This window comes from Chanodichthys erythropterus, chromosome 12 (genome assembly GCF_024489055.1).
Source record: "Chanodichthys erythropterus isolate Z2021 chromosome 12, ASM2448905v1, whole genome shotgun sequence".
Taxonomy (NCBI): domain Eukaryota; kingdom Metazoa; phylum Chordata; class Actinopteri; order Cypriniformes; family Xenocyprididae; genus Chanodichthys; species Chanodichthys erythropterus.
This window is the reverse complement of record NC_090232.1, coordinates 47,427,272-48,000,199: the sequence shown is the minus strand read 5'-3', so window position 1 is coordinate 48,000,199 and position 572,928 is coordinate 47,427,272. Positions and strand designations below refer to the sequence as shown.

The window sequence follows — 572,928 nt, the reverse complement described above, 5'->3', positions numbered from 1 at the left end:
AAAAAAATTATACTTGTGCCTAAAGAAACGTTGAAATGTCAGGTTTTAAATCGTGTAAGTCAAAATGAAAACAAACCTTCTGTGTTTATGTAATCTGTATGAAAAGAGAGCCATGTCAGAAGTCCGTGATTCAGCTCATTATCCACTAATGCGGCCATGCCCACGGAGGAAGTGCTATTCAGAGGCAAATTCAGTCAATAAATGCATACATCGTCTCAATCGTGTATTTATTGTCTTGAAAAGTGTTTTGAATAGCCATAGTTAGCGATCTCTGGCCTCTGTTAGTTCAGTTATTTCCTGGATTGCCTATTCTTCTTTAGCATTGGCATTTGTGGACTAAAAGTGTACAGAGCGCCCTCCGGCTGCAAGTATGAATTGTAAACACAGTATCCAGCGTTCATAGTGATGACAATAAATATTGAATAAATATTACTCCTCTGTATAGAAAATTGACAAACATATGAGAATCCATCAATATTTCTCCAAATGTGCATGCTTTTAAGCTAAAAGCCTATATGAAATGCCATAGAGGTAACATAATTGTTCAGACACTTTGTATCATATGCATTATATTTTAATAATAGAATACCATTATTTTAAATTGTGATAATATTTCACAGTATTGCTGTTTTTTCTGTATGTTTGATTTACATTATGATGTGCTTGAGACATGATCAACAGAGGGTTTTTTCACAGCCTACCTGTCTGAAAGAGCTCATTATTTATGCAGGTCATTTGTCTTCTCAGGTGAGAATCACACATTATTCATGATTATTCACGCCTCCACGCATACTGTGTTTCTTGACCAAAGATGTTTTAGAAAATTTAAATCTCTCTATTGTTTTATATGAAGGAGTAGGAATGATAATTTTTTTACATAATTTTAAAGCAAAAACTCTAGTCTACAACCTCCAATACCCAGAAGTCTTGTGAACACAGATTTAATATATATTTTTTGGCTTTATTTCAGTGACTTAAGTTTTTTGTTTTTTCAATAACCACGCATAAACGTTATTCCTTCAAAAATACAAACATGTACATACATGTTCCTTACATATTATTGTAGCCTAGTTTGTGCTGAATACAGTGTAATGACACTTTTTCCATTAATATGTTTATGAACAACTGAAAAAAGCACAAATGTCAGGGCATGTCAAAACTTCTTCAGGCCCCAAATCAGCCTCAGACCCCTGAGGGTTAATGTGCTTGGACACAGAGCTCTGTGAACAGCCAGCCTCTTTTGCAATGACCTTTTGCGTCTTGCCCTCCTTGTGCAAGGTGTCAATGGTCGTCTTTTGGACAACTGTCAAGTCAGCAGTCTTCCCCATGATTGTGTAGCCTACAGAACTAGACTGAGAGACCATTTAAAGACCTTTGCAGGTGTTTTGAGTTAATTAGCTGATTAGAGTGTGGCACCAGGTGTCTTCAATATTGAACCTTTTCACAATATTCTAATTTTCTGAGATACTGAATTTGGGATTTTCCTTAGTTGTCAGTTATAATCATCAAAATTAAAAGAAATAAACATTTGAAATATATCAGTCTGTGTGTAATGAATGAATATAATATACAAGTTTCACTTTTTGAATGGAATTATTGAAAAAAAATCAACTTTTTGATGATATTCTAATTATATGACCAGCACCTGTATACTTGCACTAGAATATTGTATATGACAATTTAGTTCAAACTTTGACCTGTAGAGGGCAGTAATACACTTAGCAGCATCTACAGTGCCGTAATTCAAATAGATAAGAAGAAAAGAGCTAGTTCAGATGAGCATTTATGGTTAAAATGTATAAAATTTTAATATTTTTTTAGAAAATGAGTGATGGTTTCTCTAGATAAGACCCTTATTCCTCGTCTGGTATCGTTTAAAGCCCTTTGAAGCTGCACTGAAACTGTAATTTTGACCTTCAACCGTCTGGAGTCCATTGAAGTCCACTATATGGAGAAAAATCCTGGAATGTTTTCATCAAAAACCTTAATTTCGTTTCGACTGAAGAGAAAAGGACATGGATATCTTGGATGACATTGAGGTGAGTAAATTATCAGGAAATTTTAATTTGAAAGTGGACTAATCCTTTAAGGAATTTAGAAACTGATTGTTCATAATAGTGTGTATAGAAATCTAAAAACAAATAATCTAAAACACATTTTGTCCCTTATCTCAAGAAGTATATAATAAATAATATTTATTTATTTATTTATTTATTTTGGTGTTAACCAGTGTCAAAATTCAACAGCAACAAATTTATTTATTTTTCATCTATAATTTTCATTCATTTATTTAGAATGTCCATCTCAAAGTCCGCCTCCACTTTACTAGGAAATCTGATGTTTTATGAAGCTTTGGCTATCTTCCATATAATCAGATACTTTACTCTTAAATGGTTCCATAAACTGTAACTAAATTGTCTTTATTATTTTATTTTAATACTAAAATATATTATTTTTTCACCACACAGAGTAACTGAGCATCAAATTTGGTTTCACATCAGATTTTTTTTTTTGACAGCGCTTCACAGAACCTTTAATGCATGGCGGTATATAAATGCAAGATGATATAAATGCACAGGAATTACAATCTTAGAAACAATTAATGTTTTTTTACTATAGAGCCCCTAAAGCAGTTGTCCGAGAGGGCCACCACTCTGCACAGTTTAGCTCCAACTCACACCTTCTTGGAAGTTTCTAATCCTGAAGACCTTGATTAGCTGGATCAGTTTGATTTGTTTGTTTAGGTTTGGAGTAAAACTGTGCAGAGCTGTGGTCCTCCAGGGCTGCGTTCCAGTTCATTTTTAATGCCATTCCCTTGCTAACTTCCTTCAGTCTTGTTGACTCGGATGTACATCATTGCTTATGTTGCATGAGTGCCCACTACTGGAGGAACCTTTGCAATGGGCTGAATTAGAACGTCCTTGATCACTTGGAATCCGCTATGGAGTTAATTTATTATTTCCTTTTTTCCCCTTAAAATTTTTTTAATGAAGCATTGTATATGCATATGTGCATATAGAATGAGTTGACTCATCGAGTTGTTTGTGGTGGGGTAAATTAAATGCGATATGTGGTGACATCACAATCATGTTGCATTGTGGTATATGGAGCTGCCTGATGTCTATAGACATCCCTTGGTCAAAATCGAGTCTGTCCATGTAAACTTCACAAATTGGAACACACTTCAAAATGGTGGCAGGGATTCCCCCGAGGGGAAGTTGGCAAGTGTGTGTCTAAAAGTGGAGTGAAACACAGCCTATGAAGTGAGTTTGAGACCATGGCAAAAAAAAAAAAAAAAAATGGTTTGTGTGATAATATCTAAATGATCTGGTTTAATGCAAGTAAAACATTTAATTTAATCTGACTATATCAACCTGAAAAAAGTTGGGTTAAAAATTTTTTTGGGGTTAAATAAATTAGAAATAGATCCTTAAAATAACACTTTTTTTCAGTGTTCACTCTAGTGTGACACCCTATAGGGTTTTTACTGTGCCCCATTTTCCACACTGTTCTTAACCCAATTCTGGTGATTTCAGCAGTCTTCTTTGGTTGTTTCTTTGATTAATACAGGCCAAGAATTTAGCCCTTCTGAAACAGTTTTTTCCACAACCTTGGGGTACATCATCCTACAAAGATGTTTAAGAAATGAGAAACTACACACTGCTTCTGTATTAAAAGAGTTGTTGCCAGCTTAATATCAATCACTGCAAAAAATGATCCAATTCATAGGCTCTTAAGTACTGGCTTGTTAAAATCAGGACTGTGACAGACAGTTTGTACGAGTACATGGAAGTTGGATTTTACTGCTTTTCCCATGTAGCAACTGTTGTGGCCAAGATTATTTGTTGGAATTTGATGAATTTCATTCATTTAAGTCATTATATTATAAAACATAATATTTGTCCTCTTTTTTTCATGGCAGGTGTACAGTCACGGATGACTACAATCACTTTAATCCTCTGTAAGTGTAGTGCTTGCTTCAAACACTGTCTGTTGACCCTGTGAACCACTACATTTTTATAAAAATGTTTACATTAATTTAATCATTATCAAAACTCTATGGAGTTGTCTATGTTAGCATGAAGATGAACAGACCAGTTAATCTCACTTCCTAAATGCATACATGCCTCACAGTGTTTTGGGCTGTGGGAGAAACTACAGAATTTGTGATTTTTTTTTTTTTTTTTTTTTTTTTGATGAATTTGGCTTTAGATTAGGGTCTCATAAATGTAGAAATTAAAAATGAATACAATGCATCTATCACAATATTATTGCAATATAGCTAGCACAAACTGAACCGTGTAGTCCAGAGATCCTGCTGTCTTGCTATAACAAGAGATGAAGTGCACTGAAGGCGAGTGTAGTAGAACCCAAGTGCAGTATTTAATGTGAATAATCCATTACATGAACAGGAACAAACAGACTTGACTTGACTTGACTTGACTTGACTTGACTTGACTTGACTTGACTTGAGAAACTGACACTCACCATAAGCAAGTTACATTCAACAAAGCTAGACAAGAATACAATGGAACATGAGGGCTATTTACAAGGAGACTAATGACAAAACAAGGAACAACTGTGAACAATGAAGACAAAGGACCAATGACAGGACAGAACTGAAATCACATGACAATGACAACCAATCAGAACATGACACATGAAACAGGGGAAGCACATGACATGATCACATGAGGGCAATGGGAAATCACATGACACAAAACATGGCAAAAACAAGGAAAACAAACAAGGCAATGAAACAAAGCAAAGCCATGAAAATAAACCATAAAAAGTGAACATGAAACAATACCAAGACAAGGCAAGACATGACATGACACTTGCTAATTGTTGAAAGAAAATAACATTTCTCAGTATTGTTAAACAGTATAAACGTGTGTGTTTTAAATTAAATATTCTAATGCTAGATAAATTCATCTGGGGCCTGTACCATGATGGTAGTTGAACAAACTCAGGGTTATAGGATTAGTTTTGAGTTGACAAAAGCAAACCACTCCAATCCGGCTTTGTTGGTACCATGATGCTGATCATCAACTTTCTCTGTCAACTCAGGCTTTGACCCTGAGTTTGTGGAGCACGCGCACATGAATGAGTGACATCAGTGGCGAACAGCCAATCACATGCCTTGCAACAGAGAGAAACTCTGATTCACTTCTTGCGAGAGAGCCAGCACGATTCAAAACTCTTTTGCTGAAGATTAAGAGATTGAAGAAAATGAAGAATTTAAACTCATTTACACTAAAGAAAATACTTGTCCATGAAAGAGGACAAATAAAAGAAATTATCTTCCTCTATCAGTGCAAGTGAAGCATGTGAAGTTAGTTTATATAGTTGATAATATACAGCAATAGAGACTCAAACATGTAAGGTAAAGTAGTCATTTTTAAAGAGTTATCTATTGATTCTACAGCTTATTTATATTACATATGGTCTGCATATATTAATATTCATTTAAACTAAATGCTTAACTGTTAAACTAAAATTGCTTGTGGTGTAATGGTGTAATGGATCATAATATAGATTATATACTAATTATATAAATCAAAAATAATTATCATTAAAGCCAGACAATTTCCTCTTTAAATATTTGTTATGACTATATAGTGACTTTTAATTTGGAGGAAGTGAAACTGGTGGCGTGACTTTACTGCGTTGGATGTGTCACTATCACTTTGCTCACATCTGATTGGTCTAATTTCGGTTTGAGATCTCTTATCCAGAACATAACCTGCCCTGGAGCAGGTTAGCTGTGGAGCATAAGTTACTATGCGATGAACACTGCTAAAAGCCAAGTCACTGTCATGGTACCTAAAACCCAGGATTGCCGCAAACTAATCTGAAACTTACCTGGATATCCAGCTAATCCGGCTTCATGGTACAGGCCCCTGGTTTGGTATTTGTGTTTACTTTAATTACATCTTTCTCATCCTCAGGTTTAATATCCACCACTGAATCAAGAGCAGCAGTTAGTCCAGTTTTGGGCTGTAAGCTTGATAACGACACGTACATCTGCACCGGTGCTCAATACCGCATGTACTGCAACACAACAATGCATCATTTCTCTTACCAGAGATACCAAAACCAATACCAGTGCTTGAGTAATGACTGTTTCTGTGTTGGTAATAGGGACACCTGTACATGCTACAGTAGCACTTTCTCTCCCTGCTTCTGTGAGAATGATGACAATAACAACACTATCCCTGCAGAAGTTAGTCCAGTCTATAACTGTGTGCTTTATAACGACACATACATCTGCACTGGTGCTCAATACCGCATGTACTGCAACACAAGAATGCATGATTTCAATTACCAGAGATATGGATATCAAAAACAATACCAGTACGAATGCATGAGCAATAACTGTGACTGCATTGGTAATAAGGACACCTGTACATGCTACAGTAGCACTTTGTCCTCCTGCTTCTGTGAGAGTTACAGGTATAACATCTCTATCCCTACATCAGTTAGTCTGATCTATAACTGTGTGCTTTATAACGACACATACATCTGCACTGGTGCTCAGTACTGCATGTACTGCAACACAAGAATGCATGATTTCAATTACCAGCGATATGTTTATCAAAACCAATACGAGTACCAATGCTGGAGTTATAACTGTGACTGCATTGGTAATGAGGACACCTGTACATGCTACAGTAGCACTTTGTCCTCCTGCTTCTGTGAGACTTACAGCAATAACATCACCATCCCTACAGCACATAGTCCAGCCACAGTCCCTGACTGTGTGCTTTATAACGACACATACATCTGCACTGGTGCTCAGTACTGCATGTACTGCAACACAAGAATGCATGATTTCAATTATCAGAGATATGGATATCAAAACCAATACCAGTACGAATGCATGAGCAATAATTGTTACTGCATTGGTAATAAGGACACCTGTACATGCTCTAGTAGCACTTTGTCCTCCTGCTTCTGTGAGACTTATGGCGATATCATTGATTTAACTACATCAGTTAGTCCGATCTATGACTGTGTGCTTTATAACGACACATACATCTGCACTGGTGCTCAGTACCGCATGTACTGCAACACGAGTGAACATTATTTCTATTACCAAGGAGATAGAGACCAAAACCAATACAAGTACGGATGCTGGAATAATAACTGTGACTGCTATGGTAATGAGGACACCTGTACATGCTACACTAGCATTTTGTCCTCCTGCTTTTGTGAGACTTACGGCAATAACATCACTATCCCTACATCAGTTAGTCCAGTCTATGATTGTGTGCTTTATAACGACACATACATCTGCACTGGTGCTCAGTACCGCATGTACTGCAACACAAGAATGCATGACTTGTATTCCAGTAGAAATAAGCACCACTGTATGAGTGATATCTGTGACTGCACTGGTAATAAGGACACCTGTACATGCTACAGTAGTACCATCTCCTCCTGCTTCTGCGAGTATAACATCTCCACCCCAACTACACACACTCCAACTACTACAGGTGAGCATATGTAGACTGGAATATGGTGTTTGATTTTACTGTTTTCATGTTGTAATGGTAAATTCTTTTATTACAGGTCTGGATAACATACTGGATCAGTGCAGGGTAAGCTGAATTTTACATTTACACAGAGAGCAGGTTTTTTTTTTTTCAGTTTTATTTATAAAGCTCAATTGTGATTTCAGAGTCAGATCTCTGGAGAATGTCTTCAAAATCTTCTCGACAATATAGAGAACATCACAGATCAAGTGCTTCCTTTGATTGTAAGTTTTTAAGAGAGAAATCATAAAATAATCTCACACCTGCCATTTACTGTAAAAAATTGCAAGGAATTTACAGGATTAAAGAGTATTATTTATTACTGTAGTCAGAAATTTACAGTGAAATTAATGCATTCTGGGTCATTTTCTATCAATCAATCAGGTTGTGACTACAGTTTTGGATGTGGCTCTTAACACCTCAAAGATTTCAGAGTCAGCTGACTCAAAGGAACTAGTGACATTAGGAAACAGTGTAATAAAAGCCAGTGAGAAGCTCATATCTTCACTAGTGACAATGTCAGTTTTACTCTAGACACTGCAGGTAAGTGAAGACGCAACTGTATCTAGAACTGCAAACAATTTTTACAATACAATTCAAACTACATTACAAACTAAATGTGCTCTAAAGAGTTTATGAATTAATCAAGAAATCAGTCACTTTAGCTGCAATATAAAATTGTATTTGTTAATAATAAGTTAATAAAAGGAGACACACAAGTTTAGATTCATTCACATTATTTTCTTTAGAGGTACAAGTCCCTATGATTGGACCAAAGTTTACTTCAGATCAAATTCATCAGCTGTACACAAAAAATGCTTCTATGGACATTGATCTTGTTGGACTTGCGAAGAGAAACAACAGAACAAGTATGTAAAATGTTTCTGAAATCAACTGCATGTCACTTGTATATTGCCCTTTTTCACATCACACACAATAGCAGTTTATAGTTATTTTATGACCCTGAGCAGGAGCACAGCACAAGTGTAGGCTGCTGTAGACACTGCAATTATAGTACATTTTGATTATGCAATATAATGGCATTTATGTATTTGCACATAGCCGTAACATGTCCCAACCACCTTTTTAATCATTTAGTGGCCTAATACAAATGAAACATCTTTAGTTGACTAGCAGAGTACTCATTTCATTATTATTGTTATTATTATTATTATTATTATTATTTTAAATAAGACTCGTTATGTCACCGGAATGTGGTGTTTTTGAAATCATGCTGAGCAACACTGTTATGTGGTAGTAGTCAACATTGTTCTCTTGGCGCTCATGCACAATCTTCACACAGTGAAGAATAAAATCAAATTGGTTAGTAATGAGTGAAGCTGGTAATGCTGGAGTTGTCCAGTGCCCACTAGGAAACATACTACTAAAAAAAAAAATATAAGAATGTTGACGGATAATGTTCTAACAATATTATTACTATACATTTTTTGAATGTTTGAACTTTTAGGAAAAAGCTTTGAAAAATACAAATAAAACATAATACTAGAAAAAAAAAAAATCTAGCTGGGTGTCACGTTAGAGTTTGCCTGTTCCCAACCTAGGATAAGATTTTATCACAGCGCTGCCCCCCTCTAATGGTAACACGTGCATTCTGGTAGTAGTTGATCAATTTTCAAAGTCACGCCTCTTACGTGATCTCCAGCGATTTCTCCAGCGACTATCTACAGCAATTCCCTTCCAGCGATCATTCTCCAGTGATGCATGCGTGTGATGCTGACGAAGGAGCCGGCCAATAATAAGTTGTTGACATTCTGACGTAGAACCATGAAGCGCTGGACATAAACAATGTATGGGAATGGCACAAAAAAGAAGATATTGTTGAATAAAATCCTTATTTTTGTTTCGTTTTTGCGCAAAAAAAAGTATTCTTATTACTTCATAAAATTAGGGATTATTGTTTACTTCCTATCTGGGGAGCCAAACCACATGATTTTTTGTCAAAGAGGCAGGTGTGGCTCACAAGCCATAAGTTCCTGACCGCTGATTTAGCAGAATTACTGCAGTTTCCAGTGTTGCAATACAACTGTGATAGTTTGGAGGCAGTGGAAAATGGCAGATATGTTTGGTATAAGTGCATTTGGTTTAAATGGTTGGACAGAATCATAGAAGCATGCAAACTACCACTAAATCAAATTATTTTTTCCTGTTTCTGTAACAGAATCAGCTGCTGTAGCATTTATGAGCTATACAACAATGGAGAATCTACTGAAACCTGAATTATTCAACACATCAAATGACACGATTAAAACCATGATGTCCACTGTGATCTCAGCTACTCTTCCTAAAACCACCAACACTAAACTCACCAAACCAGTCAACTTCACCCTCAAACACATCAGAGTGAGAGACTCAAATGTGTTTCTGTCCAACCTGAGAACTGATGAACATCTGAAAACATCTAATATTCAGTGCTGTAATATTTTCTGCATGTTCTTTCTTCTTCCTGCAGGAGTTCGACCCCAGCGGTTCTCTGTCCTGTGTGTACTGGAATATCAGCGAGTGGATTGTAGATGGTTGTTCTGTTTTAGAGACCAACAGCAGCTACACTGTGTGTTCCTGTGTCCATCTGTCGACATTCGCTCTCATCATGCAAACCAGCAGACCACCAGAGGTACGAGAACATGTCAGACAGGTGAGATACAGTATATGATGGTGTGTACCATAAGTTTGGTGGACTTATTATACCAACAGACTAGTTGATTAGTAAGGTATAGCTATTTGACTCGATGTTTTAATGCTATTTTTTTCTCGCTGATTTTTGCAACATCTAAACCTCTGTTAATCTCAATAAGAACAAAAATAAAGTCAATCTTGTTTGTTACTGAAGCTACTAATGCTGTTTTTGGAGTTGTTTAATGGCGATGGAGTTTGAGGTCAACACAATTTTCACTTTCAAGTCAAGTCAAGTCAAATTTATTTATATAGCGCTTTTTACAATTGGTAATTGTTTCAAAGCAGCTTTACATATTAGAAGCACAGAAAAAAGAGAAGTGGTTAAAAATAAGCTGTACAAGCAAGCGTGGTAATATGTAACATATACAAGATGGTGCTACATTAAGCCAATGTCGGCTGACTCCCAGGGGTGGAAAAAAACCCCTAGGAGAAAAACCCAGCGTGCCAACACTGGGAAAAAAAGTCCTAGGAGGGAAAAAACCCCTTGGAAGATATATATAATATATGTAAATGGATATGGAGATCAAAATCTGAATTATACTTTCAACCAAAATTTGACATCTGAACGATGTTGGACTGCTGGGAAACTTCCCGCTAAAACTTAATAAGAATGTTAGGGGAAAATGTTCTATCAATGTTATCACTAAGCATGTTTAGAATGTTTTAGATAATGTTATCCTACCATTTAGGAGAACATTCTGGTAACAAAAATAAAACTAGCTACTGAAAACATTACAAGAGCATGACATACTGTTCTCAGAACATTCTTAGAACGATAACATTTCTAGCTGGGGTAACACTTTCAGCTCACTGTGACCTTACAATGCTCACATTGTGACTACATAGTGAGATCACTTTGAGTTCAAATTGTTGACTGGGTAGAGATTCAAAACAAACCTATAAAGAGCTACAAACTCAAACCACTCAGAAGCGTGTAATCAACCAGAAGTTGGTCTGATAAATTGGGGTGTAATTGATAATTTTCATGATTGGTTTATTCGCTGCAGCTGTAATCTTAAACACAAATTTATGTCTGGTGGATTTTCAATCAGGCTACTTATATAAGGCTGTGATATAAAATTTTGGTTACACTGAAATCAAGATGCCTGTTTTCTCTTGGAGAATTAGGAGTTCAGGATTTACTCATCCCTAATAGTATTTACAAAGGAATACTAACTCCGTTTACATGGACAGCTTTTGTTCCAATCAGAATGAAATCATTCCGATTGATGAATCCAAATGTAGTGTTTAAACTAAACTAAATAAAGAGATCAGGTTGATGTGTGTGTTTATATTTCACAAGCTTCAAATGTGAATTTATCTTTTAACATGCACTCACTGCTTGGCGCATACTAACCATTGTCCTGTTATCACTTCTTTACTATTTATCTATTTGGGTCCAAATTAGTAGGCAATAAGCACTCAAAGCATTGTGCTGTGCTGCTTATATTTTCGAGCAGTGAAACCCCCCCTTTCGCACCCTAAAACAAGGCATCTGCAAATAAGTCTGAAGCAAGGACCGGTGGGACAACATTGTCTTGCAGCATTTCATAGACAATTTGAGGAAGGAGAATTTTAGAACGACACGACAGCTTGTTCAGTCCGTTATATGTCACTACACCATTTCTACATCAACAGTTTCAGTTTTCAATCTGATCAAGTGTTTACATGTAGTATCGAATCACAAAGTCCGATTACAAATGGATTATTTGGGTCAATTCAGTTAATTATGTGTTATTTTTGACCGTTGGAAATGTCACTTTCATATTCTTGTTTTGGAGTTTTTCAGAGCGACCCACTGCTGGAGAGGTTGAATTTGGTGTTTGTGTCTGTTGGGCTAGTGTTCTTCAGTTTGGCCCTGTTGACCTTTGCCCTTTGTCAGTGGAGTCCTGGAGTGAATAATGTGGCTCGAATCAACATCTGCATCAGTCTTCTGCTGGCTCACCTTCTGTTCCTGCTCACACAACAGTTCCTGAGCCTCATACGCCCTCATCAGGTGAGAATGATGAAGAAGCCCTACAGCTCAGCACAGCCTCACTGAGAATCATCATAAACGTCTCTCTTGGTCTCCAGGTGTCGTGTGCCGTGATATCAGGTGTGCTGCACTTCCTCTTTCTCTCCGGCTTTGTGTGGATGTTCATTGAAGCTGTGCTGCTCTTCATCTGTGTGAAGAACCTATCACAGATCAGCTCCAATAATAGGGTGCTTAGCAGTCGATACCTGTGTGTGATTGGATATACGGTTGCTCTGGTTGTGGTGGGCGTGTCTGCTGCGGTGGATCATAAAGCCTACGACAGCAAAGAGTGAGTTTAGTTTAGTTTGAATGGCTCAGTGATCAACATCTTCATCCATGCTTGTTCATTGATATATTTTGTCTGTATCTTCCTCCAAACAGATGCTGGATTAAAATGGATAAAGGTTTCATCTGGAGTTTTCTGGGACCTGTTGCTGTCATACTAGCAGTAAGCAGATTTCTCATGACTTTGTTTTAAAAGGAAAGCAGTGATTAAATATGAATTATGTTTTTTTTTTTTTATCTTACTGTGCAGTTAAACATGATTCTCTTCATCTGCATCATCATCAGTCTGAACTTAACTTTGAAAAATCTGAACGCTGAAGTTTCACAGATGAAACAAACCAAGTAACAAACATTGTGATTTAAAATAACATATAGTCAATAAAGACACAATAAAGGGTTAGTTCACCCAAAAATGAAATTTGTCATTAAATTACTCACCCTCATGTCGTTCCACACCCATCTTCAGAACACAAATTAAGATATTTTTGATCCAAGAATATATATATTTTTTTACCCTCAATAGAAAGCAATGTAATTATCATCATTCAAGGTCCAAACAAGTAGTAAAATCATCATTAAATTAGTTGATGTGTCTATAGTGGTTCAGCCTTAACCCTTTGAGCGGTACGGTCCCACATGTGGAATTTTTTTATTTCTGTGCCCCTGGGCGTACGGTCCCACATAGCCTATGGGATTTCGAACGTTCAGCGACATCACATAACTGCCAGATTCAAACTGTGCTTTCGCGCTCTGGCTGCGAGACGGACGCGCGCAGCTCTTGTCATATATCACAACTATGCAGTGTTTTCAGCCACATAACCTTTATTTTAAGGTTTCGGACGTTTAAATACACATAAGCACCCATTAAAACAATATATTTAGAGTTTATAAAATACACACTGATGTCAGACATCAGTGGAAGGAGCAATAACAATCCATTCAAATATAATTTGTCGACATTTATTCATATCAGACACACTAATGGGTCCAAGTAACTATAAAGTTTACTCTATTATTCTTCCAGTTCACCAGCAACTTGCATATATTTCGGGAGAAACGGATGAATTCACCTGCTGTAAATCCGACTGACAGGACTCTACAAGATGGACAACTAAGATGGCGGCGCCCATCTCGCATTATAGATCAACATAAAGATCAATTATAAAGGCTTTTAAACGACAAAACACACTCACTTACACATATTTGAGGATCGGGATATCATATAGTTGAAGACATGTAAGCAAGTTTGTGAATATTTTAAATAAACAAGGAAAAACAAAATAATAGCGATCCACCTGTCATACAATGTTATTGTGGCTGCGTTCAGCACTCGTGACACGCAAGACGCGTCGCTATGGAACGACGCGCTCCCTTTCATAGTCTAAACAGTGGACGCAAGCATCACGGGCGATGCGTGTATGCAATACACCGCTCACGCGACAGGGGGTAGTAGAGTCGGGTGATATTCAGATCAAAATGGCAACTGAAGAGGAATGTATTCTGTTGCTGATTTTACATCGGCGGCAACAAAGGCAACGCAGAGATAGACGGTGGTATGTTCGCCCTTTAAATCAAAAAAGAGATCAGGATGGGGAGTTTGTGTCTCTGGTGCTTCCCATGTGAAGCCTAGACGAGAAGAGACATTTCCAGTGTTTTAGGATGTCAAATTTATGAATACGTATAAGTTCGCATAATTTTTCCTCTCCGCCCGCCATTGTATTCAAACCTTCTTCTTCTGTAAACACAATATACTTGAATTAATGTACAATACTTGCAATGTCGCCCCCACCGACAACGCATAGTATTGCGTGCATCGGCGCGTCGCGTATCAAAAAGTAGGACGACACATTTGGCTACGCACCGAGTATAATGGCGGCCGAAGCGTAACGATGCGTAGCCTCGGGGACGCGTATGCGTACAGATGCGTTGACTATGAAACGGCCCTAAAGGCAAACGTTCTAAAATAACGGTCGCCTTAAAAAAACTCACTCTGGGGGGACAGGACAGTTAGAATATTTTAAACTCACGCTCGAAAGGGTTAAAGGATTAGTTCACTTAAAAATGATAATTACCCCAAGCTTTTTTCTTTCAGATGGACAAAATCAGAGTTATATTAATAAATATCCTGAACCTCTAAGCTTTATAATGACAGTGAATGGGACCAACGAGCATAAAGCTCAAGAAAGTGCACATACTCCACACAGCTCTGGGGTGTTAATAAAGGCCTTCTGAAATGGAATGATGCGTTTGTGTAAGAAAAATATCCATACTTAACAAGTTATAAAATAAGCTTCCGCCAGACTGAATATTGTTGAATAATATTGTTATTTTTGTTTGTTTTTTTTTGCGCACAAAAAGTATTCTTCTTGCTTCATAGTATTAAGGTTGAACCACTGTAGTCACATTCACTATTTTAACAATGTTTTACTACTTTTCTGGACCTTGAATGACAGTAATTACATTGTTTTCAATGTAAGATAGAAAAAAAAAAAAAAAAAACCTTCTGGATTTTATCAAAAACATCTTAATTTGTGTTCTGAAGATGAACAAAGGTATTTACAGGTGCGAAATGACATGAGGGTGAGAAATGATTGACATAAATTCCATTTTGGCTGAACTAACCCTTTAAATCTTTTTATTTTTGTTTTTCTGAAGGATAATGACATTTAAAGCGTTGGCTCAGTTTGTGGTTCTTGGTTGCTCCTGGATTCTGGGTTTCTTCACTAATGGCAGGAAGGAGCTGGAGATCCTCTTCCTGATCTTAAACTCCCAGCAGGGAACCTTTATCTTCATGATCTATTGTGTCCTCAATAATGAAGTCAGATATCACTCAATTTACCATCATATTCAAAGTCAAAACCAAATATGAAAGATTATTATAGTTGTTTTCACTGAGGTCGTGTTCTTATTCTAGCAATCTGTGTCTTTCAGAGGGAAATGTCAGAGGCAGTAGTTTAATCTGTTACTATTCCATTTACTTCATCTCGTTCCAATTCATAAATGCTTCGTTAACATTAGATTTGATACTTAAACATTTATGTTTGGGCCTGTTTACACCTGGTCACTTCATGCGTTTTTACTCATTGGATATCTATCTGATTTATCAAAATGATTTAATTTACACTTGGCCACATAAATGTCTCCACAAAATAGATATATCCGATCTTTAAAGAGAGTAAGCAGCAACACCACTGGTAAAATTAGTCTCTTTTAATTAATCTGCGGTTATGAGTGATGCAGTAGTCCTGTCATATCTGGCTATAACATGTTATTTAGCTTACAACACAATCCCGCACGTTTATTTTTTAGCCTTTTTTTTGGAGGAGTAAAATTTACATATTTGGTTTCAACAAACACATGCATTTACACTTGGCCTAGTAACGGGGATCTACTGTTGCTGTACAGGGAAACTACTGCATTACTTAGACTAGGGTTCCTCAAATCTTACCCTGGAGGGCCAATGCCCTGCAGACTTAAGCTCCAACCCTGATCAAACACGCCTGAGGCAAGCTAATCAAGGTCTTCAGGATCACTACAAAATCACAGGTAGGTGACTTTGATCAGGATTTGAACTAAACTTTGCAAGGCAGTGACCCTCCAGGACTGGATTTGAGGAACCCTGATTTAAACACACAAGTCACAACAAAATAAATCAAATGAAAGAATAAAGCTGTGGCTGAAGTCAGTTTTAGTTCTTGTGTTTCTGCTCATCTCTTTTTCTGTTCTTGTTGTTTCTCTTTTCTTCAGTGATTCTGCTTGTTAACAGCAGGTGTTCATCACTAACGTTCAACATTGAACGGTGTTAAATAACACATTTTGCTGTGCAGTATAAGAAATGAAAAACTGCAACTCTAGTCTACCTGTTTATAATGAAGAAATTCTATTATGTATGATGAGTTTCAGAAGTTAAATTGATGTCATGATGTCACTCAACTCCTCTCATCTCATTGTTGTCTAGGTCAGGAAGCAGTACAGGAAGTGGGTCAACAACATCAAAGGGGTCTAGGAAAAATGTTGGGGACTACAGCATCCATATTCAGGAAATTAATGAAGCACCATTATCATACAGTAAATTACCACTACAACAGAATCAATACTTTAAGATATTAACACCCATCTCAGCTTCTGCCTGTAAATGAGCAATTAGCCTAACATTATACAGGTCTTACTTTATATTTTATAGCTATTAATTTGGATGTAAATCTTTTAACTTTCTTTACTATTTGTTTCTTGGTGAAGGGTTTGCTTCATACTTTTAGACCCATATGTGATGTATTTTACTTGAGACCCTGTGTTTCATTTAGTGCACAACTGTCCTTTAGTTAACTTTAAGAATATTTAGAGTGATGAAGACAGTAAATGATTGTTTTTTTTTTTTTTTTTTTTTTTTGCTTATTGATATTAATCACTAAATAAATAATGTCTTGCAGCTAAGAGGGAACGTTCTCTTTACTTTGACTAAAAAGTAAAGTTTTGAACAAACATTCTTTCAGTAATGTTAGAGCATTTGTTCAATGTTATCTAGTCTTTAATAATGTTCTCAAATGGTTAGCATAAAACACTATTCATACATTGTTTGAAGAAGGTTTTTTAAATAAATAAATAGTTTTTCCTCATAATGTTGGGAGAAAACATTCTTAGAACTCTTAATTGTATGTGCAACATTGACAGAGTATTTTGAGTCTCTTTCACACTGGTAAGAAAAAAACCGAGGTGGTGTCGCCGGCGATACCTCAGACCTCAGAGTGTTAATAAAACCTCACATGTACAGTAAAATCCCCAGAGTTAAATCAACTTTGGTCAGAGTACATTTGGTCCCTCTCTAAATAGTGTTAAAGTAACACTAAAGCAGAGTTAAAGTTAATAGGGATAATTAAGCAATTCATTAAGTGATGGTTGAACATTAATGATGAACACCTGCTGTTAACAAGCAGAATAACTGAAGAAAAGAGAAACACAAGAACTACAGCTGACTTTAGCCACACCCTCAGATTAAATCTCTAAAGATCTAATTGATCTATTGGTCAAAACATTATGCCACCATCATGGTGGTCAGGGTTTGTTTTAGTTATGCTCTTGACCCTTTTGTATTTTCAAAATATTTTGTGTTTGAGCAATTGCAATAGTGTTTCACAAGAAACACTTGTACATTGCTGAATTGAAAGACTGAAGGAACAAATCAGCTTGAAATTTACTGAAAGCCATTTCAAATGAATATCACAAAGAGGTCTCTTTCTCTTTGGTTTCTCGACTGAGATTCAGCTATTACAAAATTGCAACAAAAACATGTTAATTCCATTAAACAAATTCCATTGTAACTCATCAATGCTAAAAATAAGCAACTATTACCGTTCAGGCTTATACATGAAAATATAGGATACAATCCTCAACAGTGGTGACAATAATTATTCATACTGCAGTGCATGATGGGAGATTTGTCATATGGTGATACCCAACATGCATTGCAGTGTGAAGCGTTTTTTTTTTTTTCACCATTGTTGAGATTCATATGCTGATTCTTGATGTTTGTGTGTGTCTAGGTCTTGCAGGTTTTCAATTTTTTTTATGGACTACACAGTGTTAAAATGATTCAATATGTCTGTTGGCTGCAACACCCGAACATCCGATGGCTCCGTGAGGCCTGCATAGGGAGCAATGACATTTCCTCTCTCAAGATCCATAAAGGTACTAAAAACATTTAAATCATTTTATGTGAGTACAGTGGCTCAATATTAAGGTGAACAACCTTTAAACCTTTAACTAATTCAATAATATCAAAAACAAAAAATTAATCAAAAAAAATTCAGAGAGAGAGAGAGAGAGAGAGATAGAGAGAGAGAGAGAGAAAAGAATGAATAAATGATAAAGGTGAAAAAGGAAAAACAGGTTGAGCAAAAAACAAACAAAAACAAACAAACAAAACAAAACAAAACAAAAAACGCATACGTTTTATGCACCACATAAACAAAACATGCAGCACACACAAACACACAAAAACAAAGCTAGCATCTACAAGGACAGATTCAAACTGCAATAAGGTATATTGGAAAATAAATAAATAAATAAATAAAAGAAAAGGGCCAAAGCATTCATATAATAAAAAAAAACAAACAAACAAAGGGTTAGTTTAAATGAAATACACAACTTTAAATATAAATAATAATAATAATAATAATAATTAAAACAAATATATATATATATATATATATATATATATATATATATATATATATATATATATATATATATATATATATACAACATCTTATTAAACATCTTATACAACCACAAAAGGTTAGCTCCATCACTGATCCATGCTTAGGAAGATTGTTTTTTTATCTTTTCTTTCTTCAAAAAAAAACAAACAAAAAAAAAACAGGAAATATCACTTACATGACTTAGAGTGGTACAACAATCATGGAGAAGTGACAAAGTCTAGCCTATGTAGTATGTATTTTTTGCGTTTTGCAAAAATGTTGACACAGGTACGTTTTATCTTCAAAAGCAAGTGTGTGTGAATGTTTTAAAGTTTACAGTTTTTCTGTGTTGAATGTCTTTGGTGGCACCAGGTGCACAGAAAGACTACCGATTTTAGCTAATTAATGATTCAGCTTATGTTGTATAATTGTGTCAACCAACTTCAAACATGCAAATGGTTGAGTCAATGATTAAATGATTTTTAATAAGAGGAAAGCAACAGACTTAACTTATTCTGTCATGTCAAAAGAGTGCTGGTCACATTCCCCCCAGTATTTCATTTCTGTTTAGTTAAACTGACACTCTCATTCCTAGCTCTGGCCAACACAGCTATTTTTTGTCTTGTTTCTAAATCTATTTCAGAAAATCAGCTCCTGAGCTGATTTTATTATTATTATTTTTATTTGAAAGCGTGCCATGGTCATCCTAAAGTTTTCTACCTGAGCTGGTTTGTTGAATTAATTCATAAACATTGGACGCCATCAGATTTCATAATGGTGTTCATTATTTTTAAAAGCAAGTATTCTTCTTTTCCTGTTTTGATATAGAACAAATGTATTGCATACTAACTGAGAATTAAATACACTATATTGCCAAAAGTATTGGGACACCCCTCTAAATCATTGAATTCAGGTGTTCCAATCACTTCCATGGTCACAGGTGTATAAATCAAGCACTAGGCATGCAGACTGCTTCTACAATCATTTGTTAAAGAATGGGTCCCTCTCAGGAGCTCAGTGAATTCAAGTGTGGTACCGTGATAGGTTGCCACCTTTGCAATAAGTCCGTTCGTTCCTCACTACTAAATTTTCCAGGGTCAACTGTTAGTGGTATCATAACAAAGTGGAATCAATTGGGAACAACAGCAACTCAGCCATGAAGTGGTAGGCCACTAAAATCACAGAGTGGGGTCAGCGCATACTGATACTCACAGTGCGCAGAAGTCAGCAACTTTCTACAGAGTCAATAGCTACAGACCTCCAAACTTTGTGTGGCCTTCAGTTTAGCTCAAGAACAGTGAGTAGAGAGCTTCATGGAATGGGTTTCCATGGCAGAGCAGCTGCATCCAAGCCTTTACCTCTTGCACCTTACATCACCATCGCAGCCACTGGACTCTAGAGCAGTGGAGACGTGTTCTCTGGAGTGACAAATCCCTGTCAGGCAATCCGATGGATGAGTCTGGGTTTTGTAGTTGCCAGGAGAACGGTACTTGCCTGACTGCATTGTGCCTAGTGTAAAGTTTGGTGGAGGGGGATTATGGTGTGGGGAGATATGTGATAAATGTAGCGGCAGTTTTTCTGGATGTTGTGATATTGTGGAGGTGTGTGTACAGTGTTTTTCAGACAGGTGAGTGGCTCTGTAATAAGCCTACAGGTTGCTTCCAACAATTTGGACCTTAATGTTTCTCCAAATTGTAAAAATTGAATCCATGTTTATTAATAAAACAAAAGTAAAATGTGTCCAAACAAGTTTAAGTTGAGACTAAGTGGTCCTTTTAGGCATTACTTTAAAGGCACAATATGTAAGATTTTTTTGGATTAAAATTTCCAAAAAAACACTAGAACAATATTATGTATTTTGTTGACTTTTGTACTTATTATCCCAATTGTTTCCAGATATCTAATCAATGTTATATATTACGTAACATTATAACAATTTTCAATACACTCAAATGTATTTTTAGTAGGATTGTTCTGACCAAGTAAAACAGTGCTGCGTTACCCCACAAATTTAATTCTTCAAATAAAGTGGCCTGTTTGAGTAATAATTTAGCACTTGTGGCTGTTTCATTAGAATTAAATAAAATAATGTAATCGAAATGATCAAACTTAACTTTAAAAAGTTCAAGTTCAGGGAAGGAAGCGTTGGGAACCGGCAAATGGCAACTTTAATCGTAAAATAAACACAAAGAACAAAACAAAAAGAGCAGCGGCTGACTGCGGCACATAAGCATAATAAAAACAGCTATGTAAAATGTCCCAGGCCTGGTCCTCTCTCGCTTTTATTGCCAACGTTCCTTCTTTTATCCTTCCAGAGCTCTTCCATGGGACTCGAGGCTCTCGGCCCCGCACTGCTTTATACCACAGTAACATTAATAAAACTTACACAAGCTCCTCCATGAAATGATTTCTGCCTGAGTCACGTCAGATTGCTTTCCATGGCCTGTGGAGGTGAAGACGACAACTCCCATGATTCCAAGCTCATTCACGACAAAATCAAGCTACGCCTTTATTGTTTTGAATAAGCGACCTCTAGCGGTGAAACATACATACAGTGCCTTTAAGTAACCTGCTTCTTGGCCTTCTCCTTTTTGCAAAGCAAAATTGTGTAAGATTATAACAATTAATAGAATATATCTTGAAAGAAGTTTATTCTTCTTTCATTTCCCCTTGGCAAATATTTTCTTTTCCTTAAGCATAAGGCCTGCTTAATTATATTCACTTAAACATAAGTAAATCTGAACATTCTTAAACATTTTTAAAGTTTATTGGAAAACAATATGACAAGTGTTATATATCTATAGTTATATACTTATATAGTTCATATTTTATTCTTTTTTGTCCAAAGTGTTTAACCAGTCCAGAGTAAAAGGATATCTGGAGATGATGGAGAGGTCAGGCGTGGATAACATGAAGCCAAACCATTTCTAAAATAAACATTAAGATGAATTTGGTGTAATTAATGTAATGATTGTTAAACTATTTACTGAGCTGATGGAAATCTGTTGTTGTCCATTTAGTCATTGTGAACCATGTCACTGTGTTTACATGCACTTTAAAAGTTAGATTTCAGTCAGACTTAAGCAATAATTTGTCAAATCGGCTGAAATCGTAATAGACCTATTTTTTGTGAAGCGAGACAAGTAGACCTAAATAATACAATTATGCCCCTTTTTGTCCATTGCAGTTTTTTTTTTGTTTTGTTTTGTTTTGTTTTTTAAATGTATACAACATGATTTTATTTGGAATACTTTAGTGAAGAACAAAGTGTTTGTATAAATGTGTTTGAACTTATCAAGATTAATGAAAGGTCTTTTGTTTTTTATATCCTATTTTAACAGGACAGCTGTTCTTAGCTGGTTAATACTCTTCACTCCCTGTTGTGATGTATATCCATAGTAAAATGTCTTGTTGAACAAGAAAAAATGTAGGGCGGGACATGGATTGTTATGGTTTTCTATTGGTCGATCTTATGTGAGCGACAGGTTTTGCCAGTAAACACCTCATCAGAGAAAGAGATGTCGCTGCAAGAGGGAGGGAAGTTATTTATGAGGCACATGAATTTAATAACAATAATGATGTGCACAAATAAACCATTTATAATAAATACTGCAACAGTCATTTAAAAAAAAAGAGTCAATTTTGATTTCATGTTGATGTTTTTTAACATGTTTTTCATTTTCCACACTTCTTTCTGAAATGTAATAGTTATTTCATTTTTATGTTGTTGAATGTGGTTTAAAAAAAAAAAAAAAACTATTTCAAAACCAGATCTCACATGAGTGATGTATATGTTGAAATTTTAATGTTCAAAAGAGAAAACAACTGAGTAACAACTTACTGAAATAGATTATTCAGGACAGTACTAAAAAAATAACATGCAATTTTTATGTATCTCTGTATTGTGGAGTTTGGCTTTCCTCTCTTGTGGGCCAGTATTCAACCCAGGTCCGCTCTCCAAAGATGTACTGCAGACTAAAACAACAGAAAACACTTTCAAAACATGGTGACATTAAATACACAAATGTGACACTAATGTGCACTTCTTGATATTTTACCCAAATTTTATTCCCTTTTCATCCGTCTAACAAATGATTTATAAAGCAATTCTGTGTGAATAAAAATCAGTCTTTCCTCGTATAGTGAGAGAAATGAGTGACAGAGCTCTAGATAATATCACACACTCGTCTGTATGATGTTTATGTGTTGCATCCTAAACCGGGTAGTCTGTCCTTCTGTGCAAAGCAGAATCCTGTAGGAAGTACAAACACTTACCTTCCTCCTAGCCATGACAGGTCAGAGGATTTGCCCATGATGAGGTACGACTTGCCTTGTTCCAATCCCAAACGCTCTCTGCAACTGGTACGAGCCCAAAATGGTCTCACTTTCCCCTCAACTTCCTCATCAGCCACAAAGCGGAAGGACGGCACCATGTCTTTGGTTACAGGTAGAGACAGAGTCACCAGAGATTGTCCTCTCCTCTTAAACCTGTCTGCTTGAACGATCTGACCTTTACTCAAGATCTGAAAATGAGGCAGACGAGTTAACAGTATTTATGACATTAATATGGTTTCAAACACAAGCTGTGCTACACTCAAAAAAATAACTTGTTGGTCTAACTTAATTCAATTATGACACCTATTTCCACACAGTTGAACTGATTCATTTGAACTTAAGCTAGGTTAATTGTACTAATGAGTGAAATTCATCCTAATTGAATGAGATCACACCAGTTTCATTTGACGTATTCTGTGTATGTTTCCTGAACATAATTCATTCTTGTTGATCCAACCAGTGCTTTTTTTTTTTTTTTTTTTTTGTTACCATCATGGTGAAGATGTGCGTTTGTGCTTAGGTTTTGAGTAGCTGTGGTACACAGACATACATGTTTCATGACCATTTAGAGGGGAAAAGCTGATGACCATATGTAGACTGTGTAAAATTTGTGCTGGCCCTCCAAGTACTTATTTATATTTCTATAAAAACTAAACTAAAATAACACTTATTCATATGCTAAGTAACATTTATAGCATGCAAGTAATGATCAGATAAAGAACTTCTCTTTACTGGCTTGAGCACAGTTAATGCTCGTTGAAAACAATATAAATTTGTTTTACATAGCCACCTAGAGCCTAACCACAAGGTCTACACTTCAGCATAATGGTAACCTCAAAAAATCGACATAACATAAACTCTTTTAAATGTCAAATATAACTGAACTTCAAACTTTAAAAGGTATTTCCCTTTACTAAAAAACACATTAAACAGCACTTAAGTTCAACATTTACTGTCCCAATCTTTCCCTATGCAAAGCATGCTGGGAACTAGAAATCCACTGCCCAGGTTCAATCAATGCAACATAAATGATTCATGTAGTCCCAACACAAATGGTTTAGGTTGACCTAACATTTTGCAAATTTAATTTTATTTAACATAATACAATTGAGTGCGAATGCCAATTAAGTAAAAAACTAAAGATTTGTGTTGGTTCAGCTTATTTTATTTAAATAAACTGAACAAGCAGCTAGAATCATTTTTTTGAGTGTAGTTAATATAATATTGGCATAATAACATAATACATGCGGTGCAGCTGAATAAGAAATAACCATAATCTTTACCATGTAGGTGAAATCTTGATCTTTGACTCCTGGACTATATCCCATATACAGATTGACTATCATTTGACCACCGATCTGAAGCTCTGCTGCATCAGTGCCGATGTGCAGGTAGTTCTTAGAGTTGTCTTTGGGAACATAAGCCTGAGCCGTCATCTTCTTCACTGCCTGCTGTCCATCTCTTAATTGTGGATCTTTAGTCTTTGCCTGAAAAGAATAAATGCAGTTTTCTACACTGTTAAAAAAATTCCCGTTAAAAAACGGTAATTTTCTGGCAGCAGGGGCGCCAGAAAATCTCCGTTTAAAAACAGAAAAATACTGTCAGAAAAAAAAAACATGGATAAACTGTAAAAAAAAAATCCAGTAAAAAGACGGTAATTTTCTGGCAGCGGGGGCGCCAGAAAAAATATGTAAAATAACCGTTATTTTAAGACATTTAATAATACATTTATTTTCCGTTATTTTACGGCATTTTTCGGGGGCGCCCCTGCTGCCAGAAAATGACAGTTTTTTTGCGGGATTTGTTTTATTATTATTTAAAGAACTCATGCTGAAGTAATGCAGAGTTCATAATGTAAATGTATCAATAGTACAACACAACTGTTAGATTCAAATGATGTCAGTCCATTTCATAAAGCCCACAAAACAATCAACAGATAATCATCATCACCTGATGTCATTTTGCTTTAGCTTTCTTTACTACTGCGAATGTGTTTTACAAACACACCATCACAGCAGCCAGAAAAACAATAATATAATAAGAGTTAAGAAACCAAATAATGGAACAACTATTCACCATTATGGTGACTTCAAATGAAACACATTAAAGTTAAACCTCTGTTAATTCTCAATAACAACCTTTGTTGATGTCTAACATAAATAAAGTCAATCTGGTTAATAAGTGAAGCTGGGGATGCTGTTTGCAGTGGCGTAAATTAATATGATAGTTTCTTCCTTACATCTGCTACAATGCAATATGCCATTAGTCCCGAGAGTATGTACATTACTTAATAAATACGAGGATCCGCTGATAATGCATCGTTGTTCTGATAGCCTCGTGGCAGCAATTTCGTTTATCATTCAGGTTCTGGGTTCTAACCCAATCATGTATGATTTTTTTTTTTTTTCATTAAAACCAATGATGTTCATCCTGTGATTGTATATCAAGAGCAAGGAAACGTTTATGTGTAGCTATTTTGTTTTGTGATTTCAACCTAACAAAGAGAGTCTCTCTGCAACAGAGCGATAGATTGAAGCGCTCGTCCGTGTGAACACTGCTCAGTGTGCACGAGCGCCAAGAGAACACTGGAGCGCCAGCAACGAGCTCTCAACATGATTTCAAAAACAACACATTCTAGCGCCAGATCGCCTATTATTAACTCAAATTGATAAACAATTAGAGGCGTTTCGTTTGTATTACATATCCGTGCCGCGAGAGGTTTCAAAAAGTGGTCGGGACAATATTGATCCTTTCAAAGATATGTCCCACCCGCGAATTAGGCTACGCCTATAGGTAATATAGATATTATGGCTGTTTGTGGAGTTGTTTAATCATCTTCTGTTCAGAAAATTACCTTTTTTTTTCTTTTTTTTTCTTTTTTTTTTTTTACGGGATATTTTTTATTAAAAAGTTAAAGAAAATACAGAATATTTTATGTAAAATTATGGTTATAAACTGTATTTTATATATAAAAAAAAAAAAAAAATAAATAAATAAATAAATCCCGTAAAAAGATGGTCATTTTCTGGCAGCAGGGTCGCCAGAAAAATACCTTAAATTAACGGAAAATAAATGTCTTAAAATAACCGTTATTTTCCGTTATTTTATGGTAATTTTTAATAAAATACAGTTTATAACCATACTTTTACATTAAAAAGCTAAAAAAATACAGAAGATTTTTATGTAAAATTATGGTTATAAACTGTATTTTATTAAAAATGTAAAAAAAAAAACTAAATTCCGTATAAAAACGGTAATTTTCTGGCAGCAGGGGCACCAGAAAAATACCTTAAATTAACGGAAAATACATGTCTTATTAAATGTCTTAAATTAACAGCTCACTGTAAAATCCAATAAGTAAACCTTACTTGAAAAAAAGCATGCAGACCGATTGCCTTGAAAAAAGCAAGTAAGGTGAAATAGGAATAGTATGTATAACTAACAAATGCCTGACTAGTATTGTACACTTACAAGAGAGTTCCAGTAACTTAAAACAAATTTGTACCCTTGTGATTTGTACCTTAAGAGACCAGTTTTGTACCTTTATTTAACAGTACAAAAATTGACCCTTCAAAAAGGGTACAAAATTGGCTTTGACAGCGTAAAATCATTGACTATAATGAGATATTATATATATATATATATATATATATATATATATATATATATATATATATATATATATATATATATATATATATATTACACTCACACACACATGGTGAATTAAAATCAGAATTTATTAAATCCTTTTCATTTTCACATTTTTAAACATTTCATATGAGTCCATCTTGCTGGGTGTTAAAAAGTAACACTGAAGCAGTGTTAAAGTTAATGAGATAATTGATTGATGATTGAGTGATGATTGACAATTAGTGGAGACACCTGATGATAATAAGCAGAATCACTGAAGGAAAGAGAGAAAAAAGGTGTTAATTAATATTTTATGAATGTTTCATTTCAAGTCACCATGAAAGAGGTCAGCGTTTGCTTTAGTTGGGCTCTTGACTCTTTACCTTTTATTATAAATTTTTATCTGGCTGCTCCAACTTTGTGTCTGTAAAGCTCATTTGTTGTGGTCAGAGAAAATATGATCTTGTCACAATATAATTTGATGATGATATAATCATCATGTGATGGCCTGATGTCATTTAGAGTCTAAATCTCTGACAGTGTGCTTGATGTGTAGCTTTAGTATTAATGATTGTAGTCCTGTGATTTTACAGCTTGAGATCCAACAATAATATGGCTTTATTTTGTTTAAGAATAATACATTACACACTGAAGCTTTAGTGTTTAAACACACACAGACATCAAGAATCAGCATCTGATTCTCAAGAACGGTGACGATAAATAAATACAAAATACTGACAAACAGATCAACTCTGAACATCACAAAACAAGCTACTGTCACAACAAAACAACAGAAAAATAAAAGCAAACATGAACAATCTATGAAAATTACAGGACAATTCAGCTGCATAATTTATTCATGCAGCAATGCATGATGGGAGCCATGGCTGAGTTTTGATTGGTGGCTCCCATCATGCACTGCAACATGAAGCACTTTGTTTGATTGTCACCATTGTTGAGGGTCGTATGCTGATTCTTGATGTCTGTGTGTGTTTTAAAAAAAACCCTTCAGATTATAAAAGCTCTGCTGGATCTCAAGCGGTAATAGAGATTTGCTATAAAGAAATAATATAACATCTATATTACCAGTTAATACTGGATGTCACTAATGAATCTGGCCATTTCACAATGAGAAAACAACCATTATGACTGTGATTCCCAAAGCATCGTAAACCTAAATTGATCAACTTTGGCTCACAGCACTTTTGGGAAACACAGATCAGATCACAGTTTCTCTGGCCATAACAAATGTGCTCTACAGACACAAAGTTGGAGCAGCCAGAGATAAATTCATGTCAATAAATAGAGTCAAGACCCCAACTAAAGGAAATGCTTTTCACCATCATGGTGACTCCAAACTAAACTTTCATTAAAACATTAACATCTAAACATCTGTTAATTCTCATTATGTATGACAGAAATCAAATCAAACTGGTTAATAATAAGTGTAATAATGTTTAATGGCTGGAAGTCAGTTGTAGTTGTTGTGTCTCTCTCTTTTTCTCTTGTTGTTTCTTCAATGATTCTGCTTATTATCATCAGGTGTCTCCACTAATTGTCAATCATCACTCAATCATCAATCAATTATCTCATTAACTTTAACACTGCTTCAGTGTTACTTTTTAACACCCGGCAAGATGGAGTCCTATGGAATGTTTAAAAATGTGTTTCAAATGAAATGTTGTAAAATGTGAAAATGAAAAGGATTTAATAAATTCTGATTTTAATTCAGCGTGTGTGTGTGTGTGTAAAATATATATATCTCATTATAGTCAACGATTGTACGCTGTCAAATCCAATTTTGTCCCCTTTTTGAAGGGTCAATTTTTGTACTGTTAAATAAAGGTACAAAATTGTCACCAAAGGTACAAAATTGGTCTCTTAAGGTACAAATCACAAGGGTACAAATTTGTACCTTTGTACCATTGTACCCCTAAAGGTATAATTATGTACTTTGTTTTCTGAGAGTGAAAGGCAATCCAGTTTACTTGTTAAAACCATACAAACTGATTGGCTTAAAAAATAACAAGTAAGTGTTACTCATTTGAGTAACGCTTACTTGTTTTTTTTAAGGCAATCGGTTTGCATGGTTTTAACAAGTAAACTGGATTGCCTTTGAAGTAAAGTAAACTCGGTAATTCCAAGTTGTAAGCAGAAAACATCAGCTTAGCACAACTTGCATAAATGAGTTAGGAATACTCACAAAGTGTATTTTACTTGAAATGATTTAGTTGTTTAAAATAGTAATTCTGAGTAGTCTATACTAAGACAAGTAGGCTACATCTAATCTTAATCATCTCTGATTAAGTATACAATATAAATTTGTTTTAAGTTACTGGAACTCTCTTGTAAGTGTACAATACTAGACAGGCACTTGTTAGTTCTACATACTATTCCTATTTCACCTTACTTGGTTTTTTCAAGGCAATCGGTTTGCATGCTTTTTTTAAGTAAGGTTTACTTATTGGATTTTACAGTGTGCTTTTTTTTTCAAGTAAGGTTTACTTATTGGATTTTACGGTGCTATTTTCCATTATTTTATGGTATTTTTCTGGCGCCCCTGCTGCCAGAAAATTACCGTTTTTTACGGGATTTTCTTACTTAATTTTTAATAAAATACAGTTTATAACCATAATTTTACATTAAAAAGTTAAAGAAAAAAAACAGAAGATTTTATATAAAATTATGGTTATAAACTGTATTTTATTAAAAATTAAATAGTTTATAACCATAATTTTACATTAAAAAGTTAAAGAAAATACAGAAGATTTTATATACAATTATGGTTATAAACTGTATTTTATTAAAAATTAAATAGTTTATAACCATAATTTTACATTAAAAAGTTAAAGAAAATACAGAAGATTTTACATAAAAACGACTGTATTTTCTTTAGCTTTTTAATGTTTAATGCAGGACATTTACTTAAGACAATAAAAACAATAAAATTCCCAATAAATAAGGTTAAATGCTACTATACAAATAATCAGTCTTAACTGCAAAACAATGTTTGTTATTAGTTTATTTTATAAAGAGCCAAAAACAGTTTTAAAACTAGTAATTTATAGTAGTTTGAACTACAGCAAAACTTAATATAAAGAAACAACAAAGAAAAAAAAGTTACAGTGGAATAATTAAACAGTCTGCCTTCAAAACCTGACCACTGGTCGACAGATGAACTACAAGGAGTCATTAAAAAACAAACAATTAAACAAAGCAGGAAAGAGTGAGTGTTCTTAAAGTCTGTGTGACACTGATGAAAATTTCTGTGCAAGTCAAGTCAAGTCAAATTTATTTATATAGCGCTTTTACAATTGGTAATTGTTTCAAAGCAGCTTTACATATTAGAAGCACAGAAAAAAAGGGAAGTGGTTAAAACTGTACAAGCAAGCGTGGTAATATGTAACATATACAAGATGGTGCTACATTAAGCCAATGTCGGCTGACTTCCAGGGGTGGAAAAAAACCCCTAGGAAAAAACCCCTTGGAAGATATATATATATGTAAATGTATATGGAGATCAAAATCTGAATTGTACATTTTTATTATAGAGATTAAAAATCGATTATATATAAATATATGTAAGCGGATACGGGGATTAAAAATCTGAATTATAGATGCAGCCAGAATTGGATCTTTAGGCCCATTGTCTCCTGGGCTACGTTGTAGTCAGGTCCAGACGCAGGTTCTCCATCTGATCTGGATACGGCCTGGATGCAGCACCCGGCAAACCTCAGGATAAGCAGAGAGACAGATATTAGCGTAGATGCCATTCTTATTCTGATGTACAGGTATATCTAGTGTTATAGGAAATGTTCTCGGTTCCGGCCGACCTAATTATTGCAGCGTAACAATCCTTTAACGGATTTGAAAAATGTTAATGTATTGATAATGTGTTATGTGTATGCAAGAGCAAAGAGATGTGTTTTTAGTCTAGATTTAAACTGACAGAGTGTGTCTGCTTCCCGAACAATGCTAGGAAGATTGTTCCAGAGTTTAGGTGCTAAATAGGAAAAGGATCTGCCGCCTTCAGTTGATTTTGATATTCTGGGTATTATCAACTGGCCTAAATTCTGAGATCGCAATAAACGTGAAGGACTATAATGCATTAAGAGCTCACTTAGGTACTGGGGAGCTAAACCATTTAGAGCTTTATAAGTAAGTAGCAAGATTTTAAAATCTATACGATGTTTAATAGGGAGCCAATGTAATGTTGACAGAACTGGGCTAATATGGTCATACTTTCTGGTTCTAGTAAGAACTCTAGCTGCCGCATTTTGGACCAACTGTAGTTTGTTTAAAAGCCGAGCAGAACAACCACCCAGTAGAGCGTTACAATAATCTAGTCTTGAGGTCATGAATGCATGAACCAACTGTTCCGCATTTGTCATTGAGAGCATATGTCGTAATTTAGATATATTTTTTAGATGGAAGAAGGCGGTTTTACAGATACTATAAACATGACTTTCAAATGAAAGATTGGTATCAAAGAGCACACCCAGGTTCCTAACTGAGGACGAAGGTTTAATGGAGCACCCGTCAAGTGTTAGAGAGTATTCAAGGTTTTTTCATGAGGAAGTTTTTGGTCCAAAGATTAGGATATCAGTTTTTTCTGAATTTAATAATAAGAAATTTCTTGTCATCCAGTTTTTAATGTCAGCTATGCATTCTGTTAGTTTTGTGAATTTGTAGGTTTCGTCAGGGCGCGAGGAAATATAGAGCTGAGTATCGTCAGCGTAGCAGTGAAAACTAACACCATGCTTCCTAATTATCTCTCCTAAGGGCAGCATGTACAGAGTGAAAAGCAACGGTCCTAATACTGAGCCTTGTGGTACCCCATATTTAACCTGTGATCGATACGACATCTCTTCATTAACTACCACAGACTGATAACGGTCAGATAAGTATGATTTGAACCATGCCAAAGCAATTCCACTAATGCCAATATAGTTTTCAAGTCTTTTTAAAAGAATGTTATGATCGATAGTGTCAAAAGCAGCACTGAGATCTAATAACACTAATAGAGAAATACAGCCACGAACGGATGATAGGAGTAGATCGTTTGTAACTCTAACGAGAGCAGTCTCAGTACTATGGTATGGTCTAAATCCTGACTGGAAATCCTCACAGATTCCGTTTCTTTCTAAAAAGGAACACAGTTGTGTTGAAACTGCCTTTTCTAGTACCTTTGACAGAAAAGGTAGTTTCGAGATTGGCCTGTAATTTACTAAATCTCTCGGATCTAGTTGAGGTTTTTTAATAAGAGGTTTGATAATAGCCTGCTTAAAGGTTTTTGGCACGTGTCCTAGTGTTAAAGATGAATTAATTATATCAAGAAGTGGACCTACGACCTCTGGAAGCATTTCTTTCAGTAGTTTAGTCGGCATTGGGTCTAACATACATGTCGTTGATTTTGATGATTTGATAAGTTTAGATAATTCTTCCTCTCCTATAGCGGCGAATGATTCTAGTTTTACCTCAGGGACACTACAGTGCACTGTCTGAAGCGAAACTGTAGACGGTTGCATGTTTATAATTTTCTCTCTAATATTATCAATCTTGCAAGTAAAGAAGTTCATAAAGTCATTACTGCTGTGCTCTATGCACTGTAAACCCTAATGCTCAAAATACTTAATTCGTTTGAGTAGGACAAACTTAAATTAAACAAATTAGTTCAGTTAAATTAACAGTTATGAGTATTTAAAACTTTCTTTTACTTTTGAGTTCACAGCACTGACATATTTCAAGTAAACTAAACTGTTTTAGTTGCAGCAGATTTCTAATTCCCAGCATGCTTTGCATCAGACTGTATAAATGCTGAAATTAAGTGTTATTTTGTGTGTTTTTGCATAAGATTGACATAGGGAGACATAAGTTAGTGTTTAATGTTGTGTTATGTTGGGATTGACAGGGGGTTCTGTTATGTTAGTTTTGTAAGGTTACCATTCTGGTGAAGAGTAGACCGTGTGGTTAGGTTGAGGATGGGCTGCAAAACTTTTAAGGCCATATACACTGTATGTTGTTTGATTATATACATGCAAGTATATATTGACAGTCTCTTTGATAATTATAATAGCATGTGTTTTTTGCTAACTAACATTTAACCAAGATTGGAATGTGATGTTTATGTAAATTAACTATATGTACTTGATTGGGGCGAGGCTGAGAACTGTGGGAGCGAAGGAATGCCAGTGATGTGATTGTTAATGAGAGACACCTGTGCACCACACTAGCATTGCTCCACTTCCATGGCTCTCGGCCCCGCCCCACTTGTCACAAAAAAATTAAGTTCTACTAACTTAAAAAAAATAAGTTAGTTAACTTAAATGTTTTGAGGTAATAAGTTTTCTCAAATGTTTTGAGTATTCTGAACTTATTGAGTTTTACAGTGTGGAAACGTCAGCAGTTGAATCTCTGTTTCTAGTTAATTTAGCCACTGTGTCAAATAAATACCTAGGATTATGTTTGTTTTCTATTAAGAGATTTGAAAAATAAGTAGATCTAGCATTTCTTATGGCTGTTCTGTAATCAATCATTTTTTCTTTCCACGAAAGGCGAAAAACTTCTAGTTTTGTTTTCTTCCAACTACGTTCAGCTTTTCTAACAGCTCGTTTTAGAGCCCGAGTGTGCTCATCATACCACGGCGTTGGATTCGTTTCCTTAATCTTCTTTAGACGTAAAGGAGCGACCGCATCTAATGTGCTGGAAAAGAGAGAGCCAATAGTTTCTGTTGCAGCATCGAGTTCTTCTAAGTTGTCAGGTATACTAAGGCGATGAAACTGCTCGGGGAGATTATTTTTAAAGCAATCTTTAGTGGCAGACGTGATTGTTCTACAATATTTATGGCTGGGTGGTGGTTTTGTAGCCTTGGCTAATTGTATTATACACGAGACTAAATAATGATCTGATATATCATCGCTCTGCTGTAGAATTTCAACAGCATCAATATCTATTCCATGCGACAGTATTAGATCTAGGGTATGATTACGACAATGAGTGGGTCCTGACACGTGTTGTCTAACTCCAATAGAGTTTAAAATATCTGCAAATGCCAATCCAAATGCGTCTTTATTATTATCTACATGGATATTAAAATCACCAACAACAAGGACTTTATCCGCAGCCAGTACTAACTCTGATAGAAACTCAGCAAATTCTTTGATAAAGTCAGTATGGTGCCCTGGTGGCCTGTATACAGTAGCCAGCACAAATGTCAACTTACATAATGTTACATAAAGCACCATCACTTCAAAGGAATTATATTTGAAATTCTTTTGAATGATTCTCGATAAATTACTATAAATTATAGCAACACCTACCCCTTTGCCTTTCTGTCGAGGATTGTGTCGATAATCATAACCTTGAGGACTAGATTCATTTAAAGTAATGTAATCGTCTGGTTTTAGCCAGGTTTCTGTCAAACACAGCAAGTCTAGTTTATTGTCTGTGATAATTTCATTTACAATAAGTGCTTTTGAAGAAATAGATCTAATATTCAGTAACCCAAGCTTTATCATTTGTTTATCTGATTTATCTGTGATTTTCATTTTTGAACATCAATTAAATTTTTACCCTTAAAAGGTTTCGGAAGTTTTTTGTATTTACTAGTTCGAGGTACAGACACAGTCTCTATGTGATAATATCTAGGTGAAAGTGTTTCTATGTGCTGTGAATTATCTGAGTTCTGTGACGTGAGGCGGCTAGCAGACGGTCGGTTTAGCCAGTTTGTCTGCGTCCTGATCTGGGCCCTGGTTTGTCATGTTTCAGCTCTAAGACTATTTGCCAAATTTCTAGAGAGAAGAGCAGCACCATCCCGGGAGGGATGAATACCATCTCTTTTCAACAGATCAGGTCTGCCCCAAAAGCTTTTCCAATTGTCTATGAAACCTATATTATTCTGCGCACACCACTTAGACAGCCAGCCATTGAGTGATGATAACCTGCTAACTATCTCATCACTCCGACGAACAGGAAGAGGGCCAGAACAAACTGGTGAAGTGAACATCATTTGTGCCGACGTGGATAATGATTTTAGAATATTTACGTTTAGCATTAGCCAGCACTTTTAAATTTGCTTTGATGTCAGGTGCTCTGGCCCCCGGCAAACATGTGACTATGGTGGCTGGTGTCTCTATTTTCACGTTCCGTGTAATAGAATCGCCAATTACTAGGGCACTTTCAACAGGATTCTCAGTGGGTGCGTCACTGAGTGGGGAGAACCTGTTTGATGTTCTAATCGGAACGGAAGAGTGGTGTTTGTTCTTGCCATTATGCCGCCTCACAGTCACCCAGTTAGCCTGCTGCGTGGCTTCTACAACCGGAACCGAATGTGTAGTGTTTACTAGGTTAGTCGCATCCAAAGCAGTATCTAAGGCCCTTTCATTCTCACTATCCTCAATTAAAGTTTGGATGCGTGTCTCTAATTCTGAGATTCTCTCTGTCAGCCTGACAATATCCCTGCATTTATCACATGTGTAAGTCTCACTGCTGACAGAAAGAGCTAAGCTGTACATGTTGCATTTACTACACATGATAATCGTCGGACATGACTGACCGTGTGTTTGATGAACGCCGTCCGAAAAACTGCAACGCACACGGGACTCGCTGGCTGGATGTCTCGGTCGCTTGCCGGTGCCTGGGGCGAGGGTGATGTGCGGGACGCTGTACCTCGCGGTGGATCGATGAATGCCGGGCAGCAACGTCTCCACAGCTTCCCGATCTGGCGAGGACAGATCAGAATAACATACATCGGATAAATCCGCCATTCAATCGACAAGGAAGGTTGGTTTAGAGGAAAAAAAGAAAGTAGACGGTAGCTAGCAGGCTATGGCTAACACTAGGTGATTATGCTGGTGGATTGCTAGTAGTAAATCGTTCCGTTTAGTAATACTATGCAATAGGTTAAGTAATCTAGTGAAAAATAAGAAAGTTATATTATGTGAATAGGAATAAAGAAAAGGATTTAGGATAAACTCCACGAAGCTCCGAGCGTAGATCAGACAGCTGGCAGGCAGCAGCGTTGAACCGGTGATGTAGGTTATACTATATAGGCTCCAAGAAAGCAGATACTGGCATCTGCTTGTGAATGAAGGGAGACTGAAGAATGTTCTCCATGTTTGTCTTCTAGTCATAGTCTGCAGTTTCAGTTCAGAGTGTAAGAACATTTTGAATAAGGATGTCAAACTCAGGGATGGAGCTAAACTCTGCAGGACAGCGGCTCTACAGAAACTAATTAAACACACCTGAACCAGCTAATCAATGTCTTCAGGATTGCTAGAAACTTCCAAGGCAGTGTTCTGGAGCGGGTTGGAGCACTTTGCATGACAGCAGCTCTACAGAAACTAAACACACCTGAACCAGCTAATCAGTGTCTTCAGGATTGCTAGGAACTTCTGGAGCGGGTTGGAGCACTTTGCAGGACCGTGTCCCTCCAGGAGCAGAGTTTGACACATGCTGTGGACTGACCGTCATCTGCTTTCGATCCCTTGGGGTTTATCTTGAAAAGGCATCTGTCAAACAAACAACATGAGTAATGAAACACACTCTACTATAGAAGTCTTTTAATAAATGAACAGTAAAAATATCAGAATAGAGGAAAAGGACACAAAGCGTGTTTGTGGAGGGAATTTGCAAGAGTGAATGCCAGAGGGTCTATATCTACATTAACACAGATACTTTTGCATATTTCTCTTTATGTTTTGGCCTTCCTGAGAAAACATGATCATTTCTTACGTTTAACAGCATGCGCAGGAAGATGATTTAAGAGTCTTCCGACATCTCAGTGTGAAAGAGAAACTTTTGGAAAATGCTGGAACAATAATGTAGTCTAAGAACATCTCAAAATTAAAACACAGTTTTCAAATGTGTCCGGATTAATGTAGATAGAGAGAGTAGATAGATAATGTAGAGAGAGAGTTTCATAACTGTTGATGTATGAAATTAACGGCTGGCTTCGTACCTCTGAAAGAGCTCCAGCGTTGCTCCTTGGCCTATATTTCAGTCTAAACTTAAGTTTATGTAATTGAATTACATTCAAATTTTCCATTCATTTGGATTACATTGTTTTTACATAAACAAACTAATAAACTTAACGTGATTCATATTTGTAAGTCATAAGTAAATTAAATAGGTACGATTTATCTAATAGTATGAAGAAAAATGCCACCATAGTGGAGATGAGGGTTTGCTTTAGTTGGGCTCCTGACCCTTATCTGTCTCATATTAGATTTTGTTTTGGCTGTTATAACAGCTGGTCAAGCAAAGAGAAAATATGATCAGGTGGTGTTGGTTATGTTTACACGTAATCATTATTTGACCTGAATCACTGAACTCATTTAGAGCCCAATCCCCGAGTTAGATTTACATTGATTACAGCAGCACTGTGATTCTACAGCAGAAGATTAGCTTTATCAAAATAATCTGAAAGATTTAAATAAAGTTGTTCTGATTAAAAAAAAAGAAGAAAGCTTCCCTCATTGAGAGACACAGACATCAAGAATCAGCCCGTGAATCTCAACAGTGGTGACCATCAAAAACCATGTTGCAGTGCATTCTGGGAGCCACCAATAAAAATTCATCCATGCTCCCATCATGCATTGCTGCATGAATAAATTGTAGGGACCCGTTCGACAGACGTTACCAAATGGCTTTATCAGCCAGAGGCATGATTGAACAAAGCTTCATTTGGTTCAAAAGATCCATTTCCTGACAGGAAAAACCTAGCTTTTACAGGAGTGATGACGTGACTTCTTTTAACAAAGGACTCTGTCTAAAGGACTTCTTTGCTCATCAGCAATAAACTAATCAGAACCTATCACGTGGATCTGATCACATTAAATCTATTGATTCTCTCACAAAACCCTCTTGTATTATCGGACGGAACAGGAAAACACCCATCAACGGATTTAAAGACGAATCTGTCCTATCAATACCTCCCTTGTTTGAGCAATCCATCCTGACCCGGTCACTCGTGACTCCGGTCAAAGTTTAAACTATGCTTAAGGACTCAATCTTGAATCTCAAAAGGGACAATTGTCGATTACTTAAAGTATTAACTATATCCAGAATAACACTTGATATGATGTGATTACTAACATGTTGGATTCAATGCATTGTATGTTTGTATTCCTGTATGCATCTCCTTTCTCTTATAATCATTGTTTTAATTAGGTCAGTCTAGTAATATGTGTGTAAGAAGTGTGTCGTGTTTGAGCTCTAAATGCAGAATTTATAATTCTCTGTAATTCTGTGTGAATGAAACATTGAAATTCAGTATCAGGAAAATATTAAGAAACTTTATAAAGTTGTTAATAAAACAGGAGAATGTTCTGCAGATATCACGCGATGTGATCAATAGACAATAGACGAGGCGTGTCTAATCTCCGTAGCAACGTCTCATTGGAGGATCGCATCTGAAGGATGGAGCCAGAATTGCTCCTTTAAAACTATGCTGTCCGAACAAACTAACGTCAGGAAATATGAAATAAGCTCAGAAGTCAGAAGCTGGAAGTCAGAAATCGGTCAGAAGTAGCCGAAGCACCGCTACTTTGACCACGGTGGAAAAGTCGCATGGGTCATTGAGAACTGATTGACCGGGGCTGATTTTCCATCTAACAGTCGCCGACTTCAACCACGAGCTGCGCCGCTGATCATTCAAGCCAGATGCTCAGAACAGTTGCACCAGCCAGCAGCATCCTTCAAAGCTTCCGCGCAACCCACAGGGCTTTCCCGAGAAGACGTCACCTGAAAGACAGCCAATCCAGAACGGGACTCCGCTGTACACGAGTCACGGAACAACCCGATTACCTCAGCTGTCAGAGCAAACGCAGGTACAAGCAAACTTCTCTCTCTTGCTGGAAACTGGTGAAACTCCTTTAAACCTAAAGAATCAAGCCAAAGCTCTGCTTTTGTGATCTTCCTCAGGTTATGAGTTAAGTTAGCACTGAACTTGGGACTTTTCATAACTCATCAACTCCGCGAATGTGTGTGCATGTGTGTGTGTTTAGCCTTAGTTTCCTGTAATCATTAGAAGTAGTCAATAAATCTTGTTTTGATTTTCACATATAGTGTTTCTTGTGCTGTGTGTCAAATTACTGCCTTAAACTTAAAGATCAAGTTACCTCTTGCTTATAATAATATAATAATTAAATAATAAGCATAATAAAATATTTTTACTGTTGGCCACAGAATAATATTTCATCCAGAATTGGTAAAATACTCTAACCTCAATTTTCGCTGGACGAATAATTGATGAAGTGTTAAATATTAATTCTGAATCATTTACAGTAAATCATTTACAGTTGATTCGATTCTTATTCCCTGTAACAATTAAATTGAGCTAATAAATGACCTAAGGTACATTACAAAATTATGAGCTGAATTTTCTTAGTAATTTGCTTTTATTGTCACTATTTTTTGCTGTTTTTAAGTGACTTTTTAGTAGCTTGTTTTCTAATGTTTAGAGTTGATCTGTTGATCAGAATATGTTGCTTGTCACCGTCATTGAGATTCACAGGCTCATACTTGATGTCTGTGTGTGCCTAAAAGAAGATTTTTTTTTTTTTTTTATTCAGAACAACTTTTTAAAAATCCTGTGGATTATTTTGATAAAGCTGATCTTCTACTGTTGAATCACAGTTCTGCTGTAATCATTAGTATAAATCTAACTCAGAAATTAAGCTCTACATGAGTTCAGTAATTCAGGTCAAATTATTATTATGTGTTAACACAACCAACACCATCTGATCATCTTTACTCTTTGCTTGACTAGCTGTTACAACAGCCCAAACATAATTTAATATAAAATAGTCAAGGGTCAAGAGCCCAACAAAAGCAAACCCTCATCTCCACGATGGTGTCTTAAATATTGTGATTTTCTCCTTTGGTGATTCTGCTTGTTATCATGAGGTGTCTTCAATAATGGTCAATCATCACTCAATTAATCACTTCATTATCTCATAAACTCTGACACTGCTTCAATAGTACTTTAACTCAGTATAGTGCGCAAACACATGACATACTATTAGATAAATCTTGCCTATTTCATTTGCATATGACTTACAAATATGAATCACGTTAAGTTTATTAGTTTGTTTATGTAAAAACTATGTGATCCAAATGGATGGAAAAATTGAATGTAATTCAATTACATAAAACTTAAGTTTAGACTGAAATATTTTTTGAGTGAACATATAATGATAGAGAGAAGTTTAGAAAATGTTTTTTTACCTGCTTATTTTCGCTTCACGTCCACGAACAGCAGCAATCCTAACGGTCGAGTGATTCCAGTCAGCTCCGCTGCTCCACCGTGTGCTTTGAAGAGACTGTATCCTTGCGCCGGGCAGGAATTCCTTCATTTCGATATTTAAACTCTACCTTGTTGAAATGTCCGTGTATTTCAACAAATAATGTATGATTATATTAGATTACGAGATGATATTAGGAAAAGAAATTTGTAACGAAATGAAACATTGAACGCAGCAGAACTACTTTGACAAGCGGAACAGTCAGAGTAGTGATTAAGTCCAATAAAAAAAAAAAACTGAAATTTTATGTTTTTTTTGTTTTCACAGTTACATGTTTTTCCACATTATTTTACAGCGGATATATAAATTAACATTATATTTCTGTAATTTTACAGAATATTCAAAATACTGAAAAAATCTGTAAAATATTAATCCACATTTTATGTAAAATTACACATTATTATGTAACATTTCTTTTAAAAAACAGAAATTTAATGTAATACTAAAATACATGCAATTCCCTGTAAATTTAATAGTGGAAATTAAATTACAGCAAATATCAGTAAAACAACAGGCATTTCAGTGTATAATGACAGAACGGGAAAAAATCTGTAAAAAAAATACACACCATTACCTGTAAATTTACATTTATTTTTTACAGTGTAATGTGCTGCGTACAATATACTTCACTGCTTATTCAACATGTGTTAACTTATCTATTTTCCAATAGTTCACCAGTGAAACTGACTGAACATTAGTTGAGTTGGTCCCACTTTATATTAAGTGGCCTTAACTACTATGTACTTACATTTAAATTAATGATTTGATACAATGCACTTATTGTGTACATACATGTTTTTACATTGTACTTATATTTGAAAAACACCTGCATGTAATTACATCTGTAATTAATTTCTGTAATTACATTTATAATTACACAGTTGACCCATCCCTTACACCTTAACCAACCCTTAAACCTACCCATACCAGCAAAGCTTTCCTTAACCTTACCAGTATCCCACCTCAATAGCTGCAAATGTGTTTTGCAATTCAATATGAACCCAATAAGTACATTGTACTTATTTTTGATGTAAGTAAATAGTAGTTAAGGCCAATTAATATAAAGTGGGACCGTTAAGTTTGCAGGTCTTACAGTGATCTCCAGTGTAGAAGATCATCCTGGAGTGTTGACAGTAAGCTTGCTAATACCATTGGCTCTTGTTAGACTTCTGACCGCTCCAGGATTGACCTCCACTTCCACATTTTCAGCAGGTGTCTGGTCAGGATTTGTTACATACACCTATTATAGAGACAAAAAAACAAAAAAACAAAAAATATTTACCTGCATATACACTCAAAAAAATGATTCTAGCTGCTTGTTCAGTTTATTTAAATAAAATAAGCTGAACCAACACAAATCTTTAGTTTTTTACTTAATTGGCATTCGCACTCAATTGTATTATGTTAAATGAAATTAAATTTGCAAAATGTTAGGTCAACCTAAACCATTTGTGTTGGGACTACATGAATCATTTATGTTGCATTGATTGAACCTGGGCAGTGGATTTCTAGTTCCCAGCATGCTTTGCGTAGGTAAAGATTGGGACAGTAAATGTTGAACTTAAGTGCTGTTTAATGTGTTTTTTAGTAAATGGAAATACCTTTTAAAGTTTGATGTTCAGTTATATTTGACATTTAAAAGAGTTTATGTTATGTCGATTTTTTGAGGTTACCATTATGCTGAAGTGTAGACCTTGTGGTTAGGCTCTAGGTGGCTACGTAAAACAAATTTATAATTTTCTCAACGAGCATTAACTGTGCTCAAGCCAGTAATGAGAAGTTCTTTATCTGATCATTTCTTGCATGCTATAAATGTTACTTAGCATATGAAAAGTGTTATTTTAGTTTAGTTTTTATAGAAATATAAATAAATTAGTTTGAGGGCCAGCACAAAATTTACACAGTCTACATATGGTCATCAGCTTTTCCCCTCTAAATGGTCATGAAACATGTATGTCTGTGTACAACAGCTACTCAAAACCTAAGCACAAGCGCACATCTTCGCCATGATGGTAACAAAAAAAAAAAAAAATGGTTGGATCAACAAGAATGAATTATGTTCAGGAAACATACACAGAATACGTCAAATGAAACTGGTGTGATCTCATTCAATTATTAACATTAGCTGAATAGATGGCTAAATACCTAATGTGAACTGCTGCTTTCCTAACTATAGCCTACAGAACATTTAGAAATAATTTTGAGTAATTTTGTGTGAATAAAATTTTCTCCATTAAATGCATACCAAAACTCTAAGTAGATAGCTGCTATATATTTAAACAATGACAGAGCCACAATTATGTTAGCTCAATGATGTTAGCTCAAATTATGTTACATCATACCTAAACAGTTAACAAAGAAATACATATAATTTAATAGTAAAAAAAAACAACAAAAAAACATTATTCACAAAAAATTTGCTGCATTTCAAAGAGTTGCTAGTTGATATCCAGCCCTATCACTTCACTGCTGTAATCCAGGCATCTTGTCTTTAATTTCCCAGTGTAGGTTAAGGTGCGTTCACGTGGCCTTGTAATTCCTGTAGTTACGAGATTATAGCTTGTAAAAAGCGTTCACGTCCTCGCAGAGCTTGTAATTACAGCTTGTAATTTGGGAGTTTTCTGAAAGCTCCCTCATGTACCACGTGGCCTCTGTACCACCTGACTGCTGTAGATTCATTTAGGTGTTGATAGTGGTGTCATGGAAATGCATAATTCCCAGTCCGAGGACCAAAAGGACGTGAACAGCTCTGAATATAACGTCACGTGTTGTCATCTCAAGATTCCGGTAAATACGAGGTGGCGTGAACGCAGCACAAGTTCCTGGCCTGGGGGAGCATCTAACCAGTGAGCAACATGGACCTCTTTTAATATTTGACATTTTTAATAGCAGAAATAAATTATCGCAATCCAACTGTGCATCAAGTGCCTCCCGCCAATGTTTTGAATGCGCTCAACAACTACACCGGAAGCGTCCAAGGAACAAAGATGTCACTTCCTTTGTTTGATAGTGTGTCAGCTTTGAAAGTGAGTGTAAAGCCGAGTTCAGACTGCACGATTTTCAAAGTAGTCGGGTCACTGTTCTTTTCACACTGCATGACTATCTTGGCCAGCATTCAGTCGCTGCTGTGTTCAAACTACACGATGGATCGGCGACAGAAGGTTTCACACTGCATGACTTTACAATAGGAAGAATCGCCGACAACTCTGTCTGGCACGCAAACTACGTTTCACAACCAAACACAAGCGACGTGACAAGGAAACAACGCGATATCACGCGTGCAAGACTGGAGTTATTATTATTATTAAAAACGGTAGCCCGCAAGAAGCTTGCAATTGCGTGTGTGCTGATTTGCAGCGAATATAAGAAAAAGAAAAGAAAAATATGGAGGAGGAAATGGTTGGGGGAGACTGTGGATTGTGTGTTCTGCAACGAGAATTCGAGGTAAATATATAACTTTTCAATTTGCTGCTGTTGCGGATGGTCAAGCAAATGTTTGTGCTTTGTTTCTGTTTGATAGAATTGTAATGTTTATCTGAAACAAAGCCATGCTTGCTGATATTGTGGTCTATAACTCCTCCCTGAACTCCCCGCTGATCTGTATCTTGCTCTCTCATTGGCTGTCGGTTATTGCTGATGTAGTTTTCAGTCAGAACACTTTTCACACAGCAGGATTTTGAATCGCCGACAGGTCCAGATATTTAGCATGCCAAATATCTCACGGGTGTCGGCGACTCGTCGGCGATTCTCTCAGAACGCGTCTTTGCTCATTCACACTGCGTGACTGTCACTCGTGTGAACGAGCTCAGATTTGCCTGTGATTTCGGGCATTTGTCTGCGATTTCTCAAAACCTGTTTTTAACCTTTTGTCTATACTCCAAAGTATGCTTGAATTACAACCATTTAAGTTTGGATAGTGCATTTTCTTGTCAAAAAAAAAAAAAGTGGGGGTGACAGTTAAGGGGTTATACTTATTATACTATCTCAAACTCTCACGAAAAGTTTTGGTTGCTCACTGTACATTATTTTGTAGTTTACACACAAATCTGTTTTAAATCAGTGTGTTCACACATTCATTTTCAATACAGTGAAGCAGAACATATGTTGTCTTACTTGGCTTCAGTGTCGACTGTCAGACTCTGATCATCCACATAGAAGAATGACTGACTGGGTTTTAATTTCACTTCCAATGTTGAAGGCACTAAAAACCAAACCAGAGAAAAGACACACAAATAAATAAATATATTCATACATCATAGCATTTACACAACATACAGTTTGTTGACACATCTTACCATATTCTTTGACCTCAAAGTCTGCAGTAAACGTCTTCTGAGGAGTGTTTGTGTACCGAGTGACCACCTTCCACATCCCAGGACTGAAACAAAACATTTGAACAAATTATGAATAAGCATCAATCAAACATTAAATCAATCTTAACACATATGACATCTATGAGTATTAGCTGTGTTGTGTGTAGATAGTTATTATCCTGAGGATGACATCATGAGTCATTAAATCCAGTTCACTCAGGTTGAGCGGGTTCAGTCGTCACAGTGTTTCACACACCTGCCAATCTCAGGAATGGCGTATCCTCCAGACTTCATCCCTTTCACTGTATCCATCTTCTCTGATGAAACTGTGATGCCTTGTGGATTCTTGAGAAACACAGAAATCAGCATTAACACTGTGTTTGCTGAGATCAACAGTCATGTGTGTTCTACATGGTTTATGAGGACACAGATGTGTATAATGACATGGTTGATCATGTGTAGATAGAGAGAGAGAGAGAAAGACAACACTGTGTCCAACACAACATGTGTTAACTATCATCCAATCACATTGCTGGTACGTCACTCCACAAGCCGTTAAGCAAGTTTGTGCCTCTTTCTTCATCGGTGGACTTCATTTCGACACATTCATTGTGTCACGATTTTAACACAGTAATTGTGTCAGGAAGGTGATCTGCTGTTCAAAGAATCAAAGGAGAAAATCACAATTTAAAGTTACCATCACAGAGGTCAGGGTTTGCTTTAGTTGGGCTCTTGACCCTTGATTTTTTAATATTAGTGTTTGTTTGGGCTGCTGTAACTAAGTCATATCAGCCAAACAAGCAAAGATGAAAAGATGATCAGGTGGTGTTTGTGATGTTTTCACATAATCATTATTTGACCGGAATCACTGAACTCATTTAGAGTCCAATCTCTGAGTTAGATTTACATTATTGATTATAGCAGAATATCAGCCTTTTCTATATAATTCAAAGGTATTTCTTAAAAAGTTTTTCTGATCAAAAAAGATCTTTCTTTCAGTCTCTTTTGTGAAATTCTTCAGATTATATTGAAAAAGCTGATCTTCTGCTGTAGAATCACAGTGCTGCTGTAATCAATAATGTAAATCTAACTCAGAGATTGGGCTCTAAATGAGTTCAGTGATTCAGGTAAAATAATGATTATGTGAATCATAACAAACACCACCTGATCATCTTTTCTCATTGCTTGACTAACAACAGCCAAAACAAAATCTAACAACATAAAGTCAAGGGTCAAGAGCCCAACTAAAGCAAACCCTCATCTCCATGATGGTGGCTTAAAAATTGTGTTTTTCTCCTTTGATTCTGCTTGTTAACAGCAGATCACCTTCCTGACACATTTACTGTGTTAAAATCATTGACTCAGTGAATGTGTCAGAATTAACACAAGTGTCGTCCCTAAACTCACACACTGATGTGTAAGAATTGAACACATTTTGAGTCAGTTTTAACACATCCTTTCTAAGAGTGTGTATTGCATTCATTTTAACTGGTCAAAAATAGCACATCTATGACACAAATTGTGTGATTTATGACACATTAGTGTGATAAATATTTTAACACTGCCTGTGTTAAGAAGAATAACACACTGGTTGAGTTAAAAAAGTAACACATGTGTTGTCCTTAACTAGACACACGGATGTGTTAAGATATAACACAGGTTGTGTTGTTTTTAACACCCGTGTGTTAAGTCATCCACTAATGAAGAAAGAGGCACAAACTTGCTTAACGGCTTGTGGAGTGACGTAGCAGCAATGTGATTGGATGATAGTTAACACATGTTGTGTTGGACACAGTGCTGTTTCTCTCTCTCTCTCTCTCACACAAATTAGTGTGTTAAATATTTTATGCCTGTATTAAAGGTGCTAAAGAGGATATTTTCGTCGACTGAGAAACCAAAGACTGCTACTGAGTTTTTGAAATGAGCGCAAGCGTAAGAACAACCCCCCCTCCTTTCGAGGGAACGCCTCCCAAAACTTGTGCACGAGTATCAGGACATGAGTGTTTTCCACCGGCATTCGCTGTGTCGTGTTAGTGGATTCATTATGTTAGACTCGCCGCAGGTAACTCATAATCTGCAGTTGTTATTCCTGTCTCCTGACAAAAACATTGCATGCGGCGCCTGTGGAGTGTAGAAAGTTACTGGAGCGCGCAGCCGCGCTCGTCTCTCACAAGGAACGTCACAGCAGTGATTGACAAGCCAGAGGGCCAATCGTTTACGCGATTGGCTGATGTTTTTAAGGCCCTACCTCGTGCACAGATGATGTATATTACAGTTTTTTCCAATTGCTAACACACAATTTTTCAAACTAGTCTGGTTTTATCAAAACACTTAACACAATTCACAAAACCACACACCCAAACTGCAAAATACCTCATATATCCTGCAAAATGAAGCACTGCAACCGAAACTACACATAACATTATCAAAATCAAACTTTTGCATGAAATGGCACACACTTCATTCATATTACCAGATTTTTGCCTAACCACCTACACACTGTTGGGCATAATGAAAAGCACCCCCATCTTTAGTATGCTTTGCCATAATACTAAAATATGTATCAGATTGTTCACATGCACAGAAATATTTGCAGATACACACACATGCTGTTGCAACATTTTTATTTTTTTTCCTTCACTACAGTAAACAAGTCAGTACAACATAAGCACAGCAGATATATTTACATGGGACTGAACAAAAATATTCTTACAAAAAAAAGTAAACTGAAAAAGAAAATTTCTGAAAAAAAATATATTACAGTAAAAAAAACAAACAAAAAAAAAAGGCAAGAAAAATAATTAGGCAGCATCTTGCCGCACAGCCGGGTCTGGCCACAACGCCTCGTCAACATCACAGGCAATATCTTCCCTTATCAGACATCGAGGGAAGAAGCGCCTTGAGTGCCTTATCCATCCCTGAATTGCACCCACATCAATCTCATCACATGCCTCTTCCATGGCCTGCACAAGAGGCATGCGCACAAAGGGCTGCCGGTCGTATACCTTCCACCGCCATGCCGAAAAGAATTCTTCTATGGGGTTCAGAAATGGTGAGTATGGTGGGAGGTATTGCACGAGAAATGTTGGGTGGTCAGCAAACCAGTTTTGGACTGGGGCTGCACGATGAAAGCTCACGTTGTCCCATACTACAACGTACCGGTTTCTTTGATGGTCTGCATCATTCATACGCTCTGGTGGTATGAGAATGTTGTGAAGTCTGTCCAGAAATGTGAGAATATGGGCTGTGTTGTATGGTCCAAGTTTGGCATGACGGTGGAGGACACCATGCATATTGGAGATGGCAGCGCACATTGTGATGTTCCCACCACGTTGGCCGGGAACATCTATAATGGCTCTGTGGCCAATGAGGTTTCTCCCCCTTCTTCTGGTCTTTGCTAGGTTGAACCCAGCCTCATCTATAAAGATGAACTCATGTGGGATTGCATGAGCATCCATTTCCAGTACTCCCTGAAAACAAAGAACAAAAATCACTCAATATGGTGTTATCCAGTACACTGGGAAACAATGTTGTGTGTAGTGTACTGCAGTCAATATAGTACTTACATCCACATATGCTCGTCTGAACTCTTTGTTTCTTTGAGAGTTTCTCTCAAACGGCACCTTATAAAGTGGTTTCATTCTGATTTGGTTTCGCTTGAGAATGCGAGCCAATGTGGACAGACTAACTCGTTGAATGTTGTTGAATAAGGTGTTGTCTTGGATGATGTGGCTTTGAATTTCTCGTAATCTGATTTCATTATTTTCCAAAACCAAGTTTACAATGGCAGCTTCCTGTACCCCGGTGAACATTTGGCCCCTTCCTCCACCATGGTGTCGTCTCTCAGTCCTTTAGAAAAAATAAAATAAAAATATAAATAGGGCTTGGACAATGCAGCCTAAATATTTTCCCCCACAGTAGAGTACATTGTACAGGAAACTTGTACAGTTCATGAATGGCTGATGTCATACACTAAGTAAACAGGTGTCACCCAACTGATACACTATGACATGGGGTATACTACATGTGTACTACATGAAATTTTGGTTACATACCTGTTCTCCAGTCTAAAGGTCCGGATGACAGAGGCGACAGTAAAACGGCTCAAGTTTGGCTGCACTCTCTGTCCAGCCTCACGCATTGTCAACCCATGGTTGATGACATGATCTACTAAGGTTGTTCTGATTTCATTTGAAAGTGTTTGTCTTCTTTGGCCATGAACTCCTCTACCTGCTCTACCCCTACCTCTCACTCTTCCTCCCCCTCTTATTCTCAACCTCAACCTCCCTCTTCCTCTTCCTCTTCCTCTTCCTCTCTCTGCAATGTCTTCCATTGTTGTTGTAAAAAAAAAGGTTCTCACCTGTGGTCTTTTCATAGTGCTTACATCCTGATTGAAGTGTTAACAATTAACCACTGAGGTGTTTGGCCAGGTGGCACATGTAATTGGCCAATTAGCTCATGTAGTGTCATTTTGAATGGCAGTGTTTTGAAATGGCAAACATGTGACTTTATGTCAGATTGTTGTGTCTTATGCAGAGAACTGTATTTAGTGAATTTAAAAAGTGCTATTTTGAAATGCAAAATGTGTGTAAAACAGAAAAGGTGTTTAGACTTTTGGAGACTTGAGAAGAAGTTTTGCTCTCTGTGTGTCAGTTTAAATAATTGTGCTGTGCATGTCATTTTAGTGTGTTAGCAATTGGAAAAAACTGTAATATTATTACTTTCAGTGCACCTAATAAATAGTCTTTTATCAGTTAGTAAAGTAATATTGCAAAAATGTATAAAACAAAACATCCTCTTTAGCACCTTTAAGAAAAAATAACACACTGGTTGAGTTAAAAGTAACATAAAATGTGTTGTCCTTAACTAGACACACAGGTGTGTTAAAATATAACATAGGTTGTGTTGTTTTTAACACATCTGTTTTAAGGAGTGAGTGTTAGTGGAGGAGAGAATATACAGTTTGTATAGTATAAAAACCATGACGTCTAAGGAGAGTCCCCGTAAACCACATGTAATAATGTGCTCTATTATAAATGTGTAGCATGATTTCCACCGTGATTCCAGTCTGACTGTGTGGTTTCATGCTGGGCATCAGAGAGAAAATCCTGTAATAAACTGCAAAAGAGTTCAAAGGGAAAACTGCTACATGAGTTCTGATGTTTTTCTCTTCAGATTCAAACCCTGATACATGCAGCACTGATAGCAGTTTAATAATAAACAGGATTATGTAATGCTGATAACATGTTTAAAATTCACATTGTGTGTTATATATTTTCATGTTTTCACTGAATCTTACCTGTGCTAGCAGGCGTGTAGATGGGCTTGTCTGTCTGTACAAATATATATCCAGACTGGAATGAGACCATGACCACTTTCTCCAGAGTGCTGGATAGAAATTGAGCTTGTAGATTCACATACTGCTTCTCCAGAGGATCATCAGAGAAGAAGTTCTTATCATCAGGGATCTGAATAACAGATAATCAGTCAATCTGAATGATAGCTGATAACAGAATAATGAGAATGAGACATAACTGTCTATGGAGCTCTCACCTTTATATCTGTAAGGATCTGGTAATTGTTGTCTGCAGTCAGTGTCACTGTTTTGGACAGTATCTCCTTGTCTTTTCTTGGGTGCTTCTTCACTATGATCTTTACATCAAAAGCTCCTCCAGAATAATCCTGAGCTTCCACAAACACGTTCTCTGAAGAACCCACTCCCAGCAAATTAGGAGCTGACAGAACAAACCTGAGGAGATCAAGTCAGATCAAAAACAGATCTGTTTGTAACTCTATGAGTAAATGATGTGTTGAATACTCACAGCGGGTCACACAGTGTGAGGAGGGGTGAGGAGAGAAGAACAACAGTCAGCCACAGCAGCTTCACGTCCATCCTGTCTGTCTGTGTGTCTCTTCCTGTGAGCGTCTGTGAACCTGCAGCAGCTCAGATTTATACCCCCCTCTGTGACCCTCAGAGTCCAAACTGCTATTTCTCTTTGTTTGCTTTGTTTTTTTGCATTTTGTTTTACTGGAAATCACACAAGTAATCACACTCTTTACTTAAGTTCACCCATGAAGAAATTAAGAGTATACCAATAGCTATGTTAAAACGGTTTTGAATTTTAATTTTTTTTACATGGAGACTTTGATTTCTCCAAGGAACTGAACTCATTTAACATAAACATTCAGAATAATAAAAAATAATAGTTCAGATTTGTCGACTATACTTTTTTTAGTGACTCCTCCTGTAAGCTTGTCATTGTTACTCCAGCAAATGGTGACCATTTCATGATCAGCAGGCTTGAAACCACATTTAGAAGTCTATCATGATTGTGGAAACTGTAAAGAACACTTTTGCTGTTGTCAGTCAAATAAAGTGCAGATTTCCTGTAAATGACCAGCAAAAAACAGTTAGTGTAACCTTTGGTAAATTGGCAGCTGCTCTGTTGATCTTTTAAGGGTCATGATTTTGTTTTTCTTTTTTTTCTTTTTTTTCAGTGAGCAGCAGTTCTAGCAGGCGGGCGTCATAATTCTCATGAGAACATAGATGGGGAGAATCCTAATTTTGAGACATCCTGCTCAGAATGAGATTCTTAGTGTTTTCTCTTCTGTTGTCTTTCAACCACAAGGAGGTGCATTACCTTTCAAAAACGTCAATTTATTATGGTCCCGCCCCCCACTTGAATGATAGGGTAAAGGTTTGGTGGTTCAGTGGGTTCTAGTCTCAGAAACCCTCATTAGATGAACTGCTTGTTAAAAGTTTGCTGCTTCAGTTGTGGTGTTGATCAGATGCATTTTACATACAGTATTTACAGTACATACAGTAAATGCTTCATTGGCAAAAAAAAAAAAAAGGACCTGTTTGAGGTAAAAAGTGATCATCTAGAATAATTTCACTAATCACATCAGCACGTGGGAAAGTGCAAACAAGTTTTAGTCAGGAGGAAGAAGTGCTTCCAGTCATTGTGTTCTTGCGTCTTCAATGGTTACCTCTAAAGAAAGACATGTACCCATCATCGCCATTTTGATGCAAAGCATCTGAAAGAACCATTTACAGGATCATCAAGAACTTCAAGTTGAGAAATTCAACTGCAATGAAGAAGTCAATGAAGAGTCAATCCTGAACCATGTGCAGAGCTCAATATTGGCAGCAGGTGTGCATCTGTAGGTACAGTGAGGTCAAAACTTTTGGACAGTGGCTTCGTGAAGAAGGGCAGCAAAGAAGCATCTTTTCTCCAAGAAAAACATCAAGGACAGACTAGATTTCTGCAAGTACAGCAAAGATTGGACAGCAGAAGACTGAAAGAAGTTATTTTTTCTGATGAAGCCCCCTTCCGACTGTTTGAGAAATCTGGAAAATGAATAGTCCAGGGAAATAAAAGGTGAAAGTTACCATGATGAGTCCTGTGTCATGCCAACAGTGAAGCATCCTGAGACCACCCATGAGTGGGGCGGTCCCAAGGGAGTGTCAAATTGACCCCAAACATACTGCTTGTTATTATTGTATTGTATTGTATTGTATTGTATTGTATTATATTGTATTGTATTATGTTAATTACTCATTCACGCATAATCAAGCTACGCCTTTATTGTTTTGAATAAGCGACCTCTAGTGGCGAAACATACATACAGTGCCATTAAATAACCTGCTTCTTGGCCTTCTTCTTTTTGCAAAGCAAAATTGTGTAAGATCATAACAATTACAGTTTTTTCCAATTGCTAACACACTAAAATGACATGCACAGCACAATTATTTAAACTGACACACAGAGAGCAAAACTTCTTCTCAAGTCTCCAAAAGTCTAAACACCTTTTCTGTTTTACACACATTTTGCATTTCAAAATAGCACTTTTTAAATTCACTAAATACAGTTCTCTGCATAAGACACAACAATCTGACATAAAGTCACATGTTTGCCATTTCAAAACACTGCCATTCAAAATGACACTACATGAGCTAATTGGCCAATTACATGTGCCACCTGGCCAAACACCTCAGTGGTTAATTGTTAACACTTCAATCAGGATGTAAGCACTATGAAAAGACCACAGGTGAGAACCTTTTTTTTTACAACAACAATGGAAGACATTGCAGAGAGAGGAAGAGGAAGAGGAAGAGGAAGAGGAAGAGGGAGGTTGAGAATAAGAGGGGGAGGAAGAGTGAGAGGTAGGGGTAGAGCAGGTAGAGGCGTTCATGGCCAAAGAAGACAAACACTTTCAAATGAAATCAGAGCAACCTTAGTAGATCATGTCATCAACCATGGGTTGACAATGCGTGAGGCTGGACAGAGAGTGCAGCCAAACTCGCCTCTGTCATCCGGACCTTTAGACTGGAGAACAGGTATGTAACCAAAATTTCATGTAGTACACATGTAGTATACCCCATGTCATAGTGTATCAGTTGGGTGACACCTGTTTACTTAGTGTATGACATCAGCCATTCATGAACTGTACAAGTTTCCTGTACAATGTACTCTACTGTGGGGGAAAATATTTAGGCTGCATTGTCCAAGCCCTATATATATTTTTATTTTATTTTTTCTAAAGGACTGAGAGACGACACCATGGTGGAGGAAGGGGCCAAATGTTCACCGGGGTACAGGAAGCTGCCATTGTAAACTTGGTTTTGGAAAATAATGAAATCAGATTACGAGAAATTCAAAGCCACATCATCCAAGACAACACCTTATTCAACAACATTCAACGAGTTAGTCTGTCCACATTGGCTCGCATTCTCAAGCGAAACCAAATCAGAATGAAACAACTTTATAAGGTGCCGTTTGAGAGAAACTCTCAAAGAAACAAAGAGTTCAGACGAGCATATGTGGATGTAAGTACTATATTGACTGCAGTACACTACACACAACATTGTTTCCCAGTGTACTGGATAACACCATATTGAGTGATTTTTGTTCTTTGTTTTCAGGGAGTACTGGAAATGGATGCTCATGCAATCCCACATGAGTTCATCTTTATAGATGAGGCTGGGTTCAACCTAGCAAAGACCAGAAGAAGAGGGAGAAACCTCATTGGCCACAGAGCCATTATAGATGTTCCTGGCCAACGTGGTGGGAACATCACAATGTGCGCTGCCATCTCCAATATGCATGGTGTCCTCCACCGTCATGCCAAACTTGGACCATACAACACAGCCCATATTCTCACATTTCTGGACAGACTTCACAACATTCTCATACCACCAGAGCGTATGAATGATGCAGACCATCAAAGAAACCGGTACGTTGTAGTATGGGACAACGTGAGCTTTCATCGTGCAGCCCCAGTCCAAAACTGGTTTGCTGACCACCCAACATTTCTCGTGCAATACCTCCCACCATACTCACCATTTCTGAACCCCATAGAAGAATTCTTTTCGGCATGGCGGTGGAAGGTATACGACCGGCAGCCCTTTGTGCGCATGCCTCTTGTGCAGGCCATGGAAGAGGCATGTGATGAGATTGATGTGGGTGCAATTCAGGGATGGATAAGGCACTCAAGGCGCTTCTTCCCTCGATGTCTGGCAAGGGAAGATATTGCCTGTGATGTTGACGAGGCGTTGTGGCCAGACCCGGCTGTGCGGCAAGATGCTGCCTAATTATTTTTCTTGCCTTTTTTTTTGTTTTTTGTTTTTTTTACTGTAATATATTTTTTTTCAGAAATTTTCTTTTTCAGTTTACTTTTTTTGTAAGAATATTTTTGTTCAGTCCCATGTAAATATATCTGCTGTGCTTATGTTGTACTGACTTGTTTACTGTAGTGAAGGAAAAAAAATAAAAATGTTGCAACAGCATGTGTGTGTATCTGCAAATATTTCTGTGCATGTGAACAATCTGATACATATTTTAGTATTATGGCAAAGCATACTAAAGATGGGGGTGCTTTTCATTATGCCCAACAGTGTGTAGGTGGTTAGGCAAAAATCTGGTAATATGAATGAAGTGTGTGCCATTTCATGCAAAAGTTTGATTTTGATAATGCTCTGTGTAGTTTCGGTTGCAGTGCTTCATTTTGCAGGATATATGAGGTATTTTGCAGTTTGGGTGTGTGGTTTTGTGAATTGTGTTAAGTGTTTTGATAAAACCAGACTAGTTTGAAAAATTGTGTGTTAGCAATTGGAAAAAACTGTAATAGAGTATATCTTGAAAGAAGTTTATTCTTCTTTCATTTCCCCTTGGCAAATATTTTCTTTTCCTTAAGCATAAGGCCTGCTTAATTATATTCACTTAAATCGGAACATTTTTAAACATTTTTAAAGTTTATTGGAAAACAATATGACTATATATATATACTCACCTAAAGGATTATTTGTATATAGCAACATTTAACCTTATTTATAGGGAATTTTATTGTTTTTATTGTGTTAAGTAAATGTCCTTCATTAAACATTAAAAAGCTAAAGAAAATACAGAAGATTTTATGTAAAATGTTCTGTATTTTCTTTAGCTTTTTAATGTAAAATTATGGTTATAAACTATTTAATTTTTAATAAAATACAGTTTATAACCATAATTTTACATAAAATCTTCTGTATTTACTTTAGCTTTTTAATGTAAAATTATGTTTGCAAACTGTATTTTATTAAAAATTAAATAAGAAAATCTCATAAAAAACTAATTTTCTGGCAGCAGGGGCGCCAGAAAAATATCATAAAATAACGGAAAATAGCCATTATTTTAAGACATTTAATAAGACATTTATTTTCCGTTAATTTAAGGTTTTTTTACTGGATTTTTTTATTTAATTTGTAATAAAATACAGTTTATAAACATAATTTTACATAAAATCTTCTGTATTCTTTAGCTTTTTAATGTAAAATTATGGTTATAAACTATTTTATTAAAAATTAATGATGGTTGTCTGTTGATTGTTTTGGGGGCATCATGAAATGGACTGATGTCATTTGAATCTAACAATTGTGTTGTGCTATTGATACATTTACATTATGAATCCTGCGTTACTTCAGCATGAGTTCTTTTAAATAAATAATCCTGTAAAAAACTGATTTTCTGGCAGCAGGGGCGCCAGAAAAATTACGGAAAATAAATGTCTTATTAAATGTTATAAAATAACGGTTATTTTAAGGTATTTTTTCTGACACCCCTGCTGCCAGAAAATTACAGTTTTTTTACATGATTTTTTTTTTTTTTTTTTTTTTTACAGTTTTTACAGTGCAGGGACAATAATTTAAAATGGTAATAATTTAAAATTCATTTGAAAATAACTGTTGTGTATGTTGTGTAGTCTATAACACTTTACACGGCTAGTTTTACTTATTGAAAGATTTATTGGATTGGATTGGATTGTATATATTTATTATCCACTGAGGTGGAAAATGATCTTTGGCTCACCAGAACATAGAATAACTATACAAGTAGTGTTAAAAACAGCAAAAACAGAACAAGAAAACAGACAAATTCACTTTTCATAAAGATTAGAATTCATGCCGCGTCATTTCATTTATCAAACACTTGCGGAATTAAGAATTTTAATAGCTTTTGGAATAAATGATCCCTTGAACACATTTTTATTCACAAGAGGTATTTTGTTGCACCTACCTGATCTCAAGGGCTAGAGAGAGAGAACTATCTGCGAGAATACCTCTCACCTTCTTCCTTGCCCTTTCAACATGAAGTTGTCCTAGGGGATATTTAAAATTCGGCTCAATCCTGGACTCACAGGTTTTTTTTCTTGTTTATAAATCTATTGTGGAGAGTGTTCTGCCTGCCTGGCATGAACATTTAAACTGTAGATCTAGGAAAAACCTCACCAGAATTGTGTCAATGGCAAGCAAAATTGTTGGCAGACCACAGAAGCCCCTAGAACAACTTTATGTTGAAAGGGCAAGGAAGAAGGCAAGAGGTATTCTGTTTGTGATGGAATAATTGCTTTACAATTGTATTGGAGTCTTACACTTGCTTGTAAAGTTATTCTGAGCCTTGCATTAGTTTGAATGGTGACAGCTATTATGGGATATTATTTTTTAATTAAAACTTGAATCAATGCTGCCACATAACAAATCTGCTTTAAAGATAAACTGAAATGAATTGTGAATCACAACATTGAAATAAAAATGTACGACTCTACAAATGCTTGTGAATCTAATGCTTGTAAATGAATCATGCAAAAACAACAAGAGCAACAACAACAAAAACTGCACATTTCATTTATCTTTTATAACATTTATGCCATAATGTCATGTTGTTCGCTTGGCTGTTTCTTATAAAGGTCCATAAATTCGTCAAGTTTTTTGTCAGGTGTCTTTTCTAAATATGATGTCATTAAGTTGCTGTCAGCAAATCGCTGCATTGCTGATCATGGTTTCGAGTATCGATACATCTGCCCTTTTCAAGGAACACGGAACGTGCAGTAATCTCAGACAACATAATCCTGATATTTTAATCCATTCCACAAATTTGTTTGAAGGACCAAATTAGCCAGAGATCAGTTCACACAATTAGAAGATCTAGCATCTGTCAAATCATCTCAGATGTATTTAGCGAGGTACGAAGAACGGACCCTTGGGGTTGATCTGCTTTACTGAAGGCTGAGATCTGATACCACTATTAAAACTGGTTCTGGTCCAGTTCAGGGCTGGTTATGGGTTTTTATTTGGCTGAGATTTGGGCCAGTTATGGCTCATGTCTGTAGTCCAGATCTGGGCCATTCAGGGGCCTTCATGCATTGCTATATATGGGTCAAGTGACTGATTGTGAAGCACATTGTCCAACTTAAATTTCTGAATGTATCTCTCTTTCCTTACCTGTGGATAACTGAGGGCAGTAATAAAAATCTCAGTAGCCTACTACGATACTATTCAGAAACCCAGAAATTCTCTTTAAAGTCTCTTATAATTATTAAAATGAGATGCAGATTAAAAATATCTCAAATCAAATTATAATGTTGGATTTGTGATTCAGAATGGAAAAAGTAATCAGAAAATTCTTGCAAGGCACTGTATATCACACCAATGATTAATTTGTCAGGAGACAGTTTAATTAATTAGTCAGTTTTATTCAGTCACCCTTTTATTATTCTTTTTTTTTCTTTTTTTTTTTTTACAAAATTGCAAATATTGTTATTTAATCTTACTATATCAACCTGAGAAATTACATCACCGGAAGAATTTTTTTTTTTTGTGGGTTAGATCAAGTAGAAATAGATCTTGAAATTACAATTTCAGGTTGCACTTTCTTCCAGTGTACATTTTACTGTGCCCCTCTGGCCACAAATTACAAATAAACAATATTATGTAAAATGTATTGAGTATGCAAGAGGTGATGTTTAATTTCCTGTTATCAACAAATGTTATTTATATCATTATGTAGCACATCCTTCGTTGAGGAGGGTATACTGTAACTCAGAGATGTTGATGTACTGATCTCTGTATTGTGGAGTTTGGCTTTCCTCTGTTGTGGGCCAGTATTCAACCCAGGTCTGCTCTCCAAAGATGTACTGATGTCTAAAACAACAGAAATGTGGTTTCAAAACAGACAAAATTACTGACATGCATCATTTCTAGTGTAAGGCTCAATGAACAATAGGGATGTCCAGAGTGATAAAAAGGAGAAATCTTTTAACAATCTTTGTATTCATGTTGGTTTTTAGACATTTTTGAAAAACATTTAATACACACTCAGTTTCACCTGAACAAAACATGTGTTTTAATAACAGGTCAAATATATGTTATAACTTGTGATATATGTGATATTTTTCCGTTTTATGGTTTTCTTGACTTAAATTGATTCCTGCATAATTCTTACATCATACTGACTTTTTGAGTTTTTCATATGCTAATATTTTAAAATGTAGTTTTTTTTTTGTTTTTTTTGTCTTTTAATAAATATTGACTTTAATAATAATTTACTTATGTTCTTATATTCAGCCTTTTTCCCCTTTAACTCTTTCCCTGCCAGCATTTTTGATCATTTTCACAAAACTTTCTTGGCCCCCAGAATATTTTGTTGTATGAATATTTGAACATACAATATATCCAAAGAAACTAGGCCTCAGATTTTAAACAACAACAACAACAACAACAACAAAAACATTTTATTCTAGCTCACACTTTTTTTTTTTAAGTTTCATAAAAAAACAGCATTATGAACAAAAAGCGTTTTGTCAAAGACTACATCCAGATAGAGTTCAGAATGATGATCAAAACATTGGAGTAAGCTTCACAAAGCTTCACAGTCCTAATCAATAATGTAATCAATAATGTAAATCTAACTCAGAGATTGGGCTCTAAATGAGTTCAGTGATTCAGATCAAATAATGATTATGTGAAAACATAACCAACACCACCTGATCATTTTTTCTCTTTGCTTGTCTGGCTGTTATAATTAAAATTTCAACAGCCCAAACAAAATCTAATATTAAAAAATCAAGGGTAACGAGCTCAACTAAAGCAAACAATTGTGATTTTCTTTGGTGATTCTGCTTGTTATCATCAGATCACCTTCCTGACACATTTACTGTGTTAAAATCATCCCACAATGAATGTGTCAAAATTAACACAAGGATTGTTGTCCCTAAACTCACACACTGATGTGTAAGAATTTAGCCAATTTGAGTTGTTTTTTTACAAATGCTTTTTGACACATTCTGAATGTATGTGTTTGACACAGTGAATGTGTCAAAATTAACACAAGTGTTGTCCTAAAACACAAGCACTGATGTGTAAGACTTTTTTTTGACTGGACTTGACAAAGAGACCATTGCAAATTTGGTCTTCATGTTCAGAAGTAGCACAGGTGTTTTATTTTGTTGTTGTTTTCCTCTTTCCTTCAATGATTCTGCTTGTTAACAGCAGGTGTTCATCAATGCTTGATTAATGACTTAATTATCTCATTAGCTTCCCTCTTGAATGGTCTCGGTCTTGGAGGGTCTGGTCTTGACTACACCTCTGGTTAACCTTCCTGACACATTCACTGTGTTAAAATCATTGACTCAATGAATGTGTCAGAATTAAAACAACAAGTGTTGTCCCTAAACTCACAGATTGATATGTAAGAATTTAACACATCCTTTCTAAGAGTGTAAGCAATGCTTTTATTGCTTGTTTCTGTGCTTCTTAACCTGTGGCTTAATGGCTTAAATAACCTTTGTATTCAAGCCATTTAGTATTAATTGTATTTATTAATTTATTCAAGTTTATTCAAGTCTTAATTTGTTCAAGTCTACTCTAGGTTATTTAACCTGTTAGCGTTCCACTGTCCCATCTGTGGTACATATACCTTTCAAAAGAGCCAAAACCATGCATATAATCCAAATGGTTCAAGAACAGAATGCAATTAACTTTTGGTATGCTTTTTTTTAGGTGTTTTACGCAAATTTTACAGCAATGCTAAGAGGTGTAGCGTCTGGACTGGATCAAGTGATCGAATCAGCTATTGACCTCAGCAAAGCTTTTAACTTTTGACTTCTTCATTCTTTGGAGATGCTGTGCAGAAGCACCTTCATAGTTCCTAAGTGCCTTCAAAGATCTCCTAGATCGACCTCATGCTGTGCACAAAGGACAATGTGGCCACAGACACATTGTGGAAACCCCCAATATACATATAACACACACAGGTGCAGATGCATACACACACGACGTTCTCTGCATTTAACTCATAATTAAACTATCCTACAGTGTTATATGATGTATTCCTGTGTGTATGCATGTCCCATGTTGTAATTATCCTAAAAAAACTAAAAACCATAACTAGGATAAGTTTAAATGCTTATAACCATATGTGAGACTATTTTAATGTCTTCACACCCTATCGTGTTTGGTCTTTAAATAATCCTAACATAATGCACACTATGTTATTGTAAAATTAATTGTTATTTTTACTACACTTTAGGGGAAAAATCTGACACTACCATAAAACATGCAAATTAGGTTTTAAAGGGAGACAATGAAACTCTCTCCCGCTCCAAATACACACTCGGGATTCGTCGGTTTACCCAAGGATAGGTGTGGACTGATTTGTCCTTAAAAGACACAGTCCCTCATCGACTCTCTTGGCACTCTTATCTTGGCTCATCCTCCATCATCTTCAACAAAACGTGCTTTCAAGTTACCTCCATTCAAACTTCCCGGCACGAAAGAAACCAACAAACTCCAGCTCACGAACGCACTGCATCCATCTTTAACTCAGAACCAAAAATCCATGCAAGTATTGTTCTTATCGATCTTTAGACGCGTTAACTTTATATGCCCCTATTAAGGTGATGTGATTCTTTGCTGGGTCTCAAGGCTAACTGTTTGTAAGTTTTGCCATTCTTTATCTTCCCTCTCTTTCTTTGTTATCCTGTATAGCTGTATTATTTGCTTAGATTTAGTTGTATGTATTTGGTTGTAATCAATTATCTATCTATATATATTCCTCATTTTTTTTTTTTTTTTTTTTTTTGTAATTGAATATAAAGCATTATGATTAATTATATATATTTTACCATTTGAGCTAATTTGCTAAAGAGGTTAAAATGCATTTGGACAAAAAACAAAAGTCACATCATTGAACCATGTACAACATTCTATAGACTTTAAATATATAAATCTCAAGCAAATTCTGTATTTACAGGCACACAGTGGACACTTACCTTCCTCCTAGCTTTGACAGGTCAGTGAATTTGCTCATGATGAGGTACGACTTGCCTTCTACCAATCCCAAATGATCTCTGCAAATGGGACGAGCCAAAAATGATCTGACTTTCCCCTCAACATCATCATCAGTGCCTACAGGACAGAACAGTGTTTAGGAAACACTTTCACTACAATGCAATGTATCCTCATGTTGAACATGTATTTGATTGGACAAACATCATTTAACTGGAATCAGACACATTTCAAATGCATTTTATGATCAGTGGAGAAACACAGAGAGAATATTGAACCGTACCTTCTTTCAGCACCTGGTCCACCTTCAAGTGATAGACGTCAGTGTCCAGTGCCAGATCCATCCCCATCACTGTGACTTTATAAACTGTCAATGATACGTGTTATATTGTTATTGGCATAATAACTGATTAGAATGATTTTCAGTGGCAGAAGTCAAATATTTGTATTGTATTTACACAAGGGATAAAGAAATAGTTCACTTAAATAGGGAAACTATCATCATTTACACCCCCATGTTGTTCCAGACTTCTGACTTTTTTCTGCACAACAAGAACTAAGATATTTCCAATAAAAAATGACATTTAAAAAAAAAAAAAATACTCCTTGTGATCAGACCACTCACTGACTGATTCGTCTCCAATGGTTCTTGAGCTCAAAAGGAGGGAATATTTACAGTCATTTAAAAGTGAAATTTGGGTCTGTTCCTCTCACAAAGCTTTCATTTGGATTCAGGAGACTTGGGATACATGCAGAAGTTAAATTATCTATTTTTGGTATGTCTGCCATTTTTGGAGATTAACAGACATGATCACTATGAAAAGTGAACACGTCAAATCTGTATTGGTGAACTGTTTTGTAAGCAACAGTGTGCCGAATTTTGAATTTTTTCTGAATTATAATTTTTGTTTGTGCACCTGATTTTTGTTAGTTTTTAGATGTGCAAGCTTCATGCAGTTATTCACTATGAATTTTTTTTTTTACTTTTGAGTTCCACTGAAGAATAACAGGTTCATGATAGTTTAGGACAACATTGGGTTTGTAAATAATGAATCTTGATTAATGAAAGTATGACAGTCATGACAATGAATTAACACACAGAACTGAATGTGTTTACCATAATCCATGCCACCTTCACATGCTTTCATAATACGTTCACTTTCGCTGACATTGTTTTTCTTCTGGTAAGTGCAGTTTTCTGTGTTCAGAAAAGTTAGTTTATATACACACATATACACAATCACACACACATATGCGCAAAAATGGCTTTCCTCATTCACACACAAGAATAAAAAAAAAAAAAACAAACAAAAAAATAACATAACTAAATGTATAAAATTGCAAGGAGAGTGAAGGGAACCAAATAAAATACTAGAACAGTACAGGATGTGGTCATTTTTAAACTATTATGTTTGTGTGATAATACCTTCTGCACAAAGGCACACATCTCCCTCACACAATCTGTATAGAGCGCCGTCTGATCTTTCAGGGTGGTAGAACTTTGTACAGCGAGCATCTGAAACACACACATGATTTAATTAGAATTAATTATAAATGCTACTGTACCTAATTTCAAGAAATACTGTATAACAGAAAAGCCCACAAACAAATATAATTTGAAGACATTATTGTGGAAGATGAGTAAATCAGGGGACCTATTATGCTGTATTTTCTTTTTTTCCTTTAATTTTTACCATTCCTTAATACACAGTAAATTTCAGGGTGTTGAATTAAAGGATTAGTTCACTTTCAAATAAAATTCCTGATAATTTACTCACCCCCATGTCATCCAAGATGTTCATGTCTTTCTTTCTTCAGTTGAAAAGAAATTATGAAAATGAATAAAATTAATGTTTTTGATGAAAACATTCCAGGATTTTTCTCTATATAGTGGACTTCACTGGAGCCCAAACGGTTGAAGGTCAAAATTACAGTTTCAGTGCAGATTCAAAGCGTTCTACTTGATCCTAGACGATATAACAATTAGTTCAAACTTTGACCTGTGGAGGGCAGTAATACACTTAGCAGCGTCTACACTGTCAGGATTCTAATGGAGAAGAAGAAGACGCAAACTAGTTTATGATGAGCATTTAAGGTTAAAATGTATAAGTTTTTTTTTTTTTTTTTTTTTTTTTTTATAAAATGAGCAATGGTTTCTCTAGATAAGACCCTTATTTCTCATCTGGGATCGCGTAGAACGCTTTGAAGCTGCAATGAAACTGTAATTTTGACCTTCAACCGTTTGGGCTCCATTGAAGTCCACTATAAGGATAATAATCCTTCATTTCTTTTTGACTGAAGAAAGAAAGATATGAACATCTTGGATGACATGGGGGTGAGTAAATTATCAAGAAATTTTAATTTGAAAGTGAACTAATCCTTTAACACAGTTTGGTGTTCATATGGGAACCACCAGCAAGTAACACTGAAACAGTGTTAAAGTTAATTAGATACTTAGGTGATTAATTGAGTGATAATTGTTTGATTATTGAAGACACCTGATGAGTAGTGAGCTGGCAGTGGAGACTGCAAGATCGCATAAGTGTTTTGTTTCGGGTCAGTTGCTTAATTTATAATTTTAAGGATTCATTTCGATTCTGTGCTTTTTCTCTATTTTCTACCTTCTCTATAATTTGTATTTTAATTGTACATATTGCTATTTAGAATAACAGCTGCGTTTGCAGTGTTTGTTGGTGTTATTGCCCGTTTTTCGCACTTAAGTGCTGGGTTGTTCCCACATTCGTTTCGATTTGATCCATTCACAGGCTACAGGCTTTAGCTGTGCTAATTTTAAAGTTGGGCACAGCTGTTTTCACTCAGGGGTTAATAAGTAGTATATTTATTGAGAGTGCGCGCTCTGCCGTGGAAGCGTCAGCAGAGGCGTTCAGCTTTTGTGCTCAGCCTCCTCGCGTGAAGACTGACTTGTGTGAAGACCTGTGACTCTACCTGCGCGACTCTACTGAGCAAGGACACCAGTAAGGCACTTAATATCTTTCTTTTCCACTTCTTTTCCTTCATACTCAGCTTGTGCTTTCAATACATTTCTATTGTTTCTTGGCAACGCTCCGCTATCACACATAGAAGGCAGCGCAATACTGCCAATCTGTTAAATACATAAATACAAAATACTGACAAACAGATCAACTCTGAACATCACAAAACAAGCTACTGTCACAACAAAACAACAGAAAAATAAAAGCAAACATGAACAATCTATGAAAATTACAGGACAATTCAGCTGCATAATTTATTCATGCAGCAATGCATGATGGGAGCCATGGATGAGTTTTGATTGGTGGCTCCCATCATGCACTGCAACATGAAGCACTTTGTTTGATTGTCACCATTGTTGAGGGTCATATGCTGATTCTTGATGTCTGTGTGTGTTTCAAAAAAACCCTTCAGCTTATAAAAGATCTGCTGGATCTCAAGAGGTAACAGAGATTTACTATAAAGAAATAATATAACATCTATATCACCAGTTAATACTGGATGCCACCAACGAATCTGGACATTCCACAATGAGAAAACACAACCACTATGACTGTGCTTCCCAAAGCATTGTAAACCTAAATTGCTCAACTTTGGCTCACAGCACTTTTGGGAAACACAGCTCAGATCATAGTTTCTCTGACCATATCAAATGTGCTCTACAAACACAAAGTTGGAGCAGCCAAAGGTAAATTAATGTTAATAAATAGAGTCAAGAGCCCAACTAAAGGAAATGCTTTTCACCATCATGGTGACTTCAAACTAAACTTTCATTAAAACTTTAACATCTACGCTAGCTGAGATCAGTGCTTTTCATGATAATCTCAGAGCATCTATCGCCGCGGACTTCAAAGCATCTTTCGAAAGTTTGGCAACGAAGCTAGATAACATTCAGTCCACAGTGGCAGATCATGATCTTCGCATCGGTAATCCTGAATCTGGCACTACGGAGATCAGTCAACAGTTTGAACGACTCGAAGCTACGTGTTCGGGGCTCCAGAAGGATAATGAGTGGCTTAAGGCTAAAGTCTCAGATCTCGAGAGCCGCAGCCGGCGCCAAAATATTCGAATATTGGGTTTACCTGAGTCAATTGAAGGGCCGTGCCCGATTACGTTTTTCTCTCAGCTTCTGGTCGATGTCATTGGATCTCAGGTGTTAACCTCGCCGCCTGAGCTAGACAGAGCTCATCGCAGCCTGGCACCTAAACCAGCGCCTGGGCAGAGACCGCGACCCGTCTTCTTGCGATTTCATCGCTTTCAAGTGAAAGACCTGGTCATCCGCGAATCTCGCAAAAAGGGTGAGTTGCTGTATGAAGGACACAAAATTTGTGTCTTTGAGGATTACTGCCCTGAGGTTTTGAAACTTTGCGCCGAGTATAAAGATGTGATGTCGTCATTGTAACAAACGTGGACTCAAGCCAGCGCTTCTGTTCCATGCTAGACTGCGAATAACACTTCCAGATAATGAGAAGAAATGGCTGGCTTCTGTTGTGGAAGCCAACAGCTTCATCCAGAGCTTGGACTCATAGTAAATTTGACGGACTGTTTATAAGCAGTCTTTATCATTTTTGGCGTTTTTTTCCCCCCCACATTATTTTAGGGAATACTTGGGTCGTCGGCCCCATGGATTTGAGTCTGGACACTTGGCTCTCCTATGCCTCCCATATACACTGTCCCCAATGAAATATTCAAATAATATAATTGTTAAGAACAGTCTTAAAATCTGGACACAATTTGTGCAGCATTTTCGTTTTCATAACCCTCCCGTTATCCCCAATTCTTTCTAACCGATTGTTTCACCCCTCCATTTTGGACAGTGCTTACGCCTCCTGGAGGGAACTTGGGTTGGTTTCTATTGCTGACCTTTACATTGATGGTGTTTTTGCCTCTTTTTAACAGTTGACTTCTCAGTTTAATATTTCCAGATATTTACAAATTAGTGATTTTGTAAGGAAAAAAATGGTTAACTTTCCAAATGCGCCTCCCCCTTCAGATTTGGACACCATTCTGGGTGTGGATCCTTGTACTAAAGGGTCAATTTGTAAATTAGTGAATATAATTTTTCATTTGCAATTTTCCTCTGATAATTTACGTTTTGTCTGGTCCCAGGACATCGGTACTGAGATTACCGAGGAGACATGAAGGGCAGTCCTAAACAGGGTTTACTCCTCATCTCTCTGTGCACGTCACAGGCTCATACAGTGCAAGGTGGTTCATAGAGCCCACTGGTCTAAGACCAGGTTAGCACGCATTAACCCGTCTATTGACTCGGAATGTGACAGGTGTCATTCTGGTTCAGCCACTTTAATTCACATGTTCAGGGCTGCGTTTCCCAAAAGCATCGTAAGCTTAAGTTGATCGTAGCTACGATCAACTTAAGCTTACGATGCTTTTGGGAAACGCAGCCCTGGTCTTGCCCTGCCCAGTCACAGCTTTATTTGGGGTTATCCTGCCTGGCCATTCTTTGCCTTCTCACTTTTCAGATTTTGTAGCCTTTCTGACTCTTTTAGCTAGGCATTTAATTCTATTAAATTGGAAAAGCCCTCTACCTCCATCTTACACTCGCTGGATAAGAGATGTTCTTTATTTTATGAAACTAGAGAAAATTAGGTATTCTCTTCACCGACCTAGCACCATTTTCATTAAGCTTTGGCAGCCCCTTCGTGAACATATTAAAACTCTCCAGCTTGACCCTGCACTTTGTGTGTGATCCCCTTTTCTCCCCCCCGCATCTATTACCAGTCTAGATGTTGATACTAAACTTATATTGCCTGGCCACTACACTGCTGTACTTACTGTATGCATGACTACGTTTTTTTTTTTTTTTTTTTTTTTTTTGTTGTTGTTGTTGTTTTTGGTTTTTTTTCGAGGGGAAAAGAATCCTTGGTGTATCTTCTTACTGTAATGTTTTATTGTGTATTATCCCCTGTTTTTGTTATTTTTCATTATTATTTTTTTTTGTAAGTTTCTGTAATGCTTAAAATGTATAAATAAATCATAAAAAAAACAAAAAACAAAAAAACATTAACATCTAAACATCTGTCATACATCAACAAAAGTTCTTATTGAGAATTAACAGAAATCAAATCAAACTGGTTAATAATAAGTCTAATAATGTTTAATGGCTGGAAGTCAGTTGTAGTTGTTGTCTCTCACTTTTTCTCTTGATGTTTCTTCAATGATTCTGCTTATCATCATCAGAAAAAAGTCTGCTTTTGCATGTAATGCTTAAGTAAAGAGACGTGTATTTAATGTGATCTCTATTAATGTATGTGACTACACAACAATCGTTTAAAATTGAAAGAGGAATCAATAATTTCTTTGTGATTTCCCTCCCCCAATGCTAATATTAGCAACATTCAAGCTTGAATTGAGCCATGGTACAAAAAATCACATTACATAACACATGTGCATGACTAAATGTGTTTATTTTTTTTGAATGCGTTGTTTTTAATATTACAGTTTTTTCCAATTGCTAACACACTAAAATGACATGCACAGCACAATTATTTAAACTGACACACAGAGAGCAAAACTTCTTCTCAAGTCTCCAAAAGTCTAAACACCTTTTCTGTTTTACACACATTTTGCATTTCAAAATAGCACTTTTTAAATTCACTAAATACAGTTCTCTGCATAAGACACAACAATCTGACATAAAGTCACATGTTTTCCATTTCAAAACACTGCCATTCAAAATGACACTACATGAGCTAATTGGCCAATTACATGTGCCACCTGGCCAAACACCTCAGTGGTTAATTGTTAACACTTCAATCAGGATGTAAGCACTATGAAAAGACCACAGGTGAGAACCTTTTTTTTTACAACAACAATGGAAGACGAAGAGGAAGAGGAAGAGGAAGAGGGAGGTTGAGAATAAGAGGGGGAGGAAGAGTGAGAGGTAGGGGTAGAGCAGGTAGAGGAGTTCATGGCCAAAGAAGACAAACACTTTCAAATGAAATCAGAGCAACCTTAGTAGATCATGTCATCAACCATGGGTTGACAATGCATGAGGCTGGACAGAGAGTGCAGCCAAACTTGAGCCGTTTTACTGTCGCCTCTGTCATCCGGACCTTTAGACTGGAGAACAGGTATGTAACCAAAATTTCATGTAGTACACATGTAGTATACCCCATGTCATAGTGTATCAGTTGGGTGACACCTGTTTACTTAGTGTATGACATCAGCCATTCATGAACTGTACAAGTTTCCTGTACAATGTACTCTACTGTGGGGGAAAATATTTAGGCTGCATTGTCCAAGCCCTATATATATTTTTATTTTATTTTTTCTAAAGGACTGAGAGACGACACCATGGTGGAGGAAGGGGCCAAATGTTCACCGGGGTACAGGAAGCTGCCATTGTAAACTTGGTTTTGGAAAATAATGAAATCAGATTACGAGAAATTCAAAGCCACATCATCCAAGACAACACCTTATTCAACAACATTCAACGAGTTAGTCTGTCCACATTGGCTCGCATTCTCAAGCGAAACCAAATCAGAATGAAACAACTTTATAAGGTGCCGTTTGAGAGAAACTCTCAAAGAAACAAAGAGTTCAGACGAGCATATGTGGATGTAAGTACTATATTGACTGCAGTACACTACACACAACATTGTTTCCCAGTGTACTGGATAACACCATATTGAGTGATTTTTGTTCTTTGTTTTCAGGGAGTACTGGAAATGGATGCTCATGCAATCCCACATGAGTTCATCTTTATAGATGAGGCTGGGTTCAACCTAGCAAAGACCAGAAGAAGAGGGAGAAACCTCATTGGCCACAGAGCCATTATAGATGTTCCTGGCCAACGTGGTGGGAACATCACAATGTGCGCTGCCATCTCCAATATGCATGGTGTCCTCCACCGTCATGCCAAACTTGGACCATACAACACAGCCCATATTCTCACATTTCTGGACAGACTTCACAACATTCTCATACCACCAGAGCGTATGAATGATGCAGACCATCAAAGAAACCGGTACGTTGTAGTATGGGACAACGTGAGCTTTCATCGTGCAGCCCCAGTCCAAAACTGGTTTGCTGACCACCCAACATTTCTCGTGCAATACCTCCCACCATACTCACCATTTCTGAACCCCACAGAAGAATTCTTTTCGGCATGGCGGTGGAAGGTATACGACCGGCAGCCCTTTGTGCGCATGCCTCTTGTGCAGGCCATGGAAGAGGCATGTGATGAGATTGATGTGGGTGCAATTCAGGGATGGATAAGGCACTCAAGGCGCTTCTTCCCTCGATGTCTGGCAAGGGAAGATATTGCCTGTGATGTTGACGAGGCGTTGTGGCCAGACCCGGCTGTGCGGCAAGATGCTGCCTAATTATTTTTCTTGCCTTTTTTTTTTTTTTTTTTTTTTTTTTTTTACTGTAATATATTTTTTTTCAGAAATTTTCTTTTTCAGTTTACTTTTTTTGTAAGAATATTTTTGTTCAGTCCCATGTAAATATATCTGCTGTGCTTATGTTGTACTGACTTGTTTACTGTAGTGAAGGAAAAAAAATAAAAAATGTTGCAACAGCATGTGTGTGTATCTGCAAATATTTCTGTGCATGTGAACAATCTGATACATATTTTAGTATTATGGCAAAGCATACTAAAGATGGGGGTGCTTTTCATTATGCCCAACAGTGTGTAGGTGGTTAGGCAAAAATCTGGTAATATGAATGAAGTGTGTGCCATTTCATGCAAAAGTTTGATTTTGATAATGCTCTGTGTAGTTTCGGTTGCAGTGCTTCATTTTGCAGGATATATGAGGTATTTTACAGTTTGGGTGTGTGGTTTTGTGAATTGTGTTAAGTGTTTTGATAAAACCAGACTAGTTTGAAAAATTGTGTGTTAGCAATTGGAAAAAACTGTAATGGTACTAAATTAACATGTTAATTTGAGAGCTTCAGTATAAATGTCTGTGTTCATGTTCATTTGTGAGGACACAAATTTGTATAATGACATCATGGGTATTACACTGGTATTACGACGTAAACATGAGGGCATTTCATGAGTCCTTATATATAAAATAGCTTTAAAAACATACTAAACAATGTTTTATTAAAAATGTAAAATGCAGAATGTTTTCTGTGATGGGTAGTTTTAGGGGTAGGGCTAGTGTAGGGGGAGATAATGTACAGTTTGTACAGTATAAAAACCATTACACCTATGGAATGTCCTCACTAAGATAAGCAAAACAAACCTGTGTGTGTGTGTGTGTGTGTGTGTGTGTGTGTGTGTGTGTGTGTGTGTGTGTGTGTGTGTGTGTGTGTGTGTGTGTGTGTGTGTGTGTGTGTGTGTGTGTGTCTACGTGTGATGATGGCTCACCTGGTGAGTAATATCCATATATTGTGACTGCAGCAGGTTGAAGCAGACCCACATTAAACTTCTTATTCATTGTGAAGGCAATTCTTTCTGTCTCTTTATTAGAAACCTAACGAGACAAAAAAAAAAAAAAAAAAATCAAAGTAAATTTATATGATATTAAATATCATATTTTACACTGCCCACATTAACATTTACAGTAACACTTAGTCAAACATTAACTTAGTTAAACAATCATTAGTTAAACATTAGTTAATGTATTAACTAACTAACTTGAACTAACCATGACCAATACATTTGTTACTGTATTTACTAATCTTTGTTAGTGTTAGTTAATGAAAATCCAGCTGTTCGTTTGTTCATGTTAGTTCACAGTTCAAAATATTAATTCAACAGTTCAACATATTAACTAATTTTAACAAAATTTTAAAAATGTATTAATAAATGGGTAGCACTTTATTTTACAGTACATGTATTTAAAACATAATTACTATATATGTACCAGGAAAGTACAAGTAAAAGAGTGGTAACACAAGGTACTTACCTGACATTTATGTACATGGAAACTAATAAGAAACACTGTTACTTTCCAATGGTACATACACGGACAAGTGTTGGGTAATAACAGGCACTTACTTATAGTGTCTGTATAATATGGCTACTACTGTACTTACTAATGGCATGTACATGGTAACTATGCAGAGGTGGAGATTCCAGGGGTCAGAAAGTAAAAGTCCTGCCATATTTTTTATTCCACCCACTGAAACAGTGTTAAAGTTAATGAGATAAATAAGTGATTAATTGAGTGATGATTGAGCATTATTGAAGACACCTGATGATAACAAGCAGAATCACCAAAGGAGAAAATCACAATTTTTAAGACACCATCATCGAGGTCAGGGTTTGTTTTAGTTGAGCTCTTGATCCTTGACTTTTTAATATTAGATTTTGTTTGGGCAGTTATAACTGCATTAAAACCAAACAGACAAGCAAAGTTAAAAGATAATCAGGTGTTGTTGGTTATGTTTTTACATAAACATTATTTGACCTGAGTCACTGAACTCATTTAGAGCCCAATCTCTGAGTTAGTTTTACATTATTGATTACAGCAGAACTGTGATTCTACAGCACAAGATCAGCTTTTACAATACATTTTTTTAAGAGTTCTGATTTAAAAAAAAAAAAAAGCAGAGCTCATTTAAACACACAGACATCAAGAATCATCCTGTGAATCTCAACAGTGGTGGCCATCATAAAGCATGTTGCAATGCATTCTGGGAGCCACCAATCAAAATTCATCCATGGCTCCCATCATGCATTGCTGTATGAATAAATTATAAGCTAAATTGTCTTAGTAATTTCCTTTATTCTCACTATTAAAATGTTGCTGTTTTTCTGTGACTTTTTAGTAGCTTGTTTTCTAATGTTCAGAGTTGATCTGTTGATCAGAATATGTTGCTTGTCACCGTTGTTGAGATTCACAGGCTGATACTTGATGTCTGTGTGTGCCTAAAAGAATTTTTTTTTTTTTTTTTTGTGATAAGGACAACTTTTTTTAAGAAAAATTCTGTATCGTATAAGCTGATCTTCTGCAGAATCACAGTGCTGCTGTAATCAATAATGTAAATCTAACTCAGAGATTGAGCTCTAAATGAGTTCAGTGATTCAGATCAAAATGTAAAAACTTAACCAACAACACCTGATTATCTTTTAACTTTGCTTGTCTGTTTGGTTTTAATGCAGTTAAAACTGCCCAAACAAAATCTAATATTAAAAAGTCAAGGGTCAAGAGCTCAACTAAAACAAACCCTGACCTCGATGATGGTAACTTAAAAATTGTGATTTTCTCCTTTGGTGATTCTGCTTGTTATCATCAGGTGTCTTCAATAATGCTCAATCATCTCTCAATTTATAACCTAATTATCTCATTAATGCTTCAGTGGGTGGAATAAAAATATGGCAGGACTTTTACTTTCTGACCCCTGGAATCTCCACCTCTGTAACTATGTTGTACTCACGGTCAAGTGTGGACGCATAACAGACACTACTGTGAAACAAATGTGCTTACCAAAATGATACACTGCAGTACACTGTTAGACCTTGCTTTATTTTTTTTTTATTTAAAATGTTTTTATGAAACACTAAAGAAATGAGTTCATAGTAATAATATGCTCATATTATTAGCATATAATAAAAATTAATTTGCAAATTTAAATGGAACTCTGATAATTTGAGGCAGTTGGTTTCTGCTAATAAAATGAGGTAATACAAGTTTTAATTTAGTGCATGGTATCTTTACAGTAACATACTGTAAATTACAGTAAATAACTGTACAATCAATAGTAAATTACTGGCAACAGTGTTGCCAGTATTTTACTGTAAAAGCCCGGCAAGGTCTAACAGTGTAACTATACAGCACTTCATAGTGTTAACACTTATCAAGTAGTCCTTTTAAGCAAGGCTTTTGATACATGACAACTGAGTATACCAAGTACAGTTGTAGTATTACTGATCTGCCAACATACACATAGGATGGCTTGAGGGTGAGTAAATCATGGGATAATTTTCATTTTTGGGTGAACTAACCCTTTAACAAAGATTAATAAATGTTCTTTAAGTGCAGTTCATTATTAGTTCATTTTAACTAATGTAGTTAACTATTGAAGTGTTGCCACATTTGCACAAGCAACAAATGTAAAAGTAAAACAATTTTGCGGTCAAAATTTTTAATCATTATGTTTGCATATGAATTACAATTGCTGTTTCTTTCTTGCTTTCATTTAACAATGTAAAGCTGTATTCCGACAGTATTACTGTCATGAGCTGGGTTTGATTTTCTCCTTATTTCCTCTTGTCCCTCTGTCTTCATTGCCACTTAGACTCAGCGCGAGCGCTGATTGTAATGACAAACAGCTGAGTTGCCTTCACACCTGTTTCTCTTGTACTCTGATTTTCTTTGCTATTTCTTCCTGCTGTTTTCTCGCTTCTTTGTCAGATGATTAATTACCGTATTGTAGCGTTATCTCTCTGCTCACATCCAGATTTCCTTGACGTTTGTTTGTATTTTTATCTCAGTCTTAGTCTCAGTAGCCATCTTGATACTGACCTTCTGAGCCCTCTGTACTTCAAGCCTGGTTTCTGCCAGCTGGCAGGCATTGAGCATACCATCTACAACCTGTGGCACTTCCAGGTTTGGGACCGAGCTACTGAGCACTGCGAGCCATCACCAGATTTGCTTCCCTTTGATTTCTGTCTGTGAACCAGCTGCAAGCGTCTAAGAGGATGACGCTTGGCAGTCTGCATGTGTTGAACTTTATCAGAACTGTGAATACATTCTGTTTAATCCGCTCTTTCACTTCTGGCTCATCTGCTTCACACAACAGAATCATCTGACCAAATGGACCCGGCAAATTTGGCATCCATTTGTTCTGCTGTCAAATGGCAGGAAATTACGAGCAAGCGCTCTCCTTGAATTGTTGCCTTCAGTATCTTCACCGAGATCAGCCTAATCCACCGACTTCCAGTGGAACCTCCGAACCGTTATTCAGGTGAGCCCACCCAATGCAGAGCATTTCTAACCCAGTGTGAGGTTGTTTTCTCCCTTCAGCCTTCTTCTTATGGTGCGGACTGTGCCAAGGTCGCTTTTGTCATCTCTCTACAGTCTGGAAGGACGCAGGACTGGGTTACGGCCGTCAGGGAATCGGAGGCTGCCTGTTGCCAGAGTTCAATTGCTTTCAAGGAAGAGATGATCAAGGTTTCCGATCAATCTGTTTTTAGATGCGAGCCTTCACGTCTGCTTGCTGTGCTGCATCTGGGGAGACATTCTGTTCCTGATTACGCCATCGAATTCCGCACAACTACACTGTAAAATCCAATAAGTAAACCTTACTTAAAAAAAGCATGCAGACCGATTGCCTTGAACAAACCAAGTAAGGTGAAATGGGAATAGTATGTAGAACTAACAAGTGTAATTTTGTACCTTTATTTAACAGTACAAAAATTGACTGTTCAAAAAGGGGACAAAATTGTTCTTTGACAGCATACAATCATTGACTATAATGAGATATATATATATAATATATTTTACACACAAACGCTGAATTATTTTTCACATTTTACAACATTTAATTTTAAACACATTTTTAAACATTCCATCTGTAGCAGTATGGGGCGTTTTCCTTTGTTCCCCTTAATTGGAGTACTGAGGGCAGGCGCCTTTAAATATGCGAGTAGGAAGCACTATACAGTTGTTGTCATGCCCACCTCCTTCCGGTTTTCAGCGTCGCAGTAGCTCAGGTAGGTGGCTGACGTTCTGCCTTTTTTAGCTCTTGATTTAGTGTTTATAGTTTTTCTTTTTTTTTCTTTTTTTCTTTGAAGCCGTGCTGTAGCGGTGCCTGTTTAATCCCCTGTGAGTTGCGTCGAGCACTCCACGAAAGCTCGTAGGTAGGACAACTATCGCATTGACTATGTTTGTGGATTGTTTTTTTTCTTTGTTCGAATGAATTCTTATTGATTCTATGTTTTGTTTTGCAGCCTCCCGCAGGTCATGTGGTGAATAGCTGGTCGTGCTGCTGTTTTTCTGAGCTTGGTTTATTTTATTTTATTTTATTATTTTTGTTATTTGTGTTGAGACCCGGGTTTGATAAGTTGGCATTGGGCCACTTATATGTTGTGTTGGTTTCGCGTCCTTTACCTCTGTGATGTTTATGTAATCTCGGGCGTATTCCCGGAGTGAGGTAGGACGCTGAATTCCATCGTCAACCCAGTATTTCTTGTATATTCTTTTTTTTCTCTTATGCTGAATGAATGATTAATTGGCATTGTACTGGACCCCCTAATTTTTCTTCTTTTTTTTTTTTAGATGAGCCAAGGCTGAGTGTGCTGAGGGGGAGGCTAGTCACCTGGGTGAAGTGCATGTTTGTGAGTTTGGAGCACCAGGTTGTGAGCACCTCTTCCTATTGTTTTGCTTTGTGCACATGTGGTTGAGAGCACGCTTTCTTTTTGCTAGTTTGCCACCCCTAAGGTAAGCTTCAGCCTTGTAGTTATTTTGGTAACTAATTTGTTTGTTGAATATATATTTTGGTGGGGAAGGTCCAATTTTGTTTTTTTCTTTTTCATTGTGAGCAGGCCCTCTGCATATGTTCAGAGAAATGTTCTTTTATCTCTGAATTTTAAGATTGTTATAATAAACGTATAATTTTATGATGGTTTTTGAAGTGTTTTTTTTTTTTTTTTTGAATTTATATGAATAAAAGTTTGAGTTAAATTGGACAACACGTCTCTCTTTTCATTGCAACACCAACCTTGTGTCCTTTTTTTCACTATTTCCCTTGGGTGTAAAGCCCAGGGTGGCGTAGTCACTATCTGAATTCCATCAGAAGATACTGTTCTGGCCACACATGAGTCCATCTTGTCGGGTGTTAAAAATGAACATTGAAGCAGTGTTAAAGTTAATGAGATAATTGATTGATGATTGAGTGATGATTTACAATTAGTGGAGACACCTGATGATAATAAGCAGAATCATTGAAGGAAAGAGAGAAAAAAGGTGTTAATTAATGTTTTATGAATGTTTCATTTCAAGTCACCATGAAAGAGGTCAGCGTTTGCTTTAGTTGGGCTCTTGACTCTTTACAAAGTTAGAAGAGCCAGAGAATAATTAAGGATAAAAGGTAAAGCACATTTGTTATGGTCAGAGAAAATAGGATCTGGTCACAATATAATTTGATGGTGATATAATCATCATGTGATGGCCTGATGGTGTTTAAAGTAGAGTTGTGAAGTTCGCGAATGAACCGATTCTTTTGAACGGCTCATAAACATGAACGATGGGAGCCGAGTCGCGGCTGGAGGGGAGCCGTTCTTTTTTCCTATGCGTGTTTCACACAGATGCACACAAATGAGCTCCTCCGCGAGACAGAACAGTTATAGGGGGAGGGGCACACCCAGCGCAGGCCAACCCTTTATAGCGTGATGATATTAGTTATTAGTTGTGCACGCATCCTTCACGTGAGTACTCTTCGTGAGTTCTTTTGTGATACTGTTCTTGTATTGAAATTTTTCACTAAAAGCTGTTTTGCACAGACATTCATTGCAGCCCACTTTGTTATTGTTCATTGACTTGAAGGGGCTGATGTCCTATTTGCAAAGTTTACAGTAGTAATAGTATGTAGTATGTAGACATTTCCATTTTATTTATTCTAATTTTATCTACTTTAAATATTTTTTGTTTCCTATCAAAATGGTCTTGTGTGATAACAATGTTCTTGTGTGGAAGTGTTTGTAGTAAAAGCTGTTTTGCACAGAAATTCATTGCAGCCGGCTTTGTTTTTGAAGTTGTTACGTCCCAGAGTGTTTTGGTGTGTAACTGTCATATCCCTGTGTGTGTGTCCTGTGCTGTGTTGTGCCCTGTTTCTCTCCCTCACTCTCGTACTCAGGTTAATTGCCACCAGCTGCAACTCGTTGTGAGCATGCCTGAGTCTGAGCAGAGCTGTATATATGGTGCATTCTGAAGATCCTGCGCTGAGGAACACTTCTCCCCAGCCTCAGAGTGGAAACTGAAATTGTTTGCCTGAGTGTACTGTGTGTGACTGAGGGTTAACAGTTTTGAGTTAGGTGTGGGCCTATACTTTTTCTGTGTGCTAGCATCATTCTTTAGCCTGCTTTCGGGTTAATCCATGTGTGGGTAACTAGAAGGTATTGTATCATTTAACTCAATCATTATTGGGTTATCTGGGAATCGTAGGGAGAGAGTGCCTTTTTTTTTGTGTACAATTGTTTTCTCCTGTTTATTGTTTAAAGAGGGAGCTCAGGGAAGTTTGTGTTGTTGTTTTTTCATCTTTGTTTTTGAGTAGGGTAAGTAGATTCTCTAAACCTTAGTTAGCTCCAGTTTTGTTTGTTGTTTTAGGTATACTCTCTCCTGAGAATTTATTCCCTCATGTTCTCCTTCTGGCAAGCTCTTTTTGGTATAAGGAAATAAACATTTAGACTTTCCCTTAAAGTGGTGTTGTGTTTTCCCTCTGAGACTGAGGGCTGAAGTGTGTCCTCCACGTTTTCTTTTTTTTTTCATCCTTGCGTTACCTTTTCTAATAAGTTATCTTATTTTCTTTTGTTGCCTTCCCTTCTAACTCCTAGACTAGAAGGGGAACGTAACAATTGGGGGCTCGTCCGTTCCCGTTACTAATAACGAGACACTCATATTCGCCGGTAAGTCTACTTTTTCTAAACTGTTTGGCAGTTTGTTTTTTTTTGTTGTGGTAGAGGGAACTGTGGTATTAAGATGGAGTTTGATTTAGTTGCATTCACTCTCTCTCCTACCACAGAGGTCTTTGAGCGTTGTAGGAAAAAGGATTTATTGTTGATTGCTAACTTTTTCAATATTACTGTTCCTGCAGACGCAGTAAAACATGTTATCAAGCAAGTGCTTCGTGAAAAACTTGAAGAGATGGGAATTTTGCCAGAATCCTCTGCCAGGGAGGAGGTTTCGCCTGACGTAGCAGAGCGAGCGGTGTCAGATGATGGCCCTCCTAGTGTCCCTGTGGTAGAGCCTTCTGGTGACCCATTGTTAGCGTTTAAGATGAAAGAGCTTGATTACATGATTAAGAAACAAGAACATCAGACAATGCTCGTTAAACTGCGTGTTATAGAGGCAGAAACTGATCGTGATATTCGATTGCGTCAGTTGGAACGTAAGGTGCCCGAACCGAAAGGTAAACCTGTACCTTTGCCTCGTTCACGAAGTATTTCTGCTAGCTCTCCGTCGTATACCCATTCTGCGACACCTCAAGATTCGCATGAGGCCGAAGCCAATGCAAATTTTGATTTTAGCAGGTATCTGAAACTTGTTCCACCATTTAGGGAAAGCGAAGTGGATGCTTATTTTGTTACATTCGAGCGCATAGCCTTGAAGTTGCGTTGGCCTAAAGATGTGTGGGCATTGTTATTACAGTGCAGCCTTTCTGGGAAAGCCCAGGAAGTTTCTTCCGCTTTGCCGCTAGAACAATCACTTGATTATGACATTGTGAAGGCTGCGGTACTTAGAGCGTATGAATTAGTACCGGAGGCGTACAGACAAAAGTTCCGCTCACATGCCAAAACTGCCAAACAGACTTACGTTGAGTTCGCCCGAGAAAAGCGCACTCTGTTTGAGAAGTGGTGTCTTTCTAATCGGATCACTACTTTTGAACAACTTCAGGAGCTGATTTTACTTGAGGAGTTCAAGAGTAGTGTACCTGAGAATGTGGTAATTCACTTAAACGAACAGAAGGTGACTTCTATCGTTGACGCGGCCGTTTTAGCGGATGAATTTACGTTAACGCACCGGAACGTATTCGTTACACCACGACGTAATGCAATGTTCTCGACTAGCATTAATACGGACCAGGATGTGAGATCTGTCTTGCCACACACTAAACCTAGCACACAACTAAATTCGCCCCATAAAAAGAATGTCAAGAGGGCTTGCTTTTTCTGCCTGGACCCAAATCACATAATTTCTGAGTGCCGGGCTTGGAAACAGAAAACTACTGCTTCACATCCTAAAAGTGCAGCGTTGGTGCACACTGGCGGTAATACTAATTGTGGTACAGAGACTGTTACGAGTGCGTATCAGCCGTTTTTACTGGATGGTGCAGTGTCTCATTCACCTGACGCAGTGGGTAAGCCGGTGAAGATTTTAAGAGACACTGGATCAGTCCAGTCGCTTATTTGTGAAAAATCGTTACCAGCTTCAAGCGTATACTCTGGCTCCAATATCCTAGTGCGAGGGATTGGCATGGGCTGTCTTAGTTTGCCATTACATGACTTGTATCTCACGTCAGATTTGGTCACAGGCCCTGCTACACTTGGAGTTTGCTCACATCTACCCGTTGATGGGGTAGATGTTATCCTAGGGAATGATCTTGCGGGTGGAGATGTTTTTCCTAGACCACTGGTAATTAGTGAACCGGCTCAAAATGATAATTCGTCGCTTGCGGAAAATTTTCCTGCTGTCTTTCCTTCATGCGCAGTCACGCGGGCCCAAAGTAGAAGGCTGGGAGATGTACTTGATCTCTCTGAGAGTTTCTTAGTTGACTCAAATAAGCATGACGTAACTCCAGAGAAGGCTGAAGTTACAGGAACCTGCGAAGTGGCTTTTGTACCTGAACTAAAGCCTATTTTAGAAGTGGGCAGGGAACAATTGGCTATTGCTCAGAGAACAGACCCCTCTTTAGCAACCCTTATTGGGACTGTTGCAAATTTCAAAAGAGAACCTCATGATAAAGTAAGGTATTTTTGGGAAGGGGAAGTTTTAATGCGGAGGTGGAGACCCCTTGCTCGTTCTTCCCTTAATGAAATTCAGCAAATCGTTCTGCCTCAACAGTATAGGGAGCCTGTACTGAAAATCGCTCATGAACATGTACTTTCAGGACACTTGGGAGTTACCAAGACGTTCAAACGAGTGTCCCGCTACTTTTTCTGGCCAGGGCTGAAGTCTGCTGTGTCTAAGTTCTGCCGCTTGTGTGCTGCTTGTCAAATAGCTGGAAAACCGAACCAAAAACTTCCTATTGCTCCGTTGCGGCCTATCCCTGTTATGCACGAACCCTTTGAGCGCCTGTTGTTGGACTGCGTGGGCCCTTTGCCTAAATCAAAATCTGGTCACGAATACATTCTGTCCATAATGTGTACTTCTACACGTTTCCCGGAAGCGATTCCTCTGCGCTCTATAAAAGCCCACATCATTGTCCGTGAACTGATCAAGTTTTGTACTGTTTTTGGATTGCCAAAGGTCATACAAACTGACCAGGGTACAAATTTTACTTCAAAACTGTTCACACAGACTCTAACTCAGTTTGGAATTAGACATGAACTGTCGAGTGCATACCACGCACAATCGCAAGGTGCTGTGGAAAGGTTCCATCAAACACTCAAGATGATGTTACGTACTTACTGTCTTGCTAGTGGTAAAGACTGGGCAGAGAGTTTACCATTCTTGATGTTTGCCGTCAGGGAAGCAGAGCAAGAATCCCTTGGGTTCAGTCCCGCAGATCTTGTCTTTGGTCACACGGTGCGGGGCCCGCTTAAAGTGTTGAGTGAACAACTGCTAGCTAAAAATGCAATGCCTATAACTGTCCTTGATTATGTAAGTTCATTTCGAGAACGGTTGCACAGAGCTCGTGATCTGGCTAGGGAACATTTGGTTACAACCCAGTCTAAAATGAAAAAACGCTACGACAAAAGAAGCGTTTCTCGTAGTTTTCAGCCGAACGACGAAGTTCTTGTACTTCTTCCGGAACCTGGTTCAGCCCTCCATGCTAGGTTTACAGGTCCCTACTCTGTGAGGGAGAAACTCAGTGAAACAGACTATGTTGTCAGCACCCCAGATAGGCGGCGTAAAACTAGAGTGTGCCACATTAACATGCTTAAAAGGTTTATGCGTGACTCTCAGTCTGAACCCCCATGTAACCCTGTGACTGTGCCTTTACCAGTTGCTGTAGCCTTGCAAGTTACTGAACAAGATGGTAAGAGACTACAAAATTCTGCTGTGTTGAAAGATCTGCCTTCTTTTCTCTCACATCTAGAACCTGTTGAGTCTGATCAGATTATCCAGCTAATGCATCGGTACTCACCCCTATTTTCTGATGTGCCAGGGAGAACCACTGTTCTTGAGCATGACATCAATGTAGGCTCCGCTAAACCAATCAAGCAGCACTCCTACAGAGTTAACCCAAGTAAGCGTCACATAATGAAAACCGAAGTCGAATACATGTTACAGCACGGCCTGGCTCAGCATAGTCAGAGCCCATGGAGCTCACCGTGTCTATTGGTTCCAAAAGCAGATGGCACATACCGGTTTTGTACTGACTTTCGTAAAGTGAACGCAGTAACGAAGCCTGACTCTTTTCCACTCCCCCGTATGGAGGATTGCGTAGATCGGGTGGGATCAGCCAAGTTTGTTACAAAACTTGACTTATTAAAGGGTTACTGGCAGGTGCCTCTCACTTCCCGTGCTGCAGAAGTTTCTGCATTCGTTACGCCAGATTACTTCCTGGAATACTCTGTCCTCGCCTTCGGAATGAGAAATGCACCAGCCACTTTTCAGAGGCTGATGCATATTGTGTTGGGTGATGTACCTAATTGTGACGCTTACCTTGACGATATCATAGTCTATACTGAGTCATGGGAAGACCACATTAAAACCTTGGAGAGAGTCTTTGAAAGGTTAAAACTTGCATCGCTAACCCTAAACCTGTCTAAGTGTGAGATAGGTAAGGCTACGGTAACCTACCTAGGGAAAAAGGTAGGCCATGGCTGGGTGAAGCCTGTGGAAGCTAAGGTGGAAGCTATTCTTAAGTTTCCTAAACCTAATAACAAGCGTGAGCTTCGCCGGTTTCTGGGAATGTCAGGCTACTATAGAGGTTTTTGCAGAAACTTCTCTGCTGTAGTTGCTCCTCTCACAGACCTCCTTAGCACAACGAGAGTGTTTAGTTGGAGCCGTGGCTGTGATCGAGCATTTGAAGCTGCTAAAGACCTGCTGAGCAATGCCCCTGTGTTAGCTGCACCTAACTTCAATTTGTTGTTCAAGCTACAGGTAGATGCAAGCCACTTCGGTGCGGGAGCTGTCCTTATTCAAGAGGATGCTCAAGGCATTGAACACCCTGTGTCGTATTTCTCCCGCAAGTTCTCAAAGAGCCAGTTATCATATAGCACAATTGAAAAGGAAGCATTGGCTTTATTGTGGGCTGTACAACATTTTGAGGTGTACCTTGGGAGTAGTGCTCTACCTGTGATTGTGTATACAGACCATAATCCTTTAACTTTTCTGTCCAACATGTCTTCCTCTAACCAGCGTTTGCTGCGCTGGGCTCTCAAGCTTCAGGATTTCAATCTCCAGATCCAGCACATCAAAGGCAAAGACAACATTGTGGCGGATGCTCTGTCCAGATCTGTTGAGATGAAAACCTAGGTGCTGTGCATGTTGGGGTGGTGATACAGAAACCTTATTGAACCCTGGTCTGTAATCTTAGTGGTGGGGGTGTTACGTCCCAGAGTGTTTTGGTGTGTAACTGTCATATCCCTGTGTGTGTGTCCTGTGCTGTGTTGTGCCCTGTTTCTCTCCCTCACTCTCGTACTCAGGTTAATTGCCACCAGCTGCAACTCGTTGTGAGCATGCCTGAGTCTGAGCAGAGCTGTATATATGGTGCATTCTGAAGATCCTGCGCTGAGGAACACTTCTCCCCAGCCTCAGAGTGGAAACTGAAATTGTTTGCCTGAGTGTACTGTGTGTGACTGAGGGTTAACAGTTTTGAGTTAGGTGTGGGCCTATACTTTTTCTGTGTGCTAGCATCATTCTTTAGCCTGCTTTCGGGTTAATCCATGTGTGGGTAACTAGAAGGTATTGTATCATTTAACTCAATCATTATTGGGTTATCTGGGAATCGTAGGGAGAGAGTGCCTTTTTTTTTGTGTACAATTGTTTTCTCCTGTTTATTGTTTAAAGAGGGAGCTCAGGGAAGTTTGTGTTGTTGTTTTTTCATCTTTGTTTTTGAGTAGGGTAAGTAGATTCTCTAAACCTTAGTTAGCTCCAGTTTTGTTTGTTGTTTTAGGTATACTCTCTCCTGAGAATTTATTCCCTCATGTTCTCCTTCTGGCAAGCTCTTTTTGGTATAAGGAAATAAACATTTAGACTTTCCCTTAAAGTGGTGTTGTGTTTTCCCTCTGAGACTGAGGGCTGAAGTGTGTCCTCCACGTTTTCTTTTTTTTTTCATCCTTGCGTTACCTTTTCTAATAAGTTATCTTATTTTCTTTTGTTGCCTTCCCTTCTAACTCCTAGACTAGAAGGGGAACGTAACAAGTTCATTTGTGAGTAGGTATTGTATGAATAACATAAGTCAACGTAGCTTTACACACACACACACACACACACACACACACACACACACACACACACACACACACACACACACACACACACACACACACACACACACACACACACACACACACACACACACACACACACACACACACACACACACACACACACACTTTGTACTAAAGGTAAATCCAAAATAGTGATGTCACTGTCTAAGCAGAGGCATTTGTGCAACCCTATGGAATATAGTCCACACATGACAAATGAGGTAATAATCAATATTTCAGAATAATTCAAACTCAGATATTGGTGTGTGATATCCGAGTTTTAATTATTTGACTACAAATCTCACCTCATCATTCCTCCCAGTGATTATTTCCAGGATAAACTGAGATGCCCCCAAGCTGGCTTCTTAAAACTGACTAAAATATAAAAAGAGCCAAAAGAGCCGTTCTTACCTCTTACGGTCTTTTGACAGCTCTTTGAAAGGAACGGATTGCGAAGATCCGGATCCCCTCAAAGAGCCATAAATCCCATCACTAGTTTAAAGTCTAAATCTCTGACAGTGTGTTTGATGTGTAGCTTTAGTATTAATTATTGTAGTCCTGTGATTTTACAGCTTGAGATTGAACAATAGCATGACTTTTTTTTTTTTTATTTTAAAGAATAACACATTATGCACCGAAGTTTCAGTGTTTAAACACACAGACATCAAGAATCAGCATCTGATTCTCAAGAACGGTGACGATAAATAAATACAAAATACTGACAAACAGATCAACTCTGAACATCACAAAACAAGCTACTGTCACAACAAAACAACAGAAAAATAAAAGCAAACATGAACAATCTACAAAAATTACAGGACAATTCAGCTGCATCATTTATTCATGCAGCAATGCATGATGGGAGCCATGGATGAGTTTTGATTGGTGGCTCCCATCATGCACTGCAACATGAAGCACTTTGATTGTCACCATTGTTGAGGGTCATATGCTGATTCTTGATGTCTGTGTGTGTTTCAAAAAAAAACACTTCAGATTATAAAAGCTCTGCTGGATCTCAAGCAGTAACAGATTTACTATAAAGAAATAATATAACATCTATATCACCAGTTAATACTGGATGTCACCAATGAATCTGGCCATTTCACAATGAGAAAACACAACCATTATGACTGTGCTTCCCAAAGCATTGTAAATCTAAATTGATCAACTTTGCCTCACAACACTTTTGGAAAACACAGCTCAGATCATAGTTTCTCTGGCCATAACAAATGTGCTCTACAAAAACAAAGTTGGAGCAGCCTGAGATAAATTAACGTAAATAAATAGAGTCAAGAGCCCAACTAAAGGAAATGCTTTTCACCATCATGGTGACTTCAAACTAAACTTTCATTAAAACATTAACATCTAAACATCTGTTAATTCTCAATAAGAACTTTTGTTGATGTGTGACAGAAATCAAATCAAACTGGTTAATAATAAGTGTAATAATGTTTAATGGCTGGAAGTCAGTTGTAGTTGTTGTGTCTCTCTCTTTTTCTCTTGTTGTTTCTTCAGTGATTCTGCTTATTATCATCAGGTGTCTCCACTAATTGTCAATCATCACTCAATCATCAATCAATTATCTCATTAACTTTAACACTGCTTCAGTGTTACTTTTTAACACCCGGCAAGATGGACTCATATGGAATGTTTAAAAATGTGTTTAAAATGAAATGTTGTAAAATGAGAAAATGAAAAGGATTTAATAAATTCAGATTTTAATTCAGTGTGTGTAAAATATATCTCATTATAGTCAACGATTGTATGCTGTCAAAGCCAATTTTGTCCCCTTTTTGAAGGGTCAATTTTTGTACTGTTAAATAAAAGTACAAAATTGTCACCAAAGGTACAAAACCGGTCTCTTAAGGTACAAATCACAAGGGTACAAATGTGTACCTTTGTACCATTGTACCCCTAAAGGTATAATTATGTACTTTGTTTTCTGAGAGTGAAAGGCAATCCAGTTTACTTGTTAAAACCATGCAAACCAATTGCCTTAAAAAAACAAGTAAGCATTACTCAAATGAGTAACGCTTACTTGTTTGTTTTTTTTAATGCAATCGGTTTGCATGGTTTTCTTGTATGCAGAAAACTTCATCTTAGCATAACTTGCATGAATGAGTTAGGAATACTCACAAAGTGTATAGACAGGCACTTGTTAGTTCTACATACTATTCCTATTTCACCTTACTTAATTTATTCAAGGCAATCGGTTTGCATGCTTTTTTTAAGTAAGGTTTACTTATTGGATTTTACAATGTAGTGAGTGGAGTGAATCTGCTTTGACTGCTCGTTTTCTGGAAACGTGTTAAGGATTTCTGGAAACGAGTGGAAAGGATTGAACCCCGATCTCAAGGATGAGATTTATGCGCGTGAAGTCCCCGCTGGATTTGATCAGCTGGTGGAATTGGCTGTCAGGCTGGACAAGCGATCTGATCTACAGCACGTGTGCACTGTGATTCTGCAGAAGATCAGCTTATACGATACAAAATTTTTTTTAAAAAAAAGTTGTCATTATCACAAAAAAAAAATAAAATAAAATAAAATAAAAATTATTTTAGGCACACACAGACATCAAGTATCAGCCTGTGAATCTCAACAACGGTGACAAGCAACATATTCTGATCAACTCTGAACATTAGAAAACAAGCTACTAAAAAGTCACAGAAAAACAGCAAAATTTTAATAGTGAGAATAAATGAAATTACTAAGACAATTAAGCTCATAATTTATTCATGCAGCAATGCATGATGGGAGCCATGGATGAATTTTGATTGGTGGCTCCCAGAATGCACTGCAACATGCTTTATGATGGCCACCACTGTTGAGATTCACAGGATGATTCTTGATGTCTGTGTGTTTAAATGAGCTCTGCTTTTTTTTTTTTTTTTTTTAAATCAGAACTCTTAAAAAAATGTATTGTAAAAGCTGATCTTGTGCTGTAGAATCACAGTTCTGCTGTAATCAATAATGTAAATCTAACTCAGAGACAACACCTGATCATCTTTTAACTTTGCTTGTCTGTTTGTTTTTAATGCAGTTTAAACTGCCCAAACAAAATGTAATATTAAAAAGTCAAGGATCAAGAGCTCAACTAAAACAAACCCTGACCTCGATGATGGTAACTTAAAAATTGTGATTTTCTCCTTTGGTGATTCTGCTTTTTATCATCAGGTGTCTTCAATAATGCTCAATCATCACTCAATTTATCACTTAATTATCTCATTAATGCTTCAGTGGGTGGAATAAAAATATGGCAGGACTTTTACTTTCTGACCCCTGGAATCTCCACCTCTGGCCGAAGGCATAAGTATGGACCCTGCCAAGGTACGTGAGATCATCGAATGGCCCATTCCTGACTCTCGAACTGCACTCCACTGATTTTTGGGGTTTGAAAATTTTTACCGTCGGTTCATCTCTAATTTCAGTCTAGTCGCAGCTCCCTTGACTGCTCTCACCTCGTCTAAGACTCATTTCGATTGGACCAAATCCGCTCAACACACGTTCGATAAGCTCAAGGAGCTGTTCACCACAGCTCCCATACTAATAACGCCTGACCCCGAGAGACAATTCGGCCAGTTTTTCGTCAGGGTTCCATCCTCAAACTAATGGTCAAGCCAAACGCACCAATCAGATTCTGGGTCGTTTGCTCTGCACTTTGGCCTTTGGCAATTGCCTTGGGTCGAGTACACCCATAATTCGCTTCCCTCGTCAGCCACAGGGTTATAACCTTTTCAATCTTGTCTCAGGTACCAGCGACCTCTGTTCTCCTCCCAAGAGACAGAGGCATCCGTTCCCTCAGTCCAAGCGTTTATACAACATTGCCAGTGCGCCTGGAGGACAACAATTCCTTTTGCATAGCTGATAGACTAAATCTATAAGTTCAATTTACACATCTTCTTCTGCCTAAATTATCATGTGAAATAGGATTCGGATATGCAGTCTGTAATGTACAAACAGGTGAATATGCAGTTATGTGGAACTATATGGCCTTACAGTCAATGAGAATTTTGGAACATCTGTCAGCCAATCAGAATCGAAAATTCAACAGAGTGCATTAGCACCTACCCACTTTTTTTCATTTCTCCCATAGGAATTAAAAAAAAAGTCTTTGTTAAAGCGTTATAAGCCATGATCTTTTGGTGCACTTTGGTTGTTTTGACTCTCTGATTGGTGTTTTTTTTTTTTATTTCCGGAACTCGATGGTTGCACTCTATATACTGTGATAAGCAAAACACATGGTTTCCTGATCAAAAGAAAACAAATCTCTTTTTGACATCATCGAGCAACTCAGTCTGTTGAAATACCTTATCTAAGTAGAGGATGAGGGATCCTCGCTCTGACAGCACTTTGTCCATCTCAGATTTCTGAATATATCTCTCCTTCCTTGAAGACAACTGAGGATAAGAGAAAAAATCTTAATACATGTTTTATGGTCTTTCTGCAGATGTGTGTTAGATTCCTCTTCTATCAAGTTCAAGTTCACGTTTATTTATAAAGCACATTTAAAAACAACATGTGTTGTACCAAAGTACTATACAATTTTACACAAAAAATAAAAGATAATAAAACAAATACATAAGATAAAATATAAAACATGCAAGATAGTTCATAAACCACTCAAAACGCCCTATATGATTCAGGCGACATCATAAGCTAAAGAAAATAAATCAGTCTTTAGGCTAGATTTAAAAGTGTCCAATGTGGGGAAAGATCTCACGCCAACTAATATACACTAATGTAGACATTGCTGCATCAGTTTATCATCACATTACCTTTTTAAGATAATTTTCATCAACATCAAATCCTGTCGGTATGCCAATGTCCAGAATAGTCATAGTGGCATCGGTTTTATTGCTTTTGTAGCTGTAAAGATGGAGATAAAAAGCAGATTTTATTAACAGGTTTTGTACGTCTACTCAGGCTGTATTTATGGCTGCTTTCAACAGAACCCAAATGTCCTACATCATCAGAAATGCAGTGAAACTGAAGTCATTATCTAGTCATGTTGGTAACCTGCTGTCACTAGTAGGCTACTCACATTCATGAAGCAAACACAGTAAATTCCCTTGTGTTAAATTAACACCGATGTTTATATGGGAACCACCAGCAGGGTGTTAAAAGTAACAATGAAGCAGTGTTAAGGTGATGATACTCGTGGCAACATTTTGAGCAACATTGCTTGAGCACTTTCCCACTGAGAATGAGCACCAAATTTATATCTGGATACATTATAAAAATTTATATCTGGATACAATCAGAATGTTAGCAGCCGATCACATGACCGGTTCGGAGAGTTCAGAAAAAAATCAAACAAGATGGTGGCAGTGGAGTGGAGAAAAGGAGTGTGAACTTACATCTTTTTACGCTAGTAATTTGTCATGCGTCAAATCAAAACAAGGAATTTAACTCCTATATTGATTAAAATACCAACAACTGTCCAAGTAATGGGTGCAAGCTGTAATTAAGTCTTTGAATGTTTTCAGTTAAATATTAAAAAGACAGGGTCTGTTAAATGTCTGTAGTAGCGTAGGCTGTAGGGCGTATGGCACATGTAGCTTTTGATGCGATCGACGCAGGTTCGAATCCGCCTTTTGCGAACTCGCTCTTCTCCTCCCTTTTCCTATCACAACTCAGATCAAAAAGGCATTTGTTTTTAATAAAAATGTAGAAAATATTTGAAAAGTTGAAATAAATTGCCTAACAAGTGTTTATAAAAAAGTATGTATTGGGTTGGCAATAGATTTGCTCCTCTCTGATTAGTTGCTATCAACTGTCTGTTGCTCTAATTAGTTGCCCTGAGAGACAGGTTGCCCGTTGACGGCAACATTGCTCAAAAAGTTGCAATGTGTATCATCACCTTTAGAGTTAATTAGGTACTTAAGTGGTTAATTAAGTGATGATTGTTTGATTATTGAAGATAGCTGATGATAACAAGCAGGATCACTGAAGGAAAGAGAAACACAAGAACTACAACTGACTTCAGCCACAGCCTTAGATGAAATCAACTGAAAAGACATTAAGGCTACGTCCACACAAAGCCAGAGCTTACCCTAAACCAATCTTTTTTTTCCTCATCTCAAAAAATATCTTTGTCCACACGAAACCACTGAAACGACTCAAAATGATGTAGTATACATGTCAGACCATTATGTGGTGCTGTAATTCTGCCACAGAAATGCACTTAAAGCAGCGAAGAAGACTTGGAGCATGCGCATAAACCTTGCGCGCTGAATACAAACTTTAGCAAAGCTTAGAAATAATACTTTATTTTGGTTCAGTAGCTTCTGCAGCACAAACGCAAGCATGTAGAGTCTGCTATTGCTGTTGTTGGTGCTGTTTTGTGGTGTTAGCGCGTCTGACTAGGGTCCACACGTGGGGTGATGACATCATCGTTTCAGAAAATATACGGGCTGCGTCCGAAAACCGAGGTAGCTGTCTTGCTGCCTCGCTGTCTTATAAGAGAATGACTTGTACGGCAGCGTTTGTGCATGAAGGTACCTCACGAAATTGATTTCGGACAGACTTCTGAGGCAGTTTAATGATCTACAGCAATATAGCGTGAGCTTTGGTGAGAACTAAACAAATATTTAATTATTGCAGCAGTAATTTCTCGATAGAAATGATATCAAAATTGAAATTTGTTGGTCAAAATCATACATTTATACACAAACTGAGCAGCAAACGCAACTTTCGGACGCCATCTTTATTTTTCTAGCTCAACTGTCACAGAATGGAAAGCACAGGATTGTGGGATATCAAAGGCAGCTAAGGATACATCTATGCTTCCTTCAAAAATCGATCTGAGGAAGGTATCTCATGAGAGAGGAAGTGAAGCTAACATTGGATTCGGACGTGCCTTGATGCCTTACTACCTTGAAATGTGTCCTCAGAAGGCAGCATTTTCCAGCCACGGATTGCCCCGTTCACATGACAATGCCAAGATGGCGTTTTCAAATTTTTCCACTCTGGGACCCGGTTTCAAAAAATACTGGTTTCACCTTTCGAAAACGCCGGATCTGCGTGGACGAAATGCCTATCCGATAAAACATTTGTGCGGTTTCACTGAAACGCGTCTCCGTGTGGACGGGGCCTTATTATAAACCAGACTGACTTTATTTCTGTCATTTGTCTACTGTTCTTTTTGAGAATTAACAGGTTTAGATGTTGATATTTATGGAAAATGTTTGATTGATGTTTCATTTAGTTGAGTTCAGTTTTACTCTTGCTTTTTATGTTAAGTTTGTGGTCTTTGTAACAGTGTTTATAAAAACACATAATTTGTTACAAAGGAAACCATAAACAAAAGCATTCAGGTGATATGGTGTATACCATCAAAAAGAAAACTGATAGTCTTGTTCCTTCACTGACCGAAACCTGCTGTTCATTGTTAAGTTATTTTTACCAACAGAACCTTCAGGCCACAGATCAGACAATTTAAATTTTTAAGCATTGTGGGGAAAAAAGTTTAGACCGGGAAAAAAGTTTAGACGTGTGTCTCACATGTCCTGAAAAGTGAAGCTGCGGGCTCTTTGATCGCCCCCTGGAGGCTGGATGCAGTACAGGTCATAAACCCCGCCCTCTCAATGCAGTCGAATGAGACTTCAGTGAAAACTTAAAAATAAATTCTGCTTCAAATAAAACTTTCTGAAAGACGGTTTTGGTCATTTAAGGTAGTTGTTATCACGCTGATATATACAGAGGTGGGTAATCCAGGGATCAAAGAGTAAAAGTCCTGCCATATTTTTATTATACCCAATGAAGCATTAATGAGATAATTAAGTGATTATTGAGTGATGATTGACCATTATTGAAGACACCTGATGATAACAAGCAGAATCACCAAAGGAGAAAATCACAATTTTTAAGTTACCATCATCGAGATCAGGGTTTGTTTTATTTGAGCTCTTGACCCTTGACTTAATAATGTTAGATTTTATTTGGGCAGTTTTAACTGTATTAAAACCAACCAGACAAGCAAAATTAAAAGATGATCAGGTGTTGTTGGTTATGTTTTTACATAAACATTATTTGAACTGAATCACTGAACTCATTAGGAGCCCAATTCTCTGATTTACACTATTGACAGCAGCACTGTGATTATACAGTACAAGATCAGCTTTTACAGTACAGGTGTTTTTTTTTTTTGTTGTTTTTTTTTTTGTCCTTATCAACAAAGCTGTAGGCACACACAGATATCAACTATCAGTCTGTGAATCTCAACAACGGTGACAAGAAACATATTCTGATCAACAGATCAACTCTGAACATTAGAAAACAAGCTACTAAAAAAACAGCAACATTTTAATAGTGAGAATAAAGAAAATTACTAAGACAATTCAACTCATAATTTATTCATACAGCAATGCATGATGGGAGGCATGGATGTATTTTGATTGGTTTCACCCAGAATGCATTGCAACATGCTTTATGATGGCCACCACTGTTGAGATTCACAGGATGATTCTTGATGTCTGCGTGTTTGAAAAAACCTTTTTTTTTTTTTTACGTATTGATAAAGTTGATTTTGTGCTGTAATTAATAATGTAAATCTAACTCAGATATTGGGCTCTGAATGAGTTCAGATCAAATAATGATCATGTAATAACATAACCAACACCTGATCATCTTTTAACCTCTTAACTGTCACGATCCCGTTGGCAGGACGCCTCCCAGCCAGCACACCCATGTAGGGCCACATGGTTTAGCCCAGATGAAATGAACATTGTTCAGAGTGCACACTACAGGCTGTTAAATGTAACACTGAATCAGTGTTGGAGTTAATGAGATAATTAATTAATTAATTAATTAAGTGATGATTGAGAATTATTGAAGATAGCTGCTGTTAACAAGCAGAATGAACGAAGGAAAGAGAAACACAAGAACAGAAAAACAAAAATATTAGAACTACAACTGACTTCAGCTGCAGCCTTAGATAAAAGAAGACATTAAATCTCTCCAGATCTCAGCAGAGGATTAAACAACTCCATATACAGAAGCTCTTATTGAGAATGAAGAGATAGTTTTTTTGTTGTTGATGTTTTATTGAAATTTGTTTGAGGGTTTTTATGTTACCATCATAGTGATCAGTGTTTTCTTTAGTTGGGTAGTTTGACTTGTCTTTGTAATGTTAGAGTTTCTCTGGTTGCTGTAACTGAATTAGTTATAGCAAGAAAATCAAGAGAAAACACAATCAGATGCTGTGGCTGCGTCACGATATGAATATAATCATTGTGTAGTGGCTTAATTCACTGATCTTATGACTGAATTTAATATGAGCAATATCTTATAAACTTTGTTTTATTATTTACTTTTAATCAGAAAAACTTAATGAGTTTTGAAACACATTATACAGTAAACACTTTAAAACTCCAGCAGAACTTCCTCTCACACAGACATCAAGAATCAGCGTATGAATCTCAACAACGGTGACATGCTTCATGCTACAATGCTGCTTTTTTTTTCATTATGCACCCAGAATGCATTGCGGCATGAATCATATCACCATTGTTGAGATTCATACGCTGATTGTAGATGTCTGTGTGTGAAAAAGTTCTGCTGGAGTTTTAAAGTATTTAGTGTTCAATGTGTTTTAAAACTCATTCAGCTTTTCTGATTAAAACCGTTTTATCATTGTGTTTCTAGAACAGATCTAATACAAACTTAACATTTTAGTCATATATTAGATCCGTGAATTAAGCCATTATATGACAATCATATTCTTATCATAAAGCAGCTGACCCCATTTTGTTTTGTACGGTGGCCGAGAGAGCTCAATGCTCTGCAAATAAAGAAAACATCATCAGTTTGACAACACATGCTTGCAAACTCCACAACACTTACAAATAGTGAAACGTGCTGCAAATAAAGAAAATGTGGAGTTTGCAGCGCGTGTGTTGTCAAACTGATGAAGATGTTTTCTTAATTTGTAGCACGTTGAGCTCTCTCAGCCACCGTAATTTTGTCATTATTGGCATAACAAACAGCTACAACAGCCATAGATAAACTAACACTAAAAAAGTCAAGAGTAAAACTGACTAACTAAAGCAAAGACTGACCTCGATCATGGTGACATCAAACCAAACTATTATTTTCAACAAATCATCAAGATCTAAACCTCTGGTAATTATCAATAACAACTTTTGTAGATGTGTGACAGAAATAAAGTCATTCTGGTTAGTAATAAGTGAAGCTGGTAATGCTGTTTGTGGAGTTGTTTAATCAGATCTTCAGAGATTTAATGTCTTTTATCTTCAGTTGATTTCATCGAAGGCCCTGGCTCAAGTTGTAGTTCTTTTTGTTTCTCTGTCCTTCAGTGATTCTGCTCGTTATCACCTAATTATCTCATTAACTTCAAGACCAATTCAGTGTTACATTTAATAGCCTGTAGTGTGCACACTGAGTAGTGTTCATTTCATCTGGGCTAAACCATGTGCTAAACAAGGGTGTGCTGGTCGGGAGGCGTCTGGCCAGCGGGACTGTGACAGTTAAGGGGCTAACTTCGCTTGTCTGGTTGGTTTTAATGCAGTTAAAACTGCCCAGACAAATTCTAATATTAAAAAGTCAAGAGTCAAGAGCTCAACTAAAACAAACCCTAACCTCGATGATGGTAACTTAAAAATTGTGATTTTCTCCTTTGGTGATTCTGCTTGTTATCATCAGGTGTCTTCAATAATGGTCAATCATCACTCAATTTATCACTTAATTATCTCATTAATGCTTCAGTGGGTAGAATAAAAATATGGCAGGACTTTTACTCTTTGACCCCTGGATTACCCACCTTTGGATATATATATTCAATTGTTCGTTTTTGTGATGATTTATATTTTAGCAATTTGATGCTATAAAAACGGGGCGTGTCGTCATGAGCAGTTGATTGACAGGTTGTCTGAGGACTGTCGGAGATTCGAGGGGAGATTGAAGATGTACTAACTGTTAATTTTTTTTTATTTCTTTGTTATTTAACACCAACAAAATGAGTTGTTCAGCAGTAAACTGTACTAATCGACCTACAGGATCTGACGGATCACTGAACTTTTTTTCTGTAACATTAAATGTGAGCTTCATGAGCTAATTAATAAATGTTATTAGTTAAGATAACGCACCTAATGTTAACCATGTCGGGAAAAAGCAGGTGATCGTTATCTGGCAGTTACTTATTATTTTTATGGGGATAAAATAATAATTAGCAGGACAAAACTAATGATAGCTTACTCTAATTACAGCAATCGATCTCCTGTAACGTTAGTTGAACTTGATTTAAAATGGCAGGACCGTTTCTGACAATTTAGAGTTGTTTCTAGTGGCATATTATATTGATTTTATCTACTGAATTTGCTGTTTCAAAAATATTATTGCTCTAGAAACAGAATAGCCTATAATTTTATAGGTAGAATTTTAAATTGTGTATAATTTTTATAGTCTTTTTAAAATACATGAATGATGACGCAGTCGTCAGGGCGGAAGTTTGATACCGCGACTCCGCCTCCGGGCTCCACTGACGATTCCTTCTGCGCATGCCCAGGATCCAAACTTTTGCGTAACATGTCAGCGCCCATTCATCGGCCCATTTTGGCTTCAGTTCAATACAATGGAAGGAAGCGGCGTCGCGTCGTCCATCTTTTTTTACAGTCTATGGTTTAGACACACCCAAAGACATTAAAGGGGTGGTTCAGTGTTTTTTTCTAGGCTTGGTTGTGTTTTTAGGGCACAGTTTAACATGTCTTATTCTACACCTCTGTTTCCACTCTCATATGAACGGCTCGTTTGACTTCCTGCTTCTATGAAACCACTCCCTCCGAAATACGCAATGTGCTCAGATTGGTTAATTGGCCCAGTGTATCATGATTCGCTGAAGCGTCCGGAAACTCCACACCCCTTACCATCTGTTTATGGAGATAGAATTGTAGCAAAATACCAAATAAATAGATTATGATCCACAAATAAATGTAAAGATATTCACAAAAAAATAATCATATACACAAATGAATAGAATGAGATCCACAAATATATGTTAGGACTTTCACAAAAATGAATTAAATTCACAAATAAATAAAATGAGATTTGCTAATAAAAAAACATATTCACAAATATGTTTTTATGTCACAAGCACAACGCTGCCTGCATTTATTTGTGAATCACCACCTGTGCATTTGTGGATTCTGACACAATTCTAGCGTCAAGACCTCAGACAAATCCACAAATAGGTCGACTCCACCCACCGACTACTCAAGCCAATCAGATAACGGCCACATGGCGCTGACCAATCGCAGCACACTCTCGCTACAACCAATCACGTTTTGCTTTACAATCGGGACGGTCTTGTCCTGCATTAGCTTACAAAGGAAGTAGATGGTTAAACAATGGTACAGTAAAACGAGGTTAAAAATCTATATCTCGTTAGACCATTAGACTGTGTGTCAAGCCAAGCCAAACTATTATATTTTATGCGCCATTTAAAAATTCCAGAGAAAAAGTGCTCTCTGTTATGGGAACAGTAACAGTTATATACCGGATACAGATGCTGTATGGAAGCATCACGTTATTCAAGATTGAACAGAAAGCCTCAATAATTAGAATTATAATAACTCAATTATAATTAGGTGAATAGCTCTATTAACTTATCTAACTGGATTTAATCTTGTGATAAACATGGGAGTTTGAAAAATAGATTTCGTCACATAACAGCATTTCCCAGTTTATCAATCAAACATCGACGAGCAGCAAACCAGCTATTAAACATTAACAGGCCCTTAAATAATATTTTAAACATTAATTAAATGTTTTAACGTTACCATTGTTTGTAGAGAAGACTTTTTATATGTGACAGGTTATTGAATGACATAGCCTACACTGTAAAAAAAATCCCAGTAAAATTTACGGTAAAAAACCAGCAGCTGTGGTTGCCAGAACTTTACTGTAAAAAATACAGTAGCAACGTAAAAAAAATAAAGCCTGTTAAATTTACGGTAAAATAACATATTTCATTAACTGATATAATGTTAACTTATCAACCTAATGAAGTACACTAACCGTCACCAAACACAGTGGTGATGAGAGTCACATGATGAATCAAACTTCATCACAAGCAGCTTTTCCACAAGTTGAGAAGAACAACACTAACGTATAGAAGGCGCACACAGTGTCATTCACACACACACTAAACACCATCATGGTAACATGCAAGAAATTTTAAAAATGCAATAAACATTAATTTAACAACATTAGATGTAACATAAAACCCTAATGTACATAACTGATTAGAAAAAAAATGAGAAAAACTAAGAAGAAACAGAGTTATTTCAACGAAAATATGTCAAATGTGAAGTGGTACGCGGGGAACTGTGGGAATGTCAGTTTACGGTTTTTCACTGTAAATTTTACAATGAATTGTTATTTTTCACTTCCAAAAACTGTGAATTTAACGGTATTTTCCGCAAAATTACATTAAATGTACCATTAGATCTATTACAGTTATTCACCGTATATATTGTACAATGTAAAATCCAATAAGTAAACCTTACTTAAAAAAAGCACACTGTAAAATCCAATAAGTAAACCTTACTTTAAAAAAGAATGCAAACCAATTGCCTTGAACAAACCAAGTAAGGTGAAATAGGAATAGTATGTATAACTAACAAGTGCCTGTCTAGTATTGTACACTTACAAGAGAGTTCCAGTAACTTAAAACAAATTTATATCGTATACTTAATCAGAGATTATTAAGATTAGATGTAGCCTACTTGTCTTAGTATAGACTACTCAGAATTACTATTTTAAACAACTAAATCATTTCAAGTAAAATACCCTTTGTGAGTATTCCTAACTCATTTATGCAAGTTGTGCTAAGCTGATGTTTTCTGCTTACAACTTGGAATTACCGAGTTTACTTTACTTCAAAGGCAATCCAGTTTACTTGTTAAAACCATGCAAACCGATTGCCTTAAAAAAACCAAGTAAGCGTTACTCAAATGAGTAACACTTACTTGTTATTTTTTAAGCCAATCGGTTTGTATGGTTTAAACAAGTAAACTGGATTGCCTTTCACTCTCAGAAAACAAAGTACATAATTATACCTTTAGGGGTACAATGGTACAAAGGTACAAATTTGTCACCTTGTTATTTGTACCTTAAGAGATCAGTTTTGTACCTTTGGTGACAATTTTGTACTTTTATTTAACAGTACAAAAATTGACCCTTCAAAAAGGGTACAAAATTGGCTTTGACAGCGTACAATCGTTGACTATAATGAGATATATATATATTTTACACACACACACACACACACACACACACACACTGAATTAAAATCAGAATTTATTAAATCCTTTTCATTTTCACATTTTACAACATTTCATTTTTAACACATTTTTAAACATTCCATATGAGTCCATCTTGCCGGGTGTTAAAAAGTAACACTCAAGCAGTGTTAAAGTTAATGAGATAATTGATTGATGATTGAGTGATGATTGACAATTAGTGGAGACACCTGATGATAATAAACAGAATCACTGAAGAAACAACAAGAGAAAAAGAGAGAGACACAACAACTACAACTGACTTCCAGCCATTAAACATTATTACACTTATTATTAACCAGTTTGATTTGATTTCTGTCATACATCAACAAAAGTTCTTACTGAGAATAAACAGATGTTTAGATGTTAATGTTTTAATGAAAGTTTAGTTTGAAGTCACCATGATGGTGAAAAGCATTTCCTTTAGTTGGGCTCTTGACTCTATTTATTAACATTAATTTAGCTCTGGCTGCTCCAACTTTGTGTTTGTAGAGCACATTTGTTATGGCCAGAGAAACTATGATCTGAGCTTTGTTTCCCAAAAGTGCTGTGAGCCAAAGTTGATCAATTTAGGTTTACAATGCTTTGGGAAGCACAGTCATGATGGTTTTGTTTTCTCATTGTGAAAAGGCCAGATTCATTGGTGACATCCAGTACTAACTGGTGATATAGATGTTATATTATTTCTTTATAGTAAATCTCTGTTACCGCTTGAGATCCAGCAGAGCTTTTATAATCTGAAGGGTTTTTTTGAAACACACACAGACATCAAGAATCAGCACATGACCCTCAACAATGGTGACAATCAAAGTGCTTCATGTTGCAGTGCATGATGGGAGCCACCAATCAAAACTCATCCATGGCTCCCATCATGCATTGCTGCATGAATAAATTATGCAGCTGAATTGTCCTGTAATTTCCGTAGATTGTTCATGTTTGCTTTTATTTTTCTGTTGTTTTGTTGTGACAGTAGCTTGTTTTGTGATGTTCAGAGTTGATCTGTTTGTCAGTATTTTGTATTTATTTATCGTCACCGTTCTTGAAAATCAGATGCTGATTCTTGATGTCTGTGTGTGTTTAAACACTGAAGCTTCAGTGCATAATGTGTTATTCTTTAAAAAAAAAAAAGGTCATACTATTGTTGGATCTCAAGCTGTAAAATCACAGTACTATAATCATTAATACTAAAGCTACACATCAAACACACTGTCAGAGATTTAGACTCTAAATGACATCAGGCCATCACATGATGATTATATCATCATCAAATTATATTGTGACCAGATCATATTTTCACTGACCATAACAAAAGTTGGAGCAGCCAGAGAACACTTAATAATAAAAGGAAAAGAGTCAAGAGCCCAACTAAAGCAAACGCTGACCTCTTTCATGGTGACTTGAAATGAAACATTCATAAATCATTAATTAACACCTTTTTTCTCTCTTTCCTTCAGTGATTCTGCTTATTAACATCAGGTGTCTCCACTAATTGTCAATCATCACTCAATCATCAATCAATTATCTCATTAACTTTAACACTGCTTCAGTGTTACTTTTTAACACCTGGCAAGATGGACTCATATGAAATGTTTAAAAATGTGTTTAAAATGAAATGTTGTAAAATGTGAAAATGAAAAGGATTTAATAAATTCTGATTTTAATTCAGTGTGTGTGTGTGTGTGTGTGTGTGTGTGTAATATATATATATTATCATTATAGTCAACGATTGTACGCTGTCAAAGCCAATTTTGTCCCCTTTTTGAAGAGTCAATTTTTGTTACTGTTAAATAAAGGTACAAAACTGGTCTCTTAAGGTACAAATCACAAGGGTACAAATTTGTTTTAAGTTACTGGAACTCTCTTATACTAGACAGGCACTTGTTAGTTCTACATATTATTCCTATTTCACCTTACTTGGTTTGTTCAAGGCAATCGGTCTGCATGCTTTTTTTTAAGTAAGGTTTACTTATTGGATTTTACAGTGTAGAGCTCTCTAATTGTAATTGTTACTAGTAAAAACTGAATTAGAGAGCTCTTTAATTCAATTCTAATTACAGAGCTCTATAATTGTATTATTACTAGTAAAAACTCCTATTCATGAGATGCAAAACAGATTGCAGATTTCCCGCCTACAAAAGTGCGTTTCAAAATAAAAGCCCTGTAGCGTGGTTCTAAAGTATCCTGAAATATTTTACAGACTTAGGTAACATATTAATCATGTTCACATTAAAGCAAAATTAAAATGATGCCTGAGATGATTTTTCTTTGTTTTAAAAAGTGGGTGGGACAAGAGTGTGTATGGGGGGGGGGGGGGTAATTGTATTATTACAATAATAATAATAATATGATATTAAAATTATGAATGTGTTAAAATATGATAGTGTCCCTACATCTGCTATAATTTAATACGTTGTGTGTCTCGAGAGTATGTATATTAGTTAATAAATACGAATATCCGCCTTTGATTATCGAGTGTCTTGATGGACCAGTGGCAGTATAGACCTTATTTTCCAGAGAAACATGCGTGCCGCCATCTTTAGAATATTGTCTTTGAACTTCCGTTTTCGCGGTAGCCCTGTACATTTCTATGGCATTGCTGTTGAAGAATAATTAGCTGGTGAAGTGGATTTACATGTTGTAGAGTTAACAAAAGTTATCATGAGCATTGTAATGTTTAAAGCGGGTGTCTTAACAAATGTCAGTAGAACGGGAGGATTTTAAAATGAGCAGTTCATTCATAAATACATAAGATCGCTGTGGAAATACAAGCCGGAAGTCAAAAGACAACGAGCGCAGCGCTGAAAAGGGGCGGGGCTACATAAGGTCTATAACCGCTTGGGATTCAAGAGGTTCTCGGTTCTAATCTTTTTTTTTTTTTTTTCATTAAAACCAAAGATGTTCATCAGTGATTGTATATCAAGAGCAGGGACACGTTTATGTGTGTTTTGTTTTGTGATTTCGAAGTAACGAATAGAGAGTCCCCGCAACAGCGATAGATTGAAGCGCTCATCCGTGTGAAGACTGCGCAGTGTGCACGATCGCCGAGAACCCTGTTGCACGCGCGCCTCTGATAACAGCGGCAACGAGCACTCATTTCAAAAACAACACAATTGTTTTTGCACAATTGTAATTGTTACTAGTACAAATTAAATTATAGAGCTCTTTAATTTAATTGTTACTAGTAAAAATATAATTACGACGAGTAACGCTGGAACGTTTTTATGCTGAAACGGCCTTCCATATATCCGTTGCTTATGTGAAAATGTAAATAATAGCGTCTATATTGCTGTATCAAATTGAGCCCGAATCAGACCCAGATGAAGAGGGTCAAGCTGCAATTGCGGCTTTTAAAGGACATTTATGAATGGTATTATTTTTTTATTAAGTGTTTAGATGCTGTCACTGCTGTTTGTTAGCTTTCAATATACAGTTTTATCCTGATTAAAGCTTTCCTGTAGCCGAATACATGACTGAGTAGTCACATGTTTGTAAAGGTATCGTTTAATTTATAGCATGAACTGTTTGTCTATGAACATAGAAGTTTGTTGGTGTTTGTAGAATTGAGCTAACTGGCTTGGCGAAGCAAAAATGAGTTGCTCTTTGTTTATGTCCTTGATGCAACTAAAAATAGCAACAGAACCATACCTTTAAAAGACATGTACAAACAATAAAACATACTTTCACGTTTGAAGCCAATAAACGGCAGCTTCTGCTTTTAAAGTGGGAACTGCTTCATCTTTCAGTAAAAGCCTTTGTGCAAATCCAGCATTAAACTCGTGTAGATTCAGGAAGCTGTCTTCAGCGCCGCATCCAGTGTAGAAAATACCACAGATTATAATGGGTTCTACTTTTGATGCGACGCATTGCGCCACTCGCATTTGAGCGACATGGCCTCGTCCACTTTGTTGCGTGTTCCTGGGGGTGTGTTTTGCAGGGTTTATGATGTCACCAACCCGGGAAGAAGCTGTTGTAGTCCAAACTGGTCGTTTTCGTAGGCAATAAACTGCCATAACTTTAAAAGACAATATCTCCATTTGCATTGAACTTTCAACGCTGTAACTTTGCAGATACTGTTTATGCTCAAGCAGCAACATTACACACTAACTAAAGTTAAAAAAGTGAAATCGCATTGAACCACCCCTTTAAGAATCAGCATATGTTTCTCATCAATGATGACATGTTTCATGCCGCAATGCATGCTGGGAGTCATTAGTTTTATACTATAGTGGCTCCCAGCATGCATTGCAGCATGAAACATGCCACCTTTTTTAAGATTCATGTGCTGAATTATCATGTCTGTGTTTTCTTAAAAAAAAAAAAAAGAAAAGAAAAAAAAAGGGGTGCAACATTCAAAAGCGCAGATATCAGAAAGCAGCATCTGTTTCATCTGTCTCATAAATGTGACATGCATCATGCTGCAATGCATGCTGGGAGCTGCTAGAGTATAAAACTCATGACTCCCAGCATACATTGCAGCATGAAGCATGTCCCCATTGATGAGAAACATATGCTGATTCTTTATGTCTGTGGGTGTGTCTAATTCAGTTTTCCCACACTGTATTTAAAAATTCAAATTCAAAATGTCTGATCTGAGGTACTGTTGATGAAAATAACTTAACAATGAACAACCACTCAATCAGTCAGTGATGGGACTACAAGATCAGTTTTCTATGATGGTGTAAACTATATCACCCAACAGCTCTTGTGTTTCTGTAAACACTGTTACAAAAACCACAAACTCACATTAAAAAAAAAAAAAAAAGTGTCAAACTGAAGAAAACATCAATCTCCACAATGGTGACCAAATATTTTCAATAAAACAACATCTAAACCTGTTAATTCTCAAAAAAGAGAGAGATTTAATGCATTTTCAGTTAATTTAAATGGGCTATGTGTAAGGTTTTTAATTTAATAAAGCATAAAAATACCCCAATATGTTTGCAGATATCTAGGAAACATGCTAAGTTCATCTACTAGTTTCTCAGAAAAACAATGCTACAGCCAGATATTCTACTTTGAAATGTGTGTTCCGTCTCGGAATGTCTGTCTTTGTTTTGGTCTGTGCGAAACCTTGTGCTTCCAGTTGATCCAATAGTATTTGGACATCACAGGTTGGCAGTTGGACTGCAGTACCTATTTTGAACACTGGGTGTCATTCCTACGTAGAGCCCCTTTAATCTAAGGCTGTGGCTGGAAGTCAGTTGTTGTTTTTGTGTTTGTCTTTCCTTAAGTGAATCAGCTCATTATTATAATCGGACAATCGTCACTCAGTTAATTATTTAAGTATCCAATTAACTCTAACACTGCTTCAGTGTTACTTTAACACCCTGCTGGTGGTTCCCATATGAACACAGAGTGGTGTTAATTTAATACCAAGGTACTTACTGTGAACATACAGCAAATATGGAAAAGTGGGGCGGGATCGAACTCAAGTAAACAAAACAAGTGTGAAAACAGCCTAAATGAGCACATGTTGATTAATTACAAATAAAATGGCTTCTTGACATAAAAATAAATTAGTATATTCACATACATGAAATCCATAATGAAGTTGTAACTTGCAATGGCTCCTGGTTTTGCTAAAGGGAAACAAAAGCATTTGGTGGTTTTAGTGCAGGTCAGGTCAGGTCAGGTCTTCCCCTTCTAACAGGAATATAAAAATAAAATTATATTAATTAAAATTACTATATCCTGGGTTATCTTGTTTGATGTTTCACAGTGCTCATAATTTTAACACTGCAAAAGCAGAGAGGTTTCATAACCTGTGTAAAAAAACTTCTAATGTCAAAATAGTTCTAGTTACAAGTGTCAAACGAGCCTCTACTTGAGGTTAAAAACACGTTTTACAGTGACGATAACCCAGGGTTAAGCACAGTGTGAAAAGCCTTAATGTATAGAACAGGGGTGTCCAAACTATGGCCCACAGGCCAAATACAGCCCAGGGATGAATTTCAAATGGCCCACAGCTTGACTATTAAAATCTATTATATGTGGCCTGTGAAACGTTTTAGGCCAGTGAAACATGAACGCGCCAAAAGCGAAGCGAGACATCACTGCGCGACTCACAAGCTCACAAAAATGTGTTTACTTGCAGAGTGTCTTGATCACACAACCAGTAAACAGCCAGGGAGAAGTGTTCGAGTTCGGTGTAGAGGTCTCAGGTACAAGCTGCAAATCTCTCTGTGATTTAATTCAGTCTAAAGCCAGGTGAAACAACGCTGACTTAAAGGTGCCCTAGAGTTTAAAATTGAATTTACCTTAGCATAGTTGAATAAAAAGAGTTCTGTACATGGAAATGACATACAGTGAGTCTCGACTACATTTTCTCAATGCACTCTCAAAAAGGATGTGTTAATTAATAACACATTTTTTGTGTTATGGCTATTTTAACACATTTTTGTGTCAATTTAAGTTGATCATGTAGAGAGAGAGAGAGAGAGAGAGAAACAACACTGTGTCCAACACAACATGTGTTAAACTATCATCCAATCACATTGCTGCTACGTCTCTCCACAAGCCGTTAAGCAAGTTTGTGCCTCTTTCTTCATCGGTGGATTACTTGTGTTCATTTTAACACATTCAGTAGCTATGTTTACATGATCCCAAATAATCCATTTGTAATCGGACTGACGGCTCAATCGGATTGAAAAACGTTAATGTAAACACCTTAATCAATCCGATTTAGCTCGATCCGAATGAAATTTAGATCAGATTGGAAGGAGTGGTTTATTCCTTTTCTTATCCGATCCAACAGCAAAAAATTACCACGTCAACGCTTGTATCCGACTACTTTCTCAATAGTATTCACAAGTCTCTGGAGCACATGCGCAGGGCAGTGTTGACACGCAGTGTGCAAGTTCGCGTTCACGTCTTTAGTTGTAAAGATGCATGCCAACAGGTGTAGCTGTATCCCTTCGTCATAATATTGGAAATCTTTCTGTTTTAAAACAAGAAGGGGAACCAATGGATATCACACAAAAAGTAACGTGTAAACTTTGTTATGAGTTATTATGTCAAGAGTTATGCTGGTTAAAAAGTCTCAACCTCGGTCAGTATTCACTACAGAAATTGAAAGTAAAAGTGACGGAGATGTCTGACACTGCATTAACAGAGAATTTTCTCTCAGAGACGAATTTCAACATAGTATGCTGATAACGGTATAAAACTGTCTAAATTTATTCTATTATTTCTCTTGTGGCCGTACATATAGGCTAGTGAAACAAATGAGAATAATAGTATTTCGTGTTAAACAGGTTTTTTTTTTTTTTTTTTAAGTCGGTGCTTGAAGTAAAACTGCGCTTAATTTTCATTGATGACTGCAGTGTTAGGAATATTATACACTCTTAATTTGAACTATATGCCAATAATTCATTGTATAATAGACAAAAAAAAAAAAAAAAGGTTTAAAACATTTTAAAAGATAGCAAATAGTCTAATCTTTTATTATCCTCACAGCATGTATAATAATTATTTAATAATAAAAGAAGCATAACCTAATAGAATAGAATAATGTAACATGCCTACATTAACTGGAAATACCAAATCCTCTTAATATTGCCAAGATTTGATGCTTTTGACAATATATCTGGCTATCGTCAATACATGATTATCGTCTGTTGACACAACCCGGGTTACCGCAAGTGTGATTGATATGACGTCACACACGCAGAGCCCGTGCGCAAAAATTTTAATCGGAATGCATATAAAACATATATAAATGGATTTTTGAATCAGATTACAATGTTTAGAGTACATGTAAACAGATCTGCAATCGGATTCAATTAATTCAGATTGACGAAAATTGGTGCATGGAAACGTAGCCATTGTGTCAGGAAGGTGATCTGCTGTTAACAAGCAGAATCAAAGGAGAAATTCACAATTTTAAGTTACCATCATGGAGATGAGTGTTTGCTTTAGTTGGGTCCTTGACCCTTGACTTTTTAATATTATATTTTATTTGGGCTACTATAACTGAGTTATAACAGCCAGGTATGCAAAGAGAAAAGATGATCAGATGTTGTTGGTTATGTTTTCACATGATCATTAGCTGACCTGAACTCATTTAGAGCCCAATCTCTGAGCTAGATTTACATTATTGATTATAGCAGAAGATCTGCTTTTTCTATGTAATTCAAATGTATTTCTTAAAAAGTTGTTCTGATCCAAAAAAAACCTTTGTTTTAGGCACACACAGACATCAAGAATCAGCCTGTGAATCTCAACAACGGTGACAAGCAACATATTCTCATAAACAGATAAACTCTGAACATTAGAAAACAAGCTACTAAAAAGTCACATAAAACAGAAAAAAATAAAATAGTGAGAATAAAGGAAATTACTTAGACAACTCAGTTCAGAATTTATTGATGCAGCAATGTATGATGGGAGCCATAGATTAATTTTGATTGGTGGCTCCCAGAATGCACTGCAACAAGCTTTATTATCCTCACCACTGTTGAGATTCAAAGACTGATTCTTAATGTCTGTCTCTAAATGCAAGAGCTTCTTTTTTTTTTTTTTTTTTTTTGATCAGAGCACCTTTTAAGAAATCCTTCAGATTATATTGATAAAGCTGATCTTGTGCTGTAGAATCACAGTTCTGCTGTAATTAATAATGTAAATCTAACTCAGAGATTGGGCTCTAAATGAGTTCAGTGATTCAGGTCAAATAATGATTATGTTAAAACATAACCAACACCACCTGATCATCTTTTCTGTTTGCTTGTCTGGTTGTTATAACTCAGTTACAACAACTTAAACAAAATCTAATATTAAAAAGTCAAGGATCAAGAGCTCAACTAAAACAAACCCTGACCTCGATGATGGTAACTTAAAAACTGTGATTTTCTCCTTTGATTATGCTTGTTAACCTCTTAACTGTCCCAATCCCGTTGGCGGGACGCCTCCCAGCCAGCACACCCATGTAGAGCCCACATGGTTTAGCCCAGATGAAATGAACATTGTTCAGAGTGAACACTACAGGCTGTTAAATGTAACATTGAATCAGTGTTGGAGTTAATGAGATAATTAAGTAATTAATTAAGTGATGATTGAGAATTATTGAAGATAGCTGCTGTTAACAAGAAGAATGAATGAAAGAAAGAGAAACACAAGAACAGAAAAACAAAAACACTAGAGCTACAACTGACTTCAGCTGCAGCCTTAGATAAAAGAAGACATTAAATCTCTCCAGATCTCAGCAGAGGATTAAACAACTCCATATACAGAAGCTCTTATTGAGAATGAAGAGATAGTTTTTTTTTGTTGTTGTTGATGTTTTATTGAAATTTGTTTGAGGGTTTTTATGTTACCATCATAGTGATCAGTGATTTCTTTAGTTGTGTAGTTTGACTTGTCTTTGTAATGTTAGAGTTTCTCTGGCTGCTGTAACTGAATTAGTTACAACAAGAAAAACAAGAGAAAAACACAATCTGATGATGTGGGTGATTCATGATAGTGTGTAGTGGCTTAATTCAATGATCTTATGAATTAATTTAATATGAGCAATATCTTATGAACTTTGTTTTATTGTTATTTACTTTTAATCAGAAAAGCTGAATGAGTTTTAAAACACATTGAACACTAAACACTTTAAAACTCCAGCAGAATATCCTCACACAGAGACATCAAGAATCAGCGTATGAATCTCAACAACGGTGACATGCTTCATGCCACAGTGCTGCTTTTTTTTCCCCATTATGCACCCAGAATGCATTGCAGCATGAACGTTTTATTCATATATTAGATCCGTGAATTAAGCCATTATATGACAATTATATTCTTATCATAAAAAAGCTGACACCATTTTGTCTTGTCATTATTACAAACAGCTACAACAACCATAGATAAACTAACACTAAAAAAGTCAAGAGTAAAACTGACTAACTAAAGCAAAGACTGACCTCGATCATGGTGACATCAAACAAAACTATTATTTTCAACAAATCATCAACATCTAAACCTCTGGTAATTCTCAATAACAACTTTTGTAGATGTTTGTCAGAAATAAAGTCAGTCTGGTTAGTAATAAGTGAAGCTGGTAATGCTGTTTGTGGAGTTGTTTAATCAGATCTTCAGAGATTTAATGTCTTATCTTCAGCTGATTTCATCGAAGGCTGTGGCTGAAGTTGTAGTTCTTGTTGTTTCTCTTTTCTTCAGTGATTCTGCTCGTTATCACCTAATTATCTCATTAACTCCAACACAGATTCAGTGTTACATTTAATAACCTGTAGTGTGCACACTGAGTAGTGTTCATTTCATCTGGGCTAAACCATTTGCTAAACAAGGGTGTGCTGGCTGGGAGGCGTCCGGCCAGCGGGACCGTGACAGTTAAGGGGTTAACAGCAAATCACCTTCCTGGTCAAAGATAGCACATCTATGACACAAATTGTGTGATTTATGACACATTAGTGTGTTAAATATTTTAACACATTGCCTGTGTTCAGAAGAATAACACACTGGTTGAGTTAAAGGTCCCGTTTTTCGTGTTTTTTTTAAGCTTTGATTGTGTTTATAGTGTGCAATATAACATGTTCATGTTTCGCGTGTAAAAAAATACAGTATTTTTCACATAATTTACTTATCTGTATACCGCTGTTTCCACTGTCATAAAAACGGGCTGATGACTTCCTTGTTCTATGAAGTCCCTCCTTCAGAAATACGTAACGAGTTCTGATTGTGCCAGCGGTTCCTGTGTTGTGATTCGACAGCAGCTTAGCGAACCTTGCCCGGAAAGGTCACGCCTCTTACCATAACGTGGAGATGCATGCGCTCAGTGTTATTGTAAACATGTCTTTAACTTTACCCTATCAATTTGAGCTGGAATCAGACCCGGTGATTGGACTGCGGGATGAAAATAACAGCGTTTCAACGACATGGCGACAAACACACTCTACAAACGCAACTCTTGTGTATTCCTGTGGGCGGAGGTTAGTCAAAAAACTGTTTTAGTGACGTCATTAAAGAAGGAAGTAGAGGGATGTAGTCCAAACTGGCCGTTCGATGTAGGCGACTTCTGTTAAATAAAATATCTCGCTTGGCATTGAACTTTGAGCTTTAAAATTTTACAGATTTTATTTATACTCTAACAACAACATTACACACTAACTAAAGTTTGAAACATGGGATCACGAAGAACGGGACCTTTAAAAAAAGTAACACAACATGTGTTGTCCTTAACTAGACACACGGATGTGTTAAGATATAACACAGGTTGTGTTGTTTTTAACACATCTGTTTTAAGATTGTGTGTTCCACATCGTCGGCTGAAGTTGGTCCTCGTCTGCCTTTTTTCCGGCCGTTGAATCGGCGTCGGAGCTTGTCAGTAATCGGGACATCTGATCATTCTGATTGGCTGTTCTGCTACTGCCACCTGCTGGTTCGGAAAGGCATTTCATCTTACACAGGCGCAAAACAGATGTGCTACTTGACCATCGGCTGTCGAGCATCGGTTTGGTGTGTCAGAGCAACTTTGGAAGCAGACGCTGCCGAAATACTTACATGATCTGATATGCTGTATCACAAACAGTTTGTAAAGATCCATTTTGAGAGTTATATTGTGAACTTTAGTTTTATTTATGCAATGTTTAATGCAGCCGCGAGCTTGGGGGCGGGGAGCACGAGCATTTAAGGGTGTCTAGAACCCTTTTTCACAAGATGTAATATAAGTCTAAGTTGTCCCCTGAATGTGTCTTTGAAGTGTCAGCTCAGAATACCGCATAGATTTTTTTATTATTCAATTTTTCAAATGCCTATTTTTGGGCATAATTATAAATGCTCCGTTTTCTGCGCACGTCCCCTTTAAATGCTCGCACTCCCCGCCCCCCCCAGCTCGCGCTCTATAATACACTGCATAAACAAAGTTCACACAGCTAATATAACCCTCAAAATGAATCTTTACAAAGTGTTCGTCATACAGAATATCAGATCATGTAAGTATAGTATTTATTTGGATGTTTACATTTGATTCTGAATGAGATTGATAAAAGCTAATGTTACACACTGTTGGAGAGATTTATAAAGAAAGAAGTTGTGTTTATGAATTATACAGACTGCAAGTGTTTAAAAATGAAAATAGCGACTGCTCTTGTCTCTGAGAATACAGTAAGAAATGATGGTAACTTTAACCACATTTAACAGTACATTAGCAACATGTTAACGAAACATTTAGAAAGACAATTTACAAATATCACTAAAAATATCATGATATCATGGATCATGTCAGTTATTATTGTTCTATCTGCCATTTTTCGCTATTGTCCTTGCTTGCTTACCTAGTCTGATGATTCAGCTGTGCACAGATCCAGATGTTATTACTGGCTTGTCTAATGCCTTGAACATGGGCTGGCATATGCAAATATTGGGGGCGTACACCCCGACTGTTACGTAACAGTCAGTGTTATGTTGAGATTCGCCTGTTCTTCAGAGGTATTTTGCACAAATCAAATTTACATAAGAAGGAGGAAACAATGGTGTTTGAGACTCACTGTATGTCATTTCCATGAACTGAACTCTAATTATTTAACCCCTTAACTGTCACGGTCCCGCTGGCCAGACACCTCCCAGCCAGCACACCCTTGTTTAGCACATGATTTAGCCCAGATGAAATGAACACTACTCAGTGTGCACACTACAGGCTATTAAATGTAACACTGAACCAGTGTTGGAGTTAATGAGATAATTAGGTGATAACGAGCAGAATCACTGAAGGACAGAGGAACAACAAGAACTACGACTTCAGCCACAGCCATAGATGAAAACAACTGAAGATAAAAGACATTAAATCTCTGAAGATCTGATCAAACAACTCCACAAACAGCATTACCAGCTTCACTTATTACTAACCAGATTGACTTTATTTCTGACATACATCTACAAAAGTTGTTATTGAGAATTACCAGAGGTTTAGATGTTGATGATTTGTTGAAAATAATAGTTTTGTTTGATGTCACCATGATTGAGGTCAGTCTTTGCTTTAGTTAGGCAGTTTTACTCTTGACTTTTTTAGTGTTAGTTTTTCTGTGGTTGTAGTAACTGTTTGTTATGGCAATAATGACGAGAGAAAATGTGATCAGCTGCTTTATGATAAAAATACAATTGTCATGTAGTGGCCTAATTCATGGATTTAATGATTGAGCTTTTATCACTATGATGGTAACATAAAAAAACCCTCAAACCAATTTCAATAAAACATCAACAACAAAAAAGCTATCTCTTAATTCTCAATAAGAGCTTCTGTATATGGAGTTGTTTAATCCTCTGCTGAGATCTGGAGAGATTTAATGTCTTCTTTCATCTAAGGCTGCAGCTGAAGTCAGTTGTATTCCTAGTGTTTTCAATTTTTTCTGTTCTTGTGTTTGTTTTTCCTTCGTTCATTCTGCTTGTTAACAGCAGCTATCTTCATTAATTCTCAATCATCACTTAATTAATTACTTAATTATCTTATTCTCCAACACTGATTCAGTGTTACATTTAACAGCCTGTAGTGTGCACTCTGAACAATGTTCATTTCATCTGGGCTAAACCATGTGCATCCTACATGGGTGTGCTGGCTAGGAGGCGTCCTGCCAATGGGACCGTGACAGTTAAGGAGTTAACTATGCTGAGGTAAATTCAATTTTCAATTCTAGGGCACATTTAAATCCCACCCTAAAATAGGCAGTTAAAAAATGGAATAATAAAAAAATCTATGGGGTATTTTGAGCTCAAACTTCACAGACACATTCTGGGGACACCTTAGACTTATATTATGTCTTGTGAAATAGTGTTTTAGGGCACCTTTAATCAACAACACTAAATCAGGAGAAACATTGAGCCGATCCAGTTAGAATACTTTTCAACCAACAATTCAAAACATTTATCATGGATTTACTGTAGTAAGACTAACTGTAACCGTGGTATTTTGTCAGAAATGTAGGTTAATATCGTATGTTATTTAATTTTTAATGTAGATATGTAATAAATGAGTAATAAAGGCCAAATTACAGACTATTTTTGTCATGAACTTGCAGTTTTGTGCATTCGTATTTACATTAAATGTGTTTATAGAGTAAACACCATAAAGCCATTCTAGAAACAACATTTTTACTTTTTACCATGTAGTGAAGTGCCATGTGTGGTTTTACCTGCTGTGATCTACTTAGAGTAATTTTTAATTTAAATAAGAATAGAGTTCTTACTCTAATATTCAAATTTCACCCTTTAAAAACAAGATTGTTGAAAGTTTTACAGATTTTGTTTGTGTATTAAATTTACATCTGTATCTCAAGTTACTTTACTCTCAGCTCAAACTTTTGTCAAATCTGTCATGTTTTAAAGAAACCAAAAATGTAATGTTTATATATATATATATATATATATATATATATATATATATATATATATATATATATATATATATATATATATATATATATATAAAATTGAAAAGGAACCAGCCCCCAGATGTGTCCACAACATTGAATCTGGAATCTTTAAAAAAGTTTGAACACCCCTGGTACAGAAAGTGATACAGAAAGGCCTTGAACTCAGTCTTACTTTCAGGGTCTTTTTCCATTTTAACAGTCAGATCAAAGAATGTACAGTCAGACTTCTTCTCAACAGGTCTGGCGTAGTACAGCGTCAAAACCTGAAAACAGCGGCATGTTTCAGACTAGATGTTTAAATGCTTTAATCTTGCTCTTGATCATATAAACTCTCATGAACACTCACAGAGAGATAGGCTGTTCCAGTTCCTCTAGCCGTCACACTGAAATCTGTGTTTATGTTCACCTGTTGAGTGAATATCATCAGAATAATGAAATCCATGATATAGTATGAGATACCTGAATGGGAACCCCTGGTGTTAAGAATTGTTTTAAAGCATCTGCCAAACACCCATTTGTCAGATCAAATGCATTTTGCTTATAAAACACATAGAGGCACTGAGGATGCTACTTTAACTCTACTCCATGTGATTAGCAAGCATGTTCATGTCCCATTTTCCAGAAATGTATTTATTGATTTAGCTCTGCTTTTAATACTGTTAGGACTGACATTTTATTAGATTGATTATTAAAACTTGATACCAATGAACACCTTGTGTTATGGATCAAGGATTTCTTAACTGACCGTCCTCAAAGAGTTTCTGTACAAGGTACCATGTTCTGATGAGGTTATTTTGAATACTGGCATCCCTCAAGGTTGTGTGTTATCACCTGCATTATTTGTATATAAGTAATTTTATGTTACTTAAGTATGCTGATGACATGGCTATGGTTGGTCTTATGGTCAGAGGAAAGGGGGATTTAGAGAGGGCCTACTTTGAGCATACAGACTGCCTGGTAACATGGTGCGAGGATAGTGCTTTGTCACACTGTTAGACCTTGCCGGGCTTGTTTACAGTATAATACTGGCAACACTGTTGCCAGTAATTTACTATTGATTGTACAGTTATTTACTGTAATCTACAGTATGTTACTGTAAAGATACCATTCACTAAATTAAAACTCGTTTTACCTAATTTCATTTGCAGAAACCAACTGCCCCAGACTGCCATTTAAATTTACTAACTAACTTTAATTATATGTTAATAACATATGCATATTATTACTATGAACTTATTTCTTTAGAGTTCAATAAAAAAACATTTTAAATAAAAAGATTTTCACTGCCTCAGCAACTACACAGTCACCATCTGTTAAAGGGTTAGTTCACCCAAAAATTAAAATTATGTCATTTATTACTCACCCTCATGTCGTTCCACACCCGTAAGACCTTCATTAATCTTCGGAATACAAATTAAGATATTTTAGTTGAAATCCGATGGCTCCGTTTCTTCTGTCAAGATCCATAAAGGTACTAAAAACATATTTAAATCAGTTCATGTGAGCACAGTGGCTCAATATTAATATTATAAAGCGACGAGAATATTTTTGGTGCGGCAAAAAAACAAAATAACAACTTATTTAGTGATGGCCGATTTCAAAACACTGATTCAGGAAGCATCGGAGCATTGTGAATCAGTGTATCGAATCTGCAGTTCGGAGCTCCAAAGTCACGTGATTTCAGCAGTTTGGCGGTTTGACACGCGATCCGATTCTTGATTCGATACACTGATTGACTTATGCTCCAATGCTTTCTGAAGCAGTGTTTTGAAATCGGTCATCACTAAATAAGTCGTTATTTGCTTTTTTGCCGCACCAAAAGTATTCTCGTCGCTTTATAATATTAATATTGAGCCACTGTACTCACAGAGCCATCGGATTTTAACTAAAATATCTTAATTTGCGTTCTAAAGATTAACGAAGGTCTTACGGGTGTGAAACAACATGAAGGCAAATAATAAATGACAACATTTTCATTTTTGGGTGAACTAACCCTTTAAATAAAACAACATGCAGCATATGACCAATGTTTTTTGATCTCCTCCTGAACTTAAGCACAGGCTCTACTCTTCAGCACAATGGTGACCCACAAAACTCAATTTTACAGTAAACTACTGGCAACAGTATTGCCAGTAAATAGCTGTTTTTTAACTTTAACAGTTTGTAACTGTTAAAATACATTTTTTGGGTGTGTCTTTTTATCTTACACCTTTAACCCTTTCAACCCCACAGGAACATCCTCTAGTGTCCACACTACAGAGTAAAAGTAACATTGATGCTGTTGCGGACGCCTCCCAACGAGCACACCCTTGTTTAGCACATGGTTTAGCCCAGATGAAATGAACACTACTCAGTGTGCACACTACAGGCTATTAAATGTAACACTGAATTGGTCTTGAAGTTAATGAGATAATTAGGTCATAACGAGGAGAATCACTGAAGAACAGAGAAACAACAAGAACTACAACTTCAGCCACAGCCTTCGATGAAATCAACTGAAGATAAAAGACATTAAATCTCTGAAGATCTGATCAAACATCTCCACAAACAGCATTACCAGCTTCACTTATTACTAACCAGACTGACTTTATTTCTGACACACATCTACAAAAGTTGTTATTGAGAATTAACAGAGGTTTAGATGTTGAAGATTTGTTGAAAATAATAGTTTTGTTTGATGTCACCATGATCGAGGTCAGTCCTTGTTTTAGTCAGGCAGTTTTACTCTTGACTTTTTTAGTGTTAGTTTTACTGTGTCTGTTGTAGCTTTTATGGCAACAATGACAAGAGAAAATATGAACAGCTGCTTTATGATAAGAACTTAACTGTCATGTAGTGGCTTATTTCACTGATCTAATGATTGAGCTTTATATGAATAAAATGTTAAGTTTGTGTTGACTTTTCTAGAAATAAAATGATAAAACGGTTTTAATCAGAAAAGCTGAATGAGTTTTAAAACACATTGTACACTAAACACTTTAAAGCTCCAGCAAAACTTCCTCACACACAGACATCTACAATCAGCGTATGAATCTCAACAATGGTGACATGCTTCATGCCACAATGCATTCTGGGTGCATCATGCAAAACTCATCCATGGACCCCAGAATGCATTGCAGCATTAAGCATGTCACCATTGTTGAGATTCATGCGCTGATTCTTGATGTATGTGAGTAAATCTCACCGTAGATCAAAGTGTTTAATGTACCATCTGTTTTAAAACTCATTCAGATTTTCTGATTAAAACTGTGCTGGATCTTTACATCAATCACAATAAAACACAGTTAGTAAGATATTGCTCATATTAAACTCAGTTATAAGATCAGTGAATTAAGCCACTGCGCAGTGATTATATTCTTATCATGAAGCAGACACAGCATCAGATTGAGTTTTTCTTGCCATAACTAATTCAGTTTCAGCAGCCAGAGAAACCCTGACATTATTAAAAACAAGTCAAACTACTCAACTAAAGTAAACTCTTATCACCATGATGGTAACATAAAAAAACAATTCAATAAAACATCAACAACAGTCTCTTAATTCTCAATAAGAGCTTCTGTATATGGAGTTGTTTAATCCTCTGCTGAGATCTGGAGAGATTTAATGTCTTCTTTCATCTAAGGCTGCAGCTGAAGTCAGTTGTATTCCTAGTGTTTTCAATTTTTTCTGTTCTTGTGTTTGAACGGAATAAATACGAGCAGAAACTACAACTGTCTTCCAGCCATTACACATTATTACACTTATTACTGACCAAGTTATTACTAAATGTATTTATACAGAAGATCTTATTGAGAATGAACAAAAGTTTAAATGTCGATATTTTGTTGAAAATGTTTAGTTTGATGTTACCATTGAGGTGATCAGCATTTGCATTAGTTGTGCTCTTTACCCATGACTTTTTATACACCAGTTTTTGTTGTTTGCTTTGGCTGCTTAAGCTGTTTTTGCAAGTCACAATTGTTACAGCATAAACAAATGTGTAAATAAAATCTTTGAGTGTTGATAGTGATGTGTTGGTAAAGACTTGACCATCACATAGTTTCTTTATTCACTGAATTTATTCCATGTTTTTTTTCTATTGTTAACAAACTAATATTTTACATTATCACCACTGTGAAACTACAGCAAGAGTTCCAACAAACAATCAGCTAAAGAGTTTATTTTTAAACACCATGCACCAAAAAACAGCTGCAATATTTTTTTCGACACACACAGATATCAAAAATCAGCACATCAATCTCAACAATGGTGGCAATAAATCTGCATAATTTATTCATGCTGCAGTGCATGCTGGGAATTTTGTACTATGCTGGCACCCAGCATGCATTGCAATATTAAACTTTTGGATGTCACCGTTGTTGAGATTCATATTCTGATTGTTGATGTCTCTGCTGTCCAAGTTATGCAGAAGCTCAAAATATTTTATGCATTATTAGACTTATGTGTTCTCCAAAATAAATGATTACTTGAAGGGTTGTTAGTTCTTTTGCTGTTGAATCACAGATATAGTATAATCAATAAAGATAAAACACCCATTAAAGACTAAACACTGAAAAAGATCAGTTAACCAAACAAGTCATAATGATTAATAGTGTCATCACAACAGCCAAAAAACCTAATCAACTTTATGCTGGCTTTTTCTTGCCATAACAAATGTGTTTTATAAACACTCAGTTACAGCAGTCAGAAAGCGAACACAAAAGAGTGAAGACCCCAACTAAAGCAGACACTGGTCACTATGACGGTGACTGCAAACTTCAATACATTTTTATTTTCAATTTATTTTCAACATCCATATCTGTTAATTCTCAACAAGAACTTCTGTACATATATGAAAAAATAATGTCAAACAGGTTTGTGAACTGGTTTGACACTCAGTGTGGCTGAAGTCAGTTGTAGTTCTTGTGTTTCTGCTCGTCTCTTCTTTTTTCTGGTCATGTTTCTCTGTCCTTCAGTGATTCTGCTTATCAGGTGTTTATAAAGTGTCTGAATTCACTCACTTTTTTTCATTCACTCTGTCAAGTGGACTATATTAGTGAACTAATGTAGGGAATAGTGAATGAGGGTATAGGGTGTGATTTAGAACACAGCCTCGACTTTGAGCGATGTTAACTCACAGTATATTCCTGTAGGCTATTTTCTCAAAAATGACAAATATTACCCAGAATGCATTGTTTTCTACAGTATATTACTGTTTTAATGGAAAATGGTTTGTTACTGTCAGAATTTGGCCGTTTTTCTACAGCAAGGTCTAACAGTGTACTAAATGCTTTTAAAACTAAGGGACTCATTGTTAGTACTTGGGAAGGGCCATCTATATGTCAGCCGGTTATAACTGGGGCAGAGGTGGAGATTCCAGGGGTCAGAAAGTAAAAGTCCTGCCATATTTTTATTCCACCCACTGAAGCATTAATGAGATAATTAGGTGATAAATTGAGAGATGATTGAGCATTATTGAAGACACCTGATGATAACAAGCAGAATCACCAAAGGAGAAAATCACAATTTTTAAGTTACCATCATCGAGGTCAGGGTTTGTTTTAGTTGAGCTCTTGACCCTTGACTTTTTAATGTTAGATTTTGTTTGGGCAGTTTTAACTGCATTAAAACCAAACAGACAAGCAAAGTTAAAAGATAATCAGGTGTTGTTGGTTATGTTTTCACATAATCAATATTTGATCTGAATCACTGAACTCATTTAGAATCCAATCTCTGAGTTAGATTTACATTATTGATTACATCAGCACTGTGATTCTGCAGCACAAGATCAGCTTTTACAATACATTTTTTTAAGAGTTCTGATTTAAAAAAAAAAAAAAAAAGCAGAGCTCATTTAAGCACACAGACATCAAGAATCAGCCTGTGAATCTCAACAGTGGTGGCCATCATGAAGCATGTTGCAGTGCATTCTGGGAGCCACCAATCAAAATTCATCCATGGCTCCCATCATGCATTGCTGCATGAATAAATTATGAGCTTAATTGTCTTAGTAATTTCATTTATTCTCACTATTAAAATGTTGCTGTTTTTCTGTGACTTTTTAGTAGCTTGTTTTCTAATGTTCAGAGTTGATCTGTTGATCAGAATATGTTGCTTGTCACCGTTGTTGAGATTCACAGGCTGATACTTGATGTCTTGTGTGTGCCTAAAATAATTTCTTTTTTTTTTTTTTGTGATAAGGACAACTTTAAAAAAAAAAAAAAAAAATCTGTATCGTATAAGCTGATCTTCTGCAGAATCACAGTGCTGCTGTAATCAATAAAGTAAAACTAAGAGATTGGGCTCTAAATGAGTTCAGTGATTCAGATCAAATAATGTTTATGTAAAAACATAACCAACAACACCTGATCATCTTTTAATTTTGCTTGTCTGTTTGGTTTTAATGGAGTTAAAACTGCCCAAACAAAATCTAATATTAAAAAGTCAAGGATCAAGAGCTCAACTAAAACAAACCCTGACCTCGATGATGGTAACTTAAATATTGTGATTTTCTCCTTTGGTGATTCTGCTTGTTATCATCAGGTGTCTTCAATAATGCTCAATCCTCTCTCAATTTATCACCTAATTATCTCATTAATGCTTCAGTGGGTGGAATAAAAATATGGCAGGACTTTTACTTTCTGACCCCTGGAATCTCCACCTCTGAACTGGGGGCCAACATGTTGAGATTGTAAATATTTTTAAACATCTTGGGATTGTAGCCTCAATTTTATTGAAGACACAGATTACATCTATAAGAAAGCAATCCAAAGATTGTTTCTTTTAAGGAAATTAAATAGTTTTAATGTAAGGAAATCCTGGGGTTGGTCTACACTAGTTTGCTCGAAAGAATGTTTTCGTATAACATTACCTGCTGGTATGGGAATCTGGGGGCTAGAAGTAAAAGCAAGCTCACAAAGATAATTAATACAGCCAGTAAGATCATCTTGGACCCCCAGAGGCAGCTGGGGGAACTGTATATTAATCAGACCAGGAGGAAAGCTTTACAAATAACACAGGATTCTATTCACCCTCTTCAACGTGAATTTGAAAAAAAAAAACTTCCTTCAGGCAGAAGATACCCACAGCAACAAAAAATATTTTTAAGAAATCTTTTATACCATCTGCTATTACTTAATAAAATAAATGATCTATGACTAGGCCTATGTATACTATGCAATTAATGGTTGTTAAGCTATATATTTAAGATTACTTAGTTATCTTATTTATGGTTTTAATGTTATTAGTTTGTTTATCTATTTTATGTTTTTGTGTTTTTTGTTATCCATGGGAAAGTTAGTTCTTGCAAGTTTTTATGTTTTTGTGTATTTGTTGTATTCACTTGTGAAGTTAATGTATTTGTGGTAAGTTTTTGTGAGGCTGAAGATGAATTTCCACAGTGTGGACAATAAAGAAATCTAATCTAATATATGATGCCACGTTGTGCAGCTTTTGGTTGTAATTTTCAGTCGACGAACTACAATAGAAGCGATGCGAGTCTTTACTGCTTTAGTAGCGATGAGGAGAAAAGAATGGGAAGTTGTGAAGAATGTGAACGAATAAAACTTCCTTAAGAACCTAAAAAAACGTCCTAAAAAGTCTTTGGTTATAGGTTAACTAATGTTATAGCCAGATATGACAGCGCTACTGCAGCACGCATCGCTGCAGATGAGCAGCTGATTTTCTATTTAGCAAGACAATGCGCAAACTGCCGCAAATCGAAATGAAAGTAAGTCGCAGGTGCTCAAAACACAATAATCTTCATTAAAGGTGCAATATGTAATTTATTTGCAGTAAAATATCCAAAAACCACGAGGCCAGTGTTATATATTTTGTTCACTTAAAATAATCCAAATGTTTCCAACTATTTGTAAATCGCGAGAAAATTGCAATTTTAATGAAGGCTCCGGGACGTGTGAGGAGTCGCCTGTCAATGGCGTCATACCCGCGTTACCCTCGGTTTCCGCTTTTATTTTGTAGAAACCATGGAAACACCAAAGACGCTTTTGCACGTTTTAATAGACAAGAGAACAACTGTTATGATACATGTATAGACAGAAAACTAATTATTGTTCTATAGCTCAACACATTTAGTCTTATTGTTTAAATCTTAATATTAATAATTAATAATAAAACAATTTTTTGTGAGTACCATGCTATACCATGCCTCAGAGAAAAACACTATTTTGTCAAGTAGCTTTATTTTTAGCAACAGTAATACATAATTTTCTCCATCATGCAATACGTTTTAATATGATATTGTAAAATCGATCAATCTTACTGCAGTGTGTAACAGTGTCTCACAGCAGCCGCCGAGTGAACGCACAGAGTAACGTCATAACATCATTTTCGACACTCTCAAATGTATCTAATATGATAAACAGAGCTGTGTTACCTCATACTCATGACTGGAAAAGCGGAAGCAGCGTCGGCGACTGTGTCATAATAAAAGTCCTGCTGCTTGTGAGGTGTGTGTTGCGCAGTCTCTCCAGCTCCTCGTTCAGCTCCCACAACACTCGGTACTGCTCTGCTTCATACTACAGTAACATTAATAATCACATCCATGAACATGATTTCTTCCCGAGTCCAATCCCTATTCTTTTGTACCGTCCATTGAGGTGACCACATGTCCCAAGATTCCTCACTCAAACTTGGCGTCATCAAGCTACGCCTTTGTTTTGAATAGGCCTTTAGTGACCTCTAGCAGACAGAATTCTTACATACTGCACCTTTAAAAGTAACGAGACTGAATGATGTTACCAGTGCTGTTGCCACTCTGTCCGAATGCGGTCTTGATTTAGAAAATTAGCTAATTTTGATAAAATGCAGCTCATGTTGCTTTCGGTGATATGAACTCCATAAAATCTGCATATAGCACGGGAACTGAAGATCGGATATATTTTGCAGAGATACATTTATGTGGCCAAGTGTAAATACAATCGTTTTTTTGTAAATCAGATAGCTATCCGATCAGAGAAAACGCATGAAGTGACCAAGTGTTAACAGGCCCAAAGACACGGTTCTTTAGGAAGTTTTATTCGTCCACATTCTTCACAACTTCCCATTCTTTTTTCCACTTCTTATCGCTAGGTGTTATGATACAGATGGCACGGAGGCAGAGGTAAAAGCAAGTATGGTGGTTTATTTGAGAAACAGCAATGAGCAGGTGAGTAAATGGAAAATGGAGAGTTCAAATGAGATGATAGAGGTTTTGATACTGTCCTTGTGATTGCAGATGGAGGTAGAAGTCGAAGAGATGGAGAAGGGCTGATGAGGAACACACACACACAGAAGGAGGAACACAGGAGGGGAACTGGAGACGACGGGGCGATGGGGATCGCTGGTAGCAGGTAAGTAGCAGGTAGAGTCCTTGAGGTTCGCATACATGAGTCTGTACTACAAACGAGACCAGACAACTGGTGTGTGTGTGAGTGTGGGTTAAATAGTGCTGGTGATAAAGTGGCTGATGAAGTGCAGGTGGCGATGATTAGAATTCCGGTGATTGAGTGTGTGGGTATTGACGGGAGGTGGAGCCTGACGTGTCTGTGACACTAGGAAAGCAGTAAAGACTTACATCGCTTCTCTTGTGGCTCATCAACTGAAAATTACAACCAAAAGCTGCACAATGTGGCATTGTATATTATTATCCGAGTTGTGTTGTGTTAAAAACAGCAATATGACACTGTCAGTAGAGCAGTGAGTGCAACCATTTGACGTCATCGTCACCCATTGTCCAAATATGTTACAGATTTTTAAATAACGTAAATTTTTCTTGGCTTTTCTACTACATATTTCAGTAAGAGACATCATTTACGTTATATTAAGCCATACAAGTCTTAACACAAGGGGTTCCCTTAAAGGTTTTATTGACCAAACAAGACTTGACTATTGCAAATAATTAAATATGATGAATAACAAACAACAAATTGCCCATAATACAACACAAATCAACTGAAACATTAAGCAGGAACCATTTAAAAAAAAAAAAAAAATTGATGAGCTACTCTTTACCTTGTCTGATCGTTTAAGATGCATATTTTCTCTTCTAATAGTATATCTGTGATGTCTGCTTCTTCCTGTCACTGACAGCTCCACATCCAGATTGAAGTCTTGTAGGTCCTTCACCTGTGTGCGATACTCTGCCACAGCCTGGAACACCACAAGGGTCGCCTAGAAAGCACAGAAAAGCATTCAAAGACAAGACTCCAGACTGTGACTAAATTGTAATGATGGGAGAAACAAAGCTTTTCGAAACTTTAATCAATTCACAGTGCATTCCAAACGGGATATATCGCCTCCAAAGGGCACTTCAGAGTGAAAACAATCATGGCCGCCCTATTGAAGGGTCGTTCCAAACCTAAGTGCTCAAAACTGGCCACTTCAAAGGGCCCTTCGGAATGAAGGATTTCGAAGGGTACAACTGATGGACCTTTCAGGCTCCCATGATCCTTTGCACATGGAAGTTGTTTGGCGTCACAGAATGCAATTTTACCTATAAATGTGTATATAGTATTTTTTTGCATACTACTGTAATATTTATATGAGTTAGATTTTGTATATTATTATGGTCAAAATGACATTGACAAATCATTATCCACGTCGGCACAAATGATGTTCGACTTCGCCAGTCGGAGATCACTAAAATTAACATTAAAGAGGTGTGTGAACTCGCAAATTCAATGTCAGCAAAAGTAATTTGTTCTGGCCCTCTTCCTGTTCGTCGGAGTGATGAGATAGTTAGCAGGTTATCATCACTCAATGGCTGGCTGTCTAAGTGGTGTGCGCAGAATAATATAGGTTTCATAGACAATTGGAAAAGCTTTTGGGGCAGACCTGATCTGTTGAAAAGAGATGGTATTCATCCCTCCCGGGATGGTGCTGCTCTTCTCTCTAGAAATTTGGCAAATAGTCTTAGAGCTGAAACATGACAAACCAGGGCCCAGATCAGGACGCAGACAAACTGGCTAAACCGACCGTCTGCTAGCCGCCTCACGTCACAGAACTCAGATAATTCACAGCACATAGAAACACTTTCACCTAGATATTATCACATAGAGACTGTGTCTGTACCTCGAACTAGTAAATACAAAAAACTTCCAAAACCTTTTAAGGGTAAAAATTTAATTGATGTTCAAAAAATGAAAATCACAGATAAATCAGATAAACAAATGATAAAGCTTGGGTTACTGAATATTAGATCTATTTCTTCAAAAGCACTTATTGTAAATGAAATTATCACAGACAATAAACTAGACTTGCTGTGTTTGACAGAAACCTGGCTAAAACCAGACGATTACATTACTTTAAATGAATCTAGTCCTCAAGGTTATGATTATCGACACAATCCTCGACAGAAAGGCAAAGGGGGAGGTGTTGCTGTAATTTATAGTAATATATTCAGAGTCATTCAAAAGAATTTCAAATATAATTCCTTTGAAGTGATGGTGCTTTATGTAACATTATGTAAGTTGACATTTGTGCTGGCTACTGTATACAGGCCACCAGGGCACCATACTGACTTTATCAAAGAATTTGCTGAGTTTCTATCAGAGTTAGTACTGGCTGCGGATAAAGTCCTTGTTGTTGGTGATTTTAATATCCATGTAGATAATAATAAAGACGCATTTGGATTGGCATTTGCAGATATTTTAAACTCTATTGGAGTTAAACAACACGTGTCAGGACCCACTCATTGTCGTAATCATACCCTAGATCTAATACTGTCGCATGGAATAGATATTGATGCTGTTGAAATTCTACAGCAGAGCGATGATATATCAGATCATTATTTAGTCTCGTGTATAATACAATTAGCCAAGGCTACAAAACCACCACCCAGCCATAAATATTGTAGAAAAATCACGTCTGCCACTAAAGATTGCTTTATAAATAATCTCCCCGAGCAGTTTCATCGCCTTGGTATACCTGACAACATAGAAGAACTCGATGCTGCAACAGAAACTATTGGCTCTCTCTTTTCCAGCACATTAGATGCGGTCGCTCCTTTACGTCTAAAGAAGATTAAGGAAACTAATCCAACGCCGTGGTATGATGAGCACACTCGGGCTCTAAAACGAGCTGTTAGAAAAGCTGAACGTAGTTGGAAGAAAACAAAACTAGAAGTTTTTCGCCTTTCGTGGAAAGAAAAAATGATTGAGTACAGAACAGCCATAAGAAATGCTAGATCTACTTATTTTTCAAATCTCTTAATAGAAAACAAACATAATCCTAGGTATTTATTTGACACAGTGGCTAAATTAACTAGAAACAGAGATTCAACTGCTGACGTTTCCATAGAGCACAGCAGTAATGACTTTATGAACTTCTTTACTTGCAAGATTGATAATATTAGAGAGAAAATTATAAACATGCAACCGTCTACAGTTTCTCTTCAGACAGTGCACTGTAGTGTCCCTGAGGTAAAACTAGAATCATTCGCCGCTATAGGAGAGGAAGAATTATCTAAACTTATCAAATCATCAAAATCAACGACATGTATGTTAGACCCAATGCCGACTAAACTACTGAAAGAAATGCTTCCAGAGGTCGTAGGTCCACTTCTTGATATAATTAATTCATCTTTAACACTAGGACACGTGCCAAAAACCTTTAAGCAGGCTATTATCAAACCTCTTATTAAAAAACCTCAACTAGATCCGAGAGATTTAGTAAATTACAGGCCAATCTCGAATCTACCTTTTCTGTCAAAGATACTAGAAAAGGCAGTTTCAACACAACTGTGTTCCTTTTTAGAAAGAAATGGAATCTGTGAGGATTTCCAGTCAGGATTTAGACCATACCATAGTACTGAGACTGCTCTCGTTAGAGTTACAAACGATCTACTCCTATCATCCGATCGTGGCTGTATTTCTCTATTAGTGTTATTAGATCTCAGTGCTGCTTTTGACACTATCGATCATAACATTCTTTTAAAAAGACTTGAAAACTATATTGGCATTAGTGGAATTGCTTTGGCATGGTTCAAATCATACTTATCTGACCGTTATCAGTCTGTGGTAGTTAATGAAGAGATGTCGTATCGATCACAGGTTAAATATGGGGTACCACAAGGCTCAGTATTAGGATCGTTGCTTTTCACTCTGTACATGCTGCCCTTAGGAGAGATAATTAGGAAGCATGGTGTTAGTTTTCACTGCTACGCTGACGATACTCAGCTCTATATTTCCTCGCGCCCTGACGAAACCTACAAATTCACAAAACTAACAGAATGCATAGCTGACATTAAAAACTGGATGACAAGAAATTTCTTATTATTAAATTCAGAAAAAACTGATTTCCTAATCTTTGGACCAAAAACTTCCTCACGAAAAAACCTTGAATACTCTCTAACACTTGACGGGTGCTCCATTAAACCTTCGTCCTCAGTTAGGAACCTGGGTGTGCTCTTTGATACCAATCTTTCATTTGAAAGTCATGTTTCTAGTATCTGTAAAACCGCCTTCTTCCATCTAAAAAATATATCTAAATTACGACATATGCTCTCAATGACAAATGCGGAACAGTTGGTTCATGCATTCATGACCTCAAGACTAGATTACTGTAACGCTCTACTGGGTGATTGTTCTGCTTGGCTTTTAAACAAACTACAGTTGGTTCAAAATGCGGCAGCTAGAGTTCTTACTAGAACCAGAAAGTATGACCATATTAGCCCAGTTCTGTCAACATTACATTGGCTCCCTATTAAACATCGTATAGATTTTAAAATCTTGCTACTTACTTATAAAGCTCTAAATGGTTTAGCTCCCCAGTACCTAAGTGAGCTCTTAATGCATTATAGTCCTTCACGTTTATTGCGATCTCAGAATTTAGGCCAGTTGATAATACCCAGAATATCAAAATCAACTGAAGGCGGCAGATCATTTTCCTATTTAGCACCTAAACTCTGGAACAATCTTCCTAGCATTGTTCGGGAAGCAGACACACTCTGTCAGTTTAAATCTAGACTAAAAACACATCTCTTTGCTCTTGCATACACATAACACATTATCAATACATTAACATTTTTCAAATCCGTTAAAGGATTGTTACGCTGCAATAATTAGGTCGGCCGGAACCGAGAACATTTCCTATAACACTAGATATACCTGTACATCAGAACAAGAATGGCATCTACGCTAATATCTGTCTCTCTGCTTATCCTGAGGTTTGCCGGGTGCTGGATCCAGGCCGTATCCAGGTCAGATGGAGAACCTGCGTCTGGACCTGACTACAACGTAGCCCAGGATCCCCGTATCCGCTTACATATATTTATATATAATCGATTTTTAATCTCTATAATAAAAATGTACAATTCAGATTTTGATCTCCATATACATTTACATATATATATCTTCCAAGGGGTTTTTTCCCTCCTAGGACTTTTTTCCCAGTGCTAGCACGCTGGGTTTTTCTCCTAGGGGGTTTTTTCCACCCCTGGAAGTCAGCCGACATTGGCTTAATGTAGCACCATCTTGTATATGTTACATATTACCACGCTTGTTTGTACAGTTTTAACCACTTCCCTTTTTTTCTGTGCTTCTAATATGTAAAGCTGCTTTGAAACAATTACCAATTGTAAAAGCGCTATATAAATAAATTTGACTTGACTTGACATTGTACAAAAATACTTAACAGCTACCTTTATCAGTCCACTCAGATGTTTCAAATACACAATAAAAAATATGATGCCATAAACCAGAAATACGTAAATATTGGGTGCAGTAGGCGCAATGATAGTACATAGTGTCTCTCACAAATGTCTCCAAGGTTGCAAGGCGCGCTCCCTGTCCTATAGGGGGCACATTGCGCCTGCTGCACCCATGGTACGGCAGCAAAGTTCCTTGATCATTACACTGGAATGAGAGTATAGTTCCTAGCCCTATCGGCCTAGATAATTGCAATTTTTCTTTTTCCGTCGGTCTTAGTACACAATGTAACTACAGAAGTGTCAAGTTTTAAAGAGGAAAAATATTGAAACTCTTTGGTAATTTTTGAGCAAGATGCTAACGGTCTAGTCAGATTCAATGAAGTATGCTAAGCTATGCTAAAAGTGGTACCGCCAGACCCGGAGATCGGCTGAATGGATTCAAAAACGGTAAAACTCAACTATTTAACTCTAAGGGAGCTAGAAAATTAGCATATTTTCAAAAAAAAGTGGAGTGTTCCTTTAATTTTTTTTAAGAAAATGAGTGATGGTTTCTCTAGATAAGACCCTTACTCCTTGTCTGGGATCATGTAGAACGCTTTGAAGCTGCACTGAAACTGTAATTTTGACCTTCAACCATTTGGAGGCCATTGAAGTCCACTGTATGGAGAAAAATCCTGGAATGTTTTCATCAAAAACCTTAATTTCTTTTCGACTGAAGAGAAAAGGACATGGACATCTTGAATGACATGGGGGTGAGTAAAATTATCAGGAAATTTTAATTTGAAAGTGAACTAATCCTTTAATTTAGAACCTAAATTTAAAAAGATGAAAATCTGGAGATGCCTAAAATCAGAATTTCACTTTCGCCTTCATTCAAATGCAAAAAATTATTAGCCATCCAACACTTGATCTTCACAAAACGAGTCCAAAGGATAACTACTGTCAGTTTTAGCTGGTAGATAAAATTGCATATTGTCAGCATTGCTGTGGTATAGATCTTATATTTCTTAAAAATGCACCCAAGTGGAGCATATAAAGTAAAACGAGAAGAGGGCCAAAAATGGACTTTTGGGGCACACCACATAAAAGTTGAATCAACAAAGAAGAAAACTTCCCACATGCTTTCCACATTCTCACTGAGAATGTTTTTGAGATAAGGTACACCACTGCAGGGCAACACCCTGAATACCCACCACATTTTCCAACCCATGTAACAAGATACTATGATTGATTGTATCAAATGCAGGAGAAAAAACGCAAAAGATTAGATAAAAAAAAAAAATAATAAAAAAAAAAATCAGTCAATTAGACAAAGGTCAGATAAAAACTGCTATTACACCTGACATTTCTGTCCCCTTCAATTCTGAAATGATGGCTACACCCCTGCATGCATGGTTTTACCTGTGGCTATCATGATATACGAAGTATGATACTAAGACCCATGGTTAATTTTAATGAGCAGAGTCTCAAACTAGAAGTTTTTACAGATGTTACTGTTTTTATTAACACTCTGAGGTCTGAGGTATCGCCAGCGATACCACCTCATTTTTTTTTTCTTACCAGTGTGACAGAGACTCAAAATACTCCGTCAATGTTGCACATACAATTAAGTTATATACCATTTTAATCCGTTGAATATCTTTTATTTGTGTACACTCAGAGTAAAAACAAAATGTTGTGCTTTTTGCAAAATAAAGAAAACTAACATGATGCGTGATCTCTCGTCTCCCTCTGAACGAAGTCCAATCTGAAAGTTCTCTGAAAATTAACTAACTTAGTGAATACTAATCACAAAAAAATGAGACTTATGTCTAAAAAACGTTGAAATGACAGGTTTTAAATCATGTAAGTCAAATCGAAAACAAATATTCTCTGTTTATGTAATCTGAAGGAAGAGAGCCATGTCAGAAGTCCGTGATTCAGCTCATTATCCGCTAATGCGGCCACGCCCACAGAGCGAGCGCTATTCAGAGGCAAATTCTGAGCAATACATGCATACATCGCCTCAATCGGGTATTTATTGTCTTGGTTAGTTGCTGGATTGTCACATGACCTGTTATTCTTTAGATTAATTTGTGGACTAAAGGTGCACAGAGCGCCCTTCGGCTGCAAGTATGAATTGCAAACACAGTATCCAGCGTTCATAGTGATGACAATAAATATTGAATAAATATTACTCCTCTGTATAGAAAATTGACAAACATATGAGAATCCATCAATATTTCTCCAATTGTGCATGCTTTTAAGCTAAAAGTCTATATGAAATGCCATAGAGGTAACATAATTGTTCAGACACTTTGCATCACAGAAATACATTATATTTTAAAGTATATAATAAGAATACCATTATTTTAAATTGTAATAATATTTCACAGTATTGCTGTTTTTCTGTATGTTTGATATACACCATGATGAGCTTCAGACATGATCACAGAGGGTTTTTTCACAGCCTACCTGTCTGAAAGGCCTCATTAATATGCAGGTCATTACAACTCATTATGCTATTCTTTTGACTTCTCAGGTGAGAATCACACATTATTCATGAAGATTTACGCTTCCACACATACTGTGTTTCTTGACAGAAAGTGTCTTACAAAATTTAATAATTTTGAAGCAAAAACTGTAGTCTACAACCTTCAATACCCAGATTTTTTTTGTTTTTTTCAATAACCACGCATAAACATTATTCCTTCAAAAATACAAACATGTACATACATGTTCCTCACATATTATTGTAGCCTAGTTTGTGCTGAATACAGTGTAATGACACTTTTTCCATTAATATGTTTATGAACAACTGAAAAAAGCACAAATATCAGGGCATGTCAAAACTTCTCCAGGCCCCAAATCAGCCTCAGACTCCAGAGGGTTAAGCGCAAGCTACTGTTATTGTCAACTCAAGCTACATTCAAATGACAAGATGTTAGTTAGATGTCCCTGTAAAGCTGCTATGACACAATCTGCATTGTAAAAAGCGCTATATAAATAAAGGTGACTTGACTTAACTTAGTGTACCTGCGTGGTGCCATAGCCACCATAATGAGACTGTTGTTTGCCCAGCCAGCGCACTGCCTCTCCTGCTTTATCGAAGTCTTTGGCCTTCACAAGCGCCAGCACAGCATAGGCCGTCGCCTCTAGTGAGTGATGACGCTGTCCAGTGACATTCCAAAACCTACCGGCTGATTCAAACACAAATCAGGAATAGAAACAGGAGTGTGTTGCTGTTGCCTCTCTATTCGTTCCATTACTGTTATTGACACCAACAGGCAGCTATCATTACACCACAAAACTTTGATAATTCTTCCATTATTTACACTTGGGTTTGGGTTAGAATTAAAGTACAACACTTTTTGATGATTTGTCACTGACCTTCTTCTTGGGTGGAATATTTCATCAAGATGTCTTTATTGAGTTTTTCAGCATTGGCCAGGGCGTAGGACGTCATCGCAACAGCGTAAGGATTGGTCAGGTGTGGAAGTCGACCTTCTAAGAAGACAACAGCCTTCCTGATACTTTCATCCAGACTCTATAAAAGTGTGGGTATGATGTTTCAATCAAGAAAAAGAGTGGGGAAAAACAACTGTTCATTTTTAATACTTTTTGAATTATTATTGTTGTAAACAGAACAGTTAAAGAGATGTACTTACTGTAACTGATGCAATACAGATTCCTCTGCCCTCTTGCATGGCAATCACAACAAAGGCCACCAGAGAGGCATCGGCATCTATACCCTGGAATAAAGCACAAAATTAAAACACAGAATATCACCAAAAAATAAAAAAAATAAAAAAATAAATCTGTTTTCATAATAAATCAGCAAATGTAGCCATTTTTACTACACTCTCAGAAATAAAGTACATAATTGTACCTTTAGGGGTACAATGGCTTGTCACTGGGGCTGTACCCTCAAGGGTACAGTTTTTGTACCCTTGGCATAGGGTACAAATTTGTACCCTTGTGATTTGTACCTTAAGAGACCAGTTTTGTACCTTTGGTGACAATTGTGTAGCTTTATTTAACAGTACAAAAATTGACCCTTCAAAAAGGGTACAAAATTGGCAAAATTTTTCTTTTCTCCCAGTGTGTTTAAGATTTTAATTCAAAATGCCTGATCTGTTGCATGAAAGTGCTGTTGTTAAAATAACTTAATAATGAATGGATATCAAACCTCTGTCAATCCTCAAAAAGAACTTAACTGTTAATTATTATAATAATTAGGGATGTCCAGATCCGATCACGTGATCGGAAATCGGGCCCGATCATGTGGTTTCAGACTCGATCGAAATCGGACGTTACCTCCCGATCAGGACTCGGATATGTATTAGGGGTGCAATGTATTAGGTTCGGTACGCACTTGCACCGCGGTCCATCTCGAATGATGATCGCATCTATTGTTTAATATGGTTTGTTTAAAATAGCAACGTGGAAAACAGACAGAGTTCAGATAATGTATGTTTCAGTCGATGGATGCACAAAACGTTACAACAACGATAATCAGAAAGCGTGGACAAAACAGTCACTCTTTGTAAACTGTTAACTGCGAGTGCCGTCTGCTGTAATGTCCAGTCATTTACGCTGTCATCAGCCGGGTGTTGATACAGGTGAGACCTGAACAGCACACGTTGCTATCTGTGTTTAAACTAACTCATTTTAGCCTTGCTGATTTAAACCTTCAAGAACAAGACGCGAAAGAAAACTCGCACGCGCTGTGAGAAGATTTGTGTGCGCTCATCCGTAGCGCGCACGCTTATTCCAGTCAGCGCGCAAATAGTTCTCTTTCAAGCAGGGGCGGAGCCAGACATTGTAAACATTCGGGGCTTAGCCCAAATCTATGTTTGTCCAAAGACATTTTAATTTTCAATTAACAGCTTTACTGATATGAAAGGAGCTTTTCTTGTCGTATTCTTGTTCAGAAAATGTACATTTGACACTGTAATATGTAAAAGTTTATTGAACGTACCAGCTCTAGGGGGGTGCTTCCCCCGGAGAAAATTTTGTACATTTTAAGGTTAAATGCATCAATTGATGCACTCTGGAAACTCAAAATTAAGAGCTTCAACACATGTACAATGTACAAATTGAACAAAGAAACAGCATTGACTTGTACCTGGACATTAAAAAGGGTTCACTTCAAACATCTTTTTTTACAATACTTTTGTACTCATTTCTTTTTAAAAGATAAATCCTTGAGCTTTTATTTTGATCATCACCAGCTGATCGTGTGCGCAAATGTGCGAGAGAGAGAAAGCACGGCCGGTGTATGGTCGGATACTGTAGAAAAGCGGTATTGAACTGCTTAACGTATTTTAATAGAGAGATGTGTTAAGAAAAATTATATTTTGAGAGCACTGTTAAGAAACCTCTAACCTGAAATTCCTGCTTGCTGACTGTCTCGCACTCTTGCGGTTGACTGTGCTAGCTCCTCCCCTACCTGCTGCATATTCAACAGAGAGGAAGAAACGGTGTAGCCCATAGGCTACCGACAGCAAAGAAATGTATTCTATAGGCTAGATTATTTTTAAGGTCTATTTTTACAGGCTGTATGCAGAAGCGCAATGAAATAAAGCAACTTATGATTTCGGGGGTTTACATAGGCTATTGTCCAGTTTCATATTTTCTCAGTGACAGTCATTACATTCGTGGCTTGACTCAAAACATTCGGGGCTGAAGCCCCGGCAAAATCGGCTGGCGCCGCCCCTTGCGCTTTGGCGGCCAAATTCATTCAAAAATTGTCAACATGCCCGTCCTAGCTAGTAGCCTAGCGAACATAGTCGGTTATGTCTTAAGTGAACGTATATTAGTCGAGAAAGACAGCGCATGTGGAACAGTATATGTACTGGATCGTGCATGTCTTAAAGGGAAAAAAAAACTATTCCTGCTGCCTGTATTTAATGTTAAATCAAACAACAAATAACAAAGAAATCACTCACTGCTCTTGACTGAATAGTTTTTGTAACTTCAATAATAATTAATCTTTATTTATTTTATACAGTAAAGATAATATGCAGTGATATTTTATATTTGATTACTATTTGATTACTGTTAGATACCTGAAAAACCTGAAAAGCACTGTTCCTGGATCTGTTTTTTCGCTCTTCTTTATTCTTTTTTATGTAGGCTATTATAGAAGTATCGGATCGGGACTCGGTATCGGCAGATACTCAAAATCAAATGACTCGGACTCGGACTCGAGGGCAAAAAAACGTGATCGGGACATCCCTAATAATAATATCAAAATCTGTAGAAATACATTAGGGGTCAATCACTTTCAGAGTCAGTCACATGCTCTGTTTAATCTACTTAACGTTTGTCTACTTGTTTTAGACTTTATCATGCATGCAGTTTTTATTTTAATTAACACTCTCAGAAAATAAAGTACATAATTGTACCTTTAGGGGTACAATGGCTTGTCACTGGGGCTGTACCCTCAATTGTACACATTTGTACCCTTGTGATTTGTACCTTAAGAGACCAGTTTTGTACCTTTGGTGACAATTTTGTACCTTTATTTAACACTATAAAAATTGACCCTTCAAAAAGGGTACAAAATTGGCTTTGACAGCGTATAATCGTTGATTATAATACACACACTGAATTAAAATCAGAATTTATTAAATCCTTTTCATTTTCACATTTTACAACATTTCATTTTAAACACATTTTTAAACATTCCATATGAAACCCAATTTAGGTTTACAGTGCTTTGGAAAGCACAATCATAATGGTTGTGTTTACTCATTGTGAAATGGCCAGATTCATTGGTGACATCCAGTATTAACTGGTGGTATAGATGTTATATTATTTCTTTATCGCGTCAGATCCAGCAGAGCTTTTATAATCTGAAAAGGGTTTTTTGAAACACACACAGACATCAAGAATCAGCATATGACCCTCAACAATGGTGACAATCAAACAAAGCGCTTCATGTTGCAGTGCATGATGGGAGCCACCAATCAAAACTCATCCATGGCTCCCATCATGCATTGCAACATGAATAAATTATGCAGCAGAATTGTCCTGTAATTTTCGTAGATTGTTCATGTTTGCTTTTATTTTTCTGTTGTTTTGTTGTGACAGTAGCTTGTTTTGTGATGTTCAGAGTTGATCTGTTTGTCAGTATTTTGTATTTATTTATCGTCACCGTTCTTGAGAATCAGATGCTGATTCTTGATGTCTGTGTGTGTTTAAACACTGAAGCCTCAGTATGTAATACTCTTTAAAAAAAAACAGTAAAAAAAGTTAAAAAGTAACACTGAAGCAGTGTTAAAGTTAATGAGATAATTGATTGAAGATTGATTGATGATTGACAATTAGTGGAAACACCTGATGTTAATAAGCAGAATCACTGAAGGAAAGAGAGAAAAAAGGTGTTAATTAATGTTTTATGAATGTTTCATTTCAAGTCACCATGAAAGAGGTCAGTGTTTGCTTTAGTTGGGCTCTTGACTCTTTACCTTTTATTATTAATTATTCTCTGGCTGCTCCAACTTTGTGTTTGTAAAGCACGTTTATTATGGTCAGAGAAAATATGATCCAATCAAAATATAATATGATGATATAATCATCATGTGATGGCCTGATGTTGTTTAGAGTCTAAATCTCTGACTGTGTGCTTGATGTGTAGCTTTATCGTTAATGATTGTATCAATGATCCATTCAGAGCGACTCTCCAGTGAATGAATTTACAAGTCTGACTGAAAATTAGACAAGAACTTGAGTGTGTGCATGATTGATAGCGAAAAGTAAGTCTGCCTTCTAATGTTGAATTTTAGGATGAATTATTGTAACTGAAAATCATATTTAGGTCAGTTGGTTTTGAACTAAATCTGCTGTACAGGGCAATCTGTTTAAGCCCACTGAAATGCTTTAATGCGGACACATCCACAACAATGAGTCTACAGATCGCAATCTCGTTGCAATCAGAACAAAACATATTTTAAAAATAACTTGCCGCTTCAAATAACGATTGTATCGATCACATCATTACGGCACTAGGAGGCGAAAAGTGACTGTTAAGATGTATTTGACATTGAATGATTCATTCAAAAGATTTGTTCAAAAACATTGATTCATCCAGTAATGAAACAAGTGAAATAGTTATGAGTGAGTCATTAAATCATTCATTCAAACTCATTAATTAATTGAATATTTTTAAATAGACTGCAGGAATTAATATTTTGTCCTCTAGTAAATAATTATATGTTTTAATTATACTTTCACTCAAGTAAAATTGAAAAGGAGCACTAAATACTTTCACTTGAATAATATGTTATGATACATATCTGTACTTTTTTAAGGACCGAGTACGAGTAGTGATCCTTTTTTTTTTCCAGTACTCGACGAAACCAGTGCCTATATATTTATTAATTGCTCTCGCTCTTTTTTTTGTTTTTGTTTTTTTTTTTGGTGATGTTGCACTTTTCCAAGCACAACACAGTTTCTTTATTATTACTCTAATGATGTCAATCACTGCCATGACGTTTCTTGTGAGAGACGAGCGCTCCAGTAACTTTCCACACTCCACAGGCACCGCATGCAATGTTTTTGTCCGGAGACAGGAGTAACAACTGCAGATTATGAGTTACCTGCGGTGAGTCCAACATAATGAATCCACTAACACGACACAGCGAATGCCGGTGGTAAACACTTGTGTTCCAATATTCGTGCACGAGTTTTGGGAGGCGTTCCCTCAAAATGAGCTGTGAAGGAGGGGGGTTGTTCTCACGCATGAGCTCATTTCAAAAACTCACTAACAGTATTTGGTTTCTCAGTCGACGAAAAGATCCTCTTTAGCACCTTTAATGAATACAATGTAATAAGAATAAACATGAATTTAAGTAAAAAAAAAAAAAAAAACACAAGTAGCATTTGTTTAAATATTTATTTAAATTTGAAGAGTTTGGTACAAAAACACGATATATTTAAAAAAAAAAAAAAAAGAGTTTCCACCAAAATCAGTATTGTACCTGGTCAGTATTGAAAAGTAATTTTGCGCAAAATGCAATATCCGTCATGTTATTCTGTCAGGTTTTCTCTCTTTCTTTCCAAAACGTGACAAACACCAGTCTCCTTTTTCTGCAGAACGCGATATATCCGCTCAACCAATCACAGCGCACCATTCCACGCACTAGTTTTCATTATCTGCTTTGTACTTTGAGATCAACAAAAAAAGAAAAATTAATAATTTTGACGGCATTGATGAACCTGTGGTGGTTTCTGCAGTGGGGAAGAAATGCAGGTCATCGAAATGTAATCATTTACGTGAGGAGATTAAGAAGATGAGATCATCCAATATAAATAAGAAGCAAATATAGCAGACAAAATAAGCCTAATCATGACATGGAGGCGCCGGCGCGATCACCTTTGTTGCACATGAAATGGAGCACGCCTCATAAATGAACCGAAACTGTGGAACTGTGTGAGTGAGTCCAAGAAGAATTGCACAGGTTTTAGCAATATTGCAAACATAACTTGCTGGCCCTCCAAAACAATACTGATCCTCCTCATTGCAGACAAAAATGTTCAGGGCTATGTGCTGCAGGAGATATTGCTGCACATCTCCATTCTCACACTATAAAACAAACATGTATTTTATCTTGAAAATTCCAGCATTGTAATGTTGATTTGTTTAAGGTTTTAACAAATGTAGGTACAAAATGCATCCAGGGGTGCATTTCTCAAAAGCATCGTAAATAGCATATTCGCTGTCATTTTAGCAATCATAGCACCAATTAGAAACAATGGTCTCCACGATAAACTCACAATGCTTTTAAGAAACGCAGCCCAGAACAGTAACTGTTCTTGATACTTATTTTATTTTATACCCAGCAACTGACCAAGTGAAGGATGACCGTCTCCCCAGCCAGAGGTGGAGATTCCAGGGGTCAGAAAGTAAAAGTCCTGCCATATTTTTATCTCATCCACTGAAGCATTAATGAGATAATTAAGTGATAAATTGAGAGATGATTGAGCATTATTGAAGACACCTGATGATAACAAGCAGAATCACTAAAGGAGAAAATCACAATTTTTAAGTTACCATCATCGAGGTCAGGGTTTGTTTTAGTTGAGCTCTTGACCCTTGACTTTTTAATATTAGATTTTGTTTGGGCAGTTTTAACTGCATTAAAACCAAACAGACGAGCAAAATTAAAAGATGATCAGGTGTTGGTTATGTTTTTACATAAACATTATTTGATCTGAATCACTAAACTCATTTAGAGCCCAATCTCTGAGTTAGTTTTACATTATTGGTTACAGCAGAACTGTGATGCTACAGCAGAAGATCAACTTATACAATACAGAATTTTTTTTTTTTTTTAAAGTTGCCCTTATCACAAAAAAAAACAAAAATTCTTTTAGGCAAACACAGACATCAAGTATCAGCCTGTGAATCTCAACAACGGTGACAAGCAACATATTCTGATCAACAGATCAACTCTGAACATTAGAAAACAAGCTACTAAAAAGTCACAGAAAAACAGCAAAATTTTAATAGTGAGAATAAATGAAATTACTAAGACAATTAAGCTCATAATTTATTTATGCAGCAATGCATGATGGGAGCCATGGATGAATTTTGATTGGTGGCTCCCAGAATGCACTGCAACATGCTTTATGATGGCCACCACTGTTGAGATTCACAGGATGATTCTTGATGTCTGTTTGTTTAAATGAGCTCTGCTTTTTTTTTTTTTTAAATCAGGGGCCGTATTCACAAAACATCTTAAGGCTAAAAGTAGCTCCTAACTTGCCAATTTAGGAGAAACTCTTAAAAATAATGGGTGTGTCAGTCCTAATTTTAGGACTCCTAAATGTTTGCTCTAAGAGTATTTCACAAAGCATTTTAGCGCTAAAACTAGCTCCTAAGTCTGTGAAATGTTAGGAGTAGTCAAGAGGACTCCTAAGTCTACCCCGCTAGAAATTTTACGTTCCCAGAACATTCTCAGAACGTCCCCACTGGTGTTGAGTAACGTTCCCATTATGTTCACAGACGGTCACGATGTGGAGTTCTTTTAAGTTTTGGTGGACATTATTTGGTGGACCTTCAGGGAACATTCACGACATTCTCTGAACGTTTAGGGAACCATACTTTATTTGGAAATGTTCTCAGAACGTCCCCGCTGCCCTTGTCAAAAACTTGACTAATAAAAGTGGCTGTTCAAACAAAAACTATTTTCACTTAAAGCTCTATACAGGTATTTTCATAATTAATATTTTGAAACCTTTTCTTTAAATTGCAAATCTCTTGCATTAAATCATTAGCTGACAAAAACACACACATGAGCTAATGTAACTGCTGTATCACTGCATCAGTAACTACACAGATACTGTCTTTAAATAAAGCAACATGCAGCAAAACATCAGTGTTTCTGGATCATCACTGACTGAAGCACAGGAGCTACCCTTCAGCACAATGGTGACACATAAAACTCAGATAACACAAACAACATTAAACAATAACAGGGGCCGTATTCACAAAACATTTTATCTTACCACTAAGAGTTCTCCTAAAAGTTCTTAGCTAAGAGTTTTCTCTTAAAACCTATTCACAAAGCTGCTGAGACAAACTTTTACTAAGGAATAGACTGAAGTCTTAAGCTAAGAGTAAGGGCGGGGTTGACCTCGTTGCTATGGAGTAAACACACAGTGATTGGCTGATGGGGAGGAGTCAGTGATTTAATCACAGAAATATTGTAGAATGAGGTGTCATGTTTCCATATTAAAATAAAGGTTTAAAAATACAAATGTTGCCCTATTCAAATAAATGTTTTTTTTTAATAAAAATGTTCCCACAGTCAAAATAAAATGTTGACATATTTTTGCCATAAAGGTTTTAAAATGTAGGCTAAGTGTCACTAATTAAACTATCCAGTTAATTGTCCACCTCTTGGATGTCTGCATCTCAAGAGAATGCATAATTCAAACGGTCTTTCTAATCAGCACGAGAAGAGGAATAAATACACAGATGAGATTATATATATATATATATATATATATATATATATATATATATATATATATATATATATATATATATATATATATATATATATTTTTTTTTACTCTATTCAATTATTTGTAAGTGTGAACCCATGTAAACCACTGCCACAGGTAATCAGACAATATTTATTTATTTATTTATTTATTTATTTGTTAAAGATTAATTTTTGGCATTGATTCAAATCTATAAATTACATTTTTTTTTTTTTTATTGCATTGCATTTTATTGCATTTATGAAGAAAATGTTCAGCACCTAAGGCTCTATCCTCTATTCCCTCAATGGTTTTCAGTGTCTTTGGGTGGATTAGGACTGATTGTGATTTGGTCTTAGTGACTTAGGAGTCCTCTTGACTACTCCTAACGTTTCACAGATTTAGGAGCTAGTTTTAGCGCTAAAATGCTTTGTGAAATACTCTTAGAGCAAAAATGTAGGACTCCTAAAATTAGGACTGACACGCCCATTATTTTTAAGAGTTTCTCCTAAATCGGCAATTTAGGAGCTACTTTTAGCCTTAAGATGTTTTGTGAATACGGCCCCAGATCTCTCTAGATATCTGCATCTTCACTTATTACAAACCAAATTTTACAGAACATTTGGGACATAAAACGTCCTCTTTTGGTTATGAAAGAGCTGCAGTTCAAGGTTCATTATATGATTTTAGGGGGACGTTCCAATTTGGTTTATTTTATGGTCACATAAGAACGTTACAATGAGGATATTTAGGACATTAAACTGAACATTACTGAACTGAACATAGACAATGTTCTTAATACCAGTGGACGTTCTGAGAATGTTCTGGGAACGTAAAATTTTTAGCAGGACAACCTCCCACATAGAAGGCAACATTCTCAGGACCTTGCGCAACGTTCCCTAAAAGTTCTCAAAAGGTGATGAAAATTCTGAACCTTTACAGAACATTCGGGACGTTCCTTAAACGTCCTCTTTTGGTAATGAAAGTGCTGCAGTTCAAGGTTCCTTATATAACTTTAGGGGGGCGTTCTCTTTTGGTTATTCTATGGTCAAAAAAAAGGTTACACTGTAAAATGTAATTAGTTGAGTTTACTTAGAAAGCTTAATTAAACTGTTGGGTTTACATAAAAAACTTAAGGAAACCGATTGCCTTAAATTTAGCAAGTAAGTTAACTCATCATTTTGAATTGATAAAACTAGCTACCACACAGTACAGAGTACTTAGAAATCTTGAGTATTCACTGTAAAATGTAATTAGTTGAGTTTACTTAGAAAGCTTAATTAAACTGTTGGGTTTACATAAATACTTAAGGAAACCGATTGCCTTAAATTTAGCAAGTAAGTTAACTCATCATTTTGAATTGATAAAACTAGCTACCACACAGTACAGAGTACTTAGAAATCTTGAGTATTCACTGTAAAATGTAATTAGTTGAGTTTACTTAGAAAGCTTAATTAAACTGTTGGGTTTAGCTACCACACAGTACAGAGTACTTAGAAATCTTGAGGATTGGTAATTCAATTTTGCAAATTGAGTACTTAGTTCAGTCATGTTAAAAATCTTGTTCACATTATGTAGAAACTGCCTTAAATTTCTCAAGCATTTTTTACTCAGTTGCAACAATGGACCATACATTTATTTGTGTTTATTAAACTGGAGATACTGTTGAAAATAATAAAGTTTGATGTCACCATCATGGTGGAAAGTGTTTGCTTTAGTTGGGCTCTTGACCTTGACTTTTAACATTAGTGTTTCTCTGGCTGTCGTAACTCAGTGTTTGTGAGACACAGCTGTTATGGTGTAAAAAGCCAAGAGAAATACTGGGATTGATCTATTGCGTCTTTCCTGATGATATCATTGAATACCCAAAGATTTAATCCTGAGGTTTATTCTTAATCAAAAGTGTGAAAAGTGTGGTTTGTCATTAAAAACAAATAAGTATTTTTTTTTTAATAACCAATGAAACTAGCAAGAGACGGCGCACTGTTGAAATCATATTTTTAATATGTTAGTCAAAAAACATTTTGGACTATATAGACACACGGAGACATCAAGAATCAGTGGTACAGATCCAACAGATCAATCCCAGTATTTCTTTTGACTTTTTTCACCATAACAGCTGTGTCTTACAAACACTGAGTTACGACAGCCAGAGAAACACTAATGTTAAAAGTCAAGGTCAAGAGCCCAACTAAAGCAAACACTTTCCACCATGATGGTGACATCAAACTTTATTATTTTCAACAGTATCTCCAGTTTAATAAACACAAATAAATGTATGGTCCATTGTTGCAACTGAGTAAAAAATGCTTGAGAAATTTAAGGCAGTTTCTACATAATGTGAACAAGATTTTTAACATGACTGAACTAAGTACTCAATTTGTAAAATTGAATTACCAATCCTCAAGATTTCTAAGTACTCTGTACTGTGTGGAAGCTAGTTTTATCAATTCAAAATGATGAGTTAACTTACTTGCTAAATTTAAGGCAATCGGTTTCCGTAAGTTTTTTTTATGTAAACCCAACAGTTTAATTAAGCTTTATAAGTAAACTACACTAATTACAAAAAAATTACATTTTACAGTGTACAAATAGGAGATTTGGGACATTAACAGAATGTTCCCACATGGTCCTCTGTTGGTCATTTAATTACGTTCCCGATATGACTTCAGGGGGACATTCTATTTTGGTTATTTTATGGTCATGCAAGAACGATGTGGAGTTCTTTTAAGGTTTGGGGAACGTTATTTGGTGGACCTTTAAGGAACATTCAGGACGTGTTTAGGGGACTATCACTATAGGACGTTCTGTTAACTTCCCAAATGTCCTCTTTGTAACGTTCTTGCATGACCATAAAATAACCAAAATAAAACGTTCCCCTAAACTCATATCGGGAACGTTATTAAATGACCAACAAAAAAAACATGTAGCAACGTTCAGTTAATGTCCTAAATATCCTCATTGTAACGTTCTTGTGTGAGCATAAAATTAACCAAATTGGAACGTCCCCCTAAAATCATATAAGGAAACTTAAACTGCCGCACTTTCATTACCAAAAGAGGACGTTTTATGTCCCAAATGTTCTGTAAAGTTTTAGAATTTTTGTCACTTTTAGAGAACTTTTAGACAAAGTTGCACAAGGTCACGAGAATGTCGCCGGCTGTGTGGGTGTTTAATACAAAATAATAAAGTTTGAAGTCACCGTTATAGAGGAGAGCGTTTGCTTTAGATGTGCTCTTGATTCTTGACAATTTTAACATTTGATTTTCTCTGGCTGCTTTAACTGTGTTCTCAAAACACATTAGTTATAGCAAAAGAAAACAGGAGAAAGTCTGATCAGATGAATTTGGTTGTTTTGTGCTGGTGATGCAATCATCATGGAGTGTCCTGATTCATTGATCATCACCAAAATGTAAACTTAGTGTATTAAATTGCATTTTTGCATTAATTAAAGGTGTTTTTACCCCCTTTTTTATTAGTTTTTTAATACATTATGCAGAGTTTTGAGCAGTGTCTTTAGGACTCACACAGACATCATGAATCAGCGTATGATCCTCAGCGATGGTGTCACTAAAATATCTTTTTTGTAGCTTGTTTTGTGATGTTCAGTGTTTATCTGAAAATTTTGTCACCATTGTTGAGGATCATATGCAGAATCTTGATGTCTGTGTGAATCTACGTGATACTGTCTGAATAATTTCTGCATAAGGATAAAAACTTTCATAATCCTGCATTATGTCTAGATGAAAGATAACACAATTTTCAGAGATTTGTGAATAAGACCACTGTATGAGTTTATATCATCATCAATAAACAAGCATCCAAAACCAATTTGAGCAGACTTTAATTTTCTCACAATTTTTTATTGTACCAAATGCTTTAGAAAAACACAGTTACAACAATTGGAGAAAACCTAAAGTCAAATTGTCAAGGGTCAGGAGTCCAGCTAAAACAAGCGCTTACCTCCATAACGGTGACATTTATACATTTTGATAAAACATCAACACCTCATTAAGAAGATGTGTATGAAAGAAACAAAGAAACAAAAACTTTTATTAGTCAATTTAGCTCTAATTTTCAATTCATGTTTTTTAAAAAAGGGCAGCAGGGACGTTCTGAGAACATTTCTAAATAAAGTATGGTTCCCTAAACGTTCAGAGAATGTCTTGAATGTTCCCTGAAGGTCCACCAAATAACGTCCCCCAAACCTTAAAACAACTCCACATCGTGACCGTCTCTGAACATAATGGGAACGTTACTCAACACCAGTGGGGACGTTCTGAGAATGTTCTGGGAACGTAAAATTTCTAGCGGGGTAACCTGTCACCTAGTAACGTTCCCAGAACATTCACAGACGGTCACGATGTGGAGTTCTTTTAAGGTTTGGGGAACGTTATTTGGTGGACCTTCAGGGAACATTCAGGACGTTCTAGGAATGTTGAGGGGACTATCACTATAGGACATTCTGTTAACTTCCCAAATGTCCTCTTTGTAACATTCATGCATGACCATAAAATAACCAAAATGGAACGTTATTAAACGATCAACAGAGGACCGTGTGGGAACGTTCTGTTAATGTCCCAAATATTCTCTTTGTAACGTTCTTTTTTTGACCATAAAATAACCAAAATGGAACGTCCCCCTAAAGTCATATAAGGAACCTTGAACTGCAGCACTTTCATTATATTCATTATATATATACTAGTTTAATTAGTGACACTTAGCCTATATTTTAAAAACTTTATGGCAACAATATGGCAACATTTTATTTTGAATAGGGCAATATTTGTATTTTTAAACCTTTATTTTAATATGGAAACATGACACCTCATTCTACAATGAGAGTTTCTATGATTAAATCGCTGACTCCTCCCCATCAGCCAATCACTGTGTGTTTACTCCATAGCAACGAGGTCAACCCCGCCCTTACTCTTAGCTTAAGACTTCAGTCTGTTCCTTAGTAAAAGTTGGTCTCAGCAGCTTTGTGAACAGGTTTTAAGAGAAAACTCTTAGCTAAGAACTTTTACTGCTATTTAGGAGAACTCTTAGTGGTAAGATAAAATGTTTTGTGAATACGGCCCCAGAACTCTTAAAAAATGTATTGTAAAAGTTGATCTTCTGCTGTAGCATCACAGTTCTGCTGTAATCAATAATGTAAATCTAACTCAGAGATTGGGCTCTAAATGAGTTCAGTGATTCAGATCAAATAATGTTTATGTAAAATCATAACCAACAACACCTGATTATCTTTTAACTTTGCTTGTCTGTTTGGTTTTAATGCAGTTAAAACTGCCCAAACAAAGTCTAATATTAAAAAGTCAAGGATCAAGAGCTCAACTAAAACAAACCCTGACCTCGATGATGGTAACTTAAAAATTGTGATTTTCTCCTTTGGTGATTCTGCTTGTTATCATCAGGTGTCTTCAATAATGCTCAATCATCTCTCAATTTATCACTTAATTATCTCATTAATGCTTCAGTGGGTGGAATGAAAATATGGCAGGACTTTTACTTTCTGACCCCTGGAATCTCCACCTCTGTCCCCAGCTAACAATTTATAGTTGCCAGAATGTTCCCTGAACATTTTTTGGTTCCCAGAATGCTAGCTTTTGGTTCCCAAAATGTTCTTTTTTAAATTTTGTTTTTGGTTAGCTAGGAAAGTTTTCTTAATGGAAATATATAACATTATTTTTTTGTTGTTGTTGTTGTTGTTGTTTTTATATAAAATTATGTTGGGATTGCATTTTTCAAATGAGTTCTAATGGATATTATAGCTCAATCAGCGGGATGTTCTCTTTCGATGGCTTTGTTTATGACATAAAAAAATAATTACTACTGCGTTCTATTTTCTAATATTGGCAATGTAACTGAAACACCAAATTCTACAATATTTTAATAGATAAAACAAAACAAAACAAGGATATCCTAAAAATCAGCTCGCAAAAAAAGATTAGGATGTTTTTTTGTTTCTTTATAGCAAATACAATCTTTCTATTGCCCTATTCATATTGACCTATTGCCAAGGTCAGGCCACAAACCAGCGATCGATGCAGAACAAGCAGACTATCAACTGCTACCACATGATCAGAGGTGGACATTCCAGGGGTCAGAAAGTAAAAGTCCTGCCATATTTTTATCTCATCCACTGAAGCATTAATGAGATAATTAAGTGATTAATTGAGTGATGTTTGATCATTATTGAAGACACCTGATGATAACAAGCAGAATCACCAAAGGAGAAAATCACAATTTTTAAGTTACCATCATTGAGGTCAGGGTTTGTTTTAGTTGAGCTCTTGACCCTTGCCTTTTTAGTTTTAGATTTTGTTTAGGCAGTTTTAACTGCATTAAAATCAAACAGACAAGCAAAGTTAAAAGATGATCAGGTGTTGGTTATGTTTTTACATAAACATTATTTGATCTGAATCACTGAACTCATTTAGAGCTCAATCTGAGTTAGATTTACATTTTCATAACAATAAAACAGAATTAATAACATACTACCCGTATAAACCTCCCACATAATATCAATGAGTTAAGCCAATATATGATGATTATATTCTTATCATCAATCAGCTTACAGCATTTGATTATATTTTCTCTTGCTGTTCTCGCCATAACAAACAGACACAGCTGTCAAGAGAAAAACTAATGTTAAAAAGTCAAGAGCCTGACTAAAGCACACACTGATCGCCACAATGGTAACATCAAATCAAACTATTACTTTCAAATAAGTAATCAACATCTAAGCCTCTTTTTTATTCTTAATACGAACTTCTGTAGATGTCTGACAGAAATAAAGTCAGTCTGGTTAGTAATAAGTGAAGCTAATGTTGTTTGTGGAGTTGTTTAATCAGATCTTGAGAGATGTAATGTATTTTATCTTCAGTTGATTTCATCCAAGGCTGTGGCTGGAAGTAGTTCTTGTGTTTCTCTTTCCTTCAGTGATTATGCTTGTTAACAGCAGGTGTTCTTCACTAATACAAAATCATTATTCAATCACTTAATTATCTCATTACCTCCAACACTGATTAATTGTTACATTAAACAGCCTGTAGTGTGCACACTAAGCAGTGTTCATTTCATCTGGGCAAATCCATGTGGGGCCTACATGGAAACTGGGTGCAAAACTGGCTGGGTCCCAGTTAGATAGCCCAGGTCAAACCCATTTGGGCCCCACATGGCTCTGCTGGCTGGGATACTGTGAAGTAACTTTTTAATTTACATTATATTGTTTTGCATTCACTTTGCATGGCTGTATTAATGAAACATTCAGTTTCTAATAGATCAAGAGCCTCATTTATAAAATGTTGCACAGAAACCGTCCTAAATCTGATCTTACGATCATTTCTCAGATGTGCGTATGTGAGATTCTTAGAATGAACGTACACCCAGAAAACGAGCGTATGTCTCTCTTTCAGATGTGAAAAATATAAATTGCAAATCTTGAACGTGCGCAGCTGAATGGTTTCAGATCTTGGCATTGCAAACAACACCTAATTAATGTAATTTGCACATAAAAGATCACCAGTCATCATCCAAATCGTTTAATTTAGAATGGCGAGCTGTAAGAATAGCTTAGATATCCAAAAAGAACTGCAGTAATCTGACAAGGAAAAGTGTGTACTGTACATCTGTTCAGACCCTGATGTGGCGCTAAGCACTTTTTATAAATATGAGCGTTGGCATGGATTTAAGCGTACACACACTCTAAGATCAAATCTGTGCACATGCACGCTTTAGAAATGTTTTAAGGCTACTGTAATTAGACCCATGCGTCCATACGTTTTGTCTGTGTCAGTGTGTCTCCTCACAGAACTTAAAATATACACTGCTCTGCCAAAAAAAAAAAAAGTTGTTGCTTGGATTTTAATGGGTAAATACTTTAGAACCTATGAATGGATCATTATTACAGTGATTATTATGTTTCTAGCATGTTATATGTTTTGCAATGATTCTTTTAACCCTAAGAGATGTAGTGTGTAGCTTTTCTTAAATGTTTTGAAAGATGTATCATAGCCATATTCAGACTCAGACTAAGAAGTGTCCAGACCAGTCCAGTCCAGACTCAGAAGTGCCCATTCATGTGTGAAAATGATTCTTTGTGCTCTGTGAACCATTCTTTAAACCTGATGAATTGTTGTGTGATGATGAATTTTGTGATGATTGTGATGGCATCTTGGAATATGGCCATGATACATATTCCAACATGGTTGTTTAAGAAATGAAAAGCTATGCACTCAATCTGTTAGGGTTAAAATATATTATATATTAAGTTTATATAATACATTTAAATAGTTAATACTTGAAGTACAAGATTTTTTTTTTTTTTTTCACAGATAAATGTTAAATACAGTTGTGGATAAGGTGATTGTCATCCCTGTTACCCGCATGTCAAGACCTGTTACTCTGAAAAGTAACAGGGTTGACGTTAACAGGTTTGACAATTTAAAGCTAATTTGCTATTTGCTAGCTAACAGACCAGGGGCCGTATTCATAAAACATTTTATCTTACCACTAAGAGTTCTCCTAAATAGCAGTAAAAGTTCTTAGCTAAGAGTTTTCTCTTAAAACCTATTCACAAACCTGCTGAGACAAACTTTTACTAAGGAATAGACTGAAGTCTTAAGCTAAGAGTAAGGGCGGGGTTGACCTCGTTGCTATGGACTATACACACAGTGATTGGCTGATGGGGAGGAGTCAGTGATTTAATCATAGAAATATTGTAGAATGAGGTGTCATGTTTCCATATTAAAATAAAAGTTTAAAAATACAAATGTTGCCCTATTCAAAATAAAATGTTGCCATATTGTTGCCATAAAGGTTTTTAAAATATAGGCTAAGTGTCACTAATTAAACTAGTATATACAGTTAATATATATATGTATTATTATATATATATATATATATATATATATATATATATATATATATATATATATATATATATAATTTTTTTTGTTTTGTTTTTTTTACTCTATTCGATCATTTGTAAGTGTGAACTAATGAAAACCACTGGCACACACTCTAAACAAAAATGGTGCTATATAGCACCAAAAATGGCTCTTTGGCTCCTAATCATAGGGGAACCTTTTTAAGTGCTATATAGCACCTTTGTCAGATGGTGCTATGTAGAACCACAAGAGGTTCCATATAGCACCAGCAGTGGTTCTCATTTAAAGAACTATACAGAGGCTTAACGGGTTCTTTGTATGGCAGTGGTGCTATCTCCGCTAGAAATTTTACATTCCCAGAACATTCTCAGAACGTCCCCACTGGTGTTAAGGACGTTGTCAAGTAATGTTCCCAGTACGTTCAGAGACGGTCACGATGTGGAGTTCTTTTAAGGTTCGGGGGACATTATTTGGTGGACCTTCACAGAACATTCAAGACGTTCTCTGAATGTTTAGGGAACCATACTTTATTTGGAAATGTTCTCAGAATGTCCCTGCTGCCCTTGTCAAAAAATTGAATTGAAAGTTAGAGCTAAATTGACTAACAAAAGTGGCTGTTCAAACAAAAACTGTTTTTTTCTTCAAAGTCTTTTAACTGAGAACAGCATATGCATGAACTAATGTAACTGCTGTATCACTGCACCAGCAACTACACAGTTACCGTCTTTACATAAAGCAACATGCAGCAAAACATCAGTGCTTCTTGATCATCACTGACTGAAGCACGGGCGCTACTCTTCAGCGCAATGGTGACCTCACAAAACTCAATCTTATTACAAACCACTCTGACTTTGTTTCTTCATTACAAATCTTCTTAAAGAGGTGTTTATGTTTTATCAAAATGTATAAATGTCACCATTACGGAGGTAAGCGCTTGCTTTAGTTGGGCTCCTGACCCTTGACATTTTGACTTTATTCTTTCTCCAATTGTTGTAACTGTGTGTTTCTAATGCACTTTTGTTACAATAAAATAATTGCTTACAATAAAAAAATTGGTCATGTTGATTTGTTTACTCATTAAGTATATCATCATACGTTGGTCTTTCTCACTGAACAGTGAATGTGGTATTTTTTTTTTTTTTGTGCTGTTGTGTATCTATGATAATGCATATTATTGACATTTTGAAAGTTTTTATTATGTAGGAATTATTCAGACAGCATCAGGAAGATTCATACAGGCATATGATCCTCAACAATGGTGACAAAATTTTCGGAATAACATTAACTCTGAGTATCACAAAACAAGCTACTAAAGTCACAAAAAAAGATTTTGGTTTATTGGCACCATTGTTGAGGATCATACGCTGATTCGTGATGTCTGTATGAATCTATTAGACACTGCTCAAAACTCTGTATGATGAACTTTAAAAAAAAAACATAAAAAAAAAAATTAGTTAATGCAAAACTAACATATAACACACTTATAGATTAGACTCAGATAATGATCGGTGAATCAGGACACTTCATTATGATTGTATCACCGTCATTTAACTCAACTGATCAGACTTTCACTTGCTTTTTTTTTTTTTGCTATAACAAGCATATTTTGAAAACATAGTTAAAGCAGCCAGAGAAAATCTGAGGTTAAAATAGCAAGAATCTAAAGAGCCCATCTAAAGCAAACGCTCACCTCTATAACGGTGACTTCAAACTTTATTATTTTCTATAAAACACACAAGTAGAAGGCGATGTTATCATGACCTTGCGCAACTTTAAAGTCTAAAAGTTCCTAAAAGTGATGAAAATTCTGAAATTTTACAGAACATTTGGGACATAAAACGTTGTCTTTTGGTAGTGAAAGTGCTGCAGTTCAAGGTTCCTTATATGACTTTAGGGGGACGTTCCAATTTGGTTATTTTATGGTCACATAAGAACATTACAATGAGGATATTTAGGACATTAAACTGAACGTTGCTACATGGTCTTCTGTTGGTCATCTAATAACGTTCCTGATATGAGTTTAGGGGAACTTTCCATTTTGGTTATTTTATGGTCATGCAAGAACGTTACAAAGAGGACATTTGGCAAGTTAACAGAACGTCCTATAGTGATAGTCCCCTAAACATTCCCAGAACATCCTGAATGTTCCATGAAGATCCACCAAATAACGTTCCCCAAACCTTAAAAGAACTCTACATAGTGACCGTCTCTGAACGTTCTGGGAACGTTACTAGGTGACAGGTTGTCCTGCTAAAAATGTTACGTTCCCAGAACATTCTCAGAATGTCCACTGGTATTAAGAACGTTGTCTAGTAACGTTCCCAGAACGTTTAGAGATGGTCACGATGTGGAGTTCTTTTAAGGTTTGGGGAATGTTATTTGGTGGATCTTCAGGGAACATTCAGGACGTTCTGAGAATGTTTAGGGGACTATCACTATAGGACGTTCTGATAACTTCCCAAACGTCCTCTTTGTAACGTTCTTGCGCGACCATAAAATAACCAAAATAGAACGTTCCCCTAAACTCATATCGGGAACGTTATTAGATGACCAACAAAAGACCATGTAGCAATGTTCAGTTTAATGTCCTAAATATCCTCATTGTAACGTTCTTGTGTGACCATAAAATAAACCAAATTGGAACGTCCCCCTAAAATCATGTAATGAACCTTGAACTGCAACACTTTCATAACCAAAAGAGGACGTTTTATGTCCCAAATGTTCTGTAAAATTTCAGAATTTGTGTCACTTTTAGACAAAGTTGCACAAGAACTTCGCCTTCTGTGTGTGTGTTTTATAGAAAATAATAAAGTTTATAGAGGAGAGCGTTTGCTTTAGATGGGCTCTTGATTTTTGCTATTTAGTTATTAGATTTTCTTTGGCTGCTTTAACTTTTCAAAACACGTTTGTTGTAGCAAAAGATGCAGGAGAAAGTCTGATCAGATGAATTTGGTTGTTTAGTGCTGATGATTCACTGGTCTTCTCCAGAGTCTAAACTATGGGTGTGTTAAATGTCAGTTTTGCATCAACTTTCTTTCCCTCCTTTTTTATTAGTTTTTTTTTTTTATACAGAGTTTTGAGCAGTGTCTTTTCTGTATGAGGATCAAATCAACAACAACGACTATAAGCATCCAAACCTAATTGGTCATATTTATTTTCTCAAAATATTTTATAGTAACAAATGCTTTAGAAAAACACAGTTACAACAATTGGAGGAAAAATAAAGTCAAATCGTCAAGGGTCAGGAGCCCAACTAAAGCAAGCGCTTACCTCCATAACGGTGATATCTATAAATTTTGATAAAACATCAACACCTCATTAAGAAGATTTGTATGAAAGAAACAAAGTCAGAGTGGTTTGTAATAAGTGAAGATGCAGATATCTAGAGAGATCTGGGGCCATATTCACAAAACATCTTAAGGCTAAAAGTAGCTCTTAAATTGCCGATTTAGGAGAAACTCTTAAAAATAATGGCCGTGTCAGTCCTAATTTTAGGAGTCCTAAATTTTTGCTCTAAGAGTATTTCACAAAGCATTTTAGCACTAAAACTAGCTCCTAAATCTGTGAAACGTTAGGAGTAGTCAAGAGGACTCCTAAATCACTAAGATCAAATCACAAACAGTCCTAATCCACCCAAAGACACTGAACACCATTGAGGGAATAGCGACAGAGCTGAACCTTTTCTTCATAAATGCAATAAAATGCAATGCAATAAAAAACATTTGATTTATAGATGTGAATCTATGATGAGATGCCAAAAATTAATCTTTAACAAATAAATAAATATTGTCTGATTACCTGTGGCAGTGGTTTTCATGGGTTCACACTTACAAATAATTTAATAGAGTAAAAAAAAACAAAAAAACAATATATCGTCTGTGTATTTATTCCTCTTCTCGTGCTGATTAGAAAGACCGTTTGAATGTGTTTCTAGCAAACTTTGTTTATAAAACATAATTTGTCGGTTGAATTCTGCATTTTCTTGAGATGCAGACAACCAAGAGGTGGACAATTAACTGTATAGTTTAATTAGTGACACTTAGCCTACATTTTAAAACCTTTATGGCAAAAATATGTCAACATTTTATTTTGACTATGGCAACATTTTTATTAAAAAAAACATTTATTTGAATAGGGCAACATTTGTATTTTTAAACCTTTATTTTAATATGTAAACATGACACCTCATTCTACAATATTTCTATGATTAAATCACTGACTCCTCCCCCATCAGCCAATCACTGTGTGTTTACTCCATAGCAACGAGGTCAGCCCCGCCCTTACTCTTAGCTTAAGACTTCAGTCTATTCCTTAGTAAAAGTTTGTCTCAGCAGCTTTGTGAATAGGTTTTAAGAAAAAACTCTTAGCCAAGAACTTTTACTGCTATTTAGGAGAACTCTTAGTGGTAAGATAAAATGTTTTGTGAATACAGCCCCTGTTATTGTTTAATGTTGTTTGTGTTATCTGAGTTTTATCTGTCACCATTGTGCTGAAGGGTAGCTCCTGTGATTTCAGTCAGTGATGATCCAGAAACTCTGATGTTCTGCTGCGTGTTGCTTTATTTAAAGACAGTAACTGTGTAGTTACTGATGCAGTGATACAGCAGTTACATTAGCTCGTGTGTGTTTTTGTCAGCTAATGACTTAATACAAGAGATTTGCAATTTAAAGAAAAGGTTTCATAATATTAATCCAGGAAATACCTGTAAAGAGCTTTAAGTGAAAATAGTTTTTGTTTGAATAGCCACTTTTATTAGTCAAGTTTTTGACAAGGGCAGCGGGGACGTTCTGAGAACATTTCCAAATAAAGTATGGTTCCCTAAACGTTCAGAGAATGTCTTGAATGTTCCCTGAAGGTCCACCAAATAATGTCCCCCAAACCTTAAAAGAACTCCACATCGTGACCGTCTGTGAACATAATGGGAACGTTACTCAACACCAGTGGGGACGTTCTGAGAATGTTCTGGGAACGTAAAATTTCTAGCGGGGTAGTGACTTAGGAGTCCTCTTGACTACTCCTAATGTTTCACAGATTTAAGAGCTAGTTTTAGCACTAAAATGCTTTGTGAAATACTCTTAGAGCAAAAATGTAGGAGTTCTAAAATTAGGACTGACACGCCCATTATTTTTAAGAGTTTCTCCTAAATCGGCAAGTTAGGAGCTACTTTTAGCCTTAAGATGTTTTGTGAATACGGCCCCAGATCACAAAAGCACATTTTGTACACTTTAAAGGGATATTACTTGTAGATAATGATTATGTTACATTAAACAAATACGTGTTTAAATGTATACTTCAAAAATGGTAACAGGTTTAACATTGCATATCCTCCCTCAGTCAAACCTCATAAATCATCAAAAATAGAAAATTATAGAAGAGAGAGAGAAACTTATTTTTATTTTAACTGTTGGCATCCTGGTTTAGAGATGATGTAACTTCCTGGAAGTGATGTCACTGGAATGTACCATTATTTATACAGGGTTCTTTGGAGAGGGTAACAGGGCTGACATGAAATAGGGTACACCGATAAAATGATTTATAATTTATAAACAATAAAATATACATACTAATAATGTATACTTATGCTAAAACATTGCTTGATAGTAAGACTATACTTAGAACAATAAGCAAAAGTGATTTTTATATAATTTTGCATTCAATTTGCAAATTAAAAGTCCGTGTTATAGTACTTCTATGTCTGGTTATTTCTTAGGGACGCAAAAGGCACCGATTTCGTGGAATGACCCGCCTATGAATCTACAGCGGTCAGGTGGTACAGCAGCCATGTGGTACTTCATGTATAGTGAGTGAGACAGCAGACACTGAAATCAACGCGAGCGTCACGCGTGCTTCAGTAACTTATGTGTAGTAGTAGACGAAAATGCGTCTACTACTATAACGCATTTCTATTTGTGACTGGATTCTGTGATTTCATCTGTTTTCTGCACCGCGGAATTCATATGGCTCTGCATGGTATGCACAGTATTAAAGAGAGTTAGTTTTGTGAGTTATTTATTGTTGTGTAATAAAGTTGTTTCCAATAGTGTAAGAAGGGTATGTAGTTAATAGAAGTCTGCTCTCTATACACTCTACATAGCACTTCATGGCCACTGAATTGCATCTTACACGTTAATTGTAGGTCACTGCACATTTTCCTCCATAGATGAGTTCAGTCAACATTCAACTTACCACCATCTCTCCATGAAATACAGCTTTATCCTCGTTAAAGGAGACATCTGGCAGATGTTTGTGGAGAACCAGCCACTTGAGGGCGCTGCAGATCACATCCTCCTTTATAGCAACAAAGTTATTGGCCATGGCGAAGATTCTAGCTACATATGCTGTCAGCCTATGACAAACAGAAACAACCCACTGAGCAAATTACGTCCAGAAGACGTCTTTTTGAGGTCTTGTCTCAGGTTGAAAAGACGTCCACTGAGGGGCCAGAATGAAAGTTTTTATGACGTCTTTTTTTTTTTGTTTGGGCAGTTAACTGAGTCATAACCCAGCCAACACAGCATGGTGGGGCCCAGATGGGTGTCACCTGGGCAGCCTAACTGGGGCCCAGACATTTTTGTCCACGGTTTCCATGGAGGCCCCACATGGTTTAGCCCAGATGAAATGAACACTACTCAGTGTGCACACTACAGGCTGTTAAATTTAACACTGAATCAATGTTGGAGTTAATGAGATAATTAGGTGATAATGAGCAGAATCACTGAAGGACAGAGGAACAACAAGAACTACAACTTCAGCCACAGCCTTCGATGAAATCAACTGAAGATAGAAGACATTAAATCACTGAAGATCTGATTAAACAACTCCACAAACAGCATTACCAGCTTCACTTATTACTAACCAGACTGACTTTATTTCTGACATACATCTACAAAAGTTGTTACTGAGAATTACCAGAGGTTTAGCTGTTGATGATTTGTTGGAAATAAGTTTGGTTTGATGTCACTGTGATCGAGGTCAGCGCTTACTTCAGTTAGGCAGTTTGACTCTTGACTGTTTTAGTAATAATATTTCTTTGGCTGCTTTTGCTGTTTGTTATGGCAAGAGACAATATATTTAGCTATTGTCAGCTGTTCAGTGATATGAATCTAATTGTCATCATGTTGTGGCTTTGTTCATTGATCTAATGACTGAGCTTTATATGAAAAAAATGTTATTAATTTTGTGCTGGATCTTCTCCATAACAACTAAAAAAAAAACATTACAAAAAACAGAGCAGAAGAATAAATCTGAAAAATACAATGTACATTAAATCCTTTAAAACACCTGCAAAAGTTACTCGCACACAAACATCAAGAATCAGCGTATGATTCTCAACAATGGTGACATGCTTCATGCTGCAATGCATTCTGGGTGCCTCATACAAAACTCATCCATGGCTCCCAGATTGCATTACAGAATGAAGCATGTCACCTTTGTTGAGAATCATACGCTGATTGAGTTCAGTGATTCAGGTCAAATACTGATTATGTGAAAACATAACCAACACCTGATCATTTCTCTTTATTTGTCTGGCTGTTATGACTCAGTTAACTGCCCAAACAAACTCTAATATTAATAAGGCAAGGGTCAAGAGCCCAACTAAAGCAAACACTCATCTCCACGATGGTGGCTTAAAAATGGTGATTTTTCTCCTTTGGTGATTCTGCGTGTTCATCTATATCGGATATCCAGAAGATGTCAAAAAAAAGACGTCATAAAAACTTTCATTCTGGCCCCTCAGTGGACGTCTTTTCAACCTGAGACAAGACCTCAAAAAGACGTCTTCTGGACGTAATTTGCTCAGTGGGAAAAGCTAATAACAATAATAATGTGCTACTATTAATCATAATATTATTAAATAATAACATGACAGGAGAAACTGGGCATGAAAATAAAAAAAATTAATTGATTGAAATGAAAATACCATGTGCTGCTTGTCTCGCCTACCCAGACAGAGTAGGATCCATCTGATTTACGATAGCTCAGCTGTTGTTGATAACCTTAATACAAAAAAAAGATAAAGAAAAAATATGTATTTGTTTTTCTATTTTTTTTTTTCCTTTTATTTCAAATCAAAGTTAAATTCTTTAAATCTGTTGTATCCTGCTGACCTGTGTTGATATGTTTAATGGCTTCATTACGGCGGTCCACACCTACAGCCTCCCACTGATTGGTGCTGTCCAGATAATGAGTGGCAATGAGAGGTAGAGTCATATTGATCATGTTCCCCTCTCCATTACCAGTGGGCTGGACAATAAGACGACCCATGAAGTTTCCACTGATAGCCTGCTCGACTGTCTGGGAGATCTCTTCACCTGGAAAAAGGAAATGCAGGTTGACAATTATCTTTACAATGAGCTGTCATTTATGTAACACTTTGATGTGATTGGTAGGTTTTTAACTGACAGCTCAAATAGTAATCTTTTCAGACTTTAAAGGGATAGTTCACCCAAAAATGAAAATTATTCCATGTTTTACTCACCCTCAAGCCATCCTAGGTGTATATGACTTTCTTCTTCCAGTTGAACACAATCAGAGATATATTTAAAAATGTCCTTAGTCCTCCAAGGTTTATAGTGGTTGTGAAATTCTGAAGCTAGAAAAAATGCATCCATCCATAAAAAAATGAATCCATACGACTCTGGAGGGTTAATAAAGGCCTTTTGAAATGAAGGGATGCGTTTTTTGTAAGAAAAATATCCATATTTAAAACTTTATATATTCAAACAACTAGCTTCTGACGAACGACCGTACACAGAATGCGCAAGTTGATTTGCGCCAAATGAGTAATCCTCTGACACGATGTTTGACGCAGGATGTAGGAGTAATGTAAGCTTAGACGCCTCTCATGGTTCAAACAAATATGGCTGGGCAACAAACTCAAGCTCCTCCAACATTTCTCTTTAAAATTTCTCATTTTAAAATTTTTATTTTTACAAAGTTTTAAATATGGATATTTTTCTTACAAAAACGCATCCCTTCGCTTCAAAAGGCCTTTATTTACCCATTTGGAGTCATATGGATTTTTTTATTTTTTTTATGGATGGATGCATTTTTTCGGTCTTCAGAATTTGGTCCACCATTCACAACCGTTTTAACCTTGGAGGACTAAGAATATTTCTTTAAAATATCTCTGATTGTGTTCGTCTGAAAGAAGATAGGCTAGTCATATAAACCTAGGATGCTTGAGGGTGAGTAAATCATGGGATAATTTTCATTTTTGGGTGAACTAACCTTTTAACATTCCCTGTAAATAGTGGATCTAGATATTATAGTGTGATCCATAATAAAATATAATTTTAGTGACCTATTTTCTTGTCTGGGAAAATAACACTTAATAACACTTATAAAATGTTTCTAGGTTTTCTGTCACACAAAACCGATGTCAATAAAGTAATCAAAATGTTCAGTTGCATTTGTCCCATTTGCAAATAAAGAAAAAACAAAACAAAATTACAAATTCAACCATGATTTAAAACTGCAAATAAACAGTCAAGTTTCCACGCATCAAAAGTACTAGTGGTCACACAGTTGCAGTTTCAGTCCTGCTATTGTGAGAGGGCTGTTCATATTACAAGGTGGCTTTCTCCCGTGGTAGAAATCGCATAATGGGGGAAGAAATGGCTACACGAGGGCACCGCGATGTGACTGCAAATGCGACCTGAAGGGAAACCGATGCTAGATGGTCTCGCACCACCTGAAAGGGAGGCTGATGGAGCTTTTTAGGGTGGAGGTGGAAATCCAGTAATTGCATTGTTTAATGGGTAATTGATGAGCTTGAGTAGCCAATGTGTGACGGATTTGAATTGGAGTCTGCTTGAAAAGTGTTTTGGAACAAAGTTTCAAAAGTGTTGGGAGTATTATTGTCACTGACAATACTTACATAGTTCAACGATTTGGTGTTTCCCGAAACCACTATTCAAACGAACGTTCACAAACTGCATTGCAAACTTGTGTGGTTGGAACGACAACTCTCGAGCTGTGGTTAGAAGCATAGTTTCCTGTTTTTATGACATGTGGACTTAATAAATCATTAAATGTCCTTTATTATTACCTTAAATTAGAGATTTAAAGGTCGTTTTTGAAGAGTGCACATGTGCATACGTGCTCTAGTATGTCAGAGCAAGCATTTGATTTAATCTGGAAATAAATGAAAATAATAATAACGGAGGAAAAATGAGAATTAGTCCTCTAATGCCATGTCCATAATTTATAGCAGAAATTCTAGCATTAATTCAATCTCAAACAGATTCGTTTAAAGAAGTTATTACTCCACCACTTGCGTGACGTCATTTACCAATGTGGTTGAACGACAAGTTTGCGAGAATACGGTTTCGGGAAACAGTCGTGACTAGCTAGTTGATTTGTTCGACGACGAATCGTACTATGGTAGTGAAGCAGTGAGTTACATCGTTGTTCGGGAGCCGCACCCCAAGTTATCTCAGGTGGAGGAGTATGATTAACAATGAAAATTGAATGGCTGCTCCCCTGATAGCACACGTACATCTCGGAGACGTTTATTTGATGTCTGTGTTTACATCTAGAAGATGTATTTTTTTTAGAGTGTTTGCTCATCTGCAATAGTTGAGCCTTTGGATTAAATTTGGGTTAGATCTTCTGCTGTAGAATCACAGTGCTGTTGTAATCAATAATGTAAATCTAACTCAGAAATTGGGCTCTAAATGAGTTCAGTGATTCAGGACAAATAATGATTGTGAAAACATAACCAACACCACCTGACCATCTTTTCTCTTTGTGTGTCTAGCTGCTATAATTAAAACGACAACAACCCAAACAAAATCTAATATTAAAAAATCAAGGGTCAAGAGCTCAACTAAAGTGAACACTGATATCCATGATGGTGACTTCAAAATTGTGATTTTCTTTGGCGATTCTGCTTGTTACCTTCAGATCACCTTCCTGACACATGTACTGTGTTTAAATCATCACACAATGAATTTGTCAAAATTAACCTTTTGATTAACCCTCAGAGCGGTACTGTGACATCCCTGTTGGTCAGGGGTCAGAAAGTAAAAGTAAAAGTCCTGCCATATTTTTATTCCACCCACTGAAGCATTAATGAGATAATTAAGTGATTAATTGAGTGATGATTGACCATTATTGAAGACACCTGATGATAACAAGCAGAATCACCAAATGAGAAAATCACAATTTTTAAGACACCATCACAGTGGTCAGGGTTTGCTTTAGTTGGGCTCTTGACCCTTCACTCTTTAATTTTAGAATTTCTTTGGGCTGCTGTAATTGAGTTATAACAACCAGACAAGCAAAGAGGAAAGATGATCAGGTGGTGTTGGTTATGTTTTCACATAATCATTATTGGATCTGAATCACTGAACTCATTTAGAGTCCAATCTCTGTGTTAGATTTACATTATTGAGTAGCCTACAGCAGAAGATCAGCTTTATCAATATAATCTGAAGGATATCTTAAAAGTTGTTCTGATCAAAAAAAAAAAAAAATTCTTCATTTAGGCACACACAGACATCAAGTATCAGTGTATGAATCTCAACAACAGTGACAAGCAACATATTCTGATCAACAGATCAACTCTGAACATTAGAAAACAAGCTTCTGAAAAGTCACAGAAAAACAGAAAAAAGAAAATAAAATAGTGAGAATAAAGAAAATTACTAAGACAATTCAGCTCATAATTTATTCATGCAGCAATGCATGATGGGAGCCATGGATGAATTTTGATTGGTGGCTCCCAGAATGCACTGCAACATGCTTTATTATCCTCACCACTGTTGAGATTCACAGGATGATTCTTGATCTATGTGTGTCTAAATAAGCCTTTTTATTTTGAACAAATTTTGATAAACCTTTGAATTATTTTGAAAAAAACTGGAACTTCTGCTGTAGAATCACAGTGCTGCTGTAATCAATAATGTAAAACTAACTCAGAGATTGAGCTCTAAATGAGTTCAGTGATTCAGATCAAATAATGATTATGTGAAAACATAACCAACATCACCTGATCATCTCTTAACTTTGCTCGTCTGGTTGATTTTAATGCAGTTACAACAGCTCAAACAAACTGTAATATTAAAAATTCAAGGGTCAAGAGATCAACTAAAACAAACCCTGACCTCGATGATGGTAACTTAAAATCTGTGATTTTCTCCTTTGGTGATTCTGCTTGTTATCATCAGGTGTCTTCAATAATGGTCAATCATCACTCAATTAATCACTTATTTATCTCTTTAATGCTTCAGTGGGTGGAATAAAAATATGACAGGACTTTTACTTTCTGACCCCTGGACTTTCCACCTCTGATTACTTGGTGTGCATCTGTGTATTGTCTCTGTTTTGCAGGTGACTGGCTGATTGTTATGTAAGTGCGTTTCCGCCACTAAATAAAAAAATAAAAAGAGTAATTGCAACTTTTTATCTCAGAATTCTGACTTTATAACTCGCAATTGCGAGATAAAAAGTCAGAATTCTGAGATAAAAAGTTGCAATTACTCTTTTTATTTTTTTATTTATTTTTTTATTTAGACGGACTTGTGCAGCTCTTGTCATATATCATAACTATGCAGTGTTTTCAGACACATAATGTTTCTTTTAAGGTTTCAGACATTTAAATATGCATAAGCATAAACAATACATTCAGAGTTTGTAAAATAAACACTGATGTCAGGCATCAGTGGAAGCAGCAATAACAATCCATTCAAATATAATTTTCTGACATTTATTCATATTAGACACACATAAAGGGCCTAAGTAACTATAAAGTTTACTCTATTATTATTATTCCAGCTCACCAGCTGTTACAGTTCCCTTGTTTCCCGGACTCCATTTCCCATGATCCTCCTGTTTCCACACCTGCACTCACTTCCTCGTCATCTCCCCATCATCACGGATTACCTGCACCTGTTCCTGATCCTCTGCACTCCCTATATAATTGAATCACTCCCTTCACTCCTTGTCTGTTCTTATTGTTAGTTAAACGTGTTTGTGCTGTACCTTACTCCTTTGTTGAATAAATATCCTTTGATTGTGGAAATCCATTAATGCCTCATCTCTACAACAGCCAATCATAACAGAAGAACAGACCGCACCGTTGGAGATCCACAAGACAATATGGGTATCTTCCTCGTTTCCATTCCCCCCAAAAAACGTGGAAGCAAACTCTCTGTGGAGGACCGCCTCCTGACTTGCAGACAGGACAGTCGCTCGCTGGAGAAGTACGTGGAGAAATGGGCCGAGCTGTCTTATAAGGTGAGCTGGCCGGATGCAATTTTGAACACTTGTTTTCTGAGGGGTCTGGACGAGGAGACGATTCGCTATATTGAACCTGAATGCCTCTTTTCCCTAATCGAGTTAATTAATCTGATTCTCTTCCTCAATGGTTCCGAGTTCGAAATAGAAGAGGTTCACGTGAAATCGTATTCTCCTTCTCCGGCGGTCTGGCCAGTTTACCAGCTGCCGGTTTTCTCCACCTACCGCTCCAGTGGGCATTCCCCTATGGCCATGCCTAACCCTCAGCCCAAGCCACCCAAAAAGTGGAGGTCCAGACGGCCCAAGAAGCCCGCCTTCCACGAGCCCGCTCCAGTCTTCCACGAGCAGAGGTGGAAAGTCCAGGGGTCAGAAAGTAAAAGTCCCGCCATATTTTTTTTCCACCCACTGAAGCATTAATCAAGATCCAGTTTTCTTCAAAATAATTCAAAGGTTTCATCAAAAGTTGTTCTTAGAGAAAAAAGCTCTTATTTAGACACACAGAGATCAAGAATCATCCTGTGAATCTCAACAATGGTGCGAATAATCAAGCATGTTGCAGTGCATTCTGGGCGCCACCAATCAAAACTCATCCACAGCTCCCATCATACATTGCTGCATGAATAAATTATGAGATGAATTGTCTTCTTTATTCTCACTATTTAAATTTTGCTGTTTTAATGTGACCTTTTAGTAGCTTGTTTTTTAATGTTCACAGTTGATCTGTTGATCAGAATATGTGTGATTCTGGTCAAATGATGATTATGTGAAACCACAACCAACGTTATCTGATCATCTTTTCTCTTTACTCGTCTGGCTGTTATAACTCAATTACAGCAACCCAAAAAAGTTCTAATATTAAAGAGTCAAGGGTCAAGAGCCCAACTAAAGCAAACCCTCATCTCCACGATGGTGTCTTAAAAATTGTGATTTTGTCCTTTGGTGATTCTGCTTGTTATCATCAGGTGTCTTCAATAATGGTCAATCATCACTCAATGAATCACTTATTTATCTCATTAACTTTAACACTGCTTCAGTGGGTGGAAAAAAATATGGCAGGACTTTTACTTTCTGACCCCTGGACTTTCCACCTCTGTCCACGAGCCACCAAAGGAGACTGAGTGGTTGATAGACTTTTGGGAGGAACCAGCATCACCAGCCTTCCTCGAGCCAGCTCCAGTCTTTCACAAGCCCGCTTCAGACTTCCATGAACCACCTATGGAGGCAGAATGGCTAATAGACTTTTGGGCTGAACCAGCAGTCCCAGCCTTCCCCGAGCCTGCTCCAGCCTTCCACAAGCCCGCTCCAGGCTTCCACGAGCCCGCTCCAGCCTTCCACGAGCCCGCTCCAGCCTTCCACGTGCCCGCTCCAGGCTTCCACGAGCCCGCAACAGCCTTCCACGAGCCCGCAACAGCCTTCCACGAGCCCGCTCCAGCCTTCCACGTGCCCGCAACAGCCTTCCACGAGCCCGCAACAGCCTTCCACGAGCCCGCTCCAGCCTTCCACGAGCCCGTAACAGCCTTCCATGAGCCCGCTCCCGTCTTCGTCGAGCCCGCTCCAACTGCTCACGAGTCCGCTCCAGCAGCCGACGAGTCCGCTCCAATGTTCCTGAGCCCGCTCCAGCAGCCCACATGTCCTTTCATGCCACCAGGGACTTCCCAAAGAAAATTTTGAGGGGGGACATATACCTGTGGGTTGGGAACTCCTGGGTGGGGTCTTGATGTCGCCAGGGCCTGCTAAGGCTCCACACAGCAAAAACTGCAGTGTTAAATTAACTCTCCTGGGAGTATATGTGAGACCATACTCAAGAGTGTTAAATGAACACTGAAGCGGTGTTAAAGTTAATGAGTTAATTAAGTGATTAACAGTGATGATTGACCATTATTGAAGATACCTGATGATAACAAAATTTACATTATTGATTACAGCAGCAATGAGATTCTACAGCAGAAAATCAGCTTTATCAATATAATCTGAAGGATTTCTCAAAAGTTGCTCTGATTTATAAAAAAACAAAAAACAAAAAAAAGCTCTTTTAGTCACACACAGACATCAAGAATCAGCCTGTGAATCTCAACAACGGTGACAAGCAACATGTTCTGATCAACAGATCAACTCTGAACATTAAAAAACAAGCTACTAAAAAGTCGCATAAACAGAACAAAATAAAATATGAGAATAAAAGAAATTACTAAGACAATTCAGCTCATAATTTATTCATGCAGCAATGCATGATGGGAGCCATGGATGAATTTTGATTGGTGGCTCCCAGAATGCACTGCAACATGCTTTATTATTCTCACCACTGTTGAGATTCACAGGCTGATTCTTGATGTCTGTGTGTGCCTAAAAGAGCTTTTCTTTTTTTTAAAAATCAGAACAACTTTTGAGAAATCCAACTTTTGAGAGATCCAGGCCAAGCAAAATTTTATTTTAAAGAGTCAAGGGTCTAGTGATGGGATTTATGGCTCTTTGAGGGGATCCGAATCTTTGCGATCCGTTCCTTTCAAAGAACCGTTCAAAAGCACGGCTCTTTAGGCTCTTTTTAAATATTTAGTCAGTTTTAAGAAGCCAGCTTGGGGTAGAGCCCAAAGCCATTTCTTTTGAGAATAATGGCTGGCTGATGAAGTTATTGGCTGGCTAGCCGGCTCAGCCAAAACCTAAATGGCTGCTGCAGCCGCCAAACTTTTCATAGCTGCAAATGGCTGAAGCTGCCACTCCATGTCTACAGATGTCATACTGATTATCTTTCCACTAATGCATGGCTTACACTATATTTCTACAAAATGCAATACAATGTAATAAAGAAAACAATAGATTTTACTTTCACAACGTATGGTTGCTGATAAAAAGGAAACTACCATATTTGGATCCAACAGGATTGTACAGAAGAGAGATTCCTAACGGTGCATGCGATGAGAGGGTGACGGCAGAGATCGCGTATGTTGATTAAGAACGCAAACTTTTGTTGAATTTATGAGAAATATACAGACGCAAACAGACGAAGTGTAGTAAAATAAAGACCTAAATGTGTATTTCTGACTTTTTTTCACCACAAGTCTGAAAGAAGACATGTTATTGAAGACAAATATCCCAAAATCTAAAACTTGACCAGGAAAAAAAAAAAAAACGATGTTTTTGCCTGCCGTGTCTCGCCTTAATATAAACACACACCGTTATCAGTGTTATTTTGGACAAAGTTTTGCACATTTCACTTCAATGTACAGTGTACAATGACGCATGCGTCGTGAATTAGCAATGTGGAAACGGTGGTTTGTTACTGCAGCAATATCACGTTCAGTGCTATAAATCTCTCCGTTCCAGAATATTTGGTTCATAACATCTTTGATTCAGGTGTTTGTGCAACCGTGCCCTGAAGATTTAACAAAAGTCTGGGTAGGCCTAAGTTTAAAAAAAAAAAAAGTAAGTAGGAATTAGGAAAGTATGTGAGAAGATCAAAATAACCTTGCTTGCTTCTTTCCGCTTTTTCACATCAGTGCGAGAAAAAAAAAATGCATCGCTTCTTCGAGCCATTTTAATCGGTACGAGCACAAGACTGTGCTGTTATGAAACCAGTGGGAAAATAGATCTCGTGTATTGTTTATATATTTTGTGTGTATGTGTCTCTATGTGATAGAATTATTATTTGATATTTACCAGATGGTGGCTCAATTTGGCTTAGAAAATTATTGGCTGGCGGCGGCTGAAATTCTAAATGGCGCAAATGGCGGCGCATGGCGGCGGCTTCGGGGTCTAGCTTGGGGGCATCTCAGTTTATCCTGGAAATAATCACTGGGAGGAATGATGAGGTGAGATTTGTAGTCCAATAATTAAAACTCGGATATCACACACCGATATCTGAGTTTGAATTATTCTGAAATATTGATTATTACCTCATTTGTCATGTGTGGACTATATTCCATAGGGTTGCACAAATCCCTCTGCTTAGACAGTGACATCACTATTTTGAATTTACCTTTAGTACAAAGTGTGTGTGTGTGTGTGTGTGTGTGTGTGTGTGTGTGTGTGTGTGTGTGTGTGTGTGTGTGTGTGTGTGTGTGTGTGTGTGTGTGTGTGTGTGTGTACTCACAAATAAACATCAAAAACAAAGCCGGCTGCAATGAATTTCTGTGCAAAACAGCTTTTACTACAAACACTTCCACACAAGAACATTGTTATCACACAAGACCATTTTGATAGGAAACAAAAAATATTTAAAGTAGATAAAATTAGAATAAATAAAATGGAAATGTCTAAATACTACATACTATTACTACTGTAAACTTTGCAAATAGGACATCAGCCCCTTCAAGTCAATGAACAATAACAAAGTGGGCTGCAATGAATGTCTGTGCAAAACAGCTTTTAGTGAAAAATTTCAAAACAATAACAGTATCACAAAAGAACATTTTTAATGTTTTTAAAAGAAGTTTTAAATGAACACAAAATGCAATGTAAATAAATACAAAGCAGAGGACAGAGGAACGCAGGTTTTTTTTCCACTGTAGTACTCACGTGAAGGATGCGTGCACAACTAATATCATCACGCTATAAAGGGTTGGCCTGCGCTGGGTGCGCCCCTCCCCCTATAACTGTTCTGTCTCGCGGAGGAGCTCATTTGTGTGCATCTGTGTGAAGCACGCATAGGAAAAAAGAACGACAGAAAGAATGGCTCCCCTCCAGCCGCGACTCGGCTCCCATCGTTCATGTTTATGAGCCGTTCAAAAGAATCGGTTCGTTCGCGAGCGTCACAACTCTACAAGGGTCAAGAGCACAACTGAAGCAAACGCCGATCTCCATGATGGTGGCTTAAAAATTGTGATTTTCTCCTTTGGTGATTCTGCTTGTTATCATCAGGTATCTTCAATAATGGTCAATCATCACTGTTAATCACTTAATTAACTCATTAATTTTAACACCACTTCAGTGTTCATTTAACACTCTTATTTTAACACTCTTGAGTATGGTCTCACATATACTATACATTTATAGTTAATTTAACACTGTAGTTTTTGCTGTGAAATACTTCAGTCATTACTAGTGTGTTACCAAGACCTTTACTTTAGAATTAATTATACATTATGCATCATTCATGTTAATTATGAACCTGTATATAGTAGTTCTTAGTAGTTCCCTAGGAGGTATGAAAAAACAGTAGTTACTTATTAGCTAATAGTGAACTACTACTTTCAACTGAGCACTCTTACTTACTAATTCATTAATCAGAGTTTATTGTTAGTTAATAGTAGTTACTATAGTATTAACAATGCATGATTCATTTGTTCCTGTGTAGTTATTCATTACCTAAGGACAAGTATTCTAAGGTGTTACCACATTGTTTTTGTGTCATTTATACACTCACAGACATCAACATTCAGCATATGAAACACAACAATGGTGACATGCTTCATGCCAGCATACAGAACACATTCATGGTTCCCAGCATGCATTGCGACATGAATAAATTATGCAGCTGAATTTTTTTTTATTGTCACCATTGTTGAGGTTTGTATGATGAGTGCTGATGTCCAAGTTGCTTTAAACTTCTAAAGAGTTTTGGATAATCCAACATAAACAATTTCTGTCAGCTGGTAATGCTGTATGTGGAGTTGTTTAATCAGATCTTCAGAGATTTAATGTCTTTTATCTTCAGGTCATCTAAGGCTGTGGATGAAGAAAGTTGTAGTTTTTGTTCTTATTTCTCTTTCTTTCAGTGTTTGTTCACAGCAGGTGTTTGAATGATTGAAAGAGTGTTTCAGGAACATCATACTAACCTTTAAATAGTATTCTACTAACATTAAGGAAACTGGACATTTTCATGTTCTTGGAATGTTATAAATCAACGTTCCTACAATGTTGAATTTTAGATCAAAATTAAGTTGAAATAACGTTTGAGGAACGTTATACCTTATAATGTTAAATGTTCCTATAATGTCAAGAGAACTGGATTTTTTTTTTTTTTTTTTTTTTTTTTGGTTCCCATGAACCAACACTGAATATTTAGAGAACGTTCTTATAACAAAATTCTGTTAGCTGGGGCAGTTCCTTGTTGCGGAGTCAGCCTCACGCTCAGGACCACTCCAGAGATGGCTGTTCACAATTCATTTGTATTGATTTGAATATTTTGTTGTCCTGTGTACTGTTTATTTAAATCTATTTTATAATGTGTTCATGTGCTAGTATCTGATGACCTGCTCACTGAGAAAAATTGGTGAATAAAAGTGGCTGCAATTATTACAAACAACCCACAACATTAAGTACTACTAAATTTGTTGTGGACATATAGGAATAGACAGATGTATTCAGATGATTGTAGACATAGGTTTCAGCTTTCTTTAAAAAAAAAAAAAAAACTATACATGACAGAAATAACCACTACATATTCTTGAAAACCTCTTTTTCCTTACCAGTAATTGTGATGTAGGTGTTAGCAGGTGTGTCTGGAATCCGATCATCTGGTATTTCAGCTTTAACAACTATAGGTTTTTCCCCTGTTCCATTTGGGATGAGAAACAGAAAAGAACAGGAAGAAGAAGAAAGAGTCATGAGTCATGTGATGATCAGATGTTGTACAGTTTTGGTGAGTTTTGAGCAAGAAATCTCACCATTCTTAGTTGGATTGAGTTCCACCTTCTCTCTCTGTAATTGTTTCAGCACACCCTCAGACTGAAAAAGAGAGAGAGTAAGTTAAATACCTGTGGTGCTCTAGTTTATCTATTAAAAAACATAGCTATTAATCATTATATAAAAAAACGACCAAATCAAATGAAAAAGTATTCCCATCAGACGTACCACCACCTTCAGGCTCTTTTTCACTCCATCACTGTGGACAGAATCATATGCTGAAGCTTTCACCTCAATCATGTGATCTCCCAGTGTCATGGGAATAATCACAAATGAAACCGCTATGCTGGAGCCTTTGTTAACATTTACTATTGTTCTGTATTTGCCTTTCTTACTGGCAAAGCTGCAAACATCTGGTGCCTCCATAAACTCCACTCGCACCTGGAGAAAACAGGAGACAGAGACACAAATCGCTTCAATATCTTTTCTAGAGAAAACTTCCTCCAAAATAAATGCATTTGAATATAAAATTAAATGTGTTATGATGAAGGACATTTCTGTTTTAGCACAGTTCAGTGTTCTACACTTTTCTTCAGTTTGAGTCACAAGCAGCTGAAAAAACCTCCATCAGGATCCATGTATGCTGTCATTGGTATATTATGTGACTCAAGCCGAAATGGTTATTACGTTGCACATGGTTTTAATGTACACCATAAATTCTGAATGCATTTTTAATACCAAATCAGATCTACTCTGTTAAAAATAAATGTAAATTTACAGGTAATGGTCTGTATTTTTTATTTTTTTTACAGATTTTTCCCGTTTTTGTTTTTAGTGTACAATGTGTTTTAAAACTCATTCAGCTTTTTCTGATTAAAACTGTTTTGTCATAGTATTTCTAGAAGAGATTCAAAACAAACTTAACAACTTAACAGCTCAATCATTAGATCCATGAATTAATGCACTACACGACAATTATATTCTTATCCTAAAGCAGCTGATCACATTTTCTCTTGTCATTATTGCCATTACAAACAGCTACAACAACCACAGAAAAACTAACACTAAAAAAGTCAAGAGTAAAACTGCCTAACTAAAGCAACGACTGACCTCGATCATGGTGACATCAAACAATATTATTTTCAACAAATCATCAACATCTAAACCTCTGGTAATTCTCAATAACAACTTTTGTAGATGTTTGTCAGAAATAAAGTCAATCTGGTTAGTAATAAGTGAAGCTGGTAATGCTGTTTGTGGAGATGTTTGATCAGATCTTCAGAGATTTAATGTCTTTTATCTTCAGTTGATTTCATCGAAGGCTGTGGCTGAAGTTGTAGTTCTTGTTGTTTCTCTGTCCTTCAGTGATTCTGCTCGTTATCACCTAATTATCTCATTAACTCCAAGACCAATTCAGTGTTACATTTAATAGCCTGTAGTGTGCACACTGAGTAGTGTTCATTTCATCTGGGCTAAACCATGTGCTAAACAAGGGTGTGCTGGCTGGGAGGCGTCCAGCCAGCGGGACTGTGACAGTTAAGGGGTTAAAGTATTGAAGCAGAGTTAATGAGTTAATTAAGTGATAAATTGAGTGATGATTGACCATTATTGAAGACATCTGATGATAACAAGCAGAATCACCAAAGGAGAAAATCACAATTTCTAAGACACCATTGTGGAGATGAGGGTTTGTGGCATTTTTATCTTAATGAACATCTTTGGTTTTAATGAGAAAAAAAAAAAATCATACATTGTTGGTTTCGAACCCAGAACCTCTTGCACTTATTACTAACCAGATTGACTTTATTTATGTTAGACATCAACAAAGGTTGTTATTGAGAATTAACAGAGGTTTAACTCTAATGTGTTTCATTTGAAGTCACCATAATGGTGAATAGTTGTTCCATTAGTTGGGCTCTTCACTCTTGTTATAAGTTTGATTTTTTGGCTGTTGTGACAGTGTGTTTGTTCAACACATTTGCAGTAGTAAAGAAAGCTAAAGCAAAATAACATCAGGTGATGATGGTTGTCTGTTGATTGTTTTGTGGGTGTTATGAAATGGTCTGATGCCATTTGAACAATTGTGTTGTGCTATTGATATATTTACATTATAAACCCTGCGTTACTTCAGCATGAGTTCTTTTAAATAAAAAAATCCATTAAAAAACGGAAATTTTCTGGTGCTCCTGCTGCCAGAAAATTACCGTCTTTTTACAGGATTTTTTTACAGTTTATCTTTTTTTTCTGACAGTATTTTTCTGTTTTTAAACGGACATTTTCTGGCGCCCCTGCTGCCAGAAAATAACATTTTTTTACGGGATTTTTTTTTACAGTGTAGCCTACCTTCTGCTTGTCTGGTGTATAGTTGTGAATAATGGCCTTGATTTCCAGTTGTTCTCCGCGCACAGCTGAATAAGGCATCTTGAGGTCAATGAAAAGTTGTCTAAAAACGACAATCTCCTCAGGTTCTGCCACACAGATGCCTTTGAGGAGAAACACAGGATATAAAGTAGCAGCTCCTGGATGATCATAATGATGATGATGTTTTTCAGACCATGTATTCTCTGTTTACAGCTTCATCTTACCAAGTGTTGGTGACAGACTGACAGCCAAGATCTGCCATGTAGTAATAGACTCTTTCAGGTAGAGCTTTTTTTCTGTGACTGGTGCTGAACTGGAATATGAGGACAATACAAGAAAAACTGTTGAAGCTAACAGAATTTTGTTATAAGAACTTTCTCTAAATATTCAATGTTGGATCTGGGAACGTAAAAAACGTTTTCTTGACGTTACACTGTTAGACCTTGCAGTAGAAAAACCAAACCATTTTCCATTAAAACAGTAATATACTGTAGAAAATAATGCATTCTGGGTAATATTTGTTATTTTTGAGAAAATAGCCTACAGGAATATACTGTGAGTTAACATCGCTCAAAGTCGACAATCAGAGGCTGTGTTCTAAATCACACCCTATACCCTCATTCACTATTCCCTACATTAGTTCACTAATATAGTCCACTTGACAGAGTGAATGAAAAGAAGAGAGTGAATTCAGACACTGATGAACACCTGATAAGCAGAATCACTGAAGGACAGAGAAACAAGACCAGAAAAATGAGACGAGCAGAAACACAAGAACTACAACTGACTTCAGCCACACTGAGTGTGAAACCAGTTCACAAACCTGTTTGACATTATTTGTTTCATACATGTACAGAAGTTCTTGTTGAGAATTAACAGATATGGATGTTGATGTTTTATTGAAAATAAAAATTTATTGAAGTTTGTAGTCACCATCGTGGTGCCCAGTGTCTGCTTTAGTTGAGCTCTTGACTCTTTGACTTTAGTTTTCTCTGGCTGCTGTGTTTGTAAAACACATTTGTTATGGTTGGGAAAAGCCAACATAAAGTTGATCATGTTTTTTGGCTCTTGTGCTGATGCTTTGATGCTGTATTCATTTTGGTCTTTATTTAATTCACTGATCTCTTTCTGTTTAGTCTTTATTTTAATGGATTTTTATTAAATTTGTACTATATCTGTGATTCAACAGTATAAGAACCAACAACATTTTAGTTAGTTAAGAAAATATATAAGCCTTATAATTCATAAGATCTTTTAAGCTCCTGCATAACTTGCACAGCAGAGACATCAACAATCAGAATATGAATCTCAACAATAGAGACATCCAAAAGTTTACTGTTGCAATGCATGCTGGATGCCAGCATAGTACAAAACTCCCAGCATGCACTGCAGCATGAATAAATTATGCAGATTTATTGGCACCATTGTTGAGATTGATGTGATGATTTTTGATATCTGTGTGTGTCTAAGTAATTCTGCAGCTGTTTTTTTTTGTGTGTGTGTGTGTGTTTGTGTGTGTGTGCGTGCGTGCGTGCATGTTGTTTAAAAATAAACTATTTTTTAGCTGATTGTTGTTGGAATTCTTGCTGTAGTTTCACAGTGGCAGTAATGAAAAACATTAGACTGCTTATAATGTAACAATGGATAAAATGCAACAATGGATAAAATGAAGTATGAATTCAGTGAAGAAAACACTTTGTGATGGTTGTGTCTTCCCCAACACATAACTATCAGCACTCAATAACATCTTTCTTCCATAACAAATGTGACTTGCAAAAATAGTATAAGCAGCCTGAGAAAAAAAAAAAACAAACGCAAAAAAAGTTATGGGTAAAGTGCTCAACTAAAGCAAACGCTGATCTCCTCAATGGTAACATCAAACCAAACATTTTTACCAAAACATTGACATCTAAACTTCTGTTAATTCTCAATAAGATCTTCTGTAGAAATAAAGTTAATCTGGTCAGTAATAAGTGTAATAATGTGTAATGGCTGGAAGACAGTTGTAGTTTCTGCTCATATTTTTTTCGTAAGAGGAAGCAGTTCCCACTTTAAAAACAGAAGCTGCTGTTTATTGGCTTCAAACTGTAATACATTTTATTGTTTGTACATGTCTTTTAAACGTAATGTTATAGTTCTGTTGCTATTTTTAATGCATTAAGGACATATACAAAGAGAAACTTGTTTTTGCTAGCCAGTTAGCTAAGTTCTAGTGCAGCAAACACCAACAAACGTCTCTGTTCATAGGCAAACAGTTGTTCATGCTATAAATTAAACGATACCTTTACAAAAATGCGACTACTCAGTCATGTATTCGGCTACAGTAAAGCTTTAATCTGGCAAGCGCGTGACTACGAATGGTATGGGGCGTGGCGTTTCCGGACGCTTCAGCGAATCATGATACACTGGGCCAGTAACCAACCTGCCAACCAATCTGAGCACATTGCGTATTTCTGAGGGAGTGGCTTAATAGAAGCAGGAAGTCAAACGAGCCGTTCATATGACAGTGGAAACAGAGGTGTAGAATAAACGTAAAATTTATGAAAAATACAGCGTTTTTAAAAAAACAAATCATTAAGACATGTTAAACTATGCCCCCAAAACACAATCAAGCCTAGATAAAAACCACTGAACCACCCCTTTAAAAAAACAGTTTTATACTTTACTGTAAAACTGAGTTTCGTGGGTCACCATTGTGCTGAAGAGTAGAAGCCTGTGCTTAAGTTCAGGAGAAGATCAAGAGACAGGTCATGGTGATATGCTGCATGTTGTTTTATTTAACAGATGGTGATTGTGTAGTTGCTGGTGCAGTGAAAACAAGCAGAATCACAAAAGGACAGAGGAACAACAAGAGCCAGCAGCCTGAAACCAACTGAAGATAAAAGACATTAAATCTCTGAAGATCTGATTAAACAACTTCACAAACAGCATTACCAGCTTCACTTATTACTAACCAGACTGACCTTATTTCTGTCACACGTCTACAGAAGCTCTTATTGAGAATTACCAGAAGTTTAGATGTTTCGTTTGAGGTCACCATCATGGAGGTTGGTGGTTGCTTTAGTTGAGCTCTTGAGCCCTGACTGTTATAGAGTTGCTTCTTTATCTGTAATTGCAGGTGTTTTAAGAAAACATTTCTGCACTGATAAAACAGTCTGTTTTAATAACAGACAAATAGCATCATTAAAGTAAATTTAATAAACTGCTTTATTGTAGGTTTTTTTTTTTTTTACTTTTGTTACTGTAGTGTTATGTGAATTAATAAACTCAAGTTATAGAAATTGTTATTAACACTATACTGATTTATGTTGGATTGTGTAAAACTATTTAGAAGTAAAAATCAACACACTTAAACATCAGCACATCATATAAACCTCAACAATGGTGACAATAATAAAAAAAAAAATAAAAAAAAATCAGCTGCACAATTTATGTTGTGTTTTATTTGCCGAATGTTGATGTCTGTGAGTGCATGAATGACACAAAACAATGTTTTAAACAAAAAGTTAACAATGACAGCATTGCAAATTATATTTTTCACGATGGTTTAGTTTGATACAGCATTTCAGTTTCTTAAAAATTACAGAAAAAAGCAGTTGCTTAAACCACTTATTTGTCTGTTATTAAAACACACATATCAATTTTCTTTATCAATGCAGAAATGTTTTTTAAAAACATTGCTGATAAAAAAAGCAACTTTACAACAGCCAAGGCTCAAGAGCTCAACTAAAGCAACAACCAACCTCCATGATGGTGACCTCAAACCAAACATCTAAACTTCTGTTAATTTTCAGTAAGAGCTTCTGTAGACGTGTGACAGAAATAAAGTCAGTCTGGTTAGTAATAAGTGAAGCTGGTAATGCTGTTTGTGGAGTTTTTTAATCAGATCTTCAGAGATTTAATGTCTTTTATCTTCAGTTCATCTAAGGCTGTGGCTGAAGAAAGTTGTAGTTTGTGTTCTTATTTCTCTTTCTTTCAGTGTTTGTTCACAGCAGGTGTTTGAATGATTGAAAGAATGTTTCGGGAACATCATACTAACCTTTAAATAACATTCTACTAACATTAAGGAAACTGGACAATTTATGTTCTTGGAGTGTTGCAAATCAACGTTCCTACAATGTTGAATTTTAGATCCAAATTATGTTGAAAGAACGTTTGAGGAACATTATACCTCATAAAAACGTTCCTGTAACGTCAAGAAAACTGGACGTTTTTAATGTTCCCAGAACCAACACTGAATATTTAGAGAACATTCTTATAACAAATATCTGTTAGCTGGGCATCTAATGGTTGTTAACCCTCAGACTCACACACACACACACACACAGAGTGTTACAAACAGCTCACGATGAACAAGATCATGTCATTTATTTACTAAAAGTCACTAGGGGTGTGAACGGGGCTCAAGTTACAGCTTTTGTCCAAAAGTCTCATGATACTCACCAATTCTCACATAGATCAATCTCATCCCAAAGCCAACTCTCAGGGAACTGAGTACGTGAAACAATCTCATCAGAGTCTGTATAATAATCGTCATCTTCAACACCTGTTGTAACAGATGAAAATTTGACAGAATATACCTTTTAAAGCAAAAGGACACATCAAATATTCAAGTCAAGTAAACTTTTGTTCTCACTAGTTCCTTGGGACCTTATGTATTTTTGGGGGCATTATGTAAATTATTTTAACAAATTAGATTATGGCATAGAATAGCTCCTGGCATGAAAGGTGCATTTGAGCTACAATTAGCATCAAGCTACATAGCATAGTTTAAAAGATTAATATTACACTTTTACTCAAAACTCACTTTAAGCCACCGAGTGTTTTTATTAACCTCCGGATCATGGTTTAATGTGGATTTTAGTCATATAATGATGCTGAAATATGTTGTATTTAGCATTTTATATGGAGCTAATTGCTACACCTGCTTAGCATGTCCCTTACACAAATAAAGTATTTCCATATGAATGATTTATATATCAGCTTCAGCACCAGTTTCAGTTTGGATCCAGCCTCTTAAGAAGACCTCAAATGACCAACACCTTTGAAGAGACGACGCTAACTTCAGATGACGCAATATCTGGATCATCATGGACATTCCTAAATTTCTATATATCGTAATTATTGTTAATATGTAATTGATTATTTCCATGAGTTCTTTGCTTCTACTTTTATCATGGTGGAAAGTGTTTGCTTTAGTTGGGCTCTTGACCTTGACTTTTAACATTAGTGTTTCTCTGGCTGTCGTAACTCAGTGTTTCTAAGACACAGCTGTTATGGTGAAAAAAGCCAAAAGAAACGCTGGGATTGATCTGTTGCATCTTTCCTGATGATATCATTGAATACCCACAGATTTAATCCTGAGGTTTATACTTGATCAAAAGTGTGTTTTGTCATTAAAAACAAATAAGTTTTGTTTTAATAATCAATGAAACTATAGCACGGAGTATAGACGGAGCACTGTTGAAATCATATTTTGAATATGTTAGTCAAAAAACATTTTGGACTATATAGACACACAGAGACACCAATAATCAATGTATGCATCTCAACAACGGGGACATGCTTCAATGCATGCTGGGAACCATGGATAAGTTTTATACTATGATGGCTCCCAGCATGCATTGAAGCATGTCCCCGTTGTTGAGATTTACACACTGATTGTTGATGTATCTATGTGTCTATATAGTCCAAAATGTTTTTTGACTAATATAATATTAAAAATATATGATCTCAACCATGCTCAGTCTCTTGATCTAGTTTCAGCAATAAAATTACAGTATAGTACCAAAGAACTCTTTTGATCAAGTACAAACCTCAGGATTAAATCTGTAAGTATTCAATGATATCATCAAGAAACATGCAACAGATCAATCCCAGCGTTTCTCTTGGCTTTTTTCACCATAACAGCTGTGTTTTACAAACACTGAGTTACAGAATCACCAAATGAGAAAATCACAATTTTTAAGTTACCATCATCGAGGTCAGGGTTTGTTTTAGTTGAGCTCTTGACCCTTGCCTTTTTAGTATTAGATTTTGTTTGGGCAGTTTTAATTGCATTAAAACCAAACAGACAAGCAAAGTTAAAAGACAATCAGGTGTTGGTTATGTTTTTACATAAACATTATTTGATCTGAATTACTGAACTCTTTTAGAGCCCAATCTCTGAGTTAGATTTACATTATTGATTACAGCAGCACTGTGATTCTACAGCACAAGATCAGCTTTTACAATACACTTTTTTTTTTTTTTTAAACCACTCATTTAAACACACAAACATCAAGAATCATCCTGTGAATCTCAACAGTGGTGGCCATCATAAAGCATGTTGCAGTGCATTCTGGGAGCCACCAATCAAAATTCATCCATGGCTCCCATCATGCATTGCTGTATGAATAAATTATGAGCTAAATTGTCTTAGTAATTTCATTTATTCTCACTATTAAAAATTTTGCTGTTTTTCTGTGACTTTTTAGTAGCTTGTTTTCTAATGTTCAGAGTTGATCTGTTGATCAGAATATGTTGCTTGTCACTGTTGTTGAGATTCACAGGCTGATACTTGATGTCTGTGTGTGCCTAAAATAATTGTTTTTTTGGTTTTTTTTTTGTGATAAGGACAACTTTAAAAAAAAAAAAATAAAAAATAAAAATTCTGTATCGTATAAGCTGATCTTGTGCTGCAGAATCACAGTGCTGCTGTAATCAATAATGTAAATCTAACTCAGAGATTGGGTTCTAAATGAGTTCAGTGATTCAGATCAAATAATAATTTTGAGAAAACACAACCAACAACACCTGATCATCTTTTAACTTTGTTTGTCTGGTTGGTTTTAATGCAGTTAAAACTGCCCAAACAAAACCTAATACCAAAAAGGCAAGGGTCAAGAGCTCAACTAAAACAAACCCTGACCTCGATGATGGTAACTTAAAATTGTGATTTTCTCCTTTGGTGATTCTGCTTGTTATCATCAGGTGTCTTCAATAATGCTCAATCATCACTCAATTTATCACTTAATTATCTCATTAATGCTTCAGTGGATGAGATAAAAATATGGCAGGACTTTTACTTTCTGACCCCTGGAATGTCCACCTCTGAATACAAATAAATGTATGGTCCATTGTTGCAACTGAGTAAAAAATGCTTGAGAAATTTAAGGCAGTTTCTACATAATGTGAACAAGATTTTTAACATGACTGAACTAAGTACTCAATTTGTAAAATTGAATTACCAATCCTCAAGATTTCTAAGTACTCTGTACTGTGTGGTAGCTAAACCCAACAGTTTAATTAAGCTTTCTAAGTAAACTCAACTAATCACATTTTACAGTGAATACTCAAGATTTCTAAGTACTCTGTACTGTGTGGTAGCTAGTTTTATCAATTCAAAATGATGAGTTAACTTACTTGCTAAATTTAAGGCAATCAGTTTCCTTAAGTTTTTTTAAGTAAACCCAACAGTTTAATTAAGCTTTCTAAGTAAACTCAACTAATTACATTTTACAGTGTATTTAATAAACTGAGCGTATTCATCTGTCAATATGAAACGCGACTTGGCCATTCTAATTAATGATCGGAAGAACGCGTATTGACCACTGTTACTGTAAAATATGCACGTATGTCCATTTAAACTCAATTTTGGTCAAATGTGGATTATATCATTACACTGGCAAGAATATGGTTACATGTAAAGATGCCGTATCAAGTATGACAACGCTACATTCAACTGCTTTTGAAATACGGTGTTTTTTCACTTCCTGAAAAGTAACCGTTTTGGACATACGTGAGTTTCATCGGGCAGCAACGACATGTAACCAAATACACGGTTGCTATTCATTACAAATTCTGCTCTCACGCAGTCCTTACTGTCATGGAAAAACTTTGTCAAATAGACATAGCCGTGTGGTTTTCTCTGAGCCAATGTCAGGCTTTCTGTCATCTCTTCTTCATTCCATTCTGTTTCCGGGGTTTTAGGTGAGTTTAAACTATCCATGTTTCATGCTTCTTTTCTGCAGAATACAGAGCTGTCTTTTTATATTATAGCCTAAATATGCCAGAATGCGGATGTCTGTTCAACACATGCATGACCCTCAACCTTTAAAATTACCCCCCAGGAATTCCAATATGGCATCAAAGTTCAAAAATCATCCATCATCCATTTGTTCCACCCTACAAATGACCCACAGGTCAATACCATAGATATTTCAAAATGCAGAGAATCAATGGACATATTCATAACCCATGTCAAAGGTCAACTGCCATTTAAATTCCATAACCCCAAGGTCATGGAGTTCATACAGCGGTCAACTATGGGGGGATGGGGTAATATTTGGGTGGTCCTCTTGGGGAGGGGTCACGGTCATATGTCAGAGGTCAAAGGTCAAAGTAATTAATCATTTTTTGTCATATGTCCCAGTATATTTTCTACTGGTGCAAAAAGCACAGATGCCACATATGCAACAAAAGAATATATAAGAATGCAGAAGCATCTCCCCTGAAGGTCTGGTTATCGTGATACTGATATTCTACTATGTGACAATCGATATTGGAACAGTTGTCTTAATCAGTTAATACTTACTGCGAGCTAGAATCAGCTCCTCCTCTTCTGTCTTCTTGTTTTTGCGGGTTTTCATCTCATTGCAGCAGTGCAGGAAAACCTTGACACACTCAGGCCCATCTACGATATAGGTGGCTCTTCGTTCACAGGTGTAGCCGAGTTTATTATCTCTCATCCCATCAATGCAGCACTGCTTCATTTCATCAGAGTATTTACCTGCTGTAGAACAAAGAGGGGAGTAGGAGAACATGGTGAGAACTACTGGGGGAAAGACAAAGTTTCCCAAAACATGAACAGTGAAGAGAAATGTTTAGAATTTGTAACAGTAATAAAAAGCCAAGAAGATCCTATCTGATATGAATTGTAAGAGCACAATCTTAGTAAAGTCTAGTTCCTTACCCAGTGTACCAGTGATCTGCAGGAGACTCTCAGCCCTTCGTTTTCTCTTTGAACGGACAGGACACTTAAGCTCTAGAGGACAATTCACTTGAATTAATTTGTATTTCATGAGTTCTCATGTACATATAATTTAATAGAATAAAAGTTGCATGTTTGGTGTGCTGTCTAGAGGGAGGGCTCCGAGCTCAGAATATTGGCCCGGACCCAGTGTACTCCCCCCGGTGTGGTAAATATAGATAGAACTATAAGTGAGGAGGAGGGATGCTGATAAACTCTCAAATGAACAAAGGTAAGTCTGCTGTATTTATACCTCTAGTCATTGGTTGAGTTGATTAACTGAAGGCTCTCCACCTGTGCTAATTATGTTAATTATCTGAACCTGCTCCTCCCAAACTTTGTTAATAAAACATCATATTGTAAAAATCACTTCAGCTTAAAAAACCCAAGAGCAGCAACATTTATTTTGTAAACCTACTCAGATATATTCCCTCTTCTCTTATCTTGAGGTCAATGAAGCAACTGATATTCTATGTTCAGCCTCAACATCCTGCTTTGATAATATCTGTCCTCTCATCTCCAGGCCAGCTTCTGTAAAACGCTTCAGCTACAGATCTCCTCCCAACTATTGCTACCCACTCTGACTCACGTCATCAACACACATCTCACTACTGGCAATTTTCCCAACACATTTAAGCAGGCTCGGGTAACCACACTGCTTAAAAAACAACACTTGATAAAATAAAATAAAATAAATTGTATTTGATATTTAATTTTCATTATCAATTCAATATAAACATGTCATAATTAAATCTAAAATTAATCATATACCGGTATAGATGATAATCTTGATATTTAAAGAATGAAAAATCGATATTGTGTTAATTTAGGGTGTGACAATATACATGGTATACGTGGGGCATTAAAAAGCATTAAAAGTCATTAAATGGATTTTGCGAAAATTAAGGCCTTAAATGGCATTAAAAAGTATTACATTTTATTCCTACAGGCATTACATTTTTTAGATAATTTTGAAGAAAAATAATATTACCAGTTTATATTGAATTTAGCCTTCATAATTAATAACTTTGATTTGCTGTCGTAAAATATGTACATTGGTGTGATACACACACAGTAATCGTAATTGCTTCCTGCCGCTGCCGCAGGCGCACATTTCTGCGTCTGCTGTTCAATGGCTGAGAGGAGCAGCACATTCAGTTGAGGATATGTGCACTGTAAAAAAAGTCAGTAAAATATACAGCAAAACACCGTCAAATTCCAACGGTAATTGAGCGTAAAACCAAAAACTTCCTTTTACTGTATTAAATAGATTGAATAACCGTTAATTGTGAGACTGGATAAAACTTTGTTTTTTACTGTAATAAAATGTTGAAATTATAAATAGTTTCTGTGAAAACAAATAAATATGCATACATTTTACAATTAAATATTGTAATGTTGAAAATGTCTAAAAACCTTAGATTTTATGGTATTATTTGAGTAAAACTACATCTTATGGGGTTGTGCACATTGGAATTCACAGTATAAATCTGTAGATTTTTAAGCAAACAAAAACATTCATTTTTACAGAAGCAAGATGTTAAAAAATCCCACTAAACACTGGACGTCGGATAGACGTGCAGATCATGTCTATATTAGGTCCGTCGGTCCATGACCATTTCTGAACATCTATTCGACGTCCAAACTACACAGTTAAAAAAAAACTGTCAAATTTATGGTAAAATACCGGCAGCTGTGGTTGCCAGGAATATACCATGAAAAAAATGTGGAATCTGTAAAAGACAATACGGTATACTGGTTTTGTAACCCTAAATTTTACAGCAGACAACGTATTTTTTTTACCAAAATCATGGTAGAAAAAAACAAATATATTTGTCAATTATACAGGTCCACTATTTGGACGTCCAACCATGACCCAACTTGGATGTCATCTTGACGTTCAACATTTGACCTTTGAACGGGGTAATTTTTTTGGACGTCATTTGGACGTCAATAACAGATGCAGGAAATTGACATGATTAATATGTAATATTTGTTTTATAGGGCCTATCAACATGATTAATACATGAAGAGCTCAGATGCAAAAGCCTCTAAGTGCCATCTGAAATTTTCTTCTAGAATTATCATTTTTATCAAGCTTGTATATTTAAGTTCAATAATTTCACTTAAATGGCAATGAAAATTACCTATTAATTGTCATTTAAGCGAAAGCACTTAACTATACCACAGCAATATCCCCAGTGTTAAATTAACTCCCAAAGTGAACATATGAGTCCATCTTACCGGGTGTTAAAATAGGCTTGTTTGAGATGCGGTGCAGGCAAGATGAACAGTTCTCTGTTCTCGTAGTGGATCAGAACCGACGAGATCAAAGGCGGATATCGCGTGATTCACACTCGTGCGCTGTGTTGCTGATAAACTGGATGTAATTTAAGTTTTGTTGCTTTTATATGAAAATAAACATAATGAACAATACACCCAAAGTACTTGTTATTTATTTCCATTCGAAAGATGTGCGTATCAGTCATTTTTACTTTAATTATAGACATGTTTTTATATATTTTTTTTAATAAATGGCAACGTTCGCATAACCCATAGAGAGATCACTGTTTCAGAGAGTTTGGGAATATTCACACATTATTTTTACATGTAAAAACATGATATTAGAGTTTTAAAATTAAACATTTTAAATCAGATCAATACATCATGGTTGTTTAAAACAATAAGCTTTAAGCTGTGTCGTCATCAAGTCTTTTCCCATCGTGCTTTTGGTCAGCGCAGTCGGTGGAGAGCAACTGCGCTCGACTGCAGAATCCGACACGTCCGCCTCGCACTCGCGAGAGGTTTTTGACACACGTCGGCATGACATCAGATCAAGGCGGCCCACCCTCGGACACATTTCTAACCGGCATGCATCTCACGGTGATCACCGGTGATCAGTTCTGTGCAGAATTTGCTCATCTCAAACAAGCCTAATGTAACACTGAAGCAGTGTTAAAGTTAATGAGATAATTGATTGATGATTGAGTGATGATTGACAATTAGTGGAGACACCTGATGATAATAAGCAGAATCACTGAAGAAACAACAAGAGAAAAAGAGAGAGACACAACAACTACAACTGACTTCCAGCCATTAAACATTATTACACTTATTATTAACCAGTTTGATTTGATTTCTGTCATACATCAACAAAAGTTCTTACTGAGAATGAACAGATGTTTAGATGTTAATGTTTGAATGAAAGTTTAGTTTGAAGTCACCATGATGGTGAAAAGCATTTCCTTTAGCTGGGCTCTTGACTCTATTGATATTAATTTATCTCTGGCTGCTCAAACTTTGTGTTTGTAGAGCACTTTTGCTATGGCCAGAAAAACTATGACCTGAGCTGTGTTTCCCAATCATAATGTAAACCAAAGGTTATCAATTTAGGTTTACAATGCTTTGGGAATTACAGTTATGATGGTTTTGTTTAGATTATGACATTATTTTTGTGAAATGGTCAGATTCATTGGTGATGTCCCATATTGTCAGTCATATAGATGTTATATTATTTCTTTCTAGTAAGTCTGTTACCACTTGAAATCTAGAAGAGCTTTTATAATCTGAAGAACAGGGGCCGTATTCACAAAACATTTTATCTTACCACTAAGAGTTCTCCTAAATAGCAGTAAAAGTTCTTAGCTAAGAGTTTTCTCTTAAAACCTATTCACAAACCTGCTGAGACAAACTTTTACTAAGGAATAGACTGAAGTCTTAAGCTAAGAGTAAGGGCGGGGTTGACCTCGTTGCTATGGACTATACACACAGTGATTGGCTGATGGGGAGGAGTCAGTGATTTAATCATAGAAATATTGTAGAATGAGGTGTCATGTTTCCATATTAAAATAAAAGTTTAAAAATACAAATGTTGCCCTATTCAAAATAAAATGTTGCCATATTGTTGCCATAAAGGTTTTAAAATATAGGCTAAGTGTCACTAATTAAACTAGTGTATACAGTTAATATATATATATATATATATATTATATATATATATATATATATATATATATATATATATATATATATATATATATATAAGAAAATATATATATATATATAATTTTTTTTTTTTTTTTTTTTTACTCTATTCGATCATTTGTAAGTGTGAACTAATGAAAACCACTGGCACACACTCTAAACAAAAATGGTGCTATATAGCACCAAAAATGGCTCTTTGGCTCCTAATCATAGGGGAACCTTTTTAAGTGCTATATAGCACCTTTGTCAGATGGTGCTATGTAGAACCACAAGAGGTGCCATATAGCACCAGCAGTGGTTCTCATTTAAAGAACTATACAGAGGCTTAACGGGTTCTTTGTATGGCAGTGGTGCTATCTCCGCTAGAAATTTTACATTCCCAGAACATTCTCAGAACGTCCCCACTGGTGTTAAGGACGTTGTCAAGTAATGTTCCCAGTACGTTCAGAGACGGTCACGATGTGGAGTTCTTTTAAGGTTTGGGGGACATTATTTGGTGGACCTTCACAGAACATTCAAGACGTTCTCTGAATGTTTAGGGAACCATACTTTATTTGGAAATGTTCTCAGAATGTCCCTGCTGCCCTTGTCAAAAAGTTGAATTGAAAGCAAAAATAATTGCTTACAATAAAAAAATTGGTCATATTGATTTGTTTGCTCGTTGTTAAGTATATCATCATACGTTGGTCTTTCTCACTGAACAGTAAATGTGTTTTTTTTTTTTTTTTTGTGCTGTTGTGTACCTATGATAATGCATATTATTGACATTTTGAAAGTTTTTATTATGTAGGAATTATTCAGACAGCATCAGGAAGATTCATACAGGCATATGATCCTCAACAATGGTGACAAAATTTTCGGAATAACATTAACTCTGAGTATCACAAAACAAGCTACTAAAGTCACAAAAAAAGATTTTGGTTTATTGTCACCATTGTTGAGGATCATACGCTGATTCGTGATGTCTGTATGAATCTATTAGACACTGCTCAAAACTCTGTATGATGAACTTTAAAAAAAAAAACATTAAAAAAAATTAGTTAATGCAAAACTAACATATAACACACTTATAGATTAGACTCAGATAATGATCGGCGATTTTTTTTTGCTATAACAAGCATATTTTGAAAACATAGTTAAAGCAGCCAGAGAAAATCTGAGGTTAAAATAGCAAGAATCTAAAGAGCCCATCTAAAGCAAACGCTCACCTCTATAACGGTGACTTCAAACTTTATTATTTTCTATAAAACACACAAGTAGAAGGCGATGTTATCATGACCTTGCGCAACTTTAAAATCTAAAAGTTCCTAAAAGTGATGAAAATTCTGAAATTTTACAGAACATTTGGGACATAAAACGTTGTCTTTTGGTAGTGAAAGTGCTGCAGTTCAAGGTTCCTTATATGACTTTAGGGGGACGTTCCAATTTGGTTATTTTATGGTCACATAAGAACATTACAATGAGGATATTTAGGACATTAAACTGAACGTTGCTACATGGTCTTCTGTTGGTCATCTAATAACGTTCCTGATATGAGTTTAGGGGAACTTTCCATTTTGGTTATTTTATGGTCATGCAAGAACGTTACAAAGAGGACATTTGGCAAGTTAACAGAACGTCCTATAGTGATAGTCCCCTAAACATTCCCAGAACATCCTGAATGTTCCATGAAGATCCACCAAATAACGTTCCCCAAACCTTAAAAGAACTCCACATCGTGACCGTCTCTGAACGTTCTGGGAACTTCATGTAGCAGTGCATGATGGGAGCCATGGATGAGTTTTGATTGGTGGCTCCCATCATGCACTGCTACATGAAGCACTTTGTTTGATTGTGACCATTGTTGAGGGTCATATGCTGATTCTTGATGTCTGTTTTTTTTTTTTTTTTTTATATTTCTGTTCTGAATTGTTCTGTAATTTTTGTAGATTGTTCATGTTTGCTTTATTTTTCCCAAAAGTTGTCTGTATTTATTTATCGTCACCGTTCTTGAGAATCATATGCTGATTCTTGATGTCTGTGTGTGTGTTTTTTTTTTTTGTTTTTCTTTAATTCTTCAGCTTGTAAAAGTTCTTCTGAATTTCAAGTGGTAACACATTTACCTAGAATAAGTGATATAACATTTGTTATATCAGCATCTAAACAAAACCACCATGACTGTGATTCCCAAAGCATTGTAAACCCAAATTGCTCAACTTTGGCTGACATCACTATTGGGAAACACAGCTCAGATCATAGTTTCTCTGGCCATAACAAATGTATTCTACAAACACAAAGTTGGAGCTGCCAGAGATAAATTAATTTTAATAGAGTCAAGAGCCCAACTAAAGGAAATGATTTTCACCATCATGGTGACTTCAAACTAACCTTTCATTAAAACATTAACATGTTTAACACTAAACATCTGTTCATTCTCAGTAAGAACTTTTGTTGATGTATGACAGAAATCAAATCAAACTGGTTAATAATAAGTGTAATAATGTTTAATGGCTGGAAGTCAGTTGTAGTTGTTGTGTCTCTCTCTTTTTCTCTTGTTGTTTCTTCAGTAATTCTGCTTATTATCATCAGGTGTCTCCACTAATTGTCAATCATCACTCAATCATCAATCAATTATCTCATTAACTTTAACACTGCCTCAGTGTTACTTTTTAACACCTGGTAAGATGGACTCTTATGTTCACTTTGGGTGTTAATTTGACACTGGGGATTTTGCTGTGGTATAGTTAAGTACTTTCACTTAAATGACAATTAATAGGTAATTTGCATTGCCATTTAAGTGAAATTATTGAACTTAAATATACAAGCTTGATAAAAATGATAATTCTAGAAGAAAATTTCAGATGGCACTTAGAGGCTTTTGCATCTGAGCTTTTCATGTATTAATCATGTTGATAGGCCCTATAAAACAAATATAACATATTAATTATGTCAATTTCCTGCATCTGTTATTGACGTCCAAATGACGTCCAAAAAAATTACCCCGTTCAAAGGTCAAATGTTGAACGTCAAGATGACATCCAAGTTGGGTCATGGTTGGACGTCCAAATAGTGGACCTGTATAATTGACAAATATATTTGTTTTTTTCTACCATGATTTTGGTAAAAAAAAATACATTGTCTACTGTAAAATTTAGGGTTACAAAACCAGTATACCATATTGTCTTTTACAGATTCCACAGTTTTTTCACGGTATATTCCTGGCAACCACAGCTGCCGGTATTTTACCGTAAATTTGACAGGTTTTTTTTTTAACTGTGTAGTTTGGACGTCGAATAGATGTTCAGAAATGGTCATGGACCGACGGACCTAATATAGACATGATCTGCACGTCTATCCGACGTCCAGTGTTTAGTGGGATTTTTTAACATCTTGCTTCTGTAAAAATGAATGTTTTTGTTTGCTTAAAAATCTACAGATTTATACTGTGAATTCCAATGTGCACAACCCCAAAAGATGTAGTTTTACTCAAATAATACCATAAAATCTAAGGTTTTTAGACATTTTCAACATTACAATATTTAATTGTAAAATGTATGCATATTTATTTGTTTTCACAGAAAATATTTATAATTTTAATTTTATTACAGTAAAAAACAAAGTTTTATCCAGTCTCACAATTAACGGTTATTCAATCTATTTAATACAGTAAAAGGAAGTTTTTGGTTTTACGCTCCATTACCGTTGGAATTTGACGGTGTTTTGTTGTATATTTTACTGACTTTTTTTACAGTGTGGGAAAGTACCGGTAGCTGACCATTAGCAGAGCTGGCTATGGGGTAAATAAGCTTGGGCAATATATAATAATAATAATAACACTAATACTAATACTAATAATAATAGCCTAATAATAATAATAATCATAATGTCTCAGCAAAGACTGAAAATTTTTCCCCTTTTTGTAATTTAGCACTAGCCTATTTTCTATGATCTTCTGCTTTCATTTTTGGGCTTCAGTTGGATGCTTTATTTTCATCTTTAGTCAATAGGTTGCTTCTTATGTCCCCTTTCTTCTTCTTGGGTGGCAGCTACAAAGTACAAAAAGGGGCAAAAAACCCGGAATATTAAAATGTTTTTACTCTGGCCTTTGTATGTGTCAGAGAGACAGCCCTGGTAACTTACCGTTGGCATCGTCAACATGCGCGCACGCACACACACGAACCGCTCGCTGCTAGTGCAAGCACAAAAGTAGTCCCGGCCCGCGCGTGTAGCCTGTCAGATACCCCGCTGCCAATCAAATTATGGCATTTCTTGTACTGTCGTCGTCCTGGCCGTTAGAATCGATCCAAAAACCAGTGCAAATATCCAAATAGCAGTTCAAAGGAGCTTGCTAAATATTGGTGGGGACAAATTTGTCATCTCAAAATATTGATAGGGACTAGTACCTAGCGTCCCCCCCTAAACCTACGCCCATGGATATTTGTAAACTGTCTTTCTAAATGTTTCGTTAGCATGTTGCTAATGTACTGTTAAATGTGGTTAAAGTTACCATTGTTTCTTACTGTATTCACGGAGATCAGAGCCGTCGCTATTTTCATTATTAAACACTTGCAGTCTGTATAATTCATAAACACAACTTCATTCTTTATAAATCTCTCCAGTAGTGTAGCATTATTCCGTAAGCCACGGATCACAGCCTCAAATTCATTCTGAATCAAATGTAAGCAATATAACAGTATACAATACTCACATAATTCAACGCATGCATGCTGCATGCATGACGAACACTTTGTAAAGATCCATTTGAGGGTTATATTAGCTGTGTGAACTTTGTTTATGCACTGTTCAAGGCAAGTGCGAGCTCCGTGAGCGTGGAGAACGAGAATTAAAGGGCCAGTAGCCCTGAATCGGCTCATTTATAATGATGCCCCAAAATAGGCAGTTAAAAAAATGAATTAAAAAAAATCTATGGGGTATTTTGAGCTGAAACTTCACAGACACATTCAGGGGACACCTTAGACTTATATTACATCTTTTAAAAAAAAGTTCTAGGGCACATTTAAAAGATGTAATATAAGTCTAAGGTGTCCCCTGAATGTGTCTGTGAAGTTTCAGCTCAAAATACCCCATAGATTTTTTTTTGTAATTCATTTTTTTAACTGCCAATTTTGGGACATCATTAAATATGAGCCGATTTAGGCTGCGGCCCCTTTAAATGCTCACGCTTCCCGCCCATTGAGCTTGTGTTTGCCTTAAACAGTGCATAAACCATGTGCTAAACATGGGTGTGCTGGTTGGGAGGCATCCGGCTAGCGGGACCTTGACAGTTAAGGGGTTAACCACTTAACTGTCATGGTCCTGCTGGCCAGACGCCTCTCAATCAGCACACCCTTGTTTAGCACATGGTTTAGCCCAGATTAAATGAACACTACTCAGTGTGCACACTACAGGCTGTTAAATGTAACACTAAATCGGTGTTGGAGTTAATGAGATAATTAGGTGATATTGAGCAGAATCACTGAAGGACAGAGAAACAACAAGAACTACAACTTCAGCCACAGCCTTCGATGAAATCATCTGAAGATAAAAAACATTAAATCTCTGAAGATCTGATCAAACAACTCCACAAACAGCATTACCAGCTTCACTTATTACTAACCAGATTGACTTAATTTCTGACATCTACAAAAGCTGTTATTGAGAATTAACAGAGGTTTAGATGTTGAAATGTTGATTTGTTGAAAATAATAGTTTGGTTTGATGTCACCGTGATCGAGGTCAGTCTTTGCTTTAGTTAGGCAGTTTGACTATTAACTTTTTTAGTGTTAGTTTTTCTGTGGCTGTTGTAGCTGTTTGTTACAGCAATAATGACAAGAGAAAATGTGATCAGCTGCTTTATGATAAGAATATAATTGTCATGAAGTAGCTTAATTCACTGATCTAATGACTGAGATTTGTAAGAATAAAATGTTAAGTTTGTGTTGGTTCTCTTTTAGAAATACAATGATAAAACTCAGCAAAACGTCCTCACAGCTCACACACAGACATCAAGAATCAGCGTATGAATCTCAACAATGGTAACAAAAAAAAAAAGCATGTCACCATTGTGGAGATTCATAGGCTGATTCTTGATGTATGTTTGTGAGTGAATCTCAATGTATGGAAAGCAAAATAATGCAAAATTTGTAAGATATTGCATATGTTAAATCAGTCATAAGATCAGTGAATTAGGCCATTCATATTATGAAACATCAGATTGTGTTTTCTCTTTTTATTTTTATGCTACAACAAACTCAATCACAGCAACCAGAAAAATTCTAACATTACAAAGACAAGTCAAACTGCCCAACTAAGGTAAACACTAATCACCATGATGGTAACATAAAAAAAACCCTCTTAATTCTCAATAAGAGCTTCTGTATATGGAGTTGTTTAATTCTCTGCTGAGATCTGGAGAGATTTAATGTCTTCTTTCATCTAAGGCTGCGGCTGAAGTCAGTTGTAGTTCTAATGTTTTTGATTTTTTCTGTTCTTCTTGTTTTTCTTTCCTTCGTTCATTCTGCTTGTTAACAGCAGCTATCTTCAATAATGCTCAATAATGCTCAATAATCACTTAATTAATTACTTAATTATCTCATTAAATCCAACACTGATTCAGTGTTACATTTAACAGCCTGTAGTGTGCACTCTGAACAATGTTCATTTCATCTGGGCTAAACCATGTGGCCCTACATGGGCAGAGGTGTAAAGTCCAGGGGTCAGAAAGTAAAAGTCCTGCCATATTTTTTATTCCACCCACTGAAGCAGTGTTAAAGTTAATGAGATAATTAAGTGATTAATTGAGTGATGATTGACCATTATTGAAGACACCTGATGATAACAAGCAGAATCACCAAAGGAGAAAATCACCATCGTGGAAATGACTGTTTGCTTTAGTTGAGCTCTCGACCCTTGACTTTTTAATATTTTATTTTGTTTGGGCTGTTGAAAAAGATGATCAGGTGATGTTGGTTAATATAATTCAAAGGATTTCCACAAAAAGTTACCAAATCCAAAAAATATCACTCATTAAACACACAGACGTCAAGAATCAGCCTGTGAATCTCAACAGTGGTGAGAATAATAAAGCATGTTGCAATGAATTCTGGGAGCCACCAATCAAAATTCATCCATGGCTCCCATCACTGCATGAATAAATTATTAGCTGAATTGTCTTAGTAATTTCCTTTATTCTCACTATTTTTATTTTATTATTTTTTCTGTTTTCATGTGACTTTTTAGCAGCTTGTTTTCTAATGATCTGTTGATCAGAATATGTTTCTTGTCACGGTCGTTGAGATTCACAGGCTGATTCTTGATGTCTGTGTGCCTAAAAGAATGATTTTTTTTTTTTTATTTATTTATTCAGAACAACTTTTGTGAAATATTTTGGATTATATTGAAAAAGCTGATCTTCTTTTCAGAGGATTTCATTTAATCATTATTAGACTTGAATCACTGAACTCATTTAGAGCCGAATCTCTGAGTTAGATTTACATTATTGATTACAGCAGCACTGTGATTCTACAGCAGAAGATCAGCTTTTTCAATGTAATCTGAAGGATTTTCAAAAGTTGTTTCCCAAAACATCCTGAATGTTCATTGAAGGTCCACCGAATAACGTCCCCCAAACTCTCTGAACGTTCTGGTAATGTAACTAGACAACGTCCTTAATACCAGTCGAAGTTCTGAGAATGTTCTGGGAGTGCAAAATTTCTACCAGGGTAACCTGTCACCTAGTAACGTTCCCAGAACGTTGAGAGACCGTCACAATGTGAAGTTCTTTTAACTCCATTCGGAGGACCTGCAGAAAACATTCATATTTTTAGGGGCCAAGCACCGGAGGTGCGGAGGCACGATTGTATCCGTTGGCGTTCCTATTATTATTATTAGGGGCCAAGCACTGAAGGTTCGGAGGCACGTATTGTATCTGTTGGCGTTCTTTTTATTTTTATTTTCGATTCTTCTTCTTCTTCTTCTTCTTCTTCTTCTTCTTCTTCTTCCGCTCTGTAAGTCTATGGCAGCCCATAGAACCGTATGGTAAAAAGTTGTGAAATTTGGCACACAGTTAGAGGACACTCTGACCTTTGTCCATAGCAAATTTGGAGTCTCTAACTCAATCCCTCTACCGCCACCAGCTGTCCAAAGTTGCGCTCATGTTTATGTTAATAACTTTTGAACCGTAAGGGATAGAAATTTTTTTTTTCCCCTCTGATTCCTTGGCTCAAGACGAATCGGTTGCACCCTATGACGTCATTTTCCGTCATGAAAATTTTTCCGCCATTTTGAATTTTCTGAAAAACCTACTTTTTTGAACTCCTCCTAGGCCTTTCCTCTGATTTTCACGAAAATTGAACCAGATCATCTTCAGACCATGCCGACAAAAAGTTATGGAATTCAAGTTGATTCCTTAAACCATTTTTGAAAAAGACACAAACTGGACATCTGGACATAAGGCTGTATCTCCGCAACGCTTTATCATATTTAAACCAAATTTGATACATGTCATCACAAGCATGACCTGAGGTATCATGCAGTGTATTTTTGCTTATAACTTCTGATAGCTTTTTCCAAAAATCATACATTTGGTCTCGTTAGATTCGGGGCATCATGCCGAGTCGAATGACATCCAATTTTCCCATATCGGACATTTTTACCGTCTGCCATTTTGAATTTTGTGCTAAAATGCTGTATTTTACGAACACATTAGCATATCGTTACGAAACTTGGTATGGGTCTTTGGCACCATGCCCTTACAATACTCAAAAAATTTTGTCGCAGCACCACCTTGTGGTTAAAAGTTATAACAAAATTTATGAAAATGCTAATAACTTTTGACTATATTAACCAATTGTAATGGAACTGGTCTCAGTAGATTCCTTGGGTCATGCTGAGAACACCACAAGCATGACCTGAGGCATCATGCAGTGTTTCGAAGCAGTGCCACCTACTGGTGCGGAGATATGAAAAATGGCTATTTTTGCTTATAACTTCTGATGGTTTTGTCCAAAAATCATAAATTCAGGGCATCATGTTGAGTTGTATGATATCAATTTTTTCCATATTGGACATTTTGGCTGTCGACCATTTTGAATTTTGTGCTAAAATGCTGTATTTTACATGCTCTTTTGCCTAAAATTATCTTAATAGGTCTTTAATTGCTCCCTGTTGCAGTTGGTCTGATGCTCACAGCCATGTTGGCTGGCTTATTGTGCCGTTTTTGTGCTTGGCCTCGCAATTGCTGCTTGCAGCTATATTTCAAATTGGTTGTGTTTGACAGCATTTTAATTTCATAAAGTAGCAAATACAGAAAAAAAAAAATATATCAGGCTGTGGCTGAAGAAAGTTGTAGTTTGTGTTCTTATTTCTCTTTCTTTTAGTGTTTGTTCACAGCAGGTGTTTGAATGATTGAAAGAATGTTTCAGAAACATCATACTAACCTTTAAATAACATTCTACTAACATTAGAATGGATATTTCCAATGTTGGATATTTTCATGTTCTTGGAATGTTACAAATCAACGTTCCTACAATGTTGAATTAAAAATAAATAAATAAATAAATAAATAAGTTGAAAGAACATTTGAGGAACATTATACCTTTTAAAAATGTTCCTCTAACGTTAAGAAAACTGGACCTTTTTTTACATTCCCAGAACCAACACTGAATATTTAGAGAATGTTCTTATAACAAAATTCTGTTAGTTGGGACTGAGCTAGGCTAACTGAAGAAGGTGTTCCTTCACAATGAGGAACAAAGTCACTTTCTAAAACCTTCTAAATGGATGTATATTGTAGACACTTACCTGGTCACAACTTGACCCTATTTACACAATTCCTGATGAATTATGACAATGTGTTGTAATGAACATAAACATTTATAAACATTCAGAATGCTAGTTTTACGTCAAAATGTGTTTTCTATATATCACCATTCATCACCCAACACTCAGTGTGTGGTAACCTGGCTTATAAGATCAGAGATGCACCCCTGAAAATAACCCTCAGAAATCTCTGTGTTCAGTGAATAAAGCTATATTTCCATGAGCTGAAATAAATGAAGAAGAAGAAGAAAAAAAAGAAACCTGTTCTGGTGTTTGTTCCTCCTGCGGTGTGTGACTCAAACATCAGACCTGCATCACTGAAAACCCCCATACTGTCCCTTCCACCTCCTGCTGTACAGCCGGTGTCATGTTGTTCTATGACATCCCAGATCTGGAGAAGCAAAAAAGACACCAGTAACATATGTTTTATGCTAGAAACAGTGAGATGAGATGTTTTCACAATGACGTTTGAAGAAGGTCCTTCACCTGAGTCTGAGTGAGTCTGTTCTTGTTAAGGACATGCACAGCCTTGTCAACCACCACCAGCCCAACTCGAGCTCCTGGATCTCCAGTTATCTGCAGCTGAACCTCATCTCCTGTGCCATAAGTATTCATCTTGGTCTTCACCTGAAGCTTGAGCTGTTAAAACGAGAGACATTTAATCAGACCTAGTTGCTATAGGCACATAAGTAAGTTCTTGTCATAGTTGACCCACCGTTCCCATGCACGTGTCCTTCATGTCGACCCAGACTGAATCAGACACCACCTCAGATGAGCCCACATGGTAATAAGCCACGAAGCGGAAGGACGGCACCATGTCTTTGGTTACAGGTAGAGACAGAACCACTAGAGGTTGTCCTCTCCACTTAAACCTGTCTGCTTGAACAATCTGACCTTTACTCAAGATCTGAAAATGAGACAAACAAGTAAAAAAGACTTTAGCACTTTGTACGATTTCAAACACAAGCTGTGGTATAAATATTGACATAATAAATGAATACATATGTGCTGCAGCTGAATAAGAAATAACCATAATCTTTACCATGTATGTGAAATCTTGATCTTTGACTCCTTGACTTTGTCCAGTGTTCAGATTGACTGTCATTTGATCACCGATCTGAAACTCTGCTGCATCAATGCCGATGTGCAGGTAGTTCTTAGAGTTGTCTTTGGGAACATAAGCCTGAGCCGTCATCTTCTTCACTGCCTGCTGTTCATCTCTTAATTGTGGATCTTTAGTCTTTGCCTGAAAAGAACAAATTAGTTTTCTAATGTGTTGTGTACAATATACTCCATTGATTGTTCAACAAACAGTATGTTAACTGACGTATGTTAACATATATGTTACTTTTTCACTAGTACACAAGTGAAACTGACTGAACATTAGTTGAGTTTGCAGGTCTTACAGTGATCTCCAGTGTAGAAGATCCTTCCACAGAGATGATGTTAAACTTCACAATGCCATTGGCTTTTGTATGACCTCTGCGCACTTCAGGATTGACCTCTACTTCAACATTTTCAGCAGGTGTCTGGTCAGGATTTGTTACATAGACCTGTTATAGAATCCAGAGCAAAAGTTAATGTAATTATTATATATATCTACAACCTTTCAGGTTCTTAAGTACATACCCAGCTAACAGAATTTTGTTATAAGAACGTTCTCTAAATATTCAGTGTTGGTTCTGGGAACATTAAAAACGTCCAGTTTTCTTGACGTTACAGGAAGGTTTTTATAAGGTATAATGTTCCTCAAACGATCTTTCAACTTAATTTTGATCTAAAATTCAACATTGTAGGAACATTGATTTTTAACATTCCAAGAACATGAAAATGTCTAGTTTCCTTAATGTTAGTAGAATGTTATTTACAGAGGTGTAAAGTCCAGGGGTCAGAAAGTAAAAGTCCTGCCATATTTTTTATTCCACCCACTGAAGCAGTGTTAAAGTTAATGAGATAATTAAGTGATTAATTGAGTGATGATTGAGCATTATTGAAGACACCTGATGATAACAAGCAGAATCACCAAAGGAGAAAAATAATTTTTTTAAGCCACCATCGTGGAGATGAGTGTTTGCTTTAGTTGAGCTCTCGACCCTTGACTTTTTAGATTTTGTTTGGGCTACTCTGAACATTAGAAAACATAAAAACAGAAAAGAAATAAATAAAATAATAATAGTGACAATAAAGGAAATTACTAAGACAATTAAGCTCATTATGTATTCATGCATTGGAGTAACTGTTGGAGTAACTGAATAACTCCATATGTATTCATTGCAAAATTCTTTGGATTGTGTTGAAAAAGCTGATCTTCTGCTATAGAATCAATAATATAATTCTAAACATAACTAACACCACACAATAATCTTTTCTCTTTGCTTGTCTGGCTGTTATAACTCAGTTAACAGCCAAACAAAACCTAATAACAAAAAGTCAAGGGTCAAGAGCCCAACTAAAGCAAACACTGATCTCCATGATGGTGGCTTAAAAATAGTGATTTTCTCCTTTGGTGATTCTGCTTGTTATCATCAGGTGTCTTCAATAATACTGTACATAATAAACTACATGCCAACATGAACACAATATTTTGTACACAGATCAAACTAATGTTCAGAAATAGTTCTACAAATTTATTTTTCTATATTAATGTTATTTTAAAAAGCAATATAGTGAAAGTTGTGCAGTTGTGCTTTCAAGTTAATTTTTTTTTAAAGATTGGAAACATTTATTTCATAAATAATCCATGGACAGTTTATTTAATTTCTAAACAAGGTGATATCAAGATAACTACAGCAAGAGCAAACAAGCGACTCCTTTTGAATCGCTCTCGCGGTTCTCGAATCTCAATCTCGTTCTCGGGTAGAATCGGTTGCAATGGTTTTTGGATCATCAGTACACAACCGAGAACCGTTTCTTTCGGACGTGTCCGATTTGAGAACCGATGAGCTGATGATACTGCGCATGCGTGATTCAGCGTGTGATCTGAAGCTACCGAACAGTAACATCACAGCACCGGCTAACTAGGACAACTGATGCTATAAGAGGACTAGAATGAGGGGCCAATCTGGCGAAACGTAAGTTTATTTAATTACAAATAAATCGTACTGTAAGAGGATCATGGTTTCTGCTCTGATGAAGACAAATTTATTCACTTTATAACTGTAAAACTTTGTTTGCACATCACTGCCTGTATATGTCATGTGTTTGGATGCTTTTGATGCAAAACTAAATTGTAAGAAATGCCTCAGATTATAATGTTTTAGTTGACTGATGTTATGATTATTGACTTTATATATTTGAATGTGTTACGTTTTTTCATCCCAGCCCACGATAGACAACGTCATTACGCCAGAGCGTAAAAGAACCGGTGAACCGCTTTTTTCAATCTGTTTATTGAACCGAACTGTCGGAAAAAACTGGTTCGCAGAAAATAACCAACTAAAAGGCTGCGTCAAACTCAATCAATGTGGAAAAGATCATTTGTAAGACTATCATTATTAACTTTTTGTTTAAATTATGTTTTGTGTCAAGTATACACTCACAGACATCAACATTCAGCATATGAAACACAACAATGGTGACACGCTTCAACGCCAGCATTCATGGTTCCCAGCATGCACTACAACATGAATAAACTATGCAGCTGATTTTTTTTGTCACCATTGTTGAGGTTTGTATGATGAGTGCTGATGTCTAAGTGTGTTGATTTTAAACGACTTCTATCACATTTGAAACATCTGCAAATGCAAATAAAGAAGCAACTCTATAAAAGTCAGGGGTAGTGATATGAAGTTCGTTTCTTTTCCGCGAACCGGTTCTTTCGGACGGTTTGATTCAATAAACCGGTTGAAAAAAATGGTTCACCGGTTCTTTTACGCTCTGACGTAATGACATCATCAGCGATACTGGAGATGTGAAGTGTTTGGAATGATTCAGACCGATTTGGTAAACCGGTTAAAAAAAAAGATTCGCTTGCGAACCAGACATCACTAGTCAGGGGTCAAGAGCTCAACTAAAAGCAACCAGCAACCTCCATGATGGTGACCTCAAATGAAACATCTAAACTTCTTTTAATTTTCAATAAGAGCTTTTGTACATGTCACAGAAATAAAGTCATTCTGGTTAGTAATAAGTGAAGCTGGTAATGCTGTTTGTGGAGTTGTTTAATCAGATCTTCAGTGATTTAATGTCTTTTATCTTCCGTTCATCTAAGGTGATTCTTGTGTTCTTATTTCTCTTTCTTTCAGTGTTTGTTCACAGCAGGTGTTTGAATGATTGAAAAAAAATGTTTCAGGAACATCATCCTAACCTTTAAATAACATTCTACTAACATTAAGGAACATTTTCATGTTCTTGGAATGTTACAAATCAATGTTCCTACAATGTTGAATTTTAGATCAAATTTGAGTTGAAAGAACATTTGAGGAACGTTATACCTTATAAAAAGGTTCATCTTACATCAAGAAAAATGGGCGTTTTTAATGTTCCCAGAACCAACTTTGACTATTTAGAAAACGTTCTTATAACAAAATTCTGTTAGCTAAGTTAACAGTATCTTAATGGTATCTTAAATAGTATTGTAAAAGCAATTGCTTGTGTAAACAGTAGATATGGTGTGTTTTACCAGAATGCCAATTTTATTAATTTTTATTAATTTTTAGTAATTTATGGAGTTGAATGTGTAAAATCAGCTACTGTTTTATACCAAGATGCCAAAGGGCATTCCAGGTTTGAAGAATTGTGGTGTTTTTTTGAAGTGGATGGTGTACGGTGACGTCACAATCTGAATGCCTCTCCTTTCTGCTTCCACCATTTCACTGCCTGAAACACACACACACACACATGATCAACCTCTCATATACACTCACACATATGCACGTAAATGTGTATATAGATTGAGTCTTACCACTCTCTGTTAAAACACTGACTGAAACATAGATTGATTGTCCAACCAGCTCGATAATGTTTGGAAAGGTCTTAGTGATCATCTCCCTGGTCAGTTCTGCAGTACCTTCACCTTTCATTATCTATTCATATATGAGAAAAACATTAACATCAGTCTACAAGACGCAGTAAAAACGTTTTTTTTTTTTTTTTTTTTTTTTTTATGTTTTATTTACTTCATCTTCTAGGTGAAGAGAAATTAGATAGATCCCAACTTGTTTCATTTCTCACCTGAACTCTTTGAAGAGATGCATGAATACTTGTTTTCTTCTCACCGTCCATCACACCAAACATCACAAATGCATTTCCTTCTACCTCCTGTCCAAACAGGTACCTATAAAAACACATACAAACTGAATGGTGATGACGATTGTCCCTGACCCACATCTGCTTTCATTCAGAGGTGTCAGGGGTCAGAAAGTAAAAGTCCTGCCATATTTTTTATTCCACCCACTGAAGCGGTGTTAAAGTTAATGAGATAATTAAGTGATAAATTGAGTGATAATTGACCATTATTGAAGACACCAGATGATAACAAGCAAAAATCACAATTTTTAAACCACCATCGTGGAGATGAGTGTTTGCTTTAGTTGAGCTCTTGACCCATGACATTTTAATGTTAGACTTTGTTTTGGCCTGTTGTAACTAAGTTGTAGCAGCCAGGCAAACAAGGAAAAAGATGGTTTGGTGATGTCGGTTATGTTTTCATATAATCATCATTTGTCCTGTACTCATTTAGAGTCCAATCTCTGAGTTAGATTTACATTATTGATTACAGCAGCACTGTGATTCTACAGAAGAAGATCACCTTTATCAATATAATCCAAAGGGTTTCGCAAATTTTTTTTTTCTGAAACAAAACAAAACTTTCTTTTAATCACACACGGACATTAAGAATCAGCCTATGAATCTCAACGACGGTGACAAGCAAGGCTCACACATGAAATAATCTAGCCGTTTTACATCAGGATGTTTGCCGCGAATGGAAGATTGAAGAGAAGAGCCCTGCGTTAGGCACGGATAACGCCAGAAACATGATCCTGGCTGGTGCTGGTGCCAAGATGGACCCACATGTGAGATGCATTACCCACACATAGAACTTGGTATCTCAAAAAGCCTTTAAGGTGGACAGTGTCTCTGAGCTGGTGGTGAAACTTAGGAAGCTTGTCTCCTTTTTCCACAAAAGCCCCAAGGCAACTGAAGTGAAATACAGACCCAGTTACACCTGCCCAACCACAAGCTCATCCATGACGTTTCCACCAGATGGAACAGTACCCTCGACATGTTGGAGCGTTTCTGGGAGCAGCAGCCTGCTGTGCTGAACACCCTGCTGAACAGAAGATGACATGACACTGATCCCAGAGATCATCAAATTAATGTCACCTCTGAAAGTGGCAACCACACTCCTCAGTGAGGAAAAAAATCCCACCATCTCTATTATATCTCCAATCCAAGCCAAATTGCAGAGACAATTCCAATGAGATGAGAGTGATCTAGAGGTTATTTCCCATATGAAAGACAGATTCAGACAGGACTTTGATGGCCGTTATACATATCTTGAAGGCACTCTCCACTGTGCCTCAGCACTTGACCCGCGTTTTAAAGACCTGGCTTTTCTGGATGACAGTGATGCCAAGGATATGGTATTCATGAAGATAACAACAGAGGTGGTACAGATGAATGGAGAGGTAAGAACATTTAAAGTAAGATCGTTATTGCAGTTTAGAACTAATAATATATGAATATGCATTATTTTACGTTTATGCATTTTTAAGGAAGAGGCCAGTGACACAGCAATGCCAAATGAAGACCAGGCAACAGGAACATTGGAAGAGGACCAGACAGCTGAAACAGATGGGTGTCACCTGGGCAGCCTAAATGGGGCCCAGACATTTTTTTCCACGGTTTCCATGGAGGCCCCACATGGGTTAGCCCAGATGAACTGAACACTGCTCAGTGTGCACACTACATGCTGTTAAATGAAACACAGAAACATGCTGGAGTTACTGAGATAATTAGGTGATAATGAGCAGAAACAACAAGAACTACAACTTCAGCCACAGCCTTCGATGAAATAAACTGAAGATAAAAGACATTAAATCACTGAAGATCTGATTAAACATCTCCACAAACAGCATTACCAGCTTCACTTATTACTAACCAGACTGACTTTATTTCTGACATTCAGCTACAAAAGCTCTTATTGAGAATTACCAGAGGTTTAGATGTTGATTTGTTGAAAATACGTTTGGTTTGATGTCACCATGATCGAGGTCAGCGCTTACTTCAGTCGGGCAGTTTGAGTAGTGTTTTAGTAATAACATTTATTTGGCTGTTCTTGCTGTTTGTTATGGCAAGAAAAACTGTTCAATGATATGAATATAATTGTTATCATGTTATGGCTTTGTTCACTGATCTAATTACTGAGCTTTATATGAAAAACATGTTATTAGTTTGGTGCTGGATCTTTTCCAGAACAACTGAAAGAAAAGTTACAAAAAACAGATCAGAATAATAAATCTGAAAAATACAATGTACATTAAATCCTTTAAAACACCTACAAGATTTATTCACATACAGACATCAAGAATCAGCGTATGAATCTCAACAATGGTGACATGCTTCATGCTGCAATGCATTCTGGGTGCCTCATACAAAACTCATCCATGGCTCCCAGAATGCATTGCAGCATGAAGCATGTCACCATTGTTGAGAATCATACGCTGATTCTTGATGTCTGTGTAAGTGAATCTTGCAGATTTGAAGTGTTTAGTGAACAATGTGTTTTTCAAATTTTCAGATTAAAACATTTTTGTTGGTGTAATTCTAGAGGAGATCCAGCACAAAGTTAATCAAATTTTGCTCATAAAAAGCTCAATCATTAGATCAGTGAATTAAGCCACTAAATGATAACTATATTTTTATTATTTAGAAGCTGACCCCATTATCTCTTGTTTTTCTTGACATAACAAACAATAAAAAAAAAAAAAAAGAGTTACAGTTAAGAGTCAAACTGCCTAACTGAAGTAAGCGCTGCCCTCGATCACGGTGACATCAAACCAAACATTTTCAACAAATCATCAACATCTAAACCTCTGATAATTCTCAATAAGAGCTTCTGTAGATGTATGTCAGAAATAAAGTCAGTCTGGTTAGTAATAAGTGAAGCTGGTAATGCTGTTTGTGGAGATTGATCAGATCTTGAATGATTTAATGTCTTTTATCTTCAGTTGATTTCATCGAAGGCTGTGGCTGAAGTTGTAGTTCTTGTTGTTTCTCTGTCCTTCAGTGATTCTGCTCGTTATCACCTAATTATCTCATTAACTCCAGCATGTTTCTGTGTTTCATTTAACAGCCTGTAGTGTGCACACTGAGCAGTGTTCAGTTCATCTGGGTTAAACCATGTGGGGCCTCCATGGAAACCGTGGACAAAAATGTCTGGGCCCAAGTTAGGCTGCCCAGGTGACACCCATCTGGGCCCCACCATGCTGTGTTGGCTGGGTCCCAGCGACGAGCGTACCAGCTGAAAGAGTTTTCAGCACATCGTAGCTTGCTTCACCCTGATCATGTTGATCAGTTGATATTTCTGAAGAAAAACCTTTAACTGAAGGTGACTGACCAATGTGCACTATTCTAAAAGGCCACAAGGTGTCCTCCTGTTTGCTTTAAGGAATTTTATATAATTTTTATTGAATTTTATTTTATTAGCCTGTTGTTTACTGTGACATTGATGTTTCAAAGTAAAAGCAGCATAACACTGCTAGTTCATGACGTTAAAGGTGCTAAAGAGGATGTTTTGTTTTATACATTTTTGCAATATTACTTGAAATTGTCTTTACTAACTGATGAAAGACTATTTATTAGGTGCACTGAAAGGAATAATATTAATATACATCATCTGTGCATGAGGTAGGGCCTTAAAAACATCAAGCCAATCGTTTACGCGATCATCGCATAAACGATTGGCCCTCTGGCTTGTCAATCACTGCCATGACAATCCATGTGAGAGACGAGTGCGGCTTTGCGCTCCAGTAACTTTCCACACTCCACAGGCGCCGCATGCAAGGGCGTAATTTCCACTGGGGACAGGGGCATGTCCCCCCCACTTTTCAAAATCCTGTTTGTGTCCCCCCCCACTTTCAAACTAGTTTATTATGATTTTTAACCGCACGCCGTCATCGCCCCACGGAGGATTAAACACAGCTTGTCTGTGTATATGCGCGCGTCCGTGTCCAGGAACGTCACGATCACGTACACACTCTAAAAGCAGCTCATTGAAATATGAGGAGGTATTGCAGTTGCGACACAGTCAGCGATGAAACGCCAGAAACAGCAACATATGACTTTAACCTCTTAACTGTCACGATCCCGTTGGCGGGACGCCTCCCAGCCAGCACACCCATGTAGGGCCCACATGGTTTAGCCCAGATTAAATGAACATTGTTCAGAGTGCACACTACAGGCTGTTAAATGTAACACTGAATCAGTGTTGGAGTTAATGAGATAATTAAGTAATTGATTGAGTGATGATTGAAAATTAATGAAGATAATTGCTGTTAACAAGAAGAATGAATGAAAGAAAGAAACAACAAGAACAGAAAAAATCGAAACACTAGAACTACAACTGACTTCAGCCGCAGCCTTAGATAAAAGAAGACATTAAATCTCTCCAGATCTCAGCAGAGGATTAAACAACTCCATATACAGAAGCTCTTATCGAGAATTAAGAGAGAGTTTTTTTGTTGATGATGTTTTATTGATTTTTTTTTTTTTTTATCTTACCATCATGGTGATCAGAGTTTACTTTAGTTGAGTAGTTTGACTTGTTTTTAATAATGTCAGGTTTTCTCTGGCTGCTGTAACTTAATTAGTTATGGCAAGAAAAACAAGAGAAAACTCAATCTGATGCTGTGACTGCTTCATGATAAGAATATAATCACTGCGCAGTGGCTTAATTCACCGATCTTATAACTAAGTTTAATATGAGCAATATCTTACTAACTGTGTTTTAATGTGATTCATGTAAAGATCCAGCACAGTTTTAATCAGAAAATCTGAATGAGTTTTAAAATAGATTGTACACTAAACACTTTGATCTACGGCAATATTTACTCACAAACATACATCAAGAATCAGCGCATGAATCTCAACAATGGTGACATGCTTCATGCCGCAATGCATTCTGGGGTCCATGGATGAGTTTTGCATGATGCACCCAGAATGCATTGTGGCATGAAGCATGTCACCATTGTTGAGATTCATACGCTGATTGTAGATGTCTGTGTGTGAGGAAGATCTGCTGGAGTTTTAAAGTGTTTAGTGTACAATGTGTTTTAAAATTCATTCAGCTTTTCTGACTAAAGCCGTTTTATCATTGTATTTCTAGAAAAGTCAACACAAACTTAACATTTTATTCATATAATGCTCAGCCATTAGATGAGTTAAAAAAGCCACTACATGACAGTTATGTTCTTATCATAAAGCAGCTGATCATGTTTTCATAACAAAAAGTTAACAGTCAAACTGCCTAACTAAAGCAACACTGACCTCGATCACGGTGACATCAAACCAAACTATTATTTTCAACAAATCATCAACATCTAAATCTCTGGTAATTCTCAATAATAACTTTTGTAGATGTGTGTCAGAAATAAAGTCAGTCTGGTTAGTAATAAGTGAAGCTGGTAATGCTGTTTGTGGAGTTGTTTGATCAGATCTTCAGAGATTTAATGTCTTTTATCTTCAGTTGATTTCAACAAAGGCTGTGGCTGAAGTCGTAGTTCTTGTTGTTTCTCTGTCCTTCAGTGATTCTGCTCGTTCTCACCTAATTATCTCATTAACTCCAACACTGATTCAGTGTTACATTTAACAGCCTGTAGTGTGCACACTGAGTAGTGTTCATTTCATCTGGGCTAAACCATGTGCTAAACAAGGGTGTGCTGGTTGGGAGGCACCCGACCAGTGGGACTGTGACAGTTAAGGGGTTAATGTCGTCATAGATGAAATGAAAGAAGTTGGTTGATTCAGTAAATTAGCTCAGGTAAGGATAATCATATTTTCTTCCGACACCTGTTGATGTTAGCCTTGACTGAGCTCACGTTAACATACACTGTTGCTAGGTAACTTCTTATTTAGACTGTTAGCTAAATATTTAATGTAGCCTAAGAACATTGTGTGTAGCATGAAAACGAGTCCACTTTTAGGGTGACCCAGACGTCCCCGTTTTCCGGGGACAGTCCCGTTTTTTTGTGCTCCGGAAATGTCCCCGTTTTATAGCTCGTTCAAAATAACCTGCAAATACATTGCAAAAATGTCCGACCAGCATACAGCAGCCTGCTGGTTATCGGAGCAATTGTGTAGTGATCATGTTCACCAACAGAGAGAGCCGTCCAGTCACACTGGTCGCGCGCGCGCCACTACTTCATGAAGAACGTGAGAGAAGAACCAGAAGAACCCATTCAGTGTTGCTAAGTCCGCTGATTTCCCAGCGGAATTGGGGTACATACAGTTCCCGTGGGTCGTTTTTCATGTCCGCGGGTTGAAGCGACCCAAATAACATGATATTTAGCCTCTGGAATGCGACTTTTACCTGGGGAGCCCCGCCAAAAACGCAGATTTTACCCCACGGAACGCGATTTTTACTGTGGGACCACATAGTTTTGAGTATAGCGGGTTTTGTTGTGAAAACCTGGCGCCATTATCATCATTTATCAAACATCATTATTTTCAGCTTTCAGGTAGTAACATACTAACTGATAATGTTAAATTAAAGTAATACTGTTATGTGTTTTATAACAGGGCCTCAACATGATGCGGGATTGTTTTGGACAATTTTAAATGTCTTAACTATATCACGTGGTGAAGGTACACTCAAATACGAATAAAAAAAATAAAAATTAATAACAATACTCTTGCAACTCACTTAGTGCTTAAAATGAGTCTAAAATGCAAAATGATAGTTAAAAATAGTTAAAAGCTTAAAGAGTTCATTTCTGTAGGCAAAACAGCTTGTGAAAATGGAAAATATTAAATTCAATAATAAATGTTAAAAATATTTGCTGTTTTATTCATCTCATATTTGTTGTTTTATTTTGTAATGTGATTTTTCAAAATAGTGTAGTAGTTTAATAGTTTTTTGCAGCTTGGCATACTGGTTTTTTTTTTTTTTTTGTTTTTTTTTTGAGAATTGTATTAAAACCAGACCCAAAATCCTTATAATAAAATTAAATCATAATAACTATTAATGTAAAATTAATGTGGAACCCACAATAAACATTTTAAATAAAAGTTCTTTTATAAGCAACCTACTTCAGTGTGATATGTTACAATATTATCATGCTTAACACAGAGAATGTGAATAATTGTAATGGGATGATCAGGTTCAGATATCTAAATCAGAGAATATCAGTGGATCCAGGTACAAGTCAATGCACAGATTTTTTCTTTGTTCAATTTGCACACTGAACATGGGTTGGAGCTCTTTATTTTGAACTCTTAAAGTGCACCAGATTAATGAATTTATCTTTAACATGTACAAAATTTTCTTCCGGGGGAGCATTCACCCAGACCCCCCTAGAGGGTGTGTGTCCCCCCCCACTTTTCAAACCAAAGTTCCACCCTTGGACGCATGCAATGTTTTTGTCAGGAGACAGGAGTAACAACTGCAGATTAAGAGTTACCTACGGTGAGTCCAACATAATGAATCCACTAAGTGTGTGCGCGGCTTTAAGTGTAAGGCCGATTATGAATGTAAATTGATACTAGACTGATCGCACTCAAACGCCTCCAGTCAGAGCCAGTTGTGTTCAGTCTGTGATTACAGTCGGTGTTCAAATTCCATGTGAAAGTATATAAATCTGCTTCAGGAGCAGGAAACAATCGCTGTATGTTGAGCATAGTCAGAATGTTTTAGCCAGAGGTGGAGATTCCAGGGGTCAGAAAGTAAAAGTCCTGCCATATTTTTATTCCACCCACTGAAGCATTAATGAGATAATTAAGTGATAAATTGAGAGATGATTGAGCATTATTGAAGACACCTGATGATAACAAGCAGAATCACTAAAGGAGAAAATCACAATTTTTAAGTTACCATCATCGAGGTCAGGGTTTGTTTTAGTTGAGCTCTTGATCCTTGACTTTTTAATATTAGATTTTTTTTGGCAGTTTTAACTGCATTAAAACCAAACAGACAAGCAAAATTAAAAGATGATCAGGTGTTGGTTATGTTTTTACATAAACATAATTTGATCTGAATCACTGCACTCATTTAGAGCCCAATCTCTGAGTTAGTTTTACATTATTGATTACAGCAGAACTGTGATGCTACAGCAGAAGATCAACTTATACGATACAGAATTTTTTTTAAAAAAAGTTGCCCTTATCACAAAAAAAAAAAAAAAAAAATTATTTTAGGCACACACAGACATCAAGTATCAGCCTGTGAATCTCAACAACGGCGACAAGCAACATATTCTGATCAACAGATCAACTCTGAACATTAGAAAACAAGCTACTAAAAAGTCACAGAAAAACAGCAAAATTTTAATAGTGAGAATAAATGAAATTACTAAGACAATTAAGCTCATAATTTATTCATGCAGCAATGCATGATTGGAGCCATGGATGAATTTTGATTGGTGGCTCCCAGAATGCACTGCAACATGCTTTATTATCCTCACCACTGTTGAGATTCACAGGATGATTCTTGATGTCTGTGTGTTTAAATGAGCTCTGCTTTTTTTTTTTTTTTTTTTAAATCAGAACTCTTAAAAAAATGTATTGTAAAAGTGTATCTTCTGCTGTAGCATCACAGTTCTGCTGTAATCAATAATGTAAAACTAACTCAGAGATTGGGCTTTAAATGAGTTCAGTGATTCAGATCAAATAATGTTTATGTAAAAACATAACCAACACCTGATCATCTTTTAACTTTGCTTGTCTGTTTGGTTTTAATGCAGTTAAAACTGCCCAAACAAAATCTAATATTAAAAAGTCAAGGATCAAGAGCTCAACTAAAACAAACCCTGACCTCGATGATGGTAACTTAAAAATTGTGATTTTCTCCTTTGGTGATTCTGCTTGTTATCATCAGGTGTCTTCAATAATGCTCAATCATCTCTCAATTTATCACTTAATTATCTCATTAATGCTTCAGTGGGTGGAATGAAAATATGGCAGGACTTTTACTTTCTGACCCCTGGAATCTCCACCTCTTGTTTTAGCTAGTCATTAAATGTGTGCCCGGCTTAATAACACAGCGAATGCCGGTGATAAACACTCGTGTTCCGATACTCGTGCACGAGTTTTGGGAGGCGTTCCCTCTAAAGTTTCAAAAACTCAGTCGACAAAAAGAACCTCTTTAGCACCTTTAAGTTTTGAATATTCAATGGCAAAATATATCTTTATAAAACTTATTTTCATAGTTGAAAAGTGAAATCACAATTCTTGTTGTGCAATGGTAAGCCTACTTTCTGTTGGAAGAGTGCAAAGATTTTTTTTTTAGTATATATTGCACTTATACGTTCTGTTTATCTTGGAAATATTTAAATAATATGTGCCATGTGTTCTAAAATGGCCCTCTACTGTAAACCGACACTCAGGCTCTGAGAGAAAAGCCAGTTTGTAAAAAAGTATTGGTTTTACTTGGTTAATAAATAATCAAACTAATTCAATGGCACTGCATCCTCTTTCACATCACCACATAAACTTGATCTAATTAGCTAGTGCTGAATTATTGAATTGTATCGTATCGGAAAATGCCACACATGTATCGATATATCGGATCAGATACTTTGTATCGAGATGCGTATCGGATCAGCATTATACCTTAGATGCCCAACCCTAATGAAAACATAACCAACACCACTTGATCAACTTTTCTATTTGCTTGTCTGGCTGTTACAACTCTGTTACAACAGCCCAAACAAAAACTAACATTAAAAAGTCAAGGGTCAAGAGCCCAACTAAAGCAAACACTCATCTTCATGATGGTGGCTTAAAATTGTGATTTTCTCCTTTGGTGATTCTGCTTGTTATCATCAGGTGTCTTCAATAATGGTCAGTCATCACAAAATAAATCACTTAATTATCTCATTATTAACACCGCTTCAGTGGGTGGAATAAAAATATGGCAGGACTTTACACCTCTGACTATTCATCAAATTATAATATGTTTATTTGTGATAATCTTAGCACTTTATTATTTTTGCCTAATAAACCTGGCATTGTGTGTTATGACTGACTTTTAATTTATTTTTTCCTCTTTTCTTCTTCTAAATGCATGTAGCCTAAATGCAACAATAGGCTAATAATAATAACAACAAAAATTATTATTATTATTATTATTTATTGTATTTATTTTTTAAATGTATTTATTTATCAATTATTTTTAATTTATGACTATAAATGAGTGCACTTAAGACAGTATGTTTATCATAAAATAATAAATGAATGCTTTATTTATTTATTTATTTATTAAACTTTTTACAGTTTTAGAAATGTTTGTGGACTATCCATTCTTTTCATGTAGACTTGTTTTGGTGATTTTATTATACTAAGCTTTTTGCCCAAAATGGACTTTAAAAGATAAAAATAATTCTCAAATGAATTCTGAATGGAAGTCCAGGAAATTCTCCATTTTGTAAAATAAAGTTAATTTATTTACAAAAGCCTCTGCATCACGCACCTAAATAGGTAGCCTGGTTGAATCTGCCGGCAAAGATTGGAGGCGGGCCACAAATCCGTGAATACAGTTTATACCAAGGCTGGGCAAACTCAATCCTGGAGGGCCACTGTCCTGCAGAGTTTAGCTGCCACCCTGATAAAACTCACCTGTGTGTAATCCTGAAGACCTTGATTAGCTGGTTCAGGTGTGTTTGATTAGGGTTGGAGCAAAACTCTGCAGGGACAGTTTTTGAGTTTTCCCAGCCCTGGTTTATACAAACCTGTGGGAACGGATTGTGAAAAGGTGTGCATGGATTATGAATTTGTGGGAACGGATTTAAAAAACCGAGGGTACGGTTTGCAAAATATGAGCTGTTTGTCGAGTAGACAGCTTTTAGCTGTTGCAGTGCGTTGCGCCACGAAAAAAGGCGCGTCTGGTCTGCCAGCACCATGAGAGGAAAATTTATTTCAGAACCAGCCACTAGTTTTGACGGAAGTGGTCCTGACAGAATAACATACAAATCTGTTTTAAATCAGTGTGTTCACACATTATATATTTATTTTCAATAAAGTGAAGCAGAACATATGTTGTCTTACTTGGCGTCAATGTCGACTGTCAGACTCTGATCATCCACATAGAAGAATGACTTACTGGATTTTAATTTCACTTCAAATGTTGGGAGCACTATAAACCAAACCAGACAAAAGACAAAAATAAATAAATATATTTGAAACAACAAAAACTCCAAGGCACTCGCGTGGTTAAGCGCAAAAGGAATGTAATAAATCATTGAAATTTTTAAAATGTTTGGAATATTTTGTTGTCTTATTCTCTCATATCCAAAGAGAACCAATGGCTACACATGAATTATTCCCCTGTAGCACACCCAGTTGTCTTGTTTTGAAATAAAACATTTCAGTTGTTATTCATACACAACGTACAGTTTGCTCACATGCATCTTACCATATTCTTTGACCTCAAAGTCAGCAGTAAACATCTTCTGAGGAGTGTTTGTGTACCGGGTAACCACCTTCCAGATCCCAGTACTGAAAAATACAGAACACAACCATGAACATGTTTGAATATAGGCAATGAAAAGTTTTGTCAGTTCACTCAGGTTGAACAGCTTTAGTCCTGTCAGTGTTTCACACACCTGGCAACCTCAGGAATGGTGTATCCACCAGACTGCATCCCTTTCACTGGATATATCTTGTCTGATGAAACTGTGATGCCTTGTGGATTCTTAAGAAAGACAGAAATCAGCATTAATACTGTGTTTGCTGAGATCAACAGTGCAATGATGCTCATTACAGCTGGAATGTCATATGTGTGTGTACTGTAAAAAAAAAAAAAAAAAATCAAAATTTTTCAGAAAATATCAGATTTTTTACTGTCAATACTCTGTAAAATTATAAACTATGTATTTATATGAACAACTCAGCTGTAATTTTAAGTATTTTGAAATTAATGAAAAATTACTGTAATTCACATATTTTTATGCAGTATTTTTCTGTTCTCTTACATTACATACAAATGTAAAATTTAAAAAAAAGTAATCAGTAATTTATTTATTTTTTTAACACAGAGACATCAGTAATCAATATATAAGCCTCAACAACGATGACAATCAACAAAGCTTTTTTCTGACATTCAGAGCTCATCTTTGTCTTGTTTATTTATTTATTTATTTATTTATTTATTGCTATAACAAATATGCATCAGAAACACCTAATTAAAGCAACCAGCAAAACATTAATGTTAAAGATTCAAGGGTCAAGAGCTCAAATAAAGCAATCACCGCCAGAATGGTGACTTCAAACTTATTATTTTATTCAATTAGACTTCAATATCTACACCTGTGTTAATTCTTAATAAGAACTTTAGTATAAGTATAAGTATAAGTATAAGTATAAGTATAAGTGAAGATGCTGAGAACTTGAGAGATCTGTTAGTGTATCACGTTCTGTTGGGATTTAAATTGTTTCTGTGTCGTCTGTTTTGTGAGTCACCATTGCGCTGAAGAGTAGAGCCTGTGCTTCAGTCCAGAATGGGCCAGAAAATGTTGGTGTTTTGCTGCATGTTGATTTATTGCTGCATGTTTGTTTTTTATTTTTTCTGTAAGAGTATTTTGCACTTTATTTAAATTCGGATATTACAACTGCCTTTGTTTGGCAGTTGTAGCTGACAGTCATTGACCTTTTTTTTTTTTTTTTTTTTTTAAATAATTTATGTTTTACAGTGTGTGTAATAACAGTGTTCATATATAAAAAGGTATACCATGATTTCCACCGTGACTCCAGTCTGACTGTGTGGTTTCATGTTGGGCGTCAGAGAGAAAATCCTGTAATTAACTACAAAAGAGTTCAAAGCAAAAACTGAAATATGAGTTCTGATTGTGTGATTTTATACAGATTCAAACCCTGATACATGCAGCAGTCAGTTTAACAAACAGAATGATGTCATGCTGATGTAACATGTTTAAAGTTCACAATCTGCATTAATTCACTCTACACTCTCAGAAAAAAAAAGTACAAAATTGTACCTTTAGGGGTACAATGGTACAAAGGTACAAATTTGTACCCTTGTGATTTGTACCTTAAGAGACCAGTTTTGTACCTTTGGTGACAATTTTGTACCTTTATTTAACAGTACAAAAATTGACCCTTCAAAAAGGGAACAAAATTGCCTTTGACAGCGTACAATCGTTGACTGTAATGAGATATATATAAATATTTTACACACACACTGAATTAAAATCAGAATTTATTCAATCCTTTCATTTTCACATTTTACAACATTTCATTTTAAACGCATTTTTAAACATTCCATATGACTCCATCTTGCCAGGTGTTAAAGTTAATGAGATAATTGATTGATGATTGAGTGATTATTGACAATTAGTGGAGACACCTGAAGTTAATAAGCAGAATCATTGAAGGAAAGAGAGAAAAAAGGTGTTAATTAATGTTTTATGAATGTTTCATTTCAAGTCACCATGAAAGAGGTCAGCGTCATGTGATGGCCTGATGTCATTTAGAGTCTAAATCTCTGACAGTGTGTTTGATGTGTAGCTTTAGTGTTAATGATTGTAGTCCTGTGATTTTACAGCTTAAGATCCAACAGCAGTGTGACTTTATTTTTTCTTTTTAAGAATAAAACATCATGCACTGAAGCTTCAGTGTTTAAACACACACAGACATCAAGAATCAGCATCTGATTCTCAAGAACGGTGACGATAAATAAATACAAAATACTGACAAACAGATCAACTCTGAACATCACAAAACAAGCTACTCTCACAACAAAACAACAGAAAAATAAAAGCAAACATGAACAATCTACAAAAATTACAGGACAATTCAGCTGCATAATTTATTCATGCAGCAATGCATGATGGGAGCCATGGATGAGTTTTGATTGGTGGCTCCCATCATGCACTGCAACATGAAGCACTTTGTTTGATTGTCACCATTGTTGAGGGTCATATGCTGATTCTTGATGTCTGTGTGTGTTTAAAAAAAAAACCATTCAGATTATAAAAGCTCTGCTGGATCTCAAGCGCTAACAGAGATTTGCTATAAAGAAATAATATAACATCTATATCACCAGTTAATTCTGGATGTCACCAATGAATCTGGCCATTTCACAATGAGAAAACAACCATTATGACTGTGATTCCCAAAGCATTGTAAACCTAAATTGATCAACTTTGGCTCACAGCACATTTGGGAAACAAAGCTCAGATCATAGTTTCTCTGGCCATAACAAATGTGCTCTACAAAGCAAAGTTGGAGCAGCCAGAGATAAATTAATGTTAATAGAGTCAAGAGCCCAACTAAAGGAAATGCTTTTCACCATCATGGTGACTTCAAACTAAACTTTCATTTAAACATTTACATCTAAACATCTGTTAATTCTCATTAAGAACTTTTGTTGATGTGTGACAGAAATCAAATCAAACTGGTTAATAATAAGTGTAATAATGTTTAATGGCTGGAAGTCAGTTGTAGTTGTTGTGTCTCTCTCTTTTTCTCTTGTTGTTTCTTCAGTGATTCTGCTTATTATCATCAGGTGTCTCCACTAATTGTCAATCATCACTCAATCATCAATCAATTATCTCATTAACTTTAACACTGCTTCAGTGTTACTTTTTAACACCCGGCAAGATGGACTCATATGGAATGTTTAAAAATGTGAAAATGAAAAGGATTTAATAAATTCTGATTTTAATTCACCGTGTGTGTGTGTAATATATATATATATATATATATCATTATAGTCAACGATTGTGCGCTGTCAAAAAGCCAATTTTGTACTCTTTCGAAGGGTCGATTTTTGTACTGTTAAATAAAGGTACAAAATTGTCACCAAAGGTACAAAACTGTTCTCTTAAGGTACAAAACTGATCTCTTAAGGTACAAATCACAAGGGTACAAATTTGTACCTTTGTACCATTGTACCCCTAAAGGTACAATTTTGTACTTTTTTTTTTCTGAGATTGTATATTTGTCATGTACCTGTGCTAGCAGGCGTGTAGATGGGCTTGTCTGTCTGTACAAATATATATCCAGACTGGAATGAGACCATGACCACTTTCTCCAGAGTGCTGGATGGAAATTGAGCTTGTAGATACACATACTGCTTCTCCAGAGGATCATCAGAGAAGAAGTTCTGATCATCTGGGATCTGAATAACAGAAAATGAATTAGACCTTTGCAAATTTTGAATAAAATAAAAAGCATTTTTCAATTTACAAATGAAAATTACATAAGGTGGCCTCACCTTTATATCTGTAAGAATCTGGTAATTGTTGTCTGCAGTCAGTGTCACTGATTTAAACAGCATCTCTGTGTCTTTTTGGGGAAAGTTCTGTACAGAGATCCTCACGGGCAGGTTTTCTCCAGAGTAATCCTGAGCTTCCACAAACACGTTCTCTGAGGAACCCACTCTCAGCAAATTAGGAGCTGACAGAACAAACCTGAGGAGAACAAATCAGATTGTTTGAAGTCTCAAAAACAGATCGGTTAGCTACACTGTTAGACCTTGCCAGGCTTTTTTTTTACAGTAAAATACTGGCAACACTGTTGCCAGTTATTTACTGTAATCTACAGTATGTTACTGTAAAGCTACCATGCACTAAATTAAAACTTGTGTTACCTCATTTCATTTGCAGAAACCAACTGCCTCAAATACACTACCATTTAAATTTACAAACTAATTTTTATTATATGTTAACATTATGAACATATTATTACTCTGAACTTATTTCTTTAGAGTTCAATAAAAACATTTTAATTAAAAAGATTTTCACTGCATCAGCAACTACACAGTCACCATCTGTTAAATAAAACAATAGGGGTGGGCGGATCGATCTAAATATAGATAGTATCGATGCCAACACTGGTATTGGTATCAGATCGATACAATTGTAATTGAATCGATATTTTAATAAAAATATCTCTCCTCCACGTTCATTATACTTTGCTCGTGTCTCCTACCTCTACAATCCTGAGCAAACGCTGCTTTCACAACCTGGCCCACTTTGCTCCTCCCCCTCCTGCTGCTCTGCTGTGATTCGTTGTTGTGTTGTCACGTGACTCACTGACACGACGCGCCGAGGAGCAGTGAACTGAGTGAGCAAAGCAGCTGATAGCAGTAGCACATTGAATTTAGACCTGGGCTATATTCACTTATCCCACCCGCCCCCTTTAACATTAGATTACACTTGTGCAAATGTGTAAAGTTGTAAAACAACACTTAAAATTATTAATTTTAATTAATTAAAAATGTAATTGATTTAAATTTAAATAATTAATTATAATAATTAAAAGGCTGTAAAGAATTAATTCTACAGTGCCTAATAACTAATAATTTTGTGGACTTCAATACATTAATAAAAAAATATTGCCTAAAGAATTGATCATTCATTCACCTTATAAATAATGACATACTGCTCTCCCCTACACAAAAGTATTTTTTTTAAGTAAAAAGTATCGTATTGGTATCGGTATCGGCAAAGAGGACAACTAGCTGAAAACTAGCTGACAGCAGGCCAAAGGGTCTTACAACTGCCACAGAGAGAAAAGAAGAGCTCTCAGATCACCTGAATCTGAGGAAAATCAAGAGGACATAATCAAAGGACAACCCTCTGCAGAAAGGATATTCATGTTTGAAAGGATAACTTCAAGCAACAAACAACGAACAACAACAACAACTAAGAAGAAAACTTTCAGAAAAAGAGAGGTAAAGCCATTTGAAGAGACAGTGATATGTTTCTCTCATTGGATATTTGCTTGAAAGAACAGCACAGAAAGAAATTTTGGACAACAGGAATTTTGGAGAAAGGATTTTTTTTCCCCATCTTAACAATCAAAGAAAAGTCATATTTTAGCTTATCTATAATTTTTATTATTATTATTATCTTCACTGAGAGAAAATAAACAAATAACTGGCAGTTATTTCAGTTGATTCTGTTTACATTCTAAATCACCCAGCCAGCAGAGCCATGTGGGGCCCAAATGTGTTTGACCTGGGCTATCTAACTGGGACCCACCCAGTTTTGCACCCAGTTTCCATGTAGGCCCCACATGGATTTGCCCAGATGAAATGAACACTGCTTAGTGTGCACACTACAGGCTGTTTAATGTAACACTTAATCAGTGTTGGAGGTAATGAGATAATCAAGTGATTGAATAATGATTTTGTATTAGTGAAGAACAACTGCTGTTAACAAGCATAATCACTGAAGGAAAGAGAAACACAAGAACTACTTCCAGCTAAAGCCTTGGATGAAATCAACTGAAGATAAAATACATTACATCTCTCAAGATCTGATTAAACAACTCCACAAACAACATTAGCTTCACTTATTACTAACCAGACTGACTTTATTTCTGTCAGACATCTACAGAAGTTCGTATTAAGAATAAAGAAGAGGCTTAGATGTTGATTACTTATATGAAAGTAATAGTTTGATTTGATGTTACCATTGTGGTGATCAGTGTGTGCTTTAGTCAGGCTCTTGACTTTTTAACATTAGCTTTTTTTTTGACAGCTGTGTCTGTTTGTTATGGTGAGAACAGCAAGAGAAAATATAATCAGATGCTGTAAGCTGATTGATGATAAGAATATAATCATCATATATTAACTCATTGATATTATGTGGGAGGTTTCTCAACAATCTCAACAATGGTGACATGCTTCAATTGTGCAATGCATTCTGGGAGCCATGGATAAGTTTCGTATGATGCACTCAGAATGCATTGCACCATTGAAGCATGTCACCATTGTTGAGATTCATATGCTGATTCTTGATGTCTGTGTGCGAGTAAAACTCACAATATCCCAAAATATGTAAATGGTGTGTTATAAATTGTTGGATGTTCTGATTAAATTATCTTGCTGTAGAATCATAACAATAAAACAGAATTAATAACATACTACCCGTATAAACCTCCCACATAATATCAATGAGTTAAGCCAATATATGATGATTATATTCTTATCATCAATCAGCTTACAGCATCTGATTATATTTTTTCTTGCTGCCATTAAATTCCATGCCCACCTAAAAAATAGTGATAAACAGACCCTCCATCACAAAGCCCTGAACTACCAAGAGCTGACACCAGGAAGAAACGTCCTCGGACAATTGGTCTTGGAGTTGACTACACAAACCACAACATGTCTGACTGAAAATAAAAACTTAGCCAGACCAAACCAAATAATTAAAACACAAAAAGAAAAATACCTAAAACATTGGACAGATGCAACAGCCCTACAAAGTAAATTGGAATGCTATTTGGCCCTAAACAGAGAATATGAATTGGCAGGATACCTGAGTACAGTGAGTGACCCTAAACTGAGAAAAGTCCTGAGCATGTACAGACTCAGTGAACACAATCTCACCATAGAGACAGGCAGACACAGACAGACCTGGCTACCACAGGAAGAGCGGCTATGTCCCCACTGCACAGAGAATGAAGTGGAAACAGAACTCAGAGGTGGAAAGTCTAGGGGTTAGAAAGTAAAAGTCCTGCCATATTTTTATTCCACCCACTGAAGCATTAATGAGATAATTAAGTGATTAATTGAGTGATGATTGACCATTATTGAAGACATCTGATGATAACAAGCAGAATCACCAAAGGAGAAAATCACAATTTTTAAGCCACCATCACAGAGGTCAGGGTTTGCTTTAGTTGGGCTCTTGACCCTTCACTCTTTAATATTAGAAATTGTTTGGCTGCTGTAATTGAGTTATAACAGCCAGACAAGCAAAGAGGAAAGATGATCAGGTGGTGTTGGTTATGTTTTCACATAATCATTATTGGATCTGAATCACTGAACTCATTTAGAGCCCAATCTCTGTGTTAGATTTACATTATTGAGTAGCCTACAGCAGAAGATCAGCTTTATCAATATAATCTGAAGGATATCTTAAAAGTTGTTCTGATCAAAAAAAAAAAAAAACCTTCTTTTAGGCACACACAGACATCAAGTATTAGTGTATGAATCTCAACAACGGTGACAAGCAACATATTCTGATCAACAGATCAACTCTGAACATTAGAAAACAAGCTACTAAAAAGTCACAGAAAAACAGAAAAAATAAAATATGAGAATAAAGGAAATTACTAAGACAATTCAGCTCATAATTTATTCATGCAGCAATGCATGATGGGAGCCATGGATGAATTTTGATTGGTGGCTCCCAGAATGCACTGCAACATGCTTTATTATTCTCACCACTGTTGAGATTCAGGCTGATTCTTGATCTATGTGTGTCTAAATAAGTCTTTTTTCTTTAGAACAAATTTTGATAAACCTTTGGATTATTTTGAAAAAACTGGAACTTCTGCTGTAGAATCACAGTGCTGCTGTAATCAATAATGTAAAACTAACTCAGAGATTGAGCTCTAAATGAGTTCAGTGATTCAGATCAAATAATGATTATGTGAAAACACAACCAACACCACCTGATCATCTTTTAACTTTGCTTGTCTGTTTGGTTTTAATGCAGTTACAACAGCTCAAACAAACTCTAATATTAAATAGTGAAGGGTCAAGAGCCCAACTAAAGCAAACCCTGACCTCGATGATGGTAACTTAAAAACTGTGATTTTCTCTTTTGGTGATTCTGCTTGTTATCATCAGGTGTCTTCAATAATGGTCAATCATCACTCAATTTATCACTTAATTATCTCATTAATGCTTCAGTGGGTGGAATAAAAATATGGCAGGACTTTTACTTTCTGACCCCTGGACTTTCCACCTCTGACAGAACTGCACTTTCTAACATCCTGCCCTAAATATGCACAAATTAGGGACACTTTCTATCCCCATTTCACAACTCACCACAAAGACTTCCAACAGAAACCAAATGTGGACAAACTCCCATACCTGCTAGGAGAAATCCCAGCAAGCTCAAACCTGGCCTCCAGGTATATGAGGTCCTGTCACCAGGAAAGAACCTCCAGCGGGACAGAACTACCAACACACTCACTAAATGCCTAGAGACACTTCTATAAATATTGTAAGATTGAACATTTTTTATTGCAATTTTATTATTATTATTATTATTATTATTATTGCTGTTTTATTGCAAGATTTTTTTTTTTTTACATCACTCTGCAAGCCGTTAAACAAGTTTGTGCCTCTTTCTTCATTGGTGGATGACTTGTGTTCATTTTGACACATTAAATGTGTCAGGAAGGTGATCTGCTGTTAACAAGCAGAATCAAAGGAGAAATTCATAATTTTAAGTTACCATCATGGAGATGAGTGTTTACTTTAGTTGGGCTCTTGACCCTTGACTTCTTATTGTTAGATTTTGTTTGGGCTGTATAACACCATAAAAGAGCCATACAAGCAAAGATGATCAGGTGGTGTTGGTTATGATTTCACATAATCATTATTTGAACTGAACTCATTTACATCTCAAAATGCTTTATTATTCTCACTGTTGAGATTCACAGGCTGATTCTTGATGTCTGTATCTCGAAATGAATTTTTTATATATATATATATATATATATTTTTTTATTTCCTAAATAACTAATTACTGAAATATTGCTGGTTCAAAAACTAACCACAGAAAGAGATCAGTGAATTAAACCAGTCCAAGATGATAACAGCATTAGGGATGGGCGATACCAATCATGTTCTTTCCGATCCGATACCAAGTACTTTCAAGACAAGTATCGACGATGTTGATACCAATACCGATACTCAAATTAAATGTTTTCATGTGAGTGATTTTATATTGTTTTTTTGATAGCCATCATTATTAATATTAAATAAACTGCAATTGACATGATTCTTTTTTACAATTATTAAAAATACTGAACATTACTAATGAAATGAACAAAGATATCACTGTAAGCTAACAACAAAATATATCAAATATAACAAAAAAGTAACGTCTCACAAACTTTTTCTCAATAATTGTCACGTTTCTACATTTCTTCCCTTTATATGTTTTTGAGATGAAACAAAGTGAATGTTGACATTCTCCCCTTCAGCCTTTTTTTCTTTGACTGATCAAAATCTCTTGCTTTAAAAAAAAAAAAAAAAATGTGGATTATTGTTTTTTGACAAACATCACACGAAGCTTCATCGCTGTTAACTGGAGTGTAATAACTCCAGATTATGTTTCTTTTTCTTTCAGTCATGACCGCAGCCACACACTCGTCTCCCTTTAAAATCCTGCGCTGTGCGTGTTTGCTTGTCTTTGACAGAGTGAGGGAACACTGTCTCGACAAGTGGAGATACAGCAGAAGATGATATAGTTCCCATTGCCGTTCCTATTTAAGTAAATTGTAAAAAATATACGGCGTACTACTATTATTAAAATATACCAAGATCACAAAAAAAAAAAAAAAAAAGATAGGATTGATACTTTCATTTGAGAATCAATCTTTTTGATACAACGCCAGTATCGAAAGTATCAATACTTTAGGATCAATCCGCCAATCCTGCCATATCAAACAAGTTTTATAAACACTCAGTTACAGCAGCCAGAACAAGTTAATGTAAAAGAGTCAAGAGCCCAGCTAAAGCAGATACTGGTCACTATGATGGTGACTGTAAACTTCAATACATTTTTATTTTCAATAAAACATCAACATCCATATATGTTAATTCTCAACAAGAACTTCTGTACATGTATGAAAGAAATAATGTCAAAATGGTTTGTAAACTGGTTTGACACTCAGTGTGGCTGAAGTCAGTTGTAGTTCTTGTGTTTCTGCTCGTCTCCTCTTTTTTCTGGTCATGTTTCTCTGTCCTTCAGTGATTCTGCTTATCAGGTGTTCATCAGTGTCTGAATTCACTCTCTTCTTTTCATTCACTCTGTCAAGTGGACTATATTAGTGAACTAATGTAGGGAATAGTGAATGAGGGTATAGGGTGTGATTTAGATTTAGATTTAGTGTCGACTTTGAGCGATGTTAACTCACAGTATATTCCTATAGGCTATTTTCTCGAAAATGACAAATATTACCCAGAATGCATTGTTTTCTACAGTATATTACTGTTTTAATGAAACATGGTTTGTTACTGTCAGAATTTGTCTGTTTTCTACAGCAAGGTCTAACAGTGTAACTCTATGAGCAAACGGTGTGTTTAATACTCACAGCGGGTCACACAGTGTGAGGAGGGGTGAGGAGAGAAGAACAACAGTCAGCCACAGCAGCTTCACGTCCATCCTGTCTGTCTGTGTGTCTCTTCCTGTGAGCGTCTGTGAACCTGCAGCAGCTCACATTTATACCCGCCTCTGTGACCCTCAGAGTCCAAACTGCTATTTCTCTTTGTTTGCTTTTTTTTGTTTGCATTTAGTTTTACTGGAAATCACACAAGTAATGACACACCCATGTGGTTCACTCATGTAGAATTTAAAAGTATATCAAGTAATATCTATGTTTAAAATTACTATTTTGATTTTTTATTTCTACACGGATATATTGATTTATCCCTGAATTCATCTAACATAAATGTTCAAAAATAAAGAAAAAATAATCTCAGCCAGCAGGGCCATGTGGGGCCCAAATGGGTTTGACCTGGGCTATCTAACTGGGACCCAGACAGTTTTGCACCCAGTTTCCATGTAGGCCCCACATGGATTTGCCCAGATGAAATGAACACTGCTTAGTGTGCACACTACAGGCTGTTTAATGTAACACTTAATCAGTGTTGGAGGTAATGAGATAATTAAGTGATTGAATAATGATTTTGTATTAGTGAAGAACACCTGCTGTTAACAAGCAGAATCACTGAAGGAAAGAGAAACACAAGAACTACTTCTAGCCAAAGCCTTGGATGAAATCAACTGAATATAAAATACATTACATCTCTCAAGATCTGATTAAACAACTCCACAAACAACATTAGCTTCACTTATTACTAACCAGACTGACTTTATTTCTGTCAGACATCTACAGAAGTTCGTATTAAGAATAAAAAAGAGGCTTAGATGTTGATTACTTATTTGAAAGTAATAGTTTGATTTGATGTTACCATTGTGGCGATCAGTGTGTGCTTTAGTCAGGCTCTTGACTTTTTAACATTAGTTTTTCTCTTGACAGCTGTGTCTGTTTGTTATGGTGAGAACAGCAAGAGAAAATATAATCAGATGTTGTATGCTGATTAATGATAAGAATATAATTATCACATATTGGCTTAACTCATTGATATTATGTGGGAGGTTTTATTGTTTTTGTTGGTTTTATCTGTTTTATTGTTATGATTCTACAGCAAAAGAATAATAGAATTTAATCAGAACATCAAACGATTTATAACGATGGTCACATGCTTCATGGTGCAATGCATTCTGGATGCATTGCACCATTGAAGCATGTCACCATTGTTGAGATTCATACGCTGATTCTTGATGTCTGTGTGCGAGTAAAACTCACAATATCCCAAAATATGTAAATGGTGTGTTATAAATTGTTGGATGTTCTGATTAAATTATCTTGCTGTAGAATCATAACAATAAAACAGAATTAATAACATACTACCCGTATAATCCTCCTACATAATATCAATGAGTTAAGCCAATATATGATGATTATATTCTTATCATCAATCAGCTTACAGCATCTGATTATATTTTCTCTTGCTGTTCTCGCCATAACAAACAGACACAGCTGTCAAGAGAAAAACTAATGTTAAAAAGTCAAGAGCCTGACTAAAGCACACACTGATCGCCACAATGGTAACATCAAATCAAACTATTACTTTCAAATAAGTAATCAACATCTAAGCCTCTTCTTAATTCTTAATACGAACTTCTGTAGATGTCTGACAGAAATAAAGTCAGTCTGGTTAGTAATAAGTGAAGCTAATGTTGTTTGTGGAGTTGTTTAATCAGATCTTGAGAGATGTAATGTATTTTATCTTCAGTTGATTTCATCCAAGGCTGTGGCTGGAAGTAGTTCTTGTGTTTCTCTTTCCTTCAGTGATTCTGCTTGTTAACAGCAGTTGTTCTTCACTAATACAAAATCATTATTCAATCACTTGATTATCTCATTACCTCCAACACTGATTAAGTGTTACATTAAACAGCCTGTAGTGTGCACACTAAGCAGTGTTCATTTCATCTGGGCAAATCTATGTGGGGCCTACATGGAAACTGGGTGAAAAACTGTCTGGGTCCCAGTTAGATAGTCCAGGTCAAACACATTTGGGCCCCACATGGCTCTGCTGGCTGGGTAAGCTTGTCATTGTTACTCCAGCAAATGGTGTCCATTTCATGTTCAGCAGGCTTGAAACCACATTTAGAAGTCTATCATGACTGTGGAAACTGTAAAGAACACTTTTGTTGTTGTCAGTCAAATTGAGTGCAGATTTCCTGTAAATGACCAGCAAAAAACAGTTAGTGCAACCTTTGGTAAATTGGCAGCTGCTCTGTTGATCTTTGAAGGGTCAAGAAACATGTAAACTTGTTATATATATTTATTTATTTTCAGAGAGGAAAAACATCCAATGAGCAGCAGTGCTAATGCCACATGAATATTTTTAGGTTTCGCAAAGATCTGTTTTATTATTTATTTACAAAATCATTGATGCACTGGTGATGTGAAGAACCCCCTCAGGTAGCAAACAATGATTGAAATAATGTTAAATCAATGTTTGTAATGTGTCAACGTAAACCGCATTGAATCAACATCAATTTTGCACCATCAATTAATGTTGAAAAATTTTTGAAATTTAAACAAAAATTGGTAATGGCAATGTTACAATGTGATGTTGGTTCAACACCATCACTCTCAGAAAATGAAACACAACAACTACAACTGACTTAAAACCACACAGCCTGAAATCAACTGAAGATAAAAGACGACATTAAATCTCTCAAGATCTCAGCAGAAGTTCTTTTTGAGAATTAACAGGTTTAGATGTTGATGTTTTTTTGAAAATGTTTGGTCACCGTTTTGCAGATTTGATGAAATTGTTGCGAAACATACTGCTTAACAGAGTGGACAAGTGGTAAAGATTTGATGGACGGATGATTTCCTATGCCTCACATACAAAGTTACAATATTCTGTTTGAACTGGATTTTGATAGGAAACAATATGAAAAACACTTCCAAAGAACTTTAAATACACTACTACTTCAACTTTAAACATAAATTACTTACGCAATCACTGTGTACACTATCAGAGTCCACTCTGTTAGGGCATCTCATTTAATAGAGTGAACATTCTGACCTAAAATCAGCTGTCTGAGCAAAATAATCTAACATACACTGTTAGACCTTGCTTTTTTGTGTTATGGCTATTTTAACACATTTTTGTGTCAATTTAAGTTGATCATGTGCAGAGAGAGAGAGAGAGAGAGAGAGAGAAAGAGAGAAACAACAATGTGTCCAACACAACATGTGCTAACTATCATCAAATCACATTGTTGCTACGTCACTCCACAAGCTGTTAAGCAAGTTTGTGCCTCTTTCTTCATCGGTGGATGACTTGTGTTCATTTTGACACATTCATTGTGTCAGGAAGATGATCTGCTGTTAAAAAGCAGAATCAAAGGAGAAATTCACAATTTTAAGTCACCATCATGGATATGAGGGTTTGCTTTAGTTGGGCTCTTGACCCTTGATTTTTTCACATTAGATTTTGTTCAGGTGGTGTTGGTTATGTTTTCACATAATCATTATTTAACCTGAATCATTGAGCTCATTTACATTATTGATTATAGCAGAAGATCAGCCTTTTCTATATAATTCAAAGGTATTTCTTAAAGGTCCCGTTCTTCGTGATCCCATGTTTCAAACTTTAGTTAGTGTGTAATGTTGTTGTTAGAGTATAAGTAAAATCTGTAAAATTTTAAAGCTCAAAGTTCAATGCCAAGCGAGATATTTTATTTAACAGAAGTCGCCTACATCGAACGGCCAGTTTTGACTACATCCCTCTACTTCCTTCTTTAATGACGTCACTAAAACAGTTTTTTGAGTAACCTCCGCCCACAGGAATACACAAGAGTTGAGTTTGTAGAGTGTGTTTGTCACCATGTCGTCGAAACGCTGTTATTTTCATCCCGCAGTCCAATCACCGGGTCTGATTCTGGTTCAAATTGATAGGGTAAAGTTAAAGACATGTTTACAATAACACTGAGCGCATGCATCTCCACGTTATGGTAAGAGGCGTGACCTTTCCGGGCAAGGTTCGCTAAGCTGCTGTCGAATCACAACACAGGAACCGCTGGCACAATCAGAACTTGTTACTTATTTCTGAAGGAGGGACTTCATAGAACAAGGAAGTCATCAGCCCGTTTTTATGACAGTGGAAACAGCGGTATACAGATAAGTAAATTATGTGAAAAATACTGTTTTTTTTTACATGCGAAACATGAACACATGTTATATTGCACACTATAAACACAATCAAAGCTTCAAAAAACCATGAAAAACAGGACCTTTAAAAAGTTGTTCTGATTAAAAAAAAAAAAAAAAAACTTTCTTATAGGCACACACAGACATCAAGAATCAGCCTGAACAGCCTCAACAACGGTGACAAGCAACATATTCTGATCAACAGATTACATTAGAAAACAAGCTACTAAAAGTCACATAAAATATAGAATCACAGTGCTGCTGTAATCAATAATGTAAATCTAACTCAGAGTTTGTACTCTAAATGAGTTGTTCAGTGATTCAGGTTGAATAATTGTTGTGTGTAAATATAACTAACACCACCTGGTCATCTTTTCTCTTTGTTTGTCTGGCTGTTATAACAGTTACAACAGCCCACACAAAATCTAACATCATAAAGTCAAGGGTCAAGAGCCCAACTAAAGCAAACCCTCATCTCCACGATGGTGGCTTAAAAATTGTGAATTTCTCCTTTGATTCTGCTTGTTAACAGCAGATCACCTTCCTGACACATTTACTGTGTTAAAATCATTGACTCAGTGAATGTGTCAGAATTAACACACAAGTGTCGTCCCTAAACTCACACTCTGATGTGTAAGAATTTAACACATTTTGAGTCAGTTTTAACACATCCTTTCTAAGAGTGTGTATTGCATTCATTTTAACTGATCGAAAATAGCACAAATTATGTGATTCTGAGGACATAACCTGTATAACTCACACACACTTATACATATGTATACACACACACACATACACACATTACAGAAAAATCTATCCATGAAATCATTTAAAATCAGTTGTTGGAATATACAGGGTCTGCACTCTTCTACTTTTGGTAACAAGACTGCAGACCAAGACGTACTCAACAGTATAACAGATATTGATATCTGTATCTTTCATGAGACGTGGTGTCGTAGTAATGAGACTTTACATTGTCCAATAGGATACAAGGAAATTGTTGTTCCTTCATCAAAAAATTCAAATAAAATGCGGCCAAGACTCAGGTGGAATACTTATATGGCACAAAGACAATCTGAAACATTTGATTAAAATTGTTAAAATTGTTAAAATTGAAAAATCTACTATTTGGCTTGAAGTGAATTCTGTCATATCACAGTCTAATCTTTACCTCTGTGCAGTCTATATTCCACCTCATGACTCTCCCTTTTACGAAGAGCAAAGCTTTTCCAAACTACAGACTGACATCTTACACTTTCAGTCCAGAGGAAATATCCTCATATGTGGAGATTTAAATGCCAGAACAGGGAAAGAAATTGATTATGTAAATATTGTAGATTTAGTTTCATTCCTCAAGTATCACACCAAGAAACAGCTATGATAGTTTAGTTAACATGAATGGAAAGCAAATATTAAAACTCTGTAAAGGTATAGGAATATACATAATTAATGGCAGAACTAGAGGAGATACATTAGGAAGATTCACCTATTGCTCCAGATTAGGAACCAGTGTGGTTGATTATTCAATAACAGATATTGATCCAAATTTTATTAATGCCTTCACAGTCAGACCTCAGCTCCCGATTTCCGATCACTGCCAAACAGTGTTTTACCTGAAACCTCCATGTTAAAGGAGCAACACTTATCCAATAGAATCTGAAAAAATGTTTCCTTTGAAACCCAAACTAAAGTGGAACCAATCCACCTCTGAACAATTTAAAGAACACATAAACAATCCTACAATATTAAAAATGCTGGATGACTTTATATCCACTAATTTCACCTTAGATGTTAATGGGATAAATTTAGCAACAAAAACCTAATTATATATTTAAAACATTGGCAACTCTATCTAACATGAAATGACAACGCAAACATAAAACAAACCAACTGACATTAAGAAAGGATGTTTGGTTTGATGGTGAATGTGTAAGTCTCAGAAAAGAACTAAGGAGACTTTCTAACAAAAAGCACAAAGATCCATCCAGCCAGACATTACGGCTTACTTATGCTGACTGTCTGAAAAATTACAAGAGACTAATGTGGAACAAAAGAGAAAATTATTTTAAAACCAAAATTGAGGAAATTGGTGAATCAGTTGATCTAAATTCTTTCTGGAATCTAAATAAAAAACTTGAAAAACACAAATCAGAAATATCATTACAGAGTGGCACAATTTGGAAAACTTATTTCGAAAATCTTTATCAAGAAATTGAACATACTGACCTTAACCAGCCTCAGTGTAAAATAAAGAAAACACAAGTAGACTTGGAGAAAACAATTAAAATGATCAAAATACATTAGACAAATTAATAACAATATCTGAAATGACAGAGCATATTAAAAGACTTAAATTAAAGAGCATGTGGCCAAGATGACATTAGAAATGAAATGCTTAAACTCAACAGTCCCAGTATGAATAAAGCTCTAGCTAAATTATTTAATCTGGTTTTATGGTCCGGTAACTTCCCTGAGATCTGGTCTGAGGGACTGATTACCCCCATATTTAAAAAAGGTGATCGATTTGACCCCAATAATTATCGAGGCATCTGTGTGGGCAGTGCGTTAGGAAAACTGTTCTGCAGCATCATAAACAGCCGGATTGTCACACACATCTCCACACACAACATTTTAAATAAAGCACAAATTGGATTTTTACCAAAACAACGCACATCCGTACGCAGATGATCTGGTCCTGCTGTCCCGCACACCTGAGGGTCTCCAGCAAAGCCTGTCCCTGCTGGAACAGTACTGTCATGAGTGGGCCCTGACAGTCAATCTGGACAAAACCAGAGTAATGGTGTTCCAGAAAAAGGCCAGATCTCAGGCAAACAAACACCAGTTCACTTATAAAGGCCAGGTACTACACTGTAAAATCCAATAAGTAAACCTTACTTGAATAAAAAGCACACTGTAAAATCCAATAAGTAAACCTTACTTAAAGAAAGCATGCAAACCGATTGCCTTGAACAAACCAAGTAAGGTGAAATAGGAATGGTATGTAGAACTAACAAGTGCCTGTCTAGTATTGTACACTTACAAGAGAGTTCCAGTAACTTAAAACAAATTTGTATCGTATACTTAATCAGAGATGATTAAGATTAGATGTAGCCTACTTGTCTTAGTATAGACTACTCAGAATTACTATTTTAAACAACTAAATCATTTCAAGTAAAATACACTTTGTGAGTATTCCTAACTCATTTACGCAAGTTGTGCTAAGCTGATGTTTTCTGCTTACAACTTGGAATTACAGAGTTTACTTTACTTCAAAGGCAATCCAGTTTACTTGTTAAAACCATGCAAACCTCAAATGAGTAACACTTACTTGTTATTTTTTAAGCCAATCAGTTTGTATGGTTTTAACAAGTAAACTGGATTGCCTTTCACTCTCAGAAAACAAAGTACATAATTATACCTTTAGGGGTACAATGGTACAAAGGTACAAATTTGTACCCTTGTGATTTGTACCTTAAGAGACCAATTTTGTACCTTTGGTGACAATTTTGTACCTTTATTTAACAGCACACAAATTGACCCTTCAAAAAGGGGACAAAATTGGATTTGACAGCGTACAATCATTGACTATAATGATATATATATATTTTACACACACACACACGCTGAATTAAAATCAGAATTTATTAAATCCTTTTCATTTTCACATTTTACAACATTTCATTTTTAACACATTTTTAAACATTCCATATGACTCCATCTTGCCGGGTGTTAAAAAGTAACACTGAAGCAGTGTTAAAGTTAATGAGATAATTGATTGATGATTGAGTGATGATTGACAATTAGTGGAGACACCTGATGATAATAAGCAGAATCATTGAAGAAACAACAAGAGAAAAAGAGAGAGACACAACAACTACAACTGACTTCCAGCCATTAAACATTATTACACTTATTATTAACCAGTTTGATTTGATTTCTGTCATACATCAACAAAAGTTCTTAATGAGAATTAACAGATGTTTAGATGTTAATGTTTTAATGAAAGGTTAGTTTGAAGTCACCATGATGGTGAAAAGCATTTCCTTTAGTTGGGGTCTTGACTCTATTTATTCACATTAATTTATCTATGGCTGCTCCAACTTTGTGTTTGTAGAGCACATTTGTTATGGTCAGAGAAACTATGATCTGAGCTGTGTTTCCCAAAAGTGCTGTGAGCCGAAGTTGATCAATTTAGGTTTACGATGCTTTGGGAAGCACAGTTATAATGGTTGTTTTCTCATTGTGAAATGGCCAGATTCATTGGTGACATCCAGTATTAACTGGTGATATAGAGATTATATTATTTCTTTATAGTAAATCTGTTACTGCTTGAGATCCAGCAGAGCTTTTATAATCTGAAGGGTTTTTTTTAAACACACACAGACATCAAGAATCAGCATATGACCCTCAACAATGGTGACAATCAAAGTGCTTCATGTTGCAGTGCATGATGGGAGCCACCAATCAAAACTCAGCCATGGCTCCCATCATGCATTGCTGCATGAATAAATTATGCAGCTGAATTGTCCTGTAATTTTCGTAGATTGTTAATGTTTGCTTTTATTTTTCTGTTGTTTTGTTGTGACAGTAGCTTGTTTTGTGATGTTCAGAGTTGATCTGTTTGTCAGTATTTTGTATTTATTTATCGTCACCGTTCTTGAGAATCAGATGCTGATTCTTGATGTCTGTGTGTGTTTAAACACTGAAACTTCAGTGCGTAATGTATTATTCTTAAACAAAATAAAGCCATATTATTGTTGGATCTCAAGCTGTAAAATCACAGGACTACAATCATTAATACTAGAGCTACACATCAAGCACACAGTCAGAGATTTAGACTCTAAATGACATCAGGCCATCACATGATGATTACATCATCATCAAATTATATTGTGACCAGATCCTATTTTCTCTGACCACAACAAATGTGCTTTACAGACACAAAGTTCGAGCAACCAGATAAAAATTAATAATAAAAGGTAAAGAGTCAAGAGCCCAACTAAAGCAAACGCTGACCTCTTTCATGGTGACTTGAAATGAAACATTCATAAAACATTAATTAACACCTTTTTTCTCTCTTTCCTTCAGTGATTCTACTTATTATCATCAGGTGTCTCCACTAATTGTCAATCATCACTCAATCATCAATCAATTATCTCATTAACTTTAACACTGCTTCAGTGTTACTTTTTAACACCCGGCAAGATGGACTCATATGAAATGTTTAAAAATGTGAAAATGAAAAGGATTTAATAAATTCTGATTTTAATTCAGCATGTGTGTGTGAGTGTAATATATATATATATATATATATATATATATATATATATATATATATATAATATCTCATTATAGTCAATGATTTTACGCTGTCAAAGCCAATTTTGTACCCTTTTTGAAGGGTCAATTTTTGTACTGTTAAATAAAGGTACAAAACTGGTCTCTTAAGGTACAAATCACAAGGGTACAAATTTGTTTTAAGTTACTGGAACTCTCTTGTAAGTGTACAATACTAGTCAGGCACTTGTTAGTTATACATACTATTCCTAATTCACCTTACTTGCTTTTTTCAAGGCAATCGGTCTGCATGCTTTTTTCAAGTAAGGTTTACTTATTGGATTTTACAGTGTACAGCATAGCACCAGCTACAGTTATCTGGGCATCGACATCAGCGCTTCGGGAAGCTTTGGTCTGGCTGTCAAAACACTGAGTGAAAAGGCTCGGAGGGCTTTTTATGCTATAAAGTCACGATGTGGTCACTTAAAATTACCCATTAAAACTTGGATAAAATTATACAATTCAATAATTCAACCAATTCTTTTATATGGATGTGAAATTTGGGGACCAGTACAAAATTTTAGAAATTGGGATAAAACTTCAGTAGAAAAACTACAATTGGAAATTAGCAAAAACATTTTAGGGGTTCACAGAAGCACATCCAACGATGCCTGTAAGGCTGAATTAGGTTTGTACCCACTGAACATTGAGATCCAGAAGAGATGTGTTCAGTTCTGGCATCACCTCCATCAGTCTGATCCTGATTCAGTCCAATATAAAGCCCTCCTCACCAATGAAATCTCAACAGAATCTCATCCTCTAAACACACTCGCTCTTCAACTTGTCCATGAAACTCAATTCCCAATTGACCACAGCTACAACCCCAAAACTAGTATTAAAGAAATTGACAAAAATCTAAAAGATACTCATGATGAATCACTAAAAGCACATTTTGAGATCCAAAATAAACTCCAATGTTACTCGACCCTAAATAGAACCACTAAATTGGCAAATTATTTATTAATCAAACAATTTAAAAAAAGACAAATCCTCTCCAAATACAGATTAAGTGACCATGATCTAGAAATAGAGAGAGGAAGACATAGACAAACATGGACAGCAAGAGAGCAGAGGATCTGTAGACACTGTGATCTACAGCAAATAGAGGATGAGAAACATTTCCTACTCATCTGTCCTAAATATCACAATGCAAGAGAAACATTTCTCTCCATACTTGGAACACTATTTCCATCATTCATTGAACTGAGTGATACTGAGAAAATGCCCTTCATGTTGGTGAAGATGATAACACAGCTACACTAGCTGCTAAATATGTGTTAGCCATTCACAAAATTAGAGATGGATAACTCTCTAGAGACCTGCTTTATTTATTAATTTACTAAGATGGATTTGTATGCATTGCTGCTTATAGCATGATGTATACATATGTTTTTTTTGTTTGTTTATTTTATTATTTATGTATAATATGTTAATGCTTTGGCAACACTGTGATTCACAGTCATGCTAATAAAGCTCATTTGAAATTGAATGTGATTCACATAAAAGTAAAGTACAAAAGTAACACAACGTGTTGTCCTTAACTAGACACACGGATGTAAGATATAACACAGGTTGTGTTGTTTTTAACACCTGTGTGTTAAGTCATCCGCCAATGAAGAAAGAGGCACAAACTTGCTTAACGGCTTGCAGAGTAACGTAGCAGCAATGTGATTGGATGATAGTTAACACATGTTGTGTTGGACACAGTGTTGTTTCTCTCTCTCTCTCTCAAAGATTTTTCAAAGATTCAAAAATAGCTTTATTGGCATGGAGAAAGGAATCCTTACATTGCCAAAGCATTAATAACAGTCAATAAAAATAAATAAATAAATAAATAAATAATAATAATGAAGAAAGAAAAAATCAGCAATAAAATAGCAATAATAATAATAAAATTGCAATAAAAAATGTTCAATCTTACAATATTTATAGAAGTGTCTCTAGGCATTTAGTGAGTGTGTTGGTAGTTCTGTCCCGCTGGAGGCTCTTTCGTCGTGACAGGACCTCACGTACCTGGCAGCCAGGTTTGAGCTTGCTGGGATTTCTCCTAGAAGGTGTGGGAGTTTTTCCATATTTGATCTCTGATGAAAGTATTTGTGGTGAGTTGTGAAATGGGGATAGAAAGCGTCCCTAATTTGTGCATATTTAGGACAGGATGTCAGAAAGTGCAGTTCTGTTTCCACTTCATTCTCTGTGCAGTGGGGACATAGCCGCTCTTCCTGTGGTAGCCAGGTCTGTCTGTGTCTGCCTGTCTCTATGGTGAGATTGTGTTCACTGAGTCTGTACATGCTCAGGACTTTTCTCAGTTTAGGGTCACTCACTGTTCTCAGGTATCCTGCCAATTCATATTCTCTGTTTAGGGCCAAATAGCATTCCAATTTACTTTGTAGGGCTGTTGCATCTGTCCAATGATTTAGGTATTTTTCTTTTTGTGTTTTAATTATTTGGTTTGGTCTGGCTAAGTTTTTATTTTCAGTCAGACATGTTGTTGTTTGTGTAGTCAACTCTAAGACCAATTGGCCGAGGGCGTTTCTTCCTAGTGTCAGCTCTTGGTAGTTCAGGGCTTTGTGATGGAGGGTCTGTTTATCACTATTTTTTAGGTGGGCATGGAATTTTATGGCCCTTTTTTGAATTGTGATTATAAGTGGGTATAATCCTAATTCTGCTCTGCAGGCATTATTTGGGGTTTTGCGCTGTACTCTGAGCAAAACTTTGCATAGTTAGTTTGTAGAGTCTCTATTGGGTGTTTGTCCCATTTAGTGAACTCTTGGTTTGTGAGTGGGCCCCAGACTTCACATCCATAGAGCGCGATGGGCTCTATTACTGATTTGATTATTTTTATCCAGATTCTGATTGGGATGTCAATTTTAATATTTCTCTTAATAGCGTAAAAAGCTCTCCGTGCCTTGTCTTTCAGGTCGTTAACAGCTTTATTAAAGTTCCCTGTGTTACTAATATTCATGCCAAGGTAAGTGTAGTTCTGCGTGTGCTCAAGGAGCATTTTGTCTAATTTAAAACTATGATGTTGGTCTTGGCAGCTGGGTCTTTTTCGGAAAATCATTATTTTTGTCTTTTTGGGGTTAACTGATAGGGCTCATGACTGACAGAAGCTGTGCAGGAGGTCTAGATGCTGCTGTAGACCCTCTTTAGTGGGAGACAGCAGCACCAGATCATCAGCAAACAGGAGACATTTGACTTCAGTGTCTAGTAGAGTAAGACCAGGTGCTGCAGACTGATCCAGAGCCCTCGTTAACTCATTTATGTATATATTGAACAGTGCAGGACTTAAGCTACAGCCCTGTCTCACTCCACGACACTGAGGGAGGAATTCTGTGTGTTTTTTACCAATTTTAACAGCAAATTTGTTGTTTGTGTACATTGATTTGATGATGTCATATGTTTTTCCTCCGATACCGCACTGGATTAATTGAAGAAAAAGACCTTCATGCCAAATGGAGTCAAAAGCTTTTTTGAAGTCAACAAAGCATGAGAAAATTTTGCTTTTGTTTTGGTTTATTTGCTTATCAATTAAGGTATGGAGAGTGTATATATGGTCTGATGTACGATATTTTGGTTGGAAGCCAATTTGACACTTGCTTAGGACATTTCTGTCTCTGAGAAAATGAGTTAGTCTGCTGTTTAGGATGTTACAGAGTTTACCTAGGTTGCTGTTTACACATATGCCACGGTAGTTATTAGGGTCAAATCTGTCTCCGTTTTTATGGATTGGGGTAATTAGGCCTTTGTTCCAAATGTTGGGGAATATACCTGAACTAAGGATGATATTGAATAGCTTGAGGATGGCTAATTTGAATTTGTGGTCTGTATATTTTATCATTTCATTTAGGATGCCATCGACTCCACAGGCTTTTTGGGTTTTCAGGGTTTGTATTTTGTCTAATAGTTCAGCTAGTGTAATTGGATAGTCTAAGGGATTCTGGTAGTCTTTGATGGTCTTCTCTAAAACCTTTAGTTTTTCATACATTGCATTTTGTTCCCGATTGTTGTCTATATTACTAAAAAGGTTGGAGAAGTGGTTTATCCAAACATCTCCATTCTGGATGGCTAGTTCTTGATTGTGCAATTTGTTTAGTGTGTTCCAATGTTTCCAGAAGTGGTTGGATTCTAAGGATTCTTCAATTTCTCTGAGTTGACTTTTTGTGTTTTGTTCTTTTTTCTTTCTTAAAGTATTCCTATATTGTTTAAGTTTTTCATGATAGAGATGACGGATGTTCTCATTGTCAGCATCTCTGTGTTTCTGGTTTGATAGAATTCTTACTTCTTTCCTAAGTCTTTTGCAGTCATTGTCAAACCATTTCTCAGTGACATGTGGTCTTTTTGCTTTTCTTTTTGTGTTTAAGTTTGATAATGTTGCTGAGATCTCAAATATTCTGTTCAGCTTGTCTACTGCTAGGTCTGTACCTTCACTGTTATGCAGGAAAGGAATGGCAAGGAATTGGTCTAACAGAACTTGAATTTTTGGTTGACTAATTGTACTTGTATATGTGTCTTTACTGTTTTGTTTCCATCTATACGTGTTTCTAAGTGAGTGAAGCTTGGTTTGTTTAGATGCTTCTTGGTTGGGCATTGCTCTGGTTAAGTAGAGGGTTATTTTACTGTGGTCTGATAGTGGGTTTAGTCGGCTGACTGTGAATGCTCTTAGGGAGTTTGGGTTAAGGTCTGTAAGAAAATAGTCGACTGTACTGCTACCAAAAGGTGAGCTGTAGGTGTATCTACCGTAGGAATCTCCTCTTAGTCTGCCATTGACTATGTACAAACCTAGTGTGCGACACAGATGAAGAAGTTGTGTTCCGCTTTTGTTTGTTATTTTATCATAGTTGTGTCTTCGTGTGTGTATAGGTGGGGGGAGGACGTCACCTCCAGGCAGGTGTTTGTCCCCCTGAGAGTTAAGTGTGTCCATTTCTTCTCCTGTTCTGGCATTTAGGTCTCCACAAATCAGTACACTTCCCTGTGACTGGAAGTAATTAATGTCTTCTTCAAGAATGGAGAAACTGTCTTCATTAAAATAGGGAGACTCTGCTGGAGGGATATAAGTGGCACATAGGAAGATATTTTTCTCTCTTGCAGTGACTGTCCGATTAATTTCTAACCATGTATAGAATTGTCCTGTTTTAGCTACTTTGATGTCATGGACAAGATTTGATCTGTACCAAATAAGCATGCCTCCTGAGTCTCTTCCTTGTGTCACTCCAGGCAGTTTAATGGATGGGATGATGAGTTCTCTGTAGTCTTTGGGGCAGCCGGTGGGTCCATCTCTGCTCCATGTCTCCTGCAGGATGATGATGTCTGAATTTCTTATTTCTGAGTTGAAATCTGTATTTTTGCTTTTGAGGCCAAAGGTAGAGGATCTCAGGCCTTGAATGTTCCAACAGGATATTATAAATGCTTTGCTGTCCATAGGGTCTTAGTTTTGTTGATATGTTTTGAACTATGACAGTAGGTGTGAGCAGATGAGGTTGAGCATCTGACAGATGTCTCTGAGCTCTGATGTTGTGGCTTGTACTGGTCCTGTTGTTGGTTTTCTGCTCACTATCTGAGCATAGCTGTGGCTGCCGGGGGTCCGCTGTATATGAGGGGGGTAGGGGGTAGGCAGGAGTGGCTTTGGTCTGGCCTGATGCACTGAAAGTGTGGATGTGAGGGCTGGGAGAAGATGCTCAGGTGTTGGCTGGGGTGGTCTCAGCATGTGAGAGTGCTGTTGTCGTGATGGAAGTCTTCTGGATGTTCTCTCTGGATGTACACTGTACTTTCCTACAGGTCTGGGTAGATGTTGTTGGACTCTGTTGCTCCTGGGGGTGCTGTTGCGGTTCCGATTCAGGGCCACATCTTTTAGGGTCCTGGCGAAGACAGGAACAGCTGTTTTGTACAGATGGACATGGTCATAGAGGCATGTGAAGTCCAGGGTGGGGTGGTGTGCTAGGTGCACATTGGGTTTAAGTGCACAGGTACGGGAGAGGTTGGCATTCACCCGTTGGATAGTGTCAGGGTGGAAGTCTTTTTGGGGCAGCATGGAGATGGTAATTTTAGCGTGTGGGAAGGTGGTTGAGGCCTTTTCAATCACTGTTTGTATTGATGTAGCCACCCTCTCCCCCTCTCTCTCTCTCTCTCTCTCTCTCTCTCTCTCTCATTAGTGTGTTAAATATTTTATGCCTGTATTAACCCCTTAACTGTCACAGTCCCGTTGGCCGGACGCCTCCCAACCAGCACACCCTTGTTTAGCACATGGTTTAGCCCAGATGAAATGAACACTACTCAGTGTGAACACTACAGGCTATTAAATGTAACACTGAATCTGTGTTGGAGTTAATGAGATAATTAGGTGATAACGAGCAGAATCACAGAAGGACAGAGAAACAACAAGAACTACGATTTCAGCCACAGCCTTCGATGAAAACAACTGAAGATAAAAGACATTAAATCTCTGAAGATCTGATCAAACATCTCCACAAACAGCATTACCATCTTCACTTATTACTAACCAGACTGACTTTATTTCTGACATACATCTACAAAAGTTGGTATTGAGAATTACCAGAGGTTTAGATGTGGATGATTTGTTGAAAATAATAGTTTTGTTTGATGTCACCATGATCAAGATCAGTCTTTGCTTTAGTTAGGTCAGCTGCTTTATGATAAAAATATAATTGTCATGTAGTGGCTTTATTCACTGATCTAATGACTGATTTTTATACAAATGTAATATTACGTTTGTGTTGGCTCTCTTCTAGAAATAAAATGATAAAACTATTTTAGTCAGAAAAGCTGAATGAGTTTTAAAACACATTGTACACTAAACACTTTAAAAATCCAGCAGAACTTCCTCACACACAGACATCAAGAATCAGCGTATGAATCTCAACAACGGTGACATGCTTCACACCACAATGCATTCTGGGTGCATCATGCAAAAATGAATACATTGCGACATTAAGCATGTCACCATTGTTGAGATTCATAGGTTGATTCTTGATGTATGTTTGTGAGTAAATCTTGCCGTGATTTAAAGTGCTTAGTGTACCATCTCTTTAAAAACTCATTCAGATTTTCTAATTAAAACTGTGCTGGATCTTTACATAAATCACAATAAAACAAAGTTAGTAAGATATTGCTCATAGTAATTTCAGTCATAAGATCAATGAATTAAACCACTACACAATGATTATATTCTTATCATGAATCAGCCACATTATCAGATTGTGTTTTTTTCTTGTTTTTCTTGCTCTAACAAACGCAATTACAACAGCCAGAGAAAATCTAACATTACAAAGACAAGTCAAACTACTCAACTAAAGTAAATACTGATCACTATGATGGTGACATAAAAACCCTCAAACAAATTTCAATAAAAAAAAATCAACACCAAAAAAACTATCTCCTAATTCTCAATAAGAGCTTCTGTATATGGAGTTGTTTAATCCTCCTCTGCTGAGATCTTGAGAGATTTAATGTCTTCTTTCATCTAAGGCTGCGGCTGAAGTCAGTTCTAGTTCTAGTGTTTTGATTTTTTCTGTTCTTGTTGTTTCTCTTTCCTTCATTCATTCTGCTTGTTAACAGCAGCTATGTTCAATAATTCTCAATAATCACTTAATTAATTACTTAATTATCTCATTAACTCCAACACTGATTCAGTGTTACATTTAACAGCCTGTAGTGTGCACTCTGAACAATGTTCATTTCATCTGGGCTAAACCATGTGGCCCTACATGGGTGTGCTGGCTGGGAGGAGTCCCGCCAACGGGATCGTGACAGTTAAAGGTGATAGAGAGGATTTTTTCGTCGACTGAGAATCCAAAGACTGTTACTGAGTTTTTGAAATGAGCGTATGCGTAAGAACAACCCCCCTCCTTCGAAGGAACGCCTCCCAAAACTTGTAAACACTCGTATTGGAACACGAGTGTTTACCACCGGCATTCGCTGTGTTGTGTTAGTGGATTCATTATGTCGGACTCACCGCAGGTAACTCATAATCTGCAGTTGTTACTCCTGTCTCCGGACAAAAACATTGCTTGCGGCGCCTGTGGAGTGTGGAAAGTTACTGGAGCGTGCAGTCGCGCACGTCTCTCACAAGGAACGTCACAGCAGTGATTGACAAGCCAGAGGGCCAATCGTTTACGCGATGATCGCATAAACGATTGGCTGATGTTTTTAAGGCCCTAACTCGTGCTCAGATGATGTATATTAATATTATTCCTTTCAGTGCACCTAATAAATAGTCTTTTATCAGTTAGTAAAGACAGTTTCAAGTAATATTGCAAAAATGTATAAAACAAAACATCCTCTTTAGCACCTTTAAGAGGTTAAGAAAAAACAACACACTGGTTGAGTTAAAAGTAACACAACATGTGTTGTCCTTAACTAGACACACAGGTGTGTTAAAATATAACACAGGTTGTGTTGTTTTTAACACATCTGTTTTAAGAGTGTAGAAAAATGGCCCAATTCTGACAGTAACAAACCAAAAATGGTTTTAAAACAGTAATATACGGTAGAAAACAATGCATTCTGGTTAATATTTGTCATTTTTGAGAAAATAGCCTATAGGAATATACTGTGAGTTAACATTGCTTATAGTCGACACTCAAAGGCTGTGTTCTAAATCACACCCTATACCCTCATTCACTATTCCCTACATTAGTTCACTAATATAGTCCACTTGACAGAGTGAATTAAAAGAAGACAGTGAATTCAGACATTGATGAACACCTGATAAGCAGAATCACTGAAGGACAAAGAAGACCAGAAAAAAAAGAGAAGAGACGAGCAGAAACACAAGAACTACAACTGACTTCAGCCACACTGAGTGTCAAACCAGTTTACAAACCAGTTTGACATTATTTCGTTCATACATGTACAGAAGTTCTTGTTGAGAATTAACAGATATGGATGATGATGTTTCATTGAAAAAAAAAAAAAAAAAAGAAGTTTGCAGTCACCGTCGTGGTGACCAGTGTCTGCTTAAGTTGGGGTCTTGACTCTAATGTTAGCTTTGCTCTGGCTGCTGTAACTGAGTGTTTATAAAACACATTTGATATGGTAGGAAAAAGGCAACCTTAACCATTAGGGGACTAAGCCCTTCTTGGTCCGTTTTCTCAATTTTTACATTTCGGCTTATAAACCATATGTAATGATGATGGACTACCATGTTTTTGGTATCAATGGATTCAGAAGACCCTAAGCTACAATAAGCACGCATGCAATATGTTTATAAAGGAAGTATGAGTGAAAAATTGTACAATAAACTAGAGAATTTCAAAAAAACGAAAATTATATTTTTCTCATTTATTACTGAAAATCCTACCTCACACAACAATAGTGAAAAGTTTTTGACCCAAAAATATATTTTTCTAACCCTTTTCTTGACAGAAATGGGTTAATGTTCAATCAAATGTGTAAAGAACAGTTAAATAATTAACTTTATTTACAAACAGTCCTAGGCATTTTTTTATTTTTGGGACTAAGCCCTTTTTGGTCTGTTTTCTCTATTTTTATATTTGGGCTTATAAATCATATGTAAAGGAGATGGAACACCCTGTGTTTGGTATCTATGGATTCAGAAGACCCTAAGCTACCATAAGCATGCATGTAATGTGTTTAGAAAGGAAGTATGAGTGAACGAAAATGTACAGTAAGAGAATTTCAAAAACGAAAATTAGATTTTTGTCATTTATTACTGAAAATCACACATCACAGAATATAGAACAAAAAAAATATATTTTTTTCAAACTCTTTGCTTGACAGAAATGTGTTATTGTTTAATAAAATGTGTAGAGAACAATTAAATAATTAACTTTTTTTTCCAAACAGCCTAGGCATGCAATTTTTACATTGGTTGTTGCGTGTTGAATCTGCCTAACATAATCGTTTTCATTGGCCTGTTTACGCAGTGGTATTGCGCAATAACGCTGTTTTCAGTAGAATCTGAGGAAGACGGCAAAAAAGACCGCATCTCTCTAGCATTAATAGTTTTTGAGATAACTACACATTTGTAAAAGTATGCCATTTTGGGCGGTACCGCCCAATCCGTCCCTCAAGGGTTAAAGGGTTAGTTCACCCATAAATGAAAATTATGTCATAAATGACTCACTCTCATGTCGTTCCACACCTGTAAGACCTCCGTTCAAACACAATATTTTAGATTTAGTCCGAGAGCTTTCTGTCCCTCCATTGAAAGTGTATGTACGGTGCACTGTCCATGTCCAGAAAGGTAATAAAAACATCATCAAAGTAGTCCATGTGACATCAGTGGGTTAGTTAGAAGTTTTTGAAGCATCGAAAATACATTTACGCTGCTGATATGTTATCCGGTGCGCCCGAGCTTCGTTTACAGTCTGAGGGAGACGCACGCTGTATTCAAGCTATTCTACATTGTTTGTATTTGGGTATTGCTATATTTTTTTAAATGGTGCGTAGGTGTGCATGTCGGATGTACTAATCGCCAAAAACAACCATGGCGCCGTAAAAGTGAACAGAAAAGTGAACGCCGACAGATGAAAGGATTCAATGGAAAGGATTCCGGAAGAGAATACAATGCTGAATAAAGTTTTTCGTAGTTTTTGTTATTTTTGGACCAAAATGTTTTTTCGATGCTTCAAAAACTTCTAACTAACCCACTGATGTCACATGGACTACATTGATGATGTTTTTATTACCTTTCTGGAGATGGACAGTATACCGTACTTACATTTTCAATGGAGGGACAGAAAACTCTCAGACTAAATCTAAAATATCTTAAACTGTGTTCCGAAGATGAACGGAGGTCTTACGGGTTTGGAACGACATGAGGGTGAGTCATTAATAACATAAATTTCATTTTTGGTCGAACTATCCCTTTAAGTTGATCAGGTGTTTTGGCTGTTGTGATGATGCTGTAATCATCTTGAATTTGTTTAATTCACTGATCTTTTTCTGTGTTTATTCTTTGTATTTTGTATTTATTGACTATACTATATTTGTGATTCAACAGCGTAAGAATCAGCGACATTTCAGATATTTAAGAGGATACATAAGTCCTATAATGCATAAGCTATTTTGAGCTCTTACTAGAGGTGGGCAGATCGATACTAATATCGATAATATCGATACCAACGTTGGTATCGGTATTGATCGATACCAACGTGAAAATATCGATCCTTAAGTTTCAGTTTCTCTCGTTATGCGACCTGGCCGTGTTTGTCAAAATGCTGCTGCTGTCACAGAGCAGAGAAAGCTCTCAAGAGTGCTGCTCGTGCTCGACTGCTTTTTTTAAATCCTGAAAAGAAGTGCACTAAAGAGGAGAAACGTTATTTTGTACTCATTATATCGTATTACAAGGAGAATTTGTTTTACATTTTTTATATTTATTGTGAAGTAAAACTTTGTGACTTTGTTTATTCAAGAAAAAAATCCTGAAAAGAAGTGATACATGATATTTTTAGTGATATTTGTAAATTGTCTTTCTAAATGTTTCGTTAGCATGTTGATAATGTACTGTTAAATGCTGTTAAAGTTACCATCGTTTCTTACTGTATTCACGGAGATAAGACTGTCGTTATTTTCATTTTTTAAACACTTGCAGTCTGTATAATGTATAAACACAACTTCATTCTTTATAAATCTCTCCAACAGTGTAGCATTAGCCGTTAGCCACGGAGGACAACCTCAAATTCACTCAGAATAAAACTTTTAACATCCAAATAAATACTTCACTCACATAATTCGAAGCATGCATACAGTATGCATGACGAGCATCTTGTAAAGATCCATTTGAGGGTTATATTAGCTGTGTGAACTTTGTAAATGCGCTGTAATATAGTTTACAGCTCGTTTGGCAGGAAGCACGCGTCTTAAAGGGGCGGCGTAGAGTGAAATCGGTGCATAGTTAATGGTGCCCCAAAATAGGCAGCTAAAAAAAAAATAATTAAAAAAAATCTATGGGGTATTTTGAGCTGAAACTTCACAGACACATTCAGGAGACACTTTAGACTTATATTACATCTTGTAAAAAAACGTTCGTGGGCACCTTTAATGTTTGAATGAAAGTTTAGTTTGAAGTCACCATGATGGTGAAAAGCATTTCCTTTAGTTGGGCTCTTGACTCTATTAACATTAATTTATCTCTGGCTCCTCCAATTTTGTGTTTGTAGAGCACATGTGTTATGGCCAGAGAATCTATGATCTGGACTGTGTTTCCCAATAGTGATGTAAGCTAAAGTTGATCAATTTATGTTTACAATGCTTTGGGAATCACAGTCATGATGGTTGTGTTTAGATGCTGACATTCTCACAACCTAAAATAACAAAAGATCAATGTCTAATGATGTTAGAGTTTGACGTTGAATAGACATTACCACTTTGAAGTTGGGTTTTGGTTGCCATACCTGACGACTAAATGTCAGTATTTGACGTCATTTTGACGTTGGTTTAAGACGTTGATTCGATGTTGGATTTTGGTTAGTTAAAACCACAACCTAAAACCAACAAAATATCAATGTCAAATGACGTCGGTATTGGACGTCAAATTAATGTTGTTATTAGACGTTGGTTTGACATTGAATTTTGGTTACCAGACGTCGCGACTAAAATTTAACCAAATACTAACTACATCTACAGAAGATCGTATTAAGAATTTACATATTTTGGGCTCCTGTGAGTTTTACTCGCACACAGACATCAAGAATCAGCATATGAATCTCAACAATGGTGACATGCTTCAATGGTGCAATGCATTCTGAGTGCATCATACGAAACTTATCCATGGCTCCCAGAATGCATTGCACCATGAAGCATGTAAAACTCACAGGAGCCCAAAATATGTAAATGGTGTGTTATAAATAGTTTGATTCTATTATTATCTTGCTGTAGAATCATAACAATAAAACAGAATTAATAACATACTACCCGTATAATCCTCCTACATAATATCAATGAGTTAAGCCAATATATGATGATTATATTATCATCACCAATCAGCTTACAGCATCTGATTATATTTTCTCTTGCTGTTCTCGCCATAACAAACAGACACAGCTGTCAAAAGAAAAGCTAATGTTAAAAAGTCAAGAGCCTGACTAAAGCACACACTGATCGCCACAATGGTAACATCAAATCAAACTATTACTTCCATATAAGTAATCAACATCTAAGCCTCTTCTTAATTCTTAATACGAACTTCTGTAGATGTCTGACAGAAATAAAGTCAGTCTGGTTAGTAATAAGTGAAGCTAATGTTGTTTGTGGAGTTGTTTAATCAGATCTTGAGAGATGTAATGTATTTTATATTCAGTTGATTTCATCCAAGGCTTTGGCTGGAAGTAGTTCTTGTGTTTCTCTTTCCTTCAGTGATTCTGCTTGTTAACAGCAGTTGTTCTTCACTAATACAAAATCATTATTCAATCACTTAATTATCTCATTACCTCCAACACTGATTAAGTGTTACATTAAACAGCCTGTAGTGTGCACACTAAGCAGTGTTCATTTCATCTGGGCAAATCCATGTGGGGCCTACATGGAAACTGGGTGCAAACCTGTCTGGGTCCCAGTTAGATAGCCCAGGTCAAACACATTTGGGCCCCACATGGCTCTGCTGGCTGGGTAAGCTTGTCATTGTTACTCTAGCAAATGGTGTCCATTTCATGTTCAGCAGGCTTGAAACCACATTTAGAAGTCTATCATGACTGTGGAAACTGTAAAGAACACTTTTGCTGCTGTCAGTCAAATTGAGTGCAGATTTCCTGTAAATGACCAGCAAAAAACAGTTAGTGCAACCTTTGGTAAATTGGCAGCTGCTCTGTTGATCTTTGAAGGGTCATGATTTTTTTTTTTTTTCCCCCAGTGAGCAGTAGTTCTACTGTCACTGGAGAACATTTTTAGGTTTCACTAAGATCTGTTTTATTAGTTATTTACAAAACCATCGATGCACTGGTGCACTGTTAAAAATAAATGTAAATTTACAGGTAATGGTCTGTATTTTTTTTTTTTTTTTTTTTTACAGATTTTTCCCGTTTTGTCATTAGACACTGAAATGCCTGTTGTTTTACTGATATTTGCCAGGGCCGCGTTATCCTAATGGGCAACATGGGCTGCAGCCCAGGGCCCCGAACACTAGGGGGCCCCCGAGAAAAATTTATTTTGCATTTTAAAACAAGATATGATCGAGGTTATTATGCCTACGTAGAGCATCGTTGCCACACACAAATCAAGATTTACAGCACACACGCAGTAAATACAGGACATCATCACCATGTCGAACGAAAATGTAGGCCTAAGAAAATATTCAGAAGAACCCATAGCTGACACTGCCGACAGAGGTAAAGACAATGAGACTAATTCCCTATCAGATTCAGCTACAACATCAGCCGCGGAGCTATGCGAATCTGGCGAGACATCGGCGGCATCGGCCATCTACCCCCTACTTCTGCCAGTACTTCTGAATCAGGTGACGATGATGATGCAACTGATACAGGCCAGCATTTTTCTCCTATTAAAGAACACATTACATCCACTGATGTTACTTGTTGGGGCCTTGCTGTCACCGAGGAATTGCGTTCTTACTGGGTTAGTAAGGGCATAAAAGCATCCCTGTTGTGTCAAAATAAAGACACACCATTCCATGCATCAGAGAGAATTTACAAAAACCAGGAAGAGGTGTTTAAGCAAAACCTTGTTTACTCGCTCTATGCGTAATGGCGAAACTGTGCAAAGAGAATGGCTTGTTTATTCTCCTTCGACTGGAAACGTGTATTGCTTCTTTTGTCGGTTATTTGGGCAGTCTGCAAGTTCTTTTTCTCACTCCGGGTTTTGTGATTGGAAAAAACATGAAACGTGCGGAGGAACATGAATCAGGTCAGCCTCATAGAAATGCCATGCTTACATGGTTGGCATGGACACAGGCTCATGGAATAGATGCAGAACTGAAAGAGCAATGTGAAGACGAGCAGAAATATTGGCAAGAAGTTCTAAAACGGGTGGTTGCGGTCATACAGTTCCTTTCAGAACACGGCCTTGCATTCCGGGGAGACGTTGAGACGATCGGGTCTCCAAACAATGGCAATTATTTAGGGATACTTGAACTTCTTAGCAAGTTTGACCCTTTTCTTGCAGAACACATGAGAACATATGGAAATAAGGGCAGGGGAACTGCATCTTATCTATCTAACACAGTATGCGAGGAACTTATTGCACTGATGGGACCGAGAGTTCAAGCTGAAATAATTCTTCAAATACAGAGCTCTAAATATTTTTCCCTAATAGTCGAGTCCACCCCCGACTTGGCACACGTGGACCAGCTCACCTTTGTGGTATGTTATGTTTCTACATAAGGGGAAATATTCAAACGCTTTCTAAAATCTCTACCCATATTTAGTAACACTGGAGATTCACTTTTCAAGCCTGTATCAGGAATTCTAAATTAGATGAATCTTGATATTAAAAATATTGATATTGTTGGAATGAACAGTGTTGCTTGCTGCAGTGAGACAGTTTCATTTTTTTGGATTTATACAGTCATGTTTATGTTTTAATTTTTTTTTCGGCATCCCCTAGGCGATGGAAAGTTTTTATGGATGGACTTGAATTAAACGAAAACTGTCGCCTGCCTTTGTTTGGGCAGGTTTTAACTGCATTAAAACCAAACAGACAAGCAAAGTTAAAAGATGATCAGGTGTTGTTGGTTATGTTTTTACATAAACATTATTTGACCTGAATCACTGAACTCATTTAGAGCCCAATCTCTGAGTTAGATTTACATTATTGATTACAGCAGAACTGTGATTCTACAGCACAAGATCAGCTTTTACAATACATTTTTTTAAAAGTTCTGATTTAAAAAAAAAAAAGAAAAAAAAAAGCAGAGCTCATTTAAACACACAAACATCAAGAATCATCCTGTGAATCTCAACAGTGGTGGCCATCATAAAGCATGTTGCAATGCATTCTGGGAGCCACCAATCAAAATTCATCCATGGCTCCCATCATGCATTGCTGCATGAATAAATTATGAGCTTAATTGTCTTAGTAATTTCCTTTATTCTCACTATTAAAATGTTGCTGTTTTTCTGTGACTTTTTAGTAGCTTGTTTTCTAATGTTCAGAGTTGATCTGTTGATCAGAATATGTTGCTTGTCACCGTTGTTGAGATTCACAGGCTGATACTTGATGTCTGTGTGTGCCTAAAATAATTTATTTATTTTTTTTTTGTGATAAGGACAACTTTTTTTTTAAAAAAGTCTGTATTGTATAAGCTGATCTTCTGCAGAATCACAGTTCTGCTGTAATTAATAATGTAAAACTAACACAGAGATTGAGCTCTAAATGAGTTCAGTGATTCAGATCAAATAATGTTTATGTAAAAACTTAACCAACACCTGATCATCTTTTAATTTTGCTTGTCTGGTTGGTTTTAATGCAGTTAAAACTGCCCAAACAAAATCTAATATTAAAAAGTCAAGGGTCAAGAGCTCAACTAAAACAAACCCTGACCTCGATGATGGTAACTTAAAAATTGTGATTTTCTCCTTTGGTGATTCTGCTTGTTATCATCAGGTGTCTTCAATAATGCTCAATCATCACTCAATTTATCACTTAATTATCTCATTAATGCTTCAGTGGGTGGAATAAAAATATGGCAGGACTTTTACTTTCTGACCCCTGGAATCTCCACCTCTGAAAATGGGCCATCTTGAGACTGCATTTTTATGCATATTATGGAACAAGATCCTGCAAAACTTTCAGAAAACTAGCTCAATTCTTCAAAAAGTGGACCTGGACCTGGATCCTGACAGCTGTAGAAATGCTTCAGTCACTTGCAACTTTCATTGAAAATTTACACGAGCAGTTTGAAGAGTTTGAGATAATGGCTAATAAAATGTCTGTCACCCAAGAATACAGAACCGCAATCAGTCGCAAAATAAAAAGGAAAACAAGAGCAGATGAATCCACTACTCCCGATCATATTCTCACGGACAGTGAAAAGTTCTGTGTTGATGTGTTTCTTGTCATTGTTGACAACCTGATCAGTATGTTAAAGAGAAGGTGTAATTCATATGAAGAAACCTGCCGCTACTGGGGCTTTTTAACCCGTTTAAAAGGCATGCCAACTGAAGAGATGCGCGCAGCCTGTCAGAATCTCGTACAGAAATACTGTGTAGATCTACAGGAGCATTTAGATGATGAACTTGTGCAGTTTATTGCGTTTTGCTGGTCCTTGACTAACGACCTCTCGCCTAGAAATTGAATGCTTATCCTCAAAGAAAAGCAGCTCCAGTGTGCGTTTCTGAATGTTGAAATTGTGTTAAGGATCTTTCTCACCCTCCCTGTGTCAAATGCTTCAGTAGAGAGGTCATTTTCAAAATTGGGACTTATAAAAAATAAACTGAGGACATCGATGCATGAACAAAGGCTGAACTGTTTGACAGTAATGTCAAGTGAGTACGACATTCTGCGTCAACTTGATTTTAAGGATTTAATTGAGGAACAACAGGAAGAAGCCTTTTTAGTGGTGAGTGATACTGAATTAATTTTCTTCTGATTAGAATATTTATATTATAGTTTAATGTATATAATTTTCAGTCTACTATGGAATTATGACGTGTGCTTTGTATTTATTTATTATTTCACGAGTGTAACATACGCGTCTTAATACTGTGTTGCTTTGATTGGTGTTGTGGTGTTGGTATTGATATTTTGATATATTGATACACTGATATTTGCTGTAATTTATTTTACACTATTAAATTTACAGGGAATTGCATGTATTTTAGTATTACATTAAATTTCTATTTTTGTTCTGTATTTTTACAGAATAATGTGTAATTTTACATAAAATGTTGATTAATATTTTACAGATTTTTCTGTATTTTCAATATTCTGTACACTCTCAGAAAATACATACTTGTACCTTTAGGGTTACAATGGCTTGTCACTGGGGCTGTACCCTCAAGGGTACAAATTTATACCCTTGTGATTTGTACCTTAAGAAACCAGTTTTGTACCTTTGGTGACAATTTTTATTGTCTTTATTTAACAGTACAAAAATTGACCCTTCAAAAAGGGTACAAAATTGACAACATTTTTCTTTTCTCCCAGTGTGTTTAAGATTTTAATTCAAAATGCCTGATCTGTTGCATGAAAGTGCTGTTGTTAAAATAACTTAATAATGAATGAACAACCAATGAACTTTCAGTCAGTGATGGGATTAGATTTTATTATTTATGGTGCAAACGCTATCACCAGACTGCTCTTATCTGATGTCTTATTTGTATAAATGTATATGTTTTTGTAAAAACAGTTACAAAGTGTTTAACAGAATCCTGTCAGAATCTCGTACAGAAATACTGTGTAGATCTACAGGAGCATTTAGATGATGAACTTGTGCAGTTTATTGCGTTTTGCTGGTCCTTGACTAACAACCTCTCGCCTAGAAATTGAATGCTTATCCTCAAAGAAAAGCAGCTCCAGTGTGCGTTTCTGAATGTTGAAATTGTGTTAAGGATCTTTCTCACCCTCCCTGTGTCAAATGCTTCAGTAGAGAGGTCATTTTCAAAATTGGGACTTATAAAAAATAAACTGAGGACATCGATGCATGAACAAAGGCTGAACTGTTTGACAGTAATGTCAAGTGAGTACGACATTCTGCGTCAACTTGATTTTAAGGATTTAATTGAGGAACAACAGGAAGAAGCCTTTTTAGTGGTGAGTGATACTGAATTAATTTTCTTCTGATTAGAATATTTATATTATAGTTTAATGTATATAATTTTCAGTCTACTATGGAATTATGACGTGTGCTTTGTATTTATTTATTATTTCACGAGTGTAACATACGCGTCTTAATACTGTGTTGCTTTGATTGGTGTTGTGGTGTTGGTATTGATATTTTGATATATTGATACACTGATATTTGCTGTAATTTATTTTACACTATTAAATTTACAGGGAATTGCATGTATTTTAGTATTACATTAAATTTCTATTTTTGTTCTGTATTTTTACAGAATAATGTGTAATTTTACATAAAATGTTGATTAATATTTTTTTCTGTATTTTCAATATTCTGTACACTCTCAGAAAATACATATTTGTACCTTTAGGGTTACAATGGCTTGTCACTGGGGCTGTACCCTCAAGGGTACAAATTTATACCCTTGTGATTTGTACCTTAAGAAACCAGTTTTGTACCTTTGGTGACAATTTTGTACCTTTATTTAACAGTACAAAAATTGACCCTTCAAAAAGGGAACAAAATTGGCTTTGACAGCGTACAATTGTTGACTATAATGAGATATTATATATATATATATATATATATATATATATATATATATATATATATATATATATATATATATATATATATATATATATTTCTTTCTTTTTTTTTTTTTTACACACACACACACACGCTGAATTAAAATCAGAATTTATTAAATCCTTTTCATTTTCACATTTTACAACATTTCATTTTAAACACATTTTTAAACATTCCATATGAGTCCATCTTGCCGGGTGTTAAAAAGTAACACTGAAGCAGTGTTAAAGTTAATGAGATAATTGATTGATGATTGAGTGATGATTGACAATTAGTGGAGACACCTGATGATAATAAGCAGAATCACTGAAGAAACAACAAGAGAAAAAGAGAGAGACACAACAACTACAACTGACTTCCAGCCATTAAACATTATTACACTTATTATTAACCAGTTTGATTTGATTTCTGTCACACATCAACAAAAGTTCTTACTGAGAATTAACAGATGTTTAGATGTTAATGTTTTAATGAAAGTTTAGTTTGAAGTCACCATGATGGTGAAAAGCATTTCCTTTATAGTTGGGCTCTTGACTTTATTTATTCACATTAATTTATCTATGGCTGCTCCAACTTTGTGTTTGTAGAGCACATTTGTTATGGCCAGAGAAACTATGATCTGAGCTTTGTTTCCCAAATGTGCTGTGAGCCAAAGTTGATCAATTTAGGTTTACAGTGCTTTGGGAAGCACAGTCATAATGGTTTTGTTTTCTCATTGTGAAAAGGCCAGATTCATTGGTGACATCCAGAATTAACTGGTGATATAGATGTTATATTATTTCTTTATAGTAAATCTGTTACTGCTTGAGATCCAGCAGAGCTTTTATAATATGAAGGGTTTTTTTTGAAACACACACAGACATCAAGAATCAGCATATGACCCTCAACAATGGTGACAATCAAACAAAGTGCTTCATGTTGCAGTGCATGATGGGAGCCACCAATCAAACCTCATCCATGGCTCCCATCATGCATTGCTGCATGAATAAATTATGCAGCTGAATTGTCCTGTAATTTTTGTAGATTGGTCATGTTTGCTTTTATTTTTCTGTTGTTTTGTTGTGACAGTAGCTTGTTTTGTGATGTTCAGAGTTGATCTGTTTGTCAGTATTTTGTATTTATTTATCGTCACCGTTCTTGAGAATCAGATGCTGATTCTTGATGTCTGTGTGTGTTTAAACACTGAAGCTTCAGTGCATAATGTATTTTTTTTAAAAAAAAAGTCATACTGCTGTTGGATCTCAAGCTGTAAAATCACAGGACTACAATCATTAATACTAAAGCTACACATCAAGCACACAGTCAGAGATTTAGGCTCTAAAAGACATCAGGCCATCACATGATGATTAGATCATATTTTTTCCGACCATAACAAACGTGCTTTACAAACACAAAGTTGGAGCAGCCAGAGAATAATTCATAATAAAAGGTAAAAAGTCAAGAGCCCAACTAAAGCAAACGCTGACCTCTTTCATGGTGACTTGAAACGAAACATTAACACCTTTTTTCTCTCTTTCCTTCAGTGATTCTGCTTATTATCATCAGGTGTCTCCACTAATTGTCAATCATCACTCAATCATCAATCAATTATCTCATTAACTTTAGCACTGCTTCAGTGTTACTTTAAACAACAACTTTTACAAAAAAAAAATAAAAATAAATAAAAAGGCTTAGCAGAGGTTGTCTCTTGATATTGTACCTTAACCTTTAAAAGAAACAGTACATATATGTACCTTTTAATGCTTGGGAACACATATGTACCTTTTTGACCCTCAAAAATGTATGTACCTCATGTATGTACCTTGAGGTCCAATAATAAGCCCTATGGGGTACGTTAGTGTAGATTGTACCTTGGGGGACAGAAATCGACTCCTACTGTACCCCTATTTCTGATAGTGTACCCCTAAAGGTACAATAATGTACTTTATTTTCTGAGAGTGTATGATGTTCCTGAAACATTATTTCAATCATTCAAACACCAAATCCACATTTAAATGTTGAGGTAATTGAAGATTTGTTTTAACTCACTTTTTATCCAACACAAATGTCCCTTGTTTTATTAACAGTACTAACAGACAAATAAAATAGATAACTTATGTCTGTCTAGTTAAGTGTACATTTATTTACATTACTTGCATTCATGTGATGAAAACAGTGTTGCCAACAGGGAATTTTACATAATACCACATAATCCATCACTCAAAACTCATAATACTTAAAAAATATTTTCCTGTCAGAGGTTAAATAAACATTTAGTAAGCATCTTTAAGATTTATCCTCTCCGGAGAATTAAGTTATAGGTGTTTACTAGAGCTCCCTGTTATCTATACATAATAAATCGTGTTTTTACAGTAAAGTCACTTACACATTCAGCAGTTTACTCTACAGTAGTTCAACAAATGTGACTTTAACACAAGATACCCTGTTTTTGGTTTTCAATACTCACATTTGACAGCATCCACGTCGCTTTTCTCCTCCATATTTGATTATGACATATCCTCTCCTGTGGCCTCCTGGGATAGAAAAGTATCCAGCGAGGAACACTTCAGAATCTAGGTGGAAGCAGTAGTTCATCCGGGAACTCCTCGACTACTCATTTATGATTACTGAGGTTTCTGACATACTTAATTGCTCCCCTGTATACTGCTTTTCCCCTATTATATAGTAGGTAAGTAGACGCACTTTAAATAGGTGCATGGCCAAATCTTGTGAGAATTAGTACGTCTCCCAGGTAATTTTCGCCTACTCTTTTTGCTTTGGACATACTTATTCGCTCACCTACTACTTTTCCCCTACTAAATAGTAGAGAAGTAGGCGGTTTTGGATGCAGCCATTGTCTTTTAAAGAAAGATGGAGCAGTTTCCACTTTAAAAGCAGAAGCTGCTGTTTATTGGCTTCAAACTGTAAGTATATTTTATTGTTTGTATGTCTTTTAAATGTATAGTTCTGTTGCTATTTTTGGTGTAATCAAGGACACATACAAAGAGCAACTCGTTTTTGAATGCTAGCCAGTTAGCTAAATTCTAGTGCATACTTCTCCAACAAACATCTATCCCAGCTAACACACGACGTAACAGTTACATAATGTATTCGTACTTTTTGGTAATTTCATGCCTTGCTAACTGACAACGTAACTACGACGTCGCATGCCAGTAATTTCATTACCTTCAGATTACCATCTCACAACGTTGTCAGTACATTCTCCTAACATTATAAGATTACCAAGGACATTCCAGATATGTACTCTACTCGTAATATGACTTACATATAACGTAACAGCAACGTCATGTGCTAGTAATTTCATTACCATCATTTACAGAGGTGGGAAGTCCAGGGGTCAGAAAGTAAAAGTCCTGCCATATTTTTATTCCACCCACTGAAGCATTAATGAGATAATTAAGTGTTTAATTGAGTGATGATTGACCATTACTGAAGACAAAGTTAAGGTTAGGGTTTGTTTACTTGAGCTCTTGACCCTTGACAAAACAATATTAGAATATTGTTTGGGCAGTTTTAGCTTTTACGACATCAAGAATCATCCTGTGAATCTCAACAGAGGTGAGAATAACAAAGCATGTTGCAGTGCATTCTGGGTGCCACCAATCAAAATTCATCCAGGCATGTTGCCTGTCACCGTTGTTGAGATTCATACACCAATTCTTGATGTCTGTGTGTACCTAAAATAACTCCTTTTGTGTGTTAAGGACAACTTTCAAAAGAAAAATTGTATTGTTAAATTTTATCATCTGTAGAGTCACAATGCTGCTGTAATCAATAATGTATAGTCAAGGGTCAAGAGCTCAACTAAAACAAACCCTGACCTCGATGATGGTAACTTAAAAACTGTGATTTTCTCCTTTAGTGATTTTGCTTGTTATCATCAGGTGTCTTCAATAATGTTCAATCATCATTCAATTTATCACTTAATTATCTCATTAATGCTTCAGTGGGTAGAATAAAAATATGACAGGACTTTTACTTTCTGACCCCTGGACTTCCCACCTCTGCGTAACAGTCATGTATTTTGGTTAGCTGGGATGTTCCTAGACAAACAGTTGTTCATGCTATGAATTAAACACTACCTTTACAAAAATGCTACTATTCAGTCATGTATTCGGCTACAGTAAAGCTTTAATCAGGATAAAACTGTATAGCCTATTGAAAGCTAACAAATAGCAGCAGCATCCAACAGTGCCTGACCCTCTTCATCTGGGTCTGATTCGGCTCAATTTGATACAGCAATATAGACGCCATTATTTACATTTCACTGAAACAACAAATGGTTAAGGGGCGTGTCGTTTCCAGGTGCTTCAGCGAATCATGGTGGCTCTGGATACACTGGGCCAGCTAACCAATCTGACCACATTGCGTATTTCAGAGGGAGTGGCTTCATAGAAGCAGGAAGTCAAACAAGCTGTTCATATGACAGTGCAAACAGAGGTGTAGAATAAAGCTAAAATATATGAAAAATACAGCGTTTTCAGCCTAGGAAAAAAACACTGAACCACTCTGTTAAAATCAATTCTGAACATGATTTGTGACAATAAAGTATTATTGGTGAATATAATATTTTAATAACAAATAGTCAATAGAATAAACTCTTTTTTTTTTTTTCAAACTTTTGACCTCACTGCAGACAACTCAATGGTATCATTCCAGAGATTTGTTCCATATCCTGACAATCTCTTCTTTCATATCTTAAATCACCTGCAAGTGCATCCAGAAGGGTTATTTCTCAATAGATCTTCTCAACATTCATTCTAAAACAAGGTTGGAATTGCTGAACCCACAAACACATGTGTTCAGGGTGCCATCTTGGACCGCCTTCCATCACTGTTTTCTCATAGATTAATGAACTAAATTAATAACTAATGATTTTTATAACTTACTCGATCTGGACAAGACACAATTTTCTTCAAGAGCTGCTTTACAGCAAAATTTATTTTCCCTCTGTCACCATAAAAGCAGCTTTGAAGCAATCTGCAGTGTAAATAAAAGTGTCTCGACTTGATTTACGTCAATATTTAGACATGTAAAATTATGTAACTGTTCCATTGTCTTCCACTTTTGTTTTTCCTCTACTTTTATATAAATCTGGACCCATTTATTTAATTTCAGTTTCTGTTTTATTCATTTAGAATAATGTTTAGCCTTTATTTATACAAATTCAGATTTCAGATTCACAACCTGAATTATGGGGGGTTTATTCAGAAATTCTCCTGCAAAGTCTCTTATGATTTTTAAACTGAGACACAGATTCAAAATATTATACAAAACGAATTATGATGTTGAATTTGTAATTCAGAGCAAAAAAGAGAAAGAAATCAGAATATTATTGCCAGACACTGTATATCACACCATGATTAATTAGTAAAGATTCCAATTAGTCAACTTTTTTTTTTTTTTTTTGCAACAAAGTATTTTGGCTAAAACAATATTTTTAAGAGTTATTGAGAGTATTCAAGAGATAATGTTTAATTTTCTATAATCGACAAATAGGTGTTATGTAATTATGTGGTACATCCTTGATTGTTGCTGAACTTATTCTCGACTTCTCTGATGCCGATGTACTGCTTCCTGTATTCTTTAGTTTGGCTTTCCTCTCTTGTCGGCCAGTATTCCATCCAGGTCTCCTCTCCCAAAATGTACCGTGCACTAAAACAACAGAGAAGTGAAGACAAAACAGACAAAATGACTGATTTAGCTGCACTGTATGCATCTACGAAGCACAAGGATGTCCAAAGTAATAAAAAAATAAGCATTTTAAAAATATTTGTATTAATGTTGGTTTCATACATTTTTATTTATTAATATTTATTTTCCCAAGAAATATAGCCTTTAAATAACACCTTTTTCTCATTAATTTCTATAAAATTCATGTTTACTCACTTCCCACACTGTTAGACCTTGCTGTAGAAAAATGGGCAAATTCTGACAGCTAAACTAATATACTGTAGAAAATAATGCATTCTGGGTAATATTTGACATTGTTGAAAAAATAGCCTACAGGAACATACTGTGAGTTAACATCGCTCAAAGTCGACACTCAGAGGCTGTGTTCTAAATCACACCCTATACCCTCATTCACTATTCCCTACATTAGTTCACTAATATAGTCCACTGGACAGAGTGAATGAAAAGAAGTGAGTGAATTCAGACACTGATGAACACCTGATAAGCAGAATCACTGAAGAACAGAGAAACAAGAACAGAAAAAAGAGACGAGCAGAAACACAAGAACTACAACTGACTTCAGCCACACTGAGTGTCAAACCAGTTTACAAACCAGTTTGAGATTATTTCTTTCATACCTGTACAGAAGTTCGTAGTCACCATCGTGGTGCCCAGTGTCTGCTTTAGTTGGGCTCTTGACTCTTTAACATGAACTTTCTCTTGCTGCTGTACTGAAGTTGGTCAGGGGTTTTTGGCTGATGATGTTGTAATCATCATGGACTTGGCTAATTTACTCATCTGTCTAATTTTGATTTCATGGGCACTTTATATTTATTGATTATTCAATGTCTCTTTAAAAGAATGAGATGCAACAATGTCTTGGTACTCTGTAGTTATTTAGAAGAATACTGAAGTCACACAGACATCAACAGTCGTGACATTTAAAAGTTTAACCCTCTGGCCCTCTTCGTTTAGGTGTCACACTTACCTTCTTTACGGTCAAAAGTGACCGAAGCCTTGGAAAGTAACTTTTTTGTTCCTCAGGAAAACCAATGTAATATATTCTTGTTCTATAATATTTTTTGATTATTATATAAAATTTTGAGGGTATTTTATGATACTATGCAATATTTATACAATTTTTATTAACTATTTTTCCCCATTGAAAATAATAGATTTTTTTTTAACATATTTTTAAATTATTTTTCAATTAAAGCAGTATTCCATGTTAAAATAGAGACAAGGCATTTAAAATAATTTTTTTGAAGGTAGATTAGTGCCATTTGGTGAGAGTAAAAAAAGAAAAACTTATGCAATGCCATGTCGTAACCACTAGATTCCCATAGAGCTCTATATAAAATTCTCTAGTGGTTTTTGGACACAAACACTTATTTTTATTAAGTTTTGGATATGGATTTAAACTTAGACATTCTCAAAGACTACTTTTTGTCAAGGTTTAGATTTTTATTTATTTTTTTATGTTGATTTGAAGCATCGGTTTTTGTATTAATTTTACTACAGTCAAACCTGAACATAGAGGGCGCCATTTTGTTACACGTAACATCAAAATTCAATAAAAAATAACAAAAATGAACAGGTGTGTTTTATAACAGCTTAAAAAATCTGTGTTTGATCTGATTTCATCCTCTTATTTGAGTTTTGGCTCAATTTTACCATACTATTACAGCCACACTGGTTCATTTGTATGTGTATAATGGTGTGTTGTGTGTGTGTTTGTCTGTGAATGTGTGTAAGTGAGTGGGTGTTTCTATTTTGTACTCTTGGTGTTTTAGAGTGTAACCCCTTTCTTGCAGTTCATTTTTTACTGCTTTGTGGCTGAATTTTTGCTTTTATTTCACACATTTGCATAAACTTGCTCTGTCTTATAGTCGTGCTGATTCATATATATGTGTGTGGGGGGAGGGGGGTGGGGTGGTGGTTGTGTCTATTTTGCACTCTTGGCATTTCAGAGTGTCCCCCCTTCAGTGCTGCACACTTTGTTTCTGCACAGTGTCTGATTTGTAGTTTGTACCAACAAAAGATTCTCTGAGTTGTTGTATTTTTTCGTATTTCCCATTCATTTCCTATGTCGGTCATTTTTGACCGAAAAGAAGGTAAGTGTGACTTTTTTTTACAATGCCTTAACATGTCCGAATCATGTCCTTGATTTTTTTGTGTGTTCATATTGGTAATGCTACAAAAGTCACCAAGTGTCATCTCATTCCGACAAAGCTACGATTTTTAACAATTCAAAATATAAAATCTTTCGGTCAGAAATGACCGAAGAAGGCCAGAGGGTTTAATGTTGCAATGCATCCTGGGTGCCAGCATAGTACAAAACTATTAAAAATATAAAACTATAAAAAATTATGCAGCTGAATGGTATTTTTTATTGCCACCATTGTGGAGATTGACATGCTGATTTTTTATATCTGTGTGTATCTATATGGTAATGCAGCTGTTTTTTTGTTTGTTTGATTTTTGCATTGTGTTCAAAAAATTTTCTTCAATGCCATTTTTTTTTAACTCGTTGTGGTAAGGCCAAACTTTAGCTTCTTAATAATGTAACACAAGGGATTAAATATTGTCAGATCAGTGAATCCAGAAACTGTCACAGTTACATCATTATCAGCACTCAATTATCATCTCTTTTTTTTTCCTTCCTCATACCAAACATGGCTTGGAAAAATAGTTAAAACAACCAGAGTGAATAAAAGAAAAAATACTGATGTTAAAAACTCAAGGTTCAAGAGTTCAACTAAAGAAAACGCTGATCTCCTTAATGGTGACATCAAACCAAAAATTTTCAAAAAAATATCAACATCTAAACTTCTGTTAGTTCTCAATAATATCTTCGGTAGAAATAAGAAAGTTAAACTGGTCAGTAATAAGTGTAATAATGTATAATGGCTGGAAGACAGTTCTGCTTTTTTTTTCCATTCTTGTTCCTCTTTTCAGTGGGTCTGCTTGTTAACAGCAGGTGTTTATTATTAATGCTCAATCATCACTTAAAGTCCCTGTAAAGTCAATTCTGAGAATTCTTTCTAAACACTTTATAAATGTTACAAATGTATTGCTGAAACACATTACAAAGTCTGTGAATTGATTAATGCTTAATTATGAAGTTAGAGCATTACACAGTTTTTCACCAAGTCTCTGCTCAGGATTTTTTGGAGCGGAGCTAAAACAGGGGTCTAATGACGCACATCGTCCCCCGAGCATAGCCCCGCCCCTGACTCTATACAACTGTCGATGACGCACCGAGCGTGGCGCCGCCTCTAACTCTACAGCGGTTCACTCGCTGTGTCTCGAGTGTCATTACAGTTATACAGCCCTTTGTACATTTATTAATGCCTTACATGGTTGTTAAAATATAAAATATCGGTCTCCTTATTTAAATTTCCTAAAACGATATGAAGGATTCTAAAGTGATCGTTGTAAACCGGATATTTTACAAACTTTCATCAGACAGCTGGGATTCACAGATAATCCGCTGTTTTTGGTGAATGTGACTGAACAGACCTCGTCCACCCCTCCCGCCTCGGCCTTCTTACCGTCCCGATGATAACCAATGATATATGTGACCGGACAGAGTCTCTCCCGTCCCGGCCTTCATCCTCCCGTCTCGCGGCACCGTCATTTGTCGACTCGACAACAGTCCGGCAGTACGTGCCCAATGAGTGTAAGTTGTCGTGTGTGCTTATGTTATAATAGGTACTCCACAGTAACTCTACTAAAATGTGCAACCCTCTAACGTGGTTCTTTTGTTTGTATACATCAGTTTGACTCATTAGAAAAGTAAAGTGAAACGGCAGCTCTCGCGAGTGGGCGTGGTTTCAACGCCGACAGCGGACACGCCCCCAGCGTTTGAGAGCAGAGAGCGCTGCCTATTTTTTCGAGATTTTGATAACTTATTTCATTTACTTGCAGATTTTTTTAATAATTCAAATTTGGCTGGGTGGTTAATAACACATTTTTCTGTGGTGTGACAAGCTCAAAACACATACTTTAAAATGACTTTACAGGGACTTTAAATATTAACTTAATTATCTCAATGCAACACAGCCTCAATGTTACTTTTACTCTGTAGTGTGGACACTAGAGGATGTTCCTGTGGAGTTGAAAGGGTTAAAGGTGCAAGATAAAAAGACACACCCACAAAATGTATTTTAACAAACTGTACGTAAAAAAAAAAAAAAAGTAATAAACTGGCAACACTGTTGCCAGTAGTTTACTGTAAAATTGAGTTTTGTGGGTCACCATTGTGCTGAAGAGTAGAGCCTGTGCTTAAGTTCAGGAGGAGATCAAAAGGCATTGGTCATATGCTGCATGTTGTTTTATTTAAAGGTGCCCTAGAACATTTTTTTTTTTTTTAAAGATGTAATATAAGTCTAAGGTGTCCCCTGAATGTGTCTATGAAGTTTCAGCTCAAAATACCCCATAGATTTTTTTTTTATTCATTTTTTTTAACTGCCTATTTTAAGGCATATTTGGAAATGAGCCGATTTCAGGTTGCGGCCTCCCGAGCTCTCGACTCTATCACAGCATAAACAAAGTTCACACAGCTAATATAACCCTCAAATGGATCTTTACAAAGTGTTCGTCATGCATACTGCATGCATGCGTCAGATCATGTAAGTATAGTATTTATCTGGGTGTTTACATTTGATATTGAATGAGTTTGAGGCTATGCTTTGTGGCTAACTGGCTAACACTACACTTTTGGAGAGATTTATAAAGAATGAAGTTGTGTTTATGAATTATACAGATAATGAAAATAGCGATGGCTCTTGAATACAGTAAGAAACTATGGTAAATTTAACCACATTTAACAGTACATTAGCAACATGTAAACAAAACATTTAGAAAGACAGTTTACAAATATCTCTAAAAATATCATGTTTTCATGGATCATGTCAGTTTTTGTTGCTCCATCTGCCATTTTTCGCTGTTTTCTTTGCTTGCTTACCTAGTCTGATGATTCAGCTGTGCACAGATCCAGACGTTCTGCCCTTGTGTAATACCTCAATCATGAGCTGGTATATGCAAATATTGGGGTCATACATATAAATGATCGCGACTGTTACGTAACAGTCGGTGTTATGTTGAGATTTGCCTGTTTTCCGGAGGTCTTTTAAACAAATGAGATTTATATAAGAAGGAGGAAACAATGGAGTTTGAGACTCACTGTATGTCTTTTCCATGTACTGAACTCTTGTTATTTAACTATGCCGAGGTACATTCAATTTTTAATTCTAGGGCACCTTTATTTAACAGATGGTGACTGTGTATTTGATGGTGCATTGAAAATCTCTATCTAAAATGTTTTTAAATAAATTCAAAATAATAATATGCTCACATTACTAGCATGTAATAAATATTAGTTTGTAAATGGCAGTCTGACAATTTTAGGCAGTTGGTTTCTGCAAATTAAATGACGTAACACGAGTTTTAATTTAGTGCATGGTATGTTTACAGTAAAATACTGTAGATTACAGTAAATAACTATACAATCAACAGTAAATTACTGGCAACAGTGTTGCAAGTATTTTACTGTAAAAACGCCTGACAAGGTCTAATAGCCCAGCTAACAGAATTTTCTTATAAGAACGTTCTCTAAATATTCAGTGTTGGTTCTGGGAATGTAAAAAACTTCCAGTTTTCTTGACGTTACAGGAAGTTCGCACGTTCCATCATTACCAATAGAGTTAAATGGGACTTACGACCATGGATCACCAACTATGCTTTTGGGAAAAGCACCCCTGGTTAGTAATACGTGAAGCTGGTAATGCTGTTTGTGGAGTTGTTTGATCAGATCTTCAGAGATTTAATGTCTTTTATCTTCGGTTTATCTCAGGCTGTGGCTGAAGAAAGTTGTAGTTTGTGTTCTTATTTCTCTTTCTTTGGTGTTTGTTCACAGCAGGTGTTTGAATGATTGAAAGAATGTTTCAGGAACATCATACTAACCTTTAAATAACATTCTACTAACATTAAGGAAACTGGACATTTTCATGTTCTTGGAATGTTACAAATCAACGTTCCTACAATGTTGAATTTTAGATCAAAATTAAGTTGAAAGAACATTTAGCAGGAACGCTTAGAACGTTATACCTTATAAAAACGTTCCTATAACGTCAAGAAAACTGGACGTTTTTAATGTTCCCAGAACCAATACTGAATATTTAGAGAAAGTTCTTATAACAAAATTCTGTTAGCTGGTTTATCAGATATATTGGCATATTGGTAGTGGCACCAGTGCGACCTCTAACAAAAGCTGAATGAAACAGCACCTTTATGAACCGTGCCACATAGAATATTTATCAGCTCAGACCAAAACACATTTTAGCGTGAGCTTAGAGCCAATGTGTTTACGCTCCAGAGGTGGACATTCCAGGGGTCAGAAAGTAAAAGTCCTGCCATATTTTTATCTCATCCACTGAAGCATTAATGAGATAATTAAGTGATTAATTGAGTGATGATTGAGCATTATTGAAGACACCTGATGATAAAAAGCAAAATCACCAAAGGAGAAAATCACAATTTTTAAATTACCATCATCGAGGTCAGGGTTTGCTTTAGTTAAGCTCATGACCCTTGCCTCTTTAGTATTAGATTTTGTTTGGGCAGTTTTAACTGCATTAAAACAGACATCAAGAATCAGCCTGTGAATCTCAACAACGGTGACAAGCAACATATTCTGATCAACAGATCAACTCTGAACATTAGAAAACAAGCTACTAAAAAGTCACAGAAAAACAGCAAAATTTTAATAGTGAGAATAAATGAAATTACTAAGAAAATTTAGCTCATAATTTATTCATAGAGTAATGCATGATGGGAGCCATGGATGAATTTTGATTGGTGGCTCCCAGAATGCATTGCAACATGCTTTATGATGGCCACCACTGTTGAGATTCACAGGATGATTCTTGATGTTTGTGTGTTTAAATGAGTGTTTTTAAAAAAATTAGAACTCTTAAAAAAAAAAAAATTGTATTGTAAAAGCTGATTGTGCTGTAGAATCACAGTGCTGCTGTAATCAATAATGTAAAACTAACTCAGAGATTGGGCTTTAAATGAGTTCAGTGATTCATATCAAATAATGTTTATGCAAAAACATAACCAACACCACCTGATCATCTTTTAACTTTGCTTGTTTGGTTGGTTTTAATGCAGTTAAAACTGCCCAAACAAATTCTAAGACTAAAAAGTCAAGGGTTAAGAGCTCAACTAAAATAAACCCTGACCTCGATGATGGTAACTTAAAAATTGTGATTTTTCTCCTTTGGTGATTCTGCTTGTTATCATCAGGTGTCTTCAATAATGCTCAATCATCACTCAATTTATCACTTAATTATCTCATTAATGCTTCAGTGGATGAGATAAAAATATGGCAGGACTTTTATTTTCTGACCCCTGGAATGTCCACCTCTGTTACGCTCTGACCATCTTGATCACGTGACCAGTGCTGCAAGATCCAGTGAGAAGCGTTCCAGTTCGGCCTAGAGCTCTCGCACACAAACCACAAATGTCTCTGTGATTTAAACCCCATAAAATGATTGAAATTACTTCAGAAAATATGTTCTTTGTAGAGGATTTGTATTTAAGTCATATTAGTATCATTTGTATTTTTTTATTTATTCAAGTTTCTTTTCTAGATTATTAAAAATGCATTATGAAAGAAAAGAACCATGAATAACATTCTACATAATTTAAACACATAAATCATAAATCTCAGGTAAATGCTGTTATTTACAGACACACAGTGAACACTTACCTTCCTCCTAGCTTTGACAGGACAGATGATTTACCCATGATGAGGTACGACTTGTCTTTAACCAATCCCAAATGATCTCTGCAACTGGGACGAGCCAAAAATGGTCTGACTTTCCCCTCAACATTCTCATCATTTCCTACAAGACAGAACAGTGTTTAAGAAGCACTTTCACTACAATGCAATGTAGCCTCATGCTAAACATGTGTTTGAGAGGAGAAACATCATTTAACTGGAATCAGACACATTTCAAATGCATTTCATGATCAGTGGAGAAACATGGAGAAAGTATTGAACCGTACCTTCTTTCAGCACCTTGTCCACCTTCAAGTGATAGATGTCAGAGTCCAGTGCCAGATCCATCCCCACCACTGTGACCTTATAAACTGTCAAATATACATGTTATATTGTTATCTACATTTAACATCAAAGGATCAGGTCAAACTTTTTAAACTTGCATTTACACAAGGGTTAAAGGAAGTCCACACACACACACACGCACACACACACACACCAACACATTTACATCATGTTGATCCAGACCTGTATGGCTTACTTTCTTCAGCAAAACACCAAAAAATATTTTTTCCCACAAAAATATGACATTTAAATAATAATAAAAAACACTCCATTCATCACTCACAGACTCACTGATTAAACTGCAGTAGTTCTTGAGTTAACAGTTCACTTGAGGAGATCATATTCAGTGAATAACTTAAATTTGGGTCTGATCCTCACACAAAGCTATTGTTTAATTTCAGGAGACTTGGAATACAGTGCACAAGCCAAATGTTCTACTCTTATTGTGTGTTTGCCAATTATGAAGCTTAACCGACATGGTCATTATGAAAAGAGCAACACATAACGTCATATCTGATTTGGCGAACTGTTTTTTATTGGCAGCAGTGTGCTCACTTGTTTGCATTCTGTCCATGATTTATAATAAAAAAATAAATAAAAAATAATTCCACAGAAAAACAACAGGATCCTGCATGTTTAGAACAACATGAGAGTGTGTAAATAATGAAACTTCTTGAAGTATGACAGTCATGAACATGAATTAACAAAATAATTTACCATAATCCATGCCAACTTTACAGGCTTCAACCAAACGATCCTCTTCTTTTACGTTTTCTTTCTTCTGGTAAGTGCATTTTTCTGTGTTCAGAGAAGTTTATGTTCATGCACACGTGTACACACTTGCAATCACACACAAATATCCATAAAATTGTCATAAACAAGAAAAACATAGAATGTATTAGAACTTTTTCCATGTAAAGAAGCCATTATTATGGAGCTGCCCAGCTAACAGAATTTCTGGAAACATTAAAAACGTCCAGTTTTCTTGACGTTACAGGAACGTTTTTATAAGGTATAATGTTCCTCAAACGTTCTTTCAACTTAATTTTGATCTAAAATTCAACATTGTAGGAACGTTGATTTGTAACATTCCAAGAAGGTTAGTATGATGGTTATTCACCTGCTGTGAACAAGCACTGAAAGAAAGAGAAATAAGAACACAAACTACAACTTTCTTCAGCCACAGCCTTAGATGAACTGAAGATCAAAGACATTAAATCTCTGAAGATCTGATGAAACAACTCCACAAACAGCATTACCAGCTTCACTTATTACTAACCAGACTGACTTTATTTCTGTCACACGTCTACGAAGTTCTTACTGAGAATTAACAGTTTAGATGTTTAGTTTGAGGTCACCATCATGGAGGTTGGTGGTTGCTTTAGTTGAGCTCTTGACCCCTGAATGCTATATAGGCAATTCTTTATGAGTACTTGCATGTTTTCAGAAAACATTTCTGCACTGACAAAAGAGATCAGCATGTCTGTTTTAATTACAGATAAATAACTGCATTAAAGTGGTGTAAGCAACTGCTTTTTTTTTCCTTGTAAATGTTAGTAATGTCCAGATCGCAAACGAAACGTTCTTTTTAACCGGTTCTTTTCAGTGAACCGGTTGAACCAGTTCACCAAATCGGTCTGAATCGTTCCAAACAGTTCGCATCTCCAGTTAGCAAACACGAATCCACAAATTACTAAAGTTATTCACTTTTTGACGTGCCTGACACTACCTCTCGAAATAAACCACCATCCCAGAGTTATTTAGTTATACAGTGCAACGGTTTTCGGATCACCAGTACACAACCGAGAACCGCTTCTTTTGGACGTGTCCGATTTGAGAACCGGTGAGCTGATGATACTGCGCATGCGTGATTCAGCGTGTGATCTGAAGCTACCAGAGGTGGAAAGTCCAGGGGTCAGAAAGTAAAAGTCCTGCCATATTTTTTTTCCACCCACTGAAGCAGTGCTAAAGTTAATGAGATAAATAAGTGATTAATTAAGTGATGATTGGCCATTATTGAAGACACCTGATGATAACAAGCAGAATCACCAAAGGAGAAAATCACAATTTTTAAGACACCATCGTGGAGATGAGGGTTTGCTTTAGTTGAGCTCTTGACCCTTGACTATTTAATATTAGTTCTTGTTTGGGCTGTTTTAACTGAGTTATAACAGCCAGACAAGCAAAGAGAAAAGATGGTCAGGTAACGTTGGTTATGTTTTTCTGAGTTAGATTCACATTGTTGATTACAGCAGCACTGTGATTCTACAGCACAAGATCCAGTTTTCTTCAAAATAATTCAAAGGTTTCATCAAAAGTTGTTCTTAGTTGTTCTTAAAAATTGTGATTTTCTCCTTTGGTGATTCTGCTTGTTATCATCAGGTGTCTTCAATAATGGTCAATCATCACTCAATGAATCACTTATTTATCTCATTAACTTTAACACCACTTCAGTGGGTGGAAAAAAAATATGGCAGGACTTTTACTTTCTGACCCCTGGACTTTCCACCTCTGGAAGCTACAGAACAGTAACGTCACAGCACCGGTTAACTAGGACAACTGATGCTATGAGAGGACTCGAATGAGGGGCCAATCTGGTGTTTATTTAATTACAAATAAATCGTAATGTAAGAGGATCATGGTTTCTACTCTGATGAAGACTAATGTATTCACTTTATAACTGTAAAACTTTGTTTGCCCATCACTGCCTGTATATGTCATGTGTTTGGATGCTTTAGATGCAAAACTAAATTGTAAGAAATGCTTCAGATTATGTTTTAGTTGACTGATGTTATGATTATTGACTTTATATATTTGAATGTGTTAAGTTTTTTCATCCCTGCCTGCGATAGACGACGTCATCGCTGATGACGTCATTACGTCGGAGCGTAAAAGAACCGGTGAACCATTTTTTTTCAACCGGTTTATTGAATCGAACTGTCCAAAAGAACCAGTTCACAGAAAAGAACCGAACTTCAATTTTTTTTCTATTGTCACCATTGTTGAGGTTTGTATGATGAGTGCTGATGTCTAGGTGTGTCAAGATTTTAATGAGTTTTGAACAATCTAATATAAAACAGTTCAGTGTTAAATAAAACATTCTAATCAGATTTTTGAGTTGTTTACTTTTCACATAATACTTCAATATCAAAATAAAAAAATACAATAAAGCAGTTGACTAAACCCTTTTATTGCAGTTGTTTGCCTGTTATTAAAACAGAAATGCTCATCTTCTTTATCAATGCAGAAATGTTTTCTGAAAACACATGCAGTGGCTGATAAAGAAAGCAGCTCTATAATAGTGATGTGTCATTCTTGAACGATTTGTTCATTTTGAACAAATCTTTAATGTGACTCGGGAAGAACGAGTCGTCTCGGGGGGTGATTCGTACAGTCATGCATGTGTAATATTCTACAGGTTCTGTACTGCTAGTAGTTCACCTGATGATTCAATTGATTAGCTCATTTCATGAGTCTTTCGGGTTTTGAGTCGTTCCTTAATCACGTGACAGACCCATACGCTACCAATGCATTCTGAGCCGGAAAGAGAATTGATTAGTTATTTTTATGAGTCTTTCGGGTTTTGAGTCATTACTTAATCATGTGACAGACCCATACGCTAAACCAATGCATTCTGATTAATCAAAATTTTATTCATAACAGGCCTTTATTTATTTATAAAATAATAACACACCACAGATCTTTAGGAAACAGTATCAAAAACATAGTGACAGAAATGTCAGAAATAGCGTATGGGTCTGTCACGTTATTAAGGAACGACTCAAAACCCGAAAGACTCATAAAAAGAACTAATCAATTCTCTTTCCGGCTCAGAATGCATTGGTTTGCGTATGGGTCTGTCACGTTATTAAGGAATGACTCAAAACCCGAAGGACTCATGAAGAGAACTAAACAATTCTATTTCTGGCTCAGAATGCATTGGTTTAGCATGGGACTGCCTGTCATGTCATTAAGGAATGACTTAACCCCAAAGACTTGTCAGACAAGAGGTGAGGTGAGCTTAATCAGCTTGTCATAAACTGAAGACCCAGATAAAGAATGAATTAATCATTTCTGAATCTTATAGCATTGTAGTTTTGTATTGTTTGTAGTGTGATCAAAGTTTGCATAATTAGTAGATGTGTTGGGGAAGTAACACGTAACCTTTTAATTACATTTTGCTAAAATGAATGAAATGACTTTAAAAAAGATTCATTCATTTTGTTGAACGAGACTCAAAAGTCAGAGTCGATAAAATGATCTATAACAGTCAGGGGTCAAGAGCTCAACTAAAGCAACCACCAACCTCCATGATGGTGACCTCAAACAAAACCTAAAAACTTCTATTAACCCTCAATAAGAGCTTCTGTATTCTGTAGAGCCTCTTTAATTTGTCATTTATACTTTTTGGTTTTGCATTATCAGAACCCGTGAAACTACAGCATGAGGAGAGAAATAAAAAGCATTGCAGCAAATATTGATTCGGCAATGTACAAGCGTTTCTTGTAAAACACTATTGTAACTGCTCAAACACAAAATATTTTAAAAACATAAGAGGTGTCGAGAGCCCAATTAAAACAAACCCTGACCATCATGATGGTGGCATATTTTTTTTCTCTGTTAATTCTCAGTAAGAACTTATTTATACATGTGACAGAAATAAAGTCAGTCTGGTAAGTGATAAGTGAATCAGATCTTTTAATCAGATCTTGAGAGATTTAATGTCTTTTATGTTCAGTTGATTTCATCTAAGGCTGTGGCTGAAGTCAGTTGCAGTTCTTGTGTTTCTCTTTTCTTCAGTTATTCTGTTTGTTAACAGCAGGTGTTCATCATTAATGTTCAATAATCCCCAAATTAATTGCTTAATTATCTCATTAAATTTAACTCTGCTTTAGTGTTACTTTAACAATATTTTTAAACATTCCATATGAGTCCCATCTTACCGGGTGTTAAAGTTAATGAGATAATTGATTGATGATTGAGTGATGACTGACAATTAGTGGAGACACCTGATGATAATAAGCAGAATCACTGAAGAAACAAGAGAAAAAGAGAGAGACACAACACAAAAACTGGAGCAGCCAAAGATAAATTAATGTTAATAAATAGAGTCAGGAGCCCAACTAAAGGAAATGCTTTTCACCATCATGGTGACTTCAAACTAAACTTTCATTCCAACATTAACATCTAAACATCTGTTAATTCTCAGTAAGAACTTTTGTTGATGTGTGACAGAAATCAAATCTGGTTAATAATAAGTGTATAATGTTTAACCCCTTAACTGTCACAGTCCCACTGGCCAGACGCCTCCCAGCCAGCACACCCTTGTTTAGCACATGGTTTAGCCCAGATGAAATGAACACTACTCAGTGTGCACACTACAGGCTATTAAATGTAACACTGTATTGGTCTTGGAGTTAATGAGATAATTAGTTGATAACGAGCAGAATCACAGAAGGACAGAGAAACAACAAGAACTACAACTTCAGCCACAGCCTTCGATGAAATCAACTGAAGATAAAAGACATTAAATCTCTGAAGATCTGATTAAACATCTCCATAAACAGCATTACCAGCTTCACTTATTACTAACCAGACTGACTTTATTTCTTACATACATCTACAGAAGCTTTTATTAAGAATTACCAGAGGTTTAGATGTTGATGATTTGTTGAAAATAATAGTTTTGTTTGATGTCACTGTGATCGAGGTCAGTCGTTGCTTTAGTTAGGCAGTTTGACTCTTAACTCTTTTAGTGTTAGTTTTCCTGTGTCTGTTATAGCTGTTTCTTATAGCAACATTGACAAGAGAAAATATGATCAGCTGCTTTATGATAAGAACATAACTGTCATGTAGTGGCTTTTTTCACTCATCTAATGGCTGAGCTTTATATGAATAAAATGTTAAGTTTGTGTTGACTCTTCTAGAAATACAATGATAAAACGGTTTAACCCCTTAACTGTCACGATCCCGTTGGCGGGACGCCTCCTAGCCAGGGCCACATGGTTTAGCCCAGATGAAATGAACATTGTTCAGAGTGCACACTACAGGCTGTTAAATGTAACATTGAATCAGTGTTGGAGTTAATGAGATAATCAAGTAATTGATTGAGTGATGATTGAGAATTAATGCAGATAGCTGCTGTTAACAAGAAGAATGAATGAAAGAAATAAACAAGAACAGAAAATCAAATCGAATGCATTCGATTCTGGGTGCATCATGCAAAACTCATCCATGGACCCCAGAATGCATTGCAGCATTAAGCATGTCACCATTGTTGAGATTCATACGCTGATTCTTGATGTATGTTTGTGAGTAAATCTCACCGTAGATCAAAGTGTTTAATGTACAATCTCTTTTAAAATCATTCAGATTTTCTGATTAAAACTGTGCTGGATCTTTACATGAATCACATTAAAACACAGTTAGTAAGACATTGCTCATATTAAACTCAGTTATAAGATCAGTGAATTAAGCCACTGCGCAGTGATTATATTCATATCATGAAGCAGTTACAGCATCAGATTGTGTTTTCTCTTGTTTTTCTTGCTCTAACAAATTCAGTTACAGCAGCCAGAGAAACCCTGACATTATTAAAAACAAGTCAAACTACTCAACTAAAGTAAACTCTGATCACCATGATGGTAAGATAAAAAAAATCAATAAAACATCATCAACAACAACAACAACAAAAAAAACTCTCTCTTCATTCTCAATAAGAGCTTCTGTATATGGAGTTGTTTAACCTCTTAACTGTCACGATCCCGTTGGCGAGACGCCTCTCAGCCAGCACACCCATGTAGAGCCACATGGTTTTGCCCAGATGAAATGAACATTGTTCAGAGTTAACACTACAGGCTGTTAAATGTAACACTGAATCAGTGTTGGAGTTAATGAGATAATTAAGTAATTGATTGAGTGATGATTGAGAATTAATGAAGATAGCTGTTGTTAACAAGAAGAATGAATGAAAGAAAGAAACAAGAACAGAAAAAATCGAAACACTAGAACTACAACTTACTTCAGCCGCAGCCTTAGATGAAATCAACTGAAGATAAAAGAAGACATTAAATCTCTCCAGATCTCAGCAGATGATTAAACAACTCCATATACAGAAGCTCTTATTGAGAATTAAGAGAGAGTTTTTTTGTTGTTGATGTTTTATTGAATTTTTTTTTATGTTACCATCATGGTGATCAGAGTTTACTTTAGTTGAGTAGTTTGACTTGTGTTTAATAATATCAGGGTTTCTCTGGCTGCTGTAACTGAATTAGTTATGGCAAGAAAAACAAGAGAAAACTCAATCTGATGCTGTAACTGCTTCATGATAAGAATATAATCTCTGCGCAGTGGCTTAATTCACTGATCTTATAACTGCGATTAATATGAGCAATATCTTACTAACTGTGTTTTAATGTGATTCATGTAAAGATCCAGCACAGTTTTAATCAGAAAATCTGAATGATTTTAAAACAGATGGTACACTAAACACTTTGATCTACGGTGAGATTTACTCACAAACATACATCAAGAATCAGCGCATGAATCTCAACAATGGTGACATGCTTAATGCTGCAATGCATTCTGGGGTCCATGGATGAGTTTTGCATGATGCACCCAGAATGCATTGTGGCATGAAGCATGTCACCATTGTTGAGATTCATACGCTGATTGTAGATGTCTGTGTGTGAGGAAGATATGATGGAGTTTTAAAGTGTTTAGTGTACAATGTGTTCTAAAATTCATTCAGCTTTTCTGACTAAAACCGTTTTATCATTTTATTTCTAGAAGAGTCAACACAAACTTAACATTTTATTCATATAAAGCTCAGTCATTAGATGAGTGAAAAAAGCCACTACATGACAGTTATGTTCTTATCATAAAGGAGCTGATCATATTTTCTCTTGTCAATATTGCCATAACAAACAGCTATAACAGACACAGGAAAACTAACATTAATAAAGTTGATAGTCAAACTGCCTAACTAAAGCAAAGACTGACCTCGATCACGGTGACATCAAACAAAACTATTATTTTCAACAAATCATCAACATCTAAACCTCTGGTAATTCTCAATAATAACTTTTGTAGATGTATGTCAGAAATAAAGTCAGTCTGGTTAGTAATAAGTGAAGCTGGTAATGCTGTTTGTGGAGTTGTTGAATCAGATCTTCAGAGATTTAATGTCTTTTATCTTCAGTTGATTTCATCGAAGGCTGTGGCTGAAGTCGTAGTTCTTATTGTTCCTCTGTCCTTCGGTGATTCTGCTCGTTATCACCTAATTATCTCATTAACTCCAAGACCAATTCAGTGTTACATTTAACAGCCTGTAGTGCGCACACTGAGTAGTGTTCATTTCATCTGGGCTAAACCATGAGCTAAACAAGGGTGTGCTGGTTGGGAGGCGCCCAACCAGTGGGACTGTGACAGTTAAGTGGTTAATCCTCTGCTGAGATCTGGAGAGATTTAATGTCTTCTTTTATCTAAGGCTGCAGCTGAAGTCAGTTGTAGTTCTAGTGTTTCGATTTTTTCTGTTCTTGTTGTTTCTTTCTTTCATTCATTCTGCTTGTTAACAGCAGCTATCTTCATTAATTCTCAACCATCACTCAATCAATTACTTGATTATCTCATTAACTCCAACACTGATTCAGTGTTACATTTAACAGCCTGTAGTGTTCACTCTGAACAATGTTCATTTCATCTGGGCTAAACCATGTGGGCCCTACATGGGTGTGCTGGCTGGGAGGCGTCCCGCCAACGGGATCGTGACAGTTAAGAGGTTAATGGCTGGAAGTCAGTTGTAGTTGTTGCGTCTCTCTCTTTTTCTCTTGTTGTTTCTTCAGTGATTCTGCTTATTATCATCAGGTGTCTCCACTAATTGTCAATCATCACTTAATCATCAATCAATTATCTCATTAACTTTAACACTGCTTCAGTGTTACTTTTTAACACCCGGCAAGATGGACTCATATGGAATGTTTAAAAATGTGTTTAAAATGAAATGTTGTAAAATGTGAAAATGAAAAGCATTTAATAAATTCTGATTTTAATTCAGTGTGTGTGTGTGTATAATATATATTTATATATATATATATATATATATATATATATATATATATATATATATATATATATATATATATATATATATATATATATATATATATATATCAATCTAGATCTAATATATCAAAATAGATCAAAATTAAGTTGAAAGAACGTTTGAGGAACATCATACTAACCTTGTAATAACATTTTTAATGTTCCCAGAACCAAAACTGAATATTTAGAGAACGTTCTTATAACAAAATTCTGTTAGCTGGGTTGTTTTATCTGACACTTTGGTTCCCTGCTGTCCACTTGTAATGTTCATCAAATAAAATATTTCAGTAGTTCAGGATACAGTACATGATAATATCTATTTTAACTATTGCATTTGTTGTTTCTGATAATACCTTCTGCACACTGGCACAGGTCTCCCTTACACAGTCTGTATATAGCACCATCTCCCCTATCAGGGCCGTAGAACTTTGTACAACGTGCATCTGGAAAAGAAAAACACACACATGGGTTTAATGCAGGAAGGTCAATTGATTAAATATGTAAATAGATTCAAGATATGCAATTTAATTAATCTCAATAAATTTTATATAACAATATCTGATGAGAAAAGCCCACAAGTAAACATAATTTGAATTAATACTTATTCTTTTTAGTGATTCAAAGACACAGCCCACAAATGTTTATGTTGTACTTGAGACTCATGATACTTAAATCATGTGATCATTTCTGACTGGTTTCTCATTTGACAGCATGCAGTTGAAGATGTCACCAACATTGTTTCAGTACTATTATTTTATATATAGTTTGTGAAAAGTCCTTTTGTAAGAATCATCAAAACAATATCATCATTTGGCACTGGAATTGCTTATTTTATGTATTTGTTTGGGAGCGATACCAGCATCTGTACAGTGTTTGTGTCCAGAAAAAAAAAAAAAACAAACACTGACAACAGAGCAAGCAGAGAGCATATGGAGACATCAGAGAAGGATGTCTACACTCTTAAAACAGATGTGTTAAAAACAACACAACCTGTGTTATATCTTAACACCTGTGTCTAGTTAAGGACAACACATTTTGTGTAACTTTTAACTCAATAAGTGTGTTATTTTTTCTTAATACAGGCATAAAATATTTAACACACTAATGTGAGAGAGAGAGAGAGAGAGAGAGAGAGAGAGAGAGAGAGAGAAAGAGAGAGAGAAACAACACTGTGTCCAACACAACATGTGTTAACTATCATCCAATCGCATGCCATTAAGCAAGTTTGTGCCTCTTTCTTCATTGGTGGATGACTTAACACACGGGTGTTAAAAACAACACAACCTGTGTTATATCTTAACACATCCGTGTGTCTAGTTAAGGACAACACATTTTGTGTAACTTTTATTATTTATTTATTATATTATTTGTTATTCTTCTTATCACAGGCAGCGTTAAAATATTTAACACACGAATGTATCATAAATCACACAATTCTTACACATTCAAATTCTTACACATCAGTGTGTGAGTTTAGGGACAACGCTTGTTGTGTTAATTCTGACACATTCACTGAGTCAATGATTTTAACACAATAAATGTGTCAGGAAGGTGATCTGCTGTTAGCAAGCAGAATCAAAGGAGAAAATCAAAAATTTTAAGTCACCATCACGGAGATGAGTAATTGCTTTAGTTGTAACAGCTAGTCAAGCAAAGAGAAAAAAGGATCAGGTGTTGGTTATGTTTTTGCATAATCATTATTTGGCCTGAATCGCTGAACTCATTTAGAGCCAAATCTATGAGTTGGATTTACATTATTGATTACAGCAGCACTGTGATTCTACAGCACAAGATCAGCTTTATCAATATAATCTGATGGATTTATCAAAGTTGTTCTGATTAAAAAAAAAGAAGTTATTTTAGGCACACACAGACATCAAGAATCAGCGTGTGAATCTCAACAGTGGTGAGAATAATAAAGCATGTTGCAGTGCATTCCGGAAGCCACCAATCAAAATTCATCCATGGCTCCCATCATGCATTGCTGCATGAATAAATTATGAGCTGAATTGTCTTAGTAATTTCCTTTATTCTCACTATTTTTTTTTCTTTCTGTTTTTATGTTACTTTTTAGTAGCTTCTTTTCTAATGTGATCTGTTGATCAGGATATGTTGCTTGTCACTGTTGTTGAGATTCACAGGCTGATTTTTGATGTCTGTGTGTGCCTAAAAGATTTTTTTTTTTTGATCAGATCAACTTTTTAAGAAATACCTTTGAATTATGTAGAAAAAGCAGATCTTCTGCTATAATCAATGATGTAAATGGTGTCTCCACTAATTGTCAATCATCACTCAATCATCAATCAATTATCTCATTAACTTTAACACTGCTTCAGTGTTAATTTTTAACACCCGGCAAGATGGACTCATATGGAATGTTTAAAAATGTGTTTAAAATGAGAACATGAAAAGGATTTAATAAATTCTGATTTTAATTCAGCATGTGTGTGTGTGTGTGTGTGTGTGTGTGTGTAAAATATATTATTGACAGGCATAATTAGGTGTGAAAATAACTGAAGGAAATAAATCAATTTACTAAACAAATTAAGCCAGCTTATTTGATTCATGTTCTTTTGGTTTCTCTATCCAATATTTTTAAAAATTACAAATGCAATGAATATACAGCTATCAGTACTCAGTGCTGGCATGTTCCAAAAATGAATTTACTGGTATCAGACTCATTCTAAAAAAAAATGGTATTGGTGCATCCCTACATTCTACCACAAAAGTGATCGTTAACAGTAACTGGAACAGGAATCATTCGATTCCTTATGATTCCCCTCCCCAATTGCCTGCAGCTGCTGAGGCTGTGCTGACTCACAAAAACATTCAAGCTTGAACTGATCTGACGGTAGAAAAATCAAATATTACAATATATGTACATTAATAAATGCATCCAAAATACTATTTTAATAATTAATGGAACCAGATGACTGTGTAAGTTTGAGATCTCCAGTTTAATTAAATGGAAGTATGTGTTTATGCACATGGACCAAAATCTTACTGGGTGAGTAATATTCATATATTTTGACTGGAGCAGGTTGAAGCAGACCCACGTCAAACATCTTGTGCATTCTGAAGGAAATTCTTTCTGTCTGTTTATGAGAAACCTATTGAAAGAGAGAAATCAATTAAAATGTATAATATGAAATTAATTGTCATATTGTACACTGAACAGGAAACTGTTAACCTTTGAACAAAGCAACAAATAAGTCATTGCAATGAGTTGACCATGTCACCTGCAAATGACAACAGTTCAAATTGTTAAATAAAGTAATAATTATTTTTGTGCAAAAACAAAACAAAAATACTTTTCATTTAATAACATTAAGGTTGAACCACTGTAGTCACGTGGACTATTTTAACTGTCTTAAGTACCTTTCTGGACCAAAAAAGGTGCAATGAGGTTGTGTGTTGTTCAGAAACCCTAAGATTTCATCAAAAATATCTTAATTTGTGTTCTTAAGACAAACAAGGGTCTTATGGGTTTGGGACAAAGTGAGGTATTAACCATGGTTTTGCTAACTATGTTTTAATCATGGTATGTGTAGTAAAACTGTGGTAATACAAATTATAATCAATCTGGGAAAAAAACAAAAAAAAACAAAAAAAAAAACATGGTTACTACACTTTTACTTTAATAAAACCATGGTTAATTTCCATAAGGGTGATTATCAGTCAAAATCATTTATAAATGTATACTATGATGCAAGTAGCCAGGAAGTATGACCATGTTAGTCAACACTGCATTGGCACCCTATTAAACATCATATAGATTTTAAAATCTTGCTAATTACTAAAAGCTCTAAATGGTTTAGCTCCCCAGTACCTGAGTGAGCTCTTAACACATTATAGTCCTTTAAATTTATTGCGATCTCAGAATTCTGGCCAGTTGATAGAACATTAAAATCAACAAATTTGTAACCTTGTGATTTGTACCTTTGGTGACAATTTTGTACCTTCACAGCAAAATCCCCAGTGTTAAATGAACACCCAAAGTGAACATATGAGTCCATCTTGCCGGGTGTTAAAAAGTAACACTGAAGCAGTGTTAAAGTTAATGAGATAATTGATTGATGATTGAGTGATGATTGACAATTGGTGGAGACACCTGATGATAATAAGCAGAATCACTGAAGAAACAACAAGAGAAACAGAGAGAGACACAACAACTACAACTGACTTCCAGCCATTAAACATTACTACACTTATTATTAACCAGTATGATTTGATTTCTGTCATACATCAACAAAAGTTCTTATTGAGAATTAACAGATGTTTAGATGTTAATGTTTTAATGAAAGTTTAGTTTGAAGTCACCATGATGGGGAAAAGCATTTCCTTTAGTTGGGCTCTTGACTATATTTGCTAACATTAGTTTTTTTTTTTTTTGTCTTGTCAAAATTGGCTGCTCTAACTTTGTGTTTGTAGAGCACATTTGTTATGGTCAGAGAAACTATGATCTGAGCTGTGTTTCCCAAAAGTGCTGTGAGCCAAAGTTGATCAATTTAGGTTTACAATGCTTCAGGAAGCACAGTCATAATGGTTGTGTTTTCTCATTGTGAACTGGCCAGATTAATTGGTGACATCCAGTTTTAAAACACTTTGTACATTAAACGCTTCAAATCTCAGACAAAACTTCCTCACACACAGACATCTAGAATCAGCCTAAAGTCCCTGTAAAGTCAATTCTGAGAATTCTTTCTAAACGTTATAAATGTTACAAATGTATTGCTGAAACACATTACAAAAACTGTGAATTGTGTAATAATTAAATGTTAAGTTAGAGCGTTAAACAGTTTTTCACCAAGTCTCTGCTCAGGATATTTTGGTTCCCACCAATAACTGATGATATATGGGGCTGGACAGAGTCTCTCCCGTCCAGCCTTCATCCTCCTGTCTCGTGGCACAGTCATTTATTATTTTTCTTCCATAATTAAAAAGGCTCATTTTGAGTTTGGAGCAGCCCATGCACATGTGCAGTACTTAGCATGCATCTGAAGCCGGGGACACACCTAACGATTAGCTGAAACATTCTAAGACTGAACTGAACACACATACCGATTGTTTCCTTCGACTGGAGCCGATTTTAATCGTTGACTTTTGGAGAAGAACACAAACGTTTACGATTGAGATCGCTGCTAAGCAACACACTGTGTGCGGGATCTTGAAAATAGATGTAAACAAACAGCTGGCGCTCTTCATCTGCAGCTATATTTGTGCGGAAAATAACAAAAAAAGAGGAAAAACGCGCAGGATATGGGTGAGGTCCTGGCTGGAGAGGCAACATGGACTTTGTTCTCTACAGAGAGAATTTGAGGTGAATTTTTAACTTTGTTAAATTAATCTATTTTTAGAGCTTGCACTCTGGTGGTGTCGGGCGTTGTTAAGCAACGATAAGCTGCGATCCTCAATGAAGCTTGATCGACTTGAAACGGCACTGTACAGACCATTAAATTACCACAGAAGTAAGTTATACTACTACAATGCGACCTCAAAGGGCACTTTCACTTTCATGATCAAAGGGACAGGTCTCTTTATATTCTCTCTGTATATATTGTATCATTAACTGTTAATTCTGTATCCGTATCTTTCCAGATAAATAATATATATACAAAACATGCAAAAAAAGTTTTTTTTTAAAAAAAGTCTAGTCATTATCTTTATCATCTGTTGCCCCCCTATTGGCTGGTGCCCCAGGACACTCGCCCAATCCCGTCTATGGACAATCCGGTCCAGTATGTCCAGTACCTGACATGTTCAAAGCTTCTGCAATAGTAGCCCAGCTTCTTTCCTTATCGCTTCTATTATGGTATTCCTTCGAAGATATGTTGTATAGACATTAGTACTCTTACCAGAGTTCAACCAGTTTTTCTTCCATACCGGTTGTCCAATGTGTTTTTATGATGCAAACTTTTTTGACGCCATTTCGCCGCTTGTTTACAATCGCCTGACACAGTCTCCAAGGAAACAGAGACGTCATCGGTCACAAATATTATGCTGCCTTCATGTGCTCTCAGTGCTACTGTAAAGATGACTTTCCTTGAAAAAAATTGAAGGCCCCCCAGTTCGAAACCTGAATGCGATTTGCTCATAATCACAACTTCAGAAGTGGGAATTATCAAATTTGAGAAGAATCTTTGTGAGGAGGACTGGCAATGACTGTTTCTAAAATTCTAAGACTAGAATCGTTAGACGCAGCACACTGCACGATTTCAAGCACCAACTGTAAACACCGACTGAACGCAACTGGCTCTGACTCGGCGTGATTGGACATGAACAGTCATAAGTTTCAAATTACATTCATAATCGGCCTTACAATCATTAAATGTGTGCCCGGCTTTAGAAGACGGACTGTTTCTATAGCAACCGGAGCTTCTAACGACAGCTACAATGACACGATGACTTTACCAATCAGCTCTTTTATTTAAGAGGCAGGACTTATTCCATCATATTGCCTGTTGTTCTTTCTCCCAATCATAGTAATATGAGTTCACTGTCTTTCTAAAAATGAAGTATTTGATATTAATGAGCACTTTGGAACATATATCAGCCAATCAGAAACAATACCATGGTATAAAGCAAAACAAATCAAAAGAAAACAAATGTTTTTGACATCATCGGGCAACACAGTTTGCAGAAATACCTTATCTAAGTAGAGGATGAGGGATCCTCGCTCTGACAGCTCACTGTCCATCTCGAATTTCTGAATATATCTCTCATTCCCTGAAGACAACTGAAGGAAATAATCAATACATGGTATGATCAAAATGTTTTATGTCCTGTCTGCAGCTGTGTGTTACATTCATCTTCTACATATGTGAGATATCTCTGCATCAGTTTATCATCATAATACCTCTTTAAGATCCTTTTCGTCAACATTAAATCCAGTTGGAATGCCAATGTCCAGAATAGTCATGGTGGCATCGGTTTCATTTTTGTAGCTGTGAAGATGGACAGATCAAGAGCAAATTTTATTGATTGGTTTCATAGGTCTTCAGTTTTACTCATGCAGCTTTCACACTACAGCTTTTGTTGAAGACCGAGTCTGTTTGACCACTGAATTATTATATTGTAGTATAACGTAGAGCTGCTCGTCTCTGAATAAACTTTAAAGCTGTTGCATCCACAACACAGTCTCCCCTGGAGTCATTATAGTCACAGGTGTTCATCAGCTGTTCCTAGTACTCGGTTTCATGATGCAAATTTACCGCGGTCATGAAAAAAAAAAAAAAAAACCTCGAGCTCCTACCAAGTAAACCAAGTGTGGAAAACAGCCTAAATGAGCACATGCTAATTAATTACAAATAAAAATATTTTTTTTGACACAAGAATAAATGTATTAGGACATTTGTTCACATACATGAAATCCATTGTGAAATTGTAACTTTCAATGGCTCCTTCTTTTGCTAAAGGGGAAAAAAAAAGTATTTGGTGATTTTAGTTCAGGTCAGGTCTTCCCTTGCTAAAGGGAATATAAAAATAAAATAGTAATAATTACAATTAAAAGCAATACACAGAGGTTTTATTTTAGCTCTGAATGTATGGAAAGTGCATAAACTCTTTGTCAATCTTACTTTCGGAGTATTTTTCAATGTTTACAGTCAGATCAAAGAATGTACAGTCAGACTTCTTCTCAACAGGTCTGGCGTAGTACAGCGTCAGAACCTGAAAAGAGAAGTAAATCCCAGATTAAATGTTCAAACGTTTTAATCTCATTTTTGATCAAATAAACGCCCATGAACACTCACTGAGAGAGTGGCTGTTCCAGTTCCTCTAGCAATCACACTGAAATTCTTGTTCTCCACCTGTTGGGTGAATGCAGATGTATTTAAATCAGCAGAACTATTAAATACATGATGTAACCAAACACTATTGACACTGACAATTAAAAATGGTGAGTGACAAATAACAAAACTCCCAAAATTCCTCACTTACTATGATACAACAAAAACATAAATTGACATGAGCAGCACGCAATTTAAAACGGGAGAGAGAGTTACTACTTACCTTGTCTGACCGCGTAAGATGCGCATTATTTCTGACAATGGTCCATCTGACAGGTTTGTTTCTTCCTGCCACTGCCAGCTCCACATCCAGATTGAAGTTTTGTTGGTCCTTCACCTGCGTACGATACTCTGCCACGGCCTGGAACACCATGATGGTCGCCTAGAAAGCACAGAAAAGCTTTCAAAGACAAGCGATTTTGTACTGATCTGATAAATGTTCTGCATTACACGGTTCATGATAGTAGCGCTGCTTTGTTCCCATTTTAGCACAATTGCTGTTTAATGTTTCTTATTCGAAACAAAAGTGGCATCGCTTATCAGATACACTGTTAGACCTTGCCAGGCTTTTTTACAGTATAATACTGGCAACACTGTTTTCAGTAATTTGCTATTGATTGTACAGTTATTTACTGTAATCTACAGTATGTTACTGTAAAGATACCATGCACTAAATTAAAACTCGTGTTACCTCATTTCATTTGCAGAAACCAACTGCCTCAAATTGTCAGACTACTATTTAAATTTTCAAATGAATATTTATTATATGCTAATAATGTTAGCATATTATTACTATGAGCTATTTTATTAATGCACAAAAAACTTTACAAATAAAAAGGTTTACACCGCATCATCAACTACATAGTCACCATCTGTTAAATAAAACAACATGCAGCATATCACCAGTGCCTTTAGATCTTCTCCTGAACTTAAGCACAGGCTCTACTCTTCAGCACAATGGTGACTTTTAATTTTACAGTAAACTACTGGCAACTACAACCCCACAGGAACATCCTCTAGTGTCCACACTACAGAGTAAGAGTAAAAGTTGATGCTGTGTTGCAAGTGAGATAATTAAGTTAATATTTAAGTGATGATTGAGCATTAATGATGAACACCTGCTGTTAACAAGCAGAACAACTGAAAAGAGGAACAAGAAACGAATAAATATGGGCAGAACTACAACTGTCTTCCAGCCATTACACATTATTACACTTATTACTGACCAGATTAACTTTATTTCTACAGAACTTTAGATGCTTATGTTTTGTTGAAAATGTTTGGTGTGATGTTTCCATTGAGGAGATCAGTGTTTGCTTTAGTTTAGCCTTTGACCCTTGAATTTGTATATATCAGTTTTTGTTTTTTCATTGTCTGCTTAAACTATTTTTGAAAAACACATTTATTATGACAGATACAAAAGTTGACCAAAAAAAAAAAAAAAAAATCATTGAGTACTGATGTGTTACATTTAACTGATTGTTTATGGGATTATTGTTATAAGTACTTTTTTAAACCACATGCACGCACGTACACGCACAAAAAATCATTATTTAGACACAAAGATATCAAAAATCAGCACATCAATCTCAACAATGGTGGCAATAAAGCTGCATAATTTATTCATGCTGCAGTGCATGCTGGGAGTTTTAGTCAGTGCTGGCATCCAGCATGCATTGCAATATCAAAATTTTGGATGTCACCATTGTTGAGATTCATATTCTGATTGTTGATGTCTCTGCTGTGCAAATTATTATTACAAAAATATTTTATGTGTTATACAACTTCAAAATTCTTCTAAATAACTGATTACTGAAACATTGCTGTTGAATCACAGATACAGTGTAATCAATAAACATAAAACAATGATTAAAACAAAGACTAGACACAAAAAGAAGTCAGTGAATTAAACAACTCCAAGATGATTACAGCATCATCACAACAGCCGTTATCAACTTCCTGTTGGCTTTTCCCTGCCACAACAAACATGTTTTACAAACACTCAGTTACAGTCAAGAGCCCAACTAAAGAAGACACTTGTCACCATGATGGTGACTGCAAAATTCAATACATTATTATTTTCAATAAAACAACATCCAAATCTGTTAATTCTTAACAAGAACTTCTGTACATGTATGAAAGAAATAACGTCAAACTGGTTTGTAAACTGGATTCACACTCTGTGTGGCTGAAGTCAGTTGTAGTTCTGGTCAGGTGTTCATCAGCGTCTGAATTGACCTTTCGCTAATAATGTCTCTTCTGTATTAGAATAATAAATACCTAAAAAAATACCTCTGCTATATTAGCAATCCAAATTTAACAAAAATAGCTCTCACAAACTTACAAAAACCAACAAAAAAAATCATTAGTTTCCTTCATCCTTGTTTTCCTCTTCATCCTGTTTTTCTTCTTCATCCTCCTTGCTTGCCCATTTATATTTTGCTGTAGAGCTGATCTGACAAATAAGCATGAAAGTTAGGAATCTGAAGCAAAGTACGGTCTAGAATTTAACGGGTGCGTCCATCATGGTCACGAATGCCGCTTTGAACCCCACGATACACATCCCTTGTCACACGTCCCCTACGGCGATCTCAGAATTAAATTCGATGACAAAATTGAAATCCTGCAGAACGCATACGGTTTGAAAATGGAAGTTGTTTGGGAGTGCGAATGGGAAAAAATGAAAAAAACTGACCCCTCTGTGATAGAATTTATGAGTACTTATTCGGCGCCAGAGAGGTTGAAACCTAGAGAAGCACTCTTTGGCGGTCGAACCAACGCTTATAAACTCTACCACAAAACCGCGGGTGATGAAAAAATAAGCTACGTGGATTTTACGAGCTTATATCCTTTTTGTCAGTCGAGGAAGAGCTATCCGATCGGTTACCCCGAAATTATTTTCCATGACTTTGAACCGATCGAAAATTATTACGGTCTTATTAAAGCTACCGTGTTTCCTCCTCGCAAATTACTACACCCGGTTCTCCCTTTCAGATGCTCTGGAAAACTCATGTTTCCCCTATGTGGAACATGTGCTCGGTCTGAAAACCAAACAACAAGCTGTAACCACACTGATGAAGAGAGGTCACTCACAGGTTGTTGGGTCAATATTGAGCTTTTAAAAGCCATCGAGAAGGGTTACGTGGTAGATAGGATCTATGAAGTTTGGCATTTTCCGTAACAATCGGATACATTGTTCTGTGATTATGTAAAGACTTTTTTACAATTGAAACAGCAGGCTTCCGGTTACCCGTCACACGTTGTCACGGATGGTGACAAAGCGACTTACATTCATGAATATTTTGAAAAAGAGGGGATTCATCTTGACCCCGAAAAGATCAAACACAACCCGGCTCAGAGGTCAATAAACAAGTTAATCTTGAACAGTCTTTGGGGTCGGTTCTCGATGAGGTCGAATTTACCCCAGACTAATCTGGTGAGAGACCCTGAAGAATTTACTGGAGTTGTTTTTGGTAAAACCGAGGGTCTAAAATTTTTCACATTCGTCTCAGACGATGTTGCGCTTGTCCAGTATAATACCGCAGAAGGTGATGAGCGCGAGACCCGTGACATTAATGTGTTTGTTGGTGCATTTACAACAGCACTTCAACATCCATTCACTGCTGTGATAAGCGGTCCTTCTAATTCGGGGAAGAGTTATTTTGTAAAAAGTCTGTTAGAAAATGGGTTAAATATGATTTCTAAAAAAATTGAAAACATAGTTTTTTGTATGATTGTTGGCAACCTCTGTATGATGAATTACTTAAATTGTATGACATTAAATTTGTGGAAGGAATACCCGAGAGTCTGAATAGTGATGATTTACTACCTGTGAACAGAGCTAATCTTCTAATTATTGATGATATGATGCAAGAAGCTAGTGGTAACAAAGAAATCGAACGGGTCTTTACACAGTATGTGCATCATCGTAATCTCAGCGCTATATATATTGTCCAAAACTTATTTGTTCAAGGTAAATCCAGCAGAACCATTAGTTTAAACACCAATTACTTGATTCTGTTTAAAAACCCCCGGGATGCCAATCAAGTCTCGGTGCTAGGGCGCCAAATGTATCCTGGAAATGCTAAATACTTTTTGGAGTGTTATCAAGACGCTACCAGCCGCCCTTTTGGATATTTAATGATAGACTATAAAGCAAAAACTCCTGAAAAATTCCGCCTCAGAACCGGTTTGCTTTCCGACCGCCAAGTGGTTTATCTCCCGAAAAAAAGAAGAACGTGATCAGTTCGCCATGTCTGCCAGACTTTGTAAGCATCTACCATTGTTAAAACTGATACATAAAGCTACGCCTAAACAACAACGGCTTATTTTACAATCAGCATCTGACGAACTCATTTTAACATTGTGTGAAGTAGCCCTTAACATCCTGTATGGTACGATCCCTATCAACAGACAGCAGTACCAGAAACTTAAAAGAAGAAAAAAGGAAATTTCATTTGTCACCAATAAAAAAATTGGTATATCTGCCAAGAAGCGAGTCTTCAATCAGACTGGTATGGAGTCAAATTAATGCCTTAAAGTTTTGCACAAAAATAAAGTTTTGTAAAACACAAAAAAGAATTGAGCTATAAAAAAATGTTTTGCAAACAAAAATAAAGAATTGCAAAGGAAAATAAAATATTGAGTGGAAAAAAAATAAGTTTTGCAAACAAAAATAATAAATTGCAAAATAAAATAAAGTAGTGCAAAAATAAAAATATAATCAATTACAAAAATCAATGACAGCTGTAATCCTATTTTATCTTTGCCACATATTTTTCATGCTCAAACCTACTAAATCATTTGCAACGCTCATTTTATTCTGCGTTTCAGTCAAGCGTGCGCTCACGATACCGGTTTTCTTTTGCGCTGCACTGTTCTGTGCGGATCTCTTTATGGCACTGGTTTGACGTGGGGGTGGAGTCAAGAAACGGGGGCACGCCCCCGCGAAACACGTCATCGGCAGGAGACGCAGATCGCAACAGAACAGGGCAGCGTTTCCCAAAAGCATCATAAGCTTTTGGAAACCAATGGAGCTACGATCAACTTAGGCTTACGATGCTTTTGGGAAACGCTACCCAGATCAGATCAAGCATAGAGACAGAGCGCATTTATTATAATCTGAAAACCACGCCCACCGGGGGAAAAACAATCCAACAGTCTCCATTGACTTTGTATTACGTGAGGCTGCCTTCTTGTCTTTTCTGACTCATTACAATAAACAGAACAATGCCTAAAAGCTGCTACGTGACAAGGTGTACAGCTAACAAGCTAAAAAAAAACAGAAATACGTTTTTATAAGCAGTCGACCCCAAAAAACGAATGTTTAAGGACACAAAAGTGGATACAGGCAGTGAGACAGAGCGCAACGGGTCATATTACTATAAGAAATGCATTGGAGGGGGTCGTAATCGGTGACAACATATGCTAAACAAACCAACAAAAACAAACCATGCATTATTTTTCACCATGTCAAAGAATTATTTCACCTGTCGCCGATTACATTACATAGCATTACAGCTGTCATTGATTTTTGTAATTGATTATATTTTTATTTTTGCACTACTTTATTTTATTTTGCAATTTATTATTTTTGTTTGCAAAACTTATTTTTTTCCGCTCAATATTTTATTTTCCTTTGCAATTCTTTATTTTTGTTTGCAAAACATTTTTTTATAGCTCAATTCTTTTTTGTGTTTTGCAAAACTTTATTTTTGTGCAAAACTTTAAGGCATTAATTTGACTCCATAGACTGGAGGATTTCTTTTACCACTCCTAAACGTTGCAGTACCCTTTATTTCCAGCTTAATAGCTTCTAGACGGGGTTGAGGATGGAGTATGCGGAGAAAATGTATTTAGTACCCCAACACCAGCTGGAAAAGCTGAAAAATGAAAACGTTCACGAGAATATTCAACAGGTCGTAGAGAACGATCTGGATGCATCCATAAGAAATATCTTACTCAGGTCTGATTTGAGTCAGTACGAAAAAGCCAAACTCTACTCAAACATCCTGAACAGGTTTTTGACAATCGTTAAACAAGGTGATTGGGAGAGTAATGTTTTAACGCTATCGCTACCGTATTCTGAACAAGATCATAAAGACGAACAACCAACAAGAATGCCTGAAGACAACGGCGGTGTGGATGACGTTGTGAGTGAAGTTCTGAAGAATTTACCATCAAGAAGTGTGAAAAACAGTAGATACATATTAGACAAAATGTCTAAAGCTAAAGGTCTGAGTGCATGGAACAAGTCGGGGGAGTTTGTGTTCAGGGGGAAAGCTATACCTGGTTCACACATGCTCGACTTGTTAAAGAATGTCACAGCACCGCAAAAGGTTCGGGATGACAGAAGACCGCTAGGATGGTCAGAGTTTCTACACTCATTTGCCGAGTTAAACATTCCTTTTTCTACTGTGCCGAATCATAATGTTAGACGGGCAATTAATTCTTTAAAAAGACCTGATACTGCTACACCGGAATACGAAAGTCCTTCTAAAAAAGTAAAAAGACCTGATACTGCTACACAGGAATATGAAAGACCTTCTAAAAAAGTAAAACGTTCTGATATTGTTACAGCAGAGCGTAAATCGCTTTCTAAAAAAACAAAAAGAAAAAAAGTACGTCGGTCGGCTGGTTTATAAGGTTTTGTGTTTAAATCACCGACTACCGGTCAAAGTCAATGGATAGAATTTTAACATGATTGTAAATATTTTGTCTCATGATGTGTATATGTATTGATCAAAATTGAAATAAACACAATAATAAAGATATCAGTTTCAAGAGTCTTTATTTATAATAATAAAAAATACAATGTAAATTGATTACTCAATTATGGTTCGTATAAGTATTACACGTTTGCACACACTGAATACATGAAAATTTTTCAATACAAACATTTGGTTTTAATGTTTTCACAAAGCACGATACCATTTTATCATTTTTAATGTAATCATCGCTATACAGTTTCCTCACGTCGTTATAGTCATGACCCCAGGCCAAACGATACAGAAAAAACACACAGTGCTGGCCGTAAGTGTCCGATTCAAAATCCTGGACGCGTCTGTCAGAATATATAGTCTCATCAGCATTGGTTAGCAAAAAGTTTTTGATGCTGGGTGGAAAGCGGTCGCTGTCAGGGGGATTGCCAAAACTGTCGAAAAAATACCCGGTACCATCACTTTGTAAATAAACAGCCAACCAATGTTCCCCCGATAACTCGGCTGGATGGGTATTCATTATCAGCATGGATGGTACGTTTCTTAATGATCTTTCAGGCAGTTGATCGCTCGGGAGAACCCCAAGAAAATGAACATTGCATGAAATTTTGTCCATGATGGCCGTGAGCTGTACGGTGTTCATTTCGATAGTAATCGACCAGAACCTGTCTGCGGTTAGAAATTTCAATCAGACTGTCAAAAACAGCATAAACAATTAAGTTAATAGTACGCGGTAACGATTGTCTGAAGCGGGCCTCGAGTCTGATGTTACCGGACTTGATGAGTGATATGTGCTGACCACAGTCTTCGTCAGGTATAAGATTAAAGGCATAAAGGGTGTAACCGTTCAGAAAATAATTTCTGTCGATAGCGAGCGGTTGATTTTTAAGATGTCTTCCAGACGCCAATGCCAACTGATAAAATTCTCGTACCGCCGACCCTGATTCAAAATTTGGTTGTAGTGGTTTGGCGGGGAATTGCTGACCGTCGACGTAGACTGCAAGGTACTCTAAATTGTAATGTTTGAATGCAAATGGGTTTTTCTCGTAGGTGCCTGTGAAGGCGTCATTATCGACCATACCCAGGATGATAGATTTTGGTAGTGTTCCTAAAAACAAATTTTCTTGATTTGAAACACGAGACCCAGCCGGTATGGAGAAATTTTTCAAGCAAACCCGATCTATCGGATACTTGGCTGTGCTCGAGAGTAATGCCTGGGCATGTCCCAGTCTCACAGGCGGTGATACACTGACTTTCTTGACGAATAGGCTCGCTGACTGAATATTTAATTTGTACGCCACATCACCGTCTCTCATCAGGCAGAATTCGTCTTTGGCTCTGATCATACGTATTTTAATGTCCACTCCATTAAACATTAACTTTTTCCTGAAAGAATATATCGCTGTGTATAGGCGCCAACAGTTCCACCACTCGACTGTTAGCTGTGTAAGAAGCCCTCTTTGTCAATCCCTGGTTATCACTGCCAGGGTCGGTCTCATCCATATGACCGGCTGTGTCTTTGTAAAACAGCCCTGCGGAGAAAAGCGATTCCAGCGCATCTTTACTGTAGTTGATGAGACTCTCGATGATACATCGATAAGCATATGTGCTTGAACTCTGAGATATCAATCGATCACCGAGACTCACATCGACTTGTGAAAATATAGTAACCCCTGGGTAATTTATCAGTCCGACCTTTGCATCATTTGCTAAATCTGCACCATTAGGTCTTGTGATTTTAAGACGTAGGTACAACAATGTGTTATTTAGATCGATGTAATCTTCTCCGGTTCCAGCTATAAAAAACTCCAAAGGTGAAGAATCAGATATAGCCGATAAAGGGGGTACTTCTAAATACCGGTTTTTCTCAATAACTGTTTGCGTCAGAGGAACCGAGAGGGTCCAACTCGGACTTGATACATTCTGCTGACATGCAGTGAAGTAAGGCCATGTTAGAATATGGTTCTCTTAATTAATACATTTCGCTTTACGCTTCTTACGCTTTCTGTGCACGACTGAGTGCTTCATAGGTCTACGCTTTGTTTTCTTTATTGAATGACCACGCCTCCTTATACCCGGCGGTTTAGACATTCTATTACGGGTCATGACCATTAGACCCGAGCCGTCTTGAGGTTTGGTGTTATCGTTATATGATCTTGACAACGCGTTTGAGACGACATCAGTTACTATATTTTTAGCGGACGATTTTAGGTGGGGTTTAGCAATACTGAACCCCCTTTTCAACAAAGGTATGGCCATCCTAAACAATCCTCTGAAAAGTCCACCGAGCCCCGCCCCATACATAACACCCCCTCCTGCATATCCGGGTAGCCCCGCTCCGGCCTGATTTTGGTAATAGTTAACATATTCCATAGCATCCATCCCGCGTGGGTTATAATACGACATTTTGTTAAAAAATAGATTGTTTCACCGGTTTAAAGGGAAGTTTTACGATGGCTTTCCCGTAAGAAAATGGTATTTCACGGTTTTGGTCGTCCTTCAGTTCTATGGTAATGTCTGTGATGAACTCCTTGTTGATCGATGCATAATGGGGTTTGTCGTATCTAACACTGACAATATCGTTGTTTTCACCCGTTATATGTATGCATCTCAAAAGGGGGACATACGAATCACCGACCGATTGATATTGGATAATTTCGGTGTATACGTACATCGTATAGAAACCCGCTCTGATATCGGTTGAATGAGGAGCGTATGTAATTGTACTCCTTGTAAAATCAGCATATTTATGGTAGGCCGAACGTCCAAAAGGATCATCCGGTTCCACACCTAAAATAGTGGCCAGTTTCCCAAAGAAGGATAAAGCGATGTTAGGTTTCGCAAGCAGATACACTTTGTTTTTTAAAGCGCCGTGAGTCAATACACCCGATGATCCGAGAGCATTATTTATTGTATGGGTCACCTCACAAAGGTTATTGTAGTACCCGCCATCTATTTGTATATTCCTTGATACAGTAAACTCTGATATCTCTTTAAATACCTTTTCACCGGATTTGTTTGTGTGTGGTAAGGGGGCCGCGTGTAGGATAAAAAGTCCATCATTGTCGTTAAAGGTGTACCAACTTCTAGGATATTCAATTTCAACGAGAGCGACTTCCCATTTACCTTTCAAGTTGATAGGGCTCGCTAACCTTGTTTTGTAACTAGATATACGGTTTTCAGGATAAACTGACAAAGAAGCGTTGCACCGTAGCGTAACGTAGAAACCATTGTCGTCCATGGTAACCCCTTTTACTAAAATGATCTTATTGTGTGTGGTTGATGTGTTTTAAGGCGTTTGCAAGTCGAGCAGAGATTTTTTGTCTATATAGCTATTAAATTTTGAAGGCCATCCTAACCATTTCACTAATACAAGCGTGGATCGCCCCTGTTTTTTCTCCCCTAAAATCTTTTCTACCTTGAACGCTTTTTCACTCACAATTATTTTTTGTAATTCTTTTTCATAAAAAACTCTGTCGATTACCTCCCCGTCATAATCAGACAGTCTGTATACGGGCAGATGACGGGGCATACATGAGGCAATAGTGAAAAATTCTTCTGTGTAGTTCTGTTCATATCCTTTGGCAAATGGACCTCGCACTTTAGAAATTCGAACAACGTCTCCAACTTTATATTTAAATACAGGTTTTTAATTTTTCTTTACATCTCCGTACAGATTTTGAAACACCAGAGCCTCATTTTCTTTGTTGACGTCCACCGGTCTCATCCTAATACTTCGATGATAACTGGTGTTGTATCCCTGCATAATATCTTGTAAAACATCTATATATCGCCGAGAATTTGTAGCTGTTAAAAATCTCCACATTCGACTTTTTAGCGTTCTATTAAAACGTTCCACAACGCTGGCTTTCAAATCCGTAGCAGTTGCGAAATGATTAATGTCATGCTTTTTCATTACATCTTGAAAATGTGTGTTGAAAAATTCCTTCCCCTGATCCGTCTGCAATTTCTGCGGTACGCGACCCTCTTCGAGTATAGACTTAAACGCTTTAGTAACCTCGAGTCCGCTTTTATTTTTTAGCACACGAGCCCAGGCGTACTTGCTAAAAACATTGATACATGTTAACATATATTTATTATCATCATTTTCCTTGGAATATGCCGACATGTCAACGAGATCCGCTTGGAACTGGGTATCCACTCCGTACAGTACAACTCTATTACGTATGTATTTTATAGGAGCGGTTCTGTGTAATGTGTAAGCATCCTCCCCGGCCAACCAATCTGAAACCTGCTTATCGCTTAGACGCACTCCGAATTCCTTTAAGACGGCATCTTTTAATCGTTTTTTACCTCCTAAAGAACCTGGGTTGGAAGGCGTGTAATAAACTTTTTTCATAAGCTCCGACATGTTGTTGTTTCAACCTATGCAAAGAATAAGACATACAACTAGAATGAATCAATCATTTATTAAAATTCAATGTAATGACGTTACAAATGATAAAAGATAATATTTAAAACAAGATACATGATGACCGAATGATCTAAATATGAATAAATTTAAATGGGGGTTACATAATGATCGTATGATCTAAATAATCAGGAATACAAGAATAAATTGAAATGCGATTACATAAGGACTGCATGCACTAAATAAGAATAGAATAGAATGGAACTACATACTAAGTAAGTAAAGTGTTATAATGACATTACATGTAGTTTAGCCAGAAAAGAAAATCTTGGCATGCCTTCAAATCGGTCTAGGACATAGTTGACCGTTGTTTCAATAATATCACGCATGGTGAAAGCATCAACACCACATTTTCTAGTCACTTCAACACAAACATCTGTTACATAGGTAAAGATACAGAGGATGTCACTGTGGCGAAACTCTTCGCTACATTGAGTCATCACATCCAGAACATTTCGTATCATCTCACAATGTGGTTGGGTTCCTTTAACACATATGTTTGTCAAATCTTCCCATGAATCTGCCAGTCCTCTTATATGACACATGTATTTCTTGAGATTTGATTCACGGGGGGTATCCTCATCATCATCATCAATATCATCTTCATCTTCATCCAAATCGGGTGCGTCTTGGATAATCTTTTCCAGTAATGCAATCATTTGTCTTTTGTAATGACTTTTAAACAGAAATTCTATGATGCGCCTTTGGCTACATACAGTACCCATGGTGGCGGTGGTGGAGTCTGGCTCACTCTCCATTCACAAGTGACAAACCTTTCCAGAGATCGACGGTGTCGTGCACCACTTTCTCACAGGATTTGTCCAGAAGTTTCTCTCTGATTTCTTGTAGCTTTACAGCTATGAATGGTTCGTCTTTTAATTCGTGCAGAATAGCTCCGGCTGCTCTTTGAATTCTCTGAGGATGAGACTTTAAACCAGACCGGTGTAGGGCATAGGCTATGATGGTTCGGAGATCAGGTTTAAACAGTTTGCGGGTCAGCTCGTCAAAGTGAGAGTCGAAAAAGTAGGTGGGTGGTTCAAACAGGCATGAATGTTGCAGTTGGCTGGGATGATTTATCGCACAGCCTTCACAGTCCTCCTTCAGCTTTTCATCGATGAGATGTTGCAGGAGTACAGCAATCAGAGCTTTGATGATTTTGAATCCGAGGTCGGTGAAGCATCCGTCTGGGGCATCGATCCCCTTGTGGGTTGAGGTAGAGGGTGTGTCAGACAGACCAGATAGGTAACTCAGGTTGTGATGTCCGAGTTCTTTGCAGAATTTATCTAACCATTTTTTACTGGCAGCAGATGTTCCGGGTTCGTCTGGCTGAATATTATCACCATCGTTGTCATCAGGTGGGTCAGGACCGCAGTCGAAAGAAGGACTGTAGCTGCAGCCTGGAGCATCATGTTGAGACATGGCTTATAAAGCTGTTGTGCGGGGTGGGACTGGCTTGCAGCACTTCTTATGGGTGTAGTGAATGGGCGGGGACGACAGAGAGTATGTGCCACTGCACGCGCATCTCTCAGGGTGGAACAGCTGCACTTTAACTTTACTGTAACCATCACGCATGTCACACCATTTGAACATTTTGTTTATGATTGAAAAAAGACAACTCAGCAGATCCCGATCGCACCACTTGAACAAAAATTGCATTTCGTACATGTCGAGATGATCATTTTGTACGATTACTCCTGAGACATCGCTGAGCTTCGTCTTGTCTTTACAGCAGAATATGTAAATGCACTCATCCGGATTCTTATTAGAGTGATCACCCACCACTCGGTACCGGAAATTCAGTGTTACTCCGTCCCACTCCGCGATGTACAAAGGCCTTTCTCCATAGTCATCCAGATCTTTCCACACACGTGTGTAGAATAAAGTCCAGTCCTTTTCAGGAAATACCAGACAGGGGTCTCTTTCCGGTGTAAATTCACCGCCGCTGTCAGCGGTGTAGAGTGTGACAACTCGTGACGGTTTATGGAATATGTAACTGAATAGACGTTTACTATTCAACCTAAATTCGTCTCTCACATACTCCTTATTCTCTTGGAGAAAATTTGTCAAATAGACATGCCAGCGCTCTTTTTTTTTCGGAGCCAGAGTCAGACTTTTCATCATCTCTTCATCCCATTCCATCTCGGGGGTTTTAGGTGAGTATGAACTAGCCATGTTTCACAACTCTTTTTCTGTTTCCACAGGACACCACGCTCACTATTTATACAAACATGAAATGGAATGCGGATACTGACACATCTGCTACACCCATTACCCACCCAAGACTTCAAATACCAGCTGTCAAGTTTATAAACGACCCATCTACAATTTATACACCCAGAAGACAACCAAAACTCCACAGGACAACATCGTTATTCAAATATACCCTGTCAGTTATATTGCCTGAGGATATCTCCAGTGTCAAAGGTCAAGGGTGATTGAACGGTCAACGTGAAGGGAGGGGTAACATCATGGGTGGTCCCCCATGGGAATATTCATACCGGACACAATAAAAATGATTTATTATGACAGGTGCCATCAATCATTTTGACACAGTAGCCTCCCTATATCTCTCTGACATATTTTAAAAAACATTTTCGCATTTTGTTAATGGACGGCCTACTCCTGAGTACCCCAATCTGATCACGACTCTCCCGGGGTTAGTTCTAGGGAGGGAACATGAGGGGCTTGCTTCCTCTCCAAGGAAAAGGTTGGTATGTAAACGTAATCAGTTCATTAACAGTAGTCACTTATGTGCTGTCATATCTGTTTGCTACCGTGTAGACTTTATTTTGGCAGTGAGATTTACAGAACACTTTAGCTTAAATTTTGATTAAATGCTGTTAATCTTGTTGTTTAACCCTCATCTGCTGAGATCTTGAGAGATCAGATAATGTTTAATGTTTTTCACTGCATCCAAAACAGTAGCCACCTTTTACAGTTCCTTCTGAACCAAAGCAATGAGTTTATGCTGCGTTTACACCATAACTACTGTAATATGGAAGAGATGGAAACCCGTCACGTTATACTCAAATTGGTTCATGACTTGAATTTATGCATTTCAATGGCAAAGCTATCAACTGAATCTGAATTAAATTAATGCCATTTTTGAGGACCTAAACATGCTTGAAAACTTTGCACATGCACCAGAAGTGGTGAAAATGTACGTCTGATATGGGTTTCTGAATTAGGTTTGTCAAATGGCTTGATAGTGCCACATTTAGTGACACATTTAACAGCCCAATACCTACAAAAAAGTCCCCTGGGTGCAAAAATCTGAAAACCCAACAGAAAGTAAGATATTTAGAATTTTCTCCGCAAAATTTGTGCCATTTCCAGATGTTGTTTCCAGATGTTGTACTTTAACAAACTCCTCCTAGAGCTATAATCATCGTTGAAGGGCGTGTCCGTGGCGGACTGACAAATTCAATGTTTTGCCATGAAAGAGGAAGCTGTTGTAATGGCATACAATGTCCGATCTGCTCCAAACTTCACATGTGTGATAAGAGTCCTGGCCTGAAGACATTGGTATGCAAATATTTAGTTAGTCATAGCGCCACCTGCTGGCAACAGGAAATGGCATGCTTTACACTGCAAATCACTTCCAGAAATACATTTAAACATGTCATGAAGTATCAAACATGTTAGAAACACGTTAGATCATGCAACACCTGGTGCTAATGTATGTGATTAATGTATGTGCTAATGTATGTGCTAATGTATGTGATTAACACCAAAAAAACAGGAAGTTGTTGTAAGTCCAATCTGCCCCAAACTTCATATTTAATAATAGTCCTGCCCTGAACACATCTACATGACAATATTCAGTTATAGTAATAGTGCCTCCCACTGGCAACAGGAAGTGACGTGTTTAACACTGTGATGCACTACTAGCAACATACTAAAATATGAAATTGAGTAATAAACATGCTAGAAACACCTAGCTGAGTGTTAAAGCATGCTATTATAATCATAAAACAGGAAGTTGTTGTAACTTGAGCATGCAATGTCCAATCTGCCTCAAACTTCACATTTTGATAAGTTCCCTGGCCTGAAGACATCTACACTCCAAAATGTAGTTATAGTCATAGTGCCACTTGCTGGTAGCAGGAAGGACTGACGTTGTCCTCCTATATTTATATACTTAAATGCATATTGACCACCATGCTCTTTTTCCTAAAGCCACCAGGTGGCGCTGACACAGGTGCAAGGGCCCTTTCATCGCTGCTTGCAGCTTTAATTATTATTGTAATGTTATGTGCTTTGAGACATGAGGTATTTGTAAAGTATCCCAACACTCTTTTGTATGTCTTAGTATTAACAACTTACAACTTTAAAGCCCTGGGTATACTTCAGCCGTCTGCATGACGTAATTTTCATCATGCGGAGGGCTCGCAGCCGGCCGCACACCTCGTCCGCATACAGCCAAAATTTTGAGACCGCGCGGACGGTGCACATGTTACAGCGCATGCACAAGCAGGACAGAAGAGTCCACTATTTGGCAATACGCACAGTACTGAGCACAATGTGCAGTCGTCGAAGAATAGTGTGTATAGAGCGATTCAAAAACAAGAGGAGTAAACTCAGAAGCATGCCTTCTCCATTGTTTTTGATTCCTGTTCTCTTGGTGTATTTTCTGAACTATGTTGTGATGGTGGATGCACTATTTTTATTCTCCGATCCTGCCCAGAAAATGTGCAATTCCTATGTATTATTCTATATATTGTCATATATTAATGCAATATATTATTTTACATTTTTCAATATATTTAAACCAATTAATGTTTTCTTCCTGTAAGGGATGAACCGCGCCACACAGAATATTTATCAGCACAGCCCAAAAGACAGCTCAGTCTAAGCATAGAGAGAATGAGTTTACTCTCTGACCATCTCAATTATGCACCCAGACCAAATGTATGATATTATGGAAGGCTAATGGCTAATTTTAATATGACCTAATTCAAATAGTCATAATTCTAAATTTTACTAGGGATGCTCCGATCTGCCTTTTTTGCCTCCGATATCGATTCCGATACCTGGGATTCAGTATTGGCCGATATTGACTACAGGGTAGTTTATTGAGCCTTTTCTTTTAAAACTTTTAAATTTCAGTTACATATAGCAATTGTAACTGAAATTGAATAGCAATTCATAACGCTCTCTACTCCAGTGTTGTGATCTAACAGACACCCGGTCGAAAGTAAAATGATTTCGAAACTGCGATAAACTTTAACAAGAAAGTCATTTTATGCAAAACCACAGACCCTTGTCTACAGATCAAGTATAATAATAGAAACATTGAATCATCTTGGAAATAGTTTATTTGTGTTGACTGTCGTAACGAACGTGACAAACCTTTTGAATGCTGAAGAAGAATCCCAGCTAACAGAATTTTGTTATAAGAACGTTCTCTAAATATTCAGTGTTGGTTCTGGGAACATAAAAAACAGCTTTCCAGTTTTCTTGATATTAGAGAAAAGTTTGTATAAGGTATAATGTTCCTCAAACATTCCTTCAACTTAATTTTGATTTAAAATTCAACATTCCATGAACATGAAAATGTTTTGTTTCCTTAATATTATTTAAAGGTTAGTTTGACGTTCCTAAAACATTCCTTCAATCATTCAAACACCTGCTATGAACAAGCACTGAAAGAAAGTTTCTGTTTTATGAAAACATACAATTGCTCATAAAGAAGTGTAACAGGGTTAATAATGTTGCTGTAAAATGTTATGACTTTCACCAAAATTTCTGTGTTTTTGTTCATTTATTAAATGTTTGGAGACCCCTTGTGGCGACATTAGTGGGTCATTTGTCTTATTTGTGAAACCACGCCCCCACCCCCAGCAGAGAAGTTTATCCGATGCTGAGAGGTGGTAGGTAAATGTGCTCCGGTAAAATGAGATTTCTTGGCAACTTAGTATTTGTTAATTTCACAAATAATATTAAGATTGAAGTTCAGTGATATTGTGAAACAATATGTTAAGTGATTGTGATTGTATTTGATGAACTTTGTAGTTTAGATGCAATTTGTTCACCATGTGCGTTGCATGACTGACTCCATCTTGTTGAATCAAACGCAAGTGAATCTCTCATTTCTTTTGCTGTTTTAGATGCATGAGTGTAAATGCCCACTGTCGAAAAAGGATATATGTTTCTCCTTGTTGTGTTACAGTAAACATCGCATGAAACGCAGTTCTCTTTGTCCGCCTGTGATTCACGTGCTGTCGGATGAGAAGCGTTACAGAAGCAACACTGAAATAGTCAGGGATCAAGAGCTCAACTAAAGCAACCACCAATGGCGTAGGTATCACCGGCGATACCACTTCAGTTTTTTTCTTACCAGTGTGAAAGAGACTCAAAATACTCCGTCAATATTGCACATTAAGAGTTATACACCATTTTAACCTGTGAAATATATTCTTTTATTTGTGTACACTAAGAGTAAAAACAAAATGTTGTGCTTTTTGCAAAACAAAGAAAACTAACATGATGCATGATCTCTCGTCTCCCTCTGAACGAAGTCCAATCTGATAGTTCTCAGAAAATGAACTGTAACTTAATGAATACTAATCACAAAAAATTACACGTATGTCTAAAAAAATGTTGAAATGTCAGGTTTTAAATTGTCTAAGTCAAATTGAAAACAAAAATTCTGAATGAAATTTGAATGAAAATAGACATGTCAGATGCCCTTGATTCAGCTCATTATCCGCTAATGCGGCCACGCCCACAGAGCGAGCGCTATTCAGGTGCAAATTCTGAGGCAAAACATGCATACATCGTCACAATAGTGTCTTTATTATCTTGAAAAGTGTTTACCTGCATGTTATAGCCATGGTTAGCAATCTCTGGAAGCCTCTGTTAGTTCCAGGAATGTCACATGGTATGTCTATTCTTCACTGAGATATTTAAGGACTTAAGGTGCACAGAGCACCCTCTGGCTGCAAGTATGAATTGAAAACACAGTATCCAGCGCTCATAGTGATGACAATAAATATAGAATAAATATTACTCATCTGTATAGAAAATTGACACAAACATAAGAGAATCCATCAATATTTCTCCAAATGTGCATGCTTTTAGGCATATTAAGAAATTACAGTCAATATATGAGTGTGAAGCTTGAGTCTTAGATATTTTTAATGATGTATAGTTTGTCAACTGCACATTAACATTTAAAACATATAGTAGCGTATATGAAATGCCATAGAGGTAGGAATGTTCAGAAGCTTTGCATCACAGAAATATATTATATTTTAAAGTATATTAAAATAGAAAACCATTATTTGGTTAGAGACTTGAGACTTCTATTAAAAACATTAGTGATGCGTCCAATGTTTTGACTGGTACTGGAATGTAAAATAGGTTTATACAAAATTTTCTTCTCATGATGTGCAATAATATGTCCATGCATGAGATCAAAAATCATGTTTTGTTTTTGTTTTTTATTTTTTTCAAGAGTGGACATTAATCCTGTGATCAGCATGATCACAGAGGGGTTTTTTTTTCACTTAGCCTACCTGACTGAAAAAGCTCATTATGTGGCTCATTATGCAGGTCATTATGCGGATCCGGGATGTGTGAGGAGTCGCCTGTCAATGGCGTCATACCTGCGTTACCCTCGGTTTCTGGTTTTATTTTGTAGAAACCATGGAAACAGCAAATACGCTTTAATATATTACACGTTTTAATAGACAAGGGAACAACTATTTTGATATATGTATAGACAGAAAACAAATTGTTGTTATATAGCTCAACACATTTAAACGTATTGTTTAAATCTAATTTTCTACATTTTTTTGCGAGTACCATGCTTTAACAGGCCTCAGAGAAAAACAATGTTTTGTCAAGTAGCTAACATAGCATAATCAGATAATCATAGCTTTATTTTTATTAACAGCGAAAGCGGCGCCGGCGACTGTGTCATAATAAAAATTCCCCTGCTCGTGAGGTGTGTGTTGCACAATCGCTCCAGCGGCCTCATTAAGCTCCCACAACACTCGGTCCTGCTCTGCTTCATACTAAATAACCTCATCCATGAACATGATTTGTTCCCGAGTCCTATCCCTATTCTTTTGCACCGTCCATTGAGATGGAGACCACATATCCCAACATTCCGCGCTAAAACTTGGCGTTATCAAGCTACGCCTTTGTTAGGCTTCTAGCGACCTCTAGCGGCCAAAAGTTTTTGTTTTGTCAATAACCATGCATAAACGTTATTCCTTCAAAAAGACAAACATGTACATACATGTTCCTCACATATTATGGTAGCCTAGTTCATGCTGAATACAGTGTAATGACACTTTTTCAGTTAATATGTTTATGAACAACTGAAAAATGCACAAATGTCAGGGGATTTCAAAAGTTCTCCAGGGCCCCAAAACAGCCTCAGACCCCTGAGGGTTAATTCTGACACATTCACTGAGTCAATGATTTTAACACAGTGAATGTGTCAGGAAGGTTAACCAGAGGTGTAATCAAAACCAGAACCTCCAAGACCGAGACCAAGACCATTCAAGAGGGAAGTTAATGAGATAATTAAGTCATTAATCAAGCACTAGTGATGAACACCTGCTGTTAAGAAGCAGAATCACTAAAGGAAAGAGGAGAACAACAACAAAATAAAACACCTGTGATACTTCTGAACATGAAGATCAAATTTGCAATGATCTCTTTGTCAAGTCAAGTCAAAAAAAGTCTTACACATCAATGCTTGTATTTTGGGACAACACTTATGTAATTTTTACACATTCACTGTGTCAAACACAGACATTCAGAATGTGTCAAAAAGCATTTGTTAACGATTTAAATTGGCTAAATTCTTATACATCAGTGTGTGAGTTTAGGGGGCACCACCCGTTGTGTTAATTTTAACTTTCAGAGTTGATATGTTTATCAGAATAAGTTGCTTATCACCATTGTTGAGATTCACAGGCTGATTCTTGATGTCTGTGTGTGCCTTAAAAAAATTTTTTTTTGATCTGAACAACTTTTAAGAAAACATTTGGATTATATTCATAAAGCTGATCTTCTGCTGTAGAATCACAGTGCTGCTGTAATCTATAATGTAAATCTAACTCAGAGATTGGGCTCTAAATGAGTTCAGTGATTCAGGTCAAATAATGATTATGTAAAAACATAACCAACATCTGATCATTGTTTCCCTTTGTTTGTCTGTCTGTTACAACTCAGTTAAAACAGCCCATAAAAACATAATATTAAAAAGTCAAGAGTCAAGAGATCAACTAAAGCAAACCCTGATCTCCATGATGGTAACTTAACTTGAGATTTTCTCCTTTAGTGATTCTGCTTGTTGACAGCAGGTGCTCATCGTTAATGTTCAATAGTCCCAGGTTAAATGAATTATGGTTGAATGGTCTGGTTTTTGTCTTGGAAGGTCTTGTCTCGACCACACCTCTGGTCTTCAATGGTCTTGGTTTTGGAGGTCTGATCTTCACCTCTGAATTGAACACAAAGTTGTGTAAATGTGCAATATTAACACATTACAGGTGTTCTTGGCTGCACAGATTGTGTTGATGCTGTGAATAAATACACAGGTTGTGTTCATTTTAAAACTACACATAATGTGTAAAACAGTTGAATTCTTCCAACACATTTTTATGCAATATTGACACAAAATGTGTAAACTAGAGTGCTGAACATAATATGTGTCATTTTTCTACATATTTCTTCTTAGAGTGTAGATTTGCCGTCAGTTCATACTGCTCTTAACACTTTCTCTGACAAGCAGATGCAATGAGACCAGTTTTCATTTTTGGTCATGTGAAGTTCGACATACATCCTATTGCTGTTAGATTGATTGCTGTAGCGCGCAACTCCTGGAGGTAATCTAGTATAGGCTGGAATCCATGACATAGTGCGTGTGTGTGTGCGGGGAGGGAGAGACACATTTCAACAATCACCAGTCAGCGACAGCTCTGAACTAAGATTAAACAACCAATATTTACTTAATTCATATCACATTTCCCCTAAACTCAGGGACCCGTTCCAGGCCAAAAACGATCTAGATTTAAATCATTCGGGGCTCAAGCCCTGAATGATTAGTGTTAGCGATGCCCCTTGTTTAACCCCCATTACAACTCAACCTACTGCTACAGTCAAATAATAATAGATATTAGTGTACCTGTGTGGTGCCATAACCACCATAATGAGACTGTTGTCTGCCCAGCCAGTGCACTGCCTCTCCTGCTTTATCGAAGTCTTTGGCCTTCACAAGCGCCAGCACAGCATAGGCCGTCGCCTCTAGTGAGTGATGATGCTGTCCAGCGACATTCCAAAACCTACCGGCTGATTCAAACACAAATCAGGAATAGAAACAGAACTATGTTGCTGTTTCCTCAATTTTCTTCAGTACGGTTATTGACGCCAACAGGCAGCTATCATTATACACCACAAAACTTCTTCTTACATTATTTACACTTGGGTTAGGGTTAGAATTAAAGCACAACACTTTTTGATAACTTGTAACTGACCTTCTCCTTGGGTGGAATGATTCATCAAGATTTCTGTATTGAGTTTGTCAGCATTGGCCAGGGCGTAGGACGTCATCGCAACAGCGTAAGGATTGGTCAGTTTTGGAAATCGACCTTCTAAGAAGACAACAGCCTTCCTGATACTTTCATGCAGACTCTAAAAAAAAAAAGTGTGTGTGAGAGGTTAAACCCAAGAGACAAAAAACAAAACAAAAAAAAAAAACACTTTCAAGTTTTTTGATAAACAAAACAGTGGAAGAGATGTACTTACACCAACTGATGTATTACAGATCTCTCTGCCCTCTTGCATGGCAATCACAACAAAGGCCGTCAGAGAGGCTTCTGCATCTTTGCCTTGTACATCACCCTGTGTAGTAAACAGTACACTGTTAAACCTTGCTGTAAAAATATGACCAAATTCTTACAGAAACAAACCATTTTCCATTAAAACAGTAATATACTGTAGAAAACAATGCATTCTGGGTAATATTGTGCATGCTTTTAGGCATATTAAGAAATTACAGTCAATATATGAGTGTGAAGCTTGAGTCTTAGATATTTTTAATGATGTATAGTTTGTCAACTGCACATTAACATTTAAAACATATAGTAGCGTATATGAAATGCCATAGAGGTAGGAATGTTCAGAAGCTTTGCATCACAGAAATATATTATATTTTAAAGTATATTAAAATAGAAAACCATTATTTGGTTAGAGACTTGAGACTTCTATTAAAAACATTAGTGATGCGTCCAATGTTTTGACTGGTACTGGAATGTAAAATAGGTTTATACAAAATTTTCTTCTCATGATGTGCAATAATATGTCCATGCATGAGATCAAAAATCATGTTTTGTTTTTGTTTTTTATTTTTTTCAAGAGTGGACATTAATCCTGTGATCAGCATGATCACAGAGGGGTTTTTTTTTCACTTAGCCTACCTGACTGAAAAAGCTCATTATGTGGCTCATTATGCAGGTCATTATGCGGATCCGGGATGTGTGAGGAGTCGTCTGTCAATGGCGTCATACCTGCGTTACCCTCGGTTTCTGGTTTTATTTTGTAGAAACCATGGAAACAGCAAATACGCTTTAATATATTACACGTTTTAATAGACAAGGGAACAACTATTTTGATATATTTATAGACAGAAAACGAATTGGCCGTCAGAGAGGCTTCTGCATCTTTGCCTTGTACATCACCCTGTGTAGTAAACAGTACACTGTTAAACCTTGCTGTAAAAATATGACCAAATTAAAACAGTAATATACTGTAGAAAACAATGCATTCTGGGTAATATTTGTCATTTTCCAGAAAATAGCCTACAGGAATATACTGTGAGTTTACTCAGAAAGTAGAAGTCCTGCCATATTTTTTATTCCACACACTGAAGCAGTGTTAAAGTTAATGAGATAATGAAGTGATAAATGTTACTTTTATTCTTTGCTGTTTGGACACAAGAGGATGTACTTAAAGGTGTAAGATAAAAAGACACATCCAGAAAATGTATTTTTATAGTAACAAACTGTAAGTAATGTCTTAAGTCCCTGATATACTTCAAATGAAATTGAAGAATGAACAGATGTGATGTCATTTTGAACAAAATCAAGCCAAAACAAAGTTCGTTTTGTGTTCTTTTTAGAAGTTTTAAACAGCTTGCCAAAGCAGGCTTTCGCAAAAAAGTTTGCTTCAGCTGCAAAACACCTTCATGCCACAATTGGTCTGTGACAATAACGTAATAGGAGGTATGCGCTGTACTCAAAAAATCAAATATTTCAGTCTAAACTTAAGTTTTATGTAATTGAATTACATTCAAATTTTCCATCAATTTGGATTACATAGTTTTTACATAAACTAATAAACTTAATGTGATTCATATTTGTAAGTCATATGTAAATTAAATAGGTAAGATTTCTCTAATAGTATGCAGAAAAATGCCCAGGTTATATAACACTGTTTAGTGTTCATGTGTTTGCGCATTACTGAGTTTAAAGTTCCACTGAAGCAGTGTTAGAGTTAATGAGATGATGAACACCTGCTGTTAACAAGAAGAATCACTGAAGAAAAGAGAAACAGCTGACATCAGTTACAGCCTTCAATGAAATCAACTAAAGAGAAAACACATTTAATCTCTCAAGATCTGATTAAACAAGTCTACAAAACATTAGAGTTTACAGAATTATTACAGATTTAACAGAGGTGCAGATGTTGATGAATTATTGAGATTCATTTGACATTACCATCTTTGAGGTCAGTGCTGGCTTTAATTGGGCTCTTGGTTTCATTGTATCAAGGGTTTTCTGGCTGCTGTAACTGAGTGTTTATGAAAGAAGATGAAACCCCTTTGTTATGGCATAAATGTCAAGAGAACGTGTGATCCGGTGCTGATGGTTAGATGTTGTTGATGCAAGTATTTGTTTAGTAGAAGTGTAAAGTCCAGGAGTCAGAAAGTAAAAGTCCTGCCATATTTGTTGTTCCACTCACTGAAGCGGTGTTAAAGTTAATGAGATAATGAAGTGATTAATTGAGTGATGATTGGCCATTACTGAAGACATCTGATGATGGTAACAAGCAGAATCACCAGAATCGCTGTTGTAAATTAGTTGTAACAGCCAGACAAGCAAAGAAAAAAAGATGATCAAGTGTTGTTGGTTATGTTTTCAAATTATCATAATTAAATCTGAATCACTGAACTCATTTAGAGCCCAGTCTCTGAGTTAGATTTACATTATTGATTACAGCAGCACTGTGATTCTACATTCCTGCAGTGGCTGATAAAGAAAGCAGCTCTATAATAGTGATGTGTCGTTCTTGAACGATTTGTTCATCTCACACATCAGTGTGTGAGTTTAGGGACGACACTTGTTGTGTTAATTCTGACACATTCATTGTGTGATGATTTTAACACATTAAATTTGTCTGGAAGGTGATCTGATGTTAACAAGCAGAATCAAAGGAGAAAATCACAATTTTTAAGACACCATCATGGACATGAGTGTTTGCTTTAGTTGGGCTCTTGACCCTTGCCTTTTTAATATTAGATTTTGTTTGGACTGCTGTAACGGAGGTAAAACTGCCATACAAACAAAGATGATCAGGTGGTGTTTATGTTTTCACAGAATCATTTATTTGACCTGAACTCATTTAGAGCCTAATCTCTGAGCTAGATTTGCATTATTGATTATAGTAGAAGATTTAGTAGAAGATCAGCTTTTTTGATATAATTCAAAGGTATTTTTTTTTTTTTTTTACAAAGTTGTTCTTATCTATATATATATATATATATATATATATATATATATATATATATATATATATAGATATATAGATATATAGATATATATATATATATAGATATATAGATATATATATATATAGATATATAGATATATAGATATATAGATAGATATATATATATATAGATATATAGATAGATATATATATATATATATATATATATATATATATACCTTTAAGCACACACAGACATCAAGAATCAGCCTGTGAATCTCAACAACAGTGACAAGCAACATATTCTGATCAACAGATCACATTAGAAAACAAGCTACTAAAAAGTCACATAAAAACAGAAAAAAATAAAATAGTGTGAATAAAGGAAATTACTAAGACAATTCAGCTCATAATTTATTTATGAATCTGTGTTTATGTAATCTGTATGAAAAGAGAGCCATGTCAGAAATCCGTGATTCAGCTCATTATCCGCTAATGCGGCCACGCCCACGGAGCCAGCACTATTCAGACGCAAATTCTGAGTCAATGCATGCATTCATCGTCTCAATCGTGTATTTATTGTCTTGAAAAGTGTTTTGAATAGCCATAGTTAACGATCTCTGTCATCTGTTAGTTCGGTTAGTTCCTGGATTGCCTATTCTTCTTTAGTGCTCAGGCATTTGTGGACTAAAGGTGTACAGAGCGCCCTCCGGCTGCAAGTATGAATTGAAAACACAGTATCCAGCACTCACAGTGATGACAATAAATCCTGAATAAATATTACTCTTCTGTATAGAAAATTGACAAACATATGAGAATCCATCAATATTTCTCCAAATGTGCATGCTTTTAAGCTAAAAGCCTATATGAAATGCCATAGAGGTAACATAATTGTTCAGACACTTTGCATCACAGAAATAAATATAATATATAGTGACTGTGTAGTTGCTGTTTCATTGATAATCTCTTTATTTAAGATGTTTTTGGTGTACTCTAATGACATTACTTTACAATAATAATATGCTCACATTATTAGCATTATATAAATATTATTCATTTAAATGACAGTCAGACAATTAAAAACAGTCAATTTCTGCAAATGAAATGAGGCAATTCGAGTTTTAATGTAGTGTTATCTTTTCAGTAACATACTTTAGTTTACAGTAAATAACTGTACAATCAACAGTAAATTGTTGCCAGTATCTTACTGTAAAAAAAAGAAAAAAAGAAAAAAAGAAGCCTGGTAAGGTCTAACAGTGTATCATGAAAGTGTGTGTGTGTGTTTGTGTGTGTGTTACAACAACTAAATCTATGTAGGACTTTAAAATATTGTAAGATAGTCAGTTCAGGCATTACTTATGTAGCTTGCTACAGTGCATAATTTGGTAACACTTTATTGTACAGTGACGTAGTTACATGCTACTACATGTACTTACTATAGTCATAACAGTAAATTATGCATAATTACAAGTAACTAACCCTAAACCAAACCCTAACTGTAACTCTATAGTAAATACATGTAGTTAATCAACAGTACTCAGTACTTATTTGAGTAATTATAATGTAACTACGACACTGTAAAATAAAGTGTAACCTATTCTTTTATCTAAAAATGATAAACATGCAGATGAAAACATATTAATTGCACCTTACACATTATGTGTAGGTCAATTTCTCCTTCCCATACAAGTTTAAATACAGTAAGTCACAACCACATTCAACTTACCACCATCTCTCCGTGAATTACAATTTTATCCTCTTTAAAAGAGCCGTCTGGAAGTTGTTTGTGGAGAACCAGCCACTTGAGGGCGCTGCAGAGCACATTGTCCTGTATAGTAATTAAGTTACTAGCCATGGCGAAGACTTTAGCTACGTATGCAGTCAGCCTTTAACAAACAGAAACAATTAAATTATAACTTATATAACAAACAAATGACAATTTACCACAAATAACAATAAAAGTATTAAATATGACAGGAGAAACTGGGCATGGAAATAAAAACATATAGTTCTTGAATGGCTAGATGGCTGTTACGTGTACTGGTATAGAGAGACGAGGCAGATACGGATTTCCACGATACATATACTTCTTTACTTAAACAAGGCAGGAGGCACCAAACATACATATAACATAAACAGAGAACCGACAAGGAGTGAATGGAGTGAGTGCAATATAAAGGGTGTGTTAATGAGAGAGTCCAGGTGCAGGTGATCCGTGATGATAGGGAGATGACGAGGGAAGTGAGTGCAGGTGTGGAGAACAGGAGGATGATGGGAAATGGAGTCCAGGGGAACAAGGGATCTGTAACAGTACCTCCCCCTCCCGGTAGGAGGGGAGCGGGCGCCCTGGAGACCTCAAACTGGAGCAGGGGGAGGAGTAGACTGGAGTGGAGGTCTCCAGGGCAGGTCCAAAAACCATGGCGGGTCAGGAGCCGAAGGCGGCCATGGAGGGTCAGGGGTCGAAGGCAGCCATGGCGAGTCAGGGGCCGAAGGCAGCCATGACGGGTCAGGGGCCGAAGGCAGCCATGGAGGGTCAGGAGCCGAAAGCGGCCATGAAGTGTCAGGAGCCGAAGGCAGCCATGGAGGGTCAGGGGCCGAAGCCTTCGAGGCGTTGAGCCCAGGCGACGCTGAAGGACCGGCGGGAGATGGCGAATCCACGGCTCCGCCGACCGAAACGCAGCCGGGGCTCCAGAAGGCCGCAGTGGAAGCAGGAAGACATACAACAAAACGAACACCGGGGGGAGTGAGGAGGCCAACTGAATCCGAGGGACGGAGTGACGGAGCGGAGACGGAGGAGTGAAGTCCAGAGGGGACGGCAGGCTGACAAGTGCACAAGGTGTGAGTGGAGGCAGGATGGATACTGGTGAAGCTGGTGGACTGATGGGCAACGGTGGAGCAGAGGGAGGTTGGAGCGGGGGTGAAGGTAATCGCCCAGAGGTCCGAGGTGGAGATCTGGGCGAGGGGGCTTGAGGTGGAGGTTCAATGTAAACATAAATGGGAGGAGGCGGGAGAGGGAGGCAGGGAGGGAAAACAGTCTTTGGGCTGGATATTACAATAACACAGTTCATAATAGGAGTGGGCTCGGCGGCGGCGGCTGGAGCGGCAGGCTCGGCGGCGGCGGCTGGAGCTGAGGGCCAGTTCATTCCCTCAAATACAATTAAGATCCCCACAGGCACTGGGGCTGGCTCTGTGGGGACTGGAGCGGGCTCTGGAGATACTGGAGCGGGCTCTGGAGATACTGGAGCGGGCCCAGTGAAGGCTGGAGAAGGCTCTGCGGCAGGTTTTTTCCTCCTCCTCCACTTTCCGGACCCAGCAGGAGAGTGTGGGCCCAGCGTGGGGCAGGAAGGAAGTTCGCTAGACAGGTATGCAGAGGAAGCCGGAGATTGACTGACTGGCCTGGCCAACCGTGTTTCTGGATGGACTGGACGACAACACTTATCCCAAACCTTATCCACGCAGAATTTGGAGCCATTTAACCACAAAATTAAATTGATAGTTTCGCTTACCGAGAAACAAAAAACAGGTTCATCAAAACGGATAGTGTCGTCATCCAATCCATCCAAAAACAGGGAGATCAAAACTGCTTCAGGTCAGTCAGAAAAATAAGCGAGCTCAACAAACTCCTCCACATACCTCTCCAGCGAACGACCCACCTGAAGGAGCCCGATAAGCAGCTCGCCAGCTGACAGGGTTGTAGTGTGAGGCATGGGAGAAGTTGGAGCCTGGGAGACCGAGAATCCCTCCATGTTGTGGAAATCCAGTCGGTTTAAGGTCGGTTCTTCTGTTACGTGTACTGGTGTAGAGAGACGAGGCAGATACGGATTTCCACAATACATATATTTCTTTACTTAAACAAGGCAGGAGGCACCAAACATACATATATCATAAACAGAGAACCGACAAGGAGTGAATGGAGTGAGTGCAATATAAAGGGTGTGTTAATGAGAGAGTCCAGGTGCAGGTGATCCCTGATGATAGGGAGATGACGAGGGAAGTGAGTGCAGGTGTGGAGAACAGGAGGATGATGGGAAATGGAGTCCAGGGGAACAAGGGATCTGTAACATTGGCACATGCCGGCAGGTCCTTAACTCATTTGACAACACACTGACATAGATATTTGTGAAAACACAATCTGATGTTAAGGCTACTGATGTTAAGGCTACAATCTCAATTACCATGCTAAATCTCTCCAAGAGTTGTCATGACAGAAATATAACTGATCGAAATGAAAATACCATGTGCTGCTTGGCCTGTCTGTCCAGGCTGCGTAGGATCCATCCTTTTTACGGTAACCCTGCTGCTGTTTATAACCTTAATACAAAAAAAAAAGAAAGAAAAAAAGAGAGAGAGAGATAAAGAAAGAATATTTATTATATGTATTTTTTTTTCTTTTATGTCAAATCATAATTAAATTAATTTTTTCTGTTGTGTCCTGCTGACCTGTGTTGATATGGTTAAGGGCATCATTACGACGGTCTATGCCAACAGCCCCCCACTGATTAGTGCTGTCCAGATAATGAGTGGCAATGACAGGTAGAGTCATACTGATCATTATCTGCTCTCCACATCCACTGGGCTGGACAATAAGACGACCCATGAAGTCTCCACTGATGGCCTGCTCAACTGTCTGAGAGATCTCTTCACCTGGAGGATGAAAGAGTAAATGCAGGCTGATTTTTTTTTTTTTTTTTTTTTTTTTTTATAGCTATATTTGTTACAATGAGCTGTCATTTATGCAACATTTTCAACATGTGGCTGGTAGGTTTTTAACTGACAGCTCAAACAGTCATTAATCTTTTCAGACTTTGACATTCCCAGTAAATGGAATCAGCTTATGGAATTGGTTGCCACTGGATATTCGCCTTGCACCTTCTTTATTATTATTTTTAAGAAGAGGCTGTAAACGTATCTTTTCTCCCAGGTGTTTTAATCTAATCTTAGTACTGTGTTATTGTATTATATTTTCTTCCATGTTGTTTTATTCTGATTTTATTTTATTTTATTTTAATTTTTTTTTTTTTTTTTTTTTTTTTTTTTTCTGTAACATCTGCACAGGATCAGGAGCAGCAACACTACTGTAAATTAAAGAATGCTTTTAACATTTGACCTCCTCTGTATAACTCACAGACCACGCCTCCGGCAGGTCTAGGAGGAGATTGTACCCTTGGCATCTTTGTTGCCCCACTGAAACTAAACAGGAGATCCTCTCACCAGCTCCAGGGACTTCAAAAGAGTCACCCCATGTGGGTTAATGGCCAGACACCGGCCAAAACCCCAATACACATCACACACACACACACACACACACACACACGAGCATGGAGACTTTATGTACACTGTTAGACCTTGCTGTAGAAAAACGGCCAAATTATGACAGTAACAAACCATTTTCCATTAAAACATTAAACAAGATATTCTGGGTAATATTTGTCATTTTCGAGAAAATAGCCTATAGGAATATACCGTGAGTTAACATCGCTCAAAGTCGACACTCAGAGGCTGTGTTCTAAATCACACCCTATACCCTTATTCACTATTCCCTACATTAGTTCACTAATATAGTCCACCTGACAGAGTGAATGAAAAGAAGTGAGTGAATTCAGACACTGATGAACACCTGATAAGCAGAATCACTGAAGAACAGAGAAACGAGAACAGAAAAAAGAGACAAACAGGAACACAAAAACTACAACTGACTTCAGCCACACTGTCAAACCAGTTTACAAACCAGTTTGACATTATTTCTTTCATACATGTACAGAAGTTCTTGTTGAGAATTAACAGATATGGATGTCGATGTTTTATTGAAAAAAAAAAATAAAATATTGAAGTTTGCAGTCACCATCATGGTGACCAGTGTCTGCTTTAGTTTTCTCTGGCTGTTGTAACTGAGTGTTTATAAAACACATTTGTTATGTCAGGAAAATGTCAACATGAAGTTGATCAGGTTTTTTGGCTGTTGTGATGATGCTGTAATCATATTTGACTTGTTTAATTCACTGATCTCTTTCTGTGGTTAGTCTTTGATTTAATGTGTATTTTATATTTATTGATTGTACTATATCTGTGATTCAACAGCATAAGAAGCAGCAACACTTCAATAATCAGTTATTTAGAAAAATATATAAGCCTTATAATGCATAATTTTGAGCTCCTGCGTGACTTGCACAGCAGAGACATCAACAATCAGAATATGAATCTCAACAATGGTGACATCCAAAAGTTTAATGTTGCAATGCATGCTGGGTGCCAGCATTGTACAAAACTCCCAGCATGCAATGCAGCATAAATAAATTATGCAAGCTCAATCATCACTTAAATATTAACTTAATTATCTCACTGCAACACAGCCAAAGCCACTGGAAGGCAAGCCTGCAACTTTTAGCCAAAAAAGTGTAACGGCTAATGACCAGAGGCTGTTTTTTGAATGGAAATCAATGGATGAAAGGCTTTCACTATGCTGATTAAACAGCTTTTGTGGGGAAAACTAATCATTTAATTAATGGACAGCCTGTTTGCAGACAGACTGATTCTTGATGTCTGTGTGTGCCTAAAATATATATATATATATATATATATATATATATATATATATATATATATATATATATATATATATATATATATATTTTTTTTTTTTTTTTTTTATTTTTTCTTTTTTCTTCTTTTAATCAGAACAACTTTTAAAAAATCCTTCAGATTATATTGATAAAGCTGATCTTCTGCTGCAGAATCACAGTGCTGCTGTAATCAATAATGTAAATCTAACTCAGAGATTGGACTCTAAATAAGTTCAGTGATTCAGATCAAATAATAATTAAATGAAAACATAACCAACACCACCTGATTATCTTTTCCATTTGTTTGTCTGGATGTTATAACTCCGTTAAAACAGCCGGAACAACATTTTAGTTTGAAAAGTCAAGGGTCAAGAGCCCAACTAAAGCAAACACTCATCTCCACGATGGTGGCTTAAATATTGTGATTTTCTCCTTTGGTGATTCTGCTTGTTATCATCAGGTATCTTCAATAATGTAATTACAGAAATTATTTACAGATGTAACATGCTGGTATTGTTTAAAATATAAAACATGTATATACACAATAATTGCATAATGATAAATGTAAGTACATAGTTGTTAAGGCCACCTAATATAAAGTGCAACCGCATTTACTCCTCTTATGAATGAAAGAATTCATCCCTGACCACCTCTGAATGTGGTTTTTGTGATCAAAATGTTTCCTGTGTTATTTTAAATCTGTTCAGGTGTTTGTGTGATTGTGACTGCACTTGATGAACAGATTTAAAAGAACAAATTTTTATTTTAAAAGACAAACAAACAAACAAACAAACAAAACAATGCAATTATTACAAACTAGCCCCAACAATAAGTATTGTTGTATAATCTTTGTACAAGAACTACAGAATTTGTAGTGGACATGAAGGAATAGACAGATGTCATCAGATAATTGCAGATCAAGGCTTGAGGTCTCCTTAATCAAAACATGCAGACAACCTTTAAGAAATAATCACTACACATTCATGAAAACATCCTTTTACTTACCAGTAATTGCGATGTAGGTGTTGACAGTTGTGCCTGAAACCTGATCACTTGGTATTTCAGATTGAACAAATATAGGTTTTTCTCCTGTTTAAATTTGGGACAAAAACAGGATGATGGAGAACAGTGATAGGTCATGTACTAATCATATTTTTATGGAGCCCCTAAGGGACATGATGGTGGAAAAAGTTTGGGATGGGAGGAAAAAATATTTTTCAAAGCTTTTACATTCTCTCGCAAAGATATTTAAGTTCTCTCACAAAGATATTTGCATGCGCTTGCAAACTTTTGGGTTCTCTCGCAAAACCTGTTGTGAGTTCAGACACTTCCTGTTTAATATCCCTCTGGCAGAAGTTCAGACAGCTCTGGGCAGCGTTTCCCAAAAGCATCGTAAGCCTAAGTTGATCGTAGCTCCATTGGTTTCAATGGAGCTATGATCAACTTAAGCTTACGATGCTTTTGGGAAATGCAGCCCTGTACATTAACAATGGAGTGGTTAATAGTTTTATTTTGAACTTAGACTTAAGTATAAAGAATCCATTGCTTAGCTTAAGGCATGGTTTTGACGTAAGTGAAAGACACCTGAACTGAATAAGTTCAGTAAAGTTGGCAACATATTCACAGATTTGAATTTCCCAGATCAATTATTTATGAGCTAAACATTGTTAAAACACAAACAACACCTCTTTTCAATTGCAGTATCATAGAAAATAAGCTACAACCTAATTTTTCTAAAAACAAGCCCTCCACTATGTTGAACCTCAACAATGGTGACAATCAAAAAAATATTCAGATTAACTCTGCACATCACAAAACAAGCTACTAAAGTCACAAAAAAAGCTTTTTCTATGATTGTCACCATTGTTGAGGGTCATACATTGACTTTTGATGTTTGTGAGTCTAAAATGCACAGCTGAAAACACTTTCTGTATAATGAATAAAAAAAAAAAAAAAACTCACATATTTCATAATATCACAAGCCTACTAAACAATGCAAAAATAATAGTTTTATATCCTTAAAGATCAGACTCTGAAGGAGATCAATAAATCAAGCCACTATATGACATCTGAACCATCGTCAATAAGTAACCATCTTCTTCTTGAAACACAGACAAATCCAAATGATACCCTGCGGCTTGTGATGACAAATTGATGTCCTAAGATACGAAACGATCGGTTTGTGCGAGAAACCGAACAGCATTTATATATATTTTTTTTTACCTCTAAAACACTACTATGTCCACTGCGTTCAGCATCCGGCCCTTGTATCACAAATGAACGATCCGGTTGAATTGGCAGCTCTAAGCAATTCTGATGAGATCTCTTCTCGAGAAAGGGCGGGGTGAGTAGTACCTCTGCATCTTTATGAGCAGGGTTTTAACTCTCATTGTCTAATTCCCATTATGATGGTCTCAGTGTTGAACAAATATTTGAGGAAACAATTTCAGAATGTTAACCCACTGTGTTCTCTTTCATTCAGTAAAACAGAATGATTGGTTCACATCGATTGCTCTGAAAGATGCTTTTTTTCCACATAAGCATTTATCCACCACACAGAAAGTTTCTTCGTTTTGCCTATCAAGGCACATGTTACGAATTCACAGTTCTTCCTCTCGGGTTCTCACTCGGCCCCCAGACTTGTTTGTGTGTGGAGGCGGGCTTAGCTTCCCTGAGAATGTCAGGTCTGCAGATTTTGACATACATGTGCCTGATAATTCCCACACTGACCAGGGTGGACCTGGATGCCCATGATCTTTGGGCCCTTAGACGGCACTGCATCACATACAGGAATGCTACTGTAATGGAAATCACAACATGGGCTCAGGAATACTTCCAGAAAACTGTGTTTTCTGTCGGTGAACACAGTCCACCGTGCCATTCGGATAAAACTCAATAGGTCAAAAAAGAAGCCATATCTAAACATGATCCAGAAGCGCAGGCATTTTCGCTGGGCCAAGGCTCATTTAAAATTCACTGTGGCAAAGTGGAAAACTGTGGTCAGACGAATCAAAATTTGAAGTTCTTTTTGGAAAACTGTGACGCCATGTCATCCAGACTAAAGAGGACAAGGACAACCCAAGTTGTTATCAGCACTCAGTTCAGAAGCCTGCATCTCTGATAGTATGGGGTTGCATGAGTGCGTGTGGCATGGGCAGCTTACACATCTGGAAAGGCACCATCAATGCACAGGTTCCTGCGATCCTCAAAGGTGCTGAGACCATCGAAGCTGTGCTGCACGCGGGGGTGAACGACACCAGGCTGCGGCAGACGGAGGTGCTGAAGAAGGACTTCAGGAGCCTGATCGAGACGGTACGAGCCACATCGCCCGCGACGAGGATCATCGTGTCCGGACCGCTTCTGACGTACCGACGAGGACATGAAAGGTTCAGTAGATTATTTGCTTTAAATGAATGGTTGATGTCTTGGTGTAATGAACAGAAGCTGCTCTTTATAAATAATTGGAATGATTATTTCGGTCTTAATGAATCTTGTCCACCTGGCTACTGTTATAAAAATAAATGCCGTCTGAATGGCCGTGGCGGTGGTGTAGCAACAATCTATAGAGGTAATCTTAATGTTACTCAGAGAACAAACTATAGGTTTAATTCATTTGAAATTCTTATGCTAAATATTACACTCTCAGATAGTAAAAAGTCGCTACTATCTCTTGCTTTGGCTACCGTTTACAGACCTCCAGGGCCTTATGCTGATTTCTTAAAAGAGTTTTCAGACTTTCTCTCAGACCTATTGGTCAACGTCGATAAAGCGCTGATTATTGGAGATTTTAACATTCATGTAAACAATACAAATGATGTGTTAGGGGCTGCGTTTACTGATTTTCTAAACTCATTTGGGGTCAAACAAAACATCACTGGACCCACTCACCGTTTTAATCATACACTAGATTTAATTATATCACATGGAATCAATCCAACCGATATAGAAATTCTACTGCAAAGTGATGACGTCTCTGACCACTACCTTGTGAGTACTGCATACTGATGATATTTGTCAAATTGCTCCGCAATATCGACTAGGCAGAACAATTCCCCCGACAACTATAGATAAATATACAAATAACCTGCCTGATCTGTCTCAGCTGCTCATCGTACCTAAACACACAAATTATCTCGAGAAAATGACTAGCAGCATGTGCACCATTTTCACTAGTACGTTAGATACTGTTGCACCGATGAGATTAAAAAAGGTTAGAGAGAAAAATACTATACCATGGTACAACAGTATTACTTGCGCTATCAAAAGAGAAACTCGTAATCTAGAACGCAAATGGAGACAAAATCGTTTAGAGGTCTTCAGTATCGTGTGGAAAGACAGCTCGTCCCGTTATAGAAAGACTCTAAAAGCAGCCAGAGCCGAGCATCTCCGCAAACTGTGGCCAGATTAACAAATAAACAGACATCACCAGAACAAAACATGTCATTACAGTTCAGTAGGGATGACTTTATGAATTTCTTTACTGAGAAAATCAAAAGTATCAGAAATACAATTGTAAATGTACAACCTTTAACAGAGTTTTATGATTCAGCCTCAATTATCGGCCCTCAAGAACAGTTGCAGTGCTTTACAACTATAGGACAGGAAGAGCTAAATAAACTTATCACTGCGTCTAAAACAACACTGATCCTTGCGGCACTCCATAGTTTACTATTGTGATCTTAGATTTTTCCCCGTTTATATAACAACATTTTATTTAACAAACAACACCTCTTTTCAATTGCAGTATCATAGAAAATAAGCTACAACCTCATTTTTCTAAAAACAAGCCCTCCACTATGTTGAACCTCAACAATGGTGACAATCAAAAAAATATTCAGATTAAGTCTGAACATCACAAAACAAGCTACTAAAGTCACAAAAAAGCTTTTTCTATGATTGTCACCATTGTTGAGGGTCACACATTGACTTTTGATGTTTGTGAGTCTAAAATGCACAGCTGAAAACACTTTCTGTATAATGAATAAAAAAAAAAACTCACATATTTCATAATATCACAAGCCTATTAAACAATGCAAAAATAATAGTTTTATATGCTTAAAGATCAGACTCTGAAGGAGATCAATAAATCAAGCCACTATATGACATCTGAACCATCGTCAGAAACACACAGACAAATCCAAATGATACCCTGCGGCTTGTGATAAAACAACAACATGTTTACTAGATCCAATACCCACTAAACTACTGAAAGAATTGTTACCTGTAGCAGAAGAGCCTCTTCTCAATATTATCAACTCGTCTATCTCTAGGTCACGTCCCACGACCGTACAAGCTTGCAGTTATTAAGCCTCTCATTAAGAAACCACAATTAGATCCAAATGTATTAGCAAATTACAGACCAATCTCAAATCTTCCATTTATGTCTAAAATACTAGAAAAAGTAGTGTTGGTCCAATTATGCTCCTTCTTGCAAAAAAACGCTATCTATGATAAATTTCAGTCAGGATTCAGATCTCATCATAGCACAGAAACTGCGCTCTTAAAATTAAAAACGTCTTAATTCTAGCTTCTGACCAGGGCTGTGTCTCAATACTAGTGTTACTTGATCTCAGTGCTGCGTTCGACACTATAGATCATAAAATACTCCTAGTTCGACTACAAAATTACACTGGTATTCAGGGCCAGGCATTCCGGTGGTTTAGATCGTACCTATCAGACCGTCACAATTTTGTTTATATAAACGGGGAAAAATCTAAGATAATGATAGTAAACTATGGAGTGCCGCAAGGATCAGTGTTAGGCCCTCTGCTATTTTCAATATACATGCTGCCACTCGGCAATATTATAAGAAAACATGGAATTAGTTTCCACTGCTATGCCGATGATACTCAGTTATATATTTCAACACAACCAGATGAAATCTCTAAATTATCCAATCTGACAGAATGTATTAAATAAGTAAAACATTGGATGACTAGTAATTTTCTTCTATTAAATTCAGATAAGACTGAAGTATTACTTATTGGGCCAAAAACCTGTACACAGAATCTCTCAGACTACAATCTGCATTTAGAAGGATGTACTGTTACTCCATCCTCGACAGTTAAAGACCTGGGTGTCATATTAGACAGCAACTTGTCCTTTGAAAATCATATTTCATATGTTACAAAAACAGCCTTCTTCCACCTCAGAAACATTGCTAAGATTTGGAATATGTTATCTATTTCTGATGCAGAAAAGTTAGTTCATGCTTTCATCAGAGGTGGAGATTCCAGGGGTCAGAAAGTAAAAGTCCTGCCATATTTTTTTTCCACCCACTGAAACAGTGTTAAAGTTAATGAGATAATTAAGTGATTAATTGAGTGATGATTGAGCATTATTGAAGACACCTGATGATAACAAGCAGAATCACCAAAGGAGAAAATCACAATTTTTAAGTTACCATCATCGAGGTCAGGGTTTGTTTTAGTTGAGCTCTTGATCCTTGACTTTTTAATGTTAGATTTTGTTTGGGCAGTTGTAACTGCATTAAAACCAAACAGACAAGCAAAGTTAAAAGATAATCAGGTGTTGTTGGTTATGTTTTTACATAAACATTATTTGATCTGAATCACTGAACTCATTTAGAGCCCAATCTCTGAGTTAGATTTACATTATTGATTACAGCAGAACTGTGATTCTACAGCACAAGATCAGCTTTTACAATATATTTTTTTAAGAGTTCTGATTTAAAAAAAAAGCAGAGCTCATTTAAACACACAGACATCAAGAATCATCCTGTGAATCTCAACAGTGGTGGCTTTCATAAAGCATGTTGCAATGCATTCTGGGAGCCACCAATCAAAATTCATCCATGGCTCCCATCATGCATTGCTGTATGAATAAATTATGAGCTAAATTGTCTTAGTAATTTCCTTTATTCTCACTATTAAAATGTTGCTGTTTTTCTGTGACTTTTTAGTAGCTTGTTTTCTAATGTTCAGAGTTGATCTGTTGATCAGAATATGTTGCTTGTCACCGTTGTTGAGATTCACAGGCTGATACTTGATGTCTGTGTGTGCCTAAAAGATTTTTTTTTTTTTTTTTGTGATAAGGACAACTTTTTTTAAAAAAAATTCTGTATCATATAAGCTGATCTTCTGCAGAATCACAGTGCTGCTGTAATCAATAATGTAAATCTAACTCAGAGATTGGGCTCTAAATGAGCTCAGTGATTCAGATCAAATAATGATTATGTAAAAACTTAACCAACACCACCTGATCATCTTTTAACTTTGCTTGTCTGTTTGGTTTTAATGGAGTTAAAACTGCCTTAACAAAATCTAATATTAAAAAGTCAAGGGTCAAGAGCTCAACTAAAACAAACCCTGACCTCGATGATGGTAACTTAAAAATTGTGATTTTCTCCTTTGGTGATTCTGCTTGTTATCATCAGGTGTCTTCAATAATGCTCAATCATCTCTCAATTTATCACCTAATTATCTCATTAATGCTTCAGTGGGTGGAATAAAAATATGGCAGGACTTTTACTTTCTGACCCCTGGAATCTCCACCTCTGGCTTTCATGATGTCTCGACTAGATTACTGTAATGCATTATTAACTGGTTGTCCTGCTTCAGCAATAAATAAGCTACAATTAGTACAAAATGCAGCTGCTAGAGGTCAAGAAAATATGATCATATATCACCAATCTTATCATCTCTACACTGGTTACCTATTAAGTTCCGTATTGATTATAAAGTATTGCTAATGACCTTTAAGGCTCTAAATGGTTTAGCTCCTGTGTACTTAACCGATCTTCTATTGCCCTACAATCCTTCAAGCTCTTTAGATCACAAAACTCTGGACTTCTGGTTGTACCTAGGGTAGCTAAGTCCACTAAAGGAGGGAGAGCATTTTCACATTTGGCTCCAGAACTCTGGAATAGCCATCCTGATAATGTTCGGGGCTCAGACTCGCTCACCCAGTTTGAATCTAGATTAAAGACGCATCTCTTTAGCCAAGCATTCACATAATGCATCTCATACCAGATCAATTGCACATGACTATCTTTGCTTAATGTTATGAACAGCAGCTACGCTAATTATTATCCATTTGCTTTTCTGTTTTGCCTCGGGACACCCGTCCCGAGGTGACTAGAGAGGTCTTCAGCTTCAGTTTGGATCCAGCCTCTTAAGAAGACCTCAGATGACCAACACCTGTGAAGAGACTGCGCCAACTCCTGCGAGGACTTCAGAAGACGCATCATCTGGATCAACATGCACATTGCACAATTTCTATATCCTAATTATTGTTAATGTAATTCATTTTTCAGGAGCTCATTGCTTCTACGTTCAGTTAAACTGCTTACAGTGATTGTAAATTAATTGCCTAAATTATTACATTATTTGCTAACTGCATTCTTTAAATTGTGGTGTTGACATGCATTCTCTGTAAAGCTGCTGTGAAATGATATGTATCGTGAAAAGCGCTATACAAATAAATGTGAATTGAATTGAATTGAAAAGGTATATCCAAGATCTAGAACAACATATGCTCCCATCCTGACATCTCTTTTCCAACATGACAATGCCAGACCACATACTGCTTCAATTACAACATCATGGCTCTGTAGAAGAAGGATCCGGGTACTGAAATGGCCAGCCTGCAGTCCAGATCTTTCACCAACAGAAAACATTTGGCGCATCATAAAGAGGAAGATGCGACAAAGAAAACATATGACAGTTGAGCAACTAGAAGCCTGTATTGGACAAGAATGGGACAACATTCCTATTCCTAAACTTGAGCAACTTGTCTCCTCAGTCCCCAGATGTTTGCATACTGTTATAAAAAGAAGATGGGATGCCACACAGTGGTAAACATGGCCTTGTCCCAACTTTTATGAGATGTGTTAATGCCATGAAATTTAAAATCAACTTATTTTTCCCTTAAAATGATACATTTTCTCAGTTTAAACATTTGATATGTCATCTATGTTGTATTCTCAATATAATATATTGACATTTGAAACTTTCCACATCCTTGCATTCTGTTTTTAGTCACAATTTGTACAGTGTCCCAACTTTTTTGGAATTGGGTTTGTAGTAACAGTTCAGGTTTTGCACTTTTCAGACAATCGCTTTAGTCGCCTGCGCATAGAGATCAACGTGTTTTGTCTAGTGCGGAGGAAGGAAAATTAGGTTGTAGCTCATTTTCTACATTACTACGATTGAAAAGAGGTGTTATTTGTGTTTTAACATAAATCTGTGCATATGTTGCCAACTTTACCAAACTTAGGTGTCTTTCACTTACATCAAAACCGTGCCTTGTACTAAGCTCTGGACACATTTCTTTATACTTCAGTCTAAGTTTAAAGTAAAACTCTATTAACCATTCCATTGTTAACATACAGAGCTGTCTGAACCTCTGCCAGAGGGATATTAAACAGGAAGTGTTTGTCCAAAATCACAAGTGTAAAGAGTAAAATAATAATAATAATAATAATAATAATAATAATAATAATAATAATGATAATAATAATAATAAAAATGTATCCCATCCCAATTTTTTTCCACAACCATGTCCTTTTTGGGGCTCCGTAGATTTTATTATTTTTTTGTGAGTAAGAGTAGGAGTAGCAAACAAAAAAAAAAAAAAAAAAAAAAGAATAAAAAGCATAAAGTATAGGAGTTAATTCTGATTTTTCGATTAACTGAAACTATAATTATATTCATATGTTTTTGTTTTTGTTTTCATTAATGGCTTTAAGTGTAATGTGTGTAATGTTGTAGAACTTAAGTAAAACACAGTATATATTATAGTGTTGTTAACAGTAAATCTCACCATTCTTAACAGGATTGAGCTCCACGTTTTCTCTATGTAATTGAACCAGTACACCCTCCGACTGTGTGAGAGAGAGAGAGAGAGAGAGAGAGAGAGAGAGAGAAAGAGTTAAAGGTGCAGTAGGTGATCTGGGAGATGCTAACGTTAGCACTGAAAGCACCCTCCCTGCAAATCGCAGTCCAAAGCCACGCCTCCTCAAAAACACAGGAATGCACACACAGCTGTTCTCGGCAAAGTGTCACAAGATTTAAACTACTTCATGTCAAGCACATCATTACAATAATAATGAATGTAAACTCATTGGTTCTCTGTGACTGACTTCTGTGCACATGAACTCACCATAGCATGATATGCACTGATGACGTATGATGTCTGCACAAACAGGGTGCACGAGTGAATGTAAAAACCTACGCTGGCAGGCAGGTAGGACACTGTATTATTTAATTTGGATGGAATATAATGGTTGGATTTATGTTTTATGGGCCAACACTGTTAGACCTTGCCGGGCTTTTATACAGTATAATACTGGCAACACTGTCACCATCTGTTAAATAAAACAACATGCAGCACATCACCAATGTCTCTTGATCTTCTCCTGAACTTAAGCACAGGCTCTACTCTTCAGCACAATGGTTTACAGTAAACTACTGGCAACAGTGTACAGAGTAAAAGTAACATTGATGCTGCTGGATAATTGCAGTGAGTTAATTAAGTTAATATTTAAGTGATGATTGAGCATTAATGATGAACACCTGCTGTTAACAAGCAGAACAACTGAAAAGAGCAACAAGAACGGAATACATACAAGCAGAAACTAAAACTGTCTTCCAGCCATTACACATTATTACACTTATTACTGACCAGTTTAGCTTTATTTCTACAGAAGATCTTATTGAATATTAAGAAAAGTTTAGATGTTGATGTTTTGTTGAAAATGTTTGGTTTGATGTTTCCATTGAGGAGATCAGAAGATCGTTTTTTTATTTAGTTGAGCTCTTTACCCATGACTTTTTATACGTCAGTTTTTGTTTTTTCCCGCTGGTTGCTTAACCCCTTAACTGTCACAGTCCCACTGGTCGGGCGCCTCCCAACCAGCACACCCTTGTTTAGCACATGGTTTAGCCCAGATGAAATGAACACTATTCAGTGTGAACACTACAGGCTGTTTAATGTAACACTGAATCAGTGTTGGAGTTAATGAGATAATTAGGTGATAACGAGCAGAATCACTGAAGGACAGAGAAACAACAAGAACTACGACTTCAGCCACAGCCTTCGATGAAATCAACTGAAGATAAAAGACATTAAATCTCTGAAGATCTGATCAAACAACTCCACAAACAGCATTACCAGCTTCACTTATTACTAACCAGATTGACTTTATTTCTGACACACATCTACAAAAGTTATTATTGAGAATTACCAGAGGTTTAGATGTTGATGATTTGTTGAAAATAATAGTTTGGTTTGATGTCACTGTGATCGAGGTCAGTCTTTGCTTTAGTTAGGCAGTTTGACTGTTAACTTTTTGTTATGAAAACATGATCAGCTGCTTTATGATAAGAACATAACTGTCATGTAGTGGCTTTTTTAACTCATCTAATGGCTGAGCATTATATGAATAAAATGTTAAGTTAGTGTTGACTCTTCTAGAAATAAAATGATAAAACTGTTTTAGTCAGAAAAGCTGAATGAATTTTAAAACACATTGTACACTAAACACTTTAAAACTCCAGCAGATCTTCCTCACACACAGACATCTACAATCAGCGTATGAATCTCAACAATGGTGACATGCTTCATGCCACAATGCATTCTGGGTGCATCATGCAAAACTCATCCATGGACCCCAGAATGCATTGCGGCATGAAGCATGTCACCATTGTTGAGATTCATGCGCTGATTCTTGATGTATGTTTGTGAGTAAATCTCGCCGTAATTCAAAGTGTTTAGTATACAATCTATTTTAAAACTCATTCAGGTTTTCTGATTAAAACTGTGCTGGATCTTTACATGAATCACATTAAAACACAGTTAGTAAGATATTGCTCATATTAAACTCAGTTATAAGATCGGTGAATTAAGCCACTGCGCAGTGATTATATTCTTATCATGAAGCAGACACAGCATCAGATTGTGTTTTCTCTTGTTTTTCTTGGCATAACTAATTCAGTTAGAGATCTGGAGAGATTTAATGTCTTGTTTTATCTAAGGCTGCGGCTGAAGTAAGTTGTAGTTCTAGTGTTTCGATTTTTTCTGTTCTTGTTTCTTTCTTTCATTCATTCTTCTTGTTAACAGCAATTATCTTCATTAATTTTCAATCATCACTCAATCAATTACTTAATTATCTCATTAACTCCAACACTGATTCAGTGTTACATTTAACAGCCTGTAGTGTGCACTCTGAACAATGTTCATTTCATCTGGGCTAAACCATGTGGCCCTACATGGGTGTGCTGTCTGAGAGGCGTCCCGCCAACGGGATCGTGACAGTTAAGAGGTTAAACTGTTTTTGCAAGTCACGTTTGTTGTGGCAGAAACAAATGTGGAGAAAAAAAATTGTTGAGTGCTGATAGTTATGTGTTGGTGAAGACATAACCATCACATAGTCTCTTGATTCACTGAATTCAATTCATGTTTTATCCATTGTTAAATTATCACCACTGTGAAACTACAGCAAAAGTTCCAACAACAATCAGCTAAAAGGAGTTTATTTTCAAACACCATGAACAAAAAACAGCTGTAACATTATTTAAACACACACAAATATAAAAAATCAGCACATCAATCTCAACAATGGTGGCATTAAAGCTGCATTATTCATGCTGCAGTGCATGCTGGGAGTTTTGTACTATGCTGGCATCCAGCATGCATTGCAACGTTACATTTTTGGATGTCACCATTGTTGAGATTCATATTCTGACTGTTGATGTCTCTGCTGTCCAAGCTCAAAATTTTTTGTGCACTATAAGACATATATATTTTTTAAAATGACTGATTACTGAAGTGTTGCTGGTTGTTATGCTGTTTAATCACAGATATAGTATAATCGATAAAGATAAAATACTCATTGAAATACTAAACACTGAAAAAGATCAGTGAATTAAATAAGTTCAAGATGATTGCAGCATCAACACAACAGCCAAAAAACTAGCGATGTGTCATTCTTGAACGATTGATTAGTTCATTTCATGATTTCATGGGTCTGTCACGTGTTTAAGAAACGACTCAAAAACCCGAAAGACTCATGAAAAGAACTAAACAATTCTATTTCCGGCTCAGAATGCATTGGTTTAGCATGTGACTGCCTGTCACGTCATTAAGGAATGACTTAAACCTGAAGACTTGCCAGACATAAGATGAGGTGAGCTTAATCAGCTTGTCATAAACTGAAGACCCAGGTAATGAATTAATCATTTCTGAATCTTATAGCATTGTAGTTTTGTATTGTTTGTAGTGTGATCAACATTTGCATAAGTAGTAGATGTGTTGGGGAAGTAACGTGTAACATTTTAATTACATTTTGCTAAAATGAACAAAATGACAAAAAAAAAAAGATTTGTTAATTTTGTTGAACGAGACTCAAAAGTCTGAGTCGGTAAAATGATCCGAACACCCCATCACTACGAAAAACCTGATCAACTTCATGTTTGGCTTTTTCTTGCCATAACATGTGCTTTATAAACACTCAGTTACAGCTGCCAGAAATAGTTCATGTTAAAGAATCAAGAGCTCAACTAAAGCAGACACTGGACACCACAATGGTGACTGCAAACTTCAATAAATTTTTATTTTCAATAAAAACATCAACATCCATATCTGTTAATTCTCAACAAGAACTTCTGTACATGTATGAAAGAAATAATGTCAAACTGGTTTGTAAACTGGTTTCAAACTCAGTGTGGCTGAAGTCAGTTGTAGTTCTTGTGTTTCTGCTCATCTCTTATTTCTGTTCTTGTTTCTCTGTTCTTCAGTGATTCTGCTTATCAGGTGTTCATCAGTGTCTGAATTCACTCACTTAATTCTTTCACTCTGTCAAGTGGACTATATTAGTGAACTAATGTAGGGAATAGTGAATGAGGGTATAGGGTGTGATTTAGAACACAGCCTCTGAGTGTCGACTTTGAGCAATGTTAACTCACAGTATATTCCTGTAGGCTATTTTCTCAAAAATGACAAATATTACCCAGAATGCATTGTTTTCTACAGTATATTACTGTTTTAATGGAAAATGGTTTGTTACTGTCAGAATTTGGCCGTTTTTCTACAGAAAATCTACTACAAAAGTTATTGAAGTTTGTAGTCACCATTGTGGTGACAAAGTGTCTGCTTTAGGTGGGCTCTTGACTCTTTAACATTAGTTTTATTTTGCTGTTGTAACTGAGTGTTTATAGAGCACCTTTGCTTATGGCAGGTAAAAGCCAACATAAAGTTGATCAGGTGTTTTTGGTTGTTGTGATGATGCTATAATCATCTTTAATTCTGGTTTCATTCTGTGTTTGCTCTTTGATTTAATGGGTTCTTTATTGGTTGTACTACATCTGTGATTCAACATTGTAAGAACCAGCAATCAGTTGTTTAGGAGAATATACAAGTCTTATAATGCATAAAATATTTAGCTTCTGCATAACTTGCACAGCAGAGACATCAACAATCAGAATATGAATCTCAACAATAGAGACATCCAAAAGTTTAATGTTGCAATGCATGCTGGGTGCCAACATACTACAAAACTCCCAGCATGCACTGCAGCATAAATAAATTATGCAGCTTTAATGCCACCATTGTTGGGATTGATGTGCCGATTTTTGATATCTGTGTGTCTAACTAATGCTTCAGCTATTTATTTATTTATTTTTTGAGAATGTGTTTAAAAATAAACTTTTTAAGCTGATTGCTGTTGGATCTCTTGCTGTAGTTACACAATGATGTAACAATGGATAAAACATGGTATGAATTCAGTGAATCAAGAGACTATGTGACAGTCTCCACCAAAACATAACTATCAGCATTCACTGATTTTTTTTTTCTCCACATTTGATTCTACCATAACAAATATGATGTGCAAAAAGCAGTGATAAAACTGATGTATAAAAAGTCATGGGTCAAGGGCTCAACTAAAGCAAACGCTGATCTCCTCAATGATGACAAACTATATATTTTCAATAAAACATCAACATCTAAACTCCTGTTAAGGCTCAATAAGATCTTCTGTAGAAGTAAAGTTAATCTGGTCAGTAATAAGTGTAATAATGTGTAATGGCTGGAAGACTGTTGTTGTTCTGCTTGTATTTATTCTGTTCTTTTTCCTCTTTTCAGTGGGTCTGCTTGTTAACAGCAGGTGTTCATCATTAATGCTCAATCATCACTTAAATATTAACTTAATTATCTCATTGCAACACAGCATCAATGTTACTTTTACTCTGTAGTGTGGACACTAGAGGATGTTACTGTGGGGTTGAAAGGGTTAAAGGTGTAAGATAAAAAGACACACCCACAAAATGTATTTTAACAGTTACAAACTGTAAGTTAAAAACAGTTATATACTGGCAACACTGTTGCCAGTAGTTTAACCCCTTAACTGTCACGGTCCCGCTGGCCGGACGCCTCCCAGATAGCAACACTGTGTCTGCCCAAATCCGGCCCACATCTGGCACATGCGGAATGATGATCTGGCCCACATGTGGCACTTGGGCGGACCGCTCCTGTTTGCCAGATCTGGACCACAAGCAGGCCATAGAAATGCCAAATGTCAGCCAAGAGCAAAGAACTGGACCTTATCTGATCCACAAAATATTTATATATTATTTATAGAGTCATCACAGCATTAACAATCCTGTTATCAAGCATAATCACTGAAGGAAAGAAGGAAACAGAAAAAAGAGACAAGCAGAAACACAAGAACTACAACTGACTTCCAGAGGTGGAGATTCCAGGGGTCAGAAAGTAAAAGTCCTGCCATATTTTTATTCCACCCACTGAAGCATTAATGAGATAATTAGGTGATAAATTGAGAGATGATTGAGCATTATTGAAGACACCTGATGATAACAAGCAGAATCACCAAAGGAGAAAATCACAATTTTTAAGTTACCATTATCGAGGTCAGGGTTTGTTTTAGTTGAGCTCTTGACCCTTGAATTTTTAATATTAGATTTTGTTTGGGCAGTTTTAACTGCATTAAAACCAAACAGACAAGCACAGTTAAAAGATAATCAGGTGTTGTTGGTTAAGTTTTTACATAAACATTATTTGATCTGAATCACTGAACTCATTTAGAGCCCAATCTCTGAGTTAGTTTTACATTATTGATTACAGCAGCACTGTGATTCTGCAGAAGATCAGCTTATACGATACAGAATTTTTTTAAAAAAAAAGTTGTCCTTATCACAAAAAAAAAAAAAAAAAAACTTCTTTTAGGCACACACAGACATCAAGTATCAGCCTGTGAATCTCAACAACGGTGACAAGCAACATATTCTGATCAACAGATCAACTCTGAACATTAGAAAACAAGCTACTAAAAAGTCACAGAAAAACAGCAACATTTTAATAGTGAGAATAAATGAAATTACTAAGACAATTAAGCTCATAATTTATTCATGCAGCAATGCATGATGGGAGCCATGGATGAATTTTGATTGGTGGCTCCCAGAATGCACTGCAACATGCTTTATGATGGTCACCACTGTTGAGATTCACAGACTGATTCTTGATGTCTGTGTGTTTAAATGAGCTCTGCTTTTTTTTTTTTTTTTTTTAAATCAGAACTCTTAAAAAAATGTATTGTAAAAGCTGATCTTGTGCAGTCGAATCACAGTTCTGTTGTAATCAATAACGTAAATCTAACTCAGAGATTGGGCTCTAAATGAGTTCAGTGATTCAGGTCAAATAATGTTTATGTAAAAACATAACCAACAACACCTGAGTATCTTTTAACTTTGCTTGTCTGCTTGGTTTTAATGCAGTTATAACTGCCCAAACAAAATCTAATATTAAAAAGTCAAGGATCAAGAGCTCAACTAAAACAAACCCTGACCTCGATGATGGTAACTTAAAAATTGTGATTTTCTCCTTTGGTGATTCTGCTTGTTATCATCAGGTGTCTTCAATAATGGTCAATCATCACTCAATTAATCACTTATTTATCTCATTAACTCTAACACTGTTTCAGTGGGTGGAATAAAAAATATGGCAGGACTTTTACTTTCTGACCCCTGGAATCTCCACCTCTGCTGACTTCAGTCACAGCCTTAGAGGAAATCAACTGAAGATAAAATACATTAAATCTCTGAAGATCTGATTAAACAACTCCACAAACAGCATTACCAGCTTCACTTATTACTAACCAGACTGACTTTATTTCTGTCACATGTCTACAGAAGTTCCTGCTGAGAATTAACAGAAGTTTAACTCTCATGTTTGTTTCATTTCAGGTTACCATGATGGTGATTGATGTTTCCATTAGTTGGCCTCTTAACTTTTAACATATATGTTTGTCACATAATAAACAAACAGTCAATAAAAAAAATATTTAGACAATCAAATCAACTGCATAATGCTCTGATGCATTCTGGGAGTTTTGTACTATAGTATAGTACTATATTGTGGCTACATGATGCTTTTGATTGTCACCATAGTTGAAATTCATGTGCTGATTCTTTATGTCTTAGTGTGTCATCTCAAAGTACCTTGTTTTTTTTTTTTTTTAAATAATAATTATTTCTGCAATACAGCTCAAGCTCATGTCACAGAAACATGGGGTTTGTAATGTTAGTGTATTAATGGCGCAAAACTTTTTTTTTTTTTCATCTAAACAACATCATTGATTAGTAAAATCATCAACGGCTAACAGCCAACACCTGGTCTCATTTCAATTTTTATTGCTGCTGCTAATGTGTTTGGTAAACACACTATCACAGCAGTCAGATAAGACAGTTATATATGTGTAAAGTTAAGAGGCCAACTAATGGAAATATCAATCACCATCATGGTAACCTCAAATGTAACAAACGAGTTAAACCTGTTAACTCTCAATAAGAGCTTCTGTAGACGTGTGACAGAAATAAAGTCAATCTGGATAGTAATAAGTGAAGCTGGTAATGCTGTTTGTGGAGTTGTTGAATCAGATCTTCAGAGATTTAATGTCTTTTATCTTTAGTTGATTTCCTCTAAGGCTGTGATTGAAGTCAGTTGTAGTTCTTGTGTTTCTGCTCATCTCTTTTTCTCTTCTTTCCCTCAGTGATTCTGCTTGAAAACAGGCTTGTTAATTTTGAAATTACTCTATAAATAATACATAATATTTTGTGGATCAGATAAAGTCCAGTTCTTTGCTCTTGGCTGACATTTGGCATTTTTGTGGCCTGCTTGTGCTCCAGATCTGGCAAACAGGAGCGGTCCACCCAAGTGCCATCATTCCTGCCACATGTGGGCCAGATCACTATTCTGCATGTGCCAAATGTGGGCCGGATTTGGGCCGACATAGTGTTGCTATCTGGGCTCCCAACCAGCACACCCTTGTTTAGCACATGGTTTAGCCCAGATGAAATGAACACTACTCAGTGTGAACACTACAGGTTATTAAATGTATCTGTAATACTGAATCTGTGTTGGAGTTAATGAGATAATAAGGTGATAACGAGCAGAAACACTGAAGGACAGAGAAACAACAAGAACTACGACTTCAGCCACAGCCTTCGATGAAATCAGCTGAAGATAAAAGACATTAAATCACTGAAGATCTGATTAAACAACTCCACAAACAGCATTACCATCTTCACTTATTACTAACCAGACTGACTTTATTTCTGTCACACATCTACAAAGTTGTTATTGAGAATTACCAGAGGTTTAGATGTTGATGATTTGTTGAAAATAATAGTTTTGTTTGATGTCACCATGATCGAGGTCAGTCGTTGCTTTAGTTAGGCAGTTTTACGCTTGACTTTTTTAGTGTTAGTTTTTCTGTGTTTGTTGTAGCTGTTTGTTATGGCAATAGTGACAAAACAAAATGGGGTAAGCTGCTTTATGATAAGAATGTAATTGTCATATAATGGCTTAATTCACGGATCTAATATATGAATAAAATGTTAAGTTTGTATTAGATCTCTTCTAGAAATACAATGATAAAACGGCTTTAATCAGAAAAGCAGAATGAGTTTTAAAACGCATTCATACGCTGATTATTGATGTCTGTGTGTGAGGAAGTTCTGCTGGAGTTTTAAAGTGTTTACTGTATAATGTGTTTTAAAACCCATTCAGCTTTTCTAATTAAAAGTCAATAACAACAAAACAAAGTTTATAAGATATTGCTCATACTAAATTCGCTCATAAAATCAGTGAATTAAACCACTACACAATGATTATATTCATATTGTGATGCAGCCACAGCATCTCATTGTGTTTGCTCTTGTTTTTCTTGCTATAACTAATTCAGTTACAACAACCAGAGAAACTCTAACATTACAAAGACAAGTCAAACTACCCAACTAAAGAAAACACTGATCACTATGATGGTAACATAAAAACCTTCAAACAAATTTCAATAAAACATCAACAACAAAAAAACTCTCTCTCTTAATTCTCAATAAGAGCTTCTGTATCTGGAGTTGTTTAATCATCTGCTGAGATCTGGAGAGATTTAATGTCTTCTTTTATCTAAGGCTGTTGCTGAAGTCAGTTGTATTTCTAATGTTTTCAATTTTTTTCTGTTCTTGTGTTTATTTTTCCTTACTTCATTCTTCTTGTTAACAGCAGCTATCTTCAATAATTCTCAATCATAACTTAATTAATTACTTAATTATCTCATTAACTCCAACACTGATTCAGTGTTACATTTAACAGCCTGTAGTGTGCACTCTGAACAATGTTCATTTCATCTGGGCTAAACCATGTGGCCCTACATGGGTGTGCTGGCTGGGAGGCGTCCTGCCAACGGGATCGTGACAGTTAAGAGGTCAATGTAAAATTGAGTTTTGTGTGTCACCATTGTGTTGAAGAGTAGAGCCTGTGCTTAAGTTCAGGAGAAGATCAAGAGGCATTGATGATATGCTGCATGTTGTTTTATGTGTTAGATTAAAGTGTTTTTATTGAGCTCTAAACAAAATAAGTTCTTAGTAATAATATGTTCATATTATTAGCATATAATAAAAATTTGTTTGAACATTTAAATGTCAGTTGGATAATTTGAGGCAGTTGGTTTCTGCAAATGAAATAAAGTAACATGAGTTTTAATGTAGTGCATGGTATCTTTACAGTAACATAATGTAGATTACAGTAAATAACTGGCAACAGTGTTGCCAGTATTATACTGTAAAAAAAAAGCCTGGCAAGGTCTAACAGTGTAGTTTGCGAGTTTAGTTTTACAACAGGTCCACTGACTATCCAAAGCCTTTTGAAGCCTGTTTTTGTTTTTTGACATTGAATCAGTTTGAAGTTCAGCAAGCTCATCTTAACAGCTAAGGTATTCCACATCTTCAAGTCTGGATGTGAAGGGATTCATAACGCACAACTCCTTGGATAATGCGTGCAAAAATGCAGTCACTGTACCGCCAGAGTGTTTAAGCAACAGTGGGAAGTTCTGTAAATGCCCCTGTGACATTTTCTGACCCTGTACTCCAGCTTGCACATAAAAGCATTGATTGCTTCTTTGCACTCTAAGATTGTTGACTTCTACTCTCTTGCTGGTCTCATAATAAAGAGTGAATATGTCAGCAAGGTATGCAGTTTTAATCCAGAACACATCCTTTCCTTCGCCTCTGATAAAGAATCACCGCATTTTTTTGCCGTTACACTAATAAGCATATTGCACGATCGATAGAGCAAAACTGAAATAACTGTTATATAAGATGTTTTTTTTTACTGTAATATATTAGCATGGTAAGCATAAAAAAAACATTTTAGAAATATATATATTATATATAAATTAGTGGAACATTTTATTCATTTTTTTTTTTTTTTTACCTCAACACATATCCGCTCCCGCTAGGCTAGAGCAAAAGGACAGTGTTTCCAGGTTGGAAACCACTGTCCTACACTCTCAAAAAGGATGTGTTAATTAATAATCATGTGTAGAGATAGAGAGAGAGAAACAACACTGTGTCCAACACAACATGTGTTAAACTATCATCCAATCACATTGTTGCTACGTCACTCCGCAAGCCGTTAAGCAAGTTTGTGCCTCTTTCTTCATTGGTGGATGACATGTGTTCATTTTGACACATTCATTGTGTCAGGAAGGTGATCTGCTGTTAGCAAGCAGAATCAAAGGAGAAAATCACAATTTTAAGTTACCAACGTGGAGATCAGGATTTGTTTTAGTTTGGCTCTTGACAACGTTTTAATATTAGATTTTGTTTGGGCTGCTGTGACTGAGTTATAACAGCCAGACAAGCAAAGATAATCAGATGTTGTTTGTTATGTTTTCACATAATCATTATTTGACCTGAGCTCATTTAGAGGCTAATTTCTGAGCTATATTTACATCATTGACTATAGCAGAAGATCTGCTTTTTCTATATAACACAAAGGTATTTCTTAAAAAGTTGTTCTGATCAATATATATATATATATATATATATATATATATATATATATATATATATATATATACACACAGAGGTGGAGATTCCAGGGGTCAGAAAGTAAAAGTCCTGCCATATTTTTATTCCACCCACTGAAGCATTAATAAGATAATTAAGTGATTAATTGAGTGATGATTGAGCATTATTGAAGACACCTGATGATAACAAGCAGAATCACCAAAGGAGAAAATCACAATTTTTAAGTTACCATCATCGAGGTCAGGGTTTGTTTTAGTTGAGCTCTTGATCCTTGACTTTTTAATGTTAGATTTTGTTTGGGCAGTTTTAACTGCATTAAAACCAAACAGACAAGCAAAGTTAAAAGATAATCAGGTGTTGTTGGTTATGATTTCACATAAACATTATTTGATCTGAATCACTGAACTCATTTAGAGCCCAATCTCTGAGTTAGATTTACATTATTGATTACAGCAGAACTGTGATTCTACTGCACAAGATCAGCTTTTACATAAATTTTTTTAAGAGTTCTGATTAAAAAAAAAAAAAAACAGAGCTCATTTAAACACACAGACATCAAGAATCAGTCTGTGAATCTCAACAGTGGTGACCATCATAAAGCATGTTGCAATGCATTCTGGGAGCCACCAATCAAAATTCATCTATGGCTCCCATCATGCATTGCTGTATGAATAAATTATGAGCTAAATTGTCTTAGTAATTTCCTTTATTCTCACTATTAAAATGTTGCTGTTTTTCTGTGACTTTTTAGTAGCTTGTTTTCTAATGTTCAGAGTTGATCTGTTGATCAGAATATGTTGCTTGTCACCGTTGTTGAGATTCACAGGCTGATACTTGATGTCTGTGTGTGCCTAAAATAATTTTTTTTTTGTGATAAGGACAACTTTTTTTTAAAAAAATTTTGTATCGTATAAGCTGATCTTCTGCAGAATCACAGTGCTGCTGTAATCAATAACGTAAATCTAACTCAGAGATTGGGCTCTAAATGAGTTCAGTGATTCAGAACAAATAATGATTATGTAAAAACTTAACCAACACCACCTGATCATCTTTTAACTTTGCTTGTCTGTTTGGTTTTAATGGAGTTAAAACTGCCCAAAAATAATCTAATATTAAAAAGGCAAGGGTCAAGAGCTCAACTAAAACAAACCCTGACCTCGATGATGGTAACTTAAAAATTGTGATTTTCTCCTTTGGTGATTCTGCTTGTTATCATCAGGTGTCTTCAATAATGCTCAATCATCTCTCAATTTATCACCTAATTATCTCATTAATGCTTCAGTGGGTGGAATAAAAATATGGCAGGACTTTTACTTTCTGACCCCTGGAATCTCCACCTCTGTATATTTATGTTTTCTAATCTGTTGATCAGAATATGTTGCTTGTCACCATTGTTGAGATTCACAAGCTGATTCTTGATGTCTGTGTGTGCCTAAAAGAAATATCAATGTTAAAATCATTGACTCAGTGAATGTATTAGAATTAACGCAACAAGTGTCGTTCCTAAACTCACACACTGATGTGTAAGAGTTAACACATTTTGAGTCTGTTTTAACATATCCTTTCTAAGAGTGTGAGTTGTATTAATTTTAAGTGGTCAAAGATAGCACATCTATGACACAAATTGTGTGATTTATGATACATTAGTGTGTTAAATATTTTAACACTGCCTGTGTTAGGAAAAATAACACAACATGTGTTGTCCTTAACTAGACACATGGATGTGTTAAGATATAACACAGGTTTTGTTGTTAATAACACAACCTGTGTTATATCTTATCTTAACACACCCGTGTGTTAAGTCATCCACCAATGAAGAAAGAGGCACAAACTTGCTTAACAGCTTGCGGAGTGACGTAGCAGCAATGTGATTGTCCAACACAACATGTGTTAACTATCATCCACAGTGTTGTTTCTTTCTCTCTCTCTCTCTCTCTCTCTCTCTCTCTCTCTCTCTCTCTCTCTCACACATTAGTGTGTTAAATATTTTATGCCTGTATTAAGAAAAAATAACACTCTGGTTGAGTTGAAAGTAACACAAAATGTTGTCCTTAACTAGACACACAGGTGTGTTAAAATATAACACAGGTTGTGTTGTTTTTAACACATTTGTTTTAAGAGTGTAGAATAAAATATTAATGAATGACCAAATCAAATGAAACAGAAGTCTCATCAGACGTACCACCACCTTCAGGGTCTTTCTCACTCCATCAGTGTGGACAGAATCATATGCTGATGCTTTCATCTCAATATGATGATCCCCCAGTGTCATGGGAATAATCACATAATGAAATGCTTTGCTGGAGCCTTGGTCAATGTTCACTGTTGTTCTGTGTTTGCCTTTCTTACTGGCAGAGCTGCAAACATCTTTTGTCTCCAAAAACTCCACTCGCACCTGGAGAAAACAGAAGATCGAGACACAAATCACTTCAAAATCTAGAGTAAATAAAATATTAAAAGTGCAATGATGGACATTTCTGTTTTAGCACAGGGCAGTATCCAACACTTTTTTTCAGTTTGAGACACAAGCAGCTTAAAAAACGAAATGACTCTCAGAATCCATGTATGCTGTCAAATTATTTGACTTCAGCAGAAAATGTTACTATGATGCAGATAGTTTTAATGTACACCATAAATCTGACTATATTTTGAATATATATATATATATATATATATATAATTAATATTTTTTTTTCATCTACCTTCTGCTTGTCTGGTGTATAGTTGTGAATAATGGCCTTAATTTCCAGTTGTTCTCCGCGCACAGCTGAATAAGGCATCTTGAGGTCAATGAAAAAACTCTTAGAAACGACAATCTCCTCAGGTTCTGCCACACAGATGCCTTTGAGGAGGAACACACACAGACACACAGAAGTATTTAAAGCAACAGCTCCAGGATAATGATGTTTTTCAGACCATGTATTCTGCGTTTACAGCAGAGGCGGACATTCCAGGGGTCAGAAAGTAAAAGTCCTGCCATATTTTTATCTCATCCACTGAAGCATTAATGAGATAATTAAGTGATTAATTGAGTGATGATTGAGCATTATTGAAGACACCTGATGATAACAAGCAGAATCACCAAAGGAGAAAATCACAATTTTTAAGTTACCATCATCGAGGTCAGGGTTTGTTTTAGTTGAGCTCTTGACCCTTGCCTTTTTAGTATTTGATTTTGGTTGGGCAGTTTTAACTGGATTAAAACCAACCAGACAAGCAATGTTTAAAGTTAATCAGGTGTTGTTGGTTATGTTTTCTCAAAATAGTTGTTTGACATGAATCACTGAACTCATTTAGAGCTTAATCTCTGAGTTAGATTTACATTATTAATTACAGCAGTGCTGTGATTCTACAGAAGATCAGCTTATACAATACAGAATTTAAAAAAAACAAACAATTTTCTTAGGCACACACAGACATCAAGTATCAGCCTGTGAATCTCAACGACGGTGACAAGCAACATATTCTGATCAACAGATCAACTCTGAACATTAGAAAACAAGCTACTAAAGAGTCACAGAAAAACAGCAAAATTTTAATAGTGAGAATAAATGAAATTACTAAGACAATTTAGCTCATAATTTATTCATACAGCAATGCATGATGGGACCCATGGATGAATTTTGATTGGTGGCTCCCAGAATGCACTGCAACATGCTTTATGATGGCCACCACTGTTGAGATTCACAGGCTGATTCTTGATGTCTGTGTTTAAATGAGCACTTTTTTTTTTTTTAAATCAGAACTCTTAAAAAATAAAAAAATAAAAATTGTAGTAGCTGATCTTGTGCTGAAGAATCACAGTGCTGCTGTAATTAATAATGTAAATTTAACTCAGAGATTGGGCTCTAAATGAGTTCAATGATTCAAGTCAAATAATGATTATGTAAAAACATAACCAACACCACCTGATCATCTTTTAACTTTGATTGTCTGGTTTTAATGCAGTTAAAATTTCCTAAGCAAAATCTAATATTAAAAATTCAAGGCTCAAGAGCTCAACTAAAACAAACCCTGACCTCGATGATGGTAACTTAAAAATTGTGATTTTCTCCTTTAGTGATTCTGCTTGTTATCATCAGGTGTCTTCAATAATGGTCATCACTCAATTTATCACTTAATTATCTCATTAATGCTTCAGTGTATGGAAAAAATATGGCAGGACTTTTACTTTCTGACCCCTGGAATGTCCACCTCTGATTTACAGCTTCATCTTACCAAGTGTTGGTGACAGACTGACAGCCAAGATCTGCCATGTAGTGATAGAGTCTTTCAGGTAGATCACTTTATCTGTGACTGGTGCTGGACTGGAATATGAGGAAAATACAAGAAAAACTGTTGTACTCTTCTAATGGCTGTTTACAATCAGACTCACACACACACACTGCATCACCAACCGCTCACCATGAATAAAATGATGTCAGTTATTTGCTAAGTGTCACTAGGGATGTGAACGAGGCTCAAGTTACAGCTTTTGGCTAAAAGTCTCCTACTCACCATTTCTCACATAGTTCAATATCCTCCCAAAGCCAACTTTCAGGGAACTGAGTACGTGTCACAATATCATCAGAGTCTGTATAATAATCGTCATCATCCTCACCTGTTGTATCAACCACAAAAAACTATGAGAGAACAGACCAGTTAGAGCACACTGTAAAACAAAGGTAGTTTCTTTAACTTAACTTTTTAAATAGTTCTTATGTCAGTAAAAATAATTATTTTGTTTCAAATGTTGAGAACCTTTTTATTTAAATTAATTTCTACTGCAAATAATCTGATTTCAGCCACTGAAACATGAACTTTAAATAAAATCAATTACATCTCTCAATCTGAGTAGAGGATGATTAAACAACTCTAAAAACCAGAGGTGTATAGTGCAGGAGTCAGAAAGTAAAAGTCCTGCCATATTTTTTATTCCACCCACTGAAGCAGTATTAAAGTTAATGAGATAATTGATTGATGATTGAGTGATGATTGACAATAAGTGGAGACACCTGATGATAATAAGCAGAATCACTGAAGGAAAGAGAGAAAAAAGGTGTTAATTAATGTTTTATGAATGTTTCATTTCAAGTCACCATGAAAGAGGTCAGTGTTTGCTTTAGTTGGGCTCTTGGGCTCCTCCAACTTTTTGTTTGTGAAGCACATTTGTTATGATCAGAGAAAATATGATTTGATCACAATATAATTTGATGATGATTTTGTCAAATAGTCTAAATCTCTGACTGTGTGCTTGATGTGTAGCTTTATTGTTAATGATTGTAGTCCTGTGATTTTATAGCTTGAGATCCAACGATAGTATGACTTTCTTTTTTTTTTTTTACTTTTTTTAAGAATAATACATTATGCATTGAAGCTACAGTGTTTAAACACACACAGACATCAAGAATCAGCATATGATTCTCAAGAACGGTGATGATAAATACAAAATTCTGATGGATCTCAAGCGGTAACAGAGATTTACTATAACGAAAAAATATAACATCTATATCACCAGTTAATACTGGATGTCACCAAAGAATCTGGCCATTTCACAATGAGAAAACACAACCATTATGACTGTGCTTCCCAAAGCATTGTAAACCTAAATTGATCAACTTTGGCTCACAGCACTTTCAGGAAACACAGCTCAGATCATAGTTTCTCTGACCATAACAAATGTGCTCTACAAACACAAAGTTGGAGCAGCCAGAGATAAATTAATGTTAATAAATAGAGTCAAGAGCCCAACTAAAGGAAATGCTTTTCACCATCATGGTGACTTCAAACTAAACTTTCATTAAAACATTAACATCTAAACATCTGTTAATTCTCAGTAAGAACTTTTGTTGATGTGTGACAGAAATCAAATCAAACTGGTTAATAATAAGTGTAATAATGTTTAATGGCTGGAAGTCAGTTGTAGTTGTTGTGTCTCTCTCTTTTTCTCTTGTTGTTTCTTCAGTGATTCTGCTTATTATCATCAGGTGTCTCCACTAATTGTCAATCATCACTCAATCATCAATCAATTATCTCATTAACTTTAACACTGCTTCAGTGGGTGGAATAAACAATATGGCAGGACTTTTACTTTTTGACCCCTGGACAGTGTGTGTGTGTGTGTGTGTGTGTGTGTATGTGTGAGTGTGTAATATATATATATATATATATATATATATATATATATATATATATTTATATATATATATATATATATATATATATATATATATATATATATATATGAAGACTTCAGATGCAAAAGCCTCTAAGTGCCGTCTGAAATTTTCTTCTAAAATAAGCATTTTTATCAAGCTTGTATGTTTAGGTTCAGTAATTCCACTTTAATGGCAATTAATAGGTCCTTTTCATTGACATTAAAGTGAAATAACTGAACATAAACATACAAGCTATATATATATATAATCATTATGGTCAATGATTGTACGCTGTCAAAGCCAATTTTGTAAAACTTTGGTTAAATAAAGGTACAAAATTGTCACCAAATGTACAAAAATGGTCTCTTAAGGTACAAATCACAAGGGTACACATTTGTACCCTTGAGGGTACAGCCCCAGAGACAAGCCATTGTACCCCTAAAGGTACAATTATGTACTTTATTTGCTGTGATTAATCCATTCAGATACTTACTACGTGCCAGAATCAGCTCCTCCTCTTCGGTCTTCGTGTTTTTGCGGGTTTTCATCTCATTGCAGCAGTGCAGGAATACTTCGACGCACTTTTCATCATCTACAATGTATGTGGCTCTTCGTTCACAGGTGTAGCCAAGTTTATTCTCTCTCATCCCATCAATGCAGCATTGCTTCAGTTCACCAGAATATTTACCGGCTGAGAAGACAATGTTAGTGTAGAACAATGAGGGGAAAAATGAAGTTTCCTAAAATATAAACTGTGAACTAAATGAGAAGGGCTCTGAATCTTTAACACAGTAAAAAAGCGCAGAAGATACTTTCTGCTTTGAAAGGCAAGAGTAAAATCTGAGTAAAATCCAGCTCCTCACCCAGTGTACCAGTGATCTGCAGGAGACTCTCAGCCCTTCGTTTTCTCTTTGCAGGAATGGGACACTCAGGAACTAGAGGACAATTAATTTGAATAAATAGCATATTACCAGAAGTGGAGATTCCAGGGGTCAGAAAGTAAAAGTCCTGCCATATTTTTATTCCACCCACTGAAGCATTAATGAGATAATTAGGTGATAAATTGAGAGATGATTGAGCATTATTGAAGACACCTGATGATAACAAGCAGAATCACCAAAGGAGAAAATCACAATTTTTAAGTTACCATCATCGAGGTCAGGGTTTGTTTTAGTTGAGCTCTTGACCCTTGACTTTTTTTATATTAGATTTTGTTTGGGCAGTTTTAACTGCATTAAAACCAAACAGACAAGCAAAGTTAAAAGATAATCAGGTGTTGTTGGTTATGTTTTTACATAAACATTATTTGATCTGAATCACTGAACTCATTTAGAGCTCAATCTCTGAGTTAGTTTTACATTATTGATTACAGCAGCACTGTGATTCTGCAGAAGATCAGCTTATACGATACAGAATTTTTTTTTTAAAAAAGTTGTCCTTATCACAAAAAAAAAAAAAATTATTATTTTAGGCACACACAGACATCAAGTATCAGCCTGTGAATCTCAACAACGGTGACAAGCAACATATTCTGATCAACAGATCAACTCTGAACATTAGAAAACAAGCTACTAAAAAGTCACAGAAAAACAGCAACATTTTAATAGTGAGAATAAAGGAAATTACTAAGACAATTTAGCTCATAATTTATTCATACAGCAATGCATGATGGGAGCCATGGATGAATTTTGATTGGTGGCTCCCAGAATGCATTGCAACATGCTTTATGATGGTCACCACTGTTGAGATTCACAGACTGATTCTTGATGTCTGTGTGTTTAAATGAGCTCTGCTTTTTTTTTTTTTTTTAAATCAGAACTCTTAAAAAAAAGTATTGTAAAAGCTGATCTTGTGCAGTAGAATCACAGTTCTGCTGTAATCAATAATGTAAATCTAACTCAGAGATTGAGCTCTAAATGAGTTCAGTGATTCAGATCAAATAATGTTTATGTAAAAACATAACCAACAACACCTGATTATCTTTTAACTTTGCTTGTCTGCTTGGTTTTAATGCAGTTATAACTGCCCAAACAAAATCTAATATTAAAAAGTCAAGGATCAAGAGCTCAACTAAAACAAACCCTGACCTCGATGATGGTAACTTAAAAATTGTGATTTTCTCCTTTGGTGATTCTGCTTGTTATCATCAGGTGTCTTCAATAATGCTCAATCATCACTCAATTAATCACTTATTTATCTCATTAACTTTAACACTGTTTCAGTGGGTGGAATAAAAAATATGGCAGGACTTTTACTTTCTGACCCCTGGAATCTCCACCTCTGTGCCTAATACAACTTGTTTGTGAATATCTGCTTAGGTGTAATATGCTGTGATTTAGTGCAAATATATTTTAGTCTACGGTGAAATAATGTGATAGTGTCTAAACACTATTTATTATATCAGTTTGGGTTAGTTATCTTGCTAAAATACAGCCTAATGCCTAAAATACAGATGTTTGTGAATACAGGTGTAAATGTCTGAAATGCACTGAAAACGTGCGGTCTATGGCCCATCAACAGATAGTACTCGCGGCCTACGGCCAATCAATAGATATTTGTCTGTCTTATGGCCCATTGTCAGCAGATATATATACATATATTGTGCACCCATAATCGCTAATTGCCCATCAGTTTACTTTGGAGAATGTATGCTAATAGTTTTTTTGCTTTGTTTAGGAATGTGGCTGCTTCACGATCGCCGTCACCAGCACCACGCACAGGGGCACGCAGATCTCGATCAGTTCTCAGTGCGATCGAAAATCATACAGAGTAAGTATATTTTACAGACATAACTGTAAACATTATCTCAATTCAAAACGTATATATGTACCTGTATGTCTTTGTTGTGCGTGGTGATAATATAAAACTCATATGAGTTTTCAGACTATATTTTAGCTAGTTTTGGCTAGCTTTTGACAGCTTACAGAAAATATTGCCATACAATGTCACTTACAAATGTTTGTATATATACTCAAGTGTAAACACTTGTAATGTGATATTTTGTAAACATATTTGTAATATATTTCACCCAGTTTTAGTTAGTTTATCATACACATGGTCTACAGAACATCAATAGATAAAGTTTGTCTGTCCTATGGCCCATCATCAACATGTAAACATACATTGTGCACCCATACTCGCTAATTGCCCATCAGTTTACTTTAGGCAATGTATGGTAACAGTTTTTTATTTTGTTTAGGAATCTGAAACTGCTGTCTTTGTTATGCATGGCTATAGTTATTGTGTTATCAGCATGCTCACGTTTTTTTTTTTTTTTTTCTCTACAGATGTGACAATGAAAATATCCAAGCACCTGTTCCACAGAGAGCTAAGGCAAACAACAGGCAATCCACTCTGTCATGGAAAACACAGATGGATGTTGATATGGTTCCACATACGCTGCGATTCCTGCCCGCCCGTGAAACTGGACCACAACTGAGCTCTGCTGAGTCACATTCTCCAATGAGCCTGTTCAAACTCTTTTTTTCAGAAAGTGCTGTGTCAACTCTGTGCCATAACACCAATGCACAGGCTGCCAAAGCAACTGCAAAGGGCTGCAAATATAAATGTTCACTTATGTCTTGAACAGGAACTGTTTTCAAGAGTGGCACAAAGATGAGTGACTGTGTTCAGATGTGTGCGCTCTGTTGACCACCGCACCACTGACCATTGAGCTGGCAAAGAACATTACTGTCCCTGTCCCCTCCATCCTGGACATTTTTCTTGCAAAAGCAGCTCTTACACTATGTGAGTAAGTAGGTTATGCAGAGATGGGTGAATGGACCAAACCACCCATCCTAGACTGTAGATTGTCTTCCACTAAATGTTAGTTTATGGTAAAAATATACCTTGTGTGTTACATACACTCTAAAAACTGCTGGGTTAAATATGGACAAAACTAAGAATTGGGTTGTTTTTACCCAGCCATTTTTTTCAACCAATTTTGGATTTATTTTTTTAGCCAGCAATATAGTAATATAGTAAAAGGCATGTTTTTGCTCACCCCCAAATAGGGGCAAATTTGTGGGGTATTTTAAGCTGAAACTTGAGCATACCAGAGACTTATATTACATCATGTGAAAGAGGGCATAATAGGTGCCCTTTAACCCAACCTGCTGGGTTTGTCCATTTTTTACCCAGCTTGGATTTTTTTTTTTTTTAACCCAGCAATTTTTAGAGTGTAGGTATAAGTAGAATTATATTGCTTCTATATTTCTTCGTTTCATGCACTACCAGTCATGCACTTCCAGTCATGCACTACCAGTCAAAAGTTTTAATTTTTTGAAAGTCTCTTATGCTTATCATGCTCAATAAAGCTGAATTTTCTTCAGCATCATTACTTCAGTCTCCAATGACACATTATTTGTTCAGGCTGCCTCACAGCATTCGACTTTGATGGGCCGTTAGCCACTGGGGGGAGTGTCCTTTGTCTCCCCTGGTGTGAATCACATAAATATTCATGGCCATCACCACTCCCGCGCATACAGCAGTGCTGACACAAAAACTGACTTAGAAAATTCAAATCATTATATTGTTGTTTGTGTTAAAGTGTTCAGAATAATCTTTACATAATTGCGTAGTAAAAATTCTAGCCTACAAGCTTGATAACACAAAAGTCTTATAAACAACTATTCAGAATATGTTTTTTTCCCCAAAACTTACTACCCATGCATAATCTTTATTTAAAAAAAAAATGCAAACATGTATGTCTATATTGCTCCCATATTATTGTAGCAAAATTACATGTTGGCCAATAGTATGATATAAGTAGCTGAAATAAGGGCATGGCGTGTCAAAACATCTCAAGGACCCCAGAATCACTCAGACCTCTGGGGGTTAAATGAAACATTTGTATTCTGACAGAACATCAATATGAACTTTTAACGTTCATTTTAAATAAATGTAATTGCACAAACTATGTAGGCTATTTCATTTAGTTTATTGTGAAATAACTAATAATAATATTAAATTTTTCTGTGTTCTGTTAAGCATTGTTCTGGGCTGCGTTTCCCAAAAGCATCAATGGTTTCTTACGATACTAAACGCAGCCCTACAGCTGTTTGAATGTAGTGTCGGCAGTGAGCGAACATTCTGTGATCGATTGGTTCTTACTTGCATCATTTGTGTGTTCAGATGAGTAGGAAAATACTTTTACTACAAATTATTCACTTACATAGGTTATTTGTTCAATCCAATGCATATTGTTAGCATGAAATTTATTTTTAAATAAACAAAATCACTGGTAAAAAAACACACCTTAGTATCGATATTTTAATTTGAGTATCGATACTTTCAATACTCAACATCAGTATCGATATATCGATACTTCATATCGATCTGCCCATCCCTAGTGGGAGCGCCTCTCTGTGATTGCGTTGTGAAACATGTATGAAAACAGTCCAACAGGGTGACAGAATGTCATAGGCAGGTGACGTCACTGACCAGGAACTATAAAGCCTACCCGAAAACACACTCATCCAGCTTTTGTGTCTTCCGCAAGTGTTACGTGTGAAATCGTTTTGTCCTATTTTATTGTTGTCTGTCTACCAACTATGTTATGGCGAGCTAACAGTATTTCAGAAAGTGTGTTTATCCCTGCATTTCGGGCAAAGACACACACCAGATGTGTGTTGTTTGTTTGGGAGTGCATCATGCCCAGGCAGCTTTTGAGGAAGCTGCTTGTGAGCATTGTGATCTTCTTAATGAGGCTGCGCTCCCACCGAGGCCTCTTTGAGGAGGGCGGCTCGGCTCACGTTCCTCGCGGCTTGGGTTTGGCTTCTGCTGCAGCAGACCAGCGCCTGATGTCGTGGGGTTCGCAAATTAATCTAACAGAGGGTTTAGAGACGGGCACTGCCCTATCTCAGCCCTCACCTGTTGGATTTAATGTCTCTATTCGGAGTCAGGAAGCACGCGCTGCAGTTTCTTCCACTCCAGTTGAGGCAGATGCACTGATGTCATCCAGTTCTGAGGAGTTGGATATTGTTAGTGTGGAAACAGGTGAAGCGGAAGACTCGCCACTTCAGTTTTCCTGTTAGTGAGGGCTTTGTGGAGGTGTTGACTCATGCTTGGATTTAAAAATTGTATGGCCAACCGAGAAACAAGAGCTGCAAGACAAAAGACAAATTAGATGTACTTTTTTTTTTCCATTTAGATCAGCTCAACCTCCACGTCGTGGCATACCGTTTTTTTCCCGACCTCCACACTGAGGTGTCTGGGTGTGAGGTTCTGCCAACCCCGCCACAATGCCGGGTTACAGTATTTCCTCCGCAAGTCACCCAAGGGAGGCAGCCAAGCCAGTTGTTCCCTTCCGGTGTACCGATTCAGGGCATTGTGCTGGCTGCCCAAAAAACACACCAGAGGCCAGCCTTGAGAGGCTGGTTACCTGAGTAATTTTTCCTCTCCGAAGCCAGACAGCATTCACCTAATTATATGGTGCCCGTCTGCCTTTTTGGTGCCCTAAGGGGGGTGCTCTGTCAACCCCCATGCAATGCCACGGCACAGTATATCCCCTGCGAGTCACACCTAGCACACTCTGCGGTAGCCAAGCCAATTGTTCCCTGCCAGTATGCCACTTCAGGGCATTATGCTGGCTTCCCAAAATACACCAGAGGCCAGCCCAGAGAGGCTGGTTCCCTGAGTAGATTTTCTGACAGAAGGGAGTGTCTGTCAAATGTATCTCAGTGGGTCCTGCACATGATAAAAAGAGAATGCTGTTCAATTCAGAACATGGCCACCCTGATTCAGTGGGGTTCTACCCACCGTGGTGGGCCCCCAGCAGACTCTGGTGTTGACACAAGAAGTAGAGACTCTGATATGAAAGGAGGCTATAGAAGGGTCCCTCCTCCCAGCAGGGAGTCAAGTTTTTACAGCCGCTACTTCATTGTACCGAAAAAAGATGGGGGGTGCATTCGATCTTTGATCTACATCAGCTATTCGAACAGTAGCTAAGCTCAAGTTCGAGATGCAAAGCACATTGTGTCACAAATCAGGTCTGAGGACTGGTTTGTCACGATAGATCTAAATGCCTTTGTGCCCTAGTCATATGGAAAAAACCTTGTTTTCTGTCCCAGGGACCTGTGTTGGGAGATCTCGGTCGTCGTGTCATGCTAACAACAGATGCATCCCTCAAGGGCTGGGGGGCGATCATGAGTGGTCGCTCTGCTCGGGGTCTATGGCAGGACCATCATCTTCCTTTGGCGTATGATCACCTGGAGGTGTTGGCATCATGTGCTGGTCCATTTAAACAACACATTGGTGGTCTTGTGCATAAATCAGAGGGGTCTGAGATCACGCCTGTTTTACATACTGGCTCATCAGATCCTTCTGTATACCCTAGGGAAACTGCTCTCATCAGGCATTTTACATTCCAGGGTACCCCAGTTTGGGAGCAGACATCCTGTCGAGGTGGGGGCCGAGGCCCAGGGAATGGAGACTTCAGCCCTAGGTGGTGAAGCTCTTATGGGAGAATTTCGGTAGTGCCAAAGTGGATCTGTTTGCATCTCGAGAGACAACTCACTGTCTATTATGGTTCTCCATGACAAACCCAGCACCTTTTGGGCTGGTTGTTATGGTACAGCAGTGGCTGAGGCTACGCATGTATGTTTTTCCCCAATTGCACTGCTCCTGGGAATTCTGGAGAGACCAGGATGGGGTCCTGCTGTTGCAGTAACCCTGTTCTGACTGGCCCGAGTTTGTTCAGACCTGATGGCCTTGCTAGACAGCTCTCCTATGGAGATTCCAATCAGGAAGGACCTTCTCTCTCAGGCCAGCGGGTGGATTCTTCACCCCCGCTTGGAGTTATGGGAATTGTGGGCTTGGCTTCTGAGGGGGCCCAGCTCATAAGTTCAAGTCTCTCAACCAAGGTTGTTGAGACCATCCTCCACGAGAAACTCTACCTTTTGAAGTGAAAAAGTTTCACTTCTTGGTGTGAAAATCACCAGAGGGACCCAGTTATTGCCCCGTTGGCGTGGTGCTGGAGTTCCTACAGGAAAGATTTTCCACAGGGCTATCCCCTCCACAATAAAGGACGTTCGTGGCGGCCTTAGCTGCTTACCATGCCTTTAAGTGGTGTATCTCTGGGGAGACACCCACTTATCACACGTTTACTTCGTGGCACTTTGAGCGTCGGACCAGGAAAAGCTTAATCTGCTGTGCCCGGTCAGGGATTTGCATGCTTATGTCCACAGATCTAATAACCATGTGGAGAAAATCTGAGCAATTATTTGTTTGTTTCGGGTCACCTAAGAAGGTCTCCCTGCATCCAAGCATTGAATGAGCAAGTGGGTGGTCATGGCCGTCTCACTTGCTTACGAGTCGGCTGGTCAGCCTTCACGTTTGGATGTTCGAGCTCACTCAACTAGGAGTATGGCTGCCTCTAAGGCAGTGGTTCCCAAACTTTTTAGCTTAGAGTACCCCCTGAAGGGACTACCATCCTCCTTCTTATATAAATCTCATTTGTTTAAAAGACTTCCGGAAAACATGCGGATCTCAACATAACACCGACTGTTACGTAACAGTTGGGATCATTAATATGTATGACCCCAATATTTGCATATATGCCAGCCCATGTTCAAGGCATTAGACAAGGAAAGGCAGTTTTAACGTCTGGATCTGTGCACAGACAAGGTAAGCCAGCAAGAACAACAGCGAAAAATGGCAGATGGAGCAACAATAACTGACATGATCCATGATAGCATGATATTTTTAGTGATATTTGTAAATTGTCTTTCTAAATGTTTAGTTAGCATGTTGCTAATGTGCTGTTAAATGTGATTAAAGTTACCATCGTTTCTTACTGTATTCACGGAGACAAGAGAGCTGTCGCTATTTTCATTTTTAAACATGTGCAGTCTGTATAATGCATAAACTCATCTTGATTCTTTATAAATCTCTCCAACAGTGTAGAATTAGCCGTTAGCCACAGAGCATAGCCTCAAACTCTTACAGAATCAAACGTAAACATCAAAATAAATACTTTACTCACATAATTCGAAGCATGCATACAGCATGCATGATGAACATCTTGTAAAGATCCATTTGAGGGTTATATTAGCTGTGTGAACTTTGTAAATGCACTGTAATATAGTCGAGAGCTCGTGTGGCAGGGAGCACATGATTTAAAGGGGCAGCGCTGCCAAAATCAGTGTATAGTTAATAATGCCCGAAAATAGGCAGTTAAAAAAATTAATAAAAAAAAAAAATCTATGGGGTATTTTGAGCTGAAACTTCACAGACACATTCAGGGGACACCTTAGACTTATATTACATCTTGTGAAAAAGAATTCTTGGGCACCTTTAAGGGACAATATTTGCCCCCTAAATTGATTTTCCAGTGCACTTTTTTTTAGCTTTATGAATAACTTTATAAAATAAATGTTTTAAATAAAAAAATGTCCAATAGAGAAATATGCAATGATGGTAAATCTAAGTAAAACTACCGCCAGTAGGTGGCAGCAAGTTAGGTGGCTGTAAATGAATCAGTGAATCATTGACTCTCACAATTCATTCAAAGCCGCAGAATTGTTCGCAAAAAACACACGTGTGTTGTAGTTCTGCTGTGGTTTTCGTTAGAACTATTATTTAATTACAAAATAGAGTAAATACTGACAGTACTGTGTTTAAAATTTACGTTTTATTTTTTGAACTGTTGTATAATAATGCCACGTTTACAGTCATGGGGATATTTGGAATTAAGTGCATTCTTGCTCATTATCATCATTAAATACAAGAACTCACACAAGGTATGTTTTTGTATCGGAGAAAGTTTGAGTCTTAAATCGAAATTAATCCATTATCTGTGTCTATATTTGTTCTTCATGTAAGTAAGTGCTAAATCCCCACTTTTACAAAGGTGCATTGTTGAGAACGACAATAAGTTAGCACGATTTAAGGCAGCAGACTCTCCACACAATCTATCATTTTCATGCTGCTTGTTTTACAGTCTATGGTGGATACAGTAATTTTTGACTGCAAATGATGAGGTAATTTGATTAAAAGTACTGTATTTATGACATTTTGGAAGTTAAAAATACATGCTCGATTTTAATATTATTTTAAGGTAAAATTAAATGAACTACTCAGCATTTTGTTCGTGTACCCCCTTTTGTCACTTCACGTACCCCCAGGGGAATGAAGTCCAATCTAATTGTTCTCAGAAAATGAACTGTAACTTAGTGAATACCAATCACAAAAAAATGAGACTTCTGTCTAAAAACTTTGAAATGTCAGGTTTTAAATCGTGTAAGTCAAAAAACAAAAACAAAACAAAAATTCTGTGTTTATGCAATCTGTATGAAAAGAGAGCCATGTCAGAAGTCCGTGATTCAGCTCATTATCTGCTAATGCAGCCCACGGAGCCAGCGCTATTCAGAGGCAAATTCTGAGGCAATGCATGCATTCATCATCTCAATCGTGTATTTATTGTCTTGAAAATTGTTTATCTGGATGATAAAGCCATGGTTAGCGACCTCTAGAAGACACGCCGTTAGTTCCTGGTTCCTGTTCTTCTTTAGATGAATTTGTGGACTAAAGGTATACAGAGCGCCCTCTGACTGCAAGTATGCATTGAAAACAGTATCCAGCGCTCATGATGACAATAAATATTGAATAAATATTACTCCTCTGTATAGAAAATTGACATAAACATATGAGAATCCATCAAAATTTCTCCAAATGTGCATGCTTTTAAGCTAAAAGCCTATATGAAATGCCATACACTCTTAGCCCGGATTTTATATTTACTTAAAAATATAATTACAATATACTTAAAATATTTAAGTTTGGTTGCATTACTTATAAAATATAAGTAAATTCTACTAATTTGTGGGTGTATTTGAATGTGTTAATAAATGTAAGTTAAATGCACTTAAATTATGAAGTTTTTCTCCTGACCACGCCTCCTTCAAACTGGTTTGCGGCGGGTAATGACGCCATTTTGTTCTGGTGTGTGTGAATTCAAGGAGCTGTTGATGAGCAGTTGGAACATTTGTTTTGGCTGTTCTACAGACATTTTTCCTAACATTTACCTTTTTATAGTTTTTCACCAAAGGAGAAAATCACAATTTTTAAGTTACCATCATCGAGGTCAGGGTTTGTTTTAGTTGAGCTCTTGACCCTTAACTTTTTAATATTAGATTTTGTTTGGGCAGTTTTAACTGCAATAAAACCAACCAGACAAGCCAAGTTAAAAGATGATCAGGTGATGTTGGTTATGTTTTCACATAATCATTATTTGATCTTAATCACTGAACTCATTTAGAGTCCAATCTCTGAGTTAGATTCACATTATTGATTACAGAAGCACTGTGATTGTACAGCAGAGGATCATCTTCTATAATACAATTTTTTTTTAAAGTTGTCCTTATCACAAAAAAAAAATATATATATATATTTTAGACACATACAGACATCAAGAATCAGCCTGTGGATCTCAACGACGGTGACAAGCAACATGTTCTGATAAACAGATCAACTCTGAACATTAGAAAACAAGCTGCTAAAAAGTCACAGAAAAACAGCAAAATTTAAATAGTGAGAATAAAGAAAATTACTAAAACAATTCAGCTCATAATTTATTCATGCAGCAATGCATGATGGGAGGCATGGATGAATTTTGATTGGTGGCAAGTTAAATTGCTTAGTACATTGAACTTAAATATACTAGTTGTAATAACTACAAAGTAATTAATATTACAAAACATTTTAAGTTAAATGAACTTGAATTATTAAGTTCACATTACTTAATCATTACTTAATTTTTTTAGGGCAACCAGTTTCCTCAAATTTTTAAAGTAAATTCAACTTATCCGGGCTAACAGTGTAGAGGTAACATAACTGTTCAGAAACTTTGCATCACAGAAATGCATTCTATTTTAAAGAATATAATAGAATGACATTATTTTAAATTGTAATAATATTTCACAGTATTGCTGTTTTTTCTGTATGTTTGATTTACACCATGATGAGCTTGAGACATGACAGAGAGTTTTTTCACAGCCTACCTGACTGAAAGAGCTCATTATTTATGCAGGTCATTAGAGCTCTTTATGCGATTATTTTGTCTTATCAGGTGTAAATGACCCATTATTCATTATGAATATTCATGACGCCTCCACGCATACTGTGTTTCTTGACCAAAGATGTTTTAGAAAATTTAAATACCTCTATTGTTTTATATGAACAAGCAGGCAGCATAATTTTTACCTCATTTTGACAAAAATTTTCGCATAACATTGTATCTAAAAACAATTAATGCCTGTAGGAATAAAAATGTAATGCTTTCTATTGCCATTTAAGGCCTTAATATTCGCAAAATCCATTTAATGACTTGTAATGCTTTTGAATGCCCTGCGGTAAAGGTTTTTAAACAACAAAACACATTCACATTCACAATTTGATAATCGGAATATCAGGTTGTCCATGATATAGTTACCAAGTTTGTGAATATTTTGAATAAAAAGCGAAAAACTTAATAAAATGTCACATCTGTCTTGTTATTGTGGCTGCGGTGTGTCGCCTGACAAGCATGATCATCGCCATGGAAATAATAAGTTGATACTTCTAAAACACTGGGGGCTCAGATAGAATATTTTAAATAAAAGGGCTAAATTTAATGGGATTATTAAGTGATTAATTGAGTGATGATTGAAAATTGTTATCAAGCAGAATCACTGAAGGAAAGAGGAACAACAATAAAAGAAAAAAAAAAGAGAAACACAAGAACTAAGGCTACGTCCACACGAAGCCGGAGCTTACCCTAAGCCGATCTTTTTTTTTCCTCGTCTCAAAAAATATCTGTGTCCACACGAAACCACTGAAACGACTCAAAACGATGTAGTATACATGCCAGACCATTATGTGGTGCTGTAATTCTGCCGCAGAAATGCACTTAAAGTAGCGAAGAAGACTTGGAGCATGCGCATAAGCCTTGCGTGCTGATTACAAACTTTAGCAAAGCTTAGAAATAACACTTTATTTTGGTTCAGTAGCTTCTGCAGCACGAACACAAGCATGTAGAGTCTGCTATTGCTGTTGTTGGTGGTGTTTTGTGGTGTTAGCACGTCTGACTAGGGTCCACACGTGGAGTGATGACATCATCGTTTCAGAAAATATACGGATTGCCCCGTCCACACGACAACGCCAAGCCGGCGTTTTCAAATTTTTCCACTCTGGGACCCGGTTTCAAAAAATACCGGTTTCACCTTTCGAAAACACCGGATCTGTGTGGACGAAACTCCTATCCGATAAAAAATTTGTGCGGTTTCACTGAAACGCGTCTCCGTGTGGACGGGGCCTAAAACTGACTTCCAGCCACAGCCTTAAAACCAGCCCATATGCAAACAAAATACATTCCCTAATATATGAATAATCAATATATTATTTTTTTTTTTTAACTATATATTGAAAATATACAGTATAATATATTACAATATATTAAATAATACATTAGGAATTGCCACTTTCATATGCTGAAAAAAATGTGACAATATATTTACTTAATTAAATAAATGTAGCCTTGGTGAGCAGACAAAACTTCTTTTAAAAACATTAAAAATCTTAGTGGTTCCAAACTTTTGGAACGTACTGTATATATATATATATATATATATATATATATATATATATATATATATATATATATATATATATATTCTTTTTTCAAAATAACATTTTGAATATCAGTCACGCTGATCACTTTCTTAATTCAAAGTCGGCTCATGTTATTAAAATATTTTCTCAGGGAAATATAGATAATACAATAATATTTCATTAATAATAAAAAATAATAATAACAACAACAAAACCTGTTCTGGTGTTTGTTCCTCCTGCGGTGTGTGACTCAAACATCAGACCTGCATCACTGAAAACTCCCATACTGTCCCTTCCACCTCCTGCTGTACAGCCAGTGTCATGCTTCTCTATAATGTTCCAAATCTAGAGGCACAAGAAGACACCAGTTACATATGTTTTAAATCACTGATTGTGCCATTATGTCTGCGGAACATACTTCACCTGAGTCTGAGTGAGTCTGTTCTTGTTAAGGACATGTACAGCCTTGTCAACCGCCACCAACCCAACTTGAGCTCCTGGATCTCCAGTTATCGTCAGCTTGACCCCATCTCCCGGGCTATAGGTTTTGTCGCTTTTCTTCACCTGAAGCGTAAGCTGTCATTAAAACAAGAGATGATGTGTCAGTAAAACAGATCCAGTTGATCAGCACATAAGCCATTTCTTGTGATAGTTGACCTACCGTTCCCATGCACGTGTCCTTCACGTCGACCCAGACTGAATCAGACACCACCTCAGACGAGCCCACATGGTAATAAGCCACGAAGCGGAAGGATGGCACCATGTCTTTGATTACAGGTAGAGACAGAGCCACTAGAGATTGTCCTCTGCTCTTAAATCTGACTGCTTGAACGATCTGACCTTTACTCAAGATCTAAAAATGAGGCAGACGAGTTAACAGTATTTATGACATTCAAATGGTTTCAAACACAAGCTGTGGTAGTCTGCTGGAGTGGCAGAATTAAGGAGAGGGATAAGAAAATGCTCAATAAAATGATCAGGAGGGCCAGCTCAATTGTGGGCTGTCCTCTGGATTCAGTGGAGAAGGTGGGTGAGAGGAGGATGTTGGCTAAGTTATCAAACATCTGGAACAACACCTCCCACCCTCTGTATAAGACAGTTGGGACCTTGGGTAGCTCCTTTAGTCAGAGACCTTTGCAGTGTAAGAAGGAGCGCTTTTGGAGGTCCTTTGTTCCAACAGTGGTTAGACTTTTTAATGTTAGCTTATCTTAATACTGAGGTTGGGACTTGGATAATTGTGCAATAAATTAAATTATATTACATTTGCCAAAATATTTATTTATATTAGGATATATTTATTATTATTATTTACTTTTTTTAAATTGTATATTTTTTTTTTTTTTACATTTTACGATATATGTTATAATTATTATCATTTTTGTATTAGTATTTGTTTGTAGTAGTGTTACTACTTATATTGTGTTGTTTATGCTGCTGTAACATTTAAATTTCCCTTTGGGGGTAAAAAATAAATAAAGAGCAAAGTTTAAATATTGACAATAAATTCATATATGTGTGGTGCAGCTGAATAACAAATAATCATAATCTTTACCATGTATGTATAATCTTGATCTTTAACTTCTTGACTTTGTCCCATATACAGATTGACTGTCATTTGATCACCGATCTGAAGCTCTGCTGCATCAATGCCGATGTGCAGGTAGTTCTTAGAGTTGCCTTTGGGAACATAAGCCTGAGCCGTCATCTTCTTCTCTGCCTGCTGTTCATCGGTTAATTGTGGATCTTTGGTTTTAGCCTGCCAATAATAAATATATTGTTTTTTGATGTGCTGTGTACAATATGCTCCATTTTTTGTTTTGTTTTTTTGTTTAACTTCTGTGAACCGATCTATTTTCACTAGTTGACCAGTGAATCTGACTGAACATCAGTTGAGATGGCAGGTCTTACAGTGATCTCCAGTGTAGAAGATCCCTCTGCAGTGTTGACGGTAACCTTCACAATACCATTGGCTCTTGTTTGACCTCTGACCGCTCCAGGATTGACCTCCACTTCCACATTTTTAGCAGGTGTTTGGTCAGGATTTGTTACATAGACCTGTTATAGAACCCAGAGCAAAAATTAATTAAATTGTTTCATAGTTTCTACAACCTGAGTGACGTTGAGTGTCATACATTTGAGAAATGCTCAGCTTTATGCAAATGACAGTTGAGAAATGCTGCAGCAGCCAATTGTTACAGGTAGTAAGTCTGTCATGAGTGTTTCAAAGTTATCTTATATGCTTATCCAGCTAACAAAAATAAGTTATCAGAACGTTTTGTTAACATTCTCTTGAAGTTATAAAAATTTTATTTCTGGACGTTTTTTAACTGAACTGCCAGGGGTTGCTGTATACCTAAAACCGCCATGCGGATAAATTTTACCCACGCATATTACACCTGTTTTTATATGGCTAAAGAACATATTATTTCACTGTCTTCACAAAGAAGTGTAGAGTCATGAAAAGATTATGTCTTGTCATCAACTATATTTGTGTGCTGTTGTTTTATGTTCAAGGCTTTTTTTATGCAGGCTACACTAATCACTTTTCATAATGGTCAATCTAATTAGCACCCAAAATTAACACCCAAAGTGTAACAGGTGTTAAATTAACACTGAAGCAGAGTTAAAGTTAATGAGATAATTGATTGATGATTGAGTGATGATTGACAATTAGTGGAGACACCTGATGATAATAAGCAGAATCATAACAGTTGTGTTTCGGTGACATCCAGTATTAACTGGTGATATAGATTATATATTATTTCGTTATAGTAAATATCTATTACCGCTTGAGATCCAGCAGAGCTTTTATAAATTGAATTTTTTTTTTTAAACACACACAGACATCAAGAATCAGCATATGACCCTCAACAATGGTGACAATCAAACAAAGTGCTTCATGTTGCAGTGCATGATGCGAGTCACCAATCAAAACTCATCCATGGCTCCCATCATGCATTGCTGCATGAATAATTTATGCAGCTGAATTGTCCTGTAATTTTCATAGATTGTTCATGTTTGCTTTTATTTTTCTGTTGTTTTGTTGTGACAGTAGCTTGTTTTGTGATGTTCAGAGTTGATCTGTTTGTCAGTATTTTGTATTTATTTATCGTCACCGTTCTTGAGAATCAGATGCTGATTCTTGATGTCTGACAAAGCCAAAGGACGAGAGAGATGCCAGATGGTGCAGAGAGAGATTCGTGCTGAGGTGGAGGAGGAGCGCCTAAGTAGGACTGTGGCAATGCACCAACAAGGAGCCTGGGCCAATTGGAATCATGCAGCTGCCAGGAAGATCACCTGGACAGAACTATGGAAGTCTGAACCCACAAGACTTAAGTTCCTGATTCAGTCGGTGTATGATGTCCTCCCAAGTCCATCTAACCTTTACACCTGGGGCCTAGTAGAAACGTCAACATGCCCTCTGTGCCCGGCTCATGGTTCCCTGGAGCATATCCTGAGCTGCTGCCCTAAAGTACTAGGAGAGGGGAGGTACACGTGGTGCCATAACCAGGTGTTGAAGGCAGTAGCGGATACCATCTGCACCGCAATCCGGGAGTCTAAACATCAAGTCCCAGCGAGGTACAACATCTCCTTTGTTAGGGCAGGAGAGAAACCCCAGGGAGAACGTAAGGCCTCAACTGGACTGCTAGCCACGGCCCGAGATTGGAAGTTGCACGTGGACCTTGGGAGGCAGTTAAAGTTCCCAGAGCACATAGCAAGGACGTGACTGAGGCCAGATCTGGTCTTAATATCTGACTCAACAAAGCAAGTTGTGCTAGTGGAGCTTACTGTCCCCTGGGAGGACAGGATGGAGGAGGCTTTCGAAAGGAAGAAGGCCAAATATCTGGAGTTGGTTGAGGCATGCAGAGGGAGTGGATGGAAGGCCCGCTGTGAACCAATAGAAGTGGGCTGCAGGGGCTTTCTAAGTCAATCTGTGCATCGGGCATTCAGGCTCCTTGGCATCAGAGGGTTGCGTGAAAGAAGAGCCACTAAAAACATCAGTGAGGCCGCTGAAAAAGCCTCAAGGTGGTTATGGATCAAAAGGGGAGAAGTATGGAGTAGCTCGCTGCTTGGATACAAACCGGGGCCTGATCAACCCCGGTTGGGTCGCCTAGGTGAGGGTGTCTGAAGATCAAACACCCGAAACACCCTATGACCCTGGGTCCTTCACTGAAGATGTGTCCAAGCTGCACCTTTAAGGTGTTTCAAAATCTAAGATTCAGAAATGATTAATTCATTCTACCTGGGTCTTCAGTTTATGACAAGCTGATTAAGCTCATCTCACCTCTTGTCTGACAAGTCTTCGGGTTTAAGTCATTCCTTAATGACGTGACAGGCAGTCACATGCTAAACCAATGCAGTCTGAGCCAGAAAGAGAATTGATTAGTTCATTTCATGAGTCTTTCGGGTTTTTGAGTCGTTCCTTAAACACGTGACAGACCCATTGTTAGGGTTGTGTTGGTTGGTGTTTTGTTTTTTTCTTTGTTGCAGGTCGTGACTTTTGGGGCGTGACTTTGGTACACCTGTTCCTCATCATGGGTCTTATTTAAGCGTGCTGTAGGAGTTCATCGGGGCGGCTGCTCAGCTCTTGTTGGGAGCAGTTTGCCTGGACCACGCTCTAATGTTGTTATTTTGTATTTTGTTTTACATCCATACATTTGCGCTGACAACGTTTCAATTGATGCATACATTCACTTGCAGTTCATACTGATTAACTAACTTCACTACTGATACTGACCTCTTGATTATGTTTTTTTTTTTGGTTAATAAATATTATGATTGAAGTTATTCCGCCGTGTCGTCTCCCTTAATGTTACACCTTCGAGCCAGGTGTAACACATACACTAAACCAATGCATTCTGAGCCGGAAAGAGAATTGATTAGTTCTCTTCATGAGTCTTTCGGGTTTTGAGTCGTTCCTTAATCACGTGACAGACCCATACGCTATTTCTGACATTTCTGTCACTGTTTTTGTTACTGTTTCTTGAGGATCTGTGGTGTGTTATTATAAATAAATAAAGCCCTGTTATAAATAAAGTATTAATTAATTTATCTTTTTGACTGTCTATCTGTAAATAAACACTAGGCTATATAAAAATATAATAATCCAAGCCTACAATACAAAGTATTTATAGCCTAGTTTGTTCATTTTTACTCCAATTTTGAGTTTGCTGTTATAATAATTGCTTTTCCTAGGCAGACTTGACATATTAGTCTAATATATGTATAAGAAGATTGCTCAAAAAGGACATAATGACATAAATTAAAAGCAAATAACATTCTGAATTTGAATTATTAATGTTAGTTTAAAACATCAAGGTTATGATAAATTCAGCTTTAACAGTTGTAACACAAACTCAAACAAAACTGGAGAGTTAACGTTATTTACTAATAAATATAATGTGCTTGGGTCACACAGCATAGCGTATGGGTCTGTCACGTGATTAAGGAAGGACTCAAAACCCGAAAGACTCATAAAAAGAACTAATCAATTGAATCAACAGGTGAACTACTACTAGCAGTACAGAACCTGTAGAATATTGCACATGCGCGACTGAACGAATCACCCCCCGAGACGACTCGTTCTTCCCGAGTCACATTAAAGATTCGTTCAAAATGAACGAATCGTTCAAAATGAACGAATCATTCAAGAACGACACATCACTAGTGTTTAAACACTGAAGCTTCAGTGCATAATGTATTACTTTTTTTTTTTTAAATGGTCATACTGCTGTTGGATCTCAAACTGTAAAATCACAGGACTATAGTCATTAGTACTAAAGCGACACATCAAACACACAGTCAGAGATTTAGACTCTAAATGACATCAGGCCATCACATGATGATAATATCACCATCAAATTATATTGTGACCAGATCATATTTTCTCTGACCATAACAAATGTGCTTTACAAACACAAAGTTGGAGCAGCCAGAGATAAAATAACAAAAGGTAAAGAGTCAAGATCCCAAATAAAGCAAACGCTGACCTCTTTCATGGTGACTTGAAATGAAACATTCATAAAACATTAATTAACACCTTTTTTCTCTCTTTCCTTCAATGATTCTGCTTATTAACATCAGGTTAATTGTCAATCATCACTCAATCATCAATCAATTATCTCATTAACTTTAACACTGCTTCAGTGTTACTTTTTAACATCCGGCAAGACGGACTCATATGTACACTTTGGGTGTTAATTTAACACTGAGAATTTTGCTGTGAAAAAAGTCTGCGCTGACAACGAGAAGTAGAAGGAAGTAAATACATATTTGGGTGGTGTAAAATTATAATTAATCATATATTAAAATAACCCATGTTATTTAAATTACTAAAATAGTCTATAGACAATACTGAACAATAATAATTCACCATACTGCATATGATGCGTATGATGCGATGACAAATTCAAGCGCGCAACTTCACCTTAATTATTTACATCCAAAGTTTATTGATGCTCACTCTGTAACTAGTAGCAATCCTGTCTTGAAGAACAGACTCAGTCTATTTTTTCTCAGATGCTCTGGATTGCTGTCAGATGAGCTGTCAGATGCTGAACCGACCCAGTACGCATCACTGATCTCACCATCATCAGACTCTCCCTCACTCATGGCATTTAGGCTTCTTCTGCATCCATAAATTGCTGGCTTTTACTCATTGTTATTTTATTTATGATCCGATAACCGCTAATTCAGTGAGTGAAAGGCGCTGCCTAGCAACCCAGTAACACAATTTCGTTATAAGAACATTCTCTAAATATTCAGTGTTGATTTTGGGAACATTAAAAATGTCTAGTTTTCTTGATGTGACAATTTTTATAAGGTACAATGTTTTTTTTTCAACCAATGTGAAAAATATCATTTGCAGCACTGTCATTATTAATTTTTTATTTAAAATACACTCACAGACATCAACATTCGGCATATGAAACACAACAATGGTGACATGTTTTTTTTTTTTTTTTTGGTCACCATTGTTGAGGTTTGTATGATGAGTGCTGATGTCTAAGTGGTCCGTGTACCTTCGTATAATTTGTTTTTTTGTTTTTGTCTTCTAAACGGAAAAAAGAAGAAAGCATTAATTTATCACATATTCAACCCTCCTCATGAGCATAAATAAACAAATCTTGAGTCATATTTTTATTTTCGTTTTAATCACACTTTGTTCTAATCCACCAAAAGGAAAAACAATAAAATCAAAATGGATAAATGGCTTTCGATTTCGGATGTGTATTCGATTTCTACATGGGCGGGAATAAAACGCCCCTTTCCGCTGATTGGTCAACCAAAGATAAAGCCGCGCCATCAGTTCACAGCTCCAGAATCAGCTCAGCGCAACAGTAGACTATATATCCGATACATTTGTACGGATTATTACAGAGTTTATTGCAACTACGTTTAATCTAGTTCTCATCAAACAGCCAGACTAATATATAGGCCTAGCTCGACACAACCCGTGCCGGGGTAGAGCCTAAACAGAGCTTTCTTATAAGCTATTCATTCGCGTAAGTTTAAATATTAATATTTGGCGGATTTATATCGTATTAAATATTAATTTACGTGGCATCTGCTCTCACAACTACTCCTAGCCTATGTATTTGCTTGGCACACCGCTGTTTTATTTAGCTGACCAATTCTAAAAATCTCTGCTGGAGCAACGCGACGCGCTGGACAGCGCGGAGAGAATGTATCAGACATTTCATCTGGGTCTATATCTCATCAAACAACCAGATTAATGAATGGCTCGCCACAAACCCTGCAGACCATAGCTTGCTTCTGCCTGCGCATACATTTACATGCGGTGGAATTAGTTTATCATATTAAATATTAATTTATTTATATTGCATCTGCTGTCACAACTACCCCTAATTGGCACACCGCCTGTTTTATTTAGCTGGTCATCTCTTGAAATCTGTGCACCAAAAATGCACGACGAACAGCGCAGAGTGTTACATTGTAGTGAAGTGCAGATCAGCAGTCCTGACATTGTTTTGAACCGTTTATTTCATTAACACTGAGTATGTCCCTCAAAACAATGTTATATTTTTTTTCTGCCAGCTAAATTTCTAAATCAGTCACAGATCATTGTGCGACTCCTGACATAAGGTGCACAGAGTAGTCTATAGTAGTAAATTCGTGAATGAATCCGAGTCTTTGAGTGATTCACCAGCCATACAGCCTTTTATTACTGAATGAATCAGCGTTTCGAGCGAATCGATTGAATAAAATCACTCGTTCATTAACAGAGTAACTTGCTGCCACCTACTGGCGATATTTTATATTCGCTTCATCTTGTAATTTATTTAATATTTCTGTATTCAAATCATTTTGTATAAAACATAAAATTAATGTAATTGCATTATGTATTTGCTCTGCTGTGTGAATGTATTAGCGGACCTCTCTAAGCAGCATTAATTGTGTAAATACATCTAAAAGCAACTTCATATGCTGCATTGCCACCTCTGCAGTGCAAGATGCCTTTGAAACAAAATAATGTAAAAAATATAATTGTATTGACTAAATGTAAGATTTTAAATTAAAAATGGCATGCCTTTAATAATATATAGCTATTTTAAATATAGCTTATTTTACTAATTAATTTTTTGACGGTAAAAGATGGCAATAACCCTTAAACACGTAATGAACGGCAAGGCGCATTGAAAGTTTCTGTTTCTGTTCTGTTTTCAGTTAAAAAATGTGTCATTTAAGTTAATAATTATTGATTTTTACAACGAAAGTGATTCAATCAAAACCTTTAGCTCGATAGACTTTAGCTGCTGCAAAGCCAAAACAAACGCTGTCTATTAATTTTCCTATTATCACTGTGAAGCTGCTTTGAAACAATCTGTATTGTAAGAAGCGCTATATAAATGAAGATGACTTGACCCTTGAATCGATTCTGCTCTGCGCTTCAGTAGACTGACCAATCTCAGCGCTGTCCAGTGCGGCACACAGTCCGGCACACAGATTGAGGCTAATAAGTGTGCCAAAGTTGTGATGCCACGTAATTTAATATTTATTATGATAAATTAGTATTTCACGGCACGCGAATGAATACAGAAGAAAGCTCTGTCTAGGCTCTACCCCGGCACGGGTTGTGTCGAGCTATTTATTAGTCTGGCTGTTTGATGAGAATTAGATTAACCCCTTAACTGTCACAGTCCCACTAGTCGGGCGCCTCCCAGCCAGCACACCCTTGTTTAGCACATGGTTTAGCCCAGATGAAATGAACACTACTCAGTGTGAACACTACAGGCTGTTAAATGTAACACTGAATTGGTCTTGCAGTTAATGAGATAATTAGGTGATAACGAGGAGAATCACTGAAGAACAGAGAAACAACAAGAACTACAACTTCAGCCACAGCCTTCGATGAAAACAACTGAAGATAAAAGACATTAAATCTCTGAAGATCTGATCAAACATCTCCACAAACAGCATTACCAGCTTCACTTATTACTAACCAGACTGACTTTATTTCTGACATACATCTACAGAAGCTCTTATTGAGAATTACCAGAGGTTTAGATTTTGAAGATTTTTGAAAATAATAGTTTTGTTTGATTTCACCATGATCGAGGTCAGTCGTTGCTTTAGTTAGGCAGTTTTACTCTTGACTGTTTTAGTGTTAGTTTTACTGTGTCTGTTATAGCTGTTTGTTATAGCAACATTAACAGGAGAAAATATGATCAGCTGCTTTATGATAAGAACATAACTGTCATGTAGTGACTTTTTTCACTCATCTAATGACTGAGCTTTATATGAATAAAATGTTAAGTTTGTGTTGACTTTTCTAGAAATTAAATGATAAAACTGTTTTAGTCATAAAAGCTGAATGAATTTTAAAACACATTGTACTCTAAACACTTTAAAACTCACACAGACATCTACAATCAGTGTATGAATCTCAACAATGGTGACATGCTTCATGCCACAATGCATTCTGGGTGCATCATGCAAAACTCATCCATGGACCCCAGAATGCATTGCAGCATTAAGCATGTCACCATTGTTGAGATTCATGCGCTGATTCTTGATGTATGTTTGTGAGTAAATCTCACTGTAGATCAAAGTGTTTAATGTACAATCTGTTTTAAAATCATTCAGATTTTCTGATTAAAACTGTGCTGGATCTTTAAATGAATCACATTAAAACACAGTTAGTAAGATATTGCTCATATTAAACTCAGTTATAAGATCAGTGAATCAAGCCACTGCGCAGTGATTATATTCTTATCATGAAGCAGACACAGCATCAGATTGAGTTTTCTCTTGTTTTTCTTGCCATAACTAATTCAGCAGTTACAGCAGCCAGAGAAACCCTGATATTATTAAAAACAAGTCAAACTACTCAACTAAAGTAAACTCTGATCACCATGATGGTAACATAAAAAAAATTCAATAAAACATCAACAACAGTCTCTTAATTCTCAATAAGAGCTTCTGTATATGGAGTTGTTTAATCATCTGCTGAGATCTGGAGCGATTTAATGTCTTCTTTTATCTTCAGTTGATTTCATCTAAGGCTGCGGCTGAAGTCAGTTGTAGTTCTAGTGTTTCAATTGTTTTCTGTTCTTGTTGTTTCTCTTTCTTTCATTCATTCTGCTTGTTAACAGCAGCTATCTTCAATAATTATCAATCATCACTTAATCAATTACTTAATTATCTCATTAAATCCAACACTGATTCAGTGATACATTTTACAGCCTGTAGTGTGCACTCTGAACAATGTTCATTTCATCTGGGCTAAACCATGTGGCCCTACATGGGTGTGCTGGCTGGGAGGCGTCCCGCCAACGGGATCGTGACAGTTAAGAGGTTAAATGTAGTTGCAATAAACTCTGTAATATTCAGTACAAATGTATCGGATATATAGTCTACTGTTGCGCGGAGCTGATTCTGGAGCTGAGAGCTGATGGCGCGGCTTTATCTTTGGTTGACCAATCAGCGGAAAGGGGCGTTTTATTCCCGCCCATGTAGAAATCGAATATTCAAGCCGTTTATCCATTTTGGTTTTATTGTTTTTCCTTTTGGTGGATTAGAACAAAGTGTGATTAAAATGAAAATAAAAATATGAAAAAACGACTCGAGATTTGTTTATTTATGCTCGTGAGGAGGGTCGAATATGTGATAAATGAATGCTTCCTTCCTTTTTCCGTTTAGAAGACAAAAACGAAAAAACAAATTATATGAAGGTACACGGACCCTAAGTGTATTGATATTAACTTCTAAATAGTACTGGATAATCCAACATAAATCAGTTCAATGTTGAAAACAATTTCTATAATTTAATTTCTTTGCTTTAACACTTCAATACCAAAAGTAAAAAAAAAAAAAAAAAAAATACAATAAAACAGTTGATTTAACCATTTTATTGCAGTTGTTTGTTTCTTATTAAAACAGACATGTTGATCTTCTGTATGGTGTGTGTAACGGTTCACAATTTATTTTTCAGACCATACAATGCAAATGCAAAAATGAAAAATTGAAACCAGATGTCATTTTTCTTGTTTTTCGGTTACATCGTCAATGGATATTTGCCATTTTTCCTGAGTCAGGGTATCTTCCGTTCATTCATGTTTTGATTTGATATTGAAATCAGAAAAATGATAAAAAATGCTTGATTTTTCTTTTTTCGTTCTGGGGTTGGAAACAAATAAGCACTTTGAACATTCGATCTCTACATGTGGGCAGGAATGAAACACCTTTTTCCACTGATTGGTCAACCAGACGTCAAACCAGAATGTCGTCATCAGTTGTTCACCGGTTCAGCTCAACAGAATAAAAGTCCCTCGCTCTACAGTTGTACGGATTCTTAACGCGTTTATTCTACATTTTATCTCTTTCTCATCAAATAGCCAGACTAGTGAATGTTGACACAAATCGTTCTGATGAAGAGTCAAGGCTTAATTCTGTGTAGACATTAATTCATCATGTGAAATATTAGTTTATCTCATAAATATTAATTTACTTTGCAGCTGCACACAACTACCCCCAGCCAACAACTTTGATACATTGAATGTAGAAATGTCTTTTGTTTTAGACAACATGGGATGGAATTGAAATGATAGATAGGCTATGAATATATATATATATATATATATATATATATATATATATATATATATATATATATATATATATATATATATATATATATATATATATATATATATATATTTGTATATTTTGCAGTCACAGCACATCTATTATGCCTATTCTATTTTGAGTTTTTTTTTTTTCATAGAGAAGTGTAGGACATGTCAAATGTCAAAAATTAAGTTATCCTGCTGTTTCATAATATATGTATATTAAACTTCCAATGCAGATCAGAACCGTTGTGTGACTGACTCCTAGCGCACAGAACAGTGTTTCATTCCTGAATGAATCAGAGTCTTTGAACAAATAAGTTGACTGAGTGATTCAATGGCCCAAAAGATTATAGAGATCCAATTGATATATTCTTGAATGAATCAGCGTTTTGAATGAATCGCTTAAATAAATGACTCAATCATTAACACAAAGACTTGCTGACACCTACTGGCCACACTAATTTCATAATCCAGTTATTGTTTCATTTTGTCATTTAAAATGTTCTGTATTCAAAATGATGTGTAAAACATTAATATCATTACATTATGCAATTGTAATTCGTACACATATACTGCCCTCTCTGAGCAGTCTAACTCATAAATCTAAAAGCAACTTCAGGTGCTGCTTCTTTGACACCTCTGCAAGCCTTTGTTTGATACTGATTTAATTGGTAACAACCTATAGCGTCATATTATTCTAGTTTAATTGACTAAATTTAAGAACTTAACATAAAAGAAAGCATACATATCTAATAAGATTAGGAAAAAAATCCTAAAATCCCCTGTAAATTAATTAATCAATTACAGTTAATTTCTGACACAGACAGATGACAATAAATAGGTTATAAAAATACTCTTTATCTCATTATTGTTAGTGTTATTTCAGGGTTTTGATAAATAGCCTAATATTGATAAAGTATAATTGATATCTTCTTAAGAGAGCACTATTATGGTTATTTTTTAACACTGTTTTAACATTTTTCCCTTTACTTATTCATTTATTTTACTTTTTTTAAATGTGTGATAGCCTATTTCAAATTGGCATAAACAAGTTCACCTCCATCATCAAATCATCCAATTCGCATTTTAAGTCCATCTCTCTAGCACCGCTTTGATGAACTAATAACATGTAATATATTTTCATATCTGTCATATTTCAAATTCATCCCAGATCCCAAAACTCAGAATGTTGTCTACAACAAAAGTTATGACTGCTGCATATTTACATCAGCTACTGATTTGCAGTTTTTAATTCAATGTATGCCTATACATTCGCTGCCCAGTACGTTGAGCAGCTTCGCTAGATTTTTATAGTTGGTCACTTCAATAAAACAGGCATTGTGCCAACATTGTAGAATGGAGGTAATTGTGTGTAGCTGCAAAGTAAATAAATATTTCATGAGAAAGAGATAAAATGTAGAATAAACGCGTTAAGAATTTGTACAGCTGTAGAGCGAGGGACTTTTATTCTGTTGAGCTGAACCGATGACGACACGGTTTGACGTCTTGTTAACCAATCAGCGGAAAGAGGCGTTTCATTCCCGCCCACATGTAGAGATCGAATTTTCAAACTGCTTATTTGTTTCCAACCCCAGAACGAAAAAAAGAAAAATCAAGCCAGTTTTTTGTTTTTTCGTTTTCATTTTAAAAATGAAAAATGAAAAAAAGTGCGGTTCTATCATTTTTCTGATGTCAATATCAAATCGCAACATGAATGAACGGAAGATACCCTGATTCTGATTGACCTTTCACCCCTTTTTTCAATTTTACTTTTGCTAAATTATGACAACAAAAACAGTCATTTGAATAAATGAAATCTAACCGATTTTCTATTTTTCCATTTTTTGTCTTGTAATTTGTGCCGTGGGCTGTACCATTAGCATGGGGGTGTGGCTGCAGACTACTATCATCTCATTGATGTAACTGCTTTATTTACACTGCATGCATGTTGAGTAGTTCAAAAGAATAGAGGATGACCTTTTTCACCCAAAGTGCTATCATTTTTAATTATTAATAGGGAGTGCATTTTATTTGGTAGGCTACAGTAACCACGAGATCCAAGTTCATTTTCAGAGGGATAGGCAGCAGACGGAGCTCGAGCAGCGCTTGCCAAGATCCTTCAAGTCAGACTACCAAGCGAAAATACACAAAAAACTTATAAAAAATATACAAAATGTTTTTACGTTTTTAGTTCTTGTTTGTAATACAATATTTGTACAGTAAAAATCAGAGGTGGAAAGTCCAATTAGGCAGTTATTTTTATTTTTATTTTATTTTATTTTATTTTATCACACGTCTAAATAAGTTCTTATTGATAATTAACAGAAGTTTAGATGTTGGTGTTGAATTGGTCAAAAAATTATGCCACCATCATAGTGGTCAGGATTTGTTTTAGTTATGCTCTTGACCCTTTTATGCTTTTAAAAGAATCAGTGTTTAAGCAGTTACAATAATTTTTCACAAGGAACACTTGTACATTGTTGAATCAAAAGACTGAAGGAGCAGGTTGGCTTGAAATTTATTGAAAGCCACTTCAAATCAAAAGGAGGTCACTTTCTCTTTGGTTTCTTGACTGAAATTCAGTTATTACAAAATTGCAACAAAAACAATTCCATTAAATAAATGTCTTCGTACCTCTCCAATGCTTAAAATGAACAACTATTATCACTCAGGCTTATACATGAAAATATAGCATACAATCCTTAACAGTGGTGACAATAATTATTCATACTGCAGTGCATGATGGGAGTTTTGTCCTATGGAGATACCCAGCATGCATTGCAGCGTGAAGCATTTTTTTTATCACCATTGTTGATATTCATATGCTGATTCTTGATGTCTGTGTGTGCAGAGGTGATGCAGTAACTCGAACTTATTTTATGCACTACACAGTTTTAAAATTATTCAATATGTGTTTGCTGCAATACTTTTTTCTCCTCTAAAAAGCCCACAATAACTATATCATCAAACAAAAGCAGCTAACATCTGCTCACTGTAAGGCACTGACCTCACTGCTTTACAACAACAAGATACACACTGTTACAAAGAAAAATCTAACATAGGAATCCAAGGGTCAAGGGTAAAGCCCAACTTAAGCAAATGCTGATCTTCTTCATGGTGGTGTCGTTTTGTCTACTTTTCTTTTCTTTTCTTTTCTTTTCTTTTCTTTTCTTTTCTTTTCTTTTCTTTTCTTTTCTTTTCTTTTCTTTTCTTTTCTTTTCTTTTCTTTTCTTTTCCAATAAACCTCTGTTAATTCTTAATTCTGTACATGTTTGAAAACAAAGTCAATCTGGTTAGTAATATGTGAAGCTGGTAATGCTGTTTCTGCAGTTGTTTAATCAGATCTACAGAGATTTAACACTTTTTTAATGATTTTCATCTAAGGCTGTGGCTGAAGAATTTCTTGTTTCTCTTTTCTTCAGTGATTCTGCTTGTTAACAGCAGGTGTTTATCATTATTGCTCAATCATCATTTAATTAATTACTTAACTATCTTATTAACATTAACTCTGCTTCAGTGTTATTATAACACTATTTAGAGAGGGACCAAATGTACTCTGAGCAGAGTTGATTTAACTCTGGGGATTTTGCTGTGTAGTTATTTATTGACTTATTCGTTATTATTTATTGCCTGTGGTGTACCCAAATGATTACTGCAGGAATCCAACATTCAATAATGAACTGAAATAAATCATAAAATAGTGCTCTTGACTTGCAGTGCTATAGCTAGCCTATATAAAATATTGTAGGCTAGGCTATAAAACGAGTGTTAAAAAACTAACAACTTTTTAAATCATGCTCAATTTTTTTGTATATTTTTGCTAGGTAGTCTTTTTATCTTTCATATATTGATGTGAAGGATCTTGGCAAGCGCTGCTCGAGCTGCCCTCCATCTGCTGCCTATCCCTCTGAAATTTAACTTGGATCTCGTGGTTACTGTAGCCTACCAAGTAAAATGCAACCCCTGACCAAGGGTATTATATTAATAAAATAAAGTAATAATGAATAAGTAAATACAAACAAGCTGGACAATATGCCAAATCATCCAAGCCACCGGGATATCACTTTTCCCAGCTGCTCACGATGGCCAGTCTGTGGCTACCTTATATTTAGCGCAGTTATTAAATTAATAATAAAAATGATAGCACTTCGGGTGAAAAAAGGTCATCCTCTGTGTTCAGTCTTTTAAACTGCTCATCTAATGATTGTTTCTAAAATCATAATTTAGCAAAAGTAAAATTGAAAAAGAGGGGGAAAAAAATGTCAAGTATCCATTGATGATGTAACCAAAAAACAAGAACAATGAACGTCTAGGTTACTAATGTAACCCCCGTTCCCAGAAGGAGGGAACGGAGACGTTACGTCGATACTGACGTAATGGGGTCTCGCTAGGGAGCCCAATCACCTCCAAGGATACAAAACAAGCCAATGGGAATTGGCCTGTGAGATTTACATGCCGGGCCCCTCCCCCGGCATCCGGGTATAAATAGGGCCGGCATACTCACCTTCATTCATATTTTTGCTGAGGAGCCGAGATAGGTATCTGGCCGCTCAGCGGTGGCACAAAGCTATGGCAAGGGAACGTAACGTCTCCGTTCCCTCCTTCTGGGAACGGGGTTACATTAGTAACCTAGACGTCCCCATTCAGTCAGTCACGTTCGACGTTACGTCGATACTGACGTAATGGGGTCCCGTGGAAAACGCCATAGCAACTGAACCACGTTACGAGTGTTAGGGAGGCAGGTGCTGGCAGGCTGAGGCGTGCCAAGTGCAAATGCGGCCCATACTCGCAACCCTCCAGCGCCCAGAGTAAGCCCAGGAATGTCTTCCATACCGGTGGGATGGAGAGGACAGGGCGTTACCGTGGAGAAGTCGAAGCTGCTGTTCCTACCCCACGGGGGAGAGTGCTTCGGAACTCAATCCCTCGTTTTCCAGCAACGACAAAAACGCCAGGAAAGCGTTCCCCGAGGAGGGGAAAGCTACGGAGACCACACCCTGCCCGAAGGGAGGTAACATGTGGAAGACACATATGGACTGGTCTGAGAACAGTAACGCATATGGAAGATCTCTGATGTAGGTCCTACCTTCCGGGAGGAACAACTAGCAATCAGAGACGGGGCAAAACGAAGCCACCCAGGGAAAGACACGGGTTTACCGTCAGGGAAACCTTACCGTGGACAATCTCATATGGGATTACCCGAGGGGAATCACAGCATATGGGCATCTAGCCCAGTACAAGGGCAGACCAACTGGGCATACACACGAGTACTGGACCTAGCGCCGGACGCCTCCGCCACGTCTGGCCGCCGCAAGATGCAGGAGGAACTCCACAGGGTTCGCCGTTACGGGGAACTGAACTGAGGAGCAGAAAAAGTGCTCGCATTCCCTCTCCCGAGGGAAATGGCACAGCAAGCGAACACCCATGGCTAACTACGAGTAGAAAGCACACGGGTGGACACCAGTTCCACTCTGAGGTTATAATACCTCGCGAATGTGTTTGGTGTCGCCCAGCCTGTAGCTCTGCAGATGTCTGCAACAGAGGTGCCGTGCGCCAACGCCCAGGAGGAAGCAACACCCCGAGTGGAGTGAGCTCGCAACCCGAGAGTGCACGGCTCGCCTTGGGACTGGTACGCCAAGGCGACGGCATCCACTATCCAGTGGGCCAACCTCTGTTTGGAGACAGCCTTTCCCTTCTGCTGACCTCCAAAACAGACAAAGAGCTGCTCAGAGCTTCTAAAGCTCTGCGTGCGGTCCACGTAAACGCGCAGAGCACGAAAGGGACACAGCAACGCAAGGGCTGGGTCTGCCTGGGTCTGTCAGGCAGTGCTTGCAGGTTCACCACCTGGTCCCTGAAGGGAGTGGTGGGAACCTTGGGCACATATCCAGGCCGGGGTCTCAAGATGACTTGAGAGTAGTCCGGCCTGAATTCCAGGCACGAATCGCTGACCGAAAATGCTTGCAGGTCCCCAACCCTCTTGAAGGAGGCGAGCGCGGTCAGGAGCACTGTCTTAAGAGACAGATGTTTCAGCTCGACTGACTCAAGGGGCTCGAAGGGAGCTCCCCGAAGGCCCAAGAGGGCGATGGAGAGATCCCAGGAGGGAATGAGGCGAGGCCTAGGGGGATTCAACCTCCTGGCGCCTCTGAGGAACCTGATGATCAGGTCGTGCTTCCCTAGTGACTTGCCGTCGAGCACATCGTGATGTGCTGCGATGGCGGCCACATAGACCTTCAGGGTGGAAGGGGACAGCCTCCGTTCCAAACCCTCTTGAAGGAAGGAAAGCACAACACCGACCGGGCATTTCCGGGGGTCCTCCATGCGGGAGGAACACCACTCAGCGAACAGACTCCACTTCAAAGCGTAAGCACGCCTCGTCGAGGGGGCTCGGGCCGAAGTGATGGTGTCGACTACCGCGGGCGGTAGGTCACTCAAGTCTGCCGCGTCCCATCCAGGAACCACACGTGGAGGTTCCACAGGTCGGGACGCGGGTGCCATATGGTGCCCTGCCCCTGAGAGAGGAGATCCTGCCTCAGGGGAATGCGCCAGGGATGGGCTGCCGCGAGGAGCATGAGTTCCGGGAACCAGGTCCGGTTGGGCCAGTACGGCGCAACTAGCAAGACCTGCTCCTCGTCCTCCCTGACCTTGCACAGTGTCTGTGCAAGGAGGCTCACTGGGGGAAACGCATACTTGCGTAGGCCCCGGGGCCAGCTGTGTGCCAGTGCATCCGTGCCGAGGGTCCCCTCGGTCAGCGAATAAAACAACTGGCAATGGGCGGATTCCAGAGAAGCGAACAGGTCCACCTGTGCTTCCCCGAACCGGCTTTATAACAGCTGGACCGCCTGGGGGTGGAGTCTCCATTCCCCCGGGAGCGTGAGCTGTCGTGAGAGCGCGTCGGCCGCACGATTGAGCTCGCCCGGGATGTAGGAGGCGCGCAGCGACCTGAGTCGGCGCTGACTCCACAGAAGGAGATGGCGGGCGAGTTGCGACATGCGACGGGAGCGTAGACCACCCTGGTGGTTGATATACGCTACCGCCGATGTGTTGTCCGTCCGGACCAGTACATGCTTGCCCGTCAGCAGCGGTCGAAACCGGTGCAGCGCAAGGAGTACTGCCAGCAACTCGAGGCAGTTGATATGCCAATGGCGATGGGATCCCGTCCAGGACCCCGACGCCGACTGGCTACTGCATATGGCACCCCAGCCGGTGGCAGAGGCATCTGTTGTGACAACAACATGCCTGGACACTTGCACTAGGGGCACCCCGGCCCGTAGAAAAGCAATGTCCGACCACGGGCTGAATGTGTGGCGGCAACTCGGTGTGATGACCACACGGAGTGAGCCACGGTGCCATGCCCACCTCGGGACCCGGTCGTGCAGCCAGTGCTGAAGCGGTCTCATATGAAGCAATCCGAGCGGCGTGACCGCGGCTGCGGATGCCATATGCCCCAGGAGCCTCTGAAATTGTTTCAGTGGGACCGCTGTTTTCCGCGAGAACGAGTTCAGGCAGTTCAGCACCGACTGTGCACGCTCGTTGGTGAGACGTGCTGTCATATTGACTGAGTCCAGCTCCACACCGAGAAAAGAGATGCTCTGCACGGGGCAGAGCTTGCTCTTCTCCCGGTTGACCCGAAGCCCCAACTGGCTGAGGTGCCTGAGCACCAGGTCCCTGTGTTCGCACAACTGCTCTCGTGACTGGGCCAAAATGAGCCAGTCGTCGAGATAGTTGAGGATGCGAACGCCCCCTCTGCGACTTTGGTAAAGACGTGAGGAGACAGGGACAGCCCAAAGGGTAGGACCCTGTACTGATATGCCCGCCCCTCGAACACAAACCGTAGGAACGGTCTGTGTCGAGGAAGGATCGAGACATGAAAGTACGCGTCCTTCAGGTCGATAGCTGCAAACCAATCCTGGGCGCGAACGCACGTGAGAATGCGTTTCACGGTGAGCATCTTGAACGGGAGCCTGTGAAGGGCCCGATTCAAGACACGCAGGTCCAGGATTGGTCGTAACCCCCCGCCTTTCTTGGGTACTATGAAGTAAGGGCTGTAAAACCCAGACTCCATCTCGGCTGCAGGGACAGGCTCTATTGCGTCCTTCGCCAAGAGAACCGCAATCTCCGCCCGCAGGACAGAGGCGTTGGGCCCTGTCACCGAGGTGAACAGAACGCCGCTGAACCTGGGTGGACGCCTGGCGAACTGAATCGCGTAGCCGAGTCTGACTGTCCGAATGAGCCAACGGGACGGGTTGGGAAGGCGTAGCCACGCCTCCAAGCACCGTACGAGTGGAACCATCCGGACAACAGAAGTACCCACGGGGGGGCAGCATGGAGCACTGTGGCCTGACTCGGGAGGCAGTGCGCCCCGAAGTCGAGGCTGTGAGTGGAGTCCACTCACATGGCTCCGAGTGGGCAGGGTGGCGTGGGAAGGCGGTGCGTTCCCGGGGCGCCAAGACCCTGCCCGTGGCGAAGGAAGGAACGGCTGAGAGAGAGGGAGCGAAAGCTCGCTCACCCTCAGCGCGGACCTTCTCATATGACCCAGAGGTTTTGGAAATTGCTCTTTTATTGAAAATGTGGGTAATGTGGGCGGAACAGAAAGAAAACAAAACTCAGGATTTTCCCCCGGGCCCTGTCCCGGGGGAGGGAGCGGTGCGGTCACCGTCTCCGTGGCAACCTCCAAAACTTCCGGGTCTCCCGTCTCAGGGCCGCTTCTTCGCCTTCTTCTTTTTCTTAGAAGGCGGTTTGGCGGCCTGGGCGGGGGGCGTGGCCTTCCTGCGGGTGGCTCGAGGAGGGTGAGAGGGTTCTGACCTCACAGGAGCCTGAGCCGCAGGGGGACGCCCTCGGCGAGGAGCAGACAGAGGCACAGCCCGAACCCAGAAACCAATCATCCAACCGCGAGCGCTCGGGGCAGGGTGGAGGGTTCCACTCAAGCCCGATGCCCGCGGCGGCCCGGGCAAGCATGGTCGTAAGCTCAGAGTCCGCCTCTGACTGAGCCACCACCCCTGAAGGCGGAAGGTCAGAGTCATCGTCAGACTCCGAACCGTTCAGCCCACTCCCCGATGCAGCGATCGACATCCGATCCTCCTCCGGAGCGCTGAAAGTGACGTGGGGCACCCCCGAGGAGGGCCCCGCGACAGCAGGCGGCAGCTCGACGGCACATGGTGCTGTGGAGGAGTGGGAGGTTCGTGGGGACGGACCCGACGAAGTGGCTCCCACTGTAACCCTCAGATCTCCCAGAGCACTAACCGGGCCAGCGGCCGCTACAGCCGCCGGCGTTGGGGTAGTGGCAGAGGGGCCTCTCACTTCTGTTTTAAAGAAGGAGAGGCGCGATCTCAGCACCAACATGGACATGCCCTCACAGTGAGGGCATGCGCCATCCATGAACGCTGACTCAGCGTGCGGTCTACCCAGACACGTGAGACAGTGATCATGGCCGTCAGAGGAGGTCAGGAAACGACCGCATCCAGAAACACACGGACGAAAAGACATCTTGAAAAAGACGCTGATCGCCCGTGCTTGCTCTTTCAGTATACCTCACCAGCCGAAGCACCCAGGGACGAGTGTGGCACCGTCCTGTGGGCAGCGCGCCGTCACACCCACCGCTGAGCGTGCCTTCCCACCAGCTGGAGAGACTCGAGCATAATTGCTGTTTTTTGCTCTTTGAAATTCGCTCTTTCTTAAGAGGTGAATGTGCAGATCCGATCCGATCGGCTCCGAAGCAAAAGTATGAATGAAGGTGAGTATGCCGGCCCTATTTATACCCGGATGCCGGGGGAGGGGCCCGGCATGTAAATCTCACAGGCCAATTCCCATTGGCTTGTTTTGTATCCTTGGAGGTGATTGGGATCCCTAGCGAGACCCCATTACGTCAGTATCGACGTAACGTCGAACGTGACTGACTGAATGGGAACATCTGGTTTCAATTTTTCATTTTTGCATTGTATGGTCTGAAAAAACAATTGCGACTAGTGATGTGTCGTTCTTGAACGATTCGTTCATTTTGAACGAATCTTTAATGTGACTCGGGAAGATCGAGTCGTCTCGGGGGGTGATCCGTTCAGTCGCGCATGTGCAATATTCTACAGGTTCTGTACTGCTAGTAGTAGTTCACCTGATGATTCAGTTGATTAGTTCATTTCATGAGTCTTTCGGGTTTTGCGTCGTTCCTTAATCACGTGACAGACCCATACGCTACCAATGCATTCTGAGCCGGAAAGAGAATTGATTAGTTCTTTTTGTGAGTCTTTGGGGTTTTTGAGTCGTTCCTTAATCACGTGACAGACCCATACGCTATGCTGTGTGACCCAAGCACATTATATTTATTAGTAAATAACGTTAACTCTCCAGTTTTGTTTGAGTTTGTGTTACAACTGTGAAAGCTGAAGTTATCATAACCTTGATGTTTTAAACTAACATTAATAATTCAAATTCAGAATGTTATTTGCTTTTAATTTATGTCATTATGTCCTTTTTGAGCAATCTTCTTATACATATATTAGACTAATGTGTCAAGTCTGACTAGGAAAAGCAATTATAACAGCAAACTCAAAATTGGAGTAAAAATGAACAAACTAGGCTATAAATACTTTGTATTGTAGGCTTGGATTATTATATTATTATATAGCCTAGTGTTTATTTACAGATAGACAGTCAAAAAGATAAATTAATCAATACTTTATTTATAACAGGGCTTTATTTATTTATAATAACACACCACAGATCCTCAAGAAACAGTAACAAAAACAGTGACAGAAATGTCAGAAATAGCGTATGGGTCTGTCACGTGATTAAGGAACGACTCAAAAACCCGAAAGACTCATGAAGAGAACTAATCAATTCTCTTTCCGGCTCAGAATGCATTGGTTTAGTGTATGGGTCTGTCACGTGATTATGGAACGACTCAAAAACCCGAAAGACTCATGAAATGAACTAATCAATTCTCTTACCGGCTCAGAATGCATTGGTTTAGCATGGGACTGCCTGTCACGTCATTAAGGACATTAAGGAATTAAGGAATTAAGGAAGCTTTCCTGTAGCTCAGTGGTTAGAGCATGGCACTAGCAATGCCAAGGTCATGGGTTCGATCCCAGGGATTGCACATACTCAGATACAAATGTATAGTATAATGCAATGTAAGTCGCTTTGGATAAAAGCGTCTGTCAAATGCGTAAATGTAAATGAATGACTTAAACCCGAAGACTTGTCAGACAAGAGGTGAGATGAGCTTAATCAGCTTGTCATAAACTGAAGACCCAGGTAAAGAATGAATTAATCGTTTCTGAATCTTATAGCATTGTAGTTTTGTATTGTTTGTAGTGGGATCAACGTTTGCATAAGTAGTAGATGTGTTGGGGAAGTAACACGTAACATTTTAATTACATTTTGCTAAAATGAACGAAATGAACGAAATGACTCAAAAAAAAAGATTCATTCATTTTGTTGAACGAGACTCAAAAGTCCGAGTCAGTAAAATGATCCGAACTTCCCATCACTAGCGACGCGATACACAGGCATTGTATCAACGCAGAAATGTTTCCTGAAGGAAAAAAAAAAAATGCAATTGTTGATAAAGAAGTAACTCTATAACAGTCAGTGTTCAAGAGCTCAACTAAAGCAACCACCAACCTCCATGATGGTGACCTCAAACGAAACATCTAAACTTCTGTTAATTCTCAATAAGAATTCTCTGTAGACGTGTGACAGAAGTAAAGTCAGTCTGGGGTGTGTTTCCCGAAGCGAACTACAGTTGCAAGTTCCATCGTTACCAATAGAGTTCAATGGGACTTACGACCATGGTTCACCAATGATGCTTTCGGGAAACTCACCCCTGGTTAGTAATAAGTGAAGCTGAATAAAGGTATTGGCTAGCCCCTACAACCTCTGATGAAGATCAGACTGGCGAATTTGTGTCTGTGTATGCGTGTATCTCTGTGCGGCATCAGGTCCCTAATAAACAAATAATTGAAAGTATGGGATACAGAGGTGGAGATTCCAGGGGTCAGAAAGTAAAAGTCCTGCCATATTTTTATTCCACCCACTGAAACAGTGTTAAAGTTAATGAGATAATTAAGTGATTAATTGAGTGATGATTGAGCATTATTGAAGACACCTGATGATAACAAGCAGAATCACCAAAGGAGAAAATCACAATTTTTAAGTTACCATCATCGAGGTCAGGGTTTGTTTTAGTTGAGCTCTTGATCCTTGACTTTTTAATGTTAGATTTTGTTTGGGCAGTTTTAACTGAATTAAAACCAAACAGACAAGCAAAATTAAAAGATAATCAGGTGTTGTTGGTTATGTTTTTACATAAACATTATTTGATCTGAATCACTGAGCTCATTTAGAGCTCAATCTCTGAGTTAGATTTACATTATTGATTACAGCAGAACTGTGATTCTGCAGCACAAGATCAGCTTTTACAATACATTTTTTTAAGAGTTCTGATTTAAAAAAAAAAAAAAAGCAGAGCTCATTTAAACACACAGACATCAAGAATCATCCTGTGAATCTCAACAGTGGTGGCCATCATAAAGCATGTTGCAATGCATTCTGGGAGCCACCAATCAAAATTCATCCATGGCTCCCATCATGCATTGCTGTATGAATAAATTATGAGCTAAATTGTCTTAGTAATTTCCTTTATTCTCACTATTAAAATGTTGCTGTTTTTCTATGACTTTTTAGTAGCTTGTTTTCTAATGTTCAGAGTTGATCTGTTGATCAGAATATGTTGCTTGTCACCGTTGTTGAGATTCACAGGCTGATACTTGATGTCTGTGTGTGCCTAAAATATTTTTTTTTTTTTTTTGTGATAAGGACAACTTTTTTAAAAAAAAATTCTGTATCGTATAAGCTGATCTTCTGCAGACTCACAGTGCTGCTGTAATCAATAACGTAAATCTAACTCAGGGATTGGGCTCTAAATGAGCTCAGTGATTCAGATCAAATAATGATTATGTAAAAACTTAACCAACACCACCTGATCATCTTTTAACTTTGCTTGTCTGTTTGGTTTTAATGGAGTTAAAACTGCCCAAACAAAATCTAATATTAAAAAGTCAACGATCAAGAGCTCAACTAAAACAAACCCTGACCTCGATGATGGTAACTTAAAAATTGTGGTTTTCTCCTTTGGTGATTCTGCTTGTTATCATCAGGTGTCTTCAATAATGCTCAATCATCTCTCAATTTATCACCTAATTATCTCATTAATGCTTCAGTGGGTGGAATAAAAATATGGCAGGACTTTTACTTTCTGACCCCTGGAATCTCCACCTCTGATGGGATACCCAGAATAATCAAATATCTAAATCAATACATGACCAATAGTTATGCTTAATTTAAAATTAGAAACACGATCCAAAAGTAATAATAATTTGAAATTGGAGTCAGATTAAGCAAACAGCTAATGTAAAATTGAAACTAAATTCAGTCACTTCATAAAGTCACTTCACAGGGGCGCTGAAAAGACATACACGCATTATACCTCCTATTTCTGGGTGAACTAACCCTTTAACAGTACAGCATTAAATGGTCGTTTCCAATTATTGATATCATTTTAGTGCTGATGTGTTAATGTTATTGTGTGAAAGCAATCGCTGGTTTGAACAACAGATATGGTCTGTTTTACAAGAATAGCCAATATAACAATTTTATAGTAATTTATGGAGATTAATGTCTACCATCAACTACTGTTTTATACCGAGACACTGAAGGGCATCCCAGGTTTGAAGAATTGTGGTGTTTTTTTGAAGTGGATGGTGTACGGTGACGTCACAATCTGAATGCCTCTCCTTTGTGCTTCCACCATTTCACTGCCTGAAACACACACACACACACACACACACACACACACATGATTAGCCTCTCATACACAATTCTAGCTATCAAAAATTTGTTTGAAGAACACATTCCAAACATTCTATGATAGTTATGGAAATGTTAAATTGTCCAGTTTTCTTGATGATAGTGGATTTTTTTAAAAAGGTTCCTAAGATGTTCTTGAAACACTTCAGCTAAAATTTATTCACAACTCAACATTAAAGGAACGCTAATTTGTAACATTACAAGAACATAAAAGAACTTTAGTTAGTTCTTTAGTTAGTATGATGTCCCTGAAATTTTCGTTCAAACATCTGAACAACACCTGCTGTGAACCAGCAGCATCACAAGCAGAGGTGGAGATTCCAGGGGTCAGAAAGTAAAAGTCCTGCCATATTTTTATTCCACCCACTGAAACAGTGTTAAAGTTAATGAGATAATTAAGTGATTAATTGAGTGATGATTGAGCATTATTGAAGACACCTGATGATAACAAGCAGAATCACCAAAGGAGAAAATCACAATTTTTAAGTTACCATCATCGAGGTCAGGGTTTGTTTTACTTGAGCTCTTGATCCTTGACTTTTTAATATTAGATTTTGTTTGGGCAGTTTTAACTGCATTAAAACCAAACAGACAAGCAAAGTTAAAAGATAATCAGGTGTTGTTGGTTATGTTTTTACATAAACATTATTTGATCTGAATCACTGAACTCATTTAGAGCCCATTCTCTGAGTTAGATTTACATTATTGATTACAGCAGAACTGTGATTCTACAGCACAAGATCAGCTTTTACAATACATTTTTTTAAGAGTTCTGATTAAAAAAAAGCAGAGCTCATTTAAACACACAGACATCAAGAATCATCCTGTGAATCTCAACAGTGGTGGCCATCATAAAGCATGTTGCAATGCATTCTGGGAGCCACCAATCAAAATTCATCCATGGCTCCCATCATGCATTGCTGTATGAATAAATTATGAGCTAAATTGTCTTAGTAATTTCATTTATTCTCACTATTAAAATGTTGCTGTTTTTCTGTGACTTTTTAGTAGCTTGTTTTCTAATGTTCAGAGTTGATCTGTTGATCAGAATATGTTGCTTGTCACCGTTGTTGAGATTCACAGGCTGATACTTGATGTCTGTGTGTGCCTAAAAGAAAGTAAAAGTCCTGCCATATTTTTATTCCACCCACTGAAGCAGTGTTAAAGTTAATGAGATAATTAAATGATTAATTAAGTGATGATTGACCATTATTGAAGACACCTGATGATAACAAGCAGAATCACTAAAGGAGAAAATCACTATTTTTAAGACACCATCACAGAGGTCAGGGTTTGCTTTAGTTGGGCTCTTGACCCTTCACTCTTTAATATTAGAATTTGTTTGGCTGCTGTAATTGAGTTATAACAGCAAGACAAGCAAAGAGAAAAGATGATCAGGCGGTGTTGGTTATGTTTTCACATAATCATTATTGGATCTGAATCACTGAACTCATTTAGAGCCCAATCTCTGTGTTAGATTTACATTATTGAGTAGCCTACAGCAGAAGATCAGCTTTATCAATATAATCTGAAGGATTTCTTAAAAGTTGTTCTGACCAAAAAAAAAAAAAAAATGTTTCTTTTAGGCACACACAGACATCAAGTATCAGTGTATGAATCTCAACAACGGTGACAAGCAACATATTCTGATAAACAGATCAACTCTGAATATTAGAAAACAAGCTTCTGAAAAGTCACAGAAAAACAGAAAAAAAAAATAGTGAGAATAAAGAAAATTACTAAAACAATTCAGATCATAATTTATTCATGCAGCAATGCATGATGGGAGCCATGGATGAATTTTGATTGGTGGCTCCCAGAATGTATTGCAACATGCTTTATTATTCTCACCACTGTTGAGATTCACAGGCTGATTCTTGATGTCTGTGTGTGTCTAATTAAGCCTTTTTTCTTTTTCCTTAGAACAAATTTTGATAAACCTTTGGATTATTTCAAAAAAAAAATGGAACTCCTGCTGTAGAATCACAGTGCTGCTGTATTCAATAATGTAATTCTAACTCCAAAATTGGTCTCTAAATGAGTTCAGTGATTCAGGTCAAATAATGATTATGTGAAAACATAACCAACACCACCTGATCATCTCGGAACTCGTCTGGTTGGTTTTATATACAGTTACAACAGCTCAAACAAACTCTAATATTAAAAATTCAAGGATCAAGAGCTCAACTAAAACAAACCCTGACCTTGATGATGGTAACTTAAAATCTGTGATTTTCTCCTTTAGTGATTCTGCTTGTTATCATCAGGTGTCTTCAATAATGGTCAATCATCACTCAATTAATCACTTAATTATCTCATTAATGCTTCAGTGGGTGGAATAAAAATATGGCAGGACTTTTACTCTTTGACCCCTGGACTTTCCACCTCTGCTTATTGAAAATGTTTCATTTGAAGTCACCATTGGCGGTCATCATTTGTCTTGGGGTCTTGACCCTTGACTTTTGTTGATTTATTTCTCTCTAAGCAATTATAATAGTGTTTTCATATTTAATTGTGCTCAGTTAATCTATCAAGTCAAAGTGAAAAATCTCTACTGGCTGAAAAAGCCAAAAACTGTGTATGCACACTGTAAAAAAAAAGTAGTTTCTTTAACTTAACTTTTTGAGTTATCTTTTTACGTTGACTCAGTTAAGTTGTATTTACTTAAAATTGTAAGTATTTTCAGCCATTACATTTAGTTTTATTTAAGGTTAGCATGACGTTCCTGAAACATTCTTTCAATCATTCAAACACCTGCTGTGAACAAACACTGAAAGAAAGAGAAATAAGAATGCAAACTACAACTTTCTTCAGCAACAGCCTTAGATGAACTGAAGATAAAAGACATTAAATCTCTGAAGATCTGATTAAACAACTCCACAAACAGCATTACCAGCTTCACGTATTACTGACCAGGGGTGTGTTTCCTGAAAGCATCGTTGGTGAACTATGGCCTTAAGCAGAGGTGGAGATTCCAGGGGTCAGAAAGTAAAAGTCCTGCCATATTTTTATTCCACCCACTGAAGCATTAAAGAGATAAATAAGTGATTAATTGAGTGATGATTGAGCATTATTGAAGACACCTGATGATAACAAGCAGAATCACCAAAGGAGAAAATCACAATTTTTAAGTCACCATCATCGAGGTCAGGGTTTGTTTTAGTTGAGCTCTTTACCCTTGACTATTTAATATTAGATTTTGTTTGGGCAGTTTTAACTGCATTAAAACCAAACAGACAAGCAACGTTAAAAAATGATCATGTGTTGTTGGTTATGTTTTTACATAATCATTATTTGATCTGAATCACTGAACTCATTTAGAGCCCAATCTCTGAGTTAGATTTACATTATTGAATACAGCAGCACTGTGATTCTGCAGAAGATCAGCTTTTACAATACATTTTTTTTTTTAAGAGTTCTGATTTTTTTTTAAAAAAAGAGCTCATTTAAGCACACAGACATCAAGAATCATCCTGTGAATCTCAACAGTGGTGGCCATCATAAAGCATGTTGCAGTGCATTCTGGGAGCCACCAATCAAAATTCATCCATGGCTCCCATCATGCATTGCTGTATGAATAAATTATGAGCTAAATTGTCTAAGAAATTTCATTTATTCTCACTATTAAAATTTTGCTGTTTTTCTGTGACTTTTTAGTAGCTTGTTTTCTAATGTTCAGAGTTGATCTGTTGATCAGAATATGTTGCTTGTCACCGTTGTTGAGATTCACAGGCTGATACTTGATGTCTGTGTGTGCCTAAAATATTTTTTTTTTGTGATAAGGACAACTTTAAAAAAAAAATAAAAATTCTGTATTGTATAAGCTGATCTTCTGCAGTATCACAGTGCTGCTGTAATCAATAATGTAAATCTAACTCAGAGATTGAGCTCTAAATGAGTTCAGTGATTCAGATCAAATAATGATTTTGAGAAAACATGACCAACACCTGATCATCTTTTAATTTTGCTTGTCTGGTTGGTTTTAATGCAGTTAAAACTGCCCAAACAAAATCTAACACTAAAAAGTCAAGGGTCAAGAGCTCAACTAAAACAAACCCTGACCTCGATGATGGTAACTTAAAAATTGTGATTTTCTCCTTTGGTGATTCTGCTTGTTATCATCAGGTGTCTTCAATAATGCTCAATCATCTCTCAATTTATCACTTTATTATCTCATTAATGCTTCAGTGGGTGGAATAAAAATATAGCAGGACTTTTACTTTCTGACCCCTGGAATCTCCACCTCTGGCCTTAAGTCCCATTGAACTCTATTGGTAACGATGGAACTTGTGACAGGAATGTCTTGGCAAAAAAACCTTATTCATTTAGTTGCCATTCTAATGTTTAAACGCTGTTCCATGAATGTTGTCCTAAGAACATTTTCTCCCAACATTATGAGGACATAAAAAACAAACAAACAAACAAAAAACTTCTGCAAACAATGTATAAATAATTATTTTTTTTCTAACATGTTGAGAACATTAATAAAGACCAGATAACGTTGAAGAAACACACTATTAGCATTTCTGGAAGAATGTTTGTTCATAACTTTGAGAAAAATGTTGCCAGAGTGTCAGTTCCCCTTTAGCTGGCATCACACACAGGCACATACATGTGTACACAGATGTACAGTATCTGTTGAGTCTTACCACTCTCTGTTAAAACACTGACTGAAACATAGATTGATCGTCCAACCAGCTGCTCAAGGTCTGGAAAGGTCTTAGTGATCATCTCCCTGGTCAGTTCTGCAGTACCTGCTCCTTTCTCTATCTATTCATATATGAGAAAGACATGAATATCAAAGTAAAAAATGCTTTATTTAAGTCATCCTCTAGGTGAAGAGAAATTAAATTGATCCCAACTTGTAAACTGTTTAATATCTCTCACCTGAACTCTTTGAAGAGATGCAGGAAAACTTGATTTCTTCTCACCATCCATCACACCAAACACCACAAATGCATTTCCTTCTAAGTCCTGTCCAAACAGATACCTGTAAAAAACATACAATTTCCGCTGTAAAAACAATAGTGCAGTTGGCTATCTCTTATCCACATCCACTTTCATTGCCAGAGGTGGGTAATCCAGGGGTCAAAGAGTAAAAGTCCTGCCATATTTTTATTCTACCCACTGAAGCATTAATGAGATAAATAAGTGATTAATTGAGTGATGATTGACCATTATTGAAGACACCTGATGATAACAAGCAGAATCACCAAAGGAGAAAATCACAATTTTTAAGTTACCATCATCGAGGTCAGGGTTTGTTTTAGTTGAGCTCTTGACCCTTGACTTTTTAACATTAGATTTTGTTTGAGCAGTTTTAACTGCATTAATCTTCTATGGAACGCAATATGATATCAATGAGGAAAAATTTATTTGTGTAGTTTTTCCTGCTTAAAATTGGACACTCTAACAATATTATTAAACATTTTCTAATTTATTTAATTTTTGTAAGTTTGTTATCTCGAGGCAACATTGTACCACAATGGAAAAATTTTAACTTTTGGCATTTTCATGTAGAAAAAATAAATATATTTATTGGAAGCATTAATTCCTTTAACTAGACACTTAAACAAACAAATGTATCTAGTTTTTAATGTATTAAAAGTTTCATATTTAATAAAAAGTAACATTTTATATCCAGCTGTTGCCCTCAGGCAACATTGTACCATAATGGAACGCAAGTATTACCAAACCATCATATTTTTATGTTATTATATTAAATTATCATATCCATCTTCATCCTCATCTCCATCTTCTCTCCTCTCACCCTCAGCATCTCCCTGATGGATTGTCACTATGATTTCATCTCACTCTTTACAGTATGACCCCTCATTAACTCCTCATACTCACCCTCATCAGCTGCCAGTGTTACCTGTGTTTTATACATTTCTGAAGTGCTATAGAAAATGTGCAGATCATAATATATGCAGATATAGTATGTGAATTAGTATTCTTATAAATACATTACAAAATCATGTGAAAATGCCAACATATTTAGATAATTCTAAGTCTTTTCCTTACAAATATGATACATTTGTATTGAAACCTATTATGACTGTATGGCCTTATGCGATTCCATTATGGTACAATGTTGCCTTGAGGCAACACACAGATTTTTGTAATTTTCTCTAAAACATTTGATGATATATAATGTAAATTACTTAAAAATACTTCTTTACTTGCCAGTGAAGGTGACTCATATTTTTTGTGGGCGATTAAATGGTTACAAACAAGTGAAAAAACACTTTTCAATGGAGAAAATATGGAGTCATGTGATATGTGCACATGTGCTGAAACAGGACACAAAATGGACCCCTGTTGGTCATGTTTTGGTCTTTTTTGCACTTTTATTGATTAGTATTTGAGTTATTCTGTCCTGAGATATGCTTAATCAATCAATTTGTGCTTTATTTTATTAAAAACAAACTAAAATAGACCATGTTGCCTGGAGGCAACACCGTACCATAGACGGTTAAAACCAACCAGAAAAGCAAAGTAAAAAGATGATCATTATTTGATCTGAATCACTGAACTCATTTACAGCCCAATCTCTGAGTTTGACTTATAGTATTGATTGCAGCACAAAATCAACTTTATCAATACATTTAAAAAAAAAAAAAAAAACCTCATTTAAACACACAGACATCAAGAATCACCCTGTGAATCTCAACAGTGGTGGCCATCATAAAGCATGTTGCAATGCATTCTGGGAGCAACCAATCAAAATTCACCCATGCCTCCCATCATGCATTGCTGCATGAATAAATTATGAGCTGAATTGTCTTAGTAATTTTCTTTATTCTCACTATTAAAATGTATTAAAATCTCATTGTTGAGATTCATACACTGATTCTTGATGTTTGTGTGTGTCTAAAATAAATATTTTTTGTGATAAGGACAAACCGATTGTCTTAAAAAAACAAGTAAGCAAAATCTAATATTATAAAGGCAAGGGTCAAGAGCTTAACTAAAACAAACCCTGACCTCGATGATGGTGGCTTAAAAATTGTGATTTTCTCCTTTGGTGATTCTGCTTGTTATCATCAGGTGTCTTCAATAATGGTCAATCATCACTCAATTAATCACTTAATTATCTCATTAATGCTTCAGTGGGTGGAATAAAAATATGGCAGGACTTTTACTTTCTGACTCCTGGATTACCCACCTCTGTTCATTGCATAGAAAAAGGGCAGCTTGGGTGTTTGCTGGTGTTTTGAGTATCAATAGTGTAATACTTTTAGTTTTTAATCAGAATATAGTCAGGTATGGCATTAAAGGTTCCATTGAACGTTTTTTTTTTACAGGATGTAATATAAGTCTAAGGTGTCCCCTGAATGTGTCTGTGAAGTTTCAGCTCAAAATACCCCATAGAATTTTTTTTCATTATTTTTTTTTAACTGCCTGTTTTGGGGCATCATTAGAAATGTGCCGATTCAGGCTCCTGCCCCTTTAAATCCTTGTACTCTCCGCCCTCCCGAGCTCTCGACTCGATTGCATAAACAAAGTTCACACAGCTAATACAACCCTCAAAATGGATCTTTAGAAAGTGTTTGTCATGCATGCTGCATGCATACATCAGATTATGTAAGTACAGTGTTTATTTGGATGTTTACATTGATTCTGAATGAGTTTGATAGTGCTCCATGGCTAAAACTAACATTACACACTGTTGGAGAGATTAATAAAGAATGAAGTTGTGTTTATGAATTATACAGACTGCAAGTGTTTAATAATGAAAATGACGGCTTTTGTCTCCGTGAATACAGTAAGAAACAATGGTAACTTTAACCACATTTAACAGTACATTAGCAACATGCTAATGAAACATTTAGAAAGACAGTTTACAAATATCACTAAAAAATATCATGTTATCATGGATCATGTCAGTTATTATCGCTCCATCTGCCATTTTTCGCTATTGTTCTTGCTTGCTTACCTAGTCTGATGATTCAGCTGTGCACAGATCCAGACGTTAATACTGGCTTGAACATGAGCTGGCATATGCAAATATTGGGGGCGTACATATTAATGATCCCGACTGTTACGTAACAGTTGATGTTATGTTGAGAATCGCCTTTTCTTCAGAGGTCTTTTAAACAAATTAGATTTATATAAGAAGGAAGAAACAATGGAGTTTGAGACTCACTCACAATTAAATTTTTAATTCTAGGGCACCTTTAAACATTCCATATGAGTCCATCTTGCCGGGTGTTAAAAAGTAACAAGTAATGAGATAATTGATTGATGATTGAGTGATGATTGACAATTAGTGGAGACACCTGATGATAATAAGCAGAATCATTGAAGAAACAACAAGAGAAAAAGAGAGAGACACAACAACTACAACTGACTTCCAGCCATTAAACATTATTACACTTATTATTAACCAGTTTGATTTGATTTCTGTCATACATCAACAAAAGTTCTTACTGAGAATTAACAGATGTTTAGATGTTAATGTTTTAATGAAAGTTTAGTTTGAAGTCACCATGATGGTGAAAAGCATTTCCTTTAGTTGGGCTCTTGACTCTATTTATTAACGTTAATTTATCTCAGGCTGCTCCATCTTTGTGTTTGTAGAGCACATTTGTTATGGTCAGAGAAACGCTGATCTTAGCTGTGTTTCCCAAAAGTGCTGTGAGCCAAAGTTAATCAATTTAGGTTTACAATACTTTGGGAAGCACAGTAATAATGGTTGTGTTTTCTCATTGTGAAATGGCCAGATTCATTGGTGACATCCAGAATTAACCGGTCATATAGACACTCTTACCATTAGTTTACTGTAAATTTGAGTTTTGTGGGTCACCGTTGTGCTGAAGAGTAGAGCATGTGCTAAAATTCAGGAGAAGATCAAGAGGCATTGGCGATATGCTGCATGTGTTGTTTTATTTAACAGATAGTAACTGTGTAGTTGGTGGTGCAATGAAAATCTTTTTATTTAAATTTTTTTTATTGAATTCTAAAGAAATATGTTTATAGTAATAATATTAATATGTTATAAACATATAATTAAAGTTAGTAAATAAATTTAAATGGCAGTCTGAGGCAGTTGGTTTCCGCAAATAAAATGAGGTAACACAAGCTTTAATTTAGTGAATGGCATCTTTACAGTATCATACTGTAGATTACAGTAAATAACTGTACAATCAATAGTAAATTACTGGCAACAGTGTTGCCAGTATTATACTGTAAAAAGCCCGGCAAGGTCTAACAGTGTATTACATACTTTAAAATATAATGTATTTCTGTGATGCAAAGTGTCTGAACAATTATGTTACCTCTATGGCATTTCATATAGCCTTTTAGCTTAAAAGCATGCACATTTGGTGAAATATTGATGGATTCTCATATGTTTATGTCAATTTTCTATACAGAGGAGTAATATTTATTCAGTATTTATTGTCATCACTATGAACGCTGGATACTGTGTTTTTAATTCATACTTGCAGCCGGAGGGTGCTCTGTGCACATTTAGTCCACATTACTGTAAAGAAGAACAGGCCATGTAACATTCCAGGAACTAACAGAGGCTTCCAGATGTCGCTAACCATGGCTATAATATACAGATGAACACTTTTCAAGACAATAAATACACGATTGAGACGATGAATGCATGTATTGCCTCAGAATTTGTGTCTGAATAGCGCTGGCTCCGTGGGCGTGGCCGCCTTAGCGGATAATGAGCTGAATCACGGGCGTCTGACATTTGTCTATTTTCAAACAGATTACATAAACACAGAATTTTTGTTTTCGATTTGACTTACTCGATTTAAAACCTGAAATTTCAACGTTTCTTTAGACATAAGTGTAATTTATTTGTGATTAGTATTTACTAAGTTACAGTTCATTTTCTGAGAACTATCAGATTGGAGTTTGTTCAGAAGGAGACGACAGATCACGCATCATGTTAGTTTTCTTTATTTTACAAAAAGCACATCATTTTGATTTTACTCTGAGTATACACAAATAAAAGAAGCTATTTCACAGATGGTGAGAATAAAATGGTGTATAACTCTTAATTGTATGTGCAACATTGACAGAGTATTTTTTGTCTTTTTCACACTGGTAAGAAAAAAAAAAAAAACTAGGTGGTATCACCAGAGATACCTCAGACTCCAGTGTTAAGCAATTAATTAAGTGATGATTGAGCATTAGTGATGAACACCTGCTTTTAACAAGCAGAATCACTGAAGAAAGGAAAAACACAAGAACTACAGCTGACTTCAGCCATATGGAAGTAAATTAATGCCAAATGTTTTTTGAAACAAAAAGCTTGTTGAATTGCACTAATTGAAAAAAAGAAATATGCATTACATTAGCTGTGCTTGCATTTAGATGCATTGCATTTTTAAGGCTTGCATTTTTATGGGCTGAAATTCAACATGGTCATATTTAAGCTGTGAATATTTCAATTAAAAATATTGCACACACATTTTCATTATTAAAAATTCAATAGTTTATATTCACCTTTCAGATTTCACTTCAAAAATATTCATTCTGTTTAAAATTCAATCTATAAAATTCGACTAGCAATTTTCAGCCCATTTTATTTCGCTTTACAAATTTGGCAGAAAATTAAACATTTCAAATCCGGGAACTGCAGGAAAAGCAGTAGAGTACCGATGCATGATCTCCATCTGCTGTTAGTCAGCTTCACCAGCAGGTCCCACTAGCACGTGTTTACGAAGACCAGAGCAACGACTATAAGTCATCATTCACAGAGGTGGAGATTCCAGGGGTCAGAAAGTAAAAGTCTTGCCATATTTTTATTCCACCCACTGAAGCATTAATGAGATAATTAAGTGATAAATTGAGAGATGATTGAGCATTATTGAAGACACCTGATGTTAACAAGCAGAATCACCAAAGGAAAAAATCACAATTTTTAAGTTACCATCATCGAGGTCAGGGTTTGTTTTAGTTGAGCTCTTGATCCTTGACATTTTAATATTAGATTTTGTTTGGGCAGTTTTAACTGCATTAAAACCAACCAGACAAGCAGAATTAAAGGATGATCAGGTGTTGGTTAAGTTTGTACATAAACGTTATTTGATCTGAATCACTGAACTCATTTAGAGCTCAATCTCTGAGTTAGTTTTACATTATTGATTACAGCAGCACTGTGATTCTGCAAAATCTCAACAACGGTGACAAGCAACAAATTCTGATCAACAGATCAACTCTGAACATTAGAAAACAAGCTACTAAAAAGTCACAGAAAAACAGCAAAATTTTAATAGTGAGAATAAATGAAATTACTAAGACAATTAAGCTCATAATTTATTCATGCAGCAATGCATGATGGGAGCCATGGATGAATTTTGATTGGTGGCTCCCAGAATGCACTGCAACATGCTTTATGATGGCCACCACTGTTGAGATTCACAGGATGATTCTTGATGTCTGTGTGTTTAAATGAGCTCTGCTTTTTTTTTTTTTTTTAAATCAGAACTCTTAAAAAAAGTGTATTGTAAAAGCTGATCTTCTGTAGAATCACAGTTCGGCTGTAATCAATAATCAATTCAGATCAAATAATGATTATGTAAAAACATAATCAACAACACCTGGTCATCTTTTTACTTTGCTTGTCTGTTTGGTTTTAATGCAGTTAAAACTGCCCAAACAAAATCTAATATTAAAAAGTCAAGGATCAAGAGCTCAACTAAAACAAACCCTGACCTCGATGATGGTAACTTAAAAATTGTGATTTTCTCCTTTGGTGATTCTGCTTATCATCAGGTGTCTTCAATAATGCTCAATCATCACTCAATTAATCACTTATTTATCTCATTAATGCTTCAGTGGGTGGAATAAAAATATGGCAGGACTTTTACTTTCTGACCCCTGGAATCTCCACCTCTGATCATTCATTCATAAAAACAGATTTACAGAAATGGAGCAAGTGGTAAGTGAATGTGTGATGATTATCAGGGCCAGTATAAATGCAGAAAAGCTGATAAAGACACAAAAGCTGCGTTTATGTTTAATTCAGTGTCTTTACGGTTACTTTCCCTGTGTAAACTACATAAGTAGCTTTCTCTACAGTGAACGAGATTATATAACGTTATTGCCCGATGTAGATCAAACATTAAATCTGAGGTAGACATATATTTCTCTCTGTTGTTGAGTTTCTTGAAATTTATATCACAGCGCTGTGTTGTAATACTAGGGTTTCCCTCATTTCATGCTGATTTGCTCATTCAGTCGTTTGATTCAGCAATGTGCTAGTGTTTCTTGTGAAATACTATTGCAATTACTCAAACACAACATATTTTAAAGACATAAAAGGGTCAAGAGACCAACAAAAACAAATCCTGACCACCATGATGGTGGCATAATTTTTTGACCACTAAAACACCAAAATCTAAACCTCAACCTCAACATCTAATTCTCAATAAGAACTTTTTTAGACATGTGACAGAAAAAGTCAATCTGGTTAGTAATAAGTGAATCAGATCTTAAGAGATTTAATGTCTTTCATCTTCAGTTGATTTAATCTAAGTCACTTGTAGTTCTTGTGTTTCTCTTTTCTTCAGTGATTCTGCTTGTTAACAGCAGGTGTTCATCATTAATGTTCAATCATCACTTAATTAATTGCTTAATTATCTCATTAACTTTAACTCTGTGTTAGTGTTACTTTAACACTATTTAGAGAGGGACCAAATGTAATCTGGGAGTTGATTTAACTCTGGGGATTTTACTGTGTAGGATTAAAAAGGTGATTTCAACTTCAGTGAAAGTTACATTAATATGCTATTAGATGGTGGCAAACACTGTCTTCATGAGTGAGTCAGTCAGTCTCAAAGACTTTTATATGGAAATGGACTAAAAAAACAACATCTTACGAGATGCAACTGACAAGTACATTGACTAGTGCTGACAGCCTGATGTTAAAGGACAAAGTCAAAGATCGCTTTCCTCAGTGGACATTCAAACTGATTTTGTGGTTATGAATATAAGATTGACCTGAAGAATATCATCTAGATGCAGGTAATAAACTCACTCAGTCAGTCTATCTCTCATAATACTCTACATATTACTCTACATAATACTCAACAATGAGTTTCAATGAAGTGACTCAACGTTCCTTCATTACTAGTTCTATAGTGACGTTTTAGAATTAGTAATAAAGGTTTGGGCTCAACTGTTAAACTGTCAACAAGATTTGAAACCATGGCAGAAGGAAGTAGTTTCTCACAAGAAGGCAGGACCTATCCCATGTTGCAGTTAAAAGGAGTGAACCGTCTTTCTATATCTATAGTCTAGTTTGTGGACTAACCCAGTGATGTCAAATTGATTCAGTCATTACACTGAATAAAACCAGTTCATTTAAATGTTCCCACATGAATCACAATTTAGGAAAAGTTTTGGTTGTTCATAGTACATTATTTTTGTAGTTTACATAGCCTACAAATCTATTTTAAATCAGTGTGTTCACACATTAAAGATTAATTTCCAATTCAGTAAAGCAGAACATATGTTGGCTTACTTGGCTTCAATGTCGACTGTCAGACTCTCATCATCCACATAGAAGAATGACTTACTGGGATTTAATTTCACTTCAAATGTTGGAAGCACTAAAACCAAATCAGACAAAAGACAAACATAAAAACATACTAATTTGTCCTCTGCATTAAACTCATCCAGGTTAGTACACACATTAGGAGCAGAGAAGTGAGTAGTAAACATACACACCAGAGGTGGGTAATCCAGGGGTCAAAGAGTAAAAGTCCTGCCATATTTTTATTCCACCCACTGAAGCATTAATGAGATAATTAAGTGATTAATTGAGTGATGATTGAGCATTATTGAAGACACCTGATGATAACAAGCAGAATCACCAAAGGAGAAAATCACAATTTTTAAGCCACCATCATCGAGGTCAGGGTTTGTTTTAGTTGAGCTCTTGACCCTTGACTTTTTAATATTAGATTTTGTTTGGGCAGATTTAACTGCATTAAAACCAACCAGAAAAGCGAACATAAAAGATGATCAGCAACATATTCCGATCAACTCTGAACATTAGAAAACAAGCTTCTAAAAAGTCACAAAAAAACATAAAATTTTAATAGTGAAAATAAAGAAAATTACTAAGACAATTCAGCTCATAATTTATTCATGCAGCAATGCATGATGGGAGCCATGGATGAATTTTGATTGGTGGCTCCCAGAATGCACTGCAACATCCTCTATTATCCTTACCACTGCTGAGATTCACAGGCTGATTCTTGATGTCTGTTTTTTTTTAATCAGAATTCTAAAAAAAAAAAAAAAAAAAAATTGCATTGATAAAGTTGATCTTGTGCTGTAATAAATAATGTAAATCTAACTCAGAGATTGGGCTCTAGATGAGTTCAGATCAAATAATGATCATGTGAAAACAACACCAGATTGTCTTTTAATTTTGCTTTTCTGGTTGGTTTTAATGCAGTTAAAACTGCTCAAACAAAATCTAATATTAAAAATTCAAGGGTCAAGAGCTCAACTAAAACAAACCCTGACCTCGATGATGGTAACTTAAAAATAGTGATTTTCTCCTTTAGTGATTCTGCTTGTTATCATCAGGTGTCTTCAATAATGCTCAATCATCACTCAATTTATCACTTAATTATCTCATTAATGCTTCACTGGATGGAATAAAAATATGGCAGGACCTTTACTCTTTGACCCCTGGATTACCCACCTCTGGTGTCAACAAGATTTGAATCTGTGGTGGAAGTAGTTCCCCACAAAAAAGGTTTTTAAAAGACACTCCATTGTATATATATATATATATATATATATATATATATATACAGTACAGTCCAAAATTTTGGAACCACTAAGATTTTTAATGTTTTTAAAAGAAGTTTCGTCTGCTCACGAATATGCAGCAAATCATCATATTAGAATGATTTCTGAAGGATCATGTGACACTGAAGACTGGAGTAACGATGCTGAAAATTCAGCTTTGCATCACAGGAATAAATTACTTTGTCAAATATATTTAAATAGAAAACAGTTATTTTAAATTGTAATAATATTTCACAATATTACTGTTTTTACTGTATTTTTAATTGAATAAATGTAGCCTTGGTGAGCAGAAGAAACTTCTTTTAAAAACATTAAAAATCTTAGTGGTTCCAAACTTTTGGACTGTACTATATATATATATATATATATATATATATATATATATATATATATATATATATATATATATATATATATATATACAGTTTGTTGACACAGGTCTTACCATATTCTTTGACCTCAAAGTCAGCAGTAAACGTCTTCTGAGGAGTGTTTGTGTACCGAGTGACCACCTTCCACATCCCAGTACTGAAAAATACAGAACACAAACATGAACATGTCTGATTTTTATGACATTAAAACAGATTATAACACCACGAACAGGGTGATTTTTTTTTTCTTTTGAATGAATAGGCATTGTCCTTAATTAGACACTATAGGCACTAAAAATGAAGTTTGTTTGGTACACTCAGGTTCAACAGCTTTAGTTCTGTCAGCAGTTTTCATACTTGGCAACCTCAGGAATGGCGAATTTTAGAGACTTCATCCCTTTTCCTGGATATATCTTCTCTGATGAAAGAGTGATGTTTTGTGGATTCTTAAGAAACACAGAAATCAGCATTAACACTGTGTTTGCTGAGATCAACAGTGCAATGATGCTCATTACAGCTGAAATGTCATGTGTGTGTGTGTGTGTGTGTGTGTAATAATATGATGCTGTTATATAAGTGGGTACCATGATTTCCACCGTGACAGAATTATTGATTGGTTTCAGGTTGGGTGTCAGAGAGAAAATCCTGTATTGAACTGCAAAAAAAAAGTCAAAGCAAAAAGTGAAATATGAGTTCTGATTGTTTTGTTTTCTGCAGATTCAAACCCTGATAAAAGCAGCAGTCAGTTTAATAATAAACAGGATTATGTCCTGCTGATGTAATGTTTAAGTTCATTGTGCATTAATTTACTCTATATTTGCCATGTCGTCGCACTGAATCGTACCTGTGCTAGCAGGCGTGTAGATGGGCTTGTCTGTCTGTACAAATATATATCCAGACTGGAATGAGACCATGACCACTTTCTCCAGAGTGCTGGATGGAAATTGAGCTTGTAGATTCACATACTGCTTCTCCAGAGGATCATCAGAGAAGAAGTTCTTATCATCAGGGATCTGAATAACAGAAAATGAATTAGTCCTTTGCAAATTTGGAATAAAATAAAAAGCATTTTTCAATTTACAAACTAAAATGTACCATTGTAGATGAAGAATCACACACACAAAGTACATATAAGGTGGCCTCACCTTTATATCTGTAAGGATCTGGTAATTGTTGTCTGCCGTCAGTGTCACTGTTTTGGACAGTATCTCCTTGTCTTTTCTTGGGTGGTTCTTCACTATAATCCTTACATCAAAAGCTCCTCCAGAATAATCCTGAGCCTCCACAAACACGTTCTCTGAAGAACCCACTCTCAGCAAATTAGGAGCTGACAGAACAAACCTGAGGAGATCAAGTCAGATCAAAAACAGATCTATAAGAAACTCTATGAGCAAACGGTGTGTTTAATACTCACAGCGGGTCACACAGTGTGAGGAGGGGTGAGGAGAGAAGAACAACAGTCAGCCACAGCAGCTTCACGTCCATCCTGTCTGTCTGTGTGTCTCTTCCTGTGAGTGTCTGTGAACCTGCAGCAGCTCAGATTTATACCCGCCTCTGTGACCCTTAGAGTCCAAACTGCTATTTCTCTTTTGCAGTTTGTTTGTTTTACTGGAAATCACACAAGTAATCACACACTTAACTTAAGTTCACCCATGTAGAAATTAAGAGTATAGCAATAGCTATGTTAAAATAACTGTTTTGAATTTTTATTTTTTAAACAACCCTTCGTTTTTCAAGCACCTTATTATGACCTATATTTACATTTTAAAGTCATGCACCATCTAGCTGGTGTAAAAATAATGTCGTTATGAAATGACGTATGACTGTCGTTACCAATCAAAATGCATGTTCATTTAAATGCAATGTGTGGAGTTTTTACACAATTTGTTCTATTTCCAATTAGCAAAACAATTTTTTTTATTAATGACTACACCCACCCCACTTTAGCTACTTTAGTAAATGCTCCTATGGGTCGTATTTCAGGGAAGTGACAAACGACCTATATGGTTGTATTGGTTGGAGTTGGAGAACATGTTGGATTTAGTCTATCATGACTGTGGAAACTGTAAAGAACACTTTTGCTGTTGTCAGTCAAAATAAGTGCAGATTTCCAGTAAACGACCAGCAAAAAACAGTTAGTGCAACCTTTGGTAAATTGGCAGCTGCTCTGTTGATCTTTTAAGGGTCATGATTTGTTTTTCTTTTTTCAACATCCAGTGAGCAGCAGTTCTAATGTCTCTGGAGAACATTTTTAGGTTTCACAAAGATCTGTTTTATTAGTTATTTACAAAACCATCGATGCACTGGTGGTGTAAAGAACCAGACACCTTAAAACTTAAAATGAAACATCCAGAACATTTTTATCTCCATCCACACAGCAATTCAAAAACCTTACAAAGCCAAACTGAAGATGACTCTTTTCTGAACTATTGGAGAATGTTTATTTTTAACTGTCACGGAGCAACCCCGTGATCATGTTTGGACTATGCACATACACCATATCTAACACACATACATTGTTGCAGCATTAACATTGTATGTTTATTGACACTGATATCATGCAGACTTGTGCAATGTTTGTGAATGTTTGAATGTATTGTGTTTTATGTGTTTAAGATATGAGGGGGTACAATGTGCATTTGTTTGTTAGCCTTGGGTAAAGTTGGTTTTATATTCGCACATTCGGACTTCTGATAAATTCAGACTTTCCAATAAATGTGCAATAAATTAATGTTTGTGAATTTTAAGCAGCGACATGATATTGACAACCAACGATTGTCAACTTACAACATTTTTCACAGTCGATCAAAATAGGCAAGTATTGTTTTAATGGCATATTTACTTGTGAATGTCCACTGAATGTCCAATGTAGTGTGATTAACAAGACTTTTGAATACGGATGTCCGAATGTGCGAATAGAAAACCAACCAAAAGTGTTTGTTAGGTGTAGTGGATGTACAATGTGTTAGCATTAGCATTGCTCATTCATTGTTAGCATGAATAACCACAATACCATAGACAGTAAAAGAAATGGACACAGCGACCCCATTGGAACTCAATTGAGTCAAGTGAAGCCCATTTTTAGCGATTTTTAGCACTTCCGTTTCTGACGCGCAGACTCACACTAAGCTTGATGACGTCCGTAACCTGTCTGACAGATGTAAATCTTCTAGTAGCTGTGTGTGCAAACTGCCATCGTTAATCTTGCAGAGACGGTGAGCTTGAGCGGGGAGTTCTTTGGCGTGAGTGAGAAGGAGTAAGTATTCTGATTAATTATTTTGTATAGTATTTTAAAATGTAACTCCAGTACGCCATATTAAGATAATCTCCCCGATTGCCTGCGAGCTTCTCCTCCTGTCTGTACAGTAATTTCTCTACTGTGCAACAGAGAGTCGAGTGGTTATGACGCAATCGTTAGCTTATTTTTACAAAAACTGTTTCTACGGGCCATAATGTAACATAGAAGGTAATGGAGCCCTTTATACATTGTTGTGTATCTTTGTAAATAAATAATGGACAAATGGAGTCTTTAAACGCCTCAGATGTAAAGTTATTCACTGTCAAAGTGACGCCAAAATGAATGGGAGTCAATGGGGATGCTAACGCAAGTGAAGATCTGCTACAAGATGGCGGCACCCGGCCGACTTCAACTTCCGGTCGACTTCCTTGGGCACTGCACAATACACATATGTCTGATTTTTAAGTTTTTATTTAAGATGGGCTTCTTCTTCTTTTGTCTTTTATTGGCGGATGATAAACCAACTTAAGGTGCATTTACTGCCACCTACTGGACTGGAGTGTGGACAGCAACTTGACAAAAAGGAAGGACTTAAAACTAATGAAAAAAACAAACAAACAAACAAACAAACAAAAAAACTAAATATCCATATCAAATTCTTTCACTTAACCCAGTACTTTCCAAATAACGCATTAGAGGACTGAATATTTTCCCAGGCATTGTTTTCCCTAGACGATTTATTAATGTCATGTTTTGTTTTCCAACTTGTATTTCTAATTCCCTTCTTTCTTCTTCATATCTTTTACAATCCATTAAAATATGCTTTACTGTTTCTTGTGAGTTGCAGTGATTGCAAAGACCAGTGGGGTGTTTTCCTATTCTATGTAATGTAAAATTTAGACCAGCATGACCTATTCTAAGATGTGTAACTATCTTTTCTTCCTTTGGATTCCTGCTCTGCCTAATACTTATACCTACTTGTTTTTGTATACTATACAGATGTCATCCAGTATCAGCTATGTCCCAATATTCTTGCCATATTTTGTTTACATGTCCCTTAATAATGGTTTTAATTTCTGCTCTACATAATGGTACTTGTACATCAATCATGTTTTAGTGATCCTTTTGTCAGAGTATCTACAATCTCATTTCCTTCTACCTCTACATGAGCAGGAACCCAAAGAAAAAAAAAAAAAACATCCATCCCTCTATCATACAGTATTAATAGCAAGTAATATATCTGATATATGATATCTTTTCTGCATGATGTTTCCCCAGATTGAATACTAGATAGGGCAGATAAGCTATGGCTACATTTTGCATCTGATTATTTTCTTCCAACCACTGTAATGCCAATAAAATTGCCAAAAGCTCTACCGTGTTTACTGATAAATGATCAGTACGGCCTGTTTCTGGCTGCTTTGATCCATCTGTAAATATGAATATTTTGTCTTGGTAGAGATCCATATATCTTTGATCGACTGTGAAAAATGTAGTAAGTTGACAATCGTTGGTTGTCAATATCATGTTGCTGCTTAAAATTTGCAAACATTAATTTATTGCACATTTATTGGAAAGTCTGAATTTACCAGAAGTCCGAATGTGCGAATATAAAACCAACTTTACCCAAGTCTGTAATGACTCCTCGATTCACTTTTTTGTACTCAATCAATGAACACTGTACTCTGTAAAACAAGGCTTATCTTTGTTAAATCATTTGTTAAATTGTTATATTGTGTTATAATGTCATTTAAATACAGATAGATGTTGTTTTTTTATGCATAATTGGATAAGAAGTGCATATGTAAGAAAGTAAAACTTACCTGTAGAATGGTACACTCCAGGGTGTGGCCTAGACTACAAAATAGCTGCCAGAGTTAACACATGTTGAGTAGAGTGAAATTGAATCTAGAGGGTTGGGTTCAGTGGTGTATAGCAAAAAGATTTTCAAACTAAAGGGCTTTTAAAAGTATTATTTCTATTCTCTTTTTTTCCCCTTTGTTTTTAGGTCCCCTTCCCAATAATTTGCTGCTCTCTTCTGTGGAGTCTTTAATAAGTGTCAGGCCTCAGCCACTGATCTGCAAGGTTCTGCATGGCTTGTCGGAGTTGAATCTGATGGAGTCTAAGTTTGGCCTAGTACCCAAAGGTTCTTTGCTGTCCTACCAGTGCCCTGCTGAGTCATCAAGGGATGCTGTCAAACATGCAGAAGCCCCTGCTTTCCCTACGCTTCCTCTGGATGGGTATACATTTGAAGGAAGATTGAAATTTGTCCCGAATTTCCATGATATGTTGTTCTTAGAAAGCTTGGCAGTCACTCAAGAACTAAGCACAATAATTGAAAAAGACACGGGACCAGTCAAAGTCTGCTTTATGGAACCAAATGCGTACACCACGCATTACATCCAACAGATTCCGTGAGGCGTGTCATGTCAGAGGAGAGTCGACCAGCCGGGCACTAGCTGCCCGAATCATCAAAGGGGTTCGTCAGACTTCTGCAATGAAGCATGAACTGGATCTTGAGCCTGAAGTGCTATTTCAGTACTCTGGTATGATGAATGTCAAAGTTTTACAGTGTGGGTTTGTTGTACATCCTGATGCGCCACACCTTGGCACAAGCCCTGATGGCAGAGTCTACGACCCTACTGAGAACTCTCCCTTTGGACTTGCAGAGGTAAAATGCCCTGATGTTGATGACATTTCTCAGGTGACACACATACAATTTGTCAATGGTCAAGCAAAGCTAAAGGACAGCCACAAATACTACTGGCAAGTATAACAAATACCAAAACAGATATAACCATTCAGTGCATCTGGAGAGATGAGAGTTTGATTGCCTTGATGAGGGACAAAGTAGACATTTTTTTAATTAATACATACAGTACATGAATGTGTATTTTAACTCTAGGAGTTGTTAAACTAATACTGGTGGTGATTGATTGTTTCTTTGTTTATTGTTTAAAGAATAAGTCACCCCAAAAAAAAAAAAAAAATTATATATATATATATATATATATATATATATAGAGAGAGAGAGAGAGAGAGAGAGAGAGAGAGAGAGAGAGAGAGACACAAAGATCCAGTTAACACCGAGTTGCGCTTAAAACACTCAGAACTTCTGAAACAATACAAAAACACACTGAGACAGAAGAAACTGGATTATTATAACAGCACGCTTCAAAAGATTGAAAACACAATTGATCAGGGCCAGTTCTGGAGCATGTGGAACAGTTTGAACACCACAAAGCCACAAGAACCAGCCATACAAGATGGTCATATTTGGAAAGATTATTTCAAGAACCTCTATAGCCATCAAACTGACCCTTTAAGTAATCCCAACCAATTAAAAGTCCTTGAAAAATTGAACGCTCTTGAGTCATGCATCAAAAACAACCAATATCCACTAGATTATCCAATAACCCAACAAGAACTTAGTGTAAAACTGAAATCTCTCAAATCTAATAAATCCTGTGGCCCTGACAAAATAAAAAATGAAATGCTAAAAACAGCTCTCCTGAACTTCAGAATGCATTGCTCAAACTCTTTAACTTGATTCTGAGTTCAGGTGTTTTTCCAGAGGTCTGGAATACAGGGCTCATTTCTCCCATCTTTAAAAGTGGAGACAAAACAGACCCTAATAACTACAGAGGAATCTGTGTAACCAGTAATTTGGGAAAAGTATTTTGTTCTATAATTAACTCTCGGATTTCATTTTTCTTAAAGCAGCACAATGTCATCAGCAAATCTCAAATTGGCTTCCTCCCTAAACATCGAACCACTGATCATATTCACACACTACACACATTAATAAACAAACATGTACACCAAAAGAAAGAAGGAAAAATATTTGCATGCTTCGTAGATTTCAAGAAAGCTTTTGACTCCATTTGGCATAAAGGATTGTTTTATAAAATCATTCAAAGTGGTATTGGGGGCAAAATATACGACTTAATTAAAAACATGTATAACCAAAATAAATGTGCAGTAAAAATAGGTCAACAGAGAACAGAATATTTTTCCCAAGAGTGAGGGGTCAGACAAGGCTGCTGCCTCAGCCCAACTTTATTTAACATTTATATTAATGAATTGGCAGATCTACTGGACCAATCAGAGAGTCCAGGACTACAACTATTTGACACAGAAGTCAAATATTTACTGTATGCAGACGACTTTCTAATTCTATCTAAAACGGCGGAAGGTCTCCAGAACCACCTAGACATTTTAACTAAATACTGCCATGACTGGGCCTTAGAAGTCAACATCCAGAAAACTAAGATTATGATATTTCAGAAAAAAAAACAGAAATCTGGAACATAAACATGCATTTACTGTAAACAACACCACTCTTCAGCACTCTTTACAATATAATTATCTTGGTTTGGTTTTAACACCCACTGGAAATTTCAATTTGGCTATTAAAACATTACTTATAAAAGCCCGCAGAGCAATGCATGCCATACGAACTAAATTATTCAAAATAAACATTCCAATCAGAATTTGGACAAAGATCTTTGATAGTGTGATACTGCCCATTGCCTCATATGAAAGTGAGATCTGGGGTCCAGCGAGTAACTACAGCCATAAGGATTGGGACAAACATCCTTTAGAAGGTCTACATGTAGAGTTCTGTAGAAGCATCCTTCATGTCCACAGAAACACACCTAATAACGCTTGTAGGGCGGAACTAGGCCGTCTTCCCCTCAATTTAATGATTAAAAAAAGAGCTTTAAAGTTCTGGATACACTTAAAATCTAGTCCTGAAGACACACTTCATTTTAAAGCACTAAAAACACAAGAACTGAGTGCTCAGAAAAGTCATCTTTGTGCAATGGTGTCAGAAATGACAAACAAAGCGTTCAAAATCACTGTCCCTGAAAATCATGCAAGAATTAAAGAAATTATGAGTGAAGAGAAAAAAGCATACATGCAGCACTGGAAAGAGCAAACGAAAGAGCAAAGTCGTCTCCAGTGTTACCTCAGATTAAACAGAGAATACAGTTTGGCTGAATATCTCACCTCTATCAGAAATACAACACACAGGAATTTATTAACCAAGTACAGACTTAGTGACCACCAGCTGGCCATAGAAAGAGGGCGACACAAGAAGACATGGTTACCCAAAGAAGATCGAGTCTGTAATGAATGCAGATCAGGGGCAGTTGAGACGGAGGCACACTTCCTCCTCCACTGTGATAAATACACAACCTTAAGAGAGTCACTGTCAAATAACCAGCCTAACGAGTGTTTATTAACATTAAAAGCATTTATTGGGCAGGGTTAGCAGCGTGTTCTCGTTCGATATTACCCACTAGAGGGCAGAATAAGACAGGGAATCAATTAAAGAACTCAATAGTTATGTTGACCTACTGTTACAAGTTGGTGCTCCAAAATCCCAGAGGTTTATCATGGGAATTTGCGTTCATCCCAGGCTAACCTTTATTGAGGTTAAATTTGTGTTGCCCATAAATTCTCATAAATACCCTATAGGCGTTTATTCTATATAGTTTTCATAACACTGCTAATTCATACTTTTCTACTAATCAACACTTCTAATACGTGGCCTAATAATTTATTTATTTAGCAATTACATAGATATAGAGTTTTGTGCTAATTGCCAGTATTGCTCTTTCAGCCAGCTTCACAGTTTATCTGTTAACTTTTCAGAAGCCTATAACGGAGTGTCTATTTACAGTAAGTCAAGTCAAGTCAAATTTATTTATATAGCGCTTTTACAATTGGTAATTGTTTCAAAGCAGCTTTACATATTAGAAGCACAGAAAAAAAGGGAAGTGGTTAAAACTGTACAAACAAGCGTGGTAATATGTAACATATACAAGATGGTGCTACATTAAGCCAATGTCGGCTGACTTCCAGGGGTGGAAAAAAAACCCTAGGAGAAAAACCCAGCGTGCTAGCACTGGGAAAAAAGTCCTAGGAGGGAAAAAAACCCTTGGAAGATATATATATGTAAATGTATATGGAGATCAAAATCTGAATTGTACATTTTTATTATAGAGATTAAAAATCGATTATATATAAATATATGTAAGCGGATACGGGGATAAAAAATCTGAATTATAGATGCAGCCAGAATTGGATCTTTAGGCCCATTGTCTCCTGGGCTACGTTGTAGTCAGGTCCAGACGCAGGTTCTCCATCTGATCTGGATACGGCCTGGATCCAGCACCCGGCAAACCTCAGGATAAGCAGAGAGACAGATATTAGCGTAGATGCCATTCTTATTCTGATGTACAGGTATATCTAGTGTTATAGGAAATGTTCTCGGTTCCGGCCGACCTAATTATTGCAGCGTAACAATCCTTTAACGGATTTGAAAAATGTTAATGTATTGATAATGTGTTATGTGTATGCAAGAGCAAAGAGATGTGTTTTTAGTCTAGATTTAAACTGACAGAGTGTGTCTGCTTCCCGAACAATGCTAGGAAGATTGTTCCAGAGTTTAGGTGCTAAATAGGAAAAGGATCTGCCGCCTTCAGTTGATTTTGATATTCTGGGTATTATCAACTGGCCTAAATTCTGAGATCGCAATAAACGTAAAAGACTATAATGCATTAAGAGCTCACTTAGGTAATGGGGAGCTAAACCATTTAGAGCTTTATAAGTAAGTAGCAAGATTTTAAAATCTATACGATGTTTAATAGGGAGCCAATGTAATGTTGACAGAACTGGGCTAATATGGTCATACTTTCTGGTTCTAGTAAGAACTCTAGCTGCCGCATTTTGGACCAACTGTAGTTTGTTTAAAAGCCGAGCAGAACAATCACCCAGTAGAGCGTTACAGTAATCTAGTCTTGAGGTCATGAATGCATGAACCAACTGTTCCACATTTGTCATTGAGAGCATATGTCGTAATTTAGATATATTTTTTAGATGGAAGAAGGCGGTTTTACAGATACTAGAAACATGACTTTCAAATGAAAGATTGGTATCAAAGAGCACACCCAGGTTCCTAACTGAGGACGAAGGTTTAATGGAGCACCCGTCAAGTGTTAGAGAGTATTCAAGGTTTTTTCGTGAGGAAGTTTTTGGTCCAAAGATTAGGATATCATTTTTTTCTGAATTTAATAATAAGAAATTTCTTGTCATCCAGTTTTTAATGTCAGCTATGCATTCTGTTAGTTTTGTGAATTTGTAGGTTTCGTCAGGGCGCGAGGAAATATAGAGCTGAGTATCGTCAGCGTAGCAGTGAAAACTAACACCATGCTTCCTAATTATCTCTCCTAAGGGCAGCATGTACAGAGTGAAAAGCAACGGTCCTAATACTGAGCCTTGTGGTACCCCATATTTAACCTGTGATCGATACGACATCTCTTCATTAACTACCACAGACTGATAACGGTCAGATAAGTATGATTTGAACCATGCCAAAGCAATTCCACTAATGCCAATATAGTTTTCAAGTCTTTTTAAAAGAATGTTATGATCGATAGTGTCAAAAGCAGCACTGAGATCTAATAACACTAATAGAGAAATACAGCCACGATCGGATGATAGGAGTAGATCGTTTGTAACTCTAACGAGAGCAGTCTCAGTACTATGGTATGGTCTAAATCCTGACTGGAAATCCTCACAGATTCCATTTCTTTCTAAAAAGGAACACAGTTGTGTTGAAACTGCCTTTTCTAGTATCTTTGACAGAAAAGGTAGATTCGAGATTGGCCTGTAATTTACTAAATCTCTCGGATCTAGTTGAGTTTTTTTAATAAGAGGTTTGATAATAGCCTGCTTAAAGGTTTTTGGCACGTGTCCTTGTGTTAAAGATGAATTAATTATATCAAGAAGTGGACCTACGACCTCTGGAAGCATTTCTTTCAGTAGTTTAGTCGGCATTGGGTCTAACATACATGTCGTTGATTTTGATGATTTGATAAGTTTAGATAATTCTTACTCTCCTATAGCGGCGAGTGATTCTAGTTTTACCTCAGGGACACTACAGTGCACTGTCTGAAGCGAAACTGTAGACGGTTGCATGTTTATAATTTTCTCTCTAATATTATCAATCTTGCAAGTAAAGAAGTTCATAAAGTCATTACTGCTGTGCTCTATGGAAACGTCAGCAGTTGAATCTCTGTTTCTAGTTAATTTCGCCACTGTGTCAAATAAATACCTAGGATTATGTTTGTTTTCTATTAAGAGATTTGAAAAATAAGTAGATCTAGCATTTCTTATGGCTGTTCTGTACTCAATCATTTTTTCTTTCCACGAAAGGCGAAAAACTTCTAGTTTTGTTTTCTTCCAACTACGTTCAGCTTTTCTAACAGCTCGTTTTAGAGCCCGAGTGTGCTCATCATACCACGGCGTTGGATTAGTTTCCTTAATCTTCTTTAGACGTAAAGGAGCGACTACATCTAATGTGCTGGAAAAGAGAGAGCCAATAGTTTCTGTTGCAGCATCGAGTTCTTCTAAGTTGTCAGGTATACTAAGGCGATGAAACTGCTCGGGGAGATTATTTATAAAGCAATCTTTAGTGGCAGACGTGATTGTTCTACAATATTTATGGCTGGGTGGTGGTTTTTTAGCCTTGGCTAATTGTATTATACACGAGACTAAATAATGATCTGATATATCATCGCTCTGCTGTAGAATTTCAACAGCATCAATATCTATTCCATGCGACAGTATTAGATCTAGGGTATGATTACGACAATGAGTGGGTCCTGACACGTGTTGTCTAACTCCAATAGAGTTTAAAATATCTGCAAATGCCAATCCAAATGCGTCTTTATTATTATCTACATGGATATTAAAATCACCAACAACAAGGACTTTATCCGCAGCCAGTACTAACTCTGAAATAGTGCAAATAGAGTCCCTTGTTGACAAACACTCTTTACAGTATAGCTCTAGTGTCTGGTTGGGCCACTCAAGTTTAAAAAGGGACAGATGTAATTCAGTGTATTCAGTGGCCAACAATGGCATGTAGGGTTTCAGATTTTGGCTTTTACAGCGATCGCTGTGGGGTCGAATCAGCATTTTGCAGAGCTCACCCAATAATAGAGCTCACTCCTATTTTCTCATCATATACATTTTCAATAAAATGAAAATAATGTTCAAAAAGTGGAAATAAAATGTGAACAAGTGTTTAATAATATTAAAAGTGTTCATTGAGTATGGGGTTGGTGGAAAGTTGAGGGGGTTTATTCTCCCAATAATAAAGCATCCATTTAATAATTTGTATAAATATAATCACTCTCTATGATATTATTGCATCCTGTACAAAAATACTGAGGTACAAATAGTATCTGCCAATAACCTACAGCATCTAAATACTATTTACACTTCTTGCAAAGAACTGATAGGCTACTTTTACATGGTGTCAATAGAATATATCGTTATTTTCACCTACACTGTAAAATCCAATAAGTAAACCTTAATTATAAAAAAGGCATGCAAACCGATTACCTTAAAAAAAAAAAAAAAAAAAAAAAGTAAGGTGAAATAGGAATAGTATGTAGAACTAACAAGTGCCTAGCTAGTATTGTACACTTACAGGAGAGTTCCAGTAACTTAAAACTAATTTGTATTGTATATTTAATCAGAGATGATTAAGATTAGATGTAGTCTACTTGTCTTAGTATAGACTACTCAAAATCACTATTTTAATCAACTAAATCATTTAATGTAAAGTACACTTTGTGAACACAGCTCAGATCAGATCATGGTATCTCTGGCCATAACAAATGTGCTCAACAAACACAAAGTTGGAGCAGCCAGAGAACAAATAATGTTAATAAATAGAGTCAAGAGCCCAACTAAAGGAAATGCTTTTCACCATCATGGTGACTTCAAACTAAACTTTCATTCAAACATTAACATCTAAACATCTGTTAATTCTCAATAAGAACTTTTGTTGATGTATGACAGAAATCAAATCAAACTGGTTAATAATAAGTGTAATAATGTTTAATAGCTGGAAGTCAGTTGTAGTTGTTGTGTCTCTCTCTTTTTCTCTTGTTGTTTCTTCAGTGATTCTGCTTATTATCATCAGGTGTCTCCACTAATTGTCAATCAGTGTTACTTTTTAACATCCGGCAAGATGGAGTCATATGGAATGTTTAAAAATGCGTTTAAAATGAAATGTTGTAAAATGTGAAAATGAAAGGATTTAATAAATTCTGATTTTAATTCAGTGTGTGTGTGTAATATATATATATATATATATATATATATATATATATATATATATATATATATATATATATATATATATATATATCATTATAGTCAACGATTGTACGCTGTCAAAGCCATTTTCATACCCTTTTTGAAGGGTCAATTTTTGTTCTGTTAAATAAAGGTACAAAACTGATCTCTTAAGGTACAAATTTGTACCCTTGAGGGTACAGCCCCAGTGACAAGCCATTGTACCCCTAAAGGTACAATTATGTACTTTATTTTCTGAGAGTGTATTGACAAGTTTAGATGTCAATGTTTTGGTAAAAATGTTTGGTTTGATGTTACCATTGAGGAGATCAGCGTTTGCTTTAGTTGAGGTCCTGACCCATGACTTTTTATACAACAGTTTTTTTCTCTGGCTGTTTAAACTTTTTTGCAAGTTATATTTGTTATGGCAGAAGCAAATGTGGATGGTTGTTGAGTGCTGATAGTTATGTGTTGGTTAAAACATAACAATCACATAATTTCTTGACTCATTGAGTTTATACTGTGTTTTATCCATTGTTACATTATTAAGACTAATATTTTTTTTACAGAGAAGCACGTGTGACAACCAAAACAAACAGAACATGACTGTGACAGGTAACCTTTTTTGCTACATATATTTAATGGTTTAAATGTGTACTCTACATGTTTGACCACTTATGAATTTTAGCCTACTATATGTTGTGTACGTGATTAATGTGTCCTACCATCACCAATAAATAAATTACTTTTAGAGCACAAAATTGTTTAAAAGAGAACAAATTTCTTCATTGATCTAGTCACTTAATTTTGCTCTCAGAATGCACCAGATTTATGCATTTAATTTTAAAACGTACACATTTTTTTTTGACCAAAGTCTTTTTGCTTTTGACTATGGGTGAATTTAGCACAAGTAGTTGACATGATGGTGTGTGTGTGTGTGTGTGTGTGTGTGTGTGTGTGTGTGTGTGTGTGTGTGTGTGTGTGTTTAATAATTATCATTATGATGACATTCAGTCTTGATTTAGTGTTGTTGGTGGTAATGCACACCAAAAACCATTAAATCTGTTAATTTATGACATTTCACATCTTTGAGAGCCATCTTAAATTTCAGAATATAGGCTATCTCTCCTTACATGTGGACAACTGAGGGCAGTATGGAAAAAACTATATGGTCTATATGGTCAAAATGTCCCATCTGTGTGATGTTAGATTCTTCTTGTATAAGCTTTCTAGACTTGAGACACTCCGCATGCACAGGCCTCATGAGGTTTTAATGCTTGAATCTTCAAGAATTGAGTAATTTATCCCAATACCTCTTCATTATCTTTTATTGTCCATGTCAACTCCTGTCAGAAAATGAATGTCAGGAATAATAACTCATGTCAGAAATAATCAACTATTTTATTTTAGCCTATTCAGATATCCAGAAATTCTCCTTGATAGTCTCTTATGATTAGCTTTTTTTTTTTTTTTACAAAATTACATGTAATATCAAACAATGTTATTTAAGATTTATTGAGAGATTGTTTAATTTCCTGTAATCAACCAATGTTGTTTATAACATTATGCAGGACATCCATATCTGAGGAGGCTATTCTCAAGTGCAGAGATGCCAATGTACTGATCTCTGTATTGTGGAGTTTGGCTTTCCTCTCTTGTGGGCCAGTATTCAATCCAGGTCTCCTCTCCAAAGATGTACTGCAGACTAAAACAACAGAAACAAGAAGTCAAAACAGACTTAGCTACACTGTATGAATTTATGAATCACATAATTTTTCAGTGTGAGGGTCAATTAACAAAATGGACGTCCAGAATTCTTTGTATTCATTCTTTGTATTATTTGTTTTGTATACATTTTTTGACAAACATTTAATACACATTCAGTTTCACCTGAACAAAACATTTTAATAACAGGTCAAAATATTTGATATTTTCAATTTATGAAGAAAGTGTAAAACTCTCGCAGTTGAAAAAGCTTATGGTCTTATGCCCTTTTTACTTCCCAACTAACAGAAAAAACAACTGACGCGACACCAGTTTACACTAAATATTTTACTTCATAATTAAATATGGATATATATTTTTTTACACAGATGCATCACTTCACTTCAGAAGGCATTTATTAACCCCCCAGAGCCGTGTGGAGTATGTTTATGATGGATGGATGTGGATGTAAGCACTTTCTTCAGGTTCATACTCATTGGTCTCATTCACTGCCATTATAAAGCTCAGATGCGTCAGGATATTTATTCCCATTTCTCCGATTGTGTTCATCAGAAAAAAGAAAATCATATACACCTAGGATGGCTTGAGGGTGAATAAAACTTGGAGTGATTTTCATTTGAAAGTGAACTAATCTTTTAATCTCTGGACAGTTATAATACGTAGCCATTTTTTACTTTAAACCCCACACATATAATCAAAATTTCCTAAACTCAAGTTCATCAAAGATTATTTGTATTAAAGTCATTTAGTATTAGTTGTATTTCTTAATTTATTCAAGTCTATTTAAGGTTATTTAAAGTGCATTTTAACAAAACAAACAAACAACAACAACAAAACCACCGTCCCATCATTGAGCCAACATTCTACATAATTTAAACACATAAAGCTCAGGCAAATGCTGTTATTTACAGACACACAGTGGACACTTACCTATCTCCTGGCTTTGACAAGTCAGTGGATTTGCCCATAATGAGGTACAACTTGTTTTCTACCAATTCCAAATGTTCCCTGCAACTGGGACGAGCCAAAAATGATATGACTCTCCCCTCAACATCCTCATCAGTGCCTACAAGACAGAACAGTGTTTAGGAAATGCTTTCATTACAATGCAATGTAGCCTCATGCTGAACATGCACAGTAAAATCCCCAGTGTTAAATTAACACCCAAAGTGTACATATGAGTCCATCTTGCCGGATGTTAAAAAGTAACACTGAAGCAGTGTTAAAGTTAATGAGATAATTAAGTGATGATTGACCATTATTGAAGACACCTGATGATAACAAGCAGAATCACCAAAGGAGAAAATCACAATATTTAAGCCACCATCATGGAGATGAGTGTTTGCTTTAGTTGGGCTCTTGACCCTTTAATATTAGATATTGTTTGGGCTGTTGTGAGTTATAACAGCTAGTCAAGCAAAGAAATGGAAAAGATGTTCAGGTGGTGTTGGTTATGTTTTCACATAATCATTATTTGATCTGAATCACTGAACTCATTTAGAGCCCAATCTCTGAGTTAGATTTACATTATTGATTACAGCAGCACTGTGACTCTACAGCAGAAGATCAGCTTTATTAATATAATCTGAAGGATTTCTCAAAATATTGTTCTGATTTAAAAAAAAAACAAAAAAATTATTTTAGGCACACACAGACACCAAGAATCAGCCTGTGAATCTCAATGACGGTGACAAGCAACATATTCTGATCAACTCTGAACATTAGAAAACAAGCTACTAAAAAGTCACCTAAAAACAGAAAGAAAAAAAAATAGTGACAATAAAGGAAATTACTAAGACAATTCAGCTCATAATTTATTCATGCAGCAATGCATGATGGGAGCCATGGATGAATTTTGATTGGTGGCTCCCAGAATGCACTGCAACATGCTTTATTATTCTCACCACTGTTGAGATTCACAGGATGATTCTTGATGTCTGTGTGGCTAAAACAAAGTCTTTTTTTTTTCTTTTTTTAAAATCAGAACAACTTCTACAAAATCGTTCAAATTATATTGATAAAGCTGATCTTCTGCTGTAGAATCACAGTGTTCCTGTAATCAAATGAGTTCTAAATGAGTTCAGTGACTCAAGTAAAATAATGATTACATGAAAACATAACCAACACCATCTGACCATCTTTTCAATTTGTTTGTCTTGCTGTTATGACTCAGTTACAACAGCTCAAACACAATCTAATATTAAATATTCAAGGGTCAAGAGGTCAACTAAAGCAAACACTCATCAACAAGATGGTGACTTAAAAATTGTGATTTTCTCCTTTGGTGATTCTGCTTGTTATCATCAGGTGTCTTCAATAATGTTCAATCATCACTCAATTAATCACTTAATTATCTCATTAACTTTAACGCCGCTTCAGTGGGTGGAATAAAAAATATGGCAGGACTTTTACTTTCTGACCCCTGGACTTTACACCTCTGAAGACAACTAATGCTATAAGAGTACTCGAATGAGGGGCCAATCTGGCGAAATGTACGTTTATTTAATTACAAATAAATCGTAATGTTAGAGGATCATGGTTTCTGCGCTGATGAAGACTAATTTATTCACTTTATAACTGTAAAACTTTGTTTGCACATCACTGCCTGTATATGTGTTTGGATGCTTTAGATGCAAAACTAAATTGTAAGAAATGCTTCAGATTATAATGTTTTAGTTGATTGATGTTATGATTGCTGACTTTATATATTTGAATGTGTTACGTTTTTTCATCCCCGCCCACGATAGAAAATAAAAGAACCAGTGAACCATTTTTTTTCAACCGGTTTATTGAATCGAACTGTTTATAAAAGCTCTGCTGGATCTCAAGTGGTAACTATGGAAGCCTGTTTCTGCCACAGTTGAGTAAAAAAGAGTGTAGTTCTTTAAATCATAATAAAGAGAAAATTTCTTGTAATAATGAGAAACATTTACGCATGCGCAAAGCAGTGGAGAAGTGACACACTAGCAACATCCGCTGGTCAAATGCGAGAACTCTGCAACCGTGGCACGTTCTGCAAAAGTGTAATCTATAATATCATTAAATAAATTACATTATTGATAAATTATCAGTAGCTTATATGAGACAGGATATAGTCTTCATTTGTAACATTCATTTGTATTTTTGTATATGAACAAGCAAAAACACAGAGTGGTGATCCATGGATTTCAAACAGAGGAATAAGACAGCACACACCTACATTTAACTCTGTTAACAGCTGTTAACCTGGACAGTCATTATTATTATTATTATTATACTAAGTCATTATTATGAGAAACTTTCTCAATATAATGAGATACTAAGTCATAATTATAATAATTATGAGAAAGTTTCTCAGTATCATGACTTACAGAACTATATTTTTTTTTACTCAACTGTGGCAGAAACTGGCTTCCAAAGGTAACAGAGACTTACTATATAGAAATAATATAACATCTATATCACCAGTTAATACTGGATGTCACCAGTGAATCTGGCCATTTCACAACAAGAAAACACAACCATTATGACTGTGCTTCCCAAAGCATTGTAAACCTAAATTGATCAACTTTGGCTCACAGCACTTTTGGGAAACACAGCTCAGATCAGAGTTTCTCTGACCATAACAAATGTGCTCTACAAACACAAAGTTGGAACAGCCAGAGATAAGTTAATGTTAATAAATAGAGTCAAGAGCCCAACTAAAGGAAATGCTTTTCACCATCATGGTGACTTCAAACTAAACTTTCATTAAAACATTAACATCTAAACATCTGTTAATTCTCAATAAGAACTTTTGTTGATGTATGACAGAAATCAAATCAAACTGGTTAATAATAAGTGTAATAATGTTTAATGGCTGGCAGAGGTGGAAAGTCCAGGGGTCAGAGAGTAAAAGTCTGACATATTTTTATTCCACCCACTGAAGCATTAATGAGATAATTAAGTGATAAATTGAGAGATGATTGAGCATTATTGAAGACACCTGATGATAACAAGCAGAATCACCAAAGGAGAAAATCACAATTTTTAAGACACCATCATCGAGGTCAGGGTTTGTTTTAGTTGCGCTCTTGACCCTTGCCTTTTTAATATTAGGTTTTGTTTGGGCAGTTTTAACTGCATTAAAACCAACCAGACAAGCAGAGTTTAAAGATGTTGTTGGTTATGTTTTTGCATAATTATTGTTTGATCTGATCTCATTTAGAGCCCAATCTCTGAGTTAGATTTACACTATTGATTACAGCAGCACTGTGACTCTACAGCAAAATATCAACTTTAACAATATTTTTTTTTTTGAAAATTGTCCTTAACACACACAAAAAAATAAAAATAGGTGCACACAGACATCAAGAGTCAGCCTGTGAATCTCAACAACGGTGACAAGCAACATATTCTGATAAAAAGATAAACTCTGAACATTAGAAAACAAGCTACTAAAAAGTCACATAACAACACAAAAAAAAAATAAATAAATAAAAATAGTGACAATAAAAGAAATTACTAAGACAAGTCAGCTCATAATTTATTCATGCAGCAATGCATGATGGGAGCCATGGATGAATTTTGATTTGTGGCTCCCAGAATGCACTGCAACATGCTTTATGATGGCCACCACTGTTGAGATTCACAGGATGATTCTTGATGTCTGTGTGTATATATAATTTTTTTTATTATTATATATATTTATCACTGGGCATTTTGCTGTGTGTATTTTAGAGGACAAGCATCAATTAACTGGAATCAGACACGTTTCAAATGCATTTCATGATCAGTGGAGGAACATGGAGAGAATATTAAACCATACCTTGTTTCAGCACCTGGTCCACCTTCACATTATATACATCAGTATCCAGTGCCAGATCCATCCCCACCACTGTGACTTTATAAACTGTCAAACATACATGTTATATTGTTGTTGGCATAATAACTGATTAGAATAAATTTCAGTGACAAATGTCAAATGTTTTTATTGCATTTACACAAGGGTTAAACGAATAGTTCATTTAAATAGAGAAACTGTCATCATTTACACCCTCATATTATTCCAGACTTCTTTCTTCTGCACAACAAAACCTAAGATATTTCCAATAAAAAAAAAATAAATAAAAAAAAAGACATTTAAAGAAACCCCTCTGTGATCAGACTGCTCACTGACTGAATAATTCGGCTCCAACGGTACACTGTCAGAAATAGGGGTACAGTAGGAGTCCATTTCTGTCCCCCAAGGTACAATCTACACCGGAGGTCGGCAACCCACGGCTCTAGAGCCGCATGCGGCTCTTTAGCACCCCCCTAGTGGCTCCCTGGAGCTTTTTCAAAAATGTATGAAAATGGAAAAAGATGGGGGGGGGTTCATATGAAACCATATGAAAACAAAAAATATATTTTTTTGTTTTCATATGGTTTCTGTAGGAGGACAAACATGCAACAAACATTCTTAACATTTTCCAATGCTGTAAAAATGTGTATAATAAATATTAAATTTCAACATTTCTGTCAACGAAGATTTGCGTCATAGCCTGTGACACACGTTTCAGCGCGGCGTGAGGGTATGCATCGACACCACTTTCCCGCCGAAAGCGCGCTCCCTCAGCTGGACTGAGTGGCAAAAGAACCTGCTGCGTGACTGGATTTAACAGGGGAAACTGCGAAAACGTAAGTAAAAACAAACGAATTACACTAAAGGTTGGACTCGAAAGTGTTTCTTACAACTTGTCAAATACACCTAATCCATGGATATTGACATGCAGCCAGGAGACGTGTTTCCTGACATTTATATGTGCCTGATTTGATGCCAGGGAAATACATAAAGCAAATCTGGCTGTGAATATTTTATATAACTACAATATAGGTAGGTTTAAATCCGTGTAATCACTTATATCAATGTTATATCGTCATATTGTCCAGCCCTAAAACATATAGTTTTATAGTATAGTTTTTGTCAGTGTTTATTTTAAAACACACAATTATGCAGAATATAAGATGGAAAATATTTAATTGATAATTTGTCAACATAATATATAACAATACAGTGTATGGAATGATTTTACCTCAAAATCCAACAATTTGAAAAAATGATAACTGCAAATCCATGTTTCTCTGCTGGAGTCCAGCTGTTTCTGTGATTTGCTTCTGTTTTCTGTAGCTTTCAGCAGTTTTTAAATATATACCTCAGGAGTCGGGAATACCTCATTATGTATTTGTAGCCTATTTAGTCATTTTGATAGTAGGCTAATATAGCTAATATACACTTACAGCCTGTGTTTTGGCTTATAAGGCTTTTAATTTTTTTGCGGCTCCAGACAGATTTGTTTTTTGTTTTTTTTTTGGTCCAATATGGCTCTTTGAACATTTTGGGTTGCCGACCCCTGATCTACACTAGCGTACCCCATAGGGCTTATTATTGGACCTCAAGGTACATGTTTGTACCTTTTTGAGGGTCAAAAAGGTACAAATATGTTCCCAAGCATTAAAAGGTACATATATGTACAGTTTCTTTTAAAGGTTAAGGTACAATATCAAGAGACAGCCTCTGCTAATCCTTTTTTTTTTTTTTCTTTTTTAAAAGTTGTTGTTTAAAGATTTTAATGATATATAAATTATATATAAATTATATATATATCAATAAAGATTTTAATGATATATGAAGTTGTTGTTTAAAGATTTTAATGATATATCATTAAAATCTTTAAACAACCACTTTTACAAAAAAAAAAAAAAAAACAAATTAGCAGAGGCTGTCGATCTTGCCGGATGTTAAAAAGTAACACTGAAGCAGTGTTAAAGTTAATGAGATAATTGATTGATGATTGAGTGATGATTGACAATTAGTGGAGACACCTGATGATAATAAGCAGAATCACTGAAGGAAAGAGAGAAAAAAGGTGTTAATTAATGTTTTATGAATGTTTCATTTCAAGTCAACATGAAAGAGGTCAGCGTTTGCTTTAGTTGGGCTCTTGACTCTTTACCTTTTATTATTAATTATTCTCTGGCTGCTTCAACTTTGTGTTTGTAAAGCACATTTGTTATGGTCAGAGAAAATAGGATCACAATATAATTTGATGATGATATAATCATCATGTGATGGCCTGATGTCATTTAGAGTCTAAATCTCTGACTGTGTGCTTGATGTGTAGCTTTAGTGTTAATGATTGTAGTCCTGTGATTTTACAGCTTGAGATCCAGCAGTATTATAGTGATGTGTCGTTCTTGAATGATTTGTTCATTTTGAACAAATCTTTAATGTGACTCGGGAAGAACGAGTCGTCTCGGGGGGTGATTCGTTCAGTCGTGCATGTGCAATATTCTACAGGTTCTGTACTGCTAGTAGTAGTTCACCTGATGATTCAATTGATTAGTTCTTTTTATGAGTCTTTCGGGTTTTGAGTCGTTCATTAATCACGTGACAGACCCATACGCTATATGCTGTGTGACCCAAGCACATTATATTTATTAGTAAATAACGTTAACTCTCCAGTTTTGTTTGAGTTTGTGTTACAACTGTTAAAGCTGAAGTTATCATAACCTTGATGTCTTAAACTAACATAAATTAAAAGCAAATAACAATTATTAATGTCATTATGTCCTTTTTGAGCAATCTTCTTATACATATATTAGACTAGTATGTCAAGTCTGCCTAGGAAAAGCAATTATTATAACAGCAAACTCAAAATTGGAGTAAAAATGAACAAACTAGGCTATAAATACTTTGTATTGTAGGCTTGGATTATTATATTATTATATAGCCTAGAGTTTATTTACAGATAGACAGTCAAAAAGATAAATTAATTAATACTTTATTTATAACAGGGCTTTATTTATTTATAATAACACACCACAGATCCTCAAGAAACAGTAACAAAAACAGTGACAGAAATGTCAGAAATAGCGTATGGGTCTGTCACGTGTTTAAGGAACGACTCAAAACCCGAAAGACTCATGAGATGAACTAATCAATTCTCTTTCCGGCTCAGACTGCATTGGTTTAGCATGGGACTGCCTGTCACTTCATTAAGGAATGACTTAAACCCGAAGACTTGTCAGACAAGAGGTGAGATGAGCTTAATCAGCTTGTCATAAACTGAAGACCCAGGTAAAGAATGAATTAATCATTTCTGAATCTTATAGCATTGTAGTTTTGTATTGTTTGTAGTGGAATCAACGTTTGCATAAGTAGTAGATGTGTTGGGAAAGTAACACGTAACCTTTTAATTACATTTTGCTAAAATGAACGAAATGACTCAAAAACAGATTCGTTCATTTTGTTGAACGAGACTCAAAAGTCCGAGTCAGTAAAATGATCCGAACTTCCCATCACTACAGTATTCACTTTTTTATTATTATTATTATTATTTTTTTTAAAGAATAACACATTATGCACTGAAGTTTCAGTGTTTAAACACACACAGACATCAAGAATCAGCATATGATTCTCAAGAACGGTGACGATAAATAAATACAAAATACTGACAAACAGATCAACTCTGAACATCACAAAACAAGCTACTGTCACAACAAAACAACAGAAAAATAAAAGCAAACATGAACAATCTACAAAAATTACAGGACAATTCAGCTGCATAATTTATTCATGCAGCAATGCATGATGGGAGCCATGGATGAGTTTTGATTGGTGGCTCCCATCATGCACTGCAACATGAAGCACTTTGTTTGATTGTCACCATTGTTGAGGGTCATATGCTGATTCTTGATGTCTGTGTGTGTTTCAAAAAACCCTACAGATTATAAAAGCTCTGCTGGATTTCAAGCAGTAACAGAGATTTACTATGATGAAGTAATATAACATTTATATCACATACAACATCTATACTGGATGTCACCAATGAATCTGACCATTTCACAATGAGAAGACAAAACCATTATGACTGTGCTTCCCAAAGCATTGTAAACCTAAATTGATCAACTTTGAGTTTCTCTGACCATAACAAATGTGCTCTACAAACACAAAGTTGGAGCAGCCAGAGATAAATTAATGTTAATAAATAGAGTCAAGAGCCCAACTAAAGGAAATGCTTTTCACCATCATGGTGACTAATTGGAAACTAAACTTTCATTAAAACATAAACATCTAAACATCTGTTCATTCTCATTAAGAACTTTTGTTGATGTATGACAGAAATCAAATCAAACTGGTTAATAATAAGTGTAATAATTTTTAATGGCTGGAAGTCAGTTGTAGTTGTTGTGTCTCTCTCTTTTTCTCTTGTTGTTTCTTCAGTGATTCTGCTCATTATCATCAGGTGTCTCCACTAATTGTCAATCATCAATCAATTATCTCATTAACTTTAACACTGCTTCAATGTTAATTTTTAACACCTGGCAAGATGGACTCATATGGAATGTTTAAAAATGTGATTAAAATGAAATGTTGTAAACTGTGTGAAAAATGTTTCCTTTTGAGTTCCACTTGACTCATGAAATGATCTAATCTTGATTTATGAAATAATGACAGTCATGACAATGAATTAACACACAGAACTGAATGTGTTTACCATAATCCATGCCAGTTTCACAGGCTTTATTCATACGATCATCTTCTTTGATGTTGTTTTTCATCTGGTAAGTGCAGTTTTCTGTGTTCAGAGAAGTTAATGTTTATACACACACATATACACTTGCAAAACAATTGCATTTGCAAGAATTAATAAAACATTATAACAATACAGAATATGGTGACTTTATACTATGTTTTGTGTGATAATACCTTCTGCACAAAGGCACACATCTCCCTCACACAATCTGTATAGAGCGCCGTCTGATCTTTCAGGGTGGTAGAACTTTGTACAGCGAGCATCTGAAACACACAGGATTAATGCAGGGAGGTTAATTAAATACAAATGCTACTGTACATAATTTTAAGAAATATTATATAATATATGCTGAGAAAAGCCTACAAATAAGACATGAAGACATTATTGTGGCAGATGAGTAAATCAAGGGACCTATTATACTACTTTTTTTACCTTGTGTAATACAGCTGTTTGTGCATGTAAAGTCTGCAAAAATTACAGCATAAAAAATAAAAAGTGCCTGAAACACCTTGTTTGTAGTCTGACCATTACTTCCATTAAATGTCTGTGACACTAAAAAAAAAGTAGCCAGCAGGCGGGCATTATGCAAATATATTACATATTTGCATAATGCCCACCTGCTTTCTACTTTTTTTTTTTTTTTTTTTTTTTTTTTTTTTTTTTTTCACTGCAAGGGAAAAACATAATCTTGGACTTCCAAAGACAGAGGAACTGAAGAATCAGTGGTTATATAATTATGTTTTAACACTATTCCTCAGCAGGGGATTCTAAAACTACAACCTTTTGCACTGTAGTTTGATGCAGGTCTGTGTGTTATATAGATACAGTTTTTGCCAGTATGTATAGAAATTATAGTAGATATATTATATACACTGTTAGACCTTGCTGTAGAAAAACTGACAAATTCTGAGAGTAACAAACCATTTTCTATTAAAACAATAATATACTGTAGAAAATAGTGCATTCTGGGTAATATTTGTTATTTTTGAGAAAATAGCCTACAGGAATATACTGTGAGTTAACATCGCTCAAAGTCGACACTCAGAGCCTGTGTTCTAAATCACACCCTATACCCTCATTCACTATTCCCTACATTAGTTCACTAATATAGTCCTCTTGACAGAGTGAATGAAAAGAAGAGAGTGAATTCAGACACTTTATAAACACCTGATAAGCAGAATCACAGAAGAACAGAGAAACAAGACCAGTAAAAAGAGACGAGCAGAAACACAAGAACTACAACTGGCTTCAGCCACACTGAGTGTGAAACCAGTTTACAAACCAGTTTGACATTCTTTCATACATGTACAGAAGTTCTTGTTGAGAATTAAAAAATGTATTGATGTTTGTAGTCACCATCATAGTGACCAGTGTCTGCTTTAGTTGGGCTCTTGTCTCTTTTACATTAGCTTTCTCTGACTGCTGTAACTGAGTGTTTATAAAACACATTTGTTATGGCAAGTAAAAAACCAACATGAAGTTGTTCAGATTTTTTTGCTGTTGTGATGATCCTTTAATCATCTTGGGCCTGTTTAATTCGCTGATTTCTTTCTGTGTTCAGTCTTTGGTTTAATGGGTATTTCATCTTCATTAATTTATATTATATCTGTGATTCAACAGCATGAGAACAAGCAATGTTTCAGTCCTACAACGCATAAAACATCTTGAAATCCTGCATAACTTGCACAGCAGAGACATCAACAATCAGAATATGAATCTCAACAATGGTGACATCCAAAAGTTTAATGTTGCAATGCATGCTGGATGCCAGCATAGTACAAAACTCCCAGCATGCACTGCAGCATGACTAAATTATGCAGATTTATTGACACCATTGTTGAGATTGATGTGCTGATTTTTGATATCTGTATTTGTGCGTGACATTTAAAAATAAATTGTTTCTGTTTCACAGTGGCGATAATGTAAAATATTATTCTGTTAATAATATAACAATGCGTAAAAGACAGTTTGAATTCAGTGAAACAAAAAACTAAGTGATGGTTAATAGTGATGGGAAGTTCGGATCATTTTACTGACTCTGACTTTTGAGTCTCGTTCAACAAATTGAATGAATCTTTTGTCGAGTCATTTCATTCATTTTAGCAAAATGTAATTAAAATGTTACGTGTTACTTCCCCAACACATCTACTACTTATGCAAACGTTGATCCCACTACAAACAATACAAAACTACAATGCTATAAGATTCAGAAATGATTAATTCATTCTTTACCTGGGTCTTCAGTTTATGACAAGCTGATTAAGCTCACCTCACCTCTTGTCTGACAAGTCTTCGGGTTTAAGTCATTCCTTAATGAAGTGACAGGCAGTCCCATGCTAAACCAATGCAGTCTGAGCCGGTAAGAGAATTGATTAGTTCTTTTTATGAGTCTTTCTGGTTTTGAGTCGTTCCTTAATCACGTGACAGACCCTGATTAAGACATTTCTGTCACTGTTTTTGTTACTGTTTCTTGAGGATCTGTGGTGTGTTATTATAAATGAATAAAGCCCTGTTATAAATAAAGTATTGATTAATTTATCTTTTTGACTGTCTATCTGTAAATAAACACTAGGCTATATAATAATATAATAATCCAAGCCAACGATACAAAGTATTTATAGCCTAGTTTGTTCATTTTTACTCCAATTTTGAGTTTGCTGTTATAATAATTGCTTTTCCTAGGCAGACTTGACATATTGGTCTAATATATGTATAAGAAGATTGCTCAAAAAGGACATAATGACATAAATTAAAAGCAAATAACATTTTGAATTTGAATTATTAATGTTAGTTTAAAACATCAAGGTTATGATAACTTCAGCTTTAACAGTTGTAACACAAACTCAAACAAAACTGGAAAGTTAACGTTATTTACTAATAAATATAATGTGCTTGGGTCACACAGCATAGCGTATGGGTCTGTCACGTGATTAAGGAACGACTCAAAAACCGAAAGACTCATGAAATGAACTAATCAATTGAATCATCAGGTGAACTACTACTAGCAGTACAGAACCTGTAGAATATTGCACATGCACGACTGAACGAATCACCCCCCGAGACGACTCGTTCTTCCCGAGTCACATTAAAGATTCGTTCAAAATGAACAAATCGTTCAAGAACGACACATCACTAATGGTTAGGCTTCACCAACACATAACTACACCACTCAATGTTTTCTCCATATTTGTTTCTGCCATAATAAACATGGCTTGCAAAAAAAGTATAAGGAACCAGAGAAAAAAAATAAATAATAATGGGTCAATAGCTCATCTAAAGCAAAGCTGATCTCCTCAGTGGTGACATCAAACCAAACATTTTCAATAAAACATCAACATGTTAATTATCAATAAGACCTTCTGTAGAAATAAAGTTAAACTGGTCAGTAATAAGTGTAATAATGTGTAATGGCTGGAAGACAGTTGTAGTTCTGCTAGTTGTAGTTCTGCTCATATTTATTCCGTTCTTGTTCCTCTTTTCAGTGGTTCTGCTTGTTAACAGCAGGTGTTCATCATTAGTGCTCATCATCACTTACACACAGAAGTGTAAAGTCCGGGGGTCAGAAAGTAAAAGTCCTGCCATATTTTTTTATTCCACCCACTGAAGCGGTGTTAAAGTTAATTAGATAATTAAGTGATAAATTGAGTGATGATTGACCATTATTGAAGACACCTGATGATAACAAGCAGAATCACCAAAGGAGAAAATCACTTTTTAAATAAATTTTTAAGCCACCATCGTGGAGATGAGTGTTTGCTTTAGTTGAGCTCTTGACCCTTGACCTTTTAATATTAGTTTATGTATGGGCTGTTGTAACTGAGTTGAAACAGCCAGACAAGCAAAAACAAAAGTTGATCATGTGGTGTTGGTTATGTTTATTATTTGACCTGAATCTCTGAGTTAGATTTACATAATTGATTACAGCAGCACTGTGATTCTACAGCAGAAGATCAGCTTTATCAATATAATCTGAAAGACTTCACAAAATTTGTTCTGATCAAAAACAATAAAAGCTATTTTAGCCACACACAGACATCAAGAATCAGCCTGTGAATCTCAACAGTGGTGATAATAATAAAGCATGTTGCAGTGCATTCTGGGAGCCACCAATCAAAATTCATCCATGGCTCCCATCATGCATTGCTGCATGAATAAATTATGATCTTAATTGTCTTAGTAATTTCCTTTATTGTCACTATTTTTATTTATTTTTTTTTTTTTCTGTTTTTATGTTACTTTTTAGTAGCTTGTTTTCTAATGTTCAGAATTTATCTATCAGAATATGTTGTTTGTCACCATTATTGAGATTCATACGCTGATTCCTGATGTCTGTGTGTGCCTAAAATTTTTTTTTTGTGATAAGCACAATTTTTTTTTTTTTTTTTTTAAATCTGTAATGTAAAAGCTGATCTTGTGCTGTAGAATCACAGTGCTGCTGTAATCAATAATGTAAATCTAACTCAGAGATTGAGTTCTAAATGAGTTCAGATCAAATAATTATGTGAAAACATAACCAACACCTGATCATCTCCTTGCTTGTCTGGTTGGTTTTAATGCAGTTACAACTGCCCAAACAAAATCTAATATTATAAAGTCAAGGGTCAAGAGCTCAACTAAAACAATGATGGTGGCTTAAAAATCTGCTTGTTATCATCAGGTGTCTTCAATAATGGTCAATCATCACTCAATTAATCACTTAATTATCTCATTAATGCTTCAGTGGGTGGAATAAAAATATGGCAGGACTTTTACTCTTTGACCCCTGGATTACCCACCTCTGCCTGCAGCATCAGCTGAGGTTGTTCCAACTCACAAAAACAATAAAGCTTGAATTGATCATGGTAGAAAAATCACATGTAATATGCTTTCCTGGAGTTCAGTGGTTGGAGCATGGCACTAGCAATACCAAGGTCATGGGTTCGATCCCAGGGATTGCAGATACTCAGATACTAAAAAATGTATAGTATAATGCAATGTCACTTTGGATAAAAGCGTCTGCCATATGCATAAATGTAATATATTTACATGACTATATGTGTTCATGTTTCAATGCATTATTTTTAATACTTAATGGCACTAAATTACCATGTTAATTGGAGAGCTTAATTAATTAAACAAAAGTGTGTGTGTGTGTGTGTGTGTGTGTGTGTGTGTGTGTGTGTGTGTGTGTGTGTGTGTGTGTGTGTGTGTGTGTGTGTGTGTGTGTGTGTGTGTGTGTGTGTGTGTGTGTGTGTGTGTGTGTGTGTGTGTGTACATGCTCCAATATCTCACCTGGTGAATAATATTCATATATTGTGACTGCAGCAGGTTGAAGAAGACCCACATTAACGATCTTTTTCATTCTGAAGGCAATTCTTTCTGTCTCTTTATGAGAAACCTAATGAGAAAAATAAAAAGCAAAGCAAATTTATATGATATTAAATAAAATATGGATTTTATTTAAACACTGGATTCTGCCCACCATCTGGCATACTGGGCATTATCCATGTAGTGAACAACAGACATGATGGCACCAGAGCTTCACAACAGAAATTCTTTTGTCCTACTTTGATTAATCAAAAGAATGTGATAGGACCCTCAACAACAAGTAAATGACTATTGTAATCAGGACTGCCAAAGGTGGAAGACAGGAAAGATGACATCAACAGCCCATTGATGATAGGCTAATCTCATCACGAGTTGCCTTTGTTCACCTCAGGCTTCCATGCCTGAGTTCAAGGTGTGAATGACCATGGACTCCTAGGGCTGCCAAACCGGTTCTGGCTAGAGCACAGCCATAACAAAGAAATGCTCAGAAGGAAAGACATTTTCTAAACATACTGGCTTGAAATCACCAAAAATGAACAGGAATACTGTAAGGAACATGTCCTATATGTCCTTGTACTCATCCAGGAAACTGCCCACTGAGCAAATTACATCCAGAAGACGTCTTTTTGAGGTCTTGTCTCAGGTTGAAAAGATGTCCACTGAGGGTCCAGAATGAAAGTTTTTATGACGTCTTTTTTTTGACATTTTCTGGATATCCGATATAGATGAACACGCAGAATCACCAAAGGAGAAAAATCACAATTTTTAAGCCACCATCGTGGAGTGTTTGTTTTAGTTGGGCTCTTGACCCTTGCCTTATTAATATTAAAGTTTGTTTGGGCAGTTAACTGAGTCATAAAGAGAAATGATCAGGTGTTGGTTATGGTCTCACATAACCATTATTTAACCTGAATCACTCATTTAGAGCCCAATCTCTGAGTTAGATTTATGTTATTGATTACAGCAGAACTGTGATTCTACAGCAGACGATGATTTCAGAAAAGGTGTGATGAACAAAAAAAAAATTTGTTTTAGGTACACACAGACATCAAGAATCAGCCCGTGAATCTCAACAGTGGTGACCATCAAAAAGCATGTTGCAGTGCATTCTGGGAGCCCCCAATCAAAATTCATCCATGGCTCCCATCATGCATTGCTGCATGAATTAATTATGAGCTGAATTGTCTTAGTAATTTCCTTTATTCTCATATTTTATTTTGTTCTGTTTATGTGACTTTTTAGTAGCTTGTTTTCTAATGTTCAGAGTTGATCTGTCGATCAGAATATGTTGCTTGTCACCGTCCTTGAGATTCACAGGCTGATTCTTGATATCTGTGTGTGCCTAAGAGAAAATTTTTTTATCATGTATATATATTCTTTATATTATATTGATAAAGCTGATCTTCTGCTATAGAATTGCAGTGCTGCTGTAATCAATAATGTAAATCTAACTCAGAGATTGAGCTCTAAATGAGTTCAGTGATTCAGGTCAAACAATGATTATGTGAGACCACAACCAACACCTGATCATTTCTCTTTACTTGTCTGGCTGTTATGACTCAGTTAACTGCCCAAACAAACTCTAATATTAATAAGGCAAGGGTCAAGAGCCCAACTAAAACAAACACTCATATCCACGATGGTGGCTTAAAAATTGTGATTTTTCTCCTTTGGTGATTCTGCGTGTTCATCTATATCGGATGTCCAGAAGGCGTCAAAAAAATACATCATAAAAACTTTCATTCTGGACCCTCAGTGGACGTCTTTTCAACCTGAGCCAAGACCTCAAAAAGACGTCTTCTGGACGTAATTTGCCCAGTGGGTGTGCACACACAGTGGAAACCACACCTGGAATAAAAGCCAATGCAACTACATCCACTGAGACAGAAGTGTGATACCTCAACCAATTCACATCAAGTTTGGACTCTATGAGTTCAGAACACTGCCACGAGGACTTTGAGAAAGGTTTGAAAAAGAAATAAAGCATATTCAAGGTCTTAATGAAACTGTCTTATTTAACTGTGTATTTTGGGACAATACAACAAGTTCCATAGAATGGGAAGGTGATGAAATGGGCGGACACCTTGAATGCTACAACCTAATCACATCATCACATCAGGAAAGGTGGGAATTAATAATTCCCTCCCCAACAGGAAGGAATAAAAGCTTCCCAAGTGAACAAACCCTTGTTCTGAGTTTCTGACCTGATGAGGGAAGAATGTCAACACGACCAAGGTGACACTCTTGCGAGTAAACCTTTCACCGCACGGATCAAGCAGCCAAAGTGCTTCTGCAGAGGACCAGAGGTGTAAAGTCCAGGGGTCAGAGAGTAAAAGTCCTGCCATATTTTTATTCCACCCACTGAAGCATTAATGAGATAATTAAGTGATTAATTGAGTGATGATTGAGCATTATTGAAGACACCTAATGATAAAAAGCAGAATCACCAAAGGAGAAAATCACAATTTTTAAGTTACCATCACCGAGGTCAGGGTTTGTTTTAGTTGAGCTCTTGACCCTTGACTCATCAATATTAGATTTTATTTGGGCAGCTTAAGCTGCATTAAAACCAACCAGTCAAGCAAAGTTAAAAGATGGTCTGGTGGTGCTCATTATCTTTTCACATAATTATTTCATCTGAATATTCTGAGATAGATTTACATTGTTGGTTATAACAGCACTGTGATTCTACAGCAGAAGATCAGCTTTATCAATACTATTTTAATCAATCACAAAAAAAATAGACTTGCATCTAAAGAAATGTTGAAATGTCAGGTCTTAAATCATGTAAGTCATATTGAAAACAAATATTCTGTGTCTATGTTATCTGTATGAAAAGAGAGCCATGTCAGAAGTCCATGATTCAGCTCATTATCCGCTAATGCGGCCACACCCACGGAGAGAGCGCTATTCAGACGCAAATTCAGTCAAAACATGCATACATCGTCTCAATCGTGTATTTATTGTCTTGAAAAGTGTTTTGAATAGCCATAGTTAGCGATCTCTGGCCTCTGTTAAGCCGAGTTCAGACTGCATGATTTTCAAAGCAGTCTTTCAACAGCAGCACTGTTCTTTTCACACTGCATGACTATCTTGGCCAGCATTCAGTCGCTGCTGTGTTCATACTGCACGATGGATCGGTGACAGAAGGTTTCACACTGCATGACTTTACAATAGGAAGAATCGCCGTCAACTCTGTCTGGCATGCAAACTACGTTTCACAACCGAACACACGCGAGATTGTGACAAGGAAACAACGCGATATCACGCAAGACCGGAGTTATTATTATTATTAACCCTCAGGGGTCTGAGGATTTTTGGGGCCTTGGAGAAGTTTTGACATGCCCTGACATTTGTGCTTTTTTCAGTTGTTCATAAACATATTAATGGAAAAAGTGTCATTACACTGTATTCAGCACAAACTAGGCTACAATAATATGTGAGGAACATGTATGTACATGTTTGTGTTTTTGAAGGAATAACGTTTATGCGTGGTTATTGAAAAAACAAAAAACTTAAGTCACTGAAATAAAGCCAAAAATATATATATTAAATCTTTGTTCACAAGACTTCTGGGTATTTGAGGTTATAGACTAGAGTTTTGGCTTCAAAATAAGATAAAAATTATGCTGCCTGCTTGTTCATATAAAACAATAGAGAGATTTAAATTTTATAAAACATCTTTGGTCAAGAAACACAGTATGCGTGGAGTCGTGAATCCTCATGAATAATGGGTGATTCTCACCTGAGAAGACAAAAGAATTGCATAAAAAGCTCTAATGGGCTGCATAAATAATGAGCTCTTTCAGACAGGTAGGCTGTGAAAAAACCCTCTGTTGATCATATAAGTATTCTATTATATTCTTTAAAATATAATGTATTTCTGTGATGCAAAGTGTCTGAACAATTATGTTACCTCTATGGCATTTCATATAGGCTTTTAGCTTAAAAGCATGCACATTTGGAGAAATACTGATGGATTCTCATATGTTTGTCAATTTGCTCTACATAGGAGTAATATTTATTCAGGATTTATTGTCATTACTATGAGTGCTGGATACCGTGTTTTGAATTCATACTTGCAGCCAGAGGCCGCTCTGTACACCTTTAGTCCACAAATGCCTGAGCACTAAAGAAGAATAGGCAATCCAGTAGTGATGGGAAGTTCGGATCATTTTACTGACTCTGACTTTTGAGTCTCGTTCAACAAAATGAACGAATCTTTTTTCGAGTTATTTCGTTCATTTTAGCAAAACGTAATTAAAATGTTATGTTTTACTTCCCCAACACATCTACTACTTATGCAAACGTTGATCCCACTACAAACAATACAAAACTACAATGCTATAAGATTCAGAAATTATTCATTCTTTACCTGGGTCTTCAGTTTATGACAAGCTGATTAAGCTCACCTCACCTCTTGTCTGACAAGTCTTCGGGTTTAAGTCATTCCTTAATGACGTGACAGGCAGTCCCATGCTAAACCAATGCATTCTGAGCCGGTAAGAGAATTGATTAGTTCTCTTCATGAGTCTTTCGGGTTTTGAGTCGTTCATTAATCACGGGACAGACCCATACGCTATTTCTGACATTTCTGTCACTGTTTTTGTTTAAAAATATCATCTTTACAGCACGATGCAGCAAATAGAAGGCATTATAATCATATAAACAAACAGATTACATTATTAGTGTCCATGTACATGCAGCAATACTGTCAATACAAACGGCACGGTGCGACACGAGCCAGTGGCAGTAAACGGATGTCCCGTTCTACAGTATAGCTATAATACCACACTTGCACAATATAATATGCCTAATACAAATATGAATCAGTGATGTACGAGCCTCGGCATCACTGCAGATGGTTTTGGATAAAACAAATAAAGGGTTGCAATGCTGAAAATTAAATTGTATGTATTTATTTTGGATGCTGTAGGCTAAATAACTTTTACAATAAAAAACTAATAAGTCAGATTCATCAGAAATTGGGTGATCAAGTGTTTGACTGCTGGACATTTTACTTAATCTATAGACTATGTCATTCAATAACTTGTCACATGTAAAAAGTCTTCTCTACAAACAATGGTGACGTTAAAACGTTTAATTAATGTTTAAAATATTATTTAAGGGCCTGTTAATGTTTAATAGCTGGTTTGCTGCTCGTCGATGTTTGATTGATAAACTGGGAAATGCTAGCCTGGGTGCCAGCCCGAACCCCGCCCACAACATTTTTTGGACGGGAAGTTCGGTCTGGACTCGATCCATTGTGGAGTAATTATGGAGTAATTATCTCCCAGAAGGCCGAGCCAATCAAATTGCCAGGGCGGGCTTTAATCGATGATGGACAGGCTATCTGTGGTTACGTAACCACCCACGTCATCAAAGAGCGCTTGGGTTGAATTGCCCTGTGTCTCAATCAGCTCCCTAGTTCAGTAGTCAGGGCACTGACCAGGGAGTCGGCCATTTTAAGGGCTGTCTCATTCGCAGAATCCTTCCAGGGCACTGAAACATTCGCTCCCTGAAAAGTCCCACAATGCACCGATGCTCACTATGCTCCCTTAACGGAAGTTCTGAAGCGCGAAACTTGAATCACGTGAGCCAACTCACTACACATAACGATACGCGAAAGATGTTTTTAAAAATACAAACCGTTATTTTATTATATTTCAGCATAAACATACATCGCTCCAAAGGTAATGAACATAATGTTGCACGTATAAGTAACAAGCAAATAATTAATCATAATGTAGTTTAAATTACATTACAAGTAATGTCAGAAAATATCAGCTCTGTTATTGTTCATAAATACCAATAGTGATGTTGTACAATGAGGACGTTGTCACGTCGCCGGAAATAGAGTCATAAGTGTCCCAATGTGTAGTGAACCAGCATCTTTTACTGTCCTTACCAGTGCCCGAATTCGTGTACACGATATACTGATTCACAAGCTCGGGAGCTAGGGAACTGATTGAGACACACCCTTGGTTTTCACCAATGATGACTGCAGCTGGAGAAGTAAGATGTTTATATTCCGCTATCACGTCTGTAATAAAAGAAATCGACAGCGCATTAATTTTAAAGGACGAAGAAAGAACCACAATCAAAGCATTTGTCGATGGGAAAGATGTGTTTGCCGTCCTTCCAACGGGTTTCGGAAAAAGTTTAAGTACAAGTTCAACATACGTCACTTACTGCGTTGCTCTGATTGGTTGTAGGTCTATCCAATTGAGTGCAGAGGGGTTTTTTTTGGTTCGGTTAAGACACGCCCCATAATTCAAGTGCAATGGAGCAGTATCAGACTCACATTCTGCCTAGAATATGAGTATGACGAAGTCAGGCTAAGGAAATGCTGTTATGTGACGAAATCTATTTTTCAAACTCCCATGTTTATCACAAGGTTAAATCCAGTTAGATAAGTTAATAGAGCTATTCACCTAATTATAATTGAGTTATTATAATTCTAATTATTGAGGCTTTCTGTTCAATCTTGAATAACGTGATGCTTCCATAAAGCATCTGTATCCAGTATATAACTTTGTTGTTCCCATAACAGAGAGCAGTGTTTCTCTGGCATTTTTAAATGGCGCATAAAATATAATAGTTTGGCTTGGCTTGACACACAGTCTAATGGTCTAACGAAATATAAATTTTTAACCTATTTTTACCGTACCATTGTTTAAAAATCCTCTACTTCCTTTGTAAGCTAATGCAACCGTCCCGATTGTAAAGCAAAACGTGATTGGTTGTAGCGTGATTGGCTTGAGTAGTCGGTGGGTGGAGTCGACCTATTTGTGGATTTGTCTGAGGTCTTGACGCTAGAATTGTGTCAGAATCCACAAATGCCTGAGGTGATTCACAAATGAGCAGGAAGAGATCCACAAATGCGCGCAGCGATCCACAAATGCACAGAAAGCAATTCACAAATGCACAGGTGGTGATTCACAAATAAATGCAAATAAAAGAGTTATGCTTGTGACATAAAAACTCACATATTTGTCAATATGTATTTATTAGCAAATCTAATTTTATTTATTTGTGAATTTAATTAATTTCTGTGAAAGTAATAACATATATTTGTGGATCCCATTCTATTAATTTGTGTATATGGTTATTTTTTTTTTGTGAATATCTTTACATTTATTTGTCGATCATAATCTATTTATTTGGTATTTAGCTACAATCCTATCTCCATAGGTCACCATCATGAAGGTTGGCGGTTGCTGTAGTTGAGCTCTTGACACAGCAAAATCCACAGTGTTAAATTAACACCCAAAGTGTACATATGAGTCTAAAACCTTCAAATTATAAGAGCGCTGCTGGATTTAAAGCGGTAGTGGATTTATTATTAGCGATGGGAAGTTCGGATCATTTTACTGACTCTGACTTTTGAGTCTCATTCTACAAAATGAATGAATCTTTTTTTCAAGTCATTTCATTCATTTCGTTCATTTTAGCAAAATGTAATTAAAATGTCACGTGTTACTACCCCAACACATCTACTACTTATGCGGTTTGTTGATCCCACTACAAACAATTCAAAACTATAATGCTATAAGATTCAGAAATGATAATTCATTCTTTACCTGGGTCTTCAGTTTATGACAAGCTGATTAAGCTCACGTCACCTCTTGTCTGACAAGTCTTCGGGTTTAAGTCATTCCTTAATGACGTGACAGACAGTGCCATGATGCTGAACCAATGCAGTCTGAGCCGGAAAGAGAATTGATTAGTTCTCTTCATGAGTCTTTGGGGTTTTTGAGTCGTTCCTTAAACACGTGACAGACCCATACACTATTTCTGACATTTCTGTCACTGTTTTTGTTACTGTTTCTTGAGGATCTGTGGTGTGTTATTATAAATGAATAAAGCCCTGTTATAAATAAAGTATTGATTAATTTATCTTTTTGACTGTTTATCTGTAAATAAACACTAGGCTATATAAAAATATAATAATCCAAGCCTACAATACAAAGTATTTATAGCCTAGTTTGTTCATTTTTACTCCAATTTTGAGTTTGCTGTTATAATAATTGCTTTTCCTAGGCAGACTTGACATATTGGTCTAATATATGTATAAGAAGATTGCTCAAAAAAGACATATAATGACATAAATTAAAAGCAAATAACATTTTGAATTTGAATTATTAATGTTAGTTTAAAACATCAATGTTATGATAACTTCAGCTTTAACAGTTGTAACACAAACTGAAATAAAACTGGAGAGTTAAAGTTTACTAATAAATATAATGTGCTTGGGTCACACAGCATAGCGTATGGGTCTGTCACGTGATTAAGGAACGACTCAAAACCCGAAAGACTCATGAAATGAACTAATCAATTGAATCATCAGGTGAACTACTACTAGCAGTACAGAACCTGTAGAATATTGCACATGCGCGACTGAACGAATCACCCACCGAGATGACTCGATCTTCCCGAGTCACATTAAAGATTCGTTCAAAATGAACAAATCATTCAAGAACGACACATCACTATTTATTACAAAGAAATAATGTAACGTCTATATGACTGGTAACTGGACATTTTACAATGAGTATGTCATCATCAAAACAAAACCATTATGATTGTGCTTCCCAAAACATTGTAAACCTAAACTGATCAAATTACGATTATTTTTGGAACACAGCCCAGAACATAGTTTCTCTAGCCATAACAAATGTGCTCTACAAACACAAAGTCGAAACAGTCAAAGATAAACTATTAATAAATATATATAAAAAAATAAATAGCCTAACTAAAGGAAATGCTTTTCACCATCATGGTGACTTCAAACTAAACTTTCATTAAAACATTAACATCTAAACATCTGTTAATTCTCAATAAGAACTTTTGCTGACGTATGACAGAAACAAAAAAATTACATTACATTACAGTTCCATTGTCAGTCCACTTACATCCCTTCTCCATGGTAAGCTCAAGTCTCTGTCCTGGCCTCCTGAAGTCGACTCTTCTTTTAACCCCTTAACTGTCACGGTCCCGCTGGCCGAACGCCTCCCAACCAGCACACCCATGTTTAGCACATGGTTTAGCCCAGATGAAATGAACACTACTCAGTGTGAACACTACAGGCTGTTAAATGTAACACTGAATCAATGTTGGAGTTAATGAGATAATTAGGTGATAACGAGCAGAATCACTGAAGAACAGAGAAACAACAAGAACTACAACTTCAGCCACAGCCTTCAATGAAATCAACTGAAGATAAAAGATATTAAATATTTATTAAATCTCAAGATCTGATCAAACAACTCCACAAACAGCATATTGATGATTTGTTGAAATTAATAGTTTTGTTTGATGTCACCATGATCGGGGTCAGTCTTTGCTTTAGTTAGGCAGTTTTACTCTTGACTTTTCTAGTGTTAGTTTTTCTATGGCTGTTGTAACCGTTTGTTATGGTAATAATGACAAGACAAAATTGTGTCAGCTTCTTTATGATAAGAATATAATTGTCATATAACGGCTTAATTCATGCATCTAATATATGAATAAAATGTTAAGTTTGTATTAGATCTCTTTTAGAAATACAATGAAAAAACTCTTAATCAGAAAAGCTGAATGAGTTTTAAAACACATTATACACTAAACACTTTAAGACTCCAGCAGAACTCCCTCACACACAGACATCTACAATCAGCGTATGAATCTCAACAATGGTGACATGCTTCATACCACAATGCATTCTGGGTGCATAATGAAAAAGAAAAAAAAAAAAGCAGCATTGTAACATGAATCATGTCACCGTTGTTGAGATTCATATGCTGATTCTTGATGTCTGTGTGTGAGGAAGTTCTGCTGGTGTTTTAAAGTGTTTATTGTTCAATGTGTTTTAAAACTCATTCAGCTTTTCTAATTAAAAGTAAATGACAATAAAACAAAGTTCATAAGATATTACTCACATTAAATTCAGTCATAAGCTCAGTGAATTAAGCCACTACACAACGTCTACACAGCATCTGATTGTGGTTTCTCTAGTTTTTCTTGCTCTAACTAATTCAGTTACAGCAGCCAGAGAAACTCTAACATTACAAAGACAAGTCAAACTACACAACTAAAGAAAACACTGATCACTATGATGGTAACATAAAAACCCTCAAACAAATTTCAATAAAACATCAACAACAACAACAAAAAACTCTCTCTCAATAACAGCCTGTAGTGTGCACTCTGAACAATGTTCATTTCATCTGGGCTAAACCATGTGGGCCCTACATGGGTGTGCTGGCTGGGAGGCGTTCCGCCAACGGGATCGTGACAGTTAAGAGGTTAACACCCTCAAGAAAGCCTTCAGTTCTGCACTGCTACTCACCCATCCACATCCCAATCTACCGTTCATTGTACACAGCAAAATCCCCAGTGTTAAATAATTAACGTTAACTAGATTAACGATCTATCAACAAATTAAACTCACTCATACTGTCAAAAATACTAAAATGTCATTCGAATTTGACAAATAATCAATTTTCTTGTCCCTAATAATAAACACAATGCAGGGGAAACTGTAATATGAACTGCAGCAGTGCTAAATTGCTCACAGCATCATATAATAACAACACAAAATGTATGAATCAAACTCACAAGACTGTCGGCCATTTCTTATAAATTCTTATTTCATTTTATTATATCCATGTATGTACAGTCAAATCATATAAAACAGTGAAATCGCTCCGGAACTATTCCTGTCTGTCTTGCCTGCACTCGAGACGGTGACGTGTGCTCCAGAGAGCTTCATTCCTATTGGCTGTCGCTCGCGAAATTCGCTCCAGATTTGCATAAAGTAAAAAAATTGAACTTTTGTCGCTTGTCTCTCGTCGCTTGACATGCCTACATTCCGTCACCAACGGTCACTGTCGCTCTTGTCGCCAGCGCTCCATTGAAATGAATGGGATCCTGTCGCTTTGTCGCTGCTTGTCGCTGGCGGTGTGAACGGGGCTTCATATGTACACTTTGGGTGTTAATTTAACACTGGGGATTTTACTGTGTGGATGCCTTCTCCACTGGTGTAGGAGCTGTGCTTTCCCAGCAACAGGGGACACCTCCCAGACTCCATCCATGGATATCGGCAATCGAGAGCTTTTTGCCATTAAAGTAGCACTGAAAGAGTGGAAGCACTGATTTGAGGCGGGCTTGTCATCAGTTCAACGTTATGACAGATCATGTTGTACTAAGAAAAATTACACTTAAGGTGTTTTTTGCAACTGGACACTGACATCCTTCTACTCCAGAAATGAAAGCATAGAAAAATATGAAGGCATACTACTTTTTTGTTAGTGACTGCATATGCAAGTATTAACTTTTGACAAAGTGCTCACTGCACGCACAAGCATTATCCTCCTGACCAGAAGTTAATGAATGAATGAATGAATGAATGAATGAATGAATGAATGAATGAATGAATGAATGCATTTATATAGTAAAGGGGTCAGAAAGTAAAAGTCCTGCCATATTTTTTTTCCACACTGCCTTTATACAGAGGCCAAGCAGCACATGGTAAAGTCTTTTTTTGTGTGTTTGTTTTGTTTCATGCCTGATTTCAGAGGTGTATAGTCCAGGGGTCAGAAAGTAAAAGTCCTGCCATATTTTTCATTCCACCCACTGAAGCAGTGTTAAAGTTAATAAGATAATAAGTGATAAATTGAGTGATGATTGACCATTATTGAAGACACCTGATGATAACAAGCAGAATCACCAAAGGAGAAAATCACAATGTTTAAGCCACCATCATGGAGATGAGTGTTTGCTTTAGTTGAGCTCTTGACCCTTGATTTATTGATATTAGATTTTGTTTGGTCTGCTCTCACTGAGTTGTAAAAGCCATGCAAGCAAATAGAAAAGATGATCAGGTGGTGTTGGTTATGTTTTCACATAATCATTATTTGTCCTGAATCACTGAACTCATTCAGAGCCCAATCTCTGAGTTAGATTTACATTATTCATTATAGCAGCACTGTGATTCTACAGCAGAAGATCATGTTTTTCAATATATTCAGGAGGATTTCTCAAAATTTGTTCTGATCCTTTTTTCAAGCACACACAGACATCAAGAATCAGCCTATGAATCTCACCGACGGTGACAAGCAACAAATATTGTTATCACAATATTGTGATATTAATCAAAACAAGTATTGTAAATACATTTTGATTTCCTGATCAAAAGTAAACAAATCTGTGTTTGACATCATCAGGCAACACAGTCTGCTGAAATACCTTTTGTAAGTAGAGGATGAGGGATCCTCGCTCTGACAGCTCTGTATTCTTTTCATATTTCTGAATGTATCTCTCCTTCCCTGAAGACAACTGAGAGCAAGAACATAAGAAAAGTTGTATGGCCTCTCTGCAGATGTGTGTTAGATTCCTCTTCTGTATACAAATGTGAGTCATCTCTGCATCATTTTATCATCATAATACCTTTTCAAGATCATTTTCTTCAACATCAAATCCCGTCGGAATGCCAATATCCAGAATAGTCATAGTGGCATCAGTTTTATTGTTTTTGAACCTGTAAAGTTGGAGATAAAGTGACAAATTTTATTAACAGGATTCACAAGTCTTCAGTTCTGCTGCTCTTCTCTGTTTGTGTTTAAGGCTGTTTTCACACTAGAGCTTTTGGTGCAAACCCGAGTCTATTCGATGCCAGATTTCTTGTATTGTAGTATGAAACAGATCTGCTCATCTCTGAATAATCTGTCTTTGAGGAACAAGTTGTGTCTGTATCAGAACCCAGTGAAATTGGGGTCTCCGCTGGAGTCATTGTCTAGTCACATTGGTAACCAGCTGTTCCTGTACTCACGTTCATGAAGCAAACATACAATGAATGTGGGAAAGTGGGGCGGGATCGAACACAGGCTCTGACCAAGTAAACAAACCAAGTGTGAAAACAGCCTAAATGAGTACATGCTGATTATTTACAAATAAAATGTGTTTGTTTGTTTGTTTGTTTGTTTGTTTGTTTGTTTGTTTTTCTGACATAAAAATAATTTAAGGTATTTGTTCACATACAAGAAATCCATAATGAAGTTGTAACTTGGATTGTCTTCTTGTTCTGCTAAAAGGAAACAAAAGTTTTTGGTGGTTTTAGTTCAAGTCATGTCTTTTCCTATATAAAAATATAATGAATTAAAATGAAGAAGTAATACATAGAGATATTTGGGTGGTTTAAGCTCTAACTAGGGCTTTTCACACTTCAAATAGTTAACCTTGGGTCATTCTAAAATGAATCCTGTGTTATCATGTTTAACATTTCACAACCCGTTTAAAAAGAAGTGCTAATCCCACTTCTAATGTCATTGTAGTTGTAGTCATAGTTGTCAAAAGTTCATAAATGGGGTTTAGAGTGAAGATAACCCAGGGTTGAGCACAGTGTAAAAGCCTTAATGTATAGAAAGTGCTACTCCTTTTTGTCAATCTTACTTTCAGGATCTTTTTCCATTTTAACACTCAGATTAAAGAATGTACAGTCAGACTTCTTCTCAGCAGGTCTGGCGTAGTACACCTTTAGAACCTGAAAAAAAGCAACACATCTCAGACTAGATTTTTAAACACTTTCAACTTGCTGTTGACCGTAAAAACACTCTTGAACACTCACAGAGAGAGTGGCTGTTCCAGTTCCTCTAGCTGTCACACTGAAGTCCTTGTTGATCTCCACCTGTTGAGTGAATGCAGACGTTATTAGAATAATTAAATCCATGATATAGTAGAGACTTCTGAAGGTCTTATTGACCAAACACAACACTATTGATGAAGACAATTAAAAACTGAAAAATCTCTGATAATACAACAAAAAACTATTTAAACATTGAACAGGAACCATTTTCAACAAGTTTGGTGAGTTGTTCCTCACCCTGTCTGATCGTGTAACATGCTCATTTTTTCTGACAATGGTCCATCTGACAGGTTTGCTTCTTCCTGCCACTGACAGCTCCACGTCCAGATTGAAGACTTGTTGGTCCTTCACCTGCATGTGATACTCTGCCAGAGCCTGGAACACCATGATGGTTGCCTAAAAAGCACAGAAAAGCTTTCAAAGACAGGGTTCCTGTGACTGAATTGTAATGACTGGAGAAACAACGTTTTTTGAAACTTTGAATCAATCGAATCAATTGCTTTGCAAAATGATTTGCTGTTTTGAAGTGCTCGAAACGCCACACTCTGGTGACGCCTGCTGGTCAGAATAGTGTGAATGCAACGAAAACCCCAAACATAAATAAAAACATGCAAAAGTGTAATCTAATAAATGCAATTAAGAAATCATCTAATACCAGAGGTGGAGATTCCAGGGGTCAGAAAGTAAAAGTCCTGCCATATTTTTATTCCACCCACTGAAGCATTAATGAGATAATTAGGTGATAAATTGAGAGATGATTGAGCATTATTGAAGACACCTGATGATAACAAGCAGAATCACCAAAGGAGAAAATCACAATATTTAAGTTACCATCATCGAGGTCAGGGTTTGTTTTAGTTGAGCTCTTGACCCTTGACTTTTTAATATTAGATTTTGTTTGGGCAGTTTTAATTCCATTAAAACCAAACAGACAAGCAAACTTAAAAGATGATCAGGTGTTGGTTATGTTTTTACATAAACATTGTTAGATCTGAATCGCTGAACTCATTTAGAGCTCAATCTCTGAGTTAGTTTTACATTATTGATTACAGCAGCACTGTGATTCTGCAGAAGATCAGCTTATATGATACGGATTTTTTTTTATTTAAAGTTGTCCTTATCACAAAAAAAAAAAAAAAGAAATTATTTTAGGCACACACAAGACATCAAGTATCAGCCTGTGAATCTCAACAACGGTGACAAGCAACATATTCTGATCAACAGATCAACTCTGAACATTAGAAAACAAGCTACTAAAAAGTCACAGAAAAACAGCAACATTTTAATAGTGAGAATAAATGAAATTACTAAGACAATTCAGCTCATAATTTATTCATGCAGCAATGCATGAAGGGAGGCATGGATGAATTTTGATTGGTGGCTCCCAGAATGCACTGCAACATGCTTTTAGATAGTCACCACTGTTGAGATTCACGGGCTGATTCTTGATGTCTGTGTCTCCAAATGCTTTAATTTTTTTTTTTTTTTTTTTTATCAGAAGAGATTTTTTAAGATTATATTGTAAAAGCTGATCTTCTGCTGTAGAATCACAGTGCTGCTGTAATCAATAAAGTAAGTCTAAATGAGTTCAGTGATTCAGGTCAATTAATGATTATGTAAAAACATAACCAACAACATCTGATTATCTTTTCTCTTTGCTTGTCTAGCTGTTATAATTAAAATTACAAGAGCAAACAAATCCTAACAATAAAAAGTTAAGTGTCAAGAGCCCCACTAAAGCAAACCCTGATATCCATGATGGTAACTTAAAATTGTGATTTTCTTTGGTTATTCTGCTTGTTATCATCAGATCACCTTCCTGACACATTTACTGTGTTAAAATCATAACATAGTGAATGTGTCAAAATTAACACAACAACTGATGTGTAAGAATTTAGTCAATTTGAGTCGTTTTTTAACAAATGCTTTTTGAGACATTCTGTGTTTGACACAGTGAACAAGTGTTGTCCCAAAACACAAGCACTGATGTGTAAGACTTTTTTTTGTTTGTTTTTTGACTGGACTTGACAAAGAGATCATTGCAAATTTGATCTTCATGTTCAGAAGTAGCACAGGTGTTTTATTTGGTGTTGTTTTCCTCTTTCCTTCAATTATTTTGTCAGCAGGTGTTCATCAGCTTGATTAATGACTTAAAGGTGCTACAGAGGATGTTTTTTATGACTGAGAAACCAAAGACTGTTAGTGAGTTTTTTAAATGAGCGCATGCGTATGAACAACCCCCCTCCTTCACAGCTCATTTCGAGGGAACGCCTCCCAAAACTCGTGCACGAGTACTGGAACAAGAGTGTTTGTTTACCACCAGCATTTGCTGTGTCGTGTTAGTGGATTCATTATGTTGGACTCACTGCAGGTAACTCATAATCTGCAGTTCTTACTCCTGACAAAAACATTGCATGTGGATAATGTACATTAATATTATTCCTTTCAGTGCACCTAATAAATAGTCTTTTATCAGTTAGTAAAGACAGTTTCAAGTAATATTGCAAAAATGTATAAAACAAAACATCCTCTGTAGCACCTTTAATTATCTCATTAACTTCCCTCTTGAATGGTCTTGGTCTCGGTCTTGGAGGGTCTGGTCTTGACTACACCTCTGGTTAACCTTCCTGACACATTTACTGTGTTAAAATCATTGACTCAGTGAATGTGTCAGAATTAACACACAAGTGTTGTCCCTAAACTCACCCACTGATGTGTAAGAATTGAACACATTTTGAATCAGTTTTAACATCCTTTCTAAGTGTGTACAGAAGACCAATTGTTAATTTTGATAAGAGCAGAGTCTTAACTCAGTCAGGATATTTAAATTTCACACTATTAAATGAAGTTTTTAAAGACGTTACTGTTTTTGTTAAACTCAAGCTACTGCTATTTTCATTTTTAGCTACAGTAAAATGATGAGATGTTAGTGTACCTGTGTGGTGCCAGAACCGCCATAATGAGACTGTTGTCTGCTCAGCCAGCGCACTGCCTCTCCTGCTATATCAAAGTCTTTGGCCTTCACAAGCGCCAGCACAGCATAGGCCGTCGCTTCTCGTGAGTGATAGCGCTGTTCAGGGACAGTCCAAAACCTATCGCCTGTTTCAGTCACAAAACAGGAATAGAAACAGGTGTGGAGATGAAGCTGGAGTGGGAAGGGAAATCTGTTGCTCCACTCACATATGCTGATCCAGACCATCAAGCTTGATGCTTTGGTTTATTTATGAACTATTTGTGTTGCTGTTCACTCTCTATTCATTGCTGTTATTGATGACAAGCATCTGTCATTACACCACAAAACTCACATAATTGTTTCATAATTTCCACTCTAGTTTATTTTATTGTTCTATGTTATATGAAGCACTACACATTTTAATGAGTTGTTGGTGTAACTGACCTCTTTCCTGTTTGGAATGCCTCAACAAGGTTTCTTTATTAAGTTTGCCTGCATTGGCCATGGCGTAAGACGTCAACGCAACAGCATAAGGATTGATCAGTTTTAGAAGTCGACCTTCCAAGAATTCAACAGCTTTCCTGATACTTTCATCCAGACTCTATAAAAGTGTGTGTACAAGGTTAAATCAAGAGGAAGAGTTGAACAAAGCAACAGCACATTTTTAATGTTTTGATAAACAAAACGGTGGTAGAGGTACTTACATTAACTGCTCCAGCACAGATCTCTCTGCCTTCTTGCATGGCAATCACAACAAAGGCTGTCAGAGAGGCATCGGCATCTTTGCCCTCTACGCCACCCTAGAATAAAGCACAAATAAAAACATTTAAAAAAAAAAAAAAAATCATAATAAATCAGCAAATGTAGCCCTTTTTTTTTTATATTTACCAGTGTTTTAATCAGTGGGCAACAACTGAATTAATGCAGGACTTTAAAATATTGTAAGATAGCAACAGTGTAGGCATTACTACTGTCATATATCTGTAATTATTAGATAAATGTTAGCAGTGTTTTTAAAAATGAATAATATTCATTACTATTTTATTTTGGATCGGATGCAAAACCATTTTCCCCATTGAACTATTTTAACATCAAAATATCAAATATGTTTTTCTTTTTCAAATCAATTAAAATGTATGATGATCACAGTTTTACTTGGTTTATTAAAACCTTGTAAACATGTCCTGTGAAATAGCTTATTCAGAGAATTACTAAATAAATCATGTAAATTTAGTAATCCTTCTTTTTTTAAATGGTAAACTTGTTGCAGATTCTGCAAGGATTGCAAAAACTTAATTGCATCTTACAAATTAACTGTAGCTCATTTACTGTAATTTCTCCTCCACAGATGTTTTTTAATACAGTCAGTCATAGTGACATTCAACTCACAGTCATCTCACTTTGATGTACAGCTGAATCCTCTTTAAAGGAGCCGTCTGGCAGTTGTTTGTAGAGAACCAGCCACTTGAGGGTGCTGCAGAGCACATTTTCCTCTATAGCAATTAAGTTATTGGCCATAGAGAAGACTTTAGCCACATATGCTGTCAGCCTTTAATAAACAGAAACAAAAGCAAACTAATAACAACAATTTGCTACTATGAATCATAATAATATAAAATAATAACATGACAGGAGAACCTGGGCATGAAGATAAATTGCAAAAATGTATTGAAAATATAGCTGCAAGCAGCGATACAGGGCCAAGTCCCTGAAGGGGCTGTAGCCCAAAGCGGAAAAGGAAGTGCAAAAAAAAACAGCATAAATTGAAAATACAGGCAAAACAACTGGTTCAGGGACACAGGTGAGAATTAACTCAAAATGAGCAGAAGATCAAATAAGAATGAACACAGAATGAACACAAACACACTTATGTCTAATCCAAAAGGAATAAAGATTAGTACAAAGCTTACCCGGATAATAACGGGATTGAAATGACACAACATTACACACAATTATATAAAGGTGCCCTACACTGGATTCAAACCCATGGTCTCTGGGTATGGATCCTGTAAGTCATCTTGTTGCGCCACTGAGAAAACAAGTGCCAGATGCCGAATTTCCATAGTTCAACTGAGAATTAACTCAAAATGAACAGAAGTTCAGAGGCAAAGGAACACAGAATAAACACAGACAGACTTACTTCTAATCATTAAGGAAAAAAGACTAGAACAATAGGTATTGGGATAATAAAGGAATTTAAATGACATAACATTACGCACAATTTTATAATGTTGTCCCACACTGGGCTTAAACCCACAGTCTTTGGGTCAGACACCTGTCACTCATCTTGTTGTGCCACTGGGAAGATGTGTGTTTACCCAGATGCCAAACTTGCTTAGATAAAGTGAGAATCAACTCATGATCCAAGGAATCCATAGACCTGTAGGTGGCAGTGTTCCCAAATTTGGCAAGGACCCTGAGATCATGGTTCTGATGAAGCGTACCAATTTTCATTTTAATTGCTTGAAGTTTGGCTGAGATTTTGGCTCAACCTCATTAAGTTTGTACATCATAACTTTTGAACAAAGATTAATTAAAAAAATCAGTCCAAAGATCATGTGATCTAATTTTTTTAAATTTTAAGGAGTAGTGAAAAAAACAGAATACTGTACTTTTCAAAATGGCCACTACTGTAATTGGCAGAGACCAGGGATGGACTGGGACCAAAAATCGGCCCTGGCATTTTGGCCCAGACCGGCCCACCACCACATAAGATCACAAATACCACCTGTCCTTCCGCTTTTTATTATATATATATATATATATATATATATATATATATATATATATATATATAATTTAATGAATATATATATATATATTACAAAATATATAATTTAATTATATATATATATATATATATATATATATATATATATATATATATATATATATATATATATATATATATATAAAAAAAAATTTTTTTTAAGTTGTTTACAACCAAGTCACCAAAATACGATGAATACACACTGAGCATAACCCAACACACAACAGCATGGTATGATTAATTGCATTGCCATCAGTGCTCGCCAGCCACTTTGGCTAGTGGTTTTCCTTACTAGCCACTCAGTATTTTCAATGGCCACAATTTGGACATAGATATCATGGGGAAAAACTGCCATGTAGATATAATTTGATATATAATTTGGCAGCAGGTATATTAGGCTGCTGATCCATTATATTGTTACACGTGTTTAAAACAACTGACTGTGTTAACATGAATACTTGCCAAGACAGGCATTTTGGCATTATTTTATGTGTGTATTTGAATTTTTTAAGTTTTTAGTTATGACCAATTACTCAGCACCGTCAGCATTAAAGAGAAAATAATCACTTCATCCGATGTTTTTGAATAAAATAGCCTTGACAGCCGACTTACTGGAACTCCGGCGCCGCCGGACTTTACATAATCTACACACAAGCGAGTGACGTGCGCGGTGGACCAAACCACTGTGAGGCAAGGGAGGGGTACTAATGTTTCTAAACTTAAAACGCCCGTTTGCGTTTGTATTGCTTTACTACTTATTGAAAAAGTATTGGGCTGCCGATCTAGGCCTACCACTTTCACTTTCATTTTTGTTTTTTTTGTTTTACGGTCGGCGACCGTCGGCCCCCAAAAGCACGCCGGCCCACCGGGAAAGTGCCCGGTATGCCAGATGGCCAGTCCGCCCGTGGCAGAGACTTAATTTAAGATGTTGAATGTGATTAGCACGAAGAGAAGAATCAGCTGTACTACATTTAATTTTTCTAGAACAAAGTTACACCTTAAGAAAATTGAATTTTTGAACAGGTGGTGGTGTTAACCTCTTAACTGTCACGATCCCGTTGGCGGGACGCCTCCCAGCCAGCACACCCTTATAGGACCCACATGGTTTAGCCCAGATGAAATGAACATTGTTCAGAGTGCACACTACAGGCTGTTAAATGTAACACTGAATCAGTGTTGGGAGTTAATGAGATAATTAAGTAATTAATTAAGTGATGATTGAGAATAATTGAAGATAGCTGCTGTTAACAAGCAGAATGAATGAAGGAAAAAGAAACACAAGAACAGAAAAACAAAAACATTAGAAATACAACTGACTTCAGCTGCAGCCTTAGATAAAAGAAAACATTAAATCTCTCCAGATATCAGCAGAGGATTAAACAACTCCATATACAGAAGCTCTTATTGAGAATTAAGAGAGAGTTTTTTTGTTGATGATGCTTTATTGAAATTTGTTTGAGGGTTTTTATGTTACCATCATAGTGATCAGTGTTTTCTTTAGTTGTGAAGTTTGGCGTCTTTGTAACGGTAGAGCTTTTCTGGTTGTTATAACTGAGTTTGTTATGACAAGAAAAACAAGAAAAAACACAATCTGATGCTGTGTCTGCTTCATGATAAGAATATAATAATTGTGTAGTGGCTTAATTCACTGATCTTATGACTGAATTTAATATGAGCAATATCTTACTAACTGTGTTTTATTATTTACTTTTAATCAGAAAAACTGAATGAGTTATAAAACACATTGTACACTAAACACTTTAAAACTCTGTCAAAACTTCCTCACAACAGACATCAAGAATCAGCGTATGAATCTCAACAACGGTGACATGCTTCATGCTACAATGCTGCTTTTTTTTTTTTTTTTTTCATTATGCACCCAGAATGCATTGTGGCATGAAGCATGTCACCGTTGTTGAGATTCATGCGCTGATTGTAGATGTCTGTGTGTGAGGGAGTTCTGCCAGAGTTTTAAAGAGTTTAGTGTACAATGTGTTTTAAAATTCATTCAGCTTTTCTGACTAAAACGGTTTTATCATTGTATTTCTAGAAGAGTCAACACAAACTTAACATTTTATTCATATAAAGCTCAGCCATTAGATGAGTGAAAAAAGCCACTACATGACAGTTATGTTCTTATCATAAAGCAGCTGATCATATTTTCTCCTGTCAATGTTGCCATAACAAACAGCTAAAACAGACACAGGAATACTAATATTAACTAAGTTAATAGTCAAACTGCCTAACTAAAGCAACGACTGACCTCGATCACGGTGACATCAAACAAAACTATTATTTTCAACAAATCTTCAACATCTAAACCTCTGGTAATTCTCAATAAGAGCTTCTGTAGATGTATGTCAGAAATAAAGTCAGTCTGGTTAGGAATAAGTGAAGCTGGTAATACTGCTTGTGGAGTTGTTTGATCAGATCTTCAGAGATTTAATGTCTTTTATCTTCAGTTGATTTCATCGAAGGCTGTGGCTGAAGTTGTAGTTCTTGTTGTTTCTCTGTCCTTCTGTGATTCTGCTCATTATCACCTAATTATCTCATTAACTCCAAGACCAATTCAGTGTTACATTTAATAGCCTGTAGTGTTCACACTGAGTAGTGTTAATTTCATCTGGGCTAAACCATGTACTAAACAAGGGTGTGCTGGTTGGGAGGCGCCCGACCAGTGGGACTGTGACAGTTAAGGGGTTAAAGAGTTGGCCCTAGAGACTCCAAAATTGGTCCGATCACTACTCATGACTGTGAGATTTTAGAAACATCATGTTCCCTGTCTCTCTTCATCATGTGATCTTTCTCTGTACACCCTAAAAGGATGCAGGCCTCACGTCATATGAGTGAACTTATAGTCTTTTTATGTACTTCAGTTACTGAACTGTTAGTTTCACTTCTTATATTCTAATTATATAATGCACCCCTGGACAATAAACTGTGTGCCAATGATTGAACTGCACCCAGGTACCCAGCTAACAGAATTTTGTTATAAGAAGGTTCTCTAAATATTCAGTGTTGGTTCTGGGAACATTAAAAACGTCCAGTTTTCTTGACGCTATAGGAACGTTTTTGGACGTTTGTAACGTTCCCACCCAGAACCAACACTGAATATTTAGAGAACGTTCTTATAACAAAATTCTGTCAGCTGGGTACCTGCTTCTCTGTGCTAGATTGCTCAACCTGAAAAGATCTTTTCAAAATATCCCAGCCAACACAGCATGGTGGGGCCCAGATGGGTGTCACCTGGGCTGCCTAACTGGGGCCCAGACATTTTTGTCCACGGTTTCCATGGAGGCCCCACATGGTTTAACCCAGATGAACTGAACACTGCTCAGTGTGCACACTACAGGCTGTTAAATGTAACACAGAAACATGCTGGAGTTAATGAGATAATTAGATGATAATGAGCAGAATCACTGAAGGACAGAGAAACAACAAGAACTACAACTTCAGCCACAGCCTTCGATGAAATCAACTGAAGATAAAAGACTTTAAATCTCTGAAGATCTGATCAAACAATTCCACAAACAGCATTACCAGCTTCACTTATTACTAACCAGACTGACTTTATCTCTGTCACACATCTACAGAAGCTCTTATTAAGAATTACCAGAGGTTTAGATGGTGATGATTTGTTGATTTGGTTTGATGTTACCGTGATCGAGGTCAGCGCTTACTTCAGTCAGGCAGTTTGACTCTTGACTGTATTAGTGTTTTTATGGCTGTTTTTGCTGTTTATTATGGTAAGAAAAACAAGAGATAATGTGGTCAGCTGCTGGTTGATAGAAATATAATCATAATTTAGTGGCTTAATTCACAGATCTAATGACTGAGCTTTTTGTGAACAAAATGTTTATCTTTGTGCTGGCTCTCTTCTAAAAGTACAATAAACACGTTTTAATCATAACATTTGAAAAACACACTGTTCACTAAACATTTCAAACCTCCTGCAAGGCTTACTTACACACAGACGTCAAGAATCAGCGTATGAATCTCAACAATGGTGACATGCTTCATGCTGCAATGCATTCTGGGGGCCTCATACAAAACTCATCCATGGCTCCCAGAATGCATTGCAGCATGAAGCATGTCACCATTGTTGAGATTCATACGCTGATTCTACCTTCGGGGAAGAATAATAATAAAGTAAACCAAAAATGAATATAATGGCTACAGCCCTTAGGTTTGGAACCTAATTAATAATTAAATACATTTTACCATGTGCTGCTTGGCGTCTGTTTCCAGATAGCATAAGATCCATCATCTTTTCGGTAGCTCAGCTGCCCTTGATAACCTTAATAAAGAAATGATCTTTACTTTAACATCTATATATTTAATAAGTGTAATGAATGTCCATTTCAAGGTTTGGGAAAGCATCTTTGAGAGTGCTTTTTGATTTTATTTCAGATTCTTTATATCTGTTATATCCTGCTGACCTGTGTCGATATGGTTAATGGCTTCACTACGGCGATCTATGCCCACAGCTTCCCACTGATTAGTGCTGTCCAGATAATGTGTGGCAATGACAGGAAGAGTCATACGGATCATGTTCTGCTCTCCACATCCCCCAGGCTTGACAATAAGTCTACCCATGATGTCTCCACTGATGGACTGCTCAACTACCTGAGAGATGTCTTTACCTGGAAGGAGGAAAGAGGAAATGCAGGCTGATAATTAATTATTATTATTATTTTTATTTTTTTTTTTAATTACCTTTTTAGGATGAGCTGTCATTTATGCAACAATTTATCACTATAATGATTGGTAGGTTTATAACTGGCTTCTTTGGCAGTCAGTAATCTTTTTAGAGTTTAACATCCCCTGAAAATAGTGGATCTGTATATTCCACACAGCAAAAACCCCAGTGTTAAATTAACTCTCTTTAGAGTTTGTTTGAGTCCACACTCAAGAGAGTTCAGTAACACTGAAGCAGTGTTAAAATTAATGATATAATTATGTGATTAAATTAGTGATGATTGACCATTAGTGAACAGTGACGCAAAGAGGGCCACTTTGCAGCATTTTGCCATACCAAAACAGGACTGAAAGTAAACCAAGTGACAAATAAGGCACCACATAATAAAGTGTCAGTGCACATTACAGGTGACGATGATGATCCTGATGCTTTGTTGCTTTGATTCTGCAAGGAGACACAAATGATGCTGAAATGTCTACACTCTCAGAAAAAAAGTACATCATTGTACCTTTAGGGGTACAATGGTACAAATTTGTACCCTTGTGATTTGTACCTTAAGAGACCAGTTTTGTACCTTTGGTGACAACTTTGTATCTTTATTTAACAGCACAAAAATTGACCCTACAAAAAGGGTACAAAATTGGCTTTGACAGCGTACAATCGTTGACTATAATGATGTATACACACACACACACACACACACACACACACGCTGAATTAAAATCAGAATTTATTAAATCCTTTTCATTTTCACATTTTAAACACATTTTTAAACATTTCATATGACTCCATTTTGCCGGGTGTTAAAAAGTAACACTGAAGCAGTGTTAAAGTTAATGAGATAATTGATTGATGATTGAGTGATGATTGACAATTAGTGGAGACACCTGATGATAATAAGCAGAATCACTGAAGGAAAGAGAGAAAAAAGGTGTTAATTAATATTTTAGAAATGTTTCATTTCAAGTCACCATGAAAGAGGTCAGCGTTTGCTTTAGCTGGACTCTTTACTTTTTGTTTTCAACTTTTCTCTTGCTGCTCCCACTTTTTGTTATGGTCAGAAGAAATATGATCTGGTCGCAATATAATTTGATGAACACATCTACTACTTATGCGGTTTGTTGATCAACACTACAAACAATACAAAACTACAATGCTATAAGATTCAGAAATGATAATTCATTCTTTACCTGGGTCTTCAGTTTATGACAAGCTGATTAAGCTCACCTCACCTCTTGTCTGACAAGTCTTCGGGTTTAAGTCATTCCTTCATGACGTGACAGGCAGTCCCATGCTAAACCAATGCAGTCTGAGCCGGTAAGAGAACTGATTAGTTCTTTTTATGAGTCTTTCGGGTTTTTGAGTCGTTCCTTAATCATGTGACAGACCCATACGCTATTTCTGACATTTCTGTCACTGTTTTTGTTACTGTTTCTTGAGGATCTGTGGTGTGTTATTATAAATAAAGCCCTGTTATAAATAAAGTATTGATTAATTTATCTTTTTGACTGTCTATCTGTAAATAAACACTAGGCTATATAATAATATACTAATCCAAACCTACAGTACAAAGTATTTATAGCCTAGTTTGTTCATTTTTACTCCAATTTTGAGTTTGCTGTAATAATAATTGCTTTTCCTAGCCAGACTTGACATATTGGTCTAATATATGTATAAGAAGATTGCTCAAAAAGGACATTTTAAAAGCAAATAACATTTTGAATTTGAATTATTAATGTTAGTTTAAAACATCAAGGTTATGATAACTTCAGCTTTAACTGGAAAGTTAACGTTATTTACTAATAAATATAATGTGCTTGGGTCACACAGCATAGCGTATGGGTCTGTCACGTGATTAAGGAAGGACTCAAAAACCCGAAAGACTCATAAAAAGAACTAATCAACTGAATCATCAGGTGAACTACTAGCAGTACAGAACTTGTAGAATATTGCACATGCGCGACTGAACAAATCACCCCCCGAGATGACTCGTTCTTCCTGAGTCACATTAAAGATTTGTTCAAAATGAACGAATCATTCAAGAACGACACATCACTAGAATACTGAATGCCACCCGTGAATCTGGCCATTTCACAATGAGAAAACACAACCATTATGACTGTGATTCCCAAAGCATTGTAAACCTAAATTGATCAACTTTGGCTCACAGCACTTTTGGGAAACACAGCTCAGATCATAGTTTCTCTGGCCATAACAAATGTGCTCTACAAACACAAAGTTAGAGCAGCCAGACATAAATTAATGTTAACAGAATGTAAATAGAGTCTAAACATCTGTTAATTCTCAATAAGAACTTTTGTTGATGTGTGACAGAAATCAAATCAAACTGGTTAATAATAAGTGTAATAATGTTTAATGGCTGGAAGTCAGTTGTAGTTGTTGTGTCTCTCTCTTTTTCTCTTGTTGTTTCTTCAGTGATTCTGCTTATTATCATCAGGTGTCTCCACTAATTGTCAATCATCACTCAATCATCAATCAATTATCTCATTAACTTTAACACTGCTGGTCTGGTCTCTTTTTTCCCTTGACAATTTGACTTTACTTTTTCTCCAATTGTTGTAACTGTGTTTTTCTAAAGCGTTTGGTACAATAAAAAATTGTGAGAAAAATTAAAATCTGATCAAATGGGTCTGGGTGCTTGATCATTGATAATGATATAAAGTCAAACAGTGGTCTTATTCCCAGATATTCATATTCACAGTATAGTGTTTTCAGTCACTTAGATATCATAATGCAGAAGAACCTGTCTAACTTTGAAATTATGAGAGTTTCTATCCTTACACAGAAATTATTCAGACAGTATCATGTAGATTCACACAGACATCAAGATTCTGCATATGATCCTCAACAATGGTGACACAATTTTCAGATAAACTCTGAACATCACAAAACAAGCTACTAAAGTCACAAAAAAATATATTTTAGTGTCACCATCACTGAGGATCTTACACTGATTCATGATGTCTGTGTGAGTCTAAAAGACACTGCTCAAAACTCTGCATAATGTATAAAAAGAAATAATAAGAAAGGGGTTAAAAAAAAAGTAACATTTAACACACTCAGTTTAGATTTTGGTGATGATCAATGACACTCCATAATAATTAAATCACCAGCACAAAACAACCAAATTCTTCCGATCAGACTTTCTCCTGTTTTTTTTTTTTTTTTTTTTTTTTAACGCAATAACCAATGTGTTTTGAAAACATAGTTAAAGCAGCCAAAAAAAAATAAAAAATCAAATGGAAAGAATCAAGAGCCCATCTAAAGCAAACGCTCTCCTCTATAACGGTGACTTCAAACTTTATTATTTTGTGTAAAACACACACACAGGAGGGCGACATTCTCATGACCTTGTGCAACTTTGTCTAAAAGTGACAAAAATTCTAAAACTTTACAGAACATTTGGGACATAAAACGTCTTTTTTTGGTAATGAAAGTGCTGCAGTTTAAGGTTCCTTATATGATTTTAGGGGGACGTTCCAATTTGGTTAATTTTATGCTTACACAAGAACGTTACAATGAGGATATTTAGGACATTAACTGAACGTTGCTACATGGTCTTCTGTTGGTCATTTAATAACGTTCCCGATATGAGTTTAGGGGAATGTTTTATTTTGGTTATTTTATGGTCGCATGAGAACGTTACAAAGAGGACATTTGGGAAGTTAACAGAACGTCGAGCAGTCTGATGATAGGATTTACACCATAAATAATAAAATCTAATTCCATAACTGACTGAAAGTGGTTGTTCATTCATTATTAAGTTATTTTAATAACAGTACTTTCATGCAACAGATCAGGCATTTTGAATTAAAATCTGAAACAGACTGGGAGAAAAGAAAACCCCTTAACTGTCACAGTCCCGCTGGCCGGACGCCTCCCAGCCAGCACACCCTTGTTTAGCACATGGTTTAGCCCAGATGAAATGAACACTACTCAGTGTGAACACTACAGGCTGTTAAATGTAACACTGAATCTGTGTTGGAGTTAATGAGATAATTAGGTGATAACGAGGAGAATCACCGAAGGACAGAGGAAAAACAAGAACTACAACTTCAGTCACAGCCTTCGATGAAATCAGCTGAAGATAAAAGACATTAAATCTCTGAAGATCTGATTAAACAACTCCACAAACAACATTACCAGCTTCACTTATTACTAACCAGACTGACTTTATTTCTTACATCTACAGAAGCTCTTATTGAGAATTACCAGAGGTTTAGATGTTGATGATTTGTTGAAAATAATAGTTTTGTTTGATGTCACCATGATCGGGGTCAGTCTTTGCTTTAGTTAGGCAGTTTGACTCTTGACTTTTTTAGTGTTAGTTTTTCTATTGCTGGTGTAACTGTTTGTTATGGCAATAATAAGAAGACAAAATGGGGTCAGCTTTTTTATGATAAGAATATAATTGTCATATAATGGCTTAATTCACAGATCTAATATATGAATAAAATGTTAAGTTTGTATTAGATCTCTTTTAGAAATACAATGATAAAACAGTTTTAATCAGAAAAGCTGAATGAGTTTTAAAACACATTGTACACTAAACACTTTAACAGTCCAGCAGAGTTTTCTCACACACAGACATCTACAATCAGCGTATGAATCTCAACAATGGTGACATGCTTCATGCTACAATGCTGCTTTTTTTTTTCATTATGCACCCAGAATGCATTGTGGCATGAAGCATGTCACCGTTGTTGAGATTCATACGCTGATTCTTGATGTCTGTGTGTGAGGAAGTTCTGCTGGACTGTTAAAGAGTATACTGTATAACATGTTGTAAAACTCGTTCAGCTTTTCTGATTAAAAGTAAATAAAACAAAGTTCATAACATATTGCTCATATTAAATTCAATCATAAGATCAGTGAATTAAGCCACTACACAATGATTATATTCACATCATGAAGCAGTCACAGCATCAGCTTTTGTTTCCCCCTTTTTGTTTTTTTTTTGTTTTTTGTTATAACTAACTTAGTTACAACAGCCAGAGAAACTCTAACATTACAAAGACAAGTCAAACTACCCAACTAAAGAAAACACTGATCACTATGATGGTAACATAAAAACCCTCAAACAAATTTCAATAAAACATCAACAACAAAAAAAACTCTCTCTTCATTCTCAATAAGAGCTTCTGTATATGGAGTTGTTTAATCCTCTGCTGAGATCTGGAGAGATTTAATGTCTTCTTTTATCTGAGGCTGCGGCTGAAGTCAGTTGTAGTTCTAGTGTTTCAATTGTTTTCTGTTCTTGTTGTTTCTCTTTCTTTCTTTCATTCATTCTGCTTGTTAACAGCAGCTATCTTCAATTATTCTCAATCATCACTCAATCAATTACTTAATTATCTCATTCTCCAACACTGATTCAGTGTTACATTTAACAGCCTGTAGTGTGCACTCTGAACAATGTTCATTTCATCTGGGCTAAACCATGTGGCCCTACATGGGTGTGCTGGCTGGGAGGCGTCCCACCAACGGGATCGTGACAGTTAAGAGGTTAAATATAGGTACAAAACTGGGGCTGTATTCACAAAACATCTTAAGGCTAAAAGTAGCTCCTAACTTACAGATTTAGGAGAAACTCTTAAAAATAATGGGCGTGTTAGTCCTAAATTTAGGATTCCTATATTTTTGCTCTAAGAGTATTTCACAAAGTATTTTAGCGCTAAAACTAGCTCCTAAGTCTGTGAAACGTTAGTGACTTAAGAGTCCTCTTGACTACTACACTAAGACCAAATCACAAATAATCCTTATCCACCCAAAGACACTGTGCACCATTGAGACAATAGCGATAAAGCTGGGTGCTGCAACTTTTCTTCATAAATGCAATACAATTTGATTTATGGAATACAATAAAATGCCAAAAATAAATCTTCAATAAATATATAAATAATGTACTAATACCTGTGGCAGTTGTTTTCATGGGTTCACACTTACAAATGATCGAATAGAGTGTATATATATATATATATATATATTAGGGGTGTGATGAGACAGGTATCTCACGAGACAAGACAAAGACATTTTTAAGAAATCCTCAATGGCGAAATACATGACTAGAAAAAAATAGTCTGCAGGTGTATTTGAAATGTTTTAACTAATCATCTTGTAATGAATGTCATTCAGTTCTACTTTCTGAGTATGAATTATCATATGCAGTAAAATACAACAATACTCAAGTACTGTTTTTAAAAGGTTTTGACACAAACTCAACTGACTGACTTCTCTTCTGTATGATTTCAGTTTCTCCAGACCTTACTGTACATGATTTATGAGCTTCTACAACTTTTGATCATAGAAATAAAACAGTATAACTAAAAATGGAAACACTTTACAATAAGGTCTCATTTATTAACATTAACATATTAACCAACATCAACTAACGATGAGCAATATATTTGCTACAGTATTTATTAATCTTTGTTTATGTTAGTTAATAAAAATAGTCATTCATTGTTAGTTCATGATAGTTCACAGTGCATTAACTAATGTTAACAAATGAAACCTTATTGTTTGTGCTTATTCGTTTTTATGGTAACACTTTACAGTAAGTGCAACCATAATCGCACTCTCTCAATATTCAAAGTGCAAATAAGACCAACTTTTTCTTTGATACAGAGCTAAGATGTTACAACTACACTGCCCAGCCTAACATAGCTTTCAGTAGAACAGAATTGATGATTTTTAACTGCCGTCTGTCAGTGGTATAATGCAAATCAGCGGGAACTAAGACTATAACAGTAAATAAAACATGACAGACAAATCCAAATTAAACCCTGCGGCTCGTGACGACACATTGATGTCCTTAGACACGAAACGATCTGTTTGTGTGAGAAACCCAACATTGAAGTATAAACGCGAGACATCACTGCTGTTATCAGAGCGCGATCAGACCTCACGAATCGAGTGATGAATGCAGTTGGACATAGTGGTGTATTAGAGGTAAAAAATGATATAAATACTATTCGGTTTCTCGCACAAACCAATCGCTTCATGTCTTAAGACATCAATGTGTCGTCACGAGCCGCAGGGTTTAATTTGGATTTGTCTGTCTTGTTTTATTTACTCTTATAGTCCAAGTTCCCGCTGACTTGCATTATACCACTGACAGACGGCAGCGGTTGGAGTTAAGAAATCATTGTTTGTGTTCTACTGAAGAAACAAAGACACCTACATCTTGGATGCGCTGGGGGTAAGCAGATAAACATCAAATTTTCATTTTTGGGTGAACTATCCATTTAAGGTACAAATCACAAGGGTACAAATTTGTACCCTTGAGGGTACAGCCCGAGTGACAAGCCATTGTACCCCTAAAGGTACAATTATGTACTTTATTTTCTGAGAGTGTAGCTCCATTCACTCCTTCAGGGAACAAGGGTTACATATGTAACTGAGACGTTTTTTGCATCCATATTCGACCTCAAAGCATATAATTTCCTAGGTTGGTAACCACTTATTTAGTGAATGATGTGCCGTTTTTGTCTGTAACCATTTACAAATCTTATGATGCCTTGTACTTAAAAATCAGTTCAGATTTTAAAAGTTGTGTAGTGTATTCCAGCCTTTACTGTAGCACCATGTCTACACTGTGTGCGACTGCAACAGCTTGAGGCTGTCTGTGCTGAATGGGTCAAACAAAAGTTCAAAATTAATTTGTTCCTGTTTGAATATTTTGTTGAATGTGGTCAGCATTCATCCATTTTAAATCATAATAATTTAAATTATAATGTGATCAAGTGCTAGTATCTGATTGTTACCTGCTGAATTAAAACACGTTAATGTTACAAAAAGAAGAAAAAAAAAATGTCAATGAAAGTGACTGCAATTATTACAAACCAGCCCCCAACACTAAGTTCTACAAAATTTGTTGTGGACAAAGAGGAACAGACAGATGTACAGATGTACAGTAAATATGCACAACTTTAAAGAAATAATCACTTTTTTTGCTTACCAGTAACTCTGATGAAGGTGTTAGCAGGTGTGTCTGGCATCCGATCAGCTGGTATTTCACCTCTAAGAATTATAGGTTTTTCCCCTGTTCCATTTGGGATGAAGAACAGGAAGATGAATAAAGAGTCGTGAGTCATGTGCTGATCAGATGTTGTACAGTTTTTGTGCGTTTTGAGTAAAAAAGGAGCATGAGTAGATTATGATCTCCTGATTGTCCTGATTATTTTTTGATTTTTTGATTTTTTCATAATTATACAGTGTTGTATAATGGAAGTATAACAAAGTAATGTTATTGTTTGGTTCACAGGAAATCTCACCTTCCTTAGCAGGATTGAGTTCCACATTATTATGTAATTCTTTCCGCACACCCTCAGACTAAAAGAGAGAGAGTAAGTTAACTACCTGTGGTGCTCTAGTTTATCTATTCAAAAATATGATAAACATATTTTAATCATTATATTACCAAATGAACCAATCAAATGAAACAGAAGTGCTAAAAATTACAGAATTGCCATCAGACGTACCACCACCTTCAGGGTCTTTCTCACTGCATCAGTGTGGATATTTGTTGCAGCTTTCACCTCAATATGATGATCCCCCAGTGTCATGGGAACAATCACATATGAAACCGCTATACTGGAGTCTTCACCAACTTTTACTGTTTTTCTGTATTTGCCTTTCTTACTAGCAGAGCTGCAAACACCTTCTGTCTTCATAAACTCGACATATACCTGAAGAAAACAGGAGAGAGAGACATAAATCACTTCAATATATGTGAATCTTTTGAAAATGACTCAAAATCCATCAATCCTGTAATTAGTAAATGATTTGACTCAAGCAGAAATGGATTTATGATGCATATGGATTTAATGTATACCAAAAATCTAAATGCATTTTTAATATTAAATTATATCCACCTTATCCAGATCACTTGGTGTGTAGTTGTGAATAATGGCCTTGATTTCCAGTTGTTCTCCGCGCACAGCTGAATAAGGCATCTTGAGGTCAATGAAAAAGGGCTTAAAAACGACAATCTCCACAGGTTCTGCCACACAGATGCCTTTTATGACAAACACACACAGACACACAGAAGGTTTTAATTAAAGCAACAGCTCCAGGGTGATAATTATGATGGCAATGATGTTTTTCAGATTTTGCACATTGCGTTTACAGCTTCATCTTACCAAGTGTTGGTGACAGACTGACAGCCAAGATCTGCCATGTAGTAATAGAGTCTTTCAGGTAGATAAATTTATCTAGGACTGGTGCTGGACTGGAATATGAGGAAAATACAAGAAACACTGTTGAAGTACTCTTTTAATGGTTGATTTCCATCACACACACACACACCTACACACATGCACACACACACGCACACACACGCACACACGCACACGAACATGAACACGTCGTCGCCAACAGCTAACGTTGAATGACATCATTTGCTAGTGTGTGTCTACTACTGTCACTACTGATGTGAATGGGGCTCAACACACAGCTTTTGTCTAAAAGTCTCTTACAAAACTCACCAGTTCTCACATAGTTCAATATCCTCCCAAAGCCAACTCTCAGGGAACTCTGTACGTGTCACAATATCATCAGAGTCTGTATAATAATCGTCATCTTCAACACCTGTTGTAACAGATACAAATTTAACAGAACACTCTTAAAACAGATGTGTTAAAAACAACACAACCTGTGTTATATTTTAACACACCTGTGTGTCTAGTTAAGGACAACACATTTTGTGTTACTTGTAACTCAACCACTGTGTTATTTTTTCTTAATACAGGCATAAAATATTTAACACACTAATGTGAGAGAAAGAGAGAGAGAGAGAGAGAGAGAGAGAGAGAGAAACAACACTGTGTCCAACACAACATGTGTTAACTATCATCCAATCACATTGCTGCTGCATCACTCCATAAGCCGTTAAGCAAGTTTGTGCCTCTTTCTTCCTTGGCGGATGACTTAACCAGAGGTGGACATTCCAGGGGTCAGAAAGTAAAAGTCCTGCCATATTTTTATCTCATCCACTGAAGCATTAATGAGATAATTAAGTGATAAATTGAGTGATGATTGAGCATTATTGAAGACACCTGATGATAACAAGCAGAATCACCAAAGGAGAAAATCACAATTTTTAAGTTACCATCATCGAGGTCAGGGTTTGTTTTAGTTGAGCTCTTGACCCTTGAATTTTTAGTATTAGATTTTGTTTGGGCAGTTTTAACTGCATTAAAACCAACCAGACGCACAAAGTTAAAAGACAATCAGGTGTTGGTTATGTTTTTACACAAACTTTATTTGGTCTGACTCACTGAACTCATTTAGAGCCCAATCTCTGAGTTAGATTTATATTATTGATTACTAGTGATGTCTGGTTCGCGAATGAATTGTTCTTTTTAACCGGTTCTTTTCAGTGAACCGGTTGAACCAGTTCACCAAATCGGTCGGAATCGTTCCAAACAGTTCGCATCTCCAGTAAGCAAACATGAATCCACAAATTACTAAAGTTATTCACTTTTTGACGTGCCTGACACTACCTCTCGAAATAAACCAACATCCCGGAGTTATTCAGTTACTCCAACAGTACAGTGACTTAACCTGCTGTGAAGAGAGAACTGATGATGATGAGCACGAGCTGCAGAGCAGCTGATATGAGTGCGCATGCGCGGCGCACACGAACATACACGGCCTGTCACTGTTCTCGTTCTCGAGTCAAGAACCGGTTGCAGCGGTTTTTGGATCATCAGTACACAACCGAGAACCGCTTCTTTCGGACATGTCCGATTTGAGAACCGGTGAGCTGATGATACTGCGCATGCGTTTAACTTTTCAAGTGAACGAAAAGCACATTAGTCAAGTTTTGTTGAACATCGGACAGTGTGATAATATAAAACATACTGAAAATATAACGTTTATTGTGCTTTTCCAAATACACCATAGCAGATTAATAGCATACAATACTGTACATAATAATCTACATGCCAACATGAACATAATATTTTGTACACAGATCAAACTAATGTTCAGAAATAGTTCTACAAATTCATTTTTCTATATTAATATTATTTAAAAAGCAATATAGTAAAAGTTGTGCAGTTGTGCTTTCAAGTTATTTTTTTTTTAACCCCTTAACTGTCACAGTCCCACTGGTCGGACGCCTCCCAGCCAGCACACCCTTGTTTAGCACATGGTTTAGCCCAGATGAAATGAACACTACTCAGTGTGAACACTACAGGCTATTAAATGTAACACTGAATCTGTGTTGGAGTTAATGAGATAATTAGGTGATAACGAGCAGAATCACTGAAGGACAGAGAAACAACAAGAACTACAACTTCAGCCACAGCCTTCGATGAAATCAACTGAAGATAAAAGACATTAAATCTCTGAAGATCTGATCAAACAACTCCACAAACAGCATTACCAGCTTCACTTATTACTAACCAGATTGACTTTATTTCTGTCACACATCTACAAAAGCTCTTATTGCGAAATAACAGAGGTTTTAGATGTTGATGATTTGTTGAAAATAATAGTTTTGTTTGATGTCACCATGATCGAGGTCAGTCTTTGCTTTAGTTAGGCAGTTTTACTCTTGACTTTTTTAGTATTAGTTTTACTGTGTTTGTTGTAGCTTTTATGGCAACAGTGACAAAAGAAAATATGATCAACTGCTTTATGATAAGAACATAACTGTCATTTAGTGGCTTTTTTCACTCACCTAAAGGCTGAGTTTTATATGAATAAAATGTTAAGTTTGTGTTGACTCTAGTGATGTGTCGTTCTTGAACGATTCGTTCATTTTGAACAAATCTTTAATGTGACTCGGGAAGAACGAGTCGTCTCGGGGGGTGATTCGTTCAGTCGCGCATGTGCAATATTCTACAGGTTCTGTACTGCTAGTAGTAGTTCACCTGATGATTCAATTGATTAGTTCTTTTTATGAGTCTTTCGGGTTTTGAGTCCTTCCTTAATCACGTGACAGACCCATACGCTATGCTGTGTGACCCAAGCACATTATATTTATTAGTAAATAACGTTAACTTTCCAGTTTTGTTTGAGTTTGTGTTACAACTGTTAAAGCTGAAGTTATCATAACCTTGATGTTTTAAACTAACATTAATAATTCAAATTCAAAATGTTATTTGCTTTTAATTTATGTCATTATGTCCTTTTTGAGCAATCTTCTTATACATATATTAGACCAATATGTCAAGTCTGCCTAGGAAAAGCAATTATTATAACAGCAAACTCAAAATTGGAGTAAAAATGAACAAACTAGGCTATAAACACTTTGTATTGTAGGCTTGGATTATTATATTATTATATAGCCTAGTGTTTATTTACAGATAGACAGTCAAAAAGATAAATTAATCAATACTTTATTTATAACAGGGCTTTATTCATTTATAATAACACACCACAGATCCTCAAGAAACAGTAACAAAAACAGTGACAGAAATGTCAGAAATAGCGTATGGGTCTGTCACGTGATTAAGGAACGACTCAAAAACCCGAAAGACTCATGAGATGAACTAATCAATTCTCTTACCGGCTCAGAATGCATTGGTTTAGCATGGGACTGCCTGTCACGTTATTAAGGAATGACTTAAACCCGAAGACTTGTCAGACAAGAGGTGAGATGAGCTTAATCAGCTTGTCATAAACTGAAGACCCAGGTAAAGAATGAATTATCATTTCTGAATCTTATAGCATTGTAGTTTTGTATTGTTTGTAGTGGGATCAACGTTTGCATAAGTAGTAGATGTGTTGGGGAAGTAACACGTGACATTTTAATTACATTTTGCTAAAATGAACAAAATGAACAAAATGACTCGAAAAACGATTCGCTCATTTTGTTGAACGAGACTCAAAAGTTGAACGAGACCCATCACTAGTTGACTCTTCTAAAAATAAAATGATAAAACTGTTTTAGTCAGAAAAGCTGAATGAATTTTAAAACACATTGTACACTAAACACTTTAAATCTCCAGCAAAACTGTCTCACACACAGACATCTACAATCAGCGTATGAATCTCAACAATGGTGACATGCTTCATGCCACAATGCATTCTGGGTCCATCATGCAACATTCATCCATGGACCCCAGAATGCATTGCAGCATTAAGCATGTCACCATTGTTGAGATTCATGCGCTGATTCTTGATGTATGTTTGTGAGTAAATCTCACCGTAGATCAAAGTGTTTAGTATACAATCTGTTTTAAAATCATTCAGATTTTCTGATTAAAACTGTGCTGGATCTTTACATGAATCACAATAAAACACAGTTAGTAAGATATTGCTCATATTAAACTCTGTTATAAGACCAGTGAATTAAGCCACTGCGCAGTGATTATATTCTTATCATGAAGCAGTCACAGCATCAGATTGAGTTTTCTCTTGTTTTTCTTGCTATAACTAATTCAGTTACAGCAGCCAGAGAAACCCTGACATTATTAAAAACAAGTCAAACTACTCAACTAAAGTAAACTCTGATCACCATGATGGTAACAAAAAAAAATAAAAAATCAACAAAACATCAACAACAGTCTCTTAATTCTCAATAAGAGCTTCTGTATATGGAGTTGTTTAATCCTCTGCTGAGATCTGGAGAGATTTAATGTCTTCTTTTATCTTCAGTTGATTTCATCTAAGGCTGCGGCTGAAGTCCGTTCTAGTTCTAGTGTTTCGATTTTTTCTGTTCTTCTTGTTTCTCTTTCTTTCATTCATTCTTCTTGTTAACAGCAGCTATCTTCATTAATTTTCAATCATCACTCAATCAATTACTTAATTATCTCATTAACTCCAACACTGATTCAGTGTTACATTTAACAGCCTGTAGTGTGCACTCTGAACAATGTTCATTTCATCTGGGCTAAACCATGTGGGCCCTACATGGGTGTGCTGGCTGAGAGGCGTTCCGCCAACGGGATCGTGACAGTTAAGAGGTTAATATATAATTTATGAAGAACTAGTTGACATCTTGTTGACAAATACTTTGAAAACATCCATGATCCGGACTCTAGGAACTTAATCACGTTTCTGTCAGTATTACGATGACGACGACATCCAAATATTTCAAGGAAGCAAACCGCATGGCGACCAGGCGTACTCCACCTCCGATGGAGGCCAAAGCAGATCTGAGCCCGCCCGAAAAACAGACTAACGCGAAAGTGAGCCTGGAGAAAGTTTTCGCTGAAGTTACGAAAATGAGTAAGACCCTTCAGGTAGTTGCAGCGGACAAAATCGCTATCAAAGAGACAATGACCGAGTTAAAAGATACGGTGAACGGGCTGCAAGTCAGGATGGATGAGGCGGAGGGCCGTATTTCACAACTGGAGGACGTGACAGGGGGACTGGCGACAGATAAAGATGCTAAAGAAAAGAAAATAAAAGTGTTGTGGGATCGTGTTCTAATGCTTGAGAACCATAGTAAGCAGAACAATGTAAGGCTTGTGGGGCTGAAAGAGAAGTATGGGATGAATGGCACCCTTGGAGAGATGTGTGAAGAAAGTTTTGAGTGAAGGCCTGGGGATCGACATGGAGGGGGAATTCGAAATTAAGAGGGCTCATCGTATATTGGCCCCCATGCCGAGTGAGGATCAACCGCCGAGACCAGTGCTGATTAGGTTTCTGAGACAGTCAGCGCGGGAGCGCCATGGAATTGAATGGGAAGATGCTAAGCTATCTGTATTTCCCGACATGACGAGGGAGTTGGTTGAAAAAAGAAAGATGTTTTTGCCTGCCAAAAAAGCGCTCCAACAGCTAAATGTGAGGTACACGCTTGCTTTTCCCGCTGTCCTGAGATTTGTTTGGAAAGGTAGAAACTGTAGTTTTACCAGCACCGAGGAAGCAGAGAGTTTCATCAGCATGTGCTTCATCATTCATGTGCAATAACAAAACATAAACAGGTATGCCCTTTCCCACATAGCAACCAGAGGTGGGAAGTCCAGGGGTCAAAGAGTAAAAGTCCTGCCATATTTTTATTCCATCCACTGAAGCATTAATGAGATAATTAAGTAATTAATTGAGTGATGATTGACCATTATTGAAGACACCTGATGATAACAAGCAGAATCACTAAAGGAGAAAATCACTATTTTTAAGTTACCATCATCGAGGTCAGGGTTTGTTTTAGTTGAGCTCTTGACCCTTGACTTTTTAATATTAGATTTTGTTTGGGCAGTTTTAACTGCATTAAAACCCACCAAAGAGGAAAGGTGATCAGGTGGTGTTGGTTATGTTTTCACATAATTATTATTTGATCTGGATCACTGAACTCATTTAGAGCTCAATCTCGGAGTTAGATTTACATTATTAATTATAGCAGCACTGTGATTCTACAGCAGAAGATCAACTTTAACAACACAATTTAAGGATTTTAAAGAGCTTGTGACAAAACCTACTAACTCCATTGGATCGTCAAACTGTCAATCAAACCTCATTAATCTGCCGCACCTCGTGAATGAAGTGCGCACGCAGTTTGGACATCTCTGTGCAATGCAAAGATAAATAAAGATCTGATGTTTGAAAAAAAAATTTTAAAGCATTTTCTTTACTCAAAAAATGTTTTTAAAGTTTAATGTTTTACATATTTGAAGCGAAGAAGAGTCTGATATGTCCTGTCTAGTTGTAGCCAATATGCTATATAAGGATGTAACGTAACGTTTATTATTATCAAATTTAATATAGCACAATTCGACTTGCTCTGGAACAAATAATAAATCAATAAGATCAAAGATTGCCCGTTCTATGTACTCAAATTGAATTATGTCTGCACTGGCCGAGATGAAGCTGAGATCGCATCTCCGCACTTGAGATCGCATCTCCGAAAACGTCAAAACAAATTGTAAAATAGGCGCTGTTATTAAATATGAGTCACATATTTCAGGTCTAAACAACTACATTCTCGCCTAAAAACTATTAAATCTAAAGTTCGTGGTACAAGATGTAGTATTTGTAACAATTACGGTTGATTTGATCGGCCGCCATGACGGTCACTTCAAGCGGAGTGATACAAACGGTGAAAAGGCAGTAGAAGTGCTGTTATCACTGAAATATCGCATGGCTATAAGCCAATCAGATTCGAGAACCAGACAGAACTGTTGTATAAATAATATATATATATATATATATATATATATATATATATATATATATATATATGAGCAATATCACACTCGTAGCCGTGCGATATGGCTGTATATAAGCCTCCGTTGCTAACTCTAAAACGTCACTTTAGAACTAATAACGAAGGAACGTTGAGTCGCTTCATTGAAACACATTGAATTTTCTACAGTATTAGAGAGAGAGAGAGAGAGAGAGAGTAGCTATTACCTGTGTCTGGTATATTGCATTACATTCATTCATCAAGTCAATGTCCATAATATTACATCCTTTAACCCCTTAACTGTCACGATCCCGTTGGCGGGACGCCTCCCAGCCAGCACACCCATGTAGGGCCACATGGTTTAGCCCAGATGAAATGAACATTGTTCAGAGTGAACACTACAGGCTGTTAAATGTAACACTGAATCAGTGTTGGAGTTAATGAGATAATTAAGTAATTAATTAAGTGATGATTGAGAATTATTGAAGATAGCTGCTGTTAACAAGCAGAATGAACGAAGGAAAAACAAACACAAGAACAGAAAAACAAAAACATTAGAAATACAACTGACTTCAGCCGCAGCCTTAGATAAAAGAAGACATTAAATCTCTCCAGATCTCAGCAGAGGATTAAACAACTCCATATACAGAAGCTCTTATCGAGAATTAGGAGAGATTTTTTTTTAAAAAAAAACATGGGTGTGCTGGTTGGGAGGCGTCCAGCCAGCGGGACTGTGACAGTTAAGGGGTTAACCCCTTAACTGTCACAGTCCCACTGGTCGGACGCCTCCCAACCAGCACACCCTTGTTTAGCACATGGTTTAGCCCAGATGAAATGAACACTACTCAGTGTGAACACTACAGGCTATTAAATGTAACACTGAATTGGTCTTGGAGTTAATGAGATAATTAGGTGATAACGAGCAGAATCACTGAAGAACAGAGAAACAACAAGAACTACGACTTCAGCCACAGCCTTCGATGAAATCAACTGAAGATAAAAGACATTAAATCTCTGAAGATCTGATCAAACATCTCCACAAACAGCATTACCAGCTTCACTTATTACTAACCAGACTGACTTTATTTCTGACATACATCTACAAAAGTTGTTATTGAGAATTAACAGAGGTTTAGATGTTGATGATTTGTTGAAAATAATAGTTTTGTTTGATGTCACCATGATCGAGGTCAGTCGTTGCTTTAGTTTGCAGTTTTACTCTTGACTTTTTTAGTGTTAGTTTTACTGTGTCTGTTATAGCTTTTATTATGGCAACAATGACAAGAGAAAATATGATCAGCTGCTTTATGATAAGAACATAACTGTCATGTAGTGGCTTATTTCACTGATCTAATGACTGAGCTTTATATGAATAAAATGTTAAGTTTGTGTTGACTTTTCTAGAAATAAAATGATAAAACTGTTTTAATCAGAAAAGCTGAATGAATTTTAAAACACATTGTACACTAAACACTTTAAAACTCCAGCAAAACTTCCTCACACACAGACATCTACAATCAGCGTATGAATCTCAACAATGGTGACATGCTTCATGCCACAATGCATTCTGGGTGCATCATGCAAAACTCATCCATGGACCCCAGAATGCATTGCAGCATTAAGCATGTCACCATTGTTGAGATTCATGCGCTGATTCTTGATGTATGTTTGTGAGTAAATCTCACCGTAGATCAAAGTGTTTAGTGTACCATCTGTTTTAAAACTCATTCAGATTTTCTGATTAAAACTGTGCTGGATCTTTACATGAATCACATTAAAACACAGTTAGTAAGATATTGCTCATATTAAACACAGTTATAAGATCAGTGAATCAAGCCACTGCGCAGTGATTATATTCTTATCATGAAGCAGTCACAGCATCAGATTGAGTTTTATCTTGTTTTTCTTGCTATAACTAATTCAATTACAGCAGCCAGAGAAACCCTGATATTATTAAAAACAAGTCAAACTACTCAACTAAAGTAAACTCTGATCACCATGATGGTAACATAAAAAAAAAATTCAATAAAACATCAACAACAAAAAAACTCTCTCTTAATTCTCAATAAGATCTTCTGTATATGGAGTTGTTTAATCCTCTGCTGAGATCTGGAGAGATTTAATGTCTTCTTTTATCTTCAGTTGATTTCATCTAAGGCTGCGGCTGAAGTCAGTTCTAGTTCTAGTGTTTCGATTTTTTCTGTTCTTGTTGTTTCTCTTTCTTTCATTCATTCTTCTTGTTAACAGCAGCTATCTTCAATAATTATCAATCATCACTCAATTAATTACTTAATTATCTCATTAAATCCAACACTGATTCAGTGTTACATTTAACAGCCTGTAGTGTGCACTCTGAACAATGTTCATTTCATCTGGGCTAAACCATGTGGGCTCTACATGGGTGTGCTGGCTGGGAGGCGTCCCGCCAACGGGATCGTGACAGTTAAGAGGTTAAATAACATTCTACTAACATTAAGGAAACTGAACATTTTTATGTTCTTGGAATGTTACAAATCAACGTTCCTACAATGTTGAATTTTAGATCAAAATTAAGTTGAAAGATCGTTTGAGGAACATTATACCTTATAAAAACATTCCTATAATGTCAAGAAAACTGGGTGTTTTTAATGTTCCCAGAACCAACACTGAATATTTAGAGAACGTTCTTATAGCAAAATTCTGTTAGCTGGGCAGACGTCACCTAATTTTATGAATTAACTTATATCTGCCGAATACAATGTCAAGTTAAAAATATATATATATCCATCTTCAAAATTTATTTTCATATTCATCTTCATTCTCTAATGGCTATCCACTTTTACTATTATCTCACTTACTGCTTTCAAAGGTACTCAAGCTTCAAAATTTTCCAAACAATGATGCTGTAAAACATGGTAGTGAATATTCTTACAGTGCTGCATTAGTGGCCATTTACTCAGGATGTAAGGCAAATAGCAGCATAATGAAACAGAACCTCTTTAAACTCAGGAAAAGTTAGCTCATCTTTTGTGGTCAGCATCTTAAAATGTAAAGCACAAGGTGTAAAATGCTGAAAAGGCACAGATGCTATGCAATATATGAATGGACATTGGTCCATAATGCAAATAATTAACAACCACATAAGAAGCAGCTCCCCTGATCTTAGTTCAGTGGTCTCTGTATTGTGATACTGGTATTTTACCATAAGACAATCAATATTGTGACAATTGTATTACTTAGTTACTACTTACTGCGAGCTAGAATCAGCTCCTCCTCTTCTGTCTTCGTGTTTTTGCGGGTTTTCATCTCATTGCAGCAGAGCAGGAAGGCTTCGGCGCACTTTGGCCCATCTATAATGTAGGTGGCTCTTCGTTCACAGGTGTAGCCGAGTTTATTATCTCTCATCCCATCAATGCAGCACTGCTTCAGTTCATCAGAGTATTTACCAGCTGAAAAGACAATGATAGTGTAGAACAATGAGGGGAGTAGGAGAACATGGTGAGAACTATTGGTGTTGGTGGGGTGGTTGGAGGGTAAAGTCCCCTAATACATGAACAGTAACAAGAACAGTTTTTTTAACAGTAAAAAAAAAAAATCCCAGAAGATACTTTCTGATTTGAATTGCAAGAGTAAAATCTGAATAAATTCCAGTTCCTCACCTAGGGTACCAGTGATCTGCACAAGACTCTCAGCCCTTCGTTTTCTCTTTGCAGGGACAGGACATTTGGGATCTAGAGGACAATTCATCTGAATTAACATATTGCATTTTGTATTAAAACAGACATATTGTAAAAATCACAAGACATGTCTTTTTGTCATTGCGCCCTTGTCGGCACTATGAGCATTACTGTGCCCCTTACTTCGATGTACACCCCCATCCCTCTGGACCACGATTTCAACCATGATTTCCAGAGCTGGAAAGACTAGGGGTCAGAAAGTAAAAATCCTGCCATATTTTTTATTCCACCCACTGAAGCAGTGTTAAAGTTAATGAGATAAATAAGTGATAAATTGAGTGATGATTGACCATTATTGAAGACACCTGATGATAACAAGCAGAATCACCAAAGGAGAAAAATCTAAATTTTTAAGCCACCATCATGGAGATGAGTGTTTGCTTTAGTTGAGCTCTTGACCCTGGACTTTTTATTATTCTTTTAATTATAATTTTTGTTTGGTTGTTGAAACTGAGTTAAAACGGCCAGACAAGCAAAGAGAAAAGGTTATCACAGAAAAAAAAAAAAAAATAAATAAATAGTGACAATAAAAGAAAATTGCTAAAATAGTTCAGCTCATAATGCAGCAATGCATGATGGGAGCCATGGATGAATTTTGATTGGTAGCACCCAGAATGCACTGCAACATGCTTTATTATTCTCATCACTGTTGAAATTCACAGGCTGATTCTTGATGTCTGTGTGCCTAAAAGAAACTTTAAAGAAAATCAGAAAAACGTTTAAGAACGTTAATTTTCAGATTATATTGATAAAGCTGATCTTCTGCTATAGAATCACAGTGCTGCTGTAATCAATAATGTAAATCTAACTCAGAGACTGGACTCTAAATGAGACCAAATTGTGACAATTCAGTTATAACAGCCAAACAAAATCTAATATTAAATATTCAAGGGTCAAGAGCTCAACTAAAGCAAACACTCATCTCCACGATGGTAACTTAAAAATAGTGATTTTCTCCTTTAGTGATTCTGCTTGTTATCATCAGGTGTCTTCAATAATGGTCAATCATCACTCAATTAATCACTTAATTATCTCATTAACTTTAACACTGCTTCAGTGGGTGGAAAAAAAATATGGCAGGACTTTTACTTTCTGACTCCTGGACTTTACACTTCTGCGTGCCTGACACTACCTCTCGAAATAAACCAACATCGGGGTTATTCAGTTACTCCAACTCGTTCTCGAGTCAAGAACCGGTTGCAACGATTTTCGGATCATCAGTACACGACCGAGAACCGCTTCTTTCGGACATGTTCGATTTGAGAACCAGTGAGCTGATGATACTGCGCATGCGTGTAATTTTTCAAGAGAATGAAAAGCACATTAGTCAAGTTTTGTTGAACATCGGACAGTGTGATAATAAAAATATGTTTATGACTTCATTCAAAATACAAAAATTGTATGTGCTTTTCCAAATGCACCATAGCAGATTAATAGCATAAAATACTGTACATAATAAACTACATGCCAACATACACATAATATTTTGTACACAGATCAAACTAATGTTCAGAAATAGTTCTACAAATTTATTTTTCTGTATTAATGTTATTTAAAAAGCAACATAGTGAAAGTTGTGCAGTTGTGGGGGTCCACTAGAAAAAACAGCAGTCCACTAGAGAGTGTGCACGGACTTTAAAAGGTTCGCGCGCTGAACTGTGCACGAGATGGAGCGGGACACGGAAAATGAAGTAAGATGAAGAGTTGATCTGTTGATCAGAATATGTTGCTTGTCACCGTTGTTGAGATTCACAGGCTGATACTTGATGTCTGTGTGTGCCTAAAATAATTTTTTTTTTTTTTTTTGTGATAAGGACAACTTTTTTTTTAAAAAAAATCTGTATCGTATAAGCTGATCTTCATCAGAATCACAGTGCTGCTGTAATCAATAATGTAAAACTAACTCAGAGATTGGGCTCTAAATGAGTTCAGTGATTCAGATCAAATAATGATTATGTAAAAACATAACCAACACCACCTGATCATCTTTTAACTTTGCTTGTCTGTTTGGTTTTAATGGAGTTAAAACTGCCCAAACAAAATCTAACATTAAAAAGTCAAGGGTCAAGAGCTCAACTAAAACAAACCCTAACCTCGATGATGGTAACTTAAAAATAGTGATTTTCTCCTTTGGTGATTCTGCTTGTTATCATCAGGTGTCTTCAATAATGCTCAATCATCTCTCAATTTATCACCTAATTATCTCATTAATGCTTCAGTGGGTGGAATAAAAATATGGCAGGACTTTTACTTTCTGACCCCTGGAATCTCCACCTCTGCATATGAGTCCATCTTGCTGGGTGTTAAAAATTAACATTGAAGCAGTGTTAAAGTTAATGAGATAATTGATTGATGATTGAGTGATGATTGACAATTAGTGGAGACACCTGATGATAATAAGCAGAATCACTGAAGAAACAACAAGAGAAAAAGAGAGAGACACAACATCTACAACTGACTTCCAGCCATTAACCCAGATGAAATGATCACTACTCAGTGTGAACACTACAGGCTGTTAAATGTAACACTGAATCTGTGTTGGAGTTAATGAGATAATTAGGTGATATTGAGCAGAATCACAGAAGGACAGAGAAACAACAAGAACTACAACTTCAGCCACAGCCTTCAATGAAATCAACTGAAGATAAAAGACATTAAATCTCTGAAGATCTGATCAAACAACTCCACAAGCAGCATTACCAGCTTCACTTATTACTAACCAGATTGACTTTATTTCTGTCACACATCTACAAAAGCTGTTATTGAGAATTAACAGAGGTTTAGATGTTGATGATTTGATGAAAATAATAGTTTGTTTGATGTCAACCATGATCGAGGTCAGTCGTTGCTTTAGTTAGGCAGTTTTACTCTTGACTCTTTTAATGTTAGTTTTTCTGTGGTTGTTGTAGCTGTTTGTTATGGCAATAATGACAAGAGAAAATGTGATCAGCTGCTTTATGATTATATAATTATAATTGTCATATAATGGCTTAATTCATGGATCTAACATATGAATAAAATGTTACGTTTGTATTAGATCTGTTCTAGAAACACAATGATAAAACGGTTTTAATCAGAAAAGCTGAATGAGTTTTAAAACACATTGTACACTAAACACTTTAAAACTCCAGCAGAACTTCCTCACACACAGACATCAAGAATCAGCGTATGAATCTCAACAACGGTGACATGCTTCATGCCACAATGCATTCTGGGTGCATAATGAAAAAAAAAGCAGCATTGTGGCATGAAGCATGTCACCATTGTTGAGATTCATACGCTGATTCTTGATGTCTGTGTGTGAGGAAGCTCTGCTGGACTGTTAAAGTGTTTAGTGTACAATGTGTTTTAAAACTCATTCAGCTTTTCTGATTAAAAGTAAATAACAATAAAACACAGTTAGTAAGATATTGCTCATATTAAATACAGTTATAAGATCAGTGAATTAAGCCACTGCGCAGTGATTATATTCTTATAATGAAGCAGACACAGCATCAGATTGTGTTTTCTCTTGTTTTTCTTGCTATAACTAATTCAGTTACAGCAGCCAGAGAAACTCTAACATTACAAAGACAAGTCAAACTACACAACTAAAGAAAACACTGATCACTATGATGGTAACATAAAATCCCTCAAACAAATTTCAATAAAACATCAACAACAAAAAAACTCTCTCTCTTAATTCTCAATAAGAGCTTCTGTATATGGAGTTGTTTAATCATCTGCTGAGATCTGGAGAGTTTAAAGTCTTCTTTTATCTAAGGCTGCGGCTGAAGTCAGTTGTATTTCTAATGTTTTTGTTTTTCTGTTCTTGTGTTTCTCTTTCCTTCGTTCATTCTGCTTGTTAACAGCAGCTATCTTCAATAATTCTCAATCATCACTTAATTAATTACTTAATTATCTCATTAACTCCAACACTGATTCAGTGTTACATTTAACAGCCTGTAGTGTTCACTCTGAACAATGTTCATTTCATCTGGGCTAAACCATGTGGCCCTACATGGGTGTGCTGGCTGGAAGGCGTCCCACCAACGGGATCGTGACAGTTAAGAGGTTAAAAGAATTCCACATCGTGACCGTCTGTGAACATAATGGGAACGTTACTCAACACCAGTGGGGACGTTCTGAGAATGTTCTGGGAACGTAACATTTATAGCGGGGTAGTGACTTAGGAGTCATCTTGACTACTCCTTACGTTTCACAGATTTAGGAGCTAGTTTTAGCGCAAAAATGCTTTGTGAAATACTCTTAGGAGTCAGTCCTAATTTTAAGACTCTTAAATTTTTGCTCTAAGTTAGGAGCTACTTTTAGCCTTAAGATGTTTTGTGAATACGGCCCCTGATCGTTTAATCAGATCTTGAGAGATTTAATGTCTTTTACCTTCAGTTGATTTCAATTAAATGGTTTTGGCTGAAGTCACTTGTATTTCTTGTGTTTCTCTTTTCTTCAGTGATTCTGCTTGTTAACAGCAGGTGTTTATCATTAATGTTCAATCATCCCTGAATTAATAGCTTAATTATCTCATTAACTTTAACTCTGCTTCAGTGTTATTTTAACACTATTCAGAGAAGGACCAAATGTTATCTGAGCAGAGTTGATTTAACTCTGTGGATTTTACTGTGTAAAATATCTATTTCTATATATCACCAATCATCACCCAACACTCAGTTTGGTCCTCTAGCTTGTCAGACCAGACATGTACCCTTGAAAATAACCCTCAGAAATCTCTGTGTTCAGTGAATATAACTAATATAATAATATTTCCATTAGTAGAAAGAAATTTAAAAAAAAAAAAAAACCTGTTCTGGTGTTTGTTCCTCCTGCAGTGCTGGACTCAAACATCAGACCTGCATCACTGAAAACCCCCATACTGTCCCTTCCACCTCCTGCTGTACAGCCGATGTCATGTTTCTCTATGGCATCCCAGATCTGGAGAAGCAAAAAAGACACCAGTTATGTACATTTTATGTCAGAAACATCTGATGTCTGAAGAAGGTCCTTCACCTTCGTCTGAGTGAGTCTGTTCTTGTTAAGGACATGCACAGCCTTGTCCACCGCCACCAGCCCAACTCGAGCTCCAGGATCTCCAGTTATCTGCAGCTTGACTTTATCTCTTGGAGCATGAGTATTCATCTTGCTCCTTACCTGAAGCTTGAGCTGTCATTAAAACGAGAGATGATGTGTCAGTAAAACAGATCCAGTTGATCAGCACATCAGCCATTTCTTGTGATAGTTGACCCACCGTTCCCATGCACGTGTCCTTCACGTCGACCCAGACTGAATCAGACACCACCTCAGACGAGCTCACATGGTAATAAGCCACGAAGCGGAAGGATGGCACCATGTCTTTGGTTACAGGTAGAGACAGAGTCACTAGAGATTGTCCTCTCCACTTAAACCTTTCTGCGTGGATGATCTGACCTTTATTCAAGATCTGAAAGTGAGACAAACAAAGTAAAAAAGACTTAAAATCTTTGTACAGTTTCAGGCACAAGCTGTGGTAGAAATAAAATATTGACATAATAAATTAATACATTTGTGCGGCAGCTGAATAAGAAATAATCATAATCTTTACCATATAAGTTAAATCTTGATTTTTGGCTTTTGGACTTTTTTCAGTGTTCAGGTTGACTGTCATTTGATCACCGATCTTGAGCTCTGCAGCATCAATGCCGATGTGCAGGTAGTTCTTCTGTTCGCCTTTGGAAACATAGGCCTGAGCTGACATTTTCTTCTCTGCCTGCTGGTCGTTGCTGATTTTTGGATCTTTGGTCTTTGCCTGGAAAGAACAAATGTATTGTTTTCTAATGTGCTGTGTACAATATACTCCATTGCTTGTTCAATATCTGCTGAACATTAGTTGAGTTTGCAGGTCTTACAGTGATCTCCAATGTAGAAGATTCTTCTGCAGTGTTGACAGTAAGCTTCACAATGCCATTGGCTCCTGTTTGACCTCTGACCGCTCCAGGATTGACCTCCACTTCCACACTTTCAACAGGTGTCTGGTCAGGATTTGTTATGTAAACCTTTTAAAGAACCAGAGCAAAAAATAAAGGGATAGTTCACCCAAAAATGAAAATTCTGTCATCTTTTACTCCCACTCAATTAGTTCCAAACCTAGTATGGTTTGTAAAATACTATGGTAGTCAACGGGGGACAGGCTCTGTCTGGTTACAAACATTCTTCCAAATATCTTCCTTTGTGTTCAGCACAATAGTTTTTACAACTTTTCAGGTTCTTAAATGTAACACTGAATCTGTGTTGGAGTTAATGAGATAATTAGGTGATAACGAGCAGAATCACAGAAGGACAGAGAAAAAACAAGAACTACAACTTCAGCCACAGCCTTCGATGAAATCAACTGAAGATAAAAGACATTAAATCTCTGAAGATCTGATCAAACAACTCCACAAACAGCATTACCAGCTTCACTTATTACTAACCAGACTGACTTTATTTCTACAAAAGTTGTTATTGATGTTTAGATGTTTATGATTTGTTGAAAATAATAGTTTTGTTTGATGTCACCATGATCGAGGTCAGTCTTTGCTTTAGTTAGTCAGTTTTACTCTTGGCTTTTTTAATGTTAGTTTTTCTGTGGTTGTTGTAGCTGTTTGTTATGCAATAATGACAAGAGAAAATGTGATCAGCTGCTTTATGGTAAGAATATAATTGAAATGTAGTGGCTAAATTTATTTATCTAATGGTTATGCTTTATATAAATAAAATGTTAAGTTTGTATTAGATCTCTTCTAGAAATACATTGATAAAATGCTTTTAATCAGAAAAGCTGAATGAGTTTTAAAACACGTTGTACACTAAACACTCTAAAACTCCAGCAAAACTTCCTCTCACACAGACATCAAGAATCAGTGTATGAATCTCAACAATGGTGACATGCTTCATGCCACAATGCATTCTGGGTGCATCATGCGAAGAAAAAAAAAGGAAAAAAAAGGGGGAAAAAAGCATGTCACCATTGTTGAGATTCATAGGCTGATTCTTGATGTATGTTTGTGAGTAAAGCTCACTGTAGTTTAGATCTTGAGAGATTTAATGTCTTCTTTAAACTTAGTGATTGCTGTTACAGTCAGTTGTAGTTCTCTATTTTCTTGTTGTTTTTCTTTTAGTGGTGAGAAGTTTGGATCATTTTACCGACTCTAACTTTTGAGTCTCGTTCAACAAAATGAACAAATCTTTTTTCGAGTCATTTTGTTCATTTTAGCGAAATGTAATTAAAATGTTATGTGTTACTTCCCCAACACATCTACTACTTATGCAAACTTTGATCACACTGCAAACAATACAAAACTACAATGCTATAAGATTCAGAAATGATTAATTCATTCTTTACCTGGGTCTTCAAATTAAGCTCACCTCACCTCTTGTCTGACAAGTCTTCGGGTTTAAGTCATTCCTTAATAACGTGACAGGCAGTCCCATGCTAAACCAATGCAGTCTGAGCCGGTAAGAGAATTGATTAGTTCATCTCATGAGTCTTTCGGGTTTTTGAGTTGTTCCTTAAACACGTGACAGACCCATACACGGTAACACTTTAGAATACTGATCCTTCATTAATGAATAACTGCTATTACTGCTATAATTGCTATTGCTATATACTACTACTATTAACTAACAATAAACTCTAATGAATTAATTAGTAAGTAATAATGCTCAGTTGTAGGTGGTAGTTCACTATTTAACTAATCAGTAACTACTGTTTTTTCCATACCTCTAAGAGAACTACTAAGAACTACTATATACAGGTTCATAATTAAGATGAATGATGCATAATGTATAATTAATTCTAAAGTAAAGGCCTTGGTAAACTACTAGTAATGACTGAAGTATTACTAAATACTTAAGAAAGAATTACTAATTATTTGGATCAGAATTCTAAAGTGAAAAGCATGATAACTCTCTAGTAACTACTGAAGTCATTGTAAACCTTTGATGTTTTTGTATGTTTTTGTACAGTAATTCCTTATGATATATTTGGTAACACTTGAGTAATCACTAGTGTGTTACTATGATCTTCACTTTAGAATACTGATCCAAATAATTAGTAGTTACTTTAGAGTTATATAGTACCTCTTGAGTTATTACTATCCAACACTTTACAAAAACCTCAAAAGTTTACAATGACTCTAGTAGTTACTAGAGAGTTATCATGCTTTTCACTTTAGAATACTGATCCAAATAATTAGTAATTCCTTCTTAAGTATTTGGTAATACTTCAGTCATTACTAGTGGGGTTACCATGACCTTCACTTTAGAATTAATTATACATTATTCATTGTTCACATTAATTACGAACCTGTATATAGTAGTTCTTAGTAGTTCTCTGGGAGGTATGAAAAAAACAGTAGTTACTGATTAGTTAATAGTGAACTACCACCTTTAACTGAGCACTATTACTTACTAATTCATTCATCAGAGTTACTTGTTAGTTAATAGTAGTTACTGAGTGTTAATAATAGAGTGTTAATAATGCATTACTCATTTGTTCCTGTGTAGTTATTCATTAATGAAGGATCAGTATTCTAAAGTGTTACCCCATACGCTATTTGTGGTGTGTTATTATAAATAAAGCCCTGTTATAAATAAAATATTGATTAATTTATCTTTTTGACTGTCTATCTGTAAATAAACACTAGGCTATATAATAATATAATAATCCAAGCCTACAATACAAAGTATTTATAGCCTAGTTTGTTCATTTTTACTCCAATTTTGAGTTTGCTGTTATAATAATTGCTTTTCCTAGGCAGACTTGACATATTAGTCTAATATATGTATAAGAAGATTGCTCAAAAAGGACATAATGACAATTAAAAGCAAATAACATTTTGAATTTGAATTATTAATGTTAGTTTAAAACATCAAGGTTATGATAACTTCAGCTTTAACAGTTGTAACACAAACTCAAAAGTGGAGAGTTAGCGTTATTTACTAATAAATATAATGTGCTTGGGTCACACAGCATAGCGTATGGGTCTGTCACGTGATTAATGAACGACTCAAAACCCGAAAGACTCATGAAATGAACTAATCAATTCTCTTTCCGGCTCAGAATGCATTGGTAGCGTATGGGTCTGTCACGTGATTAACCCCTTAACTGTCACAGTCCCACTGGTCGGACGCCTCCCAGCCAGCACACCCTTGTTTAGCACATGGTTTAGCCCAGATGAAATGAACACTACTCAGTGTGCACACTACAGGCTATTAAATGTAACACTGAATTGGTCTTGGAGTTAATGAGATAATTAGGTGATAACGAGTAGAATCACTGAAGAACAGAGGAACAACAAGAACTACGACTTCAGCCACAGCCTTCGATGAAATCAACTGAAGATAAAAGACATTAAATCTCTGAAGATCTGATCAAACAACTCCACAAACAGCATTACCAGCTTCACTTATTACTAACCAGACTGACTTTATTTCTGACATACATCTACAGAAGCTCTTATTAAGAATTACCAGAGGTTTAGATGTTGATGATTTGTTGAAAATAATAGTTTGGTTTGATGTCACCGTGATCGAGGTCAGTGTTGCTTTAGTTAGGCAGTTTGACTGTTAACTTTTTTAATGTTAGTTTTCCTGTGTCTGTTATAGCTGTTTGTTATGGCAATAATTACAAGAGAAAATATGATCAGCTGCTTTATGATAAGAACATAACTGTCATGTAGTGGCTTTTTTCACTCATCTAATGGCTGAGCTTTATATGAATAAAATGTTAAGTTTGTGTTGATTCTTCTAGAAATACAATGATAAAACGGTTTTAGTCAGAAAAGCTGAATGAATTTTAAAACACATTGTACACTAAATACCATGATGGTAAGATAAAAAAAAATCAATAAAACATCATCAACAAAAACTCTCTCTTAATTCTCAATAAGATCTTCTGTATATGGAGTTGTTTAATCCTCTGCTGAGATCTGGAGAGATTTAATGTCTTCTTTCATCTAAGGCTGTGGCTGAAGTCCGTTCTAGTTCTAGTGTTTCGATTTTTTCTGTTCTTGTTTCTTTCTTTCATTCATTCTTCTTGTTATATATGAGAGGGAGGAGGAGAGGGAGCGAGGGCTGGACTTTTCACGAGTGTAGATATTACTGCGCCAAGTCAAAGTGCTCCCGAGCACTTGCTATGGTATTCCGCCATACAATATAGTTATCCATTTTACACGCTTAGAAAAGCGCAACGTTTTGTTTTGTGTCACCGTCCTAGGTCGAGTTACACTACTCGAGTAACTGTATTTAAATAGGGAAAACGTGGAGGTGTTTGGTAGCTTCTCTGATTGGCCCCTATTGAATGAACTGGGCTAAGCTAAGTGCTAACAAAGTTTCGCCGCAAGACAGAGCGATTTAGTGCACACACTGAGACGAGATATGTATGTATGAACTCGTCTTAGTTAAGGGAATAACATAGTTTAATATGAAAAAACGGTGGAGTATCCCTTTAAGAGGTTAAACAACTCCACAAACAGCATTACCAGCTTCACGTATTACTAACCAGACTGACTTTATTTCCGTCACACGTCTACAGAAACTCTTATTGAGAATTAACAGAAGTTTAGGTTTCGTTTGGGGTCACCATCATGGAGGTTGGTGGTTGCTTTTGTGTAGCTCTTAACCCTTGACTATTGTGCAGTTGTTTGTTTGTCAGCAATTGTTGGTGTTTTTATAAAACATTTTTGCTTTGTAAAGATGTTTATTATGTTTCTAGAACCAATGCTTAATATTTAGAGAATGTTCTTATAACCGAATTCTGTTCTGATCTTAACACTATCTTAAATTGTATCATGAAAGGCATTCCTTGTATGAACAGCAGAAATGGTGTATTTTACCAGAATAGTCAAACTGCCAAGTTTAATGTGTAAAATTACTATTTCTATTCTATTGTTTTATACCGAGACAGTGAAGGGCATTCCAGGTTTGAAGAATTGTGGTGTTTTTGTGAAGTGGATGGTGTACGGTGACGTCACAATCTGAATGCCTCTCCTTTCTGCTTCCACCATTTCACTGCCTGAAACACACACTCACAAACAATCAGCCTCTCAAACACGATCACACACATGCATGTAAATGTGTATTCAGATGTACAGTATCTGTTGAGTCTTACCACTCTCTGTTAAAAGACTGACTGAAACATAGATTGATCGTCCAACCAGCTCGATAATGTCTGGATAGGTCTTAGTGATCATCTCCCTGGTCAGTTCTGCAGTACCTTCACCTTCATTTATCTATTCATACATGAAAAAGACAAAAGCATCAATTTACAAGATGCAGTAAAAATGTAATTTTGTACATAACGTCTAGGTGAGAAGAAATGAGATTGATCCCAACAGGATGTTTAATTTCTCTCACCTGAACTCTTTGAAGAGATGCAGGAATACTTGTTTTCTTCTCACCATCCATCACACCAAACACCACAAATGCATTTCCTTCCACATTCTTTCCAAACAGGTACCTATACAAGCACATACAATTTATGCTGTAAGAACTGAATGGTGAGTCCCTGATACACATCCGCTTTCATTACACAGAAAAAGAGCAACTACAACGTTTCCTGTTCCATAGAAGAAAGAAAGGAGCCATTTTACCATTTAACTGTGATCTGACCATTAAAATAATTTTAGCTAGTGTAACCCAATGATGTCAGACTGATTAGGCCTTATTACATTGAATAAATAATTTAATTTAAATGTTACCACATTAAACACATTTTAGGAAAAATGTTTTTCTTTTTTTAGCTCTGTACATTATTTAGTGATGTCAATTGTACCATCGGTTCTGGCAGTTGTGGGGGACATTTTGAGTTTCTGTATAATTTCCATATGCTTTTAATTATATGCTTATGGTTAAATGATTTTGTTTTTCTCAGAAGTGCTTAAGTATGCATTCTTTGGGTGACAAGTGGAAAAACACTGAAGTGTTGACTGTTTGACCTTTCTTGCAAAAAATAAAACTTTCAAAAGACAATTGGACTTGATTTATCTCTTATGCAGTAAGAGTCATTTTACACAGTCACTTTAGTCATGCTTGCATCAGCTGATGGTCAGCTGATCCATGTCTTCATATGGGAATAAGACGCCAATCATATAATTTCTATTTAAGCTGTCTTATCAACCTTCCCTCAGCTGCTTTCATTGTGTTACTCAGGAACTAATTACCCTCCACCATCCCCAGCTCATGTCCACAGTCAGAATTTAGCTTCTGACATTCCCTAGTGTAACTGTACATGTATCATTCATGAGGAATTTGATAGTTTTGCTCCTGCTCTTATCTATGCACCTCGATGGATAGATGGGAGTTCTTGCCCAAAAAACAGAACCGTACCGCCAATTCAAACTGTATTATAATTGTCAGTTATCTTTGATGGAAGTGGTCCTGAAAGAATTACATAAAAATATATTTTAAATCAGTGTTCATACATTATAAATTCATTTTCAATACATTTTATAATGCTACATATTATAAATAAATATATGTTGTCTTACTTGGCTTCAATGTCGACTTTCAGACTCTTGTCAGCCACATGATAGAAAGCCTTACTGGGTTTTAATCTGACTTCAAATGATGGAAGCACTATAAACCAAACCAGACAATAGACACAAATAAATATATATTTTTTGAAACAACAAGCATTCCAAGGTACTCATATGGTTAAGCATATAAGCCCTTTAATAAATTATACTAAATCATTAAACAACTTTTATTATTATTATTATTATTATTATTAATGAAAAAATTTAAAGTGTTTCGGTTTAACAAAGCCTTTCTCTGCATGCTGTATCCTCAGGAGTGCCTTGGAATATTTTATCCAGTGAGAACCAGTGGCTATCATGTGTAGCTCATGCTTATTCCCCTGTAGCAAACCCAGTTGTCTTGTTTTGAAGTAAATATTTTTCAGTTAATATTCATACACAACATACAGTTTGTTGACACAGGTCTTACCATATTCTTTGACCTCAAATTCTGCAGTAAACATCTTCTGAGGAGTCTTTTTGTACCGAGTGACCACCTTCCAGATCCCAGTACTGAAAAATACAGAACATAAACATGAACATGTCCGATTTTTATGACATTAAACTAGATGATAACACACTATAAAGAGGAGGATAGGTTTTTCTAATAAATTGTGATCCCTGTTGGAATAATGAGTCAGAATGAGCACATTCTCCATTAAAAACAAACAAACAAACAAACAAACAAACAAACAAACAAAAAAACATCCAGAATTATGTATGATTGTTGAAATTGGATAAAAAAAAATGACTAAGCTACACTTGTTTGAAGTTGATAGAATCAGCAAGGTCAATTTTGAGAAAAAATCAAGTTAAAGTTTTTTGAAGGTTCCAAAACAAAATCCCCTAGCAACCATACCTTTGGCCACGGCTCAAATTGAGGCTTGTCGCAAATGATTTTGTTGTCCAAAAATCCTCTATTGTGAGGTATCATTGCAATCATTTAACTGCTCCCGGTCAAGATGGAGCATCCTAGATCCCAAATCATAAAATATAAAATGTTTGATGTTTGGCTTGTTTGAGATGTGCTAAATCTGTGCAGAACCAATCACCAGTGATCAGCGCAAGATTCATGGCAGTTGGAAATGTGGGCTGCCTTGCTCTGATGTCATGGTGACGTATATCAAAATACTCGAATGACAGTGAGGCAGACATGTCGGATTCTGCAGGTTCTACAGTCTACACACTCACGCAGTGGCCATTGTAATTCCACAAGACCATAAATGCACATGAAGTTTGCCAGTTGGGAAAGGGCCCCTGTTTCTTCCCAGAGCTCTTGATCGGGCTGCCTCTGATGTGATACCTGCAACAGCCAATGAGAGCGAGCAAACGTCACCTACCAATTGTTGCATGCCTTTTTAGCTGAAACTTGGCTGCCACAAACATTCCACGAAAATAGAGTTTTGCAACAGAAGATCACCCATATTCTTTTTTTTTCTATTTTGTTTTTCCACTGTAAAGCAGAACACACTCCAGGAGAGCCTGCTGACAACATCGATTGTCCACCATTTGTTTTTCTTCTCAAGTCACGTTTGATCTCGTTTCACTGTGAAACTGTTACTGCAATCAACAGGTGTCCAGTCTTGCAGTCTGGACAAATCATTTAGTGTGTGCGTTAAAATAAAAATAAGTTGAATCTGTCATTATGTTTAATGCATGCTGCGTGATGTCTTTTTATCATTCTATTGTGCATGCAAGTCAGTCCAGGATCTGTTCACAATGGAATCAGATATTGGCCACATTTAAAACAACAATGTAAACAGCTATGAAAAAAAATAAGAAAAAAAAGACAAGCAATAAAAATGAAGTTTTGTTGGTTTACTCAGGTTTAATAGCTTCAGTTCAGTTTTTACACACCTGGCAACCTCAGGAATGGGGTATTTTCCGGACTTCATCGCCTCTTTTACTGTAAATGATTCTGATAATAGTGTGATGTCCTGTGGATTCTAAAGAAACACAGAAATCAGTATTAACAGTGTCTTTGATGAGAACACTAATGCAATGACAATCAGTTAAAATCACATTGTCCCCCCGGCTGAGCCTGGTATCTCACAATTTTTTTTTTTCTTTCTCTCTCTCTCTCTCTCTCTCTCTCTCCATTGTGTCACCTGATGGAGTCTGGGCTTGCTTAGTTGAGGACACTTAATATTCAGCATTACTGATCTACCTGCACTGACACCATTGTATGTGAACTGAGCTGAGCTGGATGATGACATCACTGTTTTCTTCAAAGCTGCCCCTGACAGCAACATAATCCACATGTACCAGTTGTGGGCCGGATCTGGGCCACACTATGTTGCTGTCTGGGGGTGTATAGATGAATTAACAAAATTAATAACTAATGACTTTTACAACAGAAATGAATCATTTGAACTTACTTATGCTGGAAAATGACACTATTTTCTTCTAGAGCTGTTATACAGCTAAAATGATGTTCCCTCTATCACTGTAAAGCTGCTTTGACAATATCTGCATTGTAAAATGGGCTATATGATTGTGTTGATGCGATCAATCATTATAGTTGTATTAGGGGCAAATATGGTACATTTTGCGGATATAGCTCGGTCTAGGGTGCAAGAAGGTTTTTACCATGCCGGGCGCAAATTTCAAGCACCAGGGAGATACTGAAAGGGCTTGAATGTCTCCAATTCTCTTGAGAGATTAAATAGCAAGCAGAACGAGTCTTAAGAATGAAAAACTTCTCAGGGACTTCTTCGATAGGCTCAAAGGGGGCCAAAGTGAGGCCTTGAAATACAATGGCCAGGTCCCAGGCCGGTACCCTCGTGCAAACTGCAGGTCTCAGTCTCATAGTACCATGAAGGAAACGAGTAATAAGCGGGTTTCTCCCCAAAGATACACCACTCAAAGCTAAGGCCGCCACGTACACCTTTATCGTAGAGGGGGATAGCCATCTGGAAAATCTTTCCTGCAGGAACACCAGCACCACGTCAACGGGGGCAGTTAACTGGGTCCAACTGGTGATTTCCACACCATGAAGTGAATAATCTCCACTTCAGGCATAGAGTTTCCTCATGGAGGGAGCTCTAGAGTGGAGGATGGCTTCAACAACCTCAGTTGAGAGACCTGAACTCATGAGCAGGGCCCCCTCAGAGGCCAAGCCCAATATTTTCCACAACTCCGGGCGGGGGTGAAGGATCGACCCACTTGCCTGAGAGAGAAGGTCCTTCCTGATCAGAATCTCCATCGGAGAGCCATCTAGCAAGGATATCAGGTCTGAGAACCATACTTGGGCCGGCCAAAATGGGGCTACTAGCAACAGACGGAACCCGTCCTGACAAACTCTCTCCAGAACTCCCAGGAGCAGCGCAATTGGGGGAAATGCATATATACACATAGCCTCGGCCACCCCTGTACTATAGCGTCCAACCCCAGAGGTGCTGGGTTTGTCATGGAGAACCGTAATGGTCAGTGAGTCATCTCTCGAGATGCAAGCAGATCCACCTCTGCCTTGCCGAAGTTATCCCATAGAAGCTTTACCACCTCGGGGTGAAGTCTCCATTTCCTGGGCCTCTGCCCCTGTCTCGACAGGATATCTTCTCCCAAATTGAGGTAGCCTGGGATATAAGCTGCCTTGATTGAGAGCAGCTTTCCCTGGGTCCACAGGAGGGTCTGATGAGCCAGTCTGTATAACAGGCGTGACCTCAGACCCCCCTGATGATTTATGTACGAGACCACCAATGTGTTGTCTGAGCGAGCAAGAACATGATGGCAGGTCTGGAAGGAAGTGTTTCAGAGCTTGAACCACCAACATCTCTAGGTGATTTATGTGCCAGGTGAGATGATGGTCCTGCCACAGACCCCGAGCAGAGCAACCACTCATGATCGCCCCCCAGCCCGTGAGGGATGCTGTTTGACAGTGAGTGACTGGCCTAGCTTTATGTCTGTTACAGCTGAGAGAATCAATGCTATGGGAACAGGCAACAGTTGAGCATGCATGATAATCGAATCTCATACCACACCTAGATTAGTGGTCCTTTGAGCAGGAGAAAGCACACTTTTCTTTGCATTTAGCCTCAACCCCAATTTTTCCAAGTGAACGAGAACAACATCTCAATGTGAGCAACTTGTACTTGAGCTTTACTACATTACGATTTAACCCTCTGGAGTCTGAGGCTGATTTGGGGCCTGGAGAAGTTTTGACATGCCTTGTGCTTTTTTCAGTTGTTCATAAACATATTAATGGAAAAAGTGTTATTACACTGTATTCAGCACAAACTAGGCTACAATAATATGTGAGAAACATGTATGTTCATGTTTATATTTTTGAAGGAATAACGTTTATGCATGGTTATTGAAAAAACAAAAAACTTAAGTCACTGAAGTAAGGCCAAAAAAATAATATTATATATGTGATCAAAAGACTTCTGGGTATTGGAGATTGTAGACTAGAGTTTTTGCTTCAAAATTATGTAAAAATTATCCTACCTACTCCTTCATATAAAACAATAGAGAGATTTAAATGTTTTAAACATCTTTGGTCAAGAAACATAGTTGACCTTTCGAAAGCTTTCCACTCTGTTGATCATAATTTATTGTTACAGAAACTTAGATCTATAGGTATTAGTGAAGCTGCTCTAAAATGGTTTGATAATTATCTATCTGAACATACTCAATGTGTGAATTTAGAAAATTATAATTCTCCTTTTCTTCAAGTAAAAAAAAAAAGGAGTTCCGCAAAGATCTATTATATCTCCTATTCTGTTTTCTAATTTTATCAATGATTTAGGTTTTGGAGTAGACTCCGCTAATGTACATCTATATGCCGATTACACAATTATTTACACAGTAGCATCATCTATAAACCATTAATTTACAAAATGTGTTTACTGTTATACAATGTTTGTTGTCACAATTAAAATTAGTTTTAAATTCAAAGAAGACAAAATATATGATTTTTAGTCGCACTCATCTTAAGGATACAGATTTGACAATTTCAACTTTGTACATGGTACACAAACTGAAAGAGTAAGTTCTTATAAATATTTAGGTATATGGTTAGATAAAAAATTAGCATTTAATGTCCATATTGATAATTTGCTGAAGAAGCTTAAACCAAAATTGGGGTGATTGAGAGCACTTTTTTATCAATAATTGATTATGGAGATCTTGTTTATATGCATGCAGCTTCATCTTTATTAAGGAAATTGGACTCTGTCTATCATGCAGCTTTGTGTTTTGTATGTTTTGTGGAATTTCGTACACATCACTGTATCCTTTTTTAATCTTTAACATGGTCCTCTAGGAGGAATTTGTATATGTACACAGCAAAATCCCCAGTGTTAAAGGTCCCGTTTTTCATGTTTTTTTGAAGCTTTGATTGTGTTTATAGTGTGCAATATAACATGTGTTCATGTTTCGCGTGTAAAAAAACACAGTATTTTTCACATAATTTACTTATCTGTATACCGCTGTTTCCACTGTCATAAAAATGGGCTGATGACTTCCTTGTTCTATGAAGTCCCTCCTTCAGAAATACGTAACAAGTTCTGATTGTGCCAGCGGTTCCTGTGTTGTGATTCGACAGCAGCTTAGCGAACCTTGCCCGGAAAGGTCACACCTCTTACCATAACGTGTGCTGCACATAGTTTTACATGTGGATTATTGTGGTGTTGTGCCGAATGAACACAAAAAACAATAATTCCTGAGAGACTGAACTCTTTAATCTCCACAAGCAGCGACAGAAAATGTACAACGTTAGCACTCACTCAGAAGAGTACCTCATACGGAAAACAAACACACTCTACAAACGCAACTCTTGCTCTTCTCCGTGGGAGCGAAACAAGACCAGGGCCCCTTTTTTGTGTATTCCTGTGGGCGGAGGTTAGTCAAAAAACTGTTTTAGTGACGTCATTAAAGAAGGAAGTAGAGGGATGTAGTCCAAACTGGCCGTTCGATGTAGGCGACTTCTGTTAAATAAAATATCTCGCTTGGCATTGAACTTTGAGCTTTAAAATTTTACGGATTTTATTTATACTCTAACAACAACATTACACACTAACTAAAGTTTGAAACATGGGATCACGAAGAACGGGACCTTTAAATTAACACCCAAAGTGTACATATGAATCCATCTTGCCGGGTGTTAAAAAGTAACACTGAAGAAGTGTTAAAGTTAATGAGATAATTGATTGATGATTGAGTGATGATTGACAATTAGTGGAGACACCTGATGATAATAAGCAGAATCACTGAAGGAAAGAGAGAAAAAAGGTGTTAATTAATGTTTTATGAATGTTTCATTTCAAGTCACCATGAAAGAGGTCAGCGTTTGCTTTAGTTGGGTTCTTGACTCTTTACCTTTTATTATTAATTTTTCTCTGGCTGCTACAACTTTGTGTTTGTAAAACAAATTTGTTATGGTCAGTGAAAATAGGATCTGGTCACAATATAGTTTAGTGATGAATTTTTAGCTTTTTATACTAATAGTAATGTAAATAGTAACTTTTTATAGTAATGGTTATGGTACTAGATCACAGCTGCATCTATGCCTAAAAGTCCCAAAGGTATACTCCGAATCTGTTTTTTGTTACTTACATGGAACTTTGCCATCCGAACCCTGGTGCGCACCAAACAAGCGGACCGAGACCGCTGAAAAGATGGGTCTCAGTCCGCTTCCAAACGAACTCTGGTGCGGTTCGAATGATATATGAACGCAACACGGACCAAAGACATGTAACCGAACCAAAAACAGGAAGACGAGACCCTAAAAAGGACAGAATCCTCACGCTGTCGTTTTTTCTCGTCGAGTTTGCTCATCACAGGCATCAAACTCCACGCAGCAGATCGTTTGTGTGTGTGACGAATGGATTCCCGTCGGTGTTTTGACTACTTTACACATTTTATAAGCTCTTCACGAGTTCCAAACTGGCCAAAATACCATCATGTGCAGGCTACGCCCCGCTACGCAAACACAACGAGCGCATTTACCTCAGCAAACAGCATTGTTTTGGATGTTCGGTAAGTTCTGTCTCAAAATAGGCATTACGTCATAAAATCCGACCAATCACGTCGTGAATGTATCCCTATGCCTTAAGGTTCAGTATCTTTTGGTTCGATGATAAATTTGCCAATCTGAACGCTAACCGGACCAGGACTAAATGGTTTTTTTTTTCTTCTTTGGTCCGGACCAAATGAACCAAACGAACCGAACTACAAGTGTGAACGCACCCTATGATATCTCAATGGGATCTTCTTGGATGGATGGATGGATGGATGGATGGATGGATGGATGGATGAATGGATAGATAAATAAATAAATAAATAATGACATGGGGGCCAGGAGGTGCAGCAGGCTTTATGGGGTGCTGCTAGACTTTACAATATGTTTTTAGGTTATATGAATTGCTACTACCTGTATGAGTCATTTACTGCTTGAATTGGAACGCTTCTGGACAGATTGGATTGTGTTTTCATTTGCGAGCTGTTCTCTTCAACCAATATTTTGCCTCTCAATAGAACAAAGCATTTTCTGTGAATTTGTATGTAATCCAGTTGCTTGACTTTTTAATTTCAGTGAATGAGGTTTGTCTAGACGATCCGAATGATAGCGCATCTGAGGTAACGCATTTAAATTTAATGGTTTTAAGTATTTATTGACCTTGGAAATTGAGGTGGGGTATGGGGGCGAATAGCTACATGTTTGTCACTATTATTGTGTGTTTCATTGTGAATGTGCTTGCTATGTTTGGGGGGGAGGGGGGTTAGATTTTTTTGATGTGCTTAGATGAATGTCTCTTTTGTAATATAAGCCTGGGATGACGCTGTCGCTAGGGCTAGACAATTATGACCTAATATCAAAACCTCGATTAATTGAACATTTTAACTCGATTACAATTAATGAGCGATTATTTTGTTTCTTTTTTTCTTCTTTTTTGCCCTCATAGTTCACTGACAAGGTTTGTATTGTAAATATGATTGATTATTAAAGTAATTTTGTCCTATTGAAAGAGCGATCTGACATAACAGCTCACTATCAGCAGTTATTTTATCTATGGTTCGTAACATTTCTTACAGATTTCTGCTCTTGTAAGTCAGATAAATATGAATTAATACAGTTCCAGTATGTGATGAGAGAGATTGTGTGTGTGAATTAGTCAGGAAAGCGCTGGCAACTAGTTTCTGCTCCTCAGTGTGCCCAAACTTCACGTTTTGTGCAGCTACTGTTTGTATGAGTGTGTTGACTCGGCATTCACCGGCATGTTGACTGGACAGGATGGAGTCACATGGCTACACACGTGGTAGTATGTTTTTAAGGGGAAAGTATTAACAAAATTAAAAAAAACGAAATTACTGACATGGGAAAATTACTGAATTTCGGTTTCAATTACTTTTCTATTAATCGTCCAGCCCTAGCTGTCGCCATTATAGTTTGATAATCTGGCAGCATGTCATAAGTGTTTATTGATTGAGATTATGATTTTAAATAGTACATGTGTGTGTGTGTGTGTGTGTGTGTTTGTGTGTGTGTGCTTGTGTCTCACATTGTTTCTTTTCCCTTCATGCACAAAAACCATTATGCCTATAGAGAGTCCCCGTAAACCACATATGGTTGATGTATTTCTTTCAGTGTTTATTATATTAAAGAGACCAGTTTTGTATTAAACGTTCCATTGTTTTCTGATACCTGACTCGGTCACGACCTATCTGTGTGTTTTGTGTATTTAATGTACCTGTGGGTCCCTGGCCTAAAATCCAGGGTAGCATAGTCTATATCTAGTGCCATAATTTGCATTGTCTTAAGTTTTCATAACCCAGTGCCACATAAATAAAGGTGACGTGACTTGACTTGAAAATAATGATCATTACAGCTGAAATGTCACAAACGAGAGAATGTGTGGAATAAGAATGTGAACATATAAAAAGGTATACCTTGATTTCCACCGTGACTTCAGTCTGACTGAGTGGTTTCATGTTAGGTGTCAGAGAGAAGATCCGGTATTGAACTGCAAAAGAAATCAAAGCAAAAGCTGAAATGTGCATTCTGATCATTTGGTTTTCTGCAGATTCAAACCATGATACATGTAGCAGTCAGTTAAATAATAAACAGAATGATGTCATGCTGATGTAACATGTTTAAAGTTCACATTGTGCATTGATCAGAGGTGGAGATTCCAGGGGTCAGAAAGTAAAAGTCCTGCCATATTTTTATTCCACCCACTGAAGCATTAATGAGATAATTAAGTGATTAATTGAGTGATGATTGAGCATTATTGAAGACACCTGATGATAACAAGCAGAATCACCAAAGGAGAAAATCACAATTTTTAAGTTACCATCATCGAGGTCAGGGTTTGTTTTAGTTGAGCTCTTGATCCTTGACTTTTTAATATTAGATTTTGTTTGGGCAGTTTTAACTGCATTAAAACCAAACAGACAAGCAAAGTTAAAAGATAATCAGGTGTTGTTAATTATGTTTTTTACATAATCATTATTTGATCTGAATCACTGAACTCATTTAGAGCCCAATCTCTGAGTTAGATTTACATTATTGATTACAGCTGAACTGTGATTCTACAGAAGATCAGCTTTTACAATACACTTTTTTTAAGAGTTCTGATTTAAAAAAAAAAAAAGGGAGAGCTCATTTAAACACACAGACATCAAGAATCATCCTGTGAATCTCAACAGTGGTGGCCATCATAAAGCATGTTGCAGTGCATTCTGGGAGCCACCAATCAAAATTCATCCATGGCTCCCATCATGCATTGCTGCATGAATAAATTATGAGCTTAATTGTCTTAGTAATTTCATTTATTCTCACTATTAAAATTTTGCTGTTTTTCTGTGACTTTTTAGTAGCTTGTTTTCTAATGTTCAGAGTTGATCTGTTGATCAGAATATGTTGCTTGTCACCGTTGTTGAGATTCACAGGCTGATACTTGATGTCTGTGTGTGCCTAAAAGAATTTTTTTTTTTTTTTGTGATAAGGACACCTTTTTTAAAAAAAAAAAAATCTGTATCATATAAGCTGATCTTCTGCAGTTTCACAGTGCTGCTGTAATCAATAATGTAAAACTAACTCAGAGATTGGGCTCTAAATGAGGTCAGTGATTCAGATCAAATAATGTTTATGTAAAAACATAACCAACACCTGATCATCTTTTAATTTTGCTTGTCTGGTTGGTTTTAAAGCAGTTAAAACTGCCCAAACAAAACCTAATATTAAAAAGTCAAGGATCAAGAGCTCAACTAAAACAAACCCTGACCTCGATGATGGTAACTTAAAAATTGTGATTTTCTCCTTTGGTGATTCTGCTTGTTATCATCAGGTGTCTTCAATAATGCTCAATCATCTCTCAATTTATCACTTAATTATCTCATTAATGCTTCAGTGGGTGGAATAAAAATATGGCAGGACTTTTACTTTCTGACCCCTGGAATCTCCACCTCTGGCATTGATTTACTCTATATTTTCATGTTTTCACTTAATCTTACCTGTGCTAGCAGGCGTGTAGATGGGCTTGTCTGTCTGTACAAATATATATCCAGACTGGAATGAGACCATGACCACTTTCTCCAGAGTTCTGGATGGAAATCGAGCTTGTAGAAACACATACTGCTTCTCCAGAGGATCATCAGAGAAGAAGTTCTGATCATCAGGAATCTGAATAACAGAAAACAAATTCACCTTTTGCAAATTTTCTATATAATATAATAAAATATAAAATAGTAAAATTAAATAATAAAAAGCATTTTCAATTTACAAACTAAAATGGACAATAGTATACACTGTTAGACCTTGCTGTAGAAAAATGGCCAAATTCTGACAGTAACAAACCATTTTCCATTAAAACAGTAATATACTGTAGAAAACAATGCATTCTGGGTAATATTTGTCATTTTCGAGAAAATAGCCTACAGGAATATACTGTGAGTTAACATCGCTCAAAGTCGACACTCAGAGGCTGTGTTCTAAATCACACCCTATACCCTCATTCACTATTCCCTACATTAGTTCACTAATATAGTCCACTTGACAGAGTGAATGAAAAGAAGAGAGTGAATTCAGACACTGATGAACACCTGATAAGCAGAATCACTGAAGAACAGAGAAACAAGACCAGAAAAAGAGAAGAGATGAGCAGAAACACAAGAACTACAACTGACTTCAGCCACACTGAGTGTCAAACCAGTTTACAAACCAGTTTGACATTATTTCTTTCATACATGTACAGAAGTTCTTGTTGAGAATTAACAGATATGGATGTTGATGTTTTATTGAAAATAAAAAAAAATATATTGAAGTTTGCAGTCACCATCGTAGTGACCAGTGTCTGCTTTAGTTGAGCTCTTGACTCTTTAACATTAACTTTCTCTGGCTGCTGTAACTGAGTGTTTATAAAACATGTTTGAAATGACAAGAAAAAGCCAAACATAAAGTTGATCAGGTTTTTTGGTTGTGTTGATGATGCTGTAATCATCTTGGACTTGTTTAATTCACGGATCTTTTTTCAGTATTCAGTCTTTTAATGGGTATTTTATCGTTATTGATATCTGTGATTCAACAGAATAAGAACCAGCATGTTTTTTTGTGCATGGTGTTTGCTGGAGTTTCACAGTGATGATAATGTAAAATATTAATCTATTAATAACATAACAACAGATAAAACATGGTATGAATTAAGTGAATCAAGAGCCTATGTGATGGTTAGGTCTTCACCAATGAGTTTCTCCACATTTGTTTCTGCCATAACAAATGTGACTTGCAAAAACAGTTTAAGCAGCCAGAGAAATAACAAAAACTGGTGTATATAAAAGCCATGGGCAAAGAGCTCAACTAAAGCAAACACTGATCCCCTCAATGGTGAGACCAAACATTTTCAACAAAACATCAACATCTAAACTTTTGTTAATTCTCAATAAAATCTTCTGTAGAAATAAAGTAAACCCTGTAAAGCCCACTGTTGCAGAATTACAACATCACATTCAGCAATTAAAAAAAAAAATGCTTGCAAATGTTTGTTTTTTTTCCTCTCAAGACCACATTTACATGGTTAATGGGTTTTGTTGTTTGTCCTCACAATGCTATTGGATAGAATAAGTGTTTATAGGTCCAGTGATCTGGCCATGAAGTTACTCTGCCTGCAAACTTTGCATCAAGCTAATCTCCTTTTTTTACATGACTGGATTTGTCAAGATTCAAGTAAGGAAAATTCCTTACATATTTTTTTTTTTTTAATTGTTTATTACAATGCAACAAAAATTCAACTACTCAGTCATGTATTTGGCTACAGTTAAGCTTTAATCAGAATAAAACTGTATATTGAAAGCTAACAAACAGCAGTGACAGCATATCTAAACACTTTGACACAAATACTAAATGAAATACCATTCTTGCTCATCTAAGTCTGATTCGGGGTCAATTTGATACAGCAATATAATCAAATTGAGCATACAATATAACCGAAGCCCACATAACTGGTAACAAATGGTAAGGGGCGTGGCGTTTCCATGTGCTTCAGCGAATCACGATGGCTCTGGATACACTGGGCCAGCTAACCAATCTGAGCACGTTACATATTTCAGAGGGAGTGGCTTCATAGAAGCAGGAAGTCAAACAAGCTGTTCATATGATGGTGCAAACAGAGTAGAATAAAGCTAAAATATATGAAAAATACAGCGTTTTCAAAGAAAAAAGAAACATTTAGACATGTTAAACTGCGCCCAAAAAAACACAATCAAGCAAACTATAAAAAGAACATTGAACCAACCCTTTAATTATCTCACTGCAACAACATCAATGTTACTTTTACTCTGTAGCAGAGGTGTAAAGTCCAGGGGTCAGAAAGTAAAAGTCCTGCCATATTTTTTTATTCCACCCACTGAAGCAGTGTTAAAGTTAATGAGATAATTAAGTGATTAATTAAGCGATGATTGAGCATTATTGAAGACACCTGATGATAACAAGCAGAATCACCAAAGGAGAAAATCACATTTTTTAAGCCACCATCGTGGAGATGAGTGTTTGCTTTAGTTGAGCTATTGATCCTTGACTTTTTAATGCTAGGGTGACAAGTAAAGATTAAAGATGATCAGATGGTGTTGCTTATAGTTTTACATAATCATTATTAGGGTTAAAGGTGTAAGATAAAAAGACACACCCACAAAATGTATTTTAACAGTTACAAACTGTAAGTTACTGTAAAATTGAGTTTTGTGGGTTACCATTGTGCTGAAGAGTAGAGCCTGTGCTTAAGTTCAGGAGAAGATAGAAAAGCATTGGTGATATGCTGCATGTTGTTTTATTTAACAGAAGGTGAATGTGTTGTTGCTGATGCAATGAAAATATTTTTATTTTAAATGTTTTTTTTGAACTCTAAAGAAATAAGTCCATAGTAATAATATGCATATGTTATTAGCATATAATTAAAGTTAGTAAATTTAAATGGCAGTCTGAGGCAGTTTGTTTCTGCAAATAAAATGAGGTAAACACAAGTTTTATTTAGTGAATGGTATCTTTACAGCAACATACTGTAGATTACAGTAAATAACTGTACAATCAATAGTAAATTACTAGCAACAGTGTTGCCAGTATTATACTGTAAAAAAGCCCAGCAAGGTCTAACAGTGTATAATAAATTACACATACTGCAAATTACATAAGGAGACCTCACCTTTATATCTGTAAGGATCTGGTAATTGTTAGTTGCATTAAGTGTCACTGCCTTGGACAGCATCTCCACATTTTTCTTCGGGAAGTTCATTACAGAGATCCTCACGTTCAGGATTTCACGTTCAGTGTAATTGTGAGCTTCCACAAACACGTTCTCTGAGGAACCCACTCTCAGCAAATTAGGAGCTGACAGAACAAACCTGAGGAGATCAAATCAGAGTGATTGAAGTCTCAAAAACAGGGCCCATATTCACAAAACATCTTAAGGTTAAAAGTAGCTCCTAACTTGCCGATTTAGGAGAAACTCTTAAAAATAATGGGTGTGTTGTCCTAAATTTAGGAGTCCTAAATTTTTGCTGTAAGATTATTTCACAAAGTATTTTAGAGCTAAAACTAGCTCCTAAATCTGTGAGACGTGAGTAAAGAGGACTCCTAAATCACTAAGACCAAATCACAAACAATCCTAATCCACCCAAAGACACTGAACACCATTGAGACAATAGCGACAGAGCCTTAGGTGCTGAACCTTTTCTTCATAAATGCAATACATTTTGATTTATAGATTTGAATCTATGATGAGACGGCAAAAAAACCTTTAACAAATAAATAAATATTGTCGGATTACCTGTGCCAGTGGTTTTCATGAGTTATGAGAGTAAAATGAATAGAGTAAAATATATATACACAGAAGGTCGGCAATCGTTTGTGTATAAATTCCTCCTCTCAAGCTGATTAGAAAGACTGTTCGAATGTGTTTCTCCTAAACTTTGTTTATAAAACATAATTTGTCACTTGAATTCTGCATACATCCAAGAGGCGATCCACAATTAACTGTATATACTAGTTTAATTAGCCTACATTTTAAAACCTTTATGGCAATATTTTAATTTGACTATGGCAACATTTTATTAAAAAATATTTATTTGAATAGGGCAACATTTGTATTTTAAAACCTTTATTTGAATATGGCAACATGTCACCTCATTCTAGAATTTCCAATCACTGTGTGTTTACTCCATAGCAACAAGGTCAACCCCGCCCTTACTCTTAGCTTAAGACTTCAGTCTATTCCTTAGTAAAAGTTTGTCTCAGCAGCTTTGTGAATAGGTTTTTAGAGAAAACTCTTAGCCAAGAACTTTTACTGCTATTTAGGAGAACTTTTAGTGTTAAGATAAAATGTTTTGTGAATACAGCGCCTGATCTATTAAAAACTCTATGAGCAAACGGTGTGTTTAATACTCACAGCGGTTGACACAGTGTGAGGAGGGGTGAGGAGAGAAGAACAACAGTCAGCCACAGCAGCTTCACGTCCATCCTGTCTGTCTGTGTGTCTCTTCCTGTGAGCGTCTGTGAACCTGTAGCAGCTCAGGGGCCGTATTCACAAAACATTTTATCTTACCACTAAGAGTTCTCCTAAATAGCAGTAAAAGTTCTTGGCTAAGAGTTTTCTCTTAAAACCTATTCACAAAGCTGCTGAGACCAACTTTTACTAAGGAATAGACTGAAGTCTTAAGCTAAGAGTAAGGGCGGGGTTGACCTCGTTGCTATGGAGTATACACACAGTGATTGGCTGATGGGGAGAAGTCAGTGATTTAATCATAGAAATATTGTAGAATGAAGTGTCATATTCCCATATTAAAATAAAGGTTTTAAAATACAAATGTTGCACTATTCAAATAAATATGTTTTAATAAAAATGTATATATTCCAAAATATACATATATTACTCTATTCAATCATTTGTAAGTGTGAACTCATGAAAACCATTGCCCCGGGTAATCAGACAATATTTATTTATTTGTTAAAGATTTATTTTTGGCGTCTCATCATAGATTCAAATCTATAAATCAAAATGTATTGCATTTATAAAGAAAAGGTTGAGCACCCAAGGCTCTATCGCTATTGCCTCAATGGTGTTCAGTGTCTTTGGGTGGATTAGGATTGTTTGTGATTTGGTCTTAGTGACTTAGGAGTCCTCTTGACTACTCCTAACATTTCACAGATTTAGGAGCTAGTTTTAGTGCTAAAATGCTTTGTGAAATTCTCTTAGAGCAAAAATTTAGGACTCCTAAAATTAGGACTGACACGCCCATTATTTTTAAGAGTTTCTCCTAAATCTGTAAGTTAGGAGCTACTTTTAGCCTTAAGATGTTTTGTGAATACGGCCCCAGATTTATACCTGCTCTGTGACCCTCAGAGTCCAAACTGCTATTTTCTCTTTCTCTGTATGTTTGCACTTTTTTTGTTTGCATTTCTTTTACTGGAAATCACACAAGTAATCACACACCCATGTAGTTTACCCATGTAGAATTTATCAGTATTGCAAGTAATAGCTTTGTTTAAAATAACTGTTTTGCATTTTTTTTTTTTTTTTTTTTTTTTATGGATACATTGATTTATCCCTGAATTAATCTAACATAAACATTCAGAATCAAAGACCAATAGTTCAGATTTGTCCACTATGTTTATTGACTCCACCTGTAAGCTTGTCATTCTTACTCCAGCAAATGGTTTCCATTTCATGATCAGCAGGCTTGAAACCACATTTAGAAGTCTATCATGATTGTGAAAACTATAAAGAACACTTTTGCTGTTGTCATTCAAATTGAGTGCAGATTTCCTGTAAATGACCAGCAAAAAAAAAAAAAAAAATAAAAAAAAACAGTTAGTGCAACCTTTGGTAAATTGGCAGCTGCTCTGTTTATCTTTCAGGAGTCATGAAACATGTTACTTGTTATATATACACAAGTGCATCTCAATAAATTAGAATGTTGTGGAAAAGTTCATTTATTTCAGTAATTCAACTCAAATTGTGGAACTTGTGTATTAAATAAATTCAGTGCACACACAGACTGAAGTACTTTAAGTCTTTGGTTCTTTTAATTGTGATGATTTTGGCTCACATTTAACCAAATCCCACCAATTCACTATCTCAATAAATTATCGACTATTCTCTCTACTTGTCTACTATTTAGTAGGGGAAAAGCAGTAGGCAAGTGAATAAGTATGTCCGTCAAAAAAGAGTAGGCGAAAATTATATGAGGGGCGATTTCAACAAAATTTGATGAATGCTAAGCAAACTGAGAGGAGAACTAAAGTGTATACACATGCCAGCCGTCTGGCCAAAATCCCACTGTATTCAGACGTCAGATATGAGACGTTAGACGTAATGTGTTGGAGCTGCGCTCAAAGTGCGCGGCGGTGATGGTGGCGATGTAGTTGAGAAAGTATATTTTTTACTTTGCGTCTGGATAACGTACGTGAGGATAAACGCCTGGATAACGTATGTGTGGACTAACGTCTGGATAATCAGAGGTGTAAAGTCCAGGGGTCAGAAAGTAAAAGTCCTGCCATATTTTTTATTCCACCCACTGAAGCAGTGTTAAAGCTAATGAGATAATTAAGTGATTCATTGAGTGATGATTGACCATTATTGAAGACACCTGATGATAACAAGCAGAATCACCAAAGGAGAAAATCACAATTTTAAGCCACCATCATTGAGATCAGTGTTTGCTTTAGTTGGGCTCTTGACCCTTGCCTTTTTAGTATTAGATTTTGTTTGGGCTGTTGTAACTAAATTATATCAGCTAAACAACCAAAGAGAAAAGATTATCATGTGGTGTTGGTTATGTTTTCACATAATCATTATTTGACCTGAATCACTGAACTCTGAGTTAAATTTACATTATTGATTACAGCAGCACTGTGATTCTACAGCAGAAGATCAGCTTTTATAATATAATGGATTTCTCAAAACTTCAGAACAATAAAATAAAAATTATTCAGAACAACTTTTGTGAAACCCTTCGAATCATGCTGAAAACGATGATCTTCTTCTGTAGAATCACAGTGCTGTTGTAATCAATAACCTAGTTACAATAACCCAAACAAAATCTAATATTAAAGAGTCAAGGGTCAAGAGCTCAACTAAAGCAAACACTCATCTCCATGATGGTGGCTTAAAAATTGTGATTTTCTCCTTTGGTGATTCTGCTTGTTATCATCAGGTGTCTTCAATAATGGTCAATCATCACTCAATGAATCTCTTAATTATCTCATTAACTTTAACACTGCTTCAGTGGGTGGAATAAAAAATATGGAAGGACTTTTACTTTCTGAGTCCTGGACTTTACACCTCTGTGGATAATGTATGTGTGTATAACATTGATAATGATATTTTTTAGCTTTATTCCTATTTTGCCAAAAGGAAGCTTTATTTAAAGTGTAAATGTTCAAAAGTTGGAGGAAGCATTACAAATCTGTCTCCCTGATTGAAGCTTGGCCATTCATCCGGCCACCTCTGTTGTGCAAGCACCACATTAACAGCTGACTTTGTTCCGTTCAAAGGACATACCGGCCATTCCAGCTAAACTAAGGCCTTCACCTCTTAATATAGAAAATAATAATAAAAATATAGCTGCAAGCAGCAATTATGGGGCCAAGCACAAAAACGGCACAATAGCACAATGAGCATCAGACCAGCTGCAACAGGGAGCAATTAGAGACCTATTAAGACCATTTTAGAGAAAAAAGCTGAAAAAAGGTTTGTAAAGTAAAACAATATGGCGGACAGGAAGCTCAGCTGACTTTGGCAATTTTGATATCTGTGTTCTCGGAATGACCCAAGGAATCGACTGAGACCAGTTTCATTACAATTAATTAAAATAGTCAAAAGTTATTAGCATTTATGTAAATTTTGTTATAACTTTTGACCACAAGGTGGCGCTGGTCCGAAACTTCTCAGGCTCCTTCAGGGCATTGTGCTGATGACCCATTCTGAGTTTCGTAAAGATACGCTAATGCATTCGTAAAATACAGCATTTTAGCACAAAATTCAAAATGGCCGACGGCCAATGTCCGATATGGGAAAATTGGTTATCAATCAACTCGGCATGATGCCCCGAATCCAACGAGACCATTTAAATGTATGATTTTTGGACAAAACTTTCAGAAGTTATAAGTAAAAATAGTCTTTTTTCATATCTCCGCACCAGTAGGTGGCGCTGCGCCGAAACACTGCATGATGCCTCAGGTCATGCTTGTGATGATAGTTTCCAAGTTTGGTCTGAATAAGATAATGCATTGCGGAGATACAGCCTTATGTCTATTTTCGCAAACACTATGTCCAATTTGTTTGCGTCTTTTACGAAAATGGATTGAGGAATCACCTTGAATTCCATAACTTTTTGTCTGCATGGTCTGAAGATGATCTGGTTCAATTTTCATGAAAATCTGAGCAATGGCCTAGGAGGAGTTCAAAAAAAGTAGGTTTTTCAGAAAATTCAAAATGGCGGAAAATTTTTCATGACAACAAATGACGTCTTAGGATGCATTTAAACCGGCTTGACCCAAGGAATCAGAGGAAAAAATATTTTTATTTCTATTTTTTTTTTTTTTGTTTGTTTTCTATTTAATTTCGGTTCAAAAGTTATTAGCATAAACATAAGTGCAAATTTGGAGAGCTGGTGGCGCTACAGGGATTGAGTTAGAGACTCCAAATGTGCTATGGACAAAGGTCAGAGTGTCCTCTAACTCAGTGGATCTCAAACCTGTCCTGGGGACCCCCCACCACTGCACATTTTGCATCTAACACACCCAATTCAACTCTTGCAGTCTCTACTAATTAGCTGATGACTTGAATCATGTGTGTTAGATGAGGGTGACATGCAAAATGTGCAGTGGTGGGGGGACCCCAGGACAGGTTTGAGAACCACTGCTCTAACTGTGTGCCAAATTTCACAACTTTCCCGCAAGCGGTTCTATGGGCTGCCATAGACTTCAAGAGTGGAAGAAGAAGGATAATAATAAAAAGAAATCTAACAATTACAATATGTGCCTAAGCACCTTTGTTCTTATGTGCTTGCATACGATTTGTCTAATACAATAAATTGAATTATTATATTTAAGCTTTAGTTATATTTTAGGTGATGTTGCTGGGTAAATGAGTTAAGAACAGTGCTCAGTCATAAAAAAAAAAAAAAAAAAAAATGTTGCGTGTGCGTGTGAGGCGCCGGCGTGATCACTTACATTTTCTTATAAAGCAGGGGAAAAATTAAAATACTCAGACATTTATGGTCACATTTATGTAACACATTTCGAATCTGTGAAGGGTTAAATAGGCCTATTATTTTTGTACACTCAGAATAAAAAGAAAAAAATGCCTGTAAAATAAAGAAAACAAAAAGAATTTCCTCTCTGGACTTGTCAAAAATGAACCGAAACTCAGCATATATAGCTTAGTCTATTACTTGTCGCATTTTGTTCTTTTCATTTTGTTAATATGTTTATTATTTAGATAAAATAAATTTCGTGCAGAGGTTATTTATTCCTTTTATAGGATTTAACCCTGTTTTTCTCCATTCAGAAGCGCTGCAGGTGCCTGAAGATGATGATGATGAATCCTCATGTTCTGTTGTTTAGTCTGCTATTTGTGCATTGGCTAAAACTAATTAAACCCCTGGGATTTTATTAATGGGTCACAGACACGTATCCATTGTTATTTCATTTAATTCTAATTTTATTTGACCTTGTTGGTTAATGAAAAAATAATGATCTCGTTGGTTGAAAGTCAGGGGGGAACTAAATGACATTGACAAAATGGCAACATTTCTAGTTTTCGTTTAGTTTTTTAACTAATACATATATATTTTTTCTTATATTCAGGTTTATTTCTATCAGCATAAATGTTTTAATAGTTAACTATAATAATAACTATAATAACCGTGCCTGGGAAAAACATCCACAGAACTGCAGTACAGTCAATGTTCCAGCTGTTTAAGCCATGAATATTTACAAATATTCACGAACTATTTATTGCCATCTGGGACACAATCTCAGGCCGGGAGTCTCAGACTCATCAAAGCCAAATACAGTTATTGATGCTCAGGAAGCTAACACCAATTTCTTAATGATCAGCATTTTATCTGAAAGAGGTTCACCTGAAAATGTGGTCCAATAGAGGGAGCCACAGGATAAGGATAATTATCCATAGAACATGTTTTCACAAGATGTACTATAAGTCTAAGGTGTCCCCTGAATGTGTTTGTTAACTTCAGCTCAAAATACCCCATAGATTTTTTTTTTAATTATTTTTTTTAACTGTCTATTTTGGGGCATCATTATAAATGCGGCGATTCAGGCTGCTGGCCCTTAAAATCCTCGTGCTCCCTGCCCCCCGAGCTTGCGACTGCCTTAAACAGCATAAACAAAGTTCACACAGCTAATATAACCCTCAAAATAGATCTTTACAAAATGTTCATCATGCATACTGCATACACTGTCAGAAATAGGGGTACAGTAGAAGTCCATTTCTGTCCCCCAAGGTACAATCTACACTAATGTACCCCACAGGGCTTATTATTGGACATCAAGGTACATACATGAGGTACATACATTTTTGAGGGTCAAAAAGGTACAAATATGTTCCCAAGCATTAAATGGTACATACATGTACCGTTTCTTTTAAAGGTTAAGATACAATATCAAGAGACAGCCTCTGCTAAGCCTTTTTTTTTTTTTTTTTTTTTTTTTTTTTTTTTGAAAGTTGTTGTTGTTGTAAACAACAACTTTTACAAAAAAAAAAAAAGGCTTAGCAGAGGCTGTCCATCTTGCCAGGTGTTAAAAAGTAACACTGAAGCAGTGTTAAAGTTAATGAGATAATTGATTGATGATTGAGTGATTATTGACAATTAATGGAGACACCTGATGATAATAAGTAGAATCACTGAAGGAAAGAGAGAAAAAAGGTGTTAATTAATGTTTTATGGAATGTTTCATTTCAAGTCATGATGAAAGAGGTCAGCGTTTGCTTTAGTTGGGCTCTTGACTCTTTACCTTTTATTGTTAATTATTCTCTGACTGCTCCAACTTCGTGTTTGTAAAGCACATTTGTTATGGTCAGAGAAAATATGATCTGGTCACAATATAATTTAATGATGATATAATCATCATGTGATGGTCTGATGTTGTTTAGAGTCTAAATATCTGACTGTGTGCTTGATGTGTAGCTTTAGTATTAATGATTACAGTGCTGTGATTTTACAGCTTGAGATCCAAACAGCAGCATGATATTTTTTTTTTTTTAAAGAGCATTACATACCTAAGCTTCACTGTTTAAACACACACAGACATCAAGAATCAGCATCTGATTCTCAAGAACGGTGACGATAAATAAATACAAAATACTGACAAACAGATCAACTCTGAACATCACAAAACAAGCTACTGTCACAACAAAACAACAGAAAAATAAAAGCAAACATGAACAATCTACGAAAATTACAGGACAATTCAGCTGCATAATTTATTCATGCAGCAATGCATGATGGGAGCCATGGATGAGTTTTGATTGGTGGCTCCCATCATGCACTGCAACATGAAGCACTTTGATTGTCACCATTGTTGAGGGTCATATGCTGATTCTTGATGTCTGTGTGTTTAACCTCTTAACTGTCACGATCCTGTTCACATGGTTTAGCCCAGATGAAATCCCAATTCTACCCCTTACCCCTTTCCCCTTCCCCTTTGTTTCGCGCGTTCACGTGAAGGGGTAGGGGTGTCCCAATTCTCATTTGGTTGGAGGGGAAGGGCCAGGTAGCCCTTCAAACGAAGATTTTTCGGGACCATACTTCAGACGAAGGGGTATGATGAATTTCCAACATGGCCGACCAAGCGAGCAGAGAGACCCATAAATGTAAGTATTTTTTTACGGTAAACAGTATTTTAGTAATAAATAACCACTTGTTTTATGTTGCCTTTAATCTTGTGTTCATGTATACGGTTATGTTCTCCGAAAAAAAGATTTGTAAAAATCGCTATGAAAACAGTTCGCTAATGTTTTTTACTTTATGATAGTTCCACAGCATATTTTTTTTATATTTTATTGAAACCCGCGTTGATTTGACAACATAAATTCAAATCCGGTGGCAGCTAGCTTGTCTTTTTGCCGCATGCCTGATTAATGTATTGTTTTGTTGTGGTTACGTCCATAAATACGTGTACCTTACATGATATAAATAAAAAGTGCAATCAGTTTGCGTGCTTATTCATCAGTATTGTATGTTCTGTATCAACCAGGGACTCCTGAGGAAACACGCAGGTTCGTCTCCTTTGTGTTATGTGAAGAACTGAAGACAAATGCAAAAAATAGCTGTCGCCCAAGCAACAGAGATCACTACAGCTATCGAGGGCATCTTAAAAGGCCAATTCACACCGCACCAACAAACATTTTTTTTAGGGCGACCCTTTTTATTAACGAGACCCATAAGCATATACAACCATGTAGCTAAACAAGCCAAAACGAATTATTAAAAACGAAACTGAAGGTAAACCTGCGTTGCTCTCATAGTGGTTAACGTTACCTCGCTCTTTTGGTGAAGTGGAGCAGCTGCTCTTGCTGAATGGCACGGATTGCACTATGGACTATTGTACCTTTTGTATATATATATATATATATATATATATATATATATATATTTTTTTTTTTTTTTTTTTTTTTTTACAGTATTTTATTTTTTATAATGAACAAGCTGGGATGTCAGGTTTCCACTGCTTTGTTGTGTTGTGCGTGAGGCGCAGGCGCGATCAAACAGCTGTCTTTGCAGGGGACTTGCCTCATCGTCATGGCAACGGTTCGTGGACAGGTCAGATTACGTTCACACTGTTCACACCGCGCAGACATTCCACGACCTGACAAACGCCGATTAAACATGTTCAGTCGGGTGAAAACCGACTCCAACAAACTCCAACAGATGAGTGTTGTCGGTGCGGTGTGAATTGGCCTTTAGAAGTGTGTGATAAACATCGGCGACGACTTATGATGACGTGTAACGGTCTAGTAGTGGTGTCCCATTTCTTAGGGGAATATTTTCAGCCCTACCCCTTGACACTCTGTTTCAAGGGGCAAGGAGAAGGGATAGGCGTAGGGGTAAGGGGAAGGGGTATAAAATAGAATTGGGATTGGGCCTAAATGTCTCCAGATCTCAGCAGAGGATTAAACAACTCCATATACAGAAGCTCTTATTGAGAATTAAGAGAGAGAGTTTTTTTGTTGTTGATGTTTTATTGAAATTTGTTTGAGGGTTTGTATGTTACCATCATAGTGATCAGTGTTTTCTTTAGTTGGGTAGTTTGACTTGTCTTTGTAATGTTAGAGTTTCTCTGGCTGCTGTAACCGTATTTGTTAGAGCAAGAAAAACAAGAGAAAACACAATCAGATGATGTGGCTGTTTCATGATATGAATATAATCATTGTGTAGTGGCTTAATTCACTGAGCTTATGACTGAATTTAATATGAGCAATATCTTATAAACTTTGTTTTATTGTCATTTACTTTTAATCAGAAAAGCTGAATGAGTTTTAAAACACATTGAACAATAAACACTTTAAAATTCAGGCAGAACTTCCTCACACACAGACATCAAGAATCACTGTATGAATCTCAACAACGGTGACATGCTTCATGCTACAATGCTGCTTTTTTTTTTCATCATGCACCCAGAATGCATTGCAACATGAAGCATGTCACCGTTGTTGAGATTCATACGCTGATTCTTGATGTCTGTGTGTGAGGAAGTTCTGCTGGAGTTTTAAAGTGTTTAGTGTACAATGTGTTTTAAAACTCATTCAGCTTTTTCTGATTAGTGATGGGATTTATGGCTCTTTGAGGGGATCCGGATCTTCGCGATCCGTTCCTTTCAAAGAGCCGTTCAAAAGAACGGCTCTTTTGGCTCTTTTTAAATATTTAGTCAGTTTTAAGAAGCCAGCTTGGGGGCATCTCAGTTTATCCTGGAAATAATCACTGGGAGGAATGATGAGGTGAGATTTGTAGTCCAATAATTAAAACTCGGATATCACACACCAATATCTGAGTTTGAATTATTATGAAATATTGATTATTACCTCATTTGTCATGTGTGGACTATATTCCATAGGGTTGCACAAATCCCTCTGCTTAGACAGTGACATCACTATTTTGGATTTACCTTTAGTACAAAGTGTGTGTGTGTGTGTGTGTGTGTGTGTGTGTGTGTGTGTGTGTGTGTGTGTGTGTGTGTGTGTGTGTGTGTGTGTGTGTGTAAAGCTACGTTGACTTATGTTATTCGAATACAATACCTACTCACAAATAAACATCAAAAACAAAGCCGGCTGCAATGAATTTCTGTGCAAAACAGCTTTTACTACAAACACTTCCACACAAGAACATTGTTATCACACAAGACGTGTGTGTCGTCTTCCTTTCGAAGTCCGAACGACCCGCTATTACTGACGTTGGCACTGAGACAGAGAGGCAATCGCACGTTTTTTTTTTTTTTTTAACTGGAGTAAGCATGTGACGGCAGCGTGCACACGTCATGGCTCCGCTCCTACCCAATGACAGAGGAACGCAGGGTTTTTTTCCACTGGAGTACTCACGTGAAGGATGCATGCACAACTAATAACTATCTGCTGAACACATGTTTGGACGCTGTCGGCTGATGGAATTCTCCAGACTTTGGAGAAGGTGATGCACAGCTGGATTTGATCCATAAACTAATATCATCACGCTATAAAGGGTTGGCCTGCGCTGGGTGCGCCCCTCCCCCTATAACTGTTCTGTCTCGCGGAGGAGCTCATTTGTGTGCATCTGTGTGAAACACGCATAGGAAAAAAGAACGACAGAAAGAATGGCTCCCTTCCAGCCGCGACTCGGCTCCCATCGTTCATGTTTATGAGCCGTTCAAAAGAATCGGTTCGTTCGCGAACGTCACAACTCTATTTCTGATTAAAACTGTTTTTTTCATTGTATTTCTGGAGGAGATCTAATACAAACTTAACATTTTATTCATATATTAGATCTGTGAATTAAGCCATTATATGACAATTATATTCTTATCATAAAGCAGATGACCCCATTTTGTTTTGTTATTATTGCCATAACATACAGTTACAATAGCCACAAAAAAACTAACACTAAAAAAGACAAGAGTAAAACTGACTAACTAAAGCAACGACTGACCTCGATCACGGTGACATCAAACCAAACTATTATTTTCAACAAATCATCAACATCTAAACCTCTGGTAATTATCAATAACAACTTTTGTAGATGTATGTCAGAAATAAAGTCAGTCTGGTTAGTAATAAGTGAAGCTGGTAATGCTGCTTGTGGAGTTGTTTAATCAGATCTTCAGAGATTTAATGTCTTTTATCTTCAGTTGATTTCATCTAAGGCTGTGGGTGAAGTCGTAGTTCTTATTGTTTCTCTTTTCTTCTGTGATTCTGCTCGTTATCACCTTATTATCTCATTAACTCCAACACAGATTTAGTGTTACATTTAATAGCCTGTAGTGTGCACACTGAGTAGTGTTCATTTCATCTGGGCTAAACCATGTGCTAAACAAGGGTGTGCTGGTTGGGAGGCGTCCGGCCAGCGGGATAAATAAAATAAAAAGACCCTTTAGATTATAAAAGCTCTGCTGGAGCTCTGCAGATTTACTATAAAAAAACAATATTACAACTATATCACCAGTTAATACTGGATGTCACCAGTGAATCTGGCCATTTCACAATGAGAAAACACAACCATTATGACTGTGCTTCCCAAAGCATTATAAATCTAAATTGCTCAACTTTGGCTCACAGCACTTTTGGGAAACACAGCTCAGATCATAGTTTCTCTGACCATAACAAATGTGCTCTACAAACACAAAGTTGGAACAGCCAGAGCTAAATTAATGTTAATAAATAGAGTCAAGAGCCCAACTAAAGGAAATGCTTTTCACCATCATGGTGACTTCAAACTAAACTTTCATTAAAACATCAACATCTAAACATCTGTTAATTCTCATTAAGAACTTTTGTTGATGTATGACAGAAATCAAATCATACTGGTTAATAATAAGTGTAATAATGTTTAATGGCTGGAAGTCAGTTGTAGTTGTTGTGTCTCTCTCTTTTTCTCTTGTTGTTTCTTCAGTGATTCTGCTTATTATCATCAGGTGTCTCCACTAATTGTCAATCATCACTCAATCATCAATCAATTATCTCATTAACTTTAACACTGCTTCACCCGGCAAGGTGGACTCATATGGAATGTTTAAAAATGTGTTTCAAATGAAATGTTGTAAAATGTAAAAATGAAAATGATTTAATAAATTCTGATTTTAATTCAGCGTGTGTGTGTGTGTAAAATATATATATATATATATATATATATATATATATATATATATATATATATATATATATATATATATATATATATATATATATATATATATCATTATATTCAATGATTGTACGCTGTCAAAACCAATTTTGTAAAAATTTTGTTAAAGGTACAAAATTGTCACCAAAGGTACTGAATTCCCACGTGTTCTCATTCACTCTGTCAAGTGGGCTATATTAGTGAACTAATGTAGGGAATAGGGAATGAGGGTATAGGGTGTGATTTAGAACACAGCCTCTGAGTGTCGACTTTGAGCGATGTTAATCCATGATATATTGCTGTAGGCTACTTTCTCAAAAATGTCAAATACTACTCAGAATATATTGTTTTCTATGGTGTATTACTGTTTTAAAGGGTCATGAAACCCTAAACCAAAATTTCAGAGATTTTAACAGAGGCATGTGTGTTGAACACCATTGAAGACAATGTTAGCATCTGTTAGATTTAATAGTAGGGGGGAAATGGTTAAATTTTAGTTTTTATACGCTATTTTCGTCTTCCGGGTTTAAAATCTTCATCCTGTCCACGTCACGGGCTGTGACGTGGCAGAGCACGATAGAACTTTGATGACTCATAGGTGTTTCATAATTATTAACGAGACTGAATTTTTTATCTAATGAGAAGACACTCTCTTAATTATTCATGACACCACGTGGATCTTTCCAATGACGAGGACGGTTAACGGCACTAAACAGCGAGAGAGACTGACTGACTGACGGTGCGTGTCCGTTGGCGCGGAGCGAGTAAGCGCGAGTGTTTTCGGTTCATTCCTATGGAAGTTGAGCCGCGCGTAAGTTAAATGTGACGCTCAACTTCCATAGGAATGAATCTAAAAATGCTCTGGTCGCTTGTTCTGCTCCAGTCGACACGCAGCCTGACTGACTGAGCGTGTTGCAGGTTCGGCGCGTGGATCTATGCTATGTACGCAAGGTTTTTTTTTAAGCTTTATTTTTATTTTTTTCAAATATATGCATGTATAGTGTGTATATAAACAACTATATATTTTATAATGACTGTAATTACACATGTACATTAATATGTTTTAAATAGAATCACGATTACTGAAGGATATATGTAGCAGGGCATTCAGTAACTCTTGAAAAGACAAAAATAAAGTGTCAGTGTATTTCATTAGATTTTAACTTTTCCAGTTTTTTTTTTTTAAAAATGTAGTATTTCCTCATGTTTTACCACTGATTTTTAGTGACAGTCGATATGCATGGGCTACTGGCGATGAGAGTTTCCCCCCTCTCCTCTCCTCTCCTCTCCTCTCCTCTCCTCTCCTCTCCTCTCCTCTCCTCTCCTCTCCTCTCCTGTCCTCTCCTCTCCTCTCCTGTCCTCTCCTCTCCTGTCCTCTCCTCTCCTGTCCTCTCCTCTCCTGTCCTCTCCTCTCCTGTCCTCTCCTCTCCTCTCCTCTCCTCTCCTCTCCCCTCTTCTCACAGCCACCACGCACATTTAAGTTGCATTTTTCAAAAAGATTGTGAGCTAGACTTGAGCTGAAAGAGGGGGGTTTCATGACCCTTTAATGTAAAACAGCATGTCAAAATTTGGCCTTTTTTTAAGTGAACTGATTTAAATATGTTTTTAGTACCTTTATGGATCTTGAGAGAGGAAATGTCATTGCTCCCTATTCAGGCCTCACGGAGCCATCGGATTTCAACTAAAATATCTTAATGTGTGTTCCGAAGATTAATGAAGGTCTTACGGGTGTGGAACGACATGAGGGTGAGTAATAAATGACAGAATTTTCATTTTTGGGTGAACTAACCCTTTAATGTTTCAAATTGCAAGTAGACTGAAGGGAACCAAATAAAATATCACAATAGTACAGGATATGGTCATTTTAAACTATTATTTGTGTGATAATACCTTCTGCACACTGGCACACATCTCCCTTACACAGTCTGTATAGAGCGCCGTCTGATCTTTCAGGGTGGTAGAACTTTGTACAGCGAGCATCTGAAACACACACAGGTTTAATGAAGGGAGGTTAATTAAATAAAAAAGCTACTGTACATAATTTTAAAAAATATATTATATGACATTAAAGCTGCAAGCAGCGATGAAAGGGCCCTCGCACCCGTTGCACTGCCACCCAGTGGCTTTAGGAAAACAGAGCACAGTGGGCAATTTGCATTTAAGTATAAACGAGGGTGCACATAAGTGGTATGCAGGTGCACATGCATGATAAAAATAAACGATGCGCACCAGAAAACATGGAGGAAAGCGCTTTTGAGTACCAACAATTTTGAGGACCGGTTCACTTACTGGAGGTGGATTTTTCTCCATCTCTTGTAAGATAGCGATCATGATGATGAGTGTGTTCTTAATTATTAGGTGTGCAACAGATCAGTTAATCCATGATCTGTACGGATAAGGTCCAACGGTTTGACATGCATGTGATTCGCGGACTAACTGCTAAATTTAACCATCTGTTACAGTACAGAAGGGGACAGAGACACAGGAATGCAAGTAATATAGTTTATTGAACAACCAGTGGCAGTGACGGAGTGCAGGTAAGTGATGGCAGGTTAAACTGATGGCAGATATGGATACTGGATTGGTACTTGTCTTTTCTCTTGCAGATATTTTTGACAGATGACAGACTGGAGCTGAGAAGACACAGCGGAACTCACAGGAGACGAGGAAACAACGAGGAGACACGCTGGAGACAGGTAAAAGTATCTTGGAAGAAGTCCTTGAGGTAAGCACACAGGTAAGACCATGTGCAAACGAGACCGGACAGTGACTGTGTGAGTGCGTGTGCCTTTTGTGCTGCTGTTGATGAGGGTGCTGATGGGTTGCAGGTGTGCGTGATTAGAACTCAGGTGATGACGTGCGCTGTGTCTGTGTGATGGTAGAGCCTGGTGTGTCTGTGACACCAGCACAGAGTGAAAGTTTATCATTTGGATGTGCTTTGTCTCACAAATTAAGTCATTCAAACGATTTTAAAAGTGGAAGAAGAGGCGAAAATCAGGACTTGCGAGCTTTTATCTGTGCGCACAGCCTCACACCCCTGAATCGTGTGCACACAGAGAGAGAGAGAGAGAGAGAGAGACAGCACTTGACGACTGAATTAATTCCTCTTTAGCATTTACTTACGCTTGAATGGACACATACACACAAAATTATGTAAAAATACCTGTCTCGGCAAGTATTCTCTCGGTTACATCATAAGTGAACAGTTGAGAAAGAAATGTGGATATGTGTCAGTTATTCGATCCTTGCTTTCCTTCTTAAAGTGACAGCAGCCTAATAGTCTTGCTGTTGTCTGTGTCATTAATGTTAGTAAAATACAATTTAAAAAATCATTATCATCATCTACAATGTTCGAGAGAAAAGAAGATAGTGAGGAGAGCAGTCAGGAGGAAAGTGATGAAGACAGATTTTAGGATAACTGTGTCGTGTAAAGTGTGAGTACAAAGCAACATCTCCAGATGCTCCCTTGAGAACCAGACCAAAAGAGTTATGTGCACCCCTGGATATAAATATAGCAGGACAACGTCAGTCTTTTGCATTTGCCACACTTCTTGCTACCAGCTGGTGGCGATATGACTATGACAAAATTTTGGCATGTAGATGTCTTCAGGCCAGGGCACTTATCAAACATGTGAAGTTTGAGGCAGATTGGACATTGTATGCTTGAGTTACAACAACTTCCTGTTTCATGACGACACAGTGAATGTGTCAAAACTAACACAAGTGTTGTCCCAAAACACAAGCACTGATGTGTAAGTGATGACTATTCGGTAAAATGTCTGTGTCACTATGTAACATGTTTGCATAATGCCTGTCTGCTGGCTTCTTTGGCTGGCCTTCAAACCAAATGAACAATAAAGGTGATGATACACGGGGAAACTTTTTGAGCAATGTTGCTTGAGCACTTTCCTACTGAGAATGAGCAATACATTTATATCTGGATATGTTAGAACGGTCGGTGGCAATTTTTTGAGATCCGCCAATCAGAATGTTAGCAGCCGATCATGTGACCGGTTCAGAGATTTCAGAAAAAATTAAAACAAGATGGCGGCCTCTCAGTGTCAGTGGAGCGGAGAAAGGGAGTGTGAACTTATATCTTTTTACGCTAGCAAGTTGTCATGTGTCAAAGCAGGGAATTTACCTCATATAATGCTTAATTATATATAATACCAACAACTGTCCAAAGTAATGCGTGTAAGCTGTAATTGAGCCATTGAATGATTTCAGTTAAATACTAAAAAGACGGGGTCTGTTTAACGTCTGTATACCGTAGGCTGTAGGGCGTATGGCACATGTAGCTTTTGATGCGATTGACGTGGGTTTGAATGCGCCTTTTGCTGAACTCGCCCTTTCTCCCTTTTCCTATCACAAATCAGATCAGAAAGGCATTTATTTTTAATAAAAATGAAGAAAATAGTGGAAAAGTTGAAATAATGTACCTAACAAGTGTTTATAATAAAGTATTTATTGGGATGGCAATAGATTTGCTCCTCTCTGATTAGTTGCTGCCAACTGTCTGTTGCCCTAATTAGTTGCCCTGTGTCTCATCAGGTTGCCCGTTGACAGCAACATTGGTCAAAAAGTTGCCCCGTGTATCTTCACCTTAAGTCATCAACATCTAAACCTCTGTTGATTCTCAATAGGCGCTTCTGTATGACAGAAAGTTAGTAATAAGTGAAGCTGGTAAAGCTGTGTGTGGAGTTTAATCAGATCTTGAGAGATTTAGGCCCGGTTTCACAGACAGGTCTTAGACCAAGCCAGGATTAGGATTTATTTTAATTAGGACATTTAACTAGCTTTTATAAACGTACCCTACAGAAATTCTGGGATTAGCTTAAGCATTGTCTGTGAAACCAGGGGTATACGTCTTCTTTTATTTCAGTTGATTTCATCTAAGCCTGTGTCTGGAAGTCAGTTGTATGTTTGGAGAACGTTCTTATAACAAAAAAAATCTGTTAGCTGGGTGTGCACTCACATCATGTGACACCACTGTGATATCACTGTGATAGTGTTGAGAAACAGGAAGTAGAATGTCCCCCTGGTGACTGATATTTGAACTGCCTTCTCTAAACCTAATGCATGTTATACAACAGCATGTATGTGAGGTGAGGGGGGAGAAAAGTCTGCTGTCGCAGCAGCTGAGGCTCTACTGACTCACAAAAATAATTCAAGCTTGAATTGAGCCATTGTACAATAATCACTTATTACATAACATAAATGCATTATTTTTAATAGTTAATGGCACTACATTAAAAAGTTAATTTGAGAGCTTCAGTTTAAATTGTGTGTGTCTGTGTGTGTCTGTGTGTGTCTGTGTGTGTGTGTGTGTGTGTGTGTGTGTGTGTGTGTGTGTGTGTGTGTGTGTGTGTGTGTGTGTGTGTGTGTGTGTGTACATGCTGCAATATTTCACCTGGTGAATAATATTCATATATTGTGACTGGGGCAGGTTGAAGCAGACCCACATCAACCATCTTATTCATTCTGAAGACGAGTCTTTCGATCTCTTTATGAGAAACCTAATGAGACAGAAAAGTCTTGAAATGATACATGATATAAATTAACATATTAAATATCATATTGTAACTCTAAACTGCCCACATTAACTTATAAGCAAAAAAATAAAAATAAATAAATAAATACCCCCCCCCCCCCCCCTATTTTGCATTGCTATATGTGTAAAAATGTTATTATATGAATATGAATATGCTGTTATGTGGCCTTACAGTTAATGAGCATCTTAGATCATCTTTCAGCCAATTAGAATCAACAATACTGTGAGGTGTAAAGTCCGGGGGTCAGAAAGTAAAAGTCCTGCCATATTTTTTATTCCACCCACTGAAGCGGTGTTAAAGTTAATGAGATAATGAAGTGATAAATTGAATGATGATTGAACATTATTGAAGACACCTGATGATAACAAGCAGAATCACCAAAGGAGAAAATCACTATTTTTAAGCCACCATCATGGAGATGAGTGTTTGCTTTAGTTGTGCTCTTGACCCTTGACTTTTTATTATTAGATTTTGTTTGGCTGTTATAACTGAATTATAATAAACAGATAGAAAAGATGATCAGGTGGTGTTGGTTATGTTTTTACATAATCATTATTTGACTTGATTCACTGAACTCATTTAGAGCCCAATCTCTGAGTTAGATTTACATTATTGATTACAGCAGCATTGCGACTCTACAGCAGAAGATCAGCTTTATCAATATAATCTGAGGGACTTATTAAAAGGTGCAATGATAAAACAAAAAAATATGTCTCATTTAGAGACAGACATCAAGAATCAGCCTGTGAATCTCAACAGTGGTGAGAATAATAAAGCATGTTGCAGTGCATTCTGGGAGCCACCAATCAAAATTCATCCATCACAGCTGCATGAATAATTGATTAGCTGAATTGTCTTAGTACTTTCCTTTGTCACTATTTCTTATCTTCTGTTTTTCTGTGACATTTTAGTAGCTTGTTTTCTAACGTTCAGAGTTGATCTGTTGATCAGAATATGTTTCTTGTCACCGTCATTGAGATTCAAAGGCTGATTCTTGATGTCTCTGTGTGCCTAAAAGACTGTCTATTTTGTTTAATTTGTCAGAACAAATTTTCAAGATATCTTTTGGATTATATTGATAAAGCTGATCTTCTGCAGAATCACAGTTCTGCTGTAATCAATAATGTAAATCTAACTCAGAGATTGGGCTCTAAATGAGTTCAGTGATTCAGATCAAATAATGATTATGTGAAAACATAACCAACACCACCTGATCATCTTTTAACTTTGCTTGTCAGACTATTCTTATTGATTTACAACAGCCAAACAAAATCTAATAATAAAAAGTCAAGGGTCAAGAGCTCAACTAAAGCAAACACGCATCTCCACGATGGTGGCTTAAAAATTGTGATTTTCTCCTGGTGATTCTGCTTGTTATCATCAGGTGTCTTCAATAATTGTCAATCATCACTCAGTTTATCACTTAATTATCTCATTAACTTTAACACTGCTTCAGTGGGTGGAATAAAAAAATATGGCAGGACTTTTACTCACTGACCCTTGGACTTTCCACCTCTGGATATTAAGCAAAAGAAAACAAATCAGTGTTCGACATCATCGTCGGTTGAAATACCTTATTCAAGTAGAGGATGAGGGATCCTCGCCCTGACAGCCCTGTATTCTTTGCATATTTCTGGATGTATCTCTCCTTCCCTGAAGACAACTGAGAGCAAGAACATGAGAAAACCTCAATGCAAGACATGATGACAAAAATGTTAAATGGTCTATCTGCAGATGTATGTTAGATTCCTCTTGTAAACAAATGTGCGTCATCTCTGCATCAGTTTATCATCACAATACCTCTTTAAGATCATTTTCTTCAACATCAAATCCAGTCGGAATGCCAATGTCCAGAATAGTCATGGTGGCATCGGTTTCATCTCTTTTGTACCTGTGAAGATGGACAGATCGAGAGCAATTTTTGAACAGGTTTCATTGGTCTTCAGTTTTGATCTGTGTTTAAGGCTGTTTTCACAATAGAGCTTTTGGTGCTAAAAAATATTTCTTATATTGTAGTATAATAAACTTTATTTATTGTAGTCTGAATTAATGGTCTTTTAAGAACAAGTTGCATCCACGTCAGAACGCTGTGAAATTGGAGTCATTATCTAATCATGTGGGTAATCAGCTGTTCCTGAAGCAAACATACAGCGAATGTGGAAAAGTAGGGCGGGATCGAACTCGGCCACCAAAGAAGTAAACAAAAAAGTGTGAAAACAGCCTAAATGAGCACATGCTGATTAATTACAAATGGTTTCTTGAGAGAAATAAATTAGGGTATATGTTCACATACAAGAAATCCATAATGACGTTGTAACTTGCAATGTCTCCTGGTTTTGCTTAAGGGAAACAAAAGCATTTGGTGGTTTTAGTTCAGGTCAGGTCAAGTCAAGTAATACACTTTTTACTTTTAGAGTATTTTTATTTTTTTCATACAAAACATTTCATTTGTAAATAGCAGTGCTAATCCCACTTCTAATGTCTATGCAGTTGTAGTTACACATGTCAAACGTTCTTAAACAGGGTTTAGAGTGACAATAACTCAGGGTTAAAGGGATGGTTCATCCAAAAATTAAAATTATGCCATGATTTACTCACCCTCAAGCCATAGGTGTATATGACTATCTTCTTTCAGATTCACACAATCAGAGATCTATTTGAAAATATCCTTAGTCCTCCAAGGTTTATAATGGTTGTGAAGAGCAGCCCAAATCTTGAAGATAAAAAAGGCCTTCTGAAGCAAATCAATGTATTTGTTTATGACAAATATCCTTATTTAAAATTGTATAAAGTAAAATTTATAAAAGTGGCTTTAAAATTTGGGCTGCCATTCAAAACTATAATAAACCTTGGAGGACTAAGGATATTTTTAAATATATCTCTGATTGTGTTCTTCTAAAAGAAGAAAGTCACATACACCTGCATCAAACACCAGAGTAAAACTGCCCAACTAAAGGAAATACTGACCACCAAAATGGTGACCAAACATTTTCAATAAAACATCAACATCTAAACCTGTTAATTCTCAAAAAGAACTTCTGCGGAGATCTTGAGAGATTTATTGTCTTATTTTATCTTCAGTTGATTTCAGACTTTGTGGCTTTAAGTCAGTTGAAGTTGTGTTTCATTTTCTGAGAGTGTAAGAATAATGTTGAACCAACATCAATGCCATTTCCAATGATTTTTTGTTGAAATTTCAACATTTTTTCAACGTTAATTGAGGGTGCAAAAGTGATATTGATTCAATGCGTTAACGTTGACACATTAACATTGATTGTTCCGATCATTGCTTGCTATCTGGGTTAACCCTTTAAGCACAGTGTGAAAAGCCTTAAATGTATAGTAAGTGTAACAGAAAAGTCTCTTTGTCAATCTTACTTTCAGAGTCTTTTTCCATCTTAACTGTCAGATCAAATAATCTACAGTCAGACTTCTTCTCAACAGATCTGGCGTAGTACAGCGTCAAAACCTGAAAACAGCACAATAGATGTTTATATGCTTGTTTTAATCTCGCTGTTGACCGTATAAACGCTCATGAACACTCACAGAGAGAGTGGCTGATCCAGTTCCTCTAGCCGTCACATTGAAGTCCTCGTTGATCTCCACCTGTTGAGTGAATATCATCAGAATAATCAAATCCATGATGTAAGAGTAAACACAAAACTATCAACATAGACGATTATAAATGATAGATGATGAATAACAAAACTCCCCAAATACAACAAAATCATCCAAATGACATGAGCAGCACACAATTTGAAGCAGGTAGATGAGTTATTCGTCACCTTGTCTGATCGTGTAATATGCACATTTCTTCTATTAATATTAAATCTGACAGGTCTGCTCCTTCCTGCCACTGCCAGCTCCACGTCCAGATTGAAGTTTTGTTGGTCCTTCACTTGTGTACGATACTCTGCCAGGGCCTGGAACACCATGATGGTCGCCTAGAAAGCACACAAGAGCTTTCAAAGACAAGATCTACACCTGTTTACCACGGTAAAATGATGAGATGTTAGTGTATCTGTGTGGTGCCAGAACCGCCATAATGAGACTGTTGTCTGCCCAGCCAGTGCACTGCCTCTCCAGCTTTATTGAAGTCTTTGGCCTTCACAAGCGCCAGCACAGCATAGGCCATCGCCTCTAGAGAGTGATGACGCTGTCCAGCGACATTCCAAAACCTGCCGGCTGATTCAAACACAAATCAGGAATAGAAACAGGAGTGTGTTCTGTTACTGTTATTGAGACCAAGAAGCAGTGATCATCACACCACTTTTATCACACAACTCCTCCATAAATTACACTTTGACTGGATTCGAATTGTTCCACATTATACAAAGCAGTGGTTTTAAATCGTGGTCCTGGGGCTGATGATCTTAAATAAGGTAGACATACAAAAGCCTCATTCAGACTGTCAGTCAAAATCTGATTGTTGTGCATTTCCAATTGAAATCTGATCAGGTTTAGCAAGTGTGAACGGCCAAAAATCACATGGAATTTGGTTTTTACAAATCTGTTTCAAGCTACATTCATATGTGTGAGTCTAACATAATGAATCCACTAACACGACACAGCGAATGCCGGTGGAAAACACTCATGTTCCAGTACTCGTGCACGAGTTTTGGAAGGGCGTTCCCTCGAAAGGAGGGGGGGTTGTTCTTACGCTTGCGCTCATTTCAAAAACTCAGTAACAGTCTTTGGATTCTCAGTCGACGAAAAGATCCTCTTTATCACCTTTAAGCCTATGCGGTAATTATTTACATTTGGTTAATGTTAATCTTTACACTGCAATGCATCAAGAATCGTTTTGTATCGCACCCTATGTATCGTAATCAAATCAAATCATGAGGCAAGTGAAGATTCACACCTTTACCCCACACCTCATCTAATTATAAGCATTAGCTCAAAAAAGAGTGTTGTCGTCATAGAGTTTAATAATCATGGCTGTGATTTGGCTGTTACGCCTTAATTTTTGTTAAGATTTAAAAAAAAAAAAAACATAAATGAACTTACGAGCCTGATAGAAAGATCCACAATCTTCACTTATTTACCTTCCTTTTCTGTTACTTCATGTTAGTTTGTAATGCATAATGTTATCTCATACAATTTAACACTGCAAGTTTTATTTATCATATTTGGGATTGTTCAAATTGATTAGTCAGTTTGATCCATTTCTCGGTAGAGGCACTCCATCATACTTGTCAACCACTACTTGTGAAGAATTTGTCCAATTAAGGTTTACTCAGAAATAATTAACAGAATCAAACTGGCTTTTGCCATAAGTGTTGACTCAACTCCAGATATTGCGCATATGATCAGTAACAAGCTTTGAATGAAATGGACATTGACATACAACAACTATTCTGCTGTTGGTGTAAGGTGGTGTAATAATGTCAGTGAGTACCTGCAAAAAGTTTAAATAGACCTTTCACAAGCACATGAGCTCACTGCATCATTAAGAAACATCTCTTGCCTTTGTGATCAGTTTGACAAGTTTGAGGGGACAGCAAAGGAAATGTCACAAAGTGTCAAACATAACTACAAGACAGACACACAGAGAACCAGACAACGCAAAAAAACAAGCAGATGAGTCATCAAGCCCAGATTGTGATATTGCAATATCAGCTAGACATGCATTTGTTGTCATTGTTTTTAATGTTATCATTGATAAACTTGTTGCAGAGGTACGCAAGAGATGTGAGTCCTACAAAGGACTGGACAACATGTTTGGATTTTTAAACAAGATCACTGAACTCTCGCCGCAACAAATCTGCTCATCTGCCACACTTCTTCAAAATAAATACAGTTGTGACTTACAAGAAGATTTCCTCAATGAACTGGAACATTTCAAGGAGTACATTAAGCTTTACCTTTCCGAACCTCTGAATTGATTATTAAAATTCCAGAGCAGTGTTTTGTAATTGGCTATCATTAGATATTGTTGAAAAGTCGTTAATTTGTTTAGAAACACTGTACACCTTTTTTTAGTACCTTTATGGACCTTGAGAGGTACAGTGGCTTTGCTCTCAACAGAGGCCTCACTGAGCCATTGGATTTCATCAAACATACCTTAACTTGTGTTCTGAAGATGAACAAAGGTCTTATGGTTGTAGAATGACATGAGGGTGAGTAATAAATGACATTTTTACAATGAATTTTTGGGTGAACTAACCCTTTAATTATTATTAGTAAAGTGGGTGTTTCTTCAGCAAGAATTCACTCTGTCAGTGTTTCTAATATAGTTTGCTATCTAATTTGGGTATTTTAAGTGACTAAGCATCACTCAAATAGCACTGCTTATGTTCGGATGAGAAGACGGTTATTAGGAGTAACAGTGTAACGTTGGTACAGGACAGGACATTGTTGAAGGAAAGACAAAGGTTAGAGCTCTGATCGGCTGGCATTACGAGCTCCTTTTGCACCGAAAGAGAATCGTCGCAACACAAGATAATGTTCTGAGTCCCCGTGTTCCTCTGGCACCGCTGGATAGTGCACCGCGTTTCGGAAGACTTTGTAGCCCGGCGGCGGAGCAAATGAGAAACCGAGCGGGCCGCTTGGCATGCTTGATTGCTTTACCCACACCTGGATCGAGGTACTCTGTATTGTTTATGTTGCTCATTGGAGTGAAGAGGCCAGTGTGTCCTTTTAATGGCCGGCAATGACTCAGGCCAGCAATGTTAGGGTGGGTGAATGCATGTTTGTGGGCCAAGCTGCAACCTCCCCTAATATGGAAGTGACTTAACTTAAACTGCTATTCATCGACGGGCCACTAGGGACAGGCTCCGAAAGGGAGCAGGATCTTATTGACCACCATGCTAAAATGGCCAACATTACAGCAGAAAAAATGTTTACAGCTGGATCAAATTGTGGTTTTGGTCTATACAGCTCATTTTGCCCTTCATGACAAATCTGAGGGGGGTGATTTTTTTTTTTTTTTATAATTCATCTGTTTAAATGATATTAAGCCTTAAAGCTCTGCATAATTAAGGGCGTGGTCACTTGAGTGACAGGTGAATTGTGCTGCTGTCTGTGAGCCGTCATGTTACCTCAACTAATTCCAGCTGCTGAATTTGGCATCTCTGCCTTGTCTGTGCTTTTTTCTGGATTATCTTATACAATTATAAAATAATATGGCTTGCTGCGTTAGCAGTGGAGACTTGAAACAGATGTGCGTCTCTGTACATGTATACACATGTGGAAAATAAACAGAACACACGTTATTGGATCATCTTGGAATTGGCTAAAAGTTTTGTTCGTGAGATTTACTACAATGACAATGGTGGGAGGATATAAAACTCTGACAGCACTGCTTTGGATATTATAAATAAAACTGCTGCATTTTGAAAAATTATACTTTGGATGCAGGCTCATTGTTTGTGAGATATATACGATCATATACAGTTTTACAACATAAATGCTCCTCAGGTTGCATAATTTCTTGAAGAACGATGATAGAGAGCAGATAATTCAGAAGAAATGTGATGTAAACAATGGATGATATATCAATATTTCTTGGATTTAACGCTTTTGTGGACAAAAAGTACTGTTTTCTTTGTTTTTCAATGGACGCTCATGGACATTTTAACTATTTCATTATAAAGGTATGAAGTCCCATTGAATTTGCGTGTTGTCATTTGCACATCTAACACAAATTACAATTACTGTTGCTGGAGCATCTATATCATAAAAAAGACACTGTAGATTGACAGTAAACACTTTAGAACTTTCTGATGACATAACTTATCTTTATCTATAACTTACTTAACTATATCATTAGAATATTAATATTTTAGATAGTATCTAATATAGATCGATAGCTCCTTAGCCTGATAACATGATCATGTCGAGCTAGGCAGGCGTGGTTTCAGCAACCAGGAACCTCAGTTCCAACCAAGTCCCACCTCTTTGCCCATTTTCAGTTATCCTGGAGTGATGTGCGGTTATCCTGGAGATGCCAGCGGCCTAATTTTCAAATGACTTCAAGTGTCGTCACTAATGCTCACACTGAGAGGGTTTAATGAAACACAGGGGATTTTGCTGTGTAACATCTAACCTTTAAGCCATTTTCAAGTTAGAAAGTTAGTGATCCGAAATAAATTTAGGAGAAAAGTTAAGAACAATAACTATGGGACAGATTATAAAACTTTCCCACATTCCAAGGATTTTGTTTGTTTTTTTTAAGAGCAAACCCAACCTTATTCATTTGAAGTTAGTTTGCCATTCTAATGTTTAAATGCTGTTCCAAGATGTTATCCTAAGGACATTTTCTCCCAACATTATGAAGACATTTAAAAAAAACAAAAAAAAAACAATGACAAACAATGTATAAAAACTGATTTTGAGCTAACCTTTTGAGAACATTAATAAAGACCAGATAACGTTGAAGAAACACACTATTAGCATTACTGGAAGAATGTTTGTTCATAACTTTGAGAAAAACCTTGCCAGAATGTCAGTTCATTTTTAGCTGGGATCACACACAGGCATGTAAACATGTGTATACAGATGTACAGTATCAGTTGAGTCTTACCACTTTCTGTTAAAAGACTGACTGAAACATAGATTGATCGTCCAACCAGCTGCTCAATGTTTGGAAAGGTCTTAGTGATCATCTCCCTGGTCAGTTCTGCAGTACCTGCTCCTTTCATTATCTATTCATATATGAGAAAGCACTTTTAATGCTTTATTTAAGTCGTCCTCTAGGTGAAGAGAAATTAGATTGATCGTAACTTATAAACTGTTTAATTTCTCTCACCTGAACTCTTTGAAGAGATGCAGGAATACTTGTTTTCTTCTCACCGTCCATCACACCAAACACCACAAATGCATTTCCTTCCACCTTCTGTCCAAACAGATACCTATAAAATACAATTTCTGCTGTAAAAGCAATAGTGCCGATGGCTATCTCTGACCATTTCATTCCATAGAAAAAGGGCAGCTTGGGTGTTTTCTGTTCCACAGAAGGAAATGAGCCATTTAACTTTTTAACTTCAATCTGACCATTACATTTAATTTAGATGGTTTAACCAAATTAAGTCTGTTCAATCGGCATTCAGCAGCCAATGCCTCCAGGCAGCTGTTTAGGAAATCCAAGTCTTATCTATTTGAATGGGGAAATCCTGAAATCTCAAACACTGCTTGCCGAATTTACAAATGACTGTATGCATGGAGCATTCTTTAAAACTTCTGCAAGTGATGGTGTTTTGAGCATCAATAGTGTAATACTTAGTTTATAATGAGAATATAGTCACTTAAATAGCAGGCATGGCATTAAAGGTGGACTCAGTATTATTTCAGATACACTTTTTGGAAGTTAGTCGGCCGATACCAACAACAAACTTCTAACAATAGAATTTACTCAAAAGCAAAACTAAGTGTAAAACTATTACAGGAAATGGCAAATATGTGCAAATAAATTACAAAAGTAATACTGCCCACCAAATGAAGAAGGGTTGGCTCTCCACAGAGCATGTTTATGAGGAAAAAACAACGTTACGAACGTGACAGTTCTCCGTTACGGACGTGACCAGTCTGAAACCCAGCTAACAGAATTTTGTTATAAGAACGTTCTCTAAATATTCACTGTTGGTTCTGTGAACGTAAAAAAAGTTTTCTTGACATTACAGGAATGGTTTTATAAGGTATAATGTTACTCAAACGTTCTTTCAACTTAATTTTGATTGAAAATTCAACATTGTAGGAACGTTGATTTGTAACATTCCAAGAACATGAAAATGTCCAGTTTCCTTAATGTTAGTAGAATGTTATTTAAAGGTTAGTATGATGTTCCTGAAACACTCTTTCAATCATTCAAACACCTGCTGTGAACAAACACTGAAAGAAAGAGAAATAAAAACACAAACTACAACTTTCTTCAGCCACAGCTTTAGATGAACTGAAGATAAAAGACATTAAATCTCTGAAGATCTGATTAAACAACTCCACAAACAGCATTACCAGCTTCACTTATTACTAACCAGACTGACTTTATTTCTGTCACACGTCTACAGAAGCTTTTATTGAGAATTAACAGAGGATTAGATGTTGATGTCTTATTTAAAATGTTTTGTTTGGGTCACCATCATGGGGATCAATGTTTGCTTTAGTTGTAACAGCTAGTCAAGCAAAGAGAAAAAGTTGATCAGGTGGTGTTGGTTAAGTTTTCACATAATCATTATTTGACCTGAATCACTGAACTCATTTAGAGCCCAATCTCTGAGTTAGATTTACATTATTGATTGCAGCAGCACTGTGATTCTACAGCAGAAGATCAGCTTTATCAATATAATCTGAAGGATTTCTTAAAAGGTGCTCTGATCAAAAAAAAAAAAAAAGATTTTCATTTCGAGACTCAGACATCAAGAATCAGCCTAAATGAGTTCAGAACCTGATCATCTTTGCTTGTCTGGCTGTTATGACTCAGTTACAGCAGCCCAAACAAAATCTAATATTAAAAAGTCAAGTGTCAAGAGCTCAACTAAAGCAAACACTCATCTCCATGATGGTGACTTAAATTTGTGAATTTCTCCTTTGATTCTGCTTGTTAACAGCAGATCACCTTCCTGACACATTTACTGTGTTAAAATCATTACACAATGAACGTGTCAAAATGAACACAAGTCATCCACTGATGAAGAAAGAGGCACAAACTTGCTTAACGGCTTGTGGAGTGACGTAGCAGCAATGTGATTGGATGATAGTTAACACATGTTGGACACAGTGTTGTTTCTCTCTCTCTCTCTCTCTCTACACATGATCAACTTAAATTGACACAAAGATGTGTTAAAATAGCCATAACACATAAAATGTGTTATTAATTAACTTATCCTTTTTGAGAGTGTAAAAGCTACTTAGATGTCCTAATTAAACTAAGGCCTAATCCTGGCGTAATCTAAGGCATTTTACATTAGTTTATTTAAAATTATTAACATGCAATTGTTTTAATTACATTTTTAATGTGTAATTATTTTATATTAAATACTTATACTTACAAATGTAATTAAATAATAAAAAAAAATATTAATAAGACTAATCAATAAAAATAAAAAAAAAATATCAAGAATCATTTTGGAATCGGACTGCGACTCCCAGAATCAGAATAGAATCGTGAGGTGCTTAAAGATTCCCACCCCCACAAAATTATTTATTGCTTGTCTTTGTTGAATACTACAGAAGATAAAGAGCTTAAAAAAATAATTGCATATTGAATAGTAATCTCAATATTGGTAAAAAATTATCTCAATTATATTATTTTCCAAAATCATTTAGCCCTAATATGAACTGTACCATAAATTTTGTTTCTTATGCTCAAATAGCATTAAAAAGGTGACTTCGACATTAGTGAAAGTTACATTAATACACCATGAGATAGTTTATGAGTGAGTCAGTCACAAAGATTTTTATATAGAACTGGACTGAAACACAAAAGTTGTTTTTACTTTAAACAACATCTTATTAGACAGAGACAAAGATTGCTTTCCTTATCGGACATTCTGATTTTGTGATTATGAATATAAAATTGACCTGAAGAGCTAGATGCAGGTAATAAACTCACTCAGACAATCTCTCTCATTCAGTCATTACATTGAATAATACCAATTAATTTGTCACATTTCCACATGAATCACATTTTAGGAAAAGTTTTGGAAAAAACATACTCAGAATTTGTCCTCTGCATTAAACTCATCCAGATTAGTGCACACATTAGGAGCAGAGAAGTGAGTAGTAAACGTACACACACCAGTTGGCAGCCATTATGCTGGGGGGGGGGGGGGTCAGTCATTTCTTGCCAGTGCTGGAATCAAACCAGCAACCTTTGGGTTACCAGTCGAACTCGCAAACCATTAGGCCACAATTGCCCTCAACTTATGGTTCTTGCATCTGATTGGCTGAGAGGTCTTTCCAGCCATGCAATATTCTTCCAGTATCGCCACAGTAACCGTTTGAATTACTCCGCTGTCAGCATTCTCACAGCGAGTGAATAACTATTTTTCGGTATACCAAACAGGCAATCTTTGGTGTTATTAATCTAATACTTATTCCAGAGCTAACAGATTTGGCTTATATTAAGATTCATAAATTTATATTTACATTGAAATTAAATCCTGTACTAACTAGAGTGCTGCTTTCGTACATTTGACTGAACTGTTTGCTTGTGTTTATTCCCTATTTTACTTATACTGTTATAATAGCTATTGTTGTTAATTTAAATATTGTTCAATAAATACATTATTATATAAATAACATGCCATATTTTTTCAAGTGGTGCTCACTGCAGAACCAAATGACCTCCAGCTCCACCTCTCTGTAGCTCAAGGGTGGAGCTTAACCTGTTTAATGGGTGGAGAGATAGGATTATGGTGTGGTTGGAGGATGCAGCTCCACCCATCATGCCCACAGTATGTCGAGAGAGGGGGAGCTGGAGTTTATACTCTACCCATGGCTCGACAGTGAGTAGCCTCACTGGTATTGAGTAAGAGTCCATTAGTGATTCGACTTCAGTGAAAGTTACATTTAAGGTAAGGTATGTATTTTTCAACAACACTGTTGGACATTGTTGATATTTGAAATCAACCCAAACAAACACACCCCTCTCTTCATTGCTCCACCTCCAAAACTCACTCTCCAATCCTAACCACCCTGCTCTGAGTCGGCCTTGAACAGTGAGTCTCTGTTTATCACAGCGGTCATGCAACAAATAATGCTTCACGAAAAGCGCTGGAAAGCTTTTTAATATTAACGCTGGTCCTAAAGTGCTTGCCCTGTCATAAGCCTTCATTCCAGTGATATTTTTTTGAGCTGTTTTGTAGCGTGTCTCATCATCTCTCTTTCTGCATTTTTTTTTTTCTTTTCTTCAAATCTCCCTCTTGCTCGTTCTCTCTCTTCGACCGTCATATGCCCCCTAATGATGCTTGGTTACATGTTTGTTGTTGGTGTTGGCTCGACTAACTTCCAAACGTTGAAAAATTACATACCCCACCTTTAATACACCATGAGATGGTGGAAAACACTGTCTTTATGAGTAAGACAGTCAGTCAGTCACAAAGTAACATCTTACGAGACTTTCACTCTGTCATCACGTACGAGATTGACTTTGATGTTAAAGGACAAAGACAAAGATCGCTTTCCTCAGCGGACATTCAAACTTATTTTGTGATTATGAATATAATATTGACCTGAAGAATATAAGCTACAAACCCGAATCCAAAAAGTGGCAAAGTGGAAAACTGTTCTGTGGTCAGACGAATCAAAATTTGAAGTTCTTTTTGGAAAACTGGGACACCATGTCATCCGGACTAAAGAGGACAAGGACAACCCAATCAGCGCTCAGTTCAGAAGCCTGCATCTCTGATGGTATGGGGTTGCATGAGTGTGTGTGGCATGGGCAGCTTACACATCTGGAAAGGCACCATCAATGCTGAAAGGTATTTCCAAGTTCTAGTACAACATATGCTCCCATCCAGACGTCATCTCTTTCAGGGAAGACCTTGCATTTTCCCACTTGACAATGCCACATACTGCATCAATTACAACATCATGGCTGCGTAGAAGAAGGATCCGGGTACTGAAATGGCCAGCCTGCAGTCCAGATCTTTCACCCATAGAAAATATTTGGCGCATCATAAAGAGGAAGATGCGACAAAGAAGACCTAATACAGGTGAGCAACTAGAAGCCTGTATTAGACAAGAATGGGACAACATTCCTATTCCTAAACTTGAGCAACTCGTCTCCTCAGTCCCCAGACATTTGCAGACTGTTATAAAAAGGAGAGGGGATGCCACACAGTGGTAAACATGGCCTTGTCCCAACTTTTTTGAGATGTGTTAATGCCATGAAATTTAAAATCAACTTATTTTTCCCTTAAAATGATACATTTTCTCAGTTTAAACATTTGATATGTCATCTATGTTGTATTCTGAATAAAATATTGAAATTTGAAATTTCCACATCATTGCACTCTGTTTTTATTCACAATTTGTGACTTTTTTGGAATCGGGTTTGTAGATGCAGGTAATAAACTCACTCAGACAGTCTCTCTCTCATAATACTCTACATATTACAATGAGTTTCAATGAAGTGGCTCATCGTTCCTTCATACTAGTTCTAAAGTGATGTTTTAGAATTAATAACGAAGGCTTCAGCTCAACTGTTAAACTGTCAACTTGAGATTTGAAACTGTGGTGGAAAGAAGTAGTTCCTCACAAAAAAGGTTTCCAAAGACACTCCATTGTTTATATATATATATATATATATATATATATATATATATATATATATATATATATATATATATATATATATATAAATATATAACAATGAAGTGTCTTTGTCCTGAGCAGTTAAACTGAATTCTGTTCTTCAGAAAAAATCTCCAGGTCCTGCAGATTCTTTGATTTTCCAGCATCTTCTGCATATTTGAACCCTTTCCAGAAGTGATTGTATGATTTTGAGATCCATCTTTTCACACTGAGGAAAACTGAGGGACTCAAACACAACTTTTAAAAAAGGTTCAAACATTCACTGATGCTCCAGAAGGAAACACGATGCAAACTTTTGTATGTAAACTTTTTTGTATGTAAACTTTTTGAATTGGATGAACAGGGTAAAATACACTTTTTTTCTCTTCTGGTAAACATGCAAGAATCTTCTGTTGCTTCCAAAGGGCAGTACTCAATGAAAAAATATGATCTTTAAACAAAATAAGAAAAACTTGCACATCATCTTCTTGTTCAAAAGGTTTCACCACCTGGCTCTTAACGCATTGTGTTTCATTCAATGAATGTTTGAACCTTTTGTAATAGTTGTGTTTGAGTCACTCAGTTGTCCTCAGTGTGAAAAGATGGATCTCAAAATCATATCACTGCTGGAAAGGGTTCAAATATGCAAAAGATGCTGGAAAATCAAAGAATTTGCAGGACTTGGATAATTTTTCTGAAGAACAGAGCTCAGTTTAACTGCTCAGGACAAACAAGAGACTCGTGAACAACCATCATAAAACAACCAGTCATAAATCATCCAGGTAATCACACACAGTATTAAGAATCAAGGGTATGTAAACTTTTGAACTGGGTCATTTTTATAAATTCAGCTATTTTTTTATTTATTTATTTTTATCTTGTGGACTTTATGTAAACATATGTTATGTGAAATACTTTATTCAGGACAGTTGAAAAATAACATGCAATTTTCATGATGTATATATATATATATATACATACAACATACAGTTTGTTGACACAGGTCTTACCATATTCTTTGACCTCAAAGTCTGCAGTAAACTTCTTTGTGTACCGAGTGACCACCTTCCATAAATGCAGAACACAAACATGAACATATCTGATTTTTATGACATTAAAACAGATGATAATCACAAAACAGATGATTTTCTTATAATTTAATAAGCATTGTCCTGAATTAGACACTATAGGCACTAAAAATGAAGCTTGGTTGGTACACTCAGGTTGAACAGCTTTAGTTCTGTCAGTGTTTCACACACCTGGCAACCTCAGGAATGGCGTATGTTTCAGACTCCATCCCTTTCAATGTATTTATCTTCTCTGATGAAACTGTGATGCCTTGTGGATTATTAAGAAACACAGAAATATTTAAAGTATAAAAACCACTATGGAATGTCACCACAATTCACAAAAACAAACGTGTGTGTGTGTGTGTGTGTGTGTGTGTGTGTGTGTGTGTAGGTGTGTGTGTGTGTGAGTGTGTGTAATAATATGGTGCTGTTATATAAGTGGGTACCATGATTTCCACCATGATTGCAGACTGACTGATGGGTTTCAGGTTGGGTGTCAGAGAGAAAATCCTGTACTGAACTGCAAAAGTCAAAGCACAAACTGAAATATGAGTTCTGGTTGTTTGGTTTTGTGCAGATTCAAACCCTGATAAAAGCAGCAGTTCATTTAATAATAAAAACAATGATGTCCTGCTGATGTAATGTTTAAAGTTCATTGTGCATTAATTTACTCAATATTTGCCATGTTGTCGCACTGAATCATACCTGAGCTAGCAGGCGTGTAGATGGGCTTGTCTGTCTGTACAAATATATATCCAGACTGGAATGAGACCATGACCACTTTCTCCAGAGTGCTGGATGGAAATTGAGCTTGTAGATACACATACTGCTTCTCCAGAGTATCATCAGAGAAGAAGTTCTGATCATCAGGGATCTGAATAACAGATAATTGTAAGGCTTGATTTTCCTGCTAAACAAAAACTGAGATCAAGCGTCCTGCAATAAAGTAATAAAACTTTAATCTGGAAAGAAGATCTCAAAGAAGTAGCAATGGACAACGCCTCGCCCTAACCCCAAAAGGACAACGCTTCCCCCACCACACACACACACACATACACACACCTCCCCTTCCTCTGGCTCAAGTCACTGAAAGTTATTCAAAACATATAATGTAACTGGTATCATTTAAATTGTCTCAGTGCGATTGGTTAGATGGTCTCAATTTCACAGAAGTCACTAGTATCATGAAGAAGATTGAAAACTAAGGAAAATTCTGTCCTCTTTTGGGTGGTGCCTTTTGTGAAAACCCACTTCTCTCCCCCCAAAACAGATGCTGGTGTAATAAACATTTACGGTCCTTTTGTTCTGGTTCTGGTATAAAAGGTAAAGAGCAAAGCAGTCATGTGGGATCTTCTGCAGGCCCCCACAGAGAGGTGGGTGAATGTCTGAGGACATTCACCCATCCCTGTGTATATATGCATTTCTTTGAGTAATCGATATTATGCATTTATCATTTCTGAATTGGCTTCTAATTGTCTAACTGTAATGTAATTGGCATGATATATTTTTACTTGACAAATAAAATGTTATATTTAGTTGATTCTGTATTATTCTTAATCCATTATTTCTAGTAGATCAAAGCGAAGGTATTACCTCAAATCTGTGTTCAGGATTGTTCATACGAAAGGTTTAATAGATGGAGCATAGGGCACGTCAATTAAGTCCATTTCGATTTCTGACAATCACTGCCTTAAATAAGTTGCAGTTTTCGTAAATATATCAAAACTATGCTTTTTGTTACGAGTAAGCAGAGCGCGACCGACTTAAAGGTAGATATTTACCCTGCATCCAATGTTTAAGGTCAGACTGACGAGTTTGTGTCCGGCAAGAGCAAGTTGGCCAAAGTGACTCTTCTAAAGCGATACCGGGACTGCAGTGAACGAAATAATTGAAGATATAAGGTAATCAGAATAATCGAATATCTAAATTAATACATAACAAATGATTAATTTCTAATTGGAGACACAACCCTTAGAATAAGAATCATTTGAAATTGGAGTCAGATTAAGCGAGTGAAATTAAGTGAACGTTCAGAGATGCTGAAAAGGCATACACGCTTAAACCTTCCCTGTCCTGTGGGAAACCGTCATTGGACCCATTAGGCAGGCCTTACATAATCAATTAGTCCTTTGCAAATTTGGAATAAAATAAAAAGCATTTTTCAATTTACAAACTAAAATGTACCATTGTAGATGAAGAATCACACACACAAAGTACATATAAGGTGGCCTCACATTTATATCTGTAAGGATCTGGTAATTGTTGTCTGCCGTCAGTGTCACTGTTTTGGACAGTATCTCTTTGTCTTTTCTTGGGTGGTTCTTCATTGTGATCTTTACATCAAAAGCTCCTCCAGAATAATCCTGAGCCTCCACAAGCACGTTCTCTGAAGAACCCACTCTCAGCAAATTCGGAGCTGACAGAACAAACCTGAGGAGAACAAATCAGATCAAAAACAGATCTATAAGAAACTCTATGAGCAAACGGTGTGTTTAATACTCACAGCGGGTCACACAGTGTGAGGAGGGGTGAGGAGAGAAGAACAACAGTCAGCCACAGCAGCTTCACGTCCATCCTGAACCTGCAGCAGCTCAGATTTATACCCCCCTCTGTGACCCTCAGAGTCCAAACTGCTATTTCTCTTTTGCAGTTTGTTTGCTTTTTGTTTTATTGGAAATCACACAAGTAATCACACACTTAACTTAAGTTCACCCATGTAGAAATTAAGAGTATAGCAATAGCTATGTTAAAATAACTGTTTTGAATTTTTATTTTTTTTACATGGAGACTTTGATTTCTCCAAGGAACTGAACTCATTTAACATAAACATGCAGAATCAAAAAATAATAGTTCAGATTTGTCGACTATACTTTGTTTAGTGACTCCTGTAAGCTTGTCATTGTTACTCCAGCAAATGGTGACCATTTCATGATCAGCAGGCTTGAAACCACATTTAGAAGTCTATCATGACTGTGGAAACTGTAAAGAACACTTAATGTTGTCAAATAAAATAAAGTGCAGATATCCTGTAAATGACAAGCAAAAAACATTTAGTGCAACCTTTGGTAAATTGGCTGCTGCTCTGTTGATTGATTTAAGGGTCATGATTTTTTTGCTTTTGGTTTTTTCCAGTGGGGACAAAACATCCAGTGAGCAGCAGTTCTAATGTCACCAGAGAACCTTTTTAGGTTTCACAAAGATCTGTTTTATTAGTTATTTACAAAACCATCGATGCACTGGTGTAAAGAACCAGACACCTTAAAACTTCACATGAAACATCAAGAACATTTTAACCACACAGCAATTCAAAAACCTTACAAAACCAAACTGAAGATGACTCTTTTCTGAACTATTGGAGAATGTTTATTTGTAACCATTTAGAAAAAAAAAAAAAAAAAAAAAAAAAAGTTATATAAAATATTATACAATTTATTTATTATAAAACTTATAAAATATCTTCATAAAAATGTAAAGGACGAGGCAGTCCAAACTGCAAATAAACAGAATGAATTAGTTAAGTTAACTTAAAAAGTTGAATATGATAGGTTGCCTTATTTAACTAAGCTCAACTTTTTTTTTTTTTTTTTACAGTGAATATAATTGTACTTCCCATTCAGTCGGTCACGTTCGACGTACGTCGGACAGACCGACGAATAGGAATCTCGCTAGAGAGGCCAATCTACTTCGAGTGTAACTAAACGAGCCAATGCACATTGGCATGCAATCATATGCATCAGCTGCTCGCCTCGCAGCGCGGGTATATAATGAGCAGCAGGTGCGTTGCATCTTCAGCTTTTCGCTTCGGAGCCAAACCTTCTATGAAGACAGCTACTGAAAGCGAGTGTGGTGAACGAGTCTCTCTTCAAGACGTCTCTTTGTTGCGAGGTGCAGGCGGACAGCGCAGCAGCGGGGCCGATTCTCCTTTTGTTTTTGTTTTTGCCTTTAATTTGATTGAGCAAAGCTGTAATCAGCGTGAAGGCCGTTCTCACGGCTGGTGAAACGGTGCGCCTAGAGCGCTAAAAAGCTGTTGTTACAGCTGGTAAGAGGAGCGCCTTCAAGGAGAGTGCACACGACAGGCTGCACATTCCCTGTCTGTGCTGCAGCGGCTATTCCCCTGCGTGCTTCAGCACCTAAAAGAGTCAGTCCTTGAAAGAGCTAACACGAGTAGTTCGCGTCTTTTTAAAGATGTCGTTCTACTTGTGTGTTTCTGGATGCGGTCGTTACCTGGCGCCTCGGGATGGTCACCAGCGCTGTATCGCGTGCTTGGGCTTAAGGCACGCTGAGGCAGCGTTTGTGGATGAGTCATGTACCCATTGTGGGAAGATGACCATCGCGGAGTTGCGGTCGAGACTCCACTTTCTGCAAAGGGGTGGAGTCCCGGTCCCGACGCCTCGCTCCAATCCTCCTCAGAGGGTTGCTGCGAGCGGCGGGGCTGGTGACTTGAGGATAACGGTGAGCGCGCTTCCTTCGGGGAACCAACCCCCTAGGAACCCTCCCCCTCGTGCGCTCCGCAGCCAGTAGAGCTGCCCTCGGAACGTGGTGGACCACCCCAGAGGTGTGTACCATCCGTTTCCTTCGGAGCTCCCCCAGACGACCGGATGTCGATCGCTGCATCGGAGGGTGAGCCTGATACTTCTGGGGAGGATGAGTCGGCGCAGTTGCCTCCTTCGGGGGTGACAACTGTGCCCGACACGGACCCGGAAATGATGGCTATGCTTTCCCGGGCCGCCAACAGGGTCGGGCTCGTGTGGAATCCTCCACCGTGTCCCGAACCCTCGAGGTTGGATGACTGGTATCTCGGGGTGGCCAGGGCTGGTTCTCAGCCCCCCACCCCAGTACCCTTCTTCCCGGAAGTGCATGAAGAGCTCACGGGCACGTGGACGGCACCTTTTACTGCCCGAAACCGTGTCGGTGGGTCCTCCTCCCTCACCACCCTTGATGGCGGGGCAGCGAAGGGTTACACGCGCATACCCCCTGTGGAACGGGCCGTTGCTATGCAACTTTGCCCTAACTCCACCTGGCGGGGGGAGCCGTCTCTCCCTTCCCGGGCCTGTAAGTACTCGTCGGATCTTACCGGCAGGGCTTATCAGGCCTGTGGGGAAGCTGCCTCTGCCTTACACGCTATGGCGTTGTTGCAGGTCCATCAGGCCAAGGCACTGAGGGACCTGCACGAGGGTGGTCATGATCCACAAGTTCTCCAGGAACTTCGTGCCGCGACGGACCTCGCGCTTCGAGCGACGAAGGTTACGGCGCGGTCAGTGGGTCGTGCGATGTCCACTATGGTGGTCCAGGAACGCCATCTCTGGCTGTGTCTTGCGGACATGAGGGATACCGACAAAGTCAGGTTTCTTAATTCCCCCGTGTCCCAGACCGGCCTCTTCGGCGACGCGGTCGAGAACTTTGCCCAACAGTTCTCGGCTGTACAAAAGCAGTCAGAGGCGATCAGTCACATCCTGCCGAGGCGGTCAGCTGCTGCACCTCCACCGCCGGCGGCACCTCAGACTGCCCGTCGCCGAGGGCGCCCCCCTGCAGCCGCCCCCGCTCCGACGCCCCAGCAGCAGCAGCCTCCATCCAAGCGGCGTCATGGAGCCGGTCGCGGGCGGGGTGCCCAGCCCGTCCAGCCACCCCCTAAGAAGAAGGGTGGCAAGGCCAAGTCCAAGCGGCCCTAGGACGGGCGACCCGGAGATGGACGGGACTGCTCTTCAGGAGGTGGTGACCGCACCGCTCCTTCCCCCGGAGGAGGGCCGGGTGGAGAATCTTTTGTTTCCCCTTTTTGTTCCGCCGCTGGCTCAACGGCCAGCGGTACCCAAATTTTCAATAAAAGAGCAGTTTCCTCTATCTCCGGGTCCGAAGAGGGCTCGGAGAGCAGTGGGAGGGCTAGAACCTCACCACTCTCATCCACCTCTTCTGTCGCCAGCGGACAGCAGCGAGCAGCAGGTAGGCAAAACCTCGACTGCTCCCTCTGTCCACCCGTGGAAGCAGGTAAGTGTTGCACAGCACACTGTGACCCCGCTTCGGGCCGCCTCACACAGAGAGCCTCCCGGGCCGCGTCCCTGCGTTCCACCTCGCTGCCCCGCGGCGGGTACGCCGGTGGTCCCCTTGGTGCCGCTTGCGCGGTCTCTGAGAGCCTGGCTAGAGCTCCCCAGTCCGTCTCGCTGGCTCCTTCGGACCATCAGGCTCGGCTATGCGATTCAGTTCGCCCGGCGTCCCCCCAAGTTCAGGGGCGTCCTCTTCACTTCAGTGAAAGATGTCGATGCCCCTGTTCTGCGTGCGGAGATTGCAGTTCTACTGGCGAAGGACGCGATAGAGCCGGTCCCTCCAGCCGATTTGAGGTCAGGGTTCTACAGCCCCTACTTCATTGTACCCAAGAAAAGCGGCGGGTTACGACCGATCTTGGACCTGCGAGTTTTGAATCGGAGCCTTCACAAGCTACCGTTCAAAATGCTTACGCAGAAACGCATTTTCGAGTGCATCCGTCCCCGAGATTGGTTTGCAGCGATCGACCTGAAGGACGCGTACTTTCATGTTTCGATTCTTCCGCGACACAGGCCATTCCTGAGATTCGCGTTCGAAGGTCGAGCATATCAGTACAGAGTCTTACCCTTCGGGCTGGCCCTGTCTCCCCGCGTCTTCACGAAAGTCGTGGAGGGAGCCCTTGTTCCCATGAGAGAACAGGGTGTTCGCATTCTCAACTACCTGGACGACTGGCTCATTCTAGCACAGTCTCGGGATCAGTTGTGCGAACACAGGGACTTAGTGCTCAGGCACCTCAGCCAGTTGGGGCTTCAGGTCAACTGGGAGAAGAGCAAACTCGCCCCAGTGCAGAGGATCTCTTTTCTCGGTATGGAGTTGGATTCGGTCGAACGGGTAGCACGCCTCACAGAGGAACGTGCTCGGTCGGTGTTGAACTGCCTGAATACGTTCAATGGCAGGACAGCGGTCCCACTGAAGTTTTTTCAGAGGCTCCTGGGGCATATGGCGGCTGCAGCGGCTGTAACACCGCTCGGGCTGCTTCATATGAGACCGCTTCAGCACTGGCTTCACGGCCGAGTCCCGAGATGGGCGTGGCAACGCGGCACGTTCCGGGTGCCAATCACTCAGGAGTGCCGCCGAACCTTCAGTCCGTGGTCGGACCCTTTGTTTCTCCGGGCAGGAGTGCCCCTAGAACAGGTGTCCCGGCATGCTGTGGTTTTCACAGATGCTTCTGCCACCGGCTGGGGTGCCACGTACAACGGGCATGCAGTCTCAGGGGTTTGGACGGGACCCCATCTGCATTGGCACATCAATTGCCTCGAGTTGCTGGCAGTACGCCTTGCGCTGAGCCGCCTCAAAGGCCTGCTTCGCGACAAGCATGTACTGGTCCGTACGGACAACACTGCGACCGTTGCGTACATCAACCGCCAAGGTGGTCTACGCTCCCGTCGCATGTCGCAACTCGCCCGCCATCTCCTCCTGTGGAGTCGGAAGCATCTGAGGTCGCTTCGCGCCATTCATGTCCCCGGTGTGCTCAACCGTGTGGCCGACGAGCTATCACGAGCTGCGCTGCCCGGAGAGTGGCGACTCCACCCCCAGGTGGTTCAGCTGATCTGGAGAGAGTTCGGAGAGGCTCAGGTAGACCTGTTTGCCTCACCAGAAACCTCCCACTGCCAGTTGTTTTACTCTCTGACCGAGGGAACACTCGGGACAGACGCACTGGCTCACAGCTGGCCCCGGGGCCTGCGCAAATATGCGTTTCCCCCAGTGAGCCTACTTGCACAGACCCTGTGCAAAGTCAGGGAGGACGAGGAGCAGGTCTTGTTAGTTGCGCCTTACTGGCCCAACCGGACCTGGTTCCCAGAACTCTCACTCCTCGCGACAGCCCCTCCCTGGCCCATCCCTCTGAGGAAGGACCTCCTCTCTCAGAGACGGGGCACTCTTTGGCACCCGCGTCCAGACCTCTGGAAACTCCATGTCTGGTCCCTGGACGGGACGCGGAGGTTCTAGGTGACTTACCCCCCGAGGTACTTAACACCATCACTTCGGCACGTGCACTGTCTACGAGACGTGCTTACGCCTCGAAGTGGAACCTGTTCGTCGAGTGGTGCTCTTCTCGCCGAGAAGACCCCCGAAGATGCTCGATCGGTGTCGTGCTTTCCTTCTTGCAGCAAGGGTTGGAGCGTAGGCTGTCCCCCTCCACCCTCAAAGTCCATTCTGCTGCTATCTCCGCTTACCACGACCACATAGATGGCAAATCTGTTGGTCAGCACGACCTGGTCGTCAGGTTCCTTAGGGGGCGAGACGGTTAAATCCTCCTCGTCCCCCCTCCATACCCTCTTGGGACCTTACTCTGGTGCTCAGAGCACTCCAGATTGCTCCCTTTGAGCCTTTGCTGTCAGCAGACTTAAAGATTCTCTCTATGAAAACTTTGCTGCTGGTGGCATTGGCCTCCATCAAGAGGGTAGGGGACCTGCAGTCATTTTCGGTCGACGTATCGTGCCTAGAGTTCGGGCCGGGTGACAGCCACGTGGTACTGAGACCCCGGCCTGGCTATGTGCCCAAGGTTCCTACCACTCCCTTCAGGGATCAGGTGGTGAGCCTGCAAGCGCTGCCCTCGGAGGAGGCAGACCCAGCCCTGGCTTTGCTCTGTCCAGTTCGCGCCTTGCGACTGTACATAGACAGAACTCGAAGCTTTAGGACCTCAGACCAGCTCTTCGTCTGTTACGGAGGCCAGCAGAAGGGAAAGGCTGTCTCCAAGCAGAGGATGGCCCACTGGATAGTGGATGCCATCGCCCTGGCTTACCAAGCTCAGGGCGTGCCCTGCCCGCTCAGGTTGTATGCCCACTCCACGAGAGGTGTGGCATCCTCCTGGGCGCTGGCTCGTGGCGCCTCGCTAACAGACATTTGTAGAGCTGCGGGCTGGGCGACACCTAACACGTTCGCTAGATACTATAGCCTTCGTGTCGAGCCGGTCTCCTCCCGTGTTCTCGCCTCAGGTCAGAGGCACGGAGAGGCCCCGGCTTAGTGTCGGCTTGCTGCGCTACATGCGCATTCTATTCTCCAGAGAGTCCCTACGGGCAGACCCTGTTGAGTCCTCCGGTTACCCTTCGGCAGCCGACGTGGCGGAGCGTCTGGCGCCAGGCCTATACTCCGTTGTATCCTTGAGAACCGGATTTAGGCTGGGTTCCATATGTGTGACCCTACGGGGATCCCATATGGCTTTTCCACGGCTGCTCCTAAACGAAGCCCGTGTCTTTCCCTCTGGGAGAACCCATCTCTCACCGAGTGGAGTCACCCCAGTTCTTCCATATGTTGTACAACCTACAAGGTTAGTCCATATGTACTTATCCATATAACTCCTTCGGGGAAGGATATGGCTTCCGCAGCGTTCCTTATCGCATGTAAGGCTACGCTTTCCCAGCGTTATCCAATTGTCGCACTGAGTGGGTTTTGGGAACAACAGTGATCGACCCTCTCTGCGTGAGCCTGGTCCCACCGTCCTTAGGCAAGGGGGTTCAGGTGGCTCACGACAGAGCGCTGGAAGAGGGCAGCCCCTGTGGCGCTTTGGTAGGGATTCCTATTCGTCGGTCTGTCCGACGTACGTCGAACGTGACCGACTGAATGGGAACGTCTCGGTTACATAGGTAACCCTCGTTCCCTGAAGGAGGGAACGGAGACGTACGTCCCGTCGCCACAGGCGTTGTCCTGCTGATGCTGCCGCCTGCTGGGTTCGGCTCCTCAGCGAAAACCTGAAGATGCAACGCACCTGCTGCTCATTATATACCCGCGCTGCGAGGCGAGCAGCTGATGCATATGATTGCATGCCAATGTGCATTGGCTCGTTTAGTTACACTCGAAGTAGATTGGCCTCTCTAGCGAGATTCCTATTCGTCGGTCTGTCCGACGTACGTCTCCGTTCCCTCCTTCAGGGAACGAGGGTTACCTATGTAACCGAGACGTTTCTCACGAGCACATAAGTTTACTTCTTTTTTTCCAGATACGAATGCCAAAAATGCATTTTTGTTTCCTTTTTAAAGTACTCCTGAATTTTCATTGTCACTTAATTATTAGGGTTTTGTTGTTGTTGTTGTTGTTCTTGTTTAGTTTTTTTGCTGATTTGATGAAATTAATGTAAAATAAAAAAAATAAATAAATAAAATACTGCTTATGTAGCCCCTCTAGTTCGCACCTGCCTGCTCCAAGGGTGATGCAAACCCGGGCCCGTCTGCGTGGGAGGTGGGCGCTCTAACAAGAAGGCTAAAGACTGCAGTCTCTAACACAGGGGTCTCAAACTCAAATTGGCGGGGGGCCATTTCTGTGATTGACACCTCATAGGAGGGCCATATTAACATTCAAGTGCAAGAAAGCACAGCATTTCAGAAAATTTACTTTGCATTATTTCTCATTTACATCAAATTTGCCTACTAAAATATCTTTATACCTATACTATAAATATTCTATTTACCATACTAAACAGCAGTGTCTCTCTCATTGTTACAGAGTGTAATATAATTATATAATACTATTACTAATATAATGCTACTAGGCCTAGTATACTATTAATTGCAATAGTCTGGTGCAACTTCTCACATCCAGCAAGGTGCATGGAATAAAAAAATATATAGTAATTTAGGAACAAAAACAGCAACACTTGTGGCGTGGACGGGTCAGAAATAACAAAAAATTGGAGCTAACGTTATATATATCAACTTTATTTTGCCAAATATAAAATCTCTCATTGTTACATACATTATTAGTTTTTAATATTTAGTGGAAGTATTTTCCCTTACTTCATGTTAGCTTAAATAACATTAAAATTTTGCACTGACCAACACTGTACTAAACAAATACTGAATACATTGGTACACTCTTCTGTTTCTTGACAGACACAGCGCATTTGTCCAAGATGCCGTTTGAGCATCGGTAACGTTTAATGGCTGCATCGGATGCGTTTCGGTGGTTTAAATCAACGCTTGTGACTTAAAGTCGAATGCTGTTACTGTAATTTAGGCAAGCGCGCTCATAATAGAAGCGACGCGGTTGAGAGCGCGGCTCATGGTTGCATAGCAACGACAGACGCCACCGGAGCGAAAGCGCATTGGAAAGAAGGAGAATGCGGCGCGGCTGCTTATGTGACGCGTTAATGTACATACTGACTTCACCCTGTGCTGCAAGATACATCAGTTTCACATTCTAAGTTTAACAGCTTGAATAAAGTATAAAAATGTATAGTAAACGTAGCATTTTCTTTCCTTTTGCTTTGTTGTACCCTTTTTCCATGTACACTAACCTCAGTGCGAAATATTAAAGCATAGGCATGTAAAGTTTCCCTGTTGACGTAAAACACTCCCATTGTGCAGTTCTTCTATCAGGAGTCGAGTCAAAATTGAGCTCGCGCGTATATAATGTGCGCGGCCGGTGTGCAATACCTGTGAGACGCGACGCTGCGCGGCGCCGAGCTTCGCGTCCTGTGTGCGACCCCCTTTAGAACGGCGACTTTTTCTTTGCATATCAGACAAGTAGCAACTAGACAATAATAATAATAATAATAATAATAATAATAAATTTAGCGGGCCGGATTATGTTTTATTTTTGAGATCAGTTGCGGGCCGGGTAGAGGGGGAGGGCGGGCCGTAAATGGCCCGCGGGCCGGCAGTTTGAGACCACTGTTCTAACATCTGTCGCTAGAGCGCTTCTTGAGTTCAGGGGAGTGAAGTACCAATCAGTAAAGTGGGCAAGAGGTATAAAGATTGGATGGACGGATGATTTCCTATCTCTCACATACAACCAGTCACAATATTACTTCTGTTTGAAGTGGATTTTGATAATAATATGTAAAAAATTTCCAGAGAACTTTAAATACACTACTACTTCAACTTTAAACATAAATTACTTACACAATCACTATGTACACTATCAGAGTCCACTCTGTTAGGTCTTCTCATTTAACAGAGTAAACATTCTGACCTAAAATCAGCTGTCTGAGCAAAAAGAAGCTAACATTTTTTTTAAACAATTTTTTTTTGTTGGTTTTTTTAACTGTAATTTTCAAAATGATTTTTCTACTATTTGTCTTCTTATTTCCCTCATACTGAGGTTACTGACTTCTTTATGATATGAGGAGACAATAGCTTGAGAGACAGGCTAAAAACGTTAATTATAATTGTTAAAATAAATTGAATAATTAGAGAGAATCATCACTGATATAAAACTTTTAGGAAAAAATCACGTGAGCTTATAGTAAATGTTGTATTTATCATGAAATTGAGATACGCAGGCCTGGGGATTATTATTATTATTATTATTATTTTTAAACAACTTCAATATGGTCACATTTCAAATGGTGTTATGTGGGATAAAGACAGCTTTAAAAATGATACTGTTCAATATTTTTAGGCAGTAAGATCATGATTTTACTGGGGACACAAAAGGCACTGAATCCCAGGAATGACTCAGCTAAGACTCAACATGCACCTCTCAAGAGAAAGATGAGGGAAAGCTGGACCTCTGTTGTCATGGAGATGATTACATCATAGCAGCACTGTTGGTAGTGTTGCCAGATTGGGCAGGTTCCCTCCTGACATTATTCAGAGCAGCGCCATAACAGGTATGAAAGAGAGGACTGTTTAGAAATAGACTGTTTTCAAAGGCATCTGCTGTAAAACCCTTTATAAAGCTCCTAGATCACTTATAATTGTACACAGCTCATATTATCGGGAGTTTTTTGTCAACTGAAATTTCTTGGAAAATATATTTTTGCAGTGTTTGAAACCTGCAATTTGCGGAATTATCTTTACACGGGTTGTGCATCAGCACAGCTCCTCAGCGTGGATGAATCTAGTGTTTGCTGTCAGTCACCATACCGGTGTGGATACTGTACTTCTGAATCACAGATTCTATGTCTTGGAAGTATGACAAAAATTGCATGTGTTTTTCTGAGGGTTAAAGGGTTAGTTAACCCAAAAATGAAAATAATGTCATTTATTACTCACCTACTCATTCAGATTGCGTGTCATACCGCCAAACTGCTGAAATTACGCAACTTTGGCATTACGAATCATGATTCGACATGCTGATTCATAATGCTCCGATGCTTCCTGAAGCAGTGTTTTGAAATCGGCCATCACTTTATAAGTCGTTGTTTCATTTTTTATTTTTTTTTTTGGTGCACCAAAAAATTCTCGTCGCTTTATAATATTAACATTGAACCACTGTACTCACATGAACTGATTTAAATATGTTTTTAGTACCTTTATGGATCCTGAGAAAGGAAATATCATCGCTCCCTATGCAGGCCTCGCAGAGCCATCAGCTTTCAACAAAAATATCTTAATTTGTGTTCCGAAGATGAACGAAGGTCTTACGGGTGTGGAACGACATGAGGGTGAGTAATAAATTACATTTTTTTTTTTTTTTTAAATTGTCCTAATCAACCCAGGTGAAAAAATACTATAATAATTTAAAGTAAATACTATAGTGTTTTTGAACCATACTATAGTAAATTGTAGTATACTGTATATATTATAGTATTTACAACATTTTGTTAATGAATGCTGCAGCATACTGTAGTATTAACTATAGTGAACTGATAAGTCTATGGTTCTAGTATGGTTCAAAACACTATAATTACTATATTATTATTATTATTTTTCTTTACCTGGGAAACTTGATTGACATGGCAATAAAATTCTATCACATTATTTTCTGCAGTTAATGTTTTGGCCGTTTTTTTGGAGTGGGCGGGTTTTGATGAGCAATGGGGTGAAAATCGTCCACCCAATCTGGCAACACTGACAGTTGGAAGCAAGCTGACGGGAGCGCGCACTACGCAGTAGTTTGGGCGAGACAGTAATCCGGAGAGGTTGTGAAGAACGAGCTGTCGAGATTCTACAGATTTTCACCTTATTTTCGCCTCTTTGAAGTCAACATGCGTGAAATAGTGCACCTTCAGGCGGGCCAGTGCGGGAATCAGATCGGAGCTAAGGTAGAACAGCAAAAATAAACGCTTTAATTTGCTTCGATGTTTTATAATAGGCCTAATCATACCATCAAAATATTGTTTTGCTTTGCGCTGTTACATTTCATGTACAGTTTTTGAAATCGTTCCTTTTAGCAGTTTTCGGAATGTTATGGAATTCGATGGCTTTTTAAATTGAATCGCTAAACGTTCGGTGAGTTCCTCATGATCCTGCGTCGTATTTGTTTGATGCGTATCTCGCGCCGGCTGTCTGTCTGAGAGGGGTGTGGCGGCTGGCTCGCGCTTTAATCGCATTACAATCGCATTACAATCATCCAAAATATTGCAAGAAGATTGTTATAAAAAAGCATTTTAATTATAACGACACGTTTAATAGAAAACCTTAGAGTCTATTTTCGTCGTGTTTTCTTCCATTGTGCACTGCAATGGCGTAGTAGACGACGCCAGACATTTTGCCCATATTCATGGCAAACATTTATTTATTTATTTTACTTTAAAATGTCGACTACAAGGAAAATGAGCAGATTAACTATTACCCTACATGCTTTTTCTTTTATTATTATTATTATTATTTATTTTTATTAAATTTAAACAGTAAAGCAATTATGTAACAAAACAACCAATGAATGAACAAAAATGTAAAAGATGTACAAAATGTATTAACCCATTGTTTTGTCCAGCAAATATTATAATAAATTGTATGTTTTTTTAATAGCATCTAGTAATAACCTTGTCCTAAGAACACAGTTCAAGCTGTCTGCTAAAAATGTACCTTCATAATATAGTGTTCTTCACAACAGCTATTGTAAAAACAATGCTTTTTTTCCTCAATACTTTATGTAATATAATTATCCCTGGACCTCTTACACAGCATCAGTAGTGAGACTTCTTTTGGCTTCTGTTTTTTTGTTTCCCTCAGTTCTGGGAGGTGATCAGTGACGAGCACGGCATTGACCCAACCGGCAGCTACCATGGAGACAGTGACCTGCAGCTGGACCGGATCAGTGTTTACTACAACGAAGCTTCTGGTAGGCACATCACCACAGTTTAACACAGGGAACATCAAATGTCCTGGATTGACCAACTGAAGGAAACTTGCATATCACAGACACACTCCCACCCTATACTAAGTGTTTGTTTTTTCATTACGATTATAAATTAACCCTAATTTTCACACAATCTCCATGCAAACATTCTCTGGTCATCTGTTTTCCCAGGAGGAAAGTATGTCCCTCGTGCCATCCTTGTGGATCTAGAGCCAGGAACCATGGACTCTGTCCGCTCAGGGCCTTTTGGACAGATATTCAGACCTGACAACTTTGTTTTTGGTATATAAACACCCTCCACTTGTATCTCATTGCATGCAAATATCTGTGTTTGATTTTTGAATGTTGTTATACTGTGATTCACTTGTACAATTATAGCTAGGAAAGTTCTAAATGTTGAAGATATCTCTGATATGGATCTCATATTTCAGACATTTTTATAGTAAAATTAAAGGGATAGCCAGAAAATAAAAAAATATATATTATAACCTTTACTTAATTATTTATGATTTTTTTTCCTTATGTGAAACACTCATGACGATTTTGGAAAAAACAATAAACATCAGTGGGGTCCAGCATTATTTTGTACCCCAAAATATCTTCTTACAGGTTCAGCACAAGAATGAATGTCTTACGGGTTTGGAACAACATGAGGGTGAACAAATGATGGCAGCATTTTCATCTTTGAGTGTAGTATCCCTTAATAATTTGTTTTAAATTAAAGATAAAGCACAGACTCCTAGTGGCAGTGAAAATTAAAATGTTTAATTTGATTAATTGATAGAAATTTATAAACTACAATAAAAATGACAAGGAAAAACTCATTGGTATTATGCTAATTAGTACCAACAGATGGGCTAATTTTGAATAATTTATATTCATCAACATTAGAATAAAATCACCTTTTGTGAATCCTGAGTAAGGATTTCACTAGCATGATGTGGTTTTGAAATATGTAGTAATTTAGTTTTCATTTTAAAGGGTTAGTTCACCCAAAAATTAAAATTCTGTCACTAATTTCTCACCCTCATGCCGTTCCTTTTCATTCCTTTGAAGACTTTTGTTCATCTTCAGAACACAAATGAAGATCTTAATGAAATCTAAGAGCTTTCTGTCCCTCCATAGACAGCTACGTGACTACCACTTTGACACAAAGAGATCGTAAAACTAATCCATATGAACTGAGCGGTTTAATCTAAATTTTCTAAAAAGACACAATCACTTTATATGATGAACAGATTTAATTTAGGCTTTTGTTCATCAACTTGCACATTGGCTGTGCTAAACGGAATCTCAAGCATGATTGCTTGACATGCGAGAACCAATGAGGTTCATTCTCGTATTACGCAGCACGTTTGAACTTCCGCGAGAACCAATTATGTTCATTCTCGTGTTACGCAGCACATTTGAGCTTCAGCAAGAACCAGTGAGGTTCATTCTCGTATTACGCAGCACGTTTGAGCTTCAACCAGTTAGATTAATTCTTGTTCCGCAACACATTTGTGCTTCCTCAAGAACCAGTGAGGTTCATTCTTGTGTGTTAAACAACACATTTTTGCTTCCTCAAGAACCAATGCGGTTCATTGTCATGTTACGCAGCACGTTTGAGCTTCTGCAAGAACCAATGAGATTCATTCTCGTGTTACGCAGCATGTTTGAGTTTCCATGAGAACCAATGGTGTTCATTCTTGTGTGTTATGCAGCACGATTGAGCTTCCTCAAGAACCAGTGAGGTTCATTCTCATGTTACGCAGCATGTTTTAGTTTCCATGAGAACCAATGGTGTTCATTCTTCTGTGTTCTGCAGAACGTTTGAGCTTCCGCAAGAACCAGTCAGGTTCTTTCTCGTGTTACGCAGCACCTTTGTGCTTCCTCAAGAACCAATGAGGTTCATTCTCGTGTGTTATGCAACACATTTGTGCTTCTTCAAGGACCAATGAGGTTCATTGTCGTGTTACGCAGCACATTTGAGCTTCAGCAAGAACCAATGAGATTCATTCTTATGTGTTACGCAGCACGTTTGAACTTCCGCGAGAATCAGTCAGGTTCATTCTCGTGTTACGCAGCACCTTTGTGCTTGCTCAAGAACCAATGAGGTTCATTCTCGTGTGTTACACAACACATTTGTGCTTCCTCAAGAACCAATGGGGGGACAGAAATCTCTCATACCCCTTTTCCACCAAGGCAGTTTGAGTGCTGGCTAATAGCAGCTCAATTGTAATCTCCCATCTATATTCAAATTACGGCGAGCCGTGTTTGGATGAAGGTATTGGTTCGCAAAGCCATGAGCATCAACAGTAGTGAAACATCTGCAATTGATGATAGAAGGCTTGTTCAAGATGCATCGGAGCAGCGCGGACCGATTCGGCGGGTGCCATGGATCCGCGGGAGTGTTTGTAGAACATACGACTCCTTGTTCTTTTGGATCGTTCTCGCACAGCTTTGATGTTATGCGCCATTTGCTATGCGAGAAGCCGATGAATCTCAAACGAGCCTGTTGTGTTTGTGTTTGGCGCTGCGGTGCTAGCTTTGCTGTGAAATATGAGACGTATATGGTGACATAAGACCTGGTTCTGTGCTGGCTCTCTAGCCCGTGGAAAGGCAAACCAGTTCTTAGTTCGGAGTTGGCTCAACTGACGAGCATTCTGGCACTAGCACTAGCTCTGAACTAGCACCCGGTTTGTGCTGGTGGAAAGGTGGTATCGGATTTCATTAAAATATCTTCATTCGTATTCTGAAGATGAATGAAAGTCTTAAGGGTTTGGAACAGTATAAGGGCAAGTAATTAATGACAGATTTTTGGGGTTAACTAACCCTTTAATAACTTTGCATCATGAAGTGCTAATGGATTTTGTGTCCTGTTGTACTGTAGGTCAGAGTGGAGCAGGTAATAACTGGGCCAAGGGTCATTACACAGAGGGTGCCGAACTGGTGGACTCAGTGATGGACGTGGTTCGCAAGGAAGCTGAGAGCTGTGACTGCCTGCAGGGCTTCCAGCTCACGCATTCGCTGGGAGGAGGAACCGGTTCAGGCATGGGAACGCTTCTCATCAGCAAGATCCGTGAGGAGTATCCTGACCGCATCATGAACACCTTTAGTGTGGTGCCATCTCCTAAAGTGTCAGACACGGTCGTGGAGCCCTACAACGCCACGCTGTCCGTCCATCAGCTGGTGGAGAACACGGATGAGACCTACTGCATCGACAACGAGGCGCTGTATGATATCTGCTTCCGCACACTCAAACTCACCACTCCTACGTATGGTGACCTCAACCACCTCGTCTCGGCCACCATGAGCGGTGTCACCACCTGCCTGAGGTTCCCTGGACAGTTGAACGCTGATCTTCGCAAACTGGCAGTCAACATGGTGCCCTTCCCTCGTCTGCACTTCTTCATGCCCGGCTTTGCTCCTCTGACCAGCAGGGGGAGCCAGCAGTACCGTGCCCTCTCCGTTCCTGAGCTCACCCAGCAGATGTTCGATGCCAAGAACATGATGGCCGCGTGCGACCCGCGCCATGGACGCTACCTGACCGTGGCCGTTGTTTTCCGTGGACGCATGTCCATGAAGGAGGTGGACGAGCAGATGCTGAACATCCAGAACAAAAACAGCAGCTACTTTGTGGAGTGGATCCCAAACAATGTGAAGACCGCTGTTTGCGACATCCCGCCCCGTGGGCTCAAGATGTCTGGAACCTTCATCGGCAACAGCACTGCCATCCAGGAGCTCTTCAAGCGTATTTCAGAGCAGTTCACTGCTATGTTCCGCCGCAAGGCCTTTTTGCACTGGTACACCGGAGAGGGCATGGACGAGATGGAGTTCACGGAGGCCGAGAGCAACATGAACGACCTGGTGTCCGAGTACCAGCAGTACCAGGAAGCCACCGCAGAGGAGGGAGAGTTTGAGGAGGAGGGTGAAGAGGAAGCCGCCTGATCACCATCTCATGCCCCACCTTCTGATTCATCTCCATCTCCTCTCAAGTCAAGTCAAGTCACCTTTTATTTATATAATTTATCTAGTGCTTTACACAATACAGATTGTTTGAAAGCAGCTTACATTGATAACAGGAAAATTATGCATTTCGGCTGTTGTGCAGCTGAAGTCAGTTCAGTGTTGATTCAGTTCAATTGTAACGATAATTAAATATTAAATTAGTTCATTACATCTATAAAGCAGTTCTGCAAAGCAAAAATGATGGCATCTTACAGCTAAGTTCAGTTCTCATACAACAGCATCAGAGCAGTCAGATCAAAAATATTGTTGAATATTAAATATCCCAGTCCTGTTCTGTTAAACAGAGACAATCCATTCAAATTTTAGTGTGATTCTAATTCTTCTGTGATTCTAGCCCTTTCCTTGTTTTGTTGAAATGACCATGAATTCACTGAATAAAGACATGACAAAACTGAAAAAAAAAGTTGTGCTGTGTGACTTTTAGAACAAACCTTCTTGAAATAAATGTTAAAATTTAAGTTTAACTGGTTTTATGATTTTATTAGTAGGTCATTCCTGGGATTTGGTAATATTTTAGTCCCCCAGTTTTTTTGTTTTTTTAAAGTGGTGGTTCACCAAAATTGAATGTTAAAAGCTTTTCACAATTATTTGATATGTCCATTAAAAATTATTGCATTTAATTTTTATCACAAAATGTCATATTTCTATTGTATACTAAGCATTTTGTCAGGTCCCTGAGACACTTAACTAAATTTGTAAATGTTCAGTGTCTTTGACAATATTGTATTTTTATACTTTATTTTGGAAAGTATATATATAAAACAATATTTTATAAAAACAGACTATAAAGTTATGTCCCTCAGTCTGAACTCAACCCTGGCATGCCAACCACACCAATAATTTAGACTTTGCCGATATGTGACACAATCAGAAATTACATCATTCAGGTCTCTAACAGTGGTGCAGAAGATAAGTATACTATTTTTATTCATATTTTGACGCTTATTATAGTCAGGGAGGGTACTGTCATGCTCAACAACTCAACCCCATCACATAAAAAGATGAAACATTTTATTTTAATCAATACGTATATACAATGTACTTATTTCATTGCTACCATATATGGTCTACTCTCCTACACTACATAAGGAGCAGTGGCCATTTTGAGCAAAAAAAAAACTATGTCACATATCTGTATATTCAGTATTTCACTTAATTTAGGTAGAATTATATATATATATATATATATATATATATATATATATATATATATATATATATATATATATTTAGGTCACCGTGATTTTGCCAAGTAAGACGTTCCTGGATCAACATTTTGTCTGAAAATTTAGTCTTGACCCTATTCCTACCCCTAAACATAATCCAACCCATAACTTAACCCTAAAACCAAAGGGGAAAGATCGGTGAATAACATTGATGTAGAAGCACTGTAAAGTTGTCCCACAAATCTGACTGGTTGATTGGAATGTTGTTCCAGGATCAACAAAAATGTTGATCCAGGAACATGTCTTGGCAAAATCACTGTGACCAAGGTTTGCCCTGTTGAAGTAGGCTGTTGGGTTTTGTTGGCAAATCTGTCATTAAAATTCTCAAGGACTTTGGAATCTGAGGCCAAGCCCAACGGCAAGCTGTTAACAAGCTGCTGAACAAGCAAGCTTATGGCTTTGGATTAAGAGGAGGGACATCGGTTGGTCCCTGTAACAATAGGAGCACAGAGTAGGGTAAAAGAGAGGGGGCACAACTGGGATGCCACTTGTCGCCGATGAGCCCCCTGGAGGTGTCGTGGGCACATATCATCGAAACACCAAGGAAATAGGGTGCCCACCTGATGACCCCAATGAAGCTTTGATCCCCTTCCTCTTTTCCCTATTACCTCCACAACAGTTAACCAATCATCTCAGGAAGGTGCAAAGTAAGGGATATAATCATCTAGTCCTTAAATGTAATATATATATAAAATGAAATATGGTTTCAGTAAAGATATACTTACCAATATCTTGACTTTCAATACGTTCCGTGGCTGGGCAGGGTGGTCTCGCATCTTTGTCACCTAGCTAGCCTCTGTTTTGTTTGACAACACTTCGAACGTCAACAGGAAGATACTCCACCCAGGATTGCTTAGAGAACCTTAATTTTTTTTTTTTTTTTTTTAAGAAGGTATTTATTTCTGATTACTACCACTGGACATGAAGGACTAACATAATAAAATTGTGGTTATAGTTAAACATCTAATTTTATTTTATTTATTTATTTATTTATTTATTTTTATTATTATTATTATTATTTTACAAGAATACAGAGACCACATACTCTCAATTTGTCTTTTTAACATAAGTCCCATAAAAATGTGAAAATTATGAAATGGTAGCCTACATAGTTATTAAATCTCTAAGGGGCACATGAGCAGTAATAGGCCTAGATGTTTGTTTTATAACAAGTTGTGTGTAAAATCCTTTTTAAACCAATTCAATTTTGTCCGTAAAGGAGTTTAGAATAAAAGTTTAAATCTGAAAATACATAACTAAATAAATAATAAAAGGTCTTTAATGCCAGAGGTGGGAATGATTTGTTGGAGGTTTGATAAGCACGAACAGTTAGCTGACTGTCACAGAGTGCGAGCCGACCGAGGTAAGATGTAGCTAAACAATTCAAACAACTTCAGTTTCATGTTAGAAACGTTAAATGACTGACGACTATGAAAAGTATTAGACTTTTTTGGTCAAATTTAGCTGTTCTGAATTGAAAATATAGCCTATGTGTGGACGTGGTTCATTCGTAATTGAATGAGAGACATGACGCGTTAATGACCATTTCAGCATGTTAGATTTTATGATTTCTCGTTTCCACAAAATAAATATGGCAGGTTACTGTGAAAATAAGAAACAATCACAATTGCGAGAAATTAAATCACAGTTTTGAGGCAATAATGAGACACAATTACTCATAATTGTGAGTAAAACATTAATCACAGTTACCTTAATTTTTTTTATCTTGAGGTGGAAACGGGCTTCCGTAGAAAGATGGCAAATTAAATCGAAAACGTCCTATTACTACTAACCATTAAATAATATTTTACTCGCGTTCAGAAAGCTGGACATCTTTACGGTTTCCTCAATTTTCATGCTGATCCTCCACTGAACACTAGAGGGAACCAGTTTGCACAAAAATTGGTACCACTTGGATGTACTTTCTAAGCAATGACACTATTAGTCAAAGAAGCTGTCAGAATATAGTGTGTTTCTGTCTGAGAAAGTGTACGTCTGTGAAAATAGGACAAAGTTACCTGTTTGCTCAGCACATGATGATCACCCTTAGTGTTAGTCTAAGAGAGAGAGAGAGAGAGAGAGAGAGAGAGAGCAAACACAAGAGGAATGATGAGAGCATAAAAAAAACAGCAGTGATAGAGGAAGTAAGTTCCTGTGTTTCCTCTTCCATGTGTTTGTTTTCAATCATCACTAGGTGAAAGTGTAAGTTTATTGTGCACAACACTCATTCAACAATTTTTACATAATAGTAAAAGTGCATGAAATGTTACATACAGTGATAAGTGAGCATTTTGAAATAGTCTAATTAAGAGATTTCTGAAGTGATTCAGCCTAAAGATGAGACTCGATCTACCAGAAGGCAAAAAACTCTAGTTCTTATTGAGAATATGCGATTATAAAGTGGATATTATAGCATCAGTAGACCGGCAAACGTCATGTAGGTCTCTCTCGCTCACACACACACACACACACACACACATACACACACACACACACACACAGATCAGGAAGTGCTGTCTTAAGTTGTGTGCTAGTCGGCGGAATTGGCTGTTTGATGTGAGGATGTGTGTGTGCAGAAGCGTGTGTGTCGAAGCATGTTAATAAAGGATCTAATGACTTTGGTCTGCTGATGCTTGAACACCCCCGAATGGGCCCTAACATACAAGTGCATCATGGGCTCCAGGATAAAGTAAGATTCTCTCCGTTTGTCTCTTGATTTCTCTGTTTGCTCATATTGTGGTCTCCTGCTTACTTCCTCTTCCTCGCTCTGTCGTTCTCGGACGCGAGGCTTTTCTATCATGTCACGATTCAGCGAATGAACTCGAACACCAAAACAGCAACATTTGGAAAGTGCCGAGTTGAGGTCTGCAGATGGAGAGTTTGGACAGATTTCCAGTGAGATGCGAGGAGAGCAGATGTTCATGCAGAAGCATTATCTCTCTGTCCTTCATTTCAAGCTGTCTTGTGGAAATGCACAGCGGCTTCAAAAGTCATTAAAATCTGTCAATGTCATTGCATTAGACAAAATAAAAAGTGTCTCTGCGCAATGAAATGCTACAGGATGCACGTCACTTTTCATCATCGCTGTTGCATTGTGTCGGAAATCTGTAGGTGTTTTTGGATGCATTAAGTTCACACTGGTGTAGAAATTCACATTAACTATTAACATCTTCAACACTATCTATCAGGATAGGAAGGAATCATAAATAACATATCGCAAATAAAGACTCCGATCTTTCTCAAATTGTGCTCTGATCTGCCATTAAAAGTCATAGATCTCAATATGAAACATTTCTCTTTAAATTCTCTCAAGAGCAAATGACTGATATTTTGTCATTTATGCAGTTTTTCCTGCCACAAACATGCTGTTAGGATCATTACATTTGCACGAAGGCAATTAAGGCCGGCCAGTATGTTCAGAAGTATTTTCTGTTGATGTGCTTCAACTAATTTAGCAGTCGACCACATCCTGCTCCACGCGTGAAGCGCTGCATTAAGAAACAGAGAAGAACAGAAGATAATGATTCATTGCTGATCCTATTCAGAGTCGCTGGCCATTCTTATATATGTTTCACATCAGACGTGCCTAATGTTTTTCTGGTGTGATTTCAATGATTGTTTTGTAATGATGACTCTTTTGCTCGTTGTTTTGTTGTTCTCAGAGAAAACCCTGATAAAACCTTCTACTGGTTCTTTCAAGCCTCATGTCCAATCGCCAGAGATAAAGGTGGGTACCACACACATACACACTGACTAACTGATGTAATAAACACACATGCACGCACAAGCCTGTCTTTTCTGAGAATGGCTCTTCCTGTCACATGACAGAACCAGAAAAACCGCACAGCAGGGCTGATATACGCTCATCAGAAAGAGAAAAGGCAGGGGAACTAGTTATCATCTGCTATGAGCAGGGTGGTGATGGGAAACACTGACAGTCTAAAGAGAGATGGGGTTGGACCTGTAAGAACCAGGCTGAACTATGTGGATAACTGACCTGACTTTAACCACATCCTCTAGTTGAGAAATGAACTGATGTGCCTGACCCGGGTCTGTGTTTTCTTTCTATTTGAGTAGATCCTGGTGTGCTGTTTCAGTTCCCCGAAGACTTTAATGATGAGGTTAGTCCTCGGGATCATTGTGGTTCTTTCCTTCTGTTTTTTATTTATTTATTTGGTCACAATTTAGAGTCCAATTCTCACTTTTGACTATGACTTTTGCCTTAATAAACTCCTAATTACTGCTTATTAACAGTTTGTAAGGTAGATGTTAAGTTTAGCTATTGGGTAGGGTGAAGGGATGTAGAATATGGTCATGCAGAACAAAGGCATTATTAATATCTGTATTAATAAAAAGCCAATATCCTAATTTGCATGCAAACAAGCAACTTGTTACTAATGAGAATTGGACCGTAAACTAAACCCTTACTGGTAACACTTGCATGAATCTTCAATTAAGCATTAGTAAATAGTTCATTCATCATTTATAAAGCATTAATAGACATTAGTAAGCAGTTTATAAATGCAGCTTTGTTCTTGCATATCTATAATGTGTTTAATAATTGTATTTTCATACTTTATTAATGATCAATTTATCATTTCTACATTATTTACAAACCAGTTATTTAGGAGTTGTCAGTGGTTCATAAGATCATTTAGGAAGTGTAAGTGAATGATTAATAAACTATTTAAATGTACATTTATGCATCTTATTAGTAATATTTAGAGTAATAGTTACTCAGTGTGTTAATAAATGCTTTATTAAGACTGCAATTCATGATTAATTCAGGTAGTTATAAAACATTTATTAGTTGTCAGTTAACTATTTTTGTGAGCTCATCTAAAGTGACGACTGTTTATGCCTCGTAAAGCTTTTATAAAGGAGGTTTAAAGGCTCAGTTATCTTAAACAATACAGTGATACAGAACATAGAACTATTTATTTCAAGATGCAAAAAATGAAACTGTACACTGGATATAACATGAAAAATAAACCTCTGCAATATATAAAATAATTAGTTCTTGCTTAATTTTTGTTGCTTGTTTAGTTCCTTTTTATATTGCAGAGGTTTATTTTTCATCTTATATTAAGTGTACAGTTATACAGTTTCATTTTTTTGCATCTTGAAATAAATATTTTTATGTTCTGTATTACTGTATTGTGTTTAAGATAACTTTAAAATCTCATTTATAAAAGCTTTACGAGGCATAAATAGTCGTCACTTTAGATGAGATCATAAAAATAGTTAACTGACTAAATCTACTAAATGTTTTATAACTACCTGAATTAATCATGAATTGCAGTAGGAATATGTGTTAATAAATCATTTATTAACACACTGAGTAACTATTACTATATGTCTAAATAATAAGTTGTATAAATGTACATTTAAATAGTTTATTAATCATTTACTTACACTTTTTATCTTATCACTATATCTTATGAACAACTCCTAAATAACTGGTTGTATATAATACTTGTATAATAATTTAGAAATTATAAATTGATCATTAATCAATTAATACTAGTCTTAATATATTTGTGTACAGTGTATTAACGATAGTTTATTATATACGTAGTCATTGTTTTAGTCTTTCTAAACTCAACAGTGAAAGGTATTTTAACACATATGAAAAAAGTGAGGATAGATTTTAAACAAAAGAGGCCTTACCGGGTGAATTTGACCTTCAGCCTCCACATCTGGGTCAAAAAATCCTCTCAGATCCACCAACATCCACATTCTGGTATCAAAAACACCCACTTTTTATGATCCACTCCACTTCCTGTTGAACTCGGAAATATCTCACGTTACGCATGTAAAGTGGGTTGTGAATGCAAAGCAATATTTGCACAGACACTGATTGATAATACATCTGCTGTTCTCACACAGGAGTCTCTGCAGTCCTTGCCTCGCTTCTGCTTCCCATATGACATAGAGAGGTGATAATCATTCATTATTAATATTAAATATGGTAATGCACACTCCAGTCTTTTTACCTTTAATGACTGATTAACCGATCGGTCGGTCGGTCGATTGACAGGGCGAAGGACACTGTTGCCGTGCAGCACTTCACATTCGTCTTGACCGATCTGGAGGGATGTCAGCGCTTCGGTTTCTGCAGGCTCACGTCCAGCTCTCAGACCTGCTTGTGCATACTCAGGTCTCAAATGCGCAAAATGCACATGAAACACCTCAGTTTCATCCTCAATGTACATGATTGATGAGCCCTTTTAATTATTAACAGTCTACTTCTCATGGCTGTTGGCTAACCACACTCACTTAGGCTAATTTCCATGTAACAAACTCTACATTAATGTTAGAGTTATGATCTGCTTTTAAGTTCTTAGTTTTAACTCAATGTAAATACATAAAAACAGACTTAGCAGTCGTTTGACCTGACTAAAGTGCGATTTCTTTCACTCTCAGTTATTTGCCATGGTTTGAAGTCTTCTATAAACTTCTGAATAATTTAGCGGACTACGCAACGAAAGGGCAGGTAAGGCTTTAACCCTCTCCTCATGATCCACATTTAAAAAGCTATTTATACACTTACACTAGCAGAAGATCTAGTTAAAGTAGATCTTGATAAAGTCTCTTCTGCTCAGCAAGATATATTTGATCAGAACTCCAGTAAAAACTGTAATATTGTGAATAATATTATTACAATTTTAAATATCTGTTTTCTGTTGTAATATATTGTAAATTTATGTAATTTATTCTTAATTTTAAGCATCATTTCTCCAGTCTTCAGTGTCACATGATCCTTCAGTAATAATATGCTGATTTTCTACTCAATTGTTATTGGTTTTGAATAATTAATAATGGTTGAATAATTAATATCAATGTTGAAAAAAGTTTTTTTTTTTTTTTTTTTGTGTGGAAAATTCAGCTTTGCCTCCACAGAATTAAATTACATTTCAAAACGAGATTTTTAAATAGTAATGATATTTCACAACATTATTGTTTTTTTACTGTATTTTTCATTAAATAAATGCAGCCTACATAAAAAAAAAAAAAAAAAAAATTCAAAACTGTTGACCGTTAATGTATCTAATGCCATTTTATTTATTTGAACACCCTGGAAGACGAATGAGATGAAAGAGCTGCTCTCTGTTCTCTACAAGCACCCTGTCCCTCCGGCGAACGGCTCCATCACGCTGCAGATGGTAAGTTCCGATTGGCTGGTGGAAGTTCCGTTTATGACATAAAGTGTGACATCACAATCAGGGTCGTTTGTTCTTCACTGAGGGAGGAAAGCTAATGATCCGAACTGAGATGCCTGGCATCTTTGGACACGCCCCTAAAGGGGAGGAGTCAACAGGGGTGAGTCCCTGACCCGCTTTAGAACGAGCCGACCGGACTAAACCTTCACTCCAGCATCTAATAAATCCTAATACAAGCCGTAACATGAGATTGACCTAATCCTGCATGTGAAGCTAACCACAAAAAAGGACCTTAATCAATGCTTAACTAAAACACTAACTAACTTGAATAATCACAAAACCTTTGTTCATCTAGCCTAAAACCCTTTAGGCAGACTAACTCGAAGGCCTAACTTCTTTCATGTGGTAGCTGTGATCCAACGCTGCAATTTAGTTTGGCACTTTTGTGAAATAATGTTTCTCTTCATCAGATCCCGTACTTTATCGCGCCAGATCCCAAGGCCTTGCCCTCTATTCCAGAGAGTGTGAGTTTTTCCCGTTGTTTCTAATCTATGATTTCAAAAATGTGTGGATTTGATCTGCCTGGTCATTTCTCGGGTCTTATGTGTTTCAGAGGAACCTGACAGAGCTGGTGGTGGCCGTGGACGTGGGGAACCTGCTGCAGCTCTACGCCAGCATGTTGTTCGAGAGACGGATCCTCATTTACTGCAGCAAACTCAGCACGGTGAGTTCAGTGTGCAGCAGCTTTTGTGTCTTGATTCGCTTCGGCTACTAAAACTTAAATGAAAACAGTAGAGCGTGGCGCTACCAACACCAAGGTCATGAGTTCAATTCAGGGAATGCATGTACTGAACTGCATACCTTGACTGCAATGTAATTCGCTTTGGATAAATTCATCTACCAAAATGCATGAATGTTAATGTGAACCTTAAAAGGAATAGTTCACTCAAAACATCTTTCACCAGCATGTTGTTTCAATCCATATCCCCAGCTAACAGGGAACATTCTCAGAACGTTCTGGCAAGGTTTTACTAAAGTTATAAACAAATGTTCTTCCAGTAATGTTAAAGGATTAGTTCACTTTCAAATAAAATGTTCCTGTTAATTTACTCACCACTATGTCATCCAAGATGTCCATGTCCTTCAGTTGAAAAGAAATGAAGGTTTTTGATGAAAACATTCCAGGATTATTCTCCTTATAGTGGACTTCAATGGAACCCAAACGGTTGAAGGTCAAAATGACAGTTTCAGTGCAGCTTCAAAGAGCTTTAAATGATACCAGACGAGGAATAAGGGTCTTATCTAGTGAAACGATCGGTCATTTTCGAAAAACTTACTGAAAAAATGGAACTGGTGCTGCGTTCGTTCTGTAAGTAGAATAGGGAAGGCGTAGGACATACTGCATAAGCTTTTTGAAGAAAACAAAAGTGCTGTTTAGTCGGAACCACTTAGAAAAGTGATCATTTGTCATTATAAAGCATATACATTTAATTTTTTTTAGAAAAGTACCAATCGTTTCACTAGTTAAGACCCTTATTCCTCGTCTGGTATCATTTAAAGCCCTTTGAAGCTGCACTGAAACTGTAATTTTGACCTTCAACCGTTTGGAGGCCATTGAAGTCCACTATAAGGAGAAAAATACTGAAATGTTTTCATCAAAAACCTTAATTTCTTTTCAACTGAAGAAAGAAGGACGTGGACATCTTGGATGACATGCGGGTGAGTAAATTATCAGGAACACTTTATTTGAAAGTGAACTAATCCTTTAATAGAACATTCATTCAAAATTATCAAGGGCTGTATTCACAAAACATATTAAGGCTAAAAGTTGCTCCTAACTCTTAAAAATAATGTCAGTCTGAAATTTAGGACTCCTAAATTTTTGCTCTAAATTCTTTTTTCTTCTATTTCACAAAGCATTTTAGTGTCAGAACTAGCTCCTAAATTTGTGTAACGTTAGGATTAGTCAAGAGGACTTCTAAGTCTCTAAGACCAAATCACAAACAATCATAAAATGGAAGTCTGCCAGCAATCCACCCAAAGACACTGTACACCATTGAGATGATAGAAGATAGAGCCTTGAGTGCTGAACCTTTTCATCATAAATACAATAAATGTATTGATTTATAGATTTCAATCTGCGATTACGTAAAATGTTCATTTATATATGGGCAAAATGTATTGCATGATGGAGAATAAAACATAGCGGCCAAGTTGAAAATAAGTGCCGATAACCTTGTGGGCAGCTCACATGACCTGAGTTTAAGTTCCGGCTCGTGGACCTTTCCCAATCCCATCTTGCCCCTTTAGCTCTTCCACTTCACTCTTCCACAATGCCAAAAAATAAACCTTTAAAAAAGAAGGAAAAAAAAAAAAAAGAAAATAATGTCAGATTACATGTCAGTTGTTTTCACAAGTTCACACTTACAAGTGATCCAATAGAGCATAATAAGTATATTTCCAAGCTCCGAACTCAGAATTTAGCCCAAAATAGTACTCCTCCATATCCTGAGAATATGAACAAGCCGAGAGTGAGGAGTCGGTGTGACGGAGGGATGCTGAAAACTGTTGAGGTGACTATAGATGTGTCAGCTGTATATGTATGCCTCCTCTTGAGCTGATTACAAAGACCATTCGAACATAGTCCTCCTGAAATTTGTTTACAAAACATCATTTGTCACTTGAATTTTGCAATCTCTCGAGATGCAGACATGTAAGAGGCTGACAATTAGCTGAACATCTACTTGTTTAATTACTGATACTTAGACTACATTTTAAAATCTTTATTTGAATACGGCAACGTGATAACTCATTCTACAAAATTTCTATTAATAAATCACTGACAGAGACACCTCCCCCATCAGCCAATCATTGTGTGTATAGAGACAGAGAGCAATGCGTCATAATCTGAAAACCACGCCCACCGGGGGGGAAAGACATTTAGACATTGTTCTGTTTTTTGTTATAAGTCAGAAATGACATGGAGGCAGCCTCACGCAATACAAAGTCAATGGAGACGGATTGTTTTCCCCCGTGGTGTGGGCGTGGCCTAAATGTGCTCTGTCTCCCTTATGTAGCCCCGCCCTTTTTCAGCATTGCGCTCATTGTCTTTTGACTTCCACAGCGATCTTACGTATTTATGAATAAATAATTATAAGAATTACATATAATATAAATTAAAATTTTCCTGGTCTACTGACATTTGTTAAGACATCTGCTTTAAACATTACAATGCTCATGATAACTTTTGTTAACTTTACAATAAGTAAATCCACTTCACCAGCTAATTATTCTTCACCAGCGATGCTATAGAAATATACAGGGCTACTGCAAAAAATGGAAGTTCATGCATGTTTCTCTGTCGCATAAGGTCTATAGTTAGTAAGCGTGATGATATCATCCATATGAACGAGGTCAATATGCTATAATAAAAAGTAATCTTCCATAAATTATGTCAGATCACATATGAAACATGCAAGTGCATTTTGGTGCAGCTTTCTAAATCAACCCAACAAAGAGTACAATGGTCAAATGGACTTGGTTCCTCATCAGAAACCCCAGTGCAAAAACGCCTTAACACCTAACCAGGCATGACACAAAAAATCTACATGCAAAAAAATCATCCTCAGATTGTCTGAGAATTTGTCATTTCTTTCAGCGAAGACAGAAAAGTCCCTTGATACTATAATTTTATTGTTTTGCATGTAGTCAGGACAGGGCTTCATCAAACATGCACCAAACAGCAGCTAACAGTGTTTTGTGTGTGTTCAGCTCACGGCCTGCGTACACGCGTGTAACGGGATGCTCTTCCCCATGTACTGGCAGCACATCTTCATTCCAGTGCTGCCACCTCATCTGCTGGACTACTGCTGGTATGAGACACACACGTACATGTGGTTTAAGGGGACTCTCCATGGGCGTAAAAGTCGACGATTGACTAATATTTTGCCTCTGCAAAGAATAACTAATATCAATTGTAATATTTATTTATATTAAAATAACACTTTAAAAACATGAACTCAAAAAGATAACTTTTATTTTAATTTTATTTAATTATTTTTTAATAAATTATTTTTGTAGAGAACATGTAGAGCTTTTAAATAAGGTCTATTAAAGGAACACTCCACTTTTTTTGAAAATAGGCTCATTTTCCAACTCCCCTAGAGTTAAACAGTTGAGTTTTACCGTTTTTGAATCCATTCAGCCGATCTCCGGGTCTGGCCACTTTTAGCATAGCTTAGCATAGTTCATTGAATCTGATTAGACCGTTAGCATCTCGCTCAAAAATTATCAAAGAGTTTCAATATTTTTCCAGGCACAATGATATTTGGCAGCGTCTCTCACAAATGTCTCCATGGTTGCAAGGCACGCTCCCTGTGCAAGCAGGGGGTCACAGGCGGTGTGTAATATCATTGTGCCTGCTGCACCCATGATACGGCAGCAAAGTTTCTTGATTATTACGCCGGAATGAGAGTATAGTTCCTAGCCATATTGGCCTAGAAAACCTCAACTTTTCATTTTCCATCGGTCTTAGTACACGATTTAACTACAGAAGAGTCAAGTTTTAAATAGGAAAAATTTCAAAACTCTTTAGTCATTTTTGAGCGAGATGCTAACGGTCTAATCAGATTCAATGAACTGTGCTAAGCTATGCTAAAAGTGGCCAGACCTGGAGATCAGCTGAATGGATTCACTCAAAAATGACCAAAGAGTTGCAATATTTTTCCTATTTAAAACTTGACCCTTCTGTAGTTACACCATGTACTAAGACTGACGGAAAATGAAAAGTTGTGGTTTTCTAGGCCAATATGGCTATACTCTCATTCCAAGGAACTTTGCTGCCGTACCATGAGTGCAGCAGGCGCAATGATATTACGCACCGCCTGTGACCCCCTGCTTGCACAGGGAGCGTGCCTTGCAACCATGGAGACATTTGTGAGAGACGCTGCCAAATATCATTGCGCCTGAAAAAATATCGAAACTCTTTGGTCATTTTTTTGAGTGCAATGCTAACGGTCTAATCAGATTCAACGATCTATGCTAAGCTATGCTAAAAGTGGTAGACCCGGAGATCGGCTGAATAGATTTGAAAACGTAAAACTCAACTGTTTAACTCTAGGGGAGCTGGAAAATGAGCCTATTTTTAAAAAAAAATAAGTGTTCCTTTAACATTTACAGATACAACATTCAGTTTTAATAATGTATTAGAAATGTTAAATATTAACTAAGATTAATTCATGATTTATAAGTATTTTTCACAGTTAGCTCACATCAACTAATACTGTTAACAAATGGAAATTTATTGTAAAGTGTTACAGAAAATTGATGAAAATAAAATTTCAATAACATAATGCAGACAGAAGTTATAAATGAAAATAAAAACCAGTAAAGAAAAGAATAATAATAAAGAGCAATCTCAAGGAGTGCCAAACGCTAGAAAAAAAAAGAAAAACATATTAAATACATATAAAAAAAAACAAATACAGTATATATATATATATATATATATATATATATATATATATAAAAGCCTTTAGGTCAGTGATTGAAAACACATCTTCTGTCAACGCCGATTAATTCTACCTCACCTTCATTTTTTTAGCGCGCCAATGCCATACCTCATTGGAGTCCATTCCAGCCTGGCGGAGGTACGATGATAATCTCTCATTTTAGTGTTTTCTCTCAGTTTGTGTCACATAAACATTCACATTACGGTTCCTTCTGTGTTTCGTTGTAACAGAGAGTCAAGAGTCGAGCTCTGGAGGACGTGGTCATACTAAACGTTGACACCAACACATTGGAGTCGCCCCACGAGGACCTGAAAAAGATCCCGGCCGACGTGGTGAGACTCGTTTTCTCCTCACAGGTCTCTGACACACAATGGTTGAAGGTTTACGGCAAACACTGTTTCTACAGGTGGCGGGACTGAAGGTCAGGCTGAAAAGACAGGCGGCATCGGCCGGGTCAGGGGTCGCTCACGCTTTCCTCCGAGCGCAGGCTCTGCTGTTTGGAGGATATAGAGATGCCTTGCAGTCGCCTGCTGTGAGTGAGGAGAGTTTAGATAAACATTAGTCTTAGGTTTATAAATGCTCACTTCAATGTTCCTCTCTCTTACTTTGAAGGAAGGGCCGGTCGTGTTCTGTAACGAGTTGTTTCTGAGTCATAAGTCTCAAAGCATGCGGGAGTTTTTGGAAAGCGCCGTTCACCTGCAGTGTTTCAAAGAGGTAACTGCAAGCACACGCATCCACAATGTCAGTAATTATCTTAAGGCAAGATACTACAGGCAAAACTGTTATTTTTTTCATGCACTGGTCGAGTTTGAGGGCTATTTTGCTTCCATAACACTAGTATAAAGAAAACATCCAAAATACACATTTAAGTGTTGATTTTATTTTACTTTATCTATTTACATATACAGATTTAAATTACAATTCATAACACATTTTCATGCTTGAACCTACATAGATTTGTAACAATTTGCATAATGCCTGCCAATGGTCTTCACCTGTGAACGTCTACTTTGACCCTCAAACACTGTAGTTGTAGCTGAGACTAGAAGAATTTGGTTTGTGTCGTTCATCGAGAAGATGCTGTTTTTGGCCCTGACAAGTGAAAAAAATGCACTGCAAGTGGTCGACCTATCACAACAGACTGGGCCATCTGACCAGTCAGAGCAGAGCAGACCAGAGTAGAGGAGTCCCTCGAAAGGAATGGGTTTAGAGAGAATACTTTATCAAACTTTATGTTTCAGACAGTGTGAGAAAAGAGCTGATGCAACAATGTAAAAAGTTTTTTTTTTTTTTTTTGATGATGATGGATGCATACAAACCTACTGTAGGGGACCTCAAAAACAAAATTAGGAACCTTTAAAATAGAATAATAGGGGTATTTAAAAAAAAAAGAGATATCTGTGGTTAATCAACTGTTAACATTTTCTCAATTAGTCTATTTTATGAATTATTAGTTAAAATGTCGTAAAAGTAATTCACCCAAGTATCATTCACTCACCCTTCATGCCGAAAAACCACTTTCTTCCGTGGAGCGCAAATGGAGATGTTTTGAAGAATGTTCAAGCTGCTCTTTTGCATTGAGCTGCAAAAAGAGCACCATAAAACTTTCAAACATTGCCAAATGTTATATTTACAGTTTTCAGAAGTCATACAATAGCTTAGCAACTTCTGCATCATCATATTCTAACTTGTATGCAACAACCAATTGCATTTGGTGTTATTCTACTATTGAATATTCACAAGAGCAAATGACATTTGAGCTTACCAATGGTTGAAACAGACATTTAAACAGACTTAAATGTGTAACCGTGACATGACTGCATATTATCTACCATTATAATCTAATTTTGTCCTCAGTTTATTGACGGACGGCTGGAAATGCTGAACCAGGGCAAAGAGCCGGATGATGCATTTGAGGAAGAGGTGCTGCAGTGCGGAGCTTCATCAGGTGCGTATTTACGTTCATCAAAGAATCAGATTAGTTTATTTTGGTGCTCATTTTAACATCTCTTCTGCTCTCAATTCCTCTCAGGTGGCTCTAAACTGTGTCGGCAATGGGTAGGAAATTTAAAGGTGCGTTTTACTCAGACAGAAACTATAAAGAGATACTACTCGCACTATATTTACACTGGATATTTTCAGTATGCACAGAATACCTACAGTTTATATATATATATAACTTTACAGAAAGGGGGAGGAGCCCTGATCGTGACATGGAAGTCTACAGCTAACAAAGCAGTGAGTATATACTTTATGTAATGTTTTTGAAAGAAAACTCTCATGGCTTCATTTATTTAATGACAAATACAGTAAACAGTAATATTCTGAAATATAGTATTCAACATTTGAAGTGGATCAAAAAAGTTCAAAGTGTATATATAGGACAACTTTGATGAAGGGTTTGGATCCACTTCAAATTTGACTACGGTATTATTACTCCAGTCTTCAGTGTCACATGATCTGTCAGAAATTATTCTAATTTGATGATTTAATGATCAGTGAACATTTATGATTATTATCAATATTGAAAACAGTTGTGCTGCTTCACATTTTTGTGGAAACTTGAAAAACAAAATGTATTGATGAATAGAAAGTTATAAAAAGAACAGAATTTTTTTGTAATAGCATTTTTTTATGATGTTACCAATGTTTTTACTGTCACTTTCAATCAACTTGATTCATCCTTGCTGAATAAAATTATTTCTTTCAAAAAAAAAAAAGTTACTAACAAAAACCTGTTAATTTCTCACTCAGACCAAATATCACAGCAAATTTGGGCTGAAAAACCTCCTGTCATCAAAGGTGAGTTTATGTTCTATAAAGTATATGTGGTTCCACTTTGTGTACAAAATAAGCAAGTTAATTTACATCTCTGTGAATTTACATTGAACCTTTGGATTTTCCCTCTCAGGATCAGACAGAATCTCACATGCTACAGAGAGGCGGGTCTGTGTGTGGGACGCACACTTATCGCCTCATCCAATCAGACTGCCTTCAGAACCGTCTACCAATCACACAGCACTTTGGCAGGGTGAGTGACACCTGAAGGCAACTAAATACATACATTAATATTATATACAATTAATTGCATATTTTTAATATTTTATAGAATCAAAGGCAGCAACTTGGGAAAATGTCCATTTCTTTCTTTCAAAAGACCTAAAAAAAAAAAAAAAAAAATCATCCAATTCACCTGAGTGTGAAAATTGTATCAGTTTGGCTCCACCTTGTGTTCAACCACAGTATAGCACATGCACTTTACTTTCTAAATATGCTTTGTTTATTTTCTATTCTTTCTATGCTGCTTTGTTTTTCAGTCTCGACCACGGCGGCCGGCACGCAAACACCCCAGCCATCCGGACACGGAGCAACAGACACAGGATGACAACAACACCTATGAGGACAGGTGAGAGGAGAGGGAACAGATGCATGCAAGCTTTTCCGTTTAAAGTGTCTCTTTAAAACACATCTCCCTTTGCAGTGTAACAGAAAGCCCTGAGCAGTGTTCTGGCACCAGCGACATACAGGAAGACGAAGATCTTTCTCTCTTGGCTGACCCGGAGGAGATGGACCTGCTCGGGGAGATCTTCGACACCCTGAGCGCTCAGAGCTCCAGAGAGCCGGGCTTACTGTACGGGACACGCAGCCTTGACCTCTTCAGCTCCGACAGCACCGACTTCATCTCACATGTAAGGCCTGGATTCGTTCACTCTTGTCTCACACATCTAAACTGTGCTGGACGGGGCATTTGTCAATGACACAACGTGCAACAAACATGCCGCATTAGTCTGTTGTTTATGAGAGCACATTTTTTGTCCCATAACCAAAACATTAGAAGGTATTTAACCCAAGATGTTATGCATTATGTGTTCTAACAGTGGAATATTTTTTTCCCCATGTGATTTTTAGACAAAATAGCTCTAATAACAACATCTGTAAAGGAATTAGATCATTATTAAGTGATATCATAAGTGTTGAAACATAAGTGTTGTCATTTTCCATTGTGTTTTTTTTCTTTAAAAAAATATCCATTTCTGCTTCATTTAATATTTTTTTAATTGATGCATTTTTATACTTTGATCTCCAAAAAAAATAATTTTGAGTGAACCACTATCATATGCTCCTCAATGTTACTCCTAAAAGAAAAAACTCTTCTAACTGATCTAAAAAGAATACAAATCATAAATGTGTTAAAATTGCACTTATACCCCCCAAAATAAATAAATAAATAAAAATTTAAATAAATATAAATATATGTAAATGTATATAAATAATATTGAAATAAATAGAAATAATATGTAACTTAATATAAAATTATTTTAAAATAAATAAAATAAATACATACATACATGCATACTGGTAAACACTTTCAAATAAATTAATAAATGTAATAATTCTAATAACTATAATAAAATCCCAATGTGAAAAAGTGTTTCCTACAGAAGAGGATTAGGGCCAAGCAATAATAAAAAAAAAATAAAAAAAAAAACATCTCGAGATTAAAGTTGTTAAATTTACAGAAAAAAGTTGTTAAATTTCGAGAAAAAAGTTGTTAAATTACGAGAACAAATTCATTAAATTATGACTTTTTTACGACTTTTTTCTCGTAATTTAATGACTTTATTCTCATAATTTAATGAGTTTATTCTCAACATTTTATCTCGACTTTTTTCTCGAAATTTAACAACTTTAATCTCGAGATGGTTTCATTTTATTATTATTGCTTGGCCCTAATCCTCTTCCGTAGTTTCCATTGTGGTACATTGTTCTGATTTTTATTTTAATTTTTTACAACTGATAAATACAGGGTTATCTAACAAAAAAAAAAAAAAAACATAAAAAAAACCCCACACATTTTTGTTACTTAAAATAAACATTAATGAAATAATACAAAATAAAAAAAAAAACTTTGAAATTTTGCAGCTAGTTGCCAAGGCACCATTTCTCATTTAGTTTAATTTGAGGTATTAAAACAACTAAAACTGAAATGAAAATGAATAAAAGCTCTATGGACGTTAAAAAAAAAAAAAAAAATTACTAAAACTTTAACATTAAAATAAATGGAAAACTATGGTATACCAATGGTACTAAAATAACACTGGAACAGTTAACCTGATTTCACAAAGTACAACATTACAATCAACCAATCAGATTTGATGGACAAGTTTACAGTTTGTCAAGTTTAGGCTTACAACCAGGGTTAAGTGCTTCTACATCAGTGTTATTCACCATCATTTCCCTCTGATTTTAGGGATAAGTTATGGGTAGGTTTAGGGGTAGGGATATGGCTATGATTCAGTTTTCAGTCAGAAATGTTGTTCCAGGATCAACAAAATAGGTTGACCCTGGAACGTATTTAACTCGGCAAAATCAGGACATGCAACAGTTAACAGCAACATTTAATTATTGTACTGAAGATGCAGTAAAAAAAAAAAAAAAAAAGTTTAAATGTTTAATTAGGGCAATTTATGGAGCACTTCAGCCAGATTTAATGTTGTGTTACCCGACTGCTGTTTCTTTAAAACTTGAAATAGTCAAACATGGCCGCCATTCAGCACTGGGAACCTGTCTGTGGAAAAGTTGAAGCACATGCACTTGTCCTCACACTCTCACCATTTAATTTCTCTTTCAGAAGGGTTTCGCCACCCCGAGTCAGGAGAGTCTGAGTCAATCTTTTGGAAACAGCGGAAGTCTTATGAGCTGGGAGGAGGAGCTAGAGGAGGGGCCTGGTGGTGAGAGGGAGGAGTCTGATGCCCTGATTGACAGACCAGAAAATGAGCTTAATGAATTAGAGAAAGACTTGAACGAGTTAGGGGAAAGCCTGTGTTCAGATCTACAAAGTTTAGAAGATGCTTCTCTGGTTCCCGAAGTAGTTTCTCAAGAGGTACAAGAGGATCAATGGTCGAAAAAAGATGGACAAATGAATGGAACAATGGAGGAAAGCTTGGATACAGAGACGATAGTTGAAGAGAGGACAGAGACACAACCTGAAAAAGAAGAAGAACATCAGAAAGAGCACAAAACCACCAGTGACTTGGCGCCAAATGGACCTGCAAATGGAGAAATCGCCTCCGCTGTCACCCTCAATGTAGAGATAGAGGAGCCAAAGGAGAAAAGTGCTGAACCTTTGTCTCCGAAAGTCTCATCTACCGTAGCTCTGTTCAAGTCCAGGTCCTTGACTGACTCGCCTGGTTCCCAAGGAAAGGAAACCCCCCTGAAAAGTCCCATCAGAACCTTCAAAATCAATGTGGGGTCAAAAACAGGTGTGCAGATTGAAGAACAAAGTACGAAATCGCCCGTTACATCAACTCCAGAAGAGCAAGACCAGGCTCCTATTAAGGTCTCCGAGCTGAAGAAGAGATTCGAACATTAGAGCATTATAAATCAAGCATATTGGAGTAAAATGATACTTAAAATGACTTTTTCTCAGATTGTCGAGATTTCAAGTCAACATGAAACGACACTTTTGGATTTTTGTAAAGCAACTGAGTCAAACCAGATAAAACTGATTTTATCCACTGGGTTTGGATTGGATTGTGAAAAGTTGGCAATCTATACTAGACTTTGGGGTTGCGGAAGGACACTCACCTCATGATATGCCTCATGTACCTGTTGGTTGAAACTTGAGCGTCGAAATCAGTCAATACATTTTTTTCTCCCTTTGAAATAATGTACACTGATAAATCGTTCACAATAAGACCAGAAACATGCATTAAACTGGATCCATTTTGATTTTTAAATGTCAACTTTAAAAAAGTAAACTGTCATCAAAGCCAATTCTGACAAATAAAGCAAGTCCAACCCCTTTTACCTAAATATCTTTAATCATTTACAAAAAGGCTTATCAAAGAGAACAAAACAGCAGCAGCTGACATAAAGCAAACATTGACATAAAAAAACGAAAAAAAAAAAAAAACTCAGATGACATCATGCACAGAAATTCAGGACAAAGTTTTTAACCCAAAGATGCATTTTACTGAATAAACCACAATTACATATTCACTTCATCACATTGTTATGATCAACATCATCCTAATAATGATACGTTACAGAAGTTACAAAAAGGCAAACATAACACAAAACGATATTTGGCAAAGTGCAATATACATCTTTTTCTCTCTACCTTTGAAAGAGCTGCAACATAATGTTCCTTTCTGGACATTTAAAGCATTTAATACAGTAACGTTGAACTATTTTAGAGGTAAAGCTGCCGTGTGTCTCCTTCACATGGACTCACAGGTGAGCAAACTTTAAGTACAAATAAAATAAACAAAAACGACAAACTGGTTTGGCTGTCCATGTAAATCATCTGGCTTCTTTTGATAAATGCACTTGCCCATGTCTTCAGACACCAAAAAGTGTTAGCAAAACCTCTTAAAGGCATACTTGAATTCATTTATCACCTATAACAGTGTATTAGAGTGTGAAAGCATTCTTGCATCTCAGTCAAAAATGCTGAATAAATACCCACCACCACTTCGAATGTTCCTTGTTTGTTAGGACTGCGCACATGTGCGTGTGGCATGGCGACTGGACTCCGTATTAACAGCAATGGTACATTATAATGAGAGTTCAGTTTAGGTTTATCAGGTTAACCTTAACAGAGTTGTGGTTAAATCTCTGCATCTTTTCTGAGGGCTGCATTCAGATCAGTCTCTCCTCTTTGGGAAGTGGCAGAGCGAGACCGGGTTTCTCGGCTCCTTGGTTCTTGGTCTGTTTCCGCTCTTCCGCACTGGGCTGGTACGATCCCTCCATCTGCCTCCTTTTACGAAGCACGCACGAGAACAGAACCACAGCCAGAGCCAGCAGGAACAACACCGGCAGGAACAGGCCCGACACGCTCGCTGAACTCATGATGCTCCACACTGAGAAACAAACACAGACTGAGACATATGTACTTTTGTTTTCCAAGGGTGTGTCTGTTTAAGAAGACACAAGATGTGAGCATCCGTGTGCGTGTGAGAGGCAAAGTACTTGGTTAATAGCGACTACACCGTGGTCATTTTGGAAAGGGCATTTTAACCTAGTGGAAGAGCAAGATAGAGGAGAGAGGTGAATTCCTACAATACACAAACACATTCACAGATGAGAAGATAATGTAAAAAAGGGTCCACTGTTCGGCTGTGGACTGATGGGGTTAATTATTAGTCTGGGAGAACAACACAGACCTACAATTACAAGGACATACTCAAAAACCCTCATGTCATTCCAAAGCCATATGCCCAAAGCCATATGGATGAACATTTTTGTTGATCCTGGAACAACATTCCAATCAACCAATCAGATTTGTGGGACAAGTTTACAGTTTATGTCAAGTTTAGGCACTTGGGTAAAGTTGGTTTTATATTCGCACATTCAGACTTCTGATAAATTCAGACTTTCCAATAAATGTACAATAAATTAATGTTTGCGAATTTTAAGCAGCGACATGATATTGACAACCAACGATTGTCAACTTACAACATTTTTCACAGTCGATCAAAATAGGCAAGTATTGTTTTAATGGCATATTTACTTGTGAATGTCCACTGACTGTCCAATGTAGTGTGATTAACAAGACTATTGAATACGGATGTCCGAATGTGCGAATATAAAACCAACTTTACCCAAGTAGTTTAGGCTTGCAACCAGGGATAGGTGCTTCTACATCAATGTTATTCACCTATCTTTCCCCTCTGATTTTAGGGATAAGTTATGGGTAGGATTAGGTTTAGGGGTAGGAATAGGGTTAAGACTAAATTGAAATTCATACGGGTTCGGAAATGACATGAGGACCAGTAAAATTACAGAATTTACAGTACCATAAAATATAGGCTATCATAACACTTTTTGGTCACTATCATGATTGTAATGTTTATTTTTAGAATTTCCAGTCAAATGCTTTCTTCCCTCATATTTTTTAATGCCATTAAAACTATGGGGGAAAAAAACAAGTGTATGAATTAAGTAAATAACATTTCAGAGCTCAACCGACTTTATGAAGTGATCCTGGCAGATTTATAATCGGGTAACATTTATATAGCCAACAAAACTTATGTTACTGACTATCTTTAGAAATGATTCAACTCATTAAAAAGAGATTTTAGGTATAAGGATTACCATTTTCTGGAGATACTGTATTATTAAACAGACAGGAGTGAGAATAAACGAGCTTTGTCTCCTCGTGATGAGACGGTCAGTCAGTCAGTCACGGAATGTAGGCGACGCAGCCGGTTTGACGAGCTGTTGTCAAACACCCTGAGAGTAATAACCCTCCGATTGAAAGAGAAACTAAACTCACCTGAGAAAATGGTGTGACATCCGCGGAGGAAATGTTGTTGTTATTATCATTAATCCAAAACGATCACGACCTCAGCGTCCAAGCGAAGAGAGCGACGCAGCCTTGTTTAATCCGCGGGTTCATGACGGGGATTCTCTCACCTGCGTCCGGAAGCGCGTGAACTCGCTGTACCTGTTCCACTCACGAATCTTACTATCTCAACGCCCCCTTTTTTTTCTTTTCAAAAGCGCGCTCTCACACAAACTCACCCACTGCCAAAATGAATGTCACTGTGAGTTCCTCTACCGGGCAGACTGTGATATTAATAGAAAACAAACTTTTTTTTGTCATTATTTTGTTAGGGTGGATTAAGGGTGATGGGACAGTTTTTGAATTTCCTTGTGCAAGTTTTTTTTTTTTTGTCATAAATGAAAAACATTAGCTCAACACGTGATACATTTCTGTAATACTGAAGATGTTAACTATCAATATGAGGAGGAAACTATGGTATATTATAATGAAAGGTTTGATGACATACACTTTTCTGAAAACTGAGCAAAAAAAATTTTTTTTTTTTTTTGGTAACATTTGGGTGATTGGGACACATATTTACTGTATTGCACATGTTGGTTCATACTTTGATATAATTGTATATGTAATATTTCCTTTTCTGTTCATCATCATTAAGAGTCCATGTTTATTTTTGTTCAACTTTATTTCTTAGTTTGTAAATCCATCCACAAAAGTCATTTAAAACATTTTAAAATCAAGTAAACAAGTAAAAAAATAAAATAAAAATAAAAATAATAATAAAAATAATCTATAGGTCCAAAATTCATACAAAAAAAAAAAAAAAAAAAAATACATTAAACTGATCCAAAACCTTTTTTTTTTTTTTTTTGGTAACATTTTGGATGAGATGTTGGGTGGGCCCATCACCAATTAACTGTTTGACAAACACATTTAACCTGCACAAACCTTTTATTACTGGAACAGTAAAATTATAACTGCAATCAGTAAAAAACTACAGCGGATTGTAATGGCTCAAAAGGAGGGCCCTTAATGTCTTCTTTTATCTAAGGCGAATGAAGTCAGTTGTAGTTCTAGTGTTTCGATTTTTTCTGTTCTTGTTTCTCTTTCCTTCGTTGATTCTGCTTGTTAACAGAAGCTATCTTCAATAATTCTCAATCATCACTTAATTACTTAATTATCTCATTCAATCCAACACTGATTCAGTGTTACATTAGTGTGTAGTGTGCACTCTGAACAATGTTCATTTCATCTGGGCTAAACCATGTGGGCCCTATATGGATGTGCTGGCTGGGAGGCGTCCCGCCAACGGGATCGTGACAGTTAAGAGGTTAAGGCCCCTCAGAACTGTGGACAGGTCCCAGGTAGGGACAGTGAAGGGGCGAGGAACGTTTAGCCTCCTAGATCCCTTCAAGAAATGGACAACAAGGTTGTTCCTGCCCACCGACTATAGTAGCATAAGGGCTGCTATAGCTGCAACATAGACCTTAAGAGTTGAGGGTGTACGATCCTTATCCAGCAATTCTTGAAGCTTGGGCTGGGGGTGCCAAATTGTTCCGTTCGCCTAAGAAAGGAGGTCCCATCTCAGGGGGATCAGCCACGACACTGCTATGAGTAGCTGAGAAAGCTCTGAGAGCCAATGTTGGTTCCTCCAGAGTGGGGCCACTAGCAGGACCTCGTGTTTGTGTTCCCTGACTCACCTGAAGACTTGGGGGAGCAGAGCGATCGGGGGAAAGGCATAAAGGAGAAGGCTGGGCCAATCGTGGGCCAGTGCATCCCTGTCTCTAGAAAAATAAGTTGGGCAATGAAAAATGTTGTCTTCGGAGGCAAAGAGGTCGACCTCTGCCCTCCTGAAGGTTTCCTCAATTTTTAGAACTGTTTGAGGATGGAGCATCCATTCCTCTGATGAGACATTGCTCCGTAACAGCATGTCCGCCCCTCTGTTCAATATGTCTATTGTGATTATATAGATTGCAACATGCCCACTCCCACTGCCCACTTTATTTTGTATGCTATCAAAGCGGTTAATTGCAGGGGCGCTTGAATGGGCCCAGTGCATGCAACAAACACATTGTTTTCAGCACCTGGAACTGAGCAGGGTGTCAGGAAGTGCAAACAAGGCTGTTTGGAGGTTGTCCAGCCACAGCGAGACTTAGCCCCCTCCTCTTCCTGTCTGAGGGATCAAGACGACTTCTGAGGTATACAGGATCCAGCACTATCTTGGGCCGGGGTACCTGACGCTTCAGGAAGGGCGCGCGAGTGCAGAGAGGCAAAACTCATGCTCTCGCATTGGTTCGTTTTATTATAAATGCCCGAACCAATTGCTGTGCAGTTTCACTGTACGATTAAAAAAAGGCTTCAGAAATCAGAGAAAAAGGAGTTTTCCCGTAGCGTCTAGCTACACATAAATGCAGTACGAGTGTAGTATCGAAAGGGAACTGATGTTAATGGTCTTACTGATTATCTTAACAAATCATTCAACTCATTAAAAATAGATTTCAAGTGTAAGGATTAATATTTTCTGGAGATACTGTATTATTAAGCAGACAGGAGTGAAGATAAATGAGCTTTATCTCCTCATGATGAGATGGTCAGTCAGTCAAGGAATGTAGGTGACGAAACTCACTATCTCACACAAACTCATCCACTGCCAAAATAAATGTCACTATGATTTTCACTCCAGGACAGATTGTAATATTAATAGAAAACAAGCTTTTTTCTCATTATTTTGTTACTTAGAATTATTATGCCATCGCCATATCCCATTTCATTTTAACATTTTATTAAATTAATTTGTTTTGTTGAGGTTTAAAAGGGTCACTGGCGTTTACGGGTACAATAGCCCAGTAAAAATTAACTGTCAAGTATTGTCCGTACATTTTTTAAATTCAAAATGTAGTCAATTCCAAAATGAATATGGAATGGAAGGCCTGTTGAAGATTAGCGAAGAGGGAATTATAGTAAACGTGACCAGAATTTCGGGGATGTATGGGGATCACTGGGGCTTTGCTGATTTCCTATAGGCCTACTTACCTGGGGCACGTTCAAGCTCAAACCGGTGCGCAATGTTTTGCTATGGTTTCCAGATTGAACAACAAGATGTGTTTTCTCTTGCAAACATTACAAACTCTTATGGTAAAATGATAAAACATGCTCAGGAGTGTTCAATTAAAAGAACGAAAACATTGCTGATAAAAAGGTACAAAAGCTGTCACTGGAATGGTACACAATGGGGCTAAAGGCACAGCTTCAGAAAAAATATGCTTTTCACTATAAGTGTAACGAAGTGGGCAGGTTTGTGGGCAAGGAGTTCGGGTGGCACCGGCAGGGCCAGGCGTGTGGGTGAAGCCGGCAGGTCAAGACGCCTGAATGGCTCTGGCAGCGCGAGGAGTTTGGGTGGTGCCGGCAGGGCGAGGAGCTCGGGTGGCGCCGGCAGGGCGAGGAGCTCGGGTGGCGCCGGCAGGGCGAGGCGTTTGGGCGGAGCAGGAGAGACCTCTGGAATGGTCCCCAGGCCCACAGCGGCCTCTTGAAGGGCATCGGCGTCTTGAGGAGAGGAGGACGCCTTCTTCCTCCTCCTCCTCCTCCTCCTCTTTTTCCGAGGGTGAGTCGATGATTCACCGGTTGGAGCGGGTTCAGGAGCAGACTCACTGGCTGAAGCGGATTCTGGAGCGGACTTAATGGCTGGAACGTCCCCTACCTCCGTGAGCACCGAAGGGGCGGCCATCTTGCCCGTAGGCACTGGCAAAGCAGCCATCTTGTCCATCGCGTCCAGGGCGCTTGAGAGCGTTGCAACAGGCGAGCTTGAGAGCGGTGCAACAGGCGAGCTTGAGAGCGTTGCAACCGGCGAGCTTGAGAGCGTTGCAACCGGCGAGCTTGAGAGCGAAGCGGCAGACTGGCTTGAGAGCGAAGCGGCAGACTGGCTTGAGAGCGAAGCGGCCGGCTGGCTTGAGAGCGAAGCGGCCGGCTTCCTTGAGTGCGAAGCGGCCGGCGGGCTTGAGTGCGAAGCGGCCGGCTGGCTTGAGTGCGAAGCGGCCGTTTA

General features: G+C 36.9%; 11 protein-coding genes across 14 annotated transcripts; 3 read left to right on the top strand and 8 right to left on the bottom strand.

The window, feature by feature from the left end:
• The first annotated feature begins 6,292 nt into the window (after positions 1-6,292).
• LOC137032412 (adhesion G protein-coupled receptor E3-like) lies at positions 6,293-16,783 on the top strand. The gene is made up of 13 exons (XM_067404168.1): positions 6,293-7,499; positions 7,576-7,604; positions 7,685-7,762; positions 7,923-8,056; positions 8,247-8,407; positions 9,724-9,899; positions 10,009-10,170; positions 12,022-12,228; positions 12,306-12,535; positions 12,628-12,694; positions 12,782-12,873; positions 15,187-15,349; positions 16,490-16,783. The coding sequence occupies exons 1-13, from the start codon at positions 6,293-6,295 to the stop codon at positions 16,535-16,537; spliced, it is 2,754 nt and encodes a 917-aa protein (XP_067260269.1). The 3' UTR covers positions 16,538-16,783.
• Positions 16,784-22,529: 5,746 nt separating this feature from the next.
• Positions 22,530-24,499, bottom strand: LOC137032411 (complement C3-like). Its single transcript, XM_067404167.1, has 3 exons — positions 24,347-24,499; positions 23,004-23,251; positions 22,530-22,703 (listed from the first exon to the last, which is right to left on the bottom strand). Exons 1-3 carry the CDS (start codon positions 24,497-24,499, stop codon positions 22,616-22,618), a joined length of 489 nt encoding a protein of 162 aa, XP_067260268.1. The 3' UTR covers positions 22,530-22,615.
• A 5,330-nt stretch (positions 24,500-29,829) lies between these two features.
• LOC137031498 (complement C3-like) lies at positions 29,830-51,349 on the bottom strand. Its single transcript, XM_067402489.1, has 10 exons — positions 50,136-51,349; positions 49,867-50,062; positions 49,613-49,781; positions 49,359-49,431; positions 44,570-44,659; positions 44,296-44,378; positions 44,114-44,201; positions 39,924-41,240; positions 36,048-36,205; positions 29,830-35,415 (listed from the first exon to the last, which is right to left on the bottom strand). The coding sequence occupies exons 1-8, from the start codon at positions 50,204-50,206 to the stop codon at positions 41,231-41,233; spliced, it is 780 nt and encodes a 259-aa protein (XP_067258590.1). The 5' UTR covers positions 50,207-51,349; the 3' UTR covers positions 29,830-35,415; positions 36,048-36,205; positions 39,924-41,230.
• LOC137031497 (uncharacterized) lies at positions 46,167-49,250 on the bottom strand. Of its 2 annotated transcripts, XM_067402487.1 has the most exons (3): positions 47,880-49,250; positions 47,473-47,783; positions 46,167-47,347 (listed from the first exon to the last, which is right to left on the bottom strand). In XM_067402487.1, the coding sequence occupies exons 1-3, from the start codon at positions 48,123-48,125 to the stop codon at positions 47,257-47,259; spliced, it is 648 nt and encodes a 215-aa protein (XP_067258588.1). In that variant the 5' UTR covers positions 48,126-49,250; the 3' UTR covers positions 46,167-47,256. The 2 variants fall into 2 exon arrangements, with proteins under 2 accessions (XP_067258588.1, XP_067258587.1); XM_067402486.1 differs by having other exon boundaries at positions 46,167-47,783.
• A 5,954-nt stretch (positions 51,350-57,303) lies between the features above and the next one.
• Positions 57,304-219,584, bottom strand: LOC137031494 (complement C3-like). 2 transcript variants are annotated; one of them, XM_067402480.1, is made up of 41 exons: positions 219,497-219,584; positions 212,643-212,838; positions 212,378-212,546; positions 210,138-210,211; positions 209,014-209,102; positions 208,824-208,906; positions 208,457-208,544; positions 197,429-197,531; positions 197,160-197,280; positions 196,959-197,074; positions 193,663-193,809; positions 193,299-193,502; positions 192,972-193,163; positions 192,743-192,895; positions 192,518-192,647; positions 178,418-178,489; positions 178,040-178,237; positions 173,908-174,010; positions 169,689-169,777; positions 169,447-169,586; positions 167,332-167,544; positions 167,145-167,205; positions 166,947-167,030; positions 155,409-155,612; positions 155,222-155,297; positions 153,487-153,646; positions 130,078-130,161; positions 129,800-129,956; positions 129,446-129,609; positions 121,795-121,953; positions 112,151-112,210; positions 111,977-112,067; positions 102,975-103,020; positions 87,920-88,010; positions 87,452-87,541; positions 70,248-70,353; positions 62,343-62,432; positions 62,034-62,114; positions 61,200-61,283; positions 60,901-61,036; positions 57,304-57,772 (listed from the first exon to the last, which is right to left on the bottom strand). In XM_067402480.1, the coding sequence occupies exons 1-41, from the start codon at positions 219,565-219,567 to the stop codon at positions 57,631-57,633; spliced, it is 4,917 nt and encodes a 1,638-aa protein (XP_067258581.1). In that variant the 5' UTR covers positions 219,568-219,584; the 3' UTR covers positions 57,304-57,630. The 2 variants fall into 2 exon arrangements, with proteins under 2 accessions (XP_067258581.1, XP_067258582.1); XM_067402481.1 differs by lacking the exons at positions 57,304-57,772; positions 60,901-61,036; positions 61,200-61,283; ... (6 more) ...; positions 111,977-112,067; positions 112,151-112,210 and adding an exon at positions 120,804-121,179.
• Positions 219,585-252,479: 32,895 nt separating this feature from the next.
• On the bottom strand, positions 252,480-394,189 carry LOC137031480 (complement C3-like). Its single transcript, XM_067402456.1, has 41 exons — positions 394,070-394,189; positions 393,801-393,996; positions 393,500-393,668; positions 393,240-393,310; positions 393,013-393,101; positions 392,730-392,812; positions 390,981-391,068; positions 382,376-382,478; positions 382,138-382,258; positions 377,325-377,440; positions 353,445-353,591; positions 353,089-353,292; positions 352,198-352,389; positions 351,960-352,112; positions 351,752-351,881; positions 338,813-338,884; positions 338,443-338,640; positions 336,310-336,412; positions 336,031-336,119; positions 334,515-334,654; positions 333,995-334,207; positions 320,252-320,312; positions 311,474-311,557; positions 308,349-308,552; positions 308,144-308,219; positions 305,635-305,794; positions 300,948-301,043; positions 300,677-300,833; positions 300,328-300,491; positions 279,256-279,414; positions 278,997-279,053; positions 278,823-278,913; positions 278,609-278,654; positions 278,102-278,189; positions 277,892-277,981; positions 274,250-274,355; positions 271,599-271,688; positions 262,861-262,941; positions 262,086-262,169; positions 261,787-261,922; positions 252,480-253,991 (listed from the first exon to the last, which is right to left on the bottom strand). Exons 1-41 carry the CDS (start codon positions 394,138-394,140, stop codon positions 253,847-253,849), a joined length of 4,923 nt encoding a protein of 1,640 aa, XP_067258557.1. The 5' UTR covers positions 394,141-394,189; the 3' UTR covers positions 252,480-253,846.
• A 13,428-nt stretch (positions 394,190-407,617) lies between these two features.
• Positions 407,618-493,957, bottom strand: LOC137032410 (complement C3-like). The gene is made up of 41 exons (XM_067404166.1): positions 493,887-493,957; positions 492,645-492,843; positions 489,466-489,634; positions 487,900-487,973; positions 480,868-480,956; positions 479,441-479,523; positions 478,984-479,071; positions 477,851-477,953; positions 477,606-477,726; positions 477,394-477,509; positions 472,363-472,509; positions 472,059-472,262; positions 471,726-471,917; positions 471,488-471,640; positions 471,283-471,412; positions 466,406-466,477; positions 465,998-466,195; positions 456,175-456,277; positions 455,830-455,918; positions 455,563-455,705; positions 455,170-455,376; positions 454,963-455,020; positions 454,647-454,730; positions 446,409-446,612; positions 446,191-446,266; positions 440,589-440,748; positions 439,904-439,999; positions 439,644-439,800; positions 439,182-439,345; positions 436,484-436,642; positions 436,229-436,288; positions 436,054-436,144; positions 435,643-435,688; positions 435,052-435,142; positions 434,851-434,940; positions 422,587-422,692; positions 417,489-417,578; positions 417,277-417,357; positions 412,566-412,649; positions 408,710-408,845; positions 407,618-407,759 (listed from the first exon to the last, which is right to left on the bottom strand). Exons 1-41 carry the CDS (start codon positions 493,955-493,957, stop codon positions 407,618-407,620), a joined length of 4,926 nt encoding a protein of 1,641 aa, XP_067260267.1.
• A 13,740-nt stretch (positions 493,958-507,697) lies between these two features.
• On the bottom strand, positions 507,698-520,302 carry LOC137032409 (complement C3-like). The gene is made up of 10 exons (XM_067404164.1): positions 520,138-520,302; positions 519,913-520,033; positions 515,409-515,570; positions 515,171-515,331; positions 514,932-514,991; positions 514,739-514,854; positions 513,186-513,276; positions 512,959-513,048; positions 511,244-511,349; positions 507,698-507,813 (listed from the first exon to the last, which is right to left on the bottom strand). The coding sequence occupies exons 1-10, from the start codon at positions 520,300-520,302 to the stop codon at positions 507,698-507,700; spliced, it is 1,188 nt and encodes a 395-aa protein (XP_067260265.1).
• Positions 520,303-522,128: 1,826 nt separating this feature from the next.
• On the bottom strand, positions 522,129-529,264 carry LOC137032408 (complement C3-like). The gene is made up of 7 exons (XM_067404163.1): positions 529,194-529,264; positions 528,925-529,120; positions 527,396-527,564; positions 527,136-527,210; positions 526,880-526,967; positions 526,631-526,701; positions 522,129-522,142 (listed from the first exon to the last, which is right to left on the bottom strand). Exons 1-7 carry the CDS (start codon positions 529,262-529,264, stop codon positions 522,129-522,131), a joined length of 684 nt encoding a protein of 227 aa, XP_067260264.1.
• Positions 529,265-540,480: 11,216 nt separating this feature from the next.
• zgc:65894 (uncharacterized protein LOC335798 homolog) lies at positions 540,481-546,119 on the top strand. Its single transcript, XM_067402768.1, has 4 exons — positions 540,481-540,650; positions 541,564-541,672; positions 541,862-541,972; positions 544,563-546,119. The coding sequence occupies exons 1-4, from the start codon at positions 540,594-540,596 to the stop codon at positions 545,618-545,620; spliced, it is 1,335 nt and encodes a 444-aa protein (XP_067258869.1). The 5' UTR covers positions 540,481-540,593; the 3' UTR covers positions 545,621-546,119.
• A 3,317-nt stretch (positions 546,120-549,436) lies between these two features.
• dennd1c (DENN domain containing 1C) lies at positions 549,437-566,422 on the top strand. Of its 2 annotated transcripts, XM_067402967.1 has the most exons (23): positions 549,437-549,616; positions 550,590-550,654; positions 551,005-551,048; positions 552,817-552,866; positions 552,968-553,087; positions 553,354-553,423; positions 554,013-554,093; positions 554,176-554,250; positions 554,561-554,614; positions 554,704-554,814; positions 557,862-557,962; positions 559,693-559,738; positions 559,831-559,932; positions 560,007-560,132; positions 560,213-560,314; positions 561,458-561,548; positions 561,633-561,673; positions 561,788-561,838; positions 562,355-562,402; positions 562,512-562,631; positions 562,918-563,006; positions 563,082-563,289; positions 565,233-566,422. In XM_067402967.1, exons 1-23 carry the CDS (start codon positions 549,600-549,602, stop codon positions 565,971-565,973), a joined length of 2,553 nt encoding a protein of 850 aa, XP_067259068.1. In that variant the 5' UTR covers positions 549,437-549,599; the 3' UTR covers positions 565,974-566,422. The 2 variants fall into 2 exon arrangements, with proteins under 2 accessions (XP_067259068.1, XP_067259069.1); XM_067402968.1 differs by lacking the exon at positions 554,176-554,250 and having other exon boundaries at positions 565,233-566,421.
• Positions 566,423-572,928: the final 6,506 nt, after the last annotated feature.

What these genes read in the sequence shown, in the direction of transcription:
- LOC137032412 (XM_067404168.1), top strand. Translation starts at nt 6,293, where the DNA reads ATGTACTGCAACACAAGAATGCATGATTTCAATTACCAGAGATATGGA. An exon ending in ACATACTGGATCAGTGCAGG is followed by an intron (nt 7,605 to 7,684) that starts GTAAGCTGAATT and finishes TTGTGATTTCAG; the next exon opens with AGTCAGATCTCTGGAGAATG. An exon ending in ATTGTGTCCTCAATAATGAA is followed by an intron (nt 15,350 to 16,489) that starts GTCAGATATCAC and finishes ATTGTTGTCTAG; the next exon opens with GTCAGGAAGCAGTACAGGAA.
- LOC137032411 (XM_067404167.1), bottom strand. Translation starts at nt 24,499, where the DNA reads ATGACGGCTCAGGCTTATGTTCCCAAAGACAACTCTAAGAACTACCTG. An exon ending in ATCAAGATTTCACCTACATG is followed by an intron (nt 23,252 to 24,346) that starts GTAAAGATTATG and finishes CCTCATTTTCAG; the next exon opens with ATCTTGAGTAAAGGTCAGAT. An exon ending in CTGTCATGGCTAGGAGGAAG is followed by an intron (nt 22,704 to 23,003) that starts GTAAGTGTTTGT and finishes CTGTTGTTTTAG; the next exon opens with TCTGCAGTACATCTTTGGAG.
- LOC137031497 (XM_067402486.1), bottom strand. Translation starts at nt 48,125, where the DNA reads ATGTTCACCGGGGTACAGGAAGCTGCCATTGTAAACTTGGTTTTGGAA. An exon ending in TCAGACGAGCATATGTGGAT is followed by an intron (nt 47,784 to 47,879) that starts GTAAGTACTATA and finishes CTTTGTTTTCAG; the next exon opens with GGAGTACTGGAAATGGATGC.
- LOC137031498 (XM_067402489.1), bottom strand. Translation starts at nt 50,206, where the DNA reads ATGGACGTGAAGCTGCTGTGGCTGACTGTTGTTCTTCTCTCCTCACCC. An exon ending in CTCACACTGTGTGACCCGCT is followed by an intron (nt 50,063 to 50,135) that starts GTGAGTATTCAA and finishes TGATCTCCTCAG; the next exon opens with GTTTGTTCTGTCAGCTCCTA. An exon ending in CTTTGAGGTCAAAGAATATG is followed by an intron (nt 44,202 to 44,295) that starts GTAAGATGTGTC and finishes TTTGGTTTTTAG; the next exon opens with TGCCTTCAACATTGGAAGTG.
- LOC137031494 (XM_067402480.1), bottom strand. Translation starts at nt 219,567, where the DNA reads ATGGACGTGAAGCTGCTGTGGCTGACTGTTGTTCTTCTCTCCTCACCC. An exon ending in ACAGTCGACATTGACGCCAA is followed by an intron (nt 197,532 to 208,456) that starts GTAAGACAACAT and finishes GTGTTTTTATAG; the next exon opens with GTACCTGTTTGGACAGGAGG. An exon ending in AACTTCATTATGGATTTCAT is followed by an intron (nt 88,011 to 102,974) that starts GTATGTGAATAT and finishes CCATCTTTACAG; the next exon opens with CTACAAAAGCAATAAAACCG.
- LOC137031480 (XM_067402456.1), bottom strand. Translation starts at nt 394,140, where the DNA reads ATGGACGTGAAGCTGCTGTGGCTGACTGTTGTTCTTCTCTCCTCACCC. An exon ending in GCAGATCACTGGTACACTGG is followed by an intron (nt 338,641 to 338,812) that starts GTGAGGAGCTGG and finishes TTGTCTTCTCAG; the next exon opens with CCGGTAAATATTCTGGTGAA. An exon ending in TCTGTAATACATCAGTTGGT is followed by an intron (nt 300,834 to 300,947) that starts GTAAGTACATCT and finishes TTTTTTTTTTAG; the next exon opens with AGTCTGCATGAAAGTATCAG.
- LOC137032410 (XM_067404166.1), bottom strand. Translation starts at nt 493,957, where the DNA reads ATGGACGTGAAGCTGCTGTGGCTGACTGTTGTTCTTCTCTCCTCACCC. An exon ending in CTCACACTGTGTCAACCGCT is followed by an intron (nt 492,844 to 493,886) that starts GTGAGTATTAAA and finishes TGATCTCCTCAG; the next exon opens with GTTTGTTCTGTCAGCTCCTA. An exon ending in CAGACGCCAAGCAGCACATG is followed by an intron (nt 440,749 to 446,190) that starts GTAAAATGTATT and finishes TGTTTATTAAAG; the next exon opens with GCTGACAGCATATGTGGCTA.
- LOC137032409 (XM_067404164.1), bottom strand. Translation starts at nt 520,302, where the DNA reads ATGAAATGGTCAGAGATAGCCATCGGCACTATTGCTTTTACAGCAGAA. An exon ending in CTGGATCAGCCACTCTCTCT is followed by an intron (nt 514,855 to 514,931) that starts GTGAGTGTTCAT and finishes TGCTGTTTTCAG; the next exon opens with GTTTTGACGCTGTACTACGC. An exon ending in ATTGACAAAGAGACTTTTCT is followed by an intron (nt 513,277 to 514,738) that starts GTTACACTTACT and finishes CCATCTTCACAG; the next exon opens with GTACAAAAGAGATGAAACCG.
- LOC137032408 (XM_067404163.1), bottom strand. Translation starts at nt 529,264, where the DNA reads ATGGACGTGAAGCTGCTGTGGCTGACTGTTGTTCTTCTCTCCTCACCC. An exon ending in CTACACGCCTGCTAGCTCAG is followed by an intron (nt 527,211 to 527,395) that starts GTATGATTCAGT and finishes TGACTTTTGCAG; the next exon opens with TTCAGTACAGGATTTTCTCT. An exon ending in AATCATGGTGGAAATCATGG is followed by an intron (nt 526,968 to 527,135) that starts TACCCACTTATA and finishes TGTTTCTTAATA; the next exon opens with ATCCACAAGGCATCACAGTT.
- zgc:65894 (XM_067402768.1), top strand. Translation starts at nt 540,594, where the DNA reads ATGCGTGAAATAGTGCACCTTCAGGCGGGCCAGTGCGGGAATCAGATC. An exon ending in GGAATCAGATCGGAGCTAAG is followed by an intron (nt 540,651 to 541,563) that starts GTAGAACAGCAA and finishes TGTTTCCCTCAG; the next exon opens with TTCTGGGAGGTGATCAGTGA. An exon ending in ACCTGACAACTTTGTTTTTG is followed by an intron (nt 541,973 to 544,562) that starts GTATATAAACAC and finishes GTTGTACTGTAG; the next exon opens with GTCAGAGTGGAGCAGGTAAT.
- dennd1c (XM_067402967.1), top strand. An exon ending in CATCTGCTGGACTACTGCTG is followed by an intron (nt 557,963 to 559,692) that starts GTATGAGACACA and finishes TCATTTTTTTAG; the next exon opens with CGCGCCAATGCCATACCTCA. An exon ending in TCACACAGCACTTTGGCAGG is followed by an intron (nt 562,632 to 562,917) that starts GTGAGTGACACC and finishes TTTGTTTTTCAG; the next exon opens with TCTCGACCACGGCGGCCGGC.